Source organism: Natator depressus, chromosome 1 (genome assembly GCF_965152275.1).
Source record: "Natator depressus isolate rNatDep1 chromosome 1, rNatDep2.hap1, whole genome shotgun sequence".
Lineage (NCBI taxonomy): Eukaryota > Metazoa > Chordata > Testudines > Cheloniidae > Natator > Natator depressus.
In genome coordinates this window covers 99,827,404-100,264,616 of record NC_134234.1, presented here as the reverse complement: position 1 = coordinate 100,264,616, position 437,213 = coordinate 99,827,404, and the positions used below count along the sequence as shown (strand labels likewise).

The 437,213-nt window shown below is 42.1% G+C and overlaps 1 protein-coding gene across 4 annotated transcripts; it reads left to right on the top strand.

Moving 5' to 3' along the window:
* The first annotated feature begins 8,164 nt into the window (after positions 1–8,164).
* Positions 8,165–358,436, top strand: NALCN (sodium leak channel, non-selective). Of its 4 annotated transcripts, none has more exons than XM_074963156.1 (45): positions 8,165–8,564; positions 11,605–11,686; positions 21,212–21,358; positions 22,380–22,562; positions 48,752–48,835; positions 64,067–64,206; positions 66,551–66,679; positions 92,308–92,462; positions 138,583–138,725; positions 138,845–138,949; positions 141,424–141,510; positions 208,027–208,158; positions 223,330–223,497; positions 229,094–229,285; positions 239,579–239,716; positions 244,380–244,454; positions 272,999–273,135; positions 274,992–275,133; positions 296,421–296,494; positions 308,132–308,233; positions 308,667–308,736; positions 309,882–309,973; positions 310,149–310,271; positions 311,676–311,732; positions 312,069–312,189; positions 312,291–312,422; positions 315,672–315,839; positions 317,690–317,794; positions 326,187–326,293; positions 329,938–330,058; positions 330,143–330,241; positions 331,750–331,843; positions 332,382–332,488; positions 332,882–332,956; positions 336,421–336,540; positions 338,657–338,725; positions 341,870–342,018; positions 342,833–342,926; positions 343,651–343,783; positions 344,440–344,555; positions 347,833–347,990; positions 348,659–348,809; positions 351,683–351,832; positions 352,370–352,487; positions 353,763–358,436. In XM_074963156.1, exons 3-45 carry the CDS (start codon positions 21,251–21,253, stop codon positions 353,954–353,956), a joined length of 5,217 nt encoding a protein of 1,738 aa, XP_074819257.1. In that variant the 5' UTR covers positions 8,165–8,564; positions 11,605–11,686; positions 21,212–21,250; the 3' UTR covers positions 353,957–358,436. The 4 variants fall into 4 exon arrangements, with proteins under 4 accessions (XP_074819257.1, XP_074819253.1, XP_074819271.1 ...); XM_074963165.1 differs by lacking the exon at positions 8,165–8,564 and adding an exon at positions 9,694–9,798; XM_074963152.1 differs by lacking the exon at positions 11,605–11,686 and having other exon boundaries at positions 8,166–8,564.
* Positions 358,437–437,213: the final 78,777 nt, after the last annotated feature.

The window sequence follows — 437,213 nt, the reverse complement described above, 5'->3', positions numbered from 1 at the left end:
TGTGCAGCAAAACAGAACTTGACTTGAACTTAGGAGGCAGATGGCCTCTTTAATATTTTTTTACGGCATTGCAATTGCCAGCTAACTTTACTGCCCCCAGGACGAGGCAGCTTAATTTGCAAACTCATATCTGACTCACAAACTATTTGTAAAAAAGTCACACACACAGAGAAGTGGTTGACTTAAAAAATAGCTGAAAAATATCAGAACTCTTCAAAAATCCTCTTGGGTTCTTTTTGGTAACCCTCCTACCAGCACCGTTAGCCTAAATCAATGGTGGGCAACCTGTGGCCCGCATGCAGCCCGTCAGGATAATCTGCTGGCGGGCTGCCAGACAGTTTGTTTACAGAGTAATAATACTGAATGTCCTGAGCCAAGTAAGGGTAATGCACCATATGGTAGACCATATGGTAAAGAAGTGTATACTAAGAAATATTACAAACTGAGATATGAACTCACTTTCCAGAATTCATGGAAAGCTGAGTACCCCTGGGTTTCATGTCAGAAAGGTAAAATGTCTTGTGTAATTGGCAAAAAGCATCTAAGAAGCTTTATATTAAGGCCAGACCTACTGTAAGTGGATGTAAGACCTTTAGAACTCATTCCCTACATGTACGTGGCTGCTCTGCTGTTAACCTGAAATGCATGGAAGCAGAAAGCATGTCAATCTTCAAATATCGTTTCTTACTACATTGCTCCATAAAATGCAAAATGAGGTGATTCAATAATTTGCCAACATATTTATCTCCACCAATGCAGTTGCTAAACATGATTTCGGTTTTAGAGATTACAAAATAGTCTCCCAATTACATGGTCATGAATTATCTTAACTAGTATAAACTATATTAATACCCATGGAGTGAAAACTTTATAGAAACAATTAAAAAGCTTCTTAATGAAGTGGCTCAAAACTGTATACAGAATGCTAGAGTTATTATTGTGCTTGCTGACAGATCTGTAGTTGAGCAGGAGTTGATGTATGTCAGATGTGTGCAGAATAGGACACCTTATACTCTCTTTGCTGACATGACATGGAAACTGGAACAGTTGATGGTTTGATATAGGGAATAGAAATACCTTTAGGAGTTATGGAGATCAAGGCAGAACAGCTCAAATCAAAACTGGTTGGCCTGAATTTCGATAATATAGGAGTGAATATAGGATATTCAAATGGTTTGCAGCCAAATTTAGTCAAAATGTTGTGCTTTTGTAGTGTATTGCATCAACCATAGCTATTAAATTGTCATTGCCAAAGAAAAGACTACCCCTATGTTTAAGAGTTTGATGGGGGAGTGGGCAGAGGAAAGATATTTTACTATTTAATACAATGGTAATGATGTACCACTCTTGCTCATGCTGTTGAGGCAAGTCGGAGGGTGCTCTCTCTTCATTTCAGAAAGTGAGTGAGGGTCTGGTATACCCTAAGTAAGGTGTATTCTTAAAGACAACAAGTAAAGTAAATTTTGGGGCACATGTTTTTCAGGATGGCGTTAATCAGTATTGTGACTGAAGTCTCTTGCTTTTTAAAGGGATAATCTAATTTTTCTTGAGGCCATGCAAAAGCTAGCCAAAAACTAGGAAAAATCATGAAAAATTCATTTAAATTTTTTTACTACAAATGCCATGCTGGAGCTCCTAGCAATGGAAGATTGCTCCAGCCCTTAATTCTGAATATTCATCCGAAGGAATGGTATATTTAAAGAAATAAACATTCCTGGGTTTCAAGAGACAAAATAATAATAAATTAGATCTAATGCTTGAAACTGCTATTGAACATATGGATGCTGGATTCACCAAGCTAGAGCAATCACCATTCATACAGTTTCAGTACTTTGACATCCCCTACTGGCCTGCCTAGTGATTTAAAAAAACGAACAAACACAACAATCACCACCAGAATCCATTATTATATTGCTTCTGGGTACTCAGCATTTTTAAAATCAGCCCACATATGTAGGTTTATGTAGAATTAGAACCCTGACTTAAGGTATCCATTTTGGAAAATCATAGCTTGGGTCTTTTATTTAGGTACTTATATATGGATTTAGGAGCCTGATTTTAGGCACCCAAGTTTGGCAATTGTATATCAATCCAAATTACTTGTGAAGGTGAATTGATTTTATTTGTGATTTATTAAACAGTAGCAGATCTCTGACCTATACTGTTGTTCTACAATAGCATCATCCTGGCCACTTAGTTCTAAATTTCTTAATGATATTTTATAAGATCTATTTTTAGAGCTGAGCAAGCATTTAACAACAAATACTTTATAAAATGAACATTTGTGTTATTAAAACTGCATCACACAGATATTAATGAAAAATTAAAACAAGTGAGGTACAAACACAGGTAAATTGAATTAAATAAATAAATCTAATCAAACACACACAGTCTATTAAGATAATGGTATTGAACCAGGCACCATGTAATGAAGTTCCCATATCTGGCTCATTCCTGCAAATCCACAAATCTCTGGGGCAGCCCTAGGGACGGTGCAAGGTAGGGTCAGGGGATGAACTCCTTTGTGTGTCGATGGACAGAGAGAGCACAGTGTGCTGGGGTATTTTTGTCCATCCTTGCATGGTCTTCAGCCATCTTGCCATGCTACTTTTGAATATAATGAATGACTGAAGGAAGGCCAAATATTGGAGAGATTGTGACATTTCATACAACGTCAAACCACTTTATGCTCAGGATTTGGCACTAACAAATATTCACAGACAGTGTTTTGCAGTATTGACCCAGCTTTACCTATTTTCAACCAGAATGAGATAATTAAGATATACATTCTGCTCTGGAAACATGCATATTTATACTGATGTCATTGAAAGGAATAGTGACAATGGATTTTTATGAAACTGGATGGGTTTTGGTCCAAAATATGAGTGGACCAAACTGGACTATACAACTATTCGCAAAAAGGAAAGGAGTACTTGTGGCACCGTAGAGACAGGTGCCACAAGTACTCCTTTTCTTTTTGCGAATACAGACTAACACGACTGCTACTCTGAAACCTGTCATTATACAACTATTGTTATCTTTGGTTGGGAAGGGACAGAGCAGGAGGTGTTCATCATGTGCTTGCCCCTGAAGATCCCTGGCGTAGCTAAGCCTGGAGGCACCTGCCACTTTAAGTGTGTCATTCACCACCAGGAATCATATTCCTCTTTGATAATGTAATCATTTAGCGCAGAACTGTGCCTTGGACTACACTACATGCCTTAAACCAGCATAAGGGAGACTAAGAACTCCTCCACCTCTTTAAGCCCCTTTAAGGGCTATCCAAATCTTGCAACTAGGCATGCCCCAAGTGGGTGCTTTGAGCCCACTACTTTTCCCCGGTGTAGGTGGATAGACAGATCTAGGGCATGGTTTAACCTTGGAAACACTGATTTATTAAATACCTATCACCCAGAAAGGTCCCAGTGTGACTTGCAGATCATGTTACAGCATCCCTGGCCCCAAAGCTATGGCTAAGGTTGAGAAGAGAAGCCCACTATAAGCTCTTATTTTCAGTTTCTTATAGCTTTCACAAACTTTCCTTTAGAGCAGAAGCTTCAACGTGGTTAGGTTCAGCCCAGTGCTGAAATTCTTTTGGAAAGACTGAGCAAATACATTTATCTGTTCTAGAGTTGGGCAAGTATAAAGCAACCTTCTAACCTTTTCTGCATTCCAGTAAGAAAAATAGTTTAAGGCCCAAATTCTGCCCTTAACCACATGTCAGTGGGAGTTGTATGCATGAATCAGAGGCCAGAGTTTGGCCCTAAATATTCTAAATTGTCATATAGCTAGTTTTCATTGATTGATAGCCTCTTCAAATTACAAAATTGACTTAGCTATGTTATTCGTATTTAACAATTTTGCTTGAACACATGCCTATATGACTTTCTTGAAGTTTTAACTGCTTCCTGAGCCACAAACATAACTATACAGAAAACAGGAACTGTGGAAAAATGAATAATGGAAAGAATGATATTTTCTTTACACATTTTCTTTACAGGGTACTGCATATTTCCATTGCCCACACAACTCTCTTTGGGTTATATTCTACCATTCTTACCACCTTACTTGACGAATAGCCCCATTGAGGAAAGATTAAAGGTATGTTTGAATATGAGTAAGCATGGCAGAATCTGGCTATTTGTTAGCAGATATGGTGATGTACAGATGATGAACTGTTAAATCAATAAGGAAAGTACAATTTTTCCAATGCCAATATAATTGCAGCAGTTCTGTTGCACAAGATCACAGACTAAGATTTCATCTGCTAGCACAAACTAAGATTAAGCTGTAAAGCTTCAATGTTTGCACCTGTCTCTTCTCATCTGAGAGATGGTACCGTCAACATGATAATGCTGCCTAGCAACAAAGTACGAAAATATAATGGGGGAGGAGAAATACAAAATAGAAGCTATTTTATACCTAAGCATACTTAGCTGTATATGAATATTTTTCAATATTTGCCATGGGGCATTGGTGGGCTGTTTAATATCTAGGGCCCCAATCCTGCAAACAGTTATGCCACATGCTTTCTTTGGACTACTCAGGGTACTAATGTTAGTGTTTGCAGGATCAGGACTATGTTCTTAAGGCCTATTACCTTAATGGCTAATTGGTTTTTGCTCTAATATCTAATAGCTAAAATATAAAAGCCTGTAATTCAATTATAAGCATACATTTCCCTTCCATATTCTGTTTCTTTATTAGGGCATAATTTTGTAAATGCAGAAGCAATCCTCCTTAAGGATTTCACAAGCTCCACAGAGCTATTATTCTATATTATTTCACACCAGCTATTATCAATTAAAGGCAAAGTATAAATTTAAAGAACCTTACTTTTTTGACCAAGAAATTAAAAATACAAAATACTGTTAGCAATGGGGCGGACTCTGGTAGAATAGGGGACTTTACCCAGACATCTAACGGAAAAATAATACAGCAAAACAGAAAATTTCCAGTAAGCTATTTAAATGTTTTGGAGACAACTTTTTATTTCAGAAAATGGAGGAAGTAAACAAAGGGACAACCATTTTAGACTTGATTCTGACCAACAGGGAGGAATTGGTGGCAAATTTGAAGGTGGCAGGTAACTTGAGTGAAAGTGATCATGACATGATAGATTTCCTGATCCTTACAAGAGGAAGTCGTGAGAACAGTAGAACAAGGGCAATGGACTTTAAAAAAAAGCAGACTTTAACAAATTTAGAGAACTGGTAGGGGTAAGGTCCCATGGGAAGGAATATAAGGAAAAAAGGAATTCAGGAGAGCTGGCAGTTTCTCAAGGAGACAATATTAAAGGCACAACTGCAAACTATCCTGATGAGAAGGAAAGATAGGAAGACTTATAAAAGAGGCCAATATGGCTCCACCGGGCGCTCTTTAATGACCTGAGAAATCACAAAGGAATCCTACAAAAAGTGGAAACATGGATGAATTGCTAAGGAGGAGTACAAAAGAATAGCAAAAGCATGTAGGGATAAAATCAGAAAGGCTAAGGCATAAAATTATTTTCACCTAGAAGGGGAAAAAAGGACAATAATAAGAGGTTCTTTAAATACATTAGGAGCAAGAGAAAGACAAAGGAAAGTGTAGGCCCTCTAGTTAGTAAGAAAGGAGAACTAATATCTGATAACACTAAAAAGGCTTCAGTTTTCACTTACAAGGTAATGGTGACCAGTAAATCAACATGATTAATATGAACAACAAGTGGGAAGGAATGTGAACCAAAATAGAGAAAGAACAGGTTGACAATATTTGCCATATGTACTTGTTCATTAGCCTGTTCGTTTATAAGCTGACCCCCCCCCAAGATGGCTAGGTCAAAATAGCAAAAACTGCGTGACCCTTTCATAAGCAGACCCTATGTTTCAGAGGTTGGCAAACTTTGGCTCCTGGCCCATTAGGGTAAGCCGCTAGCAGGCCTGGATGTTTTGTTTACCTGGAGTGTTCACAGGCATGGAGCCCCTTTGCTCCCAGTGGCCGCGGTTTGCCATTCCCAGCCAATGGGAGCCGCAGGAAGTGGCACCACTTCCTATATTTTAAAAGTTGGTGTCACAAGAAACACTCAAAAGTTTTGCTAGAATTATTTTAATGTAATCTAACGAAAAACCTGTTGTTGTTATAATAATAACTGAACAAATATGTATTCACCTTCAAAATTACAGTTAATATTTAAAATCAGTAAATGGATATTTAAAACAAGTAACTTAGAACAATATGAGACTTTAAAAAGTCTTAAAATTCTTCAAAGTCTGAATCAGTCTCTGATTCACCAAACAGTTCATTAAACTTGGCTTCAGTCACAGCTGCACCTGCATTATCATTGTAGATGTCGGCAGTGTCGTCTTCAGGAGGTAATTGTCCCATTCCACTCGGCACTGGGGAAGCTTCAGCTGGAGTACTGGGTCCAATTCTGGGTGCTGCACTTTAAGAAAGATGTGAATAAATTGGAGGACAAAAACACAAATGATAAAAGATTTAGAAAACTTGACCTATGAGGAAAGGTTAAAAAAATGGGCAGGTTTAGTTTTGTGAAAAGAAGATTGTTGGAGGACCTGATATAAGTCTTCTAATGTGTTAAGGGCAGTTATATAGAGGACTGTGATCAATTATTCTCCTGTCCACTGAAGGTGGGACAAGAAATAATAAACTTAACCTGCAGCAAGAGAGATTTAGGTTAGATAGTAGGCAAAACTTTCCAGCTGTGAGGACAGTTAAGCACTGGAATAGGCTTCCAAGGAAGATTGTAGAATTCCCATTATTGGAGGTTCTTGAGAACAAGTAGGACAAATATCAATCAGGGATGGTCTAGGTTTACTTGGTCCTGCCACAGCACAGGGAGCTAAACTTGATGACTTCTCGTGGTCCCTTCCTGCCTTATGTTTCTATGATTCTATACAAGAGGGTGAAGGCATGATTCATGTGAACATTTTCCCTTTATTTTTGCATTTCTAGAATATATTTTCAATAATGTTTTATCAAATATTTCTATGCATTTATCCATTTAGATAAATTTCTATGCATTTATCCCTCTGAACTTTAGCTCAGAGACGTTTTCCCCCTTTTTAGTGATCTGAAAGAATTCCACACAGCTGATGTCATTAAAAAAATCCATTCCAAAATGGAGCTTCATGGCTACAGGGAAAGAGCATATAGATGATAACGGCTTTGAAGCACCCAAACAAGGTATTTTTAAATCAAAATAACCAAACTGTCCTAGTGCTTGACAAACAATTTGTGGAATGTTTGAGTTTGGATTTATTTTTCCATTGGAACAATTTCTGCTTGTTGTTGTTGTTCAGCGACTGTTCAATTTTATCCTGTACAAAGGATTTTAGGGTGCTTTTATTTTTAATTGTATTTTGAGGCCCAGTGAATAACCAGGGTGGGTCCGGAAGTGTATTTTAAAGAATATTTTTTTAAAATTCCATAGTCTGTTACCCTTGTGTCTGATGTATTTCTTGGGGGTCACAAGAGCATCATTCAGGTGCAACTGGCCGCCCTTCTCTCTTCTCTTATAACTACTGTTACTGCTGCTGAAGGTAATCCTTATAATCCAACAATATACAGCTGTATATTTTTCATGTGTTGAATGTGATTATACAGGCAAAATCCTTACTGCTGTATCATATGTGTGTAGACCATATTTATGTATATGTGCTTGTAGGTTTATGTGTTGTCTGGGATCACCAATACCACATACACATTAGAAAATCATGATTTAGGCCCCCGAAATCATGAGATTTGCTTAGAAAATCAAGTGTTTAAAAAACAAAAACTTAAAAAAACAAACAATTTTTGAACCTTGAGGTAACATTCGGGTCACATTTTCAAGCTTTTCTCCCAACCATGACGGTTAGAAACTTAAACAACCCCTCCGCCCCCCGACCCGCCGGGAGATTTTCACCTAATCACATGCTCCTGTACAAGCTGGGGATTCAAGGAAGCCATGCGAACCGGCAATATTGTGTCTATGTATATAAAAGCACCCTCCGTATGTGTGTATACATTGTGTGCATTGTTTTTTATACATTGATCGTTGTGTATATTGAGTGTGGATTCCATGTGTATGCATTTGTCACGCTCCTTGTGTGTATTTGTCTGCATACTTGTACACATTTGTATATGCACTGTGCATCTGCATTGTGTGTGTGCTCTTGTTTCTATGTATGTATCTGTGCATTTCTGCATACGCACTGGGTGTGCACGATATGTCTTTTGAACCCGCACGGGTGTACACGGTGCGTGGCTGCACGCCCGGCGTGTGTGCCCCTGCACTGGTTCTGTGCCAGGGGAGTCTCAGCCGTTGCTGCGAGACTGAAGGCTGGAGCCTAGCCCCGGCGAGAGAGGAACCTGCTGGCGCCCACCGCCCTTCTCTACCAACTGCAGAGGGCGGCTGCCGCTGCCTCCTCCCCCCCGTCTGTCACGTCTTCTCCATTCAGCCCCCAGCATCACCGCCGACGCCGCAGCGAGGACCACCTAAAACCAAACAAACCCTAACAAATCCCCAACTCGCGGGGCAGGGACCAATACTCCCAAGCACGCCATGAAGGGCGATGCAGGCGGTAGGTCGGTGGCATCGGGCCCCGTTTTCTGCGCTGTGTTGCTGATCCCCGGCTCCCCCTCCTCTCCCCTCTCCGCGCCGCGGGGCTGGCGCTGCTGACACTCCCTGCCGTTCTCGTGGGCGCTTGTGACAGGGGCCAGACGCCGGGGGGAGGCGGTGCTGGTGGAGGGCGGATGGATGGTGGCGGCGGCCGGAGGCCTGGCCGGGCGGCGGATGCGCAGGGACCGGATCCCACCTGGTGCATCGGTACCGTGTCGCCGGGCCGCTGCGAGCTGCCGGGGTGAGGCGGGGGCGTGACATTCCCCCGCCCTTCCAGCTACGGCACCGCTGTGCACCGGCCCCACCCCCCCTTCCAGATGTGGGAGCCGGCGGGAGGGGCGCTCGCCCGGCTCATCCCCGGCCCGCTGGATGCGCGGGGGTGGGGGGTCAGGGTGCAGCGAATCCCGGGAGCGGGCCAGGCCCTGCGGGCAGGCAGGGAGCCGGCGGGCACCGCCTGCTTGAGAGCCGCTGATGGCCGGTTCCGATGGGTGAGGAGCCAGGTCGCCACCATCCGTTTCCATTGCAAATGGCAGCAGCCCTGGGTTGGCGCCTGCCTGTCACCTGCTTTTTGTCAACATCAAGCAGGAGCCATTGTTAGCAGATGTACCATGCCCAGGGCTGCTGCCCTCGGGCCTCTCTCTCCCTGCGCCTGGCGCCGCGCCTGTGAGACTGTGGCCTACAGCAGCTGCAGCTTCTTGTGACCCAGAGGTACAGGCAGGGTGAGGGGAAGCTCATAGGGCTATTTGGGCCCTTCCTACATAAGTGCCTATAAAACAAAAATACCGGCTTTTTAATCGCGTTGGTAAACTCCACGAATATTCTGCTTTATGTGTTAAAAAAAAAATCCAAGTGTTGAGCAAAGAAGCCGCTTGCTTTGTTTGTTAGTCAGGAGATCCACTTGGGATGGAGTGTAAATTCTGCCCTACTTGTGGGGCCCCTCCTGTGGGCACTTCACCTAGTTCGCACAAAATGGAGCAGATGGCTACCGCTGTTCTCACAGAGACCCCAACTATCAGCTTGTCTAAGGGGCAGTGCCCAGAGACTGCTGAACCAAATATTTAATGCTCTATATCTGGGCTGCCTGTGGCTGGAGAGGGAAATATTCCATTTTTAATTCTAGTCAGTGGAGGGACGTATCAGTTTAGGAGGACGTACTCCCTATGTTTCACAGTGAAACTCCTACTGATGCTAAACAGGTATGTGCAAAAGGATCATGGGTATACTATGGCCTTTACATAGTAACTATACTTTTAATTATTGTTTAGTATTTGTTCAGTGCCAATTGTTGCATTCAGTGGTCCTTAGTGAGACAATATTGACTAATGCTATTTCACTGCCCTTTGTTTCTCTGCCTTCTAAATCCTCCCTTCTCTGTTTACTTCCCTTTTCATTTTCTTCCCTACAGCAACTTCCAATTCCGATCTATCCCTACCGTGATCAGAAATGAAATAGATAATGTTGACATTGAAGTGTCCTTGTTGCTGAATCAATTCTAAAGCCCAATAAGATTAATGGAAGGAAAGGAAATTCTCATCTTTCTGAGTAGCTGTCTCAGGCTGTTTGCACACTCAGGCATACACCTCCACTGTCCATCCCCACGCTACATGTCATATCTCATTCAATGCGATGTTGACTCCTGACTGATCAGCCTGCAATGACAGTGTCCATTGCCCACTTTCATTTACTTTTTCAGACAACCACCTTTGTGCTTTCTGCCATGCTGCTCCTCATGCTTAGCTGGAGCTCCCTGTAAACACTTGCCACTTCATTCATTTCCTTCAAATCTCTTCTCTACCATTGCTACACAAAACTTGACAAGGCTGCTGGTGTGCTGAGACTACTGCTTATTATACTGATCAGTGTTGTCTCATTGTTTCCTTGTACTCCCTCACCTGTCTGTATCCATCTGTTTTCTCTTGTCTTCTACTTAAATTGTAAGCTCTTTGGAGCAGGGACCATCTTTTTGTTCTGTGTTTGTAAAGCACCTAGCACAATGAGGTCGTGGTCCATGACTGAGGTCCTAGATGCTACAGTAATACAAATAAATAATAATTATAACCACTGTATTGATTATATTCAGTTCATAACTGGAAGGATTTCTTTCCAACCAGCAGGGTTAGAAACTTACTTTTTAAATGAAAGTTTGGAGTCTTTACAGTCTGAATATCATGCAGGCCACATAAATATATCAGATGGGCCAGATCCATCTCATGGACTTTGTTTGATGCCTCTGTTTTGTTTCAGTTTGAGGCATGGCCTCATAAAATTCAGATTGTAGCATAAAATATGTGAGTTTGATTTGCAGCCTCTGGTTGTTACAGACCCTAGCAGTTGTCTGTTTTGATCAGGCACAGCTTCTGGAGATTGCAGGTGCTAACTTTGTGTTGAGCTAAGTGGTATTCATTCTAATCCATGCCCTGTACCTCCACAGTAGTCTCAAACTACACTGTAAAGCTTGGTGGGTCACTTTTGGTCTTTTGCCTATACTCTGGTGCACCCCTGTATCAGAGGGGTAGCCTTGTTAGTCTGGATCTGTAAAAGCGGCAGAGTCCTGTGGCACCTTATAGACTAACAGACGTATTGGAGCTTAAGCTTTCGTGGGTGAATAACCACTTCGTCAGATGCATGTAGTGGACATTTCCAGAGGCAGGTATAAATATGCAAGCGAGAATCAGGCTAGGGATAACGAGGTTAGTTCAGTGAGGGAGGATGAGGCCCTCTTCTAGCAGGTGAGGTGTGAACACCAAGGGAGGAGAAACTGCTTTTGTAGTTGGCTAGCCATTCACAGTCTTTGTTTAATCCTGAGCTGATGGTGTCAAATTTGCAAATGAACTGAAACTCAGCAGTTTCTCTTTGAAGTCTGGTCCTGAAGTTTTTTTCTGCAGGATGGCTACCTTTAAATCTGCTATTGTGTGTCCAAGGAGATTGAAGTGTTCTCCTACAGATTTTTGTACATTGCCATTCCTAATATCTGATTTGTGTCCATTTATCCTTTTGTGTAGGGACTGTCCAGTTTGGCTGATGTACATAGCAGAGAGGCATTGCTGGCGCATGATGGCGTATATTACATTGGTGGACGTGCAGGTGAATGTCTAGTGTTTGTGGGATAAAGATGTCTAAAAACATAGAGTTAATAATAATAATAATATAATAATACATCAGCTCATCAAGAGATGCAAGTATCTATCTTGAGAGGTAGGAAACAGATCTATTGCTCTCTTTTATTTGGAGGTAGACTTCTGAATTTTAGAATAATTTGAAATAATGAGCATCTCAGAAGTAATCATTTTGAAGAATTATTTGGGTTCTTTTTGTGGTGTTTAGGAGTTCAGACAGTAAAAAACATGGGATTTTTATGGGGTGTGTAGGAAGCAAATAGAGGTGTTATGTTTACAAAGCAAACTAAATTACCTTTACAGTTTTAGTAACATAATCCACACATGCTAAAGCAGGGATTTGAATCTGCTGTAGCTTCTGAATATAAAACCCAGTTTTGGGGGAGAGAGCAAGTTCAGCTTCAGAAACATTTTATACATTAAATCCCCTGGCTGCATTTTAATGAAAATGTACCACCATTCACTTGTAGTCTATTTTTCTTTGTTTTTTTTTTTCTTTTCTTTTCTTTGTTTTTTTCAGTATTTCCTACATTAGATGAAGTGTCTGGTTTCTGCTGATGGTGTTGTCTAGAAGGAAGTGCTCCCTTGTTTGTGATTGACAATTTTGTTAAGTCCAGATCCTCAAAAAGTATATAGGTACCTAACTTCTATTGAAATCGATGCAAGTTAGGAGAAAATACCTTTTGAGAATCTGGCCATGGGATTCAGTGTGCTGGACTTTTATTTTTGTTTCTTTCTTCTACATCTTTCCATTGCCGCTTTTATATTTTTCTTCTTGAGAAATTCCTACAAGTCCTTACAAACAAGTATGGCCTTCACTTCCTAGGCTATGAGTCCAATTTATTGTCTTCCCAAATATTGAGTGGTAAAGCTCAAATGGTAATAGGATAAAAAGGCTTATGACTGCAACCTTTGGTACAGGAGAATCTCAGAGTTACAAACACCTGGGGAATGGAGGTTGTTCGTAACTCTGAAATGTTTGTAACTCTGAACAAAATGTTATGGTTGTTTTTTCAAAGTTTTACAACTGGACATTGACTTAATCGAGTTTTGAAATTCTACCATGCAGAAGAAAAATGCTGCTTTCCCTTTATTTTTTTATTAGTTTACAGTTAACACAGTACAGTATTGTATTTGCCTTTTTTTTTTTGTCTTGTCTCTGCTGCCGCTTGATTGCTTACTTCTGGGTCCAAACGAGGTGTGTGGTTGACTGGTCAGTTCGTAACTCTGAGGTTCTACTGTAGTATTTTTCCTGTAGCCATAAGTTAAATGCCACATTTATTTACAAACAAACAAACAAAAATCACCACCACCACCATCACGCACCTCAGAAGCTTAAAAGGTTCCTGATTTTGCTTTCAAAATTTTGATTTTTAAGGATGTAGGTGTTTGTTGCTTTGGAAATCTACAAGTGTACTAATGGCTGGAAATGGGTGTGGAGGAGGAGAATGATTTCTTTTAAGAATCATTAATATGTATGAAAGTATAACAATTATAAAAGAAAATAATCACTACTTATTTTATTTTTAAAATGTATTGCAATTTAAATAACAAAAAGATGTGTATGCAAGGCTCTAGATGCCTTAACACATAATTAGTAGTACAACAAAACCCTAGCAGCATTAAAATAATAATTCAAACAGGCACTCTGCCAGCCAGCAAGCCGCTTACGAAACACCCCAGCCAGCAAGCTGCCTACGAAAATGCTCCTTTCCTCCCCTCTGTTGTTCTTGTAAGCACACCCTTAGTCGTCTCCAGAAGCCCCCTCAAACAGATGTCTTTTGCAACGTGCCCACAAGGTCACCAAATTTGATCTGTTTTGGATAAAGGAGGGGGATAAGCTCCAGCATTCTGGACTCTCAGAGAGAATGTTTTGCCATCCACCTCCTCTCTTCTCTAATGAGTGGGATCCAGCCTGGATGCCTCTACTGATTACAGCTGTGATATTACAGCATGGGGAGAAAGGCAATCCCTCAGGTAGGCAGGTCCCTGGCCATTGGCTTTATAGGTCATACCCAATACCTTAAATTCCATCCAGAGAGCAATAGGCAGCTGTTGCAGATCCCAGAGTACTGGTGTTACATGCTCCCAGCAAGGTGCTCCATAAGCTCAAGAGGATCAATAAGCAAGTCACTATGTTCTGCACGAGCTTCAGTCGCTGAATGATTTTAAGGTGTAGCCCCACACAGAGCGTATTGCAATAGTTTAATCTTGAGGTAAGAAAGGCATGGATAATGATGGCAGGGTCTGCAACCTAGAGGAAAGTTTGCAACAATGTAGCCAATAAATATATAAATATATTTGTAACATATGACAAGGACAGACGCACAAACAGTGGTGCGCATGTCAGCATTTACCAACAGTTACCACTTAGTGGTATCTCTTAGAGTACCTACATTTTCACTGTGTATGTAGATAGGAGGTATTTGTGGTATTTTTGGTCAAAGACCAATAGCAAGATAAAGTGCTTTTGAATGCAAGATTTGGAAAGCTGTGAAAATTGACTCATATTAGGGAGTTATGATCAAGACGGTAGATCCCATTTCTAATGGAAATATGATAGATGCAGTGGAAAACAAAAACATACAAAAAATTGTGTTTAAAATCAAAATGCTGATTTCATAACAACAACACAACACTGCAGGTTCGGTGCTCCAATATCATATCCCTTCAATGTTTGAGGGAATCTAGTGAAAGGAACTGAGACGTGAGGTTATAAAATAGTGGTAATGGGTTGTGCATGGTATTTACAATGGGTCAGCCTTTGGAAAGTTTATGTTCAGTTGTCTGCTGGCTATGTCTGTGCCATCCTGTTATGGAGAAGGTATGTTTAGGAGATGAATTATCTATGAGTACAGTCCTAAGCCATTGACAAGAAATGGCACAGGAGACATTCAAGGACCAAAGTCTGGCTACCGGTCTATTTACAGATTAAAGGTTTTAACAGTAGGTGATGGGTTTGGTCACAGAGACTGCTTTGGGACTGTCACTTGACGTGCTGGAATTACCTCTGAGCCCGTTTTCCACTGCCAGCTTGGGACTCCAGAACCCTGCCTTGTTGAGCCAGACATGTTAGCCTGCTGCAGCACAGCGCCAGGTCTGGTCTACGCCCCCAAAGCTGCAGACTTTAACCAAAAACTGCTCAGCAAGTCACCTGTCTCCAGCACACAGACACTCAGCTCCCAATGGGATCCAAACCCCAAATAAATCCGTTTTACGCTGTACAAAACTTATACAGGGTAAACTCATAAATTGTCCGCCCTCTATAATAACATTGATAGAGAAAAGGAGTACTTGTGGCACCTTAGAGACTAACAAATTTATTTGAACGTAAGCTTTCGTGAGCTACAGCTCACTTCATCGGATGCATGCAGTGGAAAATAGAGTAGGGGGATTTTATATACACAGAGAACATGGAACAATGAGTGTTACCATACTCACTGTAACGAGAGTGATCAGGTAAGGTGAACTATTACCAGCAGGAGAGAAAAAAAATAAAAAAATAAAAAAAACAACCTTTTGTAGTGATAATCAAGGTGGGCCATTTCCAGCAGCTGACAAGAACGTCTGAGGAACCCTTGGGGGGGGGAAAGCGGGGGGGAAGAATAAACATGGGGAAATAGTTTTACTTTGTGTAATGACCCATCCGCTCCCAGTCTTTATTCAAGCCTAAGTTAATTGTATCCAGTTTGCAAATTAATTCCAATTCAGCAGTCTCTCATTGGATTCTGTTTTTGAAGTTTTTTTGTTGAAGAATTGCCACTTTTAGGTCTGTAATTGAATGACCAGAGAGATTGAAGTGTTCTCCGACTGGTTTTTGAATGTTATAATTCTTGACGTCTGATTTGTGTCCATTTATTCTTTTACGTAGAGACTGTCCGATTTGGCCAATGTACATGGCAGAGGGGCATTGCTGGCACATGATGGCGTATATCACATTGGTAGATGTGCAGGTGAACGAGCCTCTGATGGTGTGGCTGATGTGATTAGGCCCTATGATGGTGTCCCCTGAATAGATACGTGGACACAGTTGGCAACGGGCTTTGTTGCAAGGATAGGTTCCTGGGTTAGTGGTTCTGTTGTTTGGTGCGTGGTTGCTGGTGAGTATTTGCTTCAGATTGAGGGGCTGTCTGTAGGCAAGGACTGGCCTGTCTCCCAAGATCTGTGAGAGTGATGGGTCATCCTTCAGGATAGGTTGCAGATCCTTGATGATGTGCTGGAGAGGTTTTAGTTGGGGGCTGAAGGTGATGGCTAGTGGCGTTCTGTTATTTTCTTTGTTGGGCCTGTCCTGTAGTAGGTGACTTCTGGGTACTCTTCTGGCTCTGTCAATCTGTTTCTTCACTTCAGCAGGTGGGTATTGTAGTTGTAAGAATGCTTGATAGAGATCTTGTAGGTATTTGTCTCTGTCTGAGGGGTTGGAGCAAATGCGGTTGTATTGTAGAGCTTGGCTGTAGACAATGGATCTTGAGGTGTGGTCTGGATGAAAGCTGGAGGCATGTAGGTAAGTATAGTGGTCAGTAGGTTTCCGAGATATGCACAGCTGTTTGTTCCCCCAGGTATTAATCACTTACTCTGGGTTAATTAGTAAACAAAAGTGATTTTATTAAGTATAAAATGTAGGATTTAAAGTGGTTTCAAGTAATAACAGACAGAACAAAGTAAGTTACCAAGCAAAATAAAACAAAACATGCAAGTCTAAGCCTAATACATTTAAAAAACTGAATACAGGTAAATCTCACCCACAGAGATGTTCCAATAAGTTTCTTTCACAGACTAGGCTCCTTCCCAGTCTGGGCCCAATCCTTTCCCTGGTACAGTTTTTATTAGTTCCAGCTCAGATGGTAAGTAGAGGTTTTCTCATGACTGCAGCCCCCTTTGTTCTGTTCCACCCCCTTTTATATCTTTGGCACAAGGCGGGAAACTTTTGTCTATCTGGGTCCACACCCCTCCTTCTAGATGGAAAAGCACCAAGTTTAAGATGGATTCCAGTCCAGGTGACATGGTACCATGTCCTGTGAAACCCCAAGCCTAATATGAACACAGGAAAGCTTACAAGTAAACAGAGCCATTTACAACTAATTGTCCTGGCTAATGGGAGCCATCAAGATTCTAACCCACCATTAAAGGCCCACATTTTGCATAGTTACAATAGGACTTCCGAGTAATACTTCATATTTCTAACTTCAGATACAAGAATGATACATTAATACAAATAGGACAAACATGCTCAGTAGATTATAAGCTTTGTAATGATACCTTACAAGTCACCTTTTGCATAAAGCATATTCCAGTTATATTATATTCACACTTATAAACATATTTCCATAAAACATATGGAGTTCAATATCACACAATATTTTGGATAATTATGTTATTATAGCAGAGGAATTCCTCCCCAAATCTGAGAATGGTGTTGTTGATTCTTGCTATTTGACCTACAAGTCCTGAAGCCCTGCTAGAAGACACAAGACATCACCAACTATTCTTTGCAGCTGGTAGCCAAACGATCTGCAAAGTATTAATCTAAATGTGATTTTAGGAGCTTTGGTTTGTGGTATTTCCTTTATTGTGAAAGAGGAGGGAAAAGCAAACTTTGTCTTGTTGGGAGAGGGGACCCTGTCTGGCTTCAGTACAAAACTGAATACTTAACAATATGAATACTTAACAATATGCTGTGTTGAAAAATAAGGGAGAAAAGATGAGGGGGTTTTTAGACTTTGCTTCAGATGAAAAAAACAGGGTAGTTGCCAATAAAGTATTCCAAAACAAAACAAAACACATTTTCTTCAAAACTAGCTGTCACCTGGTTTCATCAGCCACAGTGGTATAGTTCTCTCATCAGTAACTCATGGTATGCCCTCTTCCCTTTTACATAGTTAACAGAGCACTTGGAACTAGCATAAATAATCTTACAGTTAATGGTATTATTGACAGTGTGAGGTGAAGTGCTGTCTTCTGTTGGATATTTTCCTGCTACAGCCGATTAGGGTTTTTCTTTAAGGAGAATAAATTTTAGAGAACTTGGGCTAAAATATCAAAATCATGGTGGGTTTTTTTGGCCTGATTTTTAATTCTCAATATAAGTCATACAGAATTAAAAATGAAACCAAAAATAAATGCTCTATTTATCAATGATCGCCTTCATTCTCTATTAGTGTTCCATAGGAGCGCATTTATTTTTGTTACAGAGATTGCAGGAGCAGAATACTATATGTTTTGCAAATTCACAACAAATGCTTTATGGGGCCAGGCTTTAACCCATCTCTTTGTTCAAATTGGCATGCAGCCGGTAACTCCATTTCAGTGGACTTTGTAAATCTGGTATAATGGTAATGAATCAAGCCTATTGTCTTGAACTTTTTGTTCCAAGATGGTATCAGGATCGTCTTTCTGTGATTTTAATTTTCTTTGATTGAACATATCTACTGGCTCAGGGAGAGTAAATGAACAAAAGACTGAGCTAACAGAGCTGATGGGCTCCTTGTCTAAGTGGCATTCTTTCATTTTGTGTCCTTGCTTTTAAAAATAAAGTAACAAAGTAAAATACATATTTAAAATTAAAAGCAAAGATGAAAGAGCACATTCCTACATAAGAAGCAGTAGCAGTCTGCATAAGTGCTGTGAATTTTGATTGTTGGTGTTATTCTAAAGAGAAAAAAACAAAGTAATGTGAATGAACACAGCCAAAGGAAGCAGTCTTTTCCTTATTAAATCCATTTTTTACTCCAGAACACACCCACACCCAATATTTGTACAAGCTTTGGAGACAGAAATATTCGCTGGGGACTGGATTAAGTCTTCCACGCTAATTTCACTATGTGACCAAAGAAAGCATCAGATTGTGTATGTTAGAATCTACCCTCCCTTGGCTGTGATGTGGAACTATGCCAGAGCGAGCTGCAGAAGGATGGTGGATGGGGCTTCAGGAGCCACAATTCCTGCATCGTGATATGCAGCCGAGTGTGCAGGCTGCCCCAGTCTTTACCTGCTTTAAAACAAACAAACAAAAACCCTCTCTGGTTCCAGCAAAAATAAATAAATAAAAACAGAAGAATTGCAAGAGAGCTCTACCAGGACTTGCTAAAGGCCATTTTCAGATTATCAGTGTCTTTCCCAAGGAAACTCAGGCTCATTCAAATTGTGAGATAGGAAAACTTGTATTTTGTAGATTTTTTTCCCTGTGGATTTCTGTATTTTCTGCTTTGTTGATTCGCGACCACAGTTTGAAAATGATATGCGTGATCTGTTTGGTCATGACATTTGGTCACCACTTGGTGAGCTTGATGAACTAAAACCATTGTGACATCTATAGTTCATGACCTTTTATCGGTTTAGTAGGGAAAATAATCAGTGGACAACCAGACAGATAAAAATTTTGTTATAAAATACCACGAATCTTCCTACTTAGTCATACCATTACTAACCGGTGTTGAATGAAGAAATCTGTTGAAGTTTTATTTTTAATTAGCTATAATTAATTTACCTTCTGCTTTAAAACACACACTGCTTGTCCTTTAGCATTTATGAAATGATTTCAATAGTAGCTCCCTGGTTAATGCATTGTATTTCCTGAGTATTATCTCCTAATGACCTTATTAACTCTGATCTGACAATCTATTATAATTATTTTCTTGACAGGTTAGCAAGATCAGTATCTCAGTCATTGCTGGGAAGGGTTAACATTATTCATAAAACCATAATTACAAATTTAGAATTTAAATAACAAGCTACTAAAGACCACATTAGTGAGGTATATTTTCATGATGTGGATTTTGCTTCTGCGGAGGGATTGGAAAAGTTTTGCAGTTTCTGCTGAGAACTCCATTACACTCAATGGGAGTTTTGCATTAACAAGCACTGTAGACTCAAGCCCTTTGATAGTATATCCTCTCACAGTATAGGCATTTCTAAAGATACTATGACACCCTTTCAGTTACATTTCTCATTGCTGTGCTACATGTACGCACTACGAGATGCTGCAGTGCCATGTGACATCAAAACCTGTCAAGACAGCCTCTAGGTTTGGGGAGTTCCCTGTTGTATTTTAAACATAGTGAGCCCGGAAATAATTATGAAAAGGTAGGATCAGGAAGGATGCAAAGCAAGCATGAACAAGATGGCAAGTAAGGAGAAGAAGGAAAAGAGGAATAAGGGATAGGAAGGAAATGGAAGTGAGAAAGGGAAAGAGGAAGCTTAAGGGAATGTAAAACTACCACCTCATGTACACATATAGTGGTCTTTGTTTACTACAAAATAAACGTAAACAAAGTGTTTAAGGTTATGATATTTTTAGTGTTAGGTTCTGTCGGCCTCACCCATGCCGATGCTACCTATTCAACATGAATAAGCCTGGCAGAAGTTAGCCCTTACTGTTTGTTTTTATATTACCCTTGTTTGATAAACAATATTTGAATGTGGAGTAATGATCTGGTTGGTGAGGCGGCTGTATGGTCCCACATGTGCAGATATTTACATGGACTTGGAACCCACCTCAGCTTGCCAATCAAATCTAACAAGTATTTATACTATGCTCATCACCGTGCTATAGGGTGCCTGCTAGCCAGATTGTATGTTGGAACATAGGGTCATTCTGTACAAACCACATGTCCTGGTTCAGGCACTGGATTGCATCGTCCAGCTTCAGGGGATGTCCAGGAGGGATTGTGTTTTAGGAAGGCACAGTTCCTTCCCTGAGCTCCCTGTTGTTCAGATTATACTCTCCCTGGGGATGGCACAGCTAGCGTCTCTCTTTGTATTCATCAAGGCCTGTGGGCCACTGTGTAGGGTATGTGGGAAAGTCAGGGCTATGGTCCAGCCTCTTTTCCCCACTTCCCAACCCACTGAAGGCGTTTCACATCCCTGAGGTGTTCAAAGGAGCCAGTCTCTGTGCTCTTCTAAGCGGGGGGCTTCTGATTGTCCCTAACCTTGCACAAGGGAGAGATCCCTCCCCAACGCCTACATCCGTCCATACACATGGACAGGAATGAACTATGAGTGACTGGCTGACAGGAGAGTAGAAAATCGTATATACAAAAAGAAAGATTAAACAAATACCAGTTATAGACAGAAGAACAATAGTAATAAGGCTCTTTTTATCAGCCCAGTAAGGAATGGGAACATCTGTCTCAGCCAATTACCTTGCCCTGCGAGCCTGTTACTCACAGGGCTTGATCCTACTGAAGTCAATGGGAGCATCGGCATTAACTTCAATAGGAATCAGATAAACCCCATCAGACTTTGGTTTAAGCCTATGCATGGAACAATATTCTTCTTGGTATATGGAAGCAAAACTGGTAATTGTCTGTTTGCCCTGATAGGATTTTTAAAATTATTATAGTTGCCTATTTCTGTGTAGAACCATCTGAGGTGATTCACTTTCAGTGTTTTATACAAGAGCAGCCTGGCCTAGTGACAAGTGTTTTCTGTTTAACAAAGCTGTTCAAACAGGGTTTTTTGTACAGGTTGTTTAATACATTTGTTTCTTTTCTTTCAGGGGGCTTCACTGTTATAGATAACCAAAGTTAACTTCAGGATGCTCAAACGGAAACAAAGCTCACGTGTGGAAGCTCAGCCAGTTACAGACTTTGGCCCTGATGAATCTTTGTCAGACAATGCAGATATCCTGTGGATTAACAAACCAGTAAGTTTATTTCTTACTAATTACCAATTACAAGTTAAATATTACATTTTACAGTTAAAATAATCACTTCCATGAAACTTAAGAAAGATCCTGAAACAAGTAGATTTCAGTCAGAAGTAGTGAACTGGTTATAGTTGCCAGTCAATCAGGTAATATTTCCAATTTTTATTCAATAATTTTTCCATCAGTTGTTGGAAAGTGTTGAGGATGGTGAAACAATAATTGTCAAGTAATTTATTCATGGATTTTAACCCCTCCCCCCACCTTTCAGCTAGCTTCGATTGCCAGCACTGCTTGATTTAAATTGCAAGCCAGATTTATAAAATGAGGTCACAAAGACAATCTTGAGAGAGGGTATTTTACTGTTGAGGACGATGGTTAATATTTGGAAAGTGTTGATCTCTCAGATCCTGGTTCACCTTCTTTGTTGATGTAAGAATGTTGTTTAGGTCAGTCATTTTAATCCACTTCAAAAACTGTCCCCATATCCCTGGAAGATGAATAATCTGAAATAAATTAATATGTACCATTGGTGCATTGGTGTTCCTTTTATGTTGGACAGCTGTCATCTTGTTTGCAGTATGGATGCTAGAGCTGTTCAGCTGTGCTTCAGTGTTTTAGCACTGAAGTCATTCACAAGAGAACACTCATTCATTAATTACTCATACTAATTTTAATAGAATATTACCATTGGCTGTTGTAACAAAGTCAAAGATTAATTACAGAAACATAAAATGTAATATTATTGACACACATTCCTCAGTACGCAGAGGTTGAAACAGTGCTTAGTCCATTAGATTACATGACCCCCTAATGAGCAAAATCACTTAGTGTATTTGATTTTTTAAATAGAATCCGAAATGCCTGGGTTTTTTTGAGGGGGGTGGGGGGAAGATCATAAAAATCTGGACCATAACATTTGAAAAAACATGTATGAAATGATGTCAAGATGAGTTATAGACATCATATACTTACTGTATTTTGTAAGATCAAAACTAAGTTGTAACCCTTCATTTTTCAGTGGGTTCACTCTTTGCTACGCATCTGTGCCATCATCAGTGTCATTTCTGTTTGTATGAACACCCCAAAGACCTTTGAGCATTATCCTCCTCTTCAATATTTGACATTTGCTCTAGATACTTTACTGATGTTTCTCTACACTGCAGAGATGATAGCAAAAATGCATATCCGTGGGATAGTCAAGGTAAGCTTTTTAATAACATTTTTATCATTTACACGGGGACATGTATTTGAATCTGTTGTACTGAAGTTTTAACTATTTTTAAAAATGTTTCCACTTCATTTCTTTTCTAGATGGAAGTTTTCAATTGTATGGACTAGCATGTCACATAAAAAGAGCAAAATATATGGTGACTAATATGCAGGTTTATTGTACATTTAATCTTCAACAATGGTATTATAATGCTGATACACTTATTCAATATTTCCTATTAACAAGTAGCAAGTTTTATTAGATGATCTGAGCAATCATTTTTAGTTCCAAGAATGCAAGAAGAAAATATTATTCTATGGGCCACATCTATATCAATAGGAGTTTTATGAAAATATTTAGTGTCAAATAAGTGTTTTATTTTATCTACATTAGGCAGTTGTTTGAATAAAATAAGATGAATATCTCACTTAGCTTACATAAAAATTGCAGTGTAAGTGAGAGATATTATGTTTCTCTGCTGATTTTTGTTTTCTTCCTATCAACATCTTGGTATACAAACCCTTTTACTATTGAGCAGTTTTGTTAATGATTCTGGGATAGTCTAATTGTACCTGCCTAGATAATTATTTAGGGTACTGGAAAACATAAATCTGCAGAGATCTCCATAAATGTATAGGATATTCATCCCTTTATGGCATCATTTCCCTGATTTTATTCCCGCCTTCTGTTTAAACACACAATTTCAGTTTAGATACAGAGAATGAAACTGTCAAATCTGTAGATAATGTGGGGTGAGGGAATCATTGTGGCATCATATAGACTAAAAGTAAACAAAACAATAGTATGTGGCTTTAAAAAATAAATAGTGTAGTTATGTCAGTATTGTATGGGCCTTAGGATTTGATAATTGTAACATGGTGATCTGTCCCTTTAAACTGGAAAGGGATCAGGTGATGCCTATTAAGAGTTGATAGAATTCACTTCGAAGGATTGCTGCAGGAGAGAGGTTGGATGCTGTGACTAGCTCTGGAGCAGAGAGCAGCACAGAATGAAAGGTCTGTGTGGCCTGTCTTGGTCAAGGGATAGCATTGTTTTGAGTTACTATGGGCATTTTTTGTTTGAATTAATAATCCCTGCCCTGAGGTAAGGGCAAGGGCCTGAAAGAGATCTGGGTGCGGTGTTAAATCCTTGGGCTGGGGAAACAGGCCAGCAGCCGTACAATAATCACAGAAATATTGAGCAGAGATCATCTAGTCCATCCCCCTGTGCTGAGACAGGATCAGTTATACCTAGACCATCCCTGACAGGTGTTTGTCCAACCTCTTCTTAAAAACCTCCAATGATGGGGATTTCACAGTCTTCCTTGGAAGCCTACTCCAGTGCTTAACTATCATTATAGGTAGAAAGATTTTCCTAATATCTAACCTAAATCTCTGTTGCTGCAGACTTGAGCCTATTACTACTTGTCCTACCTTCAGTGGACATGGAGAACAATTGATCACAGTCCTCTTTATAACAGTCCTTAATATATTTTGAAGTCTTTTATCAGTTCCTCCATTAGTCTTCTTTTCTCAAGACTAAACCTGCCCATTTTTTAAGCTGTCCTCATAGGTAAAGTTTTCTAAACCTTTTATCATTATTCTTGCTCTACTCTGGACTCTCTCGAATTTGTCCTCTGTTACCTCCCGTGTCTTATGTATGATGATCCTGTTAATGTACCTCAGAATTATACTAGCCTTTTTTGCAACTGCATCACATTGTTGACTCATTTAGTTTGTGATCCACTATAACCACCAGATCTTTTTCAGCAGTACTGCCACATTTTGTATTTTTTGTACATTTGATTTTTTTTCTTCACAGTCTTAGTACCTCACACCTGCCTTTATTGAATTTCATCTTGTTGGATTCAGACCAGTTCTCCAATTTGTTAAGGTCATATTGAATTCTAATGCTGTCTTACAAAGTGCTAGCCACCCTTCCCAGGTTGGTGTCATCTGCAGATTTTATAAACATACTTTCCACTCAATTATCTAAATCATTAACAAAAATATTGAATAGTACTGGATCCAGGACAGAACCCTGCAGACCCCACTTGATATGCCTCCCTAGTTTTACAGCAAAGTCCTGGAGTATGCTCTTTCAATCAGTTTTGCACCTACTTGATAGTAATTTCATCTAGACCACATTTCCCTAGTTTATGAGAATGTCATCTAAGACTGTCAAAAGCCTTACTAAATCAAGATATATCACTGTGACGGGTTGCCCCCCCCACCTTCCGAGGTGCCACCTGATATACTGGGGTACCACTGAGCCCACTGGTTTCACCAGTCTGGGTTCCCTTACACCTCCCTGCTGAGCCAGGCCCTCAAGCCTCCTTTAGCGTGCGCGCACACACACACACACACACATACGGACATGCTTAGCTGCAGAAAGACACACACACTGAAATCAGCTCTGAAGAACTGAGCATTTATAATGAAGTTAAAAATTAGTTGTTGATTAATTACTTCATGAAATAAGTTACCCAGTTAGTGCTGGCTATAGAAAAAATGTTTCCTTAATCATGAACCAAGTATTTCATATATTATTAGTCATGAAAAATCAAATATCATTAAAAATAAACTTATCAAAATTTTAATGTAGAGGCTAAGTTTGTTATCACAAAGCTTTACTTTTACAAATTCACTATATTTTATAGATATAAAAGTTTCCATATTTCAGTATTCGTATGGGACCTATGTACATTAATCATTTATTTTAATGATTTTTACATACTGCACATTCTGTTTTCTAACATGCTCATGAATTTGTGGAGTGTGTGACTTAACCACATCAGTATGTTTTGTAAGGATAATTCATAAAGTGTGTTAACAGATGTCTATTAAATTGAGCTGTAGTATAGGCATGTGTTAAATACACCTAGCTCTTTAGGAAATGGAAAATAAGATCTTTTAGAAAACCATTCAGAGGGTTGAAAATATTTATGTTCAGTATCAACACTTTTCGTACCCGTCCTACGTTCTGAAAGGAAGAGTTGCAACATATACAAAATAGTCCTGTAAGCATAGTAAATCAAAAGTAGAAGTTGTCATCTGTATAACATGGTTACAAACAAAGGTCCTTTTTAGGATGCCATAGTGTATTCAACTCTTACAGTGCTTAGCACTTACATACCTGGTGATAATGTTTAACCGCTATCGTCCAGTCATCACAGAGACCTTACTTTTTTGATGGCAGACTCTATGGTTTTGTTGTTGAAAATGTTTGTATACTGTATTAACATTCTGATAAAGCAACCAACTTAAAAAGTTGTGACAGCTGTGGAAATGCACTTTGTGATGAATGTCTCAGATAGAAGCCCCTGGATTTGATGGTTGAGATTATGAAATCCATATAAAGTGTTTTTCATTTTAAATTTTCATTAGGGCTGTGTAAACACATGGAGAGACAAGTTGGCAAGAGTCAGAAGAGAACTTGGCTATTATACAGTACAGTATTATGTTTTCATTTAGCACCTACACCTCTCTTTGTCAGATGATGCCATGCTCACAGTGGGCCTTGCTCTGCTGTGTCTGAGAGTGTAAAGTGTGTTTTCTCTCCATAAAGAGGCCTCAGGGCTTTTGTCTGGGTGCCTGAAACATTTTCCCTAGGGCATTAGTTACTGCTCATTGCACAAATACTCCTTTACCCTCAGGCAAGAGCTTTATGGCTGCCTACCCAGGGATGTGCTGGGGAAAGAGGGGATGATGTCTATGTCCTCTCCCCCCTTAGTTTGCATAAAGTGGGAAAGTCTTTGTTTCTAAGCATTTTTTATTACTTTGAGCCTTTGGTACCTTTGTTGCCCAGAGGAAAGGGATGTGGAAACTTATTCAAGCATTTGTGCTTTATTTGGTCTGCCTTGGTGAAACCAGCTTATGGTTTGGTTCTGGAGGTATTGAGGTTAACAGTCATCCTGATTGGTTGGGCAAGGGAGCTCTGCATTTGTTGCCTGTCACTAACAAAGTTCTGTATCATGTATATGTGAGTTTAACTGAAGCTGTCATGGGAAGCCTTGATCACACAGTGTGAAGAGGTTCCCAAGGTACTTTGCCATAAAACCAGAGAGGGAGTCAAAACTTGGATGAGGGCAAGCTTGAACAAAGTGTTCAAGTATTGTACATAGTTGGTCAAAAATGGGGAAACTTACTGCAAAAATTTTCAATTTTTTTTCACCATACTCTAATTGTATCTGGCCATTTCTGCTTTACCCCTTACTCCATATCAACTGAGCCACTGCCTCTCAAAATCCCTTCATAGTCAATCTCTACAGAGAACCACTTCCCCAGTGTCTATCCCTCTTATGCCCCCCAGCCAGAACTGCTTCCCGTCCTACTTTTTCTGCCTTCCACTGTTAATCCCATAGTGGGATGTGGGAATGCTTATGCTTCTGGTTCTTTGGTAGATGGCAAACGGTGGGATCGGTGGTTGTGCCGGGGGAAGCATGTGGAGATTGTGCTTCTGCTGAAAGGAGTAAGGCATGGGGAAAAAGACACTTAAATTGTCATGGTACAAGAGAGACTGCTTTGAAGTTGTGTTTAGGGCCTACCCATTAATTGTTATGTCCTGAGATGAAAATAAATTCTTCCAACACATTGGAGAAGTACCACCATTCAGTATAATCCACCTATATGAAGAACTCAGTCTCTTAAAGGGACTTGTAAAATTTATTCTCTATAGGGAGAACTCATTTTTTCAGTTTAAACTGTAAGCACCAGTAAATACTTACACAATTCCCTAGTGGACTTTCATCAGTTAATATTTATTCTTTCCCAAAAGGTGAAAATTAACAGGCTGCTCTACATCTGAGTGCTTGTTCTTGTCAATTTCCCATCAAGGGCTACATTCAACTAACAAGGAGAGCTGCACAGATTTGGGTAGTCAAGAATATCTGCCAAAAAAAATCTCAAAAGATACTTATTTTAGGGCATCCAAATTGGGTACAAAAAACCCTGTCCTCCCCCCCCCCCCCAAAAATGGCAGCTTTAAATGAAAAATATGGCTCTACTTGGCTGAAGTTAAGTATTTAATTCAGAGACCTCATGATATTTTGATACTGAAGCACACATTTATTTTATTTATTTAGTGAAAAGTTTAAGGTGGGATTTAATGAATGTTTAAAAAGGGGTAATTCTTTTTGTCTAAAGGATATAAACCCTTTTTTCTCATGCTAGCAGCAACCGAAGCAGATACTCCTTTGATGAGAGGGTTCTAAATGTGGAAATGCCTAACCCTGTATTTTTCATGTATCTAAATATTTTACACTGTGTTTAACAGGTTCTTACTTAGGCCAGATTAGACTTTGCTGCTGCCCAAGACCATCTGTGCCTAGTTGTCCATCTCCCAGGTGAAGGGTTGGGCTTGGGTTACTGGATGGGTCAAGTGACCAGTCATCATGTGATGGTAGCCTGGAGCAGGGTTTCCGGTAGAAGGGAGCCTGGTCAGTTAGAGAGAGCGGGAGAGATCTACCTACAGGTGGGACTGGGCCAGTCGATTCTGTGACACAGTGTGTGAGGAATTGTTGGTTAAAATGACATGATGTAGCAACACATCCAAATATATTTATTTATTTGTATAATGGTAACATCTCGTAGCCCCAAAGTCTGTAGATGAGGTATACCTGAGGTTGGGTAGACCAGGGAGGTATGCAAATCTTTTTTTTTTTTTTTTTACTGTTTATATGATTTATGTACTCTTGACTGGGTAACGTCACACAGATTATCCTGATAGAGAGCAGAGACCTCCAACTTCTAAGGAGAGAAGGCAAAAGGTGTTTGTGGACCCATCCCGCCTCCTTCACCCACTTGTGGTTTTGGTGAAGTGGGGCATGAACCAATGTGTCATCTCCCATTGTGATGTCTTGCCAAGGACTGCAGCAGCTGAACACAAGAATAACAGAAAGAACAAGAAGGAGACATGCTTTGGCGATGGACATATGAGCAGAAGATATGGATTTTGAGCCAGGGCTATAGAAAGAATATGTGGTATGAGAGTGGGCTTAAAGGAGGCCAAGGTGTTAGAGATAGTGGAGTTATGGAGTTTCTACAGGGTTTGAACTGAAATATTTGGCAGTGGGAGAATAGGGCCTGGAAAGGTTGAGGAGAAAGACCCAGAAGAGTGCTTAAGAAGGGAAAAATAATAGTTATAAGTAACAGACGAGCTAGAAATGCCTAAGGATCACTCCTGATATAGCTAAACGTGTTGTTTGCTTGTTTTTCCCTATTAGAAGTGGGAACTGAGTAGAACTGCCGCTGCTCTGATCAGCAAGAGGCATTTCTTAGGAAGTGGTAGGGGGGCAGTCCTACTGCTGTCGTCCTCAACAATAGTTCTGCACAGCTGCTATTTACTGCCAAGGAGGGGAGGGACACAGGAGTAATGACTGACAGCCATATCCTTTGACAGGTTTTAGAGCAACAGCCGTGTTAGTCTGTATTCGCAAAAAGAAAAGGAGTACTTGTGGCACCTTAGAGACTAACCAATTTATTTGAGCATAAGCTTTCGTGAGCTACAGCTCACTTCATCGGAGCTCACGAAAGCTTATGCTCAAATAAATTGGTTAGTCTCTAAGGTGCCACAAGTACTCCTTTTCTTTTAGCCATATCCTTGTTCAAGAAAGTTGGGGAGTTAAGTGTTCTCTTGATCTGAATACAGCATCTGATCTTGGCTGCTGTTTTCAGCATCAGGTTCAGAAACTTTGCAACTGACTGGAGAATGGCTGTCTTGAGAGGGATGAGAAGGTGTAAATTCCTTAACTTGGTGAGGCAACTGATAAGGTGCCAACCTGTGTCAGAGTCCCAAGAGAGGGGGATGTAGTCATGCCTTTTGTCTAGGCAGAGCTGTTCACAGTGAAGGATCTTTTATGAGGTGGGAACTGGGGCCTCTTGGAATAATTTGTTTTAGTGGCCGTGGATTTTGAAATGGCACTCTTTATTCTTAATATAGGACTGGCTGTGGAGGCTAGCGTTCCCCTGATTTTGGAACTCTGAAGACTTAGTCAGACTTTATCCACGCCTCCTTTCTGTAGTTCTCTGTCTGCTCTGGCACCAGCGATAATGAAGTGAATTTGCCCTGCTATTCAGAGGAACAATTTTGCACACTTTTCAAGAAGACTCTACTACTTAACTTAGGGTGACCATATTTCCCTGTGCTGAATACTGGACATGTGGTCAGATTACTCGTATTCAAGCGCGTTAAACGGCAATCAATCCGAACTGTGCAGTACAAATGTTCAAATTAACATCAAGTTGACAGAGCCCCTGTTAAAAAGAAATACTGCGAAATTGGATTCTTTTTTATTTACCTTCTTATTTTTAAGGCTTTAGGGTTCACACAGGGAGAGGTGATACACACATCATCATCATCATCATGTTCCTGTTACGCCTCTGGCAGTTAGGGCAGTGACGAAGCTCCTCCACTTCTGTCTGTTTCTGGCAAGTCTTTCAATGGTTCCCCAGCTGTGCCCCAGGTTTTTCAGCTCACCTTCCACAGCTCTTCGCCATGTTGTTTTTGGGTGGCCTTGTTTTCGCTTGCCTTCAGGTGTCCATCTTATTGCTACTCTAGTGATGGAATCAGTTTCCATCCGAAGCACATGACTGATCCATCTCCAATGCCTCCTGGCAATGATGGTGCTCAGATCCTCCTGGCTGCACTGTGTCGATAGATCTTGGTTTGAGATTGTTCTGCGTCAAAAGATACGGAGGATTTTTCTGAGGCAGGTGGTATGGAATGAAGACAGTTTGGACATGTCACACTTTCTCATTCCCCAGCATTCTACACTATAAAGTAGCGTTGAAAGTACACAGCTCTGATAAATCTTGAGTTTGGTTTTGGTGTTGTATTTTGATGATTTCCAGACTGTATTTAAGCTCCTGAAGGTGTTCCTGGCTTTATTGATTTTGTTCCGGATGTCCTGGCTTGTTCCATCGTCCTGGCTGATGGTGCCGCCCAAGTATGTGAATGTTTCTACATTGGTGAGAACATAATCCTCTATCCGTACTGGTGATGGCGAGGCAATATTAAAGGTCATGATATCCGTCTTATTGCGGTTGATTTTCAGTCCAATTTGCTGGGTCAGTGTGTTCAGTTGAGTTGTTTTTTCTTGTATATGGTGTTGGGTATGTGATAGGAGAGTGACACCATCTGTGACACACACACACTCCTGTAAACCTCTCCCACACAGGGGGGTGACCAATGGATCTGCCCCTCTGCCCGGTGCTCTCTGCCCTCCAAGCCTGGCTGGACCCCCAGGGCGGACCTGCCTCTCCTGTTACCTGGCACTGTGTCTTCCCGAGACAACACATGGGGGTGCATGTGAGGTCACATGCCTCCCCTCCTCCCCAGATTTCTGTCAAGGTTTACAACACAGTGTGGCCAGCAGCAGTCTTTTGGCACTGTGCTGGAGGGAAGGGACGGGAGTGGCTTCCAGCCACAGGGGAGGGGGGAAATAGATGACCTGGCTCATGTCTTTGCAGAGCTCTTCTCTTCCCTCCCCTCCTGCCATGTGGCTGGAAGCAGCTTGTCCCTTTCTGCAGGCATAGTATCGAAAGGCAGTTAACACCTCCAGGCTGCTGCTGGCCACGGACATAACCCAGTCGCCTCTGGCTGCAGTGTGGGCAGGAAGGGGTTAAGTTCTAAGGATGCATTGCGTACCAGAGCCCAGGGAACCTGACTCCAGGGGCTTCAGTGAACCAGGCCAGAGAGGTGGCTCAGCAGTGGATGGTGCCTAGGGGACGAAGCATCCCCATGCTCCCTGGGGACAGGACCCAGGGTGGGGAGGGGGTGGGCGAAGAGGGTGCTAAGCCCCTGCCCGTGGGGCTGCTGTGGAGCCTGCAGGGTTAGGGCACGAACAGGCCAGAAATCGCTCCCCCCCGGCCACTCCAGAGCTTAGCTGAGGAGTGGAGAGGCTTCCCTGTGCCAGTGCTGTGCAGGGCTTTTGGCACATACAGGGCTCAGCTCCTCCTGGCCAGCACCTCAGGCAGGAGGGTCTTAGGCTTTCCTGAGGCGTCACCTCAGCCAGAGGCAGTGGGGGAAGGAAGGAAACTGCTGACCAGGCTGTTGGTGAGCTCAGCGCTCCGACCAGGGGCTGGTTCTCCGCACAGCACTGAGAGCCGGATGCGCCCTTTTGGGGGAGACATGGAGGAGCAGTGGGGCTGGTGGGGGGGGGCGGGAAGGGGCAAAGCTGGAAGAGGACAGCAAGAGGGGGAGCACATAAAGAACTGATGGATGGGCAGCAGGGGCGACACGTAACTGGCTGCCACACTCACCAGCCACCACAGCTCGCAACGCGCAGCCAGTGCTGGCCGGAAATGGGACGGGGAGCGGGGTGTTGCTGGCTGAGAGCCGGCATGCAGCGGGAGCTGAGCTGACAGACCAGCAGGGAGAATGGCCAGTTCCGCGCACTGCAGCTTCGCCCCACCACCAGCCTTGCACATCCCCCCCCATCGCTGGCTACTACACCCTCCCACTCCGGTGGGTGGCTGGCGAGCAGGGATCCAGCAAGCAGCAGGATCCCTAGTACTGATGGCGGGGGAGACAGAAAATACAGGGCAATTTGCCTGTTTTTAAGAAAAAGTTGGGTCACCTGCAGGAGGGCTTAAATACGGGACTGTCCCTTTAAAAACGGGACATCTGGTCACCTTAACTTAACTGGGTTTGTGTTAGCAGTCCCAGGCACCAGTTTTGCGGTCTAGATTCTAGACAGTTGTAAAGGTGCACCACCACTCAGAGTGCTGCCTGGCTTTTCTTTTTTTCCAGTTCTCCCCTGCCCACTGAGGTCACAAGGGGCTTGGTCTTTAAATAATCAATGCCTGTCTCGGTAAGCCTCCAGATTTAGGTGGAGGCCCCTTGTGTTGTGCTGCCTGCTGGGCGGGGGGAGGGAAGGGAGCTCCAGGGCCCAATTCTTGCACTGAGAAGCTATGAAAGAGATTTCTTTATGAAGCGCCTGTTTATTTATCATCATTTGTTTAAATATTTATTCATATTTTTTCTTTGTTAATTTGAAAATCTTTTCATTTCATCACATGAAAAGGAAAATAATCAATATGCATACATACTGCTAGACTAATATAGACAAAATACAGTTATTGTTGGCTACACTACACATCATTGATTATTGAAGCTCAATACAGTGACCATAAAGCCAAATTTAATTTCTCTTATTATAATCACAGTTTGTATAAGCAAAAATGAATAAAAGTAGCTATTATGTATTTTAGAATTAAGAACATAAGAACGGCCATACTGGGTCAGACCTAAGGTCCATCTAGCCCAGTATCCTGTCTACCAACAGTGGCCCATGCCAGGTGCCCCAGAGGGCATGAACAAAACAAGTAATCATCAAGTGATCCACATCCTCTGTCGCCCATTCCCAGCTTCTGGCAAACAGATCTATTGAATGAATATATTGAAAAAACAGCTAAAAGTATAAAGATTTTTAATAGCACATGCATAACTTTGACATAAGTAAATTATCCCTCTGGATGTGAATAAAGTTATGCATGTGCTTAAGCGTTTGTAGGACTGGAACCATACTGATGTAAAGTTGTGTGTATGAAAGCTGACAATAATACAGCATTTCTAAATGAAAATTAATACAAATGAGATTAATGGGGAAAACAAATTCTTCTGCGATGACAAGATGAAACTCTCTTAGAGAGTGCTTGGAAAGCATGAAAAATTGTTGACCACAACCACCTCTTGGGTCCTGTCTGAAAGGAATGAATGGAACTGTGGGGAAAGTCTTTTTCCAGGAGCAAACTGTGTAAACACGTCCACAAACCCTTATGGTCAACTGTAACAAAGACTGTTGAGATATTTAATAAGATCAGCCTGCACATTTGCTCTTTGTTCATCACTCAGAGGTGATCATCCAGCAGACATAGCAAAATGCTTTGCATTATATTCCCAGATGTTAAGCCAGACTAATATGACTAATGGCTGGACAGTACTATTCCTTGGGGATCTAGAATCCAATCAGTTCTGTTAGGCTCTGAGAACAGACCATCAAAATGAGCCTGTCACCATAGTGAGAGGAATAATAGGGCTGATGATCTGACCATGACAACATTTTTATAATAACCCCAGTATCCAACCCTGTCAAGGCTGAATCGCCACTCTGTCACTTTGAGTGCAGAAGGTGGGGGCCCGCAAGGATTCTAAAAATTAATACTTGCCACTCCAGGCTTGTATTAAACTCCCAAGATTACAGCTTTTCTCTGACCTTGGCTTGGTAAATGCAAAAAAACCCCCTTGGACCCAAGAAGGAGCACTTGGGAATTCCTCCCTGTGGGGTGCCCTCAAGCCCTTTCACCTCCCCCTGCCCCAGGGGAAGAGCTGAAAAAGAAAACAAAGGAAATTAGCTGTTGTCACCATCTAATCAAAAAGCATATGCACAAACCTTTTAGGACACTAAAAATCCAATCCTATTCTAAAAAAAGGTAAATTTTATTAAAAACAAGAAGGAAGAAAATACATCTGGAATGTAGGCTTTTGCTAGATTTTAAAAGAGCAATTCCAAAAAATTAAGCACCCAAAATAGTTTTCTTGGGGGTTCAGCTTAAAGGTTACAAGCAAACAAAAGCATCTGGGGTTAGCACAGAAGAGTTCACAAGCCTCAAAAAATAAACAGAAATAGACCTAATAGCGTCTTCCTAAACATTCCTAATTTACTTACATATTTGGGTTGTTAAAAGTAGTTCTAGATATGATCTGATCATTTTCATATCTGGTTCAGACTTTACACAGCATTCATGCTGCCCCATCTCTTCAGCCCAGAGAGAACAACAGACAAAGGGAAAGTTTCTTTCCCAAATTTAAAAAGTTCTAGCCTTTTCATTGACTCTTTTGGTCAGGTGCCCACTTTTTTTTCTTTAGCTGCGGGACTTTTCAGCCCTTTACAGGTAAAGCAAGTGGAGAACAGCTACCAAGAGGGATTTTTCAGCTAACTGGCTGGCTGGTTGTCCATCAAAGGGAGCTACCCTCCCCCACTTTATTTATCAGAAACCCAATCTCAAAGATCATAATCAAAATGTGCCCATATATGAGTAGAACAAGAAACCACCTAGGACATTTCCATGATTGTCCTAAAGGTCAGATTAACAAAAGAGTCCTCATCATTATGCACATTAACAAGGGCCCATACAACACGAACAATAGTGATCACTGATATGGGCAGTAAAGGTGCCCAATGCACAGTCAGGAGAGCCAGGAGCAAATTTTAGCAGGCCAGAAGTGGATGATAATGGTAGAGGAGCAAAGGAGATGTTGAAGTCACTAATTGCGCTGCAGGCAGAATACATGTGAGCTCAACCCCCTCCCCCAGCAGCCCATACAAAACTGCTTTCCATGCCTTCCCCAAACTCCTCCCATACATTCCTTGCATCTTCCCAGCCCGTCGCAGTACCCTGTTCACTCCATCCCTTTGGGCAGCTTTCAAAATAATAGCAGGAGATACACACAGCTATGAGAGACTCCTTCAGGAGACTGTCCTTCACTGTTATCTCCCTTTCCACCAAGCATTTTCTCTGTGTTGTTAATTGCTATTTAATAAAAACATACTCCCTGAAAGATAAACAATCTTTGTCTCCTACACACAGTGGTTGCTGCTGGAGTTAATACACGGTGGCAACTGGAACGTTTGCAGACTACAAATCACAGTCAGGAAGCAATTATCAAAATTTTCATGCAAGGCAGCAAGTTAACAAAGCATGGCAGAGTGCTTTATAGAAAGACACATTACTGGTGCTCATTGTCAAAATGGTGTCTCAAAGCCTCCCAGATTCAAATAGCCCCCTGTTGTGCCCCTCTGCCCTGGTATCTAGTTGCTCAAAATCAGCTGCCAGGTGGTCCACTTCTATGCTCCACCCCCAGGGAAACTTTTCACCCTGACAAATATTATGCAGTGCGCAGCAGGCTGCTATGACCATGGGAATATTTTCCTCATTTAGCTCTAACCTGGCATAAAGGCAGCGCCAACGAGCTTTTAATCTGCCAAACGCACTTTCAGTTGTCATTGTGCAACTGCTCAGCCTATTGCTGAAGCGCTCTTTGCTGCTATCCAGGTTTCCCGAGTAAGGCTTCATGAGCCATGGGAGTAAGGGGTATGCTGGGTCTCCCAGGATCACTATGGGCATTTCAACATCCCCCATTGGAGTCGTCTGGTCTGGAAAGTCCCTGGTTGCAGCTTTCTATCCTGGCTAGTGTTTCTGAAGATGCATGGATCATGTACCTTCCCTGACTATCCCGCATTGATGTCAGTGAAACGAACACGGTGATCCACCAGCACCTGCCCTTTTCTATTGTTGTACTCTGTTGCAAGATGGTCCAGGACCAAAACTGGAATAAGCATGCCATCTATCGCCCTGCCGCTGTTAGGGAATCCAATTGCCAGAAAGCCATCCACTATTTCACACACATTTCCAAGAGTCACAGTTTTTTTGTAGCAGGATGCGATTAATGGCCCTGCACACTTGTGTTAATGCAGCCCGAATGGTGGACTTCTGGACTCCAAACTGATTTGTGACTGGATGGCCTCTTCAACTGGAAGAAGAGAGGAGAGGGGGAATTGCAGTGAGAGAAAGGATAAGATGACACTTAGTAATTCAATATATATGAAAATACCTGATCCACTGGCAAATAAAGCTGTGGAAAGCCTGCTATCTCAACTCTTCAGTGTAGAGAGTGTGTGTGTGTGTATTTGTGCATGTGTGTGTGTATATATATATTTATTTATTTATTTATTTAAATCACTGTGTAATGAAAATTACATAATGCTTGGTAATAACTTCAGTAGCAGAAGACAAGGTATCATGGATCTATTCTTCAAGTATAGGTATCTTAGAGAGTCTGCATGGGTGCCAACTTCTTATGAGCATTTTATACTCCCATCTTCGGATTAGGCGATGGAAGAGAAGAGGGCATTCCAAGTAAACTGTCTGGATTTGACACTGTTGCCATGCTGGTATTCTTAAATAACTAAAGGAGGAAAACATTCTAAAATCTTAGGCAGAGAATAGGAAAATATGTATGTATTCCAAAAGAATTCACATGCTGCTGGAAGAAAAATGGAATAAACAAACAGATGGCTAAGCTGAAAATTCTCCCCTTAGTGAATGGGAGAGGAATAGAGAGATTTTCACACTCTAAGAAAGCTGAGGGGACACATTTATTATACCATTTATCTACTTAACATAGTTCCTACAGCAGGGATCGGCAACCTTTGGCATGCATCCCCTCAGGGAAATCTGCTGGAGGGCCAGGAGAGTTTGTTTACCTGTAGCGTCCACAGGTTCAGCCGATCACAGCTGCCACTGGCCGTGGTTCACCGTTCCAGGCCAATGGGGGCTGTGGGAAGCGGAGGCCAGCACATCCCTCGGCCCACACCACTTCCCGCAGCCCCCATTGGCCTGGAACGGCAAACCACGGCCAGTGGCAGCTGCGATCGGCCGAACCTGCGGACACTGCAGGTAAACAAACTGTCCTGGCACGCCAGCAGATTTCCCTGGTGTGCCAAAGATTGCTGATCCCTGTCCTACAGTGTTTATTGCAGACCCTTGCTACTATTATATAGTGGGTGACCAAGCATTATGGTATTCCCATAATTAAAAAAAGTGTATTAGAAAGTAAAATTAATATTTTGAAGATAGGAGAGTACTTCATCTTGTAGAGCAACTAAATACAGGTCTGACACATTTTGGTTTACAAAGGACATGATAAAATGTATAAAGATTGTCTTTGTAATCTGTATTATTATAAAACCAAATACATCGTGGGAGTCATTATAAGATTTTTATACTTTACCTCAAACTAATGTCATATTAAGTGGATATGTCATATTTTACTTGGCTAGGACTTGGCATTATTCACTGACTTCAATATTTTTGTAATTATGTTAGCTGATTACATCATTTATATCTTTAGCTTGCAGCATAACCCTTGCGTTTTTAGTACAGGGTAGTTCCACAAGGCTCAGTCTATTTGTATATCAAGCTCTGGCAGACTAGAGCAATTTCATTGGGTTTTTGTAAAGTACTCAAGGGTGGTTTTTTAAAACCAGTGCAGAGTGGCTTCAAACTTGTTGGCCTTTCTCGTGGAATTCTCCCACTGTGTAGGAGGAATAGCTGCTTGCTTAGTGCTTCCAGAGACAGTATATTCACTTCTTATATCAGTTGCCTCCCTGCTATAAGAGGGTAGTGGGGGCAGGTGCAAACTGGGGGCATGTCTGGAACAATAGAGAGTGAGTGGACTTCAATCATCTGCTTGTGTAAAGGACCTTATACCAGTTGTGCCATCATTGTCCTTTAGAGCAGGACTGCTCCTGCTGTATGTTACCCTGTGGCTTCACTGCTCTGACTCAAGAAGCCACAGCTGGCTCCTTGTAGCTACCGTGCCCTCATGTTTATTTTTTCATATTCCTCCACACTTGATAAATGTGATGGGCTTGTGGTTCTCAGTGGAAAGAGTGATGAAGGTATGACACTTTGTTGTTTGTTTTTGTTTTTTAAAGCAAATGATTTATTGGTTGTCCAGGGCATTTATTTCCAGATCTACATGTGTGTTGGAGACCAAGCTTTCTGCGGCCACCTTCCCAATTCCTTTTACTCAGAGACCTACCTGCTGTCAACTAGTCTGGCCAACATGGTCACACTAATTCCAGGAGAGTGTCTTGATTTATAGATTTATATGTTGTTTAGTACCTCTCACAATTAGGGTTTTTTCCTCATGATCCAATACTTTAACTCCTGAATAATCACATACATGATATTAAACTTCCTATCTTTAGTCACTTAAACATGAAGGGGAAAATTGCAAGTTACAAAACTAGTTGTCCTAATTTACCCCCTTTCACAAAATGATAGAAATATTAACTGGATTGTCAGCTTCAAGTCAGTTTCCCCAACTGAATGTAGACAGAAGAGAGAAGGGAAAGGAAATATTGGGGTTGTTATGTGCCTTCATTTTAGACATGCTGTTCAAAATGTAATCTTTTTAAGATATTTAAAATGTACCCAGGTGGGGGTGGAAAAAGAGTTGTTAGGAGATGGAGCAGACATGGATGTTCAGCTTCATGATCAAAATTACTAATTCTGAAAACTAGACAAAAATCTTCATAAGAAAAGAAGCATTTTGGAAAAACACATTGTGTCATTGTAAATCCATTGGCCAGGATCAAGACATCAATTATTTTTTTCAAAAATATCATATAGTAAAACAGAATGTGTGACATCTTTCTGCCACAGTCTGCTGCTCTGTGTCCATATGGTGACTGTTATAAGATGCTTTGTGGTGAAAACTCAATTAGGGGTATGTGTGAACAGTTTTAAGCAAGGTATGGTAAGTTACAATGAGTGAAAGCCTTGACCTGTAAGATAGAGCTGGTGTCCATCAGAATAAATAGCACGGATGAAAAAATGGAGCTCTGAAGCAAAATGCATAAGTGAGGGGAAACTAAGATACAACATGATCCCGTACTGCATCAGTGAGCGCTCTGTAAAAACTAAAGCTTTCATTTAAAATATACGATTTTGTTGGGGGTTGGGGGGCACAGCTGCCTTGATGAATATTAAATTCTCAAAAGTAAAAGTTAAAAAATGGTTTCTTTTATTATGATAAATAATTTTTCAGTTAATCAAGTCCATAATAGAATACAAATTAGAATTGCCTACATAGTCTTTTGGTTGGAAAGATATAGGATAGTGCTCATGGTTCTTGCTTGATTTTATGTCAGAATGAGTCTACAGAACAAGCCATGTTTGAAAAAAATCTGTTGAATTCTTTTAAAATGATGAAAGTGCTAATGTTTGAGATTAAAATTTTCACCTGAAATAATTCAAAAACTTCTCTAACATATAGTACTAATGAACTACAGTGGCATTTGGGTTGGAAGGTAGAAGCCGACCCATTCGCAGTATGCCACACTAAGGGAGTGGAAATTTTGCATATGTGCTTAAAAGCAGCCTGCTAGAAGGGAGTGCTTGATCAAGTCCTTCTCAACAAATCTCGCTTCTGTCAATATTAGAAATCTATAAATATGAACATTTGAGGATAAAAATAGGGATGGAAAATTTATTGAAATATTTAAAATATAAATAGCTTTTTGGAAGAGTAAGATGGGAAAACAATAAATAGTTACACAGTAGAGACTGTCCTTGCTGAATAGATGTATGCAGTGTTGGTGATTCTCCGTATGGGTTCCAATGTGGGTTGATAGGGGACATCTTGGGGTGTGTGGTCATTGGTGTTTTTTTTTTTCTGTATTGAAAGCAGGTTCTCCCAGGGTATTTGAATGGCCTGTTCTGTGATGGGATCTTTTTCTCTGGTGGAGAACTACCCCATGCTGGATCCCATACCCAGTATTATCAAATAATTACAACACATACTTAATGGGGATAAAGAAATCTTTACTGAACCCCCCCTCTTCTGGCCTTCAGACAACCCCCCATCCTAACCTTCCCAAGCTCATCATCAGAAGCAAGCCCCTCATAGACCAGGACGTGGCAATTCAAAGTGGCACCAGACTCTTCCAGAATAATATATGCAAACTCTGCAGACATATCTCCACTGCAACAATGATCAATACCTTCTACACCACACCTTTCAAGATCCATATACCTATCACAACATGTGGTGTACCTCATCCAGTGCACCAAATGCCCAGCAATAACTATGTGAGTGAAATTAGATAATCATGACGCTCTCAAATGAACACTCACAGAAAAATGATAGAAGACAAAAACATTATATCGCCTGTGGATGAACAAGTCTCACAAAGTGATCACTCCATATCTGACCTCTGAGTCCTCATCCTCAAAGGAAATCCACACAACACCGTCAAAAGTTGAGCTTGGGCACTTAAGTTCATAACTGTGCTAGACAGTAAAAACCATGGACTTAACAGAAACATTAGTTTTATGGCTCATTTTGTAACTCATCCCACTGCTTGCTAACCTTAATTGCCTACTTCATTTTAGTGGTCTTCTACAGTGGTCGTCTACCCCTTATGCTTAAAAATCTGTTCTAAATTACGTTTAGCTTAGATACACTGATTACTTTCCCCAGATCTGAATAAAGTTTCTGTGAAGCTCAAAAGCTTATGCCTTCTACCAGTAGAAGTTGGTCCAATTACCTCACCTGTCTTGTCTTTCACTTCCTGAATAGAGGCATTTAACGTGTATGCCATAGTACCTGTGGCTATGGGACAGGAAGCTTTTGTGTGCATACATGCAAGCACCTGGAATACATGTGGAATCTTTTAATTGGATTTCAGCAGTTTCTGACTTACAGTTTTGAGAATTTGGTCCAACAATCTTTATAATCAGTTTCAGGAGAATTTGTATTATGCCTGTGTTTGTTAATGCTTGAAAGGTAAGTTTAAGACCTCTCAATTTTTCATAGCAGGTGTGATTGACAGCCTCTAAGTGTTATGTCTTTCATCACAAACATGATTGATATCCCTGATTTGAATAACATGTTCAGCCTAAAAGCATTGTTTTTCTGTTTTAATTATTAGAGCTCTTCCCTCCATCCCCATTGTTTGTTGCTGTTTTAGTAACTACATGTCTCCATCATTTCAGATACACTTGAGCAATATTTTATCATCTGTTTTTTTCAGAAGACTGTCAGTATGATGAAATGAAAGTATTCATTCTTAAATCTTAAAAAAGGGATTATTTTCTTCTAAGTTTTACCTGCCCTAGAACTGTCGTGTATTCACGACATGTGTACTTTGGGGTAGATGAAATGGAATCATATTTGATTGACCAGCAGAACAGCTTATATAGAATTTGTTATCTCTGAACACTTACAAATATTTTAAAATGCACAGTTGTTGTTGTAGTTAGAATGTCAACAGCAGAGCATAAAATACAAAATGGGGCACTTCACAATTTCCCTCTTATTGCAATGTACTGATTTAGTGAAAAATGTAAGTTCAGTGTGCTTCCTTTTGTAAATTTGTAAAAATTCAATATTTGTTAAAAGTAAAATTCACTGGTCTTATCTGAGTGAAATAAGGACGTACTTCCTTGTTAGTAATCTCTAAAATAATCCAAGAAACTCTCAGTAAGTCATTTTGTAAAATCTAATTTATTACTGTTGCAAGTAATGAAATAATTAAGGATTCTGTAGTGATCATAGCTGTAACGATTTAAGTGATGAAATGGAAGATTATATATATTGTTTTACAAGAGTCCTAAAAGACCTAGAGAACATCAGCTGCTTTTTGTTTTCTTTATGTTGGTCTTCAGAATAAAATCTACTTAATTGGCCCCATCTTAAAATATCATTTTACTGAGCTCTTGCAAATATAAGTTTGTGTCTGTTAAGCACTGTGCACTTCATAGTAATCAGTACTGCTGTAAGGATCTTTTATTAACATTAAGTGATTTGTTTCAATGTTTTTATATAGCATACAAGATTGTCACAAACATATATTATTTATGGTATAGATAAATTTGTAACCACTCATATAATGCACTGAATTTTCATTCAAGGGTTGCTTCCAATGACTGCATAACCTAAGTTAATTCAATGACAAGGAAGTGATGTTACAACCACAAATGCTATTTAGAGCTAAGCTTCCCATAGCAACCCTAGCTCTGCCTCCTGTGTACGTATGTATTAGAACCTTTCATATACAGCACTGTCCATTGTATTACAGGGCAAAATATTTTACAAATATGGATTAACTACCACTATGGAGTGTTATTTTAATAGGACATTCCTGCAGTGTTGGTGAAAACATTTTATTTTAAGATATACCATTGTGTAAATGCTAATAAACAGTCTTTTCCCTACAGTGTAACATTTAAAAAATAACTTAGTTGATTTTGAAACAATACTATAATTATTCAGAGGAATGACTAATACAGTGACCACCTATAAAAAGTTGTCAGTATTGCCTTAGTTAAGGGTTACTTGGTTATCTGAACTATTATTTAAACTTTCCTAAACTTCCTAAACAGAATGCCAAGAATTCTGAAAAGACTGAGGCAAAGTTATTTAGGTATCTAAGACAACACGCACAGTTGTAAGTGTGATTAACAGGGTCGGTCTATCTATCTATCTATCTATCTATCTATCTATCTATCTAAAGAATGAAAAAATTACATAGTTATAAGACATGATAAAATATGCTGGGCTGAATTTCTCTCTTGTATTTGGCATAGTAACGGATATGGTATGTACACATAGTGAGATGGCTGAATGCAGTCTGGGATAGAATGTGCACCTCAGAGCCATGTGTGCCATGGCTTTAGTTTATCTCCTGGGCAGACTATGAAATGTAATAGCTGGGGATGGGGTGAGAGAAAAGGCAGGAGGGTTTGACAGCTGGACAGCAAAAAACTAATGCTTTTGACACCTGGCCAGGGTTGAGAAGCAGGCTTGACATTTGCAGGTTTTGACAACTGGAAGACAGGTGAGGCTTTTCAGACTGTCTCTTCTTTCCCTCCCCTTTTGTGGGCAAGGTTGGAAGTGGCTTGAAATTGTTAGGTTGGGTTGGGAGCTTGAACTTGCCCACATCAACATCCTACTGCTATACAAAACCCTACCTGTTGAGCTTTGCAGTAGAATTGATAGACACTGTCCAGCAGATCTGCAGTAGAATTGATAGGACTGTCCATGACACATTGTCTCAAGAGGCTTCAACACATATGGTGCCAGAGCCACCCCATGCAGCTCTGACCTGTGGCGGTGAAGAACACCTGAGGATGCCTAGGATCCAGTAGTTACATAAATAATCAACTCACCTTTTCAAACAGGCCAACCAACCCATCTAAACGTGTAACTATCTGAGTCCTACTCTTCTGACAGTGTCATGGGAACTTTTAGCCCTCTACTAATGTCTAAGGTTTCTCAAAAGTGTCTAGTGATTGTGTGGGTTTCTCACTTTTATAGTGCTCAACTTGAGAAGCTTAAAGATGGGTTTGATTTTCAGAGAGTGGGTATTTAGCACTTTCTGAAAATCAGATCTCTTGCTGATGCTACATCACTCAAAAATGGAGGCATAACTTTGCCTCAGTCTTTTCAGAATGGAGGCATTCAAAAGCACCATTGTCACACGGTGACTGGCCCTTTAAGAGGGAGCTGGGGCAGTCCAGGGCACCTGTAACTGATGGCCTGTTACCTAATTTGACTTAAGGGAAGGCACCTGGGCCTCATCTGGATTTTTTTATACTGCATTTTACTGACTCTCATTTTCAATACTTTCAGAGATTCCCAAGCCAGAAGGGACCATTAAGACTATCTGGTCTGATCACTTATATAACACAGGCCATGGAACTTCCCTAAAATAATTCCTAGAGCAGATCTTTTAGAAAAACTTCCAGTCTTGATTTAAAAATTACCAGTGATAGAGAGTCTATCACAATCCTTGGTAAATTGTTCCCGGTGTTAATTACACTCACAATTAAATGTATGCCTTAGTTTCCATCTGAATTTGTTTAGTTTCAGCTTCCTGCTGTGCGATCATGTTATACCTTTCTCTGCTAGATTGAAGAACTCATTATCAGATATGTTTCCCCATGTAGATACTTAAAGACTGTAATCAAGTCCCCCTTAACTCCTCTATTTCTCAATAAAATAATAATTTCAATAAAATAATTTTAAAAAATATGGCTCTGATGTTTCAGAAATGTAAGGGGATGTTGTGAAGGCCAAAACTATAACAGGGTTTAAAAAGGGGTTCAAAAAGAATTAGGTTCCTGGAGGATATGTCATTGATAGGTTTATCAATGGTTATAAGTCAGGATGGTCAGGGATGTAACCTCCTGCTCTGGGAGTCCCTAGTCTCTGACTGCCAGAAGCTGGGAGTGGACAACAGAGGATGGATCTCTCAATAATTACCTGTTCTGCTCATTCCCTCTGAAGCACCTGGCACTGGTCACTGTCAGAAGACAGGATACGGGGGGCTAGATGGACCATTGGTCTGACCCAGTATGGCTGTTCTTTTGTTCTTAAATAATATATCTTCAACGCCTAGCAGAAGAGTTGCCATTTACAGCCACCTTCTTGAAATGAGGGCATGACAGAAGGGGGAGCTGGGGGCAGAGGTAGTGAAGGGAGGAGGGCACTGCCAGACCATCCTACACAATCAAGATCTGAATGTGGAAAGGTAGGACACTTTGCAAGAACTGCTTCCTACCATTCCGGAATCCTCACAAGTGTCAGAATCCCCAAAGGTAGAGTAAAAACAGGATAGCAGACACCTACCCCAGCAGTCTAAAGAGTGAAAAAGATAAGGAATAATAACAACAATGGAGTGAGGGGCAGAATGTGAGAAATAGAGAAATTGAAAGGCAGAGCTAAAAAGAGAAAAATAGCTGCCACATGGTAACTGTGGTTTTTCTTTCTTTTTTTTTTTTCCTTCCTAATAGGTTAGAAAATTATTTTGGACAATCCCTCTTCTTTATTTCTACTATTTTCAGCCTCTGGCTTACTCTTCTGTTAGTTCTTTTAGACTCCATCTATTTCTGGGTCTTTTCCCCCGGGACTTGTCTGTATCTCTTTTTTTGGAGGTTTCTAATGACATGTGACCCCTCAAATTGGGCCCACTGTTCCCATGCGTTTGCATTGGTACGTTTGGTACTGCATTTGTACTTGCAGTTGACTACCAGCAGGTAAAATTCTGTATTTAGGATAATGACTAGGAAACAATGTTCGGTATATTTCCACTTCATAATATGTTTTAAATTAAGTAAACAGTTTTCTCCCATTGACTTAATTGGAACGAGGAAGAGTCCCCAGAGTTCAGATTTGTTCTTTAGAACAAAACATAATGAATTCAGTAATGCAGTGAATTTCAGAATTTACTAACAGTCATTATGATAAAATAAGTTTTAAAAGAGTCAGAAGTGCGAAAGGTATCTCAGAAAATAGACAAAAAATTAAGATGTAGAATCCTATTGTTTTTTCTGTGTATTCTATTATCATTAGTATCAGCAATGTAAAATGTAATCCACCTTTAACAGAAAATCAATACTTGTTACAAATTAACCTTTAAAGAATTACTTCTAGGTAGCCAGAAAAATAAATTCATCACTTAAAATTAAATACGTCCCCCCTAAAATCTATTTATTGCTAAATTACTATTTTTATTTTCATGCTGCTGTGAATGGAAACTTGTGACACCTGCACCTCTATTTTGATGAGATCATAGCCGTGAATAATTGTGGTGAAATTTATCGGTTTGGACTGATTTAGTGAAAATAAAAAATAATACCAATTCCCAGATTATCTTTTAGTGTGGTTGTTACAATCAGGAAAGTATATTGTTACCCATCTGAATGACATCCTGATGAGAGCAATATTCCAATGGAAAGGAACAAGTGCAAAAGTGAGCGGATGTCTGTATTCTTATTTATTTTAGCTAGACAAAATCATTTAAATTAATTGAAAACTTGAAAAATTATTTGATAAGCAGAATTGCTTACTATTCTTACCTTAAATATGTAGGGCTAATATTTCACAAGTGGGCCCTGCAGTTGTGCATGCAAAATACTCACAGCAGCATGAACAAGTAACTGTATGTTATAAATATACAGTTGTTCATGGGTCAGATTTAAAATTCAGTGGTTCTACTCTTTCACCGTCCAGTAACAACACAGCTACTGCAGTGCATCTACATTAGGGGTTTTCTTTGGTGTAACAACATTGATGTTTCACCGGTGTGAATTTCTTTAATTTGGACATGTCCTTAATTTTGAACTTGTTCAGAAATTCAACATGTTGTATATTAAAAGGAATGTCACAGATTTAAAATAAAACACAGAAGAAATTAAAAAAAACCCCAAAACATTTCCATAGCAATGTTAACTTGTTCACATTTCACATAAAGTTACAGTATAGGAAGTATTCTGTCTGGCCGACCCATACAATCCTTCATCATTCAGCACAGAGGAAGTTTTTCCTGAGTAAGAACTGATCAAGGACTACAGGCAGGACTCGATTAATAATTAGAGATGGACAAGACCTGTCATGATTGCCATTTAAAAGTCATCATATCTTATTCAAGTATGTGTCAGTGTGGATCCCACTCTAGGTGTGCATCCACACTGGAAGAGGAAGGAGAGGCAAAGTTGTTGCATGCTACTGTAAGACCAGAAGGGAGCATGACTTCCTCATAATCTGTGTCTCCAAATACTAAAGAAAAGTGGCAGAGCCAGTTCAGCCATTCCAAGGTCCTGTTGGGAGGAAATGGGAACTTTTTAAAAAACTTTTTGACTTGTAATAGGTATTTGAAAATTATTCAAGTGCGGCTGAATATCAGAACTTTTGGCCAAATGCCTGCTCAAACCTCATTCACAGAAAACTTCCTGCTTTGGATAAATTATGATATTTTGGTGCTCTAGGGAAGGAAATCAGATTTCAAAGGGTTTTCATATGCTAGAGAAAGAAGTATCAGGGTCTTTTATTCAACACACACAATCAAAGGCTTTAGCTCAGAAGTGGGCAAACTATGGCCTGCGGGCTACGTCCAGCCCACTGGACCGTCCTGTCCGTCCCCTGAGCTCCCGGCTGGGGAGGCTAGCCTCTGGCCCCTCCTCTGTTGTCCCCCCTCCCTTGCAGCCTCAGTGCGACATGATGCCAGCGCTCTGGCCCACCACTCCTGCTGGGCAACGCAGCGGCAGAGTGGCTGGCTCTGGCCGGGCAGCGAGGCTTCGCTGCTCTAAGCCGGGGGGGGGGGTGTTGGATATGGGGCAAGTGGTCCCAGGGGGCAGTCAGGGGACAGGGAGCAGGGGGGGTTGGATAGGTGTGGGAGTCCGGGGGGGGTCTGTCTGGGGGCGGGGGTGTGAATAGGGGTCGGGGCAGTCAGGGGACAGGGAGCGGGGGGGGTTGGATAGGGGTGGGGTCCTAGGGGGTGGTTAGGGGCCGGGGTGCCAGGAGGGGGTGGTCAGGGGACAAGGAGCTTTGGATGGGTTGGGGGTTCTGAGAGGGGTGGGAAGTGGGAGGGGGCGGATAGGAGGTGGTGGCCAGGCTCTTTGGGGAGGCACAGCCTTCCCTACCCGGCTATCCATACAGTTTTGCAATGCCGATGTGGCCCTCAGGCCGAAAAGTTTGCCCACCCCTGATTTAGCTTCTCTGTTGAGTGCATATTCCTCTGGAGGCATGGTTAGTACACAGAGGGGAAAATATAGAATGTCAGCAGTTGAGCTCTGCAGACAAACAGCTTGAAGCTATTTTTCAATCATCAGACATCACAGGCTGGACAAGTTGGGTTTGTTTAGCGTTGCCTCTGAGTGAAGAGTTCCTCATCAGCTTAGACCATGGGCAGGGAAATAAAAGTATTGTGTGCAGCAAGTAGAAGTTGAAATGACAGTGATTGTAAGTTTCTGTTCAGTGATTTCCCACCCTAGTTTGAACACTCCTGCCCTCCAAAATACATAATAAAATGCATAATTAGACTGAAAAAAATAACTGTAAGCGTCTTCTCATAGGAAAACAAATTCTGACTATAGGTAGCATTCATGTTTTGTGCAGTTTATCTGTGATATATTTTACTTTGAGAACGGCTTACTATATTGTTGTTTTATCCTTCTGCTGTTCACTTCCAGGACGGATTTTTACAACTGAGAGAAAGTGAGCTTAGTGTAAATGTTTTCTGTACATTATTTGTGGTCTTCCTCTACTGTAAGGAATGACCAATCCTATTCAGACTGGTGTATAGCATTGATTGGCTTTTCACCTTGAGTAATCATTTGCATCTGTGAAATGAGGTGTAAAAATGGATCAAACCCGAATGATACTCTGTTTGCACAGGTATAAGTGAGCCACCAGTGTTCTGGTGTGTTAGCAATTTATACCTACTATGTAGGCATGTAAATGACGGCACAAGGTAAAAGTCAGTGTTGAATCAGGTGCAATGTTTGTTATATAGGCTACTATAAAGAAGAAAAACAAAGATATTTATAAATTCTTCTCTAGCCGTGGCTGAAAGGAGCTGCTGCAGAAAAATGAAGCTCACAACTTTCTTTCCTGAATACATCATTTACTTATTTATTTGATGTATTTATGTATTTATTTAAAATTTCCATCATCTTCCAGCTCAGACATTGGGGATTTAGAATTTTAAAGATGGTAGAGAATGTTGCTGTTCCTTCTTGACAGTGGATATCATTTGTGATTTTCTTTTTTTATCTTGGCAATGAAGCAACAAAACAAAAAAACACTAATTTTTATTTCTCTTTTAGGGGGATAGCTCCTATGTAAAGGATCGTTGGTGTGTGTTTGATGGATTCATGGTTTTTTGTCTTTGGGTGTCATTGGTGTTACAGGTAATTACATAATTTTACCTTAAATACGAAGGGCTAATATTTCACAAGTGGGCCCTGCAGTTGTGCATGCAAAATACTCACAGCAGCATGAACAAGTAACTGTATGTTATAAATATACAGTTGTTCATAGGTCAGATTTAAAATTCAGTGGTTCTACTCTTTCACAGTCCAGTAACAACACAGCTACTGCAGTGCATCTACATTAGGGGTTTTCTTTGGTGTAATAACATTGATGTTTCACCGGTGTGAATTTCTTTAATTTGGACATGTCCTTAATTTTGAACTTGTTCAGAAATTCAACATGTTGTATATTAGAAGGAATGTCACAGATTTAAAATAAAACACAGAGGAAATTAAAAAAAACCCCAAAACGTTTCCATAGCAATGTTAACTTGTTCACATTTCACATAAAGTTACAGTATAGGAAGTATTCTGTCTGGCCGACCCATACAATCCTTCATCATTCAGCACAGAGGAAGTTTTTCCTGAGTAAGAACTGATCAAGGACTACAGGCAGGACTCGATTAATAATTAGAGATGGACAAGACCTCATGATTGCCATTTAAAAGTCATCATATCTTATTCAAGTATGTGTCAGTGTGGATCCCACGCTAGGTGTGCATCCACACTGACTACAACATCTCGAAAAACTAGTTATTTTAAGGTACATAACCATGCACCGTTACCACATCTGAGACATACAATTATTTTCAATTTAACTATAGGGGAAACTGTGATATCTCTCATACACCTGTGTGGTAAAAGTGGATAAATGCTGATTTTTAAATGGCCAAACACTTCAATCTAGTCTGCACTCTGTCAGTGATCCCTACAGAACATTTCCTAGTACATTCATAGATCCAAGGCCATTGTGATCACCTAGTTTGACCTCTTATATCACACAGGCCATATAACTTCCCCCAAAATAATTCCTAGAGCACATCTTTTAGAAAAACATCCAATCCTGATTTTAAAAATTGTCAGTGACAGAGAATCCACCATGACCCTTGCTAAATTGTTTCAATGGTTAATTAGTCTAAAAATGTAGCTGTGAATATGTCTAGCTTCAACTTCCAGCCATTGGATCGTCTTATCACTTCCTCTGCTAATTTGAAGAGCCCATTATTAACTATTTGTTCACCATGTAAATACTTACGGACTGTAATGAAGTCACCCCTTCATCTTTTCTTTGTTGAGCTCCTTAAGTCAATCACTCTAAGACACTTTTTCTAATCCTTTAATCATTATTGTGGCTCTTCTCTGAACCCTCTCCAATTTATCAACATTCTTCTTGAATAGTGAGCACCAGAACTGGATACAATATTCCAGCAGTGGTCTCACCAGTGCCAAATACAAAAGTAAAATAACCTCTCTACTACTGCATAAGATTCTCCTGTTTATGCATCCAAGGTTCTCATTAGCTCTTGTGGCCACAGCATCACACTGGGAGATCAAGTTGAGCTGATTATCCACCTTGACTCCCAAATCTTTTTTAGAGTCACTGATTACCAAGATGGAGTCCCCCATCCTGTAAGTATGGCCTGTATTCTTTGTTCCCAGATGTATACATTTACATTTATCCATATTAAAACATATTGTTTGTGCCAATTTACCAAATGATCTAGATTGCTCTGAATCAACGATTTTTCCTCTTCATTATTTATCACTCCCCCAATTTTTGTGTCATCTTCACACACTATCAATGATGATTTAGTTTTCTTCCAGGTAATTGATTAATATGTTAAGTAGTGTAGGGCCAAGAACCAATCCTTCTTCTTTGAGGAGTGTCTCTGTGGGTGCTTTAGGTGTCTTGGCACCCTGCGCTTGTAATTGGAGATTTGTAATAGCAATCGTCTTGCGCCGCTCCGAGCTGTTACCTTGCATGTGCAGCCAACTGACCCCCAGTTCCTTCTCTACCACCCTTGGCTTGAGTCGGAGCGACAGCAGCTCCTCTTCAACTCTGTAGATAGTTCATATTCCTTCTTTTTTCTTTTATCCTCTAAATCCTAGTTAACTTTGGTTAGTGTTAGTCTTTAATTGCTTCAATATTTTTTTTTAAAAAAAATGGTGTAGTTTTCCCCCCTTCCGCCATGCGGCGGGCCTCCATCAACGATGACTGAATAAAAACGGGCTACCCTGTTTTTTTTCCAGAGCTGGCCCTTCCTCAGGCATGCCCGGTTCCCCTGGATTTAAATGCTGCCTGACCTGCAGGCTATCGATACTTGTTTCAAATGGCCATGCTCAGTGCATCCACTGTCTCAGAGAGATCCATATTCCTCAAAAGTGTCCTCATTGTAAAAACTGCCTGCCAGGACACAGAAATCCAGGGATCTCCAATTTAAATGACTAATGATGGTGAAATTCCTCAGGCCAGAATCCAGGATGCCTCCTGGCCAATGGTTACCAGCAGCAGCCACAGACAAGGGCTCCACTACCAAGACCGCTTCTAAGGACCTTGTCCCTAAAAAGGCGACCAAACAGTGGTCTCATTCATTGCCACAGCGAGATTGCCTAAAAGGAAATGGTCTCCTGGCGAAAAATCTGCCCCAGTACCGATGGCACCGAGAGCCTCAGACTGAGAGGCACCGGGAATGTCTGGTACCAAAACTTCTCGAGGAGCCAAAGACCCGGTACAGGCAGGCTCTCAGTCAGGTGCGTGATCTAAAGCCAAGCTCCCGTGCACCGACCGTGCTGTGGAATGTCCCGGCACTGATCAGTGTAATGGAGCCACCTGCTGTACATACACAGCTCAGCAAGATCTCAGCACTGTCAGTTCTGACCCTCTTCTCTGAGACTGCACTGCCATCCACTGCAATGAGCTTCCCAGTACCACAACTTTTCACAAAAAAAGAAAAAGAAACCTGGCAGTTTCTTCTATGCCATGGACCCCCCTATTCGGTACAGACAGTACCCCAGCAAGGCCCAGACCAAGCCAGATCATCACCCCAGGGGCTTCAGCGCCACCTCTCTCCAGTGATGATGATGATGAGGACGACACAGGGATGTACACCCCTCACCACTCCTCTCCTAAAGCAGGGCCCTCACATCATCAGCCACTGATAGATGCGTGAGCCTGGCAGACCCAATCCTGGCTGCCACCTCCTATGGCCCTCCCACCCACCTGGCCATACTGGGACCCATGGGCCATGTATAGGGCCCAGAACATTAGACCTCCTAACCCACCCTGCCCTCCCTTACCAACGGATCCAGCACCTTCAGAGGTCCAGGATGAGGGGACTGAAGAGCAGGAGGATGCACCTGAAGGAGACACCTTGGCACCTACGCATATCTCATCTTCGTCTCCATATGAAACACTCATGCCACCCCCCCCACTTCGGGGGATGACTTCATGTCCTTTCATGACATTTTTAAGAGGGTAGTGGACTCCCTCAACATCTCCTTGTCTGAGCTCCCTGAGACCCAACATCTGTTCACTGACATTCTCCAGGCTTCCCCATTAGCAAAAATAGCACTGCTTATTAATGCTGCCATAATGAACCCTGCAAAAACCATCTGGCAGATGCCAGCCACAGCCCCTCCTTCCTGCAAAAGGTCGGACAAAAAATATTAAGTGTTGGCAAAAAAGACTGAATTTCTCTTTACCCACCCCACTCCTAATTCACTGGTCTTGGAGGCAGTAAATCAGAGGGGCAAACAGCAACAGTCAAGATCCACCCCTTACGTCAAAGACTGGAAGAGGCTAGACCTCTTTGGGTGCAAAGCCTATTCTTCCACCACCTTGCAATTCCGCATCACAAATTACTCTGCACTGCTTGCAAAATACGCACACAACCTGTTTTCTACATTGTCATCTTTTATTGAACATCTCCCAGAGGACAGGAGAGAAGCGTATAAGTCCAACATTTCTGAAGGCTCTCTCATCACAAGGACGGTCCTCCAAGCCTTTCTCGATTCCGCGGACACAGCAGCCTGCTCCATTCTGACCTCCGTGTCATGCGTCAGGCATCCTGGCTCCACCAATCGGGATTCCTGAGGGAGGTACAGGCTATGGTTGAGGACCTACCCTTTGAGGGTCAGAAACTGTTTGCCGAATCCACTGATGTGTCCTTGCATACTTTGAAGGACTCCCAGGCCACCTTAAAGACTCCTGGCATCTATGTCCCTGGAAACAGAAAAAGCAGGGCAGGTTTTACAACCAAAAATTCTGGGCCGCACCATACTCTCAGCCCCAAAGACATTATATCCAACTCTGCAAACAGAGGCAGATAAGACAAAGGCAGAATCAAGACCAGCCTTCCACATCCCAGCCTTCTACCTCCAGGCAATCATTCTGAAGTTCTGGTTGAGAGCCCGAGACCTCTACACTCTCTACTTCCAGATCTCAACCCCACTTTAACACCATTCGGGGACCACTTGTCACCATATTACCTAGTCTGGAACAACATCACCACAGACAGATGGGTCCTGGAAATTATCCAGCAGGGTTACTCCATCCCATTTATTTCTATCCCACCTACCAATACCCCTTCCCCGTCCCTCTTCAGGACCCCTCTCACGAGCCCCTATTACAATAGGAAATAAACCACCTCCTGCAACTAGGAGCCATGGAACCAGTACCAGCTCAACACAGGGGAAGAGGATTTTATTCTCATTATTTCCTCACTCAGAAAAAGAATGGTGGATTGAGACTCATTCTGGATTTACACAAACTCAACAAGTTTGTGAGAATGCAGCGATTCAGAATGGTGATCCTATCGATGATAATTCCGGGATTAGAGAAAGGAGATTGGCTCCTGTCTCTCGGCCTACAAGACGCTTACTTTCATATCATCATTCACGCAGCACACAGAAGATTCCTGCGCTTCACTCTAAGACATCAACATTATCAAAACAAAGTGCTACCCTTCGGACTGTCAACCGCCCCAAGGGTCTTCTCCAAGGTAGCTCACTAGGGGTGATGATTTTTCCATACCTGGACAACTACCTGGTAAGAGCATCAACACAGCGGGCAGCACTAGATGCCACACAAACCACGATAGCCCTCTTTACGAACCTCAGGCTTCAAATAAATGTTTAGAAGTTCACCTTGGTCCCTGTCCAACAACTGGAATTTATAGGGGCCCATCTCGACTGCCTCACAGCAACACCAAGGTTACCCTAACAGTGCTTCCTCAACTTAACCACTCTGATTACTATGGTCACGGACAGCCCACAAATGTCAGCCAGGACGTGCCTACAACTTTTGGGGCACATGGCCACTACGACTTTTGTTGTCAAATATACCAGACTACATATGAGATGCCTACAAGCGTGGCTTGGCACTTGCTATATACCACACAAGCACTCCCTCAACAGGCGGCTCACCATGCCCTGCAAGGTAAAGGATTCCCTTGAGTGGTGGACATACCCACAAAATGTCTGCTCGAATGTCCCATTCCAACAGAAAGCTTCTACAATAACGATCACCAGGGATGCCTCCCCCATGGGATGGGAAGCTCACCTGGGCGACAACACGATCCAGGGTCATTGGTCAGCAGCAGAAGTCAACTTGCATATAAACATACTAGAACTAAGAGCAGTAGAAACGCATGTGAGCATTTCCTTCCTCTAATCCACAGCACGACTATCCAAGTCCTTACGGACAACACAGCACACACGTTCTACATAAACCGCCAAGGGGGAGCCCGATTATAGGCGCCGACTTTCCCTCTGCCCGGTAGGTGCTCGATGTCCCCCTGTGCCCCTGGCCCTGCCCCTGCCCTGCTTCTTCCTGCCCCTGGACAGCCCTCACCCCACCCCCATTCCACCCCTTCCTCAAAGTCCTCACCCCACCCTGCCTTTTCCCACCCCAGCCCTGCCCCCTTCCTGCCCCCATTCCACCCTCTTCCCCCAAGTCCCCGCCCCGCCTCTTCTCCACCTCCTCACCTGAGCACGCCATGTCTCCGCTTCTCCCCCTCCTTCCCGGAAAGTCCTAAGCACCACCAAACTGCTGTTAGGCGGCGGGCGGGCTGGAAGCACTGGGAGGGAGAGGGAGGAGCGGGGACGTGGAGCACTGGGGTGGGAGAGAGGGAGGCGAGGAGGGGGTGGGGGCAGTGGGAGCTTGGTTGCCTGTGGGTGCGGAGCACCCACTAATTTTTCCCCGTGGGTGCTCCAGCCCTGGAGCACCCATGGAGTTGGCACCTATGAGCCTGATCATACCCTCTGTGCATGGAGGCAATACACCTCTGGGTTTGGTGCATCTCCCACAACATAGACATCTCAGCATACTACCTGCCGGGACACCAGAACACCACAGTGGACCAACTGAGCAGAGATTTCTCACAAACCCACAAGTGGGAGATGGACTATGCAACCCTCACCGCCATATTCACCCTGTGGGAATTCCCTGCTATAGACCTATTTGCCACAGCTCACAACGCAAAGTGCTCTCAGTACTGCTCCCAAGCGGGGCTGAGACGCCACTCTCTGGGCAACGCCCTCCTTATGAAACGGGAGGCGCCGCTAATGTAGGCGTTCCCTCCTATTCCACTTCTGAGTCGAGTTATACACAAGATCAGGCAAGACAAGTCCAGGGTCATTCTCATTGTGCTTACATGGCCCAGACAAACATGGTTTCCATACCTCAGACAGATGGTAGTGAAACCATCTCGAACCCTCGCTTTAATATCTCACCTCCTGACACAGGACTCAGGACACATCAATCACCCCAATCTAGCTCTTCTCCATCTCAAGGCCTGTTTTCTCCATGGCTAATGCGTATTGACAAAGACTATTCTAAGGAAGTTAAAGACATACTCTTGAACAGTCACAGACTAAGCACACGAAAAACATATACACAGAAGTGGACACGATTTCGCACTTGGTGCGAGGCTAACCATGTTTCTCCACGGTTGACCCCACTGCCCAGCGTCGGCCTCACCACCCAAAATATATATTGGGTCTTAAAAAATTGGGGCTCTCCAACAGCTCCATCAGAGTACACCTCCCTGCAATCATCTCGTTACATGATAACATGGATGGAGGCACTATATTCACTCATCCAAGAACTAAGTGTTTTCTAAAAGGCATGATGAATACCTACCCAATGCTAAAAGACCCTACACCCATGTGGGACCTTAACCTCGTCCTCCGTTGCCTCATGGGGAAACCATTTGAACCCATAGCGACTTGTTCGTTGCTACGTCTATCGATGAAGGTGGCCTTCCTCTTTGCCATCATGTTGGCAAGAAGGGTGGGAGTGCTAAGTGCCTTAATGGCACACTCACCTTATACCACATTCTACAAAGACAAAGTGATCCTATGGCTGCAGCCCAAATTCATACCCAAAGTAGCCTCGCCCTTTCATCTAAATCAACCCATATACTCACCTATGTTTTTCCCCAAACCACATGCCAGCAACAGGGAGGCTGCTCTTTATACACTCAACGTCTGCAGAGCACTAGCCTTTTACCTAGAACAAAAAAAAACACTTAGAAAATCGTCTTGTCTCTTTCTCTCTATAACAGAACGATCAAAGGGTCAGACCATCTCTAAACAGAGATGGATATCGGGCTGTATCCATTTGTGTTAGCAGCAGAACAACCTCTGCTCCACCAGGAGTTCGCACACACTCCACCAGAGCGTTATCAACATCAATAGTGTTTCTCACTACCATACCCATCATGGACATTTGCAAAGGAGCTACCTGGGCCTCTGCTCACACTTTTACTAAACCTACACTCTCGAGCAACAATCAACTGCAGATGCACAAGTTTGGACTCTTGGTGCTAGCCACAATTAATAAACCAACTCCAAAACGCCCCCTCCACTGAGGGGCGCTGCTCCATACTCACCTAAAGGGGAGCACCCACAGGGACACTCGAAAAAGAAGAGAAGATTACTCACCCTGTGCAGTAACTGAGGTTCTTTGAAATGGTTGTCCCTGTGGGTGCTCCACTATCCCCCCTCATCCCCTCTACTTTGGGGGGATGATCCTCTGGGGTAGAGAAGGAACTGGGGTTGGTTGGCTGTGCACACGAGATAACTTCTCGGAGTGACATGAGACGGCTGCTGCACATGCGCAGCCAACTGGGGCACCGCTACTACAAATTTCAGATTACAAGTGCACGGCGCCAAGACACCTAAAGTGGAGCTCCCATTTATGGTTACATTTTGAGACCTAGCAGTTAGCCGGATTTTAATCCATTTAATACATGCAGTGTTAATTTTATATAGTTTTAGTTTGTTAAGCAAAGTGGTACCAAGTGGTACCATCTGGTACCAAGTCAATCAATTTACAGAAGTCTAAGTATATACATCAGTTTATTATCTTTATAAACCAAACTCGTAATCTCATCAAAAAAAGATATCAAGTTAGTTTGATAGGATGTATTTTCCATAAACCCATGTTGATTGCATTAATTACCCTACCCTCCTTTATTTCATTGTTAATCAAGTCCCATATCTGCCACACCATTATTTTGCCCAGGATCAATGTCAGGCTGACAGGCACAACATTAGCTTTCTTCCCGTCTTCTGGATCTTCTCCAGTGCCCTAAGATATATGTAAATTAACATTAATGGTGCAGTGAACGCCTTAGCCAGATGTTTTAAAACTCTTATTTAAAAATGTGTAACTGTGATAGCTTTTGTTTAACATCCTCCAGAGATACTAGTGTAATGAAAAGAGTGTTATCGCCATATGACGAGACTGCATCATCTGTTTTTTCCCAAATATAGAACAGAAACATTTATTGAACACCCCTTCCTTTTTTGCATTATTAGTGATAATTCTACCATTTCCATTTAGTAATGGACACCATTGTCAGGATTCTTTGTGTTCCTAATATATTTTCAAAACTTCTTATTGTCCTTAACTCTGCCAGTCTTAGAGTTCTTTTTCTGTCATTTGGTTTCCCTTATCAATTTTCTACAATTCCTAGCTTCTGATTTATATTCATTACTATCAACTTTCCCTGTCTTCCATTTGTTTTTTATATATATATATATTTTACAGCTGCCTTCACTTTGCCTCTAAACCAGGTTGGTTGTTTAACTAGCACGGATTTCTTCCTCATTTGTAGGGACTGTAGCTTTTTGAGCATCTAGTAAGATGTTCTTACATGATTCCTAATTATCATTCACTTTTTTCTCATTAAATTCTTCCTCCCATCTGATTTGGCTCATAATTGTTTTCAGCTTTTTGAAATTGGCCTATTAAAGAGCCGTGTGTGTGTGTGTGTGTGTGTGTGTGTGTGTGTGTGTATACACATAAATATATTACTGGTCTGGACTTTATTCTGCTTGTACATTATAAATGTGATCAAGTCATGATCACTCGTACCTCAGGTACAATTAATTAACTATTACAATTAATAGTTCTGTGACCAGTTACTTTTTATGTGTTAGGACAGGTTTTAATATAGAATTCCCCCATGTTGGCTGCAACACTTTTTACATAAGAACAGCCATACTGGGTCAGACCAGTGATCCATCTATCCCAGTATCCTGTCTTCTGACCATGGCCAATGCCCGATGCTTCAGAGGGAATGAACAGAACAGGGCAATTAACGAGTGATCCCTTCATTGTTGTCCATTCCCAGCTTCTGGTGCTTAGAAGCTTAGGTTTGTATCTCTGATCATCTTGGCTAATAGTCATTGATTCTTTTTTGAACCCAATTATACTTTCACCTTCACAAGATCCACTGTGACTGAGTTCCACAGGTTGGCTGTGTGTTGTGTGAAGTAGCACTCCCTTATGTTTGTTTTAAACCTCCTGCCTATTAATTTAACTTGGTGACCCCTAGTTCTTGTGTTAAGAAGGAGTAAATACACTTCCTTATTTACTTTCTCCACACCAGTCATGTTTTATAGCTCTGAGTCATATCCCCCTTAGTCATCTCTTTTCTAAGATGAAAAGTCCCAGTCTTTTTAATGTCTTCTCATATGGAAGCTATTCCATGCTTCTGATATTTTTTGTTGTTGTTATTTCTCTTTTCATGCCTCTTTCCTATATCTTTTTTGAGTTGGGACAACCAGAACTGCTTGCAGTATTGAAGGTGTGGGTATACTGTGGATTTGTGTAGTGGCATTATGATATTCTCTGTTTTATTATCTAACCCTTTCCTATTGGTTCCTAACATTGTTAGCTTTTTTGACTGCTGCTGCACACTGAATATATGTTTTCACAGAACTATCCATGATGACTCCAAGATCTTTTTCTTGAGTGGTAACAGCTAATTTAGACCCCATCGTTATGATTTCCTGTGTAGATTACTTTGTATTTGACACGACTGAATTTCATCTGCCACAATAGTGAGATCCCTTTGTAACAATTTGTGATCAGCTTTGGATTTAACTACCTTGAATAATTTTGTATCATCTGCAATCTTTGCCACTTTACTGTTTATCCCTTTTTCCAGCTCATTTATGTATATGTTGAAGATCACTGGTCCCAGTACAGATCCTTGGGAGACTGCTCTATTTACCTCTCTCCATTCTGAAAACTGACCTTTATTTCTACCCTTTGTTTCCTCCTGTCTTTTTAAGAAGTTACTGATCCATGAGAGGTCCTTCCCTCTTATACCACGAGTGCTTACGTAGCTTAAGAGCTTTTGGTGAGGCTTTCTGAAAGTCCAAGTACAGGATATCCACCAGATAACCTTTGTCCACATGTTTGTAGACACCCCTGAAAGAATTCTAATAGATCGGTGAAGCATAATTTCCCTTGACTCTTCCCCAACAAATTGTGTTCATTTATTTGTCTGGTAATTCTGTTTCTTAACTATCCTTTCAACTAGTTTGCCTGATAGTAAAGTTAGGCTTACTGGCCTGTAATTGCCAGGATCGCCTTGGGAACCTTTTTTTAAAAATTGGCAACACATTAGCTATCCTCCGTCATCTGATACAGAGACTGATTTAAATAACAGGTCACATACCACAGTTAGTAGTTCTGCAATTTCATATTTGCGTTCCTTCAGAACTCTTGGCTGAATACCATCTGGTCCTGGTGACTTATTACTGTTTAATTTATTAGTTTGTTCCAAAACCTCCTCTCTAATGACACCTCAATCCTGGACAGTTGCCCAGATTTCTCACCTAAAAAGAGTGGTTCAGGTGTGGGAATTTCCCTGACGTCCTCTGCATTGAGGACTAATGCAAAAAATTCTTCTAATTTAGCAATGGGCTTCCTTTTGAGTTAGGAAATTGTCATCTAAACTCTTTTATTATTGGCAGCATGACACCTTCAGTATATGTCACTCAGATTGAAGTCCCCCGTGATCACACAGTTTTCTTCCTACATATTAGAAGATAGTTGTGTAAAGAAATGGTTATCCTGGTTCCTAGTGTGGTTTGGTGGTCTGTAGCAGACACCAACTAATACCCCATCTTGTATTTTTTCTGTTAGGACATTGATCCATAAGCATTCACGATCATTTTCTTCTGTGTTATCAGTGACTCGGAAACAACTAATGTCATTTTTGTCATAGAGTGCAAATCTCCTTCTCTTTTTGCTCTTCAGTCTTTCATAGATCCATTGATTTTAACATTCCAATTGTTCGAATCACCCCACCAGGATTCAGTAACACTAACTAGATCAAATTTACGTTAATAAATGAGCAGTTCCAGTTCCTTTTTTGTTTGTTACCCAGGCTGCTAACTAGTGTATAGGCAATGCAAGAATTTCTTCTCTTCATTTTCTCTGGTTCCTTGATTAATTTTGTTTTCAACATCTTGATTTTGTGCTACCTGAGCGCTCATCTTTTTTTTACCTTCCGCTTTTGCTATTAGTTTAATCTCGTCCTGATTAGTCTAGCTGGCCTGTCCCCAAAGAGATTGGTCCCTCTTCTACTGAGGTATACTAAGTGTTCTTCATTTTCAATGTTTATTTGTAAAAAAAAAATTCAGGAATTTCTCAGTGTTTGGAAAATAAACATTAAAACTGGGATGAAATTAGGTTTAAAAAAATTAAAATGAAAAATTGAGGGGACAAAGAAAAACAAAAAAATTTCATAATATACACATTTTACTATAGTATAATTGAACCTTTGAACATAAAAAAGTTATTTTTTGTCTCTCTTAGAGCTAGTAGTTGTTCCAGTAATCCTGGTTGGCATATGCTCACATAATTTTCTTCTAAGTATCCTCACTCATGTTGAGCCTCTTGCTATACTGGAGGTAGTCCGATTTTGAAAATAAATGGTCTGCATCAATAGATCCAGCAGGTACACTCAAAGCTTGCCGTGCCACTTTGCTGAAGTTGTGAAATGTGTCTTGATAACTGGTCCAAAAAGCCAGCACATCTAGTTTCACATTGTCATGGTTAGGCATGGTCATGTAAGTAGTAAATTCCTTTTTCAGGTTTGAAATTTAATCTTTAGTGGCAAATGGTTGAAACATTCTGGCATAATGGTCATAGTGTGCTGCAAAATTCACCTTGAGGAAGGGGTGCAACTACTGGATGACATTCCAAAAAGAATCTTCAGCACCAAACACTTTGGGGTTCAGATTGCAGGCCATGGTCTTCTCCCATTTCTAGCTGAGTGCTGAAGGTTTTGAATGCTTTTTTGGTTTTCTCCTGATCTGGAATTGGAAGGATTTCTGAAACAGCTGGGTTTTCTCGCCGTTTGTTTCTCCTGCAGTTTTAGTGCTCAATTCGCCTGAAATTTTGGTTGTCAGGAGCAGGTAAATGTGTATTGGCAAACGTGTTGGCAGTAGTTGGAGAAAACACACAGTGTTTTCTGTGTGTCACACAGTGATTCCAAATTTCAACAATGAACATTACCTAGGTGCGCAGAATCTGGCCATCATTTTTGTTATTTGCCAGTCTCTTCAGAGTTTCTTCTTTAGAACCAACAAACTCAGGATGATCTAGGAGATGCATTAGAACAGTCCACACATTATTTACATGACAGGCAGTGAAGTACAAGCTCATGCACTGAGGTTGCACAACAGGGGTAGCTAATTGGCAGTTGGCTCTGCACTCGTCTCACACTATATAAAACAAAGCCTTCAACTTGTTCATATATTTGAAAATGGCCCTGAATCCAGTGATGCGAGATTTTAGCTCTTTCATTTCTTCCATAGCAGTAGCTGCTGGTAGTGCAATCTTAATCAAACGAGCAGGATAGGTAATACATAGCAGCTCTGGTTTCTGATTTTTATCTCCCGTGCAAACTTAGCCATCTAGGAAGCAAAATCTGTGTTAGTTGTGGCCACGTTTTCCCAAGTTAGTTGGTACATCTCAAACATGTCAGTTATTGCTGCATCAACAAAATGTGTGTCAGCAGAGGGTGTGAATGTCACATCAGCACAAAACAATGCAGGTTTATTTACTTTGAAATAAAAAACGAAAAGAAAAGGCCAAGAATTGGACAGTCCAAAGCATCAAGAGACTTGTAAAAAATCAGACTAGATACCACATTTCCATCAGTTTAGATACTAAAGCATTGTCATTTTCTTTCAAATACTTAGGAGAGAGGTTATCTGCATTAGGGAGGGTTTTTGCTGCTGGACAGTATTGTCGTTCAAAGTCACCAATAGGCCCTTCTGCAATTAACAGCAGTTGTCCTGCGAAACAAAGAGCACGCACAAATTCATTGACACAATCATGCTCTGACCTCTCTTTCATTAAAGCTGTGGTGAAAGCTCCTGATATTGACTATCCTGAAGCTCACTTTCTTCTTTAAGCTTCTTGTGTCACTTGCTTTCAACGTGCTCCTTTATTCTGTTGGCATGAGTACTGACCTCAATGCTGCAGTACATGCAGCACAATGCATCCTCTTCACTCTGATCTTTATTTTTCTTGAAAATTGCAAAGCACTGGTTTTCTTGTTGGTAGTCAGGCATACATTTGTGTTTTTGTCTCATGTTTACCTTTTTACTTTATCTGTTGAGGATTGATTGTTTAAATTCAGTGCCACACTAAATGGATGCAAAGAAATAGGTGGGTAGCGTCTCCCTGTGAACCAATCGTAGTGTGATATTAACGTTTTTTGATTTTTCCAGTCTCCACCGTGTGTGTATTCTGTGTTTTACACTGCGGAACTGCTTCAGTCTCAGAGCTGCAGGACACAACAATCCTGGACTGCATTAGTGTTTAACAAAAATAAGTATCCGAAAAAATATTGAGTGGATTGATAAACGGGTGTGAATTAGTAAAAACCTGAACTCCTTTAATAAAAAAACCTGGTAATTTAACAGTGAAAATAGGTAAAAACAGAAAACGTGGAACATTAGGTATACTATAAGGTCTCCTCACCCCATAGAAGGTAGATCAATGTTCCATGAAAGCAAAACCCTTCACCCCTGCGCCACTTACTGAGCCAGTGATTGACTTCCAGAATCTTCTGCTTTCTGTCTTCCTTTGCTTGCGGGACAGGAAGGATCTCACAGAAGATGGCTTGGATATTTTTCTTCAGAATGCTTCCAAATTCCCTGAAGTAATCTGTTGTCTGCAAGATATCCCACAACACAGTGTGATTAGCTGGCTATGTGTGTGCATTTTTGTAACAGTGAAAATCTATTCATGGTCTTTGCAACATTTTCAGATGTTAATTTCATTAACTGGAAAAGAAAACTTTTCATTCTTAGCAAAGAACAGGGAGAGAGAGAGATCGAGAGATCCCTCTTCAAGACTTCTTGCATATACCGCTGGAAGTTTTTTGAGTTGTTTGAGTTAGAAGGATTAGGAACATGGGTGGAATATATTTTTATTTCTCATTAAGATAATTCAAAAATGGCTGAGGGGATTTTTCTTAAACTTTCTTTTTTTAAAAAAGAAAAGTTTAAAAAGGAAAATTTCAATCCAAAAGGGACATTGAAAGTGAAAAATGTTATCATGAAAATAGTTTTGCTGCCTTCATAAATGTGAATCCACAAAAACAAACACTGTTACAAGAGTACTGATAAAAACAACAAGGAGTCTGGTAGCACCTTAAAGACTAACAGATTTATTTAGGCATAAGCTTTTAGGCACCACTTCTTCAGATGCATGGAGTGAAAATTACAGATGCAGACATAAATATACTGACACACGAAGAGAAGGGAGTTACCTCACAAGTGGAGAACCAGTGTTGACATGGCCAATTCCATCAGGGTGGATGTAGTCCACTCCCAATAATAGATGAGGAGCTGTCAATTCCAGGAGAGGCAAAGCTGCTTTTGTAAAGAGCCAGCCACTCCCAGTCCCTATTCGAGCCCAAATTAATGGTGTTAAATTTGCAAATGAATTTTAGTTCTGCTGTGGACTGTGCAGGAACAGCAGAAACACCCCTCCTCTTTTGATCATAGGTGTTTGAAATCGCTGAGATAGTTGATCAGATGTCACCCTGGGGCATGCTGCGGATTCCAAGGCCTCTTATTATGATTCGAGCATTCCGGATATATTTTCGCTTTGAGCTTCCAAGAACCAGGATAACAAATATTTTAAAGTAAGTGAATAATTTATCTGTAAACATCATTTAAAATTAAAATGTTCTTTAACATGATTGTATAAGCAGCTGGGAGGAGGATTAAAGAACCAAATATAAAATCTGATTGTAAGATTTAGACCTGGACAAAAAAATTTGTCAGAATTGTGCATTTTTGAAAAATATCAACTGCCAGTATAAGAGAGACAGAAAACCGATAATGTTTTTTGTGAGAATTTTTGATCTGCTCCGTTGACCTTTACATATTGGAAGGAGCATCTAGAGATAAGTGTGGGTGCTCCTATTACATATATCTTTTTTAAAACAATAAGACACACATACACACTAAACTGTAATAAATATCACGCATAGCACGTGATGGTAATAGCCAGCTGATACACTGTAGAGCAGGGATCGGCAACCTTTGGCATGCGGCCCATCAGGGAAATCTGCTGGTGGGCCGGTTTATTTACCTGCAGCTTCTGGAGGTTCAGTCAATCGCAGCTCCCACTGGCCGCGGTTCACTATTCCAGGCCAATGGGGGCTGCGGGAAGCGGTGCGGGCCAAGGGATGTGCTGGCCGCCGCTTCCTGCAGCCCCCATTGGCCTGGAATGGCGAACTGCAGCCAGTGGGAGCTGCGATAGGCCGAACCTGCGGACACTGCAGATAAACAAACTGTCCCGGCCTGTCAGCAGATTTCCCTGACGGGCCGCATGCCAAAGGTTGCCGGTCCCTGTTGTAGAGCTATGTGATAAATAGCGTTTATCAAATATGTTTACCCACTTCATCTGCACTCTGCCCACTCTGCACTCACCCAGATGCTTTGGGATTGCTTCTGACATTTCAAACCACCCATCAGCTTCAAACATCCAACAATTTATCCACACCAAAAAATGCTCAGCTCGACACAAAAATATTTAGTCTTTTTTTTCAGAGTTGTCTTCTCCGCCCCACACTCTCAGAAACTACACTGTGCTGAGGCCCAGTATGGATTAAATTTAGTCCTGGGCCAATAGCAGGTGTTAAGGCCTGGTGTTTCAGGTCCAATAAAGATTAAAAATGGGAGTTGAATCCCTTGGAGAAGAGGAGATTTCCAGTTTTTAAATAGGATACATACATCTTTTATCTAAACCAGGAAGGGCCTGGATTATCAACCTTAAAATCATGACATTATTTATGAAACGATAATTGAGATCATATTGAGAGTTAATTATATCTCTCTCCATTTACATTTGGACTCCTGGCGATAAGCCATCCTACCTTTACAGACAGAGTCAAGCTGCATTATACAAAATGATTAATGGGGTGGTGTAGAATGAGGAGTTTATTGGCCCTCTTTGGGGATTAATTTTGCTACACTATCATGTATTCTGTATTTATCAGATTTTTTCAGAAAAACCCAGTCAGAAAAATATGAGAGTTTTTTATCCATTTTATGTCTTTTTTTTTTTTTAAACTAATCTCTTCTCCTGCATGGCCTGGTTGCTTTAGTTACCATGGATCAGCTTCTCATGGGGTCCTCTTGCACTTTGGATTTAGTCCAGCTGAGGATCTGGTCCTAAGTATCCAAATTCACAGATCTCAGACGGAGAGGGGGAAAATGATAAGTTAAAAATGTATATGGTTCAGAACATAAGCCAGTCACTATCTGATCTTGATAGGAGCAACTGGAATCTGCTAGAAGCTCAGCGCTTTCAAAATTAAGCTATTATGTAGGTGCCAGTATTGATTGAAGCCTAACTTCAAGCACCTCTTTTTGGAAAAATCTTGGCTGCCATTTCTAGTCCAAATATTGAATTTGATAACCTATTTTAAAGCTCACTTTTACAGCACTAAATATCGCTTGGTCTGCATTGTAGCACAACATAATTTTAGGGAAGGAATGCCATCTTTCAGGATAAAGAAATAGGTCTTTCTAACTGGTGGTTTTTTTTTCATTTATTTTTGAAATGTCAGCTGTTTTTGCCTGTCTTTGTGGGTAGAAGCCATGTGGTGTAAAATGGTATATGGTTTCATTGTTTTCTTGTACTTGTCTGCCTGTCTGTATCTCTTGCCTCTTGTCGATAATTGCCCTGTTCCATTCATTCTCTTTGAAGCACCTGGCACAGGCCTCTCTCAGAAGGCAGGATCCTGAGCTACATCGACCATTGGTCTGACCGAGTATGGCCAGTCTTATAGTGTGTACTTAGATTATAAGATTTTTGGGGTAGGGACCATATTTTGGTTGTGTGTTTGAACAATACCTAGCACAATGGGTACATTACGAGGGCATCAAGGTGCTGCTGTAATACAAATACTAAATAAATTTTTCTGGAGGTTAGTTTTTATTTATTAATACGTAATGTAATATTTATCTTCTTACCAGGCGTTCTGGAGAGCAGATTTGGAGTGTTTCAATTTTCCTTCTATTCTTTCTGCTTCTGTACGGAATTCTAGGAGTTCAGATGTTTGGAACTTTTACCTATCATTGCGTAACAAATGACACGCAGCCAGGGTAAGTTCATCTATAGATGGGCATTTTGGGGTGTATTCTCTCAATGTATATGGGAAATTTCTACTAATGTTAATGAGTGTAGATTGGACCTATTATGTTAAAAGTAGGCCAAAGCCATCAGTTATCACAAAACGGTGTAGCCAGATACATCTGAAAAAAAATTTGCTAGAGTCATTGCTATGGCTATAGGCTGCAGTCTCCATGAAAGTGTGTGTGAGAGAGAGAGAGACAGCCAGCCAGCGAGACACACATTGAAGCAGGAGGAGCCCTGCAGCCATTGTTGCTGAATTGTGGCCTAGATCAAGTCCTTGCAATCAGGTCCTTGTCTGTGCAACCTTAATATGGTTTCTTGGTGTTTATGCATTATGACAGTCTTCAATTACATGATCTTGTACTATTTTTTCTACTGTTCTCATCCTTCATTCAGTGCACAGGATGGATGGGGCTCACTTACTGATGGATGGGGCTCACTTAATGAGCAGCTGTGCAATAATTTGTTTTCAGTGTGTGAATCTCATGCCTAATGTACTGCACACTATTCAAACCCTGCTCTGAAGAGAGAATTATTAATTTCCTCTTCTTTTCTATAGCACTAGTCACTAGAGTATTTAAGTGTTTCACACCACTGATTAATTGTCTTTTACAACACCTCTGTGAGATGAACCTAGGGTAAGAACTCCATGGTATAGATGGGGAACTTAGGCACAGAGAGACTAAGGTAAAAAATGTCCACTAATTTTGGGTGCCCAATATGAGACACCTAAGATCGGATTGTTCAGATTACTTAGTATTATATCGCACTGTATATGTTACAATCCCAGCTCCTAATAACTTCAGTTGCGTCTAAGAATGCTCCACATTTCTGCAGATCAGACCCCAGAGTTTCAAGGGAGGCACCTAGAAAATGAGGAACACACAGTTACCAGTGGCAGAGGCTGGGATAGAATCCCATTATTGAGGGCAGCATGCAGCTGCCTTAACTGTGAGATCCTCCTTTCTGTTCCTGCAGTCCCCTGCCTCATTCACTACACACCTTCCAAATTCTGCAACAAATGAAGCAGGGGTCCCACAGAAAACATTCTTTTCGGTACACAACCCTGTTTCATCCCCAGAGGAGCTCCATCCTGTACACTTAATGAGGCAGGGATCCTGTGTAGAAAGTATGTGATCATGTAAAGACAATGTAAAAACTTCATCATAATGCATTCAAATCAGGCAACTTCCCCCTACATGCTGCCTGGGTCCGGCAGGGGGGTTATTGAGAGTACAGGAGAGACAGGTCTCCAAGTTCTCAGTTCAAGTGCCTGGACCCAGCACAGAACTGCAACAATAGGGAAAGCCATCATCAGCCCCAAGCTGGAGCATGCTTAGTTTTGATGGAATCTTCAGGGTATTTAGCTGCTAAGCCCTAGCAAATGTCTACTGAACATGTGCAAATTGCTGTTTTTCAAAGGCTTATGACTTGACTAAAGTTTGTAAAGATTAACAGGGATGACAAAAGGTGCTTGCTTGACACCAGGATGACCACCGTGCCAAATTTAAAATCCCTGTTCCAAAGCATGGATATGCTAGAGCAGTGGTTCTCAAACTTTTGTACTGGTGACCCCTTTCACACAGCAAGCCTCTTGCGTGTGACCCCCCTAATAAATTAAAAACACTTTTTTATATATTTAAACCATTATACCATTGTAAATGCTGGAGGCAAAGCGGGGTTTGGGGTGGAGGCTGACAGCTCGCGACCCCCCATGTAATAACTTTGCGACCCCTCGACCCCCAGTTTGAGAACCCCTGTGCTAGAGCTTCTCAAAGAAAAGATTCCGGAAATTTATAACATGGGCAAAATATTTTACCTAGCTTCATTCTCAGAAATGACTGAAATATTTAGACTGAAATTTTCTGGAAAAATTCAGTCTGGGGCTGACAACCACCATGGAAAATTTGAGACCAGACATTTAAAGTTTTTGGCAACGTTATAAGCTACTGAAAACAGGGTCTTAATGTGAGAAGCATTGGGTAATCTTAATAATAGGTGACGCTAACAGCCCTATCTATGATAACTTGGATAAGTTGTGCCAAAGGATGGCTGATGGAAATAAGTCTAGAAATATCTGAAAAAATGTCAACACAAAGGAAGGAAAGGGCTTATTTAGCACAGAGATTTCCAAGGTGAGTTCCATGTACCAGTAAGGGTCTGTAGATCATTTTGTGGGAGTCTGCAATAGCTGGTAAGTGACATGATATTGGTTTCTCCTTGACTTTGATTGCTTTTAAATGCCTTCATGCTCTTCAGTGTGAAGAACGGCCTGGAGTCTGGTAAAAGTAGCTGGAAACACGAAAGACCCTGTCTAGTTACCTCTGCTAGGAGGGATGGGAAGCAAGATCCTCCCTCAGGAATCAGAGCTACCAGAGGGATTGGGGCTGCCACCCTGAAAAGGAACATTCATATGGGAATTACATCTAGGGAGGCAGGAAGAAAGGAAGACTGGGTGTGTGGCAAGAGATGGGGGTTCAGAAAGAAACACGTGAGGGGGGGAAATGAAATGAAAAGTAAATAATTCTATTAATTCTTTTTCAAAAAGGACAAAACATTTACCACATTCTGGACAGCTGCTAATACAAAATACTGTGTAAATACTTGTTTTCCAAGTAAGCACTTGCTGTAGTAGCTACAGGAATATTATTTGATCAAGAAGGAGAGGGGTGATGTCAAAATATTGCTGCTACTTCCCCAAAACATTTCTAAAAGCCAATTGTTCCTTTCTATCCAGATTGTTAAAGTTTGTTCAGGTGCTGATCAGCACCCATTTTGACTATTGCAACCTCTTCTTCCTCTCTAGCATCCCTGACACCCACACTCCATCACTTCCATCTTCTCCACCGCCTCAATTATTTTGTAATGTCAACTCTGGCAAATAGAAATACTTCGGTGCACTACGTAAAGTCTGAGCTGTTCCCTCCTTCTGTGAGATCAGCATAATCTGACCTTCTTCCCAAAGGCTGAAAAGTTTTTCTGTTGGATGATACTTCTTTTTGGTTTCCTCTCTTAACTCGTCTCCTTTTTAGCTGCCAGGCTTCTTTGCTTACAGCAAACACTCTTTTCTTCCTAGGCAGTTTTCTCACTCACATTCTCTTGTGATGATCACTTATCTGACTGCATCTCTGCTGTTGCAGCTTTTCCCTCATGATTTATCACACTGTTACAGCTCTCTTCCCACTAATGTTTTGTTCAGTGGACTTCCTTACTGTGGCACTTCTTTAGCTGATTGCTCTATCTTTTGTACCCATTTCCTTTCTTGTTGGGAAAGTTTTTAACCACCAGAAGAGTGATAGAACTAGTGTCTGAAGGATTCAAGGGAGGTGCAGCTTCCTTGTTACCACCAGAGTCCCAGGCAGGTTGCTACTAATAGGTACTGAAATGCTAAGCCATGCAGGAAGTCCCACCCCAAGGGACATGAGCGTTAACCCTCTGTGATTTCCTGATTGGCTGGCACTCCCCATATAAACTGGGAAGCCATTTCTGGGAGTTGTCTGAGCAATGCAGACCTCTGCACTTCCTGTCTCACAGCTTCTCAATCACACATTCTCAGCTCTTGACCTATGCTCAACTCCCTACCCTGATCCCTGGTGTATTGTCTTCAGTTTAAGACCATTGCTGACCCTGGCTTGGGCCAACCCTGATACTCGCCTCACACTTTCAATTTGGTGACAGACTTTGACTTTGCAGTTTTGACCTGGCCTGGCCCTGGATTTATCTCTGACCTTCATCCCTGATACTGAACAGCTCACTCTATGCCCACAGGCTGCCCATGACCCGAATCTGATACATTGTTCAGGTCACCTCTGGACTTTGCCACAGGCCACTGGCTGCACGATGGTAGGAGATCACTCAGCAGGGCATCCCCAGCCCTGCCTGCCCTGCAGTGATTTACTTCTCTTCTGGCTGCTTGGGGCACCCAAAACAATGTGCCTTCACTGCTGAGAAGCATAGACACCGACTCCGTGGGTGCTCCTGGGATGGAGCACCCATGGGGAAAAATTAATGGGTGCTCTGCACCCACCAGTAGCTAAGCTCCCTACCCCGCCCCCCCGCCACACCTCCTCTTCCGCCTCCATCTTTTCCCCTGAGTGCTGTGTCTCCGCTACTCCCTCCCTCCCAGCGCTTGCTGCTGCCAAACAGCTGTAGCAAACTCTGGGAGGGAAGGGGGAGGAGCAGGAACATGGCGCGCTCAAGAGAGGAGGTGGGGAAGAGGCGTGGCCAGGGTGGGGATTTGGGGAAGGAGTCGAATGGGGCAGTGAGGGGGTGGAGTTGGAGTGGGAACTTTGGGGAAGGGGTTGGAATGGAGCCAGGAGGGGGCGGGGCGGGGCAGGGGTGGAGTCGGGGCGGGGCTGGGGGGATCGAGCACCCACCGGCGCCAGAAGAAGTCAGCGCCCATGCAGTGAGAAGCAAAGAAATCTGCAGGGGACATGAATTCTGCACATGTGCAGTGGCACAGAATTCCCTCAGGAGTATCCTATATGGACTGGTAGGAGGAAAGAGTCAAAGTGTTTCTGTTGCTCTAACAACTCCCTTTTCATCAGGGTGAATTGATTTTAAATCAAAGTGATGTAAATCATGAGTTTGAATCAGCAAGAAGCAAACCTTGATTTAAATAATCAATTTTAAATCTTGTTTTGCATTTGTACTTTCAATTTTCCTAAAAAGAGGTTGATTGTCATTGGTTGGTAACCATTAAAACATGTTGATTTGCAATTAAATGTAGCTTTCATGCTAGTACTTTTCTTTGCTCACCAAGAGGAGACATTATACCATTTTATCTTAGCAATTATAGTTTAATTTACATTTTTAAAGATTTTTTATTTTTACATTTTTATTATTTCAGTTTAGAAAATGGTAAATGATGCATTTCTTATTTTCTAGATGATTAATTTTTCACTCATGTTTTGTATCAAACTCTATTTAGATGGATATTGGAATCCACATTTTTTATGAGTTACACAAAACTATTTTAAATGTGCTGGATACATAAAACTTTTTTTTTTAAATCAAAACCTGTTTTGCATTTAAAACTAACTGATTTCTTGAAAGAAATTCTGTAGTTAGTGAATTGAACTGATTGTTTCTGGTCACCATGCCCTTCAAAATTTTAGAACTATCTCATCCTTTCACACTTAGTTTTTCTGCTGGTAGATTGAAAGAGGAAAACAAGCATTCCTGCTTTTTTTCAGTTCCCAGTTGCTTTCTTAGTTTTGAATGAACTAATCATTGAACTGAAGTAGCTGAATAAACTGAAATGAAGAAAATATTCTCACCGCATCTGCAGAAGAGGCTACTGTTGTCAAAAGCTGGTTTAGCACTTCAACAAGCTTTGGTCCCAGCTGATTTACCAGTGGCTGTCACCAGTTCAAAGTGGTTTGATTTTCTTTAAACTTTGGCAGCAAATGTCTACTGCTTAATATTTTTTAAATTTAACTTAATTGATTTTACTAGATTGTAGGGCTAAAGATAGGTTATCATAATTTCAGATTTAATTGTAAATAGATTTATTTTTAAGAGAAAAAATATATTTAATTTAAATTAAAAAATTTGAATTAAATAAAATAATTTAAAAACTTTTTTTCAAGTAATTGACTTTTATTCACCCAGATTCTCATTATAATAATTAAATTAACACTCTCCCTTGCAAAATTCCTTGTTTAAAGTAAGAATGATTACTGATTATTATCAAGATCCACCAGTTACTTAGTCATCTAGGTTTCAGAGTAGCAGCCGTGTTAGTCTGTATCAGCAAAAACAACGAGGAGTCCTTGTGGCACCTTAGATACTAACAAATTTATTTGGGCATAAGCTTTTGTGGGCTAGAACCCACTTCATCAGATGCATGGAGTGACAATATAGGAGCAGGTATAAATACATGAAAGGATGGGGATTGCTTTACCAAGTGTGAGGTCAATCTAACAACATAACAATTAACAGCAGGATGCCAAGGGAGGAAAGCAGTTTGTGGATAATTTCTCGAAATGTTAGGACTCGGCATCATTAGCAGGCATATCTGAAAACTGACTACAGCCTGTAATGGAGGAAATAAACATGGTTAATAACAACATTAAAAAAATCTCAGACATTGTCTTATGTCAGTGGCAGGAAAATAAATAACAGTAACTATTTGGATTTCTAAGAAAGAGAGAACAATCAAAGAGAAAGCTAAGAAAAATCCACACTGCAAGAATTATTTCAAAGAGCAGATGAATGTACTGGTACTAACTGAACAACTTACACTGCTTTAATGTTGTCTTTGGGATTCATTCAAAAGTCTCTATAAAGGGTCATGTTTTCCTTTGGTTTAAAAATGCATTGCATTTTTCAAATATAAACTGGATCCCCGCAAAAATACAGTATATTTTGTTGCCCATCTTTATTCCCTAGATTTGTTTGGCACCTAAGCACGTCTGATATACAATATTAATTTTAATGAATGATGAATTTATATTTTATCATTTCTATGCTAGCTTGAGGAAAGTCCAAGTTTTAAATACAGAACATGTGGATATATTTTTCAGAGTCAAAGTGGATGCATTTTTAGCCTCACAATATTTTGGCCATTTCCATTTGTATCTTTACTGTAGTTATAAAGACTATTAAGATATGTTTTTGTTACAGAAAGTAAATTAGGTACTCTGAGTACCCAGATCCTCTCCTACTGTAATCATCAAAGCTCAGTTGATGTCAGTAGAACTGTACAGACTTATACAAGCTGAGTATCAGTATAATGTGAATTGTTGTGCTGGGCTAGCCATACTTTAGCTATCTATTCATAGGGAAGATTGTTCTTCTTATTCATTAATATGTGTGTATGTTCAGTCCAGTCACTGTGTTATGAGGCATAATCAGACAAAAATATTAATCTGTTTTTCTCTAGTTCTAAACCAGTGGAATGTCAAAAGCATCAAATATCCATAACCATCCTGAGATAATTTAGACAGTTATATCATAAGTTTTACAAAGCCCAAAACACCTATATAATAATTTTCTAGTGCTGCAGCCATTTTATTTTATATTCCTGCTGGTGATAAAACTGAAAAGGTATCTAGGTGACAAGTAAGCTATAAGAGAGACCAAGCTGAAGATACTTCAGCGTAGTTCAGTATGTACTTAGGTCTACATTTATCGCCTCATCAAACAATTCATTGGCACCACCAACACAAGTAAATATAGAAACAAACAATAACCTGCCCTCACTGTTTGAACCCACATGTCAGCCTCTGTCAAGATGTCAGGAAAGAAATGTTGCTTTATAGATGTGCTTCTTGCAGAAAAATTTGCAAAATAAGAATTAAAGCAAATGAAACTCCAAATTATGTGTATAAAGGCCAAAATTTTAAGACTTTGGTGTCTCAAATACAGAACTTCAGAAAAAAAATAGACATTGAAACCTTGGGTATAAGTAAGGCTAAGATTATGTTGTGGAAGTCACAAAATCCGTGACTTCCAGTGACCTCAGTGACATTGGGGGCCCCGCAGCAGCCCAACCTCCGTGGGTGGCAGGGAACCTTCCTGCAGCGCTGCCCAGCTGCTGCCGCTGGCAGGCGGGACTGCAGCCAAGGGCCCCCCACCGCTCAGCTGCCGGTGGCAGTGGCAGAGGGACCCCGGAGCTGCTCAGCGGCCACGGATGTGTGTGTGTGTGTGTGTGTGTGTGTGTGTGTGTGCAGGGTGCGGGGGAGGGGGGAGGGCAGCTTCTGAGCCGCCACCTCTGGCAGGGGTCCCCCTGCAACTGCTCAGCTGATGCAAGAAGCCAGAGCCCCTCGCAGCTCCCGGCAGCTGCTGGTGGTGGCAGAGGGACCCCGGAACTGCTCAGCAGCCACATGTGGGGAGCCACTCCCTGCAGCTCCCAGCCACTGCCATAGGCAGCATAGGGTCCCCAGAGTTGCTCAGCAGGTGGGAGGGAGCCCCCCGCAGTGCTCAGCAGAGGGACCCCGGAGCTGTTCAGTGTGACAGGGGCCCCCGCAGCTCCCCTGCCACTGTGAGTGGTGGGGGACCCCCCACCCGCGCAGCTCCCAGCCCTGCAGGGCGGCAGGGGGACCCCTCCCAGCCACTGGGCAATGGGGGCCCTGCAGCTCCCAACCACTGCGGGGAGTGGGGGCAAGGTGCTGGATCCTCCTCCCTCCCCATTTTGTCTGGGATGTTTTTAATAAAACTCAGGGACAGGTCCCGGCTTCTGTGATTTTTTGTTAATTGCCCGTGACCAGTCCATGACCTTTATTAAAAATATCCATGACAAAATCGTAACCTTAGGTATAAGTTAGTAATAACACTTCTGAACTGAATGAGAGATAGAAATCTATGGACTAAGATACTGAAAGAAATATATATAGATAATAGAAAAATACTACAGAATTCATATATTCATAGAGTTTAAGCCCCCAAGGGACCATTTGATTGTCTCGTCTGAGCTCCTGTATATCACAGGCCATTAAATTTCACTCAGATACCCCCACATTGAACCCTATAACTTGGGTTTAACTAAAGCATAACTTGTTTTTGGCTAAGGCATATCTTCCATAAAAGCGTCTAGTCTTGATTTGAAGCTAGCAAGAGATGGAAAATCCACCACTTCCCAAGGGAGTTTGTTGCAGAGGTTAATCACTCTCACGATTAAAAATGAGTGTCTAATTTGAATTTGTTTGGCTTCAGCTTCCAGCTCTTGGTTCTTATTATGCCTTTCTCTGGTAGTTTACAGGATCCTGGTATTTTCTCCTTGTGAAGATACCTATGCAATGTAATGAAGTCACCTCTCAATCTTCTTTTTTGATAAGTTAAACATATAGAGCCCTTTAAATATCTCACTGTAAGGTATTTTCTCCAGCCCTTGAATAATGTATGTAGCTTTTTTTTTTCTGTACCTTCTCCAATTTTTAACATCCTTTTAAAGACTGTGGACACCAGAACTATATGCAGTTTTCTAGTATCAGTCTCATCATTGCCATATACAGAGGTAAAATCACTTTCCTACTTCTCCTCACTACTCTCCTGTTTGTATATCCAAGGCTCACATTAGCCCTTTCTGCCACAGGTTCTCACTGGGATCTCATGGTCACTGTGTCCGCTATGATCCCTAAATCTTTCTTTAGTGTCACTGCTTTCCAGGATACAATACCCCATTCTGTAGGAATGGTCTGCACTTTTTGTTCCTAGATATATAATTTTTCATTGGACCATATTAAAACTAGTGCTGATCAGAAAACTTTTGTTGAAATAGTTTTCTGTTGGAAAATGCTCCTCTGGAAAAAAAAGAAATTTCCCTCACATTTTCCTCAAATGGTTTTTCTTTTCATTTCATATCAGTAAAGTTTCAAAAAATTTGTTTCAAACCGTTATCATTTCAGAATTCATTTTATGGTCTTTTTCTTTTTTATATTATTTCTATTATTCTTACATTATTTCATAACATGTTAGGGGTAGTAGTCCGCATATATACACCATGTCAGGTTATGTCATATTATGACATAATAGTTGAAATATTCAGTTACTTTTTTATATTGACACTAAGTGTCAAACTGTTTCATTTTGACACAAACACTTTGATTTAGAAAATAAGATGTTTCAATCTGTGTTAAGTAGCATCTACCCTTTATTATTATTATTTTTTAAAAATTAGTATTTTGATTATGTTGTCATACTGTGACATGATCTGACATGTCATACTATGCATTGCTACTACTGACGTGAATTAATGTAAAATACTTTAAAAACTAAAATGAAAAAATTGAAACAAAATTTTGAAATTTTTCCTGAAATTAATTTTTTTTCACAATTTCTGTTTCACAAGAAATTTCAAAAATACTGTTATTCCAATTCATAAAGAAAACAAATTTCAACATATAGCTGTTTCCAGAAAAATGGGAATTTTGAGTTTCTAATTAAAATGCATTTTGTTTGAATGAGCCCAGTTTACTAAGTGATCCAGATCTCTCTGTTAATTGCCCTGTCCTCATACTAATTTACCACTCTGCCAATCTTTGCGTCATCTACAAATTTTATCAGCAGTGATTTTATATTTACTTCCAGATCATTGATGAAAATGTTGAATAGTGTCAGGCCTGATACTGATTCCTGATGAAACACTCCCGTTCTGGATGATTTCCAATTGACAACTGTTTTTTTGAGATCTATCATTTAGTTAGTTCTTAATCTGGAAGATGGGAGCGATTCCAGAGGACTGGAAAAAGGAAGATATACTGCCAATCTATGACAAGGGGAATAAGGGAATTACAGGCCAGTCAGTTTAACTTCAATACCCGGAAAGATAATGGAGCAAATAATTAAGCAATCCATTTGCAAACACTCAGAAGATAATAAGGTGATAAGTAACAGTCAGCATGGATTTGTCAAGAACAAATCATGTCAAACCAACCCAGCTGCCTCTTATGCAGGACATTTCTGCTATCTCACATTGGACACAGAGTGAAATAAGGCAGCCTGGGTGTTCCAGTTTCAGTGGGGCCTGCTGGGTGAGATCAAGAATGAGCTTGCTGGAGTTGAGAGTCCGCTGGATCTGGGCATGTCATCCGGATAGACAATCAGCTGAATGAAAGACAGGAAGAATGAAGATGGGAGGCATTGGAGCCACGCCCACCACTATTGGGTCCCGCTCAACAATTCAAGGGAGCGAGGGTGATGTTTTAACCTGTACTTCTATTGTGGCAAACTGTGTTGTGCGATCTTTGATTCCCCCTTGAGGAACCCAAACCAAAGAGACCCAGGAAAACAAGCCAGCCCAGGCCTGGTAAAGGGGACTGGCCTGAGCACCTTGACAAAATGTTCCTGTAGGAGGGGGCAGGACTCCCTAGACCCCTCCCAGGTCCCACTGGCTTTCATTTACCTTCTCTACTCTCCCAGTGGCTGCACTTAGGGCAGTTTTTTGGGGTAATTGCTCCCTGGCAGAGGGCCAGTTCTTCTTTCTCCCTGTCCCTTATTTATTTAGCTGGAACAGGGGTCAGCCTCAGAAGACAGCCCTGGATAGGGCTTTATGGGCTCAGTCTCTGAAAGTCTATTGCCCCTACAAGGGGTTTAACCCCCACCTCTCTTCCTGGGGTATGTTACTTAGTTGTCAGCCGGGGAAGTTCCAGAAACAGTGTGGTTGATGGCTGTCTCCTCCTTGGATGGCCTGCCTCTGTTACTTGCAGTCTGTGCTTGGAGCAGCCTTCTTACCAGTCACCACCCTTTCCTATGGTAGGCTTCCGCTTATAAGCCCCTCCTCCTCCAGGGTGAACAAGCTGTGCTGATACCCCTCATTAGTGCAGCATAGGCCCAGAGGGCCTGCTCTCAGCTTGTGGGGGGGGCGTGTCGCTTCACAGTTCCTTTTAGTCTTGAGCCATGGTCCTATCCTGAATGAGTGCTGAGTGCTATCGGTCAAATGCATTTGCAAGTATCAGCTGAGCTATGTGTCCCAGAGTGTTTCCTTTCAATCTCTATGCAGCAGGCCCTCGTTGTCTCAGGTGCAGTGGATAATTTTATTGGCCTGAATGCGGCCTGGACCCATGCATGTCCGTTCTGTCCTTGGCTATGCCAATGTGGCCTCTGTGCGAAGCTGGAGAAGTGTGTTTTTGGTCAGGCCTCCTTAAAAATTCTTAGGGTTCATCCTATCCCTTGAGGATCTTGAGATGGACTGTTGTAAGGTGAAAGCGGCCCTGGAGTAGGCAGCTTCACTGAACATCTGAGAACTAGAGTGCTTCCTGGATTTGCGAATTTCTATTAGAAATGTATCTTGAGGTAATCAGAGTGCATTGCCCTAAGTTTCTGTGGTTACCCAGGACCCAACAATCCCTTTGAGCAATTGAAACTTACATTTACCTCCACTGCCATACTTCTAACATAGTGATCAGGGCAGTACTTTCCCAGGAACATGGCCCCTTACTCCAGGAAACTCACTCCCACAGAATAAAACTATTAGATCCTGGATAAAGAACGCCTGGTGATCAAAACCACCTTTGAGGAGTGGTGCTGCTATCTGGAAGGGGCTTAGTACCGCATCCAAGTGTACACTGACCATAAGAATTTAGACTGTTTGCATAAGGCCAAAACCCTCAACCCACAGCAAATCAATGCGTCCTGTTTTTTTTTCACATTACAACTTCGTAGGGCAGGTCTACACTACCACAGTAAATTGATCTAACTTCACGTAACTGAAGTTGTGTGAGTAACATTATTGAAGTCGATGTAGTTAGATCCATTTACTGCGGTGGCTACACTGCAGTGTGTTGAGGGGAGAGTGTTGCTCGTCGACTTCCCTTACGCTTCCTGGGGAGGTGGAGTACACAAATCGATGGGAGAGACCCGGTAAATCGACACTCGCTGCATTGATTGCAGCAGTGCCGATCTACCGGTATGTGTAGACATGCCCGTAATCTCCTGTCATTCCAGGGACCAGAAATAGCAAAGCTAATATTCTGTCCAGGAAAGGAGTACAGTACAGTGTGATGGTCTTGAACCCCAAAACTTCCAACATTCTTAAACCTCATAACTTCCTGGGCAACCCCCCTGCCAAGACCTTGTTGCCCTGAGGTGATTAACCTCAGCTCTGGAGATTCCTTCTGACGAGCAGGAAGCCATAATTAGGCATTCCCACAGCATCCAAGATGGGATAACTTATGTGAAAGGGCACATATACACGTCTCGTGGACCTCCAAGAATTATAGCCCTGCAGGTTTGCCACGGCTCACCCTTAGCATGACTTTTTGGTAGATTCAAGACCCAGTGCCTATTTCCTTATCTCTTTTGGTGACCTCACATGCAAACCACAGTGCAGGCCTGTGTTACCTCTTGTAATGCATGTGCCCACTCCAAGGCATTGCATGACAAACCCCTCAGCCTCTTCCAAACTCTCAAGACTCCATTTAATCCCTGGGCAGCCATCACCCTAGATTTCATAGCAGACTTACCCAAGTCCAGTAGGTTCATGACGATTTTGATCCTGGTGGACATCTCACTAAGATGGCACATTTCATTCCCTGTATTGGCGTGTCCTCCCAGGGAACCACCCAGCTCTGCCAGGATCAAGTGATCCACTTCCACAGCCTTCCAGAGTGCATCATCTCTGATTGCAGTCACAGTGTATCTCCGGATTCTGGCATGAAGTCCTCTGGATGTTGGGCATTCGCTCCTTTATCTCCTTTGCCTGTCATTCCCAGGCAAACGGTCAGGCACAAAGGACAAACCAAATTTGGAGCTGTACCTGTGGTACTACTGCCAGTACAGCTGTACCAAGTTTATGTACAATAATGCGGAACATGCCTTTGCAAGACAGAATCCCTTTTTGTCAAACCATGGGGTCTCTATTTTACCCAGAACGACACTCCCCCAGCCCAGCAGCCTTAGTCTGGGTGCAACAGATCCATCGGATCCAAGATGACCTGAAAACCCATGTGGCCAAAAGAAGCTACAAACAAGCAATGTGCAGACTGTCAATGACATGACGGGCCCACTTTTTCTGTAGGTCAGATGGTGTGGGTTTTAACCAAACAGCTGCACACAGACAGGCCATCTCCTAAACTCGATTACACGTTCTTGCAACCCTATTAATTTGCTGACAAATCAAACCAGTTACCTTTGAATTCCTCCTGCCCCACTCTCTCTAAATCTACCCAGCATTTCACATATCTTCTAAAGCCCCATACACAGAGCATTTCCTCATTGCTACCAACTCCTCCCCCCTACCCCCCTGGCCACTACATGTTCAAGGTCATGATGAATATGTCATCCTCGAGATCCTGGATGCAAGAATGAGACTGGGTAAACTCTGGCATTTGATTGTGAGGGTTAAAGTCCTGAAGAATTCTCCTGGACGCCACAAAAAAAGTTCCTATGCCCCTGTCCTGGTAAAAGACCTTCCACAAAAAGACAACCAGGAAAACCCAGCCCACTGACACACAGAGGGCACCCTAAAGGGGAGAGGTGATGTGAACCCAGGTCCAGAGGTCACCAGGCTGTTCTCAAATCGCAGCCACCACCTGGCAACTCTCTGCTACCAGTGGGGAGTGTGGGCTGGTGGGCCATAGTTCACTGTAGGCACCACCTACAAAGCTCACAATTACAGAAAACACCCAACCTCTCTCATTGGCTGAGAATCATTACTTAAGCCAGAAGGGGGCACAGAAAGTTGTCTAAGCAATTATGTGAATCCCTGGCTGGCTACTACTTTAGACCTTCCTTGTTCCTGCCTTTCTGTGCTGTTCCTGCCCTTGTTCCAGATCCCTGCCTCTATGCCTCACCCTTAGCTATTGGCTCCAACTCTGACCCTTGGCTCAATTCCTGATTCTGGCTTTGGCTCTGAACCTTGGCTTGATTCTTGACAGCATCTGTCTCTGTTGCTGATCTCTGGGTCCTGGCTCCTGCTCTTACTGTGAGGTCTGCATGCTTAAGTCCCTGTCTGCAAAAAGAGGAATGCCCAATCCTATCATATAATGTAACAATAATAATACATTTAGACACAGCCTTTTACAGAAAAGGTTCAGGAAGTTTTATTGTCCGAATACAAATATGGACAGTATTTCTTTTATTTTAATTTAAAAGATTAAACAGATTCTGCTCTCACAATATATTTAGGAAACTGATTCTCAAACCACAGGCATAAAGGCTTCAGCCCTAAGCATGTCTAAAATATTTAATGTAAACTAATACATAGGAAACAAATTCTGACCCTAGAGAAGTATAGGAATGTAAGAAATCAGAGAGAGAACCTTATCTGGAAATTTAATATGTACCGACACAAACGTTCTTTGAAGTAAAAAGAAAAGGAGTACTTGTGGCACCTTAGAGACCAACCAATTTATTTGAGCATAAGCTTTCGTGAGCTACAGCTCACTTCATCGGATGCATACTGTGGAAAATACAGAAGATGTTTTTATACACACAAACCATGAAAAAATGGGTGTTTATCACTACAAAAGGTTTTCTCTCCCCCCACCCTACTCTCCTGCTGGTAATAGCTTATCTAAAGTGATCACTCTCCTTACAATGTGTATGATAATCAAGGTGGGCCATTTCCAGCACAAATCCAGGTTTTCTCCCCTCTCCCCGCGACAAACCCACTCTTCTGTTGGTAATAGCTTCTCTAAAGTGATCACTCTCCTTACAATGTGTATGATAATCAAGGTGGGCCATTTCCAGCACAAATCCAGGTTTTTCCAGATGTTAACTAGCAGCAATTAATAGATTTAAAGACAACTGAAATATTAAATAATCTGAAACCTGTAATGACTGTGGAAGTAGCATTCTGTATTGGATGCAATTTTTCACCCAACACAAACCTGAAGACCCCAACGGGTGGGATTTTCAAAAGAGATCAGTGTTATCCTAACTGTGCTCCATTAAAACTTACAAACTCCCACTGACTTGAGTAACAGCAGAGTGTGACAGAGTTTTCCCAACAGTGAGCACTCTCTGAAAATCCCACCCAGTTATAACAATTACAGTAATAAATTCTAGAAATGACAAAAGCATTAACATTTCCAGGTCCTTCTTGTTGAACAGGGGTCACAGTTTGGTGGTTATTATGGAGATGATAAAAAGAAGCCTTGGTGATAGAAGCAAAGTTTTTATCAAAAGATAAATCTGCAGATTATACCACAGCAGTAGCATCCTTACAATTAGTCTGAGCCCTGTTGGTATTTTTGTTGAGTGTTCCAGTAAATATAAACTACAGTATAAAAGGAAGTGTTAAATTTCACACTTATTTAATAAGTCATGTGCACAGAAGATGCCTGCTGGAGAAAATGGACTTGAGTGTATTGGTACAATAAAATTTGGATAATTTATTATGGAAAAAAGTCACATTTGAAAAGATAATCAGAAGAAAATGTATGGAATAAATAGACATATTAATGAACAAACTTTGGAACCTACCTTCTTTCTTTATTAACAAGGATTCAGCCAGAAAGCAGATACTTTTCTTTGGATGAATTCTGGATGAAATTAAGGAAACACCTTATCATCCACATAATAATAAGAGCAGTTTTGTAGTTAGTACTTTGAGCCACACTAAGCATATATTAAACAAACTGTAATAAACCCCCCGACGTGTGCACAGGGTTACATGGTTAACGTTGCCATGGGAATCTTAACCTTCGATTTCTTGACATTTGCGATTATGAAATCACAGCCTTCAACGGTGTATTAACAATGACTTTTTTGCATTCAGTGTCACTTACCTCAGGTAGTGACAGATGCTAATGGAAAAAAATATACATTAGGAATTCTAATTGTTTATTTTAGATGTATTACAGTAACAAATTTTGAGTTAATGATAGAGAGAAGGCTTACAGTATAATGTGAATGTTTATCAAAATGATGAACATAAGAAAAGGATGTATCTATCTTACGAAGTTGTACATGACTAAGAAATAGACAATGAAGTTCCATTTTAGACCTTAGTGGACAGAAAAATTCACTTCCACAGCCATGTAATGTGTATGTGTATGTCTAGTGAAATATGACAAGAGTTTCATATTTTAACTAAGCAGTAGATCAACTCGGAACTGATAAATATATTGTTCTAGCTTTAAGATGCTTGATTTATGCTAAGATGCTGTAGGTTAAAAGGAGCTGTGGTTTTCTATGCACTTAACATGTTTGCTAAGCAGATTCTTGACTAGAAAATCAATTGCTGTGCCCCAAAAGTGAAGGGGTGGAAAAAGTTAGGAACACTGATTATATGGCTCGTTGACAATAGGACCCAGTGTCTTTCAGCTGTAAGGCTTGTGCGCTTGCATGGACCTGTTTGCAGGATGAGTAGTTAAATCTGGAGTACAAGAGGCTCTTTGTTGCTATCCAGTATCTGTTCTATGATTTATCTGAAGAACTTTCTGAAATTTTGTTCTATCCTCCTGGGTATTTAGTATCCTTCAGCATTTTGGTTTCATGTAAATTTGAAAAAGTGGAGTTCATACTGGCCCCCAGGTAATTAATGAAAATAGATAGCACAGATCCCATTGCTAATTCCTTCGAGATCCCAGTTAATGTTGCTCCCCACTTGGAAACTGTACTGTTAATAATTACTTCTTGTTCACGATCTCTGAGACTGTTTGTTTTTTTTTTTTTGCCTGCTATAGCATTTCTGTCTAGCTAGTATTGATTAAGACACACAGGAGAATGAAGACAAAGAGACGTAGGAGATATTAAAGGCTATAACTTTGAACATACTAAAGGCGGGCAGAAGGGATTCTGTTTCCTCCCTGCAAACTACCAGGCATTAATTGAGTTCAGGGCAGGCCATACAACAACAATGAATGTGGGTTAGTGTCCGTAGCCTAACCATCCCTGATTGTGGATAGGATTCAGTCTAGCTGCTGAGTCTCTCTGGTTTCCCCCCAGCTGGGGAAGGATGGTACAGATGCAATCTGTCGAACACTTACAACCTTCCTGTATTCCATAGGGTAGCGGGATCCATGCCATCAACTTGCTGGATTGCTTACGCCGGGAGTTGGCACCCTAAAGCCTCTCACCTGCACTGGTCACTGACTGTAGTTGTGACAACAGTTACTCGCTTTATTAGCTGAGTGACACAGTCAGTCCTGGCAGGGTGGGTGAAGGTGGGTTGTCTTAGAATAGTTAAAGCTCTTTTTCCTAGGAACTGATAGAGGTTACCACAGATTAATTATGGACAACTGAGTCCAATTAAGGACAACCTGTGACCTTTGAAAATTCTTTTGGGGTTTGGTGGGCAGAAGAGAGATGAGAAGCAAGCTGTAGAAGGGTTGTATGCAGCAAAGAGAAAAGGCTTCTCCTAGATAAAGAGCTGTTTTTTCTCTATAGAGGAGATCTTGTGTTTATTTCTGTTTAGAGAAGGTGCCTGGCAGTTGGTAGCCAGCAAAAGAAGAGGCAGTGCTCCAGTGGGAATTAGGGAGTGTATTTTTTGTATGTTTAAAGAAACCTCTTGGGCCAATCCTAGGGCCTACCCTGTAAATATTGTAAATAAACCCATGTTAAGAATTCAGCCTCTGGAGTAGAACTGATTTACTCCCAGTCACCCAACACCACAGGGAGAAACTCTAAGCTTTGATGTGATGAAAGAGGTGCATTGTCACACCACTTACTAATTTCTTTTTTGAAAATTTCTATCCCTTGTTTTCCTTATTATTGCTGCCAACCATGCCTCCTGGGTGCTATGAGGCAAGGAAACAAACCTACTGGACAGTCATACCCAAAAGTTAAAAATCATTTCGACTACGAAAAAGATGATGGGGTCAGACCCACAGCAAGCCTAGAGATCCAGCCCTGGCATATATACTACTTACAGGGCAGGAAGAGTGGGACAGCATTTGGGTGCCCAAGATTGTGTCCCTAAATCCAACAGAGTCTTGAGTGATGGGGATTGAGGAGTATGTCTTTGGAAGCCAGTTAGCTCCCTAATCTCCTATGAAATGGCCAGTAGGTAGCTGCAGGAGATTTCCATTCCCAGTCACTCCTCAAAGTCCATATGCACTCTGTGTGGGGGAAGAGTAGGAGGGGATGCCTAGATGTGGAAGAACACATTATTTTCCAGCAAATAGCCCTGGGGATCCCGGCCAATTTGATCAATTTCTCCCATATCCCCGCCTGCTCTGAGATGGGTGGATGGGGTGAATATTTTTGCAGGTTACTGAAGCCATTACACCGGCATAACCATATGAATATAGTTATAGCTGTGCATACCGCGAGCATAGGCATATTGCACCATTGTATAGCATAGTTTACATCAGTGCAGCTGCTCTGGTAATTTACTAGATTCAGTGGTATCAGCGTCAGTGCTAAATTACAGTGTGGTGTGTCTACAATAGGGGTTTGCACCAATATAACCGAATTTATATTCTTTCACTGGTGTAAATTTTTGCAAGTTTTCTTAATGTTGATCCTAAGATATTCAGAAACTATCAAAAGCTTTAATGAAACTCAGATGCACTTTGAGCACTATATTCCCTTCTCTACCAAGGCCCCAGTGCAGTAAAGCACTCAAATACTTACTTAAATTTAAGCATATGCTTAACTCCCATTGAAGTCAATGGAACTTAAGGACATGAGTAGGTACTTTGTTAATTAGGAATGTACTTAAGGTTAAGCAAGTACCTATGTGCTTTCCCAAAATCAGGGCTCAAATCAGGAATTGTGCTAAGAAGCTATTGCATTTGATATCAGCTGTATTTAAAAAAACTCAGGTTAAACATCACCCACTAAATTCCTTTTGTCCAAGTATTTACGTTATAGGTTTACCCTAGCTATAGGTCACTTGAAAACCAAGATGGGCAAAATCTTAGTCAATTCTGAAAAGTTTTCATCAGAAGGTTTACTTTTCTATAGTAAAGTCCAAATTAACCTGCATTCCCAGGCATGTTCATTCAAGACTATATGGACTCTGCCCAGTGGTAAACTTTTATTATTGACCCTCTACTTGTGCTTCCCAGACAGCACAAAACGAACTCAACACACTGCAAAATTACTGCATGTCATTCACATCAGCGATTGCATTCAGGTAGCAGGACTACCAAGTCATTTGTCAGTCACTATATGATGGTGTGGCTTAACTGTTAAATTATAGACTTTAATAGATTTTTTATGCTCTATTTTCCTGCAAAAAAGATGGGGTCATGGGATGTGTTGTGTTGAAGTGTTGTTGTGTGTGTGTGTATTTTACTGAAGACTAGGACAAAGTCTTGGGGCTCATCTACATAGGAAAGTTTTACCAATTACACCAATATAATTTTAGCAGTATAGTCAGACCAATAAAGTTATAATGGTCTAATCCTCCCTGTGGAAACTCTTATTCCAGTATGAGAGTAGCTTTTTTTTTTTTTTGATTTAGTTTAAACCCTTTTCTAAGCAACAGAAGCTAAAGCAAAAAGAGGTCCTCTTATACTGGAATAAGAGTGGAGGAATTATACCACTATCACTATATTGGTTTAAAGTCACGCCTTCGCTTATGCCAGTATAACTTTCTCATATAGACAAGCCATTTGTTGGAAATCGAAAATTGGAACTCAATGTTTCTTCTTAAAAATGTGAACTGGTATAACATAGTTTCACTCTTCACAGCCCTGTGTGATTGGCAGATAGCCTATTTGCTCCTATTTATTCCCCCCTCCCTCCAGGTCTTGGTTCATTTCTCCTGTTATAGTGCTCAAGAGCTTCCTCTTCTAATCTTGCCTCTGGAACTGTGGCCTTATCCAAAGGATTCTAACATCATCTACTTAAGGGTATTCTTGCCTCTTTGTATACTGTTGTTACCTAACCTAGACCTTCAATGAGTAGCTTTCTGGAGTAATGTGGGGAACCTCTCGTTTTCCCAGTTTCAGCCCCAGTTCACCAAGATACTTAAGCCTGTGAACAGTGAATGGTCACATTCATGTCAGTGGGACTATTCATTTGTGTAAAGTTAGGCACCTTCTTAAGTACCTCGCTGAATTGGAGCCTTAGTCTCTCTCACAGGTAACTTGCTCTTTTTCCATTCTTTAGTTTGTAGTTATGGACAGCCAATTAACTGTCTTTTGTCTTTTCAAAACAATCATCAAGCACTGATCCCTACTCTGAAGTAGCTACAACTGTTTTTAACCTCACATTCTTACTCAGACATTGCTGACCGTTGTCAGGCCAAAATAAACATCACCACACACGTCAGCCTCACATCTCATCAAAATTTACACTTGGTGAGATGATGCTAGAAGGACTGTAATCTTCTTTGTTTTTGCCAAGGGAAACAACATGCATAAGCAGTTCTTTAGGTACTAGCTACTGGTGGTGTTACTGTTAGTATCTGGTGTATTCAGAGAGGTAAACTTCTTTTACATTCCTGCAGTAACATGCCAGACTAGCTGAGGCTAGTTATTCACTCCTTATTTAACTGTTCTGAGCACATTTCTTTATATGTTAATTAACAGATTCCATTACTACTAATGTCACTACTTTACCTGGTATGAAAATTACAGTACTAGCTTACTAGTTTCCTATGTCTTTCTTATTAACCCTGTTAAAGATAATAGAATGCTAGAACAAAAGCACTGATCATAAGTGACCCTATTCTGTTCTTAGTGAAGAAAATGAAGTTAGTAGAAAATAGGTCAAAGGAATGAAGAGTCAAATCACCTGAGGTATTTTCTAACTTGTTAAATGCCAAGGTCAAAATACTTTCCTTATAGCACAGTACTAACCAAAGAGCTGTGCTCAGAAAATGTCTGGCTGTCTCTGTCCTCACCACTCTAGCTGTTTAAAAATGTTACTTGGCCACAGTAGGCATGAAAAAGGGGCAGTGGATTGGCCGTGCCATGTCAAGACATATTCTTTCATGTTGCCTTGTTGGTGTTTGTGTATATGGGGAAGAGAAGATGGGAAGAATCCTCTTCTCCAGGCCAAAAGGTGCCAGCACACTGGCTTTCCCACAGTCTTGGGCTGCAGTAGCCGTCCCCAACCACGAAGGAGTTTAGCTGGTGGATACACATGGTTACCCTAGCCCTGTGTCCAATGCCCCTGTGCTGGGTTAGTTCTGCTTTGTTCAGGGCTTTCCACAGCTGATCAGCTTAAAAGATGAAGCATTTGCCCCAGAGGCTTTGAAAACCATGCAGAAATGTAAAATGCTGAGTTATTTGTAGAGCTATAAGAATGAAGTCTTTTATTGTACATTAGCAAGTTACTTAAGCACATTGCATAATGGGACTATTCAAGTGCTTAAAGTTAGGCATCTGCTGCTGCACCTTGCTGAACAAGGACCTTAGTAAATATTGAGCATTTCTAGACTATTGGCACCTCAGGGAGTAACATAATTTAAACCATTTTGCAGTTAAATTCTGCGCAATGTTCTTGTCACATATAGCTCTATCTTGATATACTATACTTGCCCTGAACACAAACGCAACCTCAGTATATATAAGCGCCTCAGTGATGTTGTCTTGGCTGAAAGATCCAATGTACCAGACAGAGTTCGGCTTCCTTACTGTCCAAAAATGATTTTGACATTGTCAGGGAAGGCAGCTGTATTCCTCCAGGAATAGGATTGAAGACCATTTACTGTAATTTGGAGAGTAGATACAATATGAAAGTGACCTAGGTTTAAATGAAACATTTGAAAATTAGTGTCTTGCATTGTAATGACTGAGCAAGCAGTACACTTAATAATATTCCCTAACACAGGGAATCTCTTGACTCTGGGAATTGGGATTTCCTAGTGCAAAGCATAATGTAAAATTCATTAGTTCTTAGTGGCATGAGCTCTGAATATGCTTGTGCCAATGAATTAATTTTCACTGCTAAGAAGATTCATAAAATGTTACCATGATAATCCTATAGCAGAATGTCTTCTGTGCAGATATACCACAATCTCAAATTACTTATATTGTGCATTAAAATATTCTAGTATATGTAACCCTTCTGCCAGGCCAAGTTGATAGCAGCAAGGGCCGGGTTCAGTACACAGGGGTTCCCTCTCATCAAAGCAAATACAAAACTGGCTCGAGCCCCCACCCAGTGACCTGGGAAAATCTTACACACCCCCTGGGCGCCTCGAAGAGGCAATACTTCCCCTCTCGCAAGCACGGAGTCTCGGTGTAGTAGAGAATCTTTAATTACATGAGGTAAACGACATCAGCATTAAATTGGGAAAACACCACAACTAGTGTTCATTAACCAAACCATGAGCAAAGACCCACCCCAGAAAATTGGGCCACATCCTTTCCCTCGGGTTCTTGAGTCCCAGAACCCCAAATGTCTCTTGAGTCCAGCAATCCTCAAATCACCCAAACTCCAAAAAGTCCAGCCCCAGAGTTCAAAAGTTCATCTGCAGAGTGTTACTCCCCAGTCTGGCTAAAATGTGCCTGTGTGTGGGGGAAAGAGGTAAGGGGTACCTTACGTGTCCTGAAGCTGACTGCCCCACAGGGCTCTGCTCTGCTACGCTGTCTCACGAACGGCTCCGCTCCACCACGACCGGCTCCACTCTGCACAGCTCGCCGTCTCACGAACAGCTCTGCTCAGCTTGCCGTCTCGCGACCGGCTCCGCTCCACCACGACCGGCTCCGCTCCACCACGACCGGCTCCGCTCTGCACAGCTCGCCGTCTCACGAACAGCTCTGCTCAGCTCGCTGTCTCACGAACGGCTCCGCTCCACCACGACCGGCTCCGCTCGGCACAGCTCGCTGTCTCACGAACAGCTCGGCTCAGCTCGCCGTCTCACGAACACACCGCTGTCTCACGAACGGCTCCGCTCAGCTCGCCGTCTCACGAACGGCTCCGCTCCACCACGACCGGCTCCGCTCGGCACAGCTCGCCATCTCACGAACAGCTCTGCTCAGCTCGCCGTCTCGCGAACACACCGCTGTCTCACGAACGGCTCCACTCTGCACAGCTCGCCGTCCCACGAACAGCTCTGCTCAGCTAGCCGTCTCGCGAACGGCTCCGCTCTGCACAGCTCGCCGTCTCACGAACAGCACCACTGCACTCTAGATCTTCCGGCTCCCCACTACTTGACACAGTGCTCAGTGATTTCAGCTCTTAGTGATTTCAGCTCTCAGTGATTTCAGCTCATAGTAGTGGGGGCCTTAGTGCTGGTGCACCATAAGGCCAAAGTGAATGCAGCACAGTACCTGTAGCAAGACTCTTAATAGACCCAAAATTAGCTCTGACATTCCACAGTGGAGAGAGACAGAGGTGCAATTGGTGCTTCAGGCCCTCACAAAGGGGCCCACACCACCAGGTACTAATACCTGTCTCAAGTCTCTCTCCCTTCACAGAGTTTTGGAACCCATGTCCCTTGCCTAGCGAGTGCTACTCAGTTGATGGTGAGTCCCTCCATCATAACAAAAGGCCAAGTACAGTTCCAAGCACAGTTCCCATAATCAGGGTAATAACAATTTACTCTTCCCGCCCCAATAACAGAGACACTGGGGATCCCACAACAGCCAAAGTGACCATTTGGGCAGTTATGGCCTCATTCTAGGCGGGGTGGGTGTGCCTATGCAAATTGAGATCAGCCCCTGAAGTTCTTTTCCACTACTTGCCACACCTCACCACCAGATGTCAGGGTGGAGCCCATCCTGACTCTGCTTACATCTAAATGAATTTACATACCTTGTGCATGTTTAAATCTTTGCTGATCATGTATTTAAACATGGTGACATGAACATACATATGCCTGTATAGACATCTGTGCCCAGAACAAGATTTGCAGAGTATTTTTAAAAAAGGGAGCAGAGATACCTGTGTGTATGCAACTCTTTCTGTACCATGCAAAGATGGAGGCCAACTGGTTCAAACTACAGTTGTTTCCTTGCCTAAAGACAATTGTGCAGGAAGCTTCAGTTTCACCTTGACAAATTATAGATTAATTTTTTAATAATGCATGCAGTGCATGAAAGCAAGAAAAATAAAGTAATTAAAGCCTCTCTTCACCCCAAGTAGTCATCAAAATGCCTCTGGGAATTAGATTAAAAGAGGAGGACTTTTAGAAGAATCATAAGGAGTAATATGCTAAAGGGAAGACTAAAACTTATGTTAGTTTCTTCTTTGGATTCTTCTTTCTTCTTTGGATCACACTCAGGAACAAGTTTTGATGATAAACATACAAAACTTCTCAAATATTTTGGAGTCTTGTGAGAAGATAAGCAAAGTCAAACACACAAGAACCAAGCTTAGCCTATAAAAGAGTAAATGATATAATCCACCATCTCTCTCGCAATAGACTGATTTTACATAGCAATTTAACTGGCAACTGTTATATATTTACATCCCTTTTGACACAGACTGCAGTCCGAAATGCATATGAATTTTATTAACCATTGCTAATTTTCTATCTGTTCTTGAGATTTTATGCTTATAGATAGCTAGCTCATCAGATCATTATAAACAAACAAATCAGACATTTCAGTTCCATAAAATGTATTAATGGATGTTTGGCTGTAATAGATATGTCAGAGATTACAAAGATTGACCTGTTCTGTGGATAAAATATATTATTGAAACTGAAAGGATGGGTGTTAAGGCACTGGACTGAGACTTGGGAGATCTAGGTTCAGTTCCCAGTACTGCCACGGATTTCCTGTGTGTTCTTGGGCAAGTCAGTTAGTGTCTCTGGCTGGAATTTAAAAAAAAAGCCTATGAGAGTTGGGTGCCCAACTTCTATTGAATTCCAATGGGAGATGGTTTTCTAACTCCCTCCTTAGAAAAATCTCAGGTTTTGTGTCTCAGTTCCCTGTGTGCAAAATGAGGATAATAATACTTCCTTCTCTCCCCCTTTTCCCCCCCATATTGTGGGTCAGGGAGTGTTTCTTACTACTAATATTATTTATGATTTTTATTGCCATATGTGTTTGGACAGCATCTTGCACAATGGGGTTCTCATCTCGGTTGGGGCCTCTAGATAGTACTATGTGACTGCAGTTGTTACTGCTGCTGCTAATGGAAGGGAACTTCAGTTTCCAGGTGCATTAGCCTGACCTTTCCCATGAGCACTGAATTCACTAAAATAAATTGTTTTAAATAAAATAATTTTACAGGATTTAAAATATTGACTTTTCATTGCAAAATAACCTGCATTAATAATGAATGTTAAACTCAGTAAATATACAAGTTAAGCATATGAAAACTGAGTACATCTAACAGTTTGATATTGTATTTTTCACAGAAATGTAACCTGGAATAATTTAGCTATCCCAGATACCCACTGTTCCAGAGAGCTAGAAGAAGGTTACCAGTGTCCAGCAGGATTTAAGTGCATGGACCTTGAAGATCTGGGACTAAGCAGGCAAGAGCTGGGCTACAGTGGCTTTAATGAGATAGGTCTGTCTTACTGGTAAAATCCATTTCAGTATCCATTTAAAAATGTTTCTAAAATAAGTAGAACAGATACAAAATAGTTCATGTCTGTGCAGTGAAGATACTAAGTGAAAACAGTATTCTCCTATATGACTACTGCACAAACAACGATATTGATTTTCTTTTAAGTGGTCAAGTCATAATCTATTTGTATAGAGTCTGGCACCCCAAGGTTTAAATAATTTTATAACAATGTCTTTTTTATGGAGGGGCAACCATTCATTATTACAATATGTAAATACAATGATTAACATGGGGTTTTTATTATTTGTGATAAATTTTAGATTATTTAGTGGTTTCATAATCTGTTTATCTTTCAGACTAAATTTTTGGTGCAGTATTTTTCTTTAGTATGGTTATAGATGGTGCCCAAATACAGCAGTGATGGACATATTAAAATAATTTACATTTGCATAATTTAAGGAGCACTACTAGCTCATGCAGTAGAAATTAGGCTGGATTAAATTGCAGTCCCAACTCAGATGGTTCATGAGTTATGGAAAAGCTAGTATGATATTTCTTAGGTTCCCCAGATTTAGGCATTGCAGCTTCAAAGACCATCTCTGACCAAACATCTTATATATTATATGGCACAGATAGCGACTCCTATAGCTAAGGTTACCCACCTCTATGGCTAAAGTTACCCATTATAAGAACCTGTCTTCAGTTGTGTATAATTTTGCCAATTTTTAACCATTTGGGCTGAAATGTTTGGAAAATATCTATATACTGGTAACCAGGAGTTGTTTAAACTCTGGGTCCCCTTGACTTTCATAGTGATGGTACTAAAATAATAAATAATCATAAATAAAATAATAAATAAAATTCCTGAGTCATTAGTAGAAGGCCCTATGCTATGTAACATTTTTATCAATGACTGGGAAGATGATAGAAAATAATCATTGATATAGTTTGCAGAGTACCCAAAGATTGGGAAAGTGCTAAATAATGAAGACAGGTCACTGATACAGAATGATCTGGATTGCTTGGTAAAGTTGGGCTCAAGCTAACAAGATGCATTTTAATTTGGTCAAATGCAAAGTTATACATCTAGGAAAAATAATCTAGGCCATACTTACAGGATGGGGACTGTATACTGGGAAGCTGTGACTTTGCAAGAGACTTGGGGTACCAGTGGCTCAGCTTGAGCTCCCATCTGAAGCGAGACAGATTCAGACTGGAAATAAGATGCACATTTTTAACAGTGAGGGTAGTTCGTCATTAGAATAATTTACAAGGGTTGAGGTGGATTTTCCGTCACTGCCAATTTTTAAATCAAGATTGGATGTTTTTCTAAAAGATATACTCTAGTTCAAATAGGAATTAATTCAGGGAAGTCATACATTGTACAGGAGGTTAGACAAAATAATGTCCTTTTCTGGGTTTATAACTTCTGACTCTGTGAAGGTTCAAAAAAGCTCCTCTAAGAACACAGGTTGGATTAGAGGACTGGTGTCACCTGTGGTTCTGTTTGTTAGATTTCTCCCCCCAGTTCTCTCCAACTTTATACCCTTACCCTATTATATAGTCCAGATTCTGCACACTTATTCACATTCTGTAGTACCTTACGTCATGAGAAATCCCACTGATTTAAATGGGGGTATGCATGGTGTGAAATACTACTTAATGTGTAGGTTTCAGAGTAGTAGCCGTGTTAGTCTGTATTCGCAAAAAGAAAAGGAGGACTAGTGGCACCTTAGAGACTAACCAATTTATTTGAGCATAAGCTTTCGTGAGCTACAGAAGTGAGCTGTAGCTCACGAAAGCTTATGCTCAAATAAATCGGTTAGTCTCTAAGGTGCCACTAGTACTCCCTTTCTTTTTACTTAATGTGTAAAATCTCTCACTATGTGTGAGGAAGGTCAAATGAAGGATGCTCTCATATAGAACAATTCCTTTCACCTTACTGTACCCCAAGCAGGCTTAAGAGGAAGCACTTGTAAGAGTATATACATTGCAAACCCCTCAGCAGTACTTGCAGCATATAATACTGCAACTGCTACCTTCATCCCCAACTCCAAGAGAGGAGTCAAAAACATTTGTTCCTGTGGCACCCTCCTCTCACAAGCGCCCCCTCTCTGACTGATATGTGTCTGCATTCACTCAGTCTTTGAACGAGGATGGCACCCACCTCTCACAGGTGCCCCCTTTCTGGTCGGTTATGAGGCTGCTTTTCTTTCAGTTCTTACAGTGGGGTGGCACCTGCCTTTCATGACCCCTCCCCAGCCAGTGGTTGTTTGACAGGTCTTTAGTGACTCAGCCCTCTGGCCAAGTCACACACACTGTTCCTCCTTCCAGGGTATACAGTCTCTAATTCTTTCTCATGGCCCAGGTATGGGGCCGTAGCACCAACACTTCCTCCCTGGAGGCACTGTGTTCTTTAACAGCCCAACAGGGGCCTATCTTGGTACCCTCAGTTGATTTTTTTTGGCAGTCCTCCCTGGGCTCAGTCTTCAGGCAGACCAGCAGGGCGCATCACAGTACCCTTGCCTGGTCTGGCTACGTTCTGGGCTCAGTCCCCTGGGCTCAGCCTGCCCACACTGATCTGTCCATAGTCCTGCTGCTGTTCCAGCCAGCCAGACACCCAAATCCCCCTCTTCGAGCTCTAGGCAGCAACTGACTGCTCTGCCTCTGCTGTTTCCTTTTATATGAGTCTTCGAGCCCCTGATTGGCCAGTCCAACAGCCCTTCTGATTGGGTGTTTCTCTGCAGCCACTCTAGGTTGCATGGAGGATTTCCCTCTCCTCTTTTCTGGGGTGGGTTGAGGCAGGCCCATGAGGCCTCCAGCAGGGGGCCTCTGGACCTAGTCCACCCTGTCACAATCCCCATATTTCCAGATAAATAAGACTAGTATCATTTGTTTCAAACTCAACTACATCTTATTAATATACCAATTAGGGATCCTGGGTAATCCTCATTATGGCAAACCAAGAAACCCTTTCAGCTCCTAATAGCTAATTGACAAAAGCCGGGAAAGTATGGGAGGTAATATATAGCTGTGAATTCCCTAAGATTGATTATATTGGGTTATGTGCTGCAAAAATATACTGAAACATAAGATATTGTGCAGTTTATTATAATCTGTCAATAAATGTGAAGAAAAAAAAGTAAGAGCGCTATATTGCAAGAGCTATTCCTGTAATTGATAAAACTTTAAAAATAGCCTAGTTTTTATTTGAGACTTTTAAAAAATATACTTGAATTACAAAATGAAAATTCCAACCATCTCTAAGGCCCTGATTCTGATTCTTATGCATTTGAGTAGTCCCACTTAACTCAGTAAAAGTGTTCACTTCCATAAAATTACTCACGTGCATTGGTATTTGTTACAGAGCAGATTGATACAGTGTCAATTAAGGACTTCAGTAATCTTCCCTGAAACCTTACAAATCTCTTTTAGGCAAATGCCTTAGTAAATAAATATGTGTTGCAGCATGACCTGAAAGTCAGCAAAGTTTAGGCTATTTCAGAATGTAGCGGAGAATGAGTTCAAGATTCTAGGAGCTTTCAGAAAAAATACCCTGTCAGGACTGCTGTAATAGAGACATCCAAGCATCTCCAAGGAGCTCAACTGTTGGCATAAGGCAGGAGAGAAAGAGAATCTTTAAGACAATGAGGACCTGAACTGTGTAAGTTGGAACCAACATCCAAAAATGAACTGGAAACCAGGCAGATTCTGTAGCACAGATATAATACGCTAAAAGAGATAGATAATAAGACAGAAAATACCATAACGCCAACACATATATTAATGATACACCCACACTTCGAATACTGCAGGAAATCTTGGTTGCCCCAATTAAAAAAGGATATATTAGAATTGGAAAAAGTAACGAGAAGGTCAACAACAATTATTAGAGTATGAAACAGCTTCCATCTGAGGAGAGATTAAAAACACTGGGTCTGTACAGCTTGGAAAAGAGATGACTAGGGGAGATACGATAGACATCTGTAAAATCATCAATGGTATGGAGAAAGTGAATAATAGGGAAGTGTTATTTACCCCTTCACATAATACGAGAACGAGATGTCATTCTGGTTAATAGGCCACAGGTTTAAAACAAATGGAAGGAAGTGTTTCTTCACACAAAACACAGTCAACCTGTGAAACTCATTGCCAGGGGATGTTGTGAAGCCAAAAATATAGCTGGGTTCAAAAAAGAACGAGATAAGTTCATGGAGATAGGTCCAACAATGGCTTCTAGCCAAGGTGGTCAGGGACTCACCCCATGCTCTGGATGTCCCTAAGCCTGTGTCAGAAGCTGGGAGTAGATGTCGGGATGGATCACTCAGCATTTGCCTTGTTCTGTTCATTCTGTTTGAGGCATCTGGCATCAGCCACTGTCAAAAGACAAGATACTGGACTAGACGAACCATTGGTCTGACCCAGGATGGCCATTTTTATATTATTATGTTCACATTTCTCTCTCTACAATGGCCATCTTATAGAAAGATGTCTAAAAGAACCTGAGGATATCAGGTAATATTCAGAACTATTTTGGTACAGTCTTAATAAGCTTCCCCTAATCAGGAATGTTGGTAATAGGGCAATAACTGGCAAAAGCTTAGCAATATTTTATAACGCTCCAATTGATGATGCACCTTATATGTCTACAGGTAACTAAATTATTTGGTAAACTTTTTTTGTGTAACAATATTATTTTATTTTATAAAAGCAATGATGTTTTACCTGAAGGTATTATTATAGAGTTTGTCCTGTTCATTCCTGAAATGTGTCATTATAACAAACATATGAGCATAGCAATCTAGCAGCTACCATATAATTAGTGCTACTTCATTTACGGTAAATAGGTACAAGTTTTGCGCATTTGATTTTGATCATTTCAATTTCAAATTTAAAAAAAAAGAAAAGAAAAGCGAGATATCTAGCAAGTTTGCCACAGAGCATGGATCACATTCTGTGCTGTCATAAGTGGATGCAACACTACTGAAGTTAATAGAGATTTGCCAGCTTGCACCAGGGATGAATTTGGTGCAGAAAGGGGATATTGTGAGACGCATACAATATAGTTGTGCATGGTAGAAGGTTCTTTACTTTTGGGCCTTATCCTGCTTCCACTGAAGTATATAGATTTGACATGAATGGGAGCAAGACTGGATCTGTATATAAACTAAGATTTGGTATTTACCAAGGGATTTTATTCTAAAAAGCATGTGACTCTGTTTTCCAGTTTTGTTCGGTTTTTAAATGAAGTGCAATACATACTGATCCTAGAACTCTTCTCTGCTGTTTTCTGCTGTGCTCTTGTATTCTGGTCAGCATTGTCCTCTGCACCATCTTGAAGGGCTTGAGAAATACATTTGTCTTGCGTGGGGCAAGAAGAAGCCTTACTGTGCAAGTGCTGTCCAAGTACAGTACAGAGTTTAAACTTTCTTTCTAAAGAAGAAAAAAAGCTCTTTGGAGAAGGAACCATCTTAGTGTGTGTTTCTACAGTGTCTAACAGAATGGGGTCCCAGTCCACGGGCTCCAAGGCACCACTGCAATATAAATAATAATAATATCCTGTATTGCTGATAACATAATTGGGAAGATAATGTGAACCAAGTGTATGGTGTTATCTTTCTAAATCTCTAGGCTCCTCAAGTGTCTCTGCTACCCTTCAAAGCTTCCCCAGTTTGGAAAAATAATGAAATTGACAAAACTGGTCAGTTTCACTCCTACTGTTGGAGAAATCTGTGGAACAGAGTGAAACTGTCAAGAGCCAGGTCAGGGGAAGGTATGAGCCATGCAGCAGAGCAATAGGAATAGGAATAGGCTAGCGAAGACCCCCAGATCCATAATTGTCTTAGCAGCCAGGAGATTCTGGAGTGGGAGAGAATAGCAGCAGCAACAGCAGAGAGAATAAATAACCTTCACTCTTTGTTGGTGAGCAGCTTCAGATTTAACAACTTCCATTAACAGCAGGGTCAAGGACAAATGCTTAGTAGAAATCCAGGCACCATCCCCTTTCCCAGCAGTTGGGCAGATTAACTTCCTAAATGGGTGTTGCTCCTGAACAGAGTGCCCATTCATCTTAGATGAGTCCTTTATCTATTAGTGTGTCTGGTAATTTTTTCAAACACTGTCCATGAAGGGGTCAGTGGGAGTGAGTGAAAGGATGTGAATGAAAGGGTGGGTTCATGAATGTGGATAGCACAGCTCCTCACTATGCCTCAATAGTACAATTGTTCCCTTCTGTTTCTCACTCTAAGCTTGTTTTGGTTTGGGTTCCTATATTAGAAAGGTTGACATTTCCTATATTAAATCATCCTTCAGAAATGACCTCACTGAAAGTGTCAGGTGCATTCAGATGTGGCCTATGTCATTTATTTCTTATTTTTACTCTCTTATTTTTACTCCTCAGTTCATTCTTTGGTCTTATTAGCTCAGTAGGGTATAACAAATATTATGATAGTTTCATGAACTGTACAAACACAGTGGACTAAATGTTCAGAAAAATGTCCTGGTACATGGGTAAACCCCAGTTATTACCTGTTTAATTAAGTATGCGATTGCATATGCATGTAGTTTAACATTTTTAACAGTCATTACTAAAGAACACAAAGACTACTGTGAAACTAAATGGGAGCACAGAAATAAATGGGCAGGTTGGAGGTTATAACCATTCAACTATATTTTCCACATAATTACTTGTCTGAACATGCATCTAAATTTAGTCTATGTAGTTTTATATGTAAGTAATCATGATTCATTTATACACATCACTGCACAGTTAACAAGATGCATTTTTTTAGTGGGTGTTTTGTTGCAGTATTGGGTTTGTTTTGTAATTTGCTTTCCTCCAAAGCTACTGGCGACTGCTGGAGGCACAGTACAGCATTAGATAGAGCACCGATTATCTGATGCTATGTGGACTTTTTCCACAGCACATGCCCTTTTTACATTCAGATATTAATAACATCTGGCTAGTAATCATCACATATGCTGTGTGGACACATTCCTGTAATTAATCTACAGATGTGCATTTGCCACATTAATTTTCACCACTTAAAATAAAAAGCACAGCTACAAATACACTCAAAAGGAAAAGAAAAGAGAAACAGAATACAAAAAGACACACAGAGGCAACCACAGTCAGCACCCATGAAAACAAATTGGTCTGGTTATCCTTTAAATATCTTTCTGCTGCAGCAACTTTCATCTTTTACAACACCCAGTCTTTCCCCTTAAGCCTTCAAATTCCTCCTCTATCCAAATCAAGCAAGCTGAATGTCAGCAGTCAAAGTTTGACATGACAGAGTGAGATATATTCTTATGGACACATATACTCATCAACCTCAAAAACTGACAAATATCCTATGGTATTTATGTAGGGTTTTTTCCCCATGAAAGATCTTCTTTATAAAGTGAAAAGCAAGTGACCTAAATCTACCCAGTATCATCATGTAGTTCTGCAAATGCTGTTCTCCAAGGCCAATGGCCCATTAAATAATAATTAAATTTGACACCAACTTTTAAAAAATCAATATGTACCAACAGTTATTTCCTATTCGGAGTATAGGCCAAACTTTGCTATCGCAGTGGTAAATGGTTGGCAAATGGAGAGTTTTCAGTGGCAACCAGTGTATCTTCAAAGCCTAGTACAAACATTAATAAACCTTGTAACCCATCCTTTGCCCAGTAATGAGCCAGTGAGATCATTACACTATTATCATTCCCATTTTACACATTGGGAAATGGAGATACAGAAAGCTCAAGCGTCTCACCCTACTTCTAGTGAGGAGGGAGTGGATCTCAGATGTCTATAGCTCCAATTCTTACTTGTTGTCTGGACCAGTGTTTGTCACCAATACATGAAAAACAGTTCTTGGCCATAACACTGGTTAGGAGATATTTTTATCTGCAATTAAATTTGGCTAAGCAAAGCTAAGACACAAAAAATGTCAGAGACTATGGCAAAGCAAGAAACAGAACCCAAATCTCCCGTGTCACAGTCTGGTACCTGAACCTCAAGTGCTTCCTTCGTTTGCAAAAGTGCATGCAATAGTACTTTCTCCATTTTTTCCAGGGTGGAGGAGCTCTCAGTCCCTGGTGCAGCCCCAGGGTTCAAGGTAGGAATCCAGGGACCGGGTTCATTATATCCAAAGGTTCGTTATTATGAAGGGTGTTGTAGTGAGGGTGTACTGTATCAGAATGGTCTCTTCTGATCCTAAAATTTATGAATCCGGGTCTGTAGATAATTATTTATCTAACAGCTTTTGGCTTAATGATAACCTGTTGTGCGAATTATTCAGGAGTGTACACTGTGGTGGGAGTGCAAGAGGACTTTTTTTTTTCTGATCAGAAAATCCTGAGACTTTGAGGCTTTAACGTACACCAGAGATAAGAGAAAGGAAGTGATTCAGATATAACAGTGTCACAGGATTAATATCTCCTGCTCCGAAAGTAAATATATCAGCTTCACCTAAACATTTATCTTCCTTAAATTGCTTGTCTTTATCTCTACATTATCCTGTGACAGTTTTCTACTCCATTGACATTATCTCTTAATTATACTTAATTTGTTGTGTCCCTTTATTTTACAAAAACAGACCTAAAACATAGCTGCCACTTACAGGCTTTGATGGCAGTTTTTTGGCAAAATATTCTTCTTTACTGTCCGTAATCCCGTTAATTCCAGCTATTCCTTCCTCACTACTGACTCTCTAGAAGTTTCAGACTGCCTATGTACAGGCTTTGCTTTGAAAAGGCAAAATCTTGACTTTCTCCTAAGAGAGATTTTTTCCTTTCTGGTATGCTGTTTTGGCAGCTGACATAATTTTAGCCCTGTCATGGAACTCTGAGGGGATCAAAATCTGTTCCATCTCCGTTGTTACATTCAGTTATGTGTCCCTGATTAGATTCTATTCAATTTCTGTATATAAGCAGGACAGTATTTGCAAAAGGGTAATAACAAATTGTGTCCTTTCATATCTCTTACTGAAATCTACCTCATGCATCAAAGGGAAGGATTTGGAGTTTTATGGCAGCAGTCTTTGCTTGAACAATTGGTGTGGATGCCTTCTTACCAGCCAGGATCTCTAAGATTTAGATAGTGCTTCCTTATATTGATTCTCAAAGGATTCCAAGCAGTAGTTTAGATGGTACTCACTGCATTCGTTCTTCCTCCACTACACTAGTGAGGCCAACTTCAGTGTCCCATTCCTCTCTTTTCCCAGGCCTGTCTCCAGGCTTTTTTTCTACAGTCCCTTACAAATAGAATGCTTTCCAGATTCTAGCCAGCCAAGTTACCACCTCCTCATCTTTCCAGTGCATTCCGAAAACTCCACAAAGCCCACAGAAAGTAAAATACATTATTAATTTATTAACCAAATAATTACAAAAAATTCCAAGCAAACTCTTTCTCCTTAGACTTCCCCACTGCGGGACATCTTCTCTGTCTTTTAGATTGTAAGCTCTTCAGACAGGATTGTCTTTAGTTTGGTGTCTTCAGCAAAGTGCTTGGTATTGTAGGGGTTTATTAACAACACTGATAATAATTTCTCAGCTGGCAGAGCTGATCAAATTTCCAGTCGCTTGCACAAAGATTTACATAAAATTCCCGAAACCCAGAGGTGAAGCAAGACTGGGTCACTGAATTTTCAAGTTGGAGCACATAGGAAGGATTGCTATATATGAGCAGCAACAGTAATAAAAAATGATGGGAAAGTATGTAGCTTCTGCAATGACAAACTTTATAGTCTCACCTTTCTTGGATTTTTGGAATTGTTCTTATGTGACAAATATTCTTGGATGTCTTTCTTTCAGTGTGTGGTAAAACACAGTACAATAAACTAAAACATTCAAAATAAAATACATTAATGATTTTTCCCTTTTCAAACATTTCCACATTCAAAGTTTATAATATTTTCCATTCCCATTACTCTCCTTTTTACACTAGAAACATTACCAGCAAGAGTTTCAGAATTAGCCAAACAGTTATTTTTCCAGATAGACTGCCAGATCTGTTGCGAGGGACTTGAGGAGGTAGTCTCTTATGTGTTCTTCATGCTTCGTATTATTATAGAAGGGCTGAAAATTCCTCCTAGATAGAAGGGCTGTGTGGGCTGTACTCTGAAATATGGCAGTATGACAAAAATCTTAATTTTTCCTTTCATTTTGGTTCCCTGAATTACATGAGCAGCTTTTGAGCCAAATTATTCCCCTCAGTTACACAAGTACAAATCCACTACAATAGATTTGACCATGTACATTACACCCTTGCAAGATGATGAGATTGCACAGGGGTAACTCAAAGAAGAATTTGGCCCCTTGACTTTGTGGAAGGACTAAACTGATCAAAAAAGGAGACTCTGTGAGGGAGTATCTTTCTTTGTGACTTGCTGGTTCCAACCCCTGGAAGCATTTTTTATTATTATTTCTGTTACATTTATAATTTTGTATGTGTGAGAAATATTATGGTTTACAGTCTTCTAGAATGTCTGTTAGACTGCATTACTAAAGTACCTTGGCATTGTACACAGATTAGAGACAACAGTGGTTTAAATATAGCATATACGGCCCTATTTCTGCAATTAAAAACCAGTGGGGCTCCATGAGGTACATGGGTCTGCCTGCACAGATCCAAATGCAGGATCAGGGCCTAAATGTTGACCATAATTATGGTCTTGTTGTCCCAAAAGAGGAAAATTACATTTAAACCACAGGGGCAAGATTTTCAAAAATAGGAAGCTAAAGCTAAGCTCCTAATATAGGGACCTAAATAAGTGTCCTGACTTTAAAAATGCAGAGCACTCAGAGCTCCCATTAAAGTCAATTGGTGCTGCTTTGACAATCAGGCTATTTATGTAGTTGCCTAAATATGGAATTAGAAGCCTAATTTAGGCTCCTGTTTTTGAAAATATTGGGCTACATAAGTGATACTTAGACCTCAGTGGTTCAGGAGCCAAATTAGTGATCAGCATTATCCAAAAGAGCCACAGTAATGTGAATTCATTGCTTCATTTACTATAGTGCTATATAGTCATATTTAAACAGTATGACAGAGGAAATATTTTTAGTTTATTTATATTATTCTCACAGCAAAATGACTAACCAAGTATTATTATTTTATCATCTACAATTGATTAATAGCTTAGATTGGTTAATAATTAAATCACACAGTGTTTTAATATCAAGTGCTGCAAAGAAGTGCAGGAGACACTTTAAAGAGCCACTTAATGACTTGCGAACCTCAGTCAGAGAACCACTGGGCTATATGCATACAGCTCAGCAGAAATATGGAGAGTGGAATTCATTTAGTTGTGCCAGCAAATAGCATATGGAAAGTTTTTCAAGTTTTTGAAAACTTAGAAAAACGCAAGCAACTCCTTCCCCACAGAATTTTAATTTATTGCTGTGTTAAACCCAAAGTAATTGAATCCTGCATTAAACCAGGCAATCAGGTGAAACTAATGTGAATAGATTAATACAGATGTCTTGTACTGACAGTCAAAGAAAACTTTACTGCTGGTAAGAACATTCAGTGGAACATAAATTCCCCTGGTATTCTAGGATATTAGGTATTAGTTTCACCAGCTCAATGATTGGATCTCAAATGAAATAAACAACTTCCCAGAAAGCTTAATTTTTTGTCCATTCTTGATTTCACTTATAATTACAGCTTTTTATTGGTTACTGAACTAGTCTATAATCTATATGGTTTTATACCACCCTCATCACCTTGGTATCTGAGCACCTTCTAGTAGTGCATTAAGTGACAAGACTAACATCTGATATATGGTTCTTTCTCTCTTTCATCCTTTCCTCGGGATGGCGGGGAGGGGAGGAGAATTGTGTGTGCAATAGAGTATTTTGGTTTGGTAGGGTTTTGTTTTGAGGTTTTTTTTAATGTACACTATGTTGTATGTTTGTTAGGGAAGGCAAGGCTGAAGAAATGCTCTGTGTACTTGGAGAAAAAGGTCATAAAATTTGTGCTAGTCTGTAGTTTCTGGGGGAGTTCATTCCACAGTCTTGGACTGGCCTCTGAGAAATCTATATCTTCTGCACAGACCAGTTTTACCTTTATTGTATAAAGTTTCATTGTGCCTGAAGAGCAGAATTGTTGACCTTGAAGGTAAGGACTGAGACCTTGAATTTGACTTGATATTTTATGGGAAGCCAATGTAGAAAGAAGATGTGGTGTGATGTGCTCATGGTATTCCATGTTATTGAGGCATGTACTATGACAAACATTTAAAAAGGCAACAGGAAGTTCTGTAGTTCATGTATCAGGGCTCTGATGTTGTTATTTGGTATGATGGTATCATGCACCGACATCTTGTCATGTGCAGGATCCCACATATGTCCTCTCCAGCTGTTCCTGATTTCTCTGGATCCTCAAGACCTGTTAGTCCTATATACTTCAGTCTTGTTGCACAAAGCACTATTGAATTCTCTATCTTTGTGGCTGGAAGTGAGAAGATACTATGAAGGCCACAAGATTTTAGAGCTGGAGAGAATTGTAGTGGCAAATGATGCCAGTTGCAAAGGATGGGGGAGCTCATTCAGGGAACAAAACCAAATCAGGGTTGTGTATGTACAAGGAGCTTCAACACAGTATCAACTGGCTTGAGCTCAGAGCAATCAGGTATGCCCTAATAACCGTAGCCACGGAGTTGAACAGTCATGATGTTCTAGTGATGTCCACCATAGTTGTAGTTGCTTATATCAACAAAGAACCACCAGATCCACAGCCAAGCTATGAAAATCTAACCTGCTATGGATTCACAGATGCACACTCTCATCCATGTCTGGAAGGACTGCTGTGTGCCTTTCCCCCGTTTACAGTTCTCCCCAGGGCAATTCACTGCATACATCCAATGAAGTGAGCTGTAGCTTACAAAAGCTTATGCTCAAATAAATTTGTTAGTCTCTAAGGTGCCACAAGTACTCCTTTTCTTTTTGAGGATACAGACTAACACGGCTGCTACTCTGAAACCTGAGGTAATTCTGGTGGCCCCACATTGGCTAAGGAAACCCTGGTTTTCAGACTTGATTTTGTTGGCAGTCTGCCGTCCATTTTTCCTCCCACACCAAAGGGATCTTCTATTGCAAGGACTGTGTGACGCTCTGGGGTGCAATCCAGACCAGTGAGGGGCTATGTCACCCCTGCCATGCAACCTTGGGTGCCTCCCAATGGTTTGCTGTTGTAGCTTCCAACTTGGGTAGCTCACAACACAGCCTGCCCTAAGGGTCTGTGTATATCTACCACCCTGGTTCAGCAGCTCTGACCTCAGCAATCTGAAGCATACACCAGTCACACTCTGGTTTCTCCAACCTTGGTTATTACTTGCAGGGTGACTCCAATACACTTCTCATCCCAGATCTTTCCCCCAAAAAACATGTGTTTAGCACTGTCCAGCCTTCTCCTGGACAGTCCTGATATATGTTAGGTCTGTTGCCCCTCTAAGGGAATCAAGATGCTTGCCATCTCAAATGGAGTTTCCCACACAGTTCACAGCATTGGATTAGTTTTGATTAAAGAATAAAACAAGCTTATTTAACTACAAAATGAGTACAAGTAATAACATTGCTGGGCAAACTCTCAGCCCAGGATCTTCTCCCAAGGTCCAACAGCTGTTTTCTTTTGTACCCTTAGGTGAAAGAGAGAGATGAACTGAGAGAGATAATTTGGGTTGTGTTTGCCCCTCACTTTTTTGGTCCAGTCCCCTTTTGAGATGCATTTTCCTGAAGGTTATTCCTCAAAGCAAATTTTATACAAACAGTAAAGAAGGCAACATGGAGTCCAGTGGCGAAAGAAGTGCATGCTGTATCTTTTTACATCTCTTTGCTGAACTGTAGATTTGCCTTGTCCCTTGCCTTCCCGCCTTCCCCAACCCTTTCATGCCAAAGAATGGCAACTTGATAGGTGATGGCTTACCAACTTTGATGACACCTGGCTCGGGTCGTCAGTTTGTCCTTTGTCTTTGAGAAATAGATTTACTCACTTCCCAGACTTGTCTGGTAAACACATTTCAGTATTGATTTCAGCTTATACTCATAACGGTTGTTAGTTCTCAAATCATACCTTACTATCCATATGTTGTGCATAGATTATTACTGTAGTGTGTAGCGTGTGAATACAAGTGTGCATTCTGTCACAGATTGATCTGCTACTCAGACTCAGGGAGGACAAATCTGGCTGTTTCGTATGTTAAAGGCCCTTCTAAAACAAAAGGGATATTCATAGGTTCTAACTGGCGAGCTCTTAGCTTGCAAAAAGGTTCAACAAATAAGGCATATTCAAGGATTTGGTCCAGCTTTAAGATCTTGTTATGAAAATTGTGGGTAGAAAGGTGAAATACATCCTGGAATTCCTGTGGAAAGGTCTTTCCCCTCAAACACTAAAATTTCAAGTGGCCATGATCTCAAGCATGTTACAGACAACAGGAAAGCACAAGATTACTTCCCTCAAGACCTCAAGACATTGGAAGATTTCTGAGCAGCCTCTCTTGTCAATCCTACCCCAGGTAGGAGGATTCCCCATTGGAGCCTAAATTTAGTGTTTGATGGCTTAAATAAACATCCATTTGTACCTCTGTCACAGGTATCCTTATATTTCCTCTCCTTAAAAGTGGTTTTTCTAATTGTTACCGCTTCCACCAGAAGATTTGAAGAACAAAGACTCTTATCAGTAGAACAATAATATTGTATCTTCCACCAGGAGAAAGTGATTTTAAGAATCAACGCAGCCTTTACTCCCAGGGTAAATTCAGTACTCCACAGAGCGCAAGGGATATAGTCCTTCCATCTTTTGATCTGCTTCCAAAACATCCTACCAAAATATTTTGACATTGAAGATCTACATCAAATATACCAAATCTTTCAGAAAAATTGCTACTTTTTGTTTTATACCAGCAAAATGTAAGAAATCTTCTCAGACATCTATATCAAGGTGGATACAGTAGTGCATAGCAGAAACTTAAAAGGCCAGAAGCCGTCCCAGCTCCCCCAAATGTCCACGCACATTTTCTCAGAGTAATGACTATCTGCTGGGCTTAAAGATCAGATGCATCTTATGAAGAGATATGTAAACCAACCGTCTGCTCATCAGTACACATATTTGCCAAGTTTTACAAGCTGGATGTGCAAGCTTCCTCAGATGTGATGTTTGGCTGAAATTTCTGCATGCTGTTGCACCACAGTAGTCAGATAAGTCTACTTACTACATTGTATATAGTTAACTATATTATCCCCTCCCTACTACATACTTCTATTGTACATCCCACCGTAATGGATCTGCAGACCTTCCCTGAGCAGAAGAATAGGAAAAAATTTTGTACTTTGCCAACAACTTCCTTTTGTTTAGTGGGAAGGTCTGCAGATCCTGTCCCACCTGGGTCAAAACTTTCCTCATTCCAGGACAGGGCTGTCCCTAGCCATTTTGGTGCCCTATGCAGCCCCCCCTCCCTCCGCTGGGTGTGTGTGTGGGGCCCCAGGCCTTCACGGGGGGTGGGTGGATGGGTGGGCAGGCCCCAGGCCTCTGCGGGGGGTGGGGCTGGCCCCAGGCCTCCGCGGGGGGGGCGGTTCAGGAGCAGGCTTGGGGGGCAGAGGGGAAACCACCCCCCAGCACAATCCGGCGGAGTAGAGCGGGTTCAGGCCGAGTCGCTCCACTTCCTGCTGCCTGGTGAGTGCAGGGTCCAGCCCAATCCCGCACTCAAAGGGCAGCGGGAAGTGGAGTGACCCGGCCCCAGCCCGCTCCGCTCTGCTCCCCTCGCTCCCAGCCTGGAGTTTGGGGGGCAGGGGGAACCACCCCCCAGCACTCATCGGTGGTGCGGCTGGGGCCAGGTCGCTGTACTTCCCGGTGCTCGTGAGTGCATGCCCGATCCCTGCTGCAGTCCTCAGGGGTGTGGGGGCAGGGCTGGGGCGGAAGGAGGCAGGGTGGGGGCAGAGCAGGGGCCGGGGCTTTGGGGAGGAGCAGGGGCTGGAGCAGCACGCAGCTGCGTAGGGCACCAAGAAATTTGCCCCAAATTTCCTGGTGCCCTACGGAGCTGTGTACTTTGCGTATGGGTAAAGACAGCCCTGCCATGGGATGACCTTTGCCTCTCAACATATGAATATATATTTCACCACCATGTTTTAAAGTGGAATTAATATCTGCTCAGCAGTAGGAAATGTTCATATTTCCAAATTTTACTGTGCTCAGTAACTTGTTAGTTAATACTTCAAGGATTTAATGTATGAGCAGGGGCTGTTTCATACTGATGGGGTCTTCTAAGGGCTGGCAACTCCCATCCTTCCCTGACTGATAGGTCTAGTTGTGCCTCTCAGCAGGCTGCAAAAGAAGACCCACTGTAAGGGACCTGCAGAGTTTACCACTAGAAGAAAGGAAATTTTCAGCAAAGTAAGATACATTTTCCTATTGCTAGTCTGATTAGGTAGAATTGTGCACCCACCCTGCACTCTTTGCATAAGTGTGAATGACTATACAAGGAGAAGTGCTGTGGGGAATCAGTCTCCTTACTACTGGCAGTTCAGCATGTACATCCTTAAAGGTGGGTTAGCAAGCTTTCAAATATAGCAGAGTGTCAATTAAAGAAAAAGCAAGCTTGGAATGAAAATAAGGTGGAACTACTTTAATAAAGTTCAGACAGATAAATCCACCACCACTCTCGAAAATCTCCACCCAGATTATAGGAATGGTATTTGCATACTGTGGGCCAGATTGAGAGGAGAGTCTAAATTGGTGTACCTTAATCCTTCAGTGCCCACAAGTGTATGTTACACGAACGGTGATTCACACCACTTACCAATGTGCAACTTACATCCCCTGAGAATTTGGCCCACTAAATCTGGGTAGAAGAGGGTCTAAAATGGTGTATCTCACAAGCTGCAGGGCTAGAAGAGAGAAAAAGAAAAGGTCCCTAACAAGGCTGGAAGAAGATGCAACTCACATCTTCTTACACGTGTTACACCTTTTCCCCAGATTCTCTGCAGGTAAGTTACATCAACTCAGACATGCTCACTTACCGACACACAACATTCCGCTATAATATTGCCTCTTAATGAAGCCCAGTGTAGCCTGGGTTTGAGAGCCATTTAGGATCATTTTCACCTGTGAGTTCAAGATAAAAGTTTTGGGTTTTTTAAATCCCTTTGCTTACTATGGTGTTTGCAGTACAGGAATGTGTTCTTTAAAGGCTCATCCACACTAAAAACAACATCACCTCCATATAGGTGCACATAACAAAATTCATGTGGCGGGGGTTGGACTGATGGGTTCGGAGTGTAGGAGGGGGCTCAGGGCTGGGGCAGAGGGTTGGAGTGCAGGGGGGCGAGGACTCTGGCTGGGGATGCAGGCTTTGGGGTGGGGCTGGGGAATGAGGGTTTGGGATGCAGGCTTCCCCAGGGCTACAGTGGGGAGAGAGGACTCCCCTCAGCTCTCTCTCCCTACAGCAGCACCTGGGCTGGGGCAGGAGAGGCACCTCTCCCCTGGCCGCAGCAGGGCCAGGGCTGGGTTGGGGCTGGGGGAGGGGTGCCCTTCCCCTGGCTGCGGCAGGTCCGGGGCTAGGGGAGAGGCATCTCTTCCTGTCGCAGCCTGAATGCCTACGCGGCACTTAATAGGCTGCTCCGCAGCTGTGCAGCTGAGAGGGAACTTATTCATGGTAACTAACATGATGCCAGACACAACTTATCAGAAGCACTGCAGGGACTGTAGTATTTAACATAATCTCTGGTTAATCTGGTGGGCAGGTAACATTATATTAAATGTGACCATCCCTGTCTACATGGTGTAACATCATATTAGCTACCACAACCCTGATGTTCTAACATAATGTAATTTCCCAGTGACAAGCCCAAAAGGGTAGTTTATGTGCATCCCTGTGTGGGCATGATGCAGGGGTAGGGGGAGAGGACATAAGAATCTGTTTCACCCCCATGTCCTTTATGCTCCAGTGCAACAATGAGGCACACCCCTGATCACCCAGCACACAAGAACTGGGAGACTCAGAACCACCAGCATGGCTAGAAATTCCATGGGCAGATGGGAAGCCCTAGCTTAGCTGGTATGACCCTGAATCCTGTAAAATGATGTAGTCGCACCTACTGCTTGATGTATTCTCCCGGAGCTTTCAGTACATTACCTAGGGCAGTGGTTCTCAAACTAGCGCTGTCGCTTGTTCAGGGAAAGCCCGTGGTGGGCCAGGCTCGTTTGTTTATCTGCTGTGTCTGCAGGTTCGGCTGATCGCAGCTCCCACTGGCCGCGGTTCGCCGCTCCAGGCCAATGGGGCGTGAAAGTGGCAGGAAGTGGCGCGGGCTGAGGGATGTGCTGGCCGCCCTTCCTGCAGCCCCCATTGGCTTGGAGCGACGAACTGCAGCCAGTGGGAGCTGCGGTTGGCCGAACCTGCGGACGCGTCAGGTGAACAAACCAGCCCGGTTTGCCAGGGGCTTTCCCTGAACAAGTGGCGGTCTTAGTTTGAGAACCACTGACTTAGGGCAGGCACTGCTCTGAGAGTTGATGTGGCTTGTCAGTTCCCTCACTCACTGTGGGCTGTAACTGAAAGCCAAACTTTGGCTCTAAGTGTTGAGATTTGGGAAGAGATTGGGACCTCAGCGAACCCTTCACCCTCTGGAGTTCAGCTTCTCTTCCACTGTGGAAGCCTTTCTGTTTTGTTGTCACCTGTTTTTGAAGCCTTAGCTATAGCACAGCAAGGTCTCCACAAATGATGTTCAGATGGATTGCACTCTCTAAAGTCAAAGTCAGCAAATGGATTTTTGTACAGTCTGCATGGAATCCCTGTAAGAAGCCTGAGTTGGGGGTCCAGGTCTGTAATCAGCAATGACAATTCTGCTTCCTGAGATTGCGGAGTGCTAACCAAGTGTTCAGATAACTTCTAAAGGCTAAACACAGCAATCAGGAAAACCACATACTCACTCGGAATGCCATGGTCAAAAAGAAATCAGCACACATTAAGACCATCAACCCTAATGAGAATTAACGGAGAAAATGAACAAAAAGAGCTGCCCTAAACAAAAACAACCCGCACCCGCACCAGTGTGGCTGCTAGAGAAGAACTGAAGCCAGAGTTATATAATAACTCTTTGCTGAGCAGCTTGTTTTAAGCAATGAACATCAGACATGCTGTCTGAAGAGGGGAAGAGGACTAAATACAAAAATGTACGAACAGGGTGAAGCCCATATGGAGATTTTAACTCCACTGAAAAAAGACATTGTTAATTTCAGCCAGAACATAGAGCAGGAAACTCTTCGCCAGTGGGCAGATCAGGAAGTCAGACTATTAGAAACTTGTCATTGCATGCTAAATTAGGTCTTATCAGTTTAATTATCACAGAATTCCATTAAGACTGTGTAGCTCTGGATAATGAAAGCTGCAGTCACAGAATGATGGAGGTAATTGTTTTCTAAATGGAAGATTTCCATTTTCAGACAAGAGTTACACTGTGTGACCAGTTTACAGTGATTGACCTTGTCTCAACACGTGCACCATGCAGGGAGAATTGACCTTTACTCCCCCCCCCATATGATTTTTTAAAAACAAACAAAAAAGCATAAAAGTTAGTAGAAATGAGCTATAATATGTTTTACATATATAATGTTCTAAAGTGATGCAATATGCTCTGGGATAATTATAATTTGAATTGTTTAATTGTGCAGCAGTTATAAACATATTTGATTTAAGACCTGTTAGTTTGCTAATATTGGCCAGATTGTGACCTGGCTTTCAAGGGAGTGAGGGGATATAAGGTTGCTTCAGAGCGTACTTCCTCCTCAAAAACAAGGGAGAACCTGGATGGCAGTGTGTGACTCTTAGGGTTGGTTTGCACTTATGATGGTGTGTAAAGTACATATACTACATGCCCGTTTAGTATGGGTATAAATAGCAGTGTAGTTGGTGTGACATGGGTTAGGTGAGTAGAGTGCCCTACATGCCTGATATACAGGTTTATACCCCACCTGGCTCTCTGCATGATCAGGCAGTGCCCTCCCCCGTCTACACTGCTATTTGTAGCAGTGCAGTGTCCCGCTGCCTCCCCACTGCTGGAGCCTTTCCTCAATGTAGTGAAAGCTTCCAGCAACAGGGAAAGGCTCTGGCAGGGAGGAACTGCCGGAGCCTTTCCTCACTGCATCCCCCCTGCTGCAGCCTTTCACTACTGCGTGTAGTTACACATTGCGGTGTGAATGGTGCCTGCCTTTCAGTGCAGCATGTAGCTACTTGTATCCTACACACTGCTGCAAGTGTGGACAAGGTCTTCAGACTCATCATCTGCTTCAGAGACACCACAATTATGGCAAAGCCACCAGTGAGTCCATAGCAATAAAATAAAAAAAAATTCCAAATAAATAGGACACTAGCACATTACCGCAGTATCATTGTAACTTGAAATTATTTGACAATGAAGAGACTAAGTAGGCAAACCAGAAGATTTAGCAGATGTAGTTTAGAACACTGCAGTTAGCCCCGGTCACATGTGGACTAGTTAGATTCTGATACATGCAGAGAATGTTACTTTTGAAAAGTATATTGGGTAGAATCACTTCAAGAGTGTGGAGGTGCAGAATATACCATATGTGTAAAATTGTCATATATCTTCGTATTGGTGTCATTTTGTTACTTATTGAGTTAGATTTCACAATTCTAACTTCTAGTGAAGCAAATAGATTTTTAAGTGCAGAAAAAGGTCCAGAGGATTGTAATGGCATGGGTGAACCAGTTATTAGAAGGGAACAAGAAAGCAAACTTACGTGCTGCTTTTCCCCCTTTTGATATTCATAATCAGCAAGTTTAGCCTTCGTGTAAAGTGGTACAACTCCAGTGACTTACATGTCTGAGTATGGATTGATTATCCTAGTGTGCTCTGGTGAATACTCTGAACTTAATGGCTGATCAGCCCTGCAGACTATACCAAATCAAACTTTGATCTCATCAGATCTTACCAGCTAAGGGGATGCCATTAAATTCTTGAACATTTACCATTCACAATAGATATATTTTACAAAATATTTACAGTTTTTTCTATTCTTGGTATAGAACAGCAGTTCTCAACCCGTGGCCCAATTAGCACACAGCTGCGGCCCAGCTCAGCTGTATGCTAAAGGCCAGTCTGAATGGCGGGGTCGGGGGCTGCTGGCCAGCCCCGCGGGGAATAGAGTCCAGGGCTGCTGGCCCACCCCTTGGGGTTGGGGGTCTGCGTTTGCCACCCAGCCCCACAGAGTGGGGGTCCAGGGCAGCCGCATGGCGGGGGTCTGGGGCTCCTGACCAGCCCACTAGGGTCCAGGGTGGGCAGCTGGTTGGCCCTGCACAGCGGGGCTCAAGGTGCCAGGGTGCAGGCTGCCACTCCCCTGCCACCTGGCTCCTGATAAATAAGTTGAGAACCACTGGCATGGAAAGTGCTATAACTCTTTTGGAATAGGAAAATATTACAATATTCGCAAAAAGAAAAGGAGGACTTGTGGCACCTTAGAGACTAACCAATTTATTTGAGCATGAGCTTTCGTGAGCTACAGCTCACTTCAGCTGTAGCTCACGAAAGCTCATGCTCAAATAAATTGGTTAGTCTCTAAGGTGCCACAAGTCCTCCTTTTCTTTTTGCGAATACAGACTAACACAGCTGTTACTCTGAAACCTATTACAGTATTGTTTTTTAAAGTCAAGGTTTTAATTTCTACCCCTGTGCCTAGGGCTGGGCTGAGTCAGTATCTTGATGGGAGACTTCTAAAGAAAAACAGTAAGGCTGCAGCATGGCAATTCGAAAGTTTGCACTTTCCACTCTGAAATAGTATTGCTCCACCATGGTCTAGGGAGCGTTATATTGTTGCAAAGTACAGTCTTTCAAATGAGATGTAAGCCAAGATTCTCACCATTTTGTGCTTTCTTCAAGTGAAGGATTGTTAGCTCATGGCTATTCTAACTATCAAGTGTCTCCCTAGCAGCTTCAATTCAAAGTTTTCTGGTAAAGTTCTCTTCCTAACCTGCACAATACCTTTGAACAATTTGAATAGTTGCCATGTTCCATTGCAGAGATGATGCCATTTCTTTGAGTGAGGTAATTCTTGTGTCATATTGATTATCTAAGTGCCAACTGTGTGAACCAAAACTAGTGCCTACCCCAAAGAGTTTGCAATCTAACAGATTTATAAATGCTTTGGGATACTTTGGGTTAAAAAATGCAACCTGTATATGTGTAAGATGTCCTGATTACACCTACTTTCTCAAATTAACTGAAAAAAAATGAAATGACTTGAAAGTATAAAAACATAATCTGGGAACATTAATATGTATGTATGAGAATACATTCACCACAGTAGTGAGGCTGTGTTGCTATGTTCAAACTGCGTGGCACATCTTACAACATTATCAGATGAAGCTATAAATAGGTAACATGTTTAGCAAATACTTTCTTTTGAAACATTTCTTCTCCCAGTAAAAGACAAAACAAGAACTGATTTTCCTGTTGCTGTTGTATTTTTGAATTCTAATTCTAATTTGTTGAAACTGCCACATGTTTACTGTATTTTCTAAAATATCTAGAGATCCATGCAATGCATGGGCTGAAAATGTTGAGTTTGAAGGTACAGATTACTTTCAAGGGTTCTCCTAGTATTCAATAGAGTTTTAGGAGAAAGGCCTGGAAAACTAACCTATAGGTGTACCCTAGCACCAAGGAACTATAGTCTGCCATCTTGGGAACAGGGCTAGGCCTATGATCCCCTGTTGTTATGTTGCAGTCAGAATCATGAAGGAGGAGGTGCAGGCTACTGCTTGTAGAAGCAGTCATAAGATGTGTATTTCACCTCCACTCTGCCAGCAACTTCCCTACCTCGAGTCATCCTGCCCTGTGCCAGTAAAGCCGTGTAACTTCCACATATTTTATAGCCATGATAAACAGGATTTTGCCCAATTCAGTGAATTTAATTTTCACCCTTGTGAAAATGAAGGTTTATAATAGAAAAGCTAAGAGGCTGTGAACTGTGGCTCGGATTGTCCCCTCCTTTGTGAAAACTCACTGGAAGAGACCTTGAGGGGAGAAAAACTCACCAAAGCTCCTGTCAAGAGTTTCCTCCATAACTGCGGTTAGGGGAGTCTCTCCAACCTTGTAGGTCCTCCAAGATCTGCCATGTGGCACAAAGAGCATTTAGATGCGCTATGATAAAGATAGAAAAATATTTGAAATATATTGTACTCTCCATGGTGTCCAGATCCATATTTGGTCTCTGATGTGTACTGACAGGATACCCAGGAGCTGATGAATCCAGATGAAACTGGACTTGTACCTGTCCTTTCCCATAAACCGTATTAGTATTTCCTTTTAATTACCTGCCGGTGGTAGGTCTGGTTTAATGGTATATGTGCTATTTGTTTCTACTTCTGCTCGTAGGAAAGCATTACACAAGTTCACCACCCTCTGTGTAGAAATGTTTTGCCTAAATTTATTTTTTCGCCTGCTGCGTCCTTATGTTTAGTTCATGTCCTCTGAGACCTGGGGTTAAATGTTAGTTTAACTAAGTACATCTGTCATAGTCTCACAAACTCCTTTGGCATCCAGAAGACTTAAAACTATATTCTTTCTTAACTGTCTTTCTCAGCAAGAACAATTCCTGTGGAGCATTTTTTTTCTTTTTAAAAGCCTTTATGCATATGTTAATCCTTATTCTTCTTCTTGCCATTGTCTTAATTTTTTTTTTCTCTTCAGCATCTTCCATTGGGGACAGCAATGTAAACATTCAATGGACTAGGTAACAATAAGATTACAGATAAAGGGGTGAAGTATAGTGCCTGTTGAGTGGAAACTATACATAGACCTATTTGTGCACGTGTCAAACAGTTTTGTCTCTGACCGATGTAATTACCCTGTTACAGCTACTCAGTAAAACCACCTCCCGGAATGGCATAGGGCCTTGCTTGACCTACTGAGGTTGACACAGTACAAGTGTAGACACTGAGCGACCCGTGTCAACCCTAAAAGTCCTCCAGCAGCTATCCAATAATGCACAATTCTCTCACAACGGTGGCCACTCTGGTCACAATATTTAAATTCCACTGCCCAGGGGTCACAGAGATGGGAAGCCACCATCCTTTTTAAATCCCTCTGCGTGTTTTTGAAATGCCTTTTCCTGATTGGCTACCTTGGCTAGCACACCTAGCAGTTCACCCTTGCTGTGTGCAACTGCCCAACTGACCATGCTGGCTCCATGCACTAAACACATTCCTGCCTAGAGTAGACTGGAGGCCCGTGGGGAAAAGAGACTGTGCAGGCACAGCTATGGACCAGCCATAGAAACATGGACATTTGCTAAAAGATTGCACAGGGAATGAAGACAAAGGGGTATGTCAGGGATCAGCAGCAATACCACATGTAAGCAAAGGAACTTTGCCAGGGATACCACTAGGTGAGGAAGGGCAACAATATATCTGGTGCTGCCCTGCAGACCCGCTGCTTTTACAATGAAATATATGCCATACTTGGCAGAGACCCATCAGCACCCTGCAGACCATTGCAGATACCTTGGAGGAGCTGAAGACAAAGACCTCTGCCGTGAACAGGGATTCCAGCCATGCCATGAACCATGACCTGTTTGAGACTCCTCCACTGCCAGCCAGTCCCACCAGGCAAGCATGGATGAGCCCAATGAAGGGAAAAGGAACTCAGGTGTGTGAATCCATTTTTCCTTCTAATGATCAAATTTAAAGATGGCACCCTCATCCCCAAGTTAACAAGACAAAAATACTGACTTTTCATTGTTTTATTCCTATAAGAAGAGGTAGAGATACAACAAACAGAGCTAGAGTTGTCATCTGCTTTTCATTCTCCTGTTGGGTTAGGTGGGGGGTGGAGAGTCATGTGGAACTTTGTGTACATAGGGGTGCCTACTATATCCTCCTGAGAGATCTTGATGAAACTTTCATGAATATACTCTGCAATCCTCTCCTGAATATTTCTGGGGATGGCTGCCTTATTTCTTCCTCCATAGTAAGACAGTTGTCTTCCTCCATGGTAGTCCAATGAGTTGGACTGGCAACATTGCAGTAAACCAGCTAGTGGCGTGCAGCCTGGGCATCTTCAGGATGCCAGTAGCAGCTGTATTCTTTGTGCCTTTGTGACCCTCAGGAGTGAGATATCAGCTAAACTCGCCACAGCCTGTGGAAAACAATGTCAATAATCAGTGCCATAGCCCTATACTCATATCCATGGAATAGGATCCAAAGTTTTACAGCTTCAGGCAACAAAAAATCCACCCTCTCACCCTGGCAGGCCCTACTCACCACGGCTGGAGCTGGACAGCGATGCTGTGTCAAGGCACTGCAAAGGTGATGTGTCAATAAGCATTTCTCATTAAAAGTATTTATGGGAATGAGGGAAGAGAGTGCTGAAATATATCTTCCCCTTTCTGTTGTTGACTGTAAATCCAATGATATGTCTGTCTGTTTCTATCAGCAGTTGCTGCCGTTATGTCCTTGAGGGTTGCCTCCTCCGCACCACAGAATTCCTGACCCTGATGAAGAGGAGAAAGAAAAGGATTTAGGAAGACGAAGTCAGCAAGAACCTGCAAGCCACTGCTGCACCGGACTGTGAACCAAGGATTTGGATGGCCAATATGACCGACAGCCTGGAGAAGGAAGGAGCAGCCAGGAAAAAGGCTCAGGAGTCCCAGCAGGAAAGGGAGGGAAATGCACCAGGACATAATGTGTCTTCTCAGTCAGCAAATTCAAATGCTGCAGCGTCTTATTGACCTACAAGTCCAAATATCCCACTCTGCACCCTTTGTGATCCTTGGAGAACTGCAAGGTCACTGCTCCCTACACCTTATAGCATATCACGGGACACATCCCTACCCTTACAATCCACACTGTGGAAAACCACAGCTTCTGTGAAAACCATAGTTGGTGTACATCTGTCTACGCATGGTGGATTACATTTGTGTACTCAAATGGACAAAAATGTTTACTCCTGTCTTTATTTTAAAGTTTCACCCCATTAATTTAAGTTAAAAATTTGTATAACATTGCTTGTGGGTTTTTTTGCACATTGATTTTTCTGCACTGTATTTTCCCTACTCAATAAAGTTCTATTTTTGGAGAATCAAATTTTCTTTGTGTTCTCAGCCAATATTGCAGAATGCATAGCATTAGCCAAACCACACATACTTGTAAATGTACAGCAAGCACCATATAATTCATAGCTTCAGGAAAAAAAACAGTCATATTTATTAATGCACAGCAAGCACTACGGAATTCTTAACAGTACCCAAAGCTCCAGGCCCAGAGAACACTCCAGAAGAGAATACTACGGTGGAAGACTGTTAAAGTGCTCTTTCAAAGCCTCCTTCCACCGTATAACTCCTTTCCTTGTGGCTGGCTGTTCAAAGTCAGCAGACAGTTGCTCCACCTCCACCCAGGCAGCAGCTTTTCACCCTTTGTCTCACAGATATTCTGCAGGACACCGCAGGCAGCTATAACTATTGTGATATTTTTCTCACTGATATTCAGTCTAGTGAGTAAACACAACCAACATCTTTTCAGTCTACCAAAGTCATATTTAATGGTCATTCTGCACCTTCTGAGTCAAAAATTGAACCTTTCCTGGGTGCTGTGGGAGTGGCCAGTGTATGTTTTCGTGAGCCATGGAAACAAGGGGTAGGTTGGGTTCCCCAGGCTCACTGTTGGTATTTTAATATCACCAATGGTAATCTGCCAGTTGGGAAAGAATGTCCCTGCTTGCAGCTTCTGAACAGCTCTGTGTTCCTAAAGATGTGCGCTTCATGCACCTTCCCTGACCAGCCGCATTGATATTGGTGAAGCATCCCAGGTCATCCACCTATGCTTGCATAGGGTAACCCTTCTGCCAGGTGGAGCCAGCAGCAACAAGGGCCAGGTTCAATATCTAGGGGTTCCTTTTCACCAATACAACGCAAAACCGGCTCGAGTCCCCACCCAGTGACCTGGGACAATTACACACCACCCCCAGGATGCCTCTCAGGAGCAATACTTCCCCTCTCACAAGCACAGAGTCTGAGTGTAGCAAAAACTTTTAATAAAAGGAGGGAAGAAATTCAGCAATAATTTGGGAAAACACTGCAACTAGGGTTCATAAACATAAACCATGAGCAAAAGACCCACCCCCAAGTAAATTGGGCAGTGTCCTTTTCCATCGGGTTCTTAAGTCCAGCAACCCAAACGTCCGTTTAACATGCCCGTCCCTTCTCTGCACCCCACTCACAGTTCCTGTCCTTGGCCAGTGCAGCCCCAGAGTTCAGAGGTTAACCCGCAGAGTTCACCTCCCACCCTGTGTTGGAGGGGGGCTAATGAAGGACCTTACATGCTCCACTGCTTGAGCACTTGTCGCCGTGCCAGCCGATTGCTGCACCTCTCTGCGGGGCGGGGCTGTGCTCTGGCCCTCTCCACCAGCTGCCCAGCTGGCCGCACCTCTCCGCCAACCTCCCTGCTGGCCACTCACCACACCACTCTGCCAGCCGCCCTGCTGGCCGCTTGCTGCACCTTTCCTCCAGCTGCCCTGCTGGCTGCTTGTCACACCTCTCTGCCAGATGCCCAGCTGGCCACTTGCCAAGATGTCTTCAGGGCCCACCAGTTAACACAGCTCTCAGTGATTGCAGCTGTTAGTGGGGGAGCCTCACTGCTGGTGCACACTGGGCAGTCTCTTGCAACAGAGATATTGTCCCAAAGTAGGTCTAATACTTCAACCTAGGTATCAGTGATTTCAGCTCTTTAGTATGTGACAAGACTCTCAGTTGAGTCTAAATTAGCTCTTTTATTGTACCATGGAGAGAAGAAGGGTCAAATGGTGTCTAGGACCCTTAAACAGGGCCTACACCACCAGGTATAAGTACCTGTCCCCACCCTCTCTCAACTCATTGGGCTTTGGAGCCCATGTTCCCTGCCTAGCAAGTGCTGTTCAGTTGAGGGCGAGTCCCTCCATTGGGGTATGCCAGGTACAGTTCTGTTACCCTCGGTTCACACAACCAGGATAACAACACTTTTTTACTTCTGCCACAATAACAAGGAGACTGGGGATTCAACACCAGCCACAAGTAATCATTTGGGCAAGCAATTCCATCATGCTGAGCAGCTAGGTAGGGTGGGTGTCTCTATGCAAACTAGATCAGCTCCTGAAGTCCTTTTCCACAGCTCACCACTAGATGTCAGGGGGAGCTCATTCTGACTCTGCTTACATAAGCATAAAAAAATAGCCCTCTTTGTTGTTATACAGTGTGGCAAGGTGAGCTGGCGTCAAAATAGGGATATGCCTACTCTCTGTCACCCTACTGTAGTTCAAGAACTCCATTGCTGCAGATCCATTCATTGTTTTCTGCACATTTCCGAGAGTCACAGTCCTGTGTAGCAGGATAATTAATGGCCCTATACATATGCATAACAATGGCCCCACTGTAGATTTTCCAACTCCAAAATGATTTCCTACTGACCGGTAGTAATGTGGCATTGCAAGCTTCCAGAGTATGATCTTCACTCACTTCTCCCCTGTCGAGGCAGCTCTCATTCTGTTGTCCCTGTGCTGAAGGGCTGGGGCAAGCTTAGCACAAAGATCCTGGAACATGGCTTTTCACATCCAAAAGTTCATCAGTCATTACTTATCATTCCAAACTTGCATCATGATGTGATCCCACCAGTCAATGCTTGTTTCTTGGGCCCAGAAGCAACATTCCACTCTCTGCAGCTGCTCCATGAATGCCATCAACAGTCTTGAATTATTTTTGAATTATTTTCCCTCAGCAAATTGTCCTTAAAGAAATCTTCATGTCCATTGTATAAAAAAGGCACAAAAATTATGGGCTATCGATGATATTATGGGATGGAGAAGGTTGCATGCTGGGAACTTGATCCCTAGTTCCCAGAGATCCATGGTTGAGTCATTTATGTACCACAACACATTGCAAAAATCTCCCAAAATGCATTGTACCAGACAGCCACACCTGGCACACTGGAATAACTACCTATGGGGCACCGCGCTTTGCATCGTCACAAGCACTCCTGGTGAGTACATGCAGCCAGCAGACAAGGAGACAAATATGCAAACGCCTGAGTGGTATACAAACTTCAGTATCTGTACGCCATCGTAACTTGCCTCGACCAGTTTGTAGGATACATGTGGCCTGAGAGAGAAGCTAAGAAGAAACTCTATGGGAACTAATGGCAAATGCAAAGTTTTTTAATGGTGGTTATTGTAAACTTGTAAGTTTACTAAAAGTCGTTCTGCCTATTTCCACTACTTGTCATGTCATGATCACCTTCACCCTTTACAGTTTGCATGCTATCAATTGGTCAGTCGAAGAATGGTGCCTTTACCGCTTAAGTGACTAAAATGATGTATATAAATGTACTGTAATTTGTCAAGTGCTTTTTTATAATCAAAGTAGATTATGTTAATTGTTTCACACTTGCCTACTTTTTTGTATTATCTTCTCAAACATTCCACCAGATTTGTCCTGTATAATGATTTGTGCATACTATGATACCAGGCAAACTAGTCTCCAACAGCTCCTATTTCCCCAGATGGTTTGTGATTTCATTCATTCCTTACAAATGCCTCTAAATTTCACAAAATTCAGACTTGTATTGATCTACAATCTCTTGGCTCCTCCAAATGCTCTGTGATGGGATTTTCAAAGAAGGCAAAGGCTACTGGAGGTTGGGTACCTGTGACAGCTGTGCCCTTTATCTTCAACCTTTTTACAAGACTGTAATAAATGTTGTACAAAGTAAGCCTTGTGAGGTATCATTTGAAAACTTATAATTTGCTGGTCATTATTGTCATGATAAAATATGTGTGACAACATTGTATGTAAAGTTTTATAAAATTCTATTGTATAAGACATGTTCCAAGTCTAGGAAACAGCTTCAAAGCAGTTCCCCAGAAACAAAAGGCTAGCCAGCACCTCAGCCAGGTGTCAGCATAATCAAATGGATTATCACCTGATTAAATGGCCATTCTTTGGCAGGAAGAAGGATGTGAGCAAGAAATTTACATCTTGGCAATGGAACAGCTAGAAGTTCCCATCCCACAGACTTTCGGTCACCTGAACCCCAGCTGGAAGAGATTCTCAAAGAGGAGGAAAAGATATAAAAATGAGGAACAGAGGTCCCAAATCACCTCTCTCACCTCATCTTTACTCAAAACATCCATAATGTCTGAAGGACAAGGAAAGGAGCACTGGACTAGGAGAGGGGTCCTGGCTGAAGGAATCCAGCCAGACTGCTGTAAGCATATGGCAAGAGAAATCTTTGTGCTTTAAATTCACTTAGTTTGTTAAATTAGTTATTAGCTTCCGTTTTACTTTTTATTTCTTTGTAACCAGTTCTGACTTTTATGCCTCATTACTTATAATCACTTAAAATCTATCTGTAGTTAATAAACTTGTTTTATTGTCTTATCTAACCAGTGTGTGCTTGAATTGAAGTGTTCAGGAAACGCCATTTGAGATAACAAGGCTTGTACATGTCATTTTCTATTAATAACATGATTGACTTTACAAAGCTTGGATTTGTTATAAGCTTGGATTTGTCTAGGAGACTACTGGGCAGCTCAAGACACACATTTTTCGGGACAAATCTGGGACTGGGAATTTGCTGGTGTCACTCTACAATATAATTCAGGAGTGCCTGGCTAAGAGCACTCATATAACTCAACTGGGAGTAGTTTTCATGCTAGAGGCTGTGTGTGAGCAGGCCAGGAGTGGTTGCTTTCACAACGAAGCAGTGTTAAAAGCACCCCAGGTTGGAGAATTCAGGGGACACAGCTGTTCAGCAACTGCGATTGTACGCTGGGAAATGTCACAGCACCTAATTCTCTCACTCTCCTTTAAAACTCCCAGTCCTACTCTATATTTAACATATTTTAGTTATATTTAGTTCCCTCTGTTACCTCAGCAGATTGAATTTAATTAATCTTTAATTAAATTTTAAAGTGGTCAAACCATTACATTTGTGGAACTAATTTTTCAAATGCTTTGAGCCATTGTATATGGCAGTGTTGGTCACAGCAATAGGGTATTACTGGTGCTTGCATATACACAGTTCATTTTCAAGGAAAGAGACAAGTGGATTGCTGGTGCCAAAAGTTCATTCAGGAAGGATGGGAGGTGTGAGTGCGAAAGTTTGGCCACCTTGGAATTTTTCAGTGAAGCATTTCTGGGGGCAAGTGGCTGTGGAGAACAAATATTTTGTACCAGGTAAGTATCTGTGCCTGGGGAGCAGCCTCCCCAGCTGCTGTGCAATACTTTTTTAGACCAGTCACATTGCTCCGAGTATCCAGAAGGAAACAGGATACTGCTCTAGGCTGCATCATCTCATTCAAATCCTCCTTAAAAATTCAGTACTGTTATGAAGCCTACAAAAAGTGAGCTAAAATTAAGTTTAAAACACACACACACACACTCTTTTACTCAAGTACGAGCCCAATCCAGTGCCTGTTGAAGTCAGTGGAAACACCAATTGACTTCCGTGGTCTTTGGCTTTCTATGAATTAACTGAGTTACCATTAATTTATTGGTGTAACCTTGTTCTTCACTTTCTGTCCCTTCTGGTTGATCCATCTTGCTCTTGTTGGGTCAAGTTCAAATTCCAGTCTGTAAATTCTTTGGGGCAGGGGCACTGTCTTGTTGTTTTTTTGGGAGTTGGGGTTGGTTTGGTTTGTGAGGCATCAAGTACGCTAGTAGTACCAAAAAACCCTTTGATAGTTCCTTTAATAATAGGCAGTGGTTTGATACATTGTGGCTGGTTTGCAGAGTAGCTAATGGCTCCTATACTCGTTGTGGACAAAAGTACCCCCTTCTGTATGACCACCGTAGAGAAAGAAGAGGCCAACAGGCTCCAAGGCTGGCACAGAGCATACCCTCATAATTTCAGAAGGTCACTGGTACTTTTCCAACCAGCAACCTATTAATGAGTTTTAAATGGTTGTGTTGTATGTAGTGCTGTATGTAGGTTATTATTGTAGTTCAGTACACAGGATCACTTTATACTATTGCAATGCTGTTACTTTCTCATGGCATTGTATGTGTACTTGTTCTACATACAATATAGGTGAGCTTCAGAACGAAGTGTGTGATAGTTGTGGAAATGAATATTTAAGGTCTGTCTACATGGTGGGGTAAAGCACTCTATAGAGGTGTGATTTCTAAAGTGTATTAATGTGTTGCACATTAATTGATCCTTGTAGACCAGGGAGGGAAAACTACAGCCCAAAGGCTAGATCCGGCCTGTCAGGGCTTTGGATCTGGCCCACGGGATTGCCACTGCCGTGGCACTGTGGGCCCCGTGCCACTTCCGGAAGTGGCAGGCACCGCGTCCCTGTGGCCCCTGGGGGTGGGGGCAGAGGGCTCCGTGCGCTGCCCTCGCCTGCAGGCACTTCCGCCCCCACAGCTCCCATTGGCCAGGAACGGGGAACCGTGAACAATGGGAGCTTCGGGGGAGGTACCCACAGGCGAGGGCAGTGCTCAGAGCCCTCTGCTCCCCCTTCCCCCCCCCCGGGGCCAAAGGGATGTGGTGCCGGCCACTTCCAGGAGTGGTGCGGGGCCAGGGCAGGCAGGCAGGGAGCCTGCCCTGGCCCCAGTGCTTGCCACTGCCACCCCGGAGCCACTCCAGGTAAGCGGCACCAGGCCAGAGCTCACACCCCGAACCCCTCCTGCACCCCGCACCCCAACCGCCTGCCCTGAGCCCCCTGCTGCACCCCTCCTGCACCCCAACGCCCTGGGGCACCCCATACTCCTCCTGCACCCCAACCCCCTGCCCTGAGCACCTTGCCTCACCCCTCTTGCATCCCAACCCCCTCCCACACCCTGCACTCCCTCCCACACCCCAACCCTCTGCCCCAGCCCTACATTCATGGCCCTGCATGCAATTTCCCCACCCAGATGTGGCCCTTGGACCAAAAAATTTGCCCACCCCTGATGTAGACCCTGCTGGTGCACTTTAATGGACTGCTGTTTGAAACAGACTACATTAAAGCACACTAGGGAACCTTTAGATCCTGCTTCCTTTGTAAGTCTAAATTCTCCCTCGACCCAGATGGAAGATGGGACCCATCTGAATTCTTTCAAATGAAGTGAGGGCTAGTACATTTCATTCCTGAATGCTCATTTCATGTAAGAAGGAGAAAAATGCTATCCCACTAAAGAAGTTCAGTATCTCCTCCAGCCCTGGTTACTATTCCACAACTCTTGGCACAGCTCTCCAGAGAGAAGGGATCATTCAAGTCCTTTTTGGACCTGATTTGTACATTTGGACTTTGGACCCTGTCTATCTCTGAAGGGGCTGTGTGTGGTCATGTTTCTTGTAACGGAAGCAGGAGCAGAAAGCTTCAGACATGAATGTAATTTTTTCAAGTAGGTCATTTACCTCTAATTGTTCATCTCATGGGATAAAACATTGTGATCTTAGTGTAGGGACTGCTTTTTTTTCTATTTGGAAAATACATGGCTCATCAAGGGCACTACCATTAATAATAATAATCAGACAGTCCACTTTTTAAACACACTATTCTGGTTTTTGCCTTAAGAAGTCAAATCAAGTCATGTTCTGCTAGTTTTGCAACACAAATACTTCGAAAATTGCTTTTTGTTTTGGCAAGAAAAAACATGCTTATCGATTATCTCTGGGTCACCATGTAGCTTCTGAAGGAAAGCAAATGAGCATGACCAGAAAACTCTGGGCAGCTTTATGTGTGATTGTTGTTTATGCAGGATTTTTTCTCTGTCTTTAGGAGTCTTATTTATTTTATAATTAAAATGTATAAAAGAACAATGTAGAAATGTTACTATTTACCACTTCAAATATTGTATTATTACTATGAATAATTGTAATAATTTGTATTGTAGTAGCACCCAGGAGCCCCAACCATGGACCAGGACCCATTGTGCTAGGTGCTGTACAAACAGAATATTGTATGCATATTAATAGCATATGCATATTAATTATAATTACTAAGGGTTCCACATAACCATGCAGTGCAGGGAGGAGTAAGGACATTCCTTCACCCCCCTTGTGGCCGTGTAGGGCCTGTATAGTGCTTGGATCTGGGTGTGAGGGCAAGAGCAGATGTAGCCATCCAATACTTCCCTGACTCCCTAAGCTAGCGGGCAGGGAGTGTGGAAGAACTATGGCTTCACTTCCCAAGGTGCTGGCCAACAGGGTTGGCTGGTTGCCAAGGTGAAGTAAGTTGCATCATTTTCAGTGCTATCGAAAGCTCTTTCCCCTCCAAAAGCAAGTGGGAGCAAGGCTGGAATTGTGACTCTCTGAAGCTTCTTCTGAAGCAGCAAAGCTAAAGCACCACCCCTCTCTCAAGTCTGACCTCTGTGGATTAATCTATTCCTAACATAGATACATATTTTTACTAAATACAAGAGATTTAAATTATTTATATTTATTAACATTTATTTTTAAAGCTGTTTTCCTAAGTCAGAGTCATGGGGTTTTTTGTTTGGTTTGGTTGAGTGAGTATCCTCTGTAAATCATGTGAAGTTATTTGGTCATCCCATCAGGATTCTTTTGGGGTTTTTTTCTTAACAAGTTTCTTTAAAAGTTTACCTTTTGAGGTTCCTATTTTTAACATTACAGTACATTAGGTTATATGTGGGAATTGTGAATTCTCCTTTATTAATTGAAGTTTTTCACTGTAGGAGACTCAAGCTGTGCAAACATCTGGAGCCATTAGCCATAATATTTTAAAAAGAAGATTGTGAGCTATTTCATCAGTGCAGGATTGTACCATTAAAATTTTCTGTACATGCAGGCTTCATTACTGACCGAACCCATCTAATTTTGCTTCACTTCCTGCTCCTCCAGTTCAAAAGCTGGTATTCAAACACTAGTACTAAAGCTGTATTTTCTGTTGTTTCCACCCCATCTATCAGTTTAGTTACTATGGGGATTTCTTTCCCCAGAACTTGACAATTTTAACTTCCTGTTCATTTTCTACATGCCCTACTCAAAGTAGTTCAAGAAATTATCAGGTTAATGCAGGCACATTTTTTCTTTTCTTGCACATTTCCATACTGATTATGTACCGTGTCTGTCTGGGATTTGATCAGCCCACTTCACTCATTCTGTCAAGGCAAACAGGGATTTCCTCTTAAAGGTCTTGTTGACTGTACCTAAATCGCCAGGTTTATATTTGACACAGAGCTCATCAGCACCAGCTGCTAAGCTATCAGTGCAAAACCCTTAAAAGAAACCTAAGCGTATGTATCTTCAATGAATAAAATAGTGCCGTGGTGCTAGTTTGGTTCCATTTTGAAAGCTGTTGGTGCTGAGGCTGAAATGGATTTTGATGCTAGAGCAAAAAAGGCTCTACTTTAGTGTCGTTCTTGGAAGCACTGAGATCGCTTTTTAGAAACTCTCTGTGTTCATCCTCAATACCCAGCCCCTCTAACAGAGCGGTTCTCAACCAGGGGTACGCGGAGGTCTTCTGGGGGCACATCAGCTCAGCTAGCTATTTGCCTAGTTTTACAACAGGCTACGTAAAAGGCACTAGCGAAGTCAGTGCAAATTAAAATTTCATACAGACGGTGACTTGTTTATACTGCTCTCTATGCTATACACGGACATGTAAGTACCAATCTTTCTATTCCAATGGATTTATTTTATAATTATACAGTAAAAATGGGAAAGTCAGCAATTTTTCAGTAATAGTGTGGCTGTGACATATTTGTATTTTTATGTCTGAGTTTGTAATTTTTAAGTGAGGTGAAAGTTGGGGGTATGCAAGACAAAATAGACTCCTGAAAGGGGTTCAGTAGTCTGGAAAGGTTGAGAGCCACTGCTCTGACATGTAGCATTTTAAAATAGTTCCGCCAGGTACAATAAAAATCAGTGTGACTGGAGTCAGTTCCGCTTTCCTCTCTACCTAGATCTAATCAAACACTACCTTCATTTTGGATACATCTGTCTCTTCAATCTGGCAGACAATTTAATAAATAACTCTTTTGACCATAGCCTTTAAGTTGGAGGGCTTTCTTCCAGGGTGGAGAAATGCCCAGTATTGGGCTACCTTTCCTCCCATTAAAGTCACTGATAAAATCCCCATTAACATCATTGAGCCAGCACTGAGAGTTTTTGAACATCCCTCCCCTAGTCAGTAATAAAATCTTAGAACCATTCCTAATTGCAGCCTCATACAGCTGAGCTGTTTTGAGTCTCTGGTATATCTGGATTCATCATACCCCTTTTGTCTTAAAAGATGACTTCTCACAATCAGAGGCTGACTCAGAAGCTGAGGAGTATCAGTTTCCTCTTGATCTGATTTATAGACTTTCTCCATTCCATCCTCCTTATGACTTCAGGTCATTTCTGGAGGAGCGATGTAGACTTGATATTACATTTGGAATAGATGGCACCTTCGGAACCCTGCAGCAGCTGGAATCTCCTGGAAGGTTTCCAGGAGTGCATACCACCCTGGGAGCTATGTGGCCAAAAGACGTTTGTGCAGCATACTCACTTTTCACATTGAATCACCCATGACTTTACTATCCCCCTGACCCTGACGCTCTCCTTGCAGGCCCATATCAGCTATTAGAAAAGAGCAGTTACAGCACTCCTAAGCAGGAATGGACAGCCATAGACTCAGCTTCTCTGTTTTCACCTCCTTTTACAACAAGAAAACCTAATGTTCGCAAGGATGTTAACCACACTTTCATAGCAGGTATTCAGGACAAATTATATGAGAGCCTGAGCTGAGCCTCAGAAGTTGGCATCTGAATTTCAGCTACCCTTCTCCCTATAATTTGGGGGTGTTCGAATATACAGCACATAGTACAGTGGAGCACAACCTGGCTGCTGCAGGATCTCTAGACATGGGCACCAGTTCTAATCAACCTGTGAACCATTTATTTCCATCCAGAAAACAGTGCCCATGGAGCTATCAATATCAGAGGCCTCCCTTTGATAAAACTTACTGGGGGCAGATATGCTCTGTAGCTTGTAGTAATCTGCTGCAGTTAGCAGTGCCAAAAGGTTACTTAGGTATAATACGTGCAAAATGCTTCCTTCAAGCCACATGCCTTTAAAACAAAATGGAATATTTTCTTCTTCTGTTAAAAACTTTGAAGTAAAAGAATGTAAAATACAGTAAATATATAAGAAATTAAAGTAGCGGTGGTTTGAAACATGGAGCTGATACCCAAAAAAGGATTAGAATCATTCAAAGAAAGTTTAATGCTAACTGATAAAAAGACAGAAGTTGTATCCAGGAAAAATCAGGATTCAGATTTGACAGCGATAGATTTGGAAAATTCCTTTTCTGGGTGTGCTGAAATATTGTCTGCACTGAATAAAGATCAAAAAAGATTTCTGCAAAAAGTAATAAGCTTCAGAACAAGACTTAAATAAAGCATTTTAGAACTTTGAATGTCCCTCCAAAAGTTATATCTGGCAACTGAGAGAGATTTTTGTGCCAAGGTTTTTGACTTTCCTCTGTGAAGAGGGTGCCAACTGTTAAGTCTATCTGTGGTATGCTTTCCAAGATTGTTTTGATAACCTGTGAATCAGTGGTCATGAGAAACATCATTCTTAAGGCAATCAAGAATAAAAGAAATCTGATGTTACAAGGATAAAGGGTTGGTTTTCTTTCTCAGCTGAACCTCTTATCTTCTGAAGGAGCAATAAAATTTGGGTGCCTATCTTATTGCCATGTAAGTCATTGTGAGTTTTGCCATTTGTTTCAATGGAAGAGTGGGTTCTTTTTGCTTTCTATATTCAGCTAGAATTTTTGAGTGCTCTAACCACAGGATTGAGAGGCTGAAAATTGTGTAGTTATAATCCCAGCTCAGACACCGTGTCCATGTGCAGCGTTAGGAAAGTCTTACAATCTGTGTCTGCTTCCCCATCTCTAAAATGGGGTTAATGATATTTACCTACCTCACAACCCTTGTCAGTGTTTTAATGTGTTGATTAAACCCTAAAAGTATTTAAATTTGTTGGTCCAACTTCTATCTTTCACATCACCCACAGAAGTAGATCATTTTATTTTCTGCAACTTATCACAGATGTCAGACAATATAGAACTCATTAATATTTAAGCAGGACATTGAATGAGTCTGATTTTAGTTTTCTTGTTGCATTCAGTCATAAGGATCCTTTTTCTCTTTTAGGGGAAGAAACTTTTATCTTGTCAGAGAGCCTAGACTTTAAAATATGTTAAACTCTATGTATTTGTTTTTATTATCCAAATATGTGGAGGCTGTCATTAATGTGGTTTCTTTTTATAATGTCTTGGTTGTCTGAAGCTTCTTTAAAGGCTTGACTGTGTTTTGTCTTAAAGAGATTCCTTTTGTCAGATTTTGTTGCTGTCTTATTTCAGAATATTGAAGATGCAGCAAGTCTTGTTATTTGTGATTTTCAAGTACAGTAGCTGTCACTCATCTGGGGGGGGGGTGAATGCCATTGGTCAGCCTTTAGCCCTCAAGGATTAAAGTCTGGACAGCTGTACTGTATTATTGTGGGTGTCTTCTATTTAGAATGTTTTGAATGGATTTTCAGAAGGGTTCAGTATTGGTATAGCTCTGCTCCCATTGACCTTGTCATTTTGAAAATTGACACATCCAAACCCACTGGACACTTATGAAAGTTTTGGCCTTAATGTGTGCCCACCAGCGTGATTTCCAGTTACCATGGAAAGCTGAGTACCTAAAGTCGGACAATCTCAGACCTAAAGGAAGAAGCTGATCTAATCATTAGGGCCAAATTACACCCTCAAATAGACATGTACAACTCACAGTAACCTCAAGTGGAATTGTGTAGAACCAATGGCAGCATCAGCAACATCAGCATTTGTTGTCAAGGCACCTTTAGCAAGTTGCCTCTTCTTGACTATGGGAAGTTATTTACTCAAGGGCTGGAATTGCATCCTTGAAATCTCTCTAAGGGTTTTATACTGTTGCCATTCAAGATAGTTGCTGAGCACTTTCCACGTAAGATCAATAACAATAGCTAAGTCCCTAATGGATTTTATGGAGTCTTTGGCACTTTGATATAGTCCAAATAAAGCTCTGCTTGGGGGTAGGATTTTTCTTTTTGAGTTTTTAGATGTTACTATCTTCCTTTTTTAAAAACAAGTATTTATGAATTTGGGGTAGGTAAGCTGGTTGTGCTGTTTTTTGTTTTGCTTTTGTAGAATGGGTTTTGCTCTGAATGAAAATTAGGAATATCCAGGCACTGAAACGCTCCCTGTGAGGTAGAATAAAACTTGATTGCAATAAGACTGAAAGTCACTTACAGTAACTTTCCTTATTGCTTTCCTAGGCAGTGATCTCCTTTCTGTAGAAAGCTCTCCTAACCTTGGTTTGGCTAGAATCTGTTTGGATTGAGCTTCTCTGATTTGTTCAAAAGTTTACCAATAAATGGGTAAAGACATCCAGTTGCCTTGAAGGGCTTGGTCTCCTCCCCACACTTGCACCCACCCCTTCATCTTTTTCTCCCACAGCTTTTTATTCTCCCATCCATTCTTCTGCTTACAAGAATGGTGATGCTGGTTTGCCAGATGGTAGTCCCAATAAAGAGCTTCCCATTTGGTCCAGTTTGGAGCTATACTTCCCATTTTAACTTTCCCTGTGAACAAAACTTCAATTCAGTTGGTTTAGACATCGGATGTTTTTAGGATACGACTGTTACTGTGCTCTACATGGCCTCATCCTTCCATAGTCCTAGACATGGATTCCTTTCTTCCTTTTTAAATAGCAGAGAAATTTTTGATTAATTAAAGCAAATTAGCTGAGCCTATGATATCAATTAGTCTTGCTGTTTCCTAAGTTCTTTTATGAGGGATGAGACTGCTATAACCAAGACAATCTTGCAGAATAATTTAATGCTGCAACTGAATGATTATGATTGACAGACAATGAAAGTCAACAGTGAATTACATATTTTTTTCCAAAGAATTTTTGCACATTCAGCTTTCTGTCTGGCAATGAATCCATCACTACACCTACTGATTTTCAGTTCCAGACATTCTCAGTATTTTAGTATATTGCCGATTAAAGATCCAAAATATATAATATCTCACGTTTGCTTGCCTAAGATAACAAGCTGCTGACTTCTGTTACTCATTTTGAACACAGGAGTTTATGTGGATTTCTGTGTGTTTGGTGTCTGTACTGCCACTGTTAAAGGCATTTTATTTAAATAAAGTATTTTAATATTTATACAGTAAAAAGTCATTCTTTAACAAGGTAGTTGGTGCATTCTCTGAGGAATAAATTAACTTAAATTATAGTGCCTCACTTCAGCTTAATAGGGTTTATGTTACACTATTTTCTCATAACATTTACTATAACACTCATGTACTCTACTTGAAGACTGATACTGTAAATCAGAGACATTTCATTGGGAAGAGCCCATCTTCACAACATTTGTCATTTTAAAGCTGAGGCCTAGAGCTCCTCTCCTTGGTTTCTGGATCTAAGAAGTGAATATTTTAACAATTAGGATCCTTGATAAGGAAAATGTATCTATATGCAACTTTAGTTTTGCATGAGCCAGATTGTACCTGTCAGAAGATGCTATCCCACATTAGCAACATGGAGGGTGAATTACTCTGGGAGCTTTCCACTTGCAGACCTTGATTGCTGTGGCTTGCTCTGTGATACTTCCATCAGCAGGTATCAGTGTGGTAAATATGGGTATGTCTGTGCATCTTCTGACATCTGCACCTTGGTGTTAACTGGGGAACTCCAGTTATTTTTCCTCAGAGAGCGAATTTGTTTGCACCTGAGATAGTCTTCATCCTGACAAGATCTGAAATGCTTGCCCAGATGTAGAATAATTGAGGCAGACAAACTTCATATTGGTCCAACTGTCCTTTTTCATAAATGTTGTGTCTAAAGTAATTGTGGTGCTCCACAGGTGCAGATCTTTGCTTGGATCAGGAAACAACCAGAGAAGGAACACTTCCAGTGTTACCACTGAAATAAGTTCCCATTTATGCTGAGTTTCAGATCTACCCTGCAGATCTGACAGAAGGATTTTTCCCTAAGGACTTAACATCTGAAAGTATCATGACAGCTGAAGTTGCTAGGTCTAGTGTGTAATGCTTAATTAAATCCAAAGCTCACCAAGTAACTGTACGACAGATTTATTCAATAGGTGTACATGCTTTTTCTGCCCCAAAAGAACACCATAGCCTTTATGAAACAGGTATTAACATAAGGAGGTTGGGGAATTCTTTGAACTTGTACGTTTTTCGAATATAAGATTCACCCATTTTGCTGTAGTAAAATATGAAACTTGCTGGCTTTTGTTAGATTTCTTTCAGGAAATAAACTGTTTGAAATACCAAAGGAACTAATAATATATAGTGTAAAAATCATTCTAAAGGCCTGTTGTCTCTGAGGTGGATGTGAAGCTATTATGGAATAATCTGAGAATACTGACATATAACAATTTTGCAAATACTGTACAGTATGTCAGTGTGGTAAAGTCACTGTATAGTTATATTGGGTTATTACACTTTCCTGTATTAATGTATTCGTCTAGCTTAATAAGAGGCTGTTGGAAAAACAAGCAGACAAGCAAACCAGCTCTAGATAAGAAACCTCCCAACCAACACTTTGGGGTGGGGGTGGGGGCAGTTACAGTTCTAGATAAGTAAGGAAAACTTGGGGGAGAATAACAGGACAGTGGCCTACTTCCAGGGTCCATCCCAAAGGTACATAGCTGTTTAGCCCCAGCTGGAAGACTAGAGATCAAAGGGACACTGGTTAAAAGGACTCCCTGGAGAGAGAGAGAGAGAGAGGAGTTGAGTGTTCCTGGTGAGAGAGTCTGACATGGATGACAGAGACAGGGAAAAAGCCTCAGGGGAAAATAGGCAAGCATATACACTGTTTATTGTTTTAAGATCTGTTTTCTCAGAAATTCTTTGGTTCTAAATAAAATAATGGTTTGCTTTAAGAAGGTTGTCTGGTCACTGGTACCACTTGTCATTTGTCCTATAGGTGCTGAACCTAAGTCAGGCCCTCTGAGGTAATCACAGTAAGTACCAGAGGATTGCAGCCCAAGGCCAGGTTTAAGAGTGGGAGAATTGTGTGATTGCACCCCAAGAGAGGTGACAGTGCATGGCCTGATACCTGAGGGGGTGCGCTCAAAGAGACCAGGAGAAGTCAGAGGTGTGATTAGCCTGGTCACTGTGATAGTCTCTTGCTCTGGTTTTTGGACAGAGTAGAAGCCAATAAACTTGTGGAAAGCTGAAGGCAACAATGGAGGCCACTTATTGTTCTTGGGTAATATGCTCATTGAGAGCAGTAGCTATTTGTCACTAATATTATCCTTGAATGCTACAATTTAAGATTGTATTAAGTCTTTTTCTTAAATCCTTGTATTTTAAATTCCTTGCAATTCTATGCAAAAGTACCAGATAGTGGCATGTAAGGTGTGAACAATTTATCAGTTCAGCAATTCCTTGTTTTTCCTGAAATGCCAGTGGGCTTTTCAAAGTTGCCACCCAAAAGGCCAACACAATGAGTGCACAACAAGTTATTAGCACTAGAGCCATGTGAATATAAAAAAAGGAAGATTAATGAATATTTATGCAAATAAAACCTACTGATTCGCTTTGCTGGTATTCCCAGTACCTTTTATTTGTGAACATTGAGGGTGAGGGAGGTTTTATTCGCAAGAATGTTCATTACAAGCAGAAGTGTCACAAAAGCTAATGTGAATAAATATCCATGAATATTCACACCAGAGTGCCCTTGTGGCCAGTGTGAAAAGCTTGTGCAGCTATTCACCCAACACATTCCTTTATAATCCAAAAGGGTGTCTTCTTTGTTTATAAAGTTTAAGTCGTCAAATCAGGGAGCAGAAACAATTGCTACATGATTTAAGAGACCAGTCATGTGGAGACATCATGAATAGCAAACGTTCACAGTGACCATTGTGTAGGCATTCTAAAGGCCAAAATTCATTCATTCATACCGCTCATTAAACAACTGCAAACAGTGAACAAATTTATAAAAATCATGACGTGTTTGTGGGTGATTTGTGAACAATAAGTTTAAATTTATCAAATTATTTACTGCAAATCATCTAAGTAGCAATTTCCCTTCTATTTTTCATCTTTAGCTCTGTAGCACAACGTGGAGAGATGGTCAGCGCTTATATCTGCAGCCCTTCCCTCCACCCTAGGATGCATACTCCCTTGACAGGGTCCTTTCCAAAGCGATCTTAATACTTTATTTACCCTTTCATAGGTGACCAGATTTGCAAAATGAAAAACCCAGGACATGCAGACACTATATGTTTCAGGTCACTACATGTCCACAGGATTTGCAATGAGATGTAGTTTTCAGAATAGGACTCTATTGCCCCAAATGGAGAAAACAGCAGTGTTCTCCAGCACACTTCACCGAGTTAATTCTGTATTCTAGTACCTCTCTTGCCAATTCTTCCCTAACAGCAATACAGTAGTTGGGGTTTGGAAAGGGTGACAGGGCAGTCACCCTTCTCTTCTTTCCCTCAGCCTCCCATTAGCTAGTTGATTGGTGAGGGGGTTTTGAAGAGTAAAAGTTTGATTTGCTTGTTTCAGAGGCAAGGAAACATTGACTTATCCATTCATTCAGGGGGGTTGATCTTCTTGTAGTTTCAACCACATCGAAAGATTTGCTCCCCAGAAACTCATCCAGTTTTGCTCTTACATTCTTGGGCAGTCCATATTTCCTTCTGGTTCCAACATAGCTCACTACAAGACATCGAAAGAATCTATGACCTACTCAGAATCTTTACAAAGACTTTACTACCAAAAGATAATAAAGAAATTAAAAATAGACTCTTCAGTGAGAATATCCCTGCTTTGTGGGAGTAGTCACCATCATGACTTTCCCAGTGTACAGGAATAAAAATGGTACATGGTTGATAACATTTCTAAGGTTGTGAGATTAAATTATTTCTGTATGGCTGTAACCTTTCCCAAAGCCTTTATAAGGTGTATAGGGAGAGAATACAATAAGTAGTTCAATAAATGAGGATAAAGAAAACCAGTGTAGTGATGTCCACCCTGGAAATCAAAATCATCCTATGGTAAAATTGTTTGAGATTAGAATTAGACAGCATGCACAGTCCCTATTAGCTCACTCTCTGGTGTTATAGGTGTGCACAAGGTGCATGATCGCCACCTGGTGGCTACTACTAAATTAAAGAAATTAGTGATCCACAAACTGGAAAATGAGTGTTTTACAGGCAGCAATACATAGTTTGTTGTGTTTTTAATAGCAGCCAATGTATTTTCATTTGTCTGATTTTCTCCTAAAACTAATATATCTTGGGGTTTTTCACCACATAATGGAATGGAATTTTCTTCTAGTACAATAAAAGAGAATATCTCACAACCCTGATCATTATAACTGGGTGATCTCTATGTCCAGACCCAGAAAACACCAGCCTCCAAAATCAGATACATACATAAAGAAAGTCTAATTTTTCAAGGACTGGCTGACATCCATTAGGCATTTGAATGCCACAGGCTAGGGGTTCTCAAACTTCATTGCACTGCGACTCCCTTCTGACAATAAAAATGAGTACAGGACCACAGGAGTGGGGACCTAAGCTTGAGACTGTTCGAGTCCCACCATCCCAGGTGGGTAGAGGATGGGGGGGTCAAAGTTGAAGCTCAAGGGCTTCAGACCCAGGTGGGGTGCCTGTAACCTGAGCCTTGTCACCCAGGGCTGAAGCCCCTCGGGCTTTGGTTTTGGCCGGGGCGGTGGGGCTTGGGCTTGGCCCCGGCAAATCTAACACCAGCACTGGCGACCCCATTAAAACAGGGTCACGACCCACTCTGTGTAAGTATAAGACAAAGGACAACAGCTGTATGCAATAAATAGACCAAGGAAGCCACAAGAGAAAAATGATACAAAACTGGTCAGTATGAAAGGCAATGGTCATAGTTTTGTTTTCAGATAACCATCTTTATGATTGAGCCATTATCAGAAGGATAAATACAAACCAATATAATGAAATAAAATTTAAAAAGAATAACCCAAGGCCTTGATCCTGCAGTCCCTTCTCACGTGGAATGAAGGGTTGCAGGACTGTGCCCCTTTATTGGAGCAATGTTTATTGGGCATTTGGTACCAAATTCAGCAAGCTTCTTTAGCAGATACATAAATAGGACTACTTTTTTCATTTTTAAAATTTCTTTCTTTCTTTCTTTCTTTCTTTCTTTCTTTCTTTCTTTCTTTCTTTCTTTCTTTCTTTCTTTCTTTCTTTCTTTCTTTCTTTCTTTCTTTCTTTTCTTTTCTTTTCCTTCACCCATGAAATCGCCGTTCCATTGAAATGGTATCAGAAAGGTTGCCAGTAGCTACAGAAGAGAGTGGGTGCTCTCCTCTTTAGATTTCAACGTTTGGTTGTCGGATGACAAGCACAAGAGTCAGTTTGCAAAAATTGGCTCCAGACTTGAGGATGCTCTTGGCTCCTAAAGTTTGTAGTTCCTTAAAACTGGAAAAATATAACTTTTAGCAATACATTTTTAAATCAAATAGGTTTCCATACACATAGAAACTTACAACTTTCCATCCACCCCCTACTCTCCAAAGACTGAATAACTTTAATTTTAAAATGCTTTTGAAAAGTATTTCCTAAAAGCAATAAGGCACTTAAATTAGTGTGGCTGTAATAGATATGTGCACTTTTGCAGTGTTCAAATGCATTTGGGTAAATACTTGAGTATGATTACCTTTACCAGCTTAATCACATACCTTGCTGTATATTGTTGATTACCTAATTTATATTTGCTTTATTAATGCAAATAAATTCAAACTCATTTCTCCTGCTGGTCAACAATCCTGATAGTTTAATTCAACTTTTCTCACAGATAATACTGAGATTACTTACAGTGGGCTGAGTTCTGCCTTTGGAGTCATTTGTACGTTTCCCATTAAAGTGATCCAGAGGGCTGTGTGTATGTATCCAAGAAGTGGATGTGGAACACTGTAATGTAAAAGCAATTTAGATCCAATCATAAGAAGAAACAACATTCAAGTGTGCATGAAGAGCTACTTCTTTTGGGGGACCTTTACCATTTACAAAAAGGAAATGGATGAAAGATGATTGCTTGCAGATCTTGAAAATGTTTATTTTTTATTTAAAATATTTTCATTTTTCATCAACAGGCACCAGCATATTTACTGTTTATGAAGCTGCTTCTCAAGAAGGCTGGGTATTCCTTATGTATAGAGCAATTGACAGTTTTCCCCGATGGCGTTCATACTTCTATTTCATCACCTTAATTTTCTTTCTTGCCTGGCTCGTTAAGGTACTGAACAATTTGTTCTTTTAAACCTGCCTGGAATATAAATCATGTTTGACTGAATTTCTGCTCTTTTCCACCTGCTGAGCTTCCTGGTAAGCCTTTGCTTTTAATTTTTCTTGTAGAACGTGTTCATCGCTGTCATCATTGAAACATTTGCTGAAATAAGAGTGCAATTCCAGCAGATGTGGGGGTCCAGAAGCAGTACCACCTCAACAGCTACTACCCAGGTAGAGTGCTGATGTTATAGCTCTGAATACTGAGATATTGTTTGGATACCTCTGTTTTTAATTTATTGCAAAGTAGTAAACCAGAAATCCCTGCTAGCTATTGCCTAGTTTCAGTACATTCTATATGATAGAGTGTATCATTCAAATAGGGTATCTTAAAAATATAATAGAACATAATCAAGCCATTGTTCGTGGGCACATCTTGTTATATACTGTACACACTGCCCATTTGTCCATCATAATTAGAGATCGAATGATTCCTTTTTATTTTTTGCTTCCATATAATATTTGGGTTTTGGAATATGGGCTCTTCCCGCCGCAGCTCTGTGGCTGGAGGAGCTTGTTCTCTCCGCCGCAGCCCAGAGCTGGAGGAGTTCTGTGCCCCTCACTGATTATTGGTGGGGGGTGCCCCTGCTTGCCCCCCCTTGTGCACGCTCTGTCCAGACTTAAAATGTCTGCTGCATCATCACAGAGGCTATTTTAAGTATCTAGCATGTGGGAATGGCCATGCTTCTTCAGAACAGTTGTCTACCTAGTGCAGTATCTTGTGTCTGGTTGTGGCCAGTACTAGCTGCCTGAGAGGAACATGGAAAAAACCCTACAGAAGGCAGATATGGGAAACTTCCCCGTAAGGAAAATTTCTTCCTATCCCACGATATTTGGATGTTAGTTTGTGCCCTAAAGAATAAGAGTGTAAATCTCTTCCAAAATTATTTTGTTTAATATTTTCTATTATAACTCTGGAAATTTGTGTTATCCATATGAATGTCCAGTCCTTTAGTGAATCCTGCTCGTTTCTTGGGCTCCATGATATCTTGTGGCATTGAGTTCTGCAATCTAAGTATAGCTTGTGTCAGAACATTTTTCTTTTTATCAGTTTAAAATTTGCTCCTTCACATTACTCCTAACAGGAAATACTTTTTCACACAATCCACACTTTGCCTATGAAACTCATTGGCATAAGGTTATTGTTGAGACCACGATCTTAGCTGAAACCTGGCCTAGGCCAAGTGTAATTCTGTGTGAAGATGATTCCACCAAACATAGCACATCAGTGTACAAATCAGATCTGGGTTTACTACCTGTCACGTCCCTAGTTTTAATGCCGCAGCCTCTGTGAATTAACTAGGGTCTGTGACAGACAGGTCTCTATGGGGAAACTCCAGAAGCAGCCACATTTGGGGAAAATAGAAACACTAAGGATAACGTCATCAGACCACATTAGATATGAAAACCATCATATCACAGAATAAAAATAATTTGTGGACTGTAGACAGGTTAATGGCTGTCTTGTTCCAAAAAGTGAGGTTACCTGAAACACTGACATAATGGGAATCTAGTTTAACAGACTATAAAAAAATGCTTCTACTGTTTCTGTATTGGTCAGAATTCTCTAAAGGAGCCTTTCCAATACAAAGTGCCATATAAAAATGGACTATATTTCTTGTGTTGGGCATGAAGTGACCTTGACAAAATTTTCTTCTGTACTTTCGCTGTATGATTTACTTCATTTGCCCACTTGACAAATCAATTAACTTGTGCAGAAAATTAGTCTACTACTGATCAAAGAAAAGTCGGCTCTCAGGTGTTTATGGGCTGCTGAAGTAAGTGGTATAAAGGGAATTCTCTCAGATGTTGAGTAAAAAATTAGTGTAGCTCATTGTCTTCACAGGAACATATACACATTTTCTGTTAATGGCTTTCAGGACACATTTCTTATGCCAATCAACCTACATCTTTTTATGACCTAAAGCCATTTTATATACATGTTCTGTTGTCTAAAGGCTGGGGTGAAATCCTGGCCCACCGAAGTCAATGAGAGTTTTGCCAGTGATTTCAGTGAAGCCAGGATTTCACTCCACATTTTTAATTATACCCCTGTATTGTCAGAGTAACTGCATTGAACTACTATGGACTTACTGTGGATATGCAGTGTAAAAAAGATCAGATTCTGACCCTTGGTGTAAAGTACTTTTGTCAGTAAAAGGGCATGGTGTGATTTATTATTGTTCCCTTGGTATAAATCCCAGGGAGTTCTGCAAAAGGCCACCATGAAACTTGCTTTTAACAAGAATGTAAGATGGCTGGGTTTCTTCTAAATATGCTGAATAGATGAGGAGCTTTGTTCTGAGAGATTCTACAAAACAAATAGTGCTGAACAGATCCACTCTGAACTAGTTAGTATAATTAGTACTAATATATTAGGACCAATTATTAGGTAGATGTAATGCGGTTTTTCATATTATCTGAATGAAATTCTGCATGCAAAAAGTTATTGTTCTGGCAGAATTGTTATTAAAATAGGAAAATGGTGAGATCTATCTTGTGTATTCTGTAACAATAAGAACCATTTCCCTCTTTCTTTAAGAGCGCAGAGATCAGAATATGAGCAGATCCTAAATAATATATATCACAAGTTTCACTTGTATTTATCATTATGTAAAATGCTTCTGACAAGTATTTTCCTCTTCAAGATGTTTCATGAAGATGCTGCTGGAGGCTGGCAGCTAGTGGCTGTTGATATGAATAAACCCCAGGGTAGAGCTCCAGCATGTCTACAGGTACGGTACCTTTTTAAAATAAATCAATCGGTGTGAACAGTAGTGTGTGAATGTTGGCTTAGAGTGGCTGTTGGTAAGAAATTACAGCTGCAATAATATTAATCATGAATTGCCTTACATTTATTGGTAACTTACCAAGTCATACTGCATGTGCTCATGAAACATAAGATCAGCAAAGAAAGTAGTATGGACTTCATCCCAAATTATAAGGCATTTTATAATGTTTGTCTAGAAAAGTACATTCTTTATAAAGGGACTGTTTGATGTTGTCATTTTAAAAAAAGGTTTTTAAAATATTATTTTATTACCTAAAATAATTTAAATAATCCTTCTTTACCTCCACATCCTTCCCTACAAATCAATCCCACCCACGAGTTAGGTGTATAATATGCCCAGTTATTGATCCCAAAATACAATAGTGTGCACTAAAAAGTGGGCCAGATAACATGCTCAACACAAAAATACTTCAATCCCATTTTCAACTTAAAAATATGACTAATAGAGGGAGGCAATAGACCTACATTCAAACTAATACAATGTTTTAAATGTTTAATTTTGATATTTTTAGTTTTACATAATGAATTAATGAAAATCCATCTTACTCAACCCTTACGTAAATCCAAAACTAGGATAAAGAATGTTTTATAAATCAAATTTTCCATTCACAAAACAATGTAGAGCACCACAAAGTTTTATTTATAACTTTCAGTCTTGCATGATAAGGAATGACACTTGTCAGTGAGCCTGCCTTACTTCAGAACACAACACCAAAAACACTACAGCAATCAGAATAATATGATCTGTGCCTTCCAGGCTATGGTTCTGATAATGTTCAGTTTAGCATGTGAGCTACAGTATGTGTACAAGCTGGCAGGACGTGAACTGATGCATGTCTCCTGGCAAATGCCTTTTACCATGAGTTCAGGAAAGTTGCACATTATTAAAGTTGAACAAGCTTGTCACACTATTGTGTGATATGTCTGTTACTCATGGCATATCTCTTAATTGTTCCAACAAAAGAATGTAAATTCTTGAGGTGTGGCAGTATCTAGCCTACCGAAGCATCATCTGCACTGTGTTCTTATAGATTCATAGATTCCAAATCCAGAAGGGACCATTGTAATAATCTAGACTGACCTCTTGTATAACTCAAGACATAGAACTTCCCCCAAATAATTCCAGTGGAGAATCCACCATGACCCTTGGTAAATTGTTCCAGTGGTTAATTTCTCTCAGTGTTAAAAGTTCTAAACTTTTGTCCGGTCTGAATTTGTCTAGCTTCAGCTTCCAGCCATTGGATTGTTATAACTTTCTCTGATAGATTGAAGAGCTCTTTGTTAAATATTTGTTCCCTGTGTAGATACTTATATAGACTGTAATCAAGTCACCCCTTAACTTTCTCTTTGTTAAGCTAAATAGATTGAGCTCTTGGAGTGTCTCACTATAAGGCATGTTTTCTAATCTTTTAATCATTCTCATGGCTCTTCTCTGAACCCTTTCCAATTTATCAACATAATTTTTTAATTATGGGCATCAGAACTGGACACAGTATTCCAGCAGCAATCACAGCAATGCCAAATACAGAGGTAAAATAACCTTTCTCCTCCTGCTCAAGATTCCCCTGCTTATGCATCCTGTGATTCCATTAACTCTTCTGGCCACAGCATTACACTGAGAGCTCATGTTTAGCTGATTATCTACCACAACCCCCAAATCTGTTTTAGAGTCACTGCTTCCCAGGATAGAATGCTCCGTAATGTAAGTATGCCCTATGTTCTTTGTCCATAGATGTATACATTTACATTTAGCCATAGTAAAATGAATATTGTTAGTTTGTGTCCAGTTTACCAAATCACTCTGAATCACACCTTTCCTCTTCATTATTTACCACTCCCCCAATTTTTGCATCATCTGCAAACTTTGTCAGTGATGATTTCATGTTTTCTTACATGCCATTTATACAAATGTTAAATAGCTAAGGGCCAAGAACCAAACCCTGCAGGACCCCATTGGAAACACATGCTCTCGATGACAATTCCCCGTTTACAGTTACATTTGGAGAACTATCAGTTAGCCATGGAGACCTATCATTTCTCAAGTGCTAATTGCGAGTGGTGGTGAAAATGTTGCCAAACTGATGGTGAAAGCACCATTGAATGGAAGTTCAAGATAGCATCTGACTTGCTTGTTTCATCTTTGTCTAAATTACTGTGGTGTGGCATATTGTTTTTTTTCAAGAGTCATAAAAGCACATGGTACATTGTGTTCCATTAAGTTGGAACCTCATGCTTTAGCTGATACTGTGACCTTTTTACTTTTGCAATTCAGATAGTAGTTTTCTTTTGACAGATTGATACGACTCCATCCTATCAACATCCAGCTGATTCTCAATTATATATTACCTTGCAGGAGGTCAAGGACAAGCAAAAAAAACAATGCACAAAATTGTCATTTATAGTGTAGTACTGTCCAAATTGGGTCAAGTTGCCTTCCAAACACAGAGGAAAACACAATCCGTTCCCTTAAAAACATGCATTCTAAATGTGTGATAAATTCATAAAAAGAAAAGGAGGACTTGTGGCACCTTAGAGACTAACAAATTTATTTGAGCATAAGCTTTCGTGAGCTACAGTTCACTTCATCAGATGCATGCAGTGGAAAATACAGTGGGGAGATTTATATACACAGAGAACATGAAACAATGCGTGTTACCATACACACTGTAACCAGAGTGATCAGTTAAGGTGAGCTATTACCAGCAGGAGAGCGGGGCGGGGGGAACCTTTTGTAGTGATAATCAAGGTGGGCCATTTCCAGCAGTTGACAAGAACGTCTGAGGAACAGTGGGGGAATAAACATGGGGAAATAGTTTTACTTTGTGTAATGACCCATCCACTCCCAGTCTTTATTCAAGCCTAAATTAATTGTATCCAGTTTGCAAATTAATTCCAGTTCAGCAGTCTCTCGTTGGAGTCTGTTTTTGAAGTTTTTTTGTTGAAGAATTGCCACTTTTAGGTCTGTAATTGAGTGACCAAAGAGATTGAAGTGTTCTCCAACTTGTTTTTGAATGTTATAATTCTTGACGTCTGATTTGTGTCCATTTATTCTTTTACGTAGAGACTGTCCAGTTTGACCAATGTACATGGCAGAGGGGCATTGCTGGTACATGATGGCATATATCACATTGGTAGATGTGCAGGTGAATGAGCCTCTAATGGTGTGGCTAATGTGATTAGGCCCTATGATGGTGTCTCCTGAATAGATATGTGGGCACAGTTGGCAACGGGCTTTGTTGCAAGGATAGGTTCCTGGATTAGTGGTTCTGTTGTGTGGTGTGTGGCTGCTGGTGAGTATTTGCTTCAGGTTGGGGGGCTGTCTGTAAGCAAGGACTGTCCTGTCTCCCAAGAGCTGTGAGAGTGATGAGTCATCCTTCAGGATAGGTTGTAGATCCTTGATGATGAGTTGGAGAGGTTTTAGTTGGGGGCTGAAGGTGATGGCTAGTGGTGTTCTGTTATTTTCTTTGTTGGGCCTGTCCTGTAGTAGGTGACTTCTGGGTACTCTTCTGGCTCTGTCAATCTGTTTCTTCACTTGAGCAGGTGGGTATTGTAGTTGTAAGAATGCTTGATAGAGATCTTGTAGGTGTTTGTCTCTGTCTGAGGGGTTGGAGCAAATGTGGTTGTATCATAGAGCTTGGCTGTAGACAATGGATCATGTGGTATGGTCAGAGTGAAAGCTGGAGGCATGTAGGTAGGCATAGCGGTCAGTAGGTTTCCGGTATAGGGTGGTGTTTATGTGACCATCGCTTATTAGCACCATAGTGTCCAGGAAGTGGCTCTCTTGTGTGGACTGGTCCAGGCTGAGGTTGATGGTGGGATGGAAATTGTTGAAATAATGGTGGAATTCCTCAAGAGCTTCTTTTCCATTGGTCCAGGTGATGAAGATGTCATCAATGTAGCACAAGTAGAGTAGGGGCATTAGGGGATGAGAGCCGAGGAAGCATTGTTCTAAGTCAGCCATAAAAATGTTGGCATACTGTGGGGCCATGCGGGTACCCATGGCAGTGCCGCTGATTTGAAGGTATACATTGTCTCCAAATGTGCAATAGTTATGGGTGAGGACAAAGTCACAAAGTTCAGCCACCAGGTTTGCCATGACGTTATCGGGGATACTGTTCCTGATGGCTTGTAGTCCATCTTTTTGTGGAATGTTGGTGTAGAGGGCTTCTACATCTATAGTGGCCAGGATGGTGTTTTCAGGAAGATCACCGATGGACTGTAGTTTCCTCAGGAAGTCAGTGGTGTCTCGAAGATAGCTGGGAGTGCTGGTAGCGTAGGCGCCCCCCTCCACACCCCTCCTCCCTCCCCCCCCCCCCCGCTGTTCCTCAGACGTTCTTGTCAACTTCTGGAAATGGCCCACCTTGATTATCACTACAAAAGGTTTTCCCCCCCTGCTCTCCTGCTGGTAATAGCTCACCTTAACTGATCACTCTGGTTACAGTGTGTATGGTAACACCCATTGTTTCATGTTCTCTGTGTATATAAATCTCCCCACTGTATTTTCCACTGAATGCATCTGATGAAGTGAGCTGTAGCTCATCAGTGGTTTGAGCATTGGCCTGCTAAACCCAGGGTTGTGAGTTCAATCCTTGAGGGGGCCATTTGGGATCTGGGGCAAAAATTGGGGATTGGTCCTGCTTTGAGCAAGGGGTTGGACTAGATGACCTCCTGAGGTCCCTTCCAACCCTGATATTCTATGATTCTATGATTCTATGAAAGCTTATGCTCAAATAAATTGGTTAGTCTCTAAGGTGCCACAAGTCCTCCTTTTCTTTTTGCGGATACAGACTAACACGGCTGCTACTCTGAAACCTGATAAATCCATGCATATGTATTTACTTTATGATGCAGTATTTTATGCAATTGCACCATTGCTTAAATAAAAATATAATAGATTTTAAATAGGTCATGCATCTAAAGGTTGCCGCAACTTTTCCAATATATTCAATGCATTCACTGAGTCTGGAGTTCTTAATGAGAGATGTGTTTGTTGTTTATTTGGTTTTGTTAGGGGTTTTTTCCACGTTTCTTAAGAGACATATAAAATGATGTGTATATAAAACACCCATGAAAGGATTAATCATCTTTCAGGGACTGATAGGTAAGTGTCCATCCCTTAGGATATTTTCAGCCAATGAGGATTCTTCTGAATATATAATATTTCTATCTTGACATTTATTGGCTAAGTGTGTTGTCACTCAGTATACAGCTAGGGGTAGAGTTCTTGGGAAAGGTTAGTGAAGATTTTTTTTATAATTTGAATTAAATTTCTTAATAAAGATTTTGTTAGGTTTTCTTAATTCTTCTCTGGGCTCTTTAAATATTATTACTGTAAACACAAAGAATATGGTACTCTTTCAACAGTTAAGACTGTGTTTTGATGAAATTCCATTTATTCATTCACTGATATATTTAGATTCTGACAGTTTTTGTATTCAAGCAGCAAATAGTTTACAGACTAGAGAATCAAGAATTTAGGATTTATCTCCTCAACAAATTGCACTTTGTCTCAGAGAGGAGGAAATGGTCCAAGGGATGGGGTGCTAGACTGGGTGTCAGGAGACCTGGGTTCAATTCCTCAATCAGCCATAAATTTCCTGTAGATTCTGGATAAATCAGGTAATCTGTAAAATGGGGAAATTCTTCCCAACCTCACATAGGTCCCATGAGAATACAATCTATTAATAACCATGAGGCGGTCAGGTATTAGGGGTAGAGATCACATAAATAGCCAAATAACTGTCTCTAAATAGAGGAACATAGGGAAGATAAAGAAAGTTCTTGGCCCACTGAGTTAATTAGTGAAAGGACAGAAGTGTGTAAGAATAAAGCACTAGAGGTAGGCCAAGGATTGTGTGTTTTTGGTAGAGCTTTTAATCTCAGAAACTCCCTATTCAATTTTCTCAAGATTTTCAGAATGGATAGAAATTGCCAATGAGACATAATCCCCCATAATTACTAGCATTTGGGGTTTTGCTTTTGACTTGCAAATAACCCTAAAATAACACTCTAAAATAACACCATTGTTGCAACATTAACTATAGTCAGGCTTCACTTCTATATAATGACTTTTTATTGCATTTTTTCTTTTCATTGTCCCAAAAGATAACCTGTGGTTCCCAGTTACTTATTTTCATTGTTTCCCATGAATGGCATTGATTACAAATACTGATTTTTTTTTGTCCCAGAAAAATAATTGTTATGATTTCCATTTCAACATGAATCATTTGTCATAAATACATGCTGAGGAACCCACTTTCCCAAATTATTTTGCTGTTGTTGTTGATACTGTTTTAATAGATTTAGGTTTATTATAACTTCCTGCCTACCATGAATTACACCTACCAACATACTGGGAAGTTCTCAGTCTCATGGATACCAAAAGGCTGAACATGAGGCACCAGAAAAATCTTTTTTTCAAACTCTGCTGGAAATGGTTTAATCTTTTAATCCCCTTGTTAAAGACACCTTGTTTTTTTTATTGTCTGTTAAGAATCCTAAAGAATGGGAATATAAGGGGATTGACTTTTATTAGTCCTTCCTTCTTTTTGTCTTTCTATCACCAAAGATGCTTTCCTTCTCTGGTACATGTGTAGAATGTTCTTGGTGGCTTAAAGATGAATTGACAAGCTTTAATCTGCCTGTGTCTTCCTTCTAACCACTAATCACTTTACTAACACCTATATCAGTGCAGGGATCTTCATTCCTTGCAGCATATGGCATTATATATTAGTAATGTCATCAGAGTTTTAAGGTAAACACAGAGACATGAACTGGTGTTGTAGCATGTATGCATAGAAGGAAATTATCTTTATCTGTTTTATTTTGAAATTTACATATTTGTGAAATTTATTTACATCTGTGTCCTGTTAATGAACTGCGATCTTAAACACTTCTTTCAAATTGATTTATTTTTAAAATATTCTATTAACTTTTAACCATTTTGGTCTCAATCTATGTGATATGGGTACCACAAAATTAAAGTATAGGCCATCATAGGTTATCACTTGAAAATAAAAACGGGATCACAAGAATTAGAAAACTCTGAAACACTTCTGACCAATCAGAGCAAAGGAGACATCAACATTCTAATAACAGCTTTTTCCAAAAGAGTTGTTATCTTGTGCTGTGTAATATTGTGTATATGTTTACTTATTAAAGAATTGTGTAGTACCTTGAAAATGAGGGCAAGGAGCTTATACTTGATGTGGAAAGACCGGAAACCAGCAAAGGGTAGAGAGAGCATGAGCAGAATCACAGGAATAGATTATTTTAGCTGCATCATGAGGGATAGATTAAATAAGAGAGAGATGATTTCCAGTCCAAAGTGACACACAGAGGATCAGCCAGTATTTAGGGAATTTGATTACAGCAGTAATAGTATGGAGTGTAAAATGGTTTTTCCCCCTCTTTCCTTTTTAGAGCAAATGCTTATTGTTAAATTAGAACAGTGGCCCTAGTGCTAATCTCATTTACACCTATGTAACTCAAGAGTCCCTCTAGAAGTTTTACACCATTATTCCACATTCTATTCTCACTTACACTGGCTTTAAACAGTTTTATAAAGAATTACTCCTGAGAAGAGAATCAGGCCCAACTTACTTAATTGGGTTTCAGTACCTTCCAATATATTTTTAAGGACTCCTCTGACTGTCCCTGTCTAACTTTCTAAAATGATCTCATTCAGTGCCCAAAGAGCGTACGAGATCCCTCTATAACACTCATTTCACATGAGTTAATGCAATTTTTGTTTATGTAGTATGTAGCTGATTTACTAGGGCAAGAAGTGGGACTCAAAAAAATGTGGGTTTTTACTTCAGAGACTGAGGGGTGTGTGTGTGCATGTAGATAGATAGATATAAACTAATTATGATTAATATATTCATACCCATATTTCAAAAAAGTAAATATAGAGAGCAGTGGAGAAAAAGTGAGATGGAAGGAGACTGTGTCTGTGGGGAAACTGAGTGCTTTCTCACCAGAGGAACCAGTGTAGATGATAAGATTTTGGCACCTCATAAGCCAGCTCCACACAAACTCCCTATCTGCAGTCGCAGTGCTGGATATTATGGGAAGCATTTGATGAATATTTTGAAAAACGGAAACACCAGCCATTTTCTCTTCCTGGATGGGATTGTGGGAAGGGGAAATGCAGCCAGAGTAGAAGTAATTCTCACCCTAAGGCTGTAATAGCAGCGATGCTGCAGAAGGTGAGGTGTATGTGTATGTGGTGGGTTTTTTGGGTGGGGTGGGGGGATTCCTTTGCCTGGCATAATTGTTGGAATCGGGTGGGGGAAAGAGAGAGAAATGAAAAGTTAGTCTCTATTAGGTAGAATAGGCCTTCTGTGACAGTGAGGCAGTCAATTGGTTAATTTTCTCCTTTGCTTCCTGATATGGGAGCATCCTGACCTCTTTTTCTACAATGGCTGTGTGGGTGGGAGAGAGCGCTTTACGTTTCCCTTAGAGAAAATTAGAAGAAATTCAGTACTGAGCAATGAAAATAATCAGAGGTCTCGAAGGATCAGCTTACCACAAGGGAAGAGGCTAAAAGAGCTGTTTGTGTCAGGGGATCTTTCTTACTTTGTGTTTGTCCACTCTTCGGTATAGAGAGGCCCTGATTGTAAGAAATTAGTGCCAAAAACCCCTTCATGCCGCGTGAATGAAAAGTTGCTCTGCACCTGACATACCTAACACAAACCCACAAAAGCAAGGAAATGAAAAGTCATGGTATCTAACATGATATACCTTTTACTCCTCCATCCAAAGATGCACATGTGACCACTACAACAACCAGCATATAGACAACATATTTCTACCTTAACTCTGCCCCAGTGGGGATGGCATCCTGGCAGCATGCCCTTACCCAAACTGCCCACCAGCATCAACAGCCAGATTTCTCCCAAACTAGCTGTTCCGCACTGCTCTGCACTGCTCTGCTCTGCACTGCAATTCATACTTGGGGAATTGGCTGCTGGAAGGCTGGCTCAGCATGGTGAGAACCTTTGTTTTCCTCAGCTAAATATGAACCAATAGTTATAACATAAAATCCTAAGATTTTTTCTTTTTATTCATTAACAAAATAATTCCATAACCCAAGAGACCCAACCAAACTCTCACAATGAACAATGTTTTCAAGTTCTAAAGTGTGTAGCTTTTAATCTAGAAGGTCCCAAAGCAATCATGATACTCAAAATGTGAATTTTTTTAGGGAGGGAGAGCAACTTTTAGTTGCTTAGAAGTCAGAAACTAATTAGCTGATTTTCTTGAAGCTCCTTGGAAAACTGAAGCTTTGCTCAGAGATTATGTGCTGAAAATTTGGAATAGATGTACATGGATTTTCATATAAAACAGAGCGCGTGAAAGAACATTAAATGCAAAACTGATCACAAGCTTGACTTTGGTGGCACAAAGGCACCACCACAATATGTATACCTTGGTTTATCAAAAACTAAGGAGATGGGAGAGATAACAGTTTACAAATATTTGAAGAGTATAAAACACCAAGGATGGAGAAGATTTATTTATTTATTTTATTGTAGCATGCATGTATATAACTAGGAGTGATGGGAAACTGAGCGGGGAAGAATTTCTGTTGAGTATCAGGAAAATCTGTCTGACTGTGAGATTTGTTAGCTGCGCAATAGTATCCCAGTGGATTTTGTGGAAGACCCATCACCTGTGATTCTTACAATCAGACTGAACAAAACACAGCTCCAGAAAATGTCCAGTGGGTAACCATCCTGCATTTGCAGGAAAATGGCCTCAATGACTTTATACTGTTCTGCCATCACTTCTATGATTCTGCTTCTCCAGTGCAGTATTAACACATGTGCACCTAAAGAAGAAGTCATTTCAGTGGGGCATTGACATTGTGTTTACAAGAATTTCACCTTCAAGAAGTCAACAGGTCTATGGTCTGCTCAGACTAGACATCCCTCCCTCCTTGGCTGACAGAAGCCAAGGACAGGACTTGACACACCTTCCTTGATGGTCCAAGGCCCAAGGAGTGGACTGGAAACTACCTGTTGACCTGGATCAGAAATATTGATGAGTACCCTAGGAATCCACTTCTCACTGGAACATAGAAGGTCGTGATTCAACTTGAAATTGGCTTGCAAACTGGAGAAGGAAAGAACTGAATAGAAAGCCTGGAGCAATGCTCCTTCCAGGAGAGGCACATTATTCACCAATACATGCTCCTAGTCATATATTCAAAATTTCCTAGGTTCTGATGCCTGTGCTTCACAGCTCTGCCTCCTTTGGGAGCTTCTGAGGCACTAGGTGGTTATTTCTTCCTCCCTGATTTCATCAAGAGTCTCTTTGAGGGGAGTGATCAAAAAATGGTCTTCACCGCCTCGCCTGTAAGAGGCAAAAAAGGAAGAATACTTGGTCTCAACTGCAGCAACCTCCTACATCAACCTACTCACCTGTCCCCCTGAAGATTCTAATAGGATTGGGCATGGACAGAATGAGGACAGGCCCCACTAAAGAATGGGAATGAAAGTTTGAGCCTTTGCCATCTCCTCAGCCCCCACTGACCCCAAAACTGCAATGTTTAGATTTAGAAGGTGACTTGGTAGGATGGGGTTTGTGTGACATTCTCTGGGGTTTATTTGTGGTGGCTAAAATATATAAATGTTAGTCTAGCCTATCAAACTTTCTGGATCTTTGGCTGATGTTTACAATCCCACTAGGTCCCTGAATATTCCCTCATTTTCCCCACAATTCTGCCAGCATAACAATCAAGTAATTTAGTTAATACTATGAAATCCATCAGAGGAAAGGTACATTCTAAATACGTCAAGCTATTATATTCTATCCAAAAGATTGGGTTTGTTGCAGATTTATTTGTCTTTTTTACTATTATTTGCATAGGCTGGGTGAACCTTTTTAGTTTTAGAATCTGTTCATTGATGGACATTCGCTAGAACTTGTCCTGTAATTTGTATTTACAGACTATTTTAAGGGCACACCAGTGTTGAAGTATTCAATAATGCTACTAAAATTAAGGTTCAGCTGAGTTTCCTTTAGAAAACTCAATTTCTGGGGTTAAATATGTCCAGTGTTTCAAATCCCATCAAGCTGAAAACAGGTATTTAAATTGTCGGGTTTTGTGTGTGTGTGTGTTTAGCATAATTACAGCAGTCAAAGTATTTGAAGCAGCAACAGCAGGACTTGCTTAGTGCTGTAGCTCTGATGACAAGTCGGGGCAAAGAACTGCAAAGCTTTAGAATAAAACTAGCATTTCCCCTTTTTTTTAGTTTCCCTCCGCCCCCATTTCCCATATTTTTAAAAAAGTGTTTCCCCAACTGTCATAAATATAAAGAGAAGGGTAAACACCTTTAAATCCCTCCTGGCCAGAGGAAAAACCCTTTCACCTGTAAAGGGTTAAGAAGCTAAGATAACCTCGCTGGCACCTGACCAAAATGACCAGTGAGGAGAGAAGATACTTTCAAAGCTGGGGGGGTGGGGAAACAAAGGGTTCTCTCTGTCTGTGTGTTGCTTTTGCCGGGCCAGAGCAGGAATGCAGGTCAGAACTCCTATAAAGAGTTAATAAGCAATCTAGTTAGATATGCATTAGATTCTGTTTTGTTTAAATGGCTGATAAAATAAGTTGTGCTGAATGGAATGTATATTCCTGTTTTTGTGTCTTTTTGTAACTTAAGGTTTTGCCTAGAGGGATTCTCTATGTTTTGAATCTAATTACCCTGCAAGGTATTTACCATCCTGATTTTACAGAGGTGATTCTTTTTACTTTTTCTTCTATTAAAATTCTTCTTTTAAGAAAGTGAATGCTTTTTCATTGTTCTTAAGATCCAAGGGTTTGGGTCTGTGGTCACCTATGCAAATTGGTGAGGATTTTTATTAAGCCTTCCCCAGGAAAGGGGGTGTAGGGCTTGGGGGGATTTTGGGGGGAAAGACGTTTCCAAGTGGGCTCTTTCCCTGTTATTTTTGTTAGGCGCTTGGTGGTGGCAGCAATAAAGTCCAGGGACAAAAGGTAGAATAGTTTGTACCTTGGGGAAGTTTTAACCTAAGCTGGTAAAAATAGGCTTAGGGGGTTTTTCATGCAGGTCCCGACATCTGTACCCTAGAGTTCAGAGTGGGGAAGGAACCTTGACACCAACAAAGGCATCTTTTTACAGTAGTGCTAAAAATAGATCCGGTGTTACAGCTTTACTAGCCGCTAGCCAATAATATTGGTTCAGATGAGTCATAAAGTTAAATAATGACTTTAAAGTATTTTGGAATATCGTTGATGCCTCTGGCATCCTGTTGGTGTTTAAAGTGAAAGCAGTTAGGACACACACACTTTACAACTTTTTTACAGAGAACCCTTAAGATCTCTTAAGTGAATATGATATATTCAGATGAGGATTTCTCCACCCCAAATATATCTGACAGGAAAAAATATTTCTGAGAGGAAAAAGATTTTTTTTCTTTTACTTCCTTGGTCTTCTCCGGCACTAACTCGAATGCCTTTAACTCATATTGAAGGAGAGTCAGAACGTCTGTACCTCCATTTTGCTTCAGTCTAACCTCCAAAAGGCCTGATGCCCTGATTTTTGCAAACACCTGTGATCTGATTTTTCAGAAGTACATAGCACCGATCAATCCCAGTGAGGTCAATGAGAGCTGAAGTTGCCCTGTACCTTTGAAAATCAGGTTATTAATGCAGTGACTTCATTGACTTCAAGTGGACTACTCACTGAAATGTAGTTACTCAAGTACTTTCAGAAGCAGACTTTAGATTAGTTTTTTTGTATTCTCTCTCAGTTAAGGCTCCGTGAACCTTGAAGGGATTGGTTTATCAAGAGGGTCTTGCACTGAACTATGCAGTGTGGCTGGATTTAGACTCAAGCCAGCCACTGCAGCCTCACTTGGAGGTTGTAGTTTAATCATTTCAAACCTCTAAGCATAATCCCTCATAGTGGGCCATTCCACTGTCCCCTTACAAGGTCCCCTCTCTACCATACCAGCCTGCTCCCTCCCTGCCCACTTTTATCTCAGATCTCTGGAGAGAGGGATTGTGTAGCTAGTTGGAGGGAAGACAAGAGCTGTCGATGTAGAGGAGGGAAGGGGGAGATGAGTGCAAGGGAGGATGTTTACTGGCTTCTGATCTGTTAAACAAACTTAGCTCATGTTTGCAACCATTCTCAAGCAGAGGCTGAGATATGCTTCTAACCTGAAGCCTGATTTGAGAATATTTTGCATAGCTTTGGTTTTAAGCCTTTTTTTGTTGTTGTTCACTCCTTTTAATTCTTTCTGTTACAATCTTGACTGTCTCAAAGCTTACAAATAATGGACCAAATTCAACCCTCACTATAAGTGCTTCAACCTTACTAAAGATAGTGGAGTTTGGCTTCCTGACAGTTAAGGAGGAATTTTGGCCAATGTTCGCAGTTCTTCTGTCTTTTAAAAACTCTCACTTAATTCCCAGATTCCTGCTGAAAACCTTTTACCAAATTCTTTCCAGTTCTCCCGTCTTTCAAAAACTTAACTTAATTCCTGGATTATTGCTGAAAACTTTACCAAATTCTTTCCTATCACAAACCTGTAGAGAAGGCTTGTTGGTACAGTGTATAAAGATGAGAAATCAAAATTCCTGGGTACGAATTCTGACTATATAAAGGGTGTAAGTACTAAGGATGGAAGCTAGTATGGGTAGTACAGAGGGGGTGTAATTAAGAGCAATGGGATACAATTGAAAAAGGGAACATTTAGGCTGCCATTGAGATGTGCTAGGCTTTGGAATAGTCTCTGTAGGGAAGTGGTAGCGGCTCCCTTACTTACCATCATGTGAGCCTTTACAAACTGGATAGTACAAAACACTTGAAAATGTGCTGTAAGGAATAATCCTGCATTGACAGAGATGCAATGCAGGAGATAATAGACATTTTCCTTTTCTAACTTCTATGATTAGAAAGATAAATATGACACAGAGCTGACACAAACACAATCTGGTGCTTACCTGATATTTCATGTTTACACTACAGTGCTTTAGAATTCCTCTTAATTGCTCCCCAGAGTCAGTGTTTGTTCATTTAATCTCCACCTCGTCTTTTGAGCACCAAAGTGCACAAGATCCGAATGGTACTGAATAAAGCTACCTCCTGCACACGTTGGGTTCTGCAACATATTCTTTTGTCAGTAATGCCACTGGGGTGCTTAATCCGTAACTGGGCAATTTGCTAATTGTATTGTGTTCAGGATTTGTATTAGTCGTTTCCTTTTCTGCAGCATCGGGAGTATAAAAAGCAAAGAATTAGACAAGCAGTTATATTAGGCAACTTGGATGCAGAAGGTATTTTTTGTTACTGTGGAAGCTAGAGCTCAATCAATGTAGGTGGCAGAGCTAATGGTACCTGAGCCTCCCCGCACTCTCTCCTTTGCCTCCATTTCCTACAGGTTGCCAAGATTTTCAAAATGAGAAAGTGGGACACTAGGGTTTTGGTGGGAATGGGGAAGATTCACAGGGAAGTTTTTCCCCTTTCAGGATAAAAACCAGGGCATGTTACAGTAAAGGGTGTAGTGGAGAGAAATAAGATCTCCTTTCTCTGCATCTGCTTGATTGTTTTTTCCCCCAGTCATGGCCTCTTGTCTCTCTCTCCACCCCCACCCCATCTAGCTTTTTGCCTCCTATCTCCCCTACGCTCCCTCGTATACTCACCCAGATGTGTTCATTTTCCTACCCCACTTGTTCACCCACACTCACACCATCACTCATTAATGCATCCCATTTGCCCGGTTCGCGCCCCTCACGCTCCATTCAGCCACAGTGAACTTTACCAACCTGGCCTGTTATCCTCCTGGCTCAAAACCACCCGCACTATAGCTCCTTAGCTCCTTCCCTCCACCCCAACCCTCTTGCATTCAGAAATCACCTCCCACTAGCACCTCTTAGGCTCAAACCTCAGCACCATCTTAGCTCAAAAACTTCCCCTATCCAGACTAAGAACTGGGGTAGCTCAGATGTCCAACTCTAAGCCCTTCCCCAGACTCTTAACCTTCCACCTCCAGCCCTATTTCTCTTATCTGAGGCTGAGAACCCTTCCCTCTGCTCCTGACTCCTATTTCCCATGGCTCAAACTCCACCGTTCAGACCCCTCTCTCCCTCGCCACCCAGTTTCCTCTGCCCAGGCAGAACTTACACACACCACCCTGCTGGATCTGGAGAAGGAAGGAACTGTAACTGTGACGGGTAGAGAGTCCCATACCTTGCCTCCGTGGGACTAATCTTAACGACTTCTGCAAAACTCTCAATTTCCTGGTGTGACTGCTCCCTCTGCTGTTTTGTGGTGCTGGAGCAGCTTTAGGAGGTCTTTCTCTACCAGAGCTACTCCAGTGATCGCAAATTGTATTGCATCTGCAGTACTTCAGTCAGCTTTGAGACTCTGTCATCCACAGCATAGGTACTATGCAGTATCTATGGCATAGCTGACAACTGATACCTTTCTGGTAGAGTGTAATTTCATCAGTTCCTAATACCCATCAGCTGCCCTGTTGTACTTGTAGATAAACTTTTTGTTTGAGCAGGAATTTTTTGGTAAATATGAACACTGCAGCTCAGCCTGTTTCTCATGTTTGTACCATTACTCAGCGTTTTAAACCAAATGTTTCTTTTTCCTGTACTTGGTAGCACTTTCTTCTTTTAAAAAAAAAATCTTTTGTTGTACACAATTTTGCAGTACAGGTGGCGGTAAATAATAAAACAAACTATTCAAATGTGCTATAACAATAATGATGCCACAAATCACATGTTTTCATCATGCCAGCTAAAGGCAAACAAATTTTTTTGAAAGGAGAAAGTGTAATTCCACGTAAATCACTGAAATGTTTTTAAAAAAAAGGTCTGTACTTCTGTGTCAAATAGGCTGATTAAGTCAGCATCATACTAGTATATGCTGACAATGGTAATCTGTAAAAGACCCACTTTCAGGATTGGTTTGTGCATGAGGTAGTGGAATAGAACTCAGGAAATCTGAGTACAGTCCTCTGCCAAAGATTGCCTGGGTGACCTTAGGCAGATCACGTAAGGTCTGATTTTTTCATATGCTCAGAGCACCCATAACACACATTGAACGGCAATTCAGGCCCTTAATCCCTCCATGTCTCGATTCCCATCTGTAAAAATGGTGAGAATAGTATAAATTCACACTTACTTGGGATGTGCTGACATACTACAGTGATGGCAGCTATAGAGATACCTAGATAGGTGACTTATATTACATTTCTTTCTATCTTCATAGAATATCAGGGTTGGAAGGGACTTCAGGAGGTCATGTAGTCTAACCTCCTGGCTCAAAGCAGGACCAATCCCCAATTTTTACCCCATATCGCTAAGTGGCCCCCTCAAGGATTGAACTCACAACCCTGGGTTTAGCAGGCCAAAGCTCAAACCACTGAGCTATCCCTCTCTTCCACCATAGTGGTCTCAAAAAGTTTAAAGGGCAAAAAAAAAAAAAAGTTTATAAGAACAATGATACCTCAAGTTTTATTTTTATTTGAAGAATATTGAACTTTGCCCACCCATTTACTCTTCAGTTTCATGTGCTCGTTTTGTAATAGATTTGTTTCTTGTAAACCAAGTCAGGCATAAATTTCTTTAAATATGGAAGTACAATCATTTTCTTAACCAGGATACACATCCTAGTGACATTTAACGAAACACATTTATAATTTATACGCTTGTAGCTATAATGTGAATTGTCATGAAACCTGAATAGAATTTCAAATCTTATAAAATGGCTATTATTAGAAAATGTGTCCAACCTTGAATAAGGAATAACAGTTCTGGCATCTACAAAAATCAACATCAGGAAAAGATTCTTAAAGAATAAAGCCTCCTTCTTAAGCAGAGAAAGTGAAGGGAGAAAAAAAAATCTATAAAATACCAAACAAAAGCTAATCTGAATACCTTGCATGTAATTCATTGTGAGATGAGTGGTATAATTACCCTCATTTTAGAGGTAGAGAACGGAGGCACAGAGAATTAAGGTCAAAAGTATCCACTAATTTTAGATGCCCGATTTGAGATGCCTAGGACCTGATTTTCCAGAGTACTTAGTATTTAGTACTTTATATATCCAGTCACAGCTTCTGTTGACTTCAATTGCAGTAATGAGTGCTCAGCACTTCTGCAAATTGAGCCCCAGTGTCTCAAGTTGGGCACCCATAAAATGAGTACACCATTAGTGGCCACCTGTGAAAAGTTTGGTTTAAGTGACTTTTCTAGTATCACATAAGAACTCTGCAGCAAAGGCAGGGATAAAATCTAGTTCTCCGGAGTGGCATTCATTTGCCTTAGCCATGAGACCATCCTTCCTCTTCCTGAAATCCCCTGCCTCATTCACGGCACACCTTCCAACTTTTGCAATGAGTGAAGCTGGGGTCTTACAGACAAGACTCTCCATCAGTACACAACCCTGTTTCATCCCCAGAGCAGATCTGTCCTGTGCACTGGATGAACCAGGGGTTCTGTGGAAAAAAATAATATGTGATAATATAATTAAAGAGTGTATCATAATGCATCTGCACAAGGCGACTGCATTAGGTTGCACTGACAACCTTAATTCTGACATTTCCTAGTTTTTGACTGCTTGACTTTGCAATCTCAATAATGTTCTTAACATAGTTTTGTTTTGTTGTGTGTGTGTGTGTATGGGTATAATTTAGTATGTTATTTTCACACAAAATGCTGTTTAAGGCATTCCTCACACTGTTGCCTAGCATGTTACTCAGCAAGGCTCCAATTCAATAAAGCACTTAAGTGCAGACTGAAATCCCATTAAAGCATGTGTTTTGCTGATTTGGGGTCCCAGGTACTCCCACCGATGGCAATGAGGCTATTTGCAGAATAAGGTACTACTCAAGGGTAGCAGAATCCACCCCACAGTGAATATTTTAAAGAGAACAACTGCAATAACAATACAATAGAAAGAGCTCTCAAATAGTCTTTTTATTTTAAAAAAGTTAAACTATACAAGTTAGCTTCACATTAACCTTACGCACTGGCAAAATCAAATTCAATTAGTTCAAAATATATTTTGCTCATACAAGAGCCCACTTGCTTTTCTGTTTTATGTTCAAACCTCTTCCCCCTTTTTGGGGAATAATGGGGGGGAAAAAAAAGAACAGAACAAGCATTGACATACCAATTTAGGCCTCAGTCCTGCAGTTTGCTACTTTTGGGCAGGCGGCTGAACCCTCACACAGAACCCCAGTGGGCTACTTTTTGCAGCACTAATTCCAGCTCAGATTTCTGATAGGAAGTCCACAGGAATTGTCACTTGGAGAGTTACTGCTCCCAGCCCAACCTCCAAAGTTTTATAGTAGCCGAGCCTCATATATCTCCAGCAGAAGGGCATCCACATGGGATGGGGAGAGCATGTGAAAGAGGCAGAGTTTTGCCTCTTTTCCCACCCTTGGTTTCACCATGTCTTCTCCCGTTCCTCTCACAGAAGCAGAGAAGAGACTATGGTGAAATCCTTTCCCTGCTAAACTCAATGGGAGTTTTGCCGTTGACTTCAATGGACAATATTTCACCCCTAAAGTTCCAAATACCAAAAAAAAAAAAAAAAAAAAATGTTATGCTGTCTTAAAACAAATGGTTGTCCACATGTCATTATACATCATGGATGTAATATGTATTTGGTTCAAATCATCTAGCAGTGTGTGTGCTTTCCAAAATGTTTTTCATTTAAAACATTTACATTTTGTACCTTTGAAATTATGCTTATTGGAAAACAGTGAGTTATTTATCCTGGCAACAAGTACAATTAAAAGATGGAATTTTGTCAATTTCCTATAGCTACATAAAATTTATTTTCACTGCTTCATGTTTATTATTGAACACTGTTCATACAATAACACTGACTAGTTCTTACAATTAAAGACAGTGTACTTCAGCAATTCCAAGAATACTTTTGTACCTATTATTTTAATTCCTTCAGTGGAAGACATGTGGGTAAATCCCCCAACTGCTTTGAAATTCTTAACCTATAGGTACAGTCTTCCAGATATGGGCTTTTTCTATTTCCATACCATAGTAAGGATTTTGTATAGAAGACAAATAAATACATGGCATATGCTACGTATGCCACTGACTTGCTCTGCTCATTTTTATGGTGATATCTTGAATGTGCGTTTAATTAAGTGTCACCTTTGTCACCGTTCTGGCTTGTCCTCGTCCGTCCCTCCACGAATGCAAGTTGACGCCACACCATTCCGTTTTGTTCTGAGCGCATACTTTACATTTGTGGCCAAAGAGTTTTGTTAAGGGATCAGCCCCATGCATTTCAGTCTCCCCAGTGGTCGCTTGTGGTTTCTAGGGATCCAGTCACTGATGCGTGTTGTCCACCTATTGTCTTGCCTGCAGACTACATGACCCGCCCATCTTCGCTTTGCGTCGTACATTGCCTGCACTACATCGGTCACCTCTGTACACCTTCTGATTGCCTCATTCGGTATATGATCACGGAGCGATAGCTTGCACATTCACCTTGCTATTGCTCTCTGGGTGACATCGAATTTTACTTCCTCTGCTTTCGTCATTGACCAGCTTTCCGCTCCATATATCATTGCTGGCAGAACAGTGGAGTTAAATAGTTTTTTCTTTTTCTTCATGGGCAGTTCATCATCCATTAGAGACATCTTTATTTTGTTTAAACTTGCCTACCCCGCCTTTCTCCTCCTAGTCCATTCCCCTTTGAATGAATTGTCTCTGTTCAGCTGCTGACCCAGATAATATATTTGTGGACCTCCTCGATTACTTTCCCATTTACAGTGATGATTCCTGCTGCACAATGCTCATTCCGCATCCACTTTGTCTTCGACGTATTCACTTCCAACCCGATATCATGCAAAAGTGTTTGCAGTTGCTGCAGTTTGTTCTCCAATTCTGCTGTGCCCTATGCCAATATTACACAGTCGTCAGCGAAGAGAAGATGCATTAACTGTTCTCCATCAATTCTGATTCCTTCTTCCCAGTTCAATTTCTTGAACAGCAACTCCAGTACTGCTGCGAACAGCTTCGGTGAGATTGTGTCTCCTTGTCTGACTCCTCTACGTATAGTAATAATGCAGGGGACATTGAATAATGTTATCTCTGTTGAACAATTGCAGTTAATTTCTTCCAGCTGGTCAATGTACTTCAGGTCGATTCCGATTTCGTTGAGTGCTTTGAGTACAGTGTTAATCTGCATTGAGTCGAATGCCTTTTTGTATTGACAAATGCAATGCACAATGGTACTTCGTATTCCTTGCATTTTTCCATGAGGTGCTGAACCGAGTGATCAATTGTCAAATACCGAGATCGGAAACCAGCTTGTTCTCTGCTTTCAGACATTTCAATATCCTTCTTAATCCGATTGAGTATGATGCGGGTGAAGACTTTATGCATTTGTGAGAGGAGTATGATCGGATGATAGTTGCTCAATTCTTCTGGGTCACCTTTCGTCATCAATAGCATTGTTTTCGATATCTTCTGTGCATCTGGAACATGGTTGCTATTGATGTAGATGGCGAACCATAGTGCCAATGCTTTGAAGAGACTGTCTTCCCCTGCTTTGAGATATTCTGGCCAAATTAAGTGTATTAAGCTAAAATGTAGATGGAACACCAGTGTCGTCATTTAAATGCAATGTACTGGAACATCATAGAATGTCTCTTGATCATCATTTTTCTTATTTTATGTATTATTTTTTGAGCTTCTAAAAACACAGTAGGTGCCTTGCAAGTGAAAATATGGCCTCTTCCCTGAAGAGCTTACAAACTAAACTGAATGTGACACAACCTGACAGGGACATGAAAAAGACAGAGGTGTAGGAATGGAAGATGAAGGAGAAGGTGACAGTAATTCCCAGATAACCTGGTTAAGGTGAAATGAAAGCATATATTAACTTTCAAGAATATTAAATTTTAAAATATCTCAACATTAGAAATCCAGATAATACAGTTAAACTTGTTCTTCTCAAAAAAGCCCCAAAATTACTACTATGTCTCTGCCCATTAGAGACGACACCCTCATTCTGAATAATTAATGGGCAGCCTTAAATTATACCATAAATGGGACAAAAGCACAAATAAATAAATGCACTTTTCAATTCTACAATTTCTTCATAAAAATGACTACTGGGTATAGATGACCCATTCATATCACATTTCCGAAACACCACAAAAACATCTCACAGTCATCATTTGCAATTTGATATTGCACCTCAGTTTCACTCTCTCTCACTCACACACACACACAGTATGTAATTTATGAGAGCCATAACATATCTTTATTAATCATGAACATTAACCAGCAAGCATGATGAGCGTTAAGACTGCGTGTTAGTTGTTCAGGTAACCGTTAGAGATATGGTATGTGAGCAGCGGGTATGAAATGTAGCTGTGCTTGTGAAGGAGAACTGATGAATGGAGAGCAGATGAAGTGCTGACTTTAACTGCTTATTTCATTTGTTTTTTACCATTCACCTTAACTCAAAATTAATTATAAAAATCAATTAGGAATATTTGCTCTGTGTGTGTGTCTGTGTATCTTATATAGTGTTGCCAAGATTTTCAAAGTGTTTCTTCCTGTTTTCAATTACCAGCAGCATGTACAAGTTACTTAGCTCATTTAGATGTCCAAGTGCCCGATTACACACACAAATCAGGTACTTAGAAGTCTAAATGGCCTAAAATGCTCTGACAGCTGGTTTCAAAGCCCATTAAATCAGTGGAAAGACACCCACTAACTTCAGTGGGAGTTGGATCGGGTCTCCAGTTAATGTCAATGTGACAGGGTGGACTAGACCCTGAGGCCCCCTCTCTGCTGGAGGTCTTGTGACCCTGCCACACCCTGCCTCAGAAAAGGGCAATGGAGCAAGTGATCCACTAGTTGGTAGCAGGCCAACAGCAGCAGATGGCCACGATGCAACAGCAGCAATTACTAAAGGGAGCAGCCAATCAGGCCCCAGCAGGTTCAGATAAAAGGAGCTGCAGGACCAAAGTGAGATCAGTCTGCTGGCAGGGACTTGGGGAGCAAGAGCTGCTCTTGGATGGCTGAAAGAGCTAAAAGGGCTGGATAGATCAGTCTGCTGGTAGGGACCGGGGAGTGAGGAAAGAGCTTCTGCCTGGCTCCTGGGACTCAACTAAGATGGGCTACAGGGAGTGGCCCAGGGAAATTTAGAGCAGGAGAGGGGAATTAGAAGTGTGCCATCCCAGGGAAGGGGGCTGCACTGGGACTGACTCAGCGGAGAGCTGTGGCTCAGCAGGAAGGCTGGAGTCATCAAGGACTCGAGTAGAGGTAAGGCGTCCCCAGGGAAGAAGCCCTCGGGGTGCTGCTCAATTCCAGAGTAGGAGCCTTGTAATCTAGCCGGACCAAGTGAGGGTATCATGATGGGCCCTGTTGGACTGTTTTAGAAGACTGAGCTCAGGAAAATGGGCTGCAGGAAACTGGGTACATTTTGGATTGTATACCCTGCAAGGGTTGGTTCTGTTTCAAATACACACTGTATGTATGATTTGGCCGGAGGGCTGAGTCACTGAAAACCTGCCTGAGAAACCACCAACAGGGGTCATCATAAACTGAGAGGGGGCAGGCACATGCATTCAGCCAGGAGACGTTGTGAGAGGTGTGTGCTAACCCCTTTACAGTCAGTTTGAAAACTGGGTACTTGAAAGCATATATTACAGGTGATAGCATCATCAGTGTTTAGTTTAGCACATTTATGCAGTATACAACAATATACTTACATAGCATTTACTTAAGTAAAGAAATTGTAAAGTGTAAAAATTACCTGGGATTGTGTATGTGCTGTATATTTATTGTTTTTTCCCCATAAGTCTGCTATCTTAGCCATTCATTTTCTTTCCACAATTATGAAAGCTTTCTACAGAGATGAGTGACTCTCCTAACAGTTGAGCCATACTACTTGATATTTTTTTTAAATGATATATTTCATGGTGTAACCCAGGTATCAGCAACCTTTGGCACACGGCCCAGCAGGGTAAGCCCCCTGGTGGGCCGGGCCGGTTTGTTTACCTGCTATGTCTGCAGGTTCAGCCGATCGCTGCTCCCACTGGCCCTGGTTCGCCATTCCAGGCCAATGGGGGCTGCAGGAAGCGGCGCAGGCCGAGGGATGTGCTGGCCGCTGTTTCCTGCAGTCCCCATTGGCCTGAAGCGGCGAACCGTGGCCAGTGGGAGCTGCGATCGGCCAAACTTGCAGACACGACAGGTAAACAAACCGGCCTGGCCCGCCAGGGGGCTTACCCTGCTGGGCCACGTGCCAAAGGTTGCCGATCCCTGGTGTAACTTATAAACCATTTGGAGTTTCTGCTTTCTGCCCTTTTTTCAGGTGTGATTATATAAATGGAAATATGACCTTCTGGTGTACATACTGCAGCCATTTTGTAAACTGTTGTAGACACCGCCTCCTCCCACCCCTTTAGCCCTCTCCCCAAAATCAATTGAATGAGTTTCAAATGAAAATCACTCTTAATTTGTCAAGCAAGTTGATTAAAATATTCAGGTCTATATTATTAGTTTTATCATATAACTGTAACATACTTATTATTTCCTAAAAGCTCATGAGATACCTTCATAATTTCAATGAGAATTATCAATTAAGAATTTTTATACAACATAAATATAGGACAACAGGATTTTCCTCTCAAAGGGTATTCCTTTGTTGTTTGAAAAATATGTTTGATGCTAATATTAATACTTTGAAGTTAACTTCAATAGAAACACTTACCATAAAGACCAAAAGAGATTTGGGTTATTAATTAGTGACTTTTACTTCGTTATGATTTAGTACATATCAAAATCAATTCATAATTTTAGATTTTTCTTTTTTGGAACACTAATACTTTTTCTGTTAATCAAACTTTTAAAAACAATTTTGTGTGTTGATGGCAAACTTTTACATGCCTTTTACATTATTAGCAGAAAGGGCTCCAGCTAGGTTTTACCAGGCCTAGGGCAAGATATAGAAGCAGGGTTCCTCTGAGGGCCTGTCCCATGAGCCTGTGGCAACTTCTCATGTCACCCTTTGTGTCATGAGCACCCAACAGCTCTATCTAATATTCGTATATCAGACCAATCACCATGGTATCCGAGAACTTCATTCTCCTTTGTTTCTCTCCCATGTATCTGTCCTGTATCTGCCATCACCAAGGGCTTTGCTGCATCTCACTGCTTGGGTTCTTGCATCATGTGATCAGATATTTGAAGTTAAAATCAGGACTTCTGTCATGCAGGGAGTGGACACATAGTAATATATTTTGTAGTGGGTTGGATGTGCAGAGAGAAGCAAGTAAGGGCTTTATTGGAGGTGAGTGAGAAAAAAGCATTCCTTATTCCCTCTGCACCCTCATTCCACCCACGTCAGCACCAAAGAAACTCAGGCTGTGACTGTCACAGTAGAGGGAAATTGCACCTGTATTTCCTCCTCTAGGGTCCAGCCAAGGCACCCACTCTAGACTCCTGGCTCCTCAGCCATCATGTCTCTTGGGTGGAGACCCATTTCTGTCTCACTCCTGATGGGTGGTTTTCCAGGCTTCACAGTTCCCTGCCTACACTGTGTTATTCCTAGCAAGGCAGACTGCCTAAATGAGCCAGCATTTGCTCTTTGCTTTCTCTTTGAGGCTATAAGCAGGGTACTTGCCAGCAGTCACTAGATAACACACAACTCTTTATAAGTCAGCACATTTATTCTTAAGGTGAAAGCATGGCGGAAAAAACATAAAAAACAATGAAATTCCTACAAGTATGCTAAAAGTTTACCAGAGGTCACCCATCAGTCTATGGGGCCTCAATAGGCCAAAGTCCTTCCAATCCTTCCCAGGAAATAACTGCAGCAAATCAAGTGCAAAACTAAAATAAGGCAGGCCAAGGAAGAATCTGAAGAGCAACTAGCTAAGGACACAAAAACTAACAGTTTTTTTTTTAACCTACATTAGAAGCAGGAAGCCTGCCAAACAGTCAGTGAGGCTACTGGATGAGCAGGGTGCTAAAGGAGCACTCACGGAAGACAAGGCTGTTGCAGAGAAGCTAAATTAATTCTTTGCATCGGTCTTCATTGCAGAGGATATGGGGGAGATTCCCAAACCTGAACCTTTGTTTTTAGGTGACGGATCTGAGGAACTGTCCCAGATTGAGGTGTCAACAGAGGAGGTTCTGGAATGAATTGATGAGTTAAATGCAATAAGTCACCAAGACCAGATGGTATTCACCTAAGAGTTCTGCAGTAACTAAGTTATGAAACTGAAGAACTACTAACTGTGGTAGTTAACCTATCGTTTAAGTCACCTTCTGTACCAGATAATTGGAGGATAGCTAATATAACACCGATTTTAAAAAAAGACTCCAGATGCAATCCTGGCAGTTACAAGTCTGGTAAGCCTATCTTCAGTGCCAGGAAAATTGGATGAAACAATTGTTAAGAACAAAATTATCAGACACCTAGATAGTATGTTTTGGAAGAGTCAATAAAGCTTCTGTAAAGGAAAATCATGCCTCACCAATCTATTAGAATTCTTTGAGGGAGTCAACAAGCATGTGGACAAGGATGATCCAGGTGATATTGTCTACTTGGATTTTTAGAAAGCCTTTGACAAAATCCCTCACCAAAGGCTGTTAAGAAAACTAAGCAGTCTGTCCCCTCATATATCAATAACTGGCTAAAAGATAGGAAACAAGGAGTAGGAATAAATGGTTAGTTTTCACAATGGAGAGAGGTAAACAGTGGGTTCCCCCAAGTATATGTACTGGGCCATGAGCTGTTCAGCATATTCATAAATGCTCTGGGAAAAGTGGTGAACAGTGAGGTGGCAAAATTTGAAGACAATAGTAAATTAAGATAGTTAGCTACAAAGCTCTGTGAAGAGTTACAAAGCGATCTCACTAAAGTGGGTGCCTAGGCAACAAAATGGCTGATGAAATTCAGTGTTGATAAGTGAAAAGTAATGCACATTGGAAAGTATAATCCCAACTTTACATACAAAATGATGGGGTCTAAATTATCTGTTACCACTCAAGAAAGAGATCTTGGCAACACTGTTGATAGTTCTCTGAAAACATCCAATTCCATTCAATGTGCAGTGGCAGTCAAAAAAGGTAACAGTCTTAGGAACCATGAGGAAAGTGATAGATAATAAAACAGAAAATATTGTAATGCCACTACATAAATCCATGGTATGCCCATGCCTTGAATAGTGTGATTCTTGTCGTCCCATCTCAAAAAAAATAGAATTGGGAAAGGTACAGAGAAGGGCACCCAAAATGATGAGGGGCATGGAACAGCTTCCATACAAGTAGAGATTAAACATACTGGTACTGTTCATCTTAGAAAAGAGACGACTAAGGGGAGATACGGTGGAGGTCTGTAAAATTGTGAATGGTGTGGAGAAAGTGAATCGGACAATTATATTTACCCCTTTTCATAACACAAGAGAAAGCGGTCATGAAATTAATGGGCAGGAGGTTTAAAACCAACAAAAGTACTTATTAACACAATGCATAGTCAACCTGTGGAAGTTGTTACAATGGGATGTTGTGAGGCTAAAAGAGTGACTGTATTCAACAAAGAATTAGGTAAGTTCATGGAGGAAAGGCCAATCACAGGCTATTAGCCAAGATGATCAGGAACACAACCCCATGGTGCAGGTGTCGCTAAACCGCCAACTGCCAGAAATGGGGATTGGACAACAGGGAATGGATCACTCAAAATAGCTCTGTTCTGTTCATTCCCTCTGAAGCTTCTGGTGTAGCGGACTGTCAGAGACAGGATACTGGGCTAAATGGGTCTGACCCAGTGTAGCCGTTCTTGCAATTTTAAGGTTCTATCCAATTGCTGGATCAGAAAGAAAGCCCACAGTCAGTTTAAACTCAGGCTGTTATATTGAAAAGGCTTTTCTTTGTCTGTTGGTCTCTGGAAAATGCTCTCTGGAGGTGTTACAATGTGAGTGAGTTTGTGTAATCACCCTCCACTATTCTGAATTCCTGGAGGAGCTGTTGTTACCCTCCCCCATGGAATTACATACAATTCCTGGCCCACAATGATACATAAACATAACAGTGTAAGATCTCCCAAAGATATTGCAGGAAATTGCCATAGCTGTCACAGTGACATTATAGGAAAAAGCAGAGAGAGAACAAACAGTATTTACCCCTCGGTGCCTTCTTTAGTTTTCTCATTCCCATCCTTCTTACTGTATTTTCTACCAGCTTTCTGTAGTCCAGCTCTTTATGCATTTTTTAAAACAAATCTCCTTTGCTCCAAGTTCTAAGTCTGCCTGCAGCTGAGTTGCTATTGTGGTGTAGGGGATATAGACCAGAGGAGAAGCCAGCTCAGCTGCAGGCAGTTGTTATGGGGGGAAAGTCAGAAGAGTGGAATGGCATGCCCCCCTCCACACACAAATACACAGCACCAGTAGCAACTAAGGCCTTGTCTACACTGCAGAGTTTTGTTGCTAAAAGGCAGCTTTTGGTGACAAAACAGTGGAAGTGTACACACTGCAATGTCACCTTTGGCGACAAAACTCTCTTTCAGTTTCAGTGACAAAATAAAACCACCTTGATGAGAGGCATAGAGATTTTTGCGGCAAAGTTAAAACGACAAAGTGACAGTGTAGACGCAGCTGTTTGTTATATCGCCAGGCCTCCCCCAGTATCCCACAATGCCTGCAGTGACCGTTCTGCTCACTGTTTTGAACTCAGCAGCCCTGCAGGCATGCACCCCTCCCCTTTCAAAGCTAATGGAAGTTCTGACAGCTGAGCATGTTGCTCTGCTCTGGGCAACAAAGAGCAAATCATTAACGTGGAATGTTCCTGCTCTCTCCCACACTATGAACATGAACTATGAACTCCCTCAGGACTGGTTGCTTCCAGTGGCTGTGTGAACTTACAAGACAGCATGCTGACATACTTTCCCACAACACACACTTTGTCTCTCTCACATACCCCACTGTCTCACACACTCCTCCAACACACACTCTGTCTCTCCCTCCCCACACACACGCTCCCTGTCACACACTCTCCCTTCTCCCTCCCCACACGTCAGTTGAAAAGCATCTGGCAATCTAGTAGGATGCCCATGGAACAATGGGATTGAGAAACTTGCATCATGTGATGCTGTACCTGCCCCATGAGGCATTGCAAACCCTTCTCAACCCACAGTGCACTGCTCTCTGTGTCTATGCAAGAGCTGCTAGTGTGGATGCACTCTGCCGATATGAGGAGCAGAGTGTGGACATGCAACAGCACTTTAATTAAAGCACTTTAATTAAAACGGTATAACTTTTGATGACAAAACTCTGCAGTGTAGACTAAGGGGGAAAAGAAAAAAAAATTGAGATGACATGAAGACACTCACCGGGGAGTCATCACAGAAGAGGGGGGAGGAGTAATGGAGTGAGAAGAGACTGGACCTCAGGTGAAATAAATAATGGCATCCTGAGGGGAAGGTGTATGAGCCCCAGCAAAAGCCAAGAAGGTGCCAGAGCTAAGTGAGTGCTTGACTGCCCTGCACACACAATGCCAGCTCAGAGAGGGAAGGGAACTGGGCTGTCACTAGGCAGAGGCAAGGGAGGCAGGGAGAGAAGGAAGATGTTAGGGGACCTCACCAGTAGAAAAGGGGTACAGTTTGTGCTCTGTAGAAGGGCAGAGAGTAGGACTAAGTTTTGACTGAGTTAAGATAAAACTAGCTTGACTCTTCATGAAGGCTAAGCCTTTTCTAATATTACTGGTTTATTAGCTATCACATCTTGGCCTTAGGATGTAGGATGACATATAAATATAAATAAATAATTGTTAACAGCAGCGGGGCTGTGTGCTGATGCAGCAGCTACACAGCACATAAAAGCATGCAGAAGCCTTTATGTGTGGCTTTATGTGTAGACATAGGCCTCATAGGCTCTGTGCACAGTCCCAGTACTGTGCTTAAGTGATGTGGAGGTTCATTTCTTTTCATTTGCAAAGCAGCTGTTTTGAGAGAAAATAGATGATGAGCCTGAATCCAAAGAATCTTCATTAAGTCAAATTATTCATCTGATCTTTTTTTTGTAATGGAGCATTTGATTTATTTCAAAAGTAATCTCTTCTTTTATATGTAAATCTTGCTCAATTTTGGAAAAGGATGTAGTAATTAAACTATGCAAGAAATTGCTAGGAAATTATGTTCTAATTGCTTTCTGATCACTGCACTCAATGAAAAAGTGGAGAGTCCAATAAAATGTTAGATCTCTTATCTTGCCAAGTATGCTATTTGTTTCTGTTCAGCTTTATATGCGTATGCACCTTCTAAACAAAAAAAAATAGTTTTAAAAATAATGATTCTCCATAGATGTCCTCTGTGTCTTACTTACAATACAATTTTTGTCGCTGTCTAGCTCTTTCTGAAATGTTCTTAGCCCCTTTGTATGAAACAGGTATGAACATGCTTTTAGTGATATCACTGTGTGCACATTGAAATCCCAGTTCCCTAATGTAAAATGTTTTCTCAGGAAGGCTGAATTTTTTTGCTCCCGTATGCAGTCACAGACGTGTTTATGCAGTGAAAATGTTGTTTGGACAGGCAAGTACAGACAATAGCATTCTGTACCACTGCACGCCATGGAACAGAATTGCCTGGCAGCTCTCTGCATCAAACCATCTAGGGAAGGACTGGAGACATATTAGTGCCATGGCAGTGTCTTGCCCAGTGCATTGTCAAACTGCAGATCTACTAGCTCCAAATTAAAATGTGGGTGGGGGCATGGGTGAGTAGAGTGGTCTGCAGTGGGTCATAGCCACTCTTCCTCCTTTCCTGTGCCCCATATCCTAGAGTAGCAGTAGCCAGGCTGATCAAATGCCTAGGCCATCTGAAGCTAAGGTTTCTACTTCTTAGGTCTGTGTTTAGAGGAAGAAAAGCCCATTTAAGCAGCCTGGGCTCAGAATTCCTCCCAGATTGTCATAGCGAGAAGAGGAACTCTCCATCACTGTTATGCCTTATGCTGTCTTTCCTGTGACAGAAATGTAACATTTGCTGTTTGGATTTTCTGTAACACATAGCTTGGACAACACTCCCTCCACAATAAATCTTCCCTAAATATTTCCACCTATCCATACCCCTCTACAACCAAAACCCCTGGGGAAAATAATTACTGCCTGTATGATGTACATTACACTGTCTGGGCAAAAACAAAATGACACACACTGTAATCCAGAGTTTGGACACTATTGGTAGGATGATTCAATACAGGTCAATAAACACAACACGCAATGCCGGTCCCAAACAGAAAATGGCATATGATGCTTCTGAATAGAGCTGATCATATACTTCTTGTGTAATACAACATTTTGTGATTCTTGTTTGGCAGGTGAGTGTGTGTGTGTGGGGGGGGTGACTGGTTCCCCCCGGGATGCCACTTGAAACTGGGATACCACTGAGCCCGCCTGACCCACCAACCTGGGCTCCCTTTACACTGTACTGCTGTGACAGGCTCTCAAGTCCCCACCAGCATAGGGACCCACTCAGCTGCAGTTTCACACAGATGCTGAGATCAGCTCTCTATGGGAAGGTTCAGCTAGGAAATTGCCCAATACTCAAGTGCACATCGCCCTCTAGAGGATAAACCCAAAATTGTACTGTCTTGCGCTGCACAGAGAAGTGTACAGCGTAAACTCATGAAATTCACCACCTCCCTCAGTGTGGAGAGAGAGATGCAAGAGCTTTTAGCCCTCCAGTTATGAATTCCGCACCCTGGGTTTTAGACAAAACAAAAATAAGTTTATTAACTACAGAAGATAGATTTTAAGTGATTATAAGGGATAGCAAACAGATCAAAGCAGATAACCGAGTAAATAAAACAAAAATGCAATCTAAGCTTAAGATACTAAAGAACTGGTTACAAATAGTAATTTCTCACCCTAAACGTTGTTTTAGGAAAATTTCAGAGATTCTTGAAGGCCAGCTGCACTTGCCTGCAGCTTAAACCTTCAGATATTTCATTCACAGGCCAGACAACTCTCCAGCCTGGGCTCTGTCCTTCTTCCCACATTCAGTCTTTTTTTCGTGTTTACAGCAGTCATCCTGGGAGGGGATTCCATGAAGAACCAACCATGATGATGTCACTCCCCTGCCTTAAATAGGTTTTACATGTGGCGCCTTTGTCTTCCAGTGTGATTCCTACCCCCGGTCAGTGGAAAAGTACTACTATTATCATGGTGTCCAGTATCAGGTGACTTGATCACATGACGCTGCAGCCATAACTCAAAGGCTGTTTGCAGCGTCCCCAAGAAGGCTTTCCCTCCGGGAAACATTAGCATCTTCTAACACCTATTGTTCTTCCTAGTGGCCCTTTCCAGCCAGCAATCTAGACTGATTGCATTCTGCCTCGTGGATGTTCCCCAGGTGTAAATACATTTATAACAGATGCATAGACAATATTCCTAACTTCAGATACAAAAATGATACATGCATACAAATATGATAATCATATTCTGTAAATGATAACCTTTCCAATGATATCTCACATGCCTTATCTTGCACAAAATACATCTTAGTTATGCCATAATCATAATATCTCTATGAAGAATTTGGGGCATGATATCACAGGGGGTTGCCAAATAATCGGAGTATTCAGCCAGGTGTAACATTGATCAAATACTACTGTACTTTATAAACAGCTCAATCACACAGGAGGTTATGTGTAATGTAATTTACCCCATTCTTCCCAAAGATTTCAAGACATCACATCCATCTATAATAGACACATATAGTTGAGTTAAAAACTTTTTCTCTCTTTATTTTACAAGTTGCCAAAAACAAAGAATAGCATAGTTCAATAATAGGAGAAAACTAAACAAAAATGCTTCTCCCTCATGAAGTTGCCTCCAGAGATGCCCATTTTTGGAGTTTGTATGCCATTTGGAACTGTTGCCAGAAGTTAACCTGAGGAGGGGCCTGTGTGCTTGTACACATGTGCAGCTTAGTGCTGAAAATGAGGTTATGAAGAGGGGCTACAGCTCCTTCTTCAGAATCTGCTATTTTCACATGTCAACTGACCTCTGAAGCACTGACCTGCCGCTTGTCTTTCCCACCCTTTTGTCTTGCATTTCTTGAAAATGTCTTATGTATGAAGAAAATTGTCCCAACTTCCTATCTTGTAGTAGTACTCCTTTAATGTTTGATTTTTTTAATTTGAAAATAAATATGGCATTTTCCTCAGGTCTTATAATAATAAGACATTCTTGCATAATACTTTAAAGGTAATTGGGATTAAACATAAATTGTCACTGTCAAAGACAATATATATTTGACCTGCCCCTCCCCCTGTCTTCTTTCCCTCATGGGCTTGAAGGAACCAGAAGAAATGCTTCAAGGTCTTCCTCACAGCAGAAGTCATTAGCTCTCCAGTTCACCAGACCATTGTAAGCAGTTTCAGCTCCCTCATCTCTGAAACTGTCATCAAAACACCCACATTTGTCTCATGGGACTTAAATGCTTTCCTCAGTAGAGACTTAAATACTTTCTTCAGCTTAAGCACTGGGACTGAATTCCCTCCTGAAGATCCACTTCTTCTGTGATGCATATAAGAAACTAGCTTTCTTAGTTATCTACCTATGAGGGAATTACTCACTGGTGAGGAGGGAAGGGAGTAAGGACCTTGAAACTGCAGCTGGGTTTGGTGTTTGGGAGGAAGGTGTGAATTGTGGAGGATGGAAAAGGAGGGAAATTCAATGTATTTAGTTAATAAAGGGCCCAGTTCTTACCGAGGTTAAGTAATACTCCTCCTCAAGCAGTCCTATTAAATTTGAGGACTCCCTTAGGGATTTGGGGCTAAGGTACTGCTTAGCGTAAGTAAGAGTGGGAGAATCAGCCCCATTGCTTACATGTTTTAACTTACACCTTTTTTATATTGGGAGCTCTTGAGAGTAGAGATTGTTTCTTCTCCATGTTTAGAAAGCACCCTGCATATTTTGGGCATTACTACAATAGCATAAAAAATAACACACAAAAAGTAAATCTCTAATAAAGTATGATCTTCATGGTCAATTCACTTCCTATAAATAATTGACGTTTCAATGGTATTGGGTTTGAACGGGGATTTGAATTAGGGGAGATGGGCTGTTGAACCAGTTTCAGGAAGACATGCTGGGGCAAATTTTCAAAGACATAAAAGTCAGTTATCAACCCAGTTCCCGTTGAAAGTCAATGGAAGTCAGGTGTCTGACTCCTGATTATTTGTACCACTGAAAATCTACCTGTTCATGGGTAGAGGTGGCATGAAAGAAGGCATGAAGACATCTGTGGTAGAACTGGACAAAAAGGGCAGCAAGCTAGCCTTGTTTGCCGAGGATGGTGGGTGGGAAAAGGCTGTCTGGAGAAGATACTTCTGTACTTGTGCCAAACATCCTTTTGGCAATGTTTTTTCTATGTACTGTGTGTATTTTGTTGGTTTCTGGGAACAAGATTTTCATAAATTGTGCAGAGATTCAATACCAACAGTTAATCTGAGCTTCATCATTTACAAATAAATCTTTACTTTCTTTCTTAGGCACCATAAAGGCGCAATCTTTTATTGTTTGATATACTGGGTTTCTATGGAGTCTTAATTCTGATTTTTTAACAAGGGAATTTAACTGTGAGATTAAACTATATGGCGGCATTAAATTATCATTCGGACAATCTGAAACTACTTACTGTAGCTTTGTAACTGCTACAGTAGATAATTAAAAATACTTAACGGGCAGGTCTAGAAAAAAGCCTTCATAGTGGCTACTGCCATTCTGACGGGCTGTTTCTTCTTCATTAGCAGCTCACAATTTATCGGCATGATTTCCCAAGACTGCCTTTTCCCTTATATAGGGCCACTGAGCTTGTGAGCATGACTTCTGGCTGTGTTAATTGCATCCTAACACAGGGCTGGGTTCTTAATTAGCTGGCTGACATTCAGATAGAGAAAAAAATTAAAGGGATTTCTTGAAGAGTTTAGCTAGGGAAAGAGGGGTCTTATCAGGCTAAAGACATTACTGTTCCCTCCCTATCCAAATACTAATGGAGGAGAAAAGAAAACTATTCCTTCATACAACAGCTGTCAGACCCCTCCACTGCGAGAACATAAGAGCAATCAAACTTTTTCAGCAAACCAGAGGGGGAAGTCCCCTTGGAGAACTATTAAAAAGAAAAGAAACCTTCTTTAAAAGCTGGGCCTGTACCCTGTCTCAGCTCTCTTTTGGATGAAATGCATGGAGTTTCTTCACTCCCAGGGCTGGACTAATGACTGACTGGTAACTGTAGTGTGTGCGGGTAGGGAGACCATTTGTATGTTTATTTCTTCCCTATTCTGTAAGCCAATCCCTAGCTCAAGCTGTTCTATAGCTCTCTAATGGAAAGCTGGCATTTTTAGCCATGTACAGTAGATTAACCTTTCTCCTCAATAAGTGCACATACTGTGCAATGTATGGGATTATGTGCTTTGAAAGCTAAGCATATTTTGAGCTGGGAGTGTCAGCTGCATCACATGAGATTCGGGCAGTGAGGGAGAATGGTTAAAGACCCTTGTGGTTAAATAACTGGCCTTGGATCCAGGAAACTTGAGTTTAATTTCCAGCCCTGCCACAGACTTCCTGTGTGAGTCACTTGCTCGCTTTGTACCTCAGTTCCCCACCTATAAAATGGGAATAATAGTCCCTCCCTATCTCACAGGGGTGTGTGAGAATAAATATATTTATAGCTTGGAAGCATTTAGATACTACAGTGATAGGGACCAGGTAAGTACCTAAGGGTATGTCTACACTACGAATTAGGTCGAATTTATAGAAGTCGTTTTTTTAGAAATCGTTTTTATATATTCGAGTGTGTGTGTCCCCACAGGAAATGCTCTAAGTGCATTAAGTGCATTAACTCGGCGGGTTGCTTCCACAGTACCGAGGCAAGCGTCGACTTCTGGAGTGTTGCACTGTGGGTAGCTATTCCACAGTTCCCGCAGTCTCCGCTGCCCATTGGAATTCTGGGTTGAGATCCCAATGCCTGATGGGGCTAAAACATTGTCGCGGGTGGTTCTGGGTACATATCGTCAGGCCCCCGTTCCCTCTGCTGATGAGCTCTGCATGGTCACCTCTGCTGATGAGCTCTGCATGGTCACCTGCAGCTTGCCGCGCTGGCCAAATAGGAAATGAGATTCAAAAGTTCACGGTTCTTTTCCTGTCTACCTGGCCAGTACATCTGAGTTGAGAGTGCTGTCCAGAGCGGTCACAATGGAGCACTCTGGGATAGCTCCCGGAGGCCAATACCGTCGAATTGTGTCCACAGTACCCCAAATTCGACCCGGCAAGGCTGATTTAACCGCTAATCCACTTGTCAGGGGTGGAGTAAGGAAATCGATTTTAAGAGCCCTTTAAGTCGAAAAAAAGGGCTTCATCGTGTGGACGGGTGCAGGTTTACATCGATTTAACGCTGCTAAATTTGACCTAAAGTCCTAGTGTAGACCAGGGCTAAGTGAATAGATACCGGGAGAAGTGTGATTCGTTATAATACACAACACACTTGGCCAAATTCATCCTTTCTGTAACTATGATAAAGTCAGTGGACTTATAGCAAGTATTAATTTACCCTATTTTATTTTACTTTTTCTATAAGAATAATTTTACATGATGTCCTTCTGTGGCATTGAATTGCCTTGCTTTGTTAAGGAAAAAAGTTAATCACAAATTCTTGTTATTCAAGTTTTACTTAGCATTATTTGATCAATATGAAACCACAGTTTTAAGGAAATTACTAGTGTGATGATGACACACTAGCAGTCTTAAAAGCTGTAGGGAAGGTAATAATCTTAATGCATTATTGTTGTTATGAACAATTTATGTTGTACTTTTAGTGTTCTTTATGTTGCAGCTGCCACTCTGAGTTGCTAAGAACCAGATTGCTGTCATTTGAAAGGCTGCTTAGTTCCTCTGCATCTTTTTCAGAGAAAATGACATCTCTGTATTTGCAGATTTATAAACTGGTGAGAAGGATTCAAATTAATCTGAAATAAGCCATTATTTCGTGGCTTCTGGGGCAGCAGAGTCACTGTTTTTCTTTTTGTTTGTGGTTCTTATAAGTTTTTAGCAGGAGAAAGTGGCTGTTGTTGGAGGCGGGAGCAATATCTATATACGCATACAGGATGCTGCTTTATCCTGTGCAGCTGGTCATTACAACATGTTAAATTACCAGGATGGAGCTAAATTGAACTAGGTGCAGGAATGTTTTTTATCCACACCAGGATTTCCATTCATACACAACCCTTCTGTGTGTGTTATGTGCAGTAGTATTTCTTTCTTTGTTTTAGATCTGCTGCATGATTATTTCATCAGGTGACCCCTTATTCTTGCATTATGTGAAGGGGTAAATAACACTTCCTTATCCACTTTCTCCACACGATTAATGATTCTTCTTCAAGTGCTTGCTTATGTCCATGCCATGCTAGGAGTGTGCACATTATGTGCACACTTGTCAGAGATTTTGTGACCCACGGAGGCACGGTTACATCCACCAGCTAACAACCGCTTGGGTTTGCCTCGAACTGTTGGGTCACATGGCAGCATGTACCTATGTGGCACAGTACACACGGTAGTGCTTCAGACCCCTACAGATGTGACTAGTGTCAGTCTACTCCCCGAGCAGACACCACTTGGACTCGATACTCATGATTCCACCACCAGTCCTTGCTTCGTTGACTTGGTGGAGAGACCCAGGTTTCCTAAAGAAAGGGATACCCTTTGCTGCCCCACATCCATCTGTAACCTTAATTTTGAACACCTCAAATCTGGGGTGGGGAGCCCATCTCGACAGTCTCAGGACTCAGGGTCTCTGGTCCCTGGAAGAACTCTCCCTGCACATAAACATCAGGGAACTCACGGCAATACGTTTGGCTTGCCAGGTGTTCCTTCCCCAGATCTCAGGCAAGGTGATGCAGGTCTTGACAGACAACACTGCACCAGTGTTCTACATCAACAAGCAGGAAGGGGCTCGATCTTCAACCCTGTTCCAGGAGGCCCTCCAACTGTGAAACTTCTGTGTGAAACATGCCATTCACCTTGAGGCATCACATATCCCCAGAGCTTGAAACACATTGGCAGATCAACTCAGCAGATCCTTTTCCTCTCACCAGAAGTGGTCTCTTCACCCGGAGGTTGTCAGTGTTATCTTCCAGAAGTGGGGGACTCCCCAAGTTGACCTGTTTGCCACCAGACAAAACAGGAGATGCCTCAGTTCTGTTCACTGTGCGAGCACAGCAGGGGCTCCCTCTCTGATGCCTTCCTGCTCTCGTGGGCTGACCACCTTCTATACACCTTTCCACAATCCCCTTGGTTCACAGGGTCCTCCTAAAAATCGAGATAGACAAAGTGAAGATTATCCTGATAGCTCCGATGTGGCCTCGTCAGCATTGGTTCGCTCTGCTTCTGGACCTCTCAGTGGCAGCTCCATTCACGCTCCCACCCCACCCGGACTTGATTTCACAAGACCATGGCTGGTTGATTCTCCCAAACCTCGTCTCCCTGCACCTGACGGCATGGTTGCTGCGTGGCTGAACCATGAATAGCAGGCCTGCCCGGAGCAGGTTCATCAAGTCTTGCTAGGTAGCAGAAAGGCTTCCACCAGGACTACCTACTTGGCTAAGTGGAAACATTTCACTTGTTGAGCCTCTGAACAGAATCTCCCTCTTTCCCAGTCTTCTCTGCAGTCTATCTTGGACTATGCTCCACCTAAAACATCAACGTCTGGCTCTCTCATCTATTAAGGTTCACTTGGCAGCCATATTAGCCTTCTACCCCCCCAGTGCAAGGCAGATCAGTGTTCTCCCATGAGATGACGGTCAGGTTTCTCAAGGGCTTGGAAAGACTCTACCCTCAGGTTCGTGATCTGATTCCCCCATGGGACTTAAACCTGGTCCTGTCAAGGCTCACAGGGCCGCCCTTTGAGACATTAGCATTTTGCCCCATACTGCTTCTCTCTCTGATGGTTGCCTTCCAGGTGGCAATCACGTTGGCCAGAAGGGTCTCCAAGGTCAAAGCCCTGACATCAGAACTCCCTTATATATTGTTCTTCAAGAACAAGGTCCATCTGCACCTGCATCTGGCCTTCCTACCAAAGATGGTACATACACTCCCTGGGTTACGCAAGACCCGACTTATGCAAATCCGCACTTATGGAAAATGTTCCGTAAGCTAGAAATAGGAGTTGTTGGGGTTTGTTTTGTTTTGTTTTTGCGTAATGGTCGGGTATACGTTTCCGACTTACGCAAAATTTGAGATAGGCAAGGCGTTCCGGAACAGAATGATTGCGTAAGTCGGGAAGCGTCTGTACTGCAATTCCACAACAACCAGGACATCTTTCTTCCGACCTCCTTTCTGAAACCTCACAAGACCACCGAGGAATGTTGACTCCATACTTTGAATGTTAGGCAGGCCCTCACCTTCTATATTGAGAGGACTAAGCCCTTCTGCAAGTCTACGCAACTGTTTTGTAGCAATAGCAAAAAGGATGAGAGGACAGCATGTATCATCCCAAAGAATCTTGTCCTGGATAACCACCTGTATCTGAGCTTGCTACGAGTAGGCAAAGGTTCCACCTCCAGCCATCATGACCGCTCATTCCATGAGAGCCCAGGCTTTGTCAGCAGCGTTCCTCACACAGGTACCAATCCAGGACCTTTGCAGAGCTGCGACCTGGTCATCAGTTCAGACCTTTGCATCCCACTATTCCATCACCCAGCAGGCCTGTGATGATTCCTGGATTGGAAGGGTGGTGTTGCAGTCAGCAAGTCCATGAACTCCAAAAACACTTCCGGAGTTACAGATTGTGAGTCACCTAGTATGGAATGGACGTGAGCAACCACTCGAAGAAGAAAAAACGGTTGCTAACCTTACATAACTATTGTTCTTCAGGACGTGTAGTTCATGTCCATTCCATGACTCGCTCTCCTTCCGCTCTTTCGGAGTTACCGGCAAGAAGTAACTGAGAGGGTGCGGAGCCAATGGTGCCCCTTATACTGGCACATATGTGTGCGGCTCAAGAGGCCACTAGTGCTGGCCCAGCGGATACCACTGAGGTAAAAATCTCCAGCAACTATGCATGTGGCATGCACACGTGTAGCTTGGAATAGACATGAGCAACACATCTTGAAGAACAACAGTTGTGAAAAGTTAGTAACTGTTTTTTATAGACCTCTATCATACCCTCCCATAGTCATCTCTTTTCTAAACTGAACAGTCCCAGTCTTTTTAATCTCTCCTCGTATGGAAGCTGTTCCATTCCCCTAATAATTTTTGTTGCCTTATTCTGTACCTTTTCCAGTTATAATGTATATATTTTTTAGACGGGGCTACCAGAACTACATGCAGTATTCAAGGTGTGGGCGTACCATGGACTTATATATAGTGGCATTATGATATTTTCTGTTGTATTATCTATCCCTTTCCTAGTGGTTCCTAATATTCTGTTAGCTTTTTTGACTGCTACTGCACCCTGAGCTGGTGTATTCAGAGAACTATCTGTGATGAGTCCAAGATCTCTTTTTTGAGTGGTAACACTAAATTAGGTATGTATAGTTGGGATTATATTTTCCAATGTCATTAATTTGGATTTATCAGCACTGAATTTCATCTGCCATTTTGTTGCCTAGTCACCCACTTCAGTGAGATCCCTTTGTAACTCTTCACAGCCAGCTTTGAGTTTAACTATCTTGAGTAATTTTGTATTGTCTGCAAATTTTTGCCACCTCATTGTTCACCCTCTTTTCCAGAGCATTTATGAATATGTTAAACAGTATTAGTCCCAGTACAGATCCTTGGGGGACCTCTCTGTTTACCTCTCTCCACTGTGAACACTGATCATTTATTCTACACTTTATTTCCTATCTTTTAGTCAGTTATTGATCCATGAGAGGACTTTCCTTCTTATCCCATGACTGCTTAGTTTGCTTAAGAGCGTGAAGGATCTTGCCAAGCGTTTCTGAATGGCTAGGTACACTGTATCAACTAGATCACCCTTGTCCACATGCTTGTTGAGTCCCTCAAAGAATTCTAATAGATTGGTTAGGCATGATTTCCCCTTACAAAAGTTGTGTTGACTCTTCAACGTATCATGTTTATCTATATGGCTGATAATTCTGTTCTTTACGATAATTTCCCCCAAATGCCTGGTACTAAAGTTAGACTTACCAGACTGTAATAGCCAGGATTGCCTCTGGAGACTTTTAAAACTCAGCGTTATATTAACTACCCTCCAATCATCTGGTACAGAGGCCAATAGTGACAGGTTACATTCCACAATTAGTAGTTCCGCAATTTCATACTTGAGTTCCTTCAGAACTCTTGGGTGAATGCCATCTAGTCCTGGTGACTTATTACTGTTTTATTTGTCAGTTTGTTCCAAAATCTCCTCTATTGTCAGTCTGGGACAGTTCCTCAGATTTGTCACCTGAGATATACAGTTTCACTTCTGTTGTTGCAAATTACATTACCCAGCTTCATTGGTGCTCAGTACCTCCTGGCCTTTTTCCCAGCTTCAGATTTCAATAATCCTCAAAATTTCTTCAATCTGGTTACCTTTTGGGTAAGGTGAAGACCATACATATTCTTCTCTTAAAAGGCTTTCCAGTTCCAAATGACTAACCCCATTATTTTTGTAATGTCCTTTCATCAGCACAGTTTACACAGATTCTCTGGTTTGCTAAGGCCATTTTGTGCTGCTTTATGCCTTAAACTAGGCACAGATTCCCAGGGGAATCACCACTGAAGTAAATCTGGTGGTAGCACCATAGCTGCCTCCTGCATCAGTCACCTCACCCCTGAAATCAGAAGAAGGGGCCACGTAAGGGGCTGGTGAGAATGTCGTGGACATGATATGGACATAACAGAGCTCTGCTTCATAGAATCATAGGACTGGAAGGGACCTTGAGCGGTCATCTAGTCAAGTCCCCTGCACTCATGGTAGGAGTAAGTATTATCTTCTAGACCATCCCTGACAGGTGTTTGTCCAACCTGCTCTTAAAAATCTCCAGTGATGGAGATTCCACAACCTCCCTAGACAATGTATTCCAGTGCTTACCCACCCTTTAAGACCTTTAAGAAGTTTTTCCTAATGTCCAACCTAAACCTCCCTTGCTGCAATTTAAGCCTATTGCTTCTTGTCCTATCCTCAGAGGTTAAGAAGAACAGTTCTTCTCCCTCCTTCTTGTAACAACCTCTTACGTAGTTGAAAACTGTTATCATGTCCCCTCTCAGTCTTCTTTTTTGCAGACTAAACTAACCCAATTTTTTCAATCTTCCCTCATACATCATGTTTTCTAGACCTTTAATCATTTTTGTTGCCCTTCTCTGGACTTTGTCCAAATTATCCACATCTTCCTCAAAATGTGGCGCCCAGACCTGGACACAATAATCCAGTTAAGACCTAATCAGCGCGGAGTAGAGTGGAAAAATTACTTCTCGTGTCTTTCTTACAAAACTCCTGCTAATACATCCCAGAATGATGTTTGCTTTTTTTGCAACAGTGTTACACAGTTGACTCATATTTAGCTTGTGGTCTACTATGACTCCCAGATCCCTTTCCGCAGTACTCCTTCCTAGGCAATCATTTCCCCATGGTGTTTGATCCTCTGCTGGCATTTCAGTAGAGGAAATTATGGCAGGACCCCTATTGTTCTTGTTTGTACTGGGGTCAGGCAGCTCTGGGCCAGGGAATCACAACCACCTCTCTCCACTCTCCATTATGTCTGAGCTGAGGCATTTGACTCTAATTCCCTCTGGCTTTGCATGTAAAACTGATAATATTTCAAAACATACCCCAGATTTGGAACTATTGTAGTATTGTAATGTTTATCTTAAGTACCATACCTAATCTCTCAGCTCTATAAAGGGGCACTATTTCACAGACTCATTTGTAAGCACACCAATGCAAGTGTCAACAGAATTTGCTAAAATGTTCTACAAACTTATCTTTGTCAAGCAGTTATAAAGTAGGTTAAAAGCAAATTAGTTTATAGAAAATAAGTTACACAACTTGTAAAATGCCCTGCAGTACTCTGCAAGCAAAAGGAAAATTTTCCTGCAATTTACACCAGTTATTTTCACAATTTTCTACCAGCTCAGATGGCCATTAACCGAGAGGATGAAAATGAAATTTATCCTATTCATGCTCTGAATTCTATATGATTAGTAGTGTATAGAATATGATTTTCTAAAGCTCCTTTCATACTCAAGGTATCTCAGCACATATTCAGAACAAAATGATAAAATATACATCATAAGTGTATTAAACCTGTATGTTATCTAAAGCTTGCAGTTTTCCATAGGCCAAACTGAATCTTGGCTCAGTGGCCCATATAAGGCATGTGTTGTGTAGGCTTGGAGAGTCACACTTTGTTCCCTCTTTGCCCCCTTGCTCCAAGGCAAGTAATCTGTGACAAGCTCTATCAGGCCAGATTACTTCCGCCACTCCCTGATTAGCTCAGCTCTACTGGCCAGTGTGGTGTTCAGTGATCATCCAGTGCGTAAGGTGTTTGCAAGAGAGCTGGCTTATTCTGTGTATAGTGCCAATTAGCTGTGCATAACAAGAGTTTCACAGTGCCCTGCCCAGATTCTCTGTCTAGGAAGCTTAGCCCATAAAGGCACAGTCCCTAATACCACCTCTTCCCTTCGAAGCCAAAATTTAATAATAGCAAACAACATAAATATAACATACAATTACAGATACTTGTAGCCAACCTAATAACTTAACTTGCTGACAATGTTCAATTAATCTTCGAGGTGCCCTACCGCCATTGCTTGGACCTGCGGGGCTCCCCAGGCACATCAGCACTACTGCTGTCAGGAGGCGGCAAATCCACTTGTTCTGGTTGCTCCGTGGTCTGGGGCTCGGCTGTCTCAACCTGCTGAGGTTGTTGACTGTGTGAGACTTTCCTGGGCAAAACAGAAGACTCAGTTCCCCCTATCTCCGTCTCTTCTGAGAGTTAGAAAAGGTGTCACCTGTTACTCCTCAGTAGGTGTCTGTCTATGGTGACAGCCTGATATGACTGGGGATGGGGGGCTACCCCTTGGAAAACCTCTGCTGTTTGCAGCCAATTTCCCATTACAGAGACGCCCAGTGTCATTTTCATGAAGTGGTAGCAGCTCCCAGGACCCCCAAATCATACTGCGTTTTTTGTTTTGCTTTTATCTGTCTCTGTATGTCTGCATGTCAGCAGTGACTCTGACATCAGTTTCTATAGTTCTTTGTTGAGCAAAAGGTCAACAAGTGACAACCCATGCTTCATTGGTGCCATTCTGTAATTTAATAGTGCTCACTACAGACCAGAGTCTGACTTCGCAATTTTTTTCAGTAAGCGCTTTATTATTTTGACACTGTTTTCCACCACCCATTGGATTGGGAATAATGGGGATTAGTGGTTACATCTCCAAACCCATACTTTACTGCAAACTACATAAACTCATGGTCACTGACCTGTGGCCCGTTGTTCGACATGTCAGACATGTCATTTTTTTGTGAAAATAGATTTGATATGCACAATCACCTGTTTAGCTGTAGTATCTTGTAGTAAGGCTATCTCAGGAAAGTGAGACTGTTTGACTAGGACAGGTACATAGTTTTATCCAGCAAATATAATCAAATCTCTGCCTACTTTGCTGGAGGGGGGCAGTTTTTCTTGTGCCACCAACAGGGACTCTTTCAATTGACTTGGCCTGTGTTTATGGCATATGAGCCTTAACAGCTTCCTCAATGTCTCCATTCATTTGAAGCAACTATTAACCAGTTCTAGCCCTTCTTTCAGATATTTCAATCCCCAAATGACCTTCATGTTTCTTTTTTAACATATTTTTCCATAACTTCTTAAAGGCACCAGGTTGGTGATTCCTTAACAAAATCCCATCTAGTACTCAGAACTCCTTTTTAAAGTGATAATGGGGCCTAGGAATATGATGTCCCAGACATCCTCTGCTAATACCCTTAATTATTTTCTGAAGGGTCTCATCGTGAGAGCTAGCTCTGGCAATCACAGTCCACATTTCATCTGAGATCGGACAGTTGTTTTTTTAAAATCAGATTATTGTGTACAAAATCTAGCTCTGGACTTTGCTTCACTGCACTTTTGTCACACTCTAGAGAGTGTCTGTATCCAATAAATCTCGCCCAGGTTTCTATTCAGTTTGTAAATCAGACATTTATAGCTGAAAAAATAATTTCTGCGTTCTTTTACCAGGTTCTTTTGGCAATGGCAATAAGTGGTTCATGGTCAGTTTCAACTAACACAGGCCTCCCATAAATAAAGACAACTAAACATTCTATAATCATGGACTAAGGCCAAAGCCTTCTTCTCTATTTAAGTATATTGACCCTCAGATTTTGTTAGTACCTGTGACACATAAACTACTGGTCTCCAGTTTGGCTATAGTGTTGTGAGAGGACTGTGCCAATACCCTCCTAGGATGTGTCCATGGACAACTTTTGCAGTTACTGTCATAGTACCTCAGTACTGGGGCCTCTTTAATTAACTCCTTCAGTTTCTCAAACTCTTTATTAGGACTAGCATTCCATATCCATTGCATGTCTTTGCACAATAGCGCTGTTGGGCTTGTTCAGGCAGCTAGATTAAGCATAAATTTCCCTACATAGTTCACTACTCCAAGGAATCTTTGTAGCCCATCTTTGTCTGTTGGGGCAGTCACATTGGTGATGGCCTCAATCGTATTGTGATCTACCTGTTCACCTTGCCATGTTAACTTCTCTCCAAGCTCTGTTATTTCCATTACATGGAATTTATATTTTTGTTCATTTAGAGGTCAGCAGCTCTTGTTCTGTCCAAAGCTGCTCAGTGCTCTGGTCATGCTCTTCTTTTTTTTTTTTCCCCCAGATCAAAATGTCATCTGTGTAAACCTTGGTACCCTTTTTACCACCAAACATTGTTGCATTTCCCTGTGAAGTACATCATGTCTCAAACACAACCCAAATGGCAGTCTGCGGAAACAGTACTCACAAAGGAGGTGCTGAGTGTGCACAAATGTGTGGTCTGTTTTTCTATGGGTATGACATTCTGGGATGCAATGCAGACCAGTGAAAGGCTGTGTCACCCCTGCCCTGCAACCTGGGGTGCCTCACAATGCTTTGCTACTGTAGCTCCCAACCTGGGATCCTCACAAACAACATGCAAGTCACACCTGAGTGCCTAATTATAGCCACAGCTCTGGTCTAGCAGATCTGTCCCCAGCAGCTTGTCACCAGATACCAGCCACACTCTGGCTTCCTGCAGCCTTGGTTATTATTTGCAGTCCCAGAACACTCCCTGTCCCAGATTTGCCAAAACATGTGTGTCCTGCACTGTTCTGCCTTCTTCTGGATAGTCCCTATATATTAGATCCATTGCCTCTCTCAGGGTATCGACATACCGACAGTCTACTACCTTAAATGGAGTTAGCCAAACAATTCACAATACTGGATTAGTTTTAATTAAAGACTAAAACAAGTTTATTTACTTACAGAGAGGTAGATTTTAAGTGAGTAAAAGTAATGAGGCATTAAAGTCAGAAATGGTTACAAGAAAAATAAAGATTAACAACTTTCTAAACTTAACAAACTACACTTGGTTCAAGGTGAAGTCCATTACCACGAGTTTTCAGTACATTGCTGACCAAACTCTCAGGTCAGGATCTGCTCCCAAAGTCCAACAGCTATTTCTTTAGTCTTCTTAGGTGAAAAGAGAGAGATGGTTAGGGAGACAAAGCTTGGGTTGTTTTTGCCCCTCACTTACGTAGTCCAGTCCCACTTTGAGATGCATTTTCCTGAAGATTACCCCTCAAAGCAAAGTTTATTCAAACAGTAAAGGAGGCAACATGGCGTCTAGTAGTGAAAGAGATTCAGTGCTGTTTCTTCTTACCTCTGTTTGCTGAAATGAAGATTTTCCTTGTCTTTCCCCTCATGCTGTCTGGGGAGTTTACAACTCATATGTGAACTGAGGTAAACATACATTCCTTTGTTTAAGACCTGTGTGACTAGTTGTATCTAGTCAGGGTTACATGGGTTTGAACACGTGCAACCAACATCATTTGGGGGGAATTAATAATGTTATATATAATGTTGCTATACACATTTTACCATGATATTATTGACCAGCAAGTTATTAATTTTCAAATGATACTTCACAAGTCATGTTTTGCACAAAGATTATTACAATAGTGCATAGGGCAGTAGTGGGCAGCCTGCGGGCCCCATGTGGCCCGTCAGGGTAATCTGCTGGAGGGCCATGAGACAGTGTTTACATTGACTGTCCACAGGCATGGCCGCCTGCAGCTCTCAGTGGCCACGGTTTGCCGTTCCCAGCCACTGGGAGCTGCAGGAAGCAGCGGCTAGCATGTCCCTGCGGCCCGTGCTGCTTCCTGCAGCTCCCATTGGCCAGGAACGGCGAACCACGGCCAGTGGGAGCTGCAGGCGGCCGTGACTGCAGAAGGTCAATGTAAACACTGTCTCATGGCCCGCCAGCGGATTACCCTGACTGGCCGCAGATTGCCCACCATTGGCTTAGGGTGTGAATACAGGGTGCATTCTGTCTCAACGGGTACATGAAGCAGAGAAAAATATTTGGCATCAACAATCTCCGCCCAAATTTTTCCCCTTGTAGGTAGTGGAAAATGTTCACCTTTAATATATTTTAAAAATTCTTTTGGGTCTATACATAAGTGAGGGTTGTGTCATTTTTCTCTACGGTGACCAACAAGTTTACCCACTCACTTCATTCTTCTGTTTGCTCTATGAGTCTCAGAACAAACTGCCTGTCGACCTCCTCTTTTAGCCTCTGCCTTAGTGTGAGGGGAACCTTTGTAGGGTTGTGAACTGTAGGGCTGGTGGGCTCTTTTAGCTCTATTCTGCACTCTGTTGAGAGCTTGCCATTTCTCTGGAAGATGCCTTCAAATTCGTCCTCAATTGTTGTGGGCCCCTGCCCCTCCAATCATAGGTGCTGACTTCCCCTCTACCTGGGGGGTTCTTGACCCCCCCCCCCACCCACCCACACACCCCAGTCCTGGAGCACTCACGGAGTCGATGCCTGTGCCTCTAATGATGAGACCATGGGCTTGACGTGCTTTTCACGCAATAATGGGTGCTCTTTTCCCTGGTACTTTTACAAATGATATCTTTTTAAATTTATTTACATACATTTGGGTCACATACTTCTTTAGTGGGAATAACATCAGGGAGTAAGCCCTGAGTTTTACCTGTTTACTTTCTACAACCGGTGGCTTTTCTTTTAGAGTTACTAACAGTGTTTCTGGCAACACACGGGCTTGTGCCCCAGTGTCCAACTTAAAAGGAATAAATGTCCCATTTGCTTTCAGACTGATGGGCTAATCATCTTCTGCTGCAACGTTTTCCACTGCATGTATGAATACTCCTGGGGGAATTCTGTGCCACAGCGCAATGCAAGCATTTGGAGAAATTAACATTGCGCGTGCAGAATTTCCTTTCCCCCACAGAAATGGGCTGCAGTGCTACTAGCCATCACTAGGAGCCACTGGACTCGGCAGAGCCCAGTTTGAACATAGAAGACACTACTGGGGGTAGGGAGAGGGAGCTAGAGGGTTCCTGGCAGCTGCAGTTCCCAGCATGCCCTGAGGGAAGGAGAGGGCGGCACACAGGAAACTCTGTGCAAGCCTGGGACTAAGCATCAGGCTGTTTCTCCCTCTTGATCCCTGGGCTCGGGGTGGGATGGGTGTCTGGGCAAGGGGCGGGGGACAGCTAGGCTCTGAGGGGTGGTGCGGGTATCTGGCCCAACAGCTGGCCTCTGGGAGTGACAGGGTGCAGGTATCTGGGCTCGGGGGCATGGATTGGGCTCTGGGGGGAGGTGTTTTGGGTGTCTGGCCCCCCAGCTGGGCTCTGGGCAGGGAAAGGGGGCAGGGAAGCAGGAACTAGGTTGTCATAGGGGTTTCTTCAACTCTCTAGTCCTGAGGGAAATTTTGTGTGTCTGTATTGTTACAGACATACTTGCTGACAGGTATTCTGAAATACATTACCAAAACAATTGAAATTGGCAGGATTATATAGTGTTATTTTGACAAATAAAATTTGCAGAATTTTTATTTTTTTGGCACAGAATGCCCCCAGGAGTAGATGAAGAATTCATCTCAACTACGAGTGTTGTCATCATCCTCTTTGTCCATGCCAGGCATCCTCTGCTCGTGCTTACAAAGTCTTGCAGAGGGATGTAATCCATTGCATGTCTTGCATCTTTTCCCAAAAGCCAAGCATTGTCTTGGCTTGTGTTGGTTGCCACAGCGTGTGCTGCTCCACATGCTGTTTTATGCTGGATTCTGACTTTGAGCTGCACGTGCCTTTCTGCCTCAGGTCTCTTTTTTCTTGCACTTTTTAGGATTCTCAATCTTGTCCACAGGGTCAGGTAACTGTCCACCTTCCATAAGATTTACTCAGGATGAGATGACTTCTGTGGCTTGGCAAATTCTAATTGCTCTATTAAGGGTTGATTCTGGATCTCCCAGTAGTCTGTCTCTGAGTGTTTTGTTCCGGATTCCAGTCCCTGTCCAGTCTCTTATAAGGGACTCTTTTTGCCCCTCAAAATTGCAAGATTGGCTGTTCAATCTCAGATCAGTCAGAAAATCTTCTATAGTTTCACCTTCATTTTGTACTCTGTGATTAAAAACTTATCTTTCACGTGTCTCATTTTTATGTGGAGTGCAATTTCTGTAGTACGTTTTCATAGTTAGCAGATATTGAGTGAAGCACTGTTTGAACTTCCTCCAGTTGTCTTCAATTTCCAGAGAGTTTCAGCTCTGGAATATCTTTTAACAGATCCATTCTTCCACTTAGGAAATTGCCTTATTTTTTTTATTCATAGTACCATATGGTGTTCAGTGAAGAAACCTCTAGGCTCTGTTGTAGGACAAAGGACCACTGGATCCTCACTATAGTAAATTCGTATTCCAGGCCTCCTTTGGCCCTGCCTTTAACATGATGCTTTGCAGGGAGCTTTTACAAAGGGGTCCAAACTATGCAAATGTGCATCCCCTGAATAACCTTCTCAAATCCTGCTTCTCTTACATAATATGCAACACACTGTGTATTGAAATTCATTTCCTAACTATATCAAAGTCTGTCATATAAACAAACAAAAGAGCATACTTTGAAGTCTCCTTGCTTGGGAATAAATAGTTTGCTAACTATAAAAACTAATAGCAGCCAAATGTATAAAGACAGGAGATTGTTAATAAATGACAAAGTAGCGAGTGTGAGAGTAGAGTACAGTACACTGATTTCATGAAAAAAATACCAAAAAGTTAGAAAATCTTTAAAGATCAATCATCATGGACCAGATCTTCAGGTGATGTATTTTGTGGTATCTCCATGGAAGTCAATGGAGCTGTGGTGATTCATATTTCATGAGGATATTGTCCCACAGCTCCTACTTTAGAGAGGGAAAGAGAGGACCATAGTTAGATGGAATACCATTGTTTCTGCCACATCCTGAAGCCACCCATTCTGCTGACCTTGGAGGACGTGCACACAAAGGCACAGACACTTCATAGTATCTGCTAGGCTCCCAAGGTCATGGAATTAATGTGGATGCAAGAAGTGTTAGTTTAACTTTCTCAGGAATATCCTTGAAAATTTCCAGGTGGATTGATGCCACAGACAGGTGTCCTCAATCTGTCCCTTCCCAACACAACTGTGACCCTCTTTACCCCAGAACGCAGAGAAGCCCCCTTCACCCCCAATGCAAAGAAGCCTGAACATATTGAATGGCTTCCTTGAAATCAAATGGAAGGGAGATATTATTGTGCTGCCTCAGCCCCTCACCAAGGGACAGAGTAAGTCAAATCTGTTGGCTTTTCACTTCTTTCATCCATTCTGCAGGAAATATTTAGAGGCAATGAAAGTCAGAGGTCCACATTTTGTTGGTTGAATATAGCTATAATGATCATGCATTAATAGGTTTCTCTTTTAGGTCTGAATTATAATTTGCTTTGTTAAGGGTTGATTCTGGATCTCCCAGTAGTCTGTGTGAGTGTTTTGTTCCGGATTCCAATCCCTGTCTAGCTGTTATTTTTCAAAGTCATTTAAGTGCTGATTATAACAATCAAAATCTTTTCTACCTAAATAATGCCAGCAAACCAATGTAGACTTGTACAAAACAAAAAAACAAACAACCCTCTGCCCCTCCCCAAACAGTATTACAATGATAATGGAAAAGTGTAACAGTGACAATCTTGTAACCAGTATAAAGTTATTGGACAGCCATGTCTGGAAGCTGTCTTGGAATCCTTCAGCAAGATCTAGCTACCTAAGGCAAATATTAAAATGATAAAGAAAATGAAAGAAGAATATACGGCTTGTCAGTTCTGTTCCATTCTAATGTGAAATGGTTGGGGTTTTTTTGTGAAATGTTACACTAAAATAATGTCTAAAACATAAGTAAGTGTATGCAGCTTTCATGTATCTTTCATGCTGACATACAATACGTGAGTATCAAAGTTAGGAGAAAAACTGCTTACTTGTACACTGAAATATCAAACAGTGTTTAGTTAGATTATGTGTTTCCTTCTGTTTGCATGTCAGTTTAGTGTTTGTGAAAGACATAATATCATTTTAACAGCCTTACACACTGAAGTCCTGACTTTCTGCACTGTAAAGGAACAGAATAACAATAGCATAAGCATCCACACAACAAATGTTCTCTCTGCCTGACGAAGCACTAACCTGGAGGGAATCAGTTCTAGAGCATAGACATTAATTTAGTCTCCATGTCCATTTAGTCTGTGGCTTCTCCTCTAAGTCTGCAAACAAAGGTGCTAATTCATGTCAATCGAATTTGGATTTCTACCTAATAGGAACTGGACTGAGAGCACCCAACTCATTTTAAACAAGTCTCCACGTAGACATTAGATGGTAAAGTTGAACACTACCTACCTGGCCTGATTCAAACCAGTGTCGTCTAGGTAAAAAGCTCCATATCCTATATCCATGGAGCCAACCAGATCTTAGTTTAACAGCACTTTGAACAATGATTCATTATAAATATTTTCATATAAGTTACTGTGTCGAAATAAAAATTAACTCCAGAAATGCAATCCAGAGTCAAGGGTGAAACTCCATCCTTAGCTCTCCTTGTTATGAATAGGGATTGCAGTTCATATGATGCCTGATCCTTGACCCAGCCTCAGTTCCCTCTGTGCTGCTGCAGTTGTGCAAAAGGGCTACGTAAGATTCCCCTGTTGTAGAGGAATTCCTCAGTGATATAGAGCTAAAGCCAGCTTTATGCTACCCACTCTCCCTCCTCCTTATAAGGGATGGGAGGAGGTAAGGCCAGAGCACACTGCTGTGGTTGTCCTGGGATGGCAGAATGGTCCGTTAGGGACCATTCCAGCTAGTGTAAATTATGTTATGTAATCAGCCAGTGCAATCACATTGCAGATGCTTAACTCCCTTATCTGTTTCCGAATGTTGAGAGTGTTCAGATTATTAAAGCTATGTCAAGCATTGGCTTTTAGGCATATTGGATATATAATCCATTGAAGGCTGTGGGCTGCACAATTTGTCTTCCAGACAGTGAACATTGTCATCCTGGATGTCATATTCAAAAGTAACTGACAGTAAATGCAGGAATCTTTTCCCTGTTGTAGATGACCGATTGCGGCAACAAGGCACCTAACTAGCAACTGCCTCAGTACAGCTAACCTTAAATCCAATTTGACATTATAGACAGTTCTTCTCTCATGCAACTGTCTGGCAACAACATCAGGACATTTCTTTCGTCCTATTCCTAAACAGTTTAAAAAAAACTCACCCCAGGACTGGAAAAGGTGTAAGTTAAGCAACAACAAAAACTGGCATAGGTCTCCTTCAAGTTTGCACACTACATTTTCTATTCTAAAAAATCTGTAATCCAAATGACACACTGCTGATCTGGTGATCCAAAGTGATGTTAAAAGCTAAATTGTATATTATGCTTTCACTTATACCGCACTTCAAATGGCTTACATAGCTGTTAACCTTCACAATCATATATTACCAGGGAGGTGCAAAAGGAGTGCATTGTACAATTAAGTCATCACGTAGTTCTGTCACTTTGAGGGTCTAAATCCAAATAAAAATTCTTTGGTGCGGAACATATAAAATAAGACACAGTAGTTATGTGAGAGAGAAAAATGTGATTGATCTCCTAGGAGTATTGCATGACCTGGCTTATAGAGGCCAATAGAAAGCTGCTTACCACAAATAATACTCATGACAGGCAAGTAGTTGAACTCAGAGACACAATGGCAGAAAACGAAAAAGCACAGCTTATTTATTTATCGCACAATAAAAATAAATATAGACACTCACACAGATTATATATTTAAAAGTTCCAATTTTGTAATGTTTATAGTATATTTTCAGTTTTGATTATCTATTTGATACTACGTATATAAAATTAAATACATAATAACTATATAATCAAAAGTGAAAGTATACTAAAATAGTATAAAATTGGAACTTAATACTATAACAATAAAACACTGGGTTAATTAAATGTTAAAATTAAAAGAAAAAAGCAGGAAACACAAAAGTTGGGGGTCATTCAGCAACATATCAGCTGTATTAAAAGAAAAATCCATTTTTTTTTCCTGGCTATGAGACGGATTAGCAAAATGCATATGCAGAAGTTCTCACACTCACACTTTCATGTGCCTAACCTTGAACATACAAAACTCTGATGCATGTGCCAATTCTGTTTTTTACAGAGACAAGTATACCTCTACACATGCAAATAAGGACTATATGCACATATTGGAGTTTGCACACACAAGTCAAAAGCATGAGAAAATGCCTGCATTTCTGAAAATCAGGTCATAAATAAGTAGTTGAACATCAGCATAGGTATATGGCTAAGTAATGAGTCAGACCCCAGTCTGTAGCCAAACTTCAATGCAACCAATATTGGTTGGGTTTTTTTTCTTTTTCAAACTTGGGCCTAGATTTAGGGCCAGACTTTCAGAAAAGCTCAGCAATCATTTACACACCAAAATTAATGGCCAGATTTTCAAAAGAGCTCAATATATTGAGTGCTGATCCCTTTTCTACAATCTGGCTATGAATGTCACAATGGGAACTTCTGGTGTTGAACACTTTTCAAAATGTGTCCCTTACTTAGGTGAGTAAATAGGTCCTGAGCTCTTTTGAAAATTGGGCCTTTGCAATTGTGAGTACTGAACACTTGAAAATCTGGCCCTGAACTCTTGAGATTCAGGCCTTTCTGACCCCAGCCGGCTGTTACTAAAACATGAATGAGGAGATATTCCCAGAGACAGATATCAAGGTCGGTGAGGTAATATCTTTGACTGGACCAACTTCTGTTGGTGAGAGATAAGCATTTGACCACACAGAGCTCTTCTTCAGGTCTGGGAGAGGAACTCCCAGTGTCAAAGCAAAATGTAAGGCAGAACAGATTGTTCTTCTTTGAGATGTGTTGCTCATGTCCATTCCAATATAGGCGTGCCTGTGTTGCGTGCACCATTGCTGGAAGACTTTTTTACCCTAGTAGTATCCATTGGGTTGTCTCTGGTGCCCCCTGGAGTGGTGCCTCCATAGCACGGTGTATTGGCACCTGCCAGCCCGCTCCCTCCTCAGTTCCTTCTTTCTGTCCGTGGCAGTCACTGGAACGCTCCTATCGCTTGTTCAACAAGTGATTCTTTTAGTGGTCTTCTTTCTGTAAATAGATTGTAGATAATTGTAAATAGATCGTTAGCATAAGTAGAGTGATAATTAGTAGTTAATAGTCGGTAAGCACCGGGCCCTGGGACATGCCTTGGTCCCAGGACTTCAAACAGTGTGTGGTGTGCTGCAAGCACATGCCAGTTTAGTGACCCTCACAAAAGCTGTTTAAAGTGCTTGGGAGAGGGTCATATTCAAGATAAGTGCCGGAACTTCAAACCGAGGACCAAAAGAGAGACAATCAATTGAAGTTTGTACTTATGGAGGAGACACTCCATCCCGCTTCAGAGTGGCAACCGGATCCAGTACCGAGCACCTCCTCTACCAGGAGCACACTGGCGTCTGTTCAGGACACCCAGCGTGGCTTGGGCTCCCGGGCATTATCCTTCCAGCACCGCAACACTTCTCCAGCGCCAAAGAAGGTGGCACCGATAACACAGCACCAATCCCTATCACTGGTGCCAAAGAAGCAGTTGAAGAAGTCTGATTGGGGGCGTTCCCACTCAAGAAAGACTGTTGAGAGAGCGTGATCTATGGTGGACCACTCTCGATCGGAGGTGACTCAACTGGCACCATTGACTCTGGCCCCAGCAGGGGAACCTTTGAGTCCGGGACTGAGGGGCTCCCTGCATAGGGTGAGCCAAGGGGGGACACGAGCTTGGCACCGCCATAGACGCCAGAGATGTATGAGGCGGCACAAAGCCTCTTGAGTCTCCTGGCACTGCCATCCCTGAGACAAAGCCTGCAGGGGATGAACCAGGCACCGCAAGTTCCAGCCACAAGAGGGCAAGCACCAGTCTTGAGCCCTCCTCCTTCCCCCTCATCACTGGGGGACTCGGCACCAAGACCACATTCACCGCAGCGACGTGGCACCCCACCTAGACGCCGGTTGCAGTCCCACTGCTGGTCTCGTTCCTGGCACCGGTCACACTCCAGGTGCTGATCACTGTCCCTACGACGCTCCCTGCCGAAGTGCTGCATACAATCACGGTACTGCTTGTCGTCGAGGCGCTGCTCTCCATCACGACAACACTCCCCATGGCGGCTCCGTTATTTGTCCCAGCACCGCTCTCCTTTGAGACACCATTCCCCATCTAGGCACGGTCGCTCAGCACCCTGGGGCACGGTGCCACCCTGGTCACCTAGGAACGGGTCCTCTGGCTCAGAATTGCAGGTAGAGTCATATGCCTCATGAGGGAATGGATATAACGTGGATCACAGACACCCCACAGATGAGACCCAGGGACTTGTCCTGCCAGTATGGGGTTCGGGCCAATGGCAGATTCCTCCTCAGTGGCCAGCGTGTGGACTGACCCAACCCGACGGATACCACTAGGGGAAAAATGTCTTCCAGCAACGGTGCATGCGACACATACACACCTATATTGGAGCAAAACATCTCGAAGAACAGCAGTTACAGAAAGGTTAGTAACCGTTTATGAAAACTAGTTAGCATATATTGTAAGGGACCATTCAAAGTACAGTGGCTGATTAACACCTCTGCGGTCATAGGACAAAAAGAGGGTGTTAATGGGTTACACATAGTTGTAATAAACTATAAATCCAGTATCTCTGTTCAGTTCATGATTGTTGGTGTAGAGCAGAGCAATGAATTTAAGCTTCATCTTATGAAAGTGTTGTGTAAGTTTCCTTTGAGAATGAGGACTGACAGGGCGGGGGAAAGGGCAGTGACATTAAAGCGCTTTAATGTCAGCTGCATACGGGCCGGAATTGGCTTCTTACTGGTACACGGTACCAGCCCACTTTCACCCCTGGATCCATGGATCTTTAAAGGTGTGTTTTTCGTAGATTCATAGATATTTAGGTCAGAAGGGACCATTATGATCATCTAGTCTGACCTCCTGCACAACGTAGGCCACAGAATTTCACCCACCACTCCTGCGAAAAACCTCTCACCTATGTCTGAGCTATTGAAGTCCTCAAATTGTGATTTAAAGACTTCAAGGAGCAGAGACTCCTCCAGCAAGTGACCCGTGCCCCATGCTACAGAGGAAGGTGAAAAACCTCCAGGGCCTCTTCCAATCTGCCCTGGAGGAAAATTCCTTCCCGACCCCAAGTATGGCGATCAGCTAAACCCTGAGCATATGGGCAAGATTCACCAGCCAGATACTACAGAAAATTCTTTCCTGGGTAACTCAGATCCCACCCCATCTAATATCCCATCACAGGCCATTGTTGATCATTGTAGCAGTGGAGATATGTCTACAGGTTTTGCATCTGTTATTCTTCCAGGGTCTGGTGCCACTTTTAGTTGCTGTGTCCTGTTCTGTGGGGAGTTTGCTTCTGATGATGAGCTTGGAGAGGTTGCAGGGTTGTTTAAAGGCAAGAAGTGGAGGTTCATGAAAGATTTCTTTCAGGATAGGGTCCCCATCGAGAAGGGTTGAAGTTGTTTGATGATACCCTCTATGGATTCCAGGATGGAGCGGTAGGTGACAACTAGAGGTGTGATCACTTCAGAGGGGGTTTTATTTCTGTATTGAAGCAGGTTCTCTTGGATTATTTGTGTGGCCTATCGCATGATGTGATCTACTTCTCTGGTGGAGTGTTCTTCTTTGGTGAAGGCCATTTTAAGGTATATATCCCGGACCTTCTCCTTGAAGCATATTCTGTGGTATCTGAGTGCCTGGCTGTAGATAACAGATTTATTGGTGTGTTTGGGGTGGTTACTGGATCTATGAAGGTAGGTTTGGTGATCCATGCTTTTCTTGTGTATGGTTGTCTGTAGGGTTGCTGAAGCTGATTGTGGTGTCCAGGGAGTTGATGTCAGTGTGGGAATGTTCCAGAGAGACTTTAATGGATTGGTGTTGGTGGCTGAAGTTGTGGTGGAAATCTATGAGGGAGTTTAAACCATCTGTCCAGAGGATGAAGATACGCCCCTCTTTTTGTCCTCTGACTGCAGAGGCGTTAATGGGCCACTCTACCTTGAATGATCCCTTACAATATGTGCTAACTACTTGTGCTAAACAGTCTGTTACACCTTATGTTTTGTTTTTGCACTGGGAGGAATTCCTTTCACAGACCTGAAGAAGAGCTCTGTGTGGCTTGAAAGCTTGTCTTTCTCACCAACAGAAGTTGGTCTAATAAAAGATACTACCTCACCCACCTTGTCAGTCTCAGGGCATGGCTACACTTGCAAATGTAGAGCTCTTTGAGTTAAATCAGCCTTCATAGAGCGCAGTAGGGAAAGCGCTGCAGTCTGTCCACACTGACAGCTGCAAGTGCACTGGCGTGTCCACATTTGCGGCACTTGCAGTGGCATTGGGAGTGGTGCATTGTGGGCAGCTATCCCACAGAGCACCTCTTCCCATTCTGGCGCTGTGGCTTGAGGGAAGGGGGTGCGGGGCATTCTGGGTCCTGTCCCCACATCCCGTGATGCATTGGTTCGCATCCCAGCAATCCCTCTGCTTCCGTCCACAATTGACGCCATCTTTCAACGTTTTTTGTACTGCGCGCTCTGTCTTCCCTTTTGATCTGTGGGAATGGAGCCCAAACCGCTGAGGAGTATGCTGACGAGTCTCACCAGTACATCACGTTTGGCAGTCGAGTTACTCCTTAAGATCCAAAGTGACAGTGAGGACTCCGAAGACGATATCGACGCAAGTAACTCATACGACACGAGATTGCTTGTGGCATTCACGGACATGCTCACCACCATGGAATGGCACTTTTGGGCTTGGGAAACAAGCACTGAGTCCTGGGATCACATCGTCATGCAAGTCTGGGATGACAAGCAGTGGCTGCAGGACTTTCGGATGAGAAAAGCCACTTAAATGGGACTGTGTGATGAGCTCGCCCCCACCCTGCGGCGCAAGGACACGAGATTGAGAGCTGCCCTGCCAGTGAAGAAGTGGGTGGCTACTGCAATCTGGAAGCTGGCAACTCCAGACAGCTACCGATTGGTCGCTAACCAGTTTGGAGTGGGGAAGTTGACCGTTAGAATTGTGTTGATGCAAGTTTGCAGGGCCATTAATTGCATCCTGCTCAGAAGAACCATGACTCTGGGTAACGTGCATGACATTGTGGATAGCTTTGCACAAATGGGTTTCCCTAACTGCGAAGAGGCAATAGATGGGACGCATATTCCAATTCTGGCACCAGCCCACCGAGCCTCCGAGTATGTTAATCGGAAGGGGTAGTTCTCTATGGTTCTCCAGGCGCTTGTGGATCACTGTGGGTGTTTCATTGACATTAAGGCAGGCTGGCCCGGAAAGGTGCATGACGCATGCATCTTTCGGAACACTGGCCTGTTCAGGAAGCTGCAAGCCAGGACTTTTTTCCCAGACCAGAAGATCACCGTAGGGGAAGTCAAAACGCCCATTGTGATCCTTGGAGTTCCCGCTTATCCTTTAACGCTATGGCTCATGAAACCCTACACAGGGAGCCTTGACAGCAGCAAGCAGTGGTTCAACAAAGGCTGAGCTGGTGCAGAATGTGGAGTGTGCTTTTGGCCATTTAAAGGGCCGCTGGCGCTCTCTGTATGGGAAGCTGGACCTGGCCAATAACAGCATCCCCACAGTTATATCCACGTGATGTACCCTGTGTAACATTTGTGAAGGGAAAGGTGAAAGATTCACTCAGGCATGGAACTCAGAGGTTCAACACCTGGAGGCTGAATTTGAACAGCCAGAGAGTGGGGCTATTAGAGGGGCCCAGCGTGGGGCTGCAAGGATTAGGGATGCCTTGAGGGAGCAATCTGAGGCTGAAAGCCAGCAGTAATGTCTGGTGCCCTGCATGGGAGTGAAGTGCAGTGGTTCCAATGTTAGTAGGAATCTGTGTTTGCTACATATGATACACTGACTTGCAGTGCCTGTTTCTTTCCTGGGCTAAGGTATCTTTTATGTTATGCAATAATAAAGAATGTTTTCAAAGCAAAAAATATATATTTAATGAAAAGAAAATGCATTTATTGAAAAGAAACACAACTGCTTGGGAAACACAAAGGGCAAGGGGGTGGGGTGGGGAACAGTACAATCACAGGTTAGTATATGTCCTGTTATCATACTCAGCCTTCCTGTTTGGAGTGCTGTGTAATGAGTGCTGCACTGCAGGATGGCTATACTGCATGGTGATGAGGGTTGAGTGCAGTGGGTAAGGGTCATAGTTTTCAGGGCTGGGTGGTGAAGCTACAGGTGTTGGAGGCAGCTGGTGGCGATAAGAACCCGGATGTTGGGGAAAGTGGGTTGGAGGTGACATGGGGGCACAAGGGAAAGAGTTTTGGGACAAGGACTGCAGGGGGGCACGGGCGGTAATGCTCCGTCTGCATGGCTACAAGCGCCTGGATTGAGTCTGCTTAGCTCTCCATGATGCTTATCAGCTGCTCTGTGCTTTGGTGCCGGTGATCCACATGCTGCTGGCGGACCCTCCTTTCACTTTTCTGCTACTCCTGCACTTTTTCATTTTCATTAAGGGAGTGCTGCATGACTTCATGCAGCATGGCCTCTTTGCTTCTGCGTGGCCTCTTCCTGAGTCTTTGCAGCCTCTCGGCCGGTGATAACAAGGACGGCTGAGATCTCAAGGTTGCATCTGTAAAGGCAAAATGCAACACTTAACAGAGGCCGCATTGTTCACACCAGACAGAACAATAATTTCCCCGTACTTAAGGAGGGCAAGCACAGTCTACACAATGGCATAATTTTCCTGTCCCAAAGTGAGCGCACATAACTACCGGGAGCCCCAAAATGGTAAGTAAGCACAGGGGCAAGGGGGACTGATTCTTTCATGGCTGTACTGTCCTCTGGGTTTCTGTGCCTTGGGGAGAGCCAACAGCGGCGGGGGGCCTCTATACTGAACACTGTCCCCACATTTTCCGCAGGAGTTTGTCCTGGAAGATATCTCGCTACTGAGGGTGACCTGGGAAGCAAGGGAGGGTCTTCTGCTACAATGCGGCTTCTGCCCTGGCCCATATGCCGCTTGCCTGTGTGCAGCAGTGGTTCCCCCCGCCCGTCACGGCACAGTGGCATGGACAAGTTAGCCTTACTGGGGCAAGGACCACAGTGGCTCTCCTGAGAAACCTGCACAAGCGCATTGCCCAAGTTCTGGATGAGACCTTTGAAGAGATCCCTGAGGCTGATTACCGCGATGTGAGAGAGCACATCAACGCCCTAGTCCACATCTAGGCATGCATGCAGCCCTAACCCTCCTCGCCCCAAGAGCCCGCACCGAATAACTTCCTTCCCAAAATAAAAGCCACTTACCGGGAACCTCTTCTGGTGTTTGTCCTTCCCCAAGCACCGGCCACCGCGACTGTCTGCCTTCCTCCTGGCCTGAGAGCAGCTCATGGCTGCATGCATCTAGGGATGCCAGGGTGTCTTCCTCTTCCTCAGCACCCTCACTCCCGCTTTGCTCCTCCTCCTGCCTTGTTGGACTGGGCTCTGAATTTTCCATGGTGGTACTCGGAATGGAGGTGGGGTCACCCCCAAGTATCTCGTCCAGCTCTTTGTAGAAACGGTAGGTCGCAGGGGCAGCACCGGAGCAGCTGTTTGCCTCGTGGGCTTTGCAGTGGGCATTCCACAGCTTCTTCACTTTAATCCTGCACTGCAGTGTGTCCCAGTCATGGCCCCTTTCCATCATGTCCCTTGATATCTGCCCAAAGATATCGTAATTCCTATGGCTGGAGAACAGCTGGCACGGACAGCTTCCTCCCCCAAACACTGATGAGGTCCAGCACCTCACCATTGCTCCATACTGGGGCTCGCCTGGTGCGTGGAGGCATAGTCACCTGGAAAGATTCGCTGAGAGCACTCCATGCCTGGCTGAGCAAACAGCAAACCTGGCTGAGGGCAGGGGAGTAGAGTTCAAAGTGATGACCAGAGTGGCTAGAACAGGCATTGTGGGACACTTCTGGAGGCCGATCAGAGCGCATTAACAAACCAGGGCGTCCACACTGGCACTGCGGCGCTCCAGCAGAGGTGCATCAAACGTTACTCGCCGAGGTGGAGTACCAGGAGCGCTCTAGCCGCGGAGTCAGAGCACTCTACGTGCCTTGCCAGTGTGGACACGTCGTGAGTTAGAGGTCACTGGGCTGCTCTAATGCGCTCTAACTCGCAAGTGTAGCCATGCCCTAATACATTAGGACTGACTCAGCTACAACTACACTGTATACGAAGACAGAAGTGACAGGCGCCTAACTGTCATTGACGTTTCATTTGAAATTTCCCTCAAAAATTTTGAACAAAATATTTCAAACCAAACATTCCCAACATTTTGGTTTGAAATTTTTGTGGGGGAAAACCAGTTTAATGCTGTGTTTTTGAGTTCCAATAATTTTGAGTTGCTGTACAGGGGAAATAAAATGTGACAATAACTTGTTAAAAATTGAGAACTTTTTTTCCTGCACTAATGCTGAACACAAAAACTGCTGAAAGAATTTCGTTCAAACTTACTACAAATATAATAATAAATATTATTAATACTATTTAGAATGTATGTGTTGTGGCAGCACTGAGGAGCACCAGTCATAGACCAGGACTCCATAGTGCTAGACTGTACAAACACAATGAATTCTTATTTGGACAGAGACCAAACAGCTGGGGTAAATTTCCACAGGCCCATTAACTGGATCTGTCCCCATGTGCGACTATGTTGCCCTGAAGATGAATTTTTCACAGAGATATGAGAATATGAAAGCAAGACATTGTAACTGATCCTGTTTTGCAGCCTTAGCTATAGTGGTCAAGTCTGGGCCAATAAATATGGGTTATTGAAAAAATATTTATTGTATATATATCCATATATTTTGTAAAATATCTCATCTATGTATAATTTTAACATAAAATGTATAAAAATATATAACTGGTTCAGGTACACTAAATTTATGTTGTCTCTGTGTTAATCATGTATTTATTAAATCAAATGACTATCGTATGGTACTTCAGTTATATACAGTATACAACATATATTGCTATGAATAGAGCCCATCATATTTTTTAAAATGTTACCAAAAAAGTACCAATTTCATAATGTTTCAAACATATTTTAAATGCAAAAACATTGGGCCTGATCCTCAGCCAGGGATGACACATACTCTTGGGGCGGGGGGGGTAGAAGCACAGTTTAAAGATTCTGGTGGGGCAGAGCCCCACGTATCACCTCTGGCCCCTTTCCCACTCCCCGTGCGCTCCCACACCCATTTCAGCTTGCCCCCACTTCCCTCACAGCTCCTTCCCCACTTACTTCTCCCATCACCTCCCTGCTGCTGGCGCAGTGTGGACCGGAGCAGGTTGCAGACACCTAATGTCAAGCCATGGTAACTATGGCTACAGGTGAGGAAAGGACGGGACTCAGCGGGCTTCTTCGTGCCCCCTCTGGTGGAACTGTGCTGCCAGTCCGGTTGCTCTTCCCTGTTCTTGGTGCCTCCTACTGGGGCTCAGTGGGAGCACTGTGTGCTGGGGTCTTTTCCTGGCACGTGCCCCTCAGCTACGCTCAGCCCGACTCCTACCCTGACAGAAATCTGGGGTGGGGGCGGAGGAAGAGAATGAAGAAAAGATTAACTGAATTAGAGCATCATAGGAAAGAGCAGGTGAGCAAGTCTGATCACACCCCCCGTTTTAACATCCTACTCTCCCTTGGCTTTTGTGACTCCATCCTCTCCTCTTTCTCCTCCTCCTCTTATCATTGATGCAGCATCTCATTTGCTGGACCCTTGCCTCTTCCACTTCCCATGTTTTTGGCTCACGTCTATTCCCTTTCCCTAGGTGAACTCATCCAGACATCTGGCTTTTACTAATATCTTTACATCAGTTAGTCAGAAATCTACCTCTCCCTTCCTGATCTGTAGCCTATTGTCCAATCCCTCACCTGGGCATGTCTCTTTAACATCTTCTTGAGGATTTCTTATGTCAAACTTAAAATGGCCCCAAATTCCTAGTCTTTCTTCACAAGTTCTCCTCTCTTTATCCCATTCTTTGTCATCACAGACAGCGACACTTCCCTCAGGCTCCTGCCTTGACATCATCTTCAGCTCCAGTCTCTGAAGACCCACACACATCCACACGCTATCCTAAACATGCAACTTTTTTACTCCCTCCACATTTCCAAAACTTACAAGCTTTCGTTTCCTGCATTGGCAACTGTGATCTCATCCTTTCCGCCAACTGTTTTCCAAGCAACGTCACAACTTCTCCATGAGGACTATACCTTCGTTAAATTTCAACTTTAAACTTCAGGGGCGAAATGCTGGCCCTATTGAAGTCAATGGAAGTTTTACTATTGACTTGAAAGGAGCCAGGATTTCACCCCACCTGCTTTTATTACAGCCCTGGTAAAAAAAACAAACAAACAAACAAACAAAAAAAAATAGGCCAACATTTTTACAAGTGGAAAACAGTTCTTCATTCAGACTTCCTACTTTAAAAGAAGTCTGAAAGGAACTTCCTCAAATGCTCCAAACAAATTCAAGGTAAGACCCTGAGCCTACGTTGTGATACATGTGGGTGGACCCCTGTTTCCCAACAGACTCCCACTGACTTCAGAACCTAAAAGGAGAATGTTGTGAGCTTCTGGGATCTGTTTCACAGGGTGTACTTATAGTGGACGCTAGCTGTGCCTGTTTTATAGAAGATGCCAACCTGACTTGCCCCTAAGAACTGCATACTATCCTCACTCAGAATTCAAGCCAACTATTGTTGCCAATGGCAGTTGTGCTTGTGGATTGAGAGGGTTAGGTCTGTTACTTAAATACAAAAACTTGCCTTTTAAAATCTGGTGGTGAAGTGTTGTCCTCAGGCTCTGGCAGTTATTTTAAGTCAGAAGAAAACTACATGCCATTAATGCTACATGCCATTACAAGATTATGTGAATGCTGAGTGGAGCAACTGAATTAGTACTATACACACACACAGATCAATGAGTTGCCCCCACTTATGACACATTTTAATTTGGCCCTGTAACTTTAAGAGTCTCATCTGATGTCTAAAAGATTGTTTTTTGCTTTGCAATGAAATCATCCGGTGTCCTTTGAATGGGTCTTTCTTTATGAATCCAGTGTTTTCATACAGTAGTTTGTTATTCTGCCTATAAATATCAGTTGTTCCCAGCCCCTACAGTCCTATCCTAAGCCATACTATTGAACTCTTAAGAAATTTTGTAAAACTGGCTCTAATGTACAGTGTCACTGCGAGTGCTCTGGGTGTCTGGCAGCATGCTGTGTATACCATGAGCTTGCAGGCAAGCACTGTTGGAGTTCCAGGTCATATGAGTTGGAGGAAATCTTGTTATGGGTTGAGTGAAAATCCCATTGAGATTGATTGATAAGTGTGAACTCACCCTTCACTTAACGTAATTGTAAGCATAACCCCCCACCTGAAACAAAAGCTGTATATGAACCTGTCCAGAAGTTTTTTGCTGAGTATAGTTTGGGTTTGGTTGTGTGTGTGCATATATGAAGGGAGATCACACAAAAACTGAGAACCAATGAGTACAGAGAGAGAGAGAGGAGAGAGAAGGCCAAGCAGGAGCCTGTAAGCATAACCTGATCTTGAAAAATGCTGGAGAGAGCTCTTTTCGGTCTGGTGGTAGCTAAAGAGTCTTGAGGGCTGTAAGCTAAGAAACTGCTCCTTTTGTTCTTGGTTCCTTCTGTGGTCAGAGACTGGGGACTTTTTACATTCCTTGTAAATAAACAAGATTGCAACAAATAAAATACCAGACCCCATGAATTTCTACATCCACCTTGAACATCCCCAGTATTCCAAACTTTGACAAGCCAATCTAGTTGAAAAGGGGCACCACAGGCACTAAACTCTATGGGGTATAGTCCATTAATGGTCCCATTAGCACTCTCTGATTCTGAGTAAGTAGTCACTTGTATTAGTAGGACTGCCAGAAACAAAAATGCACAAATATCTAGGCACAAAAAGTTTGTTACAATAAAAGATCAAACCAACAGTTCCAAACCCAGCCCCAAATGGCAGTCCAGAACAGGGGTGTAAAAATAGCAAGAGGCCTGTACCATTTCCTTGGCACCATCTTCCTCCTGTGCACATGCAATTGCCCCCATACCTCCTGCTTGCTGGGCATTGTGCTGTGCACCATCCACCTGCTATGGCTACAGCTTCCCTATACCCATCCAGCTCTCAGTCCCAGCTCTCAGGCTGATGCTACCTGGCCTTTCCTTTGCAGCCAGCTTCTGCTCTAGTGCCCATAGGCCTACTGCTCCTGCCTTCATGCAGCCTCTGGCTCTTTTAATGACTCTCTCTTTACTGGCTGGATGTGCTGAAGATATTGATTTTGAGATCAATTTTGTTATTTTAATAAATCCATCCCCAAGGAGGGGTGTGGAGGTTTGATTTAAGGGGCCCAGAGCTGAAGTAGAGGGAAACTGAGGCAGGAATGCTTTAGTAAAAAGTGTAGATGTAGAATGATTTCGGGGCACCTGTTTTTTAAGCAAGTTAAATCCAGCCACGTGACATTTTTAAAAGAAGGTAGGGAAGGCTAGCAGGCTTTGTTATACATAGTGAGGTTTTACCTGAAATTCAGTACTGGCTACTTTTAGAAACAAATTTGGGGACAAATTGAATCAACCTGTTTGCGTTAACACAATGTGCAATAACATTTACATGTCAGCAACTGATGAGTTGTTAGTTTGTGAAAATAGGTTTACAAGCATAAATTCCACAGTGTGTGGGGAAAAAGTGATAGTGTAACAACTGCACACTCAAGTGATTGTGCGTGCAAGGATATGTGAAAGTTTGGCTCTTGGATTCTATTGGAACAATTAATATAGGAATGGTCTGTGAGTGATTTAATATATATATCAGTATATTTGGCTATTTAATTTGAATTTTATTGGCAGCAATACATTTATTGATAAACTGCAGCCACAATTCCATCTTTTGGTACTGAAGGAATTTATCATGGAAGGTACTAAGCATCTTCAGCTCTCACTGAAAACAGGAATTCAGCACCATGGTCTTTTAAAGTACATTTGTCTTTATTCTCTTAACTTTCGCTCAAACATGTTGAAGCTTTTAGGGGAAATAGTTTGGGTCCAGTTTGTAACTTCAGTATTGTAAAAGTTGTGGGGAAAAGGCCCTATGCATTCTAAAACCAGCTTCAGAATCTACTGCTTCATCAATCTGAAAGTGTCTAGGAATAAAAACAGTCTAATTCTTCTGGAAATCAAAGGCCTAGGCTGTCACAATCCTTATTCAGCTTGTGGCTCCTGTTGTGGAGAGAAGTGCAAGGAAGTGGCCAAGAAGAGAGGGGAATAAGCTATGTGTCACCCTTACTCATAGAAGAGAGCAAGGTTACAAACTAGCCCCAAAGGACTATGGAATATCTGCTCTGTCACTGCTAGGCATGTTGTAGTAACCAGTATCATTTGAGCTATGTGGACATATATTGATAATGCTGGCACCTAAACAAGGAAACAGTTACAGCCATATTAAAATCATAAAGAATGTTCACAAAGGGAAAAATGGCTAGAAATAAATATAGCTAAGTGTTTTAAAAGCATATTAGAAACAATGGAAATAGTAAACAATGAAACTTTTATAAAAGTTGAGGAAATAATTGAAGAAAAAAATGACATTGCATATAAACCAGTTCAAGTAAAATGATATATTTGATAAGATAAACAGTGATTTACAATTAGTTTATGAAGCTTTGCACAACATACTATTGTGATTGAGTACAAGTTATAAAAACAAATTGTTGTGTATACATTATTTCAATTATAGAGTTTTACTTCTTTAATAGAAAATACTGCTTGTGTGTTTGTGTTTTTTTCCCCTCTACAGAAAATGATGAGGTCATCAATATTTCATATGTTCATACTGAGCATGGTGGCAGTGGATGTCATTGTCGCTGCTAGTAATTACTACAAAGGAGAGTCTTTCAAGAGACAGCATGATGAATTTTACCTAGCTGAGGTGAGTTTACTGGGCTTGCTATCCAGATAGTTTTCAAAATGAAAACAGTAGACAAACTATGTGAATGTCAAGCAACTTGTCATTTCTTTATTCCCTTAAGCATTCTGAGATTTTTTTTGCAAATTGTTCAAGTTCCTCCGTCTGACAATGGCTGACAGCCCTTTTAAAAACAAAAAACAAGAACACAGCCTTCTGAAAGGTAATTTCCTCAAACAAAATGTCAGTGGTAATGAACTGAGGCTTGAGTACAACTTCTTCAGGCAATGCATGGCTGATAAGTTGCTTTTTTACCAACAGGAGTGCAGAAAGAAGAATTTAACTTGTTTTTATTTCAAACCAAATAAACATACTTTGTAAAATACAGGCCTTATTCTGGAAAGCATCCCTATTCAGGAAAGCTCTTAAGCACATAATTAATTGTAATCTTGTTCCTAAGTATAGCCTGAACAGTACTCAAAATAGCCTGAATTTGGTTTCAGAGTAACAGCCGTGTTAGTCTGTATTCGCAAAAAGAAAAGGAGTACTTGTGGCACCTTAGAGACTAACCAATTTGAGCATAAGCTTTCGTGAGCTACAGCTCACTTCATCGGATGCATACTGTGGAAACTGCAGAAGACATTATATACACAGAGACCATGAAACAATACCTCCTCCCACCCCACTCTCCTGCTGGTAATAGCTTATCTAAAGTGATCACTCTCCTTACAATGTGTATGAAAATCAAGGTGGGCCATTTCCAGCACAAATCCAGGTTCTCTCACCCCCCCCCCCCCCCAAACACACACACACAAACTCACTCTCCTGCTGGTAATAGCTCATCCACTATTACCAGCAGGAGAGTGAGTTTGTGTGTGTATGGGGGGGGGGGGGTGAGAAAACCTGGATTTGTGCTGGAAATGGCCCACCTTGATTTTCATACACATTGTAAGGAGAGTGGTCACTTTAGATAAGCTATTACCAGCAGGAGAGTGGGGTGGGAGGAGGTATTGTTTCATGGTCTGTGTATATAATGTCTTCTGCAGTTTCCACAGTATGCATCCGATGAAGTGAGCTGTAGCTCACGAAAGCTTATGCTCAAATAAATTGGTTAGTCTCTAAGGTGCCACAAGTACTCCTGAATTTGGTGACATTGTGGGCATGATGCAGAAAAAATTATTCAATAGCAGTTTTGGAGAAGGCAGAGGCTGTGCTTTTGGAATGATGAAAGGGTGAAAAGGAGCTGTTTTGTAGGTGGCTGGATAATTTTAATGCTGCTGGCATTCTGTTGCAGAATCATAAGACTGGAGGGGACCTCGAGAGGTCATCTAGTCCAGTCCCATGCACTCATGGCAGGACTAAGTATTATCTAGACCATCCCTGACAGGCATTTGTCCAATCTGGTCTTAAAAATTGCCAATGATGGAGATTCCACAACCTCCCTAGGCAATATGTTCCAGTGCTTAACCACCCTGACAGGAAGTTTCTCAATGTCCAGCCTAAACCGTCCTTGCTGCAATTTAAGCCAATTGCTTCTCATCCTATCCTCAGAGGTTAACAACAACAATTTCTCTCCCTCTTCCTTGTAACAACCTTTTATGTACTTGAAAACTGTTATGCCCCCCTCAGTCTTCTCTTCTCTCCAGACTAAATAAACCCCCTTTTTTCATTCTTCCCTCATAGGTAGTGTTTACTAGATCTTTAATAATTTTTGTTGGTCTTCTCTAGGCTTTCTCCACATCTTTCCTGAAATGTGGCGCCTTACTAAAGTCAAAATATCTACCACTTCCCCCCATCCAGAGGGCTTGTTACCTTGTCAAAGAAACCTAAGCAAAGGAAGTTGATTTGACATGATTTGTTCTTGACAAATCCATGCTGACTGTTACTTATCACCTTATTATCTTCTAGGTGTTTTCAAATCGCTTGATTTGCTCTATTATCTTTCCAGGTTCTGAAGTTAAGCTGGTCTGTAATTCCCTGGTTTGTCCTTATTTCCCATTTTATAAATGGGCACTATGTTTGCCCTTTTCCAGTCCTCTGGGATCTCTCCTGTCTTTGATGACTTTTCAAAGATAATCACTAATGGCTCAGATAGCTCTTCAGTCAGCTCTTTGAGTATTCTAGGATGTATTTCACCCTGGTGACTTGAAGACACCTAACTTGTCCAAGTAATTTTAACTTGTTCTTTCCCTATTTTAGCCTTTGATCCTAACTCGTTTTCACTGGCATTCACTATGTTAGATGTCCAATCGCTACTAACCTTTTTGGTGAAAACCTGAAACAAAAAAGGTCATTTAGCACCTCTGCCATTTCCAGATTTTCTGCTATTGCTTTTCCCCTCCCTCATTGAGTAATGGGCCTACCCTGTCCTTGGTCTCTCTCTTGCTTCTAATGTATTTGTATAATGTTTTCTTGTTACCCTTTATGTCTCAAGCTAGTTTAATCTTGTTTTGTGCCTTGGCCTTTCTAATTTTGTCCCTACGTACTTGTCATATTTGCTTATATTCATCCTTTGTAATTTGACTTAGTTTCCACTTTTTGTAGGACTCTTTTTTGAGTTTCAGATCATTGAAGATCATCTAGTTAAGCCAGGGTGGTCTTACCATACTTCCTATCTTTCTTATGCGGTGGGATAGTTTGCTCTTGTGCCCTTATTGTCTCTTTGAAGAACTACCAACTTCGAAAACAGACTCCAACGAGAGACTGCTGAATTGGAATTAATTTGCAAATTGGATACAATTAACTTAGGCTTGAATAGAGACTGGGAATGGTTGATTCATTATAAAAAGTAACCTATTTCCCCTTGTTTATTCCTCCCCTGCCCACTGTTCCTCAGACGTTCTTGTTAAACCCTGGAGTTGTGCTGGAAATGGCCCACCTTGATTATCATACACATTGTAAGGAGAGTGATCACTTTAGATAAGCTGTTACCAGCAGGAGAGTGGGGTAGGGGGAGAGAAAACCTTTTTTTAGTGATAAACACCCATTTTTTCATGTTGTGTGTATAAAAACATCTTCTGTATTTTCCACAGTATGCATCCGATGAAGTGAGCTGTAGCTCACAAAAGCCTATGCTCAAATAAATTGGTTAGTCTGTAAGGTGCCACAAGTACTCCTTTTCTTTTTGCAAATACAGACTAACACGGCTGTTACTCTGAAACAACTCAGAAACGGTTTTCCCCTTAGACTTGCTTCCCATGGGATCTTACCTACCAACTCCTACTTTTGAGGTGCCTTGTCACTCACTGGAATCCACAGCCCTGAGTTAGTTGCTTAGGGTCTATGTAGAGAGTTAGACTCCTAAGAATGGGATCCATAAAGAGCTAGCATGCTGTGTGGGGAGCCACTCAGCACCTAAGCTAGCCAATAGGAAATGCTGAGGAGAGTGGCCTAAACCCATGATGTAGGAGACTGGGTTCAATTTCCTCCTCTGCCTCATGTGGAGCAGAGATCTGAACTTGTGTTTCCTACCCCTTAGTGGAGTGCCCTAGCCACTGGGCTATAGAATAATGTATTGGTCCAAATTTAGTCATTCATTCTCACTCTAGCCCAATGCGTTAATTTTTTATTTATACACATTGGACCATTTTCAACAGGACACACGCACAGCAGATTGTACCATAGCCTAGGGAGCATGGCTGAGTGGTGGGAGGCCCAAGTTCAAATCCCTGCTCTACATCAGGCCAAGGAGGGAACTGAACCCAGGTCTTTTACATCCTGGGTCAGTATCCTAATCACTGTGCTAAAGGTTATAAGTGAAGCTACCTCCTCCAGCCATCTGATATGGGTTTAGGTATTCTCTAAGAACTCCGGCCAGACTAGAATCCACAGGGAATGCCCAGTTTTAGGATCCTGCTGAGGCTTAGGTTGAATAGGTGCCTAAATTGAGGCAGCTGTGTGCATGCTCACTGGCAGAAACATACACAGCTAAGGAGCTTTTAACAGTGGAAACTCAGACCACTAGGCATTTTAGTTACCTCCAAGGTTAGGCAGCAGCTCAGCAGGGTTTTGAGGATCTCAGTGATGAGCACTTTAGGTGCCTGAAGTGACAATTAGATGCTCATGTCCATTTTTGGCACTAGCCCTAAGTGCCTAAAATAAGACACCTACATTGAAACTTGGGTACATAATTAAATGGTTTATGGGTAACTTTATTTCATTAATTGGTTTCCATTATCAATGCTTGCTATATTAGATCCACAATTAATATCTGATATTTTTAAATTCTGTGAGCTATAAGCTTCCCTCAATTGTGAGACAAAGATGGGAGCAAAGAAAAATAAAATGGGGTACCAAAGCCCAAAGTCCTGAAAGAGTTGACAGTGGAGAGGAGCCAAGGCAGCATTGTTCACCCTCATCCCTGAGCCTGTGGTACCCCACAACCTCAGAGCCAAATGTGTAGCCAGTGCTTCAGAGCTCTGGGAATAGCGGTATCAGTGTAGGTAGGGCTTGCGCTGTGGAGTAGTCAGTCTGCAATTATTGGTCCCAGTTTAGGAAGGCACTTAACATTGTAGACTCAGACTTTAAGGCCAGAAGGGACCATCATGATCAATTAGTCTGACTTTCTGCACATCACAAGCCTCAGAACCTTTCACTACACTGCTTTCAATTCCCTGGGCCAATTCCCCACAGCCCCAGCCTTCACCAAAGCTTCATCCTTACCTCAAGGCTCATCTAAGTTCAGGCCAGCCAGGAGCTCTTCATCACTCAGTAGTGCTGCTGTTCCCTTTGGCCGGCCAGGAGCACTAGCTGTACTCCTCTGGCTCCAACAAAGAGCTGACGGTCTCTGAAGCTCCTTTTATATGGCCTCCGGGGCCCTGACTGGCTGCTTGGAGGACTCCTCTAGTGCTCCTTTCATGGAATGGATGTGGCAGGACACTTAGGCCTCCAGCAAGGGCCTTCTGAGCCTATTCTACCCTGTCACAGTCCTCTCCTCCCCAACAGGATTGGGGTGCTAGTTCTATACAGGATAAGTCTTCTTACCCCATGTTTTGCCCCACTCTAGCAGGGTCTTCTCCCTCCCAAATCTCACTGTCCGAGAGCTACTAGTAATTGTCTGTGCCCTGATCTACCAGGGTCCTTCTCTCTCAGGTCTCTTCTCCTAGAGAGTTTGTATTAGTCTTTTTCCCCTTTCAATCAGGCCTCTCCCTCTATCCAGAGAGCCTCTAGCCAGTCTCTGCCCTGGCCTCTCAGGGTCTGCTTTCCCAGGTCTTTCTTACCTGGAGAGTGTGTCCACAGCCCCTTTCTTCACTTTCATCTTCTGGACTTCAGGGTCTCTAGACGCTCAGTATCTAACTGTGTCTCAGAACCATATACCACATGGAGCAAGCGCTGTTGTTCATTCTCAGTGAACTGGAGATCTTCAGTCAGCTGTTCATTCTTGAACTTGAGATCTTTCTGATGCCTCCAGTCATTTTGCTAGGTCATCCTCTCTTAGGAAAGAGCTCACAAAAGCCTGCCTGCACTACTCCCTTCCCTAGCCAAGGGTCCTGTTCTCTACCCCAGCCCTTCTCTTTCACTTCCCTCTGGTGGGTTGATTCTGTCTTGGCCTCTGTACTTAGCACACTGGGTATTTAATACTGAGTTCCCACAGTCTGCTGTTTCCCATAGAACCCTGCTGGGCCCAGGTCTCTCTCTGGGTCTATATGGTATTCCTGATGTGCCCTCTGAGCCTTCTCCCTCTGGGCCTGGGCCAATGCTTCCTGCAAATCCAAGCATTGTTCCCTCTGCCTCTTTGCTTCCACCTGTACCTGGGTCAACTTCTGCTCTACCCAGACCAGCTAGTTAATAACTTTCCCTCAGGAGACATTGGCCTGGTCCGACTCTTGTTGGCACTTCCTCAGTGGGTTCCTCATGTCTTGGGCATTCTGGTCTCACCTCTGGGGTCTCCTTACCCTGGCTCCCAGCCTCTCTGCTTTCCTTCCCAGCCAGGCTAGGACCCTCTCAGTCCTGGGTCACTGTCCTGGTCTTTCCTGCATGAGGGCAGAGTAACCCACCCAGAGTCTTCAAGATTACAGGCCACAGCAGGTCCTTGACCATGCTGACCCAGAGTTGAGCTCTCTGGCCTGTACCTCCAGCCCAAAGTCTTCTGTGGAGTAGACTCGGGTCTCTCCATGTACATAAGAGACATGTACTGGGAGGTGTCAGTTCAGGCTAGTTGCCCTAATCTGGTTTTCCTGAACCAAGGTGTACCTGAACCCCAAGTTTACCAGATCCTTAACTACAGTTCCTTCCAGCCTGACTGTCACTACCAACAGTGGGGCCACCCCGATCTTTGGAATAGACCTGCACTGATTGGTCCCACTGTAACAATAGTTTAAGTAGTAATATTCCGTTACTGGGCAGTTCTTTTAATATGTTAGGGCTGGCCACACCTGAAGAAGACTTCCAGGTTTCCTAGCTCTTTCCCACTAGTGCTTCCCATAGGCTGCAGGGCTCCCCAGACCTCTTGCTGTCATAGTGCAGCCCCAGAGAATCTAGAATTCTCAGGGTCTTTCCCCCTTGAGAGCTTCCTTGGGTTGCCCCTTGGTGAACCTCTTTCAGTTTACCATACAGCTTGGGCATTCCTCTCCTTTGGCCTCAAAGTAGACCTCAGCTTACTCAACTGCTTCTCCCACTGAGGTGAGTTGGAAACGCCTTATGCACCTCTGTGCCCCTGCCAATTGGGCCTTCAGGAATTGCTCTAAGATCACCTGATCCAGGAGCTTCTCCACCAAGCTGGTCTCTGGACAAAACTAGCGCATCGCCAGGTCCTGTAGCTTCTGCGCCACTACACATGTTCACGCTCCTTGTGGGAACAATTCCTTCCAGAACTTGTACATGTATGCCTTTAGAGTCAGTCCCAGATTATCCAAGATGGCTGCCTTCACCACAGGGTAGGAACTTGCCTGCTCTTCGCTTACCCAGTAAGCTGCCTGTGCCTCACCTATCAGGAATGCTGCTATGCAGGCTGCCCAAGTCAACTCTTTGCAGTATGCTTCCTTTGCCACCTGCTCAAAGGTCCAGAGGAAGGCTTCGGGGTCATCTTGCAGTCCAAGCTTTGCCAGGCTCAGAACCAACGGACCACCAGTTCAGTCACCAACTGATTCTCATGTGTGGTGTGACCCAACCTCCTCTGTATCCATTCCTGCTGATCAGAGTGGATCTCCTGTCACCATTGCAGCACTGCAAACTGGGCCTTCTGTTGCCCCTGCAGGTTCTCCATTAATTGCATCAACAGGGCCTGGGTCCTCTGTTGCTGCTGCCCCCCTGATGCTGCTGGCCTGCCACCAACAGGTGGAATGCCTCTTCCATGTTGTGCCCCTTGCAGATGGGATTCTTCAGACCAACCCCTACTTCTTGTACTAGATGTAAGAGCATGGCACCTACCTCTCACAAGCACCACATCTGGTCAGTGTGTCAGTGGTCTTTAAATAATCCCAGCCCTGGTATCAGCCCATACCCCCAGGGCTTCCTCCCTGGTGGCAATGGTTTTTCCTTCTTGGTCTATTCTGGTCCCAGCTCAGCTACTAAGTAGTTCAGTTCCCCTTCTCAGGGTTTATCACTGTCTGATTGTAGGCCAGTTCCCCAGTGGCCTATGGAGGGGACCCAGGCCCTCCCACTACTTCAGGTCCCAGCCCAGGGATCCTAAGAATAGCAGCCATGTGCCACCATGTCCCTTTAACTACACTGCTTTCAGTTCCCTGGGCCACTTCCCCACAGCCCCAGCCTTCGCCAAAGCGTCATTCTTACCTCAGCTCATCTAAGTTCAGGCCCAGGAGCCAGCAAGGTGCTCTTCCTCGCTTCTATGGTCCCTGCCACAACTGAGCTGTCCATGGTGCTGCAGTTCCCTTTGGCCAGCCAGGAGCATCACTGCACACCTCTGGCTCCAGCAAGGAACTGAGTATCTCTGGCCCCGCAGCTACTTTTATATGGCCCTCCTGAGCCCTGATTGGCTGCTTCCCCTGCAGCCACTCTAGACTGCTTGGAGGACTTCTCTACTGCTCCTTTCCGGGGATAAGTGTGGCAGGACACTGAGGGCTCCAGCAAGGAGCCTCTGGGCCTAGTCTGCCCCATCACAGTCCTCCATTCCTCAGTTCATCCTAGTAGCCCTTCTTTGCACCTGTTTCAGTTTTAATTCATCTTTCTTAAACATGGGAGACCAGAATTGCACACAGTATTCCAGATGAGGTCTCACCAGTGCCTTGTATAATGATAATACTTTCCTATCTCTACAGGAAATACCTCATGTGTTACATCCGAGAATTGCATTAGCTTTTTCACAACTGTATCACATTGGCAGCTCATAGTCATCCTATAATCAAACAATACAGCCTGGTCCTTCTCCTCCTTTGTCATTTCTAACTGATATATCCCCATCTGATAGCAAAACTTCTTGTTGTTAATTCCTAAGTGCATGACCTTTACACTTAGGAATGGGATGAAATTAATAGATCCATTACTCCAGTTTTTCAGGTTGTCCAAATATTCTTGTATAATATTCTAGTCCTCCTCCATATTGACAATACCTTCCAACTTTGTGTTATTCACAGATTTTATTAATACATTCCCACTTTTTATGCAAAGATCATTAATGAATATGTTAAATAAGATCAGCCCCAAGACTAATCCTTGAGGAATTCCATTTGCAACCTCCCACCAGCCTAACAATTCATCTTTCAGAATGACCTATTGTAGTCTCCCCTTTAACCAGTTCCTTACCCACCTTCTGATTTTCATATTAATCCCCATCTTCTCCAATTTAAATATTTTCCCATGTGGAACTGTATCAAATACTTTAGCAAAATCCAAGTAGATTAGAACTATGGCATTTCCTTTGTCTAGAAAATCAGTTATCTTCTCAAAGAAAGAGATTAACTTGGTCTGGCATGATCTACCTTTTGTAAAACCATGCTGTATTTTTATCCCAATTATCCTTTACCTTTCTGTCCTTAATTACTCTCTCTTTCAGAATTTGTTCTAAGACCTTGCATACAACTGAGGTCAAAGTAATGGATAAACTGTAGTTTCCCAGAAAAACTTTTTATTTCCTTTCTTAAATATAGGTACAATATTTTCAATTTTCCAGGCATAGGGTACAACTCCTGAGTTTATAGATTTATTAAAAGCCTTGCTATTGGGCTTGCAATTTCATGTGCCAGTCCCTTTAATACTTAATATGGAGATTATCCAAGGCCCCCAAATTGGTCCCAGAAAGCAGATGTGGTTATTTCTACCTCCGTATCTTTGTTCCCATTAGCCACCCTGCTACTGCACCCAAGCTCCTCATTACCCTGATTAAAAACTGAGGCAAAGTATTTGTTTAGGTGTTGGGCCATACCTACTTTATCTTTAATTTCCACCCTACCCTCAGTGCTTAGTGGTTCTACTGTTATCCAGGGTTCTTTCAACCCAAAGCTCTTGGTAACTTTACTCTGTGCGAGGTGGTGTCAGGATATAAATCAAGGGAGACACGGCCGTCCAATTGATAGATGGCTGGCACAAACAGAACAACACAAAAGTGCTTTTAAAGCTATTCTTTACTTAGTCTCAGGCACCTACACACGTCCACAACAGGTTAGTAACGCCCAGCCCTCAATAATTTCCTAAGTTGGGTGTGGCTCTTGAGTGGCACAGTGGTAGTCTTCCGATGCCAATCTTCTGTCTGCTGGTGGGGACCACAAGATGTGTCCAGAGGGAGAGTCCCTGAAGAGTCCAACTACCCAAAACTTTCTTCCCTTATTTATTCATTAGTATTACAATAACAAGTCACTCAAAGAAAACTTGTTAAGCAAGCAATTTCAAAGGTTAAGCAAGAAGTTTCCTTCTGATCATCAATTAGCCAGATGTGTTTTTTCAGAGTTTGCATGCCTTGCGGCCCTGACAGACACATCCCTGAGGGCACATATAGACAAGCTTCCTGTTTTCCTAAAATGCATATCACAGCAATTTCAACAGAGATCTCATCAGGAAGGACGCGGGGTCAAGCTGCCCTTTCTGTGGCACCCAAAACCCCTCCCCTCCTGACTCAGTCATGCTAAGGTTGCTGCATAGGCCCACTTACGGCCTGCTAGCTTGGCTACTTCTAGCAATAAGCAGTAGTGGTTTGGGCACTTTGCGGGTTTGCCAAGATCTCCCCATATGCCACTTCTCTTTTTCTTCTTTTCTTTTTATTTATATAAAGTATCTTTTTTCTGTTGGTTTTAATTTCCTTTGCAAGGTCCAGTTCTGCTTGGCTTTTGGCACTTCTCACTTTGTACTTAAATCCATCCTATTTAGGAAAGCATAAAGGCCCGTGCTTAACTTTAAATATGTCCTTTAGTCCAAGTGACTAAACGTATACCTAATCACCTTTCCTGATTAGGGATGCTTTCCTGAATTGGAGCCACTGCTCACACAAGTAAAAGTTAGTACAGCTAGAGACATTAACTCACACTGTCCCCTCTCTTCAAACTGACAACTGTGGCCAATGGCAAAAAAGTACCATAGGGAGCCAAACTATCAACAAGTGGGAGAGAGACAGTTCCAAAGCCATGATGGAAGAGCAGACTCTCTCTCGAGTTGGATGTTCCTTTCCTTGGACAACCCTGGGTTCCCCGATGTTGGAGGCCATATTTCCTATGTCTGGAGCCCACAGCCACTGGAGAAGTTACAATATGGCCCTATATTTCACATACAAATGCCGTTAAATTGACCCAAAGAAATCCTAACATTTAACTCCTCAGCAAGATCTGATCTCTAAGTCTCTGTGCCAAAGTGTGTTTATCTATTCAGTTAAGCTTAAATTGTAAGGATGATATTTAATTTAACAAGGTTTCAATGATTTCCATAATAAACCTACTAAAAATGGGGGGTGGGAGGAATTTGAATTTGTAAAGGTTTTATATTTACAATATTGTTTTAAGAAATGTGGAATAATGTTAGTTTTCCATCATTATTATAGCTGATACAATTTTTTTTTCCTAAATGAATCCCCTTCCCATAGCAGAGCAATATATTCCAAACAAATCAGTGGTAAATATGGAATGTACCAAAAATCCCAATTGCAGCACGTTTCAAGACTGTGCTGGAGTTCAGCACACAATAAATAGAATCCAGAGGTCAGAGTCAATAACATAACTGATATGACTTGACATTTTCATATTTTTAAACAAGGGTCTTAAAAGGAAGCTGTCAAGTCCTTTCACTTCAGGAATTTTAAACAAGCTTTTGAATAAAAATTGTATTTTTACTAGAATGTACAGCACTGGAGTTGGTGCAGGTTTAGTTGATTGTCCTCGTAATGAAAATTTTCTCTGTATGTATCCACATATGAAAAAAAAGCATATGCGTGTGAGGGAAAATGGTCTTGTGGTTAAGGCACTGGACTGGGACTGAGGAGATTTAGGTTTGCTTCCTAGTTCTCCTACAGATTTTTGTGTGACCTTGATAGGTCTGTAAATGGGGATAATACTTTCTTTGTCTATTTAGGCCCTGATCCTGCAATTAACACATGATCAGAGCCTCAGATTGTAAGCTTTGCTGAGGGGAGGGACTATCTCTAATTTTTAATACAATGCCTAGCAGAGTGGTACCCTGATCTTGGTAAGGTCCTTCAAGCACTACTGTGATACAAATAATAATGCCTTCTATTGTCATACTGCATGTGTATTTCTGTGGAGGGCACTGTATGCAAGTTATATTTACTTTTTCATTATTCAGTGCTAAAAAGGTTCTCTTTGAAATCTGGGGTGTGGGTATCTGTTGCAGGGTTGGTACACCTATCACACTTAGGGTATGGGGGAAGGGTACGACAGCCCCGGAGCTGAGTCCAAATGACCACACTGAGCCTCAGGATAGTGTGGCCTAATAGCCGGAGTCAATAAGGTGGCCCTCCCTTGCAGGGCTGCATGATGGCCTTGTGGCCAGAGTCAATATGGCTGCCCTCCCTTGCAGGGCTGCGTGGCCTAATGGCCAGAGCAATACGGCTGCCCTCTTCTGCAATGTTTCCAGCAGCAGCCAGACAAGGCCTTATAGACCCCATCACAGGAACAATGAGATAATCACCCAAACACATCCAAAAAACTCAGAAGAAACAAACAAGATAAATGAGCTGCACCTCCAGTTGTCAGTCAAGCCCTTTTCATCTTTCTCCTCTAGCTCTCTCTTTCTTTTTGTGTATCTGACGAGGCCACAGCTCTCACAGGTTTTGACAGGACTTGGCAAAGTCCACTTGGCACTTCAGGTTCATCAATGCCCAGCAATAGTACCAGGAAATTGTAGATAATTGGAAAGTCTTTCATGTTCATTAAAATCCCTAAAATAATATAGTCTCAGAATAATAATATAGTCTCAATTTAGGAATAATCTAGCCATTTAAATTCAGCAGACAAGCCTAGCCTGGAGTATTTCATATGCTCAGCTACAAGAAGGAAGCCTGCTTCCTTTATGGGAACTAGAGGACAGACAGCTCTAGAAGGAGAAAGGGTTTTAAGGGTTAAAGCAGTAATCGGGGGCGGGGGGAGGATGTAAATTCTATACCTAGATTCCACATTTACATATTTCAATACACCCAACAATTTGCAAAGCTTAAGGTACATTACAAATTTATTTATCAGCTCATTGTACCAAAATAAATAAAATTCATGGTCAAATTGAGGTAATCGGAAAGTTATTTAAATTTGAATATATTGACCTTATAGAATCAGCAAAAGCAATCTTGTGAGAGAGAAAAACAAACAAAAAATCCAACCAAATATAGCTTCCTAGCACCTAAAGGGTGAAGAGCAACTCCATGGTGGATCATAAAGATCTAATTATATATGTTCATTGGTTAGACGGTAGGAGGGTATGCAGTGAAAAACCGAAGACAGACAGAAATGAAGAAACCTTCTCCATTATGATAGGTTGCAGGATTGAAGTCTTAATGAAGAGCATTAAGAATCTTGAAAAGCAGTGGCCTACATGCTAGAGGCATGAACAGAGTTAAACTGTTTTTTTCTGCTACCATCTCACATGACAGTGTCCTTTGCAATGAATCTATGTCCTTGTATCAATACTGTTCTGAGAAAGTCTGTGTCCCTCTTGCCAAAGTGAAGATTAAACAGAATATGGAACCTGAAAAGGGAGGGAAGGGCCAGAGATCTGGGATCCTAACCTCATTGATCCAACTCAGAAGGACTCCCCTCTAAGTTCACCTGTAGCTCTACACCCCCCTCAGCCAAGCCAGGGCAGCACAGCAGAACCATCTTAGGTGGTAGTGTTGGGTATTGGCCCTAGCTGTGCTGTGCGTAAAGCAGCATTAGCACCCTGCAACCTACAGGGAAGCATGCCACTCATATGGCTCCTCTTTGGCTTCTTTCCTAACTGAGCCTCACATATTTTTTCTCATGGCTCATGAGGATGCATAGGTATTTTGACAGAAGGAATTGTGCAAGCACAGCAGATGGTAGCAACTTGTGTAACCAGTTGCCTGCCCCTTTATGGCACCCCATGGCTTTTTCGGTGGATTCACCCTCTTCCTCTCTCTGCAGCAGCAAAAGGGGTAGATATGAGCATAAATTTGTATACAAATCTACGTTATTGCACTGCATACCTAACAAAAAATTCAAGTCAGATGTTGTCTATTTGACTCCTGATTCTTCTCATGTAATTAATTACAATGAAGGAAAAATGCCCAGCTCTATCAGTGGGAAGGCAGGTGTATAAATGTAACCAAATGCTATGCAAACCATCAGATACATTTTTAAGTGTTAGTGGTTTGAGGTCCTCTGACAAGGATGTAAAATGCAAATCATCCTGCCTACGCATTTATAGAATAAATTTAAATATATTTAACTCAAATTGGCTAATCTTGTCCCTAATGCAACACCTATATATTCTAAATTGTGTGAATGTTAGACTTGCTTCTCCACTGCTGTAAGGTTGAATTCCAATACCTTTCTGTATTTCATAACTGGAGTGCACACGCGCACACAAATCCTTTGGGGCTGAAATTTTGTATGACTCTTCTTTGCCCAAAGGCCTTTTTTTCTTTAAACCAGATTAAAATACTTTCCCAGTGTGTTTCAAACACAGTTTTTGCTCATTCTGGTTTTGAAACCATTTTTTTTTTCAAACTTGACTTGTTTTGTAGATCTCAGTAATATCTACAAAGGAACAAGTCAAGGAAAATTGGTCATTATCTTTGATGATATGAAGACTGAGAGGTGTGTGCAGGTGTGTGTGCGCGCACACAGTAGGGTTTCCAGCTGGGTTTTATTGCTCAGCCTAAACAAAAGGTTGTGCTGCAAGACATCTTTGTTTGATTTAATCATGCAGAGAACTTGAAAGTTTGATAAATATTTCAAACACTTTAGGAAAACTCTTGCAGATATTGCTGGTGGTACTGCTCACCAACAAGCCATATATGTTGACTAGAAGACTGAACATAAGGCTGGTAGCCCAAACATTTGTGTTATATTTCCACGTCTGTCAGTGATTTTTACAGTTCATAAAATATATTGCACATTACAAACATTATTTAGTTAGCTGACAAAACCCCCTCTGTTGGTAAATATAATCATATCTATTTTATGGAAAGAGAGTCGGAATCTCAAATAGTTTAGAACCATCAAGTTAACCTAAGTGGGATCCAGCTGCAACCAGCTCGGGCCAACTGAGAATTTGCCAAGCTTGGGAGAACATTAGGCCCAATTAATGAAAGGAAATGCATCTGTATGGTTTTCCAAATTTGAGTATTTTTTTAAATAATTTTTTTAAACAATTTTAAACAATTTTTTAATTGGTTTTTAAATTGTAACAAATAGTTTTAGTGATAATTTGTGAGTATCTCTATTTGTAGACAATTAGCACTTTAGAAATATCAACTTGCTCTATCATCTCGATGAAAGTACGCTGTATGTTATACAAACAGGAATTCTGTCATTTTCATTTGAATGTTCTGCTTATAGTCAAAGTTTGAGAATTTACAAATAAGTGCCATTTGTTCATAAAAATTAGAAAAATGAGAAATGCCTGTCATCCATTTTGATGAATCTAGGCCATTATCCCCTTTGCTTGACTATTCAGAACATACCATTATTTTTTGCTAAATGTTATTCCAGCTATTTCCTTTGCTCTATAGATCCTCAAGTAGACATCATTTCAAATCTTGGCAAGGTATGAACTCTGACATAGAAAGCCATGATTTGAATCAGTAATTGAAACACTTGTTTTTCCTCTTGTGTATTCTCCTAGGTTGCTTTTACAGTTCTCTTTGACTTAGAAGCTCTTCTGAAGATCTGGTGCTTGGGCTTTACTGGATACATCAGCTCATCTCTTCACAAATTTGAACTGCTGCTTGTAATTGGAACTACTCTTCATATTTATCCAGACCTCTACCATTCCCAGTTTACATATTTTCAGGTACAGTCAACTAATTTTAAGATTTTTGTTTAAATACTTTATTCAGGCACACTAAAAATGTTATCCACAAACAGTAATACATATTCCCATCTGCGCTTTCCTTTGTTTCTTCCAGTGTTCTCATATTGCTGAATCACTTTGAATAAGTCTTTAAAATAATAATAATTCAAACAATTGTCTCTTTTTAAATCTGTGGATCTACGGAGACCTTACAAGAGTAGGCCTCTATCTGAGTAAGCAGATCAGCCCCCTATCCTTCTTTGCAGCTCTCATTTCCAACTTCCGCTATACTGCTTCATCCTGGCTTTGGTCTAATTTGGCCACAATTCTTCATTCACCTTTGCACGCACACCACTTCTTACTGCATGTCCTCCCACTGACCCTTAATGTCCACAAGTGGCTTGCTTGTTATTGGCCCTCAGTTCCCCATAAACTTACTTTTGATTCCATAGACACTGCTCTACCAGCTGTCACCTTCCCATGTTACTTTCCTAACTAGGAGATTCTCTGCCTCAGTCCCTTCTGGATCTTCTAAAGCCATTTCCCCAGCTCCACCCTGGATCCTGACATTTTGCAATCATCAGGTTATTCCTAATCTATTTATGGGGGCTGTCCTGCCCATTCCTGCTGGAAGTCCCTGGTGGAACACAAAGAGAGAGAGAGATTCCTTGGGGTTGACCCATTTTCAGGTTGTAAGTGAGCTCACATTTGTCCTTTGTTAGCCTAGCCGCCATACCAACTAATTCCCTGTCCCTCCTTCTTGGATGAGTATGTCCTGTAGGGTCAATCTTGTTGTGGGAAAAGGCCCATAGGTTCACTATATTGTAGTATAATCTCAAGTGTAAGGTGTCAGTTACTGAGTCTAGTAATCCTTTCTTTAAAAAGGCTAAAACAATTATTTTGGCATTGGAAAATCACAACCTTACCTGAGAACTACAGGACACAGCTTTTTAGACTTGTCAGACATTTTAGCTATAAGAGGATTCTGGGAATTGTAGTTCAGATAATAGCAAGTAAAACAGTGATGCTTAGAGAGACCAAAATACCTTCACGGTAGTTTCAGTGATATATGTTGCATTTATAAGTTTAAAAAATTAGAACAGATTCATATCCATCTATTATTTAGAAATGAGTTGAAGCAAGAGATTAGTAATTAATAATGAAAAGGGTAAATAATAAATGACATAGATAAATCTTACAGAAAAGTATTATAAACTATGATGACACATAGTACGGTCCGCTGAAATGTAGTGATGAACTTTGACAGATTGTGAAAAACTGCACAAAGCCTATTCACATTCTCTTTACATGATTCTACAAAATTGGTCAGGAAAACCTGCAAGGCTACAAGATCTCTGACCCTGGCACACAGCCCCACAGGAATTGAATGTTTTTAGATGGTGGCACTTTAGATCTTGCTGAGATTACATGCTATCAGAATACTCAGCACAATGCCACTCAAGGGCATGATGTAACTCTCAAACATATGAAAATGAATACCTTAAACTAAACCACTGTACTTCTATTGCACAAATGTAAAATAAACAATCAGACAACAGTAAGTTGGAACTCTCAGATATTACAAGCAGCAAACACATTAACTCACCGGTGGAATATTTCTTTAATCAGAACCCACTTACAGCTTGTGGTCTCTTTCCAGGAAGTTTGAATATTAAAATATAAATTTTACGTATTGGACAAAATAATTGTGGTCATCGCTAACTCTGTAGAATAGAAGGGGGAAATTACTGCCTGAATCTGGTCCTTCCGTCTTTTTCTTGCTCTGATAATATCTGTCTAGATAGATCTTTTTTCATATATTTATACATTTGGGGTGGGATTATCTAAAAGCACTCACTGTTGGCCTAACTATATTCCCATTGCAATATGGGAGTTTTAATACAGACTTCAATGAGAACAGAGGTGTGTTGTTGCTGAGTGTTTTTGAAAAATCTCCCCCCGCCTTGACTTTATGACCAATTTTTCACAAAGGATTAAAATGTGTAATTTGCATGCCTTCTACATTTAAAAGAAAATCGTTCATGGTGACACATAGTTAGAGTGAGTCAGCCCCGTATTTCCTGCAAATGCAAAATAACATGAAATAAAATGAAAAACAATGATTAAAATGACATAAAATGAAAAACTCCCCAGTGTAGGCATTTTAACCTGCCAGACCGGATCACAACATTACTCAGGACTGGCCCGGCCACTCCTCTGCCAGCATGACTGGTGGGGTGGGTGGGCCAAAAGTGAATGGCATTGCAACCCCATGCACCACGCCACAATTCTTGGAGCTGGGAGGTGGGCTGAGCCCTTTGGGTCAGGAGCCCCTGCTGCATGGTGAATGCAGGCTCACTCTACAACCACCCCTCAGCCCCCAGGGTCTTTTACTGCCCTGGGGACAGGACCTGAGAAAATGAAGTAACAACTAATTCCGAGAAATAAAATGAAAAATTATAAAAAAATTTCACAGAACTCTAACTATCAGCATAATTCTAGTGAAACAGAAGTGAGCAGCACTAAAAGTATATTCAGGTATTGATATTAATTTCTGACTCCTAAATTACAGAGATTAAAACAATGTTAGAAACCAAACTTAAAATGATATTTTTATTTATTAAAAATAATGTTAAGTGGTTGGGAGGGTGTTTTGTTGTTGTTTTTGTTGTTACCTTAAAACACTACAGGTGAACTCCCGGCCCTGTCAAAGTCAATAGCAAAATTCTCATTGACTTCACTGGGGCGGGATACCTCCCTACATTCTCCAAAAAAACCCAAACCTGTCCTCTGGACCCATTATGAAATAAAGGGCACTTGCTGTTTCATCACAGAGTTTTTTTAAGATGTAGTTTTCATAGAACTATCTATCTGAAAAGACATACGTTTTATAAGCAGAAGCACCTGCTACACTGAAAGATCTGGGTCACATTCCACAATCCAAATCCCCTTGTAGGCATATGACACAGAGGTTGGAAAATACCTTTGTCAGCATGCAGGCATGTATACACCATGTTCCCAAACAAGCAGATTTCTAGCAAGCTATGTAACGTATCTCCAGTTCAATTAAGGTCAAAAAGTAATGTTCACAGGGATACTTCTGGAGGCTAGACAGATCTTCAGGTATTTTAATATTAATGGTGACAGGGTTGCTGTGTTCCCAGTCAACCAAAAAAATGTAGCTAAAAAGAGTTCCTTGTTGAATACCCCCTAGTTTATCAAACAGAACTTTTTTTCACCTTCCTAGTCTTCCCTAATGTCTATCATAGTCTACATTATTTATTTGCCTTCACAGATAACCTCTTGCCAACACATGAGTTACTCTTCACCACGCTAGGCATTACTCACCTTCTTAACCACCTCTCTGTGCACATCAATATTAATTCTTGTTCACAGCAACATGCAAACCGTTCTGTGCCAGAAAATTAGCAGTAAAGCAAATTTTCTGCAACCCTGATCCAAAAGGCCTTCATAGTTAATGGAAAGACTCCATGTTTTATGTATTACAGCAGTCTTATAAAGGGTTTTTTTGGAACGGAATGGAGTGGAATATATTGTGTTTTGAAGGCAGAAGGTGGTGTTTTTTATTGGGGAAAAAATATTATAGAGTCACCTTCTGAGGTAAACATAACTACATCTTGAGAGAGGCATTCTTAGAAATTTTATGTAACAAAACTTGTGCGTTCTTTTTTAATTTTCATTTTGAATTGCGGTACAAAATCTTTATATATTTTACCCCCAAAAGTACACACCATCTATGTAAAAATCTTAAAAAAGAAAATTTGTATGTATTAGCCTATAGCATGGAAAACAAAAATGTCATTACAGTAAAACTTTGCTAGATTTAATTTGTCTCCTAATGAAAACAAATGAAATAGCAAAATAGCACCAATAAAGATTAATGTGCTACTTAAAGGTCAGTTAGACCTCTTTAGGCGGAGAAAAAAGAAAGCTAGGTAAGACAATTAAATCTAAAACATAACTCAGAATACAAACCAGTGGTTCAATCCTAGTCCCATTGAAGTCAATATCAACATTCACATTGACTTCAGTGGGGCTAGGATTTCACCCCAGGAGTAGTTCTGTTGAGTAAAGGTATCATTTTTACTCAGCCACACTTCAAGGGAGAATTGTATATTAAAAAAATCAATGGTTTCAGGCCAAACTCAATCTACCACTTTCCGAGCAGCCAATATAAAGTACACAGGTTGCGCCTAATATGATCACAGCATCTTAAATCCGTGAGCAAATGTGGTGCTGAATTCTGAACAAGTTGCAAGCTATAGAGAAGCCCTCCTAAGCAGCGGTAATAAAACACCAGTCATGGGAGCGTGTGTTCCTGTTACAAAATAAATAAGTGGGTAGCAGTAGCCTATGCAAATTACACAACAGAAAAAACACATTAGACCCTCATGCAAACAACACATGGTTTACCATGGAAATGATACAGTCACTCCAGGATTCTTAACCTAGCTCACTAAAGGAAGAGAGAACTTCCTCATAACATCAGCTTGTGTCCAGAAGCAAGACTTCTATTTACCCCATACTGGGGACAAGGCAGCTGTGATACATCCAGCTGGTAGTGTCATTCCGTGACGGAGATGTGCAGAATGTATGGGGTCCATGGGGCATGAGAGACATGTATTTGTTTAGATCGCAAGCTGTTTGGGGCAGGGGCTCTCTTTTTATTGTGTGTTCGTATTGCACCTAGCACAATGGCGTGCTGGTCCATTACTAGGATTCTGTATGGTACCAATAATAATAATAATTAATAATGAGACAGCTGTGTATCACCAGCATACTGGTGATATTCTCCCCATGTTGAGAAACTATGTCACTGGAAGGTCTCTCATTGAATGTAGTATTAACAATCATGCATGTTAGCTAATGAAACATTTAATGATTTATATTTTATAGTACCTCGTGCAACTCTTTGCATTGAGATTCAGGGTTAACTTCCTCTTAGGTCATTGTATGGGCAGACTATCTGTGGGGATACAGGTGCATGCTCTCTGCATGAATATATAGCCCAGTGTTCAGTGTTACAAATACATTCTCTTAAGAGCCACATGGTTTTATTTTTTTTATTGGTACACTGGAATTGTAAAAGATTGTGGATCAAGGCTATTCATATAGAAAGGGAAAAATACCAAGGGAAGCAATGAGCTAAAAAGAGTATAATTTTTTTATCAAACGCATGGCTCTGAGCAATAGGAGGAAACTTCAATAAAAATGCTGCATCATCCTAGATTAATTTCAGACTAGGAATAAGATATATTTTTTAACAGGGCACATAGATTAACCATTGGAACAATTTAACTAGAGGTGTAGTGGATTCTTGATCACTTCTTATCTTTAAATCAAGACTGCTTGTCTTTTAAAAAGGTATATTATGGCTCAAACAGAAGTTATGGTCTTGATACAGAAATTGTTGGGTGAGGTTCTTTAGCCTGTGTATGCAGGTCAGATTAGATACATGATCATAAAGGTCCCCTCTGGCCTTAATATCTGTGAATCTATTAAAATTGATGGATAATATAATCAGACAAACTAATATGATTGTAATTGTATTTTATCTTTTCCTCTCTCTTTGCAGGTGCTTAGGGTAGTTCGACTTATAAAGATTTCTCCTGCTTTGGAGGATTTTGTGTATAAGATATTTGGACCTGGAAAAAAACTTGGGAGCTTGGTTGTATTCACTGCCAGCCTTTTAATTGTAATGTCAGCAATTAGTTTACAGATGTTCTGCTTTGTGGAAGAACTGGACAGATTTACAACTTTTCCAAGGGTAAGTATAAGAAGGATTGACTACTTCACTAGTTATGTTATTACAGGTCTATCTTTCTGTCTAATCTAGTTTTCATCACGATGAAAGCTTATTACCTTATAGAAGATCAAATAACAGTGTGGTCTTTGCTGTGTGGTTCTGTTTTCCTGCAGACCCACAATAGTAAAGAGAAGTTTGAGTTGGGCTGTTTTGTTTGTTTGTCTATTGCTGAAGGAAGTCTAGGGTGTACAGATGTAGATATAATGGCACAGCAAAAAGTATGGGTCTGACAATGGTCAAGGATACAATGGAGAGAGTATGCATGTGTGGAATAGTGTATACGTGTGGAATGTTCCACTTGGACATGATATATAACTAGGCTTGGCAGAAATCAATTTTAATGACTTATAATAGTTACAGATATTAATTTTGATTTTTAAGCATTTTTAAAATTTTAATCTATTTAAAATTTTAACAGTTGTGGGAAATTATGGGGGAGGGGCAAGCAATAATTAATAGCGGTAAACGTTGAGGCTCAAAAAGTTAAATCTTTATAACCATTAAAAAAACAAATTGTCAGCATCACATGTCAAAATATACACAGTATATATCCTTAATTCAAACTCTAGTAAGTTCTTCAGCATTTTTCTTACTTTGCCTATCCGCAGAATTTGATTATCAATGGAAGTATTTTTGCCAGTTTATGTATGCAGTGAAATCGACGATTACTGATATTTACCAATAAATAGCTAATACTTTCAAGCCTATATGTACCTTTGGTATTATGAAAAATGGTTGCTCTTGATATGCACAAGAATGTGTATTTTAGGCAAGGTTGTAAAACCTGCCTGCATTGTAAAAGTATGCATCCACCTTTTGGGCATAAATAAATGGATACTGTGGGCATGACATGAAATCAGAATGAAACTCTGAAATTCAGTGGAAATTGTAGCTAATATAGTTAGTGAAACACACTGTTTTGAATGAAAATACTGCCATTTCTTTAATACTATATTAGACTGAGTGTACATGGATTGGTTCCATTGACACTTTATTGCTTTCAATCATCCTATATTGGTTTCATAGTATATCTGTTTTAGTGAAAGTGTATTGATTGGAACAATTAAATAGGAATGAATAAGGCAGCCTCAAGAGTCATGCATTTAACAAACAAAATAGTTAAGCAACAATTTCTAATGATCTCCTTTATTACATGTCTGGGATGTTAGCCACCAAAAGTGAGACAAAAAATAGATATGCTAAGGGAAGAAATGTTATGCTACAATTCCAATTCTAGAAAGCCTGGCTAGAAAAAGAGTTAGTAGGGTCATTGCAAATGTAATTAGGTTTCATTTTCAAACACTGGAGAAGGGAGAGAAAACAGAACGCTATGAGGCAAGTGTATAAAAAAAATAATCAGGCTTCTGCCTAATTGCAGTGATAATGCCACGAGTTATACTGTACTGTCAACTCCAATGTATAGTTTTAGGAGAACCTTTGATAATAAATTGAAAGTCTGAAACTTCTGTGCACTTGATTTCTAGCATGTGTTTAAGTTTTGAACTACGAAAATGTCAGTGAAAATCCCTAAGAGAATTATAGTTACATAATCAAGGTAAGAGATCCTCACAGCAACTTGCAGATTTTAACTGACGTATTGATCTGTGAAAGATCAAGTTTAAACAAACATTGTCAAGCTCTACCATGCTATTAGTAAACTTTTACATTAATGTGGGCATTTTTATCCACATTTATTTTATTAACATATTCATTTTGGCAAAGGTATGTAGGTACTGAAATATACTGTCCAAAGGAAAAGAGGATATTCCTGTTAATGGATTATTAAGATGCTAAAAGACAAAAATATGAATTTAATATTTTTCTGCTTGAATTCTCAATTGAATATAAGATGGATTACCAATAGCAGTGTATCAGTGGAAGTCAAATTAAAATGTTTTAAAATTCATCTCATATGATAGTTTGACTTAATAGTCTTCAGTTATTCTTTTTCTGAATATTATTCTTTTACTGTATACAAATTCACTAAAGCATAAGGGTTTGGGAAATATAATCGGTAATGTGTGTTTTCCTTTTGTAGTTCTACTGCTTTGGGACCTCTGATGTAATGAATGAAAATTTACTGTTAAGAAAATTGAATTTGGGGTGAAATTTGACCTGTCAATGTCTCTTTAAAGTGTCTCCCTCTGACAAAGGTTGGGGGACTACCGTTAACATAGTAATCTCATTGATTTCAGTAAGATTCTTCAACTGAATGACTACAGAATCCGTCTTGCGGCAAACATACATACAAGTGCACATAAAATTATAAAATTATTCTGTTTAAAGGTTCTGGAATGTATTATTTTCAAATCATGCTTGCAAAAATAGCTTTACTATCAGAGAGGGCAAGCATGACGTTGGGTTCATATATGCAGAGTGTGTTATTGTAGATTTATAGGGGCTTGCCCTGATGCAAGAATTAATCTGAAATGGCAGGCACAATTGATATGGTGGGTTTTTGCAGTTCCTGAAATGCTGAGGACTGTTACACTTACAAAAAGGATGACAATGTAGGGTAAATTTTGAACCTTAACACTAAAGTCCCTTTGACACTGAAACAGTAGACTAAAAATAAAATCCGCCCTTAACCATAAATATCCTACAATGAAGCACAGTATGGGTTTTGGAAACAATAGGCCTCCTTCTTTCACTAATGCCTATAAATTGCATGTTTTCATATGGTTGTCTGAACAGTCAATAAGCACAAGGTCAGTGTTGCTCTGGTTACAAATTTCAGTGTTCTTTTGATCGGTGCTGCTTCTCAGATGGCCTGACTTCATCTTTATGTCTATACTAAGTGCACAAAATACAGATGTTTACTTTACTGCTATTAACAGATCCATCTTCTTTGTATTTTTAGGAACCATCTCCCCAAATGAATAAAATAGCAAAGTATTCTACAGTGTCTTGTATAGCATTATTGAGCTATATTGTGCCTTGGTTTACACACTATACAGTGATCAAAATATTCCATTTGAGCAATATTTTTTAAGTCTAAATTAAGTGAAAGGCCAGACACTACACTGAAAAACAAACCACTGCTGGGAAGTGTTGTTACTGTATCCAGATAGATACTCTGTCACAATTACCTTGATTTGCTTTAAGAGAACAACAAATTAAGACATGAAGAAAGAAAAAACACCATTTCTGTCTTCTCAGCCTGTATGAGCCCTAGAGAGAAAAAAAAGGGCAGCTGAACTATAGGTACAGAGAGCGAGAGATGTTGAAAGATATAAATAAGTTAGGTACCGAACTTCCATTTGTGCCTTTGAACAGCTCTGCTAAGACTGCTTAGAAATTTCAAGGTGAACTACACAGAAAATAGAAGGGATCATTGCAGTTTCATAGTTACCTACACCTCTGAAAGCAGATTGCATTTCTCTGAATCTTGGGGACAAACATTAGCTGCTCCAGTGTGAGTGAAAAGAGGATCAGAATTTAAAAATGGGTCCAAAATAACATAGAAACCCATGGTCAAATCCTGTCCCCATTGAAGTCAATGGCAAAACATCCATTGACTTTAGTATGATCAGGATTTCACTCCTGGGGCTGAGGCTGAAAGAGGCTCAGCTAGAGACACATTAGTTCCACACAATCATAAAAAAAATGTTTTTGTTAGTTCTTAAATGATGAATTGTTTACTCTTTAGAGCCATTACTATGTAATACCTATTGAGGTGTTTTTACAGGCTGACCTTTCTTATCATGGTATGTTACTGAATTCTTCTTGGGTATGTAGCAGGGTGGAAGAGGGGAGTGGTAGGGGAGAGAGAGCAAGCATTTATACAACAGTGGTCCTAAATCCTCATTTTAGATTTTAGTGGGACTGCTCATGAGGAAGGCCAATAGGATTTGGCCCATGATACTTTGCATACAAGCATACTTATTGAACAAGTGCTCTGTAAGTGAACCTTAGATTTTGTAAAACTACACATTTCCCCCCTTTATCTATAGTCATTTGTGGGGCATTATCTGTTTAATGGATGGACAAAAAAATCAGAATTGTCACTTTGACTCACACATTTCATATAACATGCCCTATTTGCAGATCTTCTACTTCATACAAATGCAGTTTGACGGCCATCATCAAAACAGCTAATTAAGTAATGGGGCATAAAGACTCATAGAAACTGACAGTCTTTTCCATAACATGAATTAATTCCGAAGTCCTCCATTTGCATAAATCTCTAAGTCTCATTTTCACAGCTGTTAGTTCTGTCAGCTAGATAGTTGCATTTCATTTTAACATAAATGGTTAGAAATGTACCTTTCAACTAAAAATATCTTTTTCTGAAAGGAAGATTGCTGGGTACAAAACACAAAATCATTATTCATGCCATATTATTTTCTTTAAACTAATGTTTTTCCAATATAGGGAACTTTAGTAATATGAGGAAAGATTTAAATTTATTTAAAGGATACCATTAGAACTAACCACATTATATATTACAATTTTAAATGGAAGGCTAAGTTTTCATCACATTGAAAGGGTACTTTTCAACTTAAAAAATAAATTTATGTAGATTGTACAGAGAAAAAGTGCAGTCATATATTAAAGAGATCTATATACCTTGAAGCAAATAATTAAAATTGAAGTTTCCCATTAAAAAAGAGATTAAATAATATTAAGTAATTCAGATATAATTAATAAAGGCTAAACTGGTTCAACAGTCATTAGTCACACACACAGAGGTTGTGAGCCAGAAGTAAATGAGAATAGCTTTAATGTAGTATTCCTCACTTTTTGCTTCAGTGGGGTGGGGTGGCCATATCAGATTAGTAGAATATAGCCACTTCTGTGTCCCAGGCCAGCTTTAGGGAAAATGGCACCCTGGGAGAACTTGTATTTTGGTTCCCTTTCTTTGGTTTTAAGTACAGATACACAGTACGATCACACACGTTGAGTTTACTGGGGAAGCTTTTAAGTTACAGTAGGGACTGTGTGCATCTACAGCAGAGACTGCTGCAAATGGTACAGGCAGCCCGTACGCTCAGCACTGGCTCAGTGTAACCCCTGAGCCTCTGGCACCAGCAGCGAGAATGCCAGACTGGCAACCGTATGAAGCACTAGGGGGATGGCAGCGCTGCAAGGCACAAACTGAAACACAGCACAGCACACACCCGGCACTGCGTGTATTTCCCTGATCCTACCTAGGGATCCCCACTGACTCTGCTCCTCAACATCTTCCAATTTCAGATGCCGCTATATACCCCTAGGAGCGCTCGCTACTAACCTGGGCACACCCTGTCCTCCCCTGCTCCAAGGCCATTTGGGGCTGCTGAACAGCTACATTGGCAGGCAGGCTGCACCAGGCAGCCCAGGGTGAGTGCAGGGAGTGAGACGCCAGGCAGAAGCAGCTCTCCTACTGGTGCTCTCCTCGCATCCTTCCCAGCACAAACCAGCACATGGCACAGCCCTGGCCCCAGCCCGCCCTGCAGGGCACTCCCACGGGCCCACTGGGGCTCCTGCAGCTCACCCCCAGAGCAGACCTTCCCAACCTGCAAATTGCAACAACACCCCCCATATCTTCAGCTTCTCCCCCAGCTGGAAGCCAGCCCAACCCACCTGCCCCCTCTGCCAATCTGGGACGCTGCTCGGGCCAACAAGCCCCACAAATTGAGAGCGGAGCCTGGCCAGTGGGCGCAAGCCTCTGACCCTGACTGGGCACTGGCACCCTCTTAACCATGGTGCCCCCTGACCAGGGCGGCACCCTGGACAGTTGCCCACATCACCCATCCATAAGTCTGGCTCTGCTGCATCCTGAGAAGATCAGGGGGCAGTGGTAGAGATACTTAACCCTCCCAGTTCCAAATAGCAGTGGGCAGGGGGAAGGTGACACTAGGCAGAGGTTTGGCCATTGTCTTCCTTCCCCCTCTTATACCACTGGTTATCTCAGAGGAGGCTGAACAGCTTGACTAGTTCACCCACCCACTCCCTGTCAATAAAAGGCCCCTCCTGGGTGGAGGTTGCCAGCTTGATACTGCGGCTGATAACTGGGCCTATGTATTTGTCCAAAGTGAGCTCAGCTGTAAAAAGTAAGTGAAAGCTCATAAAGTGTCATAATAAATGTTGATGCGAAAAGTTGCAAAAGAGAGACAAACTGAATTAGTACAAACAAAAAGGCCTCCTGATATAATTCAATGACTGTATTAAGGTTATTCCTGATAAACAGAATAGTAGGGGATCAGAAATCAGTAAACCAAAATTAGCATGTTGGAAATTAGGCCTAATTGGTGTACAAAATAATGAGGGAGGGGGTTGTTCCATCCATCATTCCCTTCTGCAGTCCCCACAAAAAGCCACCATCATGGCAGCAACCCACACCATCTCCTCAGATACTGGACCTGCGTCCTAATCCTGAGAGATGTCCTACCAGACCAGGCAAGAGAGAGGGAACCCATGTCATCACCACCTCCACTGGCTCCAGCTAAATCCAAACCACTATCTGAGATGTGAGACTTTGTCTCCCTCCCGCTACCCCAACATGTCCTGTTTTCTTCCCAACCTTATTTTTAACTCTTCTCTCTCTCTCTCTCTCTCTTTTTTTTTCTTTCTGTCTAATAAAGGTCTGGCTTAGCTGGCCAAGACTGCATACTCTCTATCACTACAGTCAGCCTATGACCAGAGAGGCAGATAAATGAAATGCCCTAAACAGCCCAGCGCTGGTGCAAGTTTGCCAGGTCTCAGACTGGCTGATAAAACCATGTCCTGTGCCTATGTTTTTTCAACAGCGAGCTTGCGAGTGAGAGTTAAAGCCAGAGACAGAAGCTGCATTTTCTATCTTTACTATTCTTTTCTGTTCTGTCTGGTGTATGCTTATCTTGTTTTGTCTTTTAGGAAATAAAATCAGACTTTAACAACAGCAACAATGACAGCTGCAGCCCATCTCAACTAACTTCTTCATTTCCCAAAAAGGACAGTTATTACCATCTTAAAAGACTGTCAGACAAGTGGGTTTTTCCTTCTAAAAGCTCTGTCCAGCTAAAGGAAAGGGAACAAGGGATATTATTAAAATTAAAGCCCTATTTAATACTTTACCTATTTTCCCATGTATTCTGTTAAAAAGTTAAAATGATTTTTAATGGTATGTTTGCCATGTTACTAAGCAGGCTGAGGTCTCTGTATAGCAAACCCTGAACCTTGTTTAAACTGTTAAATGTTGGTCAGCGACTGGGTTATGTTAAAACCTTTGACTCTTTGGGCCCATATATTCCATCTAAATTAATGTGACATGCACTCCTGTTTGCACCTTCATTCCAGTGGCTAAGATTCTGACAGATGGGCTGGATCCTTTAATTGGTTTACAGACTCTTGTTTGTGGACAGCTGTCCTCCCTGTTTCCTGGTTTCTGGATATAAGTTAGCCATCCTCCCACAAATTAAGCCCTGTTGGTCATGTTTATTGATAACGTTGCAACCTGCCACTTAAATGCATCCATTGTTGGTGGGGTCTTTCTCATCCGAAAACTCTGATTTATCCCAGGTGCTCCCCTGCTTTGCTTCTCATAGGAAGTTGGGACTTTCAGTTTGAACCAGCCCTGAAGGCTTGCTTGGTGTGTGATTCAACTCTGAAAAGTGACTGTGTAAAACTGGCACCATCTTACTTAACAGATAGGTTTAATAGTTTTATTCAGAGTTGTATGTGCTTACTCTAGTGACACAACTATGTGTTCACTACTTCTTACTCCAGTTAGCACTGCAGAACTATAACAGAAATGAGAAATTTGGCTGGATTTCAGTCAGCTGAATCTGCACAAGCTCCCTGAGGGCAGTAGGAACGTAGAGGTGTCTGAGGACATAATCTGAAGACATTTGAGCTGTGAAACCTTTATTACTAGTCATGAGGTACAGAGAAGAAAAATCTCAGCCTGACTCTCAGAACCCATGTTGAGTTGGCAGAGCTGTCACTTCGAGAAATTACTTTACTTACAAAACTCAGCAGTGTTGATATGGAAGTCACTGAGTGTCAAACATGGAACACCACAACACCACAATTACCATTTTTGCCATTAGGTTTGAGCATAGCACTGTGTTTTAACTTGCTGCTCCTTCAAGGACATAAAAATCCCACAATATTTCAACTTGCATTTATGAAACACCATTCTGCAGGAACATGGGTTGATTACATTCGTGTGAAGGGCTTTTCTGGTGGTGGTTCTCAAGGAATCTAACAAGAAATGGTTTGTGAGTACTGTTGCCTGTGCTGGCTAGGCACAATGAACATAGATTAAATATCTCTACATCACAACAAGCTGTTGAATCGAGCAACCGTAATGGCAAGCGACATCGTGAGCTTCTCATTTCAGTTTCTCGCATACTTTGTTTTTGTGTTCCATACTTCACTAAAATCTCACCTTAGACCATTGCTGCTTACCTGGAAAGAAAGTCAGTCTTGATATGAGACAAAAGTGAAAAAGGAAAAGAAACAGTTTAATAGACAGTTTGGTCACAGCCAAAGATTCGAACTCTCAATATCTGGAGATTTTTTTAGATACATTAATTAAACTTTGTTTACAGGAGCATAGTACTTGACCAGTCTTTGCTTCTGGCTGTGGCACTCCTATGGTATTGGTTGAAAAACATACAGTGCTTGCTGCAATCGTAACCAAAACATTTTCTCTTGAATGGTATCCGTGGTAATTTGTCTTTTCCTGTGCTGAACAAAATAGTAGGACACCAGAAAGAGCTACCAGCTAAAGAATTTTCTCACATATTCGGACAGATTCTGATCTATGCTGTGGTCTCTTTGTCCTGCACCACCAGCATAAAGCTGCCCTGCACCTGGCTTAGTTAGCCATGGGAAGATTAACCCAGTGGAGGGGAGCTGCTGGTGGCATAGAGCTGACCAGGATAAATAGGGCGTGGTTAAGGCTCTCCATCCTTCCTCGTGATCCCCAGGTCCGATATAGGTCATTAGAAGGGATCCTAGAAATCCATTTGCCATGGAAAAACATGGGAAAACACAGAATTTGCATTTTTACAGAGAATCTTTAGTTTTACATTTTATGAAAAAATAAAAACATATACAGTAGAATGAATCCCGTTTATCCAAGCCTCCATTATCCTGCTCTCCATATTAACAAACAGGGGCTGACAGCGGGAGGCCTGGGTCCATGACCAAGCACTGAATTTAGGTTGTGAGGTGACATTTAGGACCCAGGTTGTCTTGATTTTTCTGAGGTTATTGCCTGACTGTGACCTGAAAATCATAACACGTATCTCCAGCACTGAGTATAGACTGCAATGAACTCTACTGTACTTCGGTGTGCCGATCAAGTAGATCCTTGGCCTGCATGTTATGAAGAAAATGGCAGCAAATGGATCTGCCTAACCTGCTGCATTGCTCTATTTAATGGTTGTCTTTAATGGTGCATGGATCCAGCTTAAGTTTTGAGTTTTAACATACAAATCTGTAAATAAACTGGGTTCCTCATATACTATCAAGCTCCTAATGACAGCTGGCCGAAAAATTTCAAACATTGTCAGTGAAAAATGTGTTCCATTTTCTGACCAGCTGTACTGCTTACGTGGTATGTACCATTTCACCCTTAGTTAATGAGGCGTTTGACCTCTGGTGCTGAGTGCCTCTTAACTTTAGAAGTGCCATTGAAAAATCTGTACCAAAAGTGCTAGGTAAAAAGTCAATAGGGCTTTGCATAGTTTTGGTGATCAGCTTGCATGTAACAGCTTGAAGGACAGGGGCCACAGTTTTTATTGTGTTTTCAAAGTGCCTGTAATGGTTTGCCAGGCAGGAGCCATGAATGTAACTTTTATCACTTTATGAAAACATTTAATCATACAGCTTTATTACAGGCATAAAGATCCAGTGTTTTGCTTCATATTTAGAATGTGAAAACAGTACTTAAAATAAACTGACCTACTCATAAACTGACAGAGCAATAAACCCCTGGAAACAATATCTTGACTGATCCTCAAACCCATCAAAGTCTTTATATTTCATCAACTATGGAGGATATCAAGCTTCATGTTGACTAAGAAAGTTGAGACTGTGTTTACGGTTGTAAACTGTTACAGTTCAGTCAAATATTGGACTATTTGTGTCTGCCTCTGCACTGAAAATTGTGTGTAATCCTCATTCACAGATTTGAAATCCACTCCTTTGTTTATCAAGATAACAATAACTGGATTTTCTGCTTTGTCAAATCTACTCCATACAACTTTGATGGTTGTCCATAGAATTATTTTAATGCAGTGCATGCAGCTATAATATACTTGTGATTCTTTTCTCCTGTAGGCATTCATGTCAATGTTCCAGATCCTTACACAGGAAGGATGGGTGGATGTCATGGATCAGACTCTTAATGCTGTAGGACATATGTGGGCACCTGTAGTTGCTATTTACTTTATACTTTATCATCTTTTTGCTACTCTGGTAAGTTTTGACCTGCAAATTTTCAGTGCTTTCCTTTGCTGCAAATTGCTGAATATTTCTTGTCTTGTGTATTTTACTCAGCTAGCTACATCTTATTGTCGTGCTCATTCTTAACTTTTTATGAAGGGACATGGGATTAATTCTTTGATGTATCATGAAACCTAGCCTTAATCTTTGTGGTACATGGTGGCCAACCTTGGTCTGGTGTGAGGTTTTCTGGATAACACCTAAGTCCCACTGTAACATAATACTATAACTGTTAACTACCATGGGCCCTCATAGTTCAAATGATCACAGAGTGAAACAAGGGCTATTTATCATGCAGAGATGCCCTCTTCAGTTTCATTGCATTCCTTTCACAGCTGTAATTAAACTGAAGAAAATAAGTTTAAAGCCTCATGGTACAAATTGTTAATTAGAAATCAGTACAATGCTTTTTCTATGATAGATGCAGAAATGAACACATGGGAAATATGTGATGCAGCCTATTAACTAATAAAACAGTAAAACATGATACAGCAACTCCTGGATCTGTATGAAAGTTTGGATTACAGTAACTCCTCACTTAAAGTTGTAGTTATGTTCCTGAAAAATGCGACTTTAAGAGAAACAATGTTAAGTGAATCCAGTTTCCCCATAAGAATTAATGTAAATAGGGGTTAGTCAGAGGGTGGGATATTTCCCAGGGAATGCCTTAGTGCTAAATGATGAACTAGCAATTGGCTGAGCCCTCAAGGGTTAACTCGTTGTTAAAATAGCTTCACACTCTACAAGGCAGGAGGAATGGAGGGAGGGGAGACAGCACGGCAGACAGAGACAGAGACACACACCGTGTGTGTGTGTGCGCGCGCGTGTGTGTGTGTGTGTGTGTGAGAGAGAGAGAGAGAGATGCGCATTTCCCTTTTAAGTACACTGACCCACTCTTAAGTACACTGCCTTGTTAAGTTAATCAGCAAGCTGAGACCACAGCTGCTGCCAGGAAACTCCCTCCGTCCTGAGCCCTGTTCTGTGTCCCCCTGCTCTATGGAGATGGAGTAAGCGGGGTGCAGGAGCAAGGGGGAGGGGGACACCCTGACATTAGCCCTCCTCTTCTCCCTCCCCCCACCCCAGCAAGCAGGAGGCTCCGAGAGAAGCTCCAAGGCAGAGGGCAGGAGCAGCACGTGGCAGTGTGGGGAGGGACAGTTGAACGGCTGGCAATTGGTAGCCTGCTGGGCAGCTGCCGCACAGGGAACTTAGGGGAGCGGGGAGCTGATAGGGGCAGCTGCCGGTCCACCCTGGTTCCAAGCCCCCACCAGCTAGCTGCAACGGGCTGCTCTTTCTGCAAGCAGTGGACAAAGCAGGCGACTGCCAAACGTTATAAGGGAGCATTGCACAACTTTAAATGAGCATGTTCCCTAATTGATCAGCAACGTAACAACAAAACAACGTTAACTGGGACGACTTTAAGTGAGGAGTTACTGTATATCTAAAGACATCTTTCCTGGGTGTGCTGCAAATGGGCAAGGTTATGTCTATCTAGGTAGAGAGCAGAAGGAAAAGCAGTTCTGCAAAAACTCTAGATAAGTTAAGGCCTTGGTACTGTTTTTCAGATGCTGACCGCAGAAAACACCACAATCCAATCCATGATCACCTTAGTTTCCATCAGTCCCTAAGACTAAATAATAGATGCATTTACCACTAGTTTCCCATGGTGCTCATCATATATTTTGATTTAAAAATAAGAATATTCTTATTCCTATTTTCCCTGTCCTCCATTCCTTTCTCTGACTTTCAGAACCTTCCTACCTTGTCTACAGTATCGATTTTATTATCTGACTTACTCTATGTTTACCTATATACATACACCCAGTTTTCTGTTGTTTGCTTTACTGATTATAGAATTTCACCTGCACCATACCAAGAAGCTGAGTCCTTTCATATGGGCCAAAATCCTGATCCAATAACAGGTGCCAGTAAGGGGCATCTGATTCTCTTACAGCTACTTATCCAGATCATCACCAAACCAGCTGACCCTGAACAGGATCAGGCCTGATGGGGAGTGGGGGGTGACTCCTGCTCTGCCATCAGGAATCACTGCTTGTTTGGTGGCTAGAGCAGCTTGTATATATGAATTCCTCACTTCCCCTCCTCTGTACAAGGGCCACAGAGGTTACTGCAGCCCCATTTCAAGCTCCTGGAAAGGGGAATGGCAAGATGGAAAGAGGAACTGGGAAAATAATCCTGGACTTGGAAACACATGTTGTAAAGTTGATTGGGGGGTATGGGGAAATCTCACGCTCCCCTTTCTCTGACAGTGCAAAGGATGTTCTTGGCCCAGTGGGCCACATCATTCCTTGTCTAATATCTCCATTTCAAGAGAATCAGTCTCCCAAGTGCTGTGCTGCCTCCCTGCCTCTCATCCCCAGCCATGTTCTGGAAATACCCCTGTACATACCAGTCCGTTGGTTTCTTCCATGGTATGTGGGGTTGTATGGGCACACACATATTACACTCCTGCTGCTCCCGCACACAATGGAAGAATATAAAGGAAACTGCAAGGAGAATTTTGAGTTGCCTGGTCCCTATATGAATTATACCATACAGTGTCCCTGCAATTAATGAAGTGCATCTGAGTAGCAGGGAGAACACATGGTTAAAGTTGACATTTCAGGTCTCAGGTCTTCTCAGACTATGGAAGGGGAAAGAAATCATAGTAGAACAAAGTTATATGGAGACAAAAGAAAATGAAAATAGAAATAACAACATTGAAAAATGAAGAGGGAGAACGTAGGAGAAAAATGAATGTGTGATCAGTGAAGAGATGTGAAAAGAGTCAGGTTGCTACCAAAACAAACAAGAAGATGTCTAAGAATAAACAATAAGTGGCTAAAAAATAAAGCAATTAAATGTAGAAGTAAATGATAACTTTCAGGAGCCAGAGCACGGAGGAGTGATAATTGTATGTATTTGGCAAAGAAGACCGTAGAGAACTGGAAATAAATGAATAGGTTTCTCAACAGAAGCTGAGAAAAAGTTGAGGCTTGAAGAACAGAAATTATTTTGGAAGTGAATACTGTTAATCCTGATGGGAACTGAGGAGGTTAAACAAATAATAAGTTTGGGTTTAACTGTTGTTTTGTGTTAAGTGCTCTAAGGTTTATGTTGAAGTGAAAGAGAATGATGAAAGTCTTGTGTGTCTTGATTGTGTGTGTTTATATATGACATAATGAGGTACTAACTTGCGATCTATTTAATAGTTACTGTGTGTCTCTTCAATGTAAACAGTAAGTAGTAAATGCCAATATAAATAGTTTCTTAACTGTTATGGTCAGGCCTTATGTATTACAGTATAATAGACTATGCAGGTTGTTCAAAGAAAAACTACTATACCATAAAATTCTGACAGAATGACGGACAAATTCTCACTCATAATTATTAATGATTAGAGTGTTTCATGCTAGTGAAGAGGTATTGTATCTGAATTCTGCCTTGCTTTAGCATTTTAAAGGCCACTTTAACATTTAACACAGCAACCTCAGGACTGAAATCTGTTACCACTAATAGATGAAGTAGCGTTTAATTATGTAGCCTATTAAATATGCTCTTCACAGCAGGTGCAGGAAATCTCCTAAATATTGTCCAAGCAAATACATAACAATAAGAACATTCTTTTTCTGAAGATTGACATTTTTCAGAAATTATTTGTCCAGCATGTTGTTTATATTTCATGGTCCTCTGTCTGACCCAAGTTTTCAAAAGTGCCTCAGTGACTTATAGGCATAAATCCCATTTTTTAAAATATTGTAGGGACCAAGGAGCCTAAGTGGCATTGAAAGTCTATGATGTTTAGGTGCGTAGGAATGCAGACAGACTTTCAAGTGCTGAAGTCACTTCTGCAAGGCATTTTGTACTGCCAGGGAATTCACCCCAAGAGCAGTTAGATGGTGGTTCTGCTGATACCCTCATTCAGGATTCCCAACTGAGAGAAGTAGCTTCCTTTTATGGCTTGGACGCTGATGTGGCAAACAATGAGTGCTTCACTTTATTACCATGAATAGTCCTATTGAAATCAATAGGGCTACCCACAGTACTAAAGTTAAGAATATGCATAAGTATTTGCAGGATTGGGGCCTACCTGAGGGGATGTGCTGAATCTGTGCATTCCCCTCTAGTCACCCTTGACCTTTCTCCTTCTCAGCTAGCATCAGTCATACCTTGAGCTTCACTGGCCCCTGGCTCACAGACAAACATACTCCCATACCCTCCACTGCTTAGCACAAGGGATGTTGCGGTAGCTTGCATAATGTAGTTTCGTAGTATTTCTCCTACTAAGAGCTACTTCAGGATTACACTTTGTTTCTTGTTATAATAACTTCGATTAATGTTAAGTGATTGCCTCCTGCTAGGTACATTTCAAAGGATATTCATTAAACATAAATAATGGATTGATCATGGAGTCTAAAATCTTCAAATTGTATTTTGTTTAACTATTGTATACACAGCTAAATATAATATACTAACTATAAAAAAACTAGTAGATACAAAGGGTGAAATTCTAGCCCCATTGAAGTCAATGGCAAAATTCCCATGTATTTCAGTATGGTCAGGATTTCACCCACAGTATTTAATATTGCTTCTTAAGGGAAATCAAACTTTTTAAAAAATACTTTTAATTGCTTTGCAGATTCTGCTCAGCTTGTTTGTTGCTGTTATTTTGGACAACTTGGAACTTGATGAAGATCTAAAGAAGCTTAAACAAGTAAGAGTGTTTTTTGGGTTCCTTTTTGTTTTTTTCATGCTGGAAAATATTTGCATTAGAGAATAATCATGCCCACCAATCCCCTGCTAAAAATGTGGATTTTGTGTACATAATTGCACATTTTATAATATTCATCTTAGAATGGCTTCATTTCACCTATCATTATTGGCTTTTTGTTCACATTTCAGGTAAGTTCATCCATTTAACTAAATAGTTATTAAGATGAAGGGCCTAATCCTGTTCCGATTGAGATCAGTGACAAAACTTGCTGCAGGATTAGGGCTGAAATGGAGAACTATTTCATCAATGGCCTTTTTTTTCAGCTCTAAAATACTGAAAAAATACTGTGTGTCACAAGTTAGTGTAGAATTATTCTCTTTCATATATTAAAAAAAAAGGTTAACTAACGTGCTGAGATTATTTACACTGAAAACCTAAATTAGGGATGGTGTGCCAAATTAACTCTTATTAATGTTCTTCATATGGATTGCTCTTCTTTTGCTTTGGGGATTAAAGTAATTCATTTGTTGCATTTATTTTGTATGTGATTGTTTACTACAAACTGTTAACTGGCCTAAGGATGGCTGTGGGCTCAAAGGTGATTCATGGGCTGTTCTTCCTTTGTACCTGAATTTTTTTCGAGAATGATATTGTCAGAGACATCTCTATCACTTTGTGGCACTTGCAAATAATAGTATTACAGAAATACTTCAAGTTCTTTGGCAGATTTCTATAACCATTGCTTATTGATGATCCAATATTCTGCCTCACCTATGTGTTGCAAGTGTGACAGGGTCGGGCCAGATGGCTACAGGAGAGTAATAGAAGGCAGATATATTAGCCCCAGGTTAAGTAGGTCCCTTTTCCCTGGGTAAGGTAACAGGGAAGGTTCCAGAACAATCAGGAACCTTCTGGAGACAATTAAGACAGGCTGATTAGAACACCTGCAGCCAATCAAGAAGCTGCTAGAATCAATTAAGGCAGGCTAATTAGGGCACCTGGGTTTTAAAAAGGAGCTCACTTCAGTTTGTGGTGTGCATGTGAGGAGCTGGGAGCATGAGGCACTAGGAGCTGAGAGTGAGAATGCGGACTGTTGGAGGACTGAGGAGTACAAGCATTATCAGACACCAGGAGTAAGATCCTATGGTGAGGATAAAGAAGGTGTTGGGAGGAGGCCATGGGGAAGTAGCTCAGGAAGTTGTAGCTGTCGCACAGCTGTTCCAGGAGGCACTCTAGACAGCTGCATTCCACAGGGCCCTGGGCTGGAACCCGGAGTAGAGGGCAGGCCTGGTTTCCCCCCAAACCTCCCAACTCCTGGTCAGACACAGGAGGAGTTGACCTGAACTGTGGGTTCAGAAAAACGGCCAAACTGAGCGCTGCCGTGAAGCTCCAAGGCGAGCAAATCTGCCAGTAAGCTCAAGACCCACCAAAGTAGAGGAGAAACTTTGTCACACAAGATTGAACTAAATTGTTTTTGACAATATGCCCATTGCAAGGGGAACTCTTTACTGGCACTAGGAAATCTGAAAACTGGTCTTGAATAGGAGTATTCATAAGCTTAAAGATTATTCATATACTTAAAAACCTTGCTGAATAGGGGCCTACATCAGATCATCTTGGTAATACAGTAGAGCAAAACAGATTATGCATTTTGCCTCTCAGAAGACCATATAAGCTAAAATGACCTGCAATAAAAATGACTTAGGTGTGTAGGAAGCAAGTTACCCATTACTAATGTCTGACAGGAAAATTTTCGAAGGTGCGTAAGGCCCTGGTTTTTAAAGGTATTCAGGCATTGCTCAGCTCAGGCTATGTCTACACTATGAACTAGGAATGTGATTCCCCTGCCCGTGTACACAAACTTACGCTGGCACTCTGTGAGCTAGCACAAATATAAATAGCAGCATAGCTGCAGTAACATGGGTGATGGCCGCAGAGGCACGGCTGAGCTGTGCCATGTGCAAACCCACCTGAAAGTGGTGGGTGCATACTCACCATGGTTCAGCTGGGCCTCCACTGCCGCTGCCCAGGATAGTGCAGCTACACTGCGATTTGTAGTGTGCTAGCTCCATGAGAAATAGCATGAGTAGGTGTACATGAACAGGGGAACCACACCCCTCGCTCGTAGCATAGACACGGGCTCGTCTGACAGGCATTGCAATTCTGAGGTCATAAGTCTCATTGAAAGGCAGTAGGACTTCGGCTTTTAAGTCACGAAGGTGCTTTTGAAAATGTTACTACTAGTCACAAGGCTGTGGTACGTGCTTTTAATGTTTCTCTGTGTTTAAAACAACCTTTTTTACAGACGATTGCTCAGTGATGTTAAATGTCTTCCCTTCACACATTTTAAACAAAAGTAATTAATACTATAGGTGGTGTTTTCTGATTAAAGGAGTATTTACAGTGAAAACCATCAAAAACGTGGCTTTGAAATTAATGATTGTGCAACCGATTAAAGGACTCAAGGAGGAAAGTTTCCCTTGAGGTAAATGTGATGGCATCCCAGGCTCAGTGCTGATAGGGGCTGTGCACTATTATACTGAATTATTGGTTTTCTTATCACAGAAGATAAAGCAGAGTATTTAATTTAATGACATTTTGGTTTCTCCATTATAAACCGATCATGGGAAGGAGAAAAAGATTGTGGGGTAATTGTTGTTTTTGATCGGGAGCATATCTGTAATGAAAATGGTTCTGTATCATTGCATAGAAAAAAATATATTTTTCTGTCTTTAATTAAAAGGTGAATGGAATCCCAGGAAATGATGCAAGCAACAGACCAGCTAATTTACAAGTCACTGATTATCTAGAAATGTCCTGTATACCAGATAAAAATGCATCACCCTTTAGAAAATCCACATGCCTGTTTTGGGTGGGATGTGTTTGCTTTGGGTTTTTGGTTTTGTTTTTTCATTTTCTGCTCCTGGAGGAATTCTGCACCAAAAAATTAAAAATTCTACGCAAAATATTTTAAAATTCTGCAAATTTTACTGTATATACAATTTTACTATATGTACAAATAACACTATATAATCACACCAGTTTCAGTTATTTTGGTAATTTATTTCAAAATACCTGTCAGCAATATGTCTGCAACAATACAGACACACACAAAAATTCCCCCAGGAGTAGAGAGTTAAAGAAACCCCTACGACAGCCCAGTTCTTGTTTCTCTGCCCCCTCCCCAAGCCCAGCACTCACATCCCCTACCCCCCCCCCAGAACCCAGCTATGTTGCCCCCCTAATCCAGACACACACACCCAGAGCACAGCTGTGCCCCCGCACCCTCCAGTCCAGACACTCACACCCTCTACCCACCCTCTACCCACCCCCCGCATCCCAGGGATCCAGAGGGAGAAACAGCCTGATGCTGGGTAGCAGGCTTGCACAGAGTTTCCTGTGCACCACCACCTCCTTCCTTCAGGGCATGCTGGGAACTGCAGCTGCTGGGAACCTCCAGTTCCCTCCCCCTGGCCTTGTCTTCTATTTGTGAGCTGGGCTCTGCCAGGTCCAGTGGCTCCTAGCGGCGGTCAATATCTCTGCAGCCCACTTCTGTGGGGAAAAAAAGGAAATTCTGTGCACACATAAATTTCTGCAAAATTCTGCATTGTGCAGTGGTGCAGAATTCCCACAGGAGTAATTTTCTGCTTATAATAGCTGGAAAGATTGAGACACAGGGCATTTTCTGACAATGAGTCACTGACCAGGAGTAGCACATTCAGGCCAGAAATTATGCCTAGCAACTCATTCCTTTTAGGAAATCACCTACATCTTCCTCCTTATTTTCTTAATTACATGTATTTGTATTTATAATATTACATACCTATCAGGTTACTGGGGAGTCTAATCAGTTAGTATGTACAACAAACTCTGAAAATGTAAAATGATATGTAAATGCTAGGTATTATTGTTGGTTCAGTAAATATATGTATTACATTTAAAAAGCTACATTAAGAGAACACTGTTAACAATAGAAAGTCAAGCACTGAAAAGTTAGGAAATGCCAAAATTAAAGTTGTGTGTACACATTATGAGGCATGCTTTAATTACATAGTTTTTTTTTCAAAGACCCATGCCTCATTCAGTACAAAGAATGGACAATGCACACTCAGTGAGCAGCTGTTCAGTATTTTGTTTTCTCCTTGTTATTCAGTGGGTGGTCCCAGGCTTTGTTTATTCCATACTAATCAAATCCTGCTCTGAAGACAGAATTATTATTTTCTTTGTGACCTTTTCTATTGTGTTCATCATTACAATATCTGAGTGCTACACAAATATGAATGAATTTATTTTCACAATATCCTTGTGAGATAAGAGAATTATCCCCATTTTACAGATGAGAAACTGAGACGCAGAGAAACTAAGGCCAAAAGTATCCACTAATTTTAGGTGCATCATCTCAGAGTCTAGGACCTGATTTTCCAGAGTACTTAGCATCATATAGTACAATATATGGTGAAAGCACAACTCCCATTGACTTCAGTTGCAGCTGTGAGCGCTCAGCACTTCTGCAAAATGAGCACCCAGAAAATGAAATATACAGTTAGTGACCACTTATGGAAAAATTTGATTTAAGTGACTTTCCCAGCATCAGAAAAAAACATAGTGGCAGAGGCAACAAAACAATTCTGTTATTGAGGGCAGCATTCAGTTGCTTTAACCTGGAGATCATCCTTTCTCTTCCTGCAGTCCCCTGCCTCATTCACTATACACCGTCCAACTTCTGCCACAAATGAAGTAGGGGTCCTACAGACACTTCTTCACTATACAAATATGATTCATTCCCAGAGCAGACCCATCCTGGGCACTGGATGAGGCTTGGGTCCTGTGGGAAAATATCATTGGGATCATGTAATTCAAGGCTGTATCATAATATGTTTGCACAAGGGCGACTGTAACGGGGCTTATGCCATGCCCCTCCAGTTTGGCCCTTCTCCCCCTCTTCTCAGAGACTCAGGTACACTTCAGGCTGGTGCAACACCTGTGTTCTTTATTTGTGATCAAGTCCGCACCACCAGTTTCCAACTATATAAAGGCTTTTTACAACAGGTTGGTCTACCACAGGCCTGGCCAGCAACAGACTAGGAGACTCCCACCTCCCTCTGAGTCTAAGTCTGAGTCTCGTCTTGTCTTGCCTCACCTCACCTCGTGGCCTCCACCCCCCTTTGCTCTCACTTCCTCCCAGCCTAATAGCTCCTGCTAATGAGGCTGGCAGGTGTGGTCAGTTACCAAGCAAGCATCAGGCTATCTACCCAGCCCCAATCCAGTCCCTCTGTTTGGGGCTGGAGTGGCAGGAGCTGATTAAGGCCTCTCTAGCAGCACCCTGCCACAGGGACAAAGTAAGGTTACACAGGGATTCCTAAATCTGGCATTTACTAACTTTTTAGTACCTGGCTTTCCTACCTTAATGTTCATTTAACATAGTTTTGTTGTGTGTAATGTCCTAGCTTTTAAAAAAGCAAACTGAAAAAAACATCAGTTCCATTGTATGGTTTCATGGTTACACCAACCTGGGTCATCAGCAAGGTTAGAACCCTTATATCCAACATGCAGACTTTTGCCACTTGAGCTAACGGAATCACTGATGGCAGTGGTAGTTTGTCATCCTCTATATGGACATGCACTAGAGGGGGATGATGGGGTCATAGGATGATGACCCCCCTTTGCCAGTGGGTTTCAGTGATATTTATCAACAGCAGAAGAATGCTGAGACATGGAAATCTTGGGTTCCAGTCCAGATTCTGGAGGGGAGCGTGCTCTAGTGGACACAGACCCTTCTGTCCATTCTCCTAAAGCTTGATATTTTCTGCCCCATCCCTTCCAACCTGTTCCTGTCCTGTATCTTCCACACCCCTGGCTCAGCATCTCAGTCCCATTCTCCATTCCTCAGGATTCTCATTCCAGACACAGTCTCCTTCGCAGCAAGTCCTAGTCTCCCCCACTTGGGACTCCCTGTGCCAATCACCCCATCAGCACTCACTCTTCTCCCCTGCTCTCAGTCTCCTTCTCCATCCATTCTCTGGCTCATTGTCCCCAGTCTCCTTGTCCAGAGGGTCTCAGTTCTCCCTCTCAGTTCCTTGTCTGATCTGTCTCTCCCCGCAACCTCCAGTTACCTCAACACTCATGTTACCTGTCTCTACTGGGTCTTAACCCTCCCCCTCAGGGCTCCTCCTCCAGTGCCTCTCCCACCACCACCATGTGGCTCCTTGTCCCAGTCCTTTGCCCAGCCAGTCCCAGTTCTTTCCCTGTTCTTCTGGAACCTGACTTCTTATAAGACCTGTCTCCCTTCCCAAGTTCCCAGTCCCAGTCTCCATGCCTAGCCAGTCCCACTCTCTCCTCCAGCTTCTTGTCTGATCTCAATATCCCCACTACCCACTGGTTCCCAGTCACAGTCTCCTCTGCCCCCCATCCTGTCTCAGTCCCACCTATCCCCACTCCTAATTTCCTCTCCCCCACCATCGTCTTCCCAGTCTCCCCTTGACCTTCTTGTCCCAATCTTCTACTCCTGCCCTCCAATGTCTAGCTCTTGTCCTCACTGCATACAATTCAGGTGTCTTCCTCCTTCCCACTGCTTGAGCCCAGCAAGGGGAGACAGTTTCCTTGCTATCAGGCCTAAGCCTTGGCCCATAGCAACCTAGAAATGCAATTGCAGGGCAAGTTCTTCTCAGCTGCCTGTATTCCCAGGCTGGAGCATACCCAATGCAGATGGCATATTTGGAAAATTAAGCTGTGGACCTCTAACAAGTTTGTACTGAGCATGTGTAAACTGCAATTTTTCAGAAACTTATAAGTGGGGCAAATTTCTGTGGATCTTCACAGAAGCAGAAAAAGTTACATCACTGACAAATTTCTCCAAAACATGGGGGGCACTAGAGCATCTCTAAAAAGGGTCACCAGGAGGGTTTTTTTTTAACATGGGCAAAATGTTAATGTTTCCCTAGCCTAGTCCTCAGAAATGGCTGAACAATGTTATCTGAAATCCTGCAATAACAAAAAAAACAAAGAAAGAAAAAGGGCAGACACCTGATAGGGAAAACCCAGCCAGTCTCTCTAGCAATATTCAGTATCGGCAGAGCACTCGTTAAATGGATTAAGAATTGACTAACTGACCTCAAAATAAGAAAAGGAGTACTTGTGGCACCTTAGAGACTAAACAATTTATTTGAGCATAAGCTTTCGTGAGCTACAGCTCACTTCAAAACTTCATAGATTTCCACTCCATACGGCTAAATGCAGTGCCTTGCATTATGACAGGTTTCAGAGTAGCAGCCATGTTAGTCTGTATTCGCAAAAAGAAAAGGAGTACTTGTGGCACCTTAGAGACTAACCAATTTATTTGAGCATAAGCTTTCGTAACTCGGTGATCTTCCTGAAAACACCATCCTGGCCACTATGGATGTTGAAGCCCTCTACGCCAACATTCCACACAAAGATGGACTACAAGCCATCAGAAACACTATCCCTGATAATGTCACGGCAAACCTGGTGGCTGAACTTTGTGACTTTGTCCTCACCCATAACTATTTCACATTTGGGGACAATGTATACCTTCAAATCAGCGGCACTGCTGTGGGAACCCGCTTGGCCCCACAGTATGCCAGCATTTTTATGGCTGACTTAGAACAACGCTTCCTCAGCTCTCATCCCCTAATGCCCCTACTCTACTTGCACTATATTGATGACATCTTCATCATCTGGACCCATGGAAAAGAAGCTCTTGAGGAATTCCACCATGATTTCAACAATTTCCATCCCACCATCAACCTCAGCCTGGACCAGTCCACACAAGAGATCCACTTCCTGGACACTACAGTGCTAATAAGCGATGGTCACATAAACACCACCCTATACCGGAAACCTACTGACCGCTATTCCTACCTACGTGCCTCCAGCTTTCACCCAGACCACACCACACGATCCATCGTCTACAGCCAAGCTCTACGATACAACCGCATTTGCTCCAACCCTCAGACAGAGACAAACACCTACAAGATCTCTATCAAGCATTCTTACCACTACAGTACCCACCTGCTGAAGTGAAGAAACAGATTGACAGAGCCAGAAGAGTACCCAGAAGTCACCTACTACAGGACAGGCCCAACAAAGAAAATAACAGAATGCCACTAGCCGTCACCTTCAGCCCCCAACTAAAACCTCTCCAATGCATTATCAAGGATCTACAACCTATCCTGAAGGACGACCCATCACTCTCACAAATCTTGGGAGACAGGCCAGTCCTTGCCTACAGACAGTCCCCCAACCTGAAGCGAATACTCACCAGCAACCACACACCACACAACAGAACCACTAACCCAGGAACCTATCCTTGCAACAAAGCCCGTTGCCAACTGTGCCCACATATCTATTTAGGGGACACCATCATAGGGTCTAATCACATCAGCCACCCTATCAGAGGCTCGTTCACCTGCACATCCACCAATGTGATATATGCCATCATGTGCCAGCAATGCCCCTCTGCCATATACATTGGTCAAACTGGACAGTCTCTATGTAAAAGAACCAATGGACACAAATCAGATGTCAAGAATTATAACATTCATAAACCAGTCGGAGAACACTTCAATCTCTCTGGTCACTCGATTTCTGACCTCAAAGTGACTATCCTTCAACAAAAAAACTTCGAAAACAGACTCCAACGAGAGACTGCTGAATTGGAATTAATTTGCAAATTGGATACAATTAACTTAGGCTTGAATAGAGACTGGGAATGGTTGAGTCCTTATACTAAGCGAAACTATTTCCCCTTGTTTATTCCTGCCCCCTTACCCCCACTGTTCTTCAGACATTCTTGTTAACTCCTGGAAATGTGCTGGAAATGGCCCACCTTGATTATCACTTCAAAAGGTTTTCTCTCCCCCTACCCCACTCTCCCGCTGGTAATAGCTCATCTTAAGTGATCACTCTCCTTACAATGTATATTTTTTCATGGTCTGTGTGTATATATAAAATCTCCTCACTGTACTTTCCACTTTATGCATCCGATGAAGTGAGCTGTAGCTCACGAAAGCTTATGCTCAAATAAATTGGTTAGTCTCTAAGGCGCCACAAGTACTCCTTTTCTTTTTGCGAATACAGACTAACACGGCTGCTACTCTGAAACCTGACCTCAAAATAGTTGTCAATGGGGAATCATCATTGAATGAGGTTGTTTCTAGTGGAGTTCTGTGGGGATCAGTACTAGGCCCAGTGCTATTCAACATTTTCATCAGTGATCCTGAAGGAAATACAAAATCACAGCTGATAAAATTTGTATATGACACAAAGAGGTGGAGTGGTAAATAATGAGGACAGGGCAGTCATACAGAGTGATATGGGTTGCTTGATAGGCTGGGCCCATTCAAACAAAATGCTTTTTCATGCAGCCAAATGCAAAGTTATACATCTAGGAACAAGGAATGCAGGCCATAGCTATAGAATGAGGTTCTGTAACCCAGAAAGCAGTGACTCTGAAAATTACTTAGATGTCATAGAGAACAAGCAACTCAGCATGAGTTTCCAGTGCGATGCTGTGGCAAAAAAGTTGTAATGGGATCCTTCGATATATAAACAGGGAAGTAGTGAGTAGAAGTAAGGAGGTGATTTTACCTCTGGATACGGCATTGGTGAGACTGATACTGGAATACTGCATACAGTTCTGGTGTCAACCATTTCAAAAGAATGTTGAAAAATTGGAGAAGGTGTAGAAAATATCATAATATCGTAAAAATCATTTGAAGGCTGGAGAAAACTGCAGTGGAAGACTTAGGGCTCAATACATTTAGCGTATCAAAAAGAAGATTAAGAGGTCACTTGATTACATTGTACAAATATGTTCACAAGGAGAAAATTCCACATACTAAAGGGCTCTTAAATGTAGCAGAGAAAGGCATAAAATGAGTCAATGTCTGGAAGCTGAAGCCAGATGAATTCAAATTAGAAATTAGGTACAATTTGTTAACAGTGAGAGTGATTAACCACTGAAAAAAACTACCAAGGGAAATGATAGATTCTGCATTTCTTGGAGTATTAAAATCAGGATTACATGCATTTCTTGAAGATATGATTATGTCAGACACAAATGATGCTTCAGTTTGGGTTCAATAAAGGGGTAAATGCGTGAAATTTATTAACCTGTGGTATACAAGAGGTCAGATTAGATAATCTAATGGTCCCTCCTGACCTCACACTCTATGAATCTGTGAAAATTTCTGTTCAAATGGTTCAAGTTTGACTAAGTATAAGCAACTGAAAACAGGGTCTTATAATGGGAAGTGTTAGGCAACCTTAATAATTGGTGGAGCTACCAGCACTGGCTATAATATATCCTTCCTATTTTACCCTTCAAATATTTGAAGACTTATCTCTTATCTTTCTCTTTACAATACCTACTTTCCTCTGATTTTTTTGTAGCGCCTGTCTAAACTCAGGTAATTTAAATCCACAAAGTGTTTCCCTAGCAGACTTCATAGTTTGATTCTATTCTCCCAGGTTTCATGTACTCTTCTAGGGTTTGGGTTTTAAAAAAAAAAAAATTCTTCCCTTTTAATGTACGTCATTGTTTTCTACTCCTATATTACAATTTCTGGACAGCTGACTCGGGTTCATGGGGCTCGGGCTAAGGGGCTGTTTAATTGCAGTGTAAACATTCAGAATCAGCCTGCAGCCCAAGTTCTAGGACCCTCTCACCTCTCAGGGTCCTAGAGCCTGGGCTCCAGCCCATGCCCAAACGTCTGCACCACAATTAAACGGCCCCTTAGCCCGAGCCTGAGTCAGCTTGAATTAATTGGCATGAGCCAGCTGCAGGTTTTTAATTTCAGTATAAACATACCCTAAGTGTCTCAACCATTCAATAGCTGAGGGAACAGCATTGTACAAGTCCATGAGTTAACCAGGCAGCTCTTGCAAATAGGTGCAGCCTGCAAGTATGTGGCCTACATCTTCTAACTGGCCACAGCGGCAGGGAGATATCACAAAGTCATGGGTGGTCATTAGCAGAACATCTGATCACATCTGAAGTGATTAAGCTTTACCCAAAGAAGGCATGGAAGGTCAAAACCAGGGAACTCTCATGAGATAGGCATTGGCTACATTTGAAGCTTGTTCTTGATGCCTAGTATGCCAACTGAAAGCAATACTGAGGTTCTGTAGGGGAACAGTCCAAGCGGGTTGCCTTGAGCTAAGCCCGTGGCTTGGTGGATTAACCACATCTTTAAACAGGGGTAGAAGTGGCATGTCTTTACTTTAAGGAGCAAATTCTGCAAGGTGACTTATTGCCTGCTGTCTGGAGGGATGATGTTGGACAGGATCAGCAGCCAGGCCAGGTCGGTCGGTCTCATGCTATCAGTTGTTATATGCATGGTTTCGTTCAGCTGAATATCTGCTAAGAGCTGAAAACAGCTGAGCAACACTAGGAAATCATCTTATGACTACACTACAATCTAAGGGTGTGATTCCACTGCTTGTGGTCAAATTCTTGTGGATGTTTTCCATGGTTACCTCTTTTTCAAATGGCTGATGCACAAAACTGCACTGTGACCCCTTGATGCTGGAAATAGAGATTTTCTCTATGTACTTTCCACCTCCGCAAATACCTAGCGGTCAGAGCTAAAGACAACTCCTTTTCTAGCATTTTGTTTTGTTTATGGTGACAGCCTTTGTTCTTCTGCTACAGGTAAGGTCTGAACAACACTTTTGTTCATCCTTCTCTTTAAGAGGTTTAGGGCCTGATCCTGCTCCCATTGAAGACTATGGCAATACTCCCATTGAGTTCACTGGTGCAGGATCAGGCTTTTGCAGTTCAGAATCTTTGCAAGAAAAGACGAGGAAAGGCAATTTAACAAGACAGTAGTGGCATTTTAATAGTGCATTGGTAGCATCTCACTCTGAAGGTCAGAAGGGAAACATCTCTGAGTTTTTGAACTGGTAACAGGAGAGACGCTGCAGATAAAATCCAGTTTAACACTGTTAGGATACCATCAAAAATGCGGGAAAAATAGGGAAATGTGGAAAGAGGGTATTTGCTGTTTTAAACAGGGATCCACTCACAGTTGATTAGAGTCTATACTCTTCTGCTGTAAATTTGAACAATTGGAATAATTAGCAAAAAAGGTCAGCAGACTTTTAAAAACCTTGAATGTATGTTTTGCTTTTCAATTTTTTCTTTAGTATTTGTTTCCGTTTCCCTCCCCAATTTTATTGCTAAGGAAACAGAGCAAATAACCATTTGTTTCTCACTATGCATTTATCATTGATCCTGTGTTGCTCTCCACAGTACTAAAGATTGGGGACCCCTAATTTATGCTAAATCATGCATCATCATATTATATAAAAGCAAAGTATTTGGTAATTTCTGAATATTGTGCAAGACGGCCATTTCTGGCATAATATTCTATAGACGGATTTGAAAATATACCCCTTCATGCAAGAGGGAGTCAGTAAAAGGTTGCCAAATAGTCTAGAAATAAATCAATTTAAACTGTCAAGAAACTGTAGTGCAACCTTAGACACTGTTTTTCTAAGCAGGAAAATTAATTCAGAGAAGAGATTCAGGTGCTAAAATATTGGCTATACACTGCATGGTGCTGACCACTCTCAGCTCCTTTTGATGTTAGTAGGAGTCAAGGGTGCCCCACACCTTCCAGAACTGGGGCAGTTGTTAATGCAATAGCAACATTTCCTTCATCTGAAAGTCAGACAATTCAATACTATGATTTTGCAGAAGCCCGAATTTAGCCCTCTTGCTAGCAGTGGTATTTTGTTTTATTTGAATGTGGTTCAGTCAGAGAAAGCAGAATCTGTAGGCTCTACCTTAGATTCATATGCAGTTGCTTATTCATTGTTAAGTGATTATTTTTAAATGCGGTTAGAAAACAGTGGTTTTAATCCCCTTCCCTCTTCAGACCTGGCTGAGAGCAGATAATTTCATGCTTTTGAGCAAGAAAAAAAATCTCCAAAGAGCAGTACACTTTGTGTAGGAAAACAAATGCAGAGTAAGATTATTTTTAATTAAGAAGAAGATAGCAGCATATTTTCAGACATAGAAGAAAAATGTTATAATTCCAGAAAAAAAAAAAGTATGCCAGCCCTGGTCCACCTGCCTTGAGACGCGGGAAGAAAAGTGAGCTAAATTTAGGGGAAATGGGCATCCCACAGCACCACGGGCACGGGGGTGGTAGGGTTGTGGAGGCAGCTGTTTTTGGCAGGTCAAAGGAACTATGCACTGTCAGTCCTGGCTTCGTTGCAGGCACATTTTTGTGCTCACACTGTAGTGGTAGCTTTGATCCTAACAGATAATGATCCAAGTAATTACCTTTCTGCAGAATGAACTGTGGATGTTGCTCTACATTGTGTATAACAATTCGGATATCTGTAGTATACACAGCTATATGATTTGTTAATCAGTGTTGATACATCCATTTTTAGGTTCCGAGTAATTTAAAAGAGAGTCATAAGGATTTCAATCTCTTGTTCCTTTCACTGTATTCTCCATCTTTCTCTCCTCGCCCGTCTCCAGTACACATCCCACTTACTCTTCTGCTCATTCCTCTAGTCTTCTCTGTGTGTGACTACTCCACTCATTCAGCCCCACTTTGACATACATACCCACACAGTGCCCTACAGTCCTTTGCTTACATTAGCTGTTAGGAGGCCAGGTCAGCATTTGCCAGCCTGGCTGTAGAGAAAGTATGACTGTTCATCCCACCTGTTAAAAGCTTCAGCTGGTACGAAGTGCAGCAGTCCATCTGTTTGTTAGCACAGGTTCCATGAACACATTGACCTGGTGCTGGATCTCCAGTGAATGCAGAGTTCAGCGCAAGGACTCTGTCCTAATATTCAAAGCCTCCCCTCGGCTTGGCTGTTGCTTATCACTCCCTTCATGACCTCTCACAACAGCTACATTCCAATGAAAAAAAACCTGTCAACTGGTAGGAGGCTCATAAGTGTTGTAGATGGAACTTTCACAGGAGTTGGACCTAGACTACAGAACTAACTCCTGCCAGAGATAAGAATGACCAGGCCACTAATTTATTTAAAACTAAATATAAAACTCATTCCTTTGGATTAGCTTTCCATAGGTTCTTTCTATTTCTGTCATACATGCGCGCGCACACACACACACACACACACAACTTTTCTATTTTTAAATACTTGGAAGGTGCACAGATCCTATTTACATGGGAGCATAGATGAACAGACAGACAAAACAGAGTATGGTCCAACCAACCCCGTACTTAACCCGTTTCATTAACTAACCCCATTAAATAGTTCTGCTGATAGGCACTATATCCTTCACTGAATAAATCCAAGTTTTTTGTTTGCTTCCTTAACTGCTGCTAGATATTAAGCTGATGGATTTGAGTCTCTGTACAGTGTCGCCCTGCAGGTATTCATCTCTTTATCCAAAGCAGTTCTAACAGCAGATACTAGCTAGAAAACCAGTAAGCTGTGAAAATACATGCTATTTTTATAACTTCTGCTAGACACTCCTGCTGCTGTCTTTTTATGTGATTGTCTAGAGAGTAAATGAAGAAAACGCCATGAAATCACAGCATCCTGCTTCTTTTTCTCTATCTTTTCACTGTGAACTTTTGAGAAGAGAGATTTTAGGTGTTGCTTTTGTCCATGTTTTGGTCAATAAAACATCAGAATTTTAAAAAGGCCGAAAATTAAATAAACACGGGAGTTAAAAGTTAGCAATGCAAAAATATTACATTTGTTACTTGTTATATCACCAAGATCCCTCAAAGAGAGGTCTTAAATAGTTAAGAGGAAACAAAGTGGAAATAACTGTTTAGGGAAGATGAGAGATAACAATCAAAATATGAATTATATCAGCCAAGTCAAGGACCCTGTGCTCGGAGTAGGGGTGGTGTGAGGTGTTGTGTCTCTACAACATACCTGTGGAATTCAAGCTCAGCTACATTGGAGTAGGTGGAGAAGATGAAGGCTGGAGGTAGAAAGGCAGAGACCTAAATTGTATTAACTTGCACTGCTTTCCCCTTTCTCCTGGGAAGCCCCTTTTGGGATGGCCAGGGTAAGAAAAGCCCCTTCTCAGGGTTGCTGATGTAGGAGAATGGGGCCTTTAAGAAGCATGTAGAGTAATTGAAATGAGCTGTCTGACACGGAAGAAAAGTAAAAACTACACCTTAAAGTGGATTCTGAAATGTAAGCACCTGGAAGGAAACTGTTAAAGACCCAAAGATGGCTGTAAAAACGCAATACTTTCTTTGTAAAAATGAAAATACTTTAACCCAATCAGAGTTTTATAGAGATTTTCTTTCTCAAGGTAAACCCTGACTTTTTTTTACAAACATTTTCACATACATTGTTTACAAACATTTTAATTTACAGCCTAAATAGATGGCAGCTAGCCAGTGCTCTGTGAACTGCTGTCTACAATATTAAGCATGGATCATTAGTACTGGGACACTTTATTTTGGAGTGCAATGGCTGCCTAGAAAGCAACCCATTTTAATAGGCTCTGTTGTGAGAGATTCAGTGGATTTGGAGGGGGCTATAGCCCTTAATGTTCCCTTTTTCCCTCTCATGCAAACCAAACCATAAACCATTAGATTTCAACACAAGGTGTGATAAATAAAGGGGGGATAGCTCCCTTTGATGGACACCCAGCCAGCCAGTTAGCTGTAAAATTCATCTTGGTAGCTGTTCTTTACTTGCTTTACCTATAAAGGGTTTAAAAGTCCCCCAGGTAAAGAAAAAAGAGTGGGCACCTGACCAAAAGAGCCAATGGGAAGGTAAACTTTTTAAAATTGAGAAAGCAACTTTCCCTTTGTCTGTTGTTCTCTGGGCTGGAGGGACAGAGCAGCCATGCTATAAGCAACTTAAGCCAGGTATGATCATAAATCATCAGATCATGTCTAGAACTACATATCTGAACTCCAAATGTGTAAGTAGATCAGACTGTTTAGCTAGACGCAATTAGGGTTATTTCTTTTATTTCTTATTTGCTTGTGGACTCCTCTGTGCTAATCCCAGATGGTTTTGTTTGCTTGTAACCTTTAAGATGAACCCCCAAGAAAGCAATTTTGGGTGCTTGATTTTTGGAACTGCTCTCTTAAAATCTAGCAAAATCCTAAATTCCAAATGTATTTTCTTTCTTTTTGTTTTTAATAAAATTTACCTTTTTTAAGAACAGGATTGGATTTTTGGTGTCCTAAAAAGTTTGTGCATGTTGTTGGATTAGCTGATAGCCACAGCTAATTTCCTTTGTTTTCTTTCTCAGCTCTTCCCCAGAGCGGGGGTGAAAGGGCTTGAGGGTACCCCACAGGAAGGAATTCCCAAGTGCTCCTTCCTGAGTTCAAAGGGGTTTTTTTTGCATTTGGGTGGTGGCAGCGTTTACCAAGCCAAGGTCAGAGAAAAGCTGTAACCTTGGGAGTTTAATACAAGCCTGGACCGGCAAGTATTAATTTTTAAAATCCTTGCGGGCCCACTTCTGCACTCAGAGTGACAGAGTTGAGATTCAGCCTTGACACAAGGTGTAATCATTGCACATGGACACAGCAACCCTGACCTTTTGTGATCTGACAGCCATTGGTCATCTGCACCAGCAAGTCTGCAATATTAAGCATAAATGATCTAGCCGTTTTATCAGTCTTAACAGAAACCACCACCAACAGCATATTGAACATTTAAGGACAGCTGTTGAGTAGCCAATCAATTCACAGTGCTGTTTATGTTTTAGATAAGTCTTTGGGTCTGACTAGTTACTTGAAAAACTATTTTTTCAGAAGAGAAAAAGCAATATATTTGTTTGCTCACTTCATATCTTAGATCAGTTGCTGATTCATGAAAGAATACTTAGATGTGCTTAGAGCAGTGGCTCCCAAACTTGCTCCGCCGCTTGTGCAGGGAAAGCCCCTGGCAGGCCGGGCCGGTTTGTTTACCTGCCGCGTCTGCAGGTTCAGCCAATCATGGCTCCCAGTGGCTGCGGTTCGCTGCTCCAGGCCAACGGGGGCTGCGGGAAGCTGCGCAGGGTGAGGGACGCGGCTGGTAAACAGCCCGGCCCGCCAGGGGCTTTCCCTGCACAAGTGGCGGAACAAGTTTGGGAACCACTGGCTTAGAGTAAACAGGCTGCAGAGAGTAACTGAAAATATATTTTTTTAAAGCTCATCCGAGCTGCACAGGAAACCAAAACTAGCAATGGTAGCTGTCATTTTTAAGCTCTGGGTAGTGATATCAGTAGTTTCACATAAAGCTCTTAAAAGGCTCTCACATGTCAGGTTTTCTGCATTTCCTGCAACACATTAATGTTAGTCTGCTACAAAACTGGATAACTGGGCAACAAAATGACAGAGGAAATTCAGTGTTGATAAATGCAAAATAATGCACATTGGAAAACATAATCCCAACTATACATATCAAATGATGGGGTCTAAATTAGCTGTTACCACTCAAGAAAGAGATCTTGGAGTCATTGTGGATAGTTCTCTGGAAACATCCACGCAGTGTGCAGCGGCAGTCAAAAAAGCTAACAGAATGTTGGGAATCATCAAGAATAAGACAGAAAATATCGTATTGACTCTATATAAATTTGTGGTACGCCCATATCTTGAATACTGCATGCAGATGTGATTGCCACATCTCAAAAAAGATAGATTGGAAATGGAAAAGGTTCAGAAAAGGGCAACAAAAATGATTAGGGGTATGGAACAGCTTCCATATGAGGAGAGATTAAAAAGCCTGGCATTTTTCAGCTTGGAAAAGAGACAACTAAGGGGGGATATGAAAGAGATCTATAAAATCATGACTGGTGTGAAGAAAGTAAATAAAGAAGTGTTATTTACTCCTTCTCATAACACAAGAACTAGGGTCACTAAATGAAATTAATAGGCGGCAGGTTTTGAAACAACAAAAGGAAGTATTTCTTCACACAACACACAGTCTAACTGTGGAACTCCTTGCCAGAGGATGTTGTAAAGGCCAAGACCATAACAGGGTTTAAAAAAAAACTAGATAAATTCATGGAGGATAGGTCCATCAATGCTATTAGCCAGGATGGTCAGGGATGGTGTCCCTAGCCTTGGTTTTGCCAGAAGCTGGGAATGGGCAACAGGGGATGGATCACTTGAGATTACCTGTTCTATTCATTCCCTCTGAAGCACTTGGCATTGGCCACGGTTGGAAGACAGAATACTGAGCTAGGTGGACCTTTGGTCTGACTCAGTATGGCCATTCTTATGTTCATATGTTATTATAGAGTCAGTAAACAAACAATGAGGGCTAAATTTGCATGGGATATACAGGATGTAAGTAACTGCAGTATGTGTCTGTAGGTTAATGTTTTGATCCTGTGCTATCTCTTTAAATCTAAAACATCGCTGAAAATTCTTAGGTTACCATTTTGATCTTACAAGTCTTGTTTTTAGTATAATTTAAATCAGCGGAATAAAATTCTCTTCTTATTTATTTCTGTGACACCACTTTCTTCCAGTTGATTGCTGAGGCTATAGGTGAGTTTAGGATTCCAGTGGTGTTACATGGGTCTAACCAAGAACAGACTTAGCCTCCAGAATTGCAATAAGATTTTCATTTGCATTTACACGTGTTTGTACTGCTTCCTTTCAAAACTTAGATATGCATCTTAGAAAACTTCACAGGTTAGGAGGAGCCATGTTCCAAAGAAATGGGGAAAAAATAGAAATAAGGCAGGGGGAAATGACAGGGACATTCTCCCAGTGATTTCAAATCATGGAAATATTCAGGTTCAAAACCTGGGTCAATTTGAAGTCAGTGGAAGTTTTGACATTAAAGTCAATGGAGCCAAGATTTCATCCTAGGTGTATGTATAAAACTAACCATCACTTAGTGATCTTAATGATGATTATTATCTCCTCGTTTCTCACCACCCACTTGGTGTACAGGTCAGTGTTGAGAACTCAAGATCCTCTGTAGGCACTTGAAATAATGCTGCAAATTGAAGCTCACTGTCCGTCTCAGGAAGTGGGAAGCACAGATAACTGTAAAATAGTGCTCAGCCTTTACCTGCCATAAAAGTACAGTGATGTCAGATTATTATTGGCAGAGTGATTCAATAAATTTTCCATATAATGGTCAATCACTAGATAAGTTTCCTGAATCACTTTGCCATCAATCCACACTCATTGACTTTTTATGTTGAGTACAAGCTTAGGACAATATACATTCCATAGAAATGTTGACCTATCATTACTTCACTGTCTTCCAGAAATGTCCTCAAAGGGTGAAGGCCCAACAGAGAAAACATTCTCTCATCTGTCACCAGTGTTGGCAAGTGTGACTCACAGATCTTGTTCTATTGAGTCCTAAATTTGGCTACTCGGTCCCTCTCCTACTATCCCTTCTCTGTTGAGCTCTGTAGAGAATGTGCTTTGTCCTTTTGAAAACTGAAAACATAATTCCATTGTGTCCTTCAGACCAGACTTCTTATGTGATCTTGGACAAGCCACTCAGGGCCAAATTCTCATTAACACTGTGGCCCCTTTACAGGCAGTGTAAAAGGGCTTTAGTGTAAAAATGTATCTGTCCCAGGATCTCCCTGTCTCTCACTTCCTTTATCCTACTTTGTGTCTGTCTAAAGCATTTAGAGTAGGCATTCAGAGTGAAGTGACTCTTTACTATGGCCTTGTCTACATTACGGGGGTAAGTTGGTTTAAGCTATGCAATTTGAGTTACATTAGTAGCATAACTCAAGTTAACGTAGCTCAGATCTACTTACTGCGGGGTACACATTATGCTATGTCGAAGGGAGACAGTCTCCTGTCGACTCCCCTTACTCTTCTTATTCCTGTGGAGTACTAAAGTCGACAGGAGAGCGATCTTCACTAGACCCGCTAAATCGCCCTCTGGTCCATCGATCGCCACAGCATCGATCCCCCGGTAAGTGTAGACAAGCCATATGTGTTTGCAAAGTACTTAGCACAATGAGGTCCCATCTCAGTTGTGGCCTCTAAGCACTACAGTACAATATTTAATACAAACACTACTAAATAAATTAGAATGGGAACCTTTACTGGGGCACAAGAGAGGAGAGGTCCTCACCCTTATACAACTCTCTTAGCAGCCAGTCACAATCTGGACCATAATCAGTAAAGTATATAAGAAAACATGTGCAAATTAAAGTATGTTCTCTTTCAGCCAGCTCATGCAACTCCTATTCATATGAGCAGTCAGTTTGAAATCAGTGGGTCAAATTTGACACTCAGTTCGTGGGGTTACACTGAACGGATATCTATGTAGCCTGGTAGAAAGAGGAGGAGTATTACTACCGACCTTTTGCTTTTTAAACACATTTGGTTAATAGGGGAAACTATTTACAAAGTTTATTTTTCAATCTGCTTTTCTTTTTAAACATAAGTAAACTCCCCACTTTGGGGTGAAATCAGTATTTTCAGATAAATGTCTACTAAAATAAAGATGCTGATCTACCAGGAAAGATTGAATTCATCCTGAAAATGTTTTTGTGCTGTCCGAGTTGTCATATTTCTGAATTCATATCACGCTGGGAATGGAGCAATTAGTGGTTAGGAAGCTGGAGGCTCTCAAATCAGAGATGTCTCTGTTAAATAAATAAAAATGCTGGCAAAACACTGCTTTAAACCATTCAATCAGTATGGTAACTTATCCTGCTTTCCCACAGACAGAAGTCTAGATAATCGTGCATGCAAGTTAATTAGTTATTTTGCATATCAAGGACCAGATCCTGCAGACACCCACTAGCATTAGTATTTGCAGGACTAGGCTCTGAGCGTCTGACCTTTAATAAGGAAATCCTGCAGAATTTGAAGCCCGTTTGGGGCCCATTCTGCGCTACTGTGGAGGAAAGGAAGCAAGCAGAGGAGTTAGAGGGGAATCAGTGTGTGGCCCCTACCAGCTACCTATACTATGGATAGCAGTAGGGATGGGACAGAATCTACATCCCCTCTCATGTATTTATGTGAGGAGCGGACAGGAAAGGAGAAGAATGGGAGCAGCCTTGGCTCCACCTTCAGGCTGGCATGGTGGGGAACATACAGTGTGGGTGCAGGGTACTTCCCCTTGGAGCAGGGGGAAATCAAGAAGTAGATGGTCACTTTCTGAGTTTCCAATCTGCTCCTGAGGCCGTGCATCCCCCACAGCTGAAGCACATGGCAAAGGCACAATTGACCCCTTAACAAAGTATGAAAAGCTTCATTCTTATTTGTACCTGAGCACAGCCTCTTAAATAAAATGTGCCACTCTATTGTAGTGTTATTTAAAATATTTAACACCTTCCTTTACAAAAATAAGAAACAGTCTTAATATTTATTGTAAGTGAAGCACCAAGTACGCTCCGAATCAGAATTTTTTACTTATTCCACCATTGCCTTGAGGGAGTTAAAATGCCTTCAGTGTGCTGCATTCCATTCTGCACTAAAAATAACACGTTCGTTCTGGCAGGATGAGATACCCTCTAGACTGTAGTATGAGCAATTATGTTTGGGAGCAAAACAGCACCGATCAAAATGTCCGGATGAGCTCTTCTTTTTTCACTTGTTTTTATGTTCTTTGATAAAAAAAAAAAAGAGGGCATTGAGACATTCTGAGAATATTTGCAAATGCCTAGATGTATTTATCTTTCTGTTGTAGATATCCTAGTATCAATTTCTAAATGTGTGTTTTGGGTCTGATTTTCAGCCCAACCTCAACCCTTTCAAAAAGGCTGAGCACCCACAAATCCCATTAAACCTTTGAAAATCAGGCCATCTTTATATAAGTGCCTTAATATAGTAGTAAAGTTTGAAAAAAATATATACACATGCCTTACTGGAAAATAGTTTTAAAAACCCATGACAATCTTGACAGCACCAACATTTCCAGATATAATTTAGCACCTCTAATGAGCTTTCTTGTGTTAGGTTTTCTCAAACTTAAGTTAGGCATGCCTTAATTCCATATAGCTATTTTATCTATTGTCAGTAGCAAGGAAGGGCACCATATACCTGTTTAGAGAGTGAGTCCTACTTAGAAGGTTTTACTTGCATGCCAAATGACTATGGTTAAGATTCTGTTATGGGTTTTTAAATCAGGTGAAAATCAGGGACAGGTCACAAGCAATAAACAAAAATTCATGTAAGCCCATGATTTGTCCGTGACTTTTACTAAAAATACCCAGGTGTGGGGGGAGGAATACCAGTCAGAGTACTGCCAGGGGCTGGCCTCTGGCAGCTGCTCCAGCCACACCTCTGCTCCTGCAGCAGGGGCTGCCTGCCACTGCTCCAGTTCTAGGGGGCCTGACTGAATCCTGGCCGCCTCTTCAGTCCTGGAGCCACTGCTCTGGCAGCCCCGGGGCTGATCGCCAGCCGCTGCTCCAGCAGCTCTAGGCTGATCTGCAGCTGCTGCTCTGGCAGCCCCAGGGTCCACTGCCTGCTGCTGCTCTGGCTCCCTTGCTCCAGCAGCCCTGGGGCTGACCGCTGGCCATTGCTCTGGTGGCCCTGGGAACTGTGGTTCTCGTAGCCCTGACGACCGTTGCTCCAGCGGCCGGAAGACCACTGCTCCAGTTGCCCCAGGGTGGACCTCCAGCCAGCTGCTCCAGCAGCCCTGGAGCCAACTGCCAGCCCCTGCTCCAGTGGTCCCAGGGCTGACTTCCAGCAGCCTGAGGGTGTGTCTGCCACTCCTATGGCAGCCTCTGCTCTAGCAGCCATGAGGCTGTCTGCCAGCCGCTGCTCTGGTGGTCCTGGGACCACTACTTCGGTGGCCCTGGTGCTGACAGCTGCTCCAGCCCTGCCACTGCGGAAGAAGTCACAGTAGGGTGACTAGGTGTCCCGTTTTCGAAGGGAACATCGGATCGAAAAGTGATCCTGTCAGCTCCAGTCGGCACCGCTGACCGGGCAGTTAAAAGCCCAGTCGGTGGTGCTGTGGGGCTAAGGCAGGCTAGTCCCGACCTGTCCTGGGGCACTGCACTGTGCCCCAGAAGCGGCCAGCAGGTCTGGCTCCTTGGCGGGGGGTGGGGGGGGCATGGGGCTCCGTGCGCTGCCTGAACACCGGCTTTCCTGGCCAATGGGAGCTAGGTGGATGGTGCCTGTGGGCGAGAGCAGTGCGTGCCATGGAGCCGCCTGTCGTCCCCCCATGCCTAGGAGCCAGACCTGTTGGCTCCTTCCAGGGTGCAGTGTGGTGCCCCAGGACAGGCAGGCAGCCTGCATTAGCCCTGCTGCACCACTGACTGAGAGCTGCCCAAGGTAAGCCCATTCCCCAACCTCCAGCCCCAGCCTCCCGCCCTGAGTCCCCCCCCACCAAGAGCCCCCTCCTGCACCCAGAACCCCTCATCCCTGGCCCCACCCCAGATCCCACACCCCCAGCCCAGAACCCTCACCCCTCCTGCACCCCAACCCCCTGCCCCAGCCCAGAGCCCCCTCCCACACCCTGAACCCCTCATCCCCAGCCCCACCCCAGAGCCCACTTGCAGGCCTCTCCCGCACTCCTAATCCCTCTGCCCCACCCTCCAGCCTGGAGTCCCCTCCTGCACCTGAAACCCCTCATTCCCAGTCCCACCCCAGAGCTCACACCCCCAGCCAGAGCCCTCACCTCCTCCTGCTCTCCAACTCCCCGCCCTAACCCAGAGCCCCTCTCCCACACCCTGAACACCAAATTTCTGACCTCACCCTGGAGCCCTCACCACCTCCCGCAACCCAACCCCCTGTCGCAGCCCTGTGAAAGTGAGTGAGGGTGTGGGAGAGTGAGCCACCAAGGGAAGGGGAGTGTAGTGAGCCCAGGGCAGGGCTTCGGGGAAGGTGGCGGGGCCTAGGGGAAGGGGCGGGGCTAGGGTATTCGGTTTTGTGCAATTAGAAAGTTGGCAACCCTGAGTCACGGAGGTCCCAGAAAGTCATGGAATCTGTGACCTGCATGTCAGAATCGTACCCTTACGAATGACTAAAACACAGTGAATACAAATGGAGGAATCCTCAGCCCCCAGCGTATTCTCTAGCCTCAGGACACCTGCATAGGAAGTCCAAAGCAGCTATTTCCTCAGTATAAGCCAAAATAGATGCAACCTCATGTTCCCTGTGCAACTCTTTTTTTCCTATGATGCTTTGGAGCAGAGAACACTGGAGAGCAGATCTTGGCCACCCTGGTAGGCCAAAAATAAAAAAGTCTTCCTAATAAAACACAATGAAGGTCTCTTGATAAATCTGTTTTTCCCAATGGAGTATAGTGATGATAGTATCCATCTGGCATGCTGTTTTACAGAGAGTATAAGAATTAAAATCTAGTAGCCTAATTTATTGTTGAATACATATTTACTTTTCTGTGAATGCTTTTTGCTGCATTTAAAATGTAAATAACTTATTGGAAAGAGCATTTCAGTGTGAGCACAGTTAAACATTTATTTTTTTCTGGTTCAGTAGCTCTGCCATTATACAAGGTGTGTAATGTTGGAAATTTTGTAGCTGAAATGCACACCAATACATTTAAGAAAGGATAAAAGATTTTCATTGAAACAACAGCTATATTTTGATGAATTTAAATTAACAGCAGTCAAATTGGAGTCCTTATTTTCAGAGAGTTTGTTCAAACGAAATTTGAAAATAAGATTAACTTGAGATTTCCAGATGACTATGTTTCTATTTAAAGCATTTTATGTATTGTGGGAGAGGGAGGATCTAATGTTAAATGCTAATAATAATGTAATAATTTTAAAAATGACTGGTTATTAATCAACATAATATATCAAATTTATTCCTGTTGTAACTCACCGAAGTCCATGGAGTTAAACTAAGCATTACTTTATTCAAGAGTTTATTTTCAATGTTCTTCAAAGTTTACTTGCTGTTACTGAAATCATTCCAGGTTATGACAGATGTGTACTAAGGCAGAATCACATTTTGTCAGTATATTGTCTGTAAAGAAATATAAAAACAGCTTAAAAGAAAAAAATGTCTTTCTTAAGGGGAAACTGAAAATTTCAGGGTGCAAATACTAATTAGATGTCTGTTTAAAACACTCTGATTGATACTGTAGAGGTAAATGAAAAAGGGACTATCTCTTGTTCCATCTCCTCATGCTGTCTCATGTAAAATTTGCTTTCTGGGACAGGAAGTTCTATTCATCTGTGGCCAAGGTGGGGGTGAGGGCCCTCCCATTGTGCCCCTGACCCCCATCCCCAACAGGGAGAAAGGGAGAATCAGCACTAGGAAAGCTGCCCTTCTGTGCCACCTAGAGCCCATAATAAATAAATAATGTTAATTAAATTTGTGACTGAACTCCTTGGGGGAGAATTGTATGTCTCCTGCTCTGTCTTACCTGAATTCTGCCATATATTTCATGTTATAGCAGTCTTGGATGATGACTTAGCACATATTGTTCATTTTAAGAACACTTTCACTGCAGATTTGACAAGATATAAAGAAGCTACCAATGTGAGATTTCTAAAAATAGCTACAGCACTCGACCCAAGGTTTAAGAATCTGAAGTGCCTTCCAAAATCTGAGTGGGACAACATGTGGAACATGTCATCAGAAGTCTTAGAAGAGCAACATTCAGATGCAGAAACTACAGAACCTGAACCCATTAAAAAAGAAAATCAACCTTCTGCTGATGACATCTGACTCAGATAATAAAAATGAACATGCATCAGTCCACACTGCTTTGGATTGTTATCAAGCAGAACCTGTCTGGAATGGTGGTTGAAGCATGAAGGGACATATGAATCTTCAGTGCATCTGGCACGTAAATATCTTGCGACGCCGGCTACAACAGTGCCATGCGAACGCCGGTTCCCACTTTCAGGTGATATTGTAAACAAGAAGGCGGGCAGCATTATCTCCTGCAAATGTATACAAACTTGTTGTCTGAGCAATTGGCTGAAAAAGAAGTAGGACTGAGTGGACTTGCAGGCGCTAAGTTTTACATTGTTTTATTTTTGAATGCAGATTTTTTTTGTACATAACTCTACATTTTAAGGTGAACTTTCATGATAAAGAGATTGCACTACAGTACTTGTATGAGGTGAATTGAAAAATACTATTTCTTTTGTTTTTTTTACAGTGCAAATACTTGTAATAAAAATAAATATAAAGTGAGCACTGTACACTTTGTATTCTGTGTTGTAATTGAAATCAATATAATTTAAAATGTAGAAAAATCCAAAAATATTTAAAGAAATGGTATTCTATTATTGTTTAACAGTCCGATTAATCACAATTAATTTTTTAATCGCTTGGCAGTCCTCGTTGTAAACAATAGTTGCCATATTTCTACAAATCCTGTATCTTTAAAAAGATATATGTCTTTGTCGTAAACTGAAAAAAACAGGAGCTGAAATGTGAAGGATTTAAGCAATGACACAGAACAGGATGTGTGTCATGCAGAGCAAATATTACACCCTAGACTTGTTGAGAGGCACTAAGTGAAGCTAAATGCGTTCAGCTTCCTAATATATAATATTATCTCAGCATGACTGATGCTGAGATATTCTGTAGAATAGCTTTGAGTTCAGATTATTTTTAAAGCATGTTTTTAATCATTCTGCTTTTCAAAAAGTGTATATTTATGTAACGTTGCTTAGCTCTTTTATAGTATGGTTGTCTGCTGCACTGGAACATCAGATACCATTTTAATCTATCACAAACTCCCTGTTTTTGTATTTAGATATAAAATGCAAAGCTGTGGGCTCCCGTGAATAGCAATCATTTCCTGTGAGGGACATTTTCTCTCCGTGTTACAGTCTGCATATATCTACATTTACTTGTCATTAATGTAGAAGGTAGAGATTGAAAAGACTGAGTGACAAGAACCGGAAAACTTATGCCAATGAGAATTTCCACTGGGTTAAAAAAAAAGCTATTCTAGCTCTAGAAAAGCCCTCTTAGATCATCCAGTCCATTTCCCTGAGAGTGAAGGATTTTTCCCTCCACTACACTGGCATTTCCAGGGTCTTGTTTATTCTAAGTACCAAGTGATGAGGCATTGCTCTTGAGAAACCTTTCCACAGCATACAGTCCATTCTTACTGCTACTCTAGATTTCTGTCAGCATTAGTGCCTCCCCAGTGTCTTCTCTCAATGAATATGTTGCAACATATTTTCCCCTTGGATTATTAACTTGCATTTTTAAAATTGAATCTCCATTTGTTATTGTCTGTCCATGTTTCTAATATCTCTTTTTTTTTTTAATTTCCCTGTCCTCACTGGTATTTTCAACTCCTCCCAATTTAATATCCAATTAATTTAATTAATAGCATGATTTCTCCCTTTTGAGGATCATTAATGAAGATATTAAATAAGAATGGACATAGAGTTGATCTCTGCAGTGCCCCACTAGACTCCTTCTTCCCCAACTTGGTGTACTACCATTTATCATTACCCCATATTTATTGTTCTTCAGTTTTTAGTCCACATGACAGTTCACATCTATGCTAATTTGAATTAATATTCAGAAAAGTCTTCCACCAGAAACTGTACTATACTAAAACCTTTACTAAAATCTAAATATATGAAATATACAGCATTCTTGCCATACACTCATTTCACAATTCTCTTAAAAAATCAAGATTCGATGCCCATGCTATAATGGACAAAGGAGAGTTGATCCTTAGGGTATGTCTACACAGCATTCTGGAGCCAGCAGGAGTGAACCTCCCAGCCTGGCTCAACAAGAAGTGGGGTGGGCTTCAGTGCCTCAACCCAAACTGCAACTTCAAAGTGCTGTCTCTACAGCTATTTTTAGAGCGTTAGCACAAGCCCTGCTAACTGGAATTTGTTACCTCGGGGCTGCAAGGCTTGCTCCCGATCTGTGCAAAATGTTGTGTAAACACACCCTATTGTATGAAAGACCACAGTTAGACGTGTGCTATTAGATTTCCAAACCTTAGTGTGCTATGTTCAATTAGACAGAAATTGATATTTTTAATGTTAAGTTCTTCAATTAAAAAAAGTGTTTCACCATAAAAGCTTTGGTCCATGTAGTGGCCCTTTCTGACTTGGCATTTTGTTGCCATAAAATGGTTAGGTGATCCTACATGATAATCAGAATGCAATAGTTATATCTCCATCTACTTTTTCAGATACCATTAGATATAAGTATAGCAATATTTAGTAGATCCATCCGTAAGTGATTTTCCTATTGCAATCATAATCTGAGGTTTTTCTAAAGATTTTAATCCTCAGTTTGTTTATCTACATTATGCTCTATCTGAATATCCCAAAGCTGTCAACATGCACAAAAAGCTGAGTCACATAAGACAAAACATGAATATTTGTTTTCTTTTTTAAAGCGTTAGGGAACTGTGAAGAAAATACAGAAGTAAACATACATAATACAAAGCTAATATGCCTCATGATTTAAAACTGAAATGGTTAGAAATGCCTCTCATCTTATGGCTTTTAGATAATGGACTGGTATGGTTTGATATCTGTCAGTGCCTCTAACACAAGTAAATTAATGAACTCTGAGCAACAAAACTACCCTCTGTAGTTCTTTGCTGCCATCTTCTGTCTCTTCAACTGATTGCTGTTATTATTCTTTGAATTCTGAAAAATAAAACTTACACTTAGAGTAAAATTTCCCTTTTTTTTTTCTTTTTTCTTTTTTAAGCTAAAGCAAAGTGAAGCCAATGCTGATACTAAGGAAAAGCTTCCACTGCGTCTACGTATATTTGAAAAATTTCCTAACAGGCCACAAATGGTGAAAATCTCCAAGCTTCCTTCAGATTTTACAGTTCCAAAAATAAGGTATAAAATACATCCTTTCTTTATGTGCTGGAGACTTGTTAATTACCAGCACACACAGTAGTGCCAGGGACATATAACAGTTTTTCTCCCAAAAATTAAGCAGATAATTTTAGAAATCAGAATCAAAACATTGTATTTAGAGGTGAGAGTGGGTGACTTTTCATTTGTCTCTCATTTTTACTTCCCAAAAAATATCACCTCCTCTCTTTTTTACATGGCTTTAGTGCTCATGAAAGGAATGAATAATAGTCCTGGAAATCATTTATCTGCACGCAGGTAGAGTATATTGGAAAGAGCATTTCTGCAGATGAGAAAGTAGTTTCTCTTCAGCCTCATTTGTTTTTTTAGCTTCTTTTCTAAGACCCCGAGCAAAAGTTCTAAAAATCAATTCCAGTGTGGGTTTTTTAATTATCTGGTCATCTGAGTCCACCAAATCACCTCGCATAGAACACTGAACAGCTGTCAGAGGGTAACAACTTTTGACCATTACCTGACTGGACTGGATTTGCACTGGGGATAACTTTCCTTCAAAAAATGACCCAAAAAACTCAGAGGTAAGAGTTTCTGTTGTACCTAGCTTATGAGAGGGGACAGGTAGGCATTGGGGAGCCAGTTGTAGTTCACTGAATCTTTGAAAGCAGCCTGGGGACTGCTATAACTATGCACCATCTGCAACTGTTCCCAACTGCAACTGTTCCTTTTGCCAGATGAGGATAGCTGGAGCATAGCACACTCCATTCCCAGCCCCCTCTACGCCCTTCTCCACCCAAGTTCCCCCTACACCAATAGCTGTAGGGAGCACGGTGTAGGAGATGGCTGTGCCAGCTCTATTATCACTGGGGATTCTCCTGTGCTGGGGAGACCACAGGTAGGCCAGTTGGGGCTGTCTTCAAATCTTTTGTGTCATCTGAACTGTGCAAAAGGTGTGGTACAGGCCAAAATATCTGCCTCTGAGGGATTAAAATAAAACACTGTTAAATTTTAAGGTAAAGATCAGACATATTTTATTGTATTTCCAAAACCCCGATTACGTACGTATTGAGTTTTTGCTTCTTTTTTAAACAGTGTATCCGTGATCTTTGTTGGCTTTGTATGATTTTTTTTCCCTGTGTTTTTCCAAATGTATATGTGGGTAGGTAATTGAGACCTAGTGTTGCTGCTAGCCATCGGAAAAAAAATCAAGCTATGGACAGAAGAATAAAATCTTTAAAATGAATTCGTTGTACTGTGTAGAACTATCACTCCAGAGAAGAGTTGGTTACACTCAGTATATAACTATAGAACTTAGAATGTGGAAAAATAAATGTGTATTTCTTGTAAACAAAAATAATTTAAAAATCAAAACATGGCATATGTGAAGTATAAAATTGTCAAAGTACCTTAAAATTGGCATTCAAGGCTGTTATATGAACAGATGCTGTTTGAACTCTTGAAAAATTGATTTTCTTGCCGAAAGTATGCATCCTTTGGATTATATCAGTCTTTGGTTTGCTTTTAGTGAGCAATTTGTATTATAAACTCAGAAAAAGCTTTAAACTGCTTTATCTGATGTCAATAACTAAAATTAAAATTAATTGTTACATTTTAAAAATCAAATAAAAGACTGTGTTATTAAAGAGAACAAACACTTTTGTTTGAAACTGAATGAAAGCACCAAATTCAATTGTTGTTTTTAATAATTACATCTAAATCTAGTCATCTTTGTTATTTCTACGTACTATCCAGTACCCCATCAATTTCCATCTTGCTGCTGTTCTATCTTAGCAGTAACCAATTGTGACATATTACAGAAAATATGGATTAACTCTTTCTGGATTTTTAGCAACAAAATGTGATATCTTTTTCTTATTTGCAAGGGAAAGTTTTATGAAGCAGTTTATTGATCGTCAGCAGCAGGATACAAGCTGCTTATTGCGAAGACTCCCTTCGGCATCTTCTTCCTCATGTGACCACTCCAAAAGATCTGCAATTGAAGAAAACAAGTATATTGACCAAAAGGTAAATACCAGAGTATAAGACAATATATGTTCTTCATTGCTTTAAATATATAGTGTGAGGAAACACTGCAAATTGTACAATTTGTCAAAATTTCAGAAATATCAGGAAATAGTCTAAAGTATTTAAGAGCTTTGTAAAAGGTTACATTTAACTTAAGTTGTCTAACATAGGGCCAGATCCCCAGCTAATCTAAATTGTCATTGCTCCCTTGACTTTGGTTAAGCTATGCCATTTTACAGAAGTTGAGGATCTGCTGTGTAATTTTTTTTAAATGCATCTATTTTTCTGAGCATAATATTTTTAAAATCTATTTGGTGCAAGTCACTTTTTATGTCTGTGAATCATTAGCAAACAGTTCCTGATGTTTACAAATTTGGTCCCTTGTTGTTTTGAACGCAGAAAGGCTCCCCGCCGAACTGGTACAATATACATGTATATGAGTTGGTATACGTTTGCCTAAATTTGGTGCATGCATTACAACAATAAGGGAAAACAGAATAAGCTTCAAATAACATAGTGGGTTGGCAGGGTACAAAGAATGAGAAGCTAGAGTATGCCTGGGTATCCACGTGAGCATGGTGAAGAAAAAGGTAACCAAGGTGCAAAATACTGGTCATTTTTATCCTGTTTCCTGCAAATACCTTTTCCCATAGCCAACAAATCCTATATTTTACAGTACCAATTGATCCAAACTGGAGTGCCATAAAGCATCTGGCACCAATCAGGAGAAAGTGCAGACAAGTATCAGCTCTTCTGATGGGTGAAAATTATCCGCACCAAGTAGAGGAGTAGAAATATTGGACTAGATCATAAGCTGGTGTTAATGAGCCCAAGTCCATTGAGGTCAGTGGAGCTACACCATATTACACTAAGTGAGGATCTTCCCATTAACTTTTAGCAGGAAACTTAGGCTCAAGCTCTTTTGGCTGAAAACTTGAATAACCTAGTATTATAGGTGAATTGTACTGTGAAGGTTAATATACAAGGTGAAAATCAATGCAAATCTAAATAATTCAAGGTGAAGGTAAATATTAAAGATGAACTGTAGTGTTTTCAAACAGTAACCACCTGACCTTACAAAGGGCAGCTGAATGTGCAAATAAATGTCACTGTTATTTCACCTCAGTTTTAATATTCTCACTTCTTTCTCTGTTCTTGTAAGTAGTTAATGTCCTTTAATTGTTAATTTGTTTTTGTACATTCTAACATGGGCTGGGCGGGTGATATCAGAAACAGTGAAGAGTGTAAGCATATGTGAAAAGTAATAGTGAACCACTTAGTACTGAAAAATATAGCTTTATATTATTCTCCATTGACAGGTCTCCACTATTCCCCCCAATAACAAAATTAGGTGTTACAGATACCACATGCCCTGAGCATGCTGGGATTGTGAGCAAGAGATTGGTGATCACATGGCAGTAACCTTGTACCTATTAAACAAAGTAAAAATAAAGATGTATTGAATTAAAAACATTGCAGATCTCCTTTACCACAGAATAGAAACTGACTTACAGCCCCTGACAATGATCTGCATGCTACTGATATCACAATGATATTTTACAGCAACGCAACCTATATAACAGGGGTCGGCAACCTTCAGCATGCGGCCCATCCGGGTAATCTGCTGGCGGGCTGCGAGACATTTTGTTTGCATTGACTGTCCACAAGCACAGCCCCTCGCAGCTCCCAGTGGCCGCAGTTCACCATTCCCGGCCAGTGGGAGCTACAGGGGGCCGCGCCTGCGGATGGTCAACGTAAACAAAATGTCTCGCAGCCCGCCAGCAGATTACCCTGATGGGCCGCGTGCTGCAGGTTGCTGACTCCTGCTATATAAGAAACTCAAAAACACAAAAACTATCCATCATTTCAGTTGAACGGACAATTTGTATATAGTGAGAAGCGCATTCACCATGTGAACTTTTAATACTCTGGGCAGAGCAAAGTGTGTTCACATTTCTTCTGAAAGTCCTTTAATTAAAAGTTATTTGGTTAGTTTAAGCACAGCGCTTTCATGCTATCCTTTGAAATAGTAATGAAACAAAGATTTTCCTACAGAATACTCTTGTGTAACAAATCATATAGGCCTCAGTTCCAAAAGGTACTTCAGCAATATTACTGGTACCACTACATGTGGGTGGTCTTATTGACTTGAGAGGACTACTCACATGTTTACAGAAATGCACACGCTCAAATACCATGCTTAATGGGAGTGTTATTTCCTGTTTCTCCAAGTATGCAAAATTAACCCATCTTGATTACACATGGAGATGGGCACATAAATTGTGAACATATTAATTGAATAGTTTGTTCAATAAGATTTTGCAATTTTAAAAAAATAAAATATTTGTTTTTTCCCATTATTCAGCCAGCTATAATAGCAAATATGGATACGCTGAATTTCAGTTTTGAATTGAAACAAATATTCACGCATTATTTTTGCGCTATTCACCCAACTCTAGTTATGAAATCATGAAATTCTTCTTTGAGTGCTTGTTCACGTCCATTCCACTTTAGGTGAGCGCGCGCCGTGTGCACGAGCATCGGAAACTTTTTCCCTTAGTGGCTCCCGTCGGGGCCCCCTGAGTGGCGCCACTGTGCCGTGCATATATACCCCTGCCGGCCCGACCCCCTCCAGTTCCTTCTTCCTGTCCGTGGCGGCGTTGGAACAACCTCTCTCTCTCTCTCATAGAAGAGCAGTCCCTTAGCCTTTTCAGAGTAGCTGTTATCAGTTAGTTAACATACCTGTATTGTGGACACTTAAGTGATTAGGTGCTTGCAGGCTTCCAGCACCCGCCCCGGGCCACGAGGCATGCCACAGGCCCACGACTTCAAGGCTTGCGCCACGTGCCGCAAACCTATGCCAGTTAGTGACGCCCACAACTTGTGTCTACGTTGCCTGGGGGACAAACATCAAACTGAGCGGTGTAAGATTTGCAAGGCATTTAAGCCAAGAACAAGGAAAGAAAGAGATTTTAATTTAAAGCAGCTGTTAATGGAGGCTGCATTGCAGCCACCGGGTCCGGAGCGCCCAACGCCGGCTCAGGCTTCTTCGGTGCATTGTGCCCCGGAGCCGTCGGGAGATCCGGCACCAGCTAAGCACCGTGAACTGTCGGCCCCAGAGCACCAGGCTAGGCCCCAGCACCACTCGTCCTCCCCGGTGCAGCCCCCCTCGCAACCAAAAGGAAGGCGTAGTCATTCCCCGCACAGGAGGCCAGTGCCTCCCAAGGCCCCGAGCACCGATAAGCGCGAGAAGGCCATGGTACCGGCGCCAACACCGGAGGTCCTGGCAGCACAAGCCCCACTGAGCCCAGACCTAAGTGAGCGCAGTGCGGACGATGGGCTCGAGGGCATAACGGATCAGCCCTCCACGTCTGGCACCTTTGAGGCTGAAAAGGACCTCATTGAGCTGTCGGGGGCGAGCCCCCTCCCGCATAGGGAGAACCCTCCGGCACTCACGCCATGGGTGCCATTGAGGGGTAAGCCGGCAATGGTGTGCCACTCGAGGACACCGTCTCGGCACCACTCCTGGAGTTGGTCCCGGTCGAGGTCCGACTCCGCGGACTCACAGTTACCAACTGCCCAGAAGGAAGTCGCGTCACCGGGAGTGGGTCGGCGTGAGGAAGCACCGGAAAGGGTACACCGCTCTCTGGCACCACCCAGAGACCGGCACCGGGAGGAGTTGAGACGGCCCTCGTCAGAGGACTCCTGCAGACGGTCCCAGTCCAGGGAACGCCAGCACCGGTCCCAGTCCCGGTCCAGATCCCGGTCCCGGGGATACCGGTACCGCTCCCGCTCAGCCAGGAGCCGCTCGTTCTCCCACCAGCACAGATCGTTGGCACCGCCGTGGCCTTCGCAATTGGCATCGCCGCAGTCCGGTGCCGACTCCGGCCGCTATAGCTACCCGCACCAGGCCCCGGACAGCAGGGACCCTCAGGTGGGCTGGCAACCCCAATGGGGGCCACTGGGCCATTGGCCCTTCTGGAACCCCTGGGCCTATCAGGAGTGCCAAGGGGCCCCATCCAGGGCAAGTTACTCAGTGCAGCAGTCCCGGTCCCCGCATCACCAGACGGTGCCGGAGGCTACAGCATCCAGGCCTCCAGCATCCCCCCAGGATAAAACAGAGAGAGCGGACTCCCATGGACTCCCGCCCTGGCCCGAGCCGGAGACCCCTCTTATGGGAGAAGGGGAGCAGGAGGACCAGCCAGAGGGGGTCGAGCAGCAGGTAACCTCCTCGTCATCCCTGGATGAGGCGGTGGTGGGTACAATGGTGTCCAGCCCTCCACCGATAGACCATAGAGCCCACCAGGAGTTGCTGTGCAGGTCACCCAGAACTTGGGGTTGCAGGCCAAGGAGACAGTTGAGCAGGAGGACCCCATGGTGGACATTTTGAGCCCCGAAGGTCCATCCAGAATAGTGCTCCTGCTCATTAAGACCATTCAGTCCAACTATAAGACCATATGGTAGACCCCGGCCTCCAGTGCTCCAACGGCTAAAGGAGTGGAGCGTAAATACTTTGCCCCATCTAAGGGTTATGAGTTCCTGTTCTGCCACCCGAGTCCATGCTCCCTAGTGGTCTCAGCAGTAAATGAAAGGGAGCGCCATGGACAGCCGGCCCCGGCCCCTAAGGCTAAGGAGTCAAAACGCCTGGACCTTTTTGGCAGAAAGGGGTATTCATCTGGGGGCCTTCAGTTGAGGATTGTGAACCAGCAGGCCATCCTCAACAGGCATAATTTCAACTCCTGGGCAGCAGTGGGGAAGTTTAAGGACAACCTTCCGCAAGGTTCCCAACAGGAGTTCCTGGTGGACGAGGGCAAGGCAGTAGCCAAGACCTCTCTCCAGGCCTCCCTGGATTCGGCAGACGCAGCGGCTAGAACAGTCGCGTCAGGGGTGGTCATGAGGCGTGGCTCCAGGAGTCAGGCCTGCCACCCGAGGTCCAGAATACCTTCCAGGACCTCCCCTTCGAAGGGTCCGGGCTCTTCTCGGACCAGAGAGACACGAGGCTGCACAGCCTCAAGGACTTGCGAGCTATGCTCAAGTAGCTGGGTATGCACACCCCGGCGACCCAGAGGAAGCCCTTTACGCTGCAGCCTCCCCCTCAACGCCAGTACCAGCCTCACCATAGGCATGAGCCTTACCATAGGTGAGGCAGGGATAAGAGGCGACGGTGAAACAATAATAACAATAACGTGCCGGGCCAGAACCAGGGCCAGCACAAAAACCCCAGCCAGGCACTAAGTCAGGCTTTTGAAGGTGCACTCGAGGACAGCGTACCAGACCAATCACTGGATCCGTCCCTTTGTTTCCTGAACCGCCTGTCCCGTTTCTCCCGTGTGTGGTCCAACATTACGTCAGACCGTTGGGTCTTACACATGGTGCGGAACGGGTACTCGCTGCAGTTCTCCTCCCTCCCCCCCTCACTCCCCTTCCCTCTTCAGGGACCCCTCTCACGAGCATCCCCTAGAGAAGAAAGTCCACTCACTGCTAGAGGCGGGGGCGGTAGAGGCGGTGCCGCACAGCCTAAGGGGGAAGGGGTTCTACTCCCGGTACTTCCTCATCCCCAAGGCCAAAGGGAGCCTTCGCCCCATCCTAGACCTGCGTGGGCTCAACAAGTTCCTGGTCAAGGCCCGGTTCCGCATGGTCTCTCTGGGCACCATCATCCCTTCCCTGGATCCGAGGGACTGGTACGCTGCCCTCGACATGAAGGATGCGTACTTTCATATCGCCACCCACCCAGCACATCAGTGGTTCCTACGATTCACCGTGGGCCAAGAACATTACCAGTTTGCGGTTCTCCCATTCAGTCTAGCTGCGGCCCCATGGGTGTTCACAAAGTGCATGGAGGTAGTGGCAGCCTTCTTACGGAGGCAGAGAATCCGGGTGTACCCGTACCTCGACGACTGGCTCCTGGTGGGTCGATCCGAGGCAGAAGTGCGGGGCCATGTGGAGGTGACCCTGAGGTTGTTCCGCAAGCTGGGGCTCCTGGTCAACGTCCCCAAGTCCACACTCGTACCCACGCAGAGAGTGGAATTCATAGGGGAGGTCCTGGACGCAGTGCAGGCCAGAGCAAGCCTTCCATTATCCCAATTCCAGGCTATCCAGCAAGCGGTCTCCTCCCTGCACCAGTCTCCAATGACAATGGCCAGGTGCTGCCTGCGGCTGCTGGGCCACATGGTAGCATGCACACACATGGTCAGGCATGCCAGACTGAGACTCAGAACTCTCCAGGCGTGGCTTGCTCAGGTGTACCGCCCAGGCAGGGACTCCCTGGACTTGGTAGTGACAGCCCCAAGGGACATGCTGGACTCACTGTGGTGGTGGCAGTCCCAGGCCGTGGTTTGCAAAGGCATCCCCTTCGCTGCCCCACAGCTGGACCTAACTCTGGTGACAGACACGTCAGACCATGGATGCGGGACTTACCTGGGGTCCTCATGACGCAGGAGTTGTGGTCCGGAGCAGAGCGGTCGCTCCATATCAATGTGAAGGAGCTCAGGGCGGTTCGTCTCACCTGCCAGACCTTTCATGCCACTCTGAGTGGTTACAGCATGATAGTTCTGATGAACAACACTACTGCCATGTTATATATAAACAAACAGGGCGGGTCCCATTCCTCGCCACTCTGTCGTGAGGCTCTCCTCCTCTGGGACCTCATAGCCCATGCAATTCACCTCGAGGCGTCCTATCCCCCAGAGGTACGAAACGAGCTGGCGGACTCCCTCAGCAGGTCGTACCGCATGCATTAGTGGACGCTCATGGCGGACGTTGTGCTTTTGCTCTTCCGCAGGTGGGGGTTTCCCCGGGTAGACCTGTTTGCCACCAGGGCCAACGCCCAGTGCCCATGGTTCTGCTCGTTCCAGGGCTGCAGCCCGGGCTCACTCGCGGATGTGTTTGCGATCCCGTGGAGGGGGGGCTTGATGTATGCCTTTCCCCCGCTCCCCTTCGTACACAAGGTCCTACTCAAGGTGCACAGGGACAGGGCAGCAGTGATCCTCATCGCCCTAGCCTGGGCCCGCCAGCACTGGGACACATTGCTCCTAGAGCTGTTGGTGGAGGCCCCAGTAATCCTGCCCAGGACCTCATTACGCAGGACGGCAGGCGGCTTCTCCACCACAACCTGCAGTCACTGCACCTGACGACGTGGAGGCTCTGTGGCTAAACGCCCTGGAAAGCCAGTACTCCCTTCCCGTGTAGCAGATTTTGCTTGGCAGTAGAAAGCCCTCTACCAGGGTGATCTATATGGCCAAGTGGAACAGGTTCTCGTGTTGGTGTGAACCCCGACACGTGCAGCCGTGTTAGGCCCTGGTGCAGGCCATTCTGGAGTACCTCCCCGCACCTCAAGCAGCAAGGGTTAGCCCCATCCTCACTCAGAGTACACCTGGCGGCCATCTCCGCCTTCCGTCCGGAGTTCTTGGGGGGCTCAGTGTTTTCCCACCCAATGGTGGGACAGTTCCTTAAAGGATTGGAGAGGGTGTTTCCGCACTCAGGCCCCCCAGTCCCTCCATGGAACCTTAACCTGGTCCTCTCTAAACTCATGGGACCCCCTTTCGAGCATCTTGCTTCCTGTTCTCTCCTCCACCTTTCCTGGAAGGCGGCATTTCTGGATGCCATTACCTTGGCCAGAAGGGTGTCCGAACTGAGGGCCCTCACCTCTGAGCCACCATATACAGTATTTCACAAGGACAAGCTGCAGCTCCGACCGCACCCCAAGTTCCTCCCTAAGGTGGTCTCCCAATTCCATTTGGGCCAGGACATTTGTCTGCCGGTGTTCTTCCCGAAACCCCATACGGACCCAAGTCATCGCAGCTTGCACACCCTGGATGTGCGTCGAGCACTGGCGTTCTATTTGGAGCGCACCAAGCCCTTTTGCAAATCCGCGCAGCTGTTTGTGGCTGTAGCCGAGAGAATGAAAGGCCTCCCAGTGTCAGCGCAGCGGATTTCGTCTTGGATTACAAGCTGCATCCGGGCGTGCTATGAGCCCGCAGGTGTTCTGGCCCCGGCGGTCACGGCCCACTCCACCAGGGCGCAAGTGACTTCCACGGCTTTCCTGGCACAGGTCCCGATCCAGGAGATCTGCAGAACAGCCACCTGGTCCTCGGTGCACACCTTCACGACCCACTACGCCGTCAACCAGCAGGCCAGAGAGGACGCAGTAGTTGGCAGAGCGGTCCTCCAATCAGTTGTTCCGTGACTTCTACCCTCCTCCAGAGGTAAGGTTGTAATTCACCTAATGTGGAATGGATGTGAACAAGCACTCGAAGAAGAAAAAACGGTTACTTACCTTCTCGTAACTGTTGTTTTTCGAGATGCGTTGTTCACGTCCATTCAACCACCCACCCTCCTACCCCTCTGTTGGAGTCGCCGGCAAGAAGGAACTGGAGGGGGTTGGGCCAGCAGGGGTATATGTGCACGGTGCAGTGGCACCACTCGGGGGGCCCTGCTGGCCCGACGGGAGCCGCTAAGGGAAAAAGTTTCCGAAGCTCGTGCACGCGGCACGCGCACACCTAATGCGGAATGGACGTGAACAACACATCTCGAAGAACAACAGTTATGAGAAGGTAAGTAACCATTTTTTCTGATGACTTAAAGGGTAGAATTAAATATAAATAACATGTCTGGTCAGATGTTGCATGAAACTGAGTGTTTACACATTCACGCAGGAACCAAGAGAGCACTAGGTAGGATTTAGTCAGAGTGATTCTGTAGCTTGCTATAGTTAGTTTCCATGGCAACCTCTCATCTGTATGAACCAATTTTCTTAAAAATATCGTTTCCTTTAAGCAAGCATGGAATGATATTGTATGTATACTTTACATTCCTGTGTCAAAAAGAAACATAACTATTTAACTGGTACCAGTGCCTCATAGAATGCACCCTACTGCTACTGATGAGACCGTGATGGCTTTAGCAGTTTTTCACCTCTTCTTTGCACTGACAGTGCAAAAGTCAGGTTTGGAACCAAAAGACAAGATTCTGCTCAATGTTGTTGCTCTTCCCCATACCTCCTCCTCGTGGTGTCTGTAATGTGTCTAGCCATTCCATTTTCTCTTTGAATTATGTCAGCATTTCTGTGTTCCACCCCTTCTGACTTGATAGGCAGCACTTAATTTATATTACATATTTGCTTACTTCCACCTGAGAAATTTTCTTTTGTTTTATCTCTATAGTGTAGTGACGAGCTTACTGACATTTATATTCAATACCAAAGTGACATGCAATTCACGACAATGTGAATCACAATTTATCTCCTTTGGTCTCCTGTAAAGTTGAGACTGCAAATAATAAATCTTCCCAGTATCAGAGTTATTTATTTCCCTTCAAGGATTTTCTCCAGTTTTAAAGGGAAAATGAGCTTGCATTGCACTCCTTATTTTTTTATGACCCTTACCTTTGTGACCCAAATACCTATTCTAAAACTTTGGCTATATGTAGGCATTTGTGTTTAGGAAATATTTTTCTTGTCCCAAAATGGCAGAAACATTGAATATTCTTATGACAGTAATTTATTTGTGACAAGCATTATTGTGTGTAAGGTAACCTAATAATCTGACCATGACTTCTGACAAAATTTCTTTACCCATACACATTATCATTACCTGGTAACAACAGTTGACTTGTGTCATGAATAGGAGGAAGGGTAGCAACCTTTATGTATCTTTGGCAGCTGTACTGGGTTGCCTTACCTGTAAAGGGTTAAGCAATTCAAATAACAAGGTTGGCACCTGACCAGAAGGACCAATGAGAAAAGAAGATACTTTCAAATCTGGGGGGGAGGAATTTTTTTTTTTTTTTTTTTTTTTTTTTTTTTTTTTTTGCTGTGTGTGTTGTTTCCTTACCGGACGGAGAGAGAAGCCAATCAGGTACAATATTTCCTGTGATAGACCCAGGCCAGCTGGGTACAGCAGAGTAGTAGAAGGCAGAGGCCATTGGATAAGCAGTTTTCTGTTCCCTGAGTGACCAGAGCAGGGGCTGCGCTAGAGCAATCAGGAACCTGCTAGAACCAATTAAGACAGGCAAGCTAATTAAGACACCTGGAGCCAATTAAGAACATACAAGAATCAATTATGGCAGGTAGACTAACCAGGACACCTGGTTTACAAAGGACCTCCCATCAGTTAGTGGAGGGCATGCAAGGAGCAGGGAGTGAGAAGGTGTGCTTCTGGAGAACTGAGGAGTACAAGCGTGATCAGGCTTCAGGAGGAGGATCCTGCTGTGAGGATAAAGAAGGTGTTGGGGGGAGGCCATGGGGAAGTATCCCAGGGAGTTGTAGCTGTCACACAACTGATACAGGAAACATTGTAGACAGCTGCTATCCACAGGGCCCTGGGCTGGAACCCGGTGTAAAGGGCGGGCCCGAGTTCTCCCCATCCCCCTAACTCCTGATCGGACACAGGAGGAGTTGACCTGGTCTGTTAGCAACACCAGAAGGGACGGTCTAATTTGGAAAGGGATCTGACTTGTCCCCGACCCACTAGGTGGGACACAGAGACTGCGGGGATTGTTCTCCGTTTCCCCCATGCTGACCAGTGATGAAGTTAGCTGAGTGAATGGCAGGTTTGAACCTCTAGCAGAAGCAGCCAAACTGAGGGCTACCATGAACCTCTGAGGCGAGCAAATCCGCCAAAAAGCGCAGGACCCACCAAGGCAGAGGAGGAACTTTGTCACACTCCTGAAAATATACCTGGAATAATCCATCTAAAACAACAAAAACTGTGAGTAGGACAAGGAAATGCGTTAGGTTATCTTTTGGTTTGGCTTCTGAATTTTCCTATGCTACAGAGGTAATTTCATTCCTGTTTTTGTAACTGTGAAGCTGAACCCAGAGGGAATCCTCTGTGTGTTTAAATCTTTTTATTACCCTGTAAAGTTACCTTCCATTCTGATTTTGCAGGTGTGATTCTTTTACTTTTTTCTTTATAAAAAAAGTTCTTCTTTTAAGAACCTGATTGATTTCACTGTCCTAAAGACAAAGGGTCTGGTCTGTGCTCACATTGCAAAGGCAACTGGTTGGTAGTTTATTTTCAAGCCTCCCCAGGAAAGGGGGTGAAGGGGCTTGGGGGGATATTTAGGGGGGGGGATAGGGATTCCAAGTGACCCTTCCCTGAATATTTTGTGTAAATCACTTGGTGCTGACAGCAATATCAATCTAAGGAATTAGTGCCTTAGAGAAGTTTTAACCTAAGCTGGTAAAATATAAGCTTAGGGGGTCTTTCATGCAGGTCCCCACATCTGTACCCTAGAGTTCAGAGGGGGGGAGGAACCCTGACAACTTGAAGTTGTATCATCTCACCAATCTCTAAAAAAACATAACTATTTTAGGGAACATTATTATCTCAACCCTACACCTCATTTCTCAGTAATGACTACTTTTCTATGTAGACATTTTTTTTCAGTTCTTCTAGCTGAAATATCTAAACCACTGGTCTTGCAGAACATCTGCTGTAGATGTGATGGGAGGAAGAGGAGTATGAGAAGAAAAGGGAAAGGGGCAGACAGGTACATCTTTGATTTAGCTACAAGACAGTTGGTCATGAAGTCATTCATCTGTAGTTTTGGTTGGTGAGAAGAGGATGGCAGCTGGATGAGAGGGGATCAGAGTAAAATTTGGAGGAAAGGAAATCCAGGTAGCAAGTATTAGGACTTTGCAGTTAAAGGGGAGGAGAGAGGTAGGATGAAAGATAGAGAGGAACAGTAGGTGTAATTGAAGGAAGTTTATTACAAGCTAGGCCTAGAATTATAGTCAGTAGGACCAGCATTTTGCATTTCATAACAACACACTGTAAATGTGATCAGCTGCATCACTTTACACCTTTCAAGCGTTTTCTTTTGTCACCTACAATGACACTAGCTATGCGTGTCCAATGCCCTTAGAACCAGATTCTCATTTACATTAAAGCACCTTTGCCCTGCCAGTGTCAGTGCACAGGGAAATAACATTGAGTTATTAGCTAGTTTCTGTCCAAACTGACATAAGATTTTTCTCATTACTTGTTGAAAATTATGCTGATATATTACATGAACTCATACATGTTTTCACCCAAAATACAGATTATATTTTTAATTAACAGATATAATATACAGTAGACTCTTCATTCAGCTGTGCTATATAAATTGAACCACCACTTGTCATCTGCCAAACTCCCAAGTAAAACACACACGGTGGATGTTATTTTCTTGCTTGCATTTCTTAGGATAGAACAGAAAAATATTTCCATATGGTTCTACAGATGGGAAATAATAATTACGTTTAAAATATTGCATTGCTATTAACGTTACATAACTGCAAACTCGTCATGTTTAGAAGAAAAGTTCCAAGGTTACCATGGAAAAGTATATTACATCTACCTTATCAGTTGTCCCCAAAACATTCCAGGGATTTATAGTTCACTGTCCACTATGAATCCAGGTCTTTTATTACAAAACACCCACCTGCACTAACCTTCATGCTTCTGTTAATATCAAATTTTGTAATATCAAAATTAATACAATATAATTTGCACTTTCCTTGGCTCTGTAAAATTTAATATAAAAAAGATATTTCTGTGCAATTCTCTCTGTAAACTAGAAAATTTTGCTAAGATATATAAATGTAGAAAAATCTGACTATTCAGTAGTAGTTTGCAATATTTAACGTCACTGGACCTGATCCTCAGAGGAAGTCAATGGAACTATGCCATTTTACATGAGCTGAGGAACTGACCCATAATCATTAGATGTGATCTAGCATAATTAATAAATCAGTATTGTCCTGTGATGCCTTGATTTTTATTTCATGAACTAAATCTTTTTATCCAGGAAGAACAGCCTTGGATTTTTACAATGGTTATTTTAAAAATTTAAAAAAATTGTTTACTATTAAAATATGTGCTATATCCTTTTCCAGCAGCTTGTGGCACTGCAGAGCAATATTGCTCTGTGATTTTTTTTTTTTAACTGGCATATGCTACAATGGTTTGTTGCATGCATTTTGGGTAACTGACGATTCCTAAGAAAAATGAAAGAATAAAAAGTCAGACTCACTATCAGGATCGAAAAAAGAAAAGGAGGACTTGTGGCACCTTAGAGACTAACAAATTTATTTGAGCATCATCTTTTGTGAGCTACAGCTCACTTCATCGGATGCATCGAGTAATTTTGGCTGTTTTAAATCCACTCTGTCGGTGATAGTAGTGAAATGTGCCAGCATTTGTTGAAGAAACATTAGAGCCATATCAATGATTTCTTAATTCCTTGTTCTCAGGCAGCACCTGCACAAATAAATTCTTGGGAATCAAAAGAGCCCTGGTAATGGTTTCCTAGTAGTGTGTGTTTTCTATGACATCCATCTAAAATCTTTTTATTGATGAAGCTGTAAGAGTGGTTTGCTGACCTGTCACAGCTGCTCCACTCCGATTAAAGTAACCTGTAGGAGTTCTTTAAAACAAAAGTTCTTAAGAACATATTTAACAATAATCAGATGTTGTAGGCAAAAGCAGGGCACTGTCTTCCACTAAGAAATAATGATGCAATACAATAAAAGGTTATATAACACTGTAGTCATTGCACTGTGCACCTTTATGAGCTGCATACATAACAAAGAAATAAATAATGAATAACCATATACTTAGTGAGTCTTCCCAGCACTTTACAATATATAATAAAAGAAAACAGCAGGCTAAATTGGTATAACCTAAAATAAGCTTAGAGTATAATATACTTACTTAAATCTATATCATGTGATCAAGTATTGTCTTTTCTACATTAAAGCGACTAATAATTTCCTCTACACGATTCAGGAACTCTGCAGGCATCACAAGTTTTAACTGCCACACTCCTTATGTACCAGCATGCCACATGAAGACATTATTAAATGAAACGGCAATCATTAAACCCAATTGTATGTTCTCACTTACAATACTGTAGCATTTTGTCTGTGACACTATGTAAATTTGGAAACTGAAGTTGGGAACATCTTGGTTTAATTAGCTAATACATAAAATAACTTAAGAAAAAATACTTAATATGTAAAAAACTGCAATGTTTTCCTGAATAAGGTTTTTTTCTAGTAGGCCCATTGGTACCTGAAATTGATGAATCTCTTTGACTGTTGATACTTGATTTAATCTCAGATGCTGCCTTTAAATATGAGAAATGGATAATTTGGGCACTTCTAAAGAATTCTTCCTCAAGGTTGTCCCTCCCAGATATTGTTGGCCAAATCTTCAAAGGTGCACTTGTAGAGTTGGGTCTACATTTTTTGCTTGTGCTCAGATTAGGTATACACAACTTTTTATGTATACAGACAAGTCACAGCTTATATAGCATTATATACATGTTGCAAATGAGAATTACATATGCATACAGGCACCACAGCCATTAGTGGAGAACATGCTCAACTTTATGGTCTAAATCGTCCCATTGACTTTGATTAGGCTACTCACAGCACATAAAGTTAAACATGTTTGTAATTGTTTGCTGGATCGGGGCCTAAGATGTCCACAGCTAATACCTCCCAATATTGGAAATACTGTCATTATGTCCCACTCCTAACTTTAGGAAAATAATTCAGTTCTTCAGTTACTACATTTGGTAATCATCGACATTAGAAGAAAAAAATCAAACAAAAAATTGCCATTGCTCTCAGCAGTCTCAATTATATCTAAATCCACAACAGGGTACCATGTTCATAAATCCACTAAACCTGTGATGAACTATTGAGAATCACATTAAACCAAGATGCACACAAAATATATTTTTATATATGCGCACTTACTCATATACACATTATATATATATATATATATATATACACAGTATTATGAATCCACATCCCAATGCGAAACAGATCTGTTACAAGTATTCAATAAATCTGAATTCTTTTTGATTTACAGAATAGTCTGTTACTGATGTATACATGTAGCAGGTATTATAGAATCAGAGAAATGTAGGGCTGGAGAGATCATCTACTACAACAACCTGTGCTAAGGAAGGCCCAAGTAAACATAGACCATTCTGACAGATGTTTGTCCAACCTGTTCTTAAAAACCTCCAATGATGGAGATTCCACAACCTCCCTTAGAAGCCTATCTCAGTGCTTAACTATCCTTAAAGTTAGAAAGTTTTTCCTAATATCTAAACTAAATCTGCTTTGCTGCAGATTAAGCCCATTACTTCTTGTCCTGCCTTCAGTGGACGTGGAGAACAATTGATCACAGTCCTCTTTCTAACAGCCCTTAACATATTTGAAGACTGTTGTTAGGTCCCCCCTCAGTCTTCTTTTCTGATGACAGAACATGCCCAGTTTTTCTAACCTTTTCTCACAGATCAAGTTTTCTAAATCTCTTCCCACATTTGTTGCTCTCCTCTGGAGTCTTTCCAGTTTGTTCACAGCTTTCCTGAGGTGTGGCACCAAGAATTGGACAGGGTACTCCAGCGAAGGCCCCAACAGTGCTGAATAGAGTGCGACAATTACTTCCTGTGTGTTGCATATAACACTCCTGTTAATACCCCCTAAAATAACACTAGCCTTTTTTGCAAGTGCATCCCGTTGGTGACCTATGTTCAATTTGTGATCCACTATGACCCCCAGATCCTTTACAGCAGTACCACCACCTATCCAGTTATGCCCCATTTTGTAGTTATGCATTAGATTTTTTCCTTCCTAAGTGAAGTACTTTGCACTTACCTTTATTGAATTTGATAGACAGACCAATTCTCCAATTTGTCAAAGTCCTTTTGAATTCTAATCCTGCCCTCCGAACACCTTGCACCTTGCATTTTATTAGCATACTCTCCACTCCATTATCCAAGTCATTAATGAAAATATTGAATGGTATCAGACCCAGAACTGACCCCTGCGGGATCCCACTAGATACACTCTCCCAGTTTGACAGGGAACCATTGATAACTGCTCTTTGAGTATTGTCTTTCCCCAAGTTGTCCACCCACCTTATAGTAATTTCATCTAGACCATGTTTCCCTTGTTCATTTATGAGACTGTCATGTGGTACTGTGTCAAAAGCCTTACTAAAATCAAGATATATCAAGTCTACTTCTTTCCCCGCATCCAATAGGCCAGTAACTCTGTCAAAGAAGGAAAATTGGTTCTTTTGGTGGGTTTTGTTCTTTATAATCCTATATCCTCTACATGCTTACAAATTGTTTGTTTAATAATTAGTTGCAGTATCTTTCCAGATTTCAAAGTCAGGCTGACTGATCGTAATTTCTCGGGTCCTCTTTGTTATACTTTTTAAAGATAGGTACTGTGTTTGCCTTTCTCCAGGACTCTTGGACTCAAGCGCCCTCCATGAGTTCTCAAAGATATTTGGTAATATTTCTGAGATTGCTTCAGCTAGTTCCTTAAGAGCCCTTGGATGAATTTCATCAGGCCATGTCGACTTGACTACATCCAACTTATCTAAATATTTTAACCTGTTTTTTCTGTATTTTGCCTTGCATTCCTTCCCCCTTGTTGGTAATATTAATTGTGTTAAGTATCTGATCACAATTAACCTTTTTAATGATGATTGAACCAAATTAGGCATTGAACATCTCAGCCTTTTTGATGTAATCAATTATTAGATTTCCTTCCCCACTATGAAGAGAACCTACACTTTCCTTCATCTTTCTCTCGCTCCTAATGTATTTAAAGAACCTTTTTTATTGTCTTTTATGTCCTTTGCTAGGTGTAACTCATTTTGTGCCAAAGCCTTTTGTCTCTACATGCTTGTGCTATTCTTTTGTACTATTCCTTCGCAATTCTTCCATATTTCCACTTTTTATAGGATTTCTTTTTGATTTTCAGGTCACTAAAAAGAGCTCCTGATGAAGTTATATTGGCCTCTTAGTATTCTGTTCAGGATTGTTTGTAGTTGTGCAATTAACATTATCTTCTTGAGAAACTGCCAGCTCTCCTGAACTCCCTTTTCACTTAGATTTTCTTCCCCTAGCACCTTACCTACCAGTTCTCTGCGTTTGTCTGATTTTCTGAAGTCCTTATTCTGTTTCTCTCACTCCTTCCTTTCTTTCATATCATAAATTCATCATTTCATGATCACTGTCACCCAAATTGCCTTCCAGCTTGAGATTTGCTACCAATTGTTCCCTGATGGTCAGAATCAAGTCTAAAATGGTTGTACTTTAGTTACTTACACCACTTTCTGAAACAAACAGTTGTCCCCAATACATTCCAAGAACTTACTGGAAATTTTGTGTTTTGCTGCATTACTTTTCCAGCAGATGTCTAGTACTACTGGGTACTACCAAGTCTTGTGTTTTGGGTATTCTTGTTATTTGTCCTAAAAATGCTTCATCCACCTCCTCTTTCTGATTTGTTGGTCTATAGTAGAACCCTACCATGATGTCACCCCTATTTTTAACCCTTCTATCTTTACGCAGAGATTTTCAACTGATCAACAAGTGTATATATTCTTAATGTAAAATGCAACATCTCCTCTGTTTTTGTTCTGCCCATCCTTCCTGAACAAGCTATACTCCTCTATACCAATATTCCAGTCATGAGACTTATCCCAGCAAGTCTCTGTGATGCCAGTTCAGTTATAACTTAAATTACATACTAATATTTCCTGTTTAACTTCCAGTTCTTTCTATATTTAACAATCCCAACATTTAGTTTATCTTCTTTGGGGAACATACATACCAAGCTCCTCAAAAAGACAATGATGGTCCTGAAATGTTTCATGCACATCTCCCAGGTTTTCTGGGAAGATGAAGAGTCTCAAAAGTATGATGCTTTGAAAATGTAGCTGTAATTTACTTTATAAAAATTATTCTTAAAAATAATCAACCTTATTATTTAGGTTGCACAGGTTAAAAGCATGCTTGGGACGGGAGCTTACAAAGTATATAATATCCACACTTGAAAAGGGCAACTGTGTGGGAAACAAATTACTGCTTTCAATGATATTATGCATCTCAGCAGTATGGTTTCGCTTAAGAAATGATAGAATCTTTCAAAACAGTGAACATTTTAAGGTCACCTGGCATATATTAATCTATTTTGAGGACATAGAAAGTCTGGAAAATAAAGAAGTTTTACCATGAATCAGAGTCAGTTTGGAAACAAAAATACTTGCTGCTTCAGTTGTTTTTTTACTTCCAAAAAATAGTCTTCTGAAGACCTTGTGCCTATATCCCTAGGCCACATACAGGTAAGCGAAACAAGCCCAACTTCTGGTCCATCTGTAATAAATAGCTTTAAAGAGATGTGCCTAAAGATACTATTTCAGATTGATCAAAAATAGGGTTGGGATTGCTAGAAGCTCCTACATTTTTCTCTAATGATTACTTAGAGATTATGGTAATGATTCCCAAATAGCTGACATAGTCCAGTCTTGAGAGATGCCTGGGGCCCCACGTTCATCAAAGGTGCAGGAATAGATAAATTCCTCAGTTCTGATTTATTCCTCTATTTAAAATGTTCATTACTTGCAGATCACCTGGAACCTGCTGGGCCACATAGTAAAACATGGTTTAGCAACAGAATCAGGGCACACATCTGACTATGGCAGAATCCAGTGGGAGGCATATTTCCAAGGATACAGAAACCATAGAGCCAAAAAGGACACAGTGGCAGCCATACTGGGTGGCAATGGAGTTGGGGTCTCCTTATGTAATTTGTATGACATTGAGGGATTATACCTTAAAATTAACCCACTAACTGATTAGTTTGGTAAAGCCATTGAAAAAGGAGGAGGAATTAGTTCTTTAACTTTGCAACAGGAGGTGTCAGTTATTAGCAATATGTACTCCATTGCGCAAACTTTTAAATGAATTCATATATCTTTAAATACTTTAATTCATTACATAACAATAATGTTTCTCAAGCAATTGTATGCAGCATATATGGTACTAAACTTGTTATGCATTCAGGAAATATTTTATTCAAGAAATAAAAAAATCAACTGGGGGAATGGTCAAGATAGTTAAACAGCACACTTATATGGACCTCATTAGGGGAGAAAGGAATTTACAATATTGCTAGGCTAGAATGTGGATCCTAGGAACCACATGAAATTAGCAATTCGACTGTGCCAGTTATAATAGCTATTCCTATAGGGATAGGGGGCCCTATAGACTTGGCATATGTTAACAGCATGTGTACAATAGAGAATGGGACCCATAAACAGCATTATCCCAGCGTGAAGATGGCAACACAAGGAGAAGAGGAAATAAGCACAACCTGCTGTAAATGAATCAAGTACTAATGGTTCTGAGAGTGTTCAGTATGAATGAGCAGGACCACAAGCGAGGGAGGTTGGGCCCGAATAGTCATTAAAGAAAGAGTAAAGGAAGTGGTATAGCCTGGAGACACAGTATGTGCTCTCGGTTATCACAGCTTCTCGATGGGGACAACACCATGCCAGGGGAGCCTGGATGGATTTTGTCTGAACCTCACCTCTCTGACTCAGGGTAGAACCCATGCCATATGGCCAAGTGTGCAGATTAAGGAGAATGTGACAGAGGCTGTAACAGACAACACCAAATGGGAGTCACTGGTGATCAATCTCTTTTCACCTAGACCTCCCTTGTCCATTAACACCAATGATTCAGTACAATAGAAAATAGAGCCCAACTAATAGCCGAGCAACAGGAAACTGGGGTAATACTGTACCAACAGTGGAAACACCCTGGTGGGCTGTACCAGACGAGGTGAGCTTGCACCCCCCTGGTTAGAACTTTGAGCCTTTAATAGTGGTTAAAATGATTACAGCTACTGTGGCCTTGGGAATATGTTCCTGCCTGGTAAACTTTAAAAAGAGAGCACAAAAAGGCAGGACTATGATATGGATTAAATGAATGCTAATATAAAAAAGAAAAATAAAGACGGTTGAATGTAGGCCTGGCTTGACATGAGTGACGGGATTATGGAAGTAAAAAGATCAGCAGGCTGAAAACAGAATGTTTGTGCTAAGAGAGGTAAAGGGGCCAATGAGCTAAGAGACAGAATGTCGGAACTAGCTAAGGTAAGTGGCAGAAATACCAAGGGAACCATTTACAAAGAACAAGATATCAATGGACAAAATACATTGGGAATTTAAAAATGAAGTAAAGAGTATTTTGAACATGGACAGTGCATGAACAGAGCATGCTGTACAGGGAATGGTTCCTACAAAGTAACCAAACCAGTCCCAAAATGTGTGATGCAATGTATAGTAAATCACTGAGATGTGTAAATGTATATAAAGAGGGTTTCTGTGTAACTTTGAGTCTGTGATGTGCCCTGTGTTTGAGTCTAATCATCTTAGTGTGGTATTGCTGTATGCAATAAATATACATGAGTGACGAAGTCTGTAGTCAAACTGAGTTCTTCGAAGCTGGGTGGAAAGAAGTTTCAGGGGAATCCCAACAGTTCAGTGCTTGGGCTTGACAACCTCTTTCTTGTAGTATGTCTGTGCCGTTATCCTAATCTCCAGGAAGGCTTAAATAATCCTTACAAGATATGCCTAGCATTTACTAGGAGCAAGCAAGCAAACATCAGAAACAAAGAAAAATGTCTGCTTATAGAAATGGTCTAATTAATCAAGTCCTCTCTCCCTGAAAACTAGCACAGCAGGGGAAAGGAGACTTGGAAAAGATAGGCCTGGCTTCCTCAGCCACTGAGGAAAGCTGGACTTTATGCTGCCTCCTTCTCCTCGCCTGGAAACAGCAGTAGAGCCCAGGATTTGGAGACAGATGACCAGGGCAGGGAGCCAGGCAGATCAGGCAGCAGCTCAGAAAGTCTTTATGTTCTTACCTCCATTGTGGGAAGCAGTTCAGTGAGAGTGGAATGGCAGTGATAAGCAGATCAGGTGTTTATACTTTCTCCATGTCTTCGACCAGTACCAGCACAGAATAGAGGAGAACTGAATGGGGCGGGGCTGGAAGCATATAGGACATGCAAGGTAGCCAATGCAAGAATGCTGGAGGGAAGATCAGATACTGATGCTCACCGTGTCTCCTCTTCTACAAGCAGCCAAGGCATGGGGTGGACAGGCAATGGCAGAAAGAGGCTAGCACCTCAGGCATCACTGGAATAGCAGTGAATCAGTCTGCACTTTGTGGAAAAGGCCACTTTGATCATTTTCTACCTCTTCTCACCTGGAGACGTCAACAGGAGATCAATGACAGAGCCGCGGGGAAAATGTTGATTTTATGATGGAGGCCACTATGTTGTAATTTATGCTTGTCTATGAACATGTGTTTTATGTGGAAGCGTGTATCACAAAATGTGTTGACCAGTTGGTCTGTCAATGCACTTAACCATTACTGTCTGTATAGCAACTAAAATTGCACTGTCTTGTTTTATTTTATAGCTCCGTAAATCAGTTTTCAGCATCAGGGCAAGAAATCTTCTGGAAAAGGAGACAGCAATCAATAAAATCCTTAGGTAACAAATAGGGGTAATTTGATTTGATGCTTTCTATCTTTTGGATGACAAATGGATCTCATTAATGAGTAATGAATTATTTCTAATCTGTTTCTTCTGCATGAGTGCTAAAGTATTAAGTCAGTTTACAGTGTGGGCTTAATATTTGTGCCAGTGTATCTCTTTGCATTAAAAAACACAGCTCGTTTTTACCTCTTTGTGTAAATGATAATAACCGATGATAACATGCTCTTAAGGTATATTACTCATGAACACAGTGGCAAAAGAGAGATCGTGTTTTATAATATAGGGTCAAATTTTGGCTTTTTCCACCTTTTCCCTTAGAATTAACCAAGATATCACTTTTAAAAAGCACTTCTATTTTGCACTCGCGCCTGGGAATTCCAACACAATCTTTGTACAGGAACCCAAGTGGAGTACTCCTACCAAACACATAAGTAAACTATGCAATAAAACACAGAAAGAAGACGTGTAGATTATTAACTGTGTGGGACTGATTGTGGACCCCTTACAATGGTGATCACATGCAAAAGTAGTCCCAATACATGCTCAGCAACATGAGGAAAGGATACACAATCCTGGCCCTATGTGTTTCAGAGGAGCAAGAATCATGTCATCAGGTTATCCTGAGTTCTCACCTTTCTTCAGCTTTTCATGCCAGTTTTTGTTTTACATTGTTTAAATTAGAATTATTAACATTCAAATTATATATTAAATCTGTGCCATCAATTTATAGATCATTAGTTTGTTGCTACCTACAGTTGTGTGTCATCAAAGCTTGCACACCTACAATATATTTTATAAACTACCACTAATAGGGAAATAGCAGTACAAATCAGGAATAATTGATTAGAAAAATACAGTTGTGAAATGAGAATAAATGCTTTATGAAGAGCACTCCAGTATGAAATTACAGTTCAGTGCAAGTCCTGAACTGTGAATATGGTTGAAAAGTGACTCGTAATTACATGCAATTTGAGAAAAATTATAGCAGCCACCTTTTGTTGTTCTTTTTAATATTCCTAAAGAATAAGTTACAGTAAGTGCTGTAGAGATTAACACAACTTTAGCTTTCGTTAAAAACTATGGTAAATGTGACCAATTAGCAATTCAGCTGGATATGCTTTGTCAAGATGTGACTGCAAGGCCAAAAGTATTCATTGCAAATAAAACTTAGGATTCTTTTTAAAAGCATTTCAATTACCTAAATGTCTCTTGGTTTTATAGAAGTTGCCCCATGGAGAAATAAGCAGTTTCTGCATGCTAGTCAAAAGCCTTACAATGCATTTTTATGTATTGGCTTCTCAGCAGCATTTGACGAAAACACACAGGTTGCTGATATATAATCATGAAATTCCACTGACTCCAATGGGGTTACACAAAGCATCAGTCAGCTCAAAGTTCAGCTCAGACAGTATCCCATAGGAAATCCACTCATGGGCTGCTTTTATCTTTTTAAGGCTCCATTCTTTCAGATGCAAGAATAACTCATGTAGAACAAAGGAAACTGTACAATTGAAACACACGGAGTTTCCTATGAATTCTTCCATCACAATAGTGAGGTTTCCTTTCCTCAGAAGAAGTCAGCAGTTCTGCTTTCAGAACCTGTGGACTCCTGGTAATTTATCTGTCTCTCACTGCAAGGGGCAGCCACACAGATCCCCCTCGTCTCTGCTTTGCTAGCAGCCTGCTCCCACTTGTCCCTTTAGAGCATGGCATCTGCAGAATCTATGCTTCCAAGGGAACTTTTGACCCTGGAATCCCCCCTCAGGGACAGTTTCACAGGACAGAGGAAGAAGCAGTCCTAATGTATATTCACCACCAGGTGCTTCCCCACCCAGATTTCCAGAGTCAAACTTCCTTGGAGCCCTTGTGGGGAAGTTTTGATGGTAATGGGATCCTGCCACTGGGGCAAAATGTTTGCTGGCACAGCTGCCTTTTGCACACAGACAAACATAGGATGCATAGGGCCTTCAAGGAATAATAGTCTCAAGAGTGTAGCTTATTCATTAACAAAGAAGCAGCCTCCTTATGAGCAAGAGGAACAGGGAGTTTTCTTGGCAACGAGTAACTGCCTCAAACTGTTTCCATACTCTGCTGATTCCGATGATGCCATTTCTACACTATAGTTACTGGGCCCGCAGCAGGTGTCACAGCTTCAGTATTAACATGCTAACATAAGAAATCATTTTCACAACATAAGGGATGGATTTGCTGGTGCAGAAAGTCACTAAATATGAGGTTTTCTACGACGGTGGAGCCTCAAAGAGGGATCTTGCAAAAAAAAAAAAAAGATGGGTGTGAAATGTGATAAAATATCACCGCTAAACCCAAGCATACTGTTCACAGGAAGCAGAGAAACTCAAACTTGCATGAAGATTATGGTTTTTCTTTGTACTGATCACAACTACTGTAGCTGAGATATTTGAATTTCAGCTACATTACAGACCTGACAGTGAAAGAATTGATTTTTGTACCTTAAACACTCAGTAATAGTTCAAGCTGCCCTTCTCTAAAGATTCCCACCAAAAGGCTTTTAATCGTTGTCTGTATGGATGAAGGTGGGTATAAGTGCTTCTCTAAATTAAAGCTGCTCTGGAACAACTTCAGTTTGCTCAAATTACTTTAACAAAAAGACTTTTAATTCTGTTCTTGCTGCTATATGCTTTGTGCTGCCTTTTTTGTCCTTCTTACCCACTCTTATTGAAGAATATTTTTTATCAAATTCTAAATATTTTAACATAAAACAAAAGAGTGCAAATTATACACCATGGGATGAATCCCATCTTTGTGCATCTCTTGAATGATCACTTAATGCTTCCATTGGTGGCAATGGGGGCTCTACATACCCTTCCAAGGGCAGAACTTGGGACCAAATGAAATGGAATTGAAGATGACACCCAGCATCAATTATGGATTAATTATCATCTGGAATCCTCAAAGTCTAGAAAAATAGCTTTTGTAAGGACTAGTAAAATTGCCTGTCTGCCATCAGAGCCAGCATCATGGATGCCAGCTGAATATCTGCCTGATTCCCAGAATCATTCATCACCTTTATGTTTTATATAATAATTACCAGTCAGTCCTGTTGAGCTTCTCCCACTCCCTCTGCACCACCAGCCTTGACCCCACCCTCCTCACGTTTGTTTTCTTCCCCCACTTCCCTCTCTGTTACATGCTACCCCCTGAGAATGGAACACTCTACCAGCCACCATCTTCTTCTCCCTACAGTTGTTTGTGTAAATATACTGGAACCATCCAGATATACACGTATAACCACGTTACCGTACCACTGTTAGTGAGCCTTATCTTTCTCATCTCATCATCCCGTATTGCTACACATGCATATTCCATCACATAATAGTTTGCAAGCTCCACGAGGCACAGGCCATGTCACATCTTTTTATTGGACCTATAAAGTGCCTTAGCACATTTTTGGATGCTGTATGAATAAAATAAAAATATTCATATTACCTATGTCAATGATGCAGAACACGGTTCTGGTTCAGATATAGGTTAGCTGACCAACTCTGAGGCTGTTTACTGTACTGCCTATTCTGAGCCATTTTCCCATCAGCATATCATATACACAGTGCAACATCTAAGTTTCAGGGTCTGTTGGACAAAAAGATCAACTTCGAAGGTCATCATTAAGTAATGAATTGTGACAGTTTTGGAAATAAGCCACATTAGCTTGAGTAGCTTTTGATATGCATTACATTATAATTGATTTTAGAGCTAAATTGTAAACTAATGCTAAGTATAAACAACAATGTATTCACTATTCCAGACAAAGCTTTTCTGACATTTGCTGAGCCTGAGGGAATAGCCTATCTCATGCATAAGTGAAGCTTTCAGTTGGAATAAACAGCTGAATGAATAAGGAACATTTATCTTATGTCTGAAATTATGTCTTGAGTGTGTCATTAAAATATGTTGTAGTGCTTGAATTAAAAATTCAGTTTTACTAGTTTGCTGGTATTCTGGTAGATTATTCAACTGCTCTTATGAAAGCATTCTTCAAAACACAATGATCTTTTATACATATCAGAATGAAGGAAAAGCAAGTTCTTAACTCTTTCTAAAAGTTTTATGACATTACTTTATATTTACCTAGTCTCTGATTAAACTATCTCAGTATGTTGTTATAATGGGCCACCCTGATTAGGCAACTTCCTGTCTTAAGACACAAACCCAGAGTATCCTCAGACACAGTAAGTAGTTCGTTTGTATCTTTATTAGAAAGCCTCCTCCATTAAACAACCAATTTGTGTTGGTCCCTTGAGTGATCACTTAAGACAAATTCAACCCTACGTTAAATCTACAAAAAGAAAAGGAGGACTTGTGGCACCTTAGAGACTAACAAATTTATTTGAGCATAAGCTTTCATGAGCTACAGCTCGAAAGCTTATGCTCAAAAAATTTATTAGTCTCTAAGGTGCCACAAGTACTCCTTTTCTTTTTGTGGATACAGACTAACACGGCTGCTACTCTGAAACCTATCCTTTAAATCTGTGATTCCTTTTTAGTTAAATTTTAGGATTGGTTACCTATAATTTTTTTAAACAACTAATATGACTAATCTCAGGTGTGTCTATCATGATCAGCTTCTTAGAGCATTAGAAATCAAGGCTGCCACTGGATTCTACCTAGTCTCCAGCAAAGTCAAACATGAAGAATTTCAGGAGCTGCTTAGCGCCTGCTCATTGGAAAAAGTTGCCCCTTTTATACTTGTTGTGCTAAGGGAGCTCCATACTTTTAATGGATCATCATGAAGCAAGCTCTGTGACTGGCTCATCTTTAATCCAAGGAGATACCCAGACACACATCGGCTAGGAGAGAGTGGTTAGACAACAGGGCAAGAATGAAGACCAGAATGCAAGATAGCTAAAGAAGTGAGCATGTAAATAAGCCATTTTAGATGGCTAGATTGCATAGACACTGAAGAAGACAAGTTTACTGTCTTTTTTTCTTTTTAGAAACATCTGATCACATAAGAGGGACCCAGGAAGAAAAGCTTTATGTTATATATCGAGTTGCATTAATAATCCATTTTGCTTGACCCGTCAGATTCAAATTGTTTTAACAATACAGTCAAATTGACTAGCTGAAATGTAGTGTTTGATTGTGTTAACAAAGTGCATTTGGCCTGCTGTCCAAACAGTGCCATAGAGAATGCAATCTATAAGATGACAGAAGTGGATGCTGAAATCCATCTGGTGTGTGCCAAGCTCTTCTGGAACATGAATATGAGGTTATCCCAGACAACCATGACAAAAGTTTGTTGGAAGCATGGATGGCATTATGGAAAGATTCGGTGAGAGAACCTATCATCATCAGGAATGAATGAGGATGATAGTAGTTTGTGTATTGGATTTACCGATGGAGCATTGCCATCTTCTGTTAAAGATTCTGTCCAAAGGACTCACCAGGATAGGGACTCTGGTGCAGTTCAACTAAATGATGTTCATTTATGAAACAAGCCTCAAATTGCAACGATACAGCAACATAAGCAGGAAATCTATACTTGATGCCAGAAACAGACCTCTCTGATAAAGTCATCACACAGAGCACCACCTTATGCAAAGCAAGAGGCCTCATACTGTTAGTGGAAGGTACAGTATTATAAAATATGTACAAACTGTTCAGCATCTTGCAGTGGCGTGGAGTATTTAGCTGAATTACTGTCTGATTTGCTTATTTTTCAGGGATTTTAAATGGGAAGGAAACAGTGTAAAGGCGGCTGTCCCTTTCATTCATGACTTTGGACATCAGTAAACCCCCAGAAAGGACCTGAACTGTCAGGAGACCCAGCTGAAGACTGGGGCCAAAACAGACTAAGAAAGCAAAACCATTGCCTCCAGGGAGGAAGTCCTGGGGGTATGGCCTGATGGCAGGACTGCGACTGGTTTAAAGACTGCAGACACACCCAACCAGAGGAGGTGCTCGTGAGAGGTGGATGCCATTACAGCTGGTCAGAAAATTTGGGAGGGGGAGGGGAAATTGTGATGTGGTGATTTTTTTACCCCATTTTGCAAAGAAATTTCAAAGTTTTTGAAATTTTCTAACCAGCTCCAATTCATAAAGGTTTATCATACTGAGAGAGGATTTATTCTGAACTCTTAACTAGTGCAGAGCACTTAGGGCTAGATTTTTAAGAGTATTTAGGTGCCTTAAGATGCAGGTAGGCACTTAGTAGGATTTTCATCAGCACCTAGGCATCTTACACCCATTGAAATCAATGAGAGTTAGGCAACTAGGTCCTTTTGGAAATCCCACAAGGTGCCTATTTGCCATTTAAGGTGATTAAAATATCTGTAAAAAAATTAGCCCTTAGCAATTGCGAGAATGGTCAGGCAGATTTTGTCGCTTGCTAAGGAGTCATAAAGGGAGATGTTCCCAGAGAGTAGAGGATGGCAGAAGAGAAAAGTAAGGAGATATTTAGTAAACAAGCTAAGGAGCTTGTAAAACTGTCCTCTCTGTCACATCATCTGTGGCGCTGTGAGTACGGAAAGGCTTCCCTGCACATTGCTGCTGACAATTTGCATTATCTATTTCAAGTCACTTGATCTCAGTCCTGTAGCACTGGCATTGCATCATTTCTCCATTGATTTCAACAGGGACAGCTGGACTCTCAGCATTTTTGAAAATCAGACAACTTATGTAGGCACCTAAATATGGACTTAGGAACCAAACTTTAGGCAGTTACTTTTTTTAAATCTTGACAATAGTCTTTCAATGGGTCTGCTCCTTTATCCAGGTCTGTTCCTTTATAGCATTTATTTAATTGGCTTTGTTAATCAGTTAATAATATGACATAAAGAATGTAGTCACAGGAAGAATTAAGTATTTTGGTTGCAAGTAGTTCTCTTTTATTATGTACAACAAGGGATTGTGTTCTCCACTCACAAAGCAACTGGGTATCTAAATGAGTTGTGTACAAGCATGTGAAAACATTTATGTGGAAGTCACACGTGGATGTAAGGAAACAATTATTTCTGGGTATTAAAATACAGATGCATATGCCTAAAAGCACAAAGAAAAGGAGTACTTGTGGCACCTTAGAGACTAACAAATTTATTTTGAGCATAAGCTTTCATGAGCTACAGCTCACTAGGAGAGAACTTGCACATCAGAACCTACTATTGTCTCTGCTTTGGGAGACCTTAGTGTCATTCTAATGGAGTCAGGTAGGATCCATTTCTAGAAAATAGTGATTATCTATTCTTTTACACAGAAATTACATATTTCAGAGTAACAGCCATGTTAGTCTGTATTCGCAAAAAGAAAAGGAGTACTTGTGGCACCTTAGAGACTAACCAATTTATTTGAGCATGAGCTTTCGTGAGCTACAGCTCACTTCATCGGATGCATACTGTGGAAGCTGCAGAAGACATTATATACACACAGAGACCATGAAACAATACCTCCTCCCACCCCACTCTCCTGCTGGTAATAGCTTATCTAAAGTGATCATCAAGTTGGGCCATTTCCAGCACAAATCCAGGTTTTCTCACCCTCCGCCCCCCCCCCACACACACACACACAAACTCACTCTCCTGCTGGTAATTGGTGAGAGAACCTGGATTTGTGCTGGAAATGGCCCACCTTGATTATCATGCATATTATAGGGAGAGTGGTTACTTTGGATGAGCTATTACCAGCAGGAGAGTGAGTTTGTGTGTGTATGGGGGTGGGGAGGTGGGGGGGGCGGAGGGTGAGAAAACCTGAATTTGTGCTGGAAATGGCCCAACTTGATGATCACTTTAGATAAGCTATTACCAGCAGGAGAGTGGGGTGGGAGGAGGTATTGTTTCATGGTCTCTGTGTGTATATAATGTCTTCTGCAGCTTCCACAGTATGCATCCGATGAAGTGAGCTGTAGCTCACGAAAGCTCATGCTCAAATAAATTTGTTAGTCTCTAAGATGCCACAAGTACTCCTTTTCTTTTTGCGAATACAGACTAACACGGCTGCTACTCTGAAATCTAAGAGCACAGTAATCCATATTCACAAAGGTACAAATACAAGCTGTTCCATTATCTCAGTGAGAAGCCGTTATAGGAGAGAACTTGCACATCAGAACCTACTATTGTCCCTGCTTTGAGAGACCTTAGTGTCATTCTAATGGAGTCAGGTAGGATCCGTTTCTAGAAAAGAGTGATTATCTATTCTTTTACACAGAAATTACATAGTTATTCAAAGAATATTTTTGTTATCTCTTGAAATGATTACATTACATTATCCTATATCACATAATGCTTTAAAATTCATTGTATTCAGATATTGGCTGAGATACTGAAATTGTGTTGCACTGCAAGACATACTGCAATTTTTTTAAACGTGATTATATTTCTGACTATTCAGTATAATGTAATCTAATGTGCTCTTGTTATAAGTGTATAATATTGCATATTAGTGTGATTCTGGTGTAATGGGTGACGAAAACATAGGCAGGCATTATAAACTTATTTGCATTACAGATCTCTCAGTGGACCCACATTCCTTTCATCCATCTGCTTAAAACCAAGATAAAGAAAACAACGGAGAAGACTGAAAACAGATATCCACAGAAATATTTGAAAGAAAAAAGTTATCCCCTATAAAGCAATAATTGCCTTTATGAGATCGCAGCCTGCCATATGTAATTGTGCAACGTTATTTAAAACAATGGGAGTAAACATGTTTTCAAAGGCTCAAAGTGTTAGTGAATAGTGTGGTGTATCCAAAGGGTTCACATTCATAATACTCATATATGTTATCAGAGAAGCTGGATATGAGTCAACAGTGTGCCCTTGTTGCCAAGAAGGCCAATGGCATTTTGGGATGTATATGTAGGGGCATTGCCAGCAGATCGAGGGACGTGATCGTTCCCCTCTATTCGACATTGGTGAGGCCTCATCTGGAGTACTGTGTCCAGTTTTGGGCCCCACACTACAAGAAGGATGTGGAAAAATTGGAAAGAGTCCAGCGGAGGACAACAAAAATGATTAGGGGACTGGAACACAGACTTATGAGGAGAGACTGAGGGAACTGGGATTGTTTAGTCTGCGGAAGAGAAGAATGAGGGGGGATTTGATAGGTGCTTTCAACTAGCTGAAAGGGGGTTCCAAAGAGGATGGATCTAGACTGTTCTCAGTGGTAGCTGATGACAGAACAAGGAGTAATGGTGTCAAGTTGCAGTGGTGAGGTTTAGGTTGGATATTAGGAAAAACTTTTTCACTAAGAGGGTGGTGAAACACTGGAATGCGTTACCTAGGGAGGTGGTGGAATCCCCTTCCTTAGAAGTTTTTAAGGTCAGGCTTGACAAAGCCCTGTCTGGGATGATTTAGTTGGGGATTGGTCCTGCTTTGAGCAGGGGGTTGGACTAGATGACCTCCTGAGGTCCCTTCCAATCCTGATATTCTATGATTCTATGATATGAGGCAAGAGCCACTGAAAATTGAGAAATTGCACCTTCAAGACTCAACTTGCTTTTATGAAATATTTATATTTGGTTTATATCTGTTTCACTGATGAATTTCAAAAGTCCTAAATTACATCCACCTGGTGGCAGCCTTGCACATAGATAATGGATTGAGTTTAACAGACTGCTGACTGGAACGGCCAGACTGGCTGCCACAGTGCCACAATTTGGCTTAGCCAATCTTGACAGTGTGACTGTGGGGCAGTGGTGCAGACAGTCAAACATGTGATGGAGGAGTGCACAATTAGAAGATTAGAGGGTGGACTGCCACACTTTGCCATCCCCGATGATACAACAGTTGGATGGTTGAACAATCTAGATATCAATTTATGACTCATATCAACAAAGAAGATGAAACACAAAAATAAGATCAATCATTATCCATGGGTGTTAATCCAAGGTTGCAGTGTTCTTGGCAAGTGAAGATTTTTTTCACAAATGTGACCTCTTCAAATATTCCTCTGGCATAAATATCATTTCTTTCAACATCGGGCATTCATGTCATCTCTTTAAATGTAACCTTTATTTTTTTTTCTTGACCAAAAATGTTTATTACAGCCAGTACAAAAAAAATGTCCACATTCCTATTAGGTTGGAGTGCTCTGTGACACTTTCTAGGGGTACCCAGCATTCTGAGGCAACTTGCTACCACCTGCCCTTAGCATTGGGAGGCTTTTTCTGTGCCAGTCATGAATCAGCTCCCCAACTCCACTGGCTGAAGGCAACACAAGCACTCCCCTCTAGGCCTGCAGGCCCCACTGCTACTCTGCAGGTTAGAGGTAGGAATGCTCCAACCCTGAAGCTCTCTGAGCATCTCCTGCAGCATCCAGCCATTTGGTCCACTGGACACTCACAGTGTTCACAGGTGTATTACTTCCAAAGAAACACTACAGCCCAGCTTACTATTTTCACCTCACACCACTGCTCTGCTTAACTCATAGCACTTAGATTTGTGTATATTGAAATCAAGTATAAGTGTAATAGAGATGAAAGTAGAAGTATTGGAAACAAATGGCTATTTATAAAATAATACCGTAACATGCATTCTAGAGCCTAGACTTAAATAACGAGATATTATCATGTCTAATGAAATATTGCTCACCAGCACTTCATAGGCAGACCCTCTTTTCATGGGACAAGAAGACTGTCAGCTTGCCTCTTCAGTGAAGGATTCAGGGTGTCCCTTGTCCCCTTAGCTATATCAGAATAATTCTTTGTTGCACCTGGCTGCTGATGGTTTCTTCCTGTAGATTTCCAGCCTTTTCCATTTTAAACCATATTATATCACCAGTCATCCAGGAAAGCACTTAAGTGTGTGCTGTAAGATGTAAACACATACTTAAAGTTAAGTACATGCTAATGTGCTTTCCTGAAAAGGGCACTGTATTTGTAGAATTCCCTATTCGTTATGGAGAATAATAATAATAATGTTTATAAACATTATTATTATTTTATTATTTTATTACACCTTTATATAGTAGGTGTACCTAGAAGCCATCAGATTGGGTTCCCATTGTGCTAAGCACTGTGAAAACATATAGAAAATTGCAGTTCTTGCCCCCAAAATCTTACAGTCTAAAAGACATGAAAAATAATTCCATTCTTTTTGGTTTCAAAGCGATTGCCCGCAGGTAGCTGGAAGTTTTCATAATAATAATTAATAATAAATGGGAGGTTATGGCATGAGTAACAGTCACAGAATAAAGTTTGATCATTTCCAGTGGACTGGGGTGTTGGATTTGTGCATTGGCCCCATTCATACCTGTGAATAGACTCTGGGGGAAGCACATTTGCTATAGCAAATCCTAAAAAGGGGACCCACAAATGGGGCACAGTGTCCCAGCAAGGAGAGGTCATAAAGAAGGTCCTGGCATTGATTATACAACATGATGAGGAAACCTTTGTGTCTCGTTTGGTTTTGGGAATATGAATATATTTTTTATGAGAAGTACAAGCTGCCCCTACTATTGTTCTGTTGTCCTGTTTATTATTATCTGTGAGGCTGTGCCCTGGCATTCCCAGAAAACTATATGTGCCAGTTGTGACATGCCAATAGTAATAACAGAATGTCTGTTTGTCCCCAGCAATGCAATTATTTGGTCTCACTTTATAAAAAATTGCTTACAGTGGAAGTTCCAATTGTTTATCATAGTCACAATATTTATTTTTAGGGCCTGCACTAGACAACGCATGCTGAGTGGATCCTTTGAGGGGCAACCTGCAAAGGAAAGGTCAATACTTAGTGTCCAGCATCACATACGGCAAGAGCGCAGGTAAACACAGACAGGAAAAGTGTTTTTAAAATAATATTAAATTCAATTCAATGACTAGAGTTAAGCTTGCACAATACCTAACTCATTTAAAACAGGAATGACTCATACAAAGAACTAAATTGTACATTTTTGATTGTAACAATAATGAAATTCATTGTAGTACATAAATGGGAAAAAGGCCTTTTTATTTTAAATGTCATTTCCTTCACTGACTACAGAACTATCAATTTAAAGATCAGACGGAAAAGAAATTGGTTTATTTTAGACAGGCTTAAAGACAATTGAAGAACATAAAAGCTTCTCATGTAAGCTAAGGAAAAATTAATAGAATTTGAGATACTGGATCTGGAGAGCAGTGCTTTATAATGGCCGTCATGTAAAGGTTAAGATTTGATCTTGAGATTTACTATCAAATTGATTATGATTGTTTCAGGTCACTAAGACATGGTTCCAACAGCCAGCGAATCAGCAGGGGAAAATCTCTTGAAACCTTGACTCAAGATGTAAGTCCAAACAAAAGCGATGGTTTTAGTTTTGGAATATAGGAAAGATTAATATGCACTACAATCACTGTACAAGTCTAATGCCTGTGTAACAATCACTTTCTAATCTGTGGCTTGAGATCTTATTAGGAAATCAGAAAGCAAATAGGATAGTAACATTAACATTATCTTCAGAATAAACAACATATTCACACATGTGATAGATTTCCTTACTTTAGCGAATTTGCTGAAGCTGCAGGTAGTGCTGGTCCACTACTTTGCATGTCCCCAGTGAAAGTTTAAAAAATATCATCTGCCTTGTGAGCCTTATTGGATAAAAACCTTACAGCTTTCTACCAGCTTTGGATTGGTATAACAAGCACAAATTTCACTGTGGCATATTTTCGCAAGATCGAGGACATTTTCACTTCTGGAAATTTTTAATGACATTTTGTTGAAGTCTCTGATTTTGCCAAGGAGAATTTCAAGATCAGAATGGGAGTTTTCAATCCCTCTAGTTTTATGCTCTCATATTCTTTTCTAGATATGCACTGAAGTAAAGGATAAGTAAAAATGAAGGGGGCAGCTTTTCTACTCTTACTTTGCCTAGGGCCAGATATAGCTGTCAGCACATAGCTGCTCCATGGCAGGAACAAGCTAAGGAAAAAGTTGTGAGTCTGAGCAGGTACCAGATTGCTTCCTCATTAGAACCAGCTCAGCTCCACTGGCTCTGACAGTTCTGACACCGTCTACCCACTCCCTGCACACCTGTTTTATAGATCCTGTTCTCCCTCTGTGTTTGGACCAGTAATACATGCAGCATGCTCAATAGACTGAGGAAAAGCCTAATGCCTCCTATTCCCCTCTGTGAGCGCAATCTTGCCCTTAACAACTGTGATGATGTTCAATAAAGGTAGGAAGAGGTAATGCAGTAATAAAGTTGAATTCATTGGGGTTGCACTAGGGGAATTAACAACAAAATTTAACTCATTGAAAGTAACCAAGGCTATGCTGTAGCACATACCATACAGTGTGCTTGGCTTACATGATTTATAGTGCATTTAGAAGTGAGGACTTCACAATTAGAATACTTCAGCGTAAGAGACTGTATCTTGCTTTTGTCTTTAAAGGAAAAAACACATTTTAAATAATTGTTTTGCTTCTAGCATTCTAATACAGTGAGATACAGAAATGCACAGAGAGAAGACAGTGAGATCAAGATGATCCAGGAAAAAAAAGAACAAGCTGAAATGAAAAGGTATTTATAAACCAAAGGTTTGAAAACGCACTTTTCAATTCGAAATGTTGGTATTGTAGGATAGATTTTCTTTTTTTCCAACAGCTACAACGAAATAAAAACAAAATGATAATGGATATTTTTGATGGCTGTCTTTTGCATAACATTAAATATATTATGTATTGTTTTTTAAAAGGAAAGTCCAAGAGGAGGAGTTGCGAGAGAATCATCCATATTTCGATAAGCCACTTTTCATAGTTGGTCGAGAACACAGATTCAGAAACTTTTGTCGGGTGGTTGTGCGAGCTCGCTTTAACGCGTGAGTGTATTACTTTTCAGTAGTGAGTTCGGCCAAATACTTTCTTTACGGGCTAGTCTATTTATTTTGAAAGGAAAATATGTGCAACCAGCCCATAGCAGCTAGGAGTTAAACTAGCCGTGATATAACCTCATTGCTGGAGAAAAAGAAACCAAAAGACATAAGCTCATGAAGGCAGTCCAAGATCATGAAACGAGATAAGGAAGCTGCAGGCACGAGGTAGAAAGAAAGGGGTGAAGCTTCAGCTGCCATCTTTAAGCCACAGTGAACCAGCCTGTCACAGTAACCAATGAGCAGATTGGGGACAGGAGTGGAGAAGAGAACGGTACCTACGTGTGTTGATGTCAGGCCTGCTCATTCTAAGTAATGTGCATATGTTTACTACATGGAATCCTCTTAAAGCGAACCCTTCCCCCACAACAGAAGAATATCACTATAAGCAGGCGTTCATGATGGGTCTTGCCCTGAGAAGTGCTGTGCACCTCAATTCCCATTACAGTCCTCTCAGCACCTCTCAGAGTGGGATCATATAACCAGAATTTCATTGTGCACAGTGAAAAGCAGTGAAACAATTTGGGGCTTTCATTCTGCTTCACTACAAATGGAGTTTCCCTACATGCAAGTTCACTGTGACTGGGTTCTTCTGTATGTATATGTGCTCCTCCCTTCTCAGTTTCACAGTGCAGATGCCATTGAAGGCAACCAGATTTACACCATGTAACTGGGAGCAGAAATTTGTCCATACCTGGATTTTAGAAGATACTATGAAGAGGTTATTTTGAGTTTTATAGCTGAAGATTGTTAGGCTTGGGAGCTTTTTATATCCATGGATTTAAGGGACAGGAAATTAGATGAGAAATATCTGGGAATACTAATGAGAAAATTATTGAACTAAGTAATTAAAGAAGATTGGACCAAAAAAGTGAAGCCACTTTACACCAGCTGAGGACCCAGCCAATGAATTGTGATACAAGAGGAAAGGTCTTTTAGGGAAACTCCTTGAAACATGAAGTTGTGTTTCAGGTGGGTTGTTTCTCTCAGAAAACCAAAACTGAATAAAGTAAGCTATTAATTGTAGAAGCTGGACTCAGACTTAAAAACTTTTAATTTAAAATGTAATTAACAGCCAGTCTAGAGCTATCTTGCTCTGAGCTGTGCCATAAATTAAACTACCGCTAACTGCTTTGACTGGTAATTTGAACTAAAATTACCTGACACAAAAATTGGGTAAGTAAAACTTTTTTATAAAAAGTAGCATTTGAACATTAAGTCATAGAATATGTCAGGCATTAAGCTAGACAGTTAATTGCTTTGAGGTGATGCATGCACACTACAATTATAATAATGACCACTAAAATGCAATTTAAATTGCTGAATTTTAAATATCTCATTTCCCTTTTATAGTTCTAAAACAGATCCTGTTACCGGTGCTGTGAAAAATACCAAATACCATCAGCTATAGTAAGCATTGCAAAAGTAATTTCATTTGTTTGATTACATTTTGCATATCAATGTGGATTATACTTTTTGGCTTAAAATTTCTCTTTTTCTGTGTTTTTTGTTTTGTTTGTTTGGGTTTGTGGGGAGGGGGATTGTTTTGTTTTGTTACATTTGTTTGTTCTGTTACTTCTCTAGTCTTACTATGCATTTCTGACACGATGAAACTTTTCAAATGCCTCCTTCTAGAGTTAATTGACTTTTCACAGAAAACACCTTAGCTAGACTGTATTTTTAATAGACAGTTGATGACACTGGTCAAGTTTCTCTTTAATGATTGTCCTTGTATATTTTTGACAGTGATCTGCTGGGATTGGTTACATACCTGGACTGGGTTATGATCATTGTTACTATATGCTCCTGCATTTCTATGATGTTTGAATCCCCCTTTAGAAGAGTTATGCATGCTCCAACACTCCAGGTATCATTACTGAATCATCTCACATTTAATAAAGCACAACCATCTTATTTTTCTCCACTGCTTATTACTAAATTATGATTGATTTCTGCTTTGATTTTCAGATTGCTGAATATGTTTTTGTAATATTCATGAGCATTGAGCTTAATCTGAAGATTATGGCAGATGGCTTGTTTTTTACACCAACAGCTGTCATAAGGGACTTTGGGGGAGTCATGGATATATTTATATATCTTGTGAGTTTTGATATTTAAATCCTTTTTTGTAATACTTTTTTAAAATTTTCATCTTTCTGAATATGTATTTATTAAACATTTGGGGACAGTTTTTTAAAAAATGAAATCATGCAGAACTGTGAGGGTAATTTGAGCACACAGTCACCACAGTTTCACATGCAAACTTGACAACTGCAGCTGCAAATGTGTACTTAGGTATCTGAATATTGACTTGCATCCCAAATTGTGGTAAATTCATGAGCTAATGTAGGTTTCCCATTGCATGGTAATTTCTCTCTGTATATATATTTATTTATCTTATACATCTGACCTCCTTTCCGTCCATCTTTAGATCCAGATCGTAGATCCTGGCCCCTGCTCCATCCCTTTTGTGCAGGGGAATCTGCTGGGGTAGCAGGCTCTTCACCATTCATTCCTTGCCTTCTCCCCTCATCCCCCAATTCCCCCCTGTAGAGAGGGCATTACCAGATGACTGTTAGGGTTGAATCAGACCTGGCTGCCTATAGTAGATCTGGTCAAAAAAACTTTAATAGAAAAGGCAGTTGTGCTGAAATTGAAACTTTTTGTTTTGATTTTAACTAAATTTTTAATGGGAAAAAGTTGAAATGAATTATTTTGACTTTTTCCTTTTGTTTTTCAAAACGTTTCATTTCAATAAGCTAAAAATGTTTCATTTCAACTGTATAGATTTGAGTCTTTTAGCTTTGACTTTTATATTAATTTAAAATATATTTAATATATATTTACATGTACATTGTATTTACAATTTTATATAATAATATAATGTTTTGATGACATCAAGATGAAACATTTTTACCTTATTGAAGCAACGCATTTTGATAGTCCCAAATCGGAATGTTTGTTCTACAGGAAGTTTCAAATTTTCCAGTTTCTCGTTTAGGTTCAGAAGAAAAACAAATTGCAAAATATCAGAATTTCTCATGCAATGGAAATACTATTTTCTGAACAGCTCTAAATTCTATCTTTCCTTTTGTTGTAAAGCACTATGCCTGCCAGTGGCAACAGATGAGTAATAAATAATAATAATAAGAGATTATACTCAGAAAACAAACAATGAAATCAGTGACTAATACAGTACGATATTAAATGTTTTTTCAGTCTGAACTGAGCTGCTAAATGAAATGAATTTGATGGGTTTGATTAACTCTTGGAGAGATTAGTCTGTATCCCAGATGTGCTGCATATAATTTGTCATGATCAATCTGTACTCAGAGTTTCTAGTAGCATTGGTTTCTCAAAATTCCTCTTTTCGTTTTTTGTTTGTTTGTGTGTTTGGAGGAAAATCATGTTTTATCTAGGTCTTGTAAACATTCCTAGAATATTGAGAGGATACCAGAGAAATTCAGTAACATCTGCTTATCTGTTTTGTTTTGCTAGACTGATTGTTTGTTGTTTTTTATTTAGTTTTTTTAAAATCACAAGAATTTTTTTTGTTGCTTTTAATCATATTGGCAATAATCATCTGGGTCCTGCATTCCTTGCGCATCTACAACTAAGTAATCCTCCTGTCTAAGTCACACTTTATATTCAGGATACATTTATAGATAAGAACATAGAACTTAAGAACAACAATACTGGGTCAGACCAGTGATCCATCTAGCCCAGTATCCTGTCTTCTGACAGTGGCCAGTGCCAGATGCTTCAGGGGGAATGAGCAGAACAAGGCTATTATCAAGTGATCCATCCCCTGTCATCCAGTAGGGTGACCAGATAGCCAGTGTGAAAAATTGGGTCAAGGGGTGTGAGGTAATAGGTGCCTATATAAGACAAAGCCCCGAACATCGGTACTGTCCCTATAAAATCGGGACATCTGGTTACCCAATCGTCCAGTTCCAACTTCTGGCAGTCAGAGGTTTAGGGACACCTCAGAGCATGGAGTGGGAAAAAGTGTATATAAAATACTCTATGAAGAGTTAAGAAATGATTAACTGATGTTTTAATGAATAGGTAATCAGCTGTTATAAATTGTTATAGCGTCCAGCAGATAATTCGTTGTTTATAAACATGGTTCATAACTAAGACTACGATTTAGTCATGGCAGTTACGGATTCCGTAACTTTACCAGACCTCCATGACTTCTTGGAGTTCAGCTGTCAACAGCTGAAGCTGGGGCTGGAGCCGAGACTGGGGCAGGAGCCAGGGCTATGCTCCCCTTCCCCGCGGTGGGGACTGCAGCTGGGGCTGTATGCCCCTGCCCCGCAGCTTCCACTGGGGGCTGCAGCCAGGGCCATGTGCCCCTGCCCCACAGCTTCCACCAGTGCCTGCAACCGTGGCTGTGTACCCCTGCCCCGCGTCAGGGGCTGCAGTCGGGGGCGTGCACCCGTACCCCACTGCTTCCACAGGGGGCTGCCACTGGGGCCGTGCGCCCCTCTCCCGCATAGGAGGCTGCAGCTGGGGCCGTGTGCCCGTGTCCCGTGGCTTCCGCAGGGCGCTGTAACCGGGGCTGTGCGCCTCTGCCCCACAGCTTGTATGGTTATTTTTAGTAAAAGTCATGCGTAGGTCACAGGCTCCATAAATTTTTGTTTTTTGCCTGTGACCCGTCTGTGACTTTTACTAAAAATAACAGTGACTAATTCTTAGCCTTATTTATAACCATCTATAGCACCTTCTGTAGATGTGGCATAACCATCTATGATACATGCTACTCATGTCTAGACCATAGTTATAATATCTATTAATCATTTTAAACACTATATAAACCAGATATGAATGTTCCCTGAATATAAAGTATGACCTTTCTCTGTCTATCTGTGTATATATCTCACTATATATGTATGTTTGTATACATGTGTATGCCACTCACTTTGAAGAAGCTAGTGCCAGTAGTTGCCTTATACTTGTATAGTCCTCGTGTTCAGAAAAATGCAGGAATTACATTGTGCCCATGAGCGAGGCTCTTTAGCTCAGGTTTTTAATGATATATATGCTCCTAAAGATGCAGATAGGTACCTAGTGGAATTTTCAAAAGTGCCTAGATGCCTAACTCCCACTCGGGAGTCCCTCACCGAAATCCCACTAGGCGCCTATCTGCATCTTTAGGCACTTAAGTACCTTTTAAAATCTGCCCCCTATGCCTTCTCTTCCCACAAGCACACCACAAAAGGGACAATTATAATCTTTTAAGGGATACTTACAAGTTTGGATTGATGTTCTGTTTTATCATACTTCGTTAAATAATATATTGTAATCTGGATTGCTCATTCTTTCTCCATCCCCACCCCCTCCAAGGTAAGTTTGATATTCCTTTGCTGGATGCCTCAGAACGTTCCTGCTAAATCTGGAGCTCAGCTCTTAATGATATTACGATGTCTCCGACCCCTTCGCATTTTCAAGCTGGTGCCACAAATGAGGAAAGTTGTACGAGAGCTGTTTAGTGGCTTCAAGGAAATCTTCTTGGTATGTGCCAGTTATTTTGTTCCTATGATAAAACAAGATGGAGAGTAACGATGTAAAATGTATTTCTGTAATTCAGCTTTGGTTTTTACCATTTTTTTTTTTACCAGTTGCACTCTGTTTATACCTCATAGAGAAAATGCATTTTACACTTACCATTGGAGTTTAAAAAGTAACAAGTTAAAAAAGAAATTACCCATATAAAGTGCACTCGTTTTCATTCATATTTAATAAGGATGCAGTAATAATTCTTTCACAAGTGACTTTGTTTATTCAGCATATCTTAGTACTGATGTAGACGGCAGGATTACTGAGAGATAAAATACTGCAATTTCTGCTGGGGGAAGAGGATGAGAGACAGGATGCTTACGTGGCTGATCTACTGAAACCTAAGAAAACTTAAACTTGCAAAGACGAGAGTCTTTGTCACTCCCCATTCTTGTTATGAGACAGTTGGAGGGAATCCTACCCCTGATTGCAGCTCTGGAAATGGTGGTGGGTAAGGTTGCCTGTAAAACAAGAATTCTATCTCATAAATTTTTTTGAAGTTTTGGCATTTGGTTTTATTCCTCATTGAGATAAAACCAAGATCTTTTAAATTTTTTTGAACAAATGAGAGAGACTCACACTCACGCAAATACACACATCCTATTCAGAACAGCCAGTAACCCAGTGGTTAGAGCACTTATGTGGGATACGGGAGACCCAGGTTAAAATCTCTGTTTTAGTGGTGGGATCCCAGAACCCATTATCACTGTCTTAGGAATAACAGCTCTTTCTCTCTCTTCCTCCAAACTGGGTGTATGTGTGTTTGTTCTAGAATCTTTTTCCAGGATCAGGTCTCAAGACCTTGAGAGTGTGATAAGATTTTAGACTGGGCATGAGGGTTAGGAATAAAATCTTGCAATTTTATTGTGTATGTTTATTATATACTGTGTTATATATTCATGTATATTGTTTGGTTATAATACACAAAGTAGTCTCTTAATAAAGGGACAAGGATCATTAGTTTAAGGCCAGGGTTTGACTTACTTTATATCTGTTACAACCCGTTAAAATGTTTACATCATAATTCATTTATGTCTGACTGCTCTGGTGTTACAGAGCCAGACAGCCAATGGAGGTAGCACATGTTAATGAATAAGGGCCTGATCTAGCAAAGCACTTAAGCATGTGTTTAACTTTAAGCACTTGAGAATTCTCATTGAAGTTAATAGGAGTCTTCCCGTGCTTAAAGTTAAGCAACTATGTTTGTACGGCACCTACTACAGTGAGGTCCTGGTCCCTAAGTAGGGCTTTGAGGTGCTACCATGATACAAATAATAAGAAGAGTGTCAGTGATTGCTGGGTCAGGGCCTACACTAAAGGCCAATAGCTTAAGCTTCATAGGAAAATCTACAAAGAAAAAAAACCCAGTGCTTGTCTGATTAAAAAAAGCCAAAATTAATATGGAATGCAATGATATTTCAAGTTGCTGAAATGGTATCACCACAAAGATATGATAACAGAAGTTTTAAAACATAAAAAAATACTTTTATCAGTTTCAATAAAGAAATTATTATAAAATGATACATTGTTATTCATAACACATAATGCATAAATTATAATTCATAACATAAAGGAGTTTAGGGAGAGCCCCATTTTTAAAAGTTTGGAGCCAGACCTTTCAGTGCAGCCAAAGTTGGAAGTGCAGTGGCTAAAAACTCAGTGGAGCAGGGAGAGTGCCTGCCATAAAATCCTCTAGGTCAGCATTATACCACCAACGGCTCATTCTTGGACTGCACCGGAGGATCTAGCCCTTCACCTCTAGTATGTAGGAGAAAAGTTTGACTATATTTACATCACTTTCACAGGTGTCCATTCTTTTGCTGACATTAATGCTTGTTTTTGCAAGCTTTGGAGTTCAGCTTTTTGCTGGGAAACTGGCCAAGTGCAATGATCCAAACATCATCGCAAGGGTAAGAACTGCTTTTCTGTTTCAAAATACTAGTATACTCCATCCTCTCTGGGCAATGGAGACAACAAGTGGGAAAAACAACAAGCATTCAGTATGAAAAAGAGAAACTGTGTGGCATTTCATGTATCCAAAAAAGGGGGGAGGGGAGAGGATTTCTGTATTCGTTTGTACAATTAGAACAAAATGGTTTTTTTTAATTCAAGCTGAAAATAGAAAATAAGCTATTATCACCTGTTGATCCCCAGTAATGCAATCTGGCAAGGCGCATGCAGTAGAGAAAGATATGCTCCCAGTCCTAAGAAGCGTAAGCCAAAATTTTCAGACCTAGGTATCCACAGTTAGGCACCACAGGGTGGAATTTTCAAAAGTGCCCAAGTGATTTAGTAGCATAAAAATGACTGTGATAAATTGGCGAACTGATCTGAAATAAGATGAAATTCAGTAAAGACAAATGTAAAGTACTACACTTAATCTAATGTACAACTACAAAATGGGTGGTAGTACTGCTGGAAAGGATCTGAGGGTAATAGTGGATCACAAATTGAATATGAGCCAGCTATGTGATGCAGGTGCCAAAAAGGTAATATCATTCCGCAGTGTATTAACAGGAGTGTTGTATGTAACACACAAGAACTAATTATTCCATTCTACTTGGCACTGGTGAGGTCTCAGCTGGAGTACTGTGTCCAATTCTGGGTGCCACATTTTAGGAGAGATGTGTACAAATTGAAGAGACTCCAGAGGAGAGCAATAGAAATGACAAATGGTTTAGAAAACCTGAGGAAAAGTTAAAAAAAACTGGGCATGTTTAGTCTTGTGAAAAGAAGACTGAGGGAGGACCTGATAACACTTCAAATATGACAGGTTTCAGAGTAGCAGCCGTGTTAGTCTGTATCCGCAAAAAGAAAAGGAGGACTTGTGGCACCTTAGAAACAAACAAATTTATAACAAGCACAGTGATCAGTTGTTCTGCATGTCCACTCAAGGTAGGAGAAGAAGTTATGGATTTAATCTGCAGCAAGGGAGATTTAGGTTAGATAGGAGGAAACAATTCTAACTAGAAGGATAGTTAATCTCTGAAATAGGCTTCCAAAGATGGAATCCCTGTCATTGGAGGTTTTTAAGAACAGGTTGGACAAACATCTGTCAAGGGTGGTCCAGGTGCACTTGATCCCTCCTCAACATGATGGGTGGACTAGATCATCTCTCTAGTTCCCTTCCAGCCCTACATATCTATGATTCTATAAGCCTCACTGATGTTCCATAGGATTTGTGCTCCTAAAGGTAGGTTGTCACATAAAATGGTGCAGCAGTGCAGCTACACCGGTGTAGCTGTGCCACTGTAGCATTTCAGTGCAGATGCTACCTGCCCCAACTGATGGGAGAACCCCTCCGGTGTAGTTAATCCACCTCCCCGAAAGATGGTAGCTATATTGAGGGGAGAATTCTTGCTGTGTACACCGCAGGTTAGATCAATATAACTACATAACTCAGGGATGTCAGTTTTTCACACCCGTGAGCGACGTAGTTATACCAATGTAAGTTTCTAGTGTAGAGATTGTCTAAGACTAGAGGCACTTTTAAAATCCCACTGCCCCTGGAAAGTCATTTGTGCTCTTAAGTCACTTAGGCACTTTTAAAAACCCAACCCGAATGCCTTATTTGTTCATCTAAGCAAAGTGGTCTGATTCTCGGAGCTGTGGAACATCCCCATCTCTCCTGAGGTCAGTAAGACCTGTGGGGGCACTCAGCACCATAAAAAATCAGATTGTTTTTGCTTAGCAGCCTAAATATTGGCTTAGGAGCCTGATTTTAAGACCCCATGTCTGAAAAGTTTGGCCATACTGATTTGCCCTTACAGATGTGCAGGAAGCCGCCTCCTCCACGCCCCCTAGTGCTTCTACAGGGGCCTGTCAGTAATGTAGTCTCCGCACTGGCACAGCACAAGGACTATCCCCTCCCTGCACTGTTGGAAATACAGATTGTCTTAAAGGAGACAAGGCAATGGGGCTACTTGCCACCTTACCAGGAAGATGGACTTACTGCACGAGGAGAAGCAGACTGCCCTATCCCCGGGAGTGGTGCACATCCTCACCAGATTGGTCAGGGACAGAATGAGCTTCACTGAGACGGAATTCCTTCTGCAGACACCCTCTAGGACAATGCAGGGCTGTGCCAAAGTCACATAATTGAGTCTTAAATTAGACAGTACAGTAAGGGCACAAACATGGCATCCAGCTTCATAGCCAAATTCTTAACCCAGGCTTCATATGACCTCCCTTTTTTCACTTTCACTGATTGAGAAAACAGTTGGGATCACTTAGATGTCTAAGAGCCAGTAATTGCAGGTGCAATGAATTCCTACCATGTTAATTCATAAAGGGAAGCCAGTGTTTCCAAACCAGGCTGTTATAGTCAGTGGACTGGGAATTCTTTAAATCATAGCATCAAAGCAGGATAGCCCTTAATCTTGCAACTTGCTCCATATGGACAGCCCCTGAATAGGCACAGAGCCCAGCTAAGTTCAGTGGGCCTCTGCACCAGCAAAAGGTCCACCAGTGCAGGACCAGGGCCATAGTAAAGAACACAGGGTGAAATCTTTGCCCCATTGAAGTCAATGTCAAAGTCCCTTCCGCACATATAGTGGGCTCATTGTCAAACCTGTGATATGTGATAGAATCCCTGGGGACAGTTTCTCATTTGGTTGTCATGAATCTTTTCTGGGCATGACACTGGAATGGATGTTTCCAATATATTACAGTTCTTCTTTGAGTATTGTCCCTATGGGTGCTCTGTTGTAGGCATCCCTTGCACCTGAGAATGGAGATCTTTGGTAGCAATGCCTGTTGGGCCACACATGTACTCTTCCTTATCTCATACCATGAGCGGTGGCTATAAAGCCCTGTGCGGTCCAACCACCCTCTTCCTTCTCAACCGCCCTTGTTCTGGAATGGAATCCCTGGCCAAGCCCTTCATACACCTGCTGTGCATTTAGTAATATTAGTGCTTCCATTGAAAGTTCTAAGATAATACTTGTTTCCTTTATATTTTTTTCTTTCCTTTTCTCCTTATTAAAAAAAAACCCTTTCCTCTTTCTCCCCATTACTCTTTAGAGTAGCATGGGTTTTCTTTTTCTATGCCCTTCCTTACAGGGAAGTTCTCCCTACTCAGGGTTATGCCTGGATCTCCCAAGTTTAAGAGGCGCTGCTCCTGTCGTGAGGCCCTCCCTGTGAACGACAGCCACTCACGGTATATACGCTGTTTGGGTGAGGGGCACGTGTCACCCTCTGCCTCAAATTGAAGGCACGGTACAGAAAGGACCGTGAATTGAGATTAAAACGTTTACTAATGAAGAGCTCATTGCAATCTGCCTCAGACCCTGGCCGCGATACCTCTCCTCTACAGTAGTCACCATCACTGTTCCCTCTAAGCTGTGCGCGTGTGCACACACACACAGATCCTAAACCCCATGCACAGGGTGAAACACCCCACGCACAAAAATTTGCACAGGAGCATAACAGTTTGCACAGAAGAAATTTTTTGCACACACGGCCTGTCAAAAATTAGAGGGAACATTGGTCACCATCAACATTGTCATCTGCCAACGCCCACTCACTGCGCACCACTAAAAGAAAATCTACACACTCTCTTCAAGATGAGAAGAAATGGGCACCGAACTCACTCACCAAAGAAAGGCATCCCCCATGAGGTCGGTAACCTCAACATCTTCTGGGGTAAGATCTCGCTCCTTTGACCATCCGGGTACCTCTGGTACCAGCACTGTTGAGAGATCTAAGAACCCTAAGTGGGCAGGACCACATAAGCAGATACTGTCATTCAGTACCGATAAGAACAAATCACTAACTATAAGGCACTTTAATCCATATATAACCATATGAACTATTCCAAGGAGCTCAATGCACTCAGCAAAAAGTTTAGATCCTTCAAACGGAGATCTTCCTGGGGAGACTTGTCTGGGGAGCCCTGAGAGGTGAAGCCATGGGGCTCGTCTCATTACCACAGAAGTCACAATGGACTGGGCCACCATATCCGCAGCATCCAGAGAGGTTTGTAGTGCCATGCATGCCAGGAGTTGTCCTTCTGTCACTAGTGCTTGGACAGAGCACTAGTGCTCTTTTTTATCATCTGGGAGAGCAACACTCCATTCACTCAGCCTCTATACACCAGCACAGAAGAGAAGACAGCATAGATATCAACCTACCCCGAGACCTTGCCCTCCATATTTCACCCTTCAACAGCATTATGATCCACAACACAGGCGACAGAGACCTCCTGCCAAATGTACACAGACATCAACACAGGCGGCTATGTCCCACGCATCTGTATGTCCCACGCACCTGCCTCCAAACAATAATTTTGAAAATTTGGACGAGGCCCTGAGATGTCTGCCCGTGGTCCAGATGCTGCAGCCATCCAAATTACTCCATCAGTTTGGCGGCCATTTGACTCCGTTCTACCTGACATGACAGCAAGTCACCTCCGTCAAGTGGGTACTAGAAATCATCAGTAACGGGTATTCGATTCCATTCCTGTCTCTCCCACCCACCCCATCCTGTCGCTCTTCAGGGAACATTTTCATGAGCACCATCTATGAAAAGAAATAAACCATCTTCTGCGACTGGGACCTGTAAACCTGGTGCCATTCCAACTCAGCAGGAAAGACTTTTATTCCCACTATTTTCTAATCCAAAAGAAGTCTGACTGTGGAGGCAAATGCTAGACTTGGGGAAACCTCAACAATTTTGTCAAACTACAGCAGTTCAAGATGGTCACACTATCAACAATAATCCCAGCACTGGAACAGGAGGGAGCTAGTTCTTGGCCCTCAACCTCCAAGACATATACTTCCATATTACCATACACCCTTTCCACAGGAGGTTCCGCAGATTTGTTCCAGGGTCCAACCATTTTCAGTAAAGAGTGCTTTGGCCTCTTTATGGCACCCAGAGTATTTTCCAAAGTCCTGGAAGTGGTGGCGGCACCCTTCTGCAAACAAGAGGTTATAAGAGTCCCATACCTACATGATTGCCTCATCAAGGCTCTGTCCAGAGGCGATACGCTCCAAGTCATAACAAAAAGGATGGACCTTTTCTCAAAACTCAGCCTCCAGATAAATATACAAAAATCAACTGACACCAGTACAACAGCTAGAGTTTATTGGGTCCTAACTATATGCTCTAAAGGCCAGAGCTTTCCTCCCAGATCACAGATTTTCCACAATAGTCAGTCTCATTTCCATCATGAGGACCAGCCCACAGATCTCCACCAGAACTTGCCTACAGTTGCTCGGTCATATGGCAGCGACCACATTCATGGTAAAACACTCCAGATTACGTATGCATTGCCTTCAGGGATGGCTACGAACAGCATACATACCCCACAGACACAGCCTGAATAAACTGCTCTCGATATCACTGAAGAACAAGGACTCATTAGACTGGTGGACACAACCTCCCAATGTCTGCAAGGAGGATCCCTTCCGCCAATCACCGTTGTCCTTAATACTTATGATCAACGCCTCCCTACTCGGTTGGGAAGCACATCAACAGACCCACACAGTACAGGGCAAGTGGTCCCCATCAGAGTCCATGTTGCACATCAACCTCCTAGAATTACATGTAGTCCGCAACACATGCCTATACTTTCTATCAATAATCAGACAACAGACAGTAAGAGTAATGATAGACAACATCGCCTGCATGTTTTATATCAACAGACAGGTGTGAGGTCTCAATCCCTGTGTACAGAAGCACAAAAATTGTGGAACTGGTGCATCCAGCATGGCATCAATATCTCAGCCGCATACTTACCTGGACACCAGAATACCACGGCAGACTCACTGAGCAGGAAGTTCTCACAAGAGCACAAGTGGGAGATAGACACAAGAACCTTATAGCATATATTCATCCACTGGGGATTCCCCAACATAGATCTCTTTGCCACACCCAAGAATGCCAAATGCCCACAATTCTGCTCAAGAGAATAGGTCACCAAACTCTGGGGGACACCTTCCTCTTTTCATGGGATGCACCTCTCCTCTATGCCTTTCCACCTTTTCCCCTACTCTTCAAAGTGATTCCCAAGGTACAAGTGGAACGATCCAGAGTCATTCTCATCGCCCCAACATGGCCACGACAAATATGGTATCCTTACCTCTTATGCCTGGTGGTCTGTCCACCTATCACCCTGCTGACTCCACACCTCCTCTCGCAGGATGCAGGTCAGATTCTTCACCCAAATCTAGAATTTCTCCGTCTGAAGGCATGGCTCCTTCATGTTTCCAGAATACAGAGCTGACCTGTTCAGAACAGATATAAGAGATTCTTTTAAATAGCCAGTGTTCTTACCTACATACACGGAAAAGATTCTGAATTTGGTGTGACACCAAACATGTCTCAGCAATGAGTGCTCCTTTACCACTCATTCTGGATTACACCCTACAGCTTAAAAGATCAGGGCTATTCGCAAGCTCTGTTCATGTACATCTGGCTGCCATTATTGCATTCCACTCCAAGATAGAAGGTCATTCAGTATTCAACCACCCAATGACAAAAAAATTCCTTAAGGGTTCCTACAGAATCTTTCCTTGAGGTACGAGAACCCACCCCTCCTTGGGATCTCAGCCTATCTCACCAGCCCTCCATTTGAACCTATGGCAACCTGATCCTACATGCACCTATCCATTAAAATGGTCTTTCTCATATCCATCACATCTGCCCGATGGGTAGGAGAAATAGATGCCCTCATGGTGTACCCCTCATACACAATCTTTTACAAAAGAAGGTCACATTACAACCACACCTGAAGTTTTTACCCAAGGTACCATCCTCTTTCCATCTAAACTGACCTATCCACCTCCCTTCTTCTTCCTAAACCACGTGGCAAACAACATGAAGCCATGACACCTTGGATGGCAGATGAACACTAGCCTTTTACCTTGACAGTCACCATGCTTATTCCTCTCTATAGATGAAAGATCAAAAGGATTGGTCATATCCAAACAACGTCTGTCAAAATGGGTCTCAGAATGCATCCACCTTTGCTACCAATGACGCAAACTTCAAACCTCTCCTGGAACTTGTACACATTCCATTCTCTTGCTGTCTACCTCAATAGCTTTTCTAAATAACATACCGATTACTGGCATTTGTAAGGCAGCCACATGGGCACCCACGGACACATTTAGTCAACATTATGCGATCACCCATGACACGGCATCAGATGCCATACTAGGACCACTGTTCCATCCTCCTTAGTAGATGTCCCTTTGAAGCCCCAGCCTTCCATCTAGGGGCACTGCTCTACACTCACCTACAATGGAGCACCAATGGGAACACTACTCGGAGAAGAAGAGAGGGTTACTCACTCTGTGCAGTAACTGAGATTCTTCAAGATGTGTGTCCCTATGGGTGCTTCACTACCCTCCCTCCTTCCCTCCACTTCAGAGTTCAAACGTAGGCTCTGTGGTAGAGAAGGAACTGAGGGCAGTTGAACCACACAGTGCTATATAGCCACTGCTCATAGCGTGAGACAGGGAGGAGTGCGTGTGCAGCCCAGCTGGCACTGCTGCCAAAGATCTCCGATCCCAGGCACAGGGATGCTACTGCACCTACAGTGGAGCACCCATAGGGACACACCTCTCGAAGAACCTCAGTTACTGCACAGAGTGAGTAACCCTCTCTTCCATGTCTTTTTCTTGCTTTCTTTTACAATACACACTGCTTTCTGTGGGAGGTTATGATTGTAAGAATTGGAAGAAGGTTCACTGACGAAGGGTGTTTTAGGAAGTGGTTTGAATGAAGAGAAGGTTGTTACGTAGTGCAAAAGGAATGGGAGTGCCAGGCATTTGAGGAAGACATGAGAAAGATATCGAGTTCATGACATTTGAGCGCTGAAGGACTGAACAGCGCAAAGGACTGGAAATGGGCTATGAAACCTAGCAATCCTCGATCACCAGTTAAAATCCAGGCCAGGCTGATAGTGACAAAAAGTACCATCCAGTGTTACGTGGCCTATGTGAAGCAGATTAATAGCGTCATTCCACTTGCAGTCAAGCATCACATAAACACCATGACACTCTCAGAAAAAAGGCCAAGAGCTGAATGAACTTGCAGATTTACTAGTCCTCTCAGTCTTGGAGGGGGGCCTTGAAGTGCCGAATGATGATTCTACATGGTCACTGCTCATGCTGTATCTTCCCTGCATATGAAAATGTTCAGTTCCCAATGCAATTAATCCAGTACCTAAAAATAACCCTTTTGTTCCATTTACACTGTTTCAAGGTGCCTTATTTATTGTGCTGTTTGTGTTGTACAGCGTCCTCACCTCTCTGCAGGTGTATATTTCACCCAATGTGCTTTATTTTACTATAGGAAGATTGTCATGGCATCTTCAGAATAAATGTAAGTGTTTCAAAAAATCTGAATTTAAAGCTAAGACCTGGAGAGAAGAAGCCTGGATTTTGGGTGCCACGAGTCTGGTGAGTAGTTGTAATTTGGCCAATCTTTCTTTAGATAGTTCAGTTGCTAATCTGCTGCAGGACCCAAACACTTCATCATTGTAGTACTGAAAGTAGCAAATAACATTGGTGACAAACAGACCAATCTAGTTTCCCTACCAACCTGAGGGAAATACAGAAAAGGCAAACATGCTGCCTATTACTGTACACATCAGATATTTCCTATTTTATGCACAGGGAAATATTGTGATTAGGGCTGTCAAGCGATTAAGAAAATTAATCGTGATTAATCACGGGATTAAAAAATTAATCATGATTAATTGCACGATTAATCACACTGTTAAACAATAATAGAATACCATTTATTTAAATATTTTGGATGCTTTTTACATTTTCAAATATATTGATTTCAATTATAACACAGAATTCAAAGTGTACAGTGCTCACTTTATATTTATTTTTTATTACAAATATTTGCACGGTAAAATACAAAAGAAATAGTGTTTTTCAATTCACCTAATACAAGTACTGTAGTGCAATTTCTTTATCATGAAAGTTGAACTTATGTACAAAAAAACTGCATTCCAAAATAAAACATTGAAAAACTTTAAACCTACAAGTCCACTCAGTCCTATTTCTTGTTCAGCCGGTCACTCAGACAAACAGGTTTGTTTACATTTGCAGGAGATAATGTTGCCTGCTTCTTGTTTTGCAGTGTCAGCTGAAAGTGAGAACATGGCACTGTTATAGCCAGCATTGCAAGATATTTATGTGCCAGATGCTCTAAAGATTCATGTGTCCCTTCATGCTTCAACCACCATTCCAGAGGACATGTGTCCATGCTGATGACGGGTTCTGCTAGGTAACGATACAAAGCAGTGGAGATGAACACATGTTCATTTTCATCATCTGAATTAGATGCCACCAGCAGAAGGTTGATTTTCTTTTGGGGGGGTTCAGCATCTGTAGTTTCCGCATTGGAGTGTTGCTCTTTTAAGACTTCTGAAAGCATACTCCACACCTCGTCCCTCTCAGATTTCGGAAGGCACTTCAGATTCTTAAACCTTGAGTCGAGTAGCTATCTTTAGAAATCTCTCATTGGTTCTTTCTCTGTGTTTTGTCAAATCTGCAGTGAAAGTGTTCTTAAAATGAACGACATGTGCTGGGTCATCGTGTGAGACTGCTATAACTCGAAATATATGGCAGAATGCTGGTAAAACAGAGCAGGAGACAGATAATTCTCCCCCATGGAGTTGAGTCACAAATTTGATTAACTAATTATTTTTTTAACAAGCATCATCAGCATGGAAGCATGTCCTCTAGAATGGTGGTTGAAACATGAAGGGGCATATGAATGTTTAGCATATCTAGCATCTAAATACCTTGTAATGCCTGCTACAAAAGTCCCATGCGAACACCTGCTCTCACTTTCTGGTGACATTGTAAATAAGAAATGGACAGCATTATCTCCCATAAATGTAAACAAACTTGTTTGTCTTAGCGATTGGTTGAGCAAGAGGTAGGACTGAGTGGACTTGTAGGCTCTAAAGTTTTACATGGTTTTGTTTTTGAGTTTTTTATGTAACAACAACAACAAATCTACATTTGTAAGTTGCACTTGCAATATAAAGAGATTGCAGTACAGTACTTGTATGAAGTGAATTGAAAAATGCTATTTATTTATCATTTTTACAGTGCAAATATTTGTAATCAAAAATAATAAAATAAAGTGAGCACTGTACACTTTGTAATCTGTGTTGTTATTGAAATCGATACCTTTGAAAATGTAGAAAAAAATCCACAAATATTTAATAAATTTCAATTGGTAGTCTATTGTTTAACTGTGATTAAAATTGTGATTAATCATGATTCATTTTTTTAATCGTGATTCATTTTTTTGAGTTAATGGTGTGTGTTAACTGCAATTAATCGACAGCCCTAATTGTGGTATCTCAGATGCAACAATGATTTAATGGCAACAATAAGTCTATGGTTTATATTCTGAAAGTGTCAATTTAAGATTTTCTAACACCTAAAAATGTGTGAAAATTGTCTTTAATTGCTTATATTTTGAAAGGAGGTTGTTTCACTTTTTGCAAATTCAACCAAACAGCTAAAATTATTTCCGTTGGGAGGGAGGGAGGGGAGTAAAAGAAGATGGTAGCAAGGGAAGATTCCGAGCCATCCTACACTAATGAAATAATACACTGTGATTTGAACAGTCAGTGAAGCTGTGGCATCTGCAGAACTCTTTCAGCTTCTGTATGCTTCAGATAAATTCTGAAGGCAGAATTCCTGTAAGTAAGCACATTCAATCCACTTCAGCTTGATCCAGAAATAACTAAAAAGATCTTAATCAGCAAAACTATGAAGTTTGGAGAATTTTTTTGTCACTGCAGAAAATGTGTTACCTCAAGGAGGTGAGTACCAATTGTTGGCCTTGTAGGACCAGATTTTCAAGAGCCCAGTACCTGATAGCCTGAGGGTCACAGTGGGAGCTATGTCCATACAGCAAGCTATGGGTGTGATTCCCCGGCTCGTGTGCACATACCCCTGGTAGCTCAACGAGTGCTAGCGTGAGTATAAACAGTAGTGTAGCTGCAGTTGCATGGGCAGTGGCAATGGAGGCATGGCTGAGCAGGTTTGTACTAAGCGCCGCTGAGCCATGCCTCTGTTGCCCCTGCCAGTGCTACCACAGCTACACAACTGTTTATACCCACACCGACTCTCATCGAGCTACCGCGAGTATGTGTACACGAGCAGGGGAATCACACTCAGATTGTAGACATAGCCTTAGTGGTGAGATATTCCAAAAAGTTATGCTGGGAGGGAAACTGGAAATCTAGCTACTTATTTTGGTGTCTGAATGGTAGCTGAGGCTGAGCGTTTTGGAAAATCTGTCTCTGGTTGGGGATGCACCGCTCTTTAAAAAACTAACCTCTAGTGGAGTCTTTGATTTTCAAATGGAGTTTCTTCCTTTGGAATCCTGGCTAACACAAAGAATGTTATGTTTGAAGGCTGAGAAAACCAGTGATTTCCTCTCATTAACATTTCTCTTTGGACTAGCAAAATCTGATATTATGAATGAATATGAATGATAATTTGCAGAAGCACCTACTGACTAAATCAGGAGCCTAAATCGCATAGGTACTTTTGAAAATTCTGTTCCTTGAGGTACGTTAGCAGAGTTGTATGACACAGCTTTGTTTCTGCCAGTGTCATCAGAACCATTTTTTTCACGATGGCTAACTTTTGGCAATGTATTGTCAGAAACACTCGTTTTTACAGTAGCTCAGATGCTAAATAAATATGAGATAGTAAAGATTTAGCAATTAAGTGGAGTATCTGTAATTTTTTTCATTTTCGAAGTATTATTATTCAGAGCTTTGCATGATGTTTTGTAGAGCTTTAGACAATGCCACAGTCACACTGTAACAAAGGAGTTTACAGTCTCAGACTAACATAGACTATGAAGAAAAACTAAGCAGATATGGAAAGAAAAGTTGAGTAATAACACAAATAAAAACTGTGCTTCTTTATATGAGTAGCTCCTTTGTATAGCATGAGGTTGTGTTCTTTGACTTAGAGGGGCCACAGTAAGATGCCTAAGATCCGTCTTATCAGAAGATAGTTAAAATGCACTCATTTCTTTACTATTATTTCAGGGCAAATCCTCGCAATTTTAATTTTGACAATGTGGGAAATGCCATGTTGGCACTATTTGAAGTTCTTTCATTAAAAGGCTGGGTGGAAGTCAGAGATGTCATTATTCATCGCGTGGGGCCGGTAAGCAAGCATATCAAATCCTGTTAATGCTTCAAAAGCTGCTGAATTTGTTTTGATGAATAATCATATTTTTCATATATGCAGATCCATGGAATCTATATTCATGTCTTTGTGTTTCTGGGCTGCATGATTGGATTGACCCTCTTTGTTGGAGTTGTCATTGCTAATTTCAATGAAAATAAGGTAATAATTCAGTTATTGTATCTCACATGGGAATAGTTTCATACTTGGTTAGCTTTAAACATCGTATGACACATTGTGCAATATGAGATAATAAGATGTGCGGATGCTAATATAAGTAAGTTACAATTCAAGAAGCAAACTCATTATTGCTTTCGGATCATATTACCTAAAGAGAGATATAGGATCAAATTCAGATCTGAAGTGAGCAGATGCAGGTGCACTGAAGTATGAATTTAGGCCTGGTCTCAATTTGACCCATAAGCAATGAACAAAGAGAAGCATTCTTTGAGTTCCTCACTTGACAAATGGTGGTGAGGTGGAAAGCTCCTGAGACACAGATCTAGAGTCTGTGACATGGTTGTTTTTAAATTTCACTAAGCTTTTATCTTTGTTTTACCACCACTTTTTTTTCTGTAATGAATCTTTCCAACAATCCACTAATTTTTATTAATCTTTTTATTGTGTAATCCTTTTAATTTAATATTTCCTTTGCTGTATGATTTTTGGCCTAACAGCGAGAATTAATACATGTTATAATAATCAGTCTCTTTAACTGCATCACATTTTAGGGTGTATCTTCCCAGGGCATATCTTGGGGACACAATTCCATAAAGAGATTTTGTCTACCTCAGAGGGAGCTTTTCTGATCTTATTAGTAGGACAGCCACCTGTTTGTTTGACTCACTGTTCCAGAGTCTAGACATTCCAAGACACGCCATGAGGATGGTACCACTGCACACACAGCTTTGTATAGTTAAGTGCTTAGTGGGAAAAGTTTCTGTGTGTCTGAGAGAGAAATCTGTGACATTTGCCTTTAAAAGTTCTCTGTTGATTTTCCAGCTCCAAACCCTTGGTATGAGATTTTACAGCTCTCTGATGTTGTAAGGACCGTATTATGTCTTAAGATAATTTTAAATAGTATAGTTTGTACTATGCTATCAAAATGCTTATGTGTGTGCTCTTTATTACTACCTACCCTGAAGTCATATCTGCACTTCTTATGCTTCCTTTGTGGAAAATGTTGTAGCATAGCATATGTTTATTTTATTTAAATTATACTACAAGCATAGGAAGTGTGTCTGTAGTGATTTTGTAGAAGGCTGGTTCCCTGACAAGCTAGAGCAGTGCTGACAAACTAATACCCTCCTGCAGGGTTTTCTACAGCAAAGAATTGACCACTGTTGAAAACAGTGCTCCCCAGCAAATGGTGTTCAGACAAATGGAAGACCTCCTGTAGGGTTTCCCTACCCCCACTGGGCCGCTGATACAAAGAGCCACAACTGAGCTTGCTGAGTTGAGTCCCAGAAACTCACAGCTAGTGCATTTGGAAATCTTCTTGAGTGCAGGGCTGATGCTCTGACCCCTTTACCCAAATACTGTGTTATTCAAGGAGAGTTTGACTATGGAACTTTATTTTAAGCACCAAGGCAAGCTGTTGTTTTCACGCGCACAACATTTAAATGTTTAAGATTTTGTATGACAAAAGCTTCTTGTTTTTCTTTGTTAAGGGTACAGCTTTACTGACTGTAGATCAGAGACGGTGGGAAGATCTAAAGAGCAGACTGAAGATAGCTCAACCTCTTCATCTCCCACCTCGTCCGGGTATCAAAGATATTCTGACGTTATTCATGTTGAGCCTAGTGTTCATAATTCCCCAGGAGTCTAAGATTCAAATTAAAATTGTAATCGTTAGGCCACTAGGAGATTGTGCATAAGTTAATGTGGAAACAGGCTCCCACTACAGATCTCTGCGTAAGGCTAGTAAAATCAACCCGGAAAAGGTTGCGCTTCCGTGGTTTTAGGATAAGCCTTAATGAAAAAATGAATTTGAAATGAAATATATTTGCACTTGCCTGTTAATGACATGAATCGAATGTATTATCTTGACAGCAATTGAATGATGCACTTGCTTTACCCCTACCAAAGCCTTCATGCAACATTGGTGTTCAGTATTTGAAATTACATGTTCAGAAGCACTCTTTGATATGTGGAACTGTAGCAGAAAATTAGAAATGTATTTCAAAACTAGGCAAGGATTAGGTTACCATTAACAAACAAGAAGAATATGTCAAGAAACAGGGAGAAAAAAAATACCACTGTGTGCATTTTAATTCTTCTTGTTTAACTCCTTCCGTTTCAGATAATGATGGCTTTAGAGCAAAAATGTATGATATAACGCAGCATCCGTTTTTTAAGAGGACTATTGCTGTGCTCGTTCTGGCCCAGTCTGTCTTGCTTTCAGTGAAGGTATTTTTGTTTCTTATTGCGTCTTGTAACAGCAGTGGAACGAATACTGAACTGTACATAAGGCCATAGCTAGCAATGAACTGCTAGAAATATAATATTTCTTAATACAGCGGGCCAGCTCCTCAGCTGGTGTAAATCAGTGCAGATCCATTAAAGTCTCTGGAGCTGCGCCAGTTTATACCAGTTAACAATCTGGCCCACTATTTTTAATTTCTCATTTAAGGCTAAATCCATATAAAAGGAAAGATGCTCCCACCTGCCATTCCTGCCTGAATGTGTTATTCACTGTAAAAACAGAATCTCTGGCAACAATACACACTGAAATAAAAATTAAAAAGTGGTAAATAGATTTTTATATCTGTTTTATGATCTACTATCTTTGTTCCATTTCAGTGGGATGTCGAAGATCCAGTGACTGTTCCTTTAGCAACAATGTCCGTTGTTTTCACCTTCATTTTTGTCCTAGAGGTACAGTAATATATTTAATTCTTTCTCCAGATTCAGACTAGGTTTTGTATATTTTATTTTGGTTCCAGGGTTACTGTCCAAGTTTTAATTTCAGGGTACATATCCCTGGGGCGACTAGTGCTTGAGTATGTATTGCAGAAATGGGTGTTTTACTTGTTATGGGGCTAGAGCCCCAAAATGCTGACTTGTGTGTCCTTTTCAGTACATGTATCTGCAACCCAGATAATTTCATCCTGGATATGTATAGCAGTGGCAATGGTATTTCAGTAAATTTCTAAAGCAGAGCAGCAAATGGTATTCTGTGCAGTGAACCAGCACAAGGCCTTGCTACCTGGGAAGTCCTGCTTAAAATGTACACCTTGTGCCTGATCCTTCCTTTCATTCTCAGTCTGTTTAAATATGACACCATGAGAAAACAGAAGGCAAAAAGACTGTTAGCCATTGAAAGCACATATATTTATAAGCATCTCTGTGTGTGTATCCATCTCCTTTCCTTCAGTCATTTAAAAAGCAAAAGCAACAGAATTACAGGTAGTATGTAGATACGAGCATAGAAAAGTAAAGATTATATAACAGGGATATAATGGGGGAAGACTATGACAAACATAACTATTGGTAAAAAAAAAAAGAAAGGAGTACTTGTGGCACCTTAGAGACTAACCAATTTATTTGAGCATGAGCTTTCGTGAGCTACAGCTCACTTCATCGGATGCGAATACAGACTAACACAGCTGTTACTCTGAAACCTATAACTATTGGTGTATATTTTCCTTTATCATATGACTCTCTTCTCCCATCTTAAAAAGCAATATCTAGTACAAGCAGTGAAAAGAAGGAGGTTGGTTTTCCTCAGTTAGCAGCCTGGAAAACACTGCAACCAAAATCAGCTCTGTGAGCATAATTAACCTGTGGAACTCATTTCCACAAGATATGAATGAGTCTGAGAGCTTAGTAGGATTCAGAAAAAGATTAGATATTTGTATAGGTAATAACATAGTTACACTGGATAAGATGAAAAATGAGAAGGGATATAAATCCTCATCTTTCAGATTGTAAGCCAATCACAAATGTATGGGAGTTAAGAATAAACTTCCCCTTATGGTTCACTTATTCCATAATTCCACTACAAGATTTTTTGCACTTTCCTCTGAAACATCAGGTACTGGCCACTGTCCCAGACAGGATAGTGGAGTAGATGGATCACTGGTCTAATCCAATATGACAGTTCCTATGTTCCTATGATAGGTTTTGCTAGCGATGATGGATAAGCAATGAAGTGAATACCTTGTAGCAGTCCTACATACATCATATGTTGCCTATGCCGTCTCTGCCCAAGAGGAGTCAGTGCCTCTGGAAGAGTGAGCAGATATGGAGAGGTTTGATTTGTAGGATACATGGCCAGTTTTTATTCACCAAGTAACGATTGCTTTAGAAATCCCTACTCTCTTGTTCTGCCTGTGAAAACAAACAATTTCCAAGCATTTCAAAAGGGTTTTGTTTGGACAAAAGAAATCACAACATACAAAAATGACATTTTCCCCAGATTTATGGGGGAAAGAAATCAAAGTAGATTGATTTGTATCAATATTTTGTCCCTAATCTAGAAACAATTCTGTCTGGAAACATCTGCCGATAAAACAGTCTAGTAATCAGAGAACTCAGCTCCTCTGTGTGCCTAAGAAAGGAGATGGCAACTAAAAAGACCCACTTTGCTAGTCATCAAATAAAGAGGCTCAAAGTAAAGCCTAAGCAACCTTTACATTTTAGCCGATTTATAGAATTGCACATGATATTGCACCAGTGCTTGCAGCACCATTGTGAAGTACGCCTTGCAGTTTATGTACTGGTTGGCAAGGTGGTCTGGTGCCAAGATGGGGATATGCGTTCCGTCTATCGCCCCATCACAGTTAGGGAATCCCATTGCAGCAAAGCCATCCACTATGACCTGCACATTTCCCAGAGTCACTACCCTTGATATCAGCAGCTCAGTGATAGTGTTGGCTACTTGCATCGCAGCAGCCCCCACAGCAGATTTGTCCACTCCAAATTGATTCCTGACTGACCGGTAGCTGTCTGGCATTGCAAGCTTCCACAGGTCTATCGCCACTCTCTTCTCAACTGTCAGGGCAGCCCTCATTTTTGTATTTCTGTGCTTCAGGGTGGGGGAAAGCAATTCAGAGTTCTAGGAAAGTGGCCTTACGCCTGCGAAAGTTTCGCAGCCACTGTGAATCATCTCATACTTGCAACACTATGTGGTCCCACCAGTCTGTGCTTGTTTGCCTGGCCCAGAATTGGCGTTCCACTGTATCAACCAGCCCCACTGCCGCCATGATGTCCCAATTGCCACAGCCCATGCTTTCGGGAACATCTGTGACCATATCCTCATCACAATCCTCCTTGTGCTGGCGTCTCTTAGCCTGGTTCTGCATATAGTCCAGGATAATGCGCAAGGTGTTTACAATGCTCACAACAGCAGTGGTGACGGTGAGCTGAGCGGGCTCCATGCTTGCCGTGCTATGGCGTCTGCATGGGTAACCAGGAAAAAAGGCGCGAAACGATTGTCTGCCGTTGCTTTCACAGAGGGAGAGGCGACTGACGACATGTACCCGAAACCACCCACGATAGTGTTTTTGCCCCATCAGGCATTGGGTGCTTAACCCAGAATTCCAAATGGCAGCGGAGACTGCAGGAACTGTGGGATAGCTATCCACAGTGCACCGCTCTGTAAGTCAATGCTAGCCACGGTAGTGAGGACACACTCCGCTGACTTAATGTGCTTAGTGGGGACATTGCAATCGACTGTATAAAATCGATTTCTAAAAATTGACTTCCATAAAATCGACCTAATTTCGTAGTGTAGACATACCCTCAGTCTCTAAGGTGCCACAAGGACTCCTCGTTGTTTTTGCTGATACAGACTAACACGGCTACTCCTCTGAAACCTGTTTCTAAGAAAAGTCAACCCTTTCAGTCTCTGTGTTCATTCGGAGCATTGTGAAACCCACTGCAATCTACTGGCCCACACTATTTTCTCTTCCAATCTTATGCTTCCTGTGCTGACGTATGCTGTTGAGCATGGATGGAGTTCACGAGAAGTAAAACAAAACACTTTTGCAACAGGAAAAAGAAGGTTGCTTTTAAATTAATTTGCAGTACATGAGACTTTTATAAGACAGTTATAACCTTGGATTTAAGTGTATTTGTATGAAATTGGCATTAATATATATGTCAGTCACTTCATACACCCAAACACACACATGTAATTTTTTAGTTGTGCATCATCAGCTTAATCGTTTTCTTCCTTCATACTAACCCTTTGTTTAACTATTAAAACTCCTACTCACTTAAAATCAATCTGCAAGTAGAACACTACCAAAACATTTTAGGGACCAAATGTTATTATAGTGAAAAATAACCTTTTGCTAAGAATTTGTACAAGCAAGACTATCTTTATTGTTCTCTAGGTCACGATGAAGATTATTGCCATGTCACCTGCTGGCTTCTGGCAAAGCAGAAGAAATCGATATGACCTTTTGGTGACCTCCCTTGGTGTTATATGGGTGATACTACACTTTGCCTTACTTGTAAGATCATAGAATCATAGAATCTCAGGGTTGGAAGGGACCTCAGGAGGTCATATAGTCCAACCCCCTGCTCAAAGCAGGACCAATCCCCAATTTTTGCCCCACATCCCTAAATGGCCCCCTCAGGGATTGAACTCACAACCCTTAATTTAGCAGGCCAATGCTCAAACCACTGAGCTATCCCTCCCCCCATTGCAACTCCAATGATCATTTATTGGTTTTATTTGTTAATCACCAACAGTTTTACTGCTATCCCTGACTCAAATAAGGACAGTTGCCAACCCCACGGTGTTTACAAACTAAAAATAAGACCCAAATAAAACAAGATACCCTGGGAACCAAGAAGAAGGTAACAATTTGTGGGGTTGGTGAACTAGATTTTTGTTCCATCCTATAGTGCTGAGGTGGAGAAGATATTGGACTGATATGGGTTAGGGTCTGCAGGCCTTGTGGAAGAAGGGACTCTTTGGGAGGGATTAGAACAGGGGGACTCAAACTCAAATGACCACGAGGGCCACATGAGGACTAGTACATTGGCCTGAGGGCCACACCACTGATCACCACCCCCTCAGCTGCCCCGGCCCCACCCCCACTCCACCCCTTCCGTGAGGCCCCGCCCCTGCCCCACCTCTTCCCTGCCCCCATTCCAACCACTTCCCTGAAATCCCCACCCCAACTCTGCCCCCTCCCTGCCCCCAGGGGGTGCAGGGTGCATCAGGGGGCTCAGGGCACGGGGTGCAGGGTGCAGCAGGCAGCTCAGGGCAGGGGGTTGGGGTGCAGGAGAGGTGCAGCAGGGGGTTCAGCTGCAGGAGGGGTTTGGGGGACAGGTCCGGCCCGGCGCACACTGGGGGGCAGGGCAGGCTCCCCACCTGCCTGCCCTGCCCCCGCACCGCTCCGGAAAGCGGCCGGGACCTGAGGGAGGCGGGAGGGCACAGGGGTCTGTGTGTTGCCCTGGCCACTCCTCCAGGTACCTTCTCTGAAGCTCCCATTAGCCAGGAACGGGGAACCACGGCCAATGGGAGCTTCGGGGGAGGTACCTGGAGGCGCGGCCAGGGCAACACACAGACCCCTGTGTCCCCCTCCCCCAGGTCCTGGCCACTTCCTGGGGCAGGGCAGGCAGGGAGAGAGCCTGTCCTGCCCCCCAGTGCACGCCAGGCCGGACCCACTTTAGGTAAATGCTGGGGGAACGGGGCGGGGGGGGGACGACGCGGAGAGCTGGTGGGCCGCATGTTTGAGACCCCTGGATTAGAATGAGGAGAGGGAAGAAATGTGGTGTCCTGGGATTGGGAGATCTTGCCAGGAGCAGTTTCATTGGGGAGTGAAAGAGGAAGAGAGTCTGGAGGGAATAATCTAGGTAGGAGTTATTGTACAGAAAAATAATGCAGAGGTTCTAAACCGATAAACAGCGCAAAGCATGTCAGTGAATCTGGTCCATGAGTTTTTGTTACAGAACAATGTTTAGTCCTGGAAGGTAGAAGATTTACCTGTCCAAGGAGGACGTCAGCTGCGCATTCCCTCTCAAGTTTTTTTAAAAAAAGAGGGGGGGCTGCACATCCTCATTTGTGGGAACATGAGTTCTCCCACCTTGTCACTGGAGAGGAGAGGTGGCTTTTGTCAACAATCCCCAGTTGTGGCTGGCTCTCACCTCCCTACATTGTTGAGGGCCTTCCCTCTGGTCTTTCTCAAGCACTCTTTGTGGGGGCAAACCTGCCTTGTGTGCTGTCCCTTTGTCCCTGGCATCCTCAATTTGCCCCCTGCTGCTGAGTAGCTTGGCAGGCCTGTGGAGTTTCTGCAAGCCAGCAGCTGCCTAGACTCATAGACCTGGAAGGCTGTTGGACATAATTACAGCCCAGCTAAGAGAACTGTGAGGGCTTTGTTGGTTTATTGTGTTGGGAGGTTTGGTTAGTGCTTTTGAAGTGGCACCGCTTTTTCTGTTAGTTTATTATTGTTCAGCATTTGTTGTTGAAATATTGGCGGTACCAGTTTCTGTTTCATTACTTTTTAAAAAATGCTGATTGCACTGTATATTTCAAAGAGAGATTCATGGAGAAAAACTGATCATTTGAGAGATCACTGCGGGACACTGTATATGAAGTCTCTTGTGTTTAAATTTCAGAATGCGTACACATATATGATGGGTGCATGTGTAATTGTCTTCAGGTTCTTCTCCATTTGTGGGAAACATGTAAGTACAAATCGGGAATTACAGTCAATACAATGCTTATGCATAGATTAAAAGATTTATCACTTTGCTTTTCTACAGTACACTCTATAGGTCTCCCTTTTGTGTACTGCTGCTATAAGTCTCCATTTTATATACTTCACTTAAAATATCAGGGTTTTAGGTGTATTACATTGTGAAGTTCCCCTCTGGTGTTATTCGGACTGGTGATCTGCTAGATCACTCCAATCCTTGAATCTGGGAGCCAGCCATACCCTGCTCTGCTGTGAGAACCCCCACTCCTGGGCTGTTCATGCTCAGCCTCTGGCATCTAAGCTGCTCCTTGGATTGTGCAACCGAATGACCCTAGCCCATATCTCCAGTCCCAGACACAACCCTAGGAACCTCCATCTTGCAGTGTCCAGTTATGCCTGCAGGACGCTGCAAGCTTATGTGAGTTCATCAATTTAACAAAGAAACGTATATGTACCAGGCTTCTTATCCCAAGGGGAGTCTCTGACACGATTCAAACCAAACGCACTGCTTCAGGTAAAATAAACAAACAGATTTATTAACTATTAAGATAGATTTTAAGTGATTATAAGTCAAAACATAACAAGTCAGATTTGGTCAACTGAAATAAAAGCAAAACACATTCTAAGTTGATCTTAACACTTTCAGTGCCCTTACAAATCAGATGCTTCTCACTACAGACTGGCTGGCTGCTCTTCATCCAGGCTCTCCCCTTTGATCAGCGCTTCAGTTACTTGGTGGTGGTGGTGTCTGTAGATGTAGGTGGAAGAGAGAGGAAGAGCATGGCAAATGTGTCTCCCTTTTATATGTTCTTTCTTCCCTCTTGGCTTTGCCTCCCCCACTTCAGAGTCAGATGAGCATTACCTCATCTCAGTTCCAAAGTGACCAAAGGAAGGGGGGGTGACTCCCTCAAGAGTCCAACAGATTCTTTTGTTGCTGTCTAGGCCAGCGTCCTTTGTTCCTGTGAGGCTGGGCTGGGTTTGTCCCATACATGCCCTGATGAGGTGTGAACTGCCTCTCTGTTCTTGGAGAGTTTTTGCCTGGGCTTGCTTTAAGCCATGAGGATACATTTTCAGTCTCATAACTATATACATGAAATTATAACCTATAACATTACTGTAACAATTACTATAACATCACTATAACAACCATGCTCAGTGCCTCATGAGCCTTCCGAAGACACCCAACATGACAAACTTTGCATTGGATACCACACATTTTATAAAGATGAAATACATATCAGAAATAAATTATAGTTATTGGAAATGATGTACATTTTTTGGCATCAAAAAGGTAACCAAGACACAACATCATTTAAAATTATTGCCATCTAAAGCCGTAAATATATACTGTGCCCTTTTCGGTATTTGTAACCATTGCTTTTTCAATGTGCTGCGATGTGTGTGTGTTATTTTTATTTTATTTTATTTTATTTTCTCCACAAGAAAGCAGGGTATGGGGTGATGTGCTCATCTTGTTGTACTGCTGTCCACATGCAGAAGCTCCATCCTGCACAGTGCAGGTCCATTTCTAGTGTTATCTCGCACGTTATATTTTATCTAAATAAGGGATTCGTGCTCAGTAAAATAAAGATGTTGGGCGAAATTCTCAGATTCATTGGTATAAATTAAGAGTAGTTCCATTGGAGTTACTTTCAATTTACCTGGTATGTAAATTTACACCAGTGTAACAGACAGCAGGTGTAACTGACAGCTACCTATGCAGAGAACAAATGTGTCTCTTTAGTAAGTGGTAATACTGTGCATTCTGTTGTGGCAAAGCTTCTCCAAACAGTATCCACACTTTATCCAAACATTTTCTATGACATAAGACATATTAGAGTAACTGCAGTCAAGGAAATTAATTCTGTATTAGGACTAAAAGGTTAAGAATAGGTAAGTCACAGAGTCTGTTCAGCAAAGAAAAAAGTCTGCCCCCGTCTAACCACACAGAGCATGGAGAGCCTTGGAAGTCAAGTGAAAAACTCTTGGTTCTCTTATACAACCAGACCTGGTCATTTCCATCAAAGCTTTTTGAAGGGTTATAGATTTTTTTCAAGCCCTTAACCTAGTTATTTAGGCTTTCGTGTTAAAAGCTTTATCAGTCCCATTAAGTTATGGCTATGATGTAGTGTGATGGAAAAAAGTTAACATGATTTGTCAGCTTTGTCATGATTCTGATGAAAATTGTTACACCTCCCCTGTAAATAAAGAGACATTCCTGCAGTGTCCAAATATTTTTGATATTAATTCAACCTAAGGTAATAATTCTGCCATGATGCCAAAATATCATATAGCTTCCATTTTCTCTACATTTTGCTGTATTGTGCCTCTTTGTCTCTGTTTGGACACAACAGGCTGACTTGTGTAAGAAATTAAAATGGTTTAATCAATCTGTGCTGATTGTTATGTCATAGTCTCTCTGGTTGGCTAGAGTTTGCCCTTGTAGATAGATGGGTTTCTTTAAGTCTCCAGTGAAGTCCTTTACTGATTACCGTAAACCAGTGGTTCTCAACCAGGGATACAAGTACCCATGGGGGTACGCAGAGGTCTTCCAGGGGATACATCAACTCACCTAGCTATTTGCCTAGTTTTACAACAGGCTCCATAAAAAGGACTAGCGAAATCAGTAAAAACTAAAATTTCGTACAGACAATGAGTTGTTTCCACTGCTCTATATACTATACACTGAAATGCAAGTACAATATTTATTTTCCAATTGATTCATTTTATAATTATATGCTAAAACGTGAAAGTAAGCAATTTTTCAGTAATAGTGTGGCTGTGACACTTTTGTATTTTTATGTCTGATTTTGTAAGCAAGTAGTTTTTAAGTGAGATGAAACTTGGAATACTCAAGACAAATCAGACTCCTGAAAGGAGTGCAGTAGTCTGGAAAGGGTTGAGATCCACTGCCATAAACCCTGGAACAAGAGACCAAGTGTTGTTCCAAACTCAGACTCTCAGTGTCATATTTCACGGAGCTACCACTAAACTACTGGACTGGCACACCAGCCTATCTGTTTTCCCAATTAAAAAAACAATCATTACAAGATTTAAAGTTACAAATGTGTTAAAGTCTCCTTTATTTCTGTTTAATAGTATCATGAATTGTGTTTCCTCTCTGCCTTTCCAGGTGACACTGAAAATGCTGCTGCTGACTGTGGTTGTCAGCATGTATAAGAGTTTCTTCATCATTGTGGGAATGTTCTTACTGCTTCTTTGTTATGCTTTTGCTGGAGTAGTTTTATTTGGCACGGTAAAATATGGAGAGAACATTAACAGGTACAATATTTGCTTCCCTTTGTGGAAGGTTTTTAACAGCCAAATAAAATATTCCCATCTACTGAGCACAAATTTTCATTTGGTTTTATGTCAGCAACCAAGAGCCAGATCTCTAGGTTAGCTGAGTGGCACGCAGCTGACAGCGAATGATAGAAGGCTCTAAGCCACCTTCCCATTCCCCAAATCCTGGGACTAAACAGACACCCAGTGTAATACAGAGAAGGCTAATGGCTGCTCTTCTTTGTACCTGCTGGAACAATCCCAAAAGGACTGTTCCACTCGCCGAGGTTGCTGGAACACTGTGCTACAGCTACACCTGCTCACACCCTTGGTTCCTCCAGAAATGGTCCCTACACCTCGAATGGAGTGAGAGTGAGCCAGCTACATAAGCTTTACGTCACCTGGGAATTACCCTACATAACCCAAGGACATCTCTCCATCCCTTTGCACCACAGAAGGGGCACAAATAAGATGAAGGCCTGGGGCAGGATATGGCCCCAAATGAGCTTTTATTACTTGATAAGATATTAGCCAAATTTTTCAAAACTGGGTGGCTGAAGTCCGGCTTCTAAATCCCTATTAAATTAATGGCATAAATTATTTAGTGAATAAGTTTGCAAATTATTCTCTGAGTTCTACCAACAATAGATGGGGCATGAAGCTCAGATAAGAATAATAGAAAATACAAATGATTTTTTTTACTTGTTGAATGCACAGCAAAATAATTCTCCAGAAAGCTGCGTGTGTTTATATTGCCAAGATTTTATTTCTGACATCTGAGCTGCTCTTTCCCTCTTTTTGCTTAAAAAAACAGGCATGCAAACTTTTCATCAGCTGGCAAGGCTATTACTGTACTCTTCAGAATAGTTACTGGGGAAGACTGGAACAAGATTATGCATGACTGCATGGTAAATACAACACAATCACATATAAAACAGACAAGAAACTGGTTGCGCAATTTCCTCTGACTCAGTATCCAGTGCTCTGGCTTGGTACAAAGAAGCACTGTGTTGTTGATGGTGCCATCGTCCTTTAGATAAATCTGACCTTGAAATGAAGTACCCTGGGACACTTCATAAGAACATTAATCTTGATGTCCTGGCCCAAATTCAATTAGCATCATTTTATTTTGCCTAACATAAAATCTCTTCCTCCCCCCACCCCCCCATGTTTCAGTTACATTGGATAAGGTGTTCTTCACTTTCTGTCTTGAACTCATGGGAGTGATTGCTGTTTGTTAAATGTGTCATAACATTTCATTGCCACTGGTTGCTGTTTTGCTGTAGTAATATATACCCATGCTCATATATGGGGGTAATTGCAGAAATGTGTTAAAGGGATTCATCATGCATCTTCGATCTGCCTCGCCTTCACTCTGCCCACTAATCCATCACCTCCAGGTCAAGCTCTGAGCTGCTTTCAGCAACTACCATTTAAAATAACAGAGAAATATTTCCTCCTTTCCCCCAAATGTGGTATTTCTCCAAAAAACCTACATTGGTCTGAGGTGCCTTATTATTTTTATTATTTTCCCAAAATATAGTTACCAAAATATAGTTATGTTAACTGCAGACCGATAAGCAATCCCTTTCCTATTTTGTTGATTTAATTGTTTACTGTTTTGTTTTGAAGGTTCAGCCTCCTTTTTGTACTCCAGATAACAGCACATACTGGAAGACAGATTGTGGAAATTATGCTGGGGCTCTGATGTATTTCTGTTCCTTTTATGTCATCATTGCATACATAATGCTAAATTTGCTTGTAGGTGAGCAACAAGTATTGAATATGAAAAATAGTTATCTTAGAACGTGGGTGAAGTGCCTTTAGATCTGGATGCCTCATCTAGAACAGGCCTTACATTGTAGGCCATATCAACTGTAACATTTTTTTAAACTCTCTCAATAAAAAGAAATTGTTAAATGCCCTCAAGTTAATGTTATAATGGTCTGATGTTTTCAGATACTTGGCTGGTATGTTGCATGTTTCTAACCTTTATTTTAAATTGCTGGCTGTTAACGCTAAATACGAAAATGTCTTTTGATGAGGTCTGAAAATGAAAGCGTAGATGAGAGCTGTACAAAGGAAATCATTTTTCCAGAGCTAGTCTACTCTCCAGTTTATATTTTATACGCCTGATATTCCAACTCCCACTGAAGTAAATGAGAATCTTCCAGTTGAATTTAGTGGGCATTAGATTAGGCCCCTATTTAAGATTTAAGGACCAAATTTTCAAATTTGAGCACAACAAAAACACACAATATGGGGTTGCATTAGCACCAGGGTTGTCCATAGGTTGCTGCTGTTACAGCCACATGTGAAAATTCAGTTCATGCTGAAATACATTATCTCTAAGTAATGTATAACTGTTGGAAAGTACTGACAGGCTAGTCTTATACTATGTTTAATTTATGTGTTTTGTAGCGATCATTGTGGAGAATTTCTCATTGTTTTACTCCACTGAAGAAGACCAACTTTTAAGCTACAATGATCTTAGACATTTTCAGATTATATGGAACATGGTTGATGACAAAAGAGAGGTAAGATTCTTGACAATAAGCACTGCACTCGGTATTTTTATTATTATTTCTTTTACCATAATGCCTAGGATCCACAGTTGTGGACCAGGACCCTATTCTGTTAGACATTGTACTAACCCACAACAAAAAGACAGTCCCTGCCCCCAAAGAAATTATGAGCTAAGTAAATCTGCTGCATTGTTTCCTCAAAAAATGTATTACTAGGAAAACAGACAGTGGGCTGTGATAACCCACTGAGCCTCAAACCCACCTAGAGTCAGAGTTAGTTTGGTGTAGAGGGTGTGATGGGTTGGATCACAGAAACCCCTTTGGGACTGCCACCTGATGTGCCTAGACTATCTCTGAGCCCATTTTCCCTGGCAGCTTCGGATGTCAGTACCTTGCCTTGTTTGAGCCAGGTACGCTTGCCTGCTGCAAACACGGATCCAAGTCTGAACTACGTCCCTCACAAGCTGCAGGCTTAACTGAAAACAGCTTAGGAAGTGTTCCTGTCTCCGGCACTCAGATACCCAGCTCCAAATGGGGTCCAAACCTCAAATAAATCCGTTTTACCCTATATAAAGCTTATACAGGGTAAACTCATAAATTCTTCGCCCTCTACAACACTTAGAGAGAGATATGCACAGCTGTTTGCCTTCTCCCCCTCCCCCCGGTATTAATACATACTCTGGGTTAATTAATAAGTAAAAAGTGATTTTATTAAATACAAAAAGTAGGATTTAAGTGGTTCCAAGTAATAACAGACAGAACAAAGTAAATTAACAAACAAAATAAAATAAAACACGCAAGTCTAAGCCTAATACTGTAGGAAACTAAATGCAAGTAAATCTCACCCTCAGAGATGTTCCAGTAAGCTTCTTTGATAGACCAGCCTCCTGCTAGTCTGGGTCCAGCAATCACTCACACCCCTGTAGTTACTGTCCATTGTTCCAGTTTCTTTCAGGCATCCTTTGGGGTGGACGGGCTATCTCTTGAGCCAGCTGAAGACAAAATGGAGGGGTTTCCCAGGGGCTTATATAGCCTCCGTCTTGTGTGTGGAAACCCTTCTCTCCCCCTGTGTAGAATTATAGCTACAAGGTGGAGTTCTGGAGTCACATGGACAGGTCACATGTCCATGCATGACTCAGTTCTTTACAGGCCGACGCCATGTTAGCCCGAATGTTCCCAGGAAAGCTCAGATGTGAATTGGCGGCTATTAAGGTCCATTGTTGGCCAAGTACTCCCAATTACTTGAATAACCCCTTCACACTATGTTGACCAAATCTGCCTTAGGTGCTTTCTACAGCAAACACTTTAAATACAAGCATAGAGCCAACGCTCATAACCTCAGATATAAAAATGATACATGCATACGAATAGGATGAATACATTCAGTAGAATATAACCTTTGCAAAGATATGTTACCTGGCATATGTAGCATAAAACAGTTATGTCATATTTACATTTATAAGCATATTTCTATAAAGCATTATAGGGTGCAACATCACATGAGGATTTTGTGATTTCTTTTTTTTTAACATCAACCCAGGTTCACAAAAGAACAATGAAGATGAGATGTTGCATTTCACATAGGCCCTGATCCTTGAAACACATATGTGCATGCTTAACTTTGCTCCCAGGGACTACATTCAGTAGTAAAGTTAAGCGTGTGTATAGGTCTTTACAGGCTTGGGGTCATAGTCCTTTCCCTCCAGGCAGCACAAGAGTTGTCCCCTCAACCTAGGGTCAGAGATACACATAGTTACATTTCCTATCTTCATAATGGCCCAGCTGAAAAAGAGAGAGGGCCTGGGTATGGGAGCAACTTAGAGGTTTGGGTACCAACAGGAATTAAACTAGGAATGGTTCACTTATCCCATCACTGAATTACTTCAAACAATTTTGAATATGAACTACAGTGTGCTGAGATCAGCTGATGGTCTAGTGTGGCCATGGGTAACCTGCGGCCCATCAGGGTAATCTGATTGCGGGCCGTGAGACATTTTGCTGATGTTGACCATCTGCAGGCATGGCCCCCAGTAGCTCCCACTGGCCGCAGTTCACCATTCCCAGCCAACAGGAGCTGCGGGAAGTGGTGGCCAGCACGTCCCTGTGGCCCGCGGCTTCCTGCAGCCGCAGGTTTCCCACCACTGGTCTAGTGGCAGCAGATTGCTGTGTGGGGATTGAAGTCCTTGTCCTGTGTTTGCAGGGTTGGCAGGGCTCATAGTGCTACATCCTAGGGCTGAGAAGAGAGTGTTGTGAGGTGGGACCTTGTATAACAAAGGACTTACATCCCTTCCCATAATAAAAAAGTTACAGAACATAATGTTCAAAGAGAACTATTTGATTCTGCAAATTTTGGAGAAAATGTTTTCACTCCTAGTTCTTTATCAACAGCCAGTCTCAAAATTGTTGCCACAGACGCCTCAAGAAGTTTGTGTGTTGGTTACATCTTGGAGTAGAAGCTCGTGGAAAAGCAAGAGGCCATACTACTTATAACCACTGTATACACACATGATGGGGCAGCTGCATAACAGGCATAGTGGCACACACCTGTGAATGTTTAGAAATCTAGCTGACTTTATTCCTAATAAATGACTCTAGGCCAAAGGTTTAATTCTCAGGAAATAAAAATGTCAGGGCTGATGTTCAAAGCCACCTGTTTGGATGTGCAATTCCCATTACAAATGAATGAAAACTAGGCATCCAAGTCCCCCAGAGAACTTTTCAAATCTTAGGCAAAATATATGGGCCAGATCCTCAGCTTGTTTGAATCAGGATAGTCCACTGACTTCAATGGAACTATTGCTAAGTTACACCAGCTGAAGATAAGCCCCTTTATGTGTGCATTGTTCAGTTGCACTGCCCTTGGTACAATCCTGGCCCCATGTAAGTCAAAGGGTACATCTACACCGCAGCTGGGGACGAGCATCCCCACCTGGTTAGACAGACTCGCCCTAGCAGGGCTCAAGCTAGCAGAGTGGGCACTGCTGTTCACACTGCAGCTCAGGCTCTGAAGCCCACCCAACTTCCTGGCCCTGTGCTCAGGTAGCTAGCCCGAGTCTCTACCGGAGCCACAACCTCCACCCTGCTGTTTTTAGCATGCTAGCTCGAGCCAAGCTAGCATTAGTCTGTCTGCCTGGGCTGGGAGACACACTCCTAGCTGCAGTGTAGACATACCCCAAGGGTCTTTGGAGAAATAGCATCTGTGTCACTTTAGAGAAACAGCATCAAATAGAGCCTCTAACTGATTTATAAGGTAGCCATAATTAACCAGCTATGATGCAATCTTACCTAGGGGGTAATCCCTACCTTCCGTGTGAAGTTTCTGCTGAGGTTGCTGCGTGGGAGGTTGGAGGTAGATCTGGACAAGGACAAACTTTTGTTCAAGCACATGTGCTATGAAATGGAGAGGCTGCATAATGGTGGAGATGTCACTTTCCATGACGTATTGAGGTATGGTGGGCTTTTCCTTTATGTTTGTTGTAACATGTTTCTCTGCAGACAAAATGTTATACATAAGACTGAAAAATGAGTTGGGGATACAAGCTTGTGTCAAAGTGGTACTCTCTGCTTAAATTTAAACCAAATATTAGAGTTTTCCCCTAAATTAATTTTTACAGTAGAAAATCTAAGTCCTAGAGAAATGTCTCCATGAGCTTTCTAAATTCCCACTTGAAACAATTGTTTTAAATTAACATTTCCTTGCTGTGTTTGTAAATCCAAACAATGCACAGGTGAAAACCTGACAGTAAAATTGACTATAACCAAAAGTGAAACTCAGTCTCCTCCAATAATTACATTGTCCCAGATGAGAAAAAATGCAAACAGGTAAACAGGCAGCATAAACAGGGGAAAGAAACTGAATTTTCAAACATGGGTGCCTCAAGTTAAGCACCTGAATCCATATTTGGGCACCTAAATATAGGTGGCTTGATTTTCAGTTGTGCTGAGCACCAGTAGATCTTCCCTTCATCTTTATGTAGCTAGCTCTATAAATTTACTGTGGGTGCCAACGTTTGACATTTTTGCATTGAGATTTTAAAAGTGTAACACTGTTAATGATCATATAGGTAAGTACATTGGCTTTTTAAAAATACTGTTTATTTGTGTGTTTCTTCTAGCATGCTGTCATACAGGTCTGTTGATATCCGAAAAAGTCTTCAACTGGAAGAGCTTCTTGCCAGGGAACAACTGGAGTACACGATAGAAGAAGAAGTGGCCAAACAAACCATACGCATGTGGCTGAAGAAATGCTTAAAGCGTATCAGAGCAGTAAGTGAAGCGAAAACAGCGAGTGCTTGCAGTGAACTGAACCAGTCAGTGACGCTCGAGTTTCCTCCTACTTTGCCTCATTTACTCTGTAGCCATCATTACAAGCTACGTGGGAAAAATATGTATCCGTGGAAAAATCAGGCTTGGGCTACACTTACAAGTTAGGTTGATGTAGGCCAGGGGCGTGAAAAAAACCACAGCCCGGACCGACATAGCTATGCCAATCGAATCCCTCGTGTAGATGCAACTATGTCAAGAAAAAAATGCTGCCATCAGTGTAGCTAACTTCCTTTGAGGAGGTGGTGGTCTGACGCGAATGGGAAACCTCCTTCCATTGGTATAGGCTGTGTCTGCACTACAGGGTTATGCCAGCATAGATATGCTGACCTAGCTATGCCGGTATAGTCTTCGTAGTACAGACAATTACATTCACAGAATCAATAACCTCCACAAAGTTTGCAGGCAAAACCTGTTTTCCTGCCAACAAATCCTCTTTCCTTACACAGCAGGAAACCTGTGTGACCTGCTCTGCAGCAGACAAGGCCAAATGAATAAAGCAAGGGATACATTGTTTAGGGAAAGGTCTTTGTGGGCGCAGCCTTGCTCTCATTGAAGTTAATAGCAAAATGCCTACCATCTTCAATGGTGCAGGATTGTGGACTCTTCTAAACAACCTGCTAGAGGTTAAAGAGAGTGCTAGTTTCTGGCATTTGTACTGCTGATATTTTCATTGCCACTGCCACTCCATCTTGGATAGCTATTCAGGCGGAAGATCATCGTGTTAGCTGCCCCTACCACCAAATCAAGGATCTCCATCACTGCAAAAGAGATCCCCCCCAATGAGAGCGGTACTACAATCCGCAAAGAAGACCCAAATGTAGTGTATATTCTGAAGACTAATTTGCATGTACCATTACAGAGACTGTGTGAAAATACGTTATTTACATACACAAAAGGCCAGTTTGTATATTTCAACACACAAACATGTATCTATGTGCATGTGTAAATTAGGTACTATGGCAAGATGGCTGATTTTAGTCTGGTGGGTCCTGCGCTTTTCTTGGCGGGAAGCTAAGATGCCACCCTTTGCCCCTGCTCTTGGGTGCCGAGGGCCCCGCTACTAGCCTGGGAAGGTGATAGAGGAGGGAAGCCGGGGAGGAGTCTGGGTTTGCTCCTCGCTCTGAGTCCCAGCCCCTCTCAACCCCTGTGGGTTTCTTACCCTCGTTCCCCCTTAGGTGGGGTTACCCTTGGTCCTTAGGTGCTGGGGGGAAGGGAGTCTCCCTGTCCTGCTGGGCAGGGTCTCCCTTACTTCAATGCTGAGGTCTTCCAAATCTTTCACCATACCTCCAAGCTTCAGTCAGTCTGTCCGTCTGTCTGTCCGTCTGTCCGTCCGTCCGTCCTTCCTTCCTCCTCCTCCTCCTCTGTCTGCCTGACGCAGGGGGTTTTATTAGGTTCCTAACAGGGCCTTAATTGACTACAGGGAACCACGCCTTCATTAGCCTTGAGCTTATGTATTTCCCCTCTAGCACTCTCCCACTGCTCCCTGGCCCTCCTGTATCCATCCCTGTACATAAAGCCCTGGGTTCCTGTCATTGTGAAAATCAGGCCCAGAATGCTTACAACGTTTGGGCCGGTCATAATCTTGCCACTGAGTTAGTCCCGGTTTTTTTGGCAAAAAAAAAAAAAGGACCTTGGCCAAACTTATAGTAGGAAAGTTCCCCATAACAATCTGTAATGTTGCCGTGAAAAGTTTGTGATTTGAGTACACCAGGGAATTGTAGGCTCTGCCTCTTGCTCCTTTGTAATTTTGTATAACCAAAACCCGATATACAGCTTTCATTTTATCTGAAACAACAAATTCCCAGGGATATTCAGATAAATGGTTCCTTTTCAGACTAATTTTTCTATTTTTGTCCCAACTCCAGTTGTAGCTGTTGTTAAATTAATCTTATCTCTCAGTTTTGATTTTGTTCAGCCTAATTGCTCAATTCATTATCATATTGAATTACAATCTATAAAAGTAAATATACTTTGCATTTCACTTTAACAATATGAATCAGACCATTACCTGTTACATGAACCTTTTACTAACTTGAGTAGAATTGCAAAATATTTTTTTAATATAAGCTTTTTATATATTTTCAAATTGGCTTGTTAATTATCAAGCAAGTGGCATGTTAAAACCATACAGCACAATGAAGCCTTCTCCAAGGACCATTTATTTTAATTTAAAACTAAATTAGATTGTAAGATTTTAGTGACAAAGGCTACATTTTTCTGTTGGTTCTATAAAGAACCCAGCAGATTTTTGGCATTGTTACAATAATAATTTCCAACAAAAAATCCACACTGTAAAATATTCCTAAGGCTTCTGTGATCATTTTATTCACCCTTATTTGGAACCAGATCCAAAGCCCATTGAAATCAGTGGGAATCTTTCCATTGTCTTCAATGGGCTTCTGATCAACCCCATAAAGATCATTGTTACTAAGTCAGAGTTTTGTTTTTGCTGGCTCTTTGGGTGGTCTCTTACGGCATAGATATATTTTAAGGCCAAAAGGCACCTGTCTGATCAATTAGTCTGACCCCCTGCATGCCACAGAACATAGATTTCACCAAGTAATTCCTACATCTCAAGCCCGTAGATTTCAGAGACAGATTTCTCTATATTTAAATAGTGAAGATGGGGGGGGGTCTATGTAGATTTACAGAAAACATGGAACAATTTGGAATCCATACCAGCCACTCAACATTGTTGGAAGTATTCAGTATTTAGAGGGATTTTTTAAAAATTTAAAAAATCAAGGAACAAAAGTCTTTGAGAAGGAAGTTTCTTTTTTCCTTTTGGTGACATAAATATTATATTTTGATAGAAACAGCAGCAGTCATGTAGCATTATCCATAGTCTACGAGAGAGTCAACAGCAGGAATTGAGCCGATTTCTGAATCCACCCAGCATTGAGACAACACAGCCAAGTGAAGATATGAATGCTAATAATCAAGATAACAATGCACAGCCAGAGGTACAGGCGTATGCAAATTATTGTTGTTGATACTAATCAAGAATTATACTTGAGCTTGTCAGAGCAAAATTCTTTTTAATGTTTTTAATATCATTTTTATTGAAAAAAAATTAAAACAGCCTATGTTTAAAACGTTGACATTCAGTTATAAATGCAGCATGGTCTAAGGGGCACTGGACAGGGAATCAGAAGACCTGGATTCTATATCCAGGGAGGTATGCAACATGGGAGAGGGGGGCTCCCCCATGGGATCCTGAGAAAGCTTTCCTACCCCCACAAGCCCTTCTGTGGAATTTTATCATAAGCTCCAGCCCAATTATTTTTTCTGTTAATTTGTAGACTTGGGGGGCAGGGAAGTGGGGGGCAGTAAGGAACCAGAAAACAGACTGCAGGGAAAAAAATAAAAGTGTAAAGTGAGCGCATGTTTCTTTAGTAGGCTCGGAAATAGAGACCTTTCAAAGTGTTTGTTACAATGGCATGGTCATGCCATAGGCAGCCATAATGAAGGTCACTGAATTTTAATTTTGCTCCATTCAGACAAGTAGCCAGCAGCAGCTCCTTAGTCCAACGCTTTCTGACAGGGGTGGGTATCGGCAGGACTCTACAGATGGTGGGAAGCCTCAACGGAAATTCGGACAATGGCGTTTGCCATCAGGTAAGTGAAAACCATAAAATAAAATATATAAATACCAAAGCACCCTTTGGAATGCAGCTTGATAAGAGGCTGTTTTAAAAGGGTCAGACTGTCTACACACAGGCCCCAGATGGAGAAAATGCAGAGGGGAGGGGAAGCTGGTCCATGGTCCTTCCTCCTCTTTGCCCTGCCCTACCCACTTTGGAGTGATTTGCCCTCTGAGCCTTCTAAGAGGAAACTGTCCCTGCGCGCCCTCAAGATTTTAAAAATATGACATTATGAAGATGTGATCAGTCACCACCCTGACCACTTGATTGGTATGCTGGAGTTGTGCCTTCCTGTACAGCATCCAGCACATTTTGGGTGCTATTGAAATACATAAAATGAAATAACAGTAGCTTAATTAAACATTTCATTATAACTGTAGCAGCTTGTGATGCTGTCTTCCACCTCGATACTAACCATATCCTGGATTGATAAACTCCTCGGCCTTCTGTCTAGCTGCTTAATCAGCCCGGGATAGGTTTATTTACTCATAAACAGGAAGCACCCTTAAGTTGTCATCACAATGACTACATCACGATAGAAAATAAGCGCCAGGTAGTGTCTTTTAAGTCAATGCTCATGTTGGGTGGGTGGGTGGGCGGATTGAGTAGGAGGCGCTGAAAGAAGCACACGCTACCATCGTGCCTCTTCTCTCTTTAAAAGTGCACAATCCCCATGCCAGGCCAGCTCTGCTGACCAACTCAAGGGGATAGGGCCCCAGGCCTATGTGCATGCATGGTACTGGGATCATTTTATGTAAAGGAGGCACATTAGCCCTTCTTCCTCCATTCCTCTGTTTAAGATGCACATCAGTCATATGTGCATATACTAGCATATACTGGTTGAGCTTAGATCAGTAATTTAATGGCACAAGATAAACTAATTCAAGCAAGTGTTAAACCAGTGTAAGGGCTCAATCTTGCAAAGTGCTGAGCACACTGGCCCCAATCCACCAAAGCTCTTAAGCATGTGTTTAACTTTCAGATCATGAGTAGTCCATTGAAATCAATGTGATCATTGACCTACATAAAGTCAAGGCCAGGATTTGATGGATCAGGGCCGAGTGTTCAGCACCTTGCAAGATCAAACCCACAGTGCATCTACATTGGGGGTTTGCACCAGTTTAACTAGATCTATTTTAAATCAGTCTATTTAAACTGGTGCCAAATCTCTCATATAGAAAAGCTCTACGACTTAATAGTTCAATAAGCATGTGTACTCTAATAAGTAGTTTTCCATTTAATTTCCTAGCCCCCAAACCAATAAGCCATTCAGTGTCTTCAGTCAATCTGCGGTTTGGCGGTCGTACAACTATGAAATCTGTTGTATGCAAGATGAATCCTATGTCAGATGCTGCTTCTTGTGGATCAGAAGTGAAGAAATGGTGGACAAGACAACTAACTGTGGAGAGTGATGAGAGTGGGGAGGATCTTCTTGACATCTGACCAAGAAAAGAGGCTAACTTAAGTCATATTGCAACAACAGCCATTTCAAATAAAAGCAATTTTCTTGGGGTTTGAATTGAATGAGATATAATTGATATATGATTTATTGAAAATGAATGTCATAGGATTTTTCAACTGCTTATCTTTTTGCCATATAAAACATAATACAGACCTGTATGTTCGATTTCAGCTCTATTATGATTACTGTATGTTAGGAAGACTCTATATTATGGCAGTATTGATGACACCACAGAGTCTCTATTGTCTTTAGCATAGATGGAGCATTGAAAGATTTCATACATTTTGTAGCTGTAACAAAAATTTGTAATCAGGTATATACTTCTGCATTTTTTCATCCTGTACCATACCTGAAAATGGCCAGCACATTACTGTACAGCATTTATTTTCTTTTTATTTTCTCTCAGTTCTATTCTAGTAATATTTCTCTAGAAAGATTTTATTATTCATGAATGACCTAAAAAAGGTCAGCACTGAGTTCATGGTAAGGGACAGTATTTTTACAAAGTACAGATTCTGAATTTCAAGTCTAGTCTTTTTCTTGTAATTTTCTTAAATATGCAAATACAATATAGCTGATTTTAAAATCAGAAAATGATGGATTGGCTTTTAAAAATTGGATTTTTTTCTTCTGGTTAATTATGTAAAGAGTTCAATTTTCATAAGAAATCAGCCAAAAAAAATGATATGGTTTAAGAGTTTGCAAAAACATTTACATTTCATTAATGACCTGGAAAACAAAAACAAATCCGACATAAAGTGGAAACTTGGATGGATTGCTAAAGAGGAGTACAAAAGAATTGCAAAATCATATAGGGACAAAATCAGAAAGCCCAAAGCATAAAATGAGTTACACCTAGTAAGGGACATAAGCAGCCATAAGAAGAGGTTCTTTAAATACATTAGGAGCATGAGAAAAACATAGGAAAGTGTAGGTCCTCTACCTAGTGAGGAAGGAGAGCTGATGATATCAAGAAGGCTGAGATGTTTAATGCCTATTACGCTTCAGTCTTCACTAAAAAGATTAATGGTGACCAGATACTTAATGCAATTAATATTCTAACAAGGGGGGAAGGAACACAAAGCAAAATAGGAAAAGTACCGGTTAAAAAATATTTAGATAAGTTAGATATATTCAAGTTAGCAGGGCCAAATGAAATTAATCCTAAGGTACTTAAGAAACTAGCTGAAGCAATCTTGGAACCATTATCAATTATCTTCGAGAACTCATGGAGGCCCCAGAGGACTGAAGAAGACCAAATATAGTACCTGACTTTAAAAAGGGAAACAAAGAGGACATGGGGATTTATAGACCTGTCATCCTAAAGTCAATATCTGGAAAGATACCAGAACAATTTATTAAACAATCAATTTGTAAGTGCCTCGAGGATAATAGGGTGATAAGGAATAGCCAGCATGGATTTGTCAAGAACAAATTATGCAAAACCAACCTAACTTACTTCTTTGACCAGGTTACTGGCCGAATTGATAGAGGGGAAGCAATAGATGTGTTATATAAAATAGCAAGTTGGGGTGCTCTTTACAACTCTGAGACTTTTAAAATACAGTTCAGTTTTACCAATCTAGATCGGAGTGAACCAAGTTTTAACCATGTTATCACTCATGCTCCAGTCTGACAAACCCAAGGCTGTATCATGATTCCATAACATGGTTAAAAAGTGGTTTGGTCCCTTTTAGTCTTGGAAATCTTGTTTTAACGTGTGATGGTGGTTTGTTTTGTGTAGTACCAAGAATGCTAACCACTTGAGAGATAAGTAAAAGAGAATCCATCATTTTCCCAGAGTTTTCAATATAGATTGATGCTATACAAATACAGGGATGGGAAAGAGAAGCGACCAAAAGCAGCATGAATGGCACATATCTTGTAGGTTCCACAATATACGGTTGTTAAAATATATGGACTGGGGATTGTGTGCCCTTTCCTCAGATACACACTGGCAGTTGTAGGCTTTGTAGCTGGGCCCCAAACACAATTGTTTTTGTAGTATAGCTGAGACCTTTTCCACTACCATTGTTTCCTATGGAAATGATAGGTTGCGCTAACATGGCCTGATGTGAGATCTCGTGAGAGGCTCACAGTTAATGTAAGGCTCCACACGTAACATTTTCTTTCAAAAACTGGCAATTGTCAATGTTCTACAGTGTTTCCTGGCCAAAACAGTAATGTAGAATGATCAGAAGACAGTATTGTTTTCACTGATGCCTTCACCAGTGATGCAAACTCAGTTTTGACCATAAAATACAGTTTTCATGGCATCTACCAACATTTCTCTGTGTGCTGTTGAACAGATATTTTTTAAACTTAATAGTCACGAAGAGTCATAATATACACATTTGTGCTTGGTGTATTCATTCTGTTCTGTGGTACATTTGAGTTTAAAACTAGTCAAAATTTACGTACATTGTTGATTTAAAGTAACTAAATATGTGCATTCTATTGTTTATAAAGTAGACTATGACTAAACATTTAAGAAAATTACAAAACATATTTGACGAGGCCAGTATTTTGTGTTCTCTTTTGTGTCAGTTTGAAGTTCAGCTTTTATATATTAGACAATCTGGTAAATACTGGATTTATAAAAGATATAATCTTGATTTTCAATAATGTATTTAACTGCAGAAACTTTCTGAATCATTGTTACTGCGAGTCGTATTTTTAAAAAAAAAAATCTGGCAAACATTTTGTCCTTGCCTACAGTACTCTGTTAATAAAAGTGAGTTGCATTAAGCCAGATCCATCCCCCAAACTTTCATTATAACAGTATTTGATGTGCTTACCTCATATATTACTTGGCTGCATAGTAGCATGTAATTTTATTTAAAATGCATGCAGAATAGCAGTGGTAGCATTTAAGTCCTAACAATTTCCATAGCAGATCAGAGCAGTGGTCCATCCAGTCCAGTATTCTAGATGTTTCTGATGAAGGGCGAAGAAATCCTGCAATGGATAATTATATCAATATTATTTCATCACTGGAGGAGCCAAGGCCTCCCCACTTACCCTGAAACAAACATTTTAAAGCCTATCCAAGGAAAACAAGCAGATTAAGAATTAGCCACAATGGAAAAGCCAGAATCCAGTTGTCTGTACCCTAGTTGGGCGACATGGGATGGATCTCTTGATGATTAGCTGTTCTGTTCATTCCCTCTGGGGCACCTGGCATGGATCACTGTCAGAAGACAGGATACTGGGCTAGCTGGACCTTTGGTCTGACCCAGTATGGCTGTTCTTATGTAGTTTTGCTGTTACAGATGTAAGAAATCAGATACAATTACAGAGATGTGGAAATGTATATATGTCAGTCATTAACACTCAGGGATGTCAGAAACCAGGTGAAAAACCTCCTTATATAACTAAAGAATAGGAGCGAGCCATCACATTCAATAGTGGAGCACCTAGCAGGGGAAAGAGGTTAAGAGGCGACAAGTTGAAAAATCACCTCGTGTGTAGTGACAACTTGCCTGAACAATACAGTTCAGCCAGGGAAAAAAAAGCCCACCAGGGAAGCAGATTGCACCAGATCACCGATGGAAATGTAAGTGTCCTAGAGAAGAGAGAAGCTGAAAAAACCACAGACCTAAATGTTTTTTAAAAACCAAAACACAACCCAGAGGAGTACTCCCACAAGGCCAGAAACATCTGTGGCACACGATGCCCTTGGTATATGAAACCAAGCCCAGAGTTATCACATGAAAATGAAAAAATAAAATATTTTGGATCCCCATAAGTCCCAGCCCTACTCCCCATGATGTCGGTGGCAAAATTCCCTGTGACTTCACCAGAGCAGTACTGAGCTCTGTATGTGTAGACAGCACAGAAATAAATAGCAAGCTATTATAAAGTCTAAGCACCAGCCTTAAATGAGCATATGACTAATTGGTTCAATATTATTTTATCATGTCAGATTTCAGACAGTTAAATTTGCAACCAAAAATGGATAGTATTTCTGATAAGGAGATACCACTTCTTAATGCTGATCTAACAATTCAAACAAGATGTTTGTCTAGCAGACTTAAAAATTATCATGTCGTTAGTCAGTGAGGACCAGGTGGGCTTTCTCATTGGCAGATTCCCCTCAAAAAATATCACCTCAGAACTTCTGAAAGGGCCTGAAATTGATGTTGTATTAGCTAATGGCTACTTATGAAGATCAACATCGCAGCTTCTGAGCAGTCAGAGGAGAATTGTACTCCAGATGGGGTGTTTTCTTCGTAGGAGAAAAATTCTGAGGACACAGAATCAGGATGAGCTTTCCTGCTCTATTTTTTATTTGCAATAATCCACATTGCTCCTGTCATTGCTTCAGAAAAGGATGGCTATTAACCAGAAAAGCAGCAGCAAAGCTTCGCTTGGTGTAACAATACTTTTGGAACCCCAGCAGCATAGATCTGTGTTTAAAGTTTCAGAGTAGCAGCCGTGTTAGGCTGTATTCGCAAAAAGGAAAGGAGGACTAGTGGCACCTTAGAGACTAACCAATTTATTTGAGCATAAGCTTTCGTGAGCTACAGCTCACTTCATCGGATGCATACTGTGGAATATACAGAAGACGTTTTTATACACACAAACCATGAAAAAATGGGTGATTATCACTACAAAAGGTTTTCTCTCCCCCCACCCCACTCTCCTGCTTGTAATAGCTTATGTAAAGTGATTACTCTCCTTACAATGTGTATGATAATCAAGGTGGGCCAATTCCAGCACAAATCCAGGTTTTCTCCCCCCCCCAACAAACCCACTCTCCTGTTGGTAATAGCGTATCTAAAGTGACCACTCTCCTTACAATGTGTATGATAATCAAGGTGGGCCATTTCCAGCACAAATCCAGGGTTTAACAAGAACGTCTGAGGAAGGGGGAGGGGGGTAGGAAAAAACAAGGGGAAATAGGTTACCTTGCATAATGACTTAGCCACTCCCAGTCTCTATTCAAGCCTAAGTTAATTGTATCCAATTTGCAAATGAATTCCAATTCAGCAGTCTCTCGCTGGAGTCTGGATTTGAAGTTTTTCTGTTGTAATATTGCAACTTTCATATCTGTAATCGCGTGACCAGAGAGATTGAAGTGTTCTCCGACTGGTTTATGAATGTTATAATTCTTGACATCTGATTTGTGTCCATTTATTCTTTTACGTAGAGACTGTCCAGTTTGACCAATGTACATGGCAGAGGGGCATTGCTGGCACATGATGGCATATATCACATTGGTGGATGTGCAGGTGAACGAGCCTCTGATAGGGTGGCTGATGTGATTAGGCCCTGTGATGGTGTCCCCTGAATAGATACGTGGGCACAGTTGGCAACGGGCTTTGTTGCAAGGATAGGTTCCTGGGTTAGTGGTTCTGTTGTGTGGTATGTGGTTGCTGGTGAGTATTCGCTTCAGGTTGGCGGGCTGTCTGTAGGCAAGGACTGGCCTGTCTCCCAAGATTTGTGAGAGTGTTGGGTCATCCTTCAGGATAGGTTGTAGATCCTTGATAATGCGTTGGAGGGGTTTTAGTTGGGGGCTGAAGGTGACAGGTAGTGGCGTTCTGTTATTTTCTTTGTTAGGCCTGTCCTGTAGTAGGTGACTTCTGGGAACTCTTCTGGCTCTATCAATCTGTTTCTTCACTTCTGCAGGTGGGTATTGTAGTTGTAAGAATGCTTGATAGAGATCTTGTAGGTGTTTGTCTCTGTCTGAGGGGTTGGAGCAAATGCGGTTGTATCGCAAAGCTTGGCTGTAGACGATGGATCGTGTGGTGTGGTCAGGGTGAAAGCTGGAGGCATGTAGGTAGGAATAGCGGTCAGTAGGTTTCCAGTATAGGGTGGTGTTTATGTGACCATCGTTTATTAGCACGGTAGTGTCCAGAAAGTGGATCTCTTGTGTGGACTGGACCAGGCTGAGGTTGATGGTGGGATGGAAATTGTTGAAATCATGGTGGAATTCCTCAAGGGCTTCTTTTCCATGGGTCCAGATGATGAAGATGTCATCAATATAGCGCAAGTAGAGTAGGGGCATTAGGGGACGAGAGCCGAGGAAGCGTTGTTCTAAGTCAGCCATAAAAATGTTGGCATACTGTGGGGCCATGCAGGTACCCATAGCAGTGCTGCTGATTTGAAGGTATACATTGTCCCCAAATGTAAAATAGTAATGGGTAAGGACAAAGACACAAAGTTCAGCCACCAGGTTAGCTGTGACATTATCGGGGATAGTGTTCTTGACGGCTTGTAGTCCATCTTTGTGTGGAATGTTGGTGTAGAGGGCTTCTACATCCATAGTGGCCAGGATGGTGTTATCAGGAAGATCACCGATGGATTGTAGTTTCCTCAGGAAGTCAATGGTGTCTCGAAGGTAGCTGGGAGTGCTGGTAGCGTAGGGCCCGAGGAGGGAGTCTACATAGCCAGACAATCCTGCTGTCAGGGTGCCAATGTCTGAGATGATGGGGCACCCAGGATTTCCAGGTTTATGGATCTTGGGTAGTAGATAGAATATCCCAGGTCGGGGTTCCAGGGGTGTGTCTGTGCGGATTTGATCTTGTGCTTTTTCAGGGAGTTTCTTGAGCAAATGCTGTAGTTTCTTTTGGTAACTCTCAGTGGGATCAGAGGGTAATGGCTTGTAGAAAGTGGTGTTGGAGAGCTGCCGAGCAGCCTCTTGTTCATATTCCGACCTATTCATGGTGACAACAGCACCTCCTTTGTCAGCCTTTTCATTATGATGTCAGAGTTGTTTCTGAGGCTGTGGATGGCGTTGTGTTCTGCACGGCTGAGGTTGTGGGACAAGTGATGCTGCTTTTCAGCCCGTGCACGTCGGCGGAAGCACTCTATGTAGAAGTCCAGTCTGCTGTCTCGACCTTCAGGAGGAGTCCACCTAGAATCCTTCTTTTTGTAGTGTTGGTAGGGAGGTCTCTGTGGGTTAGTATGTTGTTCAGAGGTGTGTTGGAAATATTCCTTGAGTCGGAGACGTCGAAAATAGGATTCTAGGTCACCACAGAACTGTATCATGTTCGTGGGGTTGGAGGGGCAGAAGGAGAGGCCCCGAGATAGGACAGCTGCTTCTGCTGGGCTAAGAGTATAGTTAAATAGGTTAACAATATTGCTGGGTGGGTTGAGGGAACCATTGCTGTGGCCCCTTGTGGCATGTAGTAGTTTAGAAAGTTTAGTGTCCTTTTTCTTCTGTAGAGAAGCAAAGTGTGTGTTGTAAATGGCTTGTCTAGTTTTAGTAAAGTCCAGCCACGAGGAAGTTTGTGTGGAAGGTTGGTTTTTTATAAGAGTATCCATTTTTGAGAGCTCATTCTTAATCTTTCCCTGTTTGCTGTAGAGGATGTTGATCAGGTGGTTCCGCAGTTTCTTTGAGAGCGTGTGGCACAAGCTGTCAGCATAGTCTGTGTGGTATGTAGATTGTAATGGATTTTTTACCTTCAGTCCTTTTGCTACCATGTCCATCTGTTTGCATTTGGAAAGGAAGATGATGTCTGTCTGTATCTGTACAAGTTTTTTCATGCAGTTGATAGATTTCCACTCCATACGGCTAAATGCAGTGCCTTGCATAATGACAGGTTTCAGAGCAATAGCCGTGTTAGTCTGTATTTGGAAAAAGAAAAGGAGTACTTGTGGCACCTTAGAGACTAACCAATTTATTTGAGCATAAGCTTTTGTGAGCTACAGCTCACTTCATCGGATCGGAGAACACTTCAATCTCTCTGGTCACGCGATTACAGACGTGAAAGTTGCGATATTACAACAGAAAAACTTCAAATCCAGACTCCAGGGAGAGACTGCTGAATTGGAATTCATTTGCAAATTGGATACAATTAACTTTAGGTTACCTTGCATAATGACCTAGCCACTCCCAGTCTCTATTCAAGCCTATTTCCCCTTGTTTTTTCCTACCCCCCCCCCCCTTCCTCAGACGTTCTTGTTAAACCCTGGATTTGTGCTGGAAATGGCCCACCTTGATTATCATACACATTGTAAGGAGAGTGATCACTTTACATAAGCTATTACCAGCAGGAGAGTGGGGTGGGGGGAGAGAAAACCTTTTGTAGTGATAATCACCCATTTTTTCATGGTTTGTATGTATAAAAACGTCTTCTGTATCTTCCACAGTATGCATCCGATGAAGTGAGCTGTAGCTCACAAAAGCTTATGCTCAAATAAATTGGTTAGTCTCTAAGGTGCCACAAGTACTCCTTTTCTTTTTGTGTTTAAAGTGCAATCCAGACTGCACTTTCCTAACTCCTCTGAAATCTTCCCCAAACCACTATCATCTGGAACCCAAGCAGGGGGTACGGGTTTCTCAACCTCCCTGAGCTCAAAGTCAGCAGGCCAAATCTGCCCCTGCTGGTCAATTTATTTACAGAAGGGATTAATTTGCCCCAAAATGTAGATTGTTGATGGACAAGTTGGTTGTCCTGATTTGTTCAATTGCTCTGCAACACAAAGGAAGCTCACTAGAATTCAATTAACCTTCCTCTTTATCTCAAGGGCTGGAGTGTGGGAATCCATTAGCAATTCTTGCTCATTGTTCTCACTGAAGTACCTTTAAGCACCAGAGTTATTAACCCCTCAGTGAGCTAAGTGTATATGCAGCACATTTAACCCCCTTCTGAGGTTCCCATCTCGGCTATTTATTTCACTAGCATGATAGGGTTCATACTTTTACCTGACTTGCACATGTACATTGGGGGATTTGGGCAACGAATTTGGGCACACACAGAAGTGTCCCTTGCAAAAGGGCAGCTTATTGTGAATGAAAGAAAAGCCTAAGTAGAGGGTTAAAAGGAATAAAATGTTTAGCTGCTTGACGGTTTCCTCCTCAGATTTGAAGAGCCTTTTCTTCTTTTATTGCTGCCACAAAACTGGAGTTTTTCAATAGACATTTTGTGTCTCAGCAAAAGTTTTGCTGAAGTTGGACACCAAAACGTTTGTACGACATATAGATCAGTAAGAATTTGGGGAAGGCTCTGACAATGCTTCTTGAGTGAGCAATAGTGTAGACTCAAGGAACTCAATCTCTTTAGTTTAACACAGCAAAGGTTAAGGGGTGAGTTGATTGGAGTCCTATAAGTACCTACATTGGGAACAAATAGTCGGTAACGGGCTCTGCAATCTAACAGAGAACGGTGTTTGTCTCTAACATGCTCCCGTGGATGGAAGTTGACGTTAGCCAAATTCAGACTGGAAATGAGGCGTACATTTGCAAAAGTAAGGGTGATTAACCATTGGACCAGTTTACCAAGGGTCATGGTGGAGTCTCCATCACTGACAATTTTTAAATCAAGACTGGACGTTTTTCTAAAAGATATTCTTTACTAATTGTTTTGGGGAAGTTCTATAGGGTGCTATACAGGTTGTCAGACTAGATGATCACACTGGGCCTGTCTAACCTTAGAAACTATGAATTTCAAACTGGAGTAGGCACATAATGTAAGACTTGGATGGTGTTGTTGCTGGTTCTCTGAGTGACTAAGACTATGCCATGGGTTTAGGAGGACAAGATAAGGTTTTGTTGTTGTTTTTTTCTTGATTTCACCGATGGAGAGGCTGGATTTAGTAGTTCTATGCCATTCTATCAGCCTGTTTTTTTTAAAGCCTCAAAACACCAACTTGCCTGTCAGACAGCAGCCTGATACATTTTACGTTCTCAATATTCACCCAGTTAGTGGGCTATGTGTCACTATAATTGTTTGATTTTTCACATATTGGATCTGACTGCAGTTTTACAAGGGAAATCAGTCTTATTTTCCATCTGGGTATTCCTCTAGAAGCCCAACACTCTCCTTAGATCAGTAATGTTACCTTCTGGGCATCTCCTGCTTCTTACTGATTGAGAACTCTACTAGTAGTACAGTTTAAAGACTTCCAAGCCTCATGTTGTTATTATGGATTTCATTTTACTGTTTTTGACATAAGAAAAATGTCACTGTTCTGAGAGGAGAGAGGGAAAATATTATATGGCTCATCTCATTGCTCATCGACACATTAAAATTATATAACAATGCTAACATTTTGCTGTGCTTGCTTAAATTGCTTTGTTCAAAATTTCGGTTGCAGACATTTGTGCCAATCTTTTTTTTCTAAACACTTTAGATGTTTTAAAAACTAAACAGATCATCGGAAAAAAAAAACAAACCAAAGGCTGTTTTGGGGCTTTTTCTTCCCCCCTTCTCAGCTGTCTGCCAACTCTTAGCCCTGGTCTATACTACAAACTTATGTCTGTATAACTACAATGCTATGGGGTGTGGAAAACACAAACCCGTGAGCGATGTAGTGATACCTACCTAAACCCCAGTGTAGATAGTGCTCTGTTGATGGGAGGGCTTCTCATGTTGACATAGCTACCGCCTCTTGGGGAGGTGGAGTACCTACACCAATGGGAGAAGCTCTCCCATCAGCATAGGTAGCATCTTCACTAAGGGCTTGTCTACACGACAGAATTATGTTGACCTAAGTTACATTGGCATAGAGCCGCCGCAGTAATTAAATAACTTTTGCATGTCCACACTCTGCTCCTTGTCTCGGCGATGTGTGTCCTCACTAGGAGCGTGTGTGCCAACTGTACTGTTAGTGTGAGGCATTGTGGGATGGCTTCTGAAAGCTAACAACAGTCAATGTAAACAATGCAGTGTCTACCCTGACACTGTGTTGACCTAACTACGTTGACATTGACTCTATGTCTCTCGTGGAGTTACTAAGTCAGTGTAGCAAGGCATTTATGTTTGCAGGAGTGAAATTTTAGTGTAGACACTTATCTAGTTAAGTCGATGTAAGCTGCCTTGCGTCAACCTATTTGTGTAGTGTAAACCAGGCTTAAGCACTACAGCAGCGTAGCTGTAAGTGTAGACATGTCCTTATGCCTCGTCAAATCAGAAAGTTGCACTGGCTTAACTAAAGTTGTGATTTTAAACCCATTTAGTTAAACCACTGCCTCTTTGTCCGTGGACTCTCTTAAACCAAATTAAACCTGAACATATTTGTTTATAGTGCACTGGTACGGCCTTGTCTACATGAGACGGTGGAACTAAGTGAAACTTAAACTTTGTTTTAAAACTGATTTATATCAACCAGGTCAAACCCTGTGGGGACAGACTCATTTCAGTTTAGCATCAACACATTTGTATTTTCTGTTAAACCAAAATAAACTTGGGTTGATCTGAAATAAGAGTGTTCACAGAGCCTTTTGCACAAGTTAACTAAATCAGTTTGAAACACACCTTTAGTTAAATCAGTGCAACTTTTTTGTGTAGACAAGGCCTCAGTTATAGGTCCAAGCTAAACTGCTACAAGCCAGTTTTCCATCAAAGTAATACTTTAGGGGTTGCGTTGCTTTTACTAAATTGGTTTTAAAACTGATCGGTGCAACCTCTGCATGTAGAAGACCTCACATAAGAAGAGCCCTGAGACTGCTCAACTTTGTAGGAGCAGCCTGTCTGGTCCTGCAGTGATGTTATTTCAGCATGGGTTCCTTTACTAGTAATTGCTATCAAACTTCTTAGTCACCACAGAGCCAGACTGGCCAGATACATTAAATAAATGTCCTGGACTGAGTCAATAAATGCTTTTTAAAAATCCCATGATATATGCTGAGGCATTATTATTATTATGGGAACTCTAAACTCTCTTTGAACACTAGAGGGCTAACATTACCTTACATTGGCTGTCTGCAGGCATAAGGCCCAGACAGGATGTGGTGGTTATTATCTATGTTCATGGAGCAGCAGAGGGTGAATGCTTGGTGTGCTCAGCCCAGCACTTAGATACCGTGGTGACAGTATCTTAGAAGTACCAAGAAATTTCAAACATGAGTATATGACACATGACCTTTGATTAACCTGACAGTGCTCCCAGAGAAACGCTCACTGTTTTTGTTTGGGGAGTACATTTTTCATTCAAATGATGCAATTTGCATTGCCCATTTTTATGCTATTTGACAGAAGTGGTAATATAAGACTTCAGTTGTAACAGATTAATTGATGTTCTGTATTACCAGTCATTGCAGGCATTTGCATATCAGTTGGCAGGCCTTTCAGATCCATATTTGAATTCCAAAGACTAACTTAGCTAGGACATCCTTTACAAAACCTAAAGACTTAAAAACAAAGTAATGAATAGCTGAGGACATCAAAGGCTTGTTCTACACTGTAATGTTAGGTCAACATAGCTTTGTTGGTTGGAGTATGAAAAGCCACATCCCTGACCAACATAGCTATGTGGACCTAAACTCCAATGAAGATGCATCTATGTCAAAGGAAAAATTATTCTGTTGATGGAGCTACTATCATTCAGTGAGGTGGTGTTCCTACACCCACAGAAAACCCCCTTCATGTCTATACTATGGAGTTACTCTGCAGTGCAGACATATCCATAGATTTCAACTGCCCACGTGATAAACATACCAGAAATACTTCTATGAGCACAGGAAATTCATCACAACACAATAATCTTAGCTAACATACATAGGTTAGAGTTATTTATTATTTTTATTGTCTTCATTTCAGTATCTACCTATGTTATGCTAATTTCACGGATGTTCACTTAGGGGTTACTGTTAGGTGAGAAATATTATTTGATCGTATTTTTATCAACTTTCACAGTTGTTTCACAGGAGGGAAAGTATTTATAATTGGTGTTTCTTGAGAATGGTGCTGTAAGTGCAGTTTAATAGGAAACGTGTATAACTTTGCTGATACATGCTAAAATCATTGAGGTATAATACTTATCTTCTGTTGTAAGACTTTTTGAGACCTATGGATGAAAAGAGCAACCAACAAGCTAAGTATGATTAGTTTTGTTTTATAGATGGATAAATTGAGGCACTGAGATGCAAAGTGATTTGCTTAAGGTCACACACTGGGGAGAAATACTGGCTCCATGGAACTCAATGGAAGTTTTTCCATTGGTTTCAGTGGGGCCATGATTTCACCCCAAGTACTGATTAGAAGGCTAAGGGGCAGTGGTGTCAGGTGCATAGTACGCTGCACTAAAACTCAAGTATCATGGGTTCTCATCTCTGCTCTGCCTTGCTGTGCCTCCTACCCTTTGTCCATGTTTTCTATTTAGACTGTCAGCACTTTGGGGTATAGCCTGTCTCTTACTGTGCATTTGTAGCCAAATGGGGCACTGATCCCATATGGCCCTCTAAGCGCTACTGTATTACAAATAACCTCACTGATCGCTTATCCACTAGACTAGGCCGCCTCTCCAGGTATGGTGTCATGCTCATTAATACAGACACACATAAGGATGGAGGATAGGTCCATAAATGGATATTAGCCAAGATGATCAGGGATGCAACCCCATGCTCTGGGTGTCCCTGAACATCCAAGTGCCAGAAGCTGGTACTGGACAACAGGGGATGGATCATTCAAAATTGCCCTGTTCTGTTCATTCACTCTGAAGCACCTGGCACCGACCACTGTCAGAAGACAGGATACTAGGCTAGATGGACCATTGGTCTGACCCAGTATGGCTGTTCATATGTTCCTATAATTTGACATGTTTTTTTCATTAAGGTTTGTGTTTTGTTTATATTTTGATGATTCTGATGAAAGAATACTATTAGGAAGGAGTCAAAGTTAAGGTTGTTGAGACAACTTTCCTTTATTTTTCCCCCTCCCCTTTCTAATTTTTCTCCAACAATACAAGAAAAATCAAAATAAGTTTTACACCTGGCAGGTCTATCCCCTCTCCTGCAGAGCTGGCACTGGTCCCTCAGTTTCAAACACACAGATCTCCTACGTTTTAGATAAATTGGTTGCTATCTATCAAGGAATCCATATGTTCTTTCTGTGCTGCAACCAGCCAATAGAGAGCGCAAAACACACATACTCAATCTGAATAGTAACATTTTCAACCCATTTGGCATGCACGTTACCCAAGTGTAAGTGGCTACCCAAGGTGCAAAGTATTAGAGAATCATTGTTTGCATTGAAATAAATGGTAAAAAAAATTCCTACTTAAATCAATGGGAGCAGGACTGTATCCCAAACACCCCTCAAAAGCCACCTATTTCCTTTCAATTCATTACTTTTCAGAGAGTATTAACTCTATGGAAAGGTTGAAGGGATAGCAACAGCTGGTTGGGCCCCAGGCACGGATAAAGAAACATTAAATATTGCAGAAAAGGCCAAGGAACTAGGGCAAGTGGGACTGAGCTCAGATGAAGTAAATTGCTCTGTTAGGTGTGCTTATAAGAAGAATGATCCCAGGTGAGTCTTTTGCTCTTTAGGTTTGATTGGGACTGGGAGTTAAATCCATTTTAATAAAGATGAAGGGAGAGGTTGGTAATAAGAAATCCCTTTTCTTCGTTTAAGAAACATATTTTGGCTTGATCATAGAGCCAGTCCTATCCTCCCCAAAATGCAGGCTGGTTTTCTTACATCCAGCCTTGGTTTATATGATTACGGCTGCGCGTCTGTCACAGAGGTCATGGAAGTCACGGATTCTGTGACTTTCCGTGACCTCCATGACTTCTGCAGCTGCCAGTGCTTGCTCAGGGGCTGCCCTGACCCAGCAGCAGCAGTTTGGGTGTATGGGAAGGGGTTCAGGGCTGGGCTGGCTCCCTGCCTCCCACAAGCATGTCCCTGCAGCTCCCAGGCAGAGGGGCCAGGGGGCTCCGTGCACTGCCTGTGACCGCAGGCACCGCCCCTGCAGCTCCCATTGGCTGCAAATCCTTGCCAATGGGAGCTGCCGAGCCTGAGCTTGTGGCAAGAGCAGCGCATGGAGCCCTCCTGGCCACCCCTCCTGCTAGGAGCTGCAGAGACATGTGGAACTGGGTAGGGAGCCTGTGAGCTCCACCAACCCTCCCCACCCCAGCACTCGCAGGGGTCCTGGGCCATGTGCTGCCACCCGTGCCCCCCTCTCAACCCCAGCACTAGCTGGGATCCCGAGCGGCACGCCACTACATGTCCCTCCTGCCAGAGCCAGCAGGGGTCCCAGGCCGCACGCCACCACATGCCCCCCCCCCAGTACTAGCAGGGGTCCAGGGCCACCCCCCCCCAGCACCTGCACTACCCCCGGACCATTCCCCCCCAGAGCATCTGTGGCCCCCCAGCCCAAGTTGTAATATACAGACAGGTCACAGACAGGCCGTGGGCTGTGAATTTTTGTTTACTGCCTATGATCTGTCCATGACTTTTACTAAAAATGATCATCACCATCATCATCATGTTCCTATTATGCCTCTGGCGTTTAGGGCAGTGACGAAGCTCCTCCACTCCTGTCTGTTTCTGGCAAGTCTTTCAGTGGTTCCCCAGCTGTGCCCCAGGTTTTTCAGCTCACCTTCCACAGCTCTTCGCCATGTTGTTTTCGGGCGGCCTTGTTTTCACTTGCCTTCAGGTGTCCATCTTATTGCTACTCTGGTGATAGAATCCGTTTCCATCCAAAGCACATGACCGTTCCATCTCCAGCGCCTCCTGGCAATTATGCTGCTCAGATCCTCTTGGCTGCACTGTGTCGATAGATCTTGGTTTGACATTGTTCTGGGCCAAAAGATACGGAGGATTTTTCTGAGGCAGGTGGTATGGAATGAAGACAGTTTGGACATGTCACACTTTCTCATTCCCCAGCATTCTGCACTATAAAGCAGTGTTGAAAGTACACAGCTCTGATAAATCTTGAGTTTGGTTTTGGTGTTGTATTTTGATGATTTCCAGACTGTATTTAAGCTCCTGAAGGTGTTCCTGGCTTTACTGATTTTGTTCCAGATTTTCCTGGCTTGTTCCACCATCCTGGCTGATGGTGCTACCCAAGTATGTGAATATTTCTACATTGGTGAGAACATAATCCTTTATCGTACTGGTGATGGTGAGGCAATATTAAAGGTCATAATATCTGTCTTATTGCGTTTTCCGTCCGATTTGATGGCTGAATGCGTTGAGTCAAGTTGTTTTTTCTTGTATATGGTGTTGGGTATGTGATAGGAGAACTATATCATCTGCAAAGTCCAGATCATCAAGGGATGAGAAGAGTGTCCATTTAATGTCTCTCGGCATGTCTTTTGTTGTACGCGGCCTTACCCAGTCAATGGCAATGTTGAAGAGGATTGCAGACATGACACATCCCTGATGTACTCCTGTTTTGACTTCAAAACTGAGCTCACTGTGATCAACACTGCATGTAAAGTTGAAATAGAAGCTTTTGATGACGTCAATTATACGGAAAGGAATTCCATATGCCCGCAGAATGTGCCATTTTACTAAAAATACCTGTGACGGAAATGTAGCTTTAATTATGATATATCAGTGGCAAATAGCATATAAGCTGAAATGGAGCTGAGACTAGAACAAGCATTCTTATTTCAGATGCCTGAGGTTGTTCTAGCCAGTAGTTCTCAAACTTTTGTACTGGTGACCCCTTTCACACTGCAAACCTTTGAGTGCAATCCTGCGCCCCCCCCATACATTAAAAACACTTTTTTATATATTTAACACCATTATAAATGCTGGAATCAAAGCAGGGTTTGGATTAGAGGCCGATGCTCGCGACCCCCCATGTAATAACCTTGCAACCCCCTGAGGGGTCCTGACCCCCAGTTTGAGAACCCCCGTTCTGGCAAATTCTGGAAACATCTGTGATGGCTTGGTATGTGTCTGTATCAAATTGTGCCCTTCCCTTCATATTGTAACCACCATGTTAAAGAATCTGACTTACACTTTTTGTAAGCAACTGTAACTGCCTAAAGCTGTCAAGGACATAACCAAAGCAGTCATTCAACATCTTCCTGAAAAGACTAACATGAGGCATCAATGGTAATTCCATTCAAATAAGTCCTCCCCCGCCCCCCAGATCCCGCCACTTTAAAACCGTGGTTTTGCTACAGAGTTTCCTTCAGTCTGGGTACTTGTTCTCCCACTTTGGACTCCAGGGGTGTGTGGAACTGCCCAGCTAACAATGTGACTCAGGTTCTGAAGCTGAGCAGTTGCTCATATGACAGAGGGACAGGTTTGTATCTGCTCCAGTGTCTCTCACACTGGCCAAACATTGCCGGGTGGGAGAGGCCTACCCACCTGACACATGGATTGGGCCTAAGGACTCACAAGAAGGGGTGAGCATAGGCTCAGGACTGAAAGTGTGTAGGTTTTTGTTGGTTTGTGTTAAAGAGCTGTAACTCTTGTAGGTTTTAAGCATATAAATTACGGTGGTTTTTAGACCTGCCTGTGCCAAAACTGGGTTTCTTACTTGACCTGCCACAAGCATCCGAGGCGTTAAACTGTAAACAAGAATGCCTGTGGAGATGGAAATCTGGGCAGCCGTGACTGGGGAGGCTTTCAGGGCCTAGTTGGGCTGCGGAGTGCCACTTTCCAAGGAAGAGGGCCAGACAGAAGCTCTGCACTCAGGAGTGTGCATGTGAGACCCAAAGCTAAAACCAGTGTTTGGATTCTGCCCAGACCTCGCCGGCTTGGAATCACATGGTTTTCAATTACAAGATTGGTGACAGTCCACTTGGGGGACTCAGGGAGGTTTGTAATAACATCTACAAGAAAAAAATCTTCTCTGACAGAGCAGACGTTGAATGAGGGGAAAAAGGGGAAAACCTTTTGAACAAAATAATGTTCACTTGTGCACAGCTTAAAAATAAAAGCCACCGTAACAGTACAATGGAGATGTGAACTTACAAACACTGTAGTGCTGTCATGAGTGCGTCCTCACTAGCCAGAGCTATCTTTACTTGCAGTGTCAGCCGCAATATATAAGTGGCGTTGTCACAGCAGAGAAAAGTTGGGAGATTAATGGCAGCTGTTTATGATGAGCTGTGGTTCCCTACACTGACATATAATGGGGAGTTATTTGTTTTTGAGACTGCACTGTAAAACAGCAAAGAATCAAGCTCATCTAGTGAATTGTATTTGATCCAAAAGATATTTAATGTCCTAAAAGAAACAGCTTTGCCATACACAGAGATCTATGGAAATAGCCATTTAAACAGTAATGTTAAATAAGACAACTTGGTTTGAAGATTTTGGGGAATGAGGAGGGCCCTGTTTCACAAATAGATGGAGAATCAGAAGATCCTCAGTGTGAGGAACTGGGAATTTTCTGTAATATTTTTATGAATCCTATGCATGCCTCAATTTCCCTCTGGAGCAGAGCAAGAGCCATGCGGGGTACATGTCACATAGCTGTCTGGGTGGAATCAATGGGTCATTAAGGCCTGGCTGAAACCAATCCATATCATAGAGTCATACAATATCAGGGTTGGAAGGGACCTCAGGAGATCATCTAGTCCAACCCCCTGCTCAAAGCAGGACCAATCCCCAACTTTTGCCCCAGATCCCTAAATGGCCCCCTCAAGGATTGAAATTACAACCCTGGATTTAGCAGGCCAGTGCTCAAACCACTGAGCTATCCCTTCCCCTCAACAGAGAATCCAAAAAGACAATGGGAACCCTGATTGCTGGGACATTCACATCTAGCAAACAACAGGAAGAAGGAGATTTTCCCCAACATCTCATCAGAGAAGCAGAGCACAGGCCCGAGCACAAAGGGGAAAGTTGTCACGTGGCTGGGGTAAGAGCTTCCCTTTGAAGAGACAAAAAGAGCTAGAAAGATTCCATGGCAGTGTGGCTGAGTGAGACAATGTCTTAAACTTTATTCTTCTGTGCTCACCTAAGGACTCCCATTGCTGTGTGCCAGTTGACTAATAAACTCTAGTCTGTTTTTTAAAAGGCTGCCTGGTGTCACTGCAAATACTTGCTGAGGAGCATTGGTCACTGAAGAGAGTAAAAAAAATGAATACTTGGGGCACCTTAGAGACTAACAAATTTATTTGGGCATAAGCTTTCGTGAGCTACAGCTCACTTCATCGGATGCATGCAGTGGAAAATACAGTGGGGACATTTATATACACAGAGAACATGAAAAAATGGGTGTTGCCATACCAGCTGTAATGAGACCAATTAATTAAGGTGGGCTATTATCAGCAGGAGAAAAAAAAATCTTTTGTCGTGATAATCAGGCAGGCCCATTTCAAAATTGACAAGAAGGTGTGAGTAACAGTAGGGGGGGAAATTAGCATGGGGAAATAGTTTTTACTTTGTGTAATGACCCATCCACTCCCAGTCTTTATTCAAGCCTAAGTTAATGGTGTCCAGTTTGCAAATTAATTCCAATTCTGCAGTTTCTCATTGGAGTCTGTTTTTGAAGTTTTTTTGTTGGAGAATTGCGACTTTTAGGTCTGAAATTGAGTGATCAGGATCTCTCTTACTGCCTGGGAGCAGCCAGTGCTACGCACTGCCTGGCTCCAGCTTCTGGCATCCCACAGGGCTAGGGGGCAAGCTCTTGGGGGGAGAGGAGGGGCAGGGCCACAGGGACAGGTCCTCGTGGCAAGGCGGGGGGACCTAACGCTCGCCTCAGACCCCCCACCGGGAAGAGACTGGTGCTGCCCCTGCATTGAGGCCATGTGGCCTACTCTTAAGGAAGACTGGGACCATTTTGGCATGTGCCACAAAGAAAGGGTTCCTCCAAGGGGCTGTTTAAAAGCTGGGGTGTGGCAGAGACCCTATGGATCCATGACACTGGCTTAGACTATCAAGGGCTAACTTACTACCTAGCAATTAGTTGCAACATCCTCGGCCACCAGTCCACTGTCAGCACAAGGGGAACCTCATTAATTCTCTCTGATATTTTTGTACCATTATGTCCTGGAGCTGGTTTGTGCAGTTCCATGTATGTCTCATTTTGACAGCTGTTTTAAATTCACAAGCCACCAGCTGCCCAATTGTTAATTGGCTGTCCTGGCCTCTGAAACGTGTAATGATCTGAGTCACCTGCTCATTGATCACATCCTCTTGGATGTTAGATTTTATCAGAACCAGCCACGTGTGCAGTCTCAGTAACAATACTACTGGAATTTCTCTAGCTGTTCTGAACGTTAGCTATATTGACTTGTGAACAGTATTTCATGTGCTAATCTCACTGATGAGAAAAATGACATCAAAATGTCACTTTCGTTGTTTTTCAATTCAGACTTTTCTCCTGCGACTTTGCCCTAATAACACAAGGAATGACAACACAGCAAAAAAGAAAATCTCCTGATGCTGTTACCTGCATTTTACAATGCAGCCTTCTGTTGATCTGAGGCATCTTAGCAAATATAACAGTAAATATGGTTTCAGCAAATCAAATTTGACAATCCTGGCCACTTACTACTGGTCCTTCCCTTTACTACCCCTGCACATCCCAGCAGAAAACAATTAAGAGTACATTTAAGAAAATAAACCCTTTTCTTGAAGGATGCCCTAAACTACATTGGGAGGAGCCAATTGCCCCATATTTCTTCAAACCACTTCAAAAGCCTGGCTGGAAATAGCACAAGCAAGGCTGAAATAAAGCAGGCACATTTTCTTATAACGAGTGAGCCAATAGTATGGTCTTAAGGGAAATACAGTGACATCTGAGTGGCCAGACCCTCTGGCAATCTTGGAGAGAACTCAGGAGTTACAAGAAAATACAGACGGTGAGCTATAGATGGAATAATTGCATCATAAGAAATAAGAATGGCCATACTGGGTCAGACCAAAGGTCCATCTAGCCCAGTATGCTGTCTTCCGACAGTGGCCAATGCCAGGTGCCCCAGAGGGAATGAACAGAACAGGTAGTCATAAAGTGATCCATCTCCCCTGTTGCTTATTCCCAGCTTCTGGCAAACAGAGGCTAGGGACACCATTCCTGCCCATCCCTCTGGCTAATAGCCATTGATGGACCTATCCTCCATGAATTTATCTAGTTCTTTTTTTAACCCTGTTATGGTCTTGGCCTTCACAACGTCCCCTGGCAAGGAGTTCCACAGGTTGACTGTGCGTTGTGTGAAGAAATATTTCTTTTTATTTGTTTTCAACCTGCTGCCTATTAATTTCATTTGGTGGCTCCTAGTTCTTGTGTTATGAGAAATAGTAAACAACACTTCCTTATCTACTTTCTCTACACCAGTCATGATTTTATAGACCTCAATCATATTTCCCCTTAGCCGTCTCTTTTCCAAGCTGAAAAGTCCCAGTCTTATTAATATCTCCTCATACGGAAGCCGTTCCATACCCCTAATCATTTTTGCATCATTTATAATTCAAAGAGAAATTGTACAGATGTTCGAGAGTAACAGCCGTGTTAGTCTGTATTCGTAAAAAGAAAAAGGAAAAGGAGTACTTGTGGCACCTTAGAGACTAACCAGTTTATTTGAGCATGAGCTTTCGTGAGCTACAGCTCACTTCATCGGATGCATAGCATATCGTGGAAACTGCAGAAGACATTATATACACACAGAGACCATGAAACAAAACTTCCTCCCACCCCACTGTCCTGCTGCTAACAGCTTATCTAAAGTGATCATCAAGTGATCATCAAGGAAGGCCATTTCCAGCACAAATCAAGGTTTTCTCACTCTTCCCCCCCCCCCCACACACACACACAGACACACATACAAACTCACTCTCCTGCTGGTAATAGCCCATCCCTCTTTGAAACCTCTCTTTATAATGCGCATGATAATCAAGGTGGGTCATTTCCAGCACTAATCCAGGTTTTCTCACCACCCCCCCCACCACACACACACACCCCCTCCAAAAACCACACACACAAACTCACTCTCCTGCTGGCAATAGCTCATCTTACAATGTGCACAGCAATAATCCAAGTTTAACCAGAACGTCTTGGGGGGGGGGTTTGTAGGAAAAAAACAAGGGGAGATAGGCTACCTTGCATAATGACTTAGCCACTCCCAGTCTCTATTCAAGCCCAAATTAATATTGTAAGATGAGCTATTGCCAGCAGGAGAGTGAGTTTGTGTGTGTGGTTTTTGGAGGGGGGGTGTGTGTGTGGTGGGGGGGTGGTGGTGAGAAAACCTGGATTAGTGCTGGAAATGACCCACCTTGATTATCATGCGCATTATAAAGAGAGGTTTCAAAGAGGGATGGGCTATTACCAGCAGGAGAGTGAGTTTGTATGTGTGTCTGTGTGTGTGGGAGGGGGGGGGAAGAGTGAGAAAACCTTGATTTGTGCTGGAAATGGCCTTCCTTGATGATCACTTGATGATCACTTTAGATAAGCTGTTAGCAGCAGGACAGTGGGGTGGGAGGAAGTTTTGTTTCATGGTCTCTGTGTGTATATAATGTCTTCTGCAGTTTCCACGATATGCTATGCATCCGATGAAGTGAGCTGTAGCTCACGAAAGCTCATGCTCAAATAAACTGGTTAGTCTCTAAGGTGCCACAAGTACTCCTTTTCCTTTTTCTTTGTACAGATGTTGAGGCCTAAAGTTTCACCTATGTTAAAGTGATCACAACTAGTAAGTTTACATCTTCCAGGCTCTCAGTAATACTTTTTTCCACCACCCTAAAGAAAACTCTCTTCTCCAAGACCTGTTCTTTGAAAAGCCAATAAATATTCATATGGGACCCACATGGAAGGAGTGTTTTGTTATTATTAGATTACTGCTTAGAGGCCCCAGCTGAGATCAGGGCTCCTTAGGTGCTTTACAAACACACAGTGAGAGACTGCTCCAAAGAGTTTACAACAGGGGTCTCAAACATGTGGCCCGCAGAGTTATTTGCTGCAGCCTGCCAAGCTCCCTCACCCGCCACCCCCCGACCCTCTGCAGCATGCCACGTCCCCGCTCCTCTGCCTGTCTCCAGGCGCTTCCCACCACCAAACAGCTGTTTGCCGGCACTTAGCGCTTTCCAGGAGGGAGGCAGGAGGAGCAGTGAGCCGCGCACTCAGGGGAGGAGGCGGAGAAGAGGCAGGGCAGGGGTGGGGATTTGGGGAAGGGGTTGGAATAGGGGCGGGAAAGGGGTGGGAAGAAGGGGGGCAGGTGCAGGGCCTCATGGAAGGGGTGGAGTGGAGCCAGGGCAGAGAGGGGAGCTTTTGTATCTTCATATGAAAAGGTGACAGTGATGCGGCCCTCGGGCCAATGTACTAGTCCTCATGTGGCCCTCGTGGTGATTTGAGTTTGAGATCCCTAGTTTAGAGTGTAGGGTCCCAGTCCTCTGAGGACAACCATGTGGGCAGACTGCAGCATCATCATGAAGCCCTACTGATTTCAATGGGAGCTGAGCACTTTTGAAAAATCCCATTTTAAATTATTCACCCAAAGGCCACACAGGAAGCCCAGGACTGAATTCAGCTTCACTCATCCCAACTGTGGGCCTTAACCCCAAGACCATCCTTCCTCTCCTTCCTTTTTGGGCTCTTGTGTTTTCTCTGCCGGCCCCACAGCAGCAGCTAACTAGTCCAGACTATTATCAGTGGTTTTGTTGCTGTTAATGGTGGTGCTGGTGTACCATGTAAGCAAGTGGAGCCTTGGAGAATAAAGCTCCTAGAGAAACAAAAGGAAGAAAATCAATGTTTGCTACAGAAAAGCAACCTGCAGTGAAAGGAAATGACTGCTGAGGAATGGGATTTTGTGATTTTTTCCCCCCACGTGCTCTCTCAAGCTTTTCCCCAACAGTCAGAGATCTGGAATGATAAAACACTGGCCGAGGGATTGCTGCTGGTGCCCCTCTCAGGCCAAGATGTTCCAGTTTTGCATACAGAATCTGCTATAGTCATAATATTTTCGAGAGGTTTTTTTTTAATGACCAAGCAGCTGCAGAGTACCTGCTGTGCATCTCTGGGCTGTGCAGTGGACATTGGTTCATACTTATTTAGAGGTATGAAGTAAGACACCGAAAGAAAGGAATAACACGCAGACCCTAAGTCATGTTGATGGATAACAAAATTCTTTATTTGCAGGGCATGAAGCCAGTGTGAATGTGCCCAGAATGGGGCAGTTAGTTCTTACTGAGGAGTGTACACTATATTGGGTTATTGATTTATCCTCTGCGTGGAGATAAAAATAAGCAGGAAACTGTTTTCACACTTGACCTCCTGCATGTTCAGCAGTGAATTGTTCCTGGCCGGTTCTCATGCATCAGTTTTTAACCTTTAGATGCTGCTGTCTCCATTCACTCAGCAAGGACACTCCACACACTGATATCTCTACTTAACCATCAGCTAATTGGGCATTCCAAAATACAGCGCATTCAGCCACAAATTATTAAACCGATGCAGTTTTTCAATCAAACCATTAATTATTTTTCAAAGCGCTTGTAGTTTGTGTGACCTGCCTTTCTATCAGCACATCCTATTAAGCAACAATTTTAACTTGTATCTACTCTAATGACATTTTATTTTTTTCTATCTTCAGTCATTAAAATAGGGATAATGATGATTCATACAAAAATATGGATAAAGAGGCAAATGATTAATTAGAGTATGCATTGTTAAGCATGCAGTCTCCCTTATAGTCAATTGCAACACAACAGTAGGGATTTAGCAAGTCCAAAAGTAATATCCTTTAATATAAATAATAAATCACTACAGTTTCTTTTTTTCTTGAGAGCTACACTTAAAATCACAAAGCTTCTGACAAAAGACAATGCACTTTTACTTTGTCTGACTCTTCAAACCTAACCACATTAATAACAAAATTATTTTCATTGTTTGTGTGGTTAATATTGCTGGATGAATAATGCAAAAAGTGATTCTCAAATATTTTTGTGAATAAGTGGTACATTCACTTCATCTTCCTATTATTTGTGGGGGTCCTATGATACATTGTCTACACAGTCAAATAGGCACCAGCTATTTGTGCAAATGTTCAAGACAGCAAATCTCAAAATGTAATTAATTTTAGCATGTGTTGATTCATCCCAAAAATTGACAGCACAAATTATTTATCTACTCTTGATCATTCTCCTTTTTAAAAATGTCTCAGCCATCCAATCAGCAAGCAGGAATAATAATATCTGATGTCAGTTACCAGTCTTCCACCCCAAATAATAAATGGTGAATAGCTAAGGTTAATATTTCTCAGTCATCCCATAAACTTAATCTATTCCACACACATTTATGAATAACAAACACATTCTTACATATCAGGACTGAATCACAAACTAGTGATTTACTCTGAGATAAAAAGGCTAAATTTGCAATGAATATTATTCACAATGAATAAACTGACCTGTTGGTATGGTTAATGTATGCTATTTATTGTCTATTCTTTTATAGTTTGAGACATAATATAAAAACTTTAACAATGGTGAGTGACAGTGAAAAGTTTTCTGAAAGTTTCTTCTCAATATTGATACTGTTGAAAGTGGACAGTAGCCCTCCTTTATTAATCTTTTTTCTATATTGATTTCTAGATTCCTTGAGGACTTTAATCCAAATGACCCTATCACCAACAGATACTTTTAGAGGAAATGTGGGTTTGTTACCACAGCTAGTAAAGCTAGTGTTTATGTGGTAAGTAAATAATTCCAACAAATTCCTATTGGATTTCTGGTGGTGTTATATTTCAATAAACAACAGGACATTTTTTAAACATAACATAACAATTGGATTGTCACAGTATGGGTGGTATCTCAGTATGCACCACTTTTGTCACTGGACCAGAAGATAAAAGGTTGAAATATTAAGGGACACAGAGACTGACATGCTTCATCTGTCAGCATCCCAGCATGGTACCAGCGATGTGGTTCTGTGAAGGAGACATTAAACTGAAATCCCCAAGAATATTAACCCTTGTGTCAACACTCGATTCCTTTTGTCCATACACTCAGTGGTGAGCTGGAGCTGGTTCACACCGGTTTGCTAGAACTGGTTGTTAAATTTAGAAGCCCTTTTAGAACCGGTTGTAAACGGGACAACCGGTTCTAAAAGGGCTTCTAAATTTAACCGGACAAAAGTGGAGTCTTCGGCGCTGACTCCATGGGTGCTCCAGCCCTGGAGCAACCAAGGGGAAAATTTGGTGGGTGCAGAGCACCCACTGGCAGCTCCCTGCCCCGCCCCCGACCCCAACTCACCTCCGCTCCGTCTCCGCCTTCTCCCCTGAATGCGCCGCCCCGCCCTGCTTCTCCGCCCCCCCAGGCTTCCTGCGAATCAGCTGTTTGCGCGGGAAGCTGGGGCAGGCTGAGAAGCAGGCCGCAGCTTCCCGCTCAGGCCCAGGGAAGCAGAGGTGATCTGGGGGGGAGGGGGCGCAAGGAGGGCCACCTGCGCCGTAGCAGGTAACCCGGGGGGGGGCCACACAGGGGAACCGCTCCCCACCCCAGGTCACCTCCGCCACCCTCGGCCTGAGTGTGAAGCCGCCACCTGCTTCTCCACCGCCCGCCCCGGCTTCCCGTGGAACAGCTGATTCGCAGGAAGCCGGGGGGGGGGGCGGAGAAGCAGAGCGGGGCAGCTCGTTCAGTGGAGGAGGCGGAGCGGAGGTGAGTTGGGGCTGGGTGCAGGGTGGGGAGCTGCCGGTGGGTGCTCTGCACCCACCAAATTTTCCCAGTGGGTGCTCCAGCCCCATAGAACCCAGGGAATCGGCACCTAAGGCGCCACTTTTGATGTGATCAGTGGGGGAGCAGCTGCTTCCCCTACTTCCCCCCAGCTGGGCTCCCCCGCCCCTAGGAGCCAGAGGGACCTGCTGGATGCTTCCTGGGAGCTGCCCCAGGTAAGCACCTCCGGGACTCCCCACCTCACCCCCCGCAGGTGCCTCTGGCTCTTAGGGATGGGGTGGGCACCCACTATGGTGGCCCACGAGACCCTCCTGCCCAGTTCTGGGGGCAGTCAGGGGACAGGGGAGGAGGGTGGATGGGGCAGGGGTCCTGGGGGTGGGGGTGGGCAACGACCCCCTTGTGGGGTGAGGAGGGAACCCGTTGTTAAGATTTTGGCAGCTCATCACTGCATACGCTCACATTCTCCACCACTGAAATGGGGTTAATGCCACTGTGGTGCTACTATCCATGGTGTATTTTCACTCGATTGCAGAAAAGATGCACTATCAACATTTGGCTTCATCCTGTCAGCTACAGAGCACCTTGAGCTCCCACTGAAGTCTCACTTCTCCCAGGACAAACAGCATTTACTTGTTGTACCTCTCTGTACATGTCTCTGAATATATTCTGTGAGGTTACCTACAATATTTGTACACTAATGTGAGGAGCCTAGGTAACAAAATGGAGGAACTAGAGCTACTGGTGCAGGAAGTGAAACCAGATATTATAGGGATAACAGAAACATGATGGAATAGTAGTCATGACTGGACTACAGATATTGAGGGGTATGTGTTGTTTAGGAAAGACCGAAATAAAGGTAAAGGTGGTGGAGTAGCATTGTATATCAATGATGAGGTAGAATGTAAAGAAATAAGAAGCAATGAAATGGATATGACTGAGTCCCACTGGGCAAAAATTACATTGGGGAAGAAAACTATTAGAGCCTCCCCTGGGATAGTGCTTGGGGTGTGCTATAGACCGCCGGGATCTAGTTTGTATATGGATAGAGCCCTTTTTAATGTTTTTAATAAAGTAAATACTAATGGAAACTGTGTGATCATGGGAGACTTTAACTTTCCAGATATAGACTGGAGGACGAGTGCTAATAATAATAATAGGGCTCAGATTTTCCTGGATGCGATAGCTGATGGATTCCTTCATCAAGTAGTTGCTGAACCGACTAGAGGGGATTCCATTTTAGATTTGGTTTTGGTGAGTAGCGAGGACCTCATAGAAGAAATGGTTGTAGGGGATAGTCTTGGCTCAAGTGATCTTGAGCTAATTCAGTTCAAACTGAACGGAAGGATTAACAAAAATAAATCTGCAACCAGGGTTTTTGATTTCAAAAGGGCTGACTTTCAAAAATTAAGGAAATTAGTTAGGGAAGTGGATTGGACTGAAGAATTTATAGATCTAAAGGTAGAGGAGGCCTGGGATTATTTTAAATCAAAGCTGCAGAAGCTATCGGAAGCCTGCATCCCAAGAAAGGGGAAAAAATTCATAGGCAGGAGTTCTAGACCAAGCTGGATGAGCAAGCATCTCAGAGAGGTGATTAAGAAGAAGCAGAAAGCGTACAGGGAGTGGAAGAAGGGAGGGATCAGCAAGGAAAGCTACCTTACTGAGGTCAGAACATATAGGGATAAAGTGAGACAGGCTAAAAGTCAAGTAGAGTTGGACCTTGCAAAGGGAATTAAAACCAATAGTAAAAGGTTCTATAGTCATATAAATAAGAAGAAAACAAAGAAAGAAGCAGTGGGACCGCTAAACACTGAGGATGAAGTGGAGGTCAAGGATAATCTAGGCATGGCCCAATATCTAAACAAATACTTTGCCTCAGTCTTTAATAAGACTAAAGAAGATCTTAGGGATAATGGTAGCATGACAAATGGGAATGAGGATATGGAGGTAGACATTACCATATTTGAGGTAGAAGCGAAACTCAAACAGCTTAATGGGACTAAATTGGGGGGCCCAGATAATCTTCATCCAAAAATATTAAAGGAATTGGCACATGAAATTGCAAGCCCATTAGCAAGAATTTTTAATGAATCTGTAAACTCAGGGGTTGTACCGTATGATTGGAGAATTGTTAACATAGTTCCTATTTTTAAGAAAGGGAAAAAAAGTGATCCGGGTAATTATAGGCCTGTTAGTTTGACATCTGTAGTATGCAAGGTCTTGGAAAAAATTTTGAAGGAGAAGGTAGTTAAGGACATTGAAGTCAATGGTAAATGGGACAAAATACAACATGGTTTTACAAAAGGTAGATCGTGCCAAACCAAACTGATCTCCTTCTTTGAGAAAGTAACAGATTTTTTAGACAACGGAAACGCAGTGGATCTGATTTACCTAGATTTTAGTAAGGCATTTGATACCGTGTCACATGGGGAATTATTAGTTAAATTGGATAAGATGGGGATCAATAGAAAAATTGAAAGGTGGATAAGGAATTGGTTAAAGGGAAGACTACAACGGGTCCTACTGAAAGGTGAACTGTCAGGCTGGAGGGAGGTTACCAGTGGAGTTCCTCAAAAATCAGTTTTGGGACCAATCTTATTTAATCTTTTTATTACTGACATTGGCACAAAAAGTGGAGGTGTGCTAATAAAGTTTGCGGATGATACAAAGCTGGGAGGTATTGCCAATTTAGAGAAGGACAGGGATATCCTACAGGAGGATCTGGATGACCTTGTAAACTGGAGTAATAGTAATAGGATGAAATTTAATAGTGAGAAGTGTAAGGTCATGCATTTAGGGATTAATAACAAGAATTTTAGTTATAAGCTAGGGACGCATCAATTAGAAGTAATGGAGGAGGAAAAGGACCTTGGAGTATTGGTTGATCATAGGATGACTATGAGCTACCAATGTGATATGGCCGTGAAAAAAGCTAATGCGGTCTTGGGATGCATCAGGAGAGGTATTTCCAGTAGGGATAAGGAGGTTTTAGTACTGTTATACAAGGCACTGGTGAGACCTCACCTGGAATACTGTGTGCAGTTCTGGTCTCCCATGTTTAAGAAGGATGAATTCAAACTGGAACAGGTACAGAGAAGGGCTCCTAGGATGATCCGAGGAATGGAAAACTTGTCTTATGAAAGGAGACTCAAGGAGCTTGGCTTGTTTAGCCTAACTAAAAGAAGGTTGAGGGGAGATATGATTGCTCTCTATAAATATATCAGAGGGATAAATACCGGAGAGGGAGAGGAATTATTTAAGCTCAGTACCAATGTGGACACAAGAACAAATGGATATAAACTGGCCACCAGGAAATTTAGACTAGAAATTAGATGAAGGTTTCTAACCATCAGAGGAGTGAAGTTTTGGAATAGCCTTCCAAGGGAAGCAGTGGGGGCAAAAGATCTATCTGGCTTTAAGATTAAACTCGATAAGTTTATGGAGGAGATGGTATGATGGGATAACATGGTTTTGGTAATTAAATATTCATGGTAAATAGGCCCAATGGCCTGTGATGGGATATTAGATGGGGTGGGATCCGAGTTACCCAGGAAAGAATTTTCTGTAGTATCTGGCTGATGAATCTTGCCCATATGCTCAGGGTTTAGCTGATCGCCATATTTGGGGTCGGGAAGGAATTTTCCTCCAGGGCAGATTGGAAGAGGCCTTGGAGGTTTTTCGCCTTCTTCTGTAGCATGGGGCACGGGTCACTTGCTGGAGGATTCTCTGCTCCTTGAAGTCTTTAAACTACGATTTGAGGACTTCAATAGCACAGATATAGGTGTGAGGTTTTTTGCAGGAGTGGTGGGTGAAATTCTGTGGCCTGCATTGTGCAGGAGGTCAGACTAGATGATCATAATGGTCCCTTCTGACCTAAATATCTATGAATCTATGAATATTACCTCAAGATTCTAAGGCAAGCTAAAGTCACACTGCAACTGTCAAATGAATTTACTTCAGCAATGCTTGTACCCATCTTGCTGTGAACATTTGTGTGTTTGAGTTGTACTAACATAAATGTTCATAGAAGGCAGATTTCAAAGTCTCACACGCACAAGGATTTTCTATAAGGGGTCTTCAATTTGCATGTGCAAGTGTTTGGTCCGGAAGTGCTTGTTCACTCTTCTCAGGGAACAGAAGCCGTAACAGGGTATTTATCTGCCCAATCTCAACTAACAAATACAATTCAAATATCAAGTAGTTGCAGAGAACTCTTTGCAGTCAGTCCATAGTTTTAAAAGTTTGCTCCAAAACTATCAACAAATACTTTTCAATCATGAATAAATTTGAGGAAAGCATGATCTGCTGATGGCTATTCTGCTAGCAGAAAAAGTGGCTAACTTAACTGAATATATTATTCATTATTATATGTGCATCTCTGGAAAATACAGACAGCTGTATATATTGAACAAAAAAGTCACCTGGGGTCTTATTACTCCTGGGGGAATACTCCTGGGGGAATGCCAAATAATTAAAAATTCTGCTCACAATATTTTAAAATTCTGCAAAATTCTGCAAATTTTATTTGTCCAAATAACATTACATAATCACGCCAGTTTCAATTATCTTGGTAATTCCTTTCAAAATACCTGTCAGCAAGTATGTCTGTAACAATACAGACACACACACAAATTTCCCCTTTAAGTAGAGAGTTCAAGAAACCCCTATGACAACACAGTTCCTGTTTCTCTGCCCCCTTCCCCAGCCCCCAGAGCCCACCTGGGGGGACCACCCAGCAATACACCTGAACCCGCTTCTCCCCAGAGCCCAACCGTGGAGCCATCCCAACCCTCATCCCTCCCCCAGAGTCCAGCTGTGCCTCCCCCTTTCCAGACACCCCTTCCCCCCACCCCAAGCCCAGGGATCCAGAGGGTGAAATAGCCTGATGTTTGGTCCCAGGCTTGCACAGCATTTCCTGCCTACCGTCCTTTCCTTCCCTCAGGGCATGCTGGGAACTGCAGCTGCCAGGAACCCTCTAGCTCCCTCTCTCTCCCCTCAGCAGTGTCTTCTATGTGCAAGCTGGGCTCTGCTGAGTCCATTGGCCCCTAGTGGCCGCTAGCAGCACTGCAGACCATTTCTGTGGGGGAAAGGAAATTCTGCATGCACAACATTAATTTGTGCAAAATTCTGCATTGCGCAGTGGTGCAGAATTCCCCAGAAGTAGGTCTGATCTTTTGGTCCTCTGAGGTGCTCAGTACTTTCTAAAGATCAGCCTGTGTTATTCTATTAAAAAACTATTAGTGGACACATTGCAAAGTGCCAACCAGCCTGAAACAACTATGACTTCATACATGCTGAATTTCACTAAACGTGGGGTATGTACTTAGTCTCCTTAGAAAATTATTGCCCTACATTTATCTCTTCTTATTTACCAGCATCTATGGTAAGAGGGGAATGCTATAATCATAGAATTATATAATCACAGAAGTGTAGGAGTGGAAGGAACCTCAATAGGTCATCTAGTCCAGTCCCCTGCACTCAAGGCAGGACTAATAACTAGACCATTACTGACAAGTTTTTGTCTAACCTGCTCTTAAAAACCTCCAATGATGGAGAGTCCACAACCTCCTTAGGCAATTTGTTCCAAGGCTTAACCACCCTGACAGTTAGGAAGTTTTTCCTAATGTCCAACCAAAATCTCCATTGCTGCAATTTAAGCCCATTGCTTTTTGTCCTAGCCTCAGAGATTGAGAACAATTTTTATCCTCTTCCTTGTAACAACTTTTTATGTACTTGAAAACTGTTATCACGCCCACCCTCAGTCTTCTCTTCCCCAGACTAAACAAACCCAGTTTTTTTCAATCTTTTCTCATAGGTCATGTTTTTGTAGATAAGAAAGATTAGACAAGGCCATTCAACCCTATCAAAGGCTTTCTCTGCACCTAGAGATAAGGCTATGGAGGGAACATCTGACATCTGAGCTTCCTGGATCAAGTAAGCATTTTTTTCTTGTATTACCAGCAGCCAATCTTCCTTTAATAAACCCAACTTGATCTGCAGGTATAATTGATGGGAGGCAGGTGTTCAGGACCTAGGGGTTACAATGGATGAGAAGGTGGATATGAGTCAACAGTGTGCCCTTGTTGCCAAGAAGGCTAACAGCATTTTGGGCTGTATAAGTAGGGGCTTTGCCAGCAGATGGAGGGACGTGATCGTTCCCCTCTATTCGACATTGGTGAGGCCTCATCTGGAGTACTGTGTCCCGTTTTGGGCCCCACACTACAAGAAGGATGTGGAAAAATTGGAAAGAGTCCAGCGGAGGGCAACAAAAATGATTAGGGGACTGGAACACATGACTTATGAGGAGAGGCTGTGGGAATTGGGATTGTTTAGTCTGCAGAAGAGAAGAATGAGGGGGGATTTGATAGCTGCTTTCAACTACCTGAAAGGGGGTTCCAAACAGGATGGCTCTAGACTGTTCTCAGTGGTAGCAGATGACAGAACAAGGAGTAATGGTCTCCAGTTGCAGTGTAGGAGGCTTAGGTTGGATATTAGGAAAAACTTTTTCACTAGGAGGGTGGTGAAGCACTGGAATGCGTTACCTAGGGAGGTGGTGGAATCTCCTTCCTTAGAGGTTTTCAAGGTCAGGCTTGACAAAGCCCTGTCTGGGATGATTTAGTTGGGGATTGGTCCTGCTTTGAGCAGGGGGTTGGACTAGATGACCTCCTGAGATCCCTTCCAACCCTGATATTCTATGATTCTATGATTCATGATGCTAAAAACTTTGCAATTATTTTGCAGTCTGTGTTCAATACAGATATGGGGCGGATGTCGCCACAGTTGCAACCATCTTTATTCTTCTTTGAGTGATTGCTCATGTGTATTCCACAATAGCTGTGTGTGCTTGCCATGTGCACCGGTGCTGGAAGTTTTTCCCCTAGCAGTACCCATAGGGGGAGCGCCCCCTGTGGCCCCTGGAGTGGCGCCTGCCTGGCATGGTATAAGGGGAGCTGTGTGCCTCCCCCACCCTCAGTTCCTTCTTGCCGCCAGTGAAGGTGCGTCGGAACTGCTCTGCTCCAGCTTTGCTGTAGCTCGTCCCCAGAACTGTACATTCGTTCAGCGTTAGTATCTGTAGTTAGTTAGCTGTTTAGTGAGTTTAGTTAGTCAGTGAGCCCAGGCCAGAGCATGCCCCGTGCCCCGGGGTTTAAGTCGTGTGGCTCTTATAGGCATTCTATGCCAAGAAGTGAGCTGCACGCAGACTGTTTGCACTGCTTGGGAGAAACCCATATCAGCGAAAGGTGCAAGATTAGCAAGTCGTTTAAGCCTCGGACCAAAAGAGAAAGGGACATTAGGCTCCGGGCCATTTTGATGGAGTCGGTGCTGACCCCAACCCTGGCATGCCACTCTGAACCAGTACCCAGCACTGCAGCATCGGTACATGGCAACCCTCCAGTGCCATTGACCAGTCGGCACCGCTCCCCATTCACGGGACACGCCAAGAGGGCCTGGAAGACTCCCTCTTCGCAGCGGCACCAAGGGAAATCTGGGACAGAGGCTAGGCCCATGTCGGGCAGTCCTCAATCCTCACCAGGCCCCTTCGGAACAGGCCTCTCCGGATGTCCGGATGGCATTCACGCCTGAAGCCCTCCAGGCAGCCCGGGACGTTAGGTCCATGTCGGTGCCTGGAGCGCTGCCGATGTCGGCCCCGCGCTCCAGAGGCAAGCCGCCGCTGGGATCTCTGCAGTCGCCTCCGGCCCGGTATTGGTCTTGGTTGAGGGAATGTTCCCAACACCGATCACTGCCCAGCGATCGCTCGGGGCAGAGTCCAGGTGGATCGCCCTTGATGCCGACCAGACTGTTTGACTGGGTTCCAGCTGGCCGGGAATCGTAGCACCACTCGTGCTCAAGGAGCGAATATTGGCAGGACTGCGGTGGGCGTCGCCATTGGTCCTTGTCTCAGAGAGGGAACCACAGTCAATCATGGCACAGTCGTCAATGCCGTTCCCGCTCGGACTCCACTCCAAGCCTCTGTCAAGACATTGCAGCCCTGTGCGTCGATCGCTGGCGTTTTGCTGTCGCGGATCTGCCTGTCGAGGCCATTCGTGGAGCAGCTGTTACTGCCAGTACCAGTCTGCCTTGTTGAGATCACAGTCCTGTGGCCATCATAGATCCCGGCACCTCTGCTCCTCCCAGTCCAGAGACAGCAGCAGATCTTACACCAGCCCGGTCTCCATTTGTAGCCGTCCTTCAATGGGCCAGGCCAGCCAACCCAAACAGCCGGCCCTGCCGGTGCCACGGCAGGTGCAGTGGCACCGAGCATCGTGGCTGGCCCAATGGTAAGAGTGGGCACCGTGACCTCCGGTGCAGCCCCTGGTGGGAGCTCGCTCAGTGGCCAGAGCTTCAGAGGCACCGTCGGCCTTCCTCTCCAGACCCCCAAGAAAGGAGGTGCCCAAAGTCCGACCAGTTGGTGGACCCTCCGGTGCCGGCCAACACACAGAGCACTGCACTGACCTCTTTGCCCCACGCAGAGGAGGTGATTGTGACCTCACCCCCCTCTGTCCCGCAGGGCCCACCAAGAACTCTTAAAGAGGGTGGCAGCAAGCCTCCACCTCCAGGCAGTGGAGATGGAGGAGCTCTCAGACTCCCTGTTTAATGTGTTGTCCCCATCGGCACTGGGTAGGGTGGCCTCTCCATGAAGGGGTGGTTAAGATTTCAAATACCCTGTGGCAAACACCAGTCTCGTTGGCCCCCATCTCTAAAAAGGCAGAACGCAAGTACTTTGTACCCGCTAAGGGGCATGAATACTTGCATACCCACCCGGTGCCCAACTCCCTGGTGGTCGAGTCAGTCAACCACAGGGAACAACAGGGTCAGCCAGCCCCGATCCCAAAGAGCAAAGACTCTCAAAGACAGGACTCTTTTGGAAGGAAAGTTTATTCATCTTTGAGCTTCCAGTTACGAGTGGCAAACCATCAGGCTCTCCTGGGCCAATATGAATTCAGTCTGTGGGGCTCCCTGCCCAAGTTTGAGGACTCCCTCCAGGAGCGCGATAGGAAGGAGTTTAAGGCGCTAGTGGAGGAAGGGGCAGTGGCTGCTAGGCCATCCCTGCAGGCAGCCTTGAATGCTGTGGACACGGCCACAAGATCAGTGGCCTCCGTGGTGTCCATGAGATGGGCGTCATGGCTCCTGATCTCTGGGCTGTCCAGCAAGGTGCAGTCTTTCATGCAGGATCTTCCATTTGAAGGGAAAGCTCTGTTTGCAGAGGAAACAGATACAAGGCTGCAAGGCACGAAAGACTCCCGCACGACCCTCCAGACTCTTGGCCTCTATGTCCCGGCTCTGGCAAAACCTAAGTTCAAGCCGCAGCAGACTCCCGCCCAGGCTGCCCTCCCGAAGTACGAGGCCGCCCATAAGAAGCAGCGGGACTATAAGAGATGCCCTCAGAGGCAGTCCTCCAAGGTCAAGCAGGTGGGGAAAAGGCGTTTTTGACAGGACACTCGGGGGCACCCCACCAGTCCTCATCAGGGATCCACCCCCAATAAAGCTTCCCTTCTCCAACCGGTTGTAAGCTTTCCTTCCGGAATGGTCATGGCTAATCTCAGACTGATGGGTTCTCAACCCCATCTCCCGGGGTTACACCCTCCAGTTTACTTCCTCCCTGCCCAACCACCCCCCATCCCCCTTGGGGGATCCCTCCCACAAAGTTCTGCTCGAGCACGAGGTGGGGCAGCTCTTAGGTCTAGGAGCGATAGAGGCAGTGACCGAGGAGTTCATGGGCAAGAAGTATTACTCCGGTTATTTCCTAATCCTGAAGGCCAAAGGGGAGCTCAGGCCCATCCTGGACCTCAGAGGTCTGAACCAGTACATGGTGAAGCTCAAGTTCTGCATGGTCTCCCTGACCTCCATCATCCCCTCCCTGGATCCCGGGGACTGGTATGCTGCCCTCGATCTGCAGGACGCATACTTCCACATCCACGTATTCGAGGGGCACAGGTGCTTCCTCCATTTCATGATGGGACAGAATCATTACCAATTCACTGTCCTCCCATTTGGTCTGTCCACTGCCTCCAGGGTGTTTACAAAATGCATGTCGGTGGTAGTGGCCTACCTCAGACGGCGGGGGGTCCAGATATTTCCCTATCTGGACGATTGGCTTGTCAAGGGCACCTCCCGGTCGCAGGTGAGGGATCATGTGGCACTCCTTCTGTCCACGTGCACTGCCTCGGGCCTGTTGGTAAACAACACCAAGTGCACTTTAGCCCTGGTCCAATGCATAGAGTTTATCGGGGCGCTCCTGGACACAGTGTCAGCCAGGGCCTCTCTCCCGCTAGACAGATTCAAGACCCTGAAAGGTCTCATCGACTCGGTCACAAGGTTCCCGGTGACAACAGCCAGGGTTTGTCTGCAACTCTTGGGTTACATATCGGTGTGCACATACGTGGTCCATTACGCCAGACTCAGGATGAGGCCCCTACAGCTCTGGTTGGCCTCGAAGTTCTCCCAGGTGACAGACAGGATGGACAAGTTACTCACAGTGCCGGACTCTGTGATCACCTTCCTACGGTGGTGGTCCGCTCCAAACAACATGCTCCAAGGGGTCCCATTCAGGGACAGGGCCCCGTTGTTGGAGCTGGTGTCCGATGTGTTGGACCTGGGTAGGGGGGCCCATGTGGGGAACTTTCAGACCCAAGGCCTGTGGTCGGCTCAAGACCTGACCTTACATATAAACATCAAGGAGCTCAGGTGGTGCGACTGATGTGTATGGCCTTCCGCTCGCACCTGGAGGGCAAGGTAGTTAGGGTCCTCATGGGAAACATGGCCTCAATGTTCTATATCAACAGGCGAGGCGGGGCCCGATCCTCTGCCCTCTGCCATGAAGCCCTCAGGCTGTGGGACTTCTGTATAGCCCACGACACCCACCTGAAGGCCTTCCACCTACCAGGCGCCCGGAACGAGAGGGCGGATCACTTGAGCAGGGACTTTTCCTCGCAACACGAGTGGTCCCTCCACCCGGAAGTGGCCCACCAGCTCTTCCGAAGGTGGGGAAGTCCCCAGGTGGACCTGTTCGTGACTTGGCAGAACCAGCGATGCCCCCAGTTCTGCTCCGGGGGGGCCTGGGGAGGGGCGCTGTCTCCGATGCCTTTCTCCTGTCCTGGTCAGGCTGGCTTCTCTATGCCTTTCCCCTGTTCCATCTAATCAGCAGGGTCCTGGAGAATATAAAGATGGACAAGGCCTTGATCCTCCTGATTGCCCCGGCGTGGCCCAGGCAACATTGGTACAGGACCCTCACGGGCCTGGCAGTAGCTCCACCGTGGCTGTTGCCGCTCCGCCCGGACCTGCTCTCTCAGAACCAGGGCCACCTCCTCCACCCCAACCTGGTGGCTCTTCACCTCATGGTATGGCTGCTCAGTGGTTAGGTGGAGAGGAAAGGACGTGCTCAGAACTGGTTCAGCGTGTCCTCCTCAAAAGTAGACAGCCCTCCACTCGCCACGCTTATTTGGCGAAGTGGTCCCGGTTTTCTAGGTGGGTGATGGACGAGGGTGTCTCCCTGGTGACAGCCCTGATTCAGCTTATCCTTGATTACCTCCTCCACCTGAGGGCCCAGGACCTGGCGCCCTCATCAGTCAAAGTGCACCTGGCAGCCATATCGCCCTTCTATCTGTCAGTGCAAGGGCACACAGTATTTTCCCATGCTTGACTGGCCGGTTCCTTAAGGGGTTGGACCATCTTTTTCCATATTCTAGACCCCCGGTCCCGCAGTGGGACCTAAACCTGGTGTTGGCTCGTCTCACGAGGCTCCCGTTTGAACCACTGGTCACGTGCTCCTAGTCTCACCTCTCGGGGAAGGTGGCCTTCCTGGTTGCAATCACGTCGGCCAGGCGAGTCTCAGAGCTCAGGACCCTGACTTCCGAGCCGCCGTACAGAGTCTTTCATAAAGACAAGGTCCAGCTCCGCCCACACCCCGTGTTCCTCCCGAAGGTGGTCTCCGCCTACTACATGGATCAGGACATTTTTCTGCCGGTTCTCTGCCCCAAGTCTCACACATCCAGTGAGGAGCGCCATCTCCATGCGCTCGATGTGCGGCAGGCTCTGGCTTTCTACCTCGAGCACACCAAGCCATTCAGAAAGTCCTTGCAACTGTTCGTCGCCTCAGCTGAGCGTGGGAGGGGCCGGCTGATTTCCACTCAGCAGCTTTCCAACTGGATCACTTTGTGCATCTGCTCCTGCTATGAGCTGGCGGGTGTCCCCCCACCACCCATTGTGAGGGCACACTCGACTGGGGCGCAGGCCTTGTCGGCTGCCCTCATGGCCCACGTCCCCATCCAGAACATTTGTAGGGCCGCCATGTGGTCTTCAGTTCACACGTTCACCTTGCACTATGCGATCGTCCCCCAAACCAGGGATGACGCCAGGTTCGGCAGGGCTCTCCTCCATCCTGCGAACTTGTGAGCTCCTACCCACCTCCAACAAATATAGCTTGGAATCACCTATTATGGAATACACATGAGCAATCACTCAAAGAAGAAAAGAAAGTTACCTTTTCCGTAACTGGTGTTCTTCGAGCTGTGTTGCTCATGTCTATTCCACATCCCTCCCTCTTTCCCCTCTGTCGAAATTGTCTGGCAAGAAGGAACTGAGGGTGTGGGGAGCGCGCAGCTCCCCTTATACCATGCCAGGCAGGCAGGCACCACTCCATGGGTCGTAGGGGGGGCGCTCCCCCCTACGGGTACCGCTAGGGGGAAAACTTCCAGCACTGGTGCATGTGGCGAGCACACACACCTGTTGTGGAATAGACATGAACAATACATCCCAAAGAACACCAGTTACGGAAAAGGTAGCTGTCTGTTCTTCTTTAATATTAAAGTAAATAAACCAGTTCTCATGCCATCAGACATGGTTCCTTTTTGGAATGTTTCAGTGAAGACCTTTGGAAAAATACAAGATAGCTGATTACAAAATGTTTTGTAGAAATCTGTCAGATAGCCATTCATCTCAGGGGCCTTGCTGGAATCAATATTTTTATAGCCTGTTTGACCTCTTGCATTGCTTTGGATAGCTCTGTCCATAAACAATATTGTTCTGAAGTTAGAGTATGAAAAGGCAGGCCCTCGATGAAATGATCAAATTTATTTGAGTCAAATTGGTTGTCTTATTTATGTAAAAGCTTGACAGAATTGCTTAAATTGGTTATTATATCTATTGGTTCAAAGATGGAACTCTCATCTTCTCGTAATAGGGAAGCAATATTGTTGTTACCTAGTTCCATCCTAAGTCTTCCGACAAGTAGTTTTCCTGATTTATCTCCCCATTCATAATATCTTTGTGTGACCCTGTTGAGTGCATATTTGACTTAAGGTGAACAAGTATTCATGATATTTATATTTGGCCTTTATTAGAGAACATAGGAGGTTTTCAATATTTGGGTATGTCTTATACTTTCTCTGCAATTCATCTATTTCCTGGTGCAGAAAAATACAAAGGGAAAATTTTCTCTCTTCTTTTGGGAGCATACTTTAAGCATTCACCCCTTTCAGGACTTCCCAAAAGATGGTATCTGAGGTAAATGAGTGCTTATTTTCTTGTATGAAATTAGAGATGACTGAATCAACTGTGGAATAAAACTTTGCATTTTTTTAGTAGCAGAGTGTTCAACTTCCACCTAGAAGATTTTAATGACCTTGGTAAGAATAATTGGAGCATGATCTGAAATGAATATATCAGCAATAGCTGCTTCTAGGCATCCTGCAATCAGTTCTGACTACAAAAAAAAAAAAGGTCAGTTCTGGAGTAAGATGAATGTAATGTAGAGCAATATGTATAGTCACGCTCCCTGAGGTGTCTTGGTCTCCACATATCTCTTAAATCAAGTTCATTCATTAATAATGAGGGTTGGCTTATTGTGCTGTGAGAGCTGGGTCTCATGTAATTGGATTTGTCCAGATGTCTATCTAGTGTAGTATTCCAATCACCTTCCAGTATTACAGGAAGGTCTTTTTTATTAGAATATCTGCAATATCTTTGAAAAATTCAGATTTACCTTCCTAGAATTAACTTTTTTGAATTAAAATAACCTTCAAGCAGAATGTATATTCTTTCAGGATCAGACTAAGACTGCATACATTGAAAAGTCATAATTTTATGAGTTAAAGATAACATGTGCATCTGTTCTTAGAATTCAATGATGAATGATACTCAACACCGACCCACATCTTCTTGATTCTGTTGGCATCAATACTAGATGAGTTTCCTGCAATAAAGCTACTTGACACTTTTTTGATCTGAAGTGTCTAAGTATTTTAATTTTTTGTGAAGGTTGATTACGTTCCCTCACATTTCAGCAGCACAGTCTAAGAAAATTCATGGCAATACGGTAGATATACTGTAGAACCTCAGTTACGAACACCAGAGTTACGAACTGACCAGTCAACCACACACCTCATTGGGAACCAGAAGTATGCAATCAGACAGCAACAGAGACAAAAAAAAAAAAAGAGAGAGCAAATACACTACAGCAGGGGTGGCCAACCTGTGGCTCCGGAGCCACATGTGGCTCGTCAGAAGTTAATATGCGGCTCCTTGTATAGGCACCGACTCCGGGGCTGGAGCTACAGGCGCCAACTTTCCAATGTGCCAGAGGGTGCTCACTGCTCAACCCCTGGCTCTGCCACAGGCCCTGCCCCCACTCCACCCCTTCCCGCCCCCTCCCCTGAGCCTGCCGTGTCCTCACTCCTCTCCCCCCAGAGCCTCCTGCATGCCATGAAACAGCTGATCGAGAGGGAGGGAGGAGGAGGCACTGATCGACAGGGCTGGGAGGGGTGGGAGGCTCTGGGAGCGGAGCGGGGGTGCTGATGGGGATGCTGCTGACGTATTACTGTGGCTCTTTGGCAATGTACATTGGTAAATTCTGGCTCCTTCTCAGGCTCAGGTTGGCCACCCCTGCACTGCAGTATTGTGTTAAACGTAAACTACTAAAATACAAAGGGAAAAGTTTAAAAAAAAGATTTGACAAGGTAAGGAAACTGTTTCTGTGCTTGTTTCATTTAAATGAAGGTGGTTAAAAGCTGAATTTTTCTTCCGCAGAGTAATGTTTCATAACTGTATTAAGTCAATTTCAGTTGTAAACTTTTGAAAGAACAGTCATAATGTTTTGTTCAGAGCTACGAACAACCTCCATTCCAGAAGTGTTCGTAACTCTGAGGTTCTACTGTATTAAGACATGTAACCTTATTCTAAAGATACATATTTCCCCACTGATATTGTAAAACTATATCTCTAGGATATAGTCTGTATTTATACATATTCGATACTGGTTAGTTTTGGTGAATTTATGCCTTCAATTGAGCTTTTAAGAGTATCAGGTGTACAAAGAGATCTACAGTTAAATATCATGTGTCTTCCAAAGTATATTTGTAACACAAAACAAAAAAAAATTAACAGATGTAAAACAAGCAGTGTGGGCACATTCAGACCCCTGCTGGCATCAGTTTAATCCATTCCTCCCCTCCTATATTTTCTAATAATAGTCTAAACAGCTTTAAATACAAAAATATTTTACATCAAATATTACTCTGTAAATACGATTGGGTATTCTAGAATATATATATAATATATTCCTACCTATAGATTTTATGCATACACATATATAGACTCATCACATGTAAATTTACAATAGATTTGCTAAATCAAATATAAATTAGTACAAAATCTAAATATGAAAAATATAACAATATAAAATAGCACATTCATAGTATGTGAAATGCCCTGCATAAATTGAATAACTAGTATTTAAGTATTTATTTGAATAACTGGTATTTAAGGTTTAGGATATAGTCTACTTTACACATCAGGAGTATTGACTGGTCCAAGGAACTTCCGGTCACTATAACACGATCCATGAGAGGCAGAGCTAGCAAAGATATTCTGTCTAGCAGTGCATGTTGTGATGATTAGTGCAGATAATACTTCAGTCAGTAGATGGTGCTATAAACCCCAGTTTACTGTTAAACGGTTACTCAATGCATAGCGGGGTTATACAGTTGTTATTACTCAGTTCCAAAGTAGATAACAGAAGAGTTCAGTCTAGCTGGTTAGCTGTTAGGAGCTGGAAGATTATATAAGCAAATATTACCATATCTATAAGGATACATAGGAAAACAAACTGATTTTTAAACTTGTTGAGGGATGCTTTTTGTGATAAAACCATTCTGCTATTTTTGGTCAAATCTGGTCTCAGTCTTTGAAGTGTTTGTCAAGCTTCAGAGGGGGTCTTGCAAAATCTTGTGGAGCCTGCTAAATCCATAATGAGGGTAGATGGGTATTTCATGTTGTATCTGACTTTGGTCCCCCTCAGGATTTGCTTTATGCCATTGAATGCAGCTCTCTTTTTGTTAAGCTCAGCTGAGAAATCAGAAAAAAGAGAAATGTTGTGGCCTTTGTACATCAGGGTTTCAGCTTTTCTAGCAGAATTCATTAACGTTACTTTATCACTGAACTTCAGCAGCTTGAAGATGATGGTTCTGGGCTTGCCAGACTCCTGCCTTCTAGTACCAGGCATTCAACAAGCCTTTTCAATATCTATTGGGGGCAGCTGGGGGTCCAATTTAAGTATGTCAGGGAGCAGCTTCTGAGGAAAGCTGATAATATCCTTCCCCTTTAGACCCTCAGCAATGCCCAAGAGGCAAACGTTGTTTCTTTGAGAGCTATTTTCTAAGTCATCCTGTTTTTCTCCCAGTTTGTCTAGTCTAAGCTTTAAGGAGGCAGTTTCTTCTTTAATTTCAGTAGTGTCAATGGCAGTCTTTTGTAGCTCATTTTCCAAGGGAGCCGGTCAGGATTTTACATCACATACATCTTTAGAGAGGCCACGAATGTCTTTTGAGATTGAATCCAGTCGGTCTGTGAGGAATTCTTACAGTGCTGCAATATCCTGGGCTAGGTTCTGCTGTAGCCTTGTGATCTCCCCCTTCAGCTGTTTAAATGGTTCAGGCTTAGGTCTTCTGTTGCCCTCCCCTGCCCCATTTTTTCATTGGAATCTATATTCAACTATTCAACGTTTATCAGGGGATTTAATTTAAACTTTTATGACAGAAACTTATTGCCAATTTGCTAGGAAAGTAATTATTAACGATGGATTGATATGTGGGGAGTGAGGAGGTCTGGGGCTAGGTAGCCATCTTCCTCACAGGTACCATGTGACCCCCGCCCACTGGGTTTTCTTAATGTTAAGTTTAAGGTGCTAGAATTTGGCATAGGTGACATTTTAATGGCCATAAGTCAAAATAAATAAATATTCAACTTCTTTGAGATCTTTCCATTACTTCATGAGCCAGGGAACTCCTCTATTGAACTAACCTGTATGGAGCAGGTTGGCGTCACTTGGATGAGGAGAACATGCTTTACTTTGCTAACTCCTGCCTGCATTCTTAAAGGACATGTAACTTCTGGTTATGCTGCCATACCTGACAGCATTAAATAATACATTCAGGCACAAGAAGTGAGACAATATCCCACCCCACAGGTCATCCAGCAGGACAAAAGCCAGTTGTAAAATATCAGCCCCTTCCTTTTCCTTATCTGACAGGGTGTTGGAGAATCAGGTTAGGCAAAGCTGTCCCCTCCTATTCTGCATAGAAATTAGATATGGAGTAACTACTGAGGTCACCTAGTGAGTCCACCCACCTGCCACGACAGCATTGTTCATTATGGTACATTTTTAGCTACAGATGGTGCAAGGATCGGATCAAAAGAAGCCAGCCCCCAAATTTCCCATTCCCAAAGGGTGACTAAAATTCAGACCAAGTGTGTTTTCCTTCCAGTTATTTTCAGGTACGTCTGTCCTCAGCAGGACCAGCTAGATCAAAATCAGAACAGGGGCAATAACTAAGAGGGTGAATATGAGTGAACATTTGCCAGCTGGCTTAGGGTAACAGAACCCTCAGAAACAGCCTTTGCTAACGAGAATCCTCTAGAGCAGAAGTTGGCAGTACAAGCCACCCCATGTTTATCTGGTTGTCACTGATTTTATATATCTCCATCTGCCTACAGATAGATTGTCTTTCTGAGAAGGTCCCATTGCGTTTTTGCATCGCATTAAGAGAGCAGGCTCTCCTTCGGAGCTGATTCCTAATAGTTTCGAGACTGAAGAGGAGTGAGGAAATTAAATGGGACAGACATATAATGTGAATGGTAGGCTTTCAACTGTTCACGAATGTTAAGTAAAATGTAAAATGTTATTTGAAAAGGTCACATACTAGAAAACATCTATTTTAATAAGACATTCCTCACAGCAGCTGAAGTGAAAGTGCCGGTATGCCACACACTAGTAACAAAAGCATTAGGATTTTCATGCTGCAAAGGTTTCTCGTGTTTTTAAATACCACTCAAAATTATTCTAACTAAAGTATACAACACCTATGTTAAATAAATGTATGTGGGTGGGGGAAGGTCACTGATTTTTATTAACTTTAAACAAAACAGATGAGGAAAGTATCTGGATATCGTGGACCATATTTACAAAGCTGTACATTGAGATTTGTTCACGTACTTTTGTGTGCACCTATCTTGTGCGTGCAAATAGCTACTGTGTAAATGTGTGACCCTGACCCAGGTGGATCACTTGAGTTCAGAAGTCCTGAAAGCCAGCTGGCTGTTAGCTAAGGCTGCAGAGCAGACTCTTTTTAGCTCTCTCTCTCCCTCTCTCTAAGCGGTCTCAGTGCCACTAGATGGGACAGAACATCACACTTTTAGCTAAGACTGTAGAGCAGACCCATTTAACTCTCTTTTAGGTGGTCTCGGTGCCACTAGGCGGTACAGAACACCACACCCAGGAGGTGTGTGGGTTCCATTTATCAACTGGTTATTGCATTGCAAACACAGAGTGTAATCTCCAGAGAGCTGGGACAGCCTATGTGTACAACACATAGCAGAATGGGACCCTGATCTCCAATCAGTGCCTCTGGATGCTACCGTAATAATAACAGTAATAAAATAATAACAGATCGTGTGCTCTTATATTTGCCTATCTATTTGTGACACTGTGCAGACTCAACTTATTGAATTTAAGTCATATTTTTAATTTGTATTGCTATTTTTTATTGACTGTCTTCTTATGGGCATGGAAGAGATAAGGCTTGACGAGGTATTTGAATGATGAAAGGGAAGTGCCTTGGAAAACTAGAAATGGGAGGGTAACCCAGGCATGGAGTAGGCCCATAAAAAGCTGGGGCGATGCAGGAAAAGACTAGGTTGGATGTAGAAAAAGAAGCAGATTTATGGAGGGTCTCTGATAGTGAACCAAGAGTGACATCTTGGCTTCATTGTAGACAATGGCAAAACTCCCACTGCCGTTACGGGGGCCAGATTTTCACTTCAGAAATTTAAACCCGATGCAGAGGAGAAGGGGGAGTCAGTGGAAGGGTTCAAAAAGTGGGTGACATTTAAGAGTGCTGATAAAAAGCGGAGGTCTCAGACAAAGAAAGGGCCCCTCCATTTGACTGGAAGGTGGGGATTACTGCCTTTATTTTACAGTTTTACTCAAATCCTTCCCGATTTCTGAACAAAGCTGATATCCTTATGTCTTCGCTGTACCCAAACTCAAATAATAATATTTCACAGATGTGATTCTTGTTTTTAAATAATTAAATCATCACTTACGGAAGGATGTATTATGGCTATTTCAGTCTTTATGTGCAACATTTAAAAATCTTGTTTTACAGAGACTGAATATAGAATCCCTGCAGTCTTAATGAACAAAATTCACTCTCCAGATTACATATTATTGCCGTAATCCATCTGTCATCTTGTGATCTATTTTGTGTGTTTAGTCACTGCTTTCTTCTTCTAATCCCGAGGATGAGCATTTTTCATAGGTTTTCACTGTACAAGGCTAGAGGAAACGTCAAATTTCCTCTCATTAATAGGTAGCAAAGCCAGCAAGGCACAGCAAGACTCTGATTGTGAAGAATGGCAAATCTGGTATCTCTTGTAAATTGTATTTTCACCGCACTCAAATTAATAAACATTCACTAAGAATAGAAAAGTTGCAATGAGGTTGAAAAGGGGATTGGCAATATTTAGTATTTATACACTGACCTGCTTCTTCCAAGCACTTTACAGATGTTAATGAGAGTGACTTATCCCTTCTTTAGCACTTAGCAATTCTTCCTTCCTTCCTTCCATTCTTTGGAATGGTAGAATCTGTGGCACTTGCACTCGCGGAGATAGCATTCTGCATGTTTGTTACTGCTCTGTTCTGAAAACAAGGTGCTTACTTTCAAAAGTTGTGGCCCTGGGTTGGCCCAAAGTCACAGCAGTTAATAGAATGTGTGAGTCTCTATTACAAAGATCATTTTTCCAGGGAGAAAAACTGCAATAGAAATCCAGCTTTCTTTGATAAAAACGGGAGTTGAGGAAATAATTCTTGCTTGTTATGAGATTTGAGTTTGCCATTGCAGAGAATTACTTCCGATATTATGCAGCTAAAGAAATTACTTCCTTTTTTCCACCATAACTTTCTTATATGCCTATGTTTTTACCCACAGACAACTGGTTACTGTAGTTCTTGCAGGAAAGTCATTCATCTAGGATGAAAAGGTGACATTTATGCATCACTTAATTCCCACTCAGGGCACAAATAACTGGTCTCATGCTAGCCGAAGGTGAATGTTACCCAGAATAAGAGAATGTCAAACTTTTAAATTCCATTGTTCAACCAAAAGATTCTTAATTTTACTGCTGATCCATAGAGGAAAATATAAAGATCTTTTCTTCCATTATTGCATAAGGGATCCACACATGTGACTCTTTAACACTCATGCTTGTTGCTTTTTGCAGCACTGTTTCCAGGCTGACTGCTTGCTTCTCAAGAGCACCACTATACTGTTTTATTTTTTGAAGTTTGTAGGAACACATAGCCATACAACGTACAGGGTTCTGTCTTAATTCACAGAACACACAGCTTCAGGCTTACATGGCATAGGACAAATGGAATCACTATGCAGATGCAAAGGTCAGCTGGGAAGATTATATTTAAACTTGAAATACCATCTAGGAGCTTCATTAAGGGGCAGTATGGTGACCCTCAGGGCCAGATCTTGGCGTCCATTGATGTCGTCTTTGCACTGCTTCAGTTGCTCAAGAGGGACTTAAAGCTGCCTACTGCCGCATCTGAGGAGTACCTCATCTAGCATAAAGGAAACCTCACACGGCATAGGGATGGCATAAACAGCCCCTCCTGGACAGCCTATAGCAGTGGTGGGCAACCTGCGGCCCGTGGGCTGCATGAGGCCCGTCAGGGTAATCCGCTGGTGGGCTGCCAGACAGTTTGTTTACATTTGTGCTGCTGCTGCAGCTCCTATTGGCTGGGAATGGTGAACTGCAGTTGCCCATCACTGGTCTATATCCTATATTAATCCCTTTTACAAGACTATGATACATTTTGTACGAAGTATGCCTTGTGAGATATCATTTGAAAACTCATAATTTGCTGATCATTTATTGTCTTGGTAAAATATGTGTGGCAACATTGTAAGTAAAGTTATAAGATTCTACAGTATGGCATTACTGAGACATGTTCCAAGTGTAGAAAAGCAGGCACAAACCATTTCCTCAATGACAAAAGGCAAACTGACGCCTCAGCCAGGTGCCAATGAAATCAAATGGACTATCACCTGGTTAAGCAGCCATTCTTTGGCAGGAAAGAGGGTGTGAGCGAGAAATCTACATTTTGACAAAAGAAAAGCTTGAGGTTCCCAGCCACACACACTTTCTGTCTCCTGAATCTCAGCTGGAGTTGATTTTCAAAGGAAAAAGAGAATTATAAGAAAGAGGAACAGATGCCCCCAAATATTCCACCTTTTTTCTCCACCCACGGCATCAACAACACCTGAAGGACAAGGAAAGTAACACTGAACTGGGGGAGGAGTCCTGGCTAAAAGGAAGCCAGCCAGTAAGATGCTAAAACATGTGGTGAGAGAAAACTTTGCCTTGAATTCATTTAGCTTGTTAAGTTAGACTTTAGTTGCATTTTACTTTTATTTTCCTTTATCCAGTTCTGACTGTTATGTCTTGTTACTTGTGATCACTTAAAATCTTGAAATAACAGGATTTGTGCATATCACTTTCTATTAATAAAATGACAGGCTTTATATGAGCTTGTATTGTCTAGGAGGGTGCCAGGCAGCACAAGACGAACATTTCTGGGGGCAAGTCTGTGACTTGAATTCAGTGTAATTCAAGAATGGCTGGCCATAGCACTCATTCAGTATAGCTGGGAGTGATGTACATGCTGGTGGCTGTGTGTGAGCAGACCAGGAGTGGTTGCTCTCACAGAGAAGCAGTGTAAATCGCACCCCAGGATGAAGAATTGAGGGGACACAGCTGTTCAACAGTCTAGATTGTACAGCAGGGAATGTCACACTTTGGTACTGTTTCTTTAAGGGCCTGGGGCCAGGAGCCTTGCAGGGAAAGCAGGACAAGGCCCCCTCTCTCCCAAGCAACTGGGGATGAGTTGGGAAAAGGGGACGAGCATAAATGCTGATGCCTCCTCTCTCATAGCTAGGGCCCTACTAAATTCACAGCCCTGAAAAACATGTCAGAGACCATGAAATCTGGTCTCCCCTGTGAAATCTGGTCATTTTTGTAGTTTTACCCTACAGCAACATTTTTCTAATTGGGGGCCCTGACCTAAGAGGGGGTTGCACAACTATTGCAGGGGAGGGATGGTAGTGTCATCCTTACTTCTGCACTGCCTTCAGACCTGGAGAGTGGCGGCTGCTGAATGGGCACTCATCTCTGAAGGCAGCACCCCACCAACAGCAGCACAGAAATAAGGGTGGCATAGTATGGGCGGGTCCTATGGGGGGTTGTCATGGGCTTTACATGTTTATATTTTGCCATTTTAAAATACATATTTATGCTTTGTTACAACACTGTGAAATTTAAGATTTAAATATCTGAAACTATGAAATTCAAGATTTTAAAAATGCTATGACCATGAAATTTACGAAAATGGACTGCAAATTTGGCAGGGCCATGCTCATAATAGTGCAGGTGCCTGCAGATACTGCAGGAAGTAAGATGAGTCCTGCAGGGCCCTGTGTGAGCTGGGGGAAGACAGCAGCAGAGGAAAGACTGCCTGCTCAACCCTCTCAGTCTGAGAGAGGAAGGGCCAGTTGGCGGGGAAGCTGCCTGAGGCTCTATGGCTGGTCTAAAGTCAACTCCAACTCCAAGAAGGAGAGCTAGGAGGCTTCTGTCTTAAGGAGAAGGACAGAGGGATTATCTTAAGTACAACCTAGCTCCTGGAGGTAGACCTGAATCTCCTGAACAGAGAAGGAAATTGACCAGGACTCTTCAATGGACACAGACTGGGTGTGAACTTGAGCAGCTAAATAAGTGAGTTACCCTCTGTAGAATGAATGAATAAACCAGCCCCTGCAAAGAAGGGTTGAATCATCTGGTCTGGGTAATTGTTTGAAAAGACCCAAGGGAAGCTGAGTTCAATGTATCTGCAGCCTCATGATGGACCATAAGGGGGAATGTTGGAGAAGCATGCCCTATGACTCTGCAAATCTGGAATAACTCCACTGAGTGAAAATGGCACTAGTATACCTGAGATCAAAATCTGTCCCCTAGCCTTCTGTTCCAGTTCTGGGCCTCTCAAGACTGAGACCTAAGTAAATCTGAACCCTGGAACTGAAGATCTGGGGCATTAGTCCACAGTGACGACAAGCAGTCTTTCCACAATACGTTGTAGGAAAATCTACCTTTTTCTTGGGCTTTTCTACCTTCCTTTTAATCTTTGAACTTTGAGTTCAGTGGTTTATCAAGATGACTCACCTATTCCTGTGACCAAACCATTCAATCTCATGCAGGAATCTGATATCATTATTTGGTACTTTTGAAATATATATTAGCATATATTAACATGCATTAACTTTATTAAAAAGCAACAATTTATTTGCTGCTTTGTTCTTTCAGATATGATCCACTGGTCTGGAACAATTTTTTGAAACTCTTGTAGCAAAACCATATTACAAAGTCACACAGTAGTGGGCAAATTAGATGCATGTTCATATTTTTACATAAAATGAATCTGCAAAGAGACAGATAGACATCTTGCAATTGAAAACCCATAATTTGATGTGCTGTTCTAATAATTCATTAGGGAATCCAAAGATTATACCATATAAATTTTCAAAAATGAAATACAAAGAACTGAAATAATCAGGAAACCAAGCCAAATAACAAGCTGTATATGTAGATGTAGCTTTTTCCTCTTTAGATATTACAGGAAAATACAAAGGAGATATTCTTCTCTTGATGTACAGTTAAAGACCCACTAGCACACTACATTTAAAGGTGAGTACACAATGCATGTATTTTGAATGATATATTTCCACATTCCATCACATCAGTACACACATTCTAAAGCAATGTAAAATAACTGAAGGCCAACTGATGCCCCATGGACAGCTTTAAAAAAATACACTAGGCTCAAGCCTGACTTAAAGCACAGCCCACAGTGCTTTAAAAGGTGATGCAGAAGTGTTCTGCCCCAGTGGGAGCTCCTAGAACAGGGGCGGGCAAATGTTTTGGCCTGAGGGCCACATCAGGTTTCCAAAATTGTATGGAGGGCCGGTTAGGGGAGGCTGTGCCTCCCCAAACAGCCAGGCGTAGCCCGGCCCCCAACTCCTATCCAACCCCCCCTGCTTCTCGCCCCCTGATGGCCCCCCTGGGACTCCGCCTGCATCCAACCCGCCCTGTTCCCTGATGGCCCCCCCGGGACTCCTGCCCCATCCACCACCCCCTGCTCCCTGTCCCCTGACTGCCCCCAGACCCTCCCCCCGACTGCCCCCCACCACCACATCCAACCCCTCCTCTCATTCCTGACTGCCCCCCCGGGACCCCTGCCCCATCCAACCACCCCTTCTCCCTGTCCCCTGATTGCCCCCGGAACCCCTGCCCCTCACTGTCCCCCACCACCCCATCCAACCCCGCCCTCCTTCCTGACTGCCCCCCCCAGGACCCCTGCCCCATCCAACCCCCTGTTCCCTGCCCTCTGACCGCCCTGACCCCTATCCACACCCCCGCCCCCTGACCACCACCCCAACTCCCCTGCCCTCTATCCAACTCCTCACCCCCCGCTCCCTGCCCCCTTACCGCGCTGCCTGGAGCACCGATGGCTGGTGGCGCTGCAGCCGTGCCGCCGCACAGCACAGAGCACCCGGTCAGGCCGGGCTCTGCAGCTGCGCTGCCCCGGGAGCTCACAGCCCCACCGCCCAGAGCATTGCGCTGGTGGCACAGTGAGCTAAGGCTGCGGGGGAGAGGAAACAGCAGGTAAGGGGCCGGGGGCTAGCCTCCTGGGCCAGGAGCTATGGGGCCGAGCAGGAGGGTCCCGCAGGCCGGATGTGGCCCGCGGGCCTTACTTTGCCCACCTCTGTCCTAGAGGCACCTTAATTCAGGTAGTTACATAGGGACAGATTTTGGAGCCAGGACAACTTTGCTAGCTGAGAATCTGAACGCCTCCAGGACTAGAGGAGGAGTATGGCTATTGAGGAACTGTCTAGCTCTGGCACGTGCTAGAATGGACATTCTTGGGCTAGCATTGCTGCTAGTGCACTGCACTCTTTGCACTCAAGAGGGCACGGGGTCTATCTTTGTGCCAACTCTCTGCGCACATACACAAGAGGTGGAAAGCTCCTTATGGTATCTCATCACCATTTGCACACTATGGCATAGCCAGACGCAATCTGGCACAACATTTAGAAAGAAACCTGCATTATATATAGTAGCATGAGCAAACATAATTGTGCCCTCATTTTTTATTGTATTAATTGCCAGAACAAAGATTATTAATGTCTAACTATCGGTTTGTCTACCAATATTTGCACCAGCAAGAATGGTTTTGCAGTTATTTGTGACCCCAAAAAATGACATCCACAGAAATTGGCCTGTTTTTGCATGGTGACCCTTATCTTCCGCATGTGTATATATCCCATTTTCTGTTTTGTCTTTTAAAAGACACAAGCGTTAAACTATTCTCTACTTAGGAGTTTATTTGCTCTTGCAATTTATTCCTTGTCCAAAGTCATAAGCCTATAATCCTCCCTCTTTTAAATCATTGCTTGGATGTGGTGGAAAAAATTGTCACAAACGGATGACTGCGTTCAGGAAGGGTGAAACTGGCATTTAGCACATTGACATTAAGCCATTTAGCACATTGACTTTGGTGGGAGATGCAGAAGTTCATTACCTGTTAGGGTTTGGCCCTTTAGGCAGGGTTTAAAATTGGATCTAAATGGTGTGAAGTTCCTTGGGCAGACCTTCTGTACAGGGGTGAATTTCACATGAAGGAATAATCCTCAGGAGCAAACAAACAATCCTAAGAATCAAAAATCATGTCCATTAATGTTTGCAGCTTTGTTGTAGCTGTGTTGGTCCCAGGATGTTAGAACGACAAGGTGGGTGAGGTCATAGGCGCTGATTCCATGGGTGCTCTGGGGCTGGAGCACCCACAGGAAAAAAATGGTGGATGCTGAGCACCCACCGGCAGCCCCCCTATCAGAACCTCCCCTCAGCACCTCCTGCCCACCAGCGGGCCCCACTGATCAGCGCCTCCCCCTCCCTCCCACCACCTACCATCTGCTGTGGTACAGCTGTTTCGCGGCATCTGGAGGCTCTGTGGGGGAGGGGAGGAAGGAGAGCGCAGTGTGCTTGGGGAAGGGGGCGGAACTGGCTGGGGAAGAGGCGGGGCAGAGGCGGAGTGGGGGTGGGAAGAAGCAGGGTGGGGGTGTGGCCTTGGGGGAAGGGGTGGAGTGGGGGTGGGGCCTGGGCAGAGCCAACAGGGAGCACCCCCTGGCAGATTATAAACTCGGCACCTATGGGTGAAGTAATATCCTTCACTGGACCAGCTTCTGTTGGTGAAAGAGACAGGGCAGGTCTACACTTAAAATTGGGACAGCTGCACCGATGCAGCTGTGCCGCCATAGCACTTTAATGAAGACACTGTATGCTGACAGGAGAGAGCTCTCCTGTTGGCATAGTTAATCCACCTCCATAAGAGGTGGTAACTATGTGGGTGGGATTTTTCACACCCCTGAGCAAGGTAAGTTATACCTAAGTAATTCTGTAGTGTAGACCTGCCCACAAGCTTTCGAGCTTCACAGAGTTCTTCTTCTTCGGGTATGGGAAAGGTGCTCAGAGTATCACAGTTAAACACAAGGTGGAACAGATTGTTTAGCATAGTTCCTAACATGTGTTGTAAGAGATCATTCAAGGTAAAGTGGCCAATTAACACCTCTGCAGTCATGGGACAAAAAAGGGGGGTTAGTGGATGTGATGGGATGCCTACCTCATACAAGGCCTGAGTAGTGAGAAAGGGCCAATTAACCGTATAGGCTTCACCTCCAGGAGAGGCAAGGCTGATAAGTTTTTAACTGAACATGAAGCCCAGCTAGGCAGGGACAGGCTGGACTTGTACAAAGCTAGGAAGTTGAGCATGAGGGGGGCTGCAGGGAGGAGATCCGTGGTCACTCCTTAGAAAGAAAGAAGGTTGGCTAGGGGCAAGGAGGAGTTTGTGGGTGTGAGCACAGGCACCGGCTTCCAACTTTGCCTGGGGGTGCTCAAACCCTGCTCAGCTCCAGGCACCGCCCCACCTCACCCCTTCCCCCAAGTTCCCACTCCCACCCCACCTCTTCCTGGCCCTGCTCCACCCCAGGCCCTGCCCCCCGCTCCACCCTTTTCCCCAAGTCCCCACCCCCAACCCACCTCTTCCTTGCCTCTTCCCACCCAGTTCTGCCCCACTCCCACAAGCGCGCCCCTCGCTCCACCCCCTCCCTTCCAACACCTTCTGAATGCCACGGAACAGCTAATCCACAGCAGGAGAGAGGTGCTGCGGGGGAGAGAGGGGTGCTTGGCTGCCCAGTGGGTGCTAAGCACCCACTAATTTTTTTCCATGGAAGTCGGCACCTATGGGGGCAAGTAAGACCTGGGATCCTGCCCCTAGACTACAGTCTGGCAAGGAGCCAAGAGGGGGGAGTAGCCACTGGGATCAGAGCAACCATGGGCTGGTAAACCCAGGGGTGAGCCAGGAGATAGAGAAGTGATATAGGAAGGAGACCAGAGAAACAGCAACAGAGTATGAGATTGAGTAGACCCCGGTAGTTAGGCACAGGGCACCTGGGCTGAACTCAGAGCAGAAGGCAGGCCTGGGCTCCCCAACCAGCCACTGGTAAAGTGACACTTGATCTGGACTTGGACCAGAAGACTGCCTGACACAGCATATGGGTAGCTTGTCCAGTGAGATTTTGATACTCTGGAAGGGGAGGACAATAGAGACCTTGCCAAAAGCCAAGCCATGAGGAGGGAGCACCTTGAATTATGACAAGGGAGTCACCTGGCTCCAGACAGAGCAAGACCACGAGGTGAGAACATGAAGGAGGGGGCATCTGACTGGTCATGAGCTAATCCCCAGATGTGGTCATTAGGAGGCACCACAGCAGTGAGTAGTGTATCCCATGACAGTGGGTTGCAGGCTGTTGTAATAAGCCATAAATCTGTGTCTTTATTATGACCAAGATTTTCAGTGTCTTACAAAATTATGAACTTAAGCTCCCAGGCTCGTCCTTTGAATGTGTTGTGCAGGTTTCCTTTGAGGTTGAGGGAAATATCCTCCTTAATAACCAAGGTCAAGATTCTGCCACCCTTACTCATGTTACGTAGCACTTTACTCAGCCCCCTGGGGCTCTTTGGACCTAAGTGCAGCTTAAAGTTCTACTCAGTGCAAACATTATTTGTGGTAATGGCTGTCTTGCTCTGAGTGGAACAGCAAGAAAAGCAATTGCTATTTAAATAAGCTTTGCGTTTTGGTGTACTTGTATGCTTTTTCAATTAAATTACTTTTGTTCTCTTTTATCTTCCCTTCTGTATTTCTTATTTATTTAAACCTGGACCAAATTCTCTGGTCCATTAGGGCAGCTTGTTGTGGAATTTTGATGCAAATTGCCTAGAGTTTAGTTAGATGTTATGCAAAGCAAAAACAAATGAGTAAAAATTCTACCAGCCAAATAAACAGTAGGTCAGTGAAAATTAAAAATCACTTTTGTCCCTTACTAGCTGAGTGACTTAGGAAGTACTACAAGTGCCAAATGTTTGCCTTTTCCATGTACCTTTTATCTTCTCTTACATAGAAACCAAATCCAGGAAAAACAACCTACACTTTCTCTGAAGCTTCATTAACAGTCTAACCTTTCAGTAAGAAATGGCATTTTGGAAATGCCACGTTCAGCTTGACTATTGATACAATTACTAAAGGAAAGTATTACCTAGAAAGTAGGAAGTGGAAGGGAAATAGCCCAGCCATTAACCATGTGTGAACCTTTAATGGCTCACAAAGCTGTTATGGTTCTATTTTCTGTTTGTACCCCATAACTTCACTGATCCGGTCTGCAGTGCACCCAGCATTTCTGTTCCAGGTCTAAGATGACTTGCCATTCAGTTGATCATGAGTACCCTTGGCCAAAAGGTCTTCACTTACTATGTAGTCTTAAAAGAGAGACCCAGCAAACATTGCCAGTTGAAATGAGGGCATTTTATTTTATTTGTTTGCTCTTTTTTCTTTACATCTAATTGGCTTCTACTATCTCTCCCATTTGTCTCCTGTGCAGTAGAAATAATGACCCTGAAGTTCATACTTTCTAACAGTCTTCAAATGGCTTTCATCTCTCTATGTATCTAGGAAATTATAACCCCCTCACACATCACAGTATTCCCAGACTGCCTCCCACATATTTGTGAATTTACCCGCATTGTACCCAAATGAAGTAGGGAAATATTATTTCCATTTCACAGATGGAGAATTGAGGCAAAGAGAGGTAAAATGACTTGCCCAAGGCCACACACGGGTCTTATGAGTCCTATTCCAGAGCCTTAACCACAAGGCTGCCCTTCCTCCCGTCAAAGGCTTCAAACCTGCCTTAGGAGCAAAAGGTAACTCTTCCTCCCAGGGCTGAGTGCTTGGACACATCCCATCCTCACGTCCCCATTTGCACTAGCAAGCCTGAGACAATGCTGAACAGTATCTTCTAACTTATTTATAAGACTTTCGTTATTTCTCCTGTACTGCTTTTAAATGTTTCTCTTTTCTCATATGGCAGCTATTCCAAAAGTTGAGTGGCTGTGCTAACCAGATGCTTTAGATTTGAAAATTCATTGCAATGTTGAAAAAACATTCGGTTGTGACTCTTGAAATTTTCCGTGCAGTATAATCTGCTACTCTGAGCTTCTCCTACAACAGGAGCAGAATGTTACATTACAAATGCTAGCAGACTGCTTGGAGATTGAAGAGGGATGTATAACTCTAATCTACTCCTCTGCAGAATACCAGCCTCCTCTCCTAAAAAGTCTAAATGAGAAATGTGATCCTAAACTAACATTCCCCATGTGACAAAAGGGAGGAGGAGGAGGAGGACAGAGCTGGAGAACTAAAGGTGGAATATTGGAACATATAACACAAAATTACTGCCACCCTCAGTGACAACAACACTCCCTTATTGACATCACCAAATCATGGAGAAAATACGGGTAGCCAGATGGACTTGGACCCAGACGTTACATAGCAAGGCAGAGACAAAAGCCATGCTGTTGTTATTTTGAAGGAGTCTCAAGGGAGAGCATATAGTCAGAAATCCATGAACCAGGACTTTGTCATTCTCACCTATTGTGTCCTTCTGTAAGAACATAGGAATGACCATACTGAATCGGATCAAAGGTTCATCTAGTCCAGGATGCTGTTTCTGACCAGATGGTTCCAGATGACAGGGCCTGGGCACATCTTCCTCCAAAACCTATCAGGGCTGTTACTGAATTTCCATTACAGAGTGAAGGGAGGTACCCTCTGCCTCTCGCCCCTGGGAGCTGAGTATGTTGATCCAGTTGCAAGGCACTGAGCCTGTGTCTCATAAATGAATGTCCTGAATGGTACAGTATGGCACTTACTAATGTGCATTGGTCTCCCCACCAAACAATCTCAGTCTGATTTGATATATTTGCTGTCTTCACAGCCCTGAGGGTTGATACTCCACCCTTTGAAGTAAAAACACACATAGCTTTTGTAAAGGGAAATCATGCCTCACCAATCTATAAGAATTCTTCAAGGGGGTCAAGAAACATGTGGCAAAGGGTGATCTAGTGTATATAGCGATCTAGTGCAGTGGTTCTCAACGAGGGGTCCAGAGCCCCCGGGGGCCTCCAGCGGGTTTCAGGGCGGCCTGCAATCAGGGCCAGCATTAGACTCGCTGTGGCCCATCGCAAAGCCAAAGCCCCATCGCATGGGACTGAAGCCCAGGTCCCTGAGCCCTGCCATCCAGGGATGAAGCTAAAGCCTGAGCAATGTAGCTTCGTGGGGGCCCCTGTGGCATGGAGCCCCAGGCAATTGCCCTGCTTGCGGCACCCTAACGCTGGCCCTGGCTTTTATATACAGAAAACCAAGTGGGCCGTGGAGTTTGTATAAAATGTGGGGGGGGGAGGCTCAGAAAGAAAAAAGATTGAGAACCTCTGATCTAAAGTATGTATAGTGACAAGATCCCTCACCAAAGGCTCTTAAGCAAAGTAAGCAATCACGGGATAAGAGGGAAGGTTGTCTCATTGGCCAGTAACACTTTAAAAGATCAGACACAGAGGATAGGAATAAATGGTCAGTTGTTACAATGGAGAGGAGTAAATAGTGGTGTTCCATAAGGATCTGTACTGGGAGCAGGTACTGTTCAACGTATTCGTAAATGATCTGAAAAAAGGTGAAAACAGTGGCAAAGTTTGCAGATGTTACAAAATAACTCAAGATAGTTAAGTCCAAAACAGATTGCGAAGATTTACAAAGGGATCTCACAAAGCTGGATGACTGGGCAACAAAATAGCAGATGAAATTGTGTTGGTAAATACAAAGCAATGCATATTGGAAAACATAATCCCAACTATACATACCAAATGTTGGGGTCTAAATTAGCTGTTACTGCTCAAGAAAGAGATCTGGATGTCATTGTGGACAGTGCTCTGAAAACAGCTGCTCAATGTGCAGTGGCAGTCAAAAAAAGCGAACAGAATGATAATAGAAAAGGGATAGATAATAAGATAGAAAATATCATGATGGCACTGTATAAATCTATGATATGCTCACCTTGAATACTGCATGCAGTCTGATTGCCCCATCTCAAAAAAGATATATTAGAATTGGGAAAAGTACAGAGAAGGGCTACAAAAATGATTGGAGTATAGAACAGCTTCCATATTAGGAGAGATTTAAAAGACTGGGACTGTTTAACTTAGAAAGGAGATGACAATGGGGGGATAGGATAGAGGTCTATACAATCATGACTGGTGTGGAGAAAGTGAATAAGGAAGTGTTTTTATCCCTTCACATAACACAAGAACCAGGGGACACCCAATGAAATGAATAGGCAGCAGGTTTAAAACAAACAAAGGAGTATTTCTTCACATAATGCACAGGCAACTCATGGAACTTATTGCCAGGGGATGCTGTGAAGGCCATAAATCTAACTGGGTTCAAAAGAGAATTATATCTACAGTAGAATGTCTACCCCCAACTATTGTTCATTGAATCATTGTCACTGTCTGTAGGCCGTGTTCAGAGCCCATGTAGAATGCCTGTTACACATCACAAATGGACTTGGTTGTTAGTAGTCTCTGACTCAGTTGCCCATCTACTGTGCTCTCTTCATTGTATCTGCAGCAATTCAATCATTTGCTTTGTTTTATGACTGCCTGAAATTGGTTGGACGGGCATTTTCTGTCTTATACACATATATTGTGTTTTGTGAGCTCTCATGGATGTGTGTGTATCTTTATGGCTCACGCTTGCAGCTGAACTGGTTACCTGAACGGAGAAGACTAGCCAGAGATGTCAATCAGTCTGACATTTTGAAATACATGGACCAGGTTTCCTCCGGAGCACAGGTTCTTATTCCCCTGTCAATACGAACCCACCCATCAAGTCTCCAAATGCTTCCAGGGTTTTGTAATGATTGAGCTAGGTGTAGGTAACTTCTGCAGGCATCCTTCTTCTGCTACTCTGCCTAAATCCACTGAGAGCTTCATGGATGCTTCTTTTAAAAATTAATTGCACTACTAAAAGTTAGAAATCTCTGAAGTTTGTTCTTTCTCCAGATTCTTAAACTGAATTTGATCTGTCTTTCTCTCGTCCTGCCTCCATTCTCAGATTGCTTTCCCCCATTTAGCTTCAATCTAATTTTCTTACTCTACTCCTCCAACAGGAGGTTCACTGGCTTTCACACTCTCCTCCCCCTCAGTGAGAAGCATCTCCTGCTGCTGCAGCAGACCATGTCACAGACCCAGGCCACTCATGTGTTGCACTATTAACAACACTGGCTGTGCTGTCGCAACTAGACGTTCTGCCACATTACACTTTTACAAATATGCAACTTCTGCTTTGATTGGCAGACTACAACACTGATTTAAATGCCTCCTACCTCCTTTCCCAAGCAAACCCTTCAGCATTCCTGCTAAAGAGCGCAGCAGGCTGACAGCTCTTTGGGAATCAAACTACTGAAATGAGTCCCAGGGAGGAGGAAATATGACACTGTGCCTTGCCTGCTTTGCTGATTTTAAATGGGGACTCAACTGGCTAATTCTTCAACTTGTATTTTTTTTTTAATGAGCAGCTTTCTAAATGGACTGGGACTTTCTCTAGCCACGACAAGAGAAGCATCCTATTTTCTCACCAGGCCAGCTTCCAAGAATGTGGATATTCCATCCAAGACCATCTGGAGAAATTTTTCCCCCCCCTTTCTTTTTCCCAAGTAGACCTCTGGGACTCATGTACAGTATCCCTAGATCATTACCAGGAACAGCATTCTCTAGCAATCTATAGGAACTTTCAGCAATAAAACTGAATACTCTCCAGACAAGAAGTTCTCACAGCCACTGAATTAGACAGTTAATCATCAATATCAATTTAGAAGCCAGCTCAAATTTCACTATAACCTACATTGCCTTTTCAAAGGAACATTTAGCATTATTTTTATTGCTCCTAGCAGAAACCTTAAAAAAGCTTTTATGATCAGCAAACTAACTAACTGACTCTAGTGTTAGCCTGGAATCTATGCTATTATTACATAACAATGCAAGTATTGAAACTATTCCTCTGGAGGGGATGAGCTTTCTATATGTATTTTGGTTAGTACTTGACTCTAATATAATGGTGGAGAGAAGGCATATATAATTAAGAGTATGTCATAAATCATTAGCTGTTTTAAGTGAGGATTATAAGCCAAAACATCCAAGTGTTTACAAGGATAATTTGTGCAAACGTCATTTTTAACTGAAAGTTGAAGGAGTTTAGTTCCCATAGTTAAATAAATTGTATTTATTTATTTAGTTTGATTCAGATTGTTATTCTTTTTAAATGATAGATGATCCTACTTAATGATTTAGACTATAGCCCAGAATCTTCTGTTTGTGTTGAGATTTGAACAGCCCTGGCAAAAGAACTAGAAAATCAGTACAGGATTCAGTTCTAATGCACAGTCTCGCTGTGTTTATACTTTTTCTACAGTGCTAGCAAACTGATGCCCCTGTTATGAAAATTGGTTTTCAAGTTACGAAAGACTCTAGTTCACTACTGGGAACACCAACAAATTCAAGTCTGTAGCAATGGTAAGTCTGCCTGATGTGGGGGTTCAGTGATGCAAATTGGCCAGACCTGGGTGAAACCAGCCCAAGAAGTGGGCAGGGCTTGCTTGCTGTGTAGGACCTGGCCAAAAAGAGATCTCCTGATTCATTAAGTGTGTAGGTAGTCTCTGTTGGCCACACTCCATAAGAGGGCAGCACTGCCCCTCCTCCAGCCCGGGAGTGCCAGGCAGTTGGGCCGGTGGTGCGCTCCCTCCCTGCCCGGCGCACCGGGTGGGCGGTGCAGCCTACTCCCAGCCCCGGAGAGCAGACCAGCCCTCATTAGCCCCAGCCTGGGGCCCCAGCCCCAGGGGGAAGAGCCCCCCGCAACACAGCGCTGGGAAGCAGGAAGGAGCCAGGGGATGTTGTGAAAGGCGGAGCCTGGGCTGGGCCATGTTTGGGGCCACTTAGCCTTCCCCTGCCTTCAATACCCACCACCCTTGATTATGTGGCTAACTTAGCCATGCATTTACATTCCTTACCTCTACACTTTAAAGCTTAAAAATATCTTCTGCTCATGATTTTCAAAGGCTTATAGATTTCTCACATCAAAATCAGTTTCCTCCAGAACAAGCAAAGGCACAGTTTCTCAGTGTAAGCCGGTGGTGTGAAGGAACTCTCCCCTGCCATCCCTTGATTAACTCTGGGAAAAGGAGCAGCCTGTATTTGCTTAGACACATCTACTTTGCCTTGGTGATCAGCAGACAGACCTGCTTTGCCAAAATGATCAATTTTGGCTATTTGGGGTTAAAATTCCCTTAAGACTTGGATGCAGGAGTAATGAAATGTTGTTATCCTTATTGTCTGACTAAAGGGCAGCAGAACTGTTCTTAATATGCCCTAATTGAGGAGGAAGGCCACCCAGAATTTAACCTCGCTCATTAAACAAGGGGTAGTGATGTCAAATCCAAGTGAAAGTCAGAGGGAGGAACAGCTTTTTCCTTCCTGGGGGTGTAGACATGAAACCTCACTTGTGAGAGGCGAGCTCCTTGTCTTGCCTCTTCCGCCCACAGCCCCGCCCACACTCCACCCCTGCTCTGCCCCAGGCCCTGCCCCCACTCACTGCTGACTCGCCACTCACTTCCTCCCCACCTCCTCCTCCTCCCTCCCACCACCTCCCTCACCTCCTCCCACCCACCTGCCCTTTGCCCACCTGCTGCTCACCCCCTCACTCCCCCACCAGACCCTTTCTCCGCCTGCCATGAGACACCCCCCCACACCTGCTGTGCAGATGGCTCGCCACTCACCTCCTCACCCTGCTGCTGCCCTCTCCCCTCGTGACACCCTCTCTCCTTTTCACCTTAAAGCACGAATAACGTTTCCCAAGGGAACTGAACAGATATAGCTCAGTTGCCAGATAGATTCTCCTCTGCATGGCAAGGAGTTTGGTGTATGCCGTATAGATAGAGACAAAAAGCCAGGCTACCTGCACCAACCTGAAGCATAATCTCTTCTTTTGAAAAAGTGCTTGTCATTGACAGCCTGCATTAAGGCAGTAGTTTAGTCATCTTTCTTACACAGAATTCCCTGCCAGACTCGTTTACTTAAACTGGGTTTGAATAAAATGACTAGCTCAAGAAATAAACTCACTGGCTATGTCAGCTCTTCCTTGAGCTAGGTTAGCAGCTAGAGTTGGAGTTGCAGCTAGCAAGAGATGTTAAGAGTAACAAGAAGGGTTTCTTCAGGTATGTTAGCAACAAGAAGAAAGTCAAGGAAAGTGCGGGCCTCTTACTGAATGAGGGAGGCAACCTAGTGACAGAGGATGTGGAAAAAGCTAATGTACTCAATGCTTTTTTTGCCTCTGTCTTCACGAACAAGGTCAGCTCCCAGACTACTGCACTGGGCAGCACAGCATGGGGAGGAGGTGACCAGCCCTCTCTGGAGAAAGAAGTGGTTCGGGACTATTTAGAAAAGCTGGACGTGCACAAGTCACTGGGACTGGATGCGCTGCATCTGAGAGTGCTAAAGGAGTTGGCGGATGTGATTGCAGAGACACTGGCCATTATCTTTGAAAACTCATGGTGATTGGCGGAAGTCCCGGATGACTGGAAAAAGGCTAATGTAGTACCCATCTTTAAAAAAGGGAAGAAGGAGGATCCTGGGACCTACAGGCCAGTCAGCCTCACCTCAGTCCCTGGAAAAATCATGGAGCAGGTCCTCAAGGAATCAATTCTGAAGCACTTAGAGGAGAGGAAAGTGATCAGGAACAGTCAGCATGGATTCACCAAGGGCAAGTCATACCTGACTAATCTAATTGCCTTCTATGATGAGATAACTGGCTCTGTGGATGAGGGGAAAGCGGTGGACGTGTTGTTCCTTGACTTTAGCAAAGCTTTTGACACGGTCTCCCACAGTATTCTTGCCAGCAAGTTAAAGAAGTATGGGCTGGATGAATGGACTATAAGGTGGATAGAAAGTTGGCTAGATTGTCGGGCTCAACTGGTAGTGATCAATGGCTCCATGTCTAGTTGGCAGCCGGTATCAAATGGAGTGCCCCAAGGGTCGGCCCTCAGGCCGGTTTTGTTCAATATCTTCATAAATGATCTGGAGGATGGTGTGGATTGCACCCTCAGCAAGTTTGCAGATGACACTAAACTGGGTGGAGAGGTAGATACGCTGGAGGGTAGGGATAGGATACAGAGGGCCCTAGACAAATTAGAGGATTGGGCCAAAAAAAATCTGATGAGGTTCAACAAGGACAAGTGCAGAGTCCTGCACTTAGGACGGAAGAATCCAATGCACCGCTACAGACTAGGGACCGAATGGCTCGGCAGCAGTTCTGCAGAAAAGGACCTCGGGGTTACAGTGGACGAGAAGCTGGATATGAGTCAACAGTGTGCCCTTGTTGCCAAGAAGGCCAATGACATTTTGGGATGTATATGTAGGGGCATTGCCAGGGGATCGAGGGACGTGATCGTTCCCCTCTATTCGACATTGGTGAGGCCTCATCTGGAGTACTGTGTCCAGTTTTGGGCCCCACACTACAAGAAGGATGTGGAAAAATTGGAAAGAGTCCAGCGAAGGGCAACAAAAATGATTAGGGGACTGGAACACATGACTTATGAGGAGAGGCTGAGGGAACTGGGATTGTTTAGTCTGCGGAAGAGAAGAATGAGGGGGGTTTGATAGCTGCTTTCAAATAGCTGAAAGGGGGTTCCAAATAGCTGAAAGGGGGTTCCAAAGAGGATGGATCTAGATTGTTCTCAGTGGTAGCTGATGACAGAACGAGGAGTAATGGTCTCAAGTAGCAGTGGGGGAGGTTTAGGTTGGATATTAGGAAAAGCTTTTTCACTAGGAGGGTGGTGAAACACTGGAATGCGTTACCTAGGGAGGTGGTGGAATCTCCTTCCTTAGATATTTTTAAGGTCAGGCTTGACAAAGCCCTGTCTGGGATGATTTAGTTGGGGATTGGTCCTGCTTTGATCAGGGGGTTGGACTGGATGACCTCCTGAGGTCTCTTCCAACCCTGATATTCTATGATTCTATGATTAGCAGTTACTTCTTCTGGGTACAGAGAATAACTGAAGGGTCGTCCTTTGGAAACTGTTTTTAATCCCAATAACACATTTTCCTGCAATATAAAAGCCAGCTGAATGTGGCCAAAGGCTTCCTGGGCATTGGCAAATTCTCATTATTACAAGGCTTGTTCAGCTCAAAATAAAGTATTATTAAATTCCAATAAACCTCTTTTATTGCTTTTTAGAACCCCAAATGGACATACACAAATAATTATGACAGCTTTGTAATGGAGACTATAGAAATGAATTTGTCCTAACTTCAGTGCATAAATTTCCTTATCTTAGCATGTAGTTAGATTTAGAACTGTCTTTTGAAAATCATGGGGAAATTATCAAGGATATATACTGAGCCCAACTCTCTGTGGAGGGGCCACTTTGCAAGCAGATTGAGGTAAGGCAAAGCTCATCCTTGGCTAAAGCTGAGGATCAGGACCATTATATAAGAGCAAACATTGCTTCTACTGTGAGAATGACAAGTCAGGCCAAATTATGCCTTGATCAAGCAAAACTCCTGCTGATCTCCTGGGAGTTTTGCTTGAATAAGATCTACCAAATTTGGCACTAATTTATTATGTAAGTTATTTTGCCATCTCTTATGTATGGTAAAGTTGGAGAATATTTAAAAGTAGATACTTTTTATAGGTCACATAGTTTATTTAGTAATATTATCCTTGAAAATCAGTCAGTAGCCATCACAGTGTTATGCAGAGAATTAATTGTTTACTGGATTGTTAATTAATCCAGTAAAAGAAAACCTTTAGTATTGATTATTGACCCAATAATGGTAACGAGGGTTCAAAATTCCTGCATTTCAATCCAATATCTAGTGAAAAAGTTGTCTATATTAATAAACAACACTTTCTAGCACCCTGTTGGAAATCTTAACAGACAGCCCAAGAACTGAATGAGGCTGGAAACTGAACTACCCCTCACCCCTAGCCATGATCCCTTCAGGTTAGGATTGAGGTGTATTGATAGAACAATGAGGAGAAACTAGCAGAGCCATGGCCTTGTAAATAAGCAGATAGTTCTGTAAATATGCAGAAGGCTTCAGTTTCCATGACTGTAGATACACTGGCTAATATTCTCAACAACAACAAAAAGTAGGTAAAGTTAAACTTTGTCTTAAAAAGCTGAACTGGGAAATGATTTAAGGCTCCCACTTATGTTTGAGAGCAGAACCATACAGCAACCCAATAACAGGAAAGGAACAACAGGATGATGGGGAGGCGGGGAGCTAAATACTGCCTAGGCCTTTTCAGTTAAGGCCCACAATGGGAGTGAGGCACCTAAATACCTTTGAGGATCTGAGCCTTACTCCATAGAAAAGATAATCTGGAATGGTCTCACTGGATCTTACAGGGCTGTATCCCTGGATATCAACAGGCATCTCCATGTAGCAGGAAGTCCTTGAGGCACTGAACAGATCCTAATACCACATGTCAACTCTGACCCATGACAGTCCTGGCAGATAAATGTCAGCCCAGAGCACCAGTAGCCTCTCCTAACAGGGATCATCAATGCCTCCTTTAAGAGGAAAATGTGCTAATGGTAAGCAGTCATAGCCACCCCTATACATACATAGCCAACTACAGTGGTTTCTCTTGCATTTCATTTATCTTTGATTTTCTACCACAAGATTGTTAGCTGAGCTAAAACTGTGCACATGAAAACTCCTCTTCTGTTGCATGGCAGTGATTTGGTTGTATGGAAAAGGACCCTCTGACAAATTATTTACTTATAACTAAAGAGGGAGCTGCTTACAACATGAAAATGCCTTTATGTTCATCAATTAAACTAGCCAAATTTTCGTAGTCAAGGTCATCAAGATTCTAAACTAGGTAACTAGGGAAGAGCATAAATCATATTATATGGAGAAATTATATTTTTTAAGAAATAGGGAATAGCTCAGTTTGTGTGAGTGTATTATATATAAATTTTAGCACAATAATAATTTATTTTCAGTGGGAAAATCTAAAATTAAATCATTTGGCAGACGGTCTAAAGCAGCTAGATTGACTTAGCTTTAAAGAACACTTGCACCAGACCAACATAAAAATTAAAAACTACACAGCAAAAAGAAAAAAAAAGAGAGCTGCTTTTGTTCCTTTAAATTGTTTTTTTTGTTTGTTTGTTTGTTTGTTTTTTCATAGCAAAGATAACTTTGCTAGATAGGTTTGTATTAATATGTATGTTCAAAGAATTTAACAAAAGATAACCTGAATTTTTAAATTATATTTCCACCAATTGTGGTTTGTTATTAGTCACAATTAAATTTGGTCTTTTCTACGCTGGCATTGTCAGAAGCATGCATAATACATATGATGTTCCTTTCTGTTCAGATGTGATATGATAATTCTGATAACTGCACTTCAGCAGAAAAACTTTCAGTGGTGAAATTGGAACTAACCTTATTTTCAGCATGAAATTTGTTGGGCTGGGAATGAGTTAAAGATCCCTACTAGAGACTTAATAAAATATATTTCATGTCATTTGGGGGCAACTGAATAGTTAGTTTCTAATACACATTTATACTGTACATGTACCTTAAATACAACTCTTATAACTCTGACAATGTTGGAGATCATTACTATTATAACCAAGAAAAATGTGTTGGACATCATGTTCAGTAACATTTTCTTCAATAAGGACTTATCCAGATCCCACCAAAGTCAAGAACAAGGCTCCAGTGCAAGATCAGGACTTAAATTCACATAATACGTTTGGGACAACTGACTGAAGTCTAATAGCAAAGTTATAGTAAGAATTATATTCTCCCCGCATAACATTTACATCTTTATTTTGATGCCGGAAGGTGCAACATTTATTGTTTTAAAATGATTAGACTAATATATATGGAGAGAATGATTTGAAATACTTACCCCTTTTTTATATTTGGCCGTGAAGGTGTATATGTTTTTCCTTACATTTCCTTTGGCTTTTCAAGTCTTTCCTTGTTGTAACATTAAGGAATGAATAGTGAGCCACTCATTTATATTTCTTATTATACATTCCAGAAAGTCTTGACACTTGCATTCTATAGAAAGTCAACAATATATAGCATAATGATTCTATCATCTGTGCTACTTTATGCAGAGATGTGGTTTGTATAGGTGTAAGTGAGGGCGAAGTTCAGCTGATGGGATCTCAGGTTAGGTTGGATAGTCTTAAGTAAGGCCAAGTCTAGTGGTTTAGGAAAATAGCACTCAGAAGCTTGCAAACAAAGCTTACTGACTAAGTCTTGCAGTTGGAGTAACTTTTGGCAATAAACATGGGGCCTGATTAAATTTACCCTTGGGTACTTAAGGAACTACCTGAAGCAATCTCAGAACCTTTAATAATTATCCTCAAGAGCTAATGAAGAGTGGGTGAGGTCCCAGAAGATTGGAAAAGGACAAACATGGTACCTATCTTTAAAAAGGGCAACAAAGAGGACCTGCGGATCATAGACCAGTCTAACTTCAATACCTGAAAAGATACTGGAACAACTTATTTTAAAAAATCAATTTGTAAACACCTAGAGGATAATAGGGAGATAAAAAATAGCCAACATGGATTTGTCAAGAACAAGTCATGCCAAAATTATCTAATTTCCTTCTGTGGCAGGGTTACTGGCCTGTGGATGGAGGGAAGTAGTATATGCGATATATCTTGATTTTAGTAAGGCTTTGGACACAGTCTCACTTGACATTCTCATAAGCAAACTAGGGAGATATGGTCTAGATAAAATTATTATAAAATGGGTGCACAGTTGGTTAAAAAAACATATTCAGAGAGTAGTTATCTATAATTTGCTGTCAAACTGGGAGGATGTATCTTGTGGGGATCCCCAGGGGACTATCCTGGATCTAGTACTATTTAATGTTTTCATCAATGACTTCATAATACAGCAAAGAATATGCATATAAAATGTATGGATGACACCAAGAGGGGGTTGCAAACACTTTGAAGGGCAGGATTAGAATGACCATGACAGGTTAGAGAATTGGTTTGAAATCAACAAGATGAAATTCAAAACAGACAAATGCTATGTACTACACTTAGGAAGGAAAAATCAAATGCACAAACACAAAATGGGGACTACCTGGCTAGGTGGTAGTACTGCCAAAAAGGATCTGGGGCTTGTAATGGATTATAAATTGAAGCTGAGGCAATAATGTGATGCAGTTGCAAACTAGGCTAATATTCTGGGGTGCTATAACAAAGGCTTATATTTTTTCCCCATCCTCCCATCCTGAGTCACCACAGAAACCACAGTTTTCGTGTCCACTCTGTATAATTTATTAAAGTCCACTCCACCAGCACCTGTACAGTGCAATACAACCATTCTAATACCTGTAACTCTATTGCCTTCAACCCCTGTTCATCAGGGCCCTGGGAGGAAAAAGGATCTCCCTTCCTTAAGATCTCCTTTGGTCTGGGCACAGGTAGCATCACTCAGACAGACAGATCCTTTGTCCGTCCCCCCTCTCCCGCCCCCCAGCTTTGAAAGTATCTTGTCTCCTCATTGGTCATTTTGGTCAGGTGCCCTAACACTTCCTTTCTGCTTTTTACTACGCTAGTCAACTAATGAGCCAATTAGTTCCTTAACTCACTCAGTCTCCCCATATAATTGAGGAAATAGGGAGGAATTAGCCAAAAAATCATCACCAGAGAAACTAATTAAGGCCACAGTGGTCAGACTGCTGACCCATCTGTTAGGCCTCAGCACCCTGACACATGTGTATTAACAGGAGTATCACATGTAAGAAATGGGAGGTTATTGCCCCACTCTACCTGGCAATGCTGAAGCCTCACCTGGAGTATTGTGTCCAGTTTGGGGTGCCACACTTTAACAAAGTTGTGGACAAATTGGAGAGAGTCCAGAGGAGAGCAACAAAAATGGTGGAAGGGTTAGGACGTATGAGGAAAGATTAAAAAACTGGGCATGTTTAGTTTTGAGAAAAGAAGATGGAGAGGGGACCTTATAACAGCCTTGAAATATGTTAATGGCTGTGTCATAAATATAAAGGGAAGGGTAACCACTTTTCTGTATACAGAACTATAAAATCCCTCCTGGCCAGAGGAAAAACACTTTCACCTGTAAAGGGTTAAGAAGCTAAGATAACCTTGCTGGCACCTGACCAAAATGACCAATGAGGAGACAAGATACTTTCAAAGCTGGAGGGTGTGGGAAACAAAAGGTTCTCTCTGTCTGTGTGTTGCTTTTGCCGGGACCAGAGTAGGAATGCAGGTCAGAACTCCTGTAAAGAGTTAATAAGCAATCTAGTTAGATATGCGTTAGATTCTGTTTTATTTAAATGGCTGATAAAATAAGTTGTGCTGAATGGAATGTATATTCCTGTTTTTGTGTCTTTTTGTAACTTAAGGTTTTGATTAGAGGGATTCTCTATATGTTGAAAGAAAAGGAGTACTTGTGGCACCTTAGAGACTAACCAATTTATTTGAGCATGAGCTTTCGTGAGCTACAGCTCACTTCATCGGATGCATACTGTGGAAACTGCAGAAGACATTATATACACAGAGACCATGAAACAATACCTCCTCCCACCCCACTCTCCTGCTGGTAATAGCTTATCTAAAGTGATCATCAAGTTGGGCCATTTCCAGCACAAGGGTTCCAGCCCAGGGTCCTGTGGAATGCAGCTGTCTAGAGTGCCTCCTGGAACAGCTGTGTGACAGCTACAACTCCCTGGGCTACTTCCCCATGGCCTCCTCCCAACACCTTCTTTATCATCACCATAGGACCTTCCTCCTGGTGTCTGATAATGCTTGTACTCCTCAGTCCTCCAACAGTACACGGTCTCACTCTCAGCTCCTAGTGCCTCTTGCTCCCAGTTCCTTACACGGGCACCACAAACTGAAGTGAGCTCCTTTATAAACCCAGGTGCCCTGATTAGCCTGCCTTAATTGATTCTAGCAGCTTCTTGATCTGCTGCAGGTGTTCTAATCAGCCTGTCTGTCTTAATTGTCTCCAGAAGATTCCTGATTGTTCTAGAACCTTCCCTGTTACCTTACCCAGGAAAAAGGGACCTACTTAACCTGGGGCTAATATATCTGCCTTCTATTACTCTCCTGTAGCCATCCGGTCCGACCCTGTCACACACTATATTCATCTCTCTTTGAAATGTATAGCAAATCACCTGCAAATGGTTGAAAACAGGCAATTGCCTTATATTAATCCCTGTAGCCAAGTACCATTGATGCTTAAGAAATAGGTCTACCTCAAAGTTTCCATGATTGACTAACATTCACCTAAGGACTACTAGCTGTCAAGAGAAGGCCTGGAACTGTATAAAGGTGTCTTGGGTCCTGATCCTTTTTATCTCAGATCTGCTTAATGCTTTATGCAGGGGAAGCTTGAGTCATAAGACTGAGATATCCAGTCTCACCTGGATCACCCTGAATATGAACATTGGACTATAACCTATGGACTAATTCTGAAAGAACTCTTTGCAACTACAAAGCTCACCATCTCTACTATAAAACTGATCTCAGAATGGTACTCATGTCTGTGTGTATCTGCTCTTTTAACCAATACTCTTTCTTTTTTAAAAAATTTTAGTTTAGTTAATAAGAATTGACTGTAAGTGTGTATTTGGGTAAGATCTGAAGTATTAATTAACCTGGGAGGTAATGTGTCCAATCCTTTGGGATTGGTAGAACTTTTTTATATGATGAATAAGATTTTCAGTAATCCTCATCATATTTGACTTGGGTGTCTGAGTGAAGGCCTAAGGCTGGGTTGCTTTAAGGGAACTGTGTTTTGGCTTCTGGGTAACCAGTAAGGTATCATAGAAGCTGTTTTGAGGCTAGCTTGGTGGATCTAAATCATGGAATGACCACCAGCTTTGGGGATTGTCTGCCCCATTCTTTGCAGTTTGCCCTAATTAAGTAACCTCAGTGTGGCTCCCCTGGGACCCCGATCACAGTTTCTATGTCTTTAGGTTTCCCCAGTACAAATAATGGGCCAAATCCTGCAGTGCTTCTGTAGGGACATATTCTTTTGGACCCAGGAAAAATCTACACAGTAGGGAGATACCATAAAAGTTTAAACTCAGAGTTTTTTCCTCATATTCCATAAGTAGATGGGAAGCTCCCCTTTCCACAGAGGTTGCCCTCCTAAACTAATAGCTGTCCTGGGAAGGCCTGGTACTTTCATATAGCTGCCAAGCTGGTTCCCTTTCTCCCAGCAGTAAAGCTCCTAAAGTGGATCCCCCAGCAGTCTCACTGTAGCATGCATAGAGGGGCACCCAGTAAGAGTTTACTGCTTGGATCATAATTAACTCCCATTAGTTAACAGGGCATGTAACCATGGCTCCTGTAGGAGATCAGGTTTATGATAGTTATTCCCTACCCCAACCTTTTCTTTTCCCTGACCCCACAGGCGCCGACTTCCCCTCTACCCAGGGGGTGCTCGACCCCCACTCTGCCCAGATCCCACCCCCACTCCACCCCTTCTCCCAAGCCCCTACCCCACCCCGCCCCTTCCCACCCCTGCTCCATCCCACCCTGCCCCCACTCCACCCCTTCCCACAAGCCCCTGCCCCCACCCCACCTCTTCCCCACCTCTTTCTACCCCCTTCCCTGAGCACTCCCCATCCCCTCTGATCCGCCTCCCTACTGGAGCCAACCTGCACTCCGTGAAACAGCTGTTCACAATGGGTGGGAGGCACTGGGAGGGAGGCGGAGGAGTGATCAGAGAGGCTGCCAGTGGGGAAAAGGCGCTGGGGCCGGGGGGCAGAGGGGAAAGCTTGGCTGCCAGTGGGTGCTAAGCGCCCACTAATTTTTCTCCGTGGGTGTTCCAGGGCTCCAGGAGCACCCACGGAGTCAGCGCCTATGCCTGACCCTATCTCCAAAATCCAAGTAGAGCCTCAAGTAGAATTGTGCCTGTAGATGGGAGTCTATTAGATCAGAAGGGTGCACACCATAGAGCTATCACTCCCCCGTTCTGTGTGCTTCTGGTGGGTTCCAATAGATTTGACTTCTCTCACAGAAGTGAATGGGAAATGTGCCTGAGTAAGAAATTAGGCCAGTTATTGGCATTGGACTAATAATTAATAATGATTAGTTCTTTTAAAGATATCACAACTCTTTTACAAAGTGTAGCCAGTTTTGTGAAAACTCTAGTCGTAACCAGAGAAGAGTAATTTTTCTGTGAATTTGCATGAAATTATGTATTTTGCAGAATGGATGCTCTTTAGGCTGTCACAGACCCTTCTTGTGAGGATGGTGATTGTCACTGTATTGGCGCACATCAGATTTTCATTTTGATCCTGGTGTCTGTACTGATTAAACAGAAAGGAGAGTGAAGTCATGATGATACCTATTATTGGTCTGAACTGTGAAGGTCAACATGTCTTTTCCATTTTTCCTACAAACGTTTCTTCTGGAAAGCAGAAGTATTGGGAATGAAATCACATTTAATTATTGTGGTCTGATACAATGCCATTTCTAATGTATTTCTAGATGTCTGCATTACCATTGCCCATGGTTTAGCTATCACATAGCAAAAGTGGTAAAAATAGGAAATCAATATAGTTGCTGAAAGAAATATTAGAAATGTGAAGTTGCAGAAGACTATTCTAGATAGATCTAGATCACTGATAGTTCATACCTCAGTGCTTGAAGGTTGTCAGTGATCCCTCAAGGCTGAGAATGATCTCTTGTACATATTTTATTTTTCATGGGTCCTTGGTGACTGAGGAGTCCAATTCTTGAGCCACTTGTTGGCAGACATTGCAGGTGGTGCTGGAAGACAGGGTTGGGCCACAATAGCTGTGTGACAGTTGTCTTTCCTTTCTTTTCTGGCCTTTTTTCTGTGACTGGGGCAAGGCAATTTTCCTCAGAAGTGGACATTCCGTCTCTGACAAGTCTTCACCAGTTATCCCTATCTTGGGCTGCTATCTCCCTGTATGTGGTATCGATGCCACATCTCTTGATGTTTATCTTGAGGGTGTCTTTAAAGCGTTTCTTTTGCCCTCCCCATTTCCTTTCTCCTTTGGTGAGTTGGCCACACAGCAGTTGTTTTGGTAAGTGTACATCAGGCATGCGCACACAGTGCCCGCTCCACCTCAGCTGGTGCTAGATAATCAGGGCCTCAACACTTAAGATGTTGGCCTCTCTGAGGACACTGACATTAGTGCGATGATCCTCCCACTTTATGTTGAGGATCTTCCGAAGAAAGTGCTGGTGCTGGCGTTCCAGGTTTTTCAGGTGTTTTTCTAGGTCACCCCAGTCTCGCAGCCATAGAGGAGAGTTGGGATTACCACCGCTTTATAAACTAAAAGTCTAGTATGTGTTCTGGTGTTGTGATTGTTGAACACCCACCGAGACAATCTGCCAAAGGTAAGGCTGGCACAGTGAATTTTGTGCTGAATCTCGACATCTATGTCTGCCCTCTGTGAAAGATGGCTGCCAGGATAGGCAAAGTATTCTACATTTTCCAGTCTTCTTTTTCAATATAGGTCTTCCTTGCTGGGTCTGATGATTGACCAGAGACTGGCTGATGGAGAACTTTTGTTTTGCTGATGTTCAGAGTTAGCCCTAGGCTTTTGTAAGCTTCAGAGAAGCAATTAAGGGCTGTTTATAGATCCTCCTTTGAGCGTGCAACTACAGCACAATCATCTGCATACTGGACTTCGGTTATTGTTGCTGATATTACTTGGTAAATGACTATTCTAGATAAACCTAGATCACTGATAGTTCATAACTCAGTGCCTGAAGGTACTTCAGTGAGAACAATAGGTGACAGCTGGAGAGGAGTACCACATTCAGAGGTTTGAACCTGATTCTGATTTCACATCCATTTTACATTTCCACTAACTTAACTTGCATTACTTTCTATTTACACCGGTGTAAGTGAGACTGAAGGAACAAAACAAGTCTGGTTAGTTTGTGAGAAAATTCAGGATTCAGATACAGACTCTGCTCATATCTTCCTCCTCATCCCATCATCCTTAGACTGAATCATAGCCTCCCAAAAAAGCCATTGATTGACTGGTCAGTGTGATTATGTTATGGTAAGTCAACAGGAGCACAGAATAGTGATACTCAAACTTCACAGTTGAAGAGCTTTGGTTGGGATAATGTTGATGCTTACCTGATCCTTACCCACACTATCCAAAACTCTTGCATCCTTAAAACTGGAGCATATTCCACATTCCTGATATTCCTAAAACTCCCATAAATTTCAGTTGAAGTTTTGCGAGTGCTAAGATCAAGCTGTTGAGCTGGTAATCTTGCACAATCAGCCTTTCTCATAGTATCTGTGTTTGGTGTCAGATGGAAAGCAGAAGAACCTGGAAAATAAAGAGGAAAATGTTAACCAAACTTTTTAAAACTTTTTTTTAAAGGTTCTGTTCCAACGTTTGACGTTGATTAACACTTTACTCAAATAAGTTCATCCACCCTTAATACAAATGCTGGCACCTGATCAAGATACGGAAGAACATAACCAGAAAAAAACATATAAACAAGGTTAAGAAACTGCTAGCACTTTTCTTCTTGAAGTTTAAAAGAGAAAGCTAAGGCAAACCTAAAATGGAAGGTAAATTAAAACAGTGAACCCTTTCCTGTATGGAGTTAGAATAATACATTAATTACACAGACACCTCTGTGAAATGCATTTTAAAGCATTACTGATAAATGTCTCTCTCCCACTGTTTCCAAAGGTTGAGCCATTAGTCATCACATGAGCAACTGCCACTAATAATTCACTTGGCCTCATTCCACACCATAATGAGATCTGGGACAGTTAGAAAGTATTATATATTAATGCTTTCCTAGTTACTGACCAAAAGAAATTGCTCAGAGTCTTCTAAGATCTGCATTTTCCCTTCATATTTACTCCCATTAAAATTCTCTTTAATGAGCATCAAAGGGCTTGCAGTTCTAAACTACTACCATTTTTCTTTCCATTTAAACATTTGAGGATGAGAAAATGTTTATTTAAAAAAGCAGAAAAGTAACATATGCAAAGAAAGTTATGGTTAAGAAAGACCTTTTCTACTCTATAGTTGATACACTGGTTTGACATATAGCATGGACAGGTTCAAAGAGACATTAAACTAGAAAACTATTACATGCTTTGGAAACTAAGAGCAATATTTTAAATTTAGGTGACTAATGTGAGGCTAAAGTCAATGGGAGCAGCTGAGTGTTCAGCACTTCTGAAAATCAATCCACTTCTCTGTAGGTCTCTACATACGGATCTAGAAGCCTAACTTTACTCAACTCTAGTTGAAAATATTGTCCTAAGTCAATAATACAACAGAAATTTGACTGCAAAATAACATAAAGGTAATTTATGGTATGTAAAAATGAAGCATACATATAACTATTACTTATGAGGATTTGGATTAAATGGGATCCAGATCTTACATTTCATCTTATGTTTGTAATGGAGATGGACTGGAACTATTTATTCCTGTGACAGAATATACCCATGTAGTCTACCTACATGCTATTGTAATAATCTTTGTACAAAGTATGTCTTGTAATGTATCATTTGAAAACTCATAATTTGCTGGTCAGTAATGTCCTGATAAAAATAGGTGTGGTAATATTGTATGTGAAATTATAAGATTCCTCTGTATAGTTTTATTACCATATGTTCCAAACCCCACAACCCTGCCCAAACAGAAGCTGGCAAACAAAGGAATGTGTGCTTGCCTTAATTTGCATTTAAGAAGCAAACAGAATCATGAAGCAAGAAGGAAAACAGAGCTCAAACAGGTGAGACAAAGCCAGCAGGGAACATCCTTCCACATATACTCTTTGTCCCCTAGTGCCCAGCTGGAAATGTTTTTCAAGAGGGGACTGAAACTATAAAAAGGTGGGACAAACACCCCAAGGGACCCCTCTCTCTTCCCCTGCCCATCACATTCACTGGACCCAAAGAGACAAAGGAAGCATTGTTTGGACTCTGCGGGAGGGGTCTTGATAACAGACTTTGGTCAGTAATACTGCGGAAAGCATGTGGTGAGAAACTTAGCTTGGATCTTACATGGTTTGCTAAGATAGGCATTAATAAGTGTTTTATCTTTATTTTTCTTGTGCCCATTTCTGACTTTTATGCCTCATTATTTGTACTCATTCAAAATCTATCTCTTTATAGTTAATAAACTTGTTTTACTGTTTTAGTGTGTTTAAATTAAAGTGTCTGAATAACTATTTGAGATAATAAGCTGAAATATTATTCCCTTAAAGGAACAATGGATTTTAAATGGTTGTACTATCTCGGAGAGGGCTGGGTAGTACACAAGACATACATTTCTGGGAGAAATCTGGGGCTGAAGATATGTTGGGGTCACCCTGCTGTATGAGGGTGAAACCAAGGCTAGTAAAAGCCACAGTGTAACTGCTGTCAGGCTGCAGTTACACACAGATACTCAGGGCGTGGTTTGCATGCTGGAAGGCTGTTTGTCAGAGGTCCACGTAAGGCTCCGAAGGTTCTAGAGTAGGGGTGACACAACCCCACACTGGTCTGGACTATACCCTGGTATGTCACAATTCTAACTCCATGTACTTTGACATCCAGATGAAATAGGACCTTAATATGAACTTCACCTTGGTTTGGACTTGGTTTCGCAAAATCAAAAACCAACTGACAAGGTTTTCCAAACCAAAACCACACTGTGAGTCCAAACTTCTACCTCTTATATGTCAATTTTAATTCTTCTTTCCTCTTCTCCATCTTCTTTTCTTTTTTTCCTTCTTATCTATAATCTTCTCCATCAACAATCTTTGATGGAATTATTGTATTTCTGGGCGGGGAGCCCTCAAGAAATAATTACTACGAAAGGCACTAATTTTATGAGCCAAATCCTCTGGCCTTGTCGTCTATTTGCGAGCTGGGCTCTGCCAGGTCCAGTGGCCTGTAGTGGTGGCCAATATCCCTGCAGCCCGCTTCTGTGGGGAAAAAGGAAATTCTGCATGCACAACATTAATTTCTGCAAAATTCTGTATTGCGCAGGGGCACAGAATTCCCCCAGGAGTACCTTATGGACCACCTTACCCCAACCCTACCAATAGCCCTCTCAAAACTATTCTGTGGCAACTGTGGTGCTTTGTTAAATGAAAAGAAAAGGAAAAAATAGGAGAGGAGTAAAGAGTCAAGACGAAAATAGATTCACTGTAATTTGGTGCAGCTGCTTGGATACATTCCCTCCTTCCCTGTCCCCTTCATTTCCTCTAGGAAATGCTCCATCCTTTGAAGCATTGAGCACCTTCAGCTCCCATTGACTGCAGTGGGAGTTAAGGGCTCTCACCATTTTGCACCTTAGAGACTAACCAATTTTTAGCTCACGGAAGCTTATGCTCAAATAAATTGGTTAGTCTCTAAGGTGCCACAAGTACTCCTTTTCTTTTTGCGAATACAGACTAACACGGCTGTTACTCTGAAACCATTTTGCAGTGGGTTTAAACTTCAGCAAACTAAAGCCACTTTACTTCTGCATGAGAGCATGCACACAGGGTTTTGATGCACTTTAATTTACGTGCATTAACTTCACACCATTAGTTAATTCGTCTTAACTCCTTGTTTAGACATGCCTCAGTGTCTTGTTCTATCAGGGCCTAAGTAAGACACATAATACAGTTCAGAAATAGAAAATACAGAATGAGTAGGTGAAGTTAAAGTCTTCAGGCAGTGTGATACCACACATGTAGGGCCTGATCCAAAGCCCACTCCAGTCCCTAAAGTCTCCCATTGACTACAATGGGCTTTGGATAAGACCATTATTGCTTGTTTGCACATAAGAAGTTGTACCACTTTAACGATACAGGCATGCAGTTATATTGGTAGAAAAGTGCTTATGTCGGTATAGCTTATTCCCGTATGAGAAGGAGAATAAGCTATACCAATATAAGCACTTTTATAGTGATATAACTGTGTCCATAGTAGAGTTTTACCAATATAACTACTTTAACTAAAAATCACACTCATAACCAAAATATTTATACTAGTAAATTTTTTAAGCATAGACCAGCCTTTTGTGTGGATCAGCATTAATAGCCTTCCCAGAACTGTGAAAATGTATCCCTGAGTGGTGGAACAATTATATCCATAATATGATTTCTTCTTCCCAAGTTTCACTTGTTGTGATAGATGTATACTTAAGGGACCTTTACCAGTAGCTTTAGAAATATTTAAGCAGCTGAACATCTAAACCGTAAAGACTATGAAGTGGGTAAAGTTAACTTGAGTTCTCAAAAGTTATGTTCTCACCAGAAATTCTAGTGGTGAAAATTCTGGGTTTTATGAAATGATTTAATGCCCTTATGTTTCCTTCAGCTGATGTAATGAGCCATTTAGCTCACACAAGTTTGGTGGGTTTTGACAGTTAATTTACAAATGACATCTCAAAACAAGCAACTAAGATTCCAGGTCTCTCTGTGCCAAAAAGTAATTAGCCTGAACCGCCATAACACTAGCAGTTAAAGCCAAGCTGAGCTGTTTTGTATGCCCTTCCAACATGGTGCAAATGAGTTTTCAGTGCAGAACTGCACAAACCTATTGTGAATTAAAGTCAGATTCTGCCTCAGAGGAGCTATATGCAAATCTGAGAACAAAATTCTGCCGAGGCTTTCTTTTTAAATCGCCCACAAAATTAAAAAATGCCATCTCTTCTAGTCACAAATTTGTCATCCCCTTGCTAATCAAGTGTCCATAGCAAGCCATAATGACATGGTAAATTATAATGAATAGCATAGAGACCTAGCATTAATTAAACACACATCTGATTTCTATTATAACAGGAGTACAGACAGGTTCATACCTATGAGGCCAGTGAATGTAGAAACGACTGCAAGTTCTACTATCCCAAGTGGTCTTCTTAAAATGTGTCGGTAGTTTCATAAAATGACTGGTCAATAATCATTTCATTTCACAGTAGAATCAATGCTTTGGGAACTACCATACCCTGCAATGCCCCTAGCATGAAATTAATGAGGCAAGTGAAATGGCCATTTTAATTTCTTTTTAGCCCCGAGACTTTTCAGGACAATATTTCCATTACTCATATTCAGTAGCAATAAATTTCTAAACTGCATGTAGGTAATATATAATTAAAACATATCATTTTTTTGTTTGTAGGTCTTAAAGAACTTCACAAAAGGTGACAGGCATCTTTAGCTCTTGTTTTTCATATTCACAAACTGAGGCAGAGTGATTTGACCAAGATCACACACTAAGTCAGTGTCAGAACTGGGAATAGAAGTCAGGTTTCCTAGATCCCTGTCCTATGCTGTCTTTGAATGTTGCGCCCATATGCCCATAACACACATACTTGTACTCTGCCTTTGCATTGTACTGAATAAGAGCTATTTACACCTGCCCTACATTGAACATAAGAACATAAGAATGGCTATACTGGGTCAGACCAAAGGTCCATCCAGCCCAGTATCCTGTCTACTGACAGTGGCCAATGCCAGGTGCCCCAGAGGGAGTGAACATAACAGGTAATGATCTAGTGATCTCTTTCCTGCCATCCATCTCCACCCTCTGACATACAGAGGCTAGGGACACCATTCCTTACCCATCCTGGCTAATAGCTGAATAGGATTGGTCCTAGGACTGACCGTTGGGGAACACCACTAGTTACCCCGCTCCATTCTGAAAATTTACCATTTATTCCTATCCTTTGTTCCCTGTCTTTTAACCAGTTCTCAATCCATGAAAGGGATTTTCCCTCTTATCCCATGACAACTTAATTTACGTAAGAGCCTTTGGTAAGGGACCTTGTCAAAGGCTTTCTGGAAATCTAAGTACACTATGTCCACTGGATCCCCCTTGTCCACATGTTTGCTGACCCCCTCAAAGAACTCTAATAGATTAGTAAGACATGATCTCCCTTTACAGAAACCATGTTGACTTTTGCGCATCAATTTATGCTCTTCTATCTGTCTGACAATTTTATTCTTTACTACTGTTTCAACTAATTTGCCCAGTACTGACATTAGACTTACCGGTCTGTAATTGCCAGGATCACCTCTAGAGTCCTTCTTAAATATTGGCGTTACATTAGCTATCTTCTAGTCATTGGGTACAGTAGCTGATTTAAAGGACAGGTTACAAACCATAGTTAATAGTTCCGCAATTTAACATTTGAGTTCTTTCAGAACTCTTGGGTGAATGTCATCTGGTCCCGGTGACTTGTTACTGTTAAGTTTCTCAATTAATTCCAAAACCTCCTCTAGTGACACTTCAAGCTGTGACAATTCCTCAGACAGCTCAGGTTTGGGAATCTCCCTAACATCCTCAGCCATGAAGACTGAAGCAAAGAATTCATTTCGTTTCTCTGCGATGACTTTATTGTCTTTAAGTGCTCCTTTTGTATCTCGATCGTCCAGGGGCCCCACTGGTTGTTTAGCAGGCTTCCTGCTTCTGATGTGCTTAAAAAACATTTTGTTATTACCTTTTGAGTTTTTGGCTAGCTGTTCTTCAAACTCCTTTTTGGCTTTTGTCATTACATTTTTACATTTAATTTGGCAGTGTTTATGTTCCTTTCTATTTACCTCATTAGGATTTGACTTCCACTTTTTAAAAGATGCTTTTTTATCTCTCACTGCTTCTTTTACATGGTTGTTAAGCCACAGTGGCTCTTTTTTAATTCTTTTACTGTGTTTTTTAATTTGGGGTATACATTTAAGTTGAGCCTTCATTATGGTGTCTTTGAAAAGTGTCCATGCAGCTTGCAAGGATTTCACTGTAGTCACTGTACCTTTTAATTTCTGTTTAACTAACCTCCTCATTTTTGCATAGTTCCCCTCTCTGAAATTAAATGCCACAGTGTTGGGCTGTTGAGGTGTTCTTCCCACTACAGGAATGTTAAATGTTAATATATTATGGTCACTATTTCCAAGCAGTCCTGTTATAGTTACCTCTTGGACAAGATCCTGCACTCCATTCAGGACTAGATCGAGAGTTGCCTCTCTCCTTGTGGGTTCCTGTACCAGCTGCTCCAAGAAGCAAGTCATTTAAAGTATCGAGAAATTTTGTCTCTGCATTTCGTCCTGAGGTGACATGTACCCAGTCAATATGGGGATAATTGAAATCCCCCACTATTATTGTTTTTTATTTTGATAGCCTCTCTAATCTCCCTTAGCATTTCATCGTCACTATCACTGTCCTGGTCAGGTGGTCGATAATAGATCCCTACTGTTATATTCTTATTAGAGCATGGAATTACTATTCATAGAGATTCTATGGAACATGTGGATTCATTTAAGATTTTTATTTCATTTGATTCTACATTTTCTTTCACTTAGCTTACTTCACAAAAGCTTACTTCCTATATTTAGCTTACCTCACAAAAAGAACGTAACATCTTCCAACTCTTCCTTGACCTTATCAGGTACAGAAAACTGCTGAGGCAAGATTCTATGCTGCATCTCTCTGCATAATAAAATGATAATGATAGAGCAAATGCTTTTGTAACACACAGCCCCTCAAATTCAAGTATAGCTAGTGAGCAATTTTTCCATCAGTTTTGGCAGCAACTATAAATTTCAAGCACCATAACATGGCAGCCAGTTGAAGGTGTATTGGTGCTCAGTGAAAAACCAATGTCAGTCACCGAGTCATCTAATTCCTTACACCACCACAGCCAACGGAACATGAACATTTATTTTCATCCAGTATTTTGCTACTAATTTTACTTTAAAGTCACTGTCAAATGTTCCAGCAGCATTCTCATTCCATCAGCTGGTGCCTCTAGTCCTAATCCCATATCACTCTCGAGATAAGGCAGCGACAAATGGCCAGGCCTGTCTGACTGCAATCCTGCTGCACTCTCTCTTTTTCTCTTCAAGTTTCTCTTTCTGGAATAAGAAACAAATGTAGTATTGGCTGCAGTACTTCCTTTGAAATTTTAATCATGTATATAAGAAAAGTGTGAGACAACATGCTACTAACCCCCCCGCCCCTCGTCCCCTCCGTATAACTCCATCAATTTTTTCAGGAGATAGGGCACATCTGTTTATAATTTATGGGACTCACAGAGTGAAAGTGGGACAAACTCTTTCAAACATGGATGCCTCAAGTTAGTCACTGAGAAGCAGATGCTTCTGATTAAAGGGTTATTTATATAGGTGTCTGTAATGGTCCTCACTCAGGGTCTGGTTCTGGAGCATGGCCTAGTGATCACGGCTGCAACCCATGACTGGCAAGCGGGTTGTGGGGAGGGGAGCCCAGGCCCTCCCACTCCACCGGGCTCTGATGCAGGGTCCTTTGAGCTACCTGTAGTCTGGCAACCAAGACTGCTTAAGGATGTCCTCCCTGGGCCTCTTCCTCTCATCACCTCTCTCCCCCAGAGGGTCAGCTTAGTCCAAGGCTTTCCCCTAGTGGGGAAATCCAACCAGAATAAGTAAGAGGTGGTTACTAATGTCCAAGGTCCCCAGGATACTTCCATCTATGGGGTGGGTCCTTTCTTCCCTCAGGGAAGGCCCGTTTGGGCAGCTGTGTCAGAGCCTTTAGGCTTCCCTCTGCTCTGCTGGAGCTGTGGGCTGCAGGTCTGCTCACTTAAGAACATAAGAACATAAGAATGGCCATACTGGGTCAGACCAAAGGTCCATCTAGCCCAGTATCCTGTTTTTCGACAGTGGCCAGTGCCAGGTGCCCCAGAGGGAATGAACAGAATAGGTAATCATCAAGTGATTCATCCCCTGTTGCCCACTCCCAGCTTCTGGCAAACAGAGGCTAGGGACACCATCCCTGTCCATCCTGGCTAATAGCCATTGATGGACCTATCCTCCATGAATTTATCTGGTCTTTTTTGAACCCTGTTATAGTCTTGGCCTTCACAAGATCCTCTGGCAAAGAGTTCCACAGGTTGACTGTGCTT

Bases quoted from the DNA above. Each gene is read 5' to 3' on its own strand.
- NALCN (XM_074963156.1), top strand. From the start codon at position 21,251: ATGCTCAAACGGAAACAAAGCTCACGTGTGGAAGCTCAGCCAGTTACA. The intron at 64,207-66,550 runs GTAAGTGAATAA...TCTTCTTACCAG, and splicing joins AGGATAACAAATATTTTAAA to GCGTTCTGGAGAGCAGATTT. The intron at 330,242-331,749 runs GTAATAATTCAG...TTCTTTGTTAAG, and splicing joins CTAATTTCAATGAAAATAAG to GGTACAGCTTTACTGACTGT.